This window comes from Kogia breviceps, chromosome 12, assembly GCF_026419965.1.
Source record: "Kogia breviceps isolate mKogBre1 chromosome 12, mKogBre1 haplotype 1, whole genome shotgun sequence".
NCBI classification, from domain to species: Eukaryota; Metazoa; Chordata; class Mammalia; order Artiodactyla; family Physeteridae; genus Kogia; species Kogia breviceps.
This window is the reverse complement of record NC_081321.1, coordinates 57709242-58284532: the sequence shown is the minus strand read 5'-3', so window position 1 is coordinate 58284532 and position 575291 is coordinate 57709242. Positions and strand designations below refer to the sequence as shown.

The window sequence follows — 575291 nt, the reverse complement described above, 5'->3', positions numbered from 1 at the left end:
TCAAACTCTCTTTCCAAGACTGCTATCCAGAGATCATGTTAAGTTATGGAACAAAAAGACAGAGAAGGAATAATGAGCCAGGAAGTGAGCTGCATGGAATGACAGACAGTAAATGAAAAAGGATGTAATCCAGGAATCATCGTGATGTTAAACAGCACACATCAAGTGGAGAGAAAGCTCAGTCAGCTTTGCCGGTAAGGTGAGACCCGAATAAGTCATGTCTATTTAATACAATCTGAGCATCAGTTGCGGCAAAGCCAAGAGCAATAACTAAACGAGGCGAACATGACATTGCACCTGGCTCACGATATCTCCATGAGTAATTTGTGACATTATTTCAAGTGATTCCAACAAAACATCTTGTTCTCTGCAGAAAATGTGACTTTGGAAAACAGGTTAAGGGTCAAGGCAAAATTTGAAATGGAAATGGTCAGGAATGTTATAAACATGCAAGAAATCATTAATAAGTTCATAACTGGAAGCCGTCATAACTGGCAATGGGACCTCTTTTTTCTAATAACCAAAAAAAAAAAAAAATCTTAACCTAGAGACAGTCAAGTCAAGAAAACTAAGCCCAATAAGTGCTCAGAAATAAAATGAATATCAAATGTGTATAATGAGCATTAGGATGTGGTGAATACTTGTTGACCTGGGAAAAGCAAAGTCTCATGGGTCTAGCAGCTGGAGCTGTCAGGCTGTGGTCCTGGCTTTGTGCGACGCTGCCTAAACCCCCAATACCTTTTTTATCCTCATTAATTATCCCTCAGTGGTTTAAAATTCTGGACTTTGGAAAGTACTTTCCAAAGATCTGAAAACCCTGAGGTAGAAAGAGCAAATTTCTGATGGAAGAACCAACTTTCCTGGGAAGAATCCAGCCATAAAAATTCTAAAAATATCTTGGAAACAGCATATATTTGAAACATATAAAGCAGAAATTCTATTTCCCTACTGCTCAGATTACTCTTATATGTAATTATCTTATATCTTTATGGTTGGTAGTAATGTGTGTCCTGGTTAAAGAACTGAGAAACTTGTATATTTTAGTTCAGGAAAGGGGAAAAATAAGGAACAATGTTGAGATTATGAGACTACTACTAAGTCTCCAAAGAAAAATAATTGTTCAAATAAGCTTTTCTGAGATGGCTGGATTTAACCTGCAGTGTTGGATTACCTGCTGTGAAAATAATGTTGGTAAGACCATTTATTTATTTTTTTTTTTTTTGCGGTATGCGGGCCTCTCACTGTTGTGGCCTCTCCCGTTGCGGAGCACAGGCTCCGGACACACAGGCCTAGCGGCCATGGCTCACGGGCTTAGTTGCTCCGCGGCACGTGGGATCCTCCCGGACCAGGGCACGAACCTGTGTCTCCCGCATCGGCAGGCGGATTCTCAACCACTGCGCCACCAGGGAAGCCCTGCGCCACCAGGGAAGCCCAAGACCATTTAAATTCTTTGGGTAATTTACCCAGTCATCCTAGGAAAAGGAAAGACCACATTGTGTAGAGGAGGAAATTGGGTCAGGCACCAATATCTATTTAGAAGATGCCAGCTATTTGCCAGGTTCAAGGCTAGGCACTTTACATACTTTATTCCAAGTTGACATCTCAATACCAATGCCTGGCTCCTATCCCTAGAGATTTTGAATTAATTGATGATTATATGTGCTGTGCAGTTGAGAACCATGTGCTTAGAGGAGTCCAGTGAGAACCAGTTTCTGCTGCACAGTACCTATTTTTGGTGTGTTGAACTTCATAAATTTTCTCAAACATGTTCCCTCAGAGCACCTGCATGCCACCTACAATAACGGGATCATCTTGAAACACACCAAATAATTCTTAAATATTTTCTACTCTTGAGCCTGTGGACAAACTTCATAAATTCAATATTAGGCCTTCCATAGATTCCATCTTATCCTTATTTCAGAGTGAATTTGGGGCAGCTGATCAAGTTCTGCCTTCGTAAAGACTGGCTCTGATAATTCATAGCTATTATCTCCCCAGTGTTCTGGAGCATGGAAAGGACTCAAGAGTCTTGCATTGAAAGCAGCAAACATTATTCTTTCTTCTACTGTCTAATGTGGAATGACTGTCTTTTAGACTTGAGTCTCTGCCTCAGGTGTGCCTGTAGAGTAAAATGCAACAGCCTGTGTTATAAAGCCTCCAGCATTTGGCTTAGGGTGGGCTAATGGCACATACTTTTCCTGAGATTAGAACTGCACCTCTTCAACCTATCCCAGGTCTCCCACTCCCAGGCCTTTGCTGACGCCTACATGGTCCAAAGACTGGCATGAATCTACCCATGTGCACAGCTCTGCCTCTATGAAACAGCCACTAGCCTGTGGACAAAATTGCCCAAAGTAGGAATCATCTGCTAAGGTCAAGTTGCGGCAGTTAAATTCCAATCACACCATGGTAAACCCCCTCTTGGCACGGTGTAAGTCAGGCTTTATGATCTGCCAAAGGGTCATACTCTCCTCACACATTCAAGTCCATTGTCCGTGAATCCAAGCCCTGCAAGAATACTCTTAACGTGTCATTTGGGTCTATAAATTCTACTCTCAATTTTATTTCTATGTCAAAGCACATACACCAAAAGTTGGGTTTGAGATAACACTTCACAAACTATAAAATTCAGCCATGAAGTGAGCTATCTGAGACACTTGCTGGCTTCCAAAGGGGAAAAGGAGGAATTAAGCCCAGTTTATTCATCTCCAATTTACCATCAGATGAATCCCTGTACCTCCCCTGGGGAGGGGAGGCCCCTAGGATACTTTGGTGTTGAAGAGGGGCTGAGAAGGGCATGAAGAGAGCCTTCCAGAGTTAAACTAACAGAGCTCCCTGAATATGGAAGAAATATCAGATATGGGGAAGAAGAACTCCCTAACAATGCCCATTTGAAAGAATATTTATTTTTAATCTTTATTTTTTAAGGCTTAGATTCTTTATTTCCAGGTTTATTAAAGATATAATTGACATACAGCACTGTATAAGTTGAAAGAATATTTGTTTTAAAATTGCATTATTTGATAGGGGGACCTTCAAGCTGGCAGAGGAGTAAGACGTGGAGATCACCTTCCTCCCCACAGATACATCAGAAATACATCTATATGTGGAACAGCTCCTACAGAACACCTACTGAACGCTGGCAGAAGACCTCAGACCTCCCAAAAGGCAAGAAATTCCCCATGTACCTGGGTAGGGCAAAAGAAAAAAGAAAAAACAGAGACAAAGAATAGACACGGGACCTGCACCAGTGGGAGGGAGCCATGAAGGAGGAAAGGTTCCCACACACTAGAAGCCCCTTCGCGGGCGGAGACTGCAGGTGACGGAGGGGGAAGCTCCGGAGCCACGGAGGAGAGCGCAGCAACAGGGTGCGGAGGGCAAAGCAAGGAGATTCACACACAGAGGATCGGTGCCGACCAGCACTCACCAGCCTGAGAGGCTTGTCTGCTCACCCGCCGGGGCGGGCGGGGGCTGGTCGGTCAGATCCCAGGGAGAGGACTGGGGTTGTCTGCGTGATCACAGTCTGAAGGGGCTAGTGCACCACGGTTAGCCAGGAGGGAGTCCGGGAGAAGTCTAGAGCTGCTGAAGAGGCAAGAGACCTTTTTTTCCCTCTTTGCTTCCTGGGGTGCGAGGAGAGGGGATTAAGAGCGCCGCTTAAAGGAGCTCCAGAAACGGGCGCGGAGCTACCAAAGAGACAAGAGACTTTTTCTTGCCTCTTTGTTTCCTGGGGCGCGAGGAGAGGGATTAAGCTCGCCGCTTAAAGGAGCTCCAGAAACCGGCGCGAGCCGTGGCTATCAGTGCAGACCCCAGAGACGGGCATGAGACGCTAAGGCTGCTGCTGCCGCCACCAAGAAGCCTGTGTGCGAGCACAGGTCACTCTCCACACCTCCGCTCCCGGGAGTCTGTGCAGCCCACCACTGCCAGGGTCCCGTGATCCAGGGACAACTTCCCCCGGAGAACACACGGTGCGCCTCAGGCTGGTGCAATGTCACGTTGGCCTCTGCCGCCGCAGGCTTGCCCCGCATTCCAGTTATGACTATCATACCTTCCCCCCAACACTCCCACGCCTGAGCGAGCAAGAGCCCCCTAATCAGCTGCGGCTTTAACCCCATCCTGTCTGGGTGGGAACAGATGCCTGAGGGTGACCTACACTCAGAGGTGAGGCCAAAACCAAAGCTGAACCCCAGGAGTTGTGCGAACAAAGATGAGAAAGGGAAATTTCTCTGTGCAGCCACAGGAGCAGCGGATTAAATCCCCACAATCAACTTGATGTACCCTGCATCTGTGGAATACCTGAATAAACAATGTGTCATCCCAAAATTGAGGTGGTGGACTTTGGGAGAAACTACAGACTTGGGGTTTGCTGTCTGTGACTGATTAGTTTCTGATTTATTTTTTTAAGTCTTTACTGAATTTTTTACAATATTGCTTCTGTTTTGTTTTGTTCTTTGGGCCGTGAGACATGTAGGATCTTAGCTCCCCCACCAGGGATCAAACCCACACCCCCTGCATTGGAAGGCGAACTCTCAACCACTGGACCACCAGGTAAGTCCCTCTGATTTTTATGTTTATCTTAGTTTAGGTTTTAGTGCTTGTTATCATTGGTGGATTTGTTCATTGGTTTGGTTACTCTCTTCTTTTTTATTATTATTATTTTAAAAATTTGTTAAATTTTATTTATTTATTTAAAAAAATTTTTTGTCTTTCTCTCTTTCTCCCTTTTCTTCTGAGCCGTGTGGCTGACAGGGTCTTGGTGCTCTGGCCTGGTGTTAGGCCTGAGCCTCCGACATGGGAGAGCTGAGTTCAAGACATTGGACCACCAGAAACCTCCCAGCCCCTCATCATATCAGTCACCAAGAGCTCTCCCAGAGGTCTCCATCTCAGCACTAAGACCCAGCTCCACCCAAACCCCAGCAAGCTCCAGTGCTAGACTCCCCATGCCAAACAACTAGCAAGACAGGAACACAACCCCACCCATTAGCAGCGAGGCTGCCTAAAATCATACTGAGTTCACAGACACCCCAAAATACACCACCGGACATGGCCCTGCCCACCAGAAAGACAAGATCCAGCGCCACCCACCAGAACACAAGCACCAGTCCCCTCCACCAGAAAGCCTACACAAGCCACTGAACCAACCTCACCCACTCTGGGCAGACACCAAAAACAACGGGAACTACAAACGTGCAGCCTGTGAAAAGGACACCCCAAACACAGTGAGTTAAACAAAATGAGAAGACAGAGAAATATGCAGCAGATGAAGGAGCAAGGTAAAAACCGATCACATCAACAAATGAAGAGGAAATAGGCAATCTACCTAAAAAAGAATTCAGAGTAATGATAGTAAAGGATCCAAAATCTTGGAAATAGAATGGAGAAAATACAAGAAACATTTAACAAGGACCTAGAAGAACTAAAGAGCAAACAAACAATCATGAACAACACAATAAATGAATTAAAAATCCTCTAGAAGGAATCAATAGCAAAATAACTAGGGCAGAAGAGCAGATAAGTGACCTGGAAGATAAAATAGTGGAAATAACTACTGTAGAGCAGAACAACAACAAAAAAAGAATGAAAAGAATTGAGGACAGTCTCAGAGACCTCTGGGGTAACATTAAACACACCAACATTCGAATTATAGGGGTCTCAGAAGAAGAAGAGGAAAAGAAAGGGTCTGAGAAAGTAGTTGAAGCAATTATAGTTGAAAACTTCCCTGATATGGGAAACAAAATAGTCAATCAAGTCCAGGAAGTGCAGAGAGTCCCATACAGGGTAAATCCAAGGAGAAACACGCCAAGACACATATTAATCAAACTATCAAAAATTAAATACAAAGAAAAAATGTTAAAAGCAGCAAAGGAAAAACAACAAATAGCATACAAAGGAATCCCCATAAGGTTAACATCTGATCTTTCAGCAGAAACTCTGCAAGCCAGAAGGAAGTGGCAGGACATATTTAAAGTGATGAAAAGGAAAAACCTACGACCAAGATTACTCTATCCAGCAAGGATCTCATTCAGATTTGACAGAGAAATTAAAACCTTTACAGACAAGCAAAAGCCAAGAGAATTCAGCACCACCAAACCGGCTTTACAACAAATGCTAAAGGAACTTCTCTAGGCAGGACACACAAGAGAAGGAAAGACGTACAATAATAAGCCCAAAACCATTAAGAAAATGGTAGTAGGAACCTACATATTGATAATTGCCTTAAATGTAAATGGATTAAATGCTCCAATCAAAAGACATAGACTGGATGAACAGATACAAAAACAAGACCCATATATATGCTGTCTACAAGAGACCGACTTCAGACCTAGGGACACATACAGACTAAAAGTGAGGGGATGGAAAAATATATTCCATGCAAATGGAAATCAAAAGAAAGCTGAAGTACCAATTATCATATCAGACAAAATAGACTTTAAAGTAAAGACTTTTACAAGAGACAAAGACTGATCAAGGGATTAATCCAAGAAGAAGATATAACAATTGTAAATATTTATGCACCCAACATAGGAGCACCTTAATACATAAGGCAAATGCTAACAGCCATAAAAGGGGAAATTGAGGGACTTCCCTGGTGGTGCAGTGGTTAAGAATCCGCCTGACAATGCAGGGGACATGGGTTCAGTCCCTGGTCTGGGTAGATCTCACATGCTGTGGAGCAGCTAAGCCAGTGTGCCACAATTACTGAGCCTGCACTCTAGAGCCCGGGTGCCACAACTATTGAAACCTGCATGCCTAGAGCCCATTTTCTGCAACAAGAGAAGCCACTGCAATGAGAAGCCCGTGCACTGCAATGAAGAGTAGCCCCCACTTGCTGCAACTAGAGAAAACCTGCATGCTGTAGTGAAGACCCAATGCAGCCAAAAATTTTAAAAATTAATTATTTTAAAAAAGGGGAAATCGACAGTAACACAGTAATAGTAGGGGACTTTAACACCTCACTTTCACCAATGAACAGATCATGCAAAATGAAAATAAATAAGGAAACACAAGCTTTAAATGATACATTAAACAAGATGGACTTAATTGATATTTATAGGACATTCCACACAAAAACAACAGAATGCACATTTTTCTCAAGTGCTCATAGAACATTCGCCAGGATAGACCATACCTTGGGTCACAAATCAAACCTTGGTAAATTTAAGAAAATTGAAATAGTATCAAGTATCATTTCCGACCACAACACTGTGAGACTACATATCAATTACAGAAAAAAATCTGTAAAAAATACAAACACATGGAGGCTAAACAATACACTACTGAATAACCAAGAGATCACTGAATAAATCAAAGAGGAAATCAAAAACTACCTAGAAACAAATGACAGTGAAAACACGATGATCCAAAATCTATGGGATGCAGAAAAAGCAGTTTGAAAAGGGAAGTTTATAGCAATACAATCCTACCACAAGAAACAAGAAACATCTCAAACAACCTAACCCTACACCTAAAGCAATTAGAGACAGAAGAACAAAAAAACCCCAAAGTTAGCAGAAGGAAAGAAATCATAAAGATCAGATCAGAAATAAATGAAAAAGAACTGAAGGAAGCAATAGCAAAGATCAATACAACTAAAAGCTGGTTCTTTGAGAAGATAAACAAAATTGATAAACAACTAGCCAGACTCATCAAGAAAAAAAGGGAGAAGACTCAAATCAATAGAATTAGAAATGAAAAAGAAGTAATGACTGATACTGCAGAAATACAAAGGATCATGAGAGATTACTACAAGCAACTCTATGCCAATAAAATGGACAACCTGGAAGAAATGGACAAATTCTTAGGAAAGCACAACCTTCCGAGACTGAACCAGGAAGAAATAGAAAACATAAACAGACCAATCACAAGCACTGAAATTGAAACTGTGATTAAAAATCTTCCAACAAACAAAAGCCCAAGACCAAATGGCTTCACAGGCAAATTCTATCAAACATTTAGAGATGAGTTAATCCCTATCCTTCTCAAACTCTTCCAAAATATAGCAGAGAGAGGAACAGTCCCAAACACATTCTATGAGGTCACCATCACCCTGATAAAAACCAGACAAAGATGTCACAAAAAAAGAAACTATAGGCCAATATCACTGATGAACATAGATGCAAAAATCCTCAACAATATACTCGCAAACAGAATTCAACAGCACATTAAAAGGATCCCACACCATGATCAACTGGGGTCTATCCCAGGAATGTAAGGATTCTTCAATATATGCAAATCAATCAATGGATACACCATATTAACAAACTGAAGGATAAAAACCATATGATCATCTCAATAGATGCAGAAAAACTGTTGACAAAATTCAACAGCCATTTATGATAAGAACTCTCCAGAAAGTAGGCATAGAGGGAACATACCTCAACATAATAAAGGCCATATATGACAAACCCACAGCCAACATCATTCTCATTGGTGAAAAACTGAAACCATTTCCTCTAAGATCAGGAACAAGACAAGGTTGCCCCTCTCACCACTGTTATTCAACATAGTTTTGGAATTTTTAGCCATGGCAATCAGAGAAGAAAAAGAAATAAAAGGAATCCAAATCAGAAAAGAAGAAGTAAAACTGTTACTGTTTGCAGGTGCATGATATTATACATAGAGAATCCTAAAGATGCTGCCAGAAAACTACTAGAGCTAATCAATGAATTTGGTAAAGTAGCAGGATACAAAATTAGTGCACAGAAATCTCTTGCATTCCTATACAGTAATGATGAAAAATTTGAAAGAGAAATTAAGGAAACACTCCCATTTACCATTTCAACAAAAAGAATAAAATACCTAGGAATAAACCTACCTAAGGAGGCAAAAGACCTGTATACAGAAAACTGTAAGACACTGATGAAAGAAATTAAAGATGATACAAACAGATGGAGAGATATACCATGTTCTTTGGATTGGAAGAATCAACATTGGGAAAATGACTATACTACCCTTAGCAATCTACAGATTCAGTGCAATCCCTATCAAACAACCAATGACATTTTTTACAGAACTAGAACCAAAAATTTCACAATTTGTATGGAAACACAAAAGACCCCGAATAGCCAAAGCAATCTCAAGAAAGAAAAATGGAGCTGGAGGAATCAGGTTCCCTGACTTCAGACTATACTACAATGCTACAGTAATCAAGACAGTATGGTACTGTCACAAAAACAGGAATATAGATCAATGGAACAGGATAGAAAGCCCAGAGATAAACCCACGCACATGTGGTCACCTTATCTTTGATAAAGGAGGCAAGAATATACAATGGAGAAAAGACAGCCTCTTCAACTCTTGTTCTTTGAGTAGAAGACTCAATATCATAATTATGTCAATTACTCATTAATATACACATTTAATGTAACCTGAATATGAATATCAAAAAATATTTTCTTCTGGAGCTAGATAGTCTAAAATATATGCAAAAAATAAGTATGCAGGAAAATGAAGAGTAATAATTAAAACAATTGATATTATGATATAAATACAATAGGAATTCCATAAATAAACCAGAGTGCATCTGGCTATTTAGTTTATGGTAAAGGTGGCGTCTCAAATCACTATGGGGAAATATGAGTTTTAGTAAATTATGTTTGAGCAACTGGACAGCATTTGATAAAAGATAAAACTGTATCATTACTGCACACTATATTATAGTAAACTCTAAGTAAATCATGAATAAGAAAGCATACAAGAAGCAAAGAGAAACGTTAAATTCTTTAATAATCTAGAAGTGAAGAAACCTTTCATAAAATACAGAAGCAATACAAAATAATACATCTAATTACATAAAAGTAAAGAATTTTTGCATGAGATATACCCATACTGTTGTCTTTATAAGAAGTTGGGCTTGCAGAATGGTCCAACCTCTACAGAAGGGAATTTGGAAATATCTGACAAAACTGCATCTCAGATTAATCTTTGACCTCACAATCTCAACATTTAGGAATCTACCTTGCAGCTCCACCTTCACAAATGTGAAATGACACACACAAAGCTTATTCATTAGTGTTATTTGCAAGAACAAATAATAATCTTTGCAAAAGACTGGGAGTGACCCAGTGTCCAAAAAAGGGAATGAGTTAAATAAACTATGGTCTACTTATGAGGTACTGTGCAGCTGTAAAAAAGAATGAGGAAGATCTCTATGAGTTGATTCCTGGCTATGGACTGATTTCCAGGCTATATTGTTAAGGGAAAATCAATGAGTATTGCAGTATCATACTTTTGTTTGTAAGAAATAAGTAGAAATAGGGATATGCACATATACTTACTCATTTGTGCAAAAGGAGACCAAAGGATGAAACAGAAACTAATGAAAATGGTTACCTATAGAAGGAGTATAGAAGGGGAGTGGAGGGATAAGCATTAGGATGAGAGTTCCCTGAACGTTTTCCCTCAAAAGTATACTCTTTGGACTTTTTAAGACAGTTTTGAGCTATCTATTTTTTCTTTATTGTACATGGATACATGTTATTTAATTTTTTTAGAGGAATTTTATTTTTGAAAATACTTTTGAGTAGAACTATTTTATAGGTCAATAATTAAAGTGAAACCAATTTATAGGTTAATAAATAAATGTTTAAAACTTATAATTTTAATTTTCTCAATGCCTCTTTCATGCTGTAATGTGTCCTGCTTAAGATATTAAATTATGTGGTCACCTTACTTCTGTAATTCTTATTTTATATGTATGTGTGTATATTTTTTTGCTTTCTCAACATAGCTTCCATGCATTTCAATCTCTTATAATTTCCTGCTTTTAACTCTCTGAGCTGTACTACAAAATCTCAGATTTATCTTCCAATTTCAATAATTCTCTCCCTATGCCCTCTCCCTATGTTGTCTCATAAAAAATAAAATTAAAAATCCTGGAACAGTAAAGTATTTTTTCCTCTTTAAAATATGTAAAATATATACTTTCTAAAAATAAAGTTATATAATTAGCAAAGTATACAAAAATAATAGCTAGAAAACATAATTTTAAATGAGAGTCTTTTTCTGGGTATTATATTCTTTTTTAAAAAATTAATTAATTAATTATTGTCTGCGTTGGGTCTTTGTTGCTGCATGCAGGCTTTCTCTAGTTGAGGCGAGCGGGGCTACTCTTCATTGCGGTGCGTGGGCTTCCCATTGCGGTAGCTTCTCTAGTTGCAGGCTCTAGGTGCGTGGGCTTCAGGAGTTGTGGCTCATGGGCTCTAGAGTGCAGGCTCAGTAGTTGTGCCGCACGGGCTTAGTTGCTCCGCAGCATGTGGGATCTTCCCAGACCAGGGCTTGAACCTGTGTCCCCTGTCTTGGCAGGCTGATTCTTAACCACTGCGCCACAAGGGAAGTCCTGGATATTATATTCTTGCTGAATTGCATGGAGAGAGTTTTTCTACTACCTCAACGAGCAATATCTTTCAGGCATAGTCATTTTATGGCTGTTTAGAATTATTTATAAAGCTAAGTTACAGGTCAAGTAAAAATTTCCACAAACTGCTCTATCATGCTTCATTTATTACCATCCTCTAGGAACTTGACCCTTTGAGAGGGGATAAAGAGCTCAGGAAATAAGAATAATTCCATTTATTCCCTTAGTAATCTTATCAATGGGTGGCGTCAGATGAAAAGAAAAGCTAACATTTTTAAGAATTGAAACATTATGCTCTGACTCACAGTGGAAGTCCAGGACTACAGGGATCATCTTGGACATAACTGTGAAGTCAGAAATATCATTCTTTTGTACTGTTCTACATTTTCTTTCAGAAAGCTTTCTCCAATGTCCTTCTTTCCATTGCTCCTCCTACCCTGTAGCCATACACTTAGAGCCTATGACTGATGTTTCAGCCTCATGTGCATTTTTTGCTTTTAATTGACTGCTATTCTTTATCTTTTAAGTGTCAGAAAATAAGGCTGAGGGCTCTACAAAATGAAATGAATACTTGACTGAGACAAACAAATGAATGTCTCATATTTTTGGCACCATGCTTAAAAGGAAGTATTTTGGGGCTGGAGGACATGCCCACATTGCTTAAGTAACATACTGGCTTTCTACTTACTTATTCATAAATTAAATCATAAGTTAATGACTAACAAACATAGTAGATAAATGTAAGTAAATGTATCCTCACTGAGCAGCCAACTAAAATTAGTTTGCCTAGATATCTTGTTTAATTATCATTCTGAAGTGTAAGTAGGATAAAAATAGAATCAAGCTAGGCTGGAGGCTTACTCTTCTTACGATCACAATAATAAATGTCTTAAACATTTTTTTAAATAATTAAAGATTAAAGTGCTTTTAAGGATATAATGGAGTAAATATTTAATTCCATTTTGCAAAGATTAGAAAGATGATGCTGTCCGTGACATCACTTAATGAACGTATAATCTGAACAATATTTGGCAAAGAGAAGATGTTAGACTATGAGCATACCTCAGCTGGGAAGAGTCATCAATTAGATTCTTTTTATCCTCCTATTACTGAGAGAATGCCTCGGCTGGGAAGCAGTCACGCACAATCAAGATGAGAAATGTGTGCTCTGCTCGGAAGGTGAGTTCTACCTGGTAGCTGAGGAAGTCATATGCAGTCTCCTCTGAACACTGGAAGCTCACTAAGTGCACTGGTGCTGGAGTAATTTATCCAAACGTGGCCCAGAGAAATGATGACTATAAAACAGCAGGCATACCACTCAGTTGGTCTAAGACAAAACCAGTAATGAAAGCAAGTGTCCAATAGTTTCTATTGTTTTGTTCCCCAAACTGATGGTTTGTTCTGTCCTTGGACTTGATTTCATTTTAATGATATTCTCCAAGGATACAGTCAAAACAATCTTTTAAAAATATAAATCAGATCATGTCACTCCTCTGCTTAACGCTCTCCCTTCCCACCCCATGGCTTTTCATTGCACCTAGAATAAAATCCAAAGTCCTTCAAGGTTCTGCAAGACCCAGCTCCTGCACTCTGTCCAACATCAGTTGTGACCTTTGATGACCAACCTCCAGCCATTCTGGACATTTTTTTCTGAATCTCCAGTGTTTAGAGTAGTCCCAGGACATAATTGGTAGTCAATACATGTTGAATAATTGAATGAATATCAGAGTACCTGTTATCAAAATCAGCTACGCATTTTAATTACCAAGAAAACCATAAAAACTAAAGACTCTGAAACCCACCTCTAGAGTTTCTGGTTTAATTTCTGCTATGGAGTGAGACATTAGTATTTTTTAAAGAGTTTCTCGGGTGATACTAATATACAGGTAGAGACAAGAACCAGTGATCTGAAGGAAAGGATAATTGTTAGTAAATTACTAACATGGCTTGTTCAGAACCTAAAACTCTTGCCACCTGTCACTGTCATATAACCCTATGTATTCTCAAAAAATAAATACTTCCCTATTTATTGTTACAAGAGTCTGCTAGATTTCAAGTTACCAGTAGACACTGGCTGTTATGATACAATAAACCTTGGTTTAATTTTGTTTGCTCTGCGCTAGAATCACTAGGTTATGTTCCCGGAAATTTCTGACATGGAAAAGGAAGGGCCATTTGAATCTGTTTCATACACTACAGCTTTGCTGATTAAAAATATCTGGGTCTCAGCCAAAGGTGTCGTCATGTTGGCTACATGAATATTGCAAACAAATCCCAGCACCCGGGCAGATCTGAAGTTCAAAGCTTATTTAGACTGGGAACACTTATTAAAGAAAATGTCATTTGCATTCAGAATAATGGCTTGTAAGTCTTCCAGCATTATTTTTCACCTAATCGGATTTGTCTTCTACAGAGCAAACTCAAAGGAGGAAATCTGGAAATTTTGGCCTGATATATACACAGAGACCAGATGGCCGACAGGTACTGAGCTGGTTTTTGTAGTGGGGTACACTGAATGAAAAAGACAAGTCTCTTTAAGATGACAATACATTTCCCAAATGGCCTGTGTGAAATCTTTAAAAGTTGAAGATAAAGGTTTTGGGTTACATTGCCCTTAATATGAAAGGGGGATAAATGGAGCCAGGTGGGCTGCTATTTCAGGTCTGAGCAGAACTGTCTTCTGAACTGTGAACATCATAAAAGAAACTGGGTGGAGTTTGGAAGCAGTAAATTACTGTAGAGTATATGTTGGAAGCACATACACATGCTATCTACTTGCAAGGATCCTTTTGAAGGTGAGATGCTGAGGTCTCAATTAGAGAGGATCAACCCTCAAAAGATTCTTTTAACTATTGCAAATGGAGAAATAATTTCTTTTCTAGACAGGAAGACACTAAAATAATATGAATTTGTTCCCCTTGTTCCCTTCTCACACTCAAATCCTAGTTCCACTACAGGTCCACAATTCATGAGCCTCAATTTCCAAATCCAAAAAATTATTGAAAGTGAGTTTTGTTTTCATATTTGAGGACAAAACTTGTCCTGAATTGACTTGAGGCTATTAATAATCTTTACTTATTCTACTGAGTGTGAATATTCATGTTTCACTGGAGCCATGATCCTATGACTGATTGGGTGTTTCCTCAGACTTCCCTGGGGATGCTACATGGTACTTGGTATATGATCCTTATTATGTTTCCAAAATCTGAAAAATATGAATACCAAAGTATGTCTGGCTTACGTGAGGAATATGCCCAAACTTGTGAATTTACAAGAATGAAAATGCTCTCTAGGGTTGGTGGATTGGAGATGCCACACCTGGTACTTTTATTTTTCCCAGGCCAAAATGTGGCAGTAGCTATGGGTGTTTTACAGGGAAACACACCTCTGAGGTAGTCTGAACAGAGTAGGAAGACCTTTTCACATGTTAAATGGTTCTTAATTCAGAAAATAGAAGGCAACATCTAGTAATGTATCCTGAAGGTTCTTTGTAGCACTCCAGAGCTGGTAAAAGTGGAGGCTAATATGAAGTTTTACCGTTAAAAAAAATTATTACTCTTTTGGCAGCCTTCAAGCCAAACCCTGAGTGATGATTGTGATAAGATTTATGTAAACATCACAGAGATAAAAGGATTGGTCAATTGAACTGGGATTGAGCTGGGCTTGGTAATTATTCTGGACTGATATGTAACAGATTTATTTGGACTAGACTTATAAGTTCCTTTCCTATGACGTGGTCAAAGTTGAAAAAAAATGAGTTGATTGCTTTGATTTTGCCTATTTGGAGTCAGTTGGGCAATTTTATATGCCTGAAAACAATTAATAAGAATTTCACTTAATTCAGAGGCCTTAATATGAAGAAAACACACACTCACACACAAACTCAATTACATAAATCGAATTTTTGAACGTACTGAGTTCAGTTGTAACATCTGAGACAAGAACAAACACAGTGACATTTTTTACTCTGGCTCATTTGTTGGTTAGTTTATTGACAGTTGGTGGTTGAACATTGTGGATGATAGATCCCCCAAAAAATCTAAGCACAAAACTGCAATTTATAATAAGAACATTATTGGGCTCAGGATCTCCTCAGGGTGTGTTCGTTGTTAAGATGTTCACCACAAGGACTGTTTTTTTTTTTTTTTTTTTTTTAATGTAGTGTGTTGAAAATTACAGTGCATTTACAGAGGTTATAGATTTCTTTCCCTATGCCCCAAATGTAATCTGGCAAAGGCTTGTCTTGAATTATCTCTTCTTTGGAAGAATATAGACATCCTAAAGTTTTTTGAACTGGGAAGATTTTTGGAGATCACCTACCAATCTCTACGTTTTACAGGTGAGGAAATGAAGAGTGTTTATCATTTTCCCTGTTATATACTGAGATGATGAAACCCCAGGAAATGAAACGAATTTTATTGTAACTATATGTTCTTCTAGTCTACTTGAAACCCAGTTTAGAAAACTCTGTTTTTGAGCATCATGAAGGAGGAAGACTTTATAGTTAACTAAATATCTTTATTACGGGAACGTTTCCATATCCCACAGTAAGCCTAGAATCTGTTAATCATTAAAAGTACACAGTTTATAATTTCATCTTTTTAGAGAATGCAGAAGGCCCTGTAGGACTACATTTGGTGTATTTTGCCAAGTCCTCTGACTTACATAATCTCTTTTAAGTTTCCCCAAAGCTTTAGAAGTGGATAAGACAGATATTATTATTTTTATTATTATTACCTATGTTTTGCAGATGAGGAAACTGTGTTTCAGTAAAGATATTGATTTAACTAAATAGGATGCTGAGAATTAAGATTTGAACCCAGGGCTTCCCTGGTGGCGCAGTGGTTGAGAGTCCGCCTGCCGATGCAGGGGACACGGGTTCGAGCCCTGGTCTGGGAAGATCCCACGTGCCGCGGAGCAACTAGGCCCGTGAGCCACAACTACTGAGCCTGCGCGTCTGGAGCCTGTGCTCCGCAACAAGAGAGGCCGCGATAGTGAGAGGACCGCGCACCGCGATGAAGAGTGGTCCCCACTTGCCACAGCTAGAGAAAGCCCTCACACAGAAACGAAGACTCAACACAGCAAAAATAAATAAATAAAATTAATAAACTCCTACCCCCAACATCTTCTTTAAAAAAAAAAAAAAAAAAGATTTGAACCCAATTTTTGTATTTCTAAATCATGTGACCTTTTCACTTTACCATTCTTTCGAGTGACAAATGAGCTAGATAAGTGAACACTCTAGTTTTATCAATAGATCAATCGGATGTTGACTTCTCTCAACCTTATATGCATATAATAAAGATTTAGTAGGCTTATCACCCACTCCCTAGCCTGTCCCAGCCTTTGTTCACAACAGTGATCACCTATTTGGCAACAAGAAGCCAAAAACCTGAGAATCTCTCCGAGATTTCTCAACCTCAATTTGCCAGTGTTAGAGCTGAGTCTAAATTTATTTTTTCAACATGAATTTTTATTTTTTATCCTGTTTCCTGGCATTTATTTTTTATTCTTTTTTATTATACACACACATTTAATTTTGGAAAAATTTTAGAATTACATAAAAGTTGTAGACAGTAGAGAGAATTCCCCTATACCCTTTACCCAGCTTCCTCTAATGTTAACATCTTACGTAACCATGGTACATTCACCAAAAGGAAAAAACTAACATTGGTATGAAACTATTAAGTAAAACATAGATTTTATTCCGATTTCACTAGTTTTTCCACTAATGTCCTTTTTTCTGTTCTAGGATCCAATCCAGGATATCAAATTGCATTTACTACTCATATCTCCTTTATTGTCTTCTAATCTGGGTCAGTTTCTCAGTCTTTCCTTGCTTTTTATGACCTTGATGCATTTAAAGAATATTCTGTAAAATGCCCCTCAATTTGGGGCTGATCGAGGTTTTTCTCATGATTAGACCAGGGTAGTGTATTTTAGGGAAGAATATCAGAGGTGAAGTGCCCTTCTCACATCAAGGGGTACATGATGGCAACATGGCTTATCACTGGTGATGTTGACCTTGATCACCTTGTGAAAATGGTGTCTGCCAGGTTTCTCCACTGTGAAGTTTCTATTTTTTTTTTCCTTTCCATACTCTATTCTTTGAAAACAAGTCACTAAGTTCAGCCAACACTCAAGGGGAGAGAAATTAAGCTCCACATCTGGAAAGAGGAGTATCAAAGAATTTGTGGACATATGTTAAAACCACCACAGTAATTAATATATATTTTGGGGGAGTTACATTGAGGCTATTCAAACATCCTGTTTCTCCTACAAGTTTCACCCACTAATTTTAGCATTCATCCATGGATCTTGCCTGCAGCGCAGTTATACCGTGGTGTTCTAATGTTGGTTTCCTATTTCTCTCATTCCTTTTACATTTAGTATTTTGAATTCTTCTATAATACATATTTGTTGTCTTTTATTTATTTAATCAATCATGTATTTTTTTGTGTGTGTGGTATGCGGGCCTCTCCCGTTGTGGAGCACAGGCTCCGGACGCACAGGCTCAGCGACCATGGCTCACGGGCCCAGCCGCTCCGCGGTATGTGGGATCTTCCCGGAGCGGGGCACGAACCCGTGTCCCCTGCATCAGCAGGTGGACTCTCAACCACTGCGCCACCAGGGAAGCCCTCAATCATGTATTTATATCAGTATGGACTTATGGATGTCTATTCTATTCTTTGGCAAGTTATCCAATCCCACCATCATTTATTTATTGCTCAAATTGTTCAAGCTTTGGCCATTAGGAGCTACTAGAATGCAGTGTTTACAGCTCTTTTTCTCTTTACCATTACAGTTCCCTGACAATATTTTGAAGTTGAGTTTTCTCCTTGTCTCATCCTTCGTGGGTCCACTGACATTGTTAAGCATGTTTCTTTTCCTGGGAACTTCGTTCTAGGTCTCTCTGGCCTGAATGTACTTAACTGTGGTATTCACTTCCTGTGCTGATGCTTAGCTCTGGAGCCAGACTTCTGTTCATCTCGAATCAAGAGGCATCATCTCTGGTGTGACTGGGGCAGAGAACGGGTTCTGTGGTTCTGCATTGCCACTGCTCCATTGTCCGCGGTTGAGATACTTGCAGAAGGCAGAAGATAACAGAAACCTAGCCTCACTATCTTTACATTTTAGATACTTTTGATGAAAATAGTTCTAAAATATATCATGGATTTTCCAAAGCAAAATGAACACGATAGATCTTTTTTATATCTCAAGATAGTAGCAAGGACATTTTTTTAAATTCCATTTTTAGGAAAGAAGGTCCTCAAGAACATTTGATATGCATAATGCTGTTTTTACTTATAATGTGAATGTCCCCTGCATCCCACAAGGTAGTAGATCTTAAATGAGGTCATTCTAAACATTGTGTCCAAGTCCGCTGAATCAGTAGTCCTCACTTGTCAGGTGACAGGGTCTCAGCTCTTTCCCTCAAGGGAGGGTTGCCTTTCATAGCATTCACATCCCTCCCAGCTTCTTCATCCTCTGCTTCAGCTGCTTTCACTTTCTCTTGTGATTATTGCTGTGGATCTACTCATTGCCTGTACTTCTTACACAGGTCTGTTAATTGAATCATGCATCAAAATCATCATCTATTAACTCATTTATTAAACACCTACTATTCACCGGGCACTTTTCTATAGACTTGGGCTACACTAAACAAAACAGACAAAAATCCCTGCTCTCCTGGAGTATTCAAGTCAGGGGAGGCAGAAAATAGGTATATAAATCTCCTTGAGATGCTCTCTCTGCTACTACTGATCTAAGTACCTTGCAGGTCCATGGGCCTCTGGATCTCAGGCTCTTAACTTTCTGTCTTTGACTAGCATCTACCTTTTAGTGTTCCTAAAGCAGAGTTGCTAGGACTCCTGAATTTATATTTATAACCTTTCAGGGATGGAATGAGAGGAATTAGATGCCACCCTCGTGCTCTGTCCCAGAAAAACTGCTTACTGTCAACACATCATGTTCTGTTTCTAAACCTCCTTTTAAAATAATGGTGGTTTTTCCACGCAAGGGCCCCATGCAATTTGAATTCTGTGACTATCTCTCTCTCATTCTGTCTCACATGGCGACATATGTCCAATCTCCAATTATGTTATAGAGCCCTTGTTCTTCCCATGACATACTTTTGCACAATTAAAATCTTGGAAATCTGTTAGATACCAGTGATGGCATCACCTAAATTCGTGCAAAGCATAACTGAGCCTCAGCTTTGCCCCAGCTGTCAAAGATATTCATCAAAGAGTGAAAGTCTTCTTGAAACTATACATAGAGAATCCTAAAGATGCTGCCAGAAAACTACTAGAGATAATCAATGAATTTGGTAAAGTAGCAGGATACAAAATTAATGCACAGAAATCTCTTGCATTCCTACACAGTAATGATGAAAAATCTGAAAGAGAAATTAAGGAAACACTCCCATTTACCATTTCAACAAAAAGAATAAAATACCTAGGAATAAACCTACCTAAGGAGACAAAAGACCTGTATGCAGAAAACTGTAAGACACTGATGAAAGAAATTAAAGATGATACAGATGGAAAGATATACCATGTTCTTGGATTGGAAGAATCAACATTGGGAAAATGATTATACTACCCAAAGCAATCTACAGATTTAATGCAATCCCTATCAAACTACCAATGGCATTTTTTACAGAACTAGAACCAAAAATTTCATAATTTGTATGGAAACACAAAAGACCCCGAATAGCCAAAGCAATCTTGAGAAAGAAAAACAAAGCTGGTGGAATCAGATTCCCAGACTTCAGACTATATTACAAAGCTACAGTAATCAAGACAGTATGGTAACTGACACATAAACAGAAATGGAACAGGATAGGAAGCCCAGAGACAAACCCACGCACATGTGGTCACCTTATCTTTGATAAAGGAGGCAAGAATACACAATGAAGAAAAGACAGCCTCTTCAATAAGTGGTGCTGGGAAAACTGGACAGCTACATGTAAAAGAATGAAATTAGAACACTCCCTAACACCATACACAAAAATAAACTTTAAATGGATTAAAGACCTAAATGTAAGGCCAGACACTATCAAACTCTTAGAGGAAAACATAGGCAGAACACTCTATGACATAAATCACAACAAGATCCTTTTTGACCCACCTCCTAGAGAAATGGAAATAAAAACAAAAATAAACAAATGGGACCTAATGAAACTTAAAAGCTTTTGCACAGCAAAGGAAACCATAAACACGATGAAAAGACAACCCTCAGAATGGGAGAAAATAGTTGCAAATGAAGCAACTGACAAAGGATTAATCTCCAAAATATACGAGCAGCTCATGCAGCTCAATATCAGAAAAACAAACAACCCAATCCAAAACTGGGCAGAAGAACTAAATAGACATTTCTCTAAAGGAGATATACAGGTTGCCAACAAACACATGAAAGGATGCTCAACATCACTAATTGTTAGAGAAATGCAAATCAAAACTACAATGAGGTATCACCTCACACTGGTCAGAATGACCAGCATCGAAAGGTCTACAAATAATAAATGCTGGAGAGGGTGTGGAGAAAAGGGAATCCTCTTGCATTGTTGGTGGGAATGTAAACTGATACAGCCACTATGGAGAACAGTATGGAGGTTTCTTAAAAAACTACAAATAGAACTACCATATAACCCAGCAATCCCATTCCTGGGCATATACCCTGAGAAAACCATAATTCAAAAAGAGTCATGTACCACTATGTTCATTGCAGCTCTATTTACAATAGCCAGGACATGGAATCAACCTAAATGATCATTGACAGATGAATGGATAAAGAAGATGTGGCACATATATACAATGGGATATTACTCAGCCATAAAAAGAAACGAAATTGAGTTATTTGTAGTGAGGTGGATGGGCCTAGAGTCTGTCATACAGAGTGAAGTAAGTCAGAAAGAGAAAAACAAATACCATATGCTAACACATATATATGGAATCTAAAACACACACACACACACACACAAAACGGTTCTAAATAACCTAGGAGCAGGACAGGAGTAAAGAGGCAGATGTAGAGAATGGACATGAGGACACAGGGAAGGGGAAGGGTAAGCTGGGACGAAGTGAGAGAGTGGCATGGACATATATACACTACCAAATGTAATATAGATAGCTAGTGGGAAGCAGTCGCACAGCACAGGGAGATCAGCTAGTTGCTTTGTGACCACCTAGAGGGGTAGGATAAGGAGGGTGGGAGGCAGGGAGACACAAGAGGGAGGGGATATATGTATATGTATAGCTGCTTCACTTTGTTATACAGCAGAAACTAACACATTGTAAAGCAGTTATACTCCAATAAAGATGTTAAAAATAAAGTGAATGTCTTCTATAAATTGCCTGTGTCTAGGAGTTCCTTTTTTCTTTTCTAGTTTATTCTGGGTTGGCAAACCATATTATTAATGTTGTTAGACTTCTATATAAAGTAAGAGTAAATAGTTGTAGAGAAAGCTTAAGTGGTTCTCTTTTAAGCAATGTGCATGGAATTAGAATCTTGGTTTTGTATTGTTCAGAGACTTGCTTTTTGGTTTCCCTTACCCTTTCTTCCTTCTGGTTCTGATTCTGCTCTTGATAGGTATAGTTTCTGATAAGTGAAGTATACTCAGTAAGTAATTCATGTGGCATATTTCAAAACGTCGGCATCTGGTATCGAGTGAGGGCCAGGATTAGAACTTCAAAAGTTTGGGGGCTTTTGTCTAGGATTTCTGGGGACTCTTGATTCTAGGGCAAATCCTTGAGTCTCTCTGTCTTTATATTTAAACACGGCACTACAACTGTCTTCAGATCTTTCAGGTGTGACCGTTTCTACTTTCTTACTTTAACTTCAAAAGCATCTTCCAAATTTACTGAAGAGAACACTTTACTGTAAAGAAACCAAGTGGCAAATCTGGACTCTCAGGGAGGCCAAATCTTCTGTCCTTTACATTACTCTTAACTGGGACATAAGTATGTATTCTTATATATATTACTGTAGTATTAGAAAAATAAGCAAATTAAACTGAAAAATTTGAAAGGAAGGTATTGTTTTATCAAAGATAATGACTTATATCTCCTTGTTACCCACAAAGTATCCTGGGAAGACAGTTGGGATTTTGGAGTCATGTTTGCTCTCCATCCTGTGAGGCATGAGGAAAACGGGTTTAATATGATGGTGTAGAAAAAGTGGCTGAATGAAAATTGAATCCCACTTTAGTCTAGCAAACAGAACCATATTTATAAACTTTGTAATGTTTGTTTTCATATTTGTGTAGTCCTTGACTTTTACATTCCAGATTAAATACAGAGAAGCAAAGAGAGGCAAGAAAAGAAGAAAGAGAGAGACACAGAGAGAGAGAATGTTGTGAGGAAAAACTGCTCAAGAAAAAAATTTTTAAGCTCAATTATGTAGGCTCACGAGGTTTATATCATTTCGACATGCTTTGAGTAAGTATCTAAATTGAAACAGAGCTAGAAATCCTTTGATGTTCATCCCTCACTAAATTTAACCTGTTTTTTGCATTATGCATGTTGCCATGTTGCTTTACCAGTACTTTGCGTCCCTGGGGACAGTTTCTCATCTTTAGGATGTCTTCTCCTGTGGTTAGGAAAACAAATGTCGCTCTGTTGTATGAAGAGTTCTGTGGGACTTAAGGCCTGTGAACGTGTCAGGTCAGGGCGTGAGTGCATTTGAAAGAGCATCTTACTCTTCTCATCTGCACTACAAAACCATTTCATTTCATTCCATCGCTTCAAATGAGGCGATTTCAAAACTCTGTTTCTCAAAGTATGACAAATTAGTATTGTGTTCAGTATGGTGGCAGATAAAGGATAAACACAGAAATGTATACTTATGGGAAAAACTATAGTTATCAACTGACTCCTATTATTTTGGTTAAGTTTACTAACAAGTAAACCCTTTACATCTTCAGCAGAGACTGAGTTGCTCTGACCATCCTCCAAACAATTCTCGTTCAGGAGGGATCTGAACATGCATTTGAAGACAGGATCCAGGGGTATGTGCTTCTGGTAACCTCCCCAGATCTGACCTCAGGCAGATGTTCCATCCTGTCCTCTGGAATTCTTTGCCCTCTGTAGTTTGCCCTAGGACCTTGACCTTCAGGCAAAGCTTTGAGATCTTTTCCATCTGACATTCTCTCTGTGCAGGTGTAATAGTGGAGGGGGGTGGGCATTGTTTTAAATAATTTGATGTTGTTTCATGTGGTTAATTGCTATTGTCCTGTTTCTTCTAATGCATTTTCATTAACATTTTATTGTAGCCTGAGGCTAGTTAAAGTCCAGGAGAAACTTTTATAAACCCACACCCCTTCTCTTCCAGTTCTCCATCTGCACTCACTAACTGGTTCACTATGGGTCACTTGCAGAACCTGTAAGTGATAAAGATTTTAGGACAGCTGACTTTATTTTTAGTGGAATAGGAGCTAAACTTTGATCAATAAAACAGCCATAAAAGAAAAAAAAAACACATGAGTTTCTTTTGATTCTCAGCTTTTTCAGTGAGGAAATACAACCATAATCATGTTGAAATTCTCTCTCTCTCTTTTTTTTTTAAACATAGCAGGCTGCAAGGCTTGTGTCCTTGAGCCATGGAAATTAGAAAAGCTTTCTCTCTGTTCTCTTAGATTTCCAACAGTGGTTGAGTTTATACAATACAAGCAAACTGATAACTCTGTAAAGAAATGTAGGAAACTTGAAAGAAACAGAGCAGGTGAGCTGAAGCCTGGATCAGGTAGAAAAGGTACTGGAAGATCTTTATTTAAGGCCCGGGAACTGTCTCATCTGGTGGCCCAGCATCATGTTGGACCCCTTTCCAAACTCCCTAGTCCTTTTCTGTCTTTTTCCATCCTCACTTCTCCTAGCACCCATTTACAGCATTAGAACTTGATATGATGCTTCCACTATTTACGTAATTACTTCGACTAGTAAACACCTGACTTTGTTTTCCTGAAGCTCCTCCCCTGAAATTCACTTGTCCAAGGGACTCTACTCGTGGTTCCCATCTTGTTTCCTGTCTCTGTTAACCATAATGTCCAGAGTTTTGCTTTTTTGTTTTTTTTTTTGCGGTACGCGGGCCTCTCACTGCTGTGGCCTCTCCCGTTGCAGAGCACAGGCTCCGGATGCGCAGGCTCAGCGGCCATGGCTCACGGGCCCAGCCGCTCCGCGGCACGTGGGATCTTCTCAAACCGGGGCACGAACCCGTGTCCCCTGCATCGGCAGGCGGATTCTCAACCACTTCGCCACCAGGGAAGCCCCCAGAGTTTTTAATACGAGTAACTTCACCCAGACTTATATTCCTGAATACATGCTTTTTTGATAGTTTAGCTTTCATCTTCTTTAGGACTATCACTCCATGATAATCTGGCTAGAGTGGCTCAGATAAAAGCACTTTTAATCCAATTGCCATGGATGGGTACTCTTCATCTGAAGCCACCCTCTTAATCTCTGCCACCTGCAGGCTGGGTGCTAGGGCCTGGGGAGTCCCAGAAGCCTCCTTCCCACAGTATTTGGCCCTTCTTGTCCATGGGAAGAGCTGGACTCTCTCTGAAATGATTTAATTAAATGGATCACCTCTATTCTTGGTCCTGTTATGGTTAAGCAGTCACTTTTTGAGAAGTGGTGAGAGCTGATCCTGATTATCTTCTTACACCCTTTCCCTCCTATTGAGTTTATAGGTGTCCTCCTTAACAACTTAGTATTAATGGGAGCCTTCACTAAGATTCACCAATGACCACTAATAAATACTGGGCACTAACACATATTTTATTTGTAATACGAAGCATTATGACAGGTGAAGTGGGGGAGAGAAGAAGTTATTCAGAAGTAAAAATTTACCTTGGCCCTTCCTGCTTTCAAAAAGCTTAACTTCTAATTGGGAAGACAACTTAGGTAGAATTTTCTAAGAACTGAACAAGCTATAGTGATTAAAAATGAAACTGGAATTTGGAGAAGGGAGAGCAGATCATTTATGGTGGCTTGGTCCTGAAGTTCTTCATAAAGGAGTTTGGGACTTAAACGGGCCATTGAAAAATGTGGAGAGTTCCAAGAAAAGGGGAGAGGTTTTTTTTTTTTTAACATCTTTATGAGGGGAGAGTTTTGTAAAGGTATATTTTTTAAGCGTGGTTTCTATGTCCAATGTTCATTTTCCTATATGTTTCTACTTTATATCCATATATCCATTGCATTATTGTAGGTTGACTTTGATCATAGGTTCCAGGAGGTAAAAAATAAATTTTCTTTCACTTTTAATAATAAATATAATTGGTGAAAATAATAAATAATGAAATTGTAGTTTCTAGCTGTCTTGTACAACATTTGAAGTAAGTGTTCTGGGATTTGAATTATTTTAACTTTTTTTAAAAAAATAATTATTATTTACTTTATTTTATTTTTGGCTGTGTCGGGTCTTCGTTTCTGTGTGAGGGCTTTCTCCAGTTGCGGCTAGCGGGGGCCTCTCTTCATCGTGGTGCGCGGGCCTCTCACTATTGTGGCCTCTCTTGTTGCGGAGCACAGGCTCCAGATGCTCAGGCTCAGCAGTTGTGGCTCACGGGCCCAGTTGCTCCGTGGCATGTGGGATCTTCCCAGACCAGGGCTTGAACCCGTGTCCCCTTCATTGGCAGGCAGACTTTCAACCGCTGTGCCACCAGGGAAGCCCCTTAACTTCTTTTTTAATTTAAAAAAGAAGAAACAAATATTTACTTCTGGAAAGCCCAGAAAATTTACAAAGAGGACAATATAAAAATGTCTATAATCTCTCCAGAGAGATAAACAAAAAACATTTTTTTATTGAAATACAGTTGATTTACAATATTATATTAGTTTTAGGTATACAACATAGTGATTCATTTTTATAGATTACACTCCATTTAAAGTTATTATAAAATATTGATTATACTCCCTGTGCTGTATAACATATCCTTACAGCTTATTTATTTTATACATTGCAGTTTGTACCTCTTAATCCCCTCCCCCTATTGTACTCCTCCCCACTTCTCTCTCCCCACTGGTAATCACTAGTTTGTTCTCTGTATCTGTGAATCTGTTTCTGTTTTTCTTGGCCATGCCACGTGCCATGTGGAATCTCAGTTGCCCATTCAGGGATGGAAACTGTGCCTCCTGGATTGGAAGCATGGAGTCTTAACCACTGGACCTCCAGGGAATTCCCTGTTTCCATTTTTAAACGAAACGTTTGGTAGATGCCTGAAAGGATGGTCATGTACCATTAGACTGGTTGTGCACTTCATAGCCCTGACACCCATACTTGGGACATACAAATGTATTCATATAACCTATTTTCATTTATTAATATTTCAAGATACTTTTATGTAAAATAAATAGGTATCTCAAATATATTTTTAAGTAACTAACTGTATTTCATTTTTTAATATATCAAAATTTTAAATAAATTCCCTACTATTTGACATTTGGAATTTTTTCAATTTTTCAATTTAAATTAATGTCACAGTGAACACCTCTGTAAGATATATATTTGAACTTTACAGTAATATTGTTCCTCCAGTTGAATTCCTAGAATGAGACTTGGTAGGAATAACAATCAGAGCGTTTAAAGAAATTTATATTGGAGTTTAAGATAACTCATAAAAAGTGTTCAAACCATAAGTGTACAGCTTATTAAAGCAGCATCTAGAACCGGAAGTAGTATATTACTGGAATCCCACAACCCCTCCTTGCGTTCCTCTTTAAGGTAACCACTACATTGGTTAAGGTTAACCACTACATTGACTTCTAGGACCATAAACTATTTTGCCAACTTTTGTACTTTATACAGATGGAGTCACAGAGCGTTCATTGTTTGTGAGGTTCATCCATATCATGGCATATAGTTGAGGATCGTTTGTTCCACTCCTGCTAGAATGCCATTGTAGGACAATACCACAATTTATCTATCCGTTCTACTACTGAAAAACATTTGATAGTTTGCATTTGCATTTTTGGACTGCTACGAATAGCACTGCCAAAAAGACTCAGTACCTGTCTTTTGGTGAACATATGTAGGAATTTCTGTTAGGCATATGCTGAAATAGGAAGTTGTTGGGTTGTAGGAAATGCAAATATTCAGCTTTAGAAAACTGCCAAACTATTTTATAAAGTGTTTTTTATCTATTTACCTTTCTAATAGCAATGGGAGGTTTCTGGTTGCTCCACATCATTACTTGTATTGTCTGTGTTAGCCATACTGTTAGTGTGCACTGATATTTCATTGTAGTTTTAATTCACGTTTTTTTGCTTGTTTTTTTCTGATGGTTAATGTAAGCACCTTTTCATTTGTTCACAGTTATTGCCCATTTGGAAATCCTCTTGTGAAATATCTGTTCAAGTCTTTTGCCCATTTTTCTAATAAGTTTTCTGTCTTTTCCCTACTGGTTTATAGGAGGGACTTCAACATTCTGTTTAAAGATCCTCTTCAAAACTTGAGTGGCATGCACAAATATTTAATCTGTTGTGCACTAGGAAGAAGAGATAGTCCCCAGAATTCACATAAGCAAAAAGGAAATCTGTTGTGTGAAGAGAACCAAAAGGATTTACTGTAGATTTTAGAGCATATTTTAATTCTGGTATGAAATTTTAAAAATAATGCTTTCTATAAAATCCCTGATGTCTCATAGTGCATGAAACAAAGTTCAAAAATATAGATGTTTATCCTGACATTTAATTTTAAAATATTTTTTAAAAATCAAATTGTGTGAACGTTCCAGTCTGGCAATCTGGAAGTAAAATGATGAGGAAACAATTTAAAATTCTCTAAAGAAGAAATGAAGAAACAACTTATTCTAAAAATGTTCAAGTTTCAAAATGTATCTCTATTTAGATGGTGATGATATATCCAGGGATATATAGCAGATGTGCTGGCCTGTTTCCAAGCCCTGCTTGGAGGTTTTGAGTCAAGGAAGACCGTTACATTATGTGTGAAATGCCACTTCAGTTCAGAGTCTGCCAGTAAATTGGAAATACCAACTTCATAGTCTTTTCGGGCTGATTAGTGGGAAAAGCATTCCCAGGTGCAAATATCCACAAGTTTAAATCATTTTTAAGACAAAAGGTCAGGAAACATCATACGATCCATCCCTGGACTCTTCTAAACACTGTAGGCTGTATGATTTTGTATTTCTAAAATCAGGTGGGTTTAAGGGCCATAATATTCCTCTTTCCCAAGGAAAAAAATAATTCTATGTCATTTTAAAATTTTACTATATAAATTCTGTGGGTAAAAAAGGTTGTAGTTAAGAGTTAAGTAGAGTGGGGGAATTCCCTAGCGGTCCAGTTGTTAGGACTCGGAGCTTTCACTGCCAGGGCCTGGGTTCAATCTCTGGTGAGGGAACTAAGACCCCAGAAGCCACATGGCACAGCCAAAAAAAAAGTTAAGTGGAGTGGACTCTCACTAGTCCACTTGGGCGTTCTTCCAAAAAAATCTTTACAAATTGTACAACTTTCATCAACTTTGGTTTGGACAAACTACTGTGGAAGACTCTGTTCATTACTTTCTTAGCTGTGAAAGGAACATTATCATCGAATATTAGGCAAAATGTATGTGTGAGCTTGTATCAGGCAGTCTTTGAAGCATTAGGAAAGGGTATTCTGTAGAGATAAGACCAAAGAGAGCTTCATGAGTGTGTGCTGAATCTTTGTGCATCTGGCTTAACTCTTGGTCTCTTTTTCTTTCTTGTGGAGCAGAGCAGTTTTGACTGGTTTGTGGAAAGGTCAAAAAAAACAAAGATATTTTAACTTGATAATAACAGGCAAATAAGAGGACATATAAACAAGTAATGAAGGAACAAAAGTGGTTTTTTCTACCATCAAGAATTTCCTGAAGAAATCACAGAATCCACCCAGGTAATCAGTACCTTATTAGGTTCACTTCTGTGAAATCTTATCTAAGTTCACATAGGAAACTTTCTAAATACACACCAAAGCACAAAACTTGGGCCACCATCAATCCCACAGGATAAAAAGTTGGGGGTGACTCTTAAGGAAATGTTGGTTGACTTGACTAGAAGAACAGCTGCTCTTTATGGATTTCATCAACTCATGTGATTTCATCAGCAAATGTTGCCTTTCTTCTGTGGACTTTTGACCTATGATGATCATCAATTTAAGATCAAGGCACATGACCCAGCATTATCGTCCTGGGACTTATTATAGAAAGAAAATAAATCAAGAAAAGAGGAGTGAGGTCCAAATTAACAAAGAGCATCCTATAGAAGAGATCAGTGGGGACTCTGTGTGATTTAACTAGGGCTAAAATGATTTCTAAGTGATATGAGTAAATCGGGTGTCAGGTAATTGAGGCTTTTGCATTGGAATGGAAGTATCCTCTTTTTTTCTTTTTTACATTTATTTGTTTACTTATTTATGGCTGTGTTGGGTCTTCGTTTCTGTGGAGGGCTTTCTCTAGTTGTGGCAAGTGGGGGCCACTCTTCATTGCGGTGCGCGGGCCTCTCACTACCGCAGCCTCTCTTGTTGTGGAGCACAGGCTCCAGACACACAGGCTCAGTTATTATGGCTCACGGGCCCAGCTGCTCCACGGCATGTGGGATCTTCCCAGACCAGGGCTCGAACCCGTGTCCCCTGCATTGGCAGGCAGATTCTCAACCACTGTGCCACCAGGGAAGCTCTATCCTCTTTTTAAAGTTTTATAAACAAAGAAGGACAATATTATAGTATTGTATGTTATTTTTCTTTGAGTGCTCAATAAACATAAATATTTTTTCCAGATATATTTTTATAACTATTTATAAGAGAATACTTTAAGCCATGAGATTGGTATTCATGAGTGGCTTGTGGAAACAATATCATTATTTCCAATCATGCCTCATGCCTGTCTAGGCATGAATTTCAATCCTTTCACATAATGACTATATGAACAAGATGGATCAAAAAGACCATTACTGACTATATTTGAAAAAGAACTCTTCAAATTAGAAAAAAACTAAAAAGAAGAAATGAGGGAGTAGTTTATTTGAAATGCACCATTTTAATCGTGTCTTCTGTCTACAGTGCCCTCAGCATGGAGATCTAATCAGGCAATTTTAAACTAGCTTTTTAGGCACTTTATAAAAACAAGCTTTAAGGTAACCACATAATTAGAGAAGCTAGATTTGATCATAAATCTGAGAAAATACTAACTTCAGATTTTTTCTTTGTGCTGAGAAGGTTTCAGATAATATTTTCTCCGAAGCACAGAGGTACCTGTGAATTACCTTGTGTAAAAATAAATGCCTGACTCATGCCATTCTCGTGCTCAAACGTATTTAGTTGATTTCTCTCTATCTTCTGGACTAAGCTCAGACTCCTTAATCTGACATCCAAGAGCGTCTGTTATCTAGATTTCCATTCTTATTTCCTATTATTATCACTCATTCTTAAAGTATGGTCCTCGGATTACATGTACCAAAATAAAACCGAATGCTTATTAAAGTTGAAACTCAAGCTCTTCAAATAATCCTTATACAGGTTGAATGCTGACATCCCCTATTCTATATGAGCCCTATGCACCAATAAATGCAATCTGATGCCCCTAACATGCTTTCTGGGGTTCTGTCTTTGGACTCTGGTTCATAATACTCTAGGCAAGTCTTTTCTTTCTATTTTATTGATCAGTCAAGACACAGTTCTATTCTAATATGTCTCATGAAACATTTTGGGTTCGTTTCTTTTGAGCTTTATTGTTTTCTATCCATAAAGGAGGATAATAATAAAATTAAAATAAAAGGATTATTGTGAGATAATGCTATACTACAATTAAAATCCGAGTCCCACAGCTCACAGACGGTGCTACCAGTGTGGTATGGGATTAAGATACAGGTTTGAGTGATTTCAAAGAAATTCATGCTCTTGCATGCTGTTGCCCCTAAAAACATAAGCATGTGGACCGGTTGAGTTGGTTACTGGTACCCTTTCCATCCATTTTACTCAGCCAGAGATGCTACAAACATGTGGACTTGAAGACAACTGGTGAACTCCTCATTTTTGCAAGATAGGAGTCAAACGGGGAGCTTTAAATAAAATTTTCCCAGAAGGTTAAAATATTTAAAAATACTGCAGAAAATATTGGTCTTTCAGAATTTTCAGGGGTACATCCTTCTAATTGCATTTGTGAGCTCTAAGGAAAACTCTGGAGCCCCTGAGTATGTTTAGGATTTTGTGAGTTTATGTAGATCCTAGTGTCATACAGACCTGGGCAGCATCTGGTCCAAGGGAGAGAGAGATAAATGGAATTCAGACTCTCCTCAAATGTTTCTAGATCTGGCTAGACTACCTAAAGCAGAAGGAGGTAGATGAAAGGGTTTGAAATAAAAGTTGCTCTAGAGGGGATCTATAATAAATCAAGGTCTCTTACCAGAAAGCAACTAACAACAATTAACATGCACACATAGATCTGTTCAGGACAGGCTGATGACACTTAGATGTAGCTGGAAATGGGCTTCTTTAGGCTGTGGGAGACTCCCTAATCCCAAGTTTCTAAACCATTTTATTTACTCCCACAATAGTTTTTGCTGATAATGTTTGGTTCTGCACTGGTATCTCAGCATCATCTCTTAGCTTCCTCCTTTCTCAGACAAAAAGACATTTCCCAAGAGCTTTTACATTTCCTTCAGCTGGTTATTTCAGTGTACTTCCTTAATAGCCTCACTTTATGGTCCTTTTAATTTGAAAATGTAAATACGAAACAAATACCTTTTGGATGAGGAAATTTACAAGCAAAATTCTTATAGTGAAACTGTTAATTCCCTAGAATAGGGAGGAGAGGAATCGATCATTTACTTACTTGCAAATTCAGTTAATAAAATGGGAAAAGGCTATTTGAAGTAGTCACACAGGGAAAGCATGTGATTTCATCCTGTTGGAGTCTGAGACATGACCCTGGAAGGTAACTGAATGTGGGGAAGACTTTCCAGGGAACACGTGACACTCACTCACACTCACTCGGAAAAAGAGCTTTTCCAACAGAAAGTCAAAGGACTCTAGGCCACCGCACAGTTAGAGGCATTACTTGTTTTCAAACGCTAAGAGTTTGCCTGAGGAGAGAAGGGGTAGCCAAGTGAATGAGCCAAGACTGACTTAAATGTGGGTGAGGAATCATGTCAACAGACAAACAGATTACCCATAGTCAGTCCTTTCGACACAAACATCTTCTTGGGCTCCTGGAACTAGGAAATGTGAATTCACTTAATGAGATACAGGTTTGTCTGGACCTTGGCTTTCCTTATTATAAAATAGAGAGAGACACACAGAGTTGGAAGAACCCTTCAAGATTTTCTGAACCTGATCTCTGGCGGCCTTGGCCTGCAGGGGCTTGAAGCAGGATTTTGGTTCCCCGGCCGAGACAGAAGTCAGGCAGTGACAGTGAGAGCGCTGAATCCTAGCCACTAGACCACCAGAGACAGTGGCCAGTGACAAGGCCCTGGTCCGTCGGCTTTGTAGACATGACTTTCCACATAGAGACGGAAAGTAGTGAAACAAGTAAAGTGTTTATTAGGAGGAAAAGAGTACAGTAGGTGTGGATAGACACACGGGTGGGCTCAGACAGAGTTGTGCCTTGTGGAGATTGAATCACTTATATGGGGCATTTCTTCTGAGTTTCCTCTGGACAATCATCTTGCTTTGTCTGGCTCTGAGTCCATATTTGGTTTATCTCAGGGTCCTGCCCTGTGTGCGCGTGTTCATCTCTTAGCCAAGATGGATTCTTGCAAAGTGGCCTATGGGTAGGCTGACATCACCTACTGTGGGGTGATGCCCCCTCCATTTTTGACCCCCAAGGAACCTTCCTGCACATGTGTAGTTGGGAAGGTCTCCTTGACCTCGAGAATGAGAAATATATGGTCTCTTTATCTCTCATCTGGGCAGGGCTCATCTCTCTGCCCCTGCCATTATGTTTGTCTTGGAGTCTCTGTCCACAGGGGACAGACTCCAGCTGCTCAGCCTGGAGCCCATCTATCTCCTGCCTCACCCCATTCCACATCTCCCTCCTTTTCTATCTTCAAATCTCTCATTTAGTGTGCTGTATTTTTTAATTTCTAGAATTTCTACTTAGTTGTTTTTTCACATCACCTCCTCTCCTTTAGCTTTGGAATCTGATAGATTTGGGTTTGATCTTTTTTTATGAATTGAATGGTTGCATCCGCTCAACTTCATATGTTAAAACCCTGACCCTAGTGTGGGTGCATTTGGAGATGGGGCCTCCAAGGAAGTAATTAAGGTTAACTGAGGGTCGTAAGTGTGGAGTCCTGATCCGATAGGATTAGTGTCCTTATAAGAGGAGACACCAGAGAGCTAGTGCTCTCTCTCTATCTTTCTCTCTCTCTGTCTCTCTCTCTCCTCATTCCCCTAGACCCCCCAATGTGTACACACACGGAGGAAAGGTCCTGTGGGGATATAACAAGAAGGCAGTCATCTGCAACCTAGGAAAAGCACTCTCACCAGAAACCAAATCAACTGGAACCTTAATCTTGGACTTCAAGCCTCCAAACTGTGAGAAAATAAATTTCTTTTATTTAAACCACTCAGCCTGGTATTTTGTTATGGCAGCCAGAACTGATTGATACAATGTCATTTCTTTTATCATCTGTGAGATCTAAAGACTCAAACTCTCCAAGCCACAGTTTTGTCAACTGTGAAACTGTCTAATGACATCCAACTCCAAGGGCAGTTGTAAGGATTGCATGGAAAAAATTGCTCACTTATAACAGAGACGTAATAAATTTTACCTTACCCTTCCCTTCTCTATGCTTGGACATCTCCAGAAATGAGGGCCTACCATACTCTCAGGCAGCTAATTTTATTTTTGGACACCCCTGATTTTTTAAAATCCCTTCTGATTATGTCAGTTGTGCTCTTAAACCTCTAGACACACACAGTGAGAGGGAGTGTTTGGGACCAAAAAAGAAGCCCTCTCTTATCTTCCATATTTCTGAACCAGTTGAAAAATAAAGCACAGGTGTCAGACAGACATCAAAACATCAGCTACCTTGGTAAAACTGATGGGCAATAACAGCTTGAGATGGAGGCTATGTGGATTTCCAATGCTCAGGTGAACCTGCTAACCACTAGGTCACAAGTGCAGTAGGAACCCTTTCCCCACACAGGGTCAGAAGCTGCCCCAGGAACAGACCCAAGGTACCCCATCTGCCAGGAAGTCCAGAGGAAAGACAGCAGGGCAGAGCTGAGCATGCTCAGTCCTCTCTCCCCAGCTTGCTAGTTAGATAAATCATTTCTTCTCCTTGGTGAGGAAGGAGGGAAGGGGGGAAGGAGGGCTAGACATGTTACTTCAATACCATTCACTCCTGGGAGTAGAGGTTCCCACACGGAAACATTAGAAGGGAAAAAGGATTTCCCTAACCATAACTTCAGTTGCCAAAAATAAAATGTGACTTAAATGTTGAAGAAAAATGCGAAGGCCCAGCATGTGCTGTCATGTCTTAATATTAAGTCATGAAGGGAAACCCAAAACTGTACAGGCGAACACAGAAGTACTCAGGCCGTGCAGTATCAGTATCAGTATCAGTATCAGCTGGTGTCAGACCTCAGTAAACACAGGTTGCTGGGAGGGAAAGTGCAGAGTAGGGATGAATTAAAAGCAGATTGAGAGGACCAACAGGTAAGATTTGTGTCCAAGGCTGTGAGGAAGGGAGATATGTACTCAGGAAAGTCTAGAGGAAGTAACCTCCAACTAACAGAAGTAAGGGAAAAGAAAAAAAAATGGGGTGGAGACTTTTAAAAAGTAAACTAAAATATGAAAGGAAAAATTTTAAAGATAAAAAACTAAAATGTAAGGAAAGGCAATCTTCTGGCTAGAGCAGCTATTTATAAATATATATGTGGAAGAGATAATGTAGGCATTTCAAGGAAAAGTTAAATTAAGGGCAATTTAGCACAAGCTAGAAAGAATCAAGTCAAAAACTGAAAGTTAGGTTAAAAGGAAGTAAAATTTTTTATAAAAATTTGAAATGTTCCCTTTTTATCCTACCCTTTATATGCTTTTTCATTGTCAAGGTTATTTGACACACCTTAGCTATTTAGTGTTGGAAATTGTCAAATTATTAATTTGTCACATGATTATGGATGTTAAAAAATGGTTCCGCAAAGGTGCTCGCATTTTGTGTCATTTTCATTGCCTCTGAGTGGTCATCAGTTGTAAAATGTGATACATTTACATACCCAAAGGAAAAAAAATTGCTGCCTGTTAAACTCAGATATACAATCAGATTGTAAGATGCTTCAAGATCTCAGAAGTGGTGAAATGAGACAAAATGCATTTTAAAATGGATGAAATACAGTATTTTATTTTCTTAGTAGCATTTATCAGAAGTTGAAATGATGTTATTTGTTTATTACATCGAGTTTCTCTGTCTCTTTCCTTGAGAATTTAAGTTCCTTGCAGGCAGGTACTTTGCCTGCCTTTTTCATATATGAAAAAGGCTGTATATGTCTAGGACAGTATATACAGATAATGGAGAATACTGTTTGATGACTGGCTATTCTTGCACAAGGGAGTGAGGGAAGAAGAGAATAAGAAACTGGGATGCATTTGGTACTTTCACTCATTCACTCAAAAAGGATATTCTTCCTAAATTCATTCTCCTACTCAAAAATATTTTAGGTATTCCCACCTCTTAGCAGTACAGAGTACCCCTCCATCACCACCACCACCACCACACACATTTTCTTCAAGTACTTGGCTTATCCCTCCATTTCATCTGGGGTTATACTCTAACTTCAGTGAGTAATGTGACCATTGTGCATAGCTGAAATACCATGGGGATCCCCAGGAAGTTTCCATATTGAAGAATGACAACATCTCAGAAATTCAAGCAATAGCCAAATTTTCCCTTAGGGTAAGAGCAGATCATGGTTTCTTTTGATGGGCACCAGATGAAGAATCGGCATATATTTAGGGGCCATGTATATGAAAAATATATATCTCTAAATCCTAAAGTCACACTGAGTGTGAGAGATGCTTTCACTAGGGGTGAGGCTGTTGCAGAAGCATCTGATCCACATCTCCCATTGCAAAGGCCTGTGCTCTTTCAGTGCAAGGCAGGTGAATCACCTGCAGTATTCAGATTTTTTATTCCTTTTCTTTTTCTTTCTATATGCACATAGTAGAAGCAGAATATGTTCTCAGCACACAGGATGCCATCCCACTGCTCATGTTTATATTACTTTGAATGCATCCTGGTAAGATGTTCTCTTATAAGATGAAGACAGAATTGGTTTATATTTATACTATTATGAATTATTTTTATAATACCACCTGTAAGTTCTAATAATAATCCTTCATATTTCCAGAGTCATTTAAATAATGTTTCACATTTCTGCATTGCTTCATTTTACCATGCTCCTGGGTTAGATAATATATCATAGAGTGGCCTCTAAATTCAAAATGTCCAGCTTCAGTAACTGGTCTACCACCTACTAGCTGTGAAACACTGGAAAAATTACTTGTCTTCTCTGTGCTTCAGTTTTTTCATCTCTAAAGTGTGGGATGAAACGATAACTAATATCTAAGGTTGTTGTAAGGATTAAATTAGATAATTCATATAAACTTTTACCAATAGTACATGGCATATAATGACTATGTAATAAAATGTGAGCTGCTATCTTCTGTTGCTCTTCCACATTGGTTATCTTATTTGATTCTCATCCGACCCTCTGAATGAGGAAGGACAGGTTATTCTCATTTCATATGAAAGAAAGGTTTTAAAAAATCAGGAGCACTTCCCAAGTTCACAGTTCACTTCCCAAGTTCTTGCCTTGTGAATGTCAGACCAGAGCTAGAATGAGTATCTTCTGGTAGAGTATCCCTGAGATCTTCTGGTATTTAAGAACAATGTAGGATTTCCTAATCCCTGTCAGGAAAATAATATCTCCAGGATTCCTTGCAGCTGTTTTGTTATGTGTTTACCCTGTAGTTCTTGGGATCCTGAAGAGCCATGTGCTACTAAAAGTTGGGAAGCCACTAATAGCATGAGAGACACCCTCAGACCAAAGCCCATCAGAATCAGATGAGTTCAGTCCCTGGACCAAGGGCTAGGTCCAACAGTCATTCACTTTTTATGTATTATTTCTGGAGTGTATGTTCATGGTATTGTTATCATCACAATTTATTATTTATTGAGTGCCATCCCTTTATATGGGACTGTATGGAACACACACCAGACAGGGTTTTCCCCCAAGGAAATAGAAATGAAATTCAGATGGTCATGATTCATGAGATAACAATAAAGCTACTCAGGGTGTGCAAACATGGTTTGCAATGAGATCAACCTTGGAAGGCTCAGCTAAAGGAAGTGTTTGATAGGAGAGGAAGGGGGGAAAGTTGCTTGACACTGAAGGAACAAGACATGTTTCAGGTACGGGAAGCATCGTGAAGGTCAGCAACAAAAGGAATAAAAAGTGGGGGGTGGAAGTGAGAACACCAGGAAGACAACAGCCATCCAAAAGGAGCATTATGGGGAGCAGCGGAATGAGGACAATTGACCCAGTCCAGAGTTGTGTATTTACGGCTGTATCCTGGGGCCATGTGCTATTTGTCCTGGGATGGACTGAAAGGACACGTCCTGCCGTATTAAGGGAAGGGGCTCCATGTGGCTGCCTAGACCAGGCTAGGAGTGGAAAGTTATATCACATCTGTACTGGTTTTTCATCTCCGTTTGGTTTTGTTTGTTCAAGTTAATGAAAATGATGTGCTATTGTTATGTAGTGATGCCAGAAAACGTTTCACCAGAGACTTCAAAAATGTTTTTGGTACTGTGCCCATTTCATGTGGTTTCACTTTCCCCATCCTCTCTCCTCCCTCCCTTTTCACTTTCCCTTCCCCTGAAGCCCTTCTCGGATACTGATGGATTAATATCATTTGACTGGAAGGATATCTGGAGAGAATTCAGCTAAGCAGGCAAGCCAGCCCCCCAAAGATAAAGTGATGGAAAAATCTAAGGGTGAATGGAGTTATGATCATTTATAGAAGACATATTTGTAGAACCATCCAATAGAAATGCATAATTAATAGCTCCTCAAATTCATAGCTGGAGCTGATGAATTAGGCTGAATACATCTCCATCTGGGAATAATTAATAGTAATTTATAAACTCCTTAAGGAAAGGAACTATGTCTTCACCTTCCTCAGTCAGTCCCCTGGGTGCCATAGAGTCTGTTTTGTCCATCTAGTCTTTCAAAATTTATTAAGTACTAGGTAGTACACAAAGGCATTGGAAGATACCAAAGAAAAATAAGGCATCCTTACCCTCACAGCACTTAGAACTTCGGGGAAGAGAGTAAAACAAGATGGAATATAATATCTGCCCTCAATAAGGTAAAATCAAAGAGATGTGGGGCTTATCTGTCAGGGAGGGGGGAGCATATAACTCAGGCTTCCCAATACCAAATGAGAGAAACTCTACTCAAATTCGTGGATTAAACCATAAATGGGAATTTATTGGCTCAGTCAACTGCAAAGTAGAGTGTTACTAGATTTAGGCTGATCAGATGTTCAAATGACCTATCAAGAATATCTTTCTCCACTATTTTGGCTCTGCTTTCCTCTGAGAAGGGACAATCTTAAGACAGGCTCTATCCATGCTGTGGCAAAGATAACCATTGGCAGCTTTATATTTATGCTATACCACTTGAGTAATAGTAGCAGCAAAAGAATACCTCTTCCTAAGAATTTCAGGAAAACTCTCAGAATGCCCTCTTGTTGGAATAACTTTGGTAAAGTGCCTAATGAGTTAATTTTTGTTGCCAGACAGATGGAGTAAGCATATCGGCGAGGCTTATGTCATGTACCACTTCCCTGGACCCCCAAAGGTGGAGTCGGGTCCATCCAAATCACAGAACTCAGAGTGAGGGAGGAACACTTTTCCAAATGAAAATCAGGGTTATTAGAATAAGAAGACATGAATGCTGGGCACTTAAAAGCAACAGGACTTTGAAGATATCCCAAACAATTAATGGCAATCTATGAAGGAATAGTTGTGACCTCCAAAGGGTGGGTGGGTATGAGGGGTGGATATGAGGACTGGGGGGACATACACTCCACAGTGCTTCAACTTGCATGTGAAAGAGTTTAGTCACGTGGGCACACCTCACTGCCACACGGGAGCTACAAGGCATTTCCTAGCTATGCCATCATAAGACCTCCCTAGGAAGAGAGAATAGATTTTAATCAACAGCTATCAGTTCCCAATACGAAGAGGAATTTACTTAGGGAGATATGAAGGGATGCACAGAGGAGGTGACACCTGAGAGAGGAGTAACAATTAAACCAGGAGGAGAATGGTTGTGAGGTGTCTGTGTGTTTCAGCTCTGGACTGGAGACGCAGTGACCCAGAGAAAAGTACATGTGTAAATTCACAGGCCGATTTGGGAGGATTTATGCCCCAGCATTCTCACTGTCACCCCAGGGCTTAGGACAGGAAGAAGAGAAGTGGGAGATTATTAATTTATTCTTCATGTAACTATATCATTTAATTTGACACGATGAACTTGCATTGCTTTTGTAATATTTTAGTCCCATAAAATAAAGTAAGGTATTTGCAGAAAAATGGCATCTAATACAATGGAATTGCAGATCTAAAAGAGAACTTTAGCATCCTTCCTAGAAGCTGAGAGAGGTAAAGTAATTTTCTTAAATCTCATGCAACAAACAAACACTGGGATTAGAATTCAGGTCACTTGGTTTAAAAAAATATATGAGCTTTTATAATACAACCATCCTTTATATTTTCCCCACCTTTTCTTTGTGTGAATAATGTCTGTTTATTGAGCATGTACTGAATGCTTGGCACTGTGTTAAGCCTTGAAAACATTTCCTTGAACATTACATTTATGGGCTCTGGGCTCATAGTTTCAGTCCAGCTTAAGTTTACTCATAAATGTCTGTCAACTATTAAAGACAATGTAAACAATAGGTAGACTATCTATTTTTCAGGTACATGATTACTAGAAAAAGCTAAATTCGAAACCACGCAATTATGGTTACGTGGTTTTCCGGTATCTGGGTAGTAATTTTGCTGCTGTTGTTTCATTCACTTGGATGCAATGTGATATGTAAAAATTATTTCTACTTGAGATGGTTGCATCGTCTCATTTAGCAACAACCTCACCTTAAATTACCCATTTTTCAGCCACGTTAGGTGACCAATACAGAGAACAGTGTTAGCCCTAAGTTAGAAAGAGGAGAACAGGAAGTTTAAGATTCTCAAGTGAAGTCCTTGTGGAGATGTCCTTTCCAAGAGACAAATGTCTGCAATAGTCTTCCACTGAGGTGTTTTAACTATTTGTTATAACGAAATAAACACTATAGGAGAGATATAAGTTCAAACTTTATCATGACCCATGACTTTGTAAGATACTTTCAGATTTCCCTGGAGCTTTATTTGAAATTCCAAGGAAATAAAGACTTATTCAGGTAAAAGATGGGGAAAGTGAAGTGGAAGGACAGGGGAATTCACTCAAACACTCTCACCTGAAATAAGCTTATATTTGAGTTGGGTGGATAAGGTTAGTTTCTTCTGGACCCATTTCTAATTTGATGCTAGAAAAAGATTTTTGAACAGATTTTTAAAAAGTCAACTTCACTTTTAAATGCCTTAGTTTTCCAGTTGAACAATTCTTCCCCCAACATGAGCTACGGCAACGTAGTAAATTACATATTACTCGATCGGTCTTTGAACTTTCCAGCTGTAACTCACTGTGATGAAGCAAGAAAACACAGATCTATACTTCATTGGTCAGAAAGCTTTTGTACTGTTATAGGTCCAATTTCATACTTTAGTTTTATGGTACAAAAGACACGTCATGATAATATGTCTCTCTGATTATTTATTGGCACCAATGAGGACTTTTGTTTTCTCAAAAACAATCCTATCAGTCATTACCAGAAAATTGGCCTTAAATGTAATTCTGGACCTAAAAGCAATTCTGCACATCTGGTCTCTCTTCTCCCAGTGAGCTACATCTTCATAGGATTAAAAAAAAAAATAATTGAGAGTAACCTTCAGGTGTGGTTGGCAATAAACACATATGTCTTCATATGTTGGAGAAACAAGAGAAGGCGGAGGAACAATGAAGTGGTCATGAAGAAATAGGTGTCTCTGGAACCAATTAATTAATTAACTCATTAATTAATTCCACAAGCATTTATTGAGTGCTTGCTACATAACAGACACTGTACTAGGTGCTGGTCATTTAAAAGTGAATAAGATAGATATCCCTGCAATTATAGAAATGAGACTCAGGCAAGATAATCATTAGTCTCAAAACTACTTATTTGCCATTAATATTGTGACCCATACTATGCTGAAAAGTTACAAGGTATTAGGAGATCATATTTCAGAGGGGTCTCATGTGGACTGAGGAATCCAGGAAGACTTCCTCCATGGGAAAATGACATTTAAACGAAATTCCTGAAAGATTAATGGAAGCCAGTGAAATGAGGGGCAAAGGAGAAGAGGTCCAGACAGAGAGACCAGCATGTCCAAAAGACTAGAGGCGGAACATGATGCATTTGAGGGGCTAAAAGGCAGAAGATAACTCTCAGATGTACAACTCCAGGCCCTCACCTTCCCATGAAATCCATTCTCTTCCATCTAGTTGTCTAGGTGACATCTTCACCTGGATGTCTAATAGACAGCTCAAACTCACCAAGGACAAAACACAGCTCTTGACTTTTTCTCCCAAAACCTGTTCTTCCTCCAATGTTTGGCATTTTAGCATTGCTATTTACTTAGCTGCTTAGACCCCCAAACCTTGGATATTTAAGTCTTCTTTTGCTCTCACATTCACTCCCTTAGCAAATTCTGTTGGATATGCATTTAAAACATCCCCGCATATAGCTGCTTTTCAGCAGCTCTTCTCCAGCTGCCTCGGTCTAAATCACCACCTTCAGGCCAAAGTAAGAGCTTTCTGACTTCTCTCTCTGTCTCCACCTTTGCACTGGCTCAGTCTATTCTGTAAGCATGAGCAAAGTGTAGCTTTTAAGCATCAATCAGGTCCCGGGACTTTCCTGTTCAAAACCCTGCAAGGACTTCCTGTGACATTTGGACTCCAACTCACATGCTGTCCTACCTTTTCTGGCCCTGCCTACTTTTCATGTACCATCTTATGCCACTCTCCCCTTCCTTCATCTGTCCCCAAGAGTCATCTTGTTCCTCACAAGGTACAGTGCATGCCCCGAGCTCTACCTTTAATGCTGTTCCCCTGGGTCTGTGCATGGCTGTGCCTTCTCCTCACTTCGGTGTCTTTTAAAAAGTCTCCTTCTCAGAAAGGTCCCGAGCACCCTAACTAAAAAAGCACCCTGCTGCCACTTGCCTGTTTTATTTTTCTTTATAGTATTTACCTCTACCTGACATTGTATTAGAGATTCCATATTCATGTGTTTTATTGAAGACATGGTCCTTATTCCTCTGGCATATTTTCTCTAGTATGTCAATAAATATTTGTGGAATGAATGAATGAAAGCCAGTATGGCTGATATATGGTAAATGAGGAGAGGAGTGGTACAAGTGAGGCAGGCAAGGTAGGTGTTTTTAAAATATGCAAAGCATTGTAGGCCATCTTAAGAAGTTTGCACTTCCCCCCAGAAGTGAGAAGCCATTGAAGATTTTAAGAAGGAGCAGATACAACCTGATTTACATTTTAAAAAATGTTCAGTGAAATTGTCTGTGAGCTTGAATGTTTTATTGACCTCAGGAATAAATTCAATGGACCTGTCGTTAATGAATGCATTTTCAGTTGCTTTATATAACTCTGTTTAACAAAAATCACTTGTGTGAGATTAAAAATAACTCCTTCTATAGAGTAGAATAACCTGATATCATGTAATTTTTAGTCTAGAGGGGCGATAACTGCTATATGGCTTTTAGGATAAAAACATTATTTTAAAATAATTAAAATTTTATTATTACCAAACAAAATATACTTTCTTATACTTTTATATATTATGTTAAGCCTTGATAGACTTAGTTTACTTTATCCTTATGAAGACAGTGGTTTAAATAGAATGCCTGTTCTGAGGTAGAGGATAAAAATTAAGAGTCTTTAGGGTTTTTTGAATGAAGACTGGACTACAGCCTAGCACAGCATTAAAAAAGTTTTATTCTATGGGCTACTGACATCTCCCAACATATGCAGAGGTATTTTATGTAAACAGGATTCTGGTGCCAGACAGGTTTCAGAAAGGATGGGTTCAACGAGATTGTCTTTAATTCAGGATATCCAGAGCCTGTAATTTACTAATGTGCGCTCGGAATCCCAGGGTGGGGACCCAAGCAGCATTTCCCATCGCCACCTCTTCACAGAGCCCCTCTTCTGCAGAACATGGTTTGGGAATTGCAGATGGACTGAGACCCAAGGGACGTTGGTATAACGCACAGCGTACTAGAAGGGTGGCTTCATAGGTGGGAAACCTGGGCAGTCCTACAAGGCCCAGCTCTCAGAAGGGGCCCTGTGTCTGGTTAATGCTCTGCTGGCACCATCTAAGTGTTTACTGTGTCTGAACTTGAGTTTTGTACGTGAAGTGCAAAGGAACGCTGGAGCATGCGCACAAGCAGAGGTGAGGCACTGAGCGCAGCGTGCGTACAGGAGGGGAGAGGCCCTCGCGGCCCAGAGCGGTGGACTAGGCTTGCCCAGCGTTCATGCGCCTTGGGCCAGTCCGGGCGCCCGGGGGTTCGGAGGAGGTAGCTGAGCCTGGAGCCTGGCTCCGCACTGACGGGGCCCTTGAATGCAGAGGCAGTGGCCGCCGCAGCACCCTGGCCCCCAGGAGAGAGGAGGGGCTCCACTTGGGGCAGCAGCAGTACATGGTGGGAGGCCGGCTTGCCTGTCGTTCCCGTGACCAGTCTCCTTCCTGTGGCGTCTGCAAATGTATTAACTTTCAGGCCTGAGCATTGGGACAGGACCTGCTGGCACTCAGGTAATAAGCTAGTCAGCAAATATTACAAAATAAAGTTGTTCACATGGATAGCCCAATAAAGCATAATCAGGGAGTTGCTAGTATTCTCCGAAGATTTCAGAATCTTTGGTTTTGAAAATTTCTGTGACATTGCAAAGCAAACTCTGCATTTGTAGACTTAGAAGTAAATTTAAAGATCGTCACAGCCATTGGAAAACAATGCTATTTTCGAATAAAACCTTGGATGAACCAATTATTAAGAGGAAGACAGTTTTAAAAATTCCTCGTGGCTGGAGATAGAATGCATAAAGAGGCACTTTGAACTATGTGCAAATCATGAAGCCAGTTTCGGGTTTTGGTACAAACTCCACAAGTTACAGGAAATGTCAGAGGAAACGTTAAAATGCCGTTGTATAAATTTACATTTACATCTAAATTCAGACTTACGTGAAACTGGTACGTGTGAAGAATTAAATCTTTCCGGAAAATTGCTCCACAAGAATCATTAGTTCTAGATGTACTAAAATTTCTATTCTGAAATAATTTATCCAAAATTTATTTCTTTGTTGTCACAGCCTATAAAATATTCTTAACAGCTCTATTAGCAGTTGCATTAGCAGAAAGATCTTTCTCTAAATTAAAAATTACCAAATTATCTGTGCTATTCCATTTGCCAAGAGTAGCTGACATCACTTTCAGTTATATCAATTGAAAATTAAGTTGCTAACTGTATAATTTTAATGAACTAATAAAAGTAGTTTCAGCAATCCAAGCTGGAAAACTTTTACAATTAATCAAGATATAATATAAAATATTATTTTAAATTTTATCATATAAAATTATAAACCAAAATGATTTTTTTGCAATTTGTAAGTACTCATATATCAGTATTACCCTTGTTACGTTTTATAAATATTAACATATTTTTAAGAGAAAACTTTGTGCTTTTTAAAAAAATTGAAGTATAGTTTATTTACAAAAATTATAGTTCCAACGTACTGATTCAGTATTTTTATTGATTATACTCCATTTAAAGTTATAAAATAATGCTATATTTCCCTGTGCTGTACAATATATCCTTGTATCTTATTTTTTGTACATAGTAATTTGTACCGCTAATCCTCTCTTTCTGTTTTGCCCCTCCCCCAATCCCTTTCCCCAAGGGTAACCAGTAGTTTCTTCTCTGTATCTGTGAGTCTGTTTCTGCTTTGTCATATTTGTTCATTTGTTTTATTTTTTAGATTCCACATATAAGTGAAGTAATACAGTATTTGTCTTTCTCTGTCTGACTTATTTCACTAAACATAATACCCTCTAGGTCCGTCCATGTTGTTGCAAAGGGCAGAATTTCATTTTTTTTAATGGCTAACATTCCATTGTATGTATACACCACATCTTCTTTATCCATTCGTCTGCTGATGGAAACTTAGGTTGCTTCAATACCTTGGCTATTGTAAATAATGCTGCTATGAACATTGGGGTGCATGTATCTTTTTGAATTAGTGTTTTCATTTTCTCTGGGAGTGAAATTGCTGGATCATATGGTAGTATATTTTTGTATGTTTTTGTGCTTTTATTGTACTTTTCCCCTGCTTTTTGAACAAGGCGTCTCACATTTTCATTTTGCAGTAGGGCCCAGCAAATTATGTAGCCAAGCCTTGATACTGGGCATGAAATGATGAAACAAAGTTGTTCATGCAACTTCCCTGAAGGGTGTTTTGAAGGAAGTGTCAAGGTAGTGGACAAATGCGTGATTTGTTTTAGGTTTGGATTCTGTAGCAAAATTTGCACTTTTTACCAAGCAAGCTTTAAAATCCTTCTCACTTTCATAGCACATAAGAACCTGGAAGGCAATGTAGGCCAATAGCTGAGAACGTAGAAGATACAAAGAAAAGTTTGCATGTCTGGCATTGTCAATAGAATTATTAGCAGTTGGTTTCCTTCAAAATTAGAAAAGTCAAGGTCAGCTCCTGACAGTGGAAATACAACAGAGTTCCCTCAATGAGAAGAGGTATCTTTAGGGTTGGGTACTTCCAAAATGTCAAAAGGATGACTCTTACGTAAAGCCTGAGAACAGGTGAAGTGGAATCTTGGGGTGTGTTTTTGTGAAAGCTGTGTGTGTGGTGTTGGTGTTGTATGTGTTGTCATGGAGGTAGCGGTGGAGGTGGTGGTGGTGATCATGGAAAACGGATGACTTGCCTGCGGAGGTAAGAGGGCACCAGAGCGTGAAGGACCTAACAGGCCATGTTATGGATTTGGGACTTTATTTTAGAGAATCGGATGGTTCTATAATTCTGGAAGCAAAACACTATTTTTTCAATAATCTTTTGGCTCATAATGTGATGTGGAATAGTTTCCCACAGCATATTTCAGTAGTTTACTAAAGAGAACTGTTGATTGATGATATCATCCTTGTGAATCAGGAGGTGCGATGAAAATTATAGCTTCCTAACTTTGTGAAGAATTTTCACAGGTTGTTTCCCATAGGAAAAATTGGGCCAGTCTTTGTTCTAAGAAAGCTCCATGACTACATGGGATGCTTTATGGCTTGTTTCGCTCCGGTTGATGAATGGATAAAGTGCTTTGAGCAGGCAACCAGAGCAATAGCTGTAACAATGAGCCTGAGTAGATGAGAGGAATAATTTTAATATCATGATTTTATATTGATGAATGTTTTCCCAGCCCTGACATAATGTAATAGATTATACAACCTCGGTGACTACCGATAAACTTTGTTTTTAATGTGACCAAACATTGAATTTAAAAATTCAGGTATAAGGAACAGGACCTGTAACCCAAGACATTTAAGCAGACTAAGAGGCATGTCCTAAGAACTTAAAGAACTCTCAAATTTGCAAAAAATACTAGATTATTTAATTTTTTGTATAATTCAATAAAGTATAACAAAATTATAATGTGACATCTTGAGAGCTTAATTAAACATTCCGTTCTAAAAACTTCTATACAATTTTTGGCCAAGAACCATTCACTTTTTTTTCATTACCATTACCAGCACTAGCAATTGGCTTTCTTTTCAGGACCATATTCCACCAAGAAACAAAACTTTATTACTTCTCAGGAAAGGCTGAATAAACAATAATGAGTAAAACTGGAGAGGCAGATTTAAATACTTGAAAAACACTGGCAGTTGACATAAAGGAAAAAAGAGAACCATTTTTAGTTTTTTTTTTTTTTTTTTTTTTTTGGTTTTTGTGGTACGTGGGCCTCTCACTGTTGTGGCCTCTCCCGTTGCGGAGCACAGGCTCCGGACGCACAGGCTCAGCGGCCATGGCTCACGGGCCCAGCCGCTCCGCGGCATGTGGGATCCTCCCGGACCGGGGCACGAACCCGTGTCCCCTGCATCGGCAGGCGGATTCTCAACCACTGCGCCACCAGGGAAGCCCCAAGAGAACCATTTTTAAAAATTCAGATGACTATTCTTTTACTTTAAGAAACATAATGACTCAAGTGTAATAATAAAAGGCAACTTAACCTGGTTTCATCTGGGAATAATACAGAGTAAGGAACTGTGGCAAACTAAAGAGTACACGTCCAGCTAATTCTTGCCAGAGCTTTAAAAGTTCTGGTGACTCTCAGTTGCACAGAGAATGAAAATGCAACTGCTCAGGTGCTCACCTCAAATCATCCTTAATTTGACCTTTCCCTGCAGGTCTGGCTTTATTCCACTGCTCTGTACCCTCCATGCCATCTAAGTACACAGCCCTAACTCAGTCACATCATTGTACTTCCTCTCCTTTCCTTTGAATCACACTTCACTGACCCATCTCTGTCTTCCCTCCAGTCAGTGGTAAATGTGCTATTTTTACTTTCTGTCAGTTACTTGTGACCAGGAGGTAGATGGTCCTAGAAAGGAAAGGTAGAACATTGCTTTTCTAATTGCTCAAAGCATTCGATTGTCACGTGACTCTTTCCTTGGAAGATATAGCAAATTGACTTGCAATCTAAGAAACTCTTTTCATCCTCATTATCTATGAATTTGTGATTCTCTGATTTTCAGCTCACTTACGCTTTTCTCAGCCATGACGGCCTCATTCTCAGGTGCCTTCGAGGATTCGTGTCTCCTGCTTCTGCTTTCAGGTGTCCACCAGAAGTTTTTACTCTCCACCGTAATGCTTACCCGGTAATTCTTCCCACCTCGTGACAATAGCATGTGCTTGTTAGAATTCTGAGTGTTGGAATTTTAACTACGGTCTGCATCTCCTTAGCTTTCGAGCATCACACTTGCCAGGCCTTCATTTGAAGGCGTTACCATTTTTCCCGATAGCACATGCACACTGAATCAGATTTTGAACACATTTGCCAACGCACCTTTTTTTTTTAACACACACAAAGGAATACACTCATATATTCCTTTCTGTGGGGAAAATGAGCGCATTCATTCATAAAAAACATATAGTAAATTATAAAACCAAGGGGTTTTTGTCATTGTTGTTTTTCTCTTATCCTTTGGCAAAGAAAAACAAACAAAAAGCCGAATGCTGAAAGTGATGATGTAGCCAAAATTTTAGTACTCCTTTGAGTAAGAATCTCTAGGATTGTGGGTTAGAAGAGTATTGGTAGAATCTGGGTGTTGAGAAACTTCAAGTGACCATCATGCTAAGAATTCATGTTATATACACGTACTAGGCTTTTCATGTGGCTGATAGTCTTGTCAGTAATAGGGCATGAAATATACTTCAAAATCCATTAAAATAATTGTTTGGAAAATCAACCTGCTGCTTCGTCAGCTGTTTGGTTTTGGGGGGGAAATGTGCACTTTATAAAATGATGGAACTGTCCTTGCATTAAACATAAATGGAAAGGACCATGTTTTGAAAATCATTTCTAAGGCACTGTATTAGTTACCTATTGCTGTATAACAGATTATTTCAAAACTTAGTGGCTAAAATCATAATAAACATCATCTCACACAGTTTATGTGATTCAGAACTTTGGGAGCAGCTTAGCTGGGTGTTTCTGGCTCAGGGTGTCTCTTGATGTCACAGTCAGGATGTTGGCCAGGGTACGGTCATGTGAAGGTCTGACTGAGGCTGCAGGATCCACTTCCAGGGTGGTCCACTCACATGGCTGGTGTTTTGGTGCTGGCTGTTGGCAGGTTTCTGGTCCTCACTATGTGGACCTTTCCCTAAGGCTGGCTGAGTGTCCTCAGTATATGGCGACTGTCTTCCCCCAGAGATCACTGCAGATGATCCAGGAAGTCAAGATGGAAGCTGTAATGTCTTTTAGGACTTAGCCTTGAAAGTCACATACCATCATTTCCACAATATCCTGTTGCTCAAGTGAGCCCTATTTATTGTGAAAGGGACTGCATAAGGGCATCCATTGGGAGTCTTACTGAAAGCTGACTACAACGATTATTCATTAATTTATTAATAGTTGATCAAATTTCCCTGAGTGTCTATTGTGTAAAAGTGTCTGGGCTAGCTCTGGGCAGTAGTTGCAAAAATTTTGTTTACTTATTTAACAAGTTTTTTGTTAGTATGTGCTGGGTATTCTTTTATGCATTGAGTATTTTGCAAAGAGCAAAACAAATCAAGTTCTCCTTCCTTGTAGCTTGTATTTTAGTTGGGGTGGAAAAGAACAGTGGATAAACAGATAAATGTGTAATGTGTCCGGTGATGATGAATCTATAGACAAAAAGCAGATTATGAGAGAGAGAGAAACTAATAGGAGGGTAGGTCCTGTTTTATATGGGTGGTCAAGGAAGGTTTCTGTGATAAGGTAACATTTGTGCAAGACCCTGTTAAAGTTGCCCCTACCTTCTAAGGTGGCCCAGGTGCTGGGGAGAGCAGAATGTTTGAGGCAGAGGAAACGTTCAGTGCAAAGGTTGGTGGATGCATGGAAGAGCAAAACTGTACAAGAAGTTCTTTATAAAGGTCTCCTTAACTATGTTAGGGCTACTAGTAGACTTTAAGTCACCTTTGATTCTTTTCGGTTTTACTCCCTTTTTTTTTTTTTTTTTTTTTTTGTGGTACGCGGGCCTCTCACTGTTGTGGCATCTCCCATTGCGGAGCACAGGCTCTGGACGCGCAGGCCCAGCGGCCATGGCTCACAGGCTTAGTTGCTCCGCGGCATGTGGGATCGATCCTCCCGGACCGGGGCACAAACCCGTGTTCCCTGCATCGGCAGGCGGATTCTCAACCACTGCGCCACCAGGGAAGCCCAACTCCTTTTAAATCTAAGTTCAACACTTGAAGCCTATTTAAAGCGCAAGAATTTCCTTACCATAAAACTCAAACCCAGTTTATAAATATTTTTTATTCCCCTCGTGTTGCCTTACGTGACTCCTTAGACCAGTCTGCCCAGTGGCTGTTTCAAATCTCTCCATGGTTCTCAAGCTCCAGACTCCAACTGAACCATGATTTTCCTCAGTAGCTTATCACTTGCTCTCCTTGAAGATCAAGGCCATCTATCAGACACTTTCTCTTTGCCTCAAAATGTGATGGAAACTTTAAGTTCCTCATTTTATGTCTTCAAATAGAGATCCGCCATCCTTTCCAAATGTTACCCCTTCCACCTGTGCTTTAGGTGTACCCTTTCACATGTGTTCACGTGACTTTGGCCTTAAACCACTGTCTCTTACCTTTTTCTTCCAGTTTAATTTTCTTTCTCATTGCTCACTGCTCCTTTCCTTCTCTTGAAAACATTCTGCTGTTTCTACTTTCCTTAACAAATAATTCTTCCTTCCCACCTTGTTATCTTATGTCATAGTTTTTAGCGAGGCTAACAGAGTCACCTGAAGTATTTGGTAAAAATGCACGTTTCTTTCCCAGATCTGCATAATCAGATTTTTCTAGCGGGTGGGGACAGCAGAGTCTATTTGAAAAAAGTTCTCCATGTCATTCTGATGAGCAGCTGTGTTGGGGAACTGCTGGTATATACTCTTTGATTTTTTTGTCTTATAAGATATTAATTCATTTTCTTACTGCATGCTAATTCTCAATTTCTTTCCTCCATCAAAACTCATTTCTCACAGCGTTCCAGTGGTATCTCAATATTCAAAGCCAATGACCTTTTCTCAGTCTGTGTCGTGTTTCTATTTATAATGATCTATTATAAGATCTATTATAAGATCATTTGATCTTATTGACTGCCATCATCTTCTTGGAACTTTCTCATCTCTCTCAAGTTCCATAACACTGAAACCACAAGGTTAAGACATTAGAAAGATTTGACATAAGTTGTGATTACTATTACCATTTTATATCTATAAAACTCAGGGATGGAGAAAGTAAAAATAAATCATTGCCTCAACTAAAGGTAGATATTCTTTTTGCGGTACGCGGGCCTCTCACTGTTGTGGCCTCTCCCGTTGCGGAGCACAGGCTCCGGACGCGCAGGCTCAGTGGACATGGCTCACGGGCCCAGCCGCTCCGCGGCATGTGGGATCTTCCCGGACCAGGGCACGAACCCATGTCCCCTGCATCGGCAGGCGGATTCTCAACCACTGCGCCACCAGGGAAGCCCCAAGGTAGATATTCTTGAATCCTCTTTTTCTAAATGTCCTCAAGAACATTTGGGACACTAATTATCTTCAATTTTATTTCATCATTCTTGAGTTTTATTGCTTTCTAGAATCCATCTGAAACTTAATATATGTATAGGTACAACCTTAACACAATAACATTTCCTTTAACTTGTATATTAGGAGACTATTCAGTCAAAGACCAGTGATACTTCCTTCTACATGCCAGATCCTAAGCTAATTAATTCTTTGGGTGAGTCCATAAGTGCAAAGTTTAGAACTCTAAGGCATAGTAATTAATTAGAAGGTTTTCTATTTGAAGACCTTTCACCTTCTACTTTCTATTCAAGATTATGTTTATTAATGTGGTAGAGATGCCTAGCTGTCTACCAAAAATACATGCTTTCCTTTCCATATGGTGGGGTTACCCCTGGGAAAGGGCTGTGCTGTCATTGACAGCATCTGCCAGCCTCCTCCCATCTCACCCCCTCCATATATCAAGGTGTGACCTCATGACTAGTTCTCACCAATGAAATGTGAGCAGAACTGATGGAGCATATGGGGTAGAGATTTTAGACAGCAGATGAGTTTTGAGTCTTGAAGAGATCTCAGAGACCCTTGGGAATGATGGATCCACCAGGTGGAAGGGAGTCTGGGTTCCTAAACATCGTCCACAACCAGGAACATTCTCACTGGACTGCTACATGAGCAGGAAATACACTTTTGTTGTGTAAGGCCATTGAAGCATAAATATTTGTTTATTTGAGCAATAAGCTGTCTTATTTGGTCATAATGAGTTATTGGCCTCATAATGAGTTATAGTTTCTCAGTCATTTGCCGGTGATTTTTTTTCTCCAAAGTTTCAGATTTCTGAACAGAACTAGTGATGCCCTCTCCCTACCACCACCTCCATGTAGGAGGTACAGACAAAAATGAAAAAATGGTAAACTGGCAAAAGCCCAAGATCCATGGCCTATTCACCCAAATTGACCAGGGCTCCCCTAGCCAATTTCCCTAATCCCTCTCTTTTCCTCTTTCTAAAGTCAGGTCATGTGATATAATAAAATTGTCATTGACTGGGGCTAGCAAAGCACACAGGACTCTGGACTTGATTCAGTTCTACTGTGAATTGTGCTGCATGACCTTACATAGGTTTTCTGACTACTCTAGGCTTCAGTTTCTATCATGTGAAGTGAGAAGGTTAGATTGATAATCTCCAAGTTCCCCTACAAATAATACTTTAAATAAAGATATGTGCAATGCTTTTAAAAGAAGACTAGGTAATTATATTTTATTCCATTCTTTAAAAGTAACTCAGCTAACCCTTTTTATTTTTTAAACGATTTTTTTGACATGGACCATTGTTAAAGTCTTTATTGAATTTACCACAATATTGCTTCTGTTTTACGTCTTGGTTTTTTGACCACAAGGCATGTGGGATCCCAGCTTTCTGACCAGGGATCGAACCCACACACCCTGCACTGGAAGGCTAAGTCTCAACCACTGGACTGCCAGGGAAGTCCCTGAGCTAACCCGTTCTAATAGCATATTTTAAGAAAGGCACTGCATTTTTCACTGTGAGGGAGAAAATAATAAACATTACTTGACTCTGGGAAAGTGTGTGTGAAAAATAGAAAACTTACACAATCACTACAAATAACTATAACTTCTCAGTTGGTTAATAAAAGGGAGACAAAGTCCTGGGAAGAAGCATAGCTTACACCCTGAGATGTTGGGTTGATTCTGACCCAGATCTTGAAACATCTGAGTCAAGTGTTTACTTACTCCACGTGGAGTGAAGGTGAAAGGGCTGGGCTGAGACAACTAGCTGTAGGGACATTACTTTCCTGGCAAAACGCTTAGAGTGTCTCTTAGCCCAGGATCATCCATAGGCCTTAGATTTCTTGCAAAGTAGTTCAGGTTTCATATCATCTAAAATTCTTGGAGAGGCCTAACACCACACAGGCTTCTGTGAATTCTCTGGATCAACCAAGAATTGTGGCTTTATGCAGTCCCAACAGTGGGTGCTGCAGGGGAAAGTATGAATCAAGTGCTATGATTTGGCTCCAAGTGCACCCAGTGTTGCCCTTAGGCCTAAGACTTAGGCAGAAGAGGCAAAAAGGACCTCTACCCTGAGCCTCCCCCACTTTAGAGACCCCCTTACATTAGAGGGTCCTGCACTGGTACCCCTCTGGCTATGTTCCTCCCCTTGAAGCAGTCAAGGGAATGTGCCACAGACCTCAGAGTCCCCTGCCCAAACGGCTCTGAGCCAGCATCCAGGCCTGGGAGGGCCTCTTGCCTGCTCAGTCCTCCCAAAGATTGCCCGTGCTGCCAGTGTGTGCCCCCCTCGGCTGAGATGTGGCCAAAGGGTGGCTGTTTTCAGGGCCGTGGATAGAGTTCGCACGTACCGGCCGGAGAGTCCACATACATGCAGGTGTGGCCCCTCACGGCGTTCGCAAAAGGTGGGATAAGTCACTGCAGGCTGGAGGTCAGGTTCTAGCGTGGAACTTTGAGGAGTCTGAGAAGCCTAAATTCAAACTGAGCTTTCAGACCACTGTGAAGGTTTATTTGTCCAGCTAGCAAAAATGAACATATGTTACCTAATAGAGTGTTAGCTTAGTGTCTGTTAGATATTTGACTTTTGATGTCTGGATCTCCATTTGCACTGTTACTCTGGACTCCATGAATGCTAGGAGGGGGCCTGAGTGACCGCCGTTGTGTGACTGCACAAGAGGAAGTTGGATGGTACATTTGCCCCAAAGCATTTACATTGATCTCTTCACCTGCACTAAGGCCCCTAACTTTCCTTGGACAAACGCAGATCAGCACAAGGTATATGTGTATAAGTCAATTACACAGATTTTACTGGGTTTTTTTTTTTTTATGCTTCATAGAGTCAAAGGCTTTGCTGATGATGTTCAATAAATAACAGTTGTCAACAGGTGGGATAGTTGATGCCTGCAGAATCAGTTTCCTTGTGGTTATTTAGACATATTGTCTCTCAAAATAGTACTTCTGTCTAGTGTTCCAGAGATTCACTTGGCTGGGAGGTGTTCACATCCTAGTCTTAATCCTCAAATTCCTGCCCATCAATTCAGTCTTACACTAGTCAATTCTGGGGCAGCTGTTCACGCGAATACCACTGTGGAGATCCACTCAAGAGATTCTTTCTACAGAGCTGTTTGAATGCCAAGATAGGTGTTAATGGAAAGTGATCTGGATTACCTCATGAGTATAAACCTGTTACTGTAGTTTTCACAGAGTGTGGGTCTCTGCTGCAGGTGCTTTAGTTATAGCCCAGTTAAATATTGTTACCCTATAAATCAGTGCATACAGTAGGTCTAAGTATATTAGTGACTTTTTGGGTGGGCTAAAACTGACTGGAGGTGGAGATCCAAAGGGGTGTGTTATTTTTCTCATTGACAGTAAATTCTAAGGTCTTTTTCTTTACGTACAGAATTGAATGAATGAAAACAGCAGATGGTAGTCAATCCTTTGTGGCTCATCTAAGCAACTGAGCTTTCCCCAGAGCTCTAGAAAGGTGCTGATCTGTAGGGGTGGCAAACGCACCGGCCTATGATAGGGGCCAAGCTTTAGGGATTTAAATTAATGAGAGAATATTTAAGCCCATATTTCACCTCTAGTCATTTATAGTCACTTTAAAAAAAAAAAAAGACTGCGTGGCAAACAATACTGGTTGGGCTTGTTTGTACCCTCTGACTTGGAGGTGACCTCCATGGTCTGATTTATGATTTCCAGCACACTGAGAAAGTTTCTTTTGCCTTAAATAGCTCCCTTGTATGAATGGAACAGTGCTTGAAATTCCACTATTATAAAGGCATTCTTTCAGATTAACCAATCTCTCTCTTCATACACCTCAAAAAAATAAAAGAATATGTCTTGATAGGTATTTATATCAATAATGTTTTCCTTCATGAGTGTTGCAGGGCTCTGATGTGAAAAGAGATAGGGCACTGTTGCAACAAAGAGAGAAGCAGATTGGGAAAGAGAAATAACGTTCTGCTAAATGAAACTCCCAAATTTATTCAGCTATGACCTGACAGGCATTCTTTAAAAGAGTATCTTATTTCTTTCTCAAAAAAAAAAATTGTGATTTGGGAGTACGTATGCTTGTTGACCACACAAGGAAACAACTTAGGAGCAATTAAGTGGCTTGCCAAAGATCATATAGTGATATGATGCATCTAGGACTCAAATCTAAATTCTTTTGTCCTGAGTTTTATGCTCCTTCTACTACACCTTGTATTTCCTAAACCATGCTGTCCAGGAGTAAATTTGTGATATTCCCTGCTGTGGATAATTATAGCTTCAATTAACCAAGCACCTTATATGTGTGATAAGCTCTTGGGACCCAGGTGGTCTGGGATTGTCTCAGTTCCAGCAATTACTGATTGTATAATTTGGGGCAAATTACTTACTTCCCTTGGATTGTATCTATAAATAGGAATAATAATCTTACCTATCTCATGGGTTTATTGTGAAGATGATTTGAGAAACTACGTGTACAGTACTTACAACAACTTAACTGCTCAATAATTCTTAGCTCTTATACTTATGACCTCATTAAATCCTTCCCCAAATGCTCTTAGGCACATATTATCCCTATTTATAGATAGGTAAACTGGACTCAGGAAAGCTAGGTGACTTGCCTAAGATCACGATCAAACAAACTAGCAAGAAAGCTAGTTTATTTTATACCAAGTGTCATTCTACACTCTGCTGCAAAGTTGAGATGGTACTTGTACATCTGATAGAACAAATGTTTAATATCCAGGACTGGCCTGCACATGGTAGAGAGCTGAAATAAGACTCTATGTACTCGAAGTAATCTCAAGGTTTATTTATTTATTTATCAATTTATTTATTTATTATTGAGGTAACATTGGTTTATAACATTATATGTTTCATGTGCACAGCATTATAATTTGATGTCTGTCTATACTATGGCATGCTTACCACAAAAAGTTTAGTTTCCATCCATCACTATACCGTATATACACTGTATACACTATACAGATTTCAAGGTTTTGAAAGCCACTGCCTGTCCAAAAGAGATTCTGTAAACAATGGTCATGGCTGTAAGTGTCCACGTTGGAAGTCTGTCTCCAAAAGATAGGAGAGTTTTGGACAAAGCCAGAAGTAGAGCATTGACTGAGTGAAAGTGCAGAAGCGGAACAGATGGGTGAGGCTGGGCAGGCATTAGCATTACGAGATTGTTGGCCAAAGGAAGCAGGACTCAGGCAAGGGGATCACACTTCTACTTTGTCTTAGGTTTGTCTTAGGTTCAGTGCTGAGTCAATGGGAACAACCCAGATTTGTAGCTGTAAAAGCTACTTATGCAGTGAAGGAGGTTCCATTTTTCATATTCGAATTCCCATTTCCAGATGATGAAATTGAAATTTAGAAAGATTAACAACACAAGGCCACAACTAGTAAAATTGCTGAGACAGTGCTTGAACCTGGAGTCTTCTGATGGCAAAGCTCTTGGCTCTTTTCATTACAGGGACTGCCTTTCACAGGCCAGTTGCTGAGCACCGTGTACTGGGAATGGAAAGGAAACAGAAATGTGGGGCTGGATATTCAAAAATGTAGTGGATTTCACATCATTCCTTGATTTTGCTAGTTTATAAACCCATTGTGGAAGTGGCCTCTGTGATCTCTCAGTATTAGCTTGCTTTGTGAGTAAATATTAAACCTCAAAAATATGCTTTCTTGGCAATCAGTTTATACTGATTTAATATGATGTTAAATTGCTCATAGAAGTTAAATATATCTCGAGAGCCCGAAATTTGAGGCAAGTTTCCCAGGATTTTTTATTGCATGTTCATAAAATTTTACAAGCACTGCAGTTTGTGGCTTCTGACAAAGTCTCTGCAAAGGACAATGAATTAATTAGAGAACGAGAAGTCTATTGCTCACTAATCTTTGTAATGCCGTGTTGTCATCCTTAGGAGTTGCAATCCCAGAAAAATCCGAAATTCAAGTGAGCCTAATACAAGCCGAAAATTCAGCTGTTAACTGCAGCACTAGTCGAAGCAAAGGCAAGTCCAGAGTGAGGAGTAAGAAGTTTGGTCTGTATGGAAACAATCAGATTCCTTTCTTCCCTTGAGAGTGGATGCATAATTAAAAATAGGACGTAATTACTGCCCTTCTGTATTTGAAAGAAAACTGAACAAGGAGAAGGCAGCTGGAAGAATTAAGCCACAGGTGAAGGCAACTTTGCAACTTGGGAGGTAACTGCCACATAATTTATACTGCGTTATGAATTAGGTTCCAGATGACGAGCATATTGGTGCACATAACATGTAGCAGCTCATTTGTATAATAAGCAGCAGGAGGATATTTTAATCTTTCAGATCGTCACTATGTTAGTGAAAGGCAAGGATGATTTTAGCAAAAACTTCAACTAAATTGTGACCCCCCAGACTGAAATGACGCTTACTAATTAGCTGACCCTCCCCCAATGGAAAACAATTTTTATTTTAGCATATATGTATTTTAAAAAATAATTTACAATATGCGTGCTTCCACAAAGGACTTAATACAACCTAATTCCACTCTAAAGAGAAAGCGAACTAGAATACAAGGCAAACTAAAGTATGGGGTGTGTGTGTGTGTGTGTGTGTGTGTGTGTGTGTGTGTGTGTGTGTGTGTACAAACTAATAAAACTATCCAGAAGAATTCTAGATATTTTATATTTTTGAATGAAAGAATAAGAGGGCTAAATAACAATATGGAGAGATTTCCCTGGTGGTCCAGTGGTTAAGACTTCATGCTCCCACTGCAGGGGACACGGGTTCGATCCCTGGTCGGGGAACTAAGATCCCATATGCTGCGGGTGTGGCCAAAAAAAACCCCAGCAATGTGAAAATATTCTCTGAATATATTCTGCACAACCAATATTTTTTCCGTCTGTAATAGTTCAGTAATCCAATCACTTTTTGCCCCTAGGAGGGCCTTTCTGGTTTTATTTGATGTTTTTAGCTCAGTTATGCTTTGTGACACTGTTAGTGCTCACAAAAATTGAGTTTTTCTCCTTTCCCAATGCATTGCTGGGCTACATTTCCCAGAGTTCCTGTATCTAGGTAGATCTGGGTGACTAGTTCTTAACCATAGTAACGCTTGCCACCTCTTAGCGAAGGTAGTTAAGAGCAGATGTGCCTTCTCTGAGCACTGTCTTCTTCCCCATCCACTAGCTGAACACTGAAGGCAGTTGCTGGAGGCTTATGCAGCAGTGGTTCTGAAAATGGGGTCCCAGGAGCAGTAGCACATACGCCACCTGGAAACTTGTTCAAAATGCAGATTCTTGGGACCCACCCAAGCCCTACCGAGATCAGCAAATCTGGAGTTGGGGCCCAGCAATCTAGGTATTAACAAGCCCTCTAGGTGATTCTGAATTTGAGAAACACCCTTCAAGACAATATAGCAAGGCCAGAGGTTGGAAGAATCATGGGTCCCTGGATGACTGCACCAAACAGAGACTCCTCTCCTGTCCCCCTTCTCACTTCACTGGACTGAGACAAAAGACACATATCGTATTACATTAAGTCCCTGAGACCTTCAGGTTACTTTCTACAGCAGTTAGACCATCCTGATTAATACTGCTTCCTATCCCTTTTTCTATTAATGCTCTGGAGGAATGCAACAACTTCCTGCTTTTGTCCTGGCTACCACAAGTCCTGTAGAGAATGATGAAATATAAATAAACCAACCAGCTGATAAACATCGTTTTCCCTCAGGTTATGCTATTTTCTCCCTCTTTGAATTTTCATGTACTGTTCCCTACTGCTCACCCAGCGAACTCCTACTCATCCTGCAAGCATCTCTGCATCTATAAAATCTTTATATAGTACTTTATATAGTATGGAGACCATCTTTCTACATAATCTTACAGAATTTCTTGCCCTTCAAAGATTTGAGCTCCCTTAATATGAGAGAAACTTCTCAAACACCCAAAGTTTGGCATAAAATTACATAAGATGCTCTTTATATAGTTGACATTTTTGAATTTTAAATTTTATGCCACATTTTTCTGTTTTCTCTCTTTAGGGGAAATGCTTTTCTCCCACCCTAAATATGTACTTCTAGTGAATATGTGACTTAGTTCTATCCAATCAGAGTCCTTCCCTGAAATTTTTCCAAGTGGGCTTATTGGAAAATTTTAAATTGTTCTCAACATTGTAAGATTGCGCGACCCTGGGGCTATCTGCCGCCACGTTGACTGTCGTGGAAAAGTCTGTCTGTGAGAAAGAAAGAGGCGAACGCTCAGAGATAAGTGTCAGTTCTGACAATATCCTACCCCAGGGATCCAGTCATACCTGAAGTTGGATCCACACCTCTGTGGTTTGGATACTTAGGTAATAAATTTTATTCCTTTGCTTTAGATAGTTTGCATTTCTATCACTGGCTTTCAAAAGCTGCAAGCTGTGATGAATATGGAAATAATTTTGTTCATTCCTGAAAAAGAGATTGCAATAGGCTTTGGGCTGCCAGGGAGAAGAGTGACCTACAATAGTACGATGAAGTGAAAAAAAAAAAAAAAAAAAGAGTATTTAAGGACAGCACTGAGAGAGAATGTAGAAAAATATCAGATGAATGAAGAAAGTCATCCTGGTTAAGACAGAACAGTGCTTCTCAGATCTAATCCTTTCTTTAATTGCTTCATGATTTTTGCCTTTTTGGTATACATCTATTTAACTTTTTAAACTTAAAAAAATGTAGTCTCGTTCTAAGCAATAATGGCAACAAAATTATGGGTTGATTTGCTAGTTTTAAATACATGGCTATTAGAATTTTTTAAGCTCCTTGTGACCTCCTAGAGTGATTGCTTTTGTTACAAATGGCATGAATACCACACAGGGAAATACTGAGATAGAGGATCAAGTCTGCTGTGGGCTGGAGGGGGAGGCATAGGGAGAATAGAGGAGGGAGAAAATCAGCCTCCTCCTCCCATGTCTTGAATTTAGCCAGTTTAGGAGCAGCTTTGCTACCTTTGGTTGACAGCCTGAGGGCTACAGTGAATTCAGTAGACAGGAAAACCCCCATGATATATGCAGACAATATGGCCGCCTTATGGCCATATCTGTTGTTAAAACATTGAAATACTTCTGTGCAAGCTGAAAAACAGCTATTGCTCTGAGCCCACGCAGAGCTCCAACACCCTGGTTACCTTGGCCTCACCTCAGGGCTGTCTGGACCACCCCATGATCCAGCAAGGAAAGGGAAAAGGCCAGTACAGCAGGGAGCCTCTGGGACTTTGCACCTGCCTTATGGCTAGCTTCTGTTCTGATTGGTCAGTGCCTTTGCCAGCTGTTGTGAAATAATGTAAAACTCCTGGATATATTCCTTTATTACTGTATGGATCATGATGGGTTGTATTTATCGACTAAGTTGTCTGTTCTCCTTCCCGGATTGTCACTCGTCTAAAGATAAGAATTATATTTGTCATTTTATCCACCGTCTGATATGAATGGAGTCGTCAAGTTGGAAAGAGGTGAGGAGTTGGCTGGGATCTAGAACTTACTTTCTGGCTGTTTAACCACGTATTAACTGTATTATAGGAAGACATTAATAGTTGGGCAGGAGGCAATCAAGTGCTGGATTCTGAAGTTAGTCTGCCTGAGTTCAAATTCTTGTTCTGTCCCTTACAAACTGAGTGCTCTTGGATAAGTTATTTCATCTCTTAGTTTCCTCATCTGATAAGTAGGAATAATAACACGACCTATCACATGGTGATGACCTGAGGATTATATGACTTAACACGTAAAGCATTTAGACTGCTGCATACAGGCATACAGTAAGCATTCAATATGTAGTAGCTGTAATTATTATTGTTACTTTATGCAATGTGAGAACAACTGCAAATAAAAGTTACTCTATTACTCTAAAATAGTTTTATATAAGCAATTTTACTGTTTTTCCACATGTAAATAGGCCTTCCACATAAAGACTTCTGTGGTCAGTTTTGGTTTGGAAATGCAGAATTAACCAAGATTAAATAAACTTTGCTCCTGGATACATCAATATGCTAATCTATTCTATAAAACTCTAAGAGGGGTTTTTTAAAAAAATCAGCTTGAAAAACCCTGATTTTTATCATCAAACTTTTTGTTTTTGTTTTTGAGAATACTTTTATGGAAATGCCACTCTAAGGATTTTGACCTCAATCCTTATGTAAAATACCTGACCCTCTTGACTGGATCATAAGGAACCACCATGTGCTTTTTGAAAGAGGGCTAAGTGGCCTAGACACAAAATAGGCATGTGGCCTCCTTGGCCTTTTTTCCCTAGACTCACCTTATGTAGGTAAGATGACTTATCTTCTGGTGTGAGAAGAAGCAAGGAAACACCAAGCTTAGTTCAAGAATCCATGTGAAAGGACCTTTTCCCCTTAAGCTTAGAGTGGCTCACCAAGGCCTTCTGCCTCGTGCTTTGTGACTCTACTCTGGTCCTGCTAGTCCTTCCCAGGCCAAAGGTTTCCTCCTACATTGAAGTCAGTCCCAGTCCCATTTTACCTACCAATGGATTTTGATTTCAAAGAAAGATTCAGTTTAAAAACACATAGACACAGGAAACATGGCCATCTTGGCTCATCTCACCAAAAGCATCACGTAACAAATCTAGGAAGTAATAATGCGCTTGACCTTGACCCAACACATGAGTACCCCTTCTTATGTCTGGAGTCAGGAGGAGAGATAAAGGCTCAAGTGTGCCCTACAACCTAGAGCACAGTCTGGCACAGTTAAATGTCAATATATGCTTGTTGAATTAATGCAAGGATTAAAAATGAATATTTAGGTATAATATAAGAGATAAATGCCACATGTTTAGTGGTGCTCATAATATTGCTGACAGTCCATAAATTCTATCAATACTAAAATAATGAACTTAAATGTACTTAATCAAATCAAATAATTTTTTACTTTAACTTGTAGGGAATTTTGACCATTTTTTTCTTCTTCCTTTCATTGCTCTTCAGCAGCTTCATATAAGGGTTTGACATTCTCATTTCATATGGGTGTCCTAATTTGGTAATGAGATTTAATTTTGTTGAGTTATCAGCATCATCTCTCCCCCTTAAGCAAATTCCTGGCCGGCCGTTTCTCTCATTTGCTTATCCCCGAAGCTAATTTGATGGTAATTTTGTCCTCTCATTCAGGGCTTGGGTGTTGTGGATAATACCCACAGCGATTCCTGAAGGCAGGGTACTCAAGTGTGCAGAACAAAGAGCATCTGTCTATTACCTTCACATATGAATGAGTGGCAGCTTGGCCTATAAAGTATTCCCGCAGAAACTCTTGTCAGGGCTGTGAAGTCATCACCCCATTATCTTGATTATCTTCTGGCATTGGGTGTTATAGCAGAGAAGTCTGAGAATTTCCTGATTTTGGCTTCTTTTAATGCAATTTTATTTTTATACTTGGAAGTTTGGAAAATTCTTTCATTTTTATTGAAATTTAAAGATTTTACCAGATTTTGGTTACTTTACTGCTATTGATGTTGATTAGAAAATAGTAAGCCTTTTCAATATCCAATTTTAGTTTAGTTTTGCTTTTTTTTTAATGCTGAAAATTTTTCTTCAGTTATATCCTTAATTATCTGTCCTGATGTGTTGATTCTACATTCAGAAATACATGTTAGGGCTTCCCTGGTGGCACAGTGGTTGAGAGTCCGCCTGCCGATGTGGGGGACACGGGTTCGTGCCCCGGTCCGGGAGGATCCCACGTGCCGCGGAGCGGCTGGGCCCGTGAGCCATGGCCGCTGAGCCTGTGCGTCCGGAGCCTGGGCTCCGCAACGGGAGAGGCCACAACAGCGAGAGGCCCGCGTACTGCAAAAAAAAAAAAAAAGAAATACATGTTAATTTTTAGTTAGATTGCTGTTCTACTTTCCACATTTGTCATCTTCTCTTACATTATTGTTTGTTGTTATGTATCCTGCATATGTTCCTAGAATCTATCTGTTGTTTTATGAATGTGATTCTCACAGGAAGGCCTACACTTTTTACTGTCACTGCTGTCAGCAGAATAGTTCTAGAATTCAGTCTAGTATATCTTTGCCATTCTTCTTTTCATCTTGTTGATAATGGCTAATAGTCCTAACTCAAGCATTTCCTTTGAGACTTCTTCTGCACGTTTCTTTTTCTCTTGTTGTGGGGTATTTTCTTAGTGTGGTTGCATTACTCATAATTTCCTGTATCCAGGCTGCTGGACTTAGGCTGTGGTTCCAGGAGCAACATAGAAGTGGGTCAAGATTGACCTGTGGGTTAAAGATTGGGGAGAAAAAAATCTGAAAAGCAACATTGAGTGATGAAGCCAGGGTCAATATCCAAAGAGAAAATCCAAACAAGGCAGCAGTGTGAAAAAAGAGAGGAAAAGACTTGGTGTAAAAGCCTGGGATGGAAAGCGAAGAAAGTGGCTTTGGATTGGAAAGATGAGGGTTGAGTCTTAAATCCCTAAGAATATAGGGAGTTAGTAAATGATGTACCAGGCAATTTAGACAGAAGGGAAAGTTGGGGCAGACAAAAAAAAAATCCTATCTCTTACTTGTTGTGAAGCTCATGTTAGCGAAGACTAGGATGGGCCCATATGGCTTCTGATAGAAATCCTTCTTGAGACAATATTTGTAGGTCAGTTTGGGGACAAGTATTGCCTCAATTGATCACAAATAGGAATGTGCTCAATTCCATTTGCTTTGGCAATTGATGAGGTTTCTTCTCTCCTTTGGATGATTCTACAGGTATTTTAATGAAAAAAAGGGAAAGAGTTCTCAGGAGCTTTGATTCACTCCACTATTTTCTGTTAATTCCCAAATTTTATTTAAAGGCATATATCTTTGTAAGATACTGAAAAAAACATGAATATAAAACATAAGTCCCAAGTGCTGTGTATAATATTCTGCAAACATACTTCCCCCACACCCACTTTCAAAACAGACTAGAATTAATTTTAGACATCTAGCATCATGGAGGTAGACTGTTTGCATAAGATGGTGAACAGAAGTGTCAGTTGCGCAAGCTTAAGTGATATGGAAATGTGCCTAGAAGAAAGTAGAATGAAATTATTAGATCACTTTGGACTTTCCAAAGCCTTAATATGATAATCTCTTTGAGGGATTACTGGAAGGTTTTGGTATTAAGTTTCTAGCATTGGTGCCATTTAAAGGAACCATATCTTTTCAGAGAATTTTAGGAAAGCTAATGTGTCAGGGTTGAAGTATTAAGATAAGAGTCAAGGAAGTTTGCAACAGAATGTGCTTTACTAGGCTAAGATATTGCTGTCTAGCTTCGTCCTGGATCAGTGGAGACAACCTCTGAGACTTGTAAGAAACATAAACAGAACATTGAGCCACAGCACCTCTTGGACTTGAGAAATAAGCCTTCCAGCATCAGTGCATATTATTATTCCACAATGCCTGACTTAACTTCTACTTTACACTGAACTTTAAAGATACATGAACAGAGTGGATATGCAGCATGTGATGAGTAGCGACGGAATACACACAACTACAAGTCTCAGGCCAATGGAGATCAGATTAGGACTTCTGTAGTTAGTATACATCACCTGGTCTTTCTAACCGTGAAGGAATGCTTCCTTCATTTCATTCATAAATGTTGACTTCAAAATTTGCTCTTGCTTGGGGACTATTTTCCTTAGCACTTATTTATTGATCTCTTCATCCATCCATCCATCCATCCATCCATCCATCCATCCATCCATCCATCCATCCATCCCCATCCACCCATCAATCCATCCAGTATTTTTTGAGTGCTTAGTATATGCCAGTCGTCAAGTGAGTGTCTGGGAATACAATGAAGAATAAGAATAAGACAGACTCTGGTTTTGATCCTGTCTTGTGAAATCTAGCTGCCTGTACTTCTCCAGACTCTCAGCCCCTCCTCAACTCAGGATTTCACTGGATTCTGCCTGGGTTTTCCTTCCCTGCACTGTGCAATGGAAACTTTCCCAAGGCAGTAGGCTAGGAAATCATAGGGCTCACTTGTTTCCTTTCTCTTGGGATCACTGTCCATTATTGCTGGATGTCCAGTATCTTAAAAACCATTGTGTCGGGCATCCCTGGTGGCGCAGTGGTTGAGAGTCCGCCTGCCGATGCAGAGGACACGGGTTCGTGCCCTGGTCAGGGAGGATCCCACATGCCGCAGATGGCTGGGCCCGTGAGCCATGGCTGCTGGGCCTGTGTGTCCAGAGACTGTGCTCCACAACGGGAGAGGCCACAGCAGTGAGAGGCCCGTGTACCGTAAAAAAACCAAAAAACAAAAAATCATTGTGTCATATATTTTGTCCGTTCTGTTTTGGTTGTTTTAGCCAGGAAGGTCAGTCCAAGCCCTGTTTCTTGATCTTGTGTGGAAGCAGATGTATACTACTGAGTTCTGAGAGTTCTTTATATACTCTGGACACATTTTTTTTTTGTCAAATAGGTGATTTGCAAATATTTTCTCCCAATCTATAGTTTGTCTTTTTTTTTAAAACATCTTTATTGGAGTATAATTGCTTTACAATGATGTGTTAGTTTCTGCTTTATAGCTAAGTGAATCAGCTATACATATACATATATCCCCATATCACTGCCCTCTTGTGTCTCCCTCCCACCATCCCTATCCCACCCCTCTAGGTGGTCACAAAGCACCGAGCTGATTTCCACGTGCTATGCAGCTGCTTCACACTAGCTACCTATTTTACATTTGATAGTGTATATATGTCCATGCCACTCTCTCACTTCGTCCCAGCTTACCCTTCCCCCTCCCTCATCCTCAAGTCCATTCTCTACATCTGCGTCTTTATTCCTGTCCTGCCACTAGGTTCTTCAGAACTATTTTTCCCCCATATATATGTGTTAGCATACATTATTTGTTTTTCTCTTTCTGACTTACTTCACTCTGTATGACAGACTCTAGGTCCATCCACCTCACTACAAATAACTCAATTTCGTTTCTTTTTATGGCTGAGTAATATTCCACTGCATATATGTGCCACATCTTCTTTATCCATTCATCTGTTGATGGACACTTAGGTTGATTCCATGTCCTGGCTATTGTAAATAGAGCTACAATGAACATTGTGGTACATGACTCTTTTTGAATTATGGTTTTCTCAGGGTATATGCCCAGGAGTGGATTGCTGGGTCATATGGTAGTTCTATTTGTAGTTTTTTAAGAAACCTCCATACTGTTCTCCATAGTGGCTGTATCAATTTACATTCCCACCAGCATTGCAAGAGGGTTCCCTTTTCTCCACACCCTCTCCAGCATTTATTGTTTCTAGAGTTTTTGATGATGGCCAATCTGACTGGTGTGAGGTGATATCTCATTGTAGTTTCGATTTGCATTTCTCTAGTGATTAATGATGTTGAGCATCCTTTCATGTGTTTGCTGGCAATCTGTATATCTTCTTTGGAGAAATGTGTATTTAGTTCTTCTGCCCAGTTTTGGATTGGGTTGTTTGTTTTTTTGATATTGAGCTGCATGAGCTGCTTGTATATTTTGGAGATTAATCCTTTGTCAGTTGCTTCATTTGCAACTATTTTCTCCCATTCTGAGGGTTGTCTTTTCATCTTGTTTATGGTTTCCGTTGCTGTGCAAAATCTTTTAAGTTTCATTAGGTCCCATTTGTTCATTTTTGTTTTTATTTCCATTTCTCTAGGAGGTGGATCAAAAAGGATCTTGCTGTGATTTATGTCATAGAGTTTGCCTATGTTTTCCTCTAAGAGTTTGATAGTGTCTGGCCTTACATTTAGGTCTTTAACCCATTTTGAGTTTATTTTTGTGTGTGGTGTTAGGGAGTGTTCTAATTTCATTCTTTTACATGTAGCTGTCCAGTTTTCCCAGCACCACTTATTGAAGAGGCTGTCTTTTCTCCACTGTATATCCTTCCCTCCTTTATCAAAGATAAGGTGATCACATGTGTGTGGGTTTATCTCCGGGCTTTCTATCCTGTTCCATTGATCTATATTTCTGTTTTCATGCCAGTTACCATACTGTCTTGATTACTGTAGCTTTCTAGTATAGGCTGAAGTCAGGGAGCCTCATTCCTCCAGCTCCATTTTTCTTTCTCAAGATTGCTTTGGCTATTTGGGGTCTTTTGTGTTTCCATACAAATTGTGAAATTTTTTGTTCTAGTTCTGTGAAAAATGCCATTGGTAGTTTGATAGGGATTGCATTGAACCTATAGATTGCTTTTGGTAGTATAGTCATTTTCCCAATGTTGATCCTTCCAATCCAAGTCATGGTAATTCTCTCCATATGTTTGTATCATCTTTAATTTCTTTCATCAGTGTCTTATAGTTTTCTGCATACAGGTCTTTTGTCTCCTTAAGTAAGTTTATTCCTAGGTATTTTATTCTTTTTGTTACAATCGTAAATGGGAGTGTTTCCTTAATTTCCCTTTCAGATTTTTCATCATTAATGTATAAGAATGCAAGAGATTTCTGTGCATTAATTTTGTATCCTTCTCCTTTACCAAATTCATTGATTAGTTCTAGTAGTTTTCTGGTAGCACCTTCTGGATTCTCTATGGATAGTATCATGTCATCTGCAAACACTGACAGCTTTACTTCCTCTTTTCCAATTTGGATTCCTTTTATTTCTTTTTCTTCTCTGATTGCTGTGGTTATAACTTCCAAAACTATGTTGAATAATAATGGTGAGAGTGGACAACCTTGTCTTCTTCCTGATCTTATAGGAAATGGTTTCAGTTTTTCACCATTGAGAACAATGTTGGCTGTGGGTTTGTCATATATGGCCTTTATCATGTTGAGGTAAGTTCCCTGTATGCCTACTTTCTGGAGAGTTCTTATCATAAATGGCTGTTGAATTTTGTCGAACGTTTTTTCTGCATCTATTGAGGTGATCATATGGTTTTTCTCCTTCAGTTTGTTAATGTGGTTTATCACATTGATTGATTTGCATATATTGAAGAATCCTTGCGTTCCTGGGATAAACCCCACTTGATCATGGTGTATGATCCTTTTAATGTGCTGTTGGATTCTATTTGCTAGTATTTTGTTGAGGATTTTTGCATCTGTGTTCATCAGTGATATTGGCCTGTAGTTTTCTTTCTTTGTGACATCTTTGTCTGGTTTTGGTATAAGGGTGATGGTGGCCTCGTACAATGAGTTTGGGAGTGTTCCTCCCTCTGCTATATTTTGGAAGAGTTTGAGAAGGAAACGTGTTAGTTCTCTAAATGTTTGATAGAATTCGCCTGTGAAGCCATCTGGTTCTGGGCTTCTTTTTGTTGGAAGATTTTAAATCACAGTTTCTATTTCAGTGCTTGTGATTGGTCTGTTTATATTTTCTGTTTCTTCCTGATTCAGTCTTGGAAGGTTGTGCTTTTCTAAGAATTTTTCCATTTCTTCATGGTTGTCCATTTTATTGCATACTTCTGCGTGTAGTAATCTCTCATGATCCTTTGTATTTCTGCAGTGTCAGTTGTTACTTATCCTTTTTCATTTCTAATTCTATTGATTTGAGTCTTCTGCCTTTTTTTCTTTTTTTTTTTTTGTGGTACACGGGCCTCTCACTGTTGTGGCCTCTCCCGTTACGGGGCACAGGCTCCGGACGCACAGGCTCAGCGGCCGTGGCTCATGGGCCCAGCCACTCTGCGGCATGTGGGATCCTCCCAGGCTGGGGCACGAACCCGCGTCCCCTGCATCAGCAGGCGGACTCTCAACCACTGTGCCACCAGGGAAGCCCTGCCTTTTTTTCCTTGATGAGTCTGGCTAATGGTTTATCAATTTTGTTTATCTTCTCAAAGAACCAGCTTTTAGTTTTATTGATCTTTGCTATTGTTTCCTTCATTTCTTTTTCATTTCTTTCTTTCTTTTTTTCTTCTGATTACAATACAGTTGACAAGGGAATTAGGTTTTATCTCTTATGTGAAACGTTTTTTTTCCTTTTTCCTTTTTATTTATTTTTTTCCTGTACACGGGCCTCTCACTGTTGTGGCCTCTCCCATTGTGGAGCACAGGCTCCGGACGTGCAGGCTCAGCGGCCATGGTTCACAAGCCTAGCCACTCCACGGCATGTGGGATCTTCCCAGACTGGAGCACGAACCCGTGTCCCCTGCATCAGCAGGCGGACTCTCAACCACTGCGCCACCAGGGAAGCCCCATGTGAAACATTTTAAGTAGAATTATGACTGATAACCTATAGAGGACATAATAGATTTCCAGGAATTTCACATGTCTTTTTTTAAAATTTTTGAATTTTATTTTGTTTTTTTATACAGCATGTTCTTATTAGTCATCCTTTTTATACACATCAGTGCATACATGTCAATCCCAATCTCCCAATTCTTCACACCACCATTCATTTATTTCTGATCTGATCTTTATGATTTCTTTCCTTCTGCTAACTTTGTGGGGGTTTTTTTGTTCTTCTTTCTCTAATGCTTTAGGTGTAAGGTTCAGTGGTTTATTTCAGATTTTTCTTGTTTCTTGAGGTAGGATTGTATTGCTATAAACTTCCTTCTTAGAACTGCTTTTGCTGCATCCCATAGGTTTTGGGTCGTCGTGTTTTCATTGTCATTTCTATCTAGGTATTTTTTGATTTTCTTTGGTTTCTTCTGTGATCTCTTGGTTATTTGGTAGTGTATTGTTTAGCCTTCATGTGTTTGTAGTTTTTACAGATTTTTTCCTGTAATTGATATCTAGTCTCACAGCATTGCGGTTGGAAAAGTTACTTGATAAGATTTCAGTTTTCTTAAATTTACCAAGGCTTGATTTGTGACCCAAAATATGATCTATCCTGGAGAATGTTCCATGAGCACTTGAGAATAAAGTGTATTCTGTTGTTTTTGGATGGAATGTCCTATAAATATCAATTAAGTCCATCTTGTTTAATATATCATTTAAAGCTTGTGTTTTCTTATTTATTTTCATTCTGGGTCATCTGTCCATTGTTGAAAGTCGGGTGTTAAAGTCCCGTACTATGATTATGTTACTGTCAATTTCCCCTTTTATGGCTGTTAGCATTTGCTTTATGTATTGAGGTGCTCCTATGTTGGGTGCATAAATATTTACAATTGTTCTATCTTCTTCTTAGATTCATCCCTTGATCATTATGTAGTGTCCTTCTTTGTCTCTTGTAATAGTCTTTATTTTAAAGTCTATTTTGTCTGATATGAAAATTACTACTCCAGCTGTCTTTTGATTTCCATTTGCATGGAATATCTTTTTCCATCCCCTCACTTTCAGTCTGTATGTGTCCCTAGGTCTGAAGTACGTCTCTTGTAGACAGCATATATATGGGTCTTCTTTTTGTATCCATTCAGCCTATGTCTTTTGGTGGGAGCATTTAACCCATTTACATTTAAGGTAATTGTTTATTTGTATGTTTGTATTCCCATTTTCTTAATTGTTTTGGGTTTGTTATTGTTGGTGTTTTCCTTCTCTTGTGTGTCCTGCCTAGAGAAGTTCCTTTAGCATTTGTTGTAAAGCTGGTTTGGTGGTGCTGAATTCTCTTGGCTTTTGCTTGTCTGTAAAGGTTTTAATTTCTCTGTCAAATCTGAATGAGATCCTTGCTGGGTAGAGTAATCTTGGTCATAGGTTTTTCCCTTTCATCACTTTAAATATGTCTTGCCACTCCCTTCTGGCTTGCAGAGTTTCTGCTGAAAGATCAGATGTTAACCTTATGGGGATTCCCATGCATGTTATTTGTCATTTTCCCCTTGCTGCTTTTAATATTTATTCTTTGTATTTAATTTTTGATAGTTTGATTAATATGTGTCTTGGTGTGTTTCTCCTTGAATTTATCCTGTATGGGACTATCTGCACTTCCTAGACTTGATTGACTATTCCCTTTCCCATATTAGAGAAGTTTTCAACTACAATCTCTTCAAATATTTTCTGAGTCCCTTTCTCTTCTTCTTCTGCGATCCCTATAATTCGAATGCTGATGCGTTTAATGTTGTCCCAGAGGTCTCTGAGACTGTCCTCATTTCTTTTCATTCTTTTTTCTTTATTCTGCTCTGAGGTAGTTATTTCCCCTATTTTATCTTCCAGGGCACTTTTGTGTTCTTCTGCCTCAGTTATTCTGCTATTGATTCCTTCTAGAGAATTTTTAATTTCATTTATTTTGTTGTTCATCATTGTTTGTTTGCTCTTTAGTTCTTCTAGGTCCTTGTTAAATGTTTCTTGTATTTTATCCAATTTATTTCCAAGATTTTGGATCACCTTTACTATCATCACTCTGAATTCTTTTTAGGTAGACTTCCTATTTCCTCTTCATTTGTTTCTTCTGGTGAGTTTTTGCCTTGCTCCTTTTTCTGCTGTGTGTTTCTCTGTCTTCTCATTTTGCTTAACTTACTGTGTTTGGGGTCTCCTTCTCGCAGGCTGCATGTTTGTAGTTCCCGTTGTTTTTGGTATCTGCCCCCAGTGGCTAAGGTTGGTTCAGCGGGTTGTGTAGGCTTCCTGGTGGAAGGGACTGGTGCCTGTGTTCTGGTGGATGAGGCTGGATCTTGTCTTTCTGGTGGGCAGGACTGCTTCCGGTGATGTGTTTTGGGGTGTCTGTAACCTTATTATGATTTTAGGCAGCCTCTTTGCTAATGGGTGTGGTTGTGTTCCTGTCTTGCTAGTTGTTTGGCATGGAGCGTCCAGCACTGTAGCTTGCTGGTCGTTGAGTGGAGCTGGGTCTTAGCATTGAGATGGAGATCTCTGGGAGAGCTCTCACTGATTGATATTACATGGGGTCAGGAGGTCTCTGGTGGACCAGTGTCCTGAACTCGGCTCTCCCACCTCAGAGGCACAGGCCTGACACCTGGCAGAAGCACCAAGACCCTGTCAGCCACATGGCTGCTCCTCCGGAGTGGGGTGGACTCAACTTACAGTTTGTCTTTTTATTCTTTTAATGGTGTCTTTTGCATAGAGAAAGGTTTTAATTTTGATGTTCAATTTGCTCTCACAGCCAAGAACTCTTTTCCTAAGCATCCAGGTCACAAAAGTTTTCTCCTCCACCTTTTCTACTTTTTAAGCTATTGTTCCTTTCATTCTACTTCAGTTGTGTGCACGGGAAAAATGAATTTTTGTTGTTGCATTGTGTGATATCTATCTCAAACCATGTATCTGTTTGAGGCTATAGTCCTTGGGGATTTTGACACACCTGTAATTATTCTGTATCTCCACTGGATGTCAATACTGCTCAAGGAAAAGAAGTTCATACAGCATATTGGGTGCACAAAAAGCAGTCTATGCTTTTAAGTGTTAAGTTGGAATTGTCAGAAAGGAGGCTAGAAGATGTGAAATACACAAAGAAGAATATCTCTCCTTCAGCCCTGTAATAAATGTCAGGCAGAGTGCTGGGATATAGTGCTGGAATTTGTAGCAGTGTTGAACTTCAAACTCGAAAGACTGAATTCTGTTTTCCACTCTGGCTCTTTGGTTGCTGACTCATGCAAAAATGAAACCACATTTTTGCTTGAATTATTTGGCTATTTCTTACAATGTATTTTATTGAACTAGAATTAGAGGTTCAACCTTTATTTCTTTTGTTTACTTCCCAAACATGTACAAATTTCAGCAGTGATAAGTTAGAAAGAAATGACTCTGGTAAGAAAATTACCTGGGCCACTTTGGTCTATATCCAAGGATACCACTAAGCTCAGGAATAAGAAACAGGATCCCAAGAGTCAAGTGACCTCTGATCATACTTCTGAGCAGGTTTTTCTTCCAAGAAGGGCCCAGTTTGTTCAAGGACTGAAACAAGATAAGCAAAATTGGATTTATATTGCTTTCTCTCCTAATGATCTGCTACAAAATTGGGATATGAAGCTTAAAAGCTTTAAGAATTGAATTCTAGCTAGTTGTTTTTAGTTTCCTCATTCTGAAGTAGGGAACTATATATTTTATCATTATGTTTTTTTATATAAAATCTTATCTGTCTATAAGATGACCAGTTTTGAAAATTACAAAGAATAGAACTTACAGTATTTTGACTGTATGTCCTATAGGTGGGACACAAGGATACAAGACTGACTAGGTTCTTCAGCAAGGAATTATTTCAGTACATATTTTATGAAATGTCTCAAATGCATTATATGATTATATTTAACAAAGCTGTCAGTTGACAGAACATAAAAGTCATCATTGACAAGCATTGTGCTAGTATGACTAGCAATAATAAAAATATTGAATGAACAACGATATCTAAGCAGATGGAATTTTTGAGTAAACAATTAAAAAAATGTTCTAACATTTGGAAAAAGATACCTGAAATACAGCTTGAGATATGAGGATAATCTGATTTAAGCAGAACTATCTCTTAAAAGTAAGGTGCTGGGTTTTTTTTGTTGTTGTTTTAAATAAATTTATTTATTTTATTTATTTTTACTTTTGGCTGTGTTGGGTCTTCGTTGCTGTGCATGGGCTTTCTCTAGTTGCAGTGAGCGGGGGCTACTCTTCATTGTGGTGTGTGGGCTCCTCATTGTGGTGGCTTCTCTTGTTGCGGAGCACGGGCTCTAGGCACACAATCTTCAATAGATGTGGCACGCCAGCTCAGTAGTTGTGGCTTGTGGGCTCTAGAGCGCAGGCTCAGTAGTTGTGGCACACGGGCTTAGTTGCTCCATGGCATGTGGGATCTTCCCAGACCAGGTCTTGAACCCCTGCCCCCTGCATTGGCAGGTGGGTTCTTAACCACTGCACTACCAGGGAAGCCCAGTAAGGTGCTACAATAATAAATATTGTATATTCAGTCGTTGGTGATAGAGCAAAACTAAGGTTTTTAGCTCTTTCTAGAGACTGTGAATTTTCAATTATGACATATTTCCTGTGGGAGCTTAATTTCCCTATATAGTTAAATATCCAATGAACCTGTTATATGAATTGTAGTAAGTGTGCTGACCAACAAATGCATGCCCCTGACATCCCAGGAGTCTTCTGTCCAGCTATATATGGTTGGTAGAGTTTAATTGTATTCAGTTTTAATATTTCATATGGCGACAAAATTCTGTCCTAGTGTGCATCATTTTTGACCTATTTCTCTACAACATAAAGCATGTCAGATTGTTATAATCTTATACATGCTTTGGCGATTGGCTTAAAGCTTTGCAATAATATTCATTCCCTGGGTCAATAGGATTTGTAAGAAATGTAAAAATTAACAACACTTTTATTCATAGAATTTGCTCATATCAAATGGAAGGCCTAGATTGTCTGCCTGTAACTCATGGGTTAGATTTTCCTATCGGTTGCTGGCATAAGACACAGAAAATTATGAAGGTGTAAATCATACTCCAACATGGCTAAAAGCTTTGTTCCAACAAAGCTGAAAGCTTTGTTCCAGGTATTGGCACGAAACTAAAAATATTGGATTGATTTCCCGTAAGTTCAGAGCCATGGTTTTCATATCCTTTACTTTAGTGCCAAATTATATCACTAGTGTTATTTTTCTGTTTTGACATGATCTTGTGTTATGGTCCCTCTTTCAAATTTCCTATTCAAATTATTCTCTGGCTTGTGTTTATCAAACCAGAAGAATTCAGAATCTGGAAGGCTGCTAAAAATCCTTTGGATGACCACTTTAATACTTAAAGGTAAAATACAGCCACTCTACAAAGATGGAATATTGGAAGCATTGCATTGGAATAAAAACAAAACATTAAAACAGATTCTTAAATAGGAATCATTGGTTCCAGTGTGTCAAATTAAATCTGTGCCTCATAAAATAGTAATTTTTCAAATTAATTAAACTAAGTTCTAACTTATGTGGCATAATAAATCTTTTGCTATATTTTTCATTTGTTTGGATAATCAGTAAATATTGAATTATTTGGATTAGCGCTTCGTTGTTTTATAAAATTTTTTCCTAGAGAGGAAATGAGTGGCAAGGAGAGAGCCTATCTCTCAATAAAAATAATTAAATGAATTTTTAAAATCCCAGATAATTCAAGAACAGACATTTTAGTATTACTTGCTGCTCAAGATAAATTTCACATAAACTCGATCAGCAGTGGTGTTTTCTTAGATGATTCAAAAATAAAAATTTAAAAATAGATTTTACCATCAAAATCCTTAGAGTAGAAGGTATAAAGCCAAGTATTTCCTTTTTTTTCAATAGTGTTTGTAAACTGGGAAGTCTAGAATTTAAGAATATGTGGCTTTTGGCTCCAGAGAATCACTTAATAGAATAGCTGAGTCACTATTCCTAGTGTGTTCCTAGTGTCAGGTGGGCCCATAGTAGGTGTTCAGTAAATCAGTCATCTACGCTAGTTGAATGAATAAATTTGTGGCCTCAGGGCGTTAATGTGTAATACAACCAGGGGTTCTCTCAGAGTGGCAGTGTAGTTTTGGAAGCAAAGCATGGAAATGGAGTAGCAATAAAAGCATCAGCGGTAGAGCCTGTAGCATCTTTATCCCCAAACTAGTAATTTATGTTGAAGGAACGCATACAGGCCCACAATCTTTTATATCCATTTTCAAAACTCTAAAAGCTCAAAAAACTGAAGGCCTTTTCCGTAACTTATTTGAGGGAAAAACCAGACCTAACCTGATAGAGGCTATTTGGGTTGTTTATTTATCCTACTTAGTGTAAATATTCACGTATTTTGCTGCAAAAATACTGGTGCATTTGATTTCTCAGTCCCACTGCAGACCTTGATGCGAGGTTATATAATATACACACTTAAGTACATTTCTGAAATACATACAATTCTGAATTCTAAAACATTTTGGCCCCAAGGTTCGGGAAGGGCTTGTGACCTTATATATAGTTTGTGAATAATTGGGATGCTTTCTGCTTATTTTCCTGTTTGTCAATCATCCTCTCCTTTCTAATGCTCAGCTTGAAACAACTTCCTTGCACAGGAGCTTCTCTTCCAGAGGGTGAATGCTACCCCCTCTGTTCCTTGATTCACAACGTGAATTGCTGCTCCATCATCAGCCATCAACCCTCACCGTGACTTGGTGCTCTGGAGGTGGTGCTGTCTGTGCTTGGTTAACATGGGAAAGACCCAGTGCCATAAATGGCCTAGAGGAGCGTTCAACATGTGAGCTGGCTCGCTGTGACATGTTTGGGACCATCAGAGATGTCACATTGTGTGTATGATCACACATGCTGAGTGATCAGTATGTAGACTGTGCACAGTTTTCTCCATGGAGTATAACAGAATAGAACGTATCGTTTGGGCTTTACTAGTTTCAAGCATTACCCATGTGGAGATCCAAGCTAGAAAATCCAGCTACTGCGTGTTTATCCTTAACCAAAGACTGGTCCTCCTGTATCAATGGAGAAAGTTTATCTGGATAATTTGAACTTTTCCATGAAAGCCAGGTCTGATATATCTACCCCATGCGGGACAACTGCCAAGCTAGAATGCCTTTACATCTGGCTTTAAGTAACTCATCTAAATTGGCCCAGATCGAGTCTCAATCAGGAGAGAGTAGGAGTAAAACTAAAATTAGTTAATTCAGTTCCTCATTAATAGTTCTGGCTACGGAATTTGTGGGGAGGATTAGGGGTATTTAATGCTCTAAATATATCCATGTAATCACCCTGCCCAACCCTACTAGAATTGCATTGAGACTTGGCAACCCAGAGAACTAGTAGCCTGCTCTCATAACCCAGACATAGGAGGATGGGCGTTGGGTGGCTTGCACTTCCTGTTTCTCCTTGACCCTGGATTTTCCCTGGTGACATCTTTCTCCCTCCCTCTTGTACCCTTCCTCCTGACCCTCCTCCCATGCCCCTGGCTCTGTCTTTCTCTCTCTGTAGTCATCTTTTGCTCACTGTCACTCTCTTTCTGCCTGAATGTGTCTGTCAGCTCATCTGTTTGCTTTTTTTTTCCACACTGGGAAAGTGTGAGAAAAGATGGGAAAGAAGTGGACATTTGCTATCCTCTACTGAGATTTAAAAATATTACCCAAATCATTTTTATACCATTTTTAGCCTTATAAAAATAAAGCCTTCATGTAGTAGTCATGGCAATTCTTAAATTTTACTTTGAGAACCACTTAAACAAGAGATCATTTAGTTTAGATGCTGTGGAAAGGAGAGCTAATCTGTAAACCATTTTGACTTCCTTGGGAGACTTCAATTGAATTGAAGGGTGCTAATCCTTTGTTATAAAATGAACCTGCTTATCTGTTGACCCTGGAATACATTTCCCCAAATTACCCCGTGTAGAATTTATTTAGCTATCTTGTCAAGGAAGGATCTGAAAGTTTCATTTTAGAAGGGTGCTCATGGGAAATTTTCTCATCCAAATTCTTGTCTTGATATGCTGACTCATGTGACTATTTTACCTATTCAAAAAACAATTAAACATATAAATAAAACACCAGAGTCTATAGAAAGTGACTAAACACTTCTTTTCTAATGCTTCTGAATGCTGTGCTTGAAATTGTATTGTGAAATGTGTTAAGGAAATCTTTTTGCCTTTCTGAGCATATTGTCAGCAAGAAGCTAGAAGGTGAGTTTAAAAACAGTTGCTGGCAGGATGGCTGCAGGGGACTAGGCTTCTTAAGTGGCATCTCCAGGGGCAGGTAAATCCCAGCTTTTCACCTTGAAACAAGCAAGAATAATAAGAAGTGTGCTCTTTGGGAAGCATTGAACCTTAATGTCCTATGTTCTGGCTTAGGCTTTTTGCAGTGCCCTCCCCTGTCTTTCACCTGTGACCTGGGGGGTGCCCTATACTTCTTACCAAGGCTTCGATGTGCCTGATGGTTGCACTGACCCTAGAAGCAAGCATTACAAACACAAAAGCACACAAGTCCCATGTTTTCCTCTAAGAGCTTTATAGTGTCTGGCCTTACATTTAGGTCTTTAATCCATTTTGAGTTTATTTCTGTGTATGGTATTAGGGAGTGTTCTAATTTCATTCTTTTACATGTAGCTATCCAGTTTTCCCAGCACCACTTATTGAAGAGGCTGTCTTTTCTCCATTGTATATTCTTGCCTCCTTTGTCATAAATTAGGTGACCATATGTGCATGTGTTTATCCTGGCTTTCTGTCCTGTTCCACTAATCTATATTTCTCTTTTTGTACCAGTACCATACTGTCTTGATTACTGTAGCTTTGTAGTATAGTCTGAAGTCAGGGAGCATGATTTCTCCAGCTTTGTTTTTCTTTCTCAAGATTGCTTTGGCTATTTGGGATCTTTTGTGTTTCCATACAAATTGTAAAATTTTTTGTTCTAATTCTGTGAAAAATACCATTGGTAATTTGATAGGGATTACATTGAATCTGTAGATTGCTTTGGGTTGTATAATCATTTTCACAATATTGATTCTTCCAATCCAAGGGTATGGTATATCTCTCCATCTGTTTGTGTCATCTTTGATTTCTTTCATCAGTATCTTACAGTTTTCTGAGTACAGATCTTTTGCCTCCTTCGGTAGGTTTATTCCTAGGTATTTTATTCTTTTTGAAGCGATGGTAAATAGGACTGTTTCCTTAATTTCTCTTTCTGATCTTTCGCTGTTAGTGTATGGCACAACACTATGGAGAACAGTATGAAGGTTCCTTAAAAAACTAAAAATAGAACTACCATATGACCCAGAAATCCCACTCTTGGGCATATACCCAGAGAAAACCATAATTCAAAAAGATACATGCACCCCAATGTTCATTGCAGCACTATTTACAATAGCCAGGACCTGGAAGCAACCTAAATGTCTATCAACAGAGGAATGGATAAAGAAGATGTGGTACATATATATAATGGAATATTACTTAGCCATAAAAAGGAACAAAATTGTGCCAGTTACAGAGGCATGGTTGGACCTGGAGACTGTCATACAGAGTGAAGTAAGTGAGAAAGAGAAAAACAAATATCATATAATATCACTTATATGTAGAATTTAGGAAAATGGTACAGATGAACTTATTTGCAAAGCAGAAATAGAGACACAGATGTAGAGAGCAAACTTATGGATACCAAGGGAAAGAGGGGGTGGGATGAATTGGGAGATTGGGATTGACATATATACACTCCTATGTATAAAATAGATAATGAGAACCTACTGTAGATAATGAGAACTCACTGTATAGCACAGGGAACTCTACTCAGTGCTCTGTGGTGACCTAAATGGGAAGGAAATCTAAAAAAAGGGGATATATGTATACATAGAACTGATTCACTTTGCTGTACAGCAGAAACTAATACAACATTGTAAAGCAATTATACTCCAATAAAAATTAACTTAAAAATAAAAAGCACACAGATCACAATCAAGAGCTATAAATGAGTGAAGTGGGCCTGCAGTGAATGGGCAGCACAGCCCAGACAGAAGGAGAGGTTTCTACTCAGCTCTCAACCAGGACACATACATGACCCACGTTATCAGAGATTCCATTCTTTATTTTCAAAAGAAACACAAAATCCAGACTATCTTTTAGATGCAATTTTGTAATTTAAAAATATTCTATTCTGATTATTCAAGTTTTTTTTTGGAAAAAATACAACCATGGCAGCAGGCTGGATCTGGCCTGGGAGCTGCCTGCTGTGACTTCTGCCCCAGATGAAACAAACCCAGGAAAAGACATCTTAGCAGTTCACCTCTGTACTCAGTGGTTCATATAGCCCACATTTTAAGACTTAAGGGCTTGTTTTTAGTTTAAAAGGAATCCAGATGAAACCTAGAGACTGTTTGATGCCACATGCACAGAATGTATGAAAGAGCTATAGCAGCATGGTCTTGACCATTCTTGATCGTTAGAGACGATCTGCACACCGAGTAAGAGGAAAGAGACGTTGGTCAATTAATGTGGTTTTGTGCTGTCCAGCTATGCTCTTGCTGCAGATTCTATTAACATTGACCCTTCAACACATACCCTGCTTTAACGAGGAGGTGGTACCAACATGATGAGCTAACCATGAGGAACCCCCTCCAGAAGGGACCACCCAAAAAGAAGCAGAATTCAAGTCCCCGTAATACAAACCATTGCTCCTGGAAAATGAAAAGGACTTAAGAGATGACTAAAATTTACTGTGATTTCAGACTCACTTGGCCTCTGTCTCTTTCCCCCAAATAAAGCAGTCTCATCTCAAGTGATTTGCTATAGTTTGTGATTGTAAGAGTCATCCATTTAGGAGCTGGAAACAGTTATCTCAGAATACAACTATTATAAACCCAGAGTAAACTGGATCACCTGAATTTTATGGTTGTGCATCTGGCTTACCTGGATCTTAGACATAAACTGTGTCTATGTGATGCAAAGTCAGAGAATGTTATTTTTAATTTCAACAAATGATTACTCAGTTACAAGCCAAGGGTTAGAAATTGAAAGATAATTCTGACGATACTTGTCATCCAAACCCTGAAGTCTGTAAGGAAAGCGAGAAATGTAAGTGACAAGCTAAATGTTAGGCGTCGTTGTGACAACGGTGTGTTCGGCTCCACCAGCAACACCTGCTGCTTCTACTCCAGCGTTCATGTGGAATCTATTTGCATCCCTCTGTTGGCATTATCCTAGTCGAAGACGCTGTTATCACTCCTGGACCACCCACAGTCTGCTGTCCGCTCCTCACACATCCTTTCCTGCCACTGCCATCCCCACCCCATCCCCACCCAATTCATAGCAACCAGAGTAATCAAAAAACATTAATAAAGCCTTGCAGGGAAGGCCGTTGCCAATCTCTCCAGTCTTATCTCATAGCACTGCCCCTCCCAGTCTGGTCTCTGTCATTTCTCACAAGGAGCTAAATGCTTTTCTGGCTCAGAACTCTGCTGCTTGATCTTTTCTCTACCGAGAAATAATGTCCCCTGGCTTAAATGTCACCTCCTTAGAAAGATCTTGGTCGCCCAAAGTTCTCCACTTTAAACTCCATTGCTGTTTTGTTCTTAACCTTTATTGAATGTGCATTTATTTTTGTCTGTTTTCTGGATTTTTGTTTTCCTGTCTCTTCCACTAGATTTTATGAAATCAGCATCTTGGTCTCTGTTGTACTCTCAACATCTAGCAGAGAGCTTGGTGTACACAGTGTCCCTCAATAAATATTTATTCTAAGAGTGAAGGAATCACAAGGCCCTATTGGACGAGTACAGGAAGGAATTAATTTTGTTGAGATTAGAGAAAAGGTAAGGACAGTCATTGTATTCGTTTTCTAGGACTGCCGTAAAAAAAAAAACAAGTATCACGAACTGGATGGCTTAAAACAATAGAAATTTATTCTCTCACTGTTTTGAAGGCTGGAAGTCTGAAATCAAGGTGTCTGCCTTGTTCTTCCTTGGGGACTTAGAAGGAGACTCTGTCCCATGCCTCTCTCCTAGCTTCTGGCCGTCGCTGCTACTTCTCGGTGTTCCTTGCTTTGTGGCAGCATAACTCCAGTTTGTGCCTGCATCCTCACATGGCATTCTCCCTGTGTGTCGTGTCCAAATTTTCCTCTTCCTATAAGGCACCAGTCATTGGATCATGGTCCTCCCTAATCCCGTATGACCTTATTTTAACTTGATGAAGTCTGCAACGACTGTTTCTAAATAAGGTCATGTTCACAGGTACCAGAGAGTTATAGGACTTGAACATATCTTTGGGGGTAACACAGTTCAACCCATGACAGCCGTCTGTTTCTCAGAGAGTGTAACAGTAGAATGGGATCTTAAAACATGAATAAAAGTTGGAGTGGGGAGAGAGTCGGGCAGTTAGAAAAATAAACAGGACAGTACATTTTGCATAAGAAAGACTTCAAAGAGTAGTCGGCTGCGGGCAGCCTTGAATTCCATGTGAAAGAGTCTCCATATCCTGTTTTATCCTACTGTCCTAGTCTGTTTGGGCTGCCATAACAAAATACGGTAGATTAGGTGGTTTAAACAACAGAAATCTATTTACTCACAGTTCTGGAGACTGGAAATATAAGATCAAGGTGCCAGCAGGGTTGGTGTCTGGTAAGAGCTCTCTCCTTGGGTTGCAGACCACCACCTTCTCTCTGTGTCCTCACACAGTGGAGAGAGGTTGCTAGTGCCTCTTCCTCTTCTTATAAGGGCACCAGCCCTATTGGACTAGGTCCCTACCCTTAGGACCTCATTTAATCTTTATCACCTCCTCACAGGCCCTGTCTCCAAATAGTCACACTGGGGGGTTATGGCTCCAACATATGAATTTAGGGTCGGGGGGAGGGCACAAACATTCATAACACAGACCAGGGGTCAACAAACTATGGCACATAGGACAGAGTTGAGACTGTGAAATGAAGCAAACCTGCCTCTCAGAGATTATCTGTGTGCTGAGGCAACTGACCTTTGGGCAAGTGATATTCTAGGCACTTCTTACTGTCTTAGATTGTCCAGTGGCGTGGGGAGAGATGATCAGTTATATTGCTTCCTGTGCATGAAGTCCATGAGCCCATTAACAAAATGTTTGGAGATCATCTATATGCACACTTGTCTCATAGACTAGGGGAAAGATCTCTTACGGAAGCTGGACTAGAGGAAGAGAGACCCTGAGGTCCTTGAGAGACAGTCATCACAAGGGAGGAAGTAAACACAACTAAGCCCTGGGAGGCACGTGACTCCTGCCCCCTCATGCTCCTCCCCTCACACCTGGAGTTTCCCCATATTCTAGGAAGGAGAGGCTGTGCTAAAAAGAATGCATTAGTCCTTTGGGGCTCGGCTGTTCTGCTGGGGAAAAGCCACTCTGAAAAAGCTAGTCGTGAAAAGTGCCAACCTTCCCACTGACAGGAGGAAGCAGAGAAGGTTGTCAGCAGCCGGCACCGTTACCTGTGGGAAGAAGACTAAGTGAAGTCAATTGAACAGAAAGGTAACAGGAGCAGCAGGCACTGGAGCAGAGCCTGGGGCTCTCGGAAGGGGCAGTGATTGTATGTGAGACAGTCCCCGTGCCCCATCCCCCAGAGTCCTCAGCGGAAGTGACTCCCACGTGGGTTACCCGCAGCATCCTTAGCGATTTGGTGGAACATTCAGTGAGGGAGGTCCTGAGGACATACTGGACCCCATCTTAGAAAAGCAAGAGGGGATTCAAAACATGAAGCTTTGGTGTATTGTGGTAAGATGTGGTTTATTTTCACTACCCTAAAGTCCCCTAATGTTATGTGAAGAGGCAAAGTGTGAGGAAAAGATTTAGTGATGAAGTTCAAAATTCAAAGTTCAATTAGCTAAATTTAGTTATTTTCTCTCTTATAAAATGGGAGCTATCACAGTCGTATCATCATACATTCATCACTACTGGCCTCAACTGGGTCTTCAATATTCTCCAGCATCCTTGCTGAGCTTCTCTGGTCAATTTGCTCCCTCGCTTCTCCACAGTGACTGTTTCAGACCATCTCTAATTTCCTCAAGCCCTTGAACACCTTTGCACTCTTTCCTTCTCAGTAGGTAACCCTTCCTCATATATATGTTGCTCATCAAGGCCATTTTAGGGAACTCCTTCAAATTCCTGAGGTTGTATCTGCAAACCCAAGTGCCTCTGTACCCATCCTTGCTCCTCTCTTGTTACAGCTGTCAAAGAGAAATTGCACCAGACACTCATTAAAAACAGCAAGGAAGATTTTATTCAAGACTATTGCACTGCGGGGGAGAGGTTGAACCCAACTCTGCTGAAACAAAAAATGGGAGAGTTTTTAAGTGCTGGGATGAGCTAGTGGAACAATACTGGAGGACATTAGGAAGAGGTTGGGCAATGCAGTTAGATCATCTGTGTTTGCTAATTGGCACTTATTGAAGTTAGGCTCCTATCCTCCCACTGAGACTGGGAGATAACGACCCTATCCTTGTTGATGATTACATTTCAAGGGGATGGCTCGCCGCAGGTCCTTGAGAAGGACATTCCTGGGTGGTAGAAAATTTACATCTCAAAGGGTCACAGAAAGAATTCATAATTGCACATTTTCTAAAGTAAATAAGAAAAGGGAGGTCAGGAGCCTATAAGAGGAAGAAAACTGTCTAAAGTTTGCTCAGGCTGAGGGGAACTTAATGGCTCTCTCAGTCACAGCGAAAGAATTCTCCCTTCTTGAGTGCCCTGACTCCCAGCTTGAGTGGTGTCAATTCTTTGGTAAAATCTTTTCCTATCTCTCCACCTTCGGTGTTACTCTGGACCCTTCCTGACAGTATTCAGACATTTTAAACATATCCGATAGCATCCATCTTAAACAAACCAAAACAAACAAACAAAAATCCCACACACCTCCTCTCCACTTCCACATCTCCCTCTGGTTATGGCTCTATCTTTCTGTTACCATCATAGCCAGACTTTTAGATAGGTTGCTTGCACACACTTTCTCCGCATTCTTACTGCTCTCCTCATTTTTCTCCCCTCTCTCTTTTTTTCCTTCTGTGAGACATATACATATAGACTCAGGAGAAAGGAAGAGGAAACTGCTCAGCTAGTTAACGGCTGTGCCCCAAACTGGCACAGCACTACTCCCACATATTCTGTTGATCAAAGCAGGGACAGGGCCCACCCAGGCTCAAGGGCGTGGATAAATGGGCTCCACCCCTGGATGTGGGATCATTTAATTGTTGCCTCCATCTTTGGAAAGTACTATTGCCATATGTCTTATACTCATGAATTTTTAAATTTCTTTTTGTGTTTTGTAATTTTTAAATCATATGTTTGAGGCCATGGAGTTAGTTGCATGCAAACTTAAAATTATTTTCTCTCCCTGGTGAATTGTACCACTTATTATTATGAAGAGATCCTCTCTATCTTATGATGCTTTTTGCTTTTATCTTTTCCTTGATAAATAGCAACTTAAAAAAATTGCCTGGTACATTTCACTGTTCCTTTATTTTCAGTTGGTCTATGTTTTAGATGTTCTCTTTTTATCTGATAATCTTAACTATATCATTTAGTCAGTTGCACTGACTGTATGTCTAGTTGTTTAATGATATATCTGGGTTTACACCTACTGTCTTATATATTCTATTTGCTTATTTTTTCTAGGCTCTTTTCTTTCTCCTTGCTTGCCATCTTTACAACTAATTTTTTTCTCATTACATTTCTCCCTCAATTAGTTTAGAAGCTGTATACTGTTTCTGTTACTTACTGATTACCTTTGAACCTAACGGAAACTAAAATCTAAATTTAATCAATAACTTTAACTTTCTCTGGGATAATAATAATTTTAAAAGGCTTTGAACAGTTTAGCTTTATCCCCCTCACCCCACGTTCTTACATGTTACTCTTTTTGTGTAATTTAATTCTGATGTTTAACCTTACAAGACAGTATTAGTATTGTTTTAAACAGTTGATGTTCATTTAGATTTACTCAAAAAATTATAATCTTATGTGCTTTTCATTCCTTCTTGCATCTCAAACTTTCTGTCTGGGGTAACTTTCTTCCTAAAATGCTTACTTTAGAATTTGCCTTAGTAAATGGCCTTAAAGTGGCAAGCTATCTCTCTTTGTTTGTGTAGAAGTACGTTAGTCTCTGAGTACAAAAGCACATTTTGGCAGTTGTGTTTTTTGAGTATATTGATGATATTATTACACAGTTTTCTGGCTTTAATTACTGTTGTAGAAAATCTGATTTCACTTCATGTCTGTCTTCTGAAGGTAATCCGGTGGCTTTTAGCATCTTCTTTATATCTTTAATATTCTAAATGTTAATTATTCCGTTTCTAGATATAGATCATTAAAAATTTATTCTGCTTGAACTTCTTAAATCTGGGAACTATTACCTTTTGTTAGTTTTGGAAAATAATCAAGTATTATCTCTTCAAATACTGCATTTTAAAAATTATCCCTCTACTCTCCTTCTAGAATTACTATTGTACTTATGTTAAACTTCTCAATATTTTTTATTTTTAACCTCTTTTTCATAATTTCTTTGCTTTTCTCTCTTGTATTCTGAACTTGTGTTCCCACTCACCAAATCTCTCTTTCGCTGGATCTGATCTACTGTTAATCCCTTCAATAATTTTTAAAATTTTATTTCAAGTATTATGTTTTCTATTCCTATAAATTCTTCTCTGTTTATTTCAAATATAATACAAGTTCATATTATTTATTTTATCTGCCCCTTGAAACTACTTTTAGTCCTGAGTTGTCCAATAAAAAAACATACAAAAACCTGAAGTCATAGTTTTACTTTAAAATTCTAGTTGCCCAAGGCACTGGGGTAAAGCAAGTGCAATTCTTTCTGGAGGAATTTACCTTTATAGTAGGTTTCAAAGAATCCTTACAAATGATCTTCATAACCAAATATATAAGGAAATTTTGCCTTTTCGGGGGGGGGGCAGTGTATTTCCACACTGTCCCATGAATAACCTTTTTTTCCCCTGCTGCTCTTCTTCTCAGCCCCAAGGTTTTTCATTGCAGTCCCTGGGAGTGGGAGATCAGTTGAGTTTGCTTCTGGTTTACCTTTAACTTGACAGTATAGTTTTGAGTAATAGTTTTATGGAGGAGAGAGAGATCATCAGTTCAATGGATACATTACAGTTCTTGCTCCATTTGACCAGTCATCACTTTTGATACCGTAAACTACTCCCTGTGTCTTGAATCACTGACTAACCTTGGCTTCCATAGTGTGTTATCTTCTGATTCTTTAGTTTTTCAGTCCTACCTGGGAACTAATCCTTCTGTCTTCATCTTTTAATGTTAGAATTTCTATGACTGTTATTGACCCTCTTCTTTTGTGTTCATTTCCTGGGTAAATTAAGATGACTTTAAACACCATCTTGTTTCTAATGAAACCTAATGATCTATGTACAATGGAATTTTGTGTCTCTTCTGAGTTCCATTCCCATTTGACATCTCCCCTTGAATATCTCAGTTTCCTGAAACTCAATATGTCCTAAACTAAACTCAGGTACTGCTGTCTTTCCGTCCTCCAACAGCCTCCAAACCTGATCCTTTTCTAGTCTTACTTATGTCAGTCATAAGACACCATAATCCAACCACTCACTCCAGAAATCTTCCTGCCTATCTTACATTTTAAGACATTTTCTCTCTTCCTCACTAGGCTGCAATCACGCTTGTCTAAATTCTAAACTTCTTGGGAACTCTTACCCAAGTTCTTTCATCTGCCAGGACTAACTCCTACACCTGCTTCAAATCTCTGTTAAAATATCATCTCATCAGGTGAGTTTCCCCCAACCGCTTTTGCTGAGTTAGAGGGGGAGTCCTTTTTGCACAGTGTCCTTACATGCTATCCTTCTCCTTCATAGTATTTTTAACAACTATAATATAAATAATTGTATCAAAAGTAAGTCATCATTTGTTCAACATTTCCTATGTGTCTCCTCCACCATAAGCTCCTCAAGTGTGAGGTTTGCCTGCCTGGTGTACCACTGCATCAGCAGAGGAGTGCTTGGCACATAGTGGGCATTCATAATCATTTGTTGGATGAATACATGAATGGATTGTTCATGGCCCCATTTATTACTCAAACACTTGTAAAATGCTTTTGTGAATGCTTGGGAGTTCCCAAGCCTACCCAAACTAAAGTATGCTATGACATTTTTTTCACTTCCATGAGAAATATTTCCGGATTTTTCAAATTTGGGCTCTTTTCATGGAATTGTGGATTTCAATTTTATCTATCCTGTCAGTTGGGTGGAAAATAATGTTGAAAATTACCAGTGGGGAACTGTTGAAGGCTTTTGATCAAGGGAATGGAGCATGGTCAGATATATGGTTCAGAAAAGGAACTTTAGGATAGTGTGCAAATTGGATTGAATGAGGAAAGATCTAAGGCTAATGAAAAATTATGAGAGACAAGTAGAGGAGTAGTAATGAGGCATGGGAAATAGATTTATCTGAGAGGCATTTTAGAGGTAGAATTTGTAGGGCTTGGCAATATCATGGAGTGTGTGATAGAGATTCAGGATAGATAGGAGAATCTGATGAGATTTGGGATTACTCTTGTTTTTAATTCACCTGTATTGCTTGTGGTGTGGTTAATTAGGCATGCATGTTTATGCATATCAGAATTTCTCAATTTTCCATGTTATAAAACTGATAGGGCCCTGATTTTCCTGACTCCTATTTTTATTTCCTGACTCTAATTTTATCTATTATGAAAGTGTTTTCCAAAACCCCAGCTGTGTGTCTCCTCCACCATAAATAAGCTCGAGTGTGAGGTTTGCCTGCCTGGTGTACCACTGCATTATCAGAGGAGTGCTTGGCACATAGAGGGCATTCGTAATCATTTGTTGAATGAATACATGAATGGATTATTAACGACGCCATTTACCCTGGCTCCTTGGCTAGCTCCTGATACCCCAACTGAGAAGGCTCAGGAACCTTTCCTAGAAGGTTAGGTTCTGTCTCTCAACTGCCAGGCCCAATTCAGAACCTATTGTGATTTGATTACCCCATGCCAAATGTTCTTTTAGAATTTTTGCTGTATGGACCCCCACTGCTTACATTAATTAGTATTTCTTGGTCCTAGGATTTGCTTGTATTACCTCTGGCCTTGCTAAACCATTTGGGTATTCAATTATCTGACTGCTCTCAAAAGAGCAAGCTTACTGCCAAGTTAATTTCCTCCAACATGCTTCCTGCTCGTTCTGAGCTTTTTCCTCAACTGGCCTTTGTTTCTGACATCTTGCTCTGTCGTTTCTCCCAGATGTTTGTTAGTGGTGGAATTTTCTAACTCAGGCAGCTGGGTAAATGAAGAATCAGTTTAGACAACCAACCTCCCTCTCCCCTTTTGCTCTATTGAGTTTGTTGCCTCAACATTTTTTTTTCAATGCTTTTGTATCATAATAAATATTTGTTATTTCAAAAGCAATGTGATTTTTTCTAGCCTTCAAATTCATATTGTCTTATTGATATATAACAGCTTCTTCTAAACATGCAAAGCCTCCACTCAGTGTTTGGCTCTACAAGGTTCTCTACCTGACTGATACTGATGGGCCAGTCATTGCAAAGCTGAACCTATTTAGCATAGGGCTGCCATCTACCCGCTGCCCCGGAGAGCATTTCTATTCTTCAAGAACACTGAGTGTGTGTGTGTGTGTGTGTGTGCGGGGGGGGGGGGCATCATCTCCCTCCACACTGCTTATGATCAGCCCCCTTTATCCCTCACTGCGTGCTCAGGGTCTTTTCTGAATGTACTTTTGTTTCACAGTCTCATTTCAAAGCTTTAGAGAAGTTAGAATTTCCTCCACAGAAGGTTTATGGAACCTTCCATTAGAGTTTTGATTGGTTTTGATTGGCTCTCTCCCATGAGAGAGCCTAAAGATGATATGAAAAATTGTAATTTGTAAAATGATGACTTCACATATGAAAATATGTAAACATAGTTAACTTATTAGACTTCATCCAAATTGTTTTAGTTTGGGAAGTGTCATCAAAATGTATAGTTAATTTGTGCATATGTATAGATTATAGATTGTATCCTCTAAACAGTTTAATGTGTACTTAATGTGGAACATGATTTTGATTTTAGCACATATATTAAACTATTTGAATATGAATTTTGTGTATTTATCTTAAGGTGTAGAAAGCAAAAGTCTATTTTGGGAGAATAAGATTCTGGAGGGGAGAAAAACAGTGTTTTACAGAAAGATTGAATTACATGCCAAAAGTACTCAGAACAAATTCCATTGTTTTAAATGTATCAAGTATCCAAATGTAATTTTCAAATTTTAAAGAGTCCTATTAACATTAGCTTCTCAATTTTTTTTTTTGTAGCTTGTTAATATTAGTGAGCGGTGCCAAGTGGCTCCTAAAACCAAGTTATTCTTTTCCATTTAAATTGCGTTTTCCAAAATCTGTAAGGTTATTCCACTCAAATATTCTTAGATATATTTATATATAAAGTCAACATCTTTGGATGAGATATTGAGTATTAGATTGACTGTAATATTTTGTTATAATCCATAGATATTTTACAGTATAAAATATTTAATTTACAGGTATGATTAAGAAAGATTCTTTAGATTTTTATCTTACAAAAATAATGGAAAATCATCATGTCAGTTGGATATCGTGACTGGATACTGCCTAAAGTAAGTAGACTTCTAATAAGTTGGCAATTTCCAAGATGGTTACTTCATGTTTTCTAGTCATAAAATATACTGGAGCCCATTAAGACACTTGTACAGGATTGTACAGGGCTTGCACACTGCTTGTACAGGGGTTGACAGTACAAGCAGTCTTCTCCTCCTAGACTCTGCTACATCCAGTTTTGGACTACCTGTCATTATTAGGTTTTAGAAGCTTAATCTGATGTATAGTCCTTGAAATATAAAAATAGTCTTTGTATTACAAAGTGATGTACCATAGAGTTCCTTTTAAACGGCAGGCTTTTTACACGGCTCTCCTCCAGCTGGACCAGGACCTGATCTGCCTTTGAGAGGACTATATTTGTGACTGCTCCTTTGTCATTCATCTCTCAGAGGCTATTGTCACAAATCAGAACAGAGAAGCCCCAGCCTTCCTCTGATGTTCCGTCCCTACACAACGAAGCTTTGTTCAAAGAACCAGGAGTCCTCATAGACTTTGTCTTTACACAGTAGGCTGGCCCACACAAGTCCCTAGAATCTGGAACTAAGATCCTTCTGTACTTATTCACAGAAAAAGTGCTGGAACCTCAGTCCCTTGCCCAACTCCAAATCTAAGAGCTCCCTTAATCTTGAATCCAGTCATTGAATAAGTCCTCCCTATTCTACCTGTAAATCTCAGAATCCATCCACTTTTCTCCATGCCCACTACCACTATCCTAGTTCTGGTCAATGTCATCTCTTGTCTGTATCACTGCCAAAGCCCCCTATTGTCACCTTGGCCTTCGGTCTCACATTCCCAGAAGTTGGCTGTCTATATTTCAGTGTTACTGAAATGCAAATACTTCAGATGCTTCCTTTTGTCACCAGGATAAAGTCCAAACTCAACATGGTATTTCTACCCCTCTCTACCGTCAGTTCTCACTTTCATGTTTCCAGCTTCTTTGTGTTTCTCGAATTCTTTGTTGATCCTAAGCCTTTGCATATGCTGCCCTTGGCCTGGAACGATGCTCTCCTTCTGTTCTCCTCTGCCTCTTCCATTGCCTTTCCCCCCTCCTCCCTGACAAACCATCTTGCCTGCCCAGGTGAACTCATCATTTAGATATAAACCTTGATGTTGTACACTCTGGAAATCTTCTCTGACTCCTCAGACTAAATTAGATAATACCATGCTTGTGTGCTCCCATGAGACATACTACTCTGTATGTAATGGCCTATTTATTTGTTACCTTCCCAACTAGACCATGAGTTCCTTGAGGACAAGCACCATGTATTGCTCAGTGCTGAGTCCTCAACACCTGTGATGTTGCCTGGCCTATAACAGGTAGTTGCTTTATACTTGCTAGATGAATATTACCTTGTGCCCACTTACCCCTTACTCCTGATCTTGTTCCTATATTTCATTGGCTTCTGGACATCTGGGCTTCTCTCCTGCGTACTATTTTGTGATTGCTGCCCTTGAATCTGACGTTCGGTTCACCTTTTCTTCTTTTGATCTTGGCACTTGTTCTCTCTTGGATGTATTTTATACCAGCCCTTTGGACCTCTTTGTTTTAACTGCTTTGGAAAATGACCCTCACCGTGACATTGCCTGTCCAGCTGATGTCCCTTCTTACCCTGTGTCTGTATGAAAGTGGGGGGAGGACGGGGGATAAGATATTTTGTTCCTAATTATTTGTTATTATAGTATCACTGTGCGAAGGTAAACAAATTTGACTTTCTTTTGGACAGCTAGAGAACTACTGTGGAGCCTTACCCTATCATCTGAATTCATCACAATGTGGTCACATTTTCCTTACTGATCAATTATGTGGTGCCTCTGCTAGAAGTCTTGAGCCTGTTCCTTTCAGTGCATTCACTGTGAGCATCGTCTCTAACTAGCTGCTTTCTCTAAGACCTCAGCTATCCCTTTTCTTTATCTGAGACTGCTTTCAAGTCATAGCAACAGGCAGGGAGGAATACCTTAATTATTGTTTTTCGACAGCCTCTATCTTCTTTTCTCCCATTTCCAAGTTCTAACTCAAAGGATGGAGACAAAAATGTTCCCCCAAATCTTTACCAAGCCTCCAAGATGTTCCTGCAAAGAAAAGAGAGTGACTAAATTATTCTCTCTTCATTCTGTTTTCTCCTCTCCTCTGCTTTCTGATCTGTCAGGATGTTTTGCCCTCCTGAAGAGTGACTTCGTTCATCATTCCATATACCTGTTGGTCATTTGTATGTTTTCTTTGGAGAAATGTCTTTTCAGGTCCTTTGCCTATTTCTTAATTGGTTTTTTTGTTTGTTTCTTTTTTTTTTTTTTGCTATTGAGTTGAAGGAATTCCTTATATGTTTTGGATATAACCCCTTATCAAATACATGGTTTATAATTATTTTCTCCCCTTTTATAGGCTGCCTTTTCATTCTGTTAATTGTTTTCTTTGGCTGTGCAGATTCATTTCAATTTGATGTAGTCCCACTTATCTATTTTTTGCTTTTGTTATCTGTGCTTTTAGGGTCATATCCAGGAAATCATTGCAAAGTCTAATGTCATGATTCTTTCCCCCCTATGTTTTCTTCTAGGAGTTTTTGGTTTCAGATCTTACGTTTAAGTCTTTAATCAATGTTGAGTTGGTTTTTGTGAATCCTTAAAAAATTAAAAATAGAAATAACATGTGATACAGCAATCTTGCTTCTGAGTATTTATCCAAAATAATTGAAATTAGGTTCTTGAAGAAATACTTGTACTCTCATGTTTATTGCATCATTATTTACAGTAGTCAGGATGTGGAAACAACCTAAAAGCCCACTGATAGATCAATGGATAAAGAAAATATGGTATATACATACAATGAATATTATTCAGCCTTACAAAAGGAAATCTTTCCATATTCAACTTGAGAGCATTATGCTAATAAGTGAAATAAATCAGTCACAGAAGGACAAACCCTGCAAATCCTTCCACTTATGTGAAGTATATAAAATAGTCAAAGAAACAGAGAGGAGAATGGTGTTTGCCAGGGTCTGGGAGAAGGAGGAAATGGGGAGTTGTTATTCAATGGGTATAAATTTTACTTGTGCAAGATGAATAAGTTCTAGAGATCAGCTGTGCAGCATTATACAGCATTGTACATCATTATTAACGAATAAAAATTGCCTAAGAGGGTAGATCTCATTTTAAATGTTCTTAAATAATAGTAATAATAATGATGATAATAATAATTAGTGACTTTGTTAACCACAATTTTGGTTTCTTTTTGAGTCAGGTATGCCTAGCAATTTAAAGCATTTTATAAACTTCTACAAAGCCCTGCTTAAGGGACGTTGAGTAATTTTTCCCTTTGAAAATTAAATAGTTCAAATAGCAACTAATTTTGTAATAGTATCACATTTGTACACCTCTCAGAGAGATCCCCAAACATTTTTTTTAAAAATTTATGGGAAGTCCTTATTCATTTGTGACACAAATTGATGTTTTCCTGATGGTCAGGAACACAGCATGGATTTTCAATTTTACGTAACAAAGTATGAGTTCATGAGTGTCTGTCAGAGCCCTGTAGAATAAAACTTTATAGATGACCCTCGAATGAAAATGATTTTAATTTTTAGAGAAAATGAAATAGGCTTATGTAAGACTTTGTATCTGAGAATATCTAAGCAATATTGTATGAATTGAGTCAGAGTAAACTCAGTTAAATTTCTCATAACAGTAGGTCCACTGGTCTGCAAAGTAACAGTGGAAATGACTTTGCTTAACCAAAGCAGCACTGAACAATAGAAATAATGCAGTCTTCATATGCAATCTTAAAATTCTTAGTAACCTTATTTAAAAAGTGAAAATAAACAAGAGAAATTAATTTTAATAATATATTTTATTTAGCCAAATATATCCAAAATGTTATTTCAACATACAGTCAATTGCATATTATAAACAAGGGGCTTTTTTGGGTACTAAGTCTTCGAAATTCTGTGTGTATCTCATACTTATAACCCATTTCAATTCTGACCAGCCAATTTCATGTGGTCAATACCACATTGGATAACAAAGATCTAGAGCCTGAAGAAAGTATCTGTCTTAGGTAATATCAGAGTGGCTGTAAGATGAAAACTGAGGATTAGATGCTCCCCTAATATGTCGCTCTTACCATGACACTCATAAAGTCTTCCCGATTTAGATGCCAGCTCTGGGAAGAATTAAGGTCAGTATCCTTAACGTGAATGAGACTGAGTTGCTTTCACTTCACAGAATGGAGGCCTAAAGTACAAATTAAGTTTAGCTATAAATGAATTAGAAATTTGTGTTTCTTGAACTCTCCAGTTTGTAGTCTGACTTCCCTACCTGTTATGCTTACCTCACAAAGTGGTTTAGATTATTAAATAGGAAAATTAAAAGAAAGAATGTGATACAGTGTCTGACCTGTTGAAGGAACACAATACCTTCCCCTTTCCTCAGTTACTTCAAATCCAGAGAGGCCAAGTTCATAGGTTTTATCTCTTTTAGGATCAATAAACTTTTGAAGATGGATGTCTGAAGATTTCAGGATGTGGTCCCTGCAGTCATTAGGTAGGAAAGTATAAATGAATAAGTGCCACTTATTTTCACTAAAGGATGATAATTAAATTATATGACATTCTGATACTGTAATATCCACATCGTCTATGAAGACCAGTGCTTGGAATTGGAAACATATGTATACTAAGAAGTGTGTTAAGTACAGGTATATACATTGGCCTATTCATTCATAAATAGACTAAACAAAGTGCTGAAAAAATTATATTTAGAGAAAAGTGTTTAAATTGCTTTAAAAGTGAGAAAAGCATCCTAACCACAGGAAGCATCCAGGATTACGGTTTTAATTTTTCACTGTTTTTTGAGACACATATTGATTTTGTCATTGTTGTTTAGATCAAGCTTGAATGGAATCCTGTCATTTTGTCAACAATGTTCAGGCCTAACCAGTAAGAAAACGACATTAGAGGCAGAGGCTAAAAAGAAAATTCATGTAGTTGACGTTAACCATACATGTAAGCAGCTGGATGGAAGAATACAGTTATCCACAATCATGGCCGAAACATACCAGGATGAAGATTTAGGAGAAAAGAGTCAGATCCTTCTTTGTGTAGTATTGTATGGCAGTGAAATCTAGGTAAATATTGCCTAAAGACATTAAAGTTAGGATATAGATATAGCTATTATAACAAAGACCCAGAACACCAGTGGTATAAACAATATAAAATTTATTTCTCTCTCATGGAATTCTTTAAGAGCAATCAGTCCAGAGCAGACATAATGGCTCCTTAGTATGGTCTGTATCCTTCTAGGTTATGGCCAGTGTGGCCCTTTGACCAGGTCAAGAATGGCCCAGCCGTTGGCCCTGTCTTTGAGAGTTCTGCGCCCAAACTCAATAAAAATCATGGAGGAAGGACAGGATATCCACAGTAAAAATGCTCAGTCAAAGCAGGGGAGAATGGGAAACCCTAGGGCAGTCACTGGCTTTTAGCAATCATGAATTCTTGCTGAGGAGGACATTGCAGAACCTCCATGTCTGGCAGTTTGGTTAGTCCTTGGTTGGTTCATTTGGAAACCTCTTATTCTGCTCTCTGAGGAAATTCTTCCTCCTCTGGGCTCTGTGGTCCCTGGATTTGCCCTCTGGGAAACTCTTCCATGTCTGTGATCCTCCATAGTAACTTTAGGTAAGCAGGAGACCATATGTTGCTCTTGGGAAATATTCTCAGAGGTTGCTTTATAGGTTGAGCTAACACAGGCTTTTTCACACTCTATGTATGGCTTCTTTAGCAATATATTTTCCTCAGAATCTTAGTAGGCTTATAGTCTTTTGGCTTCAAGCAGATTTCACAAACAAGTAGCCAAAGATATTCTCTAGTCAGACTTACATCTGAAGACCTTTTATTAACTGTACTTGTTCCTTTGCCCATTCTCTCCATGTTATTAATGCCTGCTTGAGGGTATCCAGAACAACAGGGTTAATTGGGAAGCCTCTAACATTAACAAGATTTTGTGAACTGGACTCACCCACTTATGGGGAGATGCTTGAGAGGGCCTGGAGGCACAGTCTTAGGTCATGCTGAGTCTTCATCTTTAGAACCACTTCTTAGCTCTGTTTCAGTTTTGGATGTAGAAGTAGTGAACTTTTTCAATGATCCACGTTTCTAGATTACTGGACTCTTTGTCCATTTAGATTGAAGTTTACATGCAGAGAAAAACTTCCTTAAATGTATTCCGTTCAATCTATGCTCGCAAATGTTCTAGAAACATTCTAGGTGTTTTTTCTATGTCTTTCCTAAAAGTCTCAAAATGCAGCCAATATACACCAGCGTTCTGAGTTTTTGCAACAAGTTCCTAGATTCGCAGGCCATGCTCGAATGTGTTCTGCCTTCCAAGGCATCGAAAGTAGCAGTTTTCTTAAACGTATTCCCAAGAAGTAGTAAGAGTCACCAACTTTCCAGCTTCTAATGTCTCTGTCCCATCTGCCCGCTGCCTACCTTTTAAGGTCAAGGTCACATATATTAGATTCTGTTGTGGCAACTCCAATTCTAGTATCAAATTCTAAATTAATTAGGCTATAGACACAGTTGCTATTACGGAATGCCAAAATAACAGTAGTTTAAACAAGATAAGCCTATTTCTATCTTCCATGGTAGCCCAGATGAAAGCGGTCCAGAGCAGGGAAAGCAACTTTGAGACAACTTCCACTTTGTGGTTGAAGATGACTTCTTGAGCTTTAGTCATCACACTTATGTGATAGCTGCTGCGAAGCAGGAACTAAGAGAGGGAAAGTACCTTCTTTCTTTTAAACACATGTCTTGAGAGTTTTGTATCACTTATGCTCCTATTACATTAGCCACAACTTAATCACATGACCACACCTCACTGTAAGGAAGGCTAGAAAATGAGGTCTTTAACTGAGCAGCCATGATCCCAATGTAGAATGTTTGTACGATGTTGGCATTGCTGTTCATCTGCTTTACAGACATTGGGTGACTTTCCTTTTATCACTCAATAACTGTTCTCTCCTTTCCCTTCTTAGAAGGAAATAACCAAGCATGAACTTAATTGTTGCTTATGGATTCCAAAGTGGCAGAGCATTTTTTAAGAACTTCTATTTTGTTTGGCAAAGTAATTAACCTCCTGGAAAGATCAACATGCATTTCTTGGTCTTGAAGATTTTATAACATTCCGTAGACCACAAAACTAATAGGACATCTGTGAACAAGAATGTTGGAAACTACAGAAACCAAAGGAGTGTCTCCCAAATAAACATTTATTTTTTAAATATTCCCTTCTAGACTTGCTTTCTAGAAACAGCCCTCTTCTTGTCTTTGCTTTCTACAATGGTCTTTCACTGAATCCACACAGGTAAAAAGAACAGAGCATCTAAATCTAGATTCACATTTCCTTGACTGCAATGGTAATTTCCCCCTAGACCTAACAAGGGCAGGCATTAGGTGTCCCAACTATTCTTTAGACTGTTTCAGATTTTTCACAGCATGGATTAAATGGTGGTGTTCAAACACTGGAGCTTATTAATTCCACTATGAATAAAACCAGACCTGACTTCTGATTTGATTTTAATACAAAGTATTGGAAAGTGTACAGTCCTGGGGTCAGAGAGACTGTGGTTCAAACCATGCTCTGGTATATATGTGTTAGTAAATCCCTTATATGTGGCGGAGCAGATGTCAGTTTTCTTAACTCTTCAAGTTTCATATTCATGATCTTAATTTTAACTATCAGTTCTCAATATATATGTCTAACTCTGTTCTTTTTCCTGAGCTTTTTTCCCCTGTATTTCTAATTGGACAGTTAGGGATAATAATTGAACTTACTAAGGCTGTAGATGGTTAAATGGGATGACATTAAAATTGCGTAGGATGGTGCCTAACAGTCAAATCATAATTATTATTATTTTGGTCATGTGGAATGAACAAATCAATAGATCTATCATCTGTAATACAGTTCATAAGAAATGGTACAGGTGTGTGTGTGTGTGTGTGTGTGTGTGTGTGTGTGTGTGTGTGTGGTGTTAAAATAAAAATTGTTCAAATTAACAAAGAGGTACACCCGAACATTTTTCTTTAAAAAGGAGCTATGATTGAGAAATACTACTCTAACCTAGAATTTCCCCTTTCTCTTGCTCTAAACTTTGCAAACAATAGATAGATATTTAATAAATGGTACTTATTAACATGCGTTTACTAATATGCAAATTTTAAAATTAGTCTAAGACTCTCCCCTATTAATATATTTATATATTAATACATTAATATTAATAACATTAATAGCCCTATGCCAGTCATCATTAAATGCATGTCATACATGATCTCACTTGAACTTCACAATTACATTTGATGGTGTATCTCATCTCTGTTTTACAGATAAATACTCTGGTGCTCAGAGCAGTTAGCTGACTTACACAGAAGTGTATGGCAAGGAACTGAGAGATTCAGGAGTAGAAATCAGGTCAGTTGTGTCTAAAGTCTCTTCCTGTCATCAAAACATTGTACAGAATTCTAAAATGTATATGTGAAAGTATCAGAATGGCTGCATTCTAGCAGTATGTACACCAATGACACAATCTTAGAACATTTTTCTCTAGACCAGCCTGAGAGCAGGTATTCGTGGCCTTGCTCTCCCAGAAGAGCAGGCATGTAGAAATACCGAATTCGCCTGCAGTGGGAAATGTCAGTCAGAACCGTCAAGTGTATCTTATGGACGCTTTTTGGCTTTGCGTTGTATTTTCAGCTTCATTTGGATCTAAGAGTGAGGGAACAAAAGAGGAAAAGGAGATTCAAAGAAAGAGTTCTGATACCCATCATTCTTTAAGTCCTAGTGCCAACCTTCAAAAAAAATGCTTTCCAGTTCATCTCTCTTTGACTAACATATGCAGAGATGTAATCAGTCATCAGAATGATCAAATGCACTGGAGAGAGCCTGTGAACAATAAAAAGGCAGCTGCAATATCTTGGCAGACCGATGCCATTGTCGGTGGAATTTGCAGTTATCATTTTTAGCTGTAGTTGAGGAAGGCTACCATAACAATGGTATTAGACCCTTTGGTGGAAAACTTCTCATTAGAACATAACGGAACAGTTTAAAATATTCAGAAATGGTAGCCTGACTAGAGTCCCTGTTGTGGCAGTGCACTAGTTTTCTATAGCTGCATAACAAACTACCAGAAACTTAGCAGCCTAAAACAATACACATGTATTATCTCGGAGCTTCTGTAGGTCAGACGTCTGAGCACAGCATCACTGGGTTCTCTCCTCAGTGTCTCACAGGCTATAATGAAGGTGTTGCCCAGGGTTACAAGCCCATGTGAGGCTTGGGTCCTCTTCCAAGCTCCTGCAATTTTTGGTAGAATTTAGTTCCTTGCATTTGTAGGACTGAGACCCTCAGCGTCTAGAGACCATTCATGTAAGTGTCTTTAAAAAATGTAAACCATTACTTATAGGAGCATAAAGCAGATCAATGATTACTGAGGGAAGGAGGCAGGGTAGAAAGGGGTGGATTACCAAGGGGCAAGAGATAATTTTGGAGATAATGAATTTTTCATAATCTTGACTGTGGAGATGGTTTCACAGGTATATACATATGTTAAAATTAAACAAATTTTATACTTTAAATATGTGCAGTTTATTGTACATCAGTTGTATCTCAATAGCTTTTAAAAACTGAATATAAGGAAAGAGTGACCAGTGTGCAAAATATACTGAAGTCTTCCTGTGATGAAGAACTAAGACGCCTGCCCTTAGCTTGTCACAGAGGAAACAGACATCATGAGACAGACCTTTGCCTGGCCCACTCGGCTAAGACTTAATTAGCCAGCATCTATTTATTGAGCACCTGCTACACACCATGCATGGTGTTAAGCACTTTGTATATATTATCTTATGAGATCGTCACAATAACTCTGCAATACAGTAACTTTGTGTGGCTCACTCCTTCCATAAAAATAAGTGCTTTGGGACACTCCACACAAAAACATTAACAACCTTTCATCTCAAATAGAGATCAGCAGTGTTCTGAGAGATGCACAGCAGGGGCCTCTGAGTTACAGAATAGTGCAAATAAAAACTGGCTGGCTTGGTGATTCGAATTTTTCTTCACAGGCTATATCTAGGAGTTTTTCTGGTTCACAAAGCACAAAATTTAGGAAAGAGAAAGGGATAAATGTCTCTGTACACTGATATTTAAGTCCACGAACAACAAAACCTCTAGCCAGTAGAAGGCATTTCATGAAACGTATAAAATTAACCCAACATTGTACCACCACTGTTTATTCCGATGGACAGCGAAGTCAGTATTCTCCACGGGAACCGTCTTGAGATTGAGGTGTGGAAGAAGGTCGAGATGTGACATAATATTGACCCAGATCAGTGAATTCTTTACATGCGTAAATGAGATACTAGAATGGGGAACAACATTAGAATCAGAGCAGCCCTTTCAAAGTGCTCCTGTACTGTGAGAATGGGATGGTTGGGAGGAGACAGTAGTGTCACAGGTCCTAATCGGGCCTGGAAACTTGATGAAATAGAATCAGACTAGTGAGATGAGCCATGACTTTGGAAATCCTGGTTATGTAGCTATGGGGCATTTCTGAGCGCTATGCTGGGGTTGCTCATTTCAGGTCTACATGCGACTATATATAAAGTCACGTGGTTTATGGAGTTTCTCTGATGGATTATGCAGACGCGCAGCAGACACTCAGTTGGGAAGGTTTGGGAAATTGGCCTGTTGATCATGCAGATAGTCTTAGCCACCCATGGAGTAGGCATCACATGAGGGAGGATATTTCCAGGGCTTTAAGAAGGCTGATTTTTTAAAAAGTTGGTTCATGCCTCAGATTCCATATTTATTAACTTCATTTTGAAGTTCTGATCACTATTAAAAGAAAATAATCTCTGAAAAGGTTAATAATTTTAGGAATTCTCATTATAATAGTGATGTATTTATATGCATAATATATAATAAATTATAATTTGTAATTTAATAATATAATTATACTATTTAATTATAACTTCTTTGATTATAATTATAGTATATAATTTTATAATTATATAATTACAGTGTTTTAAGGATGATAAATATCTAACATAAGGTGCTCACATTGCTTTTTGGTCTTTGTTTCCAATGAAGTCAAATATTTTTATGCAACGGGAAAGTTGTTAATATAGAAATATGCGTGATATTAGATTATTTCACTGGGCTCTTTTTTTTTTGCGGTACGCGGGCCTCTCACTGCTGTGGCCTCTCCCGTTGCGGAGCACAGGCTCCGGACGTGAAGGCTCGGCGGCCATGGCTCACGGGCCCAGCCGCCCCGCGGCACGTGGGATCCTCCCAGACCGGGGCATGAACCCGTGTCCCCTGCATCGGCAGGCGGACTCTCAACCACCGCGCCACCAGGGAAGCCCTCACTGGGCTCTAGGAATATATCTACTATAAGCGAAGAAGGGGCTTAGAAATAAAGCAGAGGAACTTTAAAATTTTTCAACTGCTGTTTCATTAGACAAAATCATGCTATTGCAAATGACTTGAATGTAGAACGTAGTAACTGGGATCGAATGCAAAACTATCACTGATGATAACATTGCTATAGCATCAGGATTGTAAAACAAGCAACACCTTTTGGAGTGAATGGTGGAAATTTACCTTGCTGTAGACAGCCGTTTTTCTTCAGAGGCTTGGTCCAGTAATGCAGTTTGGAGCTCTGCAAGTATGTTACAAAACACTTGTAACACATTTGAACAGACTGAATCCCTCCCTCTTGACCTCTCCTGTTTCAGATTCCTTTATTTTCTGCAATAAAAATTTGCATCCAATCAACAAATAAAAAATGAAAAGGTAACAAATTACCTTTCAAGTTGGGCACCAGTCCAGTTTTTAAAATTTAATGAAATTAAAATTAAGTGACACATCCAAAGAAGATTCTAATGGTTAAAACCTGGTTCGATGGAGCAAAATTTGTACTAGGAAAGCTGCTTTTCTTTGTCTCTTGCTTTTCTGAAAGTGAGTGGTCTTTTTGCCTGTGTGGTACTGCTCATTCTAAACTTAGAAAACCTTGCAGGACTTCACTGGCAGTGTTTTTACTGCCAGAGCCCCGCTTCAAGCCCTGGTCAGGAAACTAAGATCCTGCAAGCCGTGCAGCGCGGCCAAAAGAAAGAAAGAAGAAAAAAGAAAACTTTGCTTAGAAAATCTTTTGCTTGGCTCTCATCTCAGGATTTTATTGTTTTTACATATTTATGAACTTCTCCCAGAGCAGTAACAGAATTTGCCAGAATGCCCTGTACATACAGTAACAGAAATTACCAGAATGCCCTGTACATACCCTGTGAGGTAATTATGTCAACCTGTACTGGACCAGGCGATATATTGTCATCTCTTTGTCTTTGCATATCTTATTCTCTCTGCTTAGGGCACTCTCCTTTGTAAACCTGGACATGGATTTTTTAGAAAAATATAAAGTAATGGACTCTTTTCTCATAAATGCACATACACAGAATTTTGCATACCCTGCCTGGCTTAGACAGAGTCCCCTACAAAGTAATCCTTACACTGCCAGACTCTGATGGTGTGCCCACATCTGTCATTGTATTTGGAATATTTGTTTATGTATTTGACCATCTCCAGTATGCTAAACTCCTAGAAGATGAGGTCTATCCCTTATCCAGGTTTTATTTCCTGGACGCTCAATATATATTTGTTGAATGAATAGATGCCTTGAGTTTCAGCCGCTTGAGGCTCAATTTGTCACCAGTTATAGATATTTAAGGGCAAATTCAAAGGATGGACACAGGGGTTTCTCAACAAAGGTTGAATGAATGCTGCAACATTTTAATGCCTGAATGTATGGTACTTTGTAATGGAAAAGATGTTTATCATGTATTAATTTTGTGAATAAGCCAAGCCCCACTCCCGCTCTCTCTTTCACACACACACACACACACACACACACACACACACACACACGTTCTAGTTAGAACTGGACAGTATAAGAAAGCTACTAAAATATCCAGTCGTTCATATATAACAAGACATTTGTCTATATTTAATATGTTGATGCTCTGGGATTGTAAGGATCCTACCTAAGGATAAAGAAGTATCAATAATCCCACATTTCTCCATTCTGAAGAGAGTCATCAAGAAATTAAGCCAGATATTTCTAGGCTTGCTATGAGATTGTTAACTGGCCCTGCTACTTCCTAGATATCATGCCAGCACTGACGCCCATCTTAAGATGAAATAAGAGGAACAGACAGGGAAGAGAGAGGGTATACTAGTTTTCTATTACTGCATAACAAATGGCTTAATGGCCACAAACTTAATGGCTTCAAACAACATGAATTTATTATCTAACAATTTCCCTGGATGCAGGTTAGCTGAGTCCTCTGCTCAAAGTCTCATGAGATTAAAATCAAGTCATCAGCCAGACTGTGTCCTCATCTAGAGGTTCAACTAGTGAAAGGTTTGCTTTCAAGCTTCCTCAGAAAGTCCGCACAATTCATTTCCGTATGCTTGTAGGATTGAAGTCTCCACTGGTTTACCTGTTCTCATCCTAGAACTACTTTCAGCTTCTAGAGGCCATTCTCAGGCCCATACCATGTGGTCCCTGCCCTTGGCCCTCTCACACTTCCGATCTCTCTGCCTTCGGGGAGGGAAGGCCCAGTGTCTTTTAAGTGCTGATCTGATTAGATCAGGTCCACCCAGATACCTCTCTTTTGATGAACTTGAAGTCAACTCATTAATAACCCATTCAAGGAGTAATATCCCATCGTGTTCACAGGTTCTGCCCACTCAAGAGGAGAGCATTACACAAAACATGTACACAAGGGGCAAGAATATCGGGGGTGCCCTGAGAATTCTCTCCACCACAAAGACATTATGGGAGGGGTCTGTGGAGCTCTGTAAGTGCAGTGAGAGGTGATCTAAGATGGGAGAGAAGAATCTTGTTTCTCACTGCAGTCCTACCCTGTTGGTGCTATTGGACCAGTGCAGAGCATGGTAGGGGAGTTCCTGGGAGAATGTGAGGCACATTCCCTGAAGTTTGTGGTTATACGTACAAATTGTTCCTTTTTACGGCCGGTGTATTTTCTGCAAAGGATAAGACTTGGCGGAATACTTGGCAGCAGAGAGGCAGTAACAGATGGTGATGTGTGGTGTGCCTTAGAAGAGGAGAGAGACTCTTCTAAGTTCCCAAGACTCCCAGGGAGGAGGTCAGGAGATGCACCACTCTGCGGTGGGGGGTAGGGACAAGGGACACTGGCACATGGACTAACTGAGAGAGACTAAAGGGAGACCAGGCGGCCCCTCTTTGAGGGCCGCATGGGCTGAGGAAGCTGAGAGAAAGTTGAAATCCTTCCCAAGAGAGCCATGCACAGAATCTCTGTGGAGATTGTTCTGTCAGCAGAGTAGAGATTCCGGACCTGAGCCTGACTAAGACCTTGGTTGGCTCCCCACCATGAGCAGGTGACCAATTACTCCAGAAGATCTTTGCATCTCCTGTTTCTCCTTTCAACCTCCCAGATGGGAGGAACTGAATGTTGAAATACAGAAGGGAAGGAGTAACCAGAATCAGACCATTCTTTCACCCCACTGCAGATCTTTCACCCACAAGCCTGGGAAGATTAGCAAATGCCATTTAAGCCCATATGAGATGAGAGGTTTAAACAGACCTGGACCTCTAGTGGAAGGTATGGCACATTTCCAAGATGTCCATAAGGGGTAAGGAGCTGACACTGGACAGAGCATGATTGAAAAAAGTGACTAGAGAAAAATAAAAACATTTCATGTTATAAACCCATGTTGAGACTATTCAATAAAAATTATAAATATATTTAAAATTTCCCCCAAGCTTCCAAATTTTTTATGTTCAAATAAGAGTTTTTCCCCCCATGGCTCCCAATTTTCCAAGAAACAAATGATATCACTAAGTTACATAGAAGAGTGAATTAGATCCAGATACATTTCCCAAGAGCAGGTTTTGATAAGGAAGGCTAGGATGAAATCAGTGCACAGCATCTGTTAGTGGGGTGGTGAAGAAAGGATGCCCCTAAAATTGCTAAGTAGGGAACTGGCCAAAAAGCATATCTGGATGGAAAAATGATACATAGTTTGAAACATTTGCCTGTAATAGGCAGGACATTAAAATGAGGTCCTAATATTTGTTTCTGAATGCAGCTATTATTTCATGGACGCTTGGCATTTAAAAATAACGTGAAGATACATCTGAAAATACAAAAGTATTTCACAAGAACTCAAAGAAGCAAAGAAACCATGGAAACATGGCTGATTTTGAACATTCCCCTTTAAAATATGTTGACTCATTATAAGGTGAAAAAAGTAGTTCCTATGATGCTTGGTCAGCTGAATATAATTGTGCTGAATGTAAATAGTTTCTATATAACTTATTGACAAAAGATAAACCACTAGTTGTTATCCTTGCATTGCTAGTGATACCCATTCCATTTTGAATCCCCATGGTACATATACAACAGTATGCATGAGTGTGTGTGTGTGTGTGTGTGTGTGTGTGTGTGTGTGTGTTTATAAGTCATCACAGCATATTCATCATAGTATAAACCTTTAGAAAAATTTATCTTTAGGTAAGCAGTAGAAAGATCAATTTAGCTTCAGAAGAAACCAATCTCTTCCAATTTAACAATAAGAAGTATTTTTTTTTTTTTTTTTGCAGTACGCGGGCCTCTCACTGCCGTGACCCCTCCCGTCGCGGAGCACAGGCTCCGGACGCGCAGGCTCAGCGGCCATGGCTCACAGTAAGAAGTATTAAGTGTTATAGTAAATGTTGCATTCATATGTTGGAGAAAACCACATGTCCTAACAGAAGGAGTAGTAAGCTACAAAGACCTAATTTAATTTTTCTGGTTCGGCACATGGATAGCCAGAACAACTAACAGACCATTTGAATGGTAAAATAACTTTTAAGACATAGCACCGTTAAAATCCAATTTTGTTAAACTTCTTGGTTTTAAGACAATTTTATGTAAAATTTCAGTCTTTGACAATAACTATTTGAAATATGTGAAATGATTACCTCAGATATAAGAACAATTTTGGTAGGACGTCCTGTGTGCTACGTATTGCGCGTATGTGCAACAAAATACGAAGGCACGGGTGGAAGGTGAGTGAGTATAGTGGCTGCCAAGCCACTAGTGAATGGGGAGCCCTCGAACACGCCTTGGCAACACAATTTGAGACTACATGGCATGCATTTCGCCTGATTTTAAATGTGATTAACAGTATTATAAGGTTTATTCTCTTTCAAGTTCAGATGTACCTTTTTGTAAAAGAGACATTGCTATCTTAGACTGTTGTGTAGGGTATGGATTTTTTTTTTCTCTCTCTTTTGGATAATTGAAAATTGTTAAAAGCGTATGCTATATATGTATATAAATGTACACACATACGTAATACTTAAATGCTTGACTGTGCAAAGGATACTCTTGGATGGTAAGGAACTGGTATAAGTGGCTGCCTCTAGGATTAGAATAGTGTGGTCAGGGACAAGGATGGAATGGTGTCTAAGTTTGGTTTTCTTCCAAAGCAGAAGCTGAGTTAAGAACTCGGGTGCAGGTCGTCTCTGAGAGGTGATGGCAGGAAGCACAAGTATAGGAGTGGGGAAAGTGAGGCCAGAAAAGTAGAAAATCCAAAGAGTATGATAATGAGCATATTACCGCTTTGGACAAACAGGGCTCAGTCCTACAGGGACTCTTCAGAAACAATGTGAAGCACACTTCAAAATGTTCTCTCGGGATGATCCACCCACCCTCACTCTTAACCTACCCCCAAGGTCGAGAGCACCCCAGGAGCGTTTTCTCCACACTTGCTATGCAGAGAAGAGAGACTCATGCTTGCGGTGGAAGCTGCCGTCATCTCTCCAGAGATTCTTCGGGGTGCTGGAAGGCTGGGGAGAAAGTATTTACATCTCGCCCCCTCCACCTGGCTCTGAGTTCCTGCTTCCACTGTTTTGCACTGTGTTGTTCCCTGTTAGACCCTGCTTCCCATCCCTGTATTAAAAGTTCGGGATATGGGCTTCCCTGGTGGCGCAGTGGTTGAGAATCCGCCTGCCGATGCAGGAGACACGGGTTCGTGCCCTGGTCCGGGAGGATCCCACATGCCGCGGAGCAACTAAGCCCGTGAGCCATGGCCGCTGAGCCTGTGCGTCCGGAGCCTGTGCTCGGCAACGGGAGAGGCCACAGCAGTGAGAGGCCCGCATACAGCAAAAAAAAAAAAAAAAAAAAAGTTCGGGATAACAGAGCCTGGAAAACCTTAAACAACTTAGAATTAATTATTAGCATCTCTGTTCTTAAAAAGGACCCTGGTGATCTCCCTTGCATCCCTGCAGGGATTTTCTCGCTGGACCCTTTTCATTGCAGTTTCCCACCATGCAGTTTAGCCTTCTCGGCCTCTGCTCTAAAAGCCTTTCCTTTACCCACTCACTGTTTGCAGGATCATAAATTCCTAAACTTCTTGGGCAGAGCAGTTTGACTCTGCTTTGCCGCTTGCTTCCAAATGTTTGCAAAGCTTCGCCTTCTACACCCAAGATGAGTTACCATGTTATTTTCTTACCAAAGGCAGTTTCCTCCCTAAGAGTAACTAGTTCACTCTTAAGATAACAATTTTTTTTTTACCCTACTATATACGTGAAGTTGGAGCACAATAAACCATCATAACAGTACAAGGGGTTCCGATAGTATTATGTATTGTCTTGATTCAGTCTGGGTCACTTCTTAGGTTCCCCGATTCACTCTTTCCTTCTTATATAGTCTTTGTTGGAATGTCCACCTCTTGCTTCAAAGTCCCGATCACTGATGTTTCTTAGCTTTTTATTGTTTACCCCAGGAATCACTGTGTAATGCTCTGTGCTACCATATAACTGGTTGTTAACTCTTCTAGTTTGTGAAGGATTAATGTTCTTATAGCAGGGAGAGAGTTTTCTGGATTGTAGTTAAAACTGAAAGCAGCTTCCCTCCGCCACTCAGCAATTTAATCTTCCTTCTCCCATTTGGGTCAGATGATGGCACTTGCTGGGTAATGCCATTCAAACCTCTCCAGGCCACAGTAGCTCTGAACATTACTGTTTAATTATGCGCGTTTGAATGGCACCCGTTGATTTCCTTTTATAATTATCAGAGGATACATGAGAGGTTCTCAAATTGAGTTTGAAAAAGACCTGTATTTCAAGCTGCAAGTCCTCTATCCTGAGCTGAGCTGAGCAGGTAATTTTAGGAAAGCTTTAGGGAAATAAATATGTTATGTATTTGCTCTGGAGCTTTTAATGTTGACATTATCCCTCTTTTACCATGAGGGAGTTTGACTAATGGCTTAGCCATGGCTATAATAGCTAGAAATTAGAGGAGAAAAAAAAAAAAAGGAAAGCAAGATTCTCTCCAATCCCCACGCCAAGATGCACTGTTTAACAATCATTATTTTAGGAGGGAGATGAGTTCTGATGAAAATACGACTTCAAGCAAATGCTAAGCCCAGCTTTCCTTCTTAATGACCTCATTCGTAATTGGTCACAATGATTTCCCAAAAGGTTCTTGCAAATTAACATTCAATTTAAACAAGCAACTTCCAATAAGCCCTTGAGCCAGGTCATGAAGACACAGATTTTTATCTGCTGAGGATTTTCAGGTGCCTAGGCAGCTAGGTTCGTCCATCTTCAGGCATCTTCCAAATTACAAATCTATTACTCTTTCCCAGAGGTTTGGCATTCTGCAGACAGCCTGGGAGGTCTAGTTCTTGCTCTACCTCTGTCTCAATCCCCTCATTTTCTCTCATGGCCAAATGCAAATAACACTTTCAAGCTGTCTAACATCATTGCAGTGACTCATAACTAGCAATTCTTATTTTAAAGCACTTTCCAGTTATTCAAATGATAGCTTATTTTAGAAAAGAAATAAACTAGCATATGGAAAACACTGGATAAAATGGTAAAATACATACGCTAACACCTGCTTTGTTTAAAAATGTCTCAAATCAAGAAATGAGAAATTAAAGTAACTATATCTTTAGCCTAAACACGCAAAAAGACCTGACTATCTATTTGTCTATTTATGTATTAGGAAGTAACTACCTTTTAATGTTTGGGAAAAAAATGCTTGTATTATATCACAGACATACATGCTCAGGGAACAAGGGGAAACTAGAACACAAGAAAAGCAAATCCTCTTCCTCTTTCCTCTTCCTTCCTCCCCTCCAGGCCCATCCTGGGTGCCTGGTGCAGCTGAAATGGGCTCAAGAAGATAATGATGTTAATAATACTTTACATTTGCATAGCATTTTATGGTTTCCAAAATGCTTTCACCTAGATGGTTTCATTTAGAGAGAAGCATTGCACAGATGTTTTGTGGATTGGCAACCATTAAAATTGCTAATTCTGATTAAACTAGTCTAATATTTCAGGTTCTGTTTCACTCACTTATTTTATCCTGCCTTCTGGTTCACAAAGAGATTTTATTATTTTGATGTAAAGTGTTGGTCATTTTCCAATTACTAAAGCTCTTCCTTAAATGAAATCATAAGAAAGTTTAAGGTGGAAAGAACTTTGGAGAAATTTTTATTCTAACCCTTTTATTTTGTAGATGAAACACTGTGTTTCAGAGGACTTTGCGAATTGCCCAGGGCTTGGCTCTATTTTCTTTCTTTCTTTTTTTTTTTTTTTTGCGGTAATCGGGCCTCTCACCGCCGTGGCCCCCTCCCATTGTGGAGCACCGGCTCCGGACGCGCAGGCTCAGCGGCCATGGCTCACAGGCCCAGCCGCTCCGCGGCATGTGGGATCTTCCCGGACTGGGGCACGAACCCGTGTCCCCTGCATCGGCAGGCGGATTCTCAACCACTGCACCACCAGAGAAGCCCTTGGCTCCATTTTCTACTCTAAAATCTGTAAGGTTTGCTGATGTAAAGTGTAGGTTATTTATTTCTATTTTAAAATCCTTTCTGTGGTTTAGAAAAGACTTTTCAGGAGGAAATTTATTTTATATTTAAAGTGAATGCTCCCTTTTTATCCTCTTGTCCAGTATTACCAGATATCTTTTATTTTTTAATTAAATCAAAGGGATGTAGGTTCCTAATTAGATGTCGTTTTTCACTCTTTTCTCTATTTTTTATTATCTGTTTATTTAATTTATTTTTGGCTGCGTTGGGTCTTAGTTACAGCACGTGGGATCTTCGTTGAGGCATGTGGAATTTTTCGTTGCAGTGCTCAGTCTCTTGGTTGTGGCGCGCTGCCTTCTCTCTAGTTGCGGCATGTGGGTTTTTTTCCTCTTCTCTAGTTATGGCGCACAGGCTCCAGGGTGGGTGGGCTCTGTAGCTGTGGCACGCAGGCTCTCTAGTTGAGGCACGCGAGCTCAGTAGTTACGGGGCGTGGGCTTAGTTGCCCCACAGCATGTGGGATCTTAGTTCACTGACCAGAGATTGAACCCGCGTCCTCTGCATTGTAAGGTGGATTCTGTACCACTGGACTACCAGAGAAGTCCTCTCTTTTCTCTTAGATCCTTGTAAGAATCTTGTAAAAGAGGCAAGGCAGATATTGTTAGTCCCATTTTACATTAAGAAATCTGATACTCAAGACACATGAACTGTACAAAGTCACATAACTAGTTAGTGGAATTCATAATATTAGAAACTACCTTGTCTGATTTTTAGTCCAGTCTTTTTTTTTTTTTTTTTAAACTGCATATCACTGTTGGCCTTAGAATGGTTGAGGATCATCAGATTTTCCTCAAGATAGATTTTTGCCTTTTTCCTAAATAGCTTGAAGAAAGGAAATGGTAATCAATATATGCCATTGAATTGGATACAAGTTGAAGTTTGTCATATGTGCATGTATTTGTAAAAATGCCTGACTGTAACATAGTTTCTTTTTAATATTATTTTCTATTTCTACCATTTCCAAAATTAGTTGGGTGAAAGATTTTTATATGATGCAAATATACTAAATTTTAAATAGAAAAATTTCCATTTAAATTAGATATGCAGTCAAAGGGTTGGAAAAGATCCTAACTGGAAAGTGGGTAACTGACGTTTATTGGGTGTTTATCATATGTCATAAATTACTTTTTCAGTGTAAATGCCCACAAGAAACCCGAAAAGTCCCTAATATTATCCCCCTTTTTATAGGTAAGGAAATTGAGGCTCAGAAAAATGAGGCAACTTGCCCAGAACAACAGTTCTACATGATTCCAAAGTTTGCATTTTTTCCAGCCACACTTCTCATCTTTCCCCCAAAGCACAAATGAACTACAAAATCTCAAAGCATGTAGATCACTAATCATTTCAGTCAATTCTGAGAAAATAAATTACTGCTTCTGACTGAACAGACCTGTAAAGATGTCTCTATGTACATTCCTGATCATCTATGCCAACAAAACACAAAGTATTCTAGAATGCATGGTCAATATTACATAGTGGCCTCTCAGACTAATAGGATTAATCTGTCCCATTTTAAAAAATTGAGTTATAGAAAACATTCTTTTCCTAATGGATAAATTTATCCTTATTAACTTATGAAATAATAATGAGTATTTTATCATAATAGATGAACTAAATCAATTGTAATTGAGAATTGAAAAGATATCACAAACTGTTATTCATATATTTGGAGTTTCACCAACTCTGTTGGCTTTAACTTTTAAAATGTGCAGGTCAAAAAAGAAATTTTGTTTTAAATTTACTGTCACTTAAGTCATGAGAAGGCAGTGTACTGTTCTAAAAAGCATTGAATATTATTACAAATAGCAGAAGACCTAATTTCTTAGACACAATATATTTCTTTTGAAATCTTGAAGTTTATTATTTATTGTGTCAAGTTTAATAATGTCATTGTCAGTATTTGCTTTTATAAAGACATGTATAATATGAATTCTTTTCATTTAAAAATGTTTATAAATGTAAAATATTGCATATATAAAGAAAAATACTTTTAAATGTACCGTATAATGAGTAATTATTAAGTGAACATTCATAGAATAATCAAACAAGTGGGATATAAACACTAACAGCACCTCTGAAGTCCCACCTCTATATATCCATTGCCCATTGTTTTGAGAATTTCTACTTTCATTTAACATTATATTGGCTAATCCCATCCCCATTATTGTGTGTTGCTCTAGTTTATTATTTTTATTTATATTATTAATTTGATTGAAATTTTACCACAAGTTTATTTATCCATTCTACTGTTAATGGATATTTGTGTTTCCAGTTTGTTGCTATTCCCAGTCAATGCTGACGTACGTATTCTTGTGCCTATCTTCTGGGACATATATAATCATATTTCCCTAGGGTATATACCAGGATTAGAATTTCTGAGTTGTGAGGCATGTGTATGTTTAAATTTAATGGAAGATATTGCCAATATTTCAAAATATTTGCACCGATTTACACACCCACCAACAGTGAATGAGAAGTCCTGTTGTTCCATATTTTTAAAAATACATGGTATATTCAGAGTTTTAAATTTTTTCCAGCATAGGGTATATGCGCAGAAATTGGTATCTCATTTTAGTTTCAACTTAATGTTTTCTAGAAAGTTAAGGAGATTTAACATTCTATCATGTATTGATCATATGGATTTTCTATTTTTTTATGAGTGTTCACAATTTTTCTTCCATTATCCTATTTAATTTTATTTTTCTTATTTGTAGAAGCTCTCTATTCAGATTATAAGTCCTTTATCAGTTATATATATTGAAAATGTTATCTCCCATTCTGTAGCTTTTCTTTTCATTTTCTTTTTGATATCTTTCAAAAATGCAATTTTATTTTGCACTTTTCCTTAAAATTAATTTTATTATTTCTTTTAAAAAATTTTTATTGGAGTATCGTTGATTTACAATGTTGTGTTAGTTTCTGCTGTACAGCAAAGTGAATCTGTTATACATATACATATATCCACTCTTCGGTAGATTCTTCTCCCATATAGGCCATTATAGAGTACTAAGTAGAGTTCCCTGTGCTATACAATAGGTCCTTATTAGTTATCTATTTTATATATAGTAGTTTGTATATGTCATTCCCAATCTCAAGGACCCAGGGAATCTAGCCCAGAAAAAATAACAAAGGGAATTCCAAGAGGGAGATCAGAAGAAAGCCCTAGGATTATGGTTGTACAGAACACCTAGAAAGCAACAAAAGAAACAAGAAAAAGAGATTTACAGAGGAAACATTTCCCAAAAGATTGAAACTAATACATTTCAAAGCAGTTAACATATCCAAGAAAAAAAACTAAGAAAGGAAACCAAATAAGAACTTAATGTAGCTGAACTCTTTTGAGAGCAGCATAGCCTAAATATAAAAACTTGATAAGAACATTACAAAAAACAAAATTATGAACAAATATTTCTCAAGAACATAAATGCAAAAAAAATTCTAAAAAAAAAATTGTAGCACAAAATCCTGTGAGAGATATATATGTATATATATATACATACACACACACATACAGTCACCTGATTATGACAAAAGTGGCAATGCACTGCAAAGGGAAAAAAAATACCTTTTCAAAAATAGTACTGAGTCAATTGGATTTACCTATGGGGGGAAAAGTTTCCTGATCTCTGTCTCACACTCATAACCGAATAGCTTACAAATTGTGTGGGAAAATATAAAACTCACTCTTTTTTACAGACTACATAATTAGCTATGTTAAAAAAAATCCTTAGGAATCTAAAAAAGTAGCTGATGGAACTAATAAGGGAGGTCAGCAAGGTCACAGACACAAGTTTAATACATAAAAATTAAATAAAAGCTCTACAGACTACAAAATTGATTTTTCGAAAATACCATTTACTATAGCTAAAAGAGAGAGAGAGAGAGAGAAGTAATTTGGGGAAAATTTAACCAAAAATGTGCAATGTTTGTACACTGAAAACTACAAAATATTGCTGAGAGAAACTGAACAACTAAACACATGGAAATACACAATATTCATGGATCAGAGACTCAATATTGTTAGGATCTCAGTTCTCCCCTATATATTCAATATAGTCCCATAGAAAATCTCAGCAGGCTTGTTTGTCAAATTGAAAAGCTAACCCTAAAATGTATATGGGAATTCAAAGTACTTACAAGAGTGAAAAAATCCAAAAGATGAGCAAAATTGGAGGACTTATACCTGATATCAAGACTCACTTGGGTGATAGTTATCAGAATAGCATAGTATGGGCTTAAAGATAGGCATATATGTCCATGCAACAGAAGAGAGTCCAGAAACAGACTCTAAAATATATGATCAGTTGATCTTCTACAAAGGTACCTGCATTCAATGTGGGCTATGATAGTCTTTTAAAAATGAATCTTAATGAATCTCAACATAATTATGCTGTTGAAAGGAACCAAACATATTAGACAACATACTGATTGATTTAATTTATACAAAATTCTAGAAAAGCAAAACTATAATGACGAAAAGTAGGCTGCTAGAGGCTGAGAGTAGTTTTACTGCAAAGAGGCACAAGAGAACTTTTCGGGGGTGATGGAAATGTTATATATATCTTGACTGTGATGGTTGTTAAAAGACTGTATACATTTGTCAAAACACAGGTTCATGCAGCTAAAATTGGTGAATTTTGATTTTATCTCAATAGAGCAGATTAAAAATAGTTTTTAAAAACTGTGAAAACAAATGTTTCCTCTATGGAGATGGAAAATAACATAACTAAGCAACATATTGAGGCTACATAGGGAGTCGCTGGTAGAGTAGCACCGAATTGGCAAGTTTCTGGATCTCCAACACAGTGCTATTTTCACTATCTCCCATTTCTCTTAGTTGTTAAAGAAATTGCTTGTTAACATTAGTTTTGGTTATTCTAGATAAGCAATACACACATAAATTTAATTGGAGAATAAGATGATTCTGCACATTTGTTACTTAATTATAGTTTACTAAGATGAAGACTATTATGTATTTTATTTTATTTTATTTTTTAAAATAAATTTATTTATTTATTTGTTTGTGTATTTTTGGCCGCATCGGGTCTTCGTTGCTGTGTGTGGGCTTTCTCTAGTTGTGGCGAGCAGGCCTACTCTTTGTTGTGGTGCACAGGCTTCTCATTGCAGTGGCTTCTCTTGTTGTGGAGCGTGGGCTCTAGGCACACGGACTTCAGTAGTTGTGGCACACGGGCTCAGTAGTTGTGGCTCGTGGGCTCTAGAGCACAGGCTCAGTAGTTGTGGTGCATGGGTTCAGTTGCTCCTTGGCATGTGGCATCTTCCTGGACCAAGGATTGAACCTGTGTCCCCTGTGTTGGCAGGTGGATTCTTAACCACTGCGCCACCAGGGAAGCCCCTACTATGTATTTTATTTTATTTTTTAATTTTTAAAAAAATTTTATTTATTTATTTATTTATTTATGGCTGTGTTGGGTCTTCGTTTCTCGCGAGGGCTTTCTCCAGTGTGGCAAGTGGGGGCCACTCTTCATCGCGGTGCGTGGGCCTCTCACTATCACGGCCTCTCTTGTTGAGGAGCACAGGCTCCAGACGCGCAGGCTCAGTAGTTGTGGCTCATGGGCCCAGTTGCTCCGTGGCATGTGGGATCCTCCCAGACCAGGGCTCAAACCCGTGTCCCCTGCATTGGCAGGCGGATTCTCCACCACTGCGCCACTAGGGAAGCCCTACTATGTATTTTAAATAGCCCACATACTATTTCATTGGTAACAGAGATGAGGAAATCATCTTTAGATTTCATACTGTATTTGAATTCAGGCCAATAAAGAGGTGCCATTACATTGGTAATGGTACTATTACTGGGTCTCACAATGTGGAGGCAAGTCTCAGTCTATGTTGAGTATCTATACAAATCCCATGGAACGATTTTTCGTGAGTCAGCCTTTGTTGCAACACCTCAATCTGTTTTTCTTTTTTCCTAGAATTTGTACTCATTGTCAGTAGCAGTTTATACTAAGGAGGGAGGGAGGGGGCGAGGGAGGGAGGGAGAAGGTAAGAAAACCTAAGATACCTAGCACTGAATCTTCAAGACTTCAGGATGTCAGGAATTGTGTCTGTAGTTTGAATAAATTACCACCTGATGGCACTTTTACACATCTGGTAGTGCAGAATGTGCCATAAATTTCCAGCCGGTACTATGAATTGTGAGTCAAGTTTTCTTCAGTAAGCTTGTTATTGGCAGAATACAATTACATAAGTCAGTAACTTGCTCTTTTTCTTTTTTTTTTTGAAAAACAATATAATCAATTAGAAATCTTATTTCATTTTATTTTTTAACATCTTTATTGGAGTATAATTGCTGTACAATGTTGTGTTAGTTTCTGCTGAGTAACAAAGTGAATCAGCTATACATATACATATATCCCCATACCCTCTCCCTCTTGCGTTTACCTTCCACCTTCCCTATCCCACCGCTCTAGGTCGTCGCACCTGTGCTATGCAGCTGCTTCCCACTAGGTATCTATTTTGCATTTGATAGTGTATATATGTCCATGCCACTCTCTCACTTCGTCCCAGCTTACCCTTCCCCATCCCGGTGTCCTCAAGTCCATTCTCTACATCTGCGTCTTTATTCCTGTCCTGCCCCTAGGTTCTTCAGAACTTTTTTTTTTTTTTAGATTCCATATATGTGTGTTAGCATACAGTATTTGTTTTTCTTTTTCTGACTTATTTCACTCTGTATGACAGACTCTAGGTCCATCCATCTCTCTACAAATAGCTCAATTTCATTTCTTTTTATGGCTGAGTAATATTCCATTGTATATATTTGCCACATCTTCTTTATCCATTCATCTGTCAATGGACACTTAGGTTGCTTCCATGTCCTGGCTATTGTAAATAGTGCTGCAGTGAACATTGTGGTACATGACTCTTTCTGAATTATGATAACTTGCTCTTCTGTACCAGAAATAATATATTATTTGAACATGCCAGTTCATGCTCAAAACCAAGCATTTTACTCAATTTTTAATTTATTTTATGCCTGCCCCAACTATATTCAAGATGTTGCCTTCCTATAGGCAGCAGGAAGATGAACAAAGCTCATTTGGGGGTCTCTGAGAGTGATCAAGCTATAGATAAATGCCAATATTAAAAACACTACAATTACAGTGGTACAAATAAAGTGCCATAAAGTCTATAGAAGATATTAATTCTTGCTGGTAGGATCAAGAAAGTTTTTTTGGTGTTGACAAAATATAAAATCCCCTGATTTTCTTTGTCTTGAATTTAAATTGTGCATACACTACCAAAATCTCTTCCAGTTAGAAACCTTCCATTTCTTCTCTTGAAATAGATGATGAATGTTCAGCAGCTGTCTCAGTGCCTGACACAACATAAGTGCTTAAGAGATGTCCATCTCCTTTTCCCCGACCAGTACACCCAAAGTTGCTTCTGGCTGTACTAGGGAGAAAACTGAAAACTTCCATGAAGGAATCAAAACTCATCTGTTCTTTTTTTTTTTTATTGGAGTATAGTTGATTTATAATGTGTTAGTTTCAGGTGTACAGCAAGGTAATTCAGTAAATATACATACATTCAGATTCTTTTCCATTATAGGTTTTTTAAAAATTATACTTTTATTTGCCTCATCAGGAGAAAGATTCACTTGTGGTCCAAGTCAAATGTTCAAAATCATAATGGGCCAGAAAGATTTGATCCCAAGCACAAGTCCATGAAGGAGGGGACCAAAACAGACCAAGAAAAGACAACCACCCCATATAGAAAGATGAACGGACAGCTTCACACAGACACAGATGAAATGTTTGGACACAGGCAAATTTCACACGGTCATTTCTGTTTCATTTTAAATACAGGTTTGTGGGGTGGTATTTTTTTTTCCACCTATTAAAATCAAGGCCCCAAAGTGCATGTATGAGGGGGAAAAGGCAGAAATTAAGCAATAAAGCAGTTTTCCCTGGAGGGCCATGAGGAAGAAAACAGGAAGCAATGTTGAGAGAATTTACTTTTCTCACCATTGGGCTTCTTGCATTTTATTATTGGTCCACTAAAGTTATATTCACATTCTAGCTTTGCTGCATCTTCTCTCCTGGATTTAGATTGGTTAAAAAGCCTCCATGAACTGTAAGAAAAGACCAGGGACTTGGCCCAGCGCTCAGGTTCTGTGCTTTTCTAGGGATGGATGGTTCTGGAAAGGAATAAGGACTCCAGCAGCCCCTGGGTCCCTCAGCACCAGTGTGACAGTCCCTCCTCTCTCTGGGGGTGTGTAAGAAAAGGTCCCCTACTTTCAGGAAGGGCTTAGCAGAGGGCTGACAGCAAGATTCCAGTGGAATCCATTATATAATAGGTTATTACAGAGTATTGAGTAGAGTTTCCTGTGCTCTACAATAGGTCCTTGTTGATTATCTATTTTATACATAGTAGTGTGTATATGTTAATCCCAACCTCCTAATTTATCCCTCCCCTCTTCCCCCTTTGGTAACCATAAGTTTGTTTTCTATGTCTGTGAGTCTATTTCTGTTTTATAAATAAGTTCACTTATATCATTTTTTTAGATTCCACATATAAGTGATAACATATGATATTTTTCTTTGTCTGTCTGGTTTACTTCACTTCATATGATAATCTCTGGGTCTATCCATGTTGCTGTAAATGGCATTATGTCATTCTTTCTTATGGCTGAAATCTCATCTATTCTTGAAACCAATTTAATACTACTCTTCTTTACCTGGAATGTCCCTTCTTCTTCTTCATGCCTCTTCCCCTCACTCTCCATCCATACATGTTATAGCAAGCATCCCCATCTTCCAGCTAGGAAATAACTAATATTTATTGAAAGCCTGTATGTACCAGGACCACTTATAAATGTTTTATGTCATCTTAGGATTTATTAAGTGTGATAACATTAAATTCTCTCATACACACTCACACAAGAATGTGCTTTATTAGAGAGAGATAGTATGGCATAGATTAGAGGTCAGAAATTTACAGTGCCTGGAATCAGACTGCCTGATTTAAATCTTAGCTCTCATGCATACTATCTATGTGTCTGTGAGCAAGTTAACTTACTTTTTTGTGCCTCCGTTTTCTCATTTGTAAATGGACACGATAATAGCATTGTTGAGAACTGTGGCAAATTGTATTGGCTTGGCCAGAAAGTTCGTTTAGGTTTTTCTGTAAGATCTTATGGGAAAAAAACCAACGAAAATTTTGGCCAACCCAATATTTTCCCAAGATGGCTGGAATAACATCTCCCATCTCACCTGTTCTTATAGTGTGATTTTGCTACTTCCTCTCCAAGAGCTGGAATCTGTATCTCTTCCCCCTGACACTGGGAAGAACTCTGTGACTGACTCAACCAATAAAGTATGACAGAAATGAAGTTATGTGACTTTCAAGGCTGGGACATAAACAGCTATACAGCTTCTGTCTGGCTTTCTTTTGGGATGCTCACTCTTAGAACTCAGACACCGTGAGGAAGCCTAAACATTTAGGTGCTCCACCAGACAGCCCTAGATGAGGTCTCAGCCAATAGCTACGGTAAGTGAGGAAGCCTTTGAGATGACTTTAGCCCAGGCATTTTCTGACTGCCAATGCATGAGAGATCCTGGGTAAGAACTACCAGCTGAGCCAAGTCAACCCCTCAGATCATGAGAGATAATAATAAAATGATTATTGTTGTAAGCCACTAAATTTGGGGGTGATTTATCATGAAGCAATAGATATTTGACACAGATCAGCTGGGGATTTACCTGGAACTGCTAGATGTGGCCTCTTCATGTAACCTGGGCTTCCTTACAGCATGGTAGCTGGATTTCAAGAGCACATATCCCAAGAATCTTGGAAGCTACATTGTGTCACTTCCACTGTAGTCATAGACCCACTCAAATTCACAGGAAGGGAACATAGATCCCACCTCTCAATGGGATGGATATAAGTGTTACATTGTATGAAGGGGATGTGGAATGAGAAATCTTATTGTAGCCATCTTGAAAAGCACCATCTCTGTATGGAACATACATAAATTAATCTGGCATTTTTAGAATAATGCCTGACATCGTTTTATGAATGGTATTTGTTGTTATTATTGCTCCAAAAATATAGACTGGTGGTGTGAATGGAAAGCAATTTGAGTAGAGATAAGTCAACCAGTGATTAAAATAAGAATATATATGAACTGTCCCAGACATCCCAGGATATAGTCTCTCTCCATATTTGGCCCTTTTCTGTCCTGGTCCCTTCCTCCTTCATAGGAGTAACATTGTTATAAAGTTCATGGGCGTATATCTAGAACTTTTTGTTGTATTTACATTTGTAAAATTACACAGTTTTGATTTTCATTGTATTTTTTCCAAAATATCATACTGTAATATAGTAATTTGCAATCTTCTTTTGTTGTTTATTTTGATCTTTTGTTCTCTTTGTTTACTTAAGCATGACTTAAGACATTTGTCATGCTGATATATAAAAATCTACTTCATTCCATAGTTCCCCTCTGCTTAGTAATGGCCATTCAATTTGTTTCCAGTTTTTTGTTCTGTAAACAAAGCTAAGGTTTACACATTGTCACTTTTAACAGAGCTTCCCAAGTTGTCACCCAAATGGCTGTGCTGATTCACACTCCCATCTGCTCTGCAAAGAGCACATGTTGCCTTACACCCTTGTTGACAGTGGATATTATTACAATTTTACATTTTGCCTCCCTGTGAGATCAAAAATTGATAAATCATTTTATTTTAATTTCTATTTTTCTGACTGTCAGAGAAACAGAACATATTTTTATGTTTATTGGTCAGTTAAGTCTCCTCTTGTTATCTGTTTATATCCCTTGCCCATTTTTCTGCTGGGTTGTTTGTCTCTAGCTTATTAATTTTGAAGGGTATATATGTATAAATTATGTAATACACTCACATTTTCTTGGATATTAATTGATTATCTGTTATACATATTGCAAATATGATTACTCTTTCACTTTACTTTTAGTTTCAATTTAGACAAACTTGTCAGTCTTTTCCTCTATGGCATTTGTTATTTGTGTTTTGCTAATTAAGGCCTTCTTTCCTCCCAGACCGTAAACACTCCACCATATTCATTACTAATACTTAATATTTTCATTTAGTTTCTAGATGAGCTGAAATTTATTTTATTTAATGATTTGAGATAGGACTCTACTTCTATACCTTTTCATTTACCCAAAACATTGAATTCATTATCATTTCCCACTGGTTTGTAATGCTGGCCTTTATCATACATTAAATTACCACACGTACCTTAGTAAAATTCCGGATTTTCCATATTTCCAGAATGAAAAGTTCAGAACTTCACTCCGGTATATATGTTTAATCCATTTTGTGCTATATCATGCATGCTTCTTTGTCACTATTTTAATTTTAGCTCTATACTTTGTTCTGATATCTAGTTGAAAGCATCACACAATTGCTTTCTTCCTTTTTAAGATTGTCCTGGTTATTCTTAAGCATTTGCTCCTCCATATGAATTTTAAAATCACTTTATCAAGTTCCAAGAAATTCTTGCAAGGATTTTGGTTGCAATTTTATTTAACTTGTAGACTAATTTGGGTAATTAAAATATTTACAATATTGAGCATTCCTATCCATAAATATAGTTTACTTTCTACTTAAGTTTTTCTTAAGATCCTTCAGTAACATTTTATAGATTATCATAACTTGTTGCACAAATTTTTACTTATAATTCAGTAAAATTTTTATTGCTTTTTAAAAATGAAATCTGAAAATATCTAATCCTTGTGTGTGTTTGTGTGGGATGGAAAGCTACTAATTTTTCTTTGCTCATTTTCTATGTGGTTACCTTACTGAACTCTAGTTCACAAAGTTCTAGGTAAATGACTTTGTTTCTTTTCAATCTGTATATTTACAAACTTAGTTTTATTCCAATTTATATACAACTTATTTATTGTCTTGGTATTTACACCTACAGAGGGGTGAATTGAGATTTTATTTCTTTTTATTTATCTAAATTTTCTGCAAAGATATAGTTGTTGCTTTCATAGTCAGAAAAAAAATCAATAAGCGTTGTTTCTTAGGATTTGGAAAATGAATGTTCAAGAAGAGAATTATTTAACTTAAAATTTTAATTCACTGTCTTTTACTACTTTGTTGAAAAAAACTGTTATATTTTATTTCTTCTATTAACTAATTCTTTTAGAAAAACATTAAACCTTAATATTTGTTCTAAGGATCTACTTAAATCTACTGTTTCATGTTCACCACATTTACTCTTGGTTTTTGAACAGAAAAATGGAGCTTGTAGCTCCATCTGGATTCTGAAGATGGTCATAATACTTCTCCTTCCTGAGATTTAGCTAGTCAAGCTAACTTTTCTTGAAACTTATCAGCAACACTGAAATGCATTATATTTACATGAAGTTTGGTCTTATTTATTTGCCTTTGCATCACTGTACCTAATTGCTCCCTTGTGTGTTTCATGTCAACCATTAAGTTCAGTGATTTACTTTAGCAAATTGTTTATGGAGAGTTATCAATTTCTTTCCCCAAATTTCCACATTTACTCTGGTTTATTTTCTTGTCATCGTGTATGAGTGTGTGTGTGTGTCTGTCTGTATATGATATACATGAATGTATGTATACACATAGATTTAGCTCACACACACACATACATCACTGTATATCAGTATTTCTCAAATGGGCTTTCATGACTTCTCAGAGAACATCTGGAATCACTTTCCTATAACATTGTATCCAAATATGCTGTGATACATATTTTAAGAGGAGAGCCAATATTTCACTTTTAATTAAAAAGAATATTCTCAAAATATTACAATAATCCAATACTACCCTTGGATATTTCAGTAGGCGTAAGCAATTGCTGACAATCCATGCTTCCTTCATTACTGGTGATATGTTATTCTGTAACATGAGGTCATTTGTTGTTTCTATGAGAATGGTGTCCATGGGTAAATTTTACTTGTACTGAGTATGTGTCTGTTGTATGATTTTTGGCATTGATAAGAGAAAAGGAAATAAAATGTGACTGGACAGTTAACCTGTCAGAATTCTCTGTCTTTCTGTTTTTGTGTCTTGCACATGTTGTTCTTAGTTTATAAATCCATGCAGTGGTGAGATATTTGCAGTACCTGAAGTGGTTAGATATACAAAGTCCAGTCCCAAGAGAATAATGATTTCCTACTGGTAATTATGACTGTGATTTTGAGAGCTGCCTTCAGAGAGAAGTGGTATTTTGGCTTACAGAGTTTAGGCTGGGCAAAATGACATTTCTCCAGATGTTACCCTTGAAAATCAAAATCTGTGTGAAACCTCTAATAAACAAACTGTTCAATAAATGTTAGTAGCAATTAAGAGCCATTGCAGTTTGTTTTCCCTGAATAACAGTTATTTATCTTTTATATATTTTCCAGTTAACCTTATTTCAAATATTTGAGATCATTTCAAATTACTTTCTATCATTTTATATGTTATTTAGCTACTTTTATACTCCTAATGATCACCCCTGAGAACACATTTCTATAGTGTGTCTTTAAAAAGGTTGACTCTCTAAAGTGGAAAAAAAAATTTTTAATTAAAAAAACCCCCAAATTGAATTGGTTTCTGTCTGTCTCATTCAGCATAGAGAAATTAATAAATTTTGCTCAGTGGAGTGTGTTGGATGTTGTGATTATCAATACAAACTATCAACCTGTGTTGTTCCAGATTGAATAGAAGATTACGAGTACAATTTCTGGCAAAGTTCATGCACTACTTTTACACACAGTATTGCAGGCATTGATTTTTATTCACATGACTAACACATAAATTAAGAAGTAAAAATCAATGTTCGTATGACTTCCTTTTCAAATAATGAAAGGGCAGTGACTTTTTCTGAAGTCCTCTAGTCTAGATTCAAATTGGCCATAATGTACACATAGACCCCTCCAATGGTGAACCACCCTTGGGACCTGATGAGCTCCTAAAGGGCTAAAAGGGGCTTGAACAGAGGGGCAGCTTCTCCCCTTGATATTTTCCCTGGTTTTCTCCTTTCTCTTTGTCCACATTCTTATGTTCTGCAGTCTCTTCTAAAACTCTCTTCAGCATCTGTATTTTATTCTAGCTTGGTCCTGATGTACTGCTGGCATGGCCAAGGAGAAGAGGCTCAAGTTAGGAAGTTGCTTCTGGCACCATGCCTGTTCCCAAAGTTGACCAAAATATGATGATAGTAGGATAAGATATGAATTGTTACATGGTTCATATATGTGTCAGTTTTTTAAATAACATTCTGTTTTGTACTTTTTACTTTCTTCAAAGAAATCCTGCATATTTCAAAATCAAGGATATTCTTCTAAATTAAGGTTTATATTTGTCCCATTTAGATAATCAAAGTGGAATTTTTTTTTTTGTCTACAGTTCGAGGTAGGAATCCCACTACTTTATTCCCCCATATGGATAACCAGTTGCTCCAGTACCATGTATTTATTGGTCATCTTTACTGATCTGCACCTCTGTCATATATCATGTCCATTTAGAAATAACAGACTCTGTTCTGTTATACTGGTTTATTTGTCTCTCTATGCTCTATACTGTACTACTTTAATGATTATAGCTTTATAATTATTCTAAGTACCTGAAGAGTAAGTAGTCACATCTTCTTCTCTTTCAGTGTCATCTTAGGTATTACACATTGCTTTCATATAAATTTTAGAATCATATTATCACTTTTACCAAAAAGTATCTGATGAGATTTTGATTAAAGTTGCAGAAAACATCGATTTGGAAATAATGGAAATATTTATTTTATTGAGTCTCCCAACCAATCAACGTGGGATATCTATTTGTTTAGGCCCTTTTTAAAGTCTTTCAAAGTTTAAAAATTTTCTTCAGAAGATTTTGTGTATCTCTATTAAATGTGTAGCTATTTTATGTTTTTGTGACTAAGTAATACATTTTTAAAATTTCAGTATCTAGGGCTTCCCTGGTGGAGCAGTGGTTGAGAGTCCGCCTGCCGATGCAGGGGATACGGGTCCGGGAGGATCCCACATGCCGCGGAGCGGCTGGGCCCGTGAGCTATGGCCGCTGAGCCTGCGCGTCCGGAGCCTCTGCTCCGCAACGGGAGAGGCCACAGCAGTGAGAGCCCCGTGTACCGCAAAAAAAAATATTTCAGTATCTAATTCTTCCACTGTTGCTGATATGTAGAAATACAATAATTTTCTACATTTATTTTTCATTCCCCAGACTTGGTAACTATCCTATTAATTCTAATAATTTATTGTTTAGATTTTCTATCGACACAACCTTATTGAACGGTAGACACTGGTCCTCCTGCTCTTCGGGCTTTTGGACTTGGAGTAATTACACCACCAGTTTTGCTGGATCTCCAGCTTACAGATGGACGATTGTGGACTTCTCGGCCTCCATAGCCATGTGAGTTAAATTCTGTAGTAAATCTCCTCTTGTATATATCTATCTATTTCCATCCAGTTGGTTCTGTTTTCTCTGGAGGATCCTGACTAATACAGAAGCAAGCTCTTCCCCAGAGCCTCCAGAGCAGAGTCCAGCCCAGCCCACATGTAGATGACAGTCTTGGGAGATCCTGAGCAGAAAAAGCATTCAAGGCTCCTCAGACTTCTGCCATACAGAGCTACAAGATAATACATGGGTGCTGTTTTGAGCAGCTAAGTCTGTGGTAATTTGTTACACACCGATGGAAAACTAACACACTTACTTTTTCCCCCTGATTTCTAATGAAATCACATCTTGGTTAGATACTATGACTGTAATAAACTTTTTTGACATTTGTTAAGACATGTCTTATGGCCCAGTGTGCGGTCACCTTTTGTAAATGCATGGTGTGTTCTGGATGAAAATATGCATTCTGCCCATGTTGAATACTGTTAGACACACAGACACATGCACATTCACTAGATAAGACTTGTTATTTGTGTTGTTGGCATCTTCTCTTCTATATTTTTAATATATTTAATATTTAATATATATTAATATATATTATATATTTTCTATATTGTTTCTGCCTGCTTAATCTATCAACTTCTTAAAAATGTGCATTAAAACCTCCCATTATGCAAGATGACTGTAAAGACTAATGATTCACATATTGTGTAGCACATATTAGGCATTTTACTAATTATTTTTACTGAGTATTTACACTTTCATACTATAAATAATAATGACAGTTTATGGTGCTTTATCATTCTGTAATACATTTTTTATGTCCACTGACTATTTAATTTTGATCCAAACTTGTGAAGCAGATTTCTTTTTTTCATTTCCATATTAAGAAACCAAAGTTCACGCAGATTAATGACCCTCCCAAGGTCAAGCAGCTAGGAGGCAATAAGCCTGGTAGGAACCGCAAATATTTTGACTCCATGTTCAAATTTCTTTTCATTAGACCAGACAAAATTTCTTTGAAATAAACACTTATTATTATATTATTTTTGACCAAATACAGCTAATATTTAGAGTCTGCCACATATATAAATTGTACACCAAGGCAATGTTATAGGTGAAATATGATTCCTATCTAATAATTTATTTGGTAAATAAGAAGATATTGCTTCTGATCACTATAAGTGCCAATGTAAAACATTATGGTTTATTCTTCAAAGTACAATTTTATAATTACAACAGGATATGATTGATATACTCACCATTTTTCATGTGTATGTGTGTATATTCATCTTTGAATAACAAAGGAGTAAGATTTGTTCTTTCTACCCTAGCAATGTTTAAATTAATCTGGACCTAATTTGTTTGGATACCATATTTACCACCATCTTTACATTGGTTTCATTTGCATGTTTTCTCAGTGACAGCTCAAAGCAAAAATGCTTTTCAGAAATTAATATGCACTTAAGTGGACTCAGAGCCTTTGTATTATATATTCTTAGATCTCCAGGAAAGTTGTTAATAGTGATCAAATGCCACATGAATGTTATTGAATGAATATGCCCATGTTATGACTGTGACCAATTAAATACACTGAAATAGCAAACTGAAAGTATAAAATTGAGTCAATCAAAAGATTTGAGTTCACTCCCCACTTAATTGACTAGTTGTTGTGGTGTCACATAAACACAGTCTTAGTTTATTCCTTTTTGTTGATGGGGTTGACATGAGTAAAACTTAATTTAAAAACTTAAGAAAGACTAGAATTTTCTTTGACAGTTATTGGAAGTTTTTCAACTCCGCCTCTCTTTCTGAGCTGTTGCATTAGTGACTGTGGTTTTGACTCACTGACAATTGGAAGAAACTTGAGAAGAAATTTTGCAGGCTGTCATTTCTTCTCCATTAGAGCTAATCTTCATCAGGCTGTTGGCAATATCATTTGGCTTAAGACTATGGTGAGGCTTAAAATGAGTATTATTTATTCCCAGACTGGCTAACACTATTGCTTTGATACAGTTGTTGGGGAAAATATGCAGGTTCTATTGGAGTTAGAGATGTACCTCTTGAACAAAAATGGTTGCTGATTTTTTAAGTGATAAGAAACATGAAAAGCTTCATAGGGATTTGAATTTTAAGCAAAGATTCTGATTCCAAAATTTTTACTATTGTAAAAGATGGAAGTTTTTTCCTGCCATTGAAAAATATATTTTCGCATGTGTACTATAGCCTGCTTTATTGCTAAGAATCTTGCAAAGTTTGATCTTTAAAAATGTAGACCATAAATGCATCGCCCACACTGGCCCAAACAATGTCTTGGATGCAGTAGCTTTTCTTTCTTGACTGCAGAAATAAGTTATAAAAGGTGACGATTACTTAGCCATTGTTATTAGGAGAACCCAGGTAGACTGATGGGTTCTCAAGAACAACATCCTATGATAAGTTTCTGGAAGGAGCCTTTGTAAAACAGCACTGGTTGATGAGTTCTTAGGAGGTTGACTGAATGCACCTTGAACCTTAGCGCTGGCTAACCTTGCTCAGGCTGGGTCTTCTACTTAATACCAGTGCAACTCATGTTGTGTGACTGCTTCACAAATGCACAATGAAAAATAAAATGGTTTAATTATTTCTGAATTGATGGATCCTTTCAGTTTTGCATTAGCTCTAGACTTTTTACACTGAAAGGGTTATGAAAATCTACTTTGCTCATGCAGTATTGAAGAAACAGACAAGGAGGTTGTGACTTGCTCAAGGTCAAAACAGCTAGAGACAGAGCCAAGACTTAAATCCAAATCTGCACAAGCGCTCTTTTTTCCAGGCAAGAAAGCCAAGATCAAGTGTTTTTCATCATCAGAGTGTGAGGGAAAAAAGTGAGGTCTCTTTCCAAAATGAACCCTTTCTTTTCCTGACAGTGGTCTGAGATATCAGAAATAGAATATGTTTGATTATTGATCCTGAATTATCCATATGCATTTGTTTTAAAAATGGTAACCCTTGTTATTTTAGAGTGTGCACGCCTACATGGTCACACCACAATTCATTGAGAATTTAGGACAGACAGGGTATTTATTGGAAAGTCATCTCCTGCTCAGCTCTTAAATGAATCCATTTATCTGTAGCACTGAATTTCATATCTGTCCAAATCTTCTCTTTATATTAGCTATAACTAAAGCTGAACGAGATTTGAAAGCTTTAAAGTAATGTCAGCTAAACTGATAAGACTAATGGCTGACATAAGTAGCTGAATAGCATGGTTAAATGGTCACAGTGTAAACCATACATATCAAATGCCCTGGCACCACTCTTTTGGAGTGGTCCAGATCCAAAGAAGGGAGCTTTGAAATGATATAGAACTGAAAAGAATGACCATGAGTGTATTTATACAAAAATGAATGTTTACCTTCTACCCTAGGGAGCAGAAAGAGATGAACAAAGATAGGTAACTTCAAGAAAAGAGTCAGGTATTTGATTGGGGATCTGCATTTAGTGCTTTGATGGAGTTTGTGGGGTAGATGCCCAGGAGACCCTCCCTAGTAGAGGGGCTTGAGGGAGCTTTCATCACCCTTTTCAGGGAGGTTGCCCAAGACTGTGTGAATCCCCATAGGCAATCCCAAGGCCATCATAGAGTTACCTTCATTCCAAATGCAGCAGGAACAGCCAAAAGAAAACATTTGATACCAAAAACAGTTTTAAGAGAGGGGCTTTGGGGAAAAGATTGGAATAGGAGGAGGAAGGGCAGAAGGAGGTGGGGAAGAGAGAGAGAGAGAGAGAGAGAGAGAGAGATCAGTATCAATCTATGGAATACGTCAGCCTCAAAAATTAAAGCCCTAAACCACATGACCTTGATTCTTGAAACACTATCTGTGACCTCAGTTTGAAACTAGTTTATAAAAAAAAATAGAAGTAATTTGTTCTTTAAAAAAACATAGGAAAAAAACATAGGGACACATATTTAGGAAACTTCTTTCCATCTAGGAGCTTTCCCTGGTTCGGTATTCTAGGCTACAAAGCAAGCTACAAAGTTCTTGCATGAGAGTGTAATAATGTAATACCTTTATCCAAGCAAAGTCAGGAGCTATCAGCCAACCTCCCAGCTTTTTGATATTATGAAAAAGGTTAGAAGAAAGTTCTTTTTAAAAAACTGCTTCATTAAATTTGCTTAATTGTTCAGGCATGTAGTCAATAACAAAGCAAGTAGAAAGAAGCAACCTTGTTTACAAGTGACCATTAGCTCTTCCTTGATTTAAGGAAATGAGGTCGAGTAGCCAACTCCAGCTTGCCATGCAAAAGAATACCATGTAACAGAAAACTGACTTGGCAAACTGAACAGGAGAGTGTTCTGAGTTCAATCATTTTGTGGGTTAATTAGTTTTGTTGTGCTATAAATTCTAACCATTTCTCCCATGTATACTGTTGCTTGGAAACAGAAAGTAGAATAATATGTAAGAAACCAAATCTATCCCTACTACTGGAAAAGCAAATAAATGCCCTCAAAATGTATATTGTACATTGGTTGATGGGTGGTAGCATTGTCTTCTTGGACAAAGAGTAGCAAAAATAAAGTGACCTCTCAGAAAAAGCTCAGAAATTAAAGTCAAAATGTATCTAGATCATTGTTTTCTTAAATAGAATATACATGCTTACAGACAATGTGTATCATAATTTGTGGAGGAACTCACAGGAAGATACAGTAGATTCAGTTCAGCACACTGTTTAATGTTGCCACAAAAGCAGCAGGAGACAATATTTATAGCTTCTTTACTGGTGGTGGACCTCGTAAGTTGGCTTCAGTCAAGCATCACCCCCACCCCTAAGTTTCTTTTTTTAAGTCTAAGCCTTCATAAATGCATACATGTACAGTTTTAATTTGGATTCAAAATAGGTTCTTGGATGAAAAATGTCATACATTTTTGTGTAGTTGTATAAGTAACATTTAGCTAAAGATAGAAGGTAAAACTTCTTTTAAGTGGAACAAACAGATATGCAGGTATAGTTTTACTTTTAGAGCTACAGTTAAATACCATATTTACTTCCCTAAGGGGTTACTAGCATATTGGGTTACCAGTCTATAATGCATTTACCCAAAATGGTAAAAGTATATGTAAACCTCTTAGGTCTGTGTTGACATATATATGATATTACAACACTTTGAAATGTTGTAATTGATCCCATTTAACTCAATGGGCCATGAGGAAGAGTCAACTTCGGAATGATTAATGAAGGGCAAGGTAAAACTCAGGAAGCTCCAGAAAAAAGAGAAACTGCTTGATCCTCCAGGGCAGCCATCTTCTCTGATTCTCTTATAAAATTGAGTAAACTAGATCAAATCCCCTCAGCTTCCCAAGGTTCAGATCTAATGAGTGGCATAGTATTATATCCAGTTGTGCACCCATGTACATCTTTTAGGATTTCTGACTTAAAGTGACACAAAGTCTCAAGGAAGAGCTCAGACCTTTTTCAGGAAGCGGTGGAGAACACATTTCAAATTTGAAATACTAAGCCCTGAAATTTTTCAGATGAAGTACTAAGCTCTGAAAATTTTCAGATGGTTGTTGGCATAAGGTTTGTCAAGGAGGGGAAGGCAGCCTTCAGTCTCAACAGAATGTACTGTCTGCAGGTCAATTGCTGAGCCATTGATTGAATAAGTGAATGTCAAATCAAATTTTGTTGCTATAACAACCCAACTAACTGGCCCATTAAGGGTTGATCCTGGTCAGTAATCCAATCTGTTGTTCAGAATATGACTGTTTTGAATGTCCCCAAAACTAATTTCATCAGAAGACTATTGAATTGGTGCCATCAGGTCTCAGAATGTTGAGAAAGGAACTACTGAGGCCTTTGGTTTCTTTCCTGAGTGTAGAATGACACAGAAACAAAACAATTTATATATTTGTTTTCTACTTTTGTTCTCCAATTATGGCGTTTGGCATTTGGGGGGCACTTTAAAAGTGGAATGAATACTTCGGGTTAAATTGAACACAAATAGAGAAAAGCCAACAGTAAAAGGACTTTATTTTCTCCAGTCACATTTCAAAAGGTTACATTTATTTATAAATATCAGAGCTATAAGAGGAAACAGAAAAAAGTAAACATATAATTAGAATGCTTAAACCTGCTAGTAATTAAAGAAATGAAAATTAAAATGATAATAGGGATCCTGTGAGCTTGGGCCAGAAGATCAAGCAGCTGTGTCAGCTGCCAGGAGATTGGCATTGTAAATGTGTAGAGTCATTTTGGTTTTTTTTTTTTTTTTTTTTTTTTTGCGGTATGCGGGCCTCTCACTGTTGTGGCCTCTCCCGTTGCGGAGCACAGGCTCCGGACGCGCAGGCTCAGCGGCCATGGCCACGGGCTTAGTTGCTCCGCGGCATGTGGGATCTTCCCGGACCAGGGCACAAACCCGTGTCTCCTGCATCGGCAGGCGGACTCTCAACCACTGCGCCACCAGGGAAGCCCGTAGAGTCATTTTGAAAAACAATCTGACAATAAATTTTAAGAACCAGAAAATATTTCCCTACCATTGAAAATTTTTATCCTAAGGCAACAGTTCACAAGAAGAAAAAGGTTATAGTTGTGAAAACGTTTGTGGCAGCCAGATTGCTTCATCCTTGTAAAAATGTGGGAGGACCCGAAATGTTACAGTTCAGAGGAATGGACCGATAAGATCATAGTTCTTGATAGAACATGATTAAGCAGCCATGAAAAGTTTTAAGTATGGAGGCAATGGGGCAACGTGAAAAACGTTAAGTGAAAAAAAAAGGAATACAAAGTCTCTGTATTCATCATGATTCCAATATGTGGTATATGTTTATATATGGACAAGAAGTGAAATGAAACAAAAGAAATAAAAATCAGTTGTCTTTGAGTGGAGAAAATGTGGAGTCATATAGATTGAGCCCTAAATGTATATATGAGCAAATGTATCTCTTCTGAAATCACTAGGTATATGATATTATAATGAAGTTAAAACACTAAATGAACCAAAAATGTTATATTGTAAACTTTGGAGCATTTTGAATTTGAGACTTAGAGGACAGTGAGAAACACAAACCTAAAAATGTTCCTTATAGCTATGCTTTTGCTTTCAACCCCTTTTCTTTCCTTTTTTTTAAATTACAAAAGCAACATAAAATACACAAAAAAGCCAAAAGAACAATCCATAATTCATCCCCACCCTGTCTCTCATTTTATTCCAACCCTCCTACCATGAATACTATTTAGTGACTTTATACAAAGTAGTCTGAATTTGTAAAGCCAACTTCTATTGTCAGACAGTTTCTTTCCTTTTTTCCATCATTTGCTAGCAGCAAGTAGCCACTACCATTTATTGATTCAGGCAAAGTGCCAGTTACTGTACTCTAAGTTGTTGGGCTAATATCAAGTAGCTGACGAGAGAGAGAGATATCTTAGTCCCACTTTTATAGAAATGAGAGAGCTGATGTCCAACATGACCTGCTAGGAAGTGGTAGGGCTGGGAACCCAAAGCAGTTCTGACTGCAGAGGGCACGCTCGTCAACACCAGTGTCTGTTATAAGCAGTACCACGCTTATAGCAGGGCAGCCTTGGGAGCCAAGAAGGGGACCAAACTTCAGCGCTCCTTCTCCCGTGGGACTCGCTTTGCAAATCCCTCTGTAGTGGCTGGGACCAGCCAGGCAGGCAGGGCCAGCGGGAGGATGCCCCCACCCCCACCCCCGCCCAGACCTGGTCCGCGTGTGCCTCCGTCTCCTTGTTTCCTGCTTTGGCGCTTTCTCCCACTCTCAGCCACGCGCTCTCAGGTGTTCTAGCGCTCCTCCTCACAACTTGAGGTTATCTCTTGATGGGCCTGTGGTTATAGCAGAGTGACTGGCTGCAGGTCACTCCTGCTGGTCAAAGTGGCATTTTTCCTTCACAGGATCGTGAGCAATTCTAACAATAACACTGGGATGTCAGTTCACGGTCCTCCTGAAAGCCACTCGGATCCTAAGATATATTATTAGTTTTACCATGGCTGAGGCAATCTTACCATGCTGTGTAAATTTTGGAGAATCCCATTATCATAGCATCTAAGCTATGAAATGAATACTTATCAGAACCATAGCTGAGCTCCCCTCGGCATGCATTGGATTTCCCTCCTTTCACATCCTAAGAGCCCCCTGGCGTGCCTTGATCCAGACTTCTCCAAAAGAGACCACTCCTTCCACTCTCTTCTCTCACGAGGAGACTGCCAACTGCTTTCTTCTGTCTCCATCAAGCATACCTGGGTTAGAATCCTAATTCTGTCCCATACCAGTGATACCAGTCCTTTACCAACGCTTCATTTCCTTGTCCGTAAAATGAATACATCGACATCTCATTCACAGAGTGTGTAAAAATTAATTGTTTAACCTACTGCCTGGCACACGTAGGTCCTTGGACTGGTAGATATCCATATAAGCTTTATTTACCATTCCACCTGAACAGAAGCTAGGATTCAGCCATTCTCAATCCTGCCCTCTCTATACCCTAGAATTCCTTCTAGATTCTCTACCCTACTCACCATGCACATTCCTAGCCTTCAATCACTGCCACCATCTACTACTTTCCATGTTTCCATTCTAATACTGCTAATTACAGTATTATTCTGGCAGCTACTAATTCATGCTACATAATCTGTGCTCTCTGACCTCAGTCTGCTTGGTCCTCATTGCAAGTTTTATTTCTCTCCTGCTAGATTGAAATTGCCATAGTAACTTCCCCAAATCTACATTCTTTTAAAGAACCCAGTTGCATGCCCACCTTCTTTACTCTCAACAGATTAGCTGGCCTCCTGTTACGAAGATCACCACTGTATAGCAAAGGGTGTGACAGCTTAAATCAATACTGTAATAATCTCGCTAAAGCATCCCTATTAGAACTATTATTTCTCTCCTGAAAATCATTCAGTGTCTGTCCTCACATACAAAGCAATATCATGATCATGATTTTGGTTGGATTTTATTTCCTTTTTCTGAACCCTACATTTCAACCAATCTGCACAGGAGCCCCAAATCCCTTCCTATTCCACCTTTGTACTTATATTATGACCATTTCTTTTTTTTTTGGAATGTCATTCTCCTGCATTTTCTATGTATCAAAATTCTGCCCGTCCTTCAGCACCATAATTAAAATTTCATGTGCTCCATAAAAAACCTTCTGTGGTTATTCCAGCTCACTTTCCTATTTTAAAACATACTGCTCTTTGCTCTACTTTTAGGGTGCATTCCACTTTTTATTATGTCATTTGTCTACATTGCATCCCTCCTCTGAGAATATAAGATTCTTAAGAAAATGCAACCAGGAGTTACATATATTTATAAGTTCTTAGGAAGCCACTGTTGGAGTAGTTCACAGCCAATGAAGAGGGCAGGTTTAAAGGACCCCCTCTACTCTTTTCCTTCTCGCTGTCTTTGAAGTCTCTTTGAAGTGAAAGAAACCTCTACCCAGAGAAAAGCTCCTCAGCGAAAGAGGTCAGATGAGGATCAGGTCCTGTGTGCTCCAGTAGGGATCTTTGAACTGAAGAGACAAAGCAGAGGGAAGAGGGCACATTTGAAATGTGGTCCAGAGGGCTTTGCTGTCTCCTATTGCTAAGCAGTGTCAATGACCCTGTAATTTTCTCTGAGGCTGAGAAGTCACTTCAGTCCCAACCTTCAGGTTTTACAGATAGCTCTGCCAAGAAAAGCTGCTTCTGCCTGGAACTTGATTCATGGTGATCTCAGTCTGAGTGTCTTACAAACTGAGAAATGCAAAATCCTAGTCAATATGCCTCATGTCATGCCCTTTTCCTTAAAGAGCTTGGGTTAAGCACAGAAAGAATAGAGAGCCAGAAAGGAAGATTTTAAAAAGCACTGATTCAAAATGCGTGTGTGTGTATACGTATGTATCACCCTTAATACCAGCAGCACCATCAGAACAAGACTTTTTGTCCTTTGTTAGATCTCATCTTATGCATGGAGACTCTTTGGAACAAGAGTAATCTTCCACTACAATGTTGAGCTAAGCCTTCCAATAAAAATAAAGTCTAAGTTCTTCAGCAAAATGCTGTACAATCTTAGATTTCTCATTGTATGTTTCTTAGGTACAACATTAATCCCAAATAGTTTTTAGAATCTCCTCTCCATCAAAAATAGAGGGAGATCTGAATACATCTTTTTAAAGTATCCTATTTACAATCAGAAAGGTGCCTCTTTCCTTCTCTTTCTATGAAACAGTGACATCTACTGCTCGGTGGGGCTAATCCTGGGGGATGTTCTAAGGCTAGAACCACCAGCGATTCAGCTCTTCTGCCTTTGGAGTCAGAGGCAGCACCACAGTCACTATCTCTTCCACTACCCCGTCCTGCTGAGGCCCCTCCATAACACTATAATGTTTGAACTTCTGCACAAATTGCATTCTCTTCTTTCTGGATTAATTTCTTCTATAATAATTCTATCAGAAAGTCTTTCCTCATACCAAGCCCAAACTTGTTTCCTTTTAACACGTAACTTTCTCTTAGCCTTATCCTTGGAGTAGTGTTCAACAAGTAAAATTCCTTTTCCACATGACAGCCCTAAAGACAAAAAGTTGTTATATCCCGTCAGATTTCTTTTTCCACCTAAATAACGTCACTTCCTTTGGCCCTCCTGGATATTGTTTTAAGCCCCTCTCTACATCTTTCCTAGTCTCTACATGTTCTTCTACTGATTCACATACATCAGAAAAATAAAAGTGTGCATACCACCAAAGGTCTATCACTATATAAATGAGTGACTTCATCCTTAAATGGCAGTAATGGCCTAGTGGGTCAGCAAGTGGAATTTGAAGAGAGAAGACCTGGGTTCAATCCTGGCTCTCCCACATAAGCTATAGGTCTTATGCAAATTACCCAGCAGTTCCAAACCTTTATTTACAAGGCTGTAAAATGAACGTGACAATAATAGCTACCTAGTAGGTTTGCTCCAAGACTTAAAATGAAATTCAGTGAGGCATTGTGTGAAGAGCACTTAGCACAGGTATTCTGAGTATGCAATAAATGGAAGCCTTCTTGGTTAACCAGCTGCTGCTAAACTATATAAACAAACATGAGAAAAGTTGAGGAGAAATGGGAAGTAAGAAGCAAAAGAGGAAATGGAAGAAATAAGGAATGCACAGCATGTTTTAAATTAACTACAAAATGTAAAGTTTCTTAAAATCTGAGCCAATTTTATGCATATCCTATGTGCCGAGCTCATATCGAGTGTCTGGCATATAAAAGCAGATTAGTAAGTGTTTTCTGGATGAATGAACTTCATATAGATCAAAATATACTATGCAGCAATGGAGAAAAACATCATAAAGTTAGTATTATAGCAACATTTCCTATATGGAACATGATACAATATAAAAAGCCCAAATATAGCAGATGTTGAGCCGTGCCTAGGTTGCATGGTACATTTAGTAACCTGAAAGAAGCTATTCATTCAGCAATTTTTATTCATTTGGAAACAGTTGGATCCATATTGCATGAATACATCAAACTCTTTTCGACATAAACATCATCGACAAAAATTCATTTTAGTGACTACCTATGTTTAAGCGTAGGTGCTAAGGATACAAAGTATAAATTATCATTTCTTCCCTAGAGGCATTTACAATATAGTTGAGAAAATAATTAAGTCACATAAAATGATCACTAAAAATACAAAGAATAAAAGAGTCATACAGCCAGTAGTAGCCAAATCATTCTAGCAGATGTCTCACATCATACCTCATAACCAATGGAGTCATTTCCATTGTACATGAGTCAAGCCCACCAATTTTGGAGGTTTATTTTTCCCACTGTAAGTCAGGTAAAGTGCCTAAAGAAGGATAGGAAAACAGGGGAATTTGAAAGTATTTGAATGAACTTGGAGACAGTTCCTAATGCAGTTGCTAACATAGCACTCAGAGAATTAAAGTTCTTCAGGGGTCTCAAGGAAAGCAAGCTGGATTCCATAGTAAGTTGGAGTCCCAGATAAAGGAATTACATTTTCTTCTTTATGTTCTCAGTGTAACCTTTCTTTGTTTGGTCTCACCATTTGCCTAATGAAGTGAGGAATAACTGTGCTGTCTGAATAACAGAATCATCATGAAAATTATATGAAATAATGCAATAGAAAGGCCTTTGAAAATCTTGCTCTGCCAATGCAGATTCAAAATATACAAAGAATTCTTAAAATTCATTGATAAAAACACAAATGATCTGTTGGAGATGGCATTCTCATGCACTCAGTCTTTCTGCCCCCCCTTGTCTGCACAAGGATGGGCTTTGGGCCTGGAACTCTTCCTTACCAAGAGTTAAAGTGCCCACACAGCCTGTGCTGGGCTTATCACCTTGTGTGGAAATATACTGCCTTGTATCAGGCTTAGTGACTACTCTTTCTCTGTCTTTGCTTAAAGAGTGTGTGTCCTATGGCACTTAGCCAACCCCACTGCTTTATCTGTTCTCCAAGCAAGAATGGATGGGGTTCCTTGCATTGTAGCAAAAGAAGGGGAAAGACCTTCTGGCCATGGGGTACCAATACCCACTACTGAAGCTGATCTAGCTCTGTCTCTTTTCTATCCAAGTAAGGTGTGGCTCCATCCAGTGCTCGACTGTGTTGTGTTTTCCTTGGTGACTCTGATACCAAGATGCAAAGGGCAGAATTGTTTGGACTTTTACTCCTGGTGATTGACATAGTGATGAACTTTACTCTTCTCCATGTATGATAGAAATAAGCTATCAGTCCATGAAAATACATGGAGGAAACTTAAATGCATATTACTAAGTGAAAGAAGCCAATCTGAAAAAGCCACATGCTCTATGATTCCAACTATATGACATTCTGGAAAAGGCAAAACTATGGAGACAATAAAAAGATCACTGGTTGCCAGGGGATAGGGATAAGGGAGAGATGAATAGGTGGAACACAGAGGATATTTAGGATAGTGAAACTACTCTGTATGATACTATAAGGGTGAATGCATGTCTTTATAAATTTATCCAAACCCATAAAATGTACAGCACCAAGAGTGAACCCTAATCTGAACTATGATTGTTAGGTGATAATGATATGTCAGTATAGGCCCATCAGCTGTAACAAATGTACTACTCTGGCAGGGGATGTTGATAATGGTGGGGAATCTACGAATGTATCCAGGCAGGGAGTGTTTGGGAACTCTCTGTATATGCCACTCAATCTTGTGCTGTGAACGTAAAACTACTCTAATAAATAAAGTCTATTAAGAAAAGTCGGGACTTCCCTGGTGGTGCAGTGGTTGAGAATCTGCCTGCTAATGCAGGGGACATGGGTTCGAGCCCTGGTCCAGGAAGATCCCACATGCCACGGAGCAACAAAGCCTGTGCGCCACAACTACTGAGCCTGTGCTCTAGAGCCCATGAGCCACAACTACTGAGCCCTCGTGCCACAGCTACTGAAGCCTGCGTGCCTAGAGCCCATGCTCCGCAACAAGAGAAGCCACCACAATGAGAAGCCTGCTCGCCGCAGCTAAAGAAAGCCCACGCGCAGCAATGAAGACCCAACACAGCCAAAAATAAGTAAATAAATAAATTTTTTTTTAAAAAAAGAAAGAAAAGTCAATAACCTGGCCAACTTCCCTTTTCCTCCATCTGCTTTTTCAATATCTTCCACATGGTAAACTGTATACACACCAATCACATTTAAAACCATGGAAATAAAGAGTGTCTGTTACAGTTTATTTCTGTGTACCTTTGCTTAAAGGACAATTATTCAGATGGGGGTCAAAAAGTAAAGTGAAGTAGAGATTAACAGTCAAACCTTGAAGGTTCCATTTAAATTAAACGGTCTGGATAATTTATTGGGCAAATAAGTAGTAGCACTGGAATTTTAGATAAGTTAGATGTTGAATTTGAGGGTCCCACTTGCCTAGTTATAGCAACAGTTAAACTTGTTTACCCTAAAAAATTGAGTTGCTAAGGTAAGCTGAACTTTGCATGACCATATGGGCATTAGTTGAAAGGATCTCATTACACACCTTGATCTATTTTGGTTAAGATAAACATGAACGTTTTTCATATTTGCTAAGATTCTTTAAATTCTTTGGGGAATTCCAAGTCATATAGTATTTAATATCAAGTATTGTTCAAAGAAAATGATCTAATGCCAAGAATGCTTAGAAGGGCTTTCAGAAATACATTAGACTTGAGCAGTAAAACAAAAGTAAATGTATTATCAAAAGAAGAGAAAGAAAAAATCATGAGAGTTTTGAAAGGGACATCACAGAGTTTCTTCTAAGTTGGTCTTCGAAAAGGAACGTGTTGGTCTTCATTTTACAACAAAACTTCTAAGGGAGTACTTGGGGAAAATTGAAAATACACATATCAGCAATTCCAGATAACATGATTTTGAAGGTTAACTGTTGGCCAAGGAAGTAAAAATGGTGGGATGAATGACAAGCTAAGTGAATGTCTAACAGTTGTTGATGCTTTAGAAGTCAAACAGAAACCAAAGGAAATGGAGAACATAGGTCCAAGAAAAGAATCAATGTGGCAAAATAGGAAATGTGTGCTTTTGGAACGACTGTCAAAAAAAAAAACCAAAACCACAAAACAAAACTCTGCTACACCTCTTTGAATAACATGGAAAAGAAGCAGTAAAGGCCAAAGCGTCTCTGTTATGTTCAGCTATGTAACTTGTAAATAAGGAATCTTGATTTTACAGTTAATACTGTCCACATATAAAACAATATTGACAACATTGCTGATCTATCGATGTATATAATGATTGGGTGTTAGAAATTGGTCACATCAAAGGTTCTTGAAGAAAAATGAAATAGGGCCTTTTTTCTTAAGGGAGAAAATAAATTTATAGATTTTTAACATCTGGAGCCTCATGGGAAATAAGCAAGATGCATGTTTAAGGAATGTCAATCCAGACAATTACAAATGCCTTTCTTTTTAAAAAATGGTCTGTCATAAAATGGTGATAAGAAACCTTTACTATTGAGTATTGTATTCTACTGGAAATTTCTCAGGCTGTGGAATTAGGCAGCTAAGGGTACTTGCTGCTCATTATTATGCATATTGTACAAATAACTTAACCTCTGTGAACCTCAATTTCCTCATCTGTAAAATGGGGGTGGTGAAAATATTTATAGTGTTCTGTCAAGGAATAACATCTGCAGAGTGCCAGCTCATGTCTAGTTAGCATGAAACATTGGATGAAGACAAACTTTATAAAGAGTTTGGTGTTATGGTTTTAAATATTGGCTTAAATATTGAAATGAGAAAAATTCTAACATCAATACATATCGGGAAAGTTTTGGAATCTGACCCAAGATATTATGAAGAGATCTTTTACCCAATGGGAAGGCTAGATTCAACATATGATAGTGGAGGGCAGCTACTAGAACAAAGAAATCTATTTCATCATAACACTCCCATGAATTTAAATTCTTCAGTCAACTCATTGCAAATATATGCTTATTTAATATATGCTCTAAATAATAGCAACTTGTCAAGTTACTCAATATCCTGACGAATAAGACTTGGAACATGAATACAGTCTCATAGGAGAATAAAACAGGTGCCTTACAGAAAACATAAACTGTTCTTGTAAAGGCTACCTTCCTATTATATTTTATATGTTTCTGTTATTAAAAGAAAGATGCTTAGTTTTTTCATCTACAGCATTGCATAATGACAGGTGAGCATTTTTTTTCTGTAATTATTCTGCTACGATATGAATAACCAACAGGCACAGAAGTTAGTTTCACTGAAGGGGAAGGAATCCATATTGTGAGAAGAATGGTACTATTGTTAATTTCCATTTTCTATTGAAAATAAGAACAAAAATGAAAACATCAAAATAATTGCCATTGTATCTTCTGCCGCAGAGAGAATTCTTTGAAAATTCTGTCTTTATAGCATTTATTCAACAGCATCGTCAGAGCTTTGCATAGTGAATTCTATGGAATACGAAAGCAAAGGAATGGCAATAACTTGCTGTCCCATAACTTAAGACTCCCACTGTGATCAACTGCTCCTCCCCTTCTTACTGGCAGGAGAATATGTCTCAAGCAGTGGTCCCACCGAAGATCACAATCCCAATAATATTTAGCCCACACAACCCGATTTATTTGTGAGCTCTGAGGAATAAATACCCTATTGATTCCCCCACATCAGGGATCTTCTGCAAGAAAATCTAATGAAAAAGAAAGTATTGATTATTCCTTTCGTATTAAGCCAATATCTCCGGTCATCTGTTTACAAAGAACATTGGCTAGTGGATTATGTCTTTTAGACAGTTTTTCTGAATGGCTTAGTGGTTCAACCTGGCCTCTTCTAGGTGGATTCAAATCAAAGAAAGTGTTAATTCATATTTCAGCATATTAGAAAAATGTAAGTGAAATAAAGATACAAAATGGTGTTGAAAATCACCTCCATTTTCCAGGTTTCTTTTCTTCATCTTGAAATAAAATCTCTACCCACCCAGGAGTAATATTCATCTGGACCAATATTGGAATATGTGCCAATCAATGTATGTCAGGTATTAGCCAGACTGATATGGAAATAAAGTGTGTGGATACACTTCAAATGTTCCTGAAAAAAAACACAAGTCTTTCAGAGAACCACACGGACCAAGAGGGTAACTGGTTTCCCCAATATTTCTGTGAATCTCCCAAGGAAACACCAGTATTAAAGTGACCTTCTGGGTTGATTGGATTATATGTAAAAATTTGTTACTGAGCACACATGTCAAAAAGTACAAACTTCCCATTATAAAATAATAAGTCATGGGGATGTAATGTACAACATGGTGACAGTAGTTAATAATGCTCTATTGCATATTTGAAAGTTGCTAAGAGAATTGATCTTAAAAGTTCCCACCACAAGAAATCATTTTTGTAACTGTGTATAGAGACGATATTAAGGTGATATTTTGTAATATATACAAATATGGCATCATTACGCTGTACAATTGAAACTACTATAATGTTATATATCAGTATAAATAGTACTGAGTAAATAGTTAAAAATTAAAAAAAGAAAGTGTTAACTCAGATTGCCATCTTGGTCAGTTTCACATTAGCTGGAAACAGACTTTGTTTACTTTAGTGCTGATAGCATGTCTCATCTTAGGGCAATTTCATGCATTCAAAGCAAGTTCTTAATCTGTGCCATAAAAATATGAAGGATCAGCTATAAAACAATTTAGCTTCCCTTGAGATCCTAATGCTGGGATTAATCCATAATCAACCAGTCTTCAGAACTGGTCTGAAAAAGGTAAGATCCTTAGGGGTAGATAATTGTGTTAAGCTTCTAGGAATAGGAGATGGGGAAACCTTTGACACCAAATGAACTTATCGGTCTTAAGAAATCTAGGTTCAGAAACATGGAACAAATTGGGTACCTGGTGTCCATCACTAAGTAAAGAGTTCTAGGATGAAGTCTAGTATAGACGATGCAGAGAATGGATATACATTAGTGAGCTTGTTAATGAGTGAGATAGCAATCCTACATGTGATACATAGGCACACTACATACATGACGGAGCATACATTCACTAATTCATTCATCCAACAAATATTCATTGACTTTGTATCAAATGCCTTGCTCTGTGCTGCAGTATGGAGATGCCAAGATATTCACCTTTGCACAATGCCTTTACTTACAAACGTGTAGTTAAGGAAAATAAAGGCTCTGATGTACCTGATTTTAGTGTATCATCAAGTACTGAAAAAAGAGTTGCACAGAAAGAACTTTGGAGTAAACCATTCTGTGGGTCTCCATTCATTAATAGCAAGGGATTGAGTCAGACAAGCTCTCTCTTTTCTTTCAGCTCTCGAAATGCCATGGTTTTGTTATACACTACAAATAATCTGTAAAACTGAAAACCCATTTTAAATCATAAAAATTCTTTGTTATGATTTGTTAATCATAAAACTTTTTTTGCTGTTATGAAGATTGTGCTTTGTAAAGCATTCTTCAATATCTTGTTATACAGTCTGATGTTTTTCCTAATTTTAGTTTACTGTTTTGTTTAAAACTGTTTATTTTAATTTTGATATAAGGCTGATGCTTGTATTATTATTGCTTTTTTTTTTTTTTTTTTTTTTTTTTTTTTTTGCGGTATGCGGGCCTCTCACTGTTGTGGCCTCTCCCGTTGCGGAGCACAGGCTCCGGACGCGCAGGCCTAGCGGCCATGGCTCACGGGCTTAGTTGCTCCGCGGCATGTGGGATCTTCCCGGACCAGGGCACGAACCCGTGTCTCCTGCATCGGCAGGTGGATTCTCAACCACTGCGCCACCAGGGAAGCCCTATTATTGCTTTTAAAACTAATCTGTCCGTTTAAAAATTGAAACTGAGGAATGTGTAGAAATCACTGATCTGTCACAATTTCGGTCGACCTTCCAGTGGGTGGGGTGGGACTCGCAGGGTGGGAAGGCTGCATTGGAGGGCTCTTTCATTTCATTTCAGTTCAGCGAACATCTACTCTGGGCCCTATAATAGGACTTGATGTACAGTGACAAACAGAGAATTATTTTGAAGGGATAAGATACCCATGTGGCTAGTAAATATCCTAAATGATTACCTGCCATTAGAGATTCTTGGCTCTAAGCTGAATCATTACATATAGGCACATATGTTAAGTAGACAAATGGTATAACACAATCACACACCCTATAGAAAGCCTACTGTGTGCCAGATAACTCGTCTACTGTGGATCGTCAGACCAACCTCTCATATAAACAAACTGCCAAGAGTGCGGAAATATCCCATCGTGGGTTTTTCAGCTTCCTCCAGAATTTATACCAATTGATAACAATTTGCCTATTCTGTCCTCCTGCTCTTTGCACTCAACTGTGTAGTTCTCAGATTCCCATTTGGCATTAGATCTTGGCTTCTCATGCTTGGCTCAAGATCCCCTGCTACTTTTAGACAAAAATTCCTGGCTCAAAATTTGCTGGTCATTTCCTCTCAAAGATGATTCTGGTATTTGCCCTGTGGCCTAAGTATTGCAAGCCATGGATAAGAGACACTATTGACATCTGCTGTTGTGCCAGAATACACAGAACACTGGAGCCAGCCCTCCAGAAGAAGCTAGACTCCAGACATATTTGAATCACTTTTTTATATAAGGCTTCATGACTGGGGTCCCTGTTATCTTCCTACAGACATTCTCCTACTCAACACAGTATATTCTGCAATGAAACACTACTTGTTGTCCTCCTAGTTACTTTGTCTACTCTTGTACTTCTGAGTCTCTGTATATTGAAATGTTTTCTATCCTTTCTTGTCATTCTAGGCATTCCTTCATGTCTTTCAGGGGCAGCTCAAATGTCTTCTCCTCTTGGAAGTATTCTGGCAACCCCAAGCCAAGTGAGGTGATCCTCATCTGTGACCCTACATCAGTTAAGTCACTCTTCAGTGACTGTTTTACTTTCTCATCTGTTTTCCAAATATGCTAAGAGTTCTGTCATCCTAGGCAGCATCTTGTCTACCTCTGAATCCCTGGTGCCCAGGATGAGGACTGGAATGAAGTATATGCTTCGTTAAGTGTGGATTGAGTATGTGAATGCGTTCGTAACAATGGCTCCTTGACTACTAAATGTCACATTCTTGGAACTATTCATGGGATAGTGTCAGGTTCAGAAATGTTTCATCTTTTCTGTTTATAGTTAAGTCATATTCTCCTGCTACTGCCTGCTTTTCTCAGGTTTTCATTAAGAATAAATATTGAATATTTGGATTTTTCCCTCATGATGCTTGGGAATGTTTCTTTGTTATAAACACTTGTCTTGGTGTTTGTCTCTTCTGGTGGGAAACCAGCGTTCATCCAGTCAGTGCATTTTTATGTGTGGGAACTATTTTACAAAGTACCCAAGCACTGTATCCTGATTGTTTAACTACCCATTATTATGACAATACCTTCTTTCTACCACCTCACTTCATCATATCTTCCACTGGAGTCCTTCAAACTCAGCATAATTCTTCATTGCTGGAGATTTATAGCTTACTCCTGAAATTAGCCATCCTCATACCATAGCTTGGGGTTTCGCAAATTTGTTCAGGTGGCAAAACACCTGGAAAAATGATGCATGCTGATGTAATGAACTCCCACTTAAAGGAGAAGCAATTTTAACTATGGAAAACATGGCTATATTCTACGTACATGAGATAAAAATCACAACACCGAATGCACATATCCTTGAACAAGAATGAGATTGGTGAAACAGACATAATTATCGCAGTAATTTATTTCTTATTTCTTTCTTTGTTGTAGAAAAGATTGAATAGAAATATTCTACATTTAAAAAAATTCTATGAAGACTCAATACTTATGGCAGGAGAGAATTTCTCCCTGGATAGAAGGTAATTTGTATCTTTCAGAGTGTGTTAATTACTTTATATCTTGTGAAATGCTTTTTCAAACTGTGTTTCTATAGACTTATATTTCTCCATTAAATTGAATAGTAGAAATATTTTTCCTAATTTATAGGTAAATTTAATGAATATCATTTAGTCCATTTTATGTTTTTCTCTCATGATTATTCTTCACTTTTTGATTCTTTCCATGTCACCTGCTAGTTGATGAGAGAATGAATTTACAAGTAGTGAATGAGTGTTAATGCAATCTCCATAATGATAATAATAAAAAAAATCCACCCTTAATCATCTGTTCTGTATGTACTAAGCACTATCTTAAGAGTTTTTTAATATACATTATATAATGTGGTTCTCCCACTAACACCAGAGGATTCTATTTTCATTTTACAAACAAGGAAGCTGAGGTTATAGAGAATAAATAACTTGTCTAATGCATCTTAAAGTTTCTGCTGCTTCTTCATCATTATCTTGCCCTGAATTTCAGATATTCTTGGGAATTATATTGAAATGAACAGAGAAGGATATTCTAACTAAATCTCTTTGTGATATTCATGTGATGGAAAAAATTATCCCAGAACTTTTAGGCTGTGTTTCATAAAGCTTTTATTTTATTTCTAGGTTTGATGGGGAGGGTTTCATTCTTCTCATGTGTGCAAGGTAGCAAGATATGAATTGAACTTGAATACTTTAAACAATGGTCTGTTGCAGCAAGGATTCTGTAGTATTTGCAAGGTTTTCTCAGTTAATTCTCATCTTACATGCCCTCTCTCAAACTCTGTAACCATCATTGGTGGTATGCTGACCTGAGTGGTTTTGTTCTAATATACAAAGCCTGAATCAAAAGCAGGTACAGTCAGGAATATATAAATTGGAACCCAATTCATGGAATAATATATTTTTCCCTTCGAAAGAGAAATACAGTTCTCTGGGTTTATAGTCAACAAGGAGCTTTTGTTGACACATGAAATTCTGAACATCATTTAGATAAATCATTGAGCTTTGCCAGTCTCATCACACGATTTGTGATGCTTTCCAGTGCCACTGGGTCCAGAAAGCAATGAATGGCTTGTGCTTATCAACATATGCCATTCTTCATCTATGACAGACAGAGCATGGGAAATAGATTCCTGTTAATTTTTAATGAGATTCACAAATAACGTCCCTTTGGGACTCAGAAAAGAGTATAGCTGTGCAGAGTTTACTCTAAGATACATTAAAAATCCACATCAAATATACATCAAGACACAGTATTAAGGTCTTCAAAGGTATAGTCAAAATAGCCATGCACAAGAGCATCAGTTTGCTAAAAATGTCTCAGGGATGGTACTCCTGTCACGTACAGCTCATCATCTGTGGCCTTCCTTTAATGCTGAGCTGGCCTCAACTCTTTGGTAAGTGTACCTCCACAGGCCTGCTCTGCTCTCCCAGCATGACTGGGAAGGTCACCGTTGTGAACAAATGCTCCTACCCCTTCTCCATTCTGTGATGCATTATGATTTAGTGCATCCTTAGTGCCTTAAAGACAGTCTCATCTTTAAAAAGCTATCTACTAGAGATAGGAACTGTGTGATGGCAAGGTATAACACGGAGGAACATTGCTAAAATGCTTGCATTGAGGAACAGAGTAATACCTGCCCGACAGTGTTGGTTACTGTTAATCATTCATGCCTTTGGATGTTGTCTAAGACTTGACACTCCTCTTACACTCATGCCAGGTAAAGTTTCCTTCATCATCTCTCTTCTCCTTAATGTTGATGTTACTCAGACTTCATTGTGATAACCCATTGCTTTTCTGTCTTCCCATACTGCTAATCAGTTGTCTGATGTCTTTATCTTTTACCTATATGCTTTTGCCTTCAGTTCTAGCCTCTACGCTGTGATTCAGTCATAGAAATCTAAATATAGGCTGTACACCTGCACTTGACAGGACTCATTATCTCCACTCTCTGTACTCTGATTCTCCTGGTGTGTGGTCCAATCTTCTCCAGCAGCACAGAAGTCATTCTTGACTCATCTCTCTCCTACATATCCATGTTTCAATCCGTCACCAGGTCATGTCAGTCATATCTTCAGAATGTTTCTAGAATACACTCCCTTTCTCTTCCTCTTTATACCTACTTCTACTAACCAAGTAGAGGCCCTCTCCATCTCTTCCTGTAAAATTTCAGTAGCATCCTGTTTTCTTTTACTCCAATCCTGCTCCAACTCCTTAATCAATCCCTCCCACAACCAAAGTGGTGTCCCTACAGTGTACACCTGAGCATGTCACTCCAGGCCTCAAGACACTTAGAGGCTCTCCATTGGTCATGGGATGAAGTTTAAGTTCCTTAGAGTGGCATATAAATACTTCCATGTCTTGATCCAGTCTTCCTCTACATCTAATTCCCTCTCACTCTTAACTTCATATTTCATACTCTGATAAATATACAATATATTCCTTTAGCATTTTGTGCCTTCATTCACTTTGATCCATTTAAGACGGACACCCATCTTTTTATTCTTGGCTAAGGCTTACTCATCTTTTAAGGTATTATTTTCTTCTGGGAGTCATACATTAACCCGAGGTTGGAATAAGTGCTCCTCTGTGCTCACAAAATATCCAGTGTACATCCATATTTATTACTTATGACAGTATATTAAGTGTCAGTCTTACCCTAATATAAGCTCCTTAGGAGCTGCCTCCCTATTTTATTCTTTTACTCCATTCTTCTAGCTTAATGAGTAGCATAGTGCCTGACACATAGTAAGTGCTCAGTTAGTGTTTCCTGATGAGAACTGAGAGGGGTTTTGAACATCACTCTGGACACCTGGATCATGACTTAAATTTTGAGGCTCCTCATAATTATACCTTATTATTCAATTTAAAAAGTGTTTAGTGAATTTATTTCTGATGCTTTCAGGGTAAGGATACAAGAGGAAGGTAAGGTATGGTTCTTAATCTGAAGGAATTTACTTGTGTAATCAGAGGTGTAAGATATTTCATAATCATTATTTAATTACATATATTGCATGTTTCATAAAGTACATGTGTATACTTTGTGAATTTGTATACGTTAGTATTGTATATAATGTATAAATTCAGAATATAGTTATGATTACCTATTGTATACCAGGCATTTCACAACTAATAAGACATGATCCTGACCATCAAGGAGTTTACAGTCTAGTTTGGGAGTAAACCGAGGAGCGATCACAAATTTACAGCGCAGTGTGATGGGAGCTTTATGTACGAGGCACTGTACTGGGCACCAGGAACCTGCATAAGAGAGCACACCTGCCCTTGATTTCAGGAGCTCATACAAGAACTAGCACAACGGATGGTATACGCAGTTCGGGCCAAAAGAATCAGGGAAGGGAGGGATAAGTGTATGCTGAGAAGCGGGTAAAGATTTCATACAGGATGTGGAAACTGAGTTGGACATTAAGGGTTAGGTTAAGTGGACCATGAATTGACTCATAAGAAAATATTAATAACTGCTCAGAATAGATAGTATATGATTGTAATCAAATTGCAGTATATATTCTCCTTTCCTCTCTTTTATCTAGAAGAGGGAAAAACCCGAATAATTTCTTGTTATGCTCTGCCTACCGTATGGTTATTTCCTTTCACTCACAGTCAGGTTTCATAAATGAAATTTATCTCTGAAAATCATGCATGATATTTAAAGAGTAGTTGAAACAATATTTAAAAGTTCATTATAGGGAAACACCATGGCCTGTCTCTGGCAAATTTTATGCAGCAATCTGTCTTATTTATGAGAGTTTCAGGAAGAGATTACCTTTATGATCCTTTGACAATAGCTCGGATAGGATGAGGAGAGAGAGAGAACACCCAACACATCAGAGTTGGAACACCAGCACTTACTTGTATTTCTGCTTCTCGGTTAGATTTTTACTGCGTTGTGGTTTTCTAGAACTTGGTAAGATGTTGCACCAGCAAATCTCAAGGACTCATACGACATGAGTTCGTCTTCCATCTGATCAGTGAAAATAGCATTTTAATCTCTATGAAACTAACAAAGCACTGAGGATTTCCAGTTTCAAGAAATTCAGAAATGGGTCCCAAAAGCATTGATCCAAATATCAAACTGCAAAATGGTCCTTTTCCTCTTTTAGCAAGTTATTTAACCATATACTCAAGAGAAAACATTCCTCAGAAACCTTCCTCAAGTAATGTGTAGTATAATGTGGAACAAATGCCTACTTGTGAAGCGTTCCCAAATGACCTGCAAATTACTGCAGTACACATGGCAGATCGCAGTGGCTCCCAAAGTTCAGGCACACCAACCTTGAGAGCAACGCTAGTGCTCCTTTTTTTTCTTCCGGTCTTATTGAAATATAATTGACCTACAGTCCTGGATAAGTTTAAGGGGCACAGTGTGATGATTTGACTTACATACATCATGAAATGATGATCACAGTAAGTTTAGTGAACATCCAGTATATCATATGGATGCAAAATTAAAGAACGAGAAAATAAGTTCCTTGTGCTGAGAACTCTTAGGATTGACTCTCTTAACTTTCATGTCTTAACACACAGCAGTACTAACCGTATTTATCACATTGTGCGTCACGTCCCTAGCACTTATTTATCTTATAACTGAAAGTTTGTACCTTTTCACTGCTTTCATCCAATTCCCCCTCCCCCCCCCCCACCGACCTCCCACCTCTGGTAACCACAAATCAGATCTCTTTTTCTGTGAGTTTGTTTGTTTTTGAAGCACAACTGAACTACAACGCTATGTTAGTTCCTGTTACACAACATAGTATTTCAATATTTCGATACATTTCAAAGTGATGAACGTGATACGTCTAGTTATAATCTGTCAACATATGAAGATATTATATACTTACTGATTATAATCCCCACACTGTACATTTCATACCTGTGACTCATTTATTTTGCAACTAGAAGTTTTTACTTCTTCATCTCCCTCCTCTCTTTCTTTTCTCCCCTTACTCCCTGCTCCTCTGATAAATACCTGTTTGTTTTCTGTATCTATGATTCTGTTTCTGTTTTGTTATGTTTATTCATTTGTTTTGTTTTTAGATTCCACATATAAGTGAAATCATACAGTATTTGTTTTTCTCTGTCTGACTTATTTCACTTAACATAATAGGTCCATCCATGTTTTATCACAAATGGCAAGATTTCACTCTTTTTGGTGGCTGAATACTGAATAGTATTCCATTGTATATACACCACATCTTCTCTATCCATTCATCTGTTGATGGACACTTAGGTTGCTTCTGTAACTTGGCTATTGTGAATAATGCTGCAGTGAACATTGGGATGCATGTGTCTTTTTGAATTCGTGTTTTTGTTTTCTTTGGATAAATACCCAGGAATGGGATTGCTGGATCATAAGGTAGTTCTGTTTTTAATTTTTTGAGGAATCTCCATACTGTTCTCCATAGTGGCTGCACCAATTTACATTCCCACCAACAGTGCAGGAGAGTTCTCTTTTCTACTCACCCCCGCCAACACTTTTTATTTGTTGTCTTTTTGATAATAGCCATTCTGACAGATGTGAGGTGATATCTTATTGTGGTTTTGCTTTGCATTTCTCTGATGATTAATGACGTTGAACATCTTTTCACTTGCCTGTTGGCCATCTGTATGCCTTCTTTGGAAAAATGTCTATTCAGGTCCTCTGTGCATTTTTAAATCCAATTGTTTGGGTTTTTTGATGTTGAGCTGTATGAATTCTTTGTATATTTTGGATATTAACCCCTTACTGGATATACTTTCGATGTAAGGGGATTATGCTACTTTGAAAAGTCCTTCTCTTCTGAGAATAGAGTGACATTTTGTTGATCCAAGTCTTCTTGCTTATTCGGTCTCCCAGTGACAAGAAACACACATATTTATAAAATAGCTGACTGAGGTAAATGGTGTGTTTGTGGTGATAGAACAGAGAGAAACAAACGGGCGAGCATAGATATTGAGTGGAGGGCATCAGAGAATCATATCCTGATTCACCAAAACAGAGATCAGCATTTTGGCACATCTTATCGGCATGGAGTTTCACTCTGTCTTTTTTTTTTTAATAAAGCAGAAATGATAAAGTTATTGAGGAAATACAGTTTAGTGTTGACCTTCTCCATCCCCCAAATAAACATTCCCAGTTATTTGCTCTAGATTTTGAAACGGTCTTTGGCCTCTTTCAGCCAAACAGACATAGCTATGATTGCAGTTATAACTAATTTTTAGAAGCCATTTCAGGCCTACTAAGTAAGCAGAAGGCACTGAATAACTGAATTCACTTTTATATACCTGTTCAGTGTATTTAAAGAGCTCTGGAGGACAACAGAAGAAGAAAAACGTGTTCCTGATTCAGCTGCCTAATACTGAGTGAACAGTACCTGATTTCATGCCGGTACTTATGTGACAATGCCCTGCTGATAATATGAGCTAGTGGTAAACCATGGTGATCTCACCAAGCTGTACCTTATACATTGCACTTTTGTAAAACAGCATTTGGATAGAGGAAAAGAAATACTCCCGTTTTCTTGTGGTTATAGGGATTTTTGTTTCAGTAGAAGTTATAATCACTAACATCATCATCATTATCTTTTCTACCAAGTTACAGTGCCTCTTATGGCAAGTATATATAATGCTTCTGCTTCAGAGTGTTCCGAAATGAAGAACAAAACAATAAAGAAGGCAAAGAAAGAGTTCTCATTCTGACAAAATGGTAGACTAAACTAACTTCTTCATAAGCCTTCTGTTAGAAAAGACCTGGAAGTGGTGAATAAATTGTGACAGTTAAATTTAAAGTAGAGCCAAATTCAAAGTAAAGAGAGAAGTATCCCCAAATGACAAAAATCAACAGGGAAGTGGAAGTCAGGGTACTAAGCACAACCTGACATTGAGACAGAAGTTTAGAATGGCAGTGGATATGGTGCTACAGAGGAGAGGGAAATTAGTTCTATCATGTTTTGCAATTGGGCTTTAATTCCCAATACAGGCAAAATAATAAACCTAGAGTAAGACGGCGAGTTGAAAAGTGAGGTACTTCTTCAGGTACGTGGAACCACTGAAGGACTGTCATAAATACAAAGTGTAAAGATTCTGAGTTAACACTTCTGGTTTGGTCTAGGTGCTACTGGACTAATGCTCTTATAGATACTAACTATAAACAGTGAACAAAAGATGCAAAAAAGATGAACTTAGAAGCACAGAAAAGAAGATAAAACTAGGTATATTGTGGAGGAGAGGTGACATTTTGAAGGGAATGGCAAAGAGTGAGTTACTTTTGTGGCATTTAGTAAAGAGAGCATCGTGAACTCCATTAAAAAACTTGCAGTTCTTCTGGAGCAAAGAACTAGCGAGTGGAGTTTGGGGCAACTTCTGCTACTTTAAAATCAAGAAAGAACCCCATTAAAGAGAGAACAAGAAAGAGGATGCCCTAAATCATGTATATAAATTCTGCTTCCAAATCATGGATGGGTGAGAACAGATTCCTGCTAAAGAGAATGGACCTTTCTGATTCTGTGTTCTGAACCTGCAAAAGGCCCATGCTTACCCTTGAGCTCCACGTACACTGGACAGGCCCAAAACAATATAGCAGAGGCTTTGAGCACTGAACTACAATTTAAACTACCACCCATCATAGACAATTTCTTGAGCAGTGAAAGCACTGGCCTTGACCCAGAGCAGCTTAGCAAAGACTTCACCTACTGAACTGATATCAGAACCACTACAAGCCCAGAAGGCAAGGCAGAACTTGTAGTCTTAATAGAACCTAACATTAACCTCACATTATCCAGAGGATTCTAATAGGATCCCAAGGCTTAAAAGCATAGTATTCAAAATGTCCAGAAAAAAATCTGAAATTACTTGATATACCAAGAGCCAGAAAAATGTGACCACTTTTCAGGTGAAAAATATAATCAATAGATCAAATCTCAGGATGACTCAGATATTGCAGTTACCAGTAGATTTCAGAGCAGTAACTGTTTTCCAGGAGGTAAAGTTAAACACACTAGAAGTGAATAAAAAGGTAGATGTTTTCAGCCAAGAAACTATAAAAAAGAATCCAATGGAAATTTTAGAATTGAAAAACACAATATTTGTAACATTTCACTGGCTTAATTGCAGATTTGAGATGACAAAAGAGTCAGTAAAATTGACAATAGAAAAATAGGTATACAATCTAAAGACCTGAGAGAAAAAAATATGCGCAGAATCTCAGGGAAATGTGGGTCAACATCAAAAGGACGGATATTCATATCATTGGAGTCACAGAAGGAGAGGAAAAGGGTGCAGAAAATCTGTATTAAATAATGGCTAAAATTTTCCTAAATTTGTACAAAATTATAAATTTATAGATTCAAGAAGCTCACTACTTCCAAACATGATAAACTAAAACAAACAAACAAAAAAACCTTTGCCAAGACACATTACTGCTGAAATTCAAAAGTAAAGAAAAAAATCTTGAAAGTAGAAAAAACAAACCCACGTTACATAGAAGATTAAATGTGTGCAGTTTTTTGTACACCAATTAAACGTCAATAAAGCAGGATAAACGGTGTATATCTGGGTAAATATAAAGGACTATATTTTTTAAGATCTGCAAAATATGTATGACTGTTAAAAGCAAAAATTATCACACTTATGGTGGGTTTCAATGTATGTAAAATTAATATATATGAGAATTACAAGGGCAGGTTCAAGGAACCTATATGGGTGTGTCTTCTACATTTTACTTGAAATAGCAGCAGAATAATAACTCTAAGTAGACTGTGAACAGGAGGTATGTATGTTTTACTCCCAGAGCAACCACTAAAGAAATGATACAAAGAGAGTTAGCCAAAAGGCCAATAGATAAGCTTAAATGGAATATTAAAAATAGTTCAATAATCCAAAAGAAGGAAGGGAAGGAGGCTCAGAGAAACGTAAAAAGGGGGGACAAACAAAAAGTGAATAATAAAATGGTAGTGCTAATAGTCAAGAAAAGACAAATTTTTAAAATGAGATGCCATTTCATATGTATTGATTTGGCAAAATAATTGTTAAGTATGATACTTATGTGTGGGTGAAGCTATAGCAAAATTGATACTTTTATACATTGCTATTGTGAATGCAAAATTTTTGAATGCAAATTTGTGAATGCAAATAAATTGCTACCAACACTATATAGAGTAACTTAGTGCTTTGAAGGTAAAGATGGTGACCGCCTATGAGTGAGCAATTTAACTTTTATGTGTGTGCCTTAGATAAACTATGGTAAACATGCTTGGAAAACATGTGCAAAGATACATGAAAAAATTTTTTAAGCCCGTCCTTTTTTTTTTTTTTTAAGGAACTTTTTTTTTGGCTGAGCCTCGCAGCATGTGGGATCTTACTTCCCCAACCAGGGATCGAACCCTCGCCCCCTGCATTGGAAAATCTTAACCACTGGACCACCAGGGAAGTCCTCAAAAAACCATTTTTAATACAGGAAAATATGGGAAACAATTTAGCTTTCTAGAATATAATAATAGTTAGTAAATTTTCAAATAAAACAACCACTGCATATTGTTTAGGGATACTACAGTAAAGTTTAAAGATATGATTAGGAACTACAAAATCATGAGAGTCATTACATTTGAGCAGGAAGGTAATAGGCATGAGAAGGTAGCTGTATTGTTAAGGTTTTAAAAAGAAACTCAAAGCAAAAATAATAATAATAATTTTTTAAAAGAAAGGAAATACACAATTACTTATAGCTCCTATTTATACAATTCAGTCATTTTTACCCCATAGTATTTTTTTTAACATCTTTATTGGAGTATAACTGTTTTACAATAGTGTGTTAGTTTCTCCTTTGCAACAAAGTGAATCCCATATCTCCCTCTTGCGTCTCCCTCCCACCCTCCCTATCTCACCCCTCTAGGTGGTCACAAAGCACAGAGGTGATCTCCCTGTGGTATGAGGCAGCTTCCCACTAGCTATCTAATTTACATTTGGTAGTGTATATATGTCCCTGCCACTCTCTCACTTCGTCACAGCTTACCCTTCCCCCTCCCCATATCCTCAAGTCCATGCTCTACTAGGTCTGTGTTTTATTCCCGTCCTATCACTAATCTCTTCATGACATTTTTTTTTCTTAGATTCCATATATATGTGTTAGCATATGGTATTTGTTTTTCTCCTTCTGACTTACTTCACTCTGTACGACAGACTCCAGGTCTATCCACCTCATTACAAGTAACTCAGTTTCATTTCTTTTTATGGCTGAGTAATATTCCATTGTATATATGTGCCACATCTTCTTTATCCATTCCTCTGTTGATGGACACTTAGGTTGCTTCCATGTCCTGGCTATCGTAAATAGAGCTGCAATGAACATTTTGGTACATGACTCTTTTTGAATTATAGTTTTCTCAGGGTATATGCCCAGCAGTGGGATTGCTGGGTCGTATGGTAGTTCTATTTGTAGTTTTTTAAGGAACCTCCATACTGTTCTCCATAGTGGCTGTATCAATTTACATTCCCACCAGCAGTGCAAGAGTGTTCCCTTTTCTCCACACCCTCTCCAGCATTTATTGTTTCTAGAGTTTTTGATGATGGCCAATCTGACCGGTGTGAGATGATATCTCATTGTAGTTTTGATTTGCATTTCTCTAATGATTAATGATGTTGAGCATTCTTTCATGTGTTTGTTGGCAATCTGTATATCTTCTTTGGAGAAATGTCTATTTAGTTCTTCTGCCCATTTTTGGATTGGGTTGTTTGTTTTTTTGTTATTGAGCTGCATGAGTTGCTTATAAATTTTGGATATTAATCCTTTGTCTGTTGCTTCATTTGCAAATATTTTCTCCCATTCTGAGGGTTGTCTTTTGGTCTTGTTTATGGTATCCTTTGCTGTGCAAAAGCTTTTAAGTTTCATTAGGTCCCATTTGTTCATTTTTGTTTTTATTTCCATTTCTCTAAGAGATGGGTCAAAAAGGATCTTGCTCTGATTTATATCATAGTGTTCTGCCTATGTTTTCCTCTATGAGTTTGATAGTGTCTGGCCTTACATTTAGGTCTTTAACCCATTTTGAGTTTATTTTTGTGTGTGGTGTTAGGGAGTGTTCTAATTTCATACTTTTACATGTAGCTGTCCAGTTTTCCCAGCACCACTTATTGAAGAGGCTGTCTTTTCTCCACTGTATATCCTTCCCTCCTTTATCAAAGATAAGGTAACCATATGTGTGTGGGTTTATCTCTGGGCTTTCTATCCTGTTCCATTGATCTATATTTCTGTTTTTGTGCAAGTACCATACTGTCTTGATTACTGTAGCCTTGTAGTATAGTCTGAAGTCAGGGAGCCTGATTCCTCCAGCTCCATTTTTCTTTCTCAAGATTGCTTTGGCTCTTCAGGGTCTTTTGTGTTTCCATACAAATTGTGAAATTTTTTGCTCTATTTCTGTAAAAAATGCCAGTGGTAATTTGATAGGGATTGCATTGAATCTGTAGATTGCTTTGGGTAGTAGAGTCATTTTCACAATGTAGATTCTTCCAATCCAAGAACATGGTATATCTCTCCACCTATTTGTATCATCTTTAATTTCTTTCATCAGTGTCTTATAGTTTTCTACATACAAGTCTTTTGTCTCCTTAGGTAGGTTTATTCCTAGATATTTTATTCTTTTTGTCGCAATGGTAAATGGGAGTGTTTTCTTAATTTCACTCTCAGATTTTTCATCATTAGTGTATAAGAATGCCAGAGATTTCTGTGCATTAATTTTGTATCCTGCAACTTTACCAAATTCATTGATTAGCTCTAGTAGTTTTCTGGTAGCATCCTTAGGATTCTCTATGTATAGTATCATGTCATCTGCAAACAGTGACAGCTTTATTTCTTCTTTTCCTATTTGGATCCCTTTTATTTCTTTGTTTTCTCTGATTGCTGTGGCTAGAACTTCCAAAACTATGTTGAATAAGAGTGGTGAGAGTGGGCAACCTTGTCTTGTTCCTGATCTTAGTGGAAATGGTTTCAGTTTTTCACCATTGAGAATAATGCTGGCTGTGGGTTTGTCATATATGGCCTTTGTTATGTTGAGGAAAGTTCCCTCTATGCCTACTTTCTGCAGGGTTTTTATCATAAATGAGTGTTGAATTTTGTCAAAAGCTTTCTCTGCATCTATTGAGATGATCATATGGTTTTTCTCCTTCAGTTTATTGATATGGTGTATCACGTTGATTGATTTGCATATATTGAAGAATCCTTGCATTCCTGGAATAAACCCTACTTGATCATGGTGTATGATCCTTTTCATGTGCTGTTGGATTCTCTTTGCTAGTATTTTGTTGAGGATTTTTGCATCTATGTTCATCAGTGATATTGGCCTATAGTTTTCTTTCTTTGTGACGTCTTTATCTGGTTTTGGTATCAGAGTGATGGTGGCCTCATAGAATGAGTTTGGGAGTGTTCCTCCCTCTGCTATCTTTTGGAAGAGTTTGAGAAGGATAGGTGTTAGCTCTTCTCTAAATGTTTGATAGAATTCGCCTGTGAAGCCATCTGGTCCTGGGCTTTTGTTTGTTGGAAGATTTTTAATCACAGTTACAATTTCAATGCTTGTGATTGGTCTGTTCATATTTTCTATTTCTTCCTGGTTCAGTCTCGGCAGCTTGTGGATTTCTAAGAATTTGTCCATTTCTTCCAGGTTGTCCATTTTATTGGCATACAGTTGCTTGTAGTAATCTCTAATAATCTTTTGTATTTCTGCAGTGTCAGTTGTTACATCTCCTTTTTCATGTCTAATTCTATTGATTTGAGTCTTCCACTTTTTCTTGATGAGTCTGGCTAATGGTTTATCAATTTTGTTTATCTTCTCAAAGAACCAGCTTTTACTTCTATTGATCTTTGCTATTGTTCCCTTCATTTCTTTTTCATTTATTTCTGATCTGATCTTTATGATTTCTTTCCTTCTGCTAAATTTGGGGTTTTTTTGTTCTTCTTTCTCTAATTGCTTTAGGTGCAAAGTTAGTTTGTTTATTCGAGATGTTTCCTGTTTCTTAAGGTATGATTGTATTGCTATAAACTTCCCTCTTAGAACTGCTTTCGCTGTATCCCATAGGTTTTGGGTCGTCGTGTCTCCATTGTCATTTGTTTCTAAGTATTTTTTGATTTCCTCTTTGATCTCTTCAGTGATCACTTTGTTATTAAGTAGTGTATTGTTTAGCCTCCATGTGTTTGTATTTTTTACAGATCTTTTCCTGTAATTGATATCTAGTCTCATAGCATTGTGGTCGGAAAAGATACTTAATACGATTTCAATTTTCTTAAATTTGCCAAGGCTAGATTTGTGACCCAATATATGATCTATCCTGGAGAATGTTCCATGAGCACTTGAGAAAAATGTGTATTCTGTTGTTTTTGGATGGAATGTCCTATAAATATCAATTAAGTCCATCTTGGGTAATGTATCATTTAAAGCTTGTGTTTCCTTATTTATTTTCATTTTGGATGATCTGTCCATTGGTGAAAGTGGGGTGTTAAAGTCCCCTACGATGATTGTGTTACTTTCGATTTCCCCTTTTATGGCTGTTAGTATTTGCCTTATGTATTGGGGTGCTCCTATGTTGGGTGCATAAATATTTACAATTGTTATATCTTCTTCATGGATTGATCCCTTGATCATTATGTAGTGACCTTCTTTGTCTCTTGTAATGGTTTTTATTTTAAAGTCTATTTTGTCTGATATGAGAATTGCTACTCCAGCTTTCTTCTGATTTCCATTTGCATGGAATATCTTTTTCCATCCCCTCACTTTCAGTCTGTATGTGTCCCTAGGTCTGAAGTGGGTCTCTTGTAGACAGCATATATATGGGTCTTGTTTTTGTATCCATTCAGCCAGTCTGTGTCTTTTGGTGGAAGCGTTTAATCCATTTACATTTAAGGTAATTATCGATATGTATGTTCCTATTACCATTTATTTAATTGTTTCAGGTTGTTCTTGTAGGTCTTTTCCTTCTCTTGTGTTTGTTGCCTAGAGAAGTTCCTTTAGCATTTGTTGTAAAGCTGGTTTGGTGGTGCTGAACTCTCTCAGCTTTTGCTTGTCTGTAAAGGTTTTAATTTCTCCATCAAATCTGAATGAGATCCTTGCTGAGTAGAGTAATCTTGGTTGTAGGTTTTTTTCCTTCATCATTTAAAATATGTCCTGCCACTCCCTTCTGACTTGTAGGGTTTCTGCTGAAAGATCAGATGTTAACCTTATGGGGATTCCCTTGTGTGTTATTTGTTGTTTTTCCCTTGCTGCTTTTAATATGTTTTCTTTGTATTTAATTTTTGACAGTTTGATTATTATATGTCTTGGTGTGTTTCTCCTTGAATTTATCCTGTATGGGACTCTCTCTGCCTCCTGGACTTGATTGACTATTTCCTTTCCTATATTAGGGAAGTTTTCAACTATAATCTCTTCAAATATTTTCTCAGTCCCTTTCTTTTTCTCTTCTTCTTCTGGGACCCCTATAATTCGAATGTTGGTGCGTTTAATGTTGTCCCAGAGGTCTCTGAGACTGTCCTCAGTTCTTTTCATTCTTTTTTCTTTCTTCTGCTCTGCAGTAGTTATTTCCACTATTTTATCTTCCAGGTCACTTATCCGTTCTTCTGCCTCAGTTATTCTCCAATAATCCCATCTAGAGTATTTTTCATTTCATTTATTGTGTTGCTCATCGTTGCTTGCTTCCTCTTTATTTCTTCTAGGTCCTTGTTAACTGTTTCTTGCAATTTGTCTGTTCTATTTCCAAGATTTTGAATCATCTTTACTATCATTATTCTGAATTCTTTTTCAGGTAGACTCCCTATTTCCTCTTCATTTGTTAGGTCTGGTGTGTTTTTATCTTGCTCCTTCATTTGCTGTGTGTTTTTCTGTCTTCTCATTTTGCTTATCTTACTGTGTTTGGGGTCTCCTTTTTGCAGGCTGCAGGTTCGTAGTTCCCGTTGTTTTTGGTGGCTGTTCCCAGTGGCTAAGGTTGGTTCAGTGGGTTGAGTAGGTTTCTTGGTTGGGGGGACTAGTGCCTCTGTTCTTGTGGATGAGGCTGGATCTTGTCTTTCTGGTGGGCAGGTCCACGTCTGGTGGTGTGTTTGGGGATGTTGGTAGCCTTATTATGATTTTAGGCAGCCTCTCTGCTAATGGGTGGGGCTATAGACCTATCTTGCTCTTTGTTGGGCATAGGGTATCCAGCACTGTTCGTTGCTGGTCCTTGAGTGAAGCTGGGTCTTGGTGTTGAGATGGAGATCTCTGGGAGATTTTCGCCATTTGATATTGCGTGGAGCCGGGAGGTCTCTTGTGGACCAGTGTCCTGAGGTTGGTTCTCCCACCTCAGAGACACAGCCCTGATGCCTGGCTGGAGCGCCAAGAGCCTTTAATCCACACGACTCAAAATAAAAAGGAGAAAAAATAGAAAGGAAAGAAAGGAAGGAAGGAAGGAGGGAGGGAGAGAGGGAAGGAAGAAAGGAAGGGAGGAAGGAAGAAAGGAAGGAAGGAAGGAAGGAAGAAATGAAGGAAGAAAGCAAGAAAAGGAAGGAAGGAGGAGAGGAAGAAAGGGAGGAAGGAAGGGAGGACAGAAGGAAGGAAGAAAGGAAGGAGGGAAGAAAGGAAGGAAGAAATGGAGGGAAGAAAGGAAGGAAGAAAGGAAGAATGAAAGGGAGAAGACAAAATAAAGTAGGATAAAATATAGTTATTAAAATAAAAAATAATTATTAAGAAAAATTTCTATAAAAACAAACAAAATAAATGGGTCGGTCTAACCCTAGGAAAAAGTGGTGCAAGCAAAGCTATACAGACAAAATCTCACACAGCAGCACACACATACACACTCACAAAAAGAAAAAGGGAGGAAATAATAGTATAGTTTGCTCCCAAAGTCCACCTCCTCAACTTGGGATATTTTGCTGTCTATTCAGGTTTTCCACAGATGCAGGGCACTTCAAGTTGATTGTGGAGCTTTAATCCGCTGCTTCTGAGGCTGCTGGGAGAGACCTCCCGCTCTCCTCTTTGTTCGCAAAGCTCCCGGGGTTCAGCTTTGGAATTGGCCCCGCCTCTGCGTGTAGGTCGTCCGAGGGCGTCTGCCCTTCGCTCAGACAGGATGGGGTTAAAGGAGCAGCTGATTCGGGGGCTCTGGCACAGGCCGGCGGGAGGGATTGGCACGGATGCGGGGCGAGTCCGCGGCGGCAGAGGCCGACGTGACGCTGCACCGGCCCAAGGCGCGCCGCGCGTTCTCCCGGGGAAGCTGTCCCTGGATCCCGGGACCCTGGCAGTGGCGGGCGGCACGGGCTCCCGGAAGGTGTGGTGTGGAGAGTGACCTGTGCTCGCACACAGGCCTCTTGGTGGCAGCAGCAGCAGCCTTAGCGTCTCATGCCCGTCTCTACTGTCCGTGCCAACAGTTGCGGCTCGCGCCCGTTTCTGGAGCTCCTTTACACAGTGCGCTTAATTCCCTCTCCTCTCGCACGAGGAGACAAAGAGGCAAGAAAAAGTCTCTTGTCTCTTCGGCAGCTCTGCGCCCGTTTCTGGAGCAACTTTAAGCGGCGCGCTTAAACCCCTCTCCTGGCGCACCAGGAAGCAAAGAGGGAAGAAAAGGTCTCTTGCCTCTTCGGCAGCTCCAGACTTCAACCGGACTCCCTCCCGGCCAGCCGTGGCGCACTAACCCCTTCAGGCTGTTTTCACTCTGCCAACTCCAGACCTTTCCCTGGGATCCGACCGAAGCCTGAGCCTCAGCTCCCAGCCCCCGCCCGCCCCGGCCGGTAAGCAGACAAGCCTCTCGGGCTGGTGAGTGCTGGTCGGCTCCGCTTTGCCCTCCGCACCCTGTGGCTGCGCTCTCCTCCGCGGCTCCGGAGCTTCCTCCTCTGCCACCCACAGTCTCCACCTGCGAAGGGGCTTCTAGTGTGTGGGAATCTTTCCTCCTTCACAGCTCCCTCCCACTGGTGCAGGTCCCGTCCCTATTCTTTTGTCTCTGTTTATTCTTTTTTCTTTTGCCCTACCCAGGTACGTGGGGAGTTTCTTGCCTTTTTGGGAGGTCTGAGGTCTTCTCCAGCATTCGGTGGGTGTTCTATAGGAGAAGTTCCACGTGTAGATGTATTTCTGATGTATCTGTGAGGAGGAAGGTGATCTCCGCGTCTTACTCTTCCGCCATCTTCTCGCCTCTACCCCATAGTATTTTTTGTGATGATAATTTCAGCATTAGTCGACTGAGTTATCCAGGGATAATGAAAAAAGGGAACAAATACTCCTCATCCATCTCCTGCTTTTATTCATCATTCTTAGGATAGGCAGGAGTCTGATTGGAATGTACACATTTAGGTTTCTCCTAATTTGCTAAGGGTTGAGGTATGACTCAAAATATCTGATGTCCTATTCCTGACACTTGGTTTGACACTTTAGAATTTCCTCTTTTAATGGGGCATTGGCTTCACCAGTACTAGAACTGCCACGGCTATGTTAGGAATATTAGAACTTTCATTCTCCTGTACATGTTTCTAAATATTTTATAGGGTAAGTGAGTATCATTTGAATGCCTTTTCTTGCTTTGTAAAGCAGCTCACATTAATTGAAGAAGAGCTCTAAAAACTAAGAAGTCAAAAATGGAATGCCATAGTGCAATGCTATGCAACAATTAAAAATAATGACATGGAAATATGTTCCCACAATACTATTAGGGAAGGAAACAGTCTCCAAATCCATAGTATGATGTCATTGGTGTAAAAATTAAGTTAAAGTTAATAGTAATTATAAATACATGCATGCATAGACCCATATTTCCCCAGGGTGGGAGAAGAAGGGAACTAGAGGTATCAAAATGCTACCAGTGTTTATCACCAGTTAATGGAATTCATGGCCACACTTTTTTCTTTCTTTTTGTATTGTCTGTTGTTCAATGGATGTTTTTACTTTCGTAATTTAGAATGTTCAACTCAGACTGGAGACAATTAATTTAGATAAGGGTAAATTTCAGAAATATGGTGTCTGTTTTGCCCACTTCCTACAAATAGTGTGGTAAACTTAGACTGCTATCTAATTATGTTTACAACTAATTCAAAAATAATTAATTTTATTTCAACATTTGTTACTGAATTTGGTTTTGAAGGGAGTATACTTTTCAATCTTTGTGATTATCCCTTTTGGAGCAGACCTAATATAAAATATGATTTAGTTTAAGTTCTGCAGTCAAAATCTAGGCTAGATTACTTACTTTCTTTTCTAAAGCAGAGTATGTCTAAGACTAGAGGACCCAGATGACTCCTTTCAAGAGGGATGATTTATCTTTTTCTCCATTTGTATTAACAACAAAGTAGTATTTTGGTGGGCCCTTATTATATGGACTTGGATAAAAAAGACATTTTATTAAAATGTAAAATGAGGTTACTTTCTATTCTATCCCCAAATAACAAAAAATCAAAATTAGTTTTTAAGTTACTCTAAGAAACAGGACATTTGTAAAATCTTTATTCTCCAGCATTTGGACAATACCTAACCCACGTATTTTGATGCCATTTACCAAGCAAGAAACTGAGAACACAAAAATGCTTGCTCGGGTATTTTTCTCATTCTTTTCCTGCTTAGATTTCTCATCCATAATACATTGGATCTACTCTTTTGTTGGTAATTTAGTATATGGGCAGTTCACAAAGTTTTTCTCTAAGTCTCTTAGGACGAATAAAATATCAACATATGCACCCACATTTCTAAATTAATAAGATGTTTATTTTACACTAAAAGCATGAAATAAAGAGTGGAATTCTATGTGATTGTGTCCATTGGGTAGTTGCAATCTCTGAATTTTTGTTATTTGCAAAGTTGTATTACTGTAATTTGGAATCAGTGCAACTAGCATTAATTTTAAAATTCTGGTGGAGAATTATTCATGGAGTCTAATTTGACATTTTTCCTACTGTATTTCTCTGTACATGCATAGTATATTTAAAGTCGTGCTGGAAATTTTTGTGACACAGTGTTTTTCCAAGTTGGTTAAAATATCTATGGAATCATGAGAGCCTTTAGCTGTTCCCTCCTCCTGGAAAGTTCTTTAACCAGGGATCTGTTTTGATAACTCTTTCAGCAACTTCAAGGCTCTGTTCTTTGCTTACCTTCTCCACATGGCTTATCTTAAAGATCCTATTTAATTCTGCAAATCCCTTATACTCACATTTTGTCCCCATCCTCACTCCCTTAATTTACCTTACTTTGATCTATGTTTTCCTTTCCTCATAGCAGTTATCAGCTTTCACTGTACTATATAATTTAGTTCTTTCTTATATTTACTGTTAAATGTGTAACTCTTCCTCCTAGAATGCAAGCGTCGTGAGGGAAGGAGTCTTTGTCTTTTTTGTCCCAATAATACATCCCAAGAACTAAAAACCCTTCCTGGATCATCACAGATACTCAGTATATGTTTTTTTTGAAATCATTTGAAATCAAATGATGTATCAATGAAAAGTCAGCAGATTATTTCACTGTTTTTGGAATGTATGTGATGTAGCATATCCCACTATAACTTGACTTCAAATAATATTTCCTAGTATATTCACTGAACAGAGATACTGGTATTGCTCCCACACACATGGATTCTGTTGAATAAGTCAAAATCATGGCCATAGACAGATGACTGCTTAGTTATTTGAGGATATTAGTGGTCATGTTACAGTCATTTTTAGTAAGATTACTTCTAACTCTCCCTACCATGTTGTGGAGGAATAGGTCCTTCACAAAGAAATATTTTAATCTAAAAATGTATGTTTCTCAACACTGAAGCATAGACTGATAAGTTATCCGCTTCTCTCCTGTGGATATATAGCTGCAAGAATTAGGGAAAGAAGGAACTATAAGACAGGGAGAACCGTGACTTTTAGTTTCTAAGAGTGAGCAATCAGTGGGAGGCATGAAGGCCCATATTTGGGACATGTTCTTTCACATCATCTTATAGTTATGGGAGAAAATAATGTAACAGAAATGGAGTGGCATTAAATGATTTAATCAAGCCATAGCTAGATTCCCTGGATATTTTTAGTGTCTTGAGCTTTTGGTTGAATGAGTTGTTCCAAAATGGCCTCATACAAGGAAATCCAGGAGAATGATCAAGCAATGTAGAAAATGTATTTGACTGGCCCTACGTAGCTGGTCTAAGCCATAATTGAGGGCTCTCACATCTGTGTGCTGCTCAGGATGATGCATGGGGTAAGTGCATCCTGATTAGTGTCTTGGGATGGACAGAGAGCTAATGCAGGAGAGGCAGTGGTTTATAAATCTATAACCGACATCTTGGCTGAATCTGACCTTTGCAGTGCCAGAGTAAGTGACAGTACAATACACTGATACCAAGGGCTAGCTCCCAGGAAAGTGTATGCTTCATTTTGAATAAAATGTTAATGATGAACCAATAGTAGAATCTATAGGTACCCATAGCCTTCCTAACTTTGATATTTTGTATTTTACTAGGACAGCATATTTCACATGTATATAGAAGAATATATACCTTATTTTGGGTACCTAATTTTTTTTCTTAGAATACATATTGCTGTCTTTATGTATATGTGTATATGTGCCTGTATCAAACACTTCAAATAGATAAATCTTAGCAAAACTTAGGTTGTAAAATTTAATTGTCATTAACCATCTTGATTGAAGTCTGTTTCTTGAGTTGAAACACTGCATTTTCCACTTAAGTCTTGAAGTTAAGTCCTTCCATTAATCAGGGAGTCAGTACAATAGAGTTGTTAAAGCATAGTACTAGAGTCACCAGTCCTGACTTCTAATCCCAGCTACACCACTTACTGGCTGAATGACAATGGGCAAATTACTAGCCTTATTGAGTTTCAGTTTCTTCCTCCATCACAAAAGGAGAGTAACACCTCCCAGAGCTCTTGCGAGAGTTTGGTGTGAAAATATATATTTTGTAAATTGTAATGCTTTTCTTCCTCATTCTTAGTGTGCTTTGTATTTCACCATTTTCTTCACGGTATGCTAATACAAAAGAGTAGATTGTTCTGCTCTTTTGTGGTTAGGGAAAATATTTTTTAAAAATTAATGGTGGGGTTTTCCCTGGTGGCGCAGTGGTTGAGAGTCCGTCTGCCGATGCAGGGGACATGGGTTCGTGCCCCGGTCCGGGAAGAGCGCACACGCCGCGGAGCGGCTGGGCCCGTGAGCCATGGCCGCTGAGCCTGCGCGTCTGGAGCCTGTGCTCCACAACGGGAGAGGCCACAACAGTGAGAGGCCCGCGTACCACACACACACACACACACACACACACACACACACAAAATTAATGGTGAAGCCACTCTTCTGAACGTGTCTTCCCCCGTGAATTTCCAGTTCATTCCTTTTGATCCTGGGCCATTCTACTCTGAATACAGCTTAATTCACATCAATTCTTTACTTTGTAAAGATAAATTATTGCTCTTCTTTTTCCCTCTTATCTGTAGATATCTCTCAGGCAAAAGGAAAGAGACTTCGTGATTGATAAAGTGGCTCTGTGAAGTATGGTGCAGGGTAAGCACGTCATGGATCTCAGTAACATGTTGGGCATTGTCACCTATTGCTCCTGTACACGTTGGGAAGTTCCTTGAAGTCATTTCACTGTCTCATGTCTCTTCCACCAGCTCACACAATCCCACAGCCTCTCTTCATGCAGAGCAGTTAGAACCTGCTCATCCAGCTGGACTCGGCTCATTTCCTGCTCTCCACTAACAGCTTCTTGCCTGCTACACATTCCCACCTCCACTGCCACCCTCCGAGAAGAGATAATCTCCTCTGAGAATTCCCCTGTGGTCCAGTAGTTAAGACTCCGCACTTTCATTGCCGAGGGCACGGGTTTGATCCCTGGTCAGGGAACTAAGATCCCACAAGCTGCGCTGTGTGACAGCCAAAAAATAATAATAATAATAATAAATAAAGTCAATCCATTAAAAAAAAAAAGAGATAATCTCCTCTATCCTGCTCCACATTACTTTAAGCATCCTTCTCATTAAGTTCTTCTAAGTGTGATTCTACCTGCTGTGTGTCTTTGTTCACTAGATGCTAGACCCTGGAGTCCACTGCCACAAGCAGTGCTTCACCTTTCTGGAGACAATCTCCTATGGGTGTTTCTCACCAGACGTTTACTGCCAGGTCTAGGGTCAGTGTACTGCTCTGGTCCTGATCTAATTCTAGTGAGCTGCCTACAACTGGCACTGTTTATGTTTATTATATGTGCAGTAGTATATCATAGTGGTTTGGTATCAAATTATCTGATCGCACAAACTAACTCTACCAATTTACCTTTTGGTTGATTACCTACTACTTGATTTGGGGCACGTTACTTCTCTGTGCCTCAATTGTCTCATCTCTAAAATGAGATGATGATAATGCTTCCTTGTAGGGGTGTTATAAAGTTTAAATGGGACATCCATAAGCTTAGAGTAGAGCCTGGCACACAGGAAGCACTAAACAGTGTTAGCTCTCATTATATTTAAATAATAATCATAATCAACTAATTTAAATGGGAAACTCTAACAGTCAATGGATCCAATTTCTTTAAAGTGTCCTGGGGAAAGATGGCCAATATGAATGGTTTTAATCCATTTATAGACATGTTAATGTGGAGGCTCATAGCAGTTATATTTGGTTTGAGGACAGGCTCTGAAGGGCTTCTTTCCTGTGTAAATTCTTCCTGACTCTCACCTCATAAGAAATAGAGACTGTGCACTTTGGGGGGAGAAAAAGTCCACATGACAGTAATTTTCTGTTTCTCTTTCAAAATGTAAACGATTTCCTTTAGGACACAGTTCTGTAGGCCAGTGCAATTTGCATGGCTCTCTCATATTAATTTCCATGCTTCTTTACATTGGAACTTTCTTAAACCAAATTGCCTTCACTAGTGTTAGATCACAGGTCAAGGGAAAGCAGCATCTATGGACTCACAGAGAATATGTCTCAAAGAAATAAGGGATTGACTTTTCACTAATTAGCTAATTCACTTACTGTCCATTGACTTCACATGTCATGGGATCAAATCTATTGAAGGTATATTAGGTCAACTCACCAAGGAATATGAATTTTTTTGCTACTTTATCTTTTTCAAGTAAATTAATAATTAATATCCAGTCACCAAAATTACATCTTGAGTTTATTTTTACCATGCTGAACTATTCTACTAGTATATCTAGTCGAACTAGAAATTGGGAATTTTGCTGTGAAGGGGATTTTCATGCACAGTTTAATAATTCAGCTACCTGCACGCTGGGCAAAATAAATAGCTGGCTGAATGCTTGTTGGCAAAGTCACAAAAAATTATATTATTTGAAACTTTAAATGTCCCCCCCCACCAAATAAATGTTGGGATTATCTGTGGGAAAGCAAAGGGTTCAGGGCATCATAGCAGCATTTTTTCATTACCGTATGTGCATTTTCTTCTTGGAGAGCTATGTGAGTGTGGTAATTTTTTTTTTTTTTTTTTAGGGAGGAAGAAAATAAGAGAAGCACACCCACTGTAAGTGGACTACAGTTATTTCGCCTCTACTCTCAGCCCTGCCGCAATTCTAGTATCTGATGTTAGACGAGAAGGGCTACTCCTCTAAGTTTTAAACACAGCTAAATATCTGCTTAGTAAGAATTCCAAAGGGTCAGGATAATTGTCAAATTGAATTTTATCAGCTAATTGCTTTTGATTTATTCATTTTTTGAGCACCTGTTTTGTGTGAGGCACTACTGTTCTAGTCAGTTGGCATACATCAGAGAATAAAATTGTCAAAGATATCTGCCATTGTAGAGGTTGGATTCCATTGTGGGAAGGGAGGGTAAGGAAAGAGATAATAAATGATAGATGTAATAAGTAATTCTTCTGGTATGTTAGAAACTGATATATGCTGTGGGGAGAGGAGACTGCGGAAAAGTGAATCTATAGTAGGGAAAGAGGTTACAGCTTAGAGAGGTTTTGGGTGAAACGGTAGTGCCACAGAAATGGTATGTGACACACCCATGTGGAGAAGTGGAGGAGCTGGAGTAGTAAAGCTGCACTTATCTCTATTTTCAGCATAGAAGTCCTGTCAACGTATTAAAAATACATTTCATTCTCCCCCTTCTCTCAACTATTTGAGTGTAATTCCTAGCCTTGCCTCTCAGTGCTAGAGATAAAATAAATTATAAAGGAAATGATACTGCCTGGGCTCCGATCCTGTGACATCCTGTCTAATTTAAGCTCTTGTGGGTAGCATGTTTCCCATTAGTTGTCCCAATTCACAGAGGATGGAGGAAGAAAGCACTGAATGAGATATGCAGTTCAATTCAACAGGCACTTACTCCTACCTCTTATTTACCTAGAACCACTTTGTTCAATTTAAGTAATACAAGGATGCAGAAGTTCTTAGGGAGCCTTGGGCTGTGTTGTAAGACGAAGCACAGATGAATGAATATAAACGAAAAATATGAGTCAATGCTTAGCAAATGTTGTCTATACATTCAAGTGTGGAAGAGAAATATTGTAATCTGGAGTTAGCCCAGGGCTTTCTGGAAAAGTGAGATCAAGGTTAGACCTTTTTAAACTTGAATGTGTTACTGAAGCAAGTGGGAGTAACTGGGGAAGGGGCAATAGCATCCCATGAAGACACAGAGGCAGAAAAGTCAGAGCTGCTGGGATAGTTAATGGAGAAAGTCTGGCCAAGGGACTTCATGACTAGGAGTAATTAGCCACTGGAGTAACAGAAGCATCTCCACACTCCAATGTCACAGATGAGGGGGGAGGAACACCTGTATTAGACTGTTGCAGCCTCCCTAGAGACGCAGAGCTGCACGGCAGGAGACCAGTTACAGAGGTGATTCCATTACCTTTCCCCTTAGAAAGTAAAAATGGAGACTAAAGATAATTATCTCCAAAAAACAAAAAGGTGCCTTCTTCTCATCAATTACATGGATATAACCTACTTGTGTCACTATGGTCATTGACTTTGAGCTTGAGAAAGTTTAAAAACAGGGACTGCGCTGGAGACAAGGGAAAGAGAAAAGGGACCGTGTTGGAAAGAAGGCACCCCCAGGATGCGCGTTTACTGCTTACACCCAGCAGGCTGCCCCATGACCGCTCCCCCTGGCAACCCTGCTTAGCCGGAAGACACCTGTACTCTATTCCCATAGGCAGCCTGGAGAAGCTGGGCAATCTGCGGCCCAGGAAGCGTCAACTGCTAGCAGAGAGCTCTGTCCACGTGTAAACCAAGATTTGGGGAAAGAGCAGGGTGGGTGTAGGGGTTGACACTTTCTTAGGCTCTCTCCTCTGGTTCCTCAGATGGGGCCCTCATCTAGTCCCACCCCCACGTTTTGGACAGATGCTGTATCCCTGACAACCGTCCCAAGATGCCCCCCCCGGGCCCCGCCCCGCGGTAGAGCCTGCTCCCCTCGCAGCCTCAGCTAAGACCCGGAGAAGTGGAATTTCACTTTGAAACTCCCGTGCGTGCGGCGCGAGGGCAGCGCTGGGCATGCTCAGTAGCCGCGGCGCGGCGCGGCGGGGCTGCTGCTCGCGCTGCGCTGGCCCCGGGATCCAGGGCTGGCGCGGGAGTGCCCCCCACCCCCACCCCGCTCCTTCCCCTCCGCGCCTGCGGAGCTTCCAGAAGGCCGAGCAGTAGCGGCTCCCAGGGCGTCGGTCCCCGCCCTGCGCCGCCCAGCTCGCCGCCGCATCCTACTCCTCTTCCTCTTCTCCTCTCTTAAGGAGGCGAAGCTGGTGCTTCCTTCTGTGGGCGCCACACACGGCTCTGCCAGCCCGAGCCGAGGACCTGCGAATGAATCCCGGAGACCAGAGGACCATCGGCGGGGTCTCTTTCCAGTAACACTTTGCCTGAAGTGGCGTCGTGGCTGAGTTTCTCCTCCACCTCTCAATGCAAACACTATGCGGAGGGCGGTTGGCTTCCCTGCGCTGTGCCTGCTTCTTCACGCTGCAGGTAAGGGGTTGCCGGGCATAGAGCCAGAGATGTGGATGCGCTGGGAGACTGCACATGCTTGAGGACTGTAGGAAAAGCCTGCTTCGCTAAGAAAGCCTTAGGAAGGCAAAGCAGGACAGTGCTGACAGGAAAGCGGTTAGGGAGTCATGCACCTGTTGGAAGACTGCGGCCGAAAACTTAAAGCTAAAATCAGCTCTTGATTTTTCCTTACCTCGTATGAACATTTTCAGTACGAATAGAGGTTTGCTTGCTCCACCCCTCCCCTCCATGTAGACTCCCAGATTTTGTTTCGAGGCTCTGCACTTGACTTCCAGTTTTTCAGGAGGCAGACAAGACATCCTGCTGGATGTAACCTTTTCTACTGCAGCGGCTGCATCCGTAAGGTCTCTTGGTTTAGCGAGAGCTCACAGGGATGCACTGGCTGTAACCTGATGGACCACATCTCCGTAAAGATCGAAATACATGGTTCGCATTAATGATGCCTCTCCAGGCTCCTTTGGCCCCTGCTCTTGTCAGTCGAATTTTCTAAACCAATGAGAGGAACGAAAGATTTTAAATAAGACCCTCTCTTCTCTTTCAGCATCGTGGTCAGATTGCGAGGGCACTAGACAGAAACCCAATCACAGTTTCAAAGCTGACAACCCCAGGGTCGGCACTGTCCCTGGGACAGATTTGATGAGGTCTAGCCAGGAGTGACAGTGAGACTGATTCCCAAATATAAACATATTTGATACCAGTATCAGGTTTCGTATGGAAGCAAACCTTAGGAAGTACCTGGGGAATTTTATATGCGATGTTGCTACAGACCCTCCTTTTTGGATACATGCAGCCTCTATGTAATGCAAGGGCTTGCTGGACTGAATCCTTTATCATTTTTACACACACGTGAACCAAAATAGAATATGGCAGAGAGATTTTAGGAACCCTACTGCGACAGCAGTTGTCCATGCAGTATCCCTGTAGCAATCAAGGACTAGGTATTTTCCTAGTTTGCCTGTTATCCAATCACACACATTCATTCATTCTTTCAACCAACATTTATTGAGTATGTACTACATTCCAGGGGTAATAAATATAAATAATGGCTGCAAAATTACAATTTTTGTGTTATCTTTTAAAAAGAGTATGGGTGAGTCCTTTTCTATGTGGGTGATAATGAGAGTGAAATATGGTACTTATTTCTAGCTAATGCTATTTTAACGTATTGTGAATCTCTTGAACAAGTAATGTTTAGGGACATTCAGGCTATAATTAAGTACCCATGTTAATTGTATAATTATGATGTTATATTGTGGAATTTTCAGTAGTTCTTTAACACCTTTTGAAAACTAAGAAATAGCTATGACTTGCTTATTAAATTATTTGCAAACAGTTATAGTGAATACTTTTATTACCACATACAATTCTTTAATGTTGAAATATAGGATGAAAATATACACATTGGGTTGAGTTTTATTTACATTATTGTTTTATTGTAGCACCGATACAAACATCTGTTACCGAAAAAGTCTCAATTCCTATCAATTTAGCAGATTTAGCTGATCTATAAAAAATTTTAGTGTCGTTATTTTTAAAGCTAATATATAACATTTCTAAAGATAACATTTAATATATCCTGAGTAATTATAGCTTGAAAGCTATAAAAGCTATAGATAAAACTAAGCAGATGGAAAACATTTCTAAATTTATTGTAGATGAATATTTGGGATGAGGAAATAGACTTTTGTTCATCAAAGGAGAAACCTAGGAGTCTGTAGCCCTAGATTATACCTGGAGTTCTGCCAAAAGGGTATATTACCAAAGACAAACCAGTCCAACTCTACTTTGACTTCTTAATTTGCAAAAAAAAATTAATCAATTTGAATTTAGTAAGGCAATGCATTGAAGGCTATCTTCAGATTTCAATTGCAAGTTGCTGTATAGAAATTAATTATATTCATATTTAATGTAGTGCTTTTGATAGGTGTTTTTTCACAGCAGATTGCAAGTTTAATATTGCGGTTGTCTTGCCAGTTTCATTTTGAATGCATTTTAATTTAAACGGCAATTTGTGGGTCACAAGCTGTCATCAGATTAAAATTCATCACAGTTATCTAAATAACATTCTTAGGACTTTTCATTAGAACTGAGATAAACCAGATTTCTTGATCTCAGCTCCTATAGATTTGGGTAATAAGAAAATGACTAAGTGGGAGGGCAAAGATCAAGAAGTCAGTGATTGTCTCTACTTGTTGAATGTCTGATTTGGCTTCTCTTACAGAAGGTTCTTCTCTCAGGAGAGAAGTGAGCTTTATAAGGGAAATGAATTCTATAGTCAGGCCTCTTTGGCTGAAAAGCTAACTGATCCATTTTGGTTATGCCCAGGGTACCAGCAACTACTTTATACTGGTAGAAATGATGACAGGTTAGACCCCTTTTGGGATGGGAGAAATTGGCTGCCAGGGTGTGAGTGCTCTTTGTAGCTATACTAGGAACTGTTGACTTCAATAGTCATTCTCCCAATGATAAGTAGCAAACTGTTTTCAACTTGAGTGTCATCTCCAATTATTTGGTCATGATCTCCTGAGTCACCATGCAAAAAAAAAAAAAAAAAAAAATTTTTTTTTAAACTTCTGGCCAACCCTGAGTTCTGATTGCCTTAACAGTGAAAAGTATTGTATCTGTTTGTAATGTCTTTGGGAACAAAAAGGGGAAGAGGGGGTACAATGCTGTGTAATTAACATCTCTGGGTAAGATAACCTTAACGAATTACTGAGCATGGAGCTTGTTAGAGAAGCTGGACTCAGCTCTTATCTATGGCGGCTGATTTTCATAGATGTCCTTAACAACAAAAGCGTTAGTTATTGTCCATCTAACTGCTTAGTGTACAGGTGAGAAAACTATGATCCAGTAAATAATAGCTGGTAATTACTTTAAAGTGCCAATTAACAGTATAGCCAGGGTAAAAACCTAGGTTTCCAGGCCTATAATTGCACACTATATAAAATCCTACACTGTCTCTGACAGTTGAGGCCACCATTGAGATAGTGGTGCCAGATTCTTTTTCCCTAACTGTCCCCATTCTTTTTTTTTTTTTTTAACATCTTTATTGTAGTATAATTGCTTTACAATGGTGTGTTAGTTTCTGCTTTATAACAAAGTGAATCAGTTATACATATACATATGTCCCCATAGCTCCTCCCTCTTGCATCTCCCTCCCACCCTCCCTATCCCACCCCTCTAGGTGGTCACAAAACACTGAGTTGATCTCCCTGTGCTATGCGGCTGCTTCCCACTAGCTATCTATTTTACGTTTGGGAGTGTATATATGTCTATGCCACTCTTTCACTTTGTCACAGCTTACCCTTCCCCCTCCGCATATCCTCAAGTCCATTCTCTAGTAGGTCTGTGTCTTTATTCCCGTCTTACCCCTAGGTTCTTATGAACTTTTTTTTTTCTTAGATTCCATATATATGTGTTAGCATATGGTATTTGTTTTTCTCTTTCTGGCTTACTTCACTCTGTATAACAGACTCTAGGTCTATCCACCTCACTACAAATAACTCAATTTCATTTCTTTTTATGGCTGAGTAATATTCCATAGTGTATATGTGCCACATCTTCTTTATCCATTCCTCTGTTGATGGACACTTAGGTTGCTTCCATGTCCTGGCTATTGTAAATAGAGCTGCAATGAACATTGTGGTACATGACTCATTGAATTATGGTTTTCTCAGGGTATATGCCCAGTAGTGGGATTGCTGGGTCATATGGTAATTCTATTTGTAGTTTTTTAAGGAACCTCCATACTGTTCTCCATAGTGGCTGTATCAATTTACATTCCCACCAGCAGTGCAAGAGGGTTCCCTTTTCTCCACACCCTCTCCAGCATTTATTGTTTGTAGATTTTTTGATGATGGCCATTCTGACCAGTGTGAGATGATATCTTGTAGTTTTGATTTGCATTTCTCTAATGATTAATTATGTTGAGCATTCTTTCATGTGTTTGTTGGCAATCTGTATGGAGAAATGTCTATTTAGGTCTTCTACCCATCCCATTCTTTACCTTTCTGTGAACCAACATAATGTATAAACTTCTGTTGAAAAGACCACTTCAGGAATATCCAAGAAGGAAGCTAAGGGCTTCCCTGGTGGCGCAGTGGTTGAGAATCCGCCTGCCGATGCAGGGGACACGGGTTCGTGCCCCGATCCGGGAAGATCCCACATCCCGCGGAGCGGCTGGGCCCGTGAGCCATGGCCACTGAGCCTGCGCATCCGGAGCCTGTGCTCCGCAATGGGAGAGGCCACAGCAGTGAGAGGGACGCATACCGCAAAAAAAAAAAAAAGAAAAGGAAGCTAAAAGCTGCCCAATAATATGGATGGCAAAAATATTATGTGGAAGAGCCATAGAAAGCTTTTCTTCAGTGTTTCTTCTCTTTCTTTGCCCAAAGAGCTATATTCTGTTTCAGGAGATGATATTTATTGGGTAGTATTTTAGTTGAAAAGGAGTGAATGTATTGGGATATCTTGAAAATTATCGTGTGAAAGCTTTTTTTCCTATTGAATAGCTAATAAGACATAGAAACTGATGTCAATGGATTACTCTCTCGTCAAGCTCTGGAAAAGGTTCTTTCAAATTTCTACGTTGTTCTTACTATTGGCCTTTCTGGATGGCACAGAGACTACCTTCAGTATATCTTCTGAAGATGCCTGTTCATTCTCAGAGAAGTGCATAGTCAGTTTCTCTAGTCTTTAAGAGGGAAGAGTTCCTATGGAATCAAGAGGATCAGGGAAGTCATTTGCAGAATCACCACCCTCAAAAGAAAGAATAGATGGATAGGAAAATATATTTTAAGATGACTTTTCTCAAAGAAGAGTCCCTTAGAACTCCCGAATTGGTTTTTCCTGTTCAAAGTCACTCAACAAAGTCCTTACACTGACCCAAGTTCTACTCTGTTCTCTCCCCCCATTACCTCTCTGATATCTCTCACTGCTTTCCTCTTTTTTGTCTCTCTCCAGCTACAGTAGTCTACTTCCTATTCCAAGAAGATGCCAGGCACTTGCCCACCTCCCAAAAAAGTTTTGTTTATTTCTTTGCCTGAACTATCCTTTCTCTGTATTTCCATGGCTTAATCCCTCAATTTTAGGTCTTTGCTCAAGGGTTACTTTCTCAGTGAAGCCCTCACTGGCTATCCTAATTAATATTTCATATCCCACCCCCAAAAAACCCTCTGATACCCCTTCCCTGCTTTACTTTTTAAATTAATTTTATGAAGAGTAGTTGATTTACAATGTTGTGTTAATTTCTGCTGTACAGCAAAGTGACTCAATTATGCATATATATTCTTTTCCTTTCTGGTTTATCACAGGACATTGAATATAGTTCTCTGTGCTATACAGTAGGACCTAGTTGTTTATCCATTCTCTATATAATAGTTTGCATCTGCTAATCCCACACTCCCAGCCCTTCCCTCCCCCACCCCTCTCCCCCTTGGCAACCACAAATCTGTTCTCTATGTCTGTGAATCTGTTTCTGTTTTGTAGATGTGTTCATTTGTGTCGTGTTTCAGATTCCACATATAAGTGATATCGTATGGTGTTTGTCTTTCTCTTTCTGACTTACTTCACTTAGTATGGTAATTTCTAGGTCCATCCATGTTGCTGCAAATGGCAGTATATCATTCTTTTTTATGGCTGAGTAATATTCCATCGTATATGTGTATGTACCACATCTTCTTTATCCATTCATCTGTTGATGGGCATTTAGGTTGTTTCCATGTCTTGGCTATTGTAAATAGTGCTGCTCCTGCTTTACTTTTTTTTACCAGAGGTCTTTCACCATCTATCATACCAAATATTTTACTTATTTATTTTGTTAATGTGGTTCCCCCTCTTCCCTTTAAAATATAAGTTAACTTGAAGGCAGAGGTATTTGTCTGTTTTGTTTACTGCTGTTTCTACTGCAGATTCTGTCCAGCCTAGCACTGGGAATGGGGAGTAGTGCCTGGCATAAAACTCCTAAAGATTAAATAAATACATTGAATAAATAAAAACAACACAGTAATATTTCTGGTCTTCTCTTTTTGCATTTAGTTTCTTCTTGGCACTCATGCAAGTCACCTTTTCAGCTTAGCCACTTCCAGCATGAACTTCAGCAGAGCTCATTTATCCAAAACTCAAGCTGCTCCCCAGAAGTCTCACATGCCCAGGGGACATACCATCTCAAACAGACTTTGCTACTTTGGGAATTGAAGGGCAACTGGGGGTGAGCTTGAACTACTTATAAACTCAGTGACAAAGTCCTTCCAACTGATTGCCAGATGCTATACAGCCCAAATGCCTTGCTGGTTGGCTATATTTTTACTTCTTAGTAAAATTGTTTGTACAAATGGGAATGGCTATAGTTATATGAAAGGATTCATACAGCTAATTTACAAGCAGGGTTTAAGGCACTAGGACAAACCTGTCTACTTCTTTGGCATTTGAGGCATAGGTGTATGTATACAGTAAGTCCCCTACATATGAACGAGTTCCATTCCAAGAGCATGTTGGTAAGTCCAATTTGTTCGAAAGTTCCACAGTTAGCCTAGGTACCCAACTAACACAATTGGCTATATAGTACTGTACTGAAATAGGTTTATAGTACTGTCCTATAATAGGTTTATAATACTTTTCACACAAATAATACATAAAAAGCAAACACAAAAAATAAAGAAAACATTTAAAATTTTACAGTACAGTACCTTGAAAAGTACAGTAGTACAATACAACAGCTGGCATACAGGGGCACGTTCACATCATTGAAAGTTCGCAATTTGTACCCTACCTTTGCTGTTTTCATCCAAAAGGTCACCAAGTCTACTCACCAACTCTTCTCCACTTTCCATGTCCACATCACTGCCTTGTGCTAGGTCCTTATTTTTCATATAGTATTTCACAATAACCTACCATCAAATCCATCCTTCATAATGATATCAGAGGTAAAACTTGAAAAAGCATACCCGATCACATTCTTTCTTTGTAAGATTCTCTAATACAGCTCTTTCCTTTTCTCTTAGAATAAACCCAAACTTATTAGCATGGGAAAATCTTTTACTAACTCCATCTTTATTTCCTGTCATCATGTTATGCTTTGCACACTATTATCATACTAAGAGCAAATTTCTTTCAGTTTGCCATGCCTCTCATTCTTTTCACATACTGTTCTATTTATCTTAAATACGCAACTCTGCTTCTTTTTCTACATAACTTTTTCTCCAACTTCAAATCTTGGTCATTGCCTACTTTGAGAACCCTTCCTGTGACACCCCACCTCATTCAAATAGCTTTCCTAGGTTTTCCTTTTACGCCCTGTATATTTCTCTATTAATGCACTTAACCTGAATATTTAAAAAATTTGAGGACAATAACAAAATTGTAGCTTTTATCTCTATGTACCAATAACATAGAACTGTGCTTGTTATCTAGTACACCATCAATAAATGTTGAATGAATGAATAAACATATTCAGGATGTATTAGACAAAATAAATTATGATTAATTTATATTGACAGATTGTATCTCATTTTGATGATCATAAAGAGTAGAAATGACTTTACTACTGCTCTTTCAATCCAATTTACTTTTATTGTTTACAAAGAAGTGGAAATGGGGCAGAAAGGCTTTCATTTAAACATAGTCTGTTTAAGGTAAGTTTGTGCATGATGCTCATTGTAGTGGAGTTGTTTGTTGAACTCCTCCTAGATAGATAGACATTCCTATATGATATTCTAGTACTACTTCAGGATGAGAATGAGATGAACGTCTTTATTTTAGAGAGACCAAAGAATTAGGTAAGGTACATAGCATGATAGTTTTGCACTAAGGAATGGACCCAGAACCCCTGACTCTGATTACTGATTGGTTACCAGCTACCTTGTAATAACAAACATGAGCCACTTACACATTCAAAATCAGGTGGGAGTGTGAGGCAGTGAGTTCAATAAACAGAGACCAAAAATAATCCAACCCTCCCTTAATTCCCCCAAACAGAAACCAAATGATCACAGAAAATTTCTGAGTATTTGGATGGTTTTATACATTTTTTTCTGGCCCTTTATATATAGATAAAATCTTTGTAAAACCATAAACAATTTTTATGGGAGCCATGCTTATACCTGAAGAATGGAGACTGGTTTATGAATTATAAAAAGTCACTTTTCATGAGATGATGGGATCACACATCAAAGGCTCATTTATTGCTATTAGAATTAATGATAACATGGATGTTATGTTTCATGGTAAGTTTATTGTTAAATCTCTTAAAAGCTGTCTGTAAAGTCTGATTCAAAAGGTAGAGAAAGCCATTTTTCCCTTTAAAAGATGATTTTGAAACATCCCACTTGGCCATGAGTGCATTCTTCATCTTCAAAGTACTTAGACAAATGCTGACACACTTAGAGTAGCACTGATGTTTCCCAACAAAAGGGATTTTAATAGCCTGAAAAAATGTAATCGTAATATATTATTTTAAGATCAAATTTCCTAATGCTTATTAACCAAATAATGTAACTGTAAGTGTCTATTATTGAGATGATACTTGCCACAGAATGACAATTAGCAAATTTATATTATGAATATGAGCACTTCCCATTTAAATAATTTTTTATTCATAATGGCTATCTAGACTTTTCTTACAATCAAATCTCATTTGACTTCAATTTATTAAGATGTTGATATCCATTAAAATTGCAGCCACATGGACCAACAACAAAACAAAACTAATTGTTTACGCAAAGCAATACGTCTAGATCAATATGTCTGATTGCACTGAAGTAGATGCCAAGTTCAGTGGGGATATGAATTATTTTTTGTCTTTAGTTCAGACCTGAAGCAATGTACATTTGCTGACTTAAATGTGCAGAATGGCTTAAGGCAGCCCTACACTACTGATTCTTTGAAAAAGATAAATAAATGAGCACAGAGTAAGAGTGTCTCACAGTGATTTACTGGCCTGTACAGCAACATGTATAGAATAAGACTCTACAGCTATTTCACTGCAGTAATGATCCAGTTCCAGACGAAGACTAGAGGGGACATGAAGCAATGCCCATAACTGCACAGAGTCAGCTCCCATCACTGGGGTTACTTTCACTTACCTGGGAAAGATGCTGAATACAAAGTATGCCAAACATCATGATGAGTTAGTTTGAAAGGCCATCAATCCATCAATATAAAGGTGTGGTTTTAAGTTAAAGTAGTTCACCTTCTTGGTCTTGTTGATTCAAGACAGTGTTTTTATTCTCCCTGGAAGAAAATGAAATAGTGTAAGCAGAGAAGTAAAAAGAAAATTGAAATAAAGGAGAAAATGCCATATTTTTAGATGTCTTTTAGCAGAATAAGGTAGTAGTTAAGAGCATGTGTATTGTGGTCCAGCTCAAATCCAGGCATGATCACTTACTATCTCTTTAACTTAGGCCAACTTAATTTTCCAAGTCTCAATTTCCTCTTTTTAAAATGGAGATCAGGTACTCTACAACTGTAGGGTTGTTGTTGTGTGTTAAACAGGATAATGTAATGTAAAATAAACTGTGCTGTCTTGGTAAGTGCCATGTAAGTGTTAGGTATTATTTGACTAGGGGTGGGAGAGGTCAGATGCTAAATGGTCAACTAGTATCTTGGAGGAATTTCTCATTCTTTTTGTGTTTGAGCCAATACTGGAGAAGCATGCATGCCCGAGAGAGATTCTGGATTCAAATCATTTCTTCAATTTGATCTTATCTGCATAGTTTTCCTCTACCTTTGGCGTGAGCCTTACTAAATGAGCAGGTTTGTGATGGACTGTGAAGCTCTAAAACATTCACCTATTGCTTTTGGCCACTGAGAGTCTGGAGAGAGCCTGGCCAAGCCTAAGATGTCAGATCTCATTCTCCCAGCCCTTCCTCAATATCCCCCACCAAGCCCCTCAATAAAATAGTTTGACATCCTTCCCCCATCCCAGTTCACCTCTCCCCCAAATCTCTCTGTAATTCCTAAATCTGGACATTTACTGAAGCTATGAAAATATAATAAAAGGGCCTCCTATCAAGATAAACATTATATTTTATAGGGAAGAAACAAATCGATTTCCTTATAAGAAAAGAAGGAAAATACAAAGGACTGTTTCCTAAGTCCCTATGATGTGCTACACTCTATCCCAAGTGCCTTATGTAAGATAATCATCTCACCCTTTAGGGTGGAAAGTTTGTTTGAAATGACATGCTTGTACTACAGAAACAGCAAAAATACACTCTAACTCATGTAGCATAGTAAAAATAAAAAAGTTCTAGAATCTGACTGCCTGGGCTTGAATCCCATCTCTGCTGTTTACTATTAAAATTCTCTGTGCGTCCCTTTTCTTACCAGAAAAAAAAAAAGGCTAATAACATAGTAACTACCTCGTAAGGTGGTTTAAGGATTTAAAGAGCTAATTCCTAAGGGCCCACAGCATGGGGGCTGGAACACCGAATACATTCAATGACTAGTAGTTGTAAGAATTATCCTATTAGCATGTGAAAACTTTCATTGGTCCTATATTTCAGGTTCCATACTTGAAAAGGAAAAAATTTGCACATTGACTATCAGCCCACTAAAAAGAAAATCACTCTAAAGCCTTCTTTTGTGAAGAGTGCCTGCCATGAAAATCTGATTTGCATGCCTCCATTAAAAAAAATCCTTGTAGAACCTTTGCCTTATAAATTTAAAAATGCTCATAATTAGCAAGTTTGTGTGGGAGGAAATAAATGCTGTTTTCCAAAGTGGAGAATCTAAGAGAAAAAAATCCTTTAGCCGCCAGAGACACTGCAATCATGGGCAACCCTCTTCCTGGTAAAGTATCTCTTAGTCTTAGTCTTAGGGTTTGGGGAGGATTTCTAGTATCATCCCTCCTGCTGTCTCACTCTACAAACTATATGAACTCACAACCTCCAACAGGAGTCCAAATATCCCACTTCTAATGCTGAACCCTCTCCATGTCCACGGACACCTTGAAAACCATTGCATGGTTTGCATACTCCACTTTGAGAGCCCTGTCCACATACCTTTGGTGTGTGTGTGGCAGGGGAGGGTATAGGCTTCATGAAATCAGAGTTTCCACACATGCATTCTGGGGATCAGGCATCCTGCCTTCCCTAGTGTTAAATTCTGCTGAGTCGACCATAAATTCTCAGCGGGTGCAGAGTCCATGCCTGCAGGCCAGTTCTGCCCTGGGCCTGAAGCAGAGGTGCCTCCGGTCTCCCATACTTCAGCCTGCAATCAGCCCCCACTGCTGGCAACCGCCCACCCCTACCCTTGATGTCTTGACATTCACCCTCTGGCGCTGTGTGCTCAGGCTGAACCTCAACCTCCTACTTTCTCCTTCCTCTCCACCCTGATTAAAGTCTGTAGCTCTTGCTTCCCATTGCAGGAGAGGTCTCTCCTCAACTAGCTGTATTTTAGAAGAGATGTGAGACACTGATCTACTCTTGATAAAAATAGCTGTTAATTGGATGGTCTTTCCCTATAGCCAATGTTCATTTTTTCCAAAGACCCATGAGAAAGCAGTACCTTAGACCAGTGGCATTAATTTCAAGTGATGGATGAAGGAACTAGGACAGGATGGAGTAGAAGTGTTGACCTGAGGGGCCTACCAAGTGCCCCTCAAATCTCTAAATGCGGGCAAAGGATACTAGGTCAGGGATCTCTTCAAGTGGCCACTGTGGACCTCCTTCCTCACCCTCCTCTTGCCCTAATATTCGGGCCTTTATGTCTCTGTAGTATCATTGCTATGACAATATTGTAATTTTTTATATATTCTAATATTCATTTTGCTATATTTTAATATAATTCCTAATCTACTATGAGAATTATTCTTAAAATAGATATTTCTTTTTCTTTGTCCTGCAATGGAGTCAGGCTTTTAAGTCATCTGGAGAACTCTACTATAAAAATGATGGTAATATTTTATAATTCCTGTAACTATTTATAAATAGTAATATTTTAACTGTTTGCATAACAATGAGGCATAAAAATTAGACTTTACAAATGTACTTGGTGCTTCATCATTCAGTAAGTGCATTTGGAACGCAATTCCTATGATTTCTGCAAAAGCTAGTGTTTCTCAGCTTTATAACCATATGATCACTTTTCCCCACTTCTGCATTTCCCAGAGGGCATATCTTGATAAAGATCTTCTCTTAATGGCTGTGAAATGTAAGAGATAGTAGCATCCGATCCTGTCAACCTCTCCTCCAGGCATCCTCCAGCTCAGTTCTTCAGGAACTGGGACACATCTGACTGCTTCTGTCTGAACCAACATAAGTCTCACTCAGCAGGGTCCGAGGCCAGTGGTCTTAACCCATTTCTTCTTTATGACTTATGTCTAGTCACGCTGCCCCAAAGGGTGCTGTCCTAATTGTATTATGTTTCACTCTATAATACATTTATCAGATGAAATATAATGCTATTAAAGCTGGGCAAAACCCAGGAAACATGAAACCCTTTCATTGTAATTTTGCACATGGCAGACACAGATTTTTCCGTTCTGTGACTCCCAGATAGAGTTCTCCACTGTGCAGCTCAACTTTGGGTGGAAGAGATAAATAGGAACAATTGAGGGTCACCCGGAGTAGTTACAGTGGGCTGTAAGTGGGCGTAGGAGCCACATTTTCTAATTGAATATTTGAGGAAATGTGAAGGAGTGTTTATATCAAAGAACATGCAGGAAGAGTTTACAAGATGCCTTAATTAAAATCATTCCTTATTCTTGTAGGATTCAGGGCCTTTCCTACTTGGAGAAGAATAGAGGCAGCTCTATAAAAATAAGAATAGTTACTTTGGTGTTCGTTTCTTATTTTTATTTTAGATATACTAGATACATCACTGGCCAAACATGTGAAGCATTTAAATAGTATCAGAAGAAGATGCAGAGCTTCCTCACAGGATTATATTTTCACATCCTAGAGACCAGTGCATAGACTAGATTTTAGGAAAAACATTTCTGGAGGGAGGTGTTCTTTCAATAACAGGCTCTTTTTTGGAGGACCCATGATTGTTTACAATTTTCATAAATATAATTATAATATTAAATTCAATTAAAATTCATATTTGTTATCTTTTAGAAACACATTTTATTTTACTTTTTATGACAGAATTACTGGTCTGAAGATGTACTTTTTTTTTTTTGTCAAATTGGTTGTTTGGTGTCAGGATACAAGACAAATGTGTACACATATAAATATATGCATACATACATATAACGTATGTTGTAAGAACATAACTGACACACAAACTGAATTTTACAAAATTAGCTTTGTATACAGACAGAGCCATAGTGGACATAATTTGCTATTAAGATTAGTAGGAGTGAGCACATGTTATACCTGGGAGGTTATTCTAACAGACCTCAGTTGTCACACATGTAGAAATTCCCAAGGGACTTCCTTGATGTTATCCACTTATATCTCCTTTCTAGAGAAGAAAGTACTGGCAATCCTTGAAAAACAATGATTGTCCTTTTACAAAATAATCAGAGAACAAAGTTGCCCTTTTTTGATTGTTCACTTTCTCAAGTCTCTTTGGTGACCACTGTTTCGTCCTTTTGTTCCTTTCACAAGTCACTGACATTGATTTAAACACCTGCAATACAAGGATTTATTCTGACAGGGTGTATGCAAGGCCATTCTACCTTGTGCATCTAGGAATTACCAACATTGAATTTGAAATAATGAATCATAATGTACTCAGATTTAACATTGTAATTTTATACATTTCTCTTTCCTTTGTTGAAGATCTCTTCAGGGATTATCAAGGTCATATCCAGAATGAAATTTCAATTGTGGAATTTTGTGAACATCAAAACTGGTTTTTCTTATGTAAATGTTCCTCCTATGATAAACGTACTTTTATTTTAAATGCAGATAAGTATCTTTGACAAGCTATTCACTATACATTCTGTGAGAGACGCTCTGTCCCTTAGAAGTGGAGGAAATTGTCACTGAGCGCTCAGTGAAGATGAGGAATCCTACTATACATCTCATATCAACCTTCTCTCTCATTCTTTACAAGAACTGTTTCAATCCTTCTCCGTTCTCCTGGAACCTCCAGTCCTTCTTACCTCATCCTCTCATGATTTCATTCCTTTCTCCACAGAGAAGATAGAAGCCATCAGAAGAAAACTTGCTCATCTTCCACCACCAAACCCATTAACATCCTTCATTTCCCCGCCTCTGCCTTATCCCCATATTATAATGGAAGAAATACCTCCCTGCAATCCAAACCTCACCCCCCTGCCTGTGCTCCGGATCCCACCTCCTCAAATCTTCTGGGGGAGCTCAGCCTGCAGATTATCCATCTGCTTTCTCCTATATTTTCAACCACTCCTTCTCAACTAGCTCCTTCCCTTTAAGGGTTGAATGTACTCAGGTCTCTTCTATCTTGAAAAAAAAAAATCCCTCAACCCTCCTTCCCTTCCTGATAACACACTGTGATTGTCGTATCACACCCAAGCTGGTTGCAAAAGTTGTCATATGTGTTGTTTCTCTTTTATCTCCCACGTGATCCTCAATCCAATTAAATCTAGCTTTCTCCTACACACAGACACTGAAACTACTTTCTATACATTTATCAATCATTTGTTAATGAGATAGATTTCTATTTAGTGATGAAAAAAGATGTTCTGATACAGTTTTGAATGAAAAAAGTAGCTTACAAAACATAACAAAGCATAATCTGTAGACTTTCTTGGTGTATATAGTTCTATGAATTTTAGCACATATATAGATTCATGTAATCACAATACAGAAAAGTTCAATCGCCCCAAAAAACTCCTTAATGCAATCTCCCTGCTCCTCAACCGATAAACCCTAATAACCATTCATCTGTCCTCCATCACTAGTTTTTTTTCTTTTCAAGAATGTTCTATAAATGGAATCATGAGACTTTTTGCAACTGTCTTCCTTTACTCAGCCGAATGCCTTTGGGATTCATCCAAGTTGTTTTGAGCATCAATAGTTCATTTTTTTCAATTGATGAACAATATTCCATTATCTAGATATATAAGTTTGTTTTCCATTCATCCATTGAAGGACAATTAAGTTGTTTCCATTTGAGAGCAATTATGAATACAGCTGCTACAAAAATGTGTTTACTGAGTATTGTTAGTATTTTTCATTTTAGCAATTCTAAGAGGTATGTGGTGGTATCATGTCACAGTGTTCATATGCATTTCCTTACTGGGCAAATATTCATGTGCCTATTTGCCATTCATGTATCTTTAATAATGTGTCTGTTCAAATCTTTAGCCCATTTTTAAAAAATTGGTTTGTTTTCTTACTGTTGAGTTTTTCGAGTTCTTTATTTTTTCTCATTATTAGTCCTTTGTTGGATATGTGATTTGCAATTGTCTCCCACTGTGTAGCTTGCTGTTTTATTCTCTTATCAGTGTCTTTCACAGAGCAAAACTTTTTTATTTTGCTGCAGTCCAATTTATCAATTTTTTTCCCTTATGGATTGTGATTTTGGTGTCGTATCTAAGAACTCTTTGCCTAACCCTAGTTATACAAATTTTCTCCTATATTTTCTACTAAAAGTGTTTTTTTTTTAAGTTTTATAGTCATACATTATATGTTTAAATCTGTGATCCTTTTTGAGTTCATTTTTGTATGAATTCAAAGATTCATTTGGTGTAAAGATTCATTTTGTTGTGAACAGTTGTCCTATAGTTCCAATATCATTTTGAAAAGACTATCTTTTATTGTTTTCGCATCTTTGTCAAAAATCAAGTGATGACATTTTTTTCAGGATCTATTTTTGAACTCTATTTTGTTCCATTGATTTATGTATCTCTTCCTTTTCTAATACCACACTATATTGATTACTAATTACTTACTATTAGCTTTATAGTAAGTTAGAATTTGGCAGTATTATTCTGCCACCTTTATTCTTCATTTTAAAAATTGTTGAAGCTATTCTATTTTAGAATCAATCTCTCTCTTATATATATATAATATACATATAAAATTATATATAATATGTATTGTATATAATTATGTATATTAAATATATATAATTCTGCTTGAATTTTTATTGTAATTGGGAATAATTACCATCCTCATTATGTAGAGTCTTCCAATTCATGAACACAGTATGTCTGTCTATTTATTCAGGTCTTCTTGTTCTGCTTTCACAGCATTTTGTAGTTTTCAGTATATATATCCTGTACATGTTTTGTTAGAATTATACCTAAGTATTTTATTTTTTGCAACTGTTGTAGATTTGTTGAAATTTCAGTTTTGAATTGTACATTGCTAGCTTAGAAAATGCCATTGATTTTCATAGGTTGACATTATATTCTATTAACTTGCTAAACTCACCTGATCTACAAAAATTTTGATGAGTTCCTTAGGATTTAATACAGAGACAATCATGCTATCTGCAAATAGAACAATTTTGTTTCTTCTTCTCCAATATGTATGCCTTTTACTTCTTTTCTTTGTTTTATGGCAGTAACTAGGACTTTCATTCAGTACAGCATTGTATAGAAGTGTTAAGAGTATCATACTTGCCTTGCCCTCTATCTTAAGGGAAGGAAGCATTCAGTCTTTCACCATTAAACCTAATGTTAGCTGTGGGGTTTTGTGCAGGTGCCTTTTACAAGGTTGAAGAAGTTCCCTTCTATTTCTAGTTTGCTTAACTTTTTTACTATGCGTTGATGTGAATTTTGTCAAATCCTTTTTCTGCATCAATTGGTATGATGTGGTTTTCCTTTGTTAGACTGTCAATATGATGGATTACACTGATTGGTTTTCAAATATTGAAGAAGCCTTACATTCCCAGGATAAGCCCTACTTGGTTATGGTGTATTATCCTTTATATTTCTGCATTCAATTTGCTACTACTTTCTTGAGGAGTTTTGCATCTGTATTCATGAGTGATATTGGTCTATAGTTTTGGGTTTTTTTAGTACTAACTTTTTCTTGGTTTGTTATCAGAGTAATTTTGGCCTCATAAATGATTTGGGGAGTGTGCCCTTCTCTTTTGTTTTCTGGGAGAGGTTATTTGTAATTGAAGTTAATTTTTTCTTTAAATGTTTAAATTTACCAGTGAAACTATTTGATCCTGAAGATTTCTTTTACAGAAAAAAAATTTAAGTAGGAGTTCAATTTCTTTTATAATTTTAGGACAATTCAGGTCAGGTATTTCATCTTGGGTGAGTTTCTTTAGTTTGTGGGTTTTGAGGAATTGGTCATTTCATCTGAATTGGTGAATGTATATGCAAAGGATTGTACATAGTATTCTATTATCCTTTTCATCTCTACTGGGTATTTAGTGATTTTCTTTCATCTGATTTTGGTAATTTGTGTCTTCTGTATTTCTTTGTCAATCTTGCTAGAGTTTTATCAATTTATTGATGTTTTTCAAAGAATCAGCTTTTGTCTCATTGATTTTCTGTATTGTTTTCCTATTTTCAATGTAATTATTTCTGCTTTTAACTTTTAAGTTTCTTTCCTCTGCATAGTTTGCATTTATTTTGCTCTTCTTTTTTCTCATTTCTTAAAGTGGAAGCTTAGATTCTAATATAAGCATTTATGCTATAAATTTTCCTCTAAGCACTGCTTCAACTGCATCCCACAAATTATGGTGTTGTATTTATTTTCTCCTGGAGATGTCTTTGTCTGCACTTTGGTGTCCACTATGGGTTGGCTAGAGGATACTGGGGGCAGGGGGAGATGGTAAACTTACTGCTGATGTTGTGGAATTTTGCATTCTGTTCTTCATCCCCAATCCCTCTGCTACTGTTTACTTTCCAGAGTTCTCAAATAGCTGTTTTTTATGCATTTTGTTCAGGTTTTATAGCTCTATTTAATGTAAGCAACCAGGCGGAGTGTTTTTGCTCCATCTTACCCAGACTCAGAATCTTTCATACCCTTTTAAACCCTTTAAAATTATTTTACTTTTGTTCAAGGACTCAATGGGGAGGGTGCTTTGCTTTGTGCTTCTAGAATGCTGTCCCCAAACCTTTTCCATGTTGAATCTGGTCCTCTGAATATCCAGGCTCAGCTGTCCACTGATGAATTTTAAATCAGTAAATCCTATGTAAGTGTTCAGGGTTGTCTTGTTTGACCTCTCAGACTGTCAGTGACACTGGACACTGACAATCACAGATCCTTGGTATACTCTTCCCATGGCTTCCATACTTCCACAATCTCTAATTTTTCTTCTTCATCCTCCAGCTGCTCCTTAAATGTGGTCTCCTCTGGGTCTTTGCTGCAGACTCATAATTCTTCTCATTCCACAAGGCAGTCTCATCACTAAGGCACTCAGTTTTCCATTACTATGCTTATGGTTTTTAAGTATTTATCTCTAGTCCAGAACTTTCTTCTGAGTTCCACATAAACATAATTGCTTTCTAGATGTTTCTGCCTCTTTATATTGTAGGCACCACAGAATCACATTTCTCTGTCTCAGTAAAGGGCACCTCCATACATTGGGTTGCTGACTAGAAATAGAATTATCCTTAAATATCTACTGCTGTTTCCTTCCTAAAACATTAACTCAATAACTGAATTTATTCCCCCCCCCCTTTTTTTGGTCAATTCCCATGTCTTAACACTTCTGGAATTTTTCTCTGCTTTGTCCCTCTACTGCCACCTTGTCTGGGCTATTCTCCTGTCATCTAAAATATTTTACCTGGTACCTTTGCACGTAGTCTTGCTTCCTCCCAATCCATTTTCTTGTATAGCCCGAGTAATTTTTGAGAAATATAAATTTTATATTATCACTTCCCTCCTTAAATCTTGTAAAATGTTCAATTTTTCTAATGCTTCATGTCTTCAATGCTATTAAAGGTATTTTACAACCTATCATGTTATCCTCAGCATCACTCAGTCTTTCTGCATTAGTGTCCTGTTGCTGCATGACAAATTGCCCTAAAATTTATCAGATTAAAACAATATATATTTATTATTTCTCAGTTTCTGTGACTCAGAAATCTGGCCGTGGCTTAAATGAGACTTCGCTTCAAGGTGTCTTGTAAGACTTCAGTTAAATTGTTGGCCTGCACTAGGCTCCTAGGAGAAGGCTCAACTGAGGAAAAACTTGCTTCCAGGCTCATTTACATGATAGCTGGCAGGATTCAGTTCCTCAGTCGTTGTTGCAACTGAGAGCCTCAGTTCTTCCCTGGATATTGGCTAGAAGCCTCCTTCTTCACATGGACCTCTCCAACATGGCAACTTGCTTCATCAAAGTTAGCTGGAGTTTCCCAGCAACAAAGAAGTCACATCTTTTTTAGCAGGAATGCTAAATGACATCCTATCACCTGTTGGTTAGAAGTAAGTCAAGAGCAAGATCTTGCTCACTCTCAATGGGCATGAATGCCAGGAGGTATGGGTCTTAGAGTCCCTTATGAAGAGTCCACTACAATCTCTTACCTTCTTTTTCTTATCTCCTCTCTTAATTTCTCTGTGCTGCTTTCTGAATTATTACCAAAATTTTTCCAACTTACCAATTCTCTATTCAATGGTGTCTAGTCTACTGTCTAATCCGTATATTGCATTTCATCAATTATGATATTTTTCATTTCTACGATTTCCACTTGGATTGAAACATGCCTGTTCTCTTTTCCTCAAATCCCTTATTCTTATTTTTCTCTTTTATCTCTTTGGATGTTTTAATTAACTTATTTTGAAGGCCCCTTTATTTTTCTCTTTTATTTATTCTTTCTTAGATAAGAATCTTCCTACTTCTCCATCTTCTGACCATCTCTCATGGCAATAGTCACCATGTGCCTTGTAATTTTTTAAGTCTATGAGTGTGTCTTCAGTGTGACTTAGCTTGCATGGAAACACGTGGAAATTCCATTTATATTCTAGTTTCTAGAGACATCACTATAAGATTGATTTTTCAGTTGCTTCTGTCTAAGACCCTATAATGCATACAGGTTCTAAAACATTTTTTTTCTTAATCTTCTATGAACTACTCTTTCTTGGTTTTCCTCCTACTTTACTACCATTCCTTCTCATTTATCTTTGCTGGCTCCATTTCATTCAGCTCCTTGACACTAAATATTGTAATTCTACCAGGAGTTCTGTCCTATATACTCTTCTCTTCTCAATCAATCTCCAGTCACTTGACTTTAAATTTTATCTGTATTGGATGACACAAATCTCTCTCTCTCTCCAACCATGAACTAAACATTTATTAAATTTCTAATTCAACATCTCCTCTTTGATATTTAATAGACATCTCAATCTTAACATTTCCAAAATGTTTACTTGAATATATTTATAATGCCAAAGTGAAGGAGGTGATGATAGAGGGGTAACGTTTGAAGACAGAAAAAATAAAACTTATTCCAGATACTAGCTTGGTGGTCCTCAACTTCAGGGTTGGAATGTGAGAAAATTTCAATTAGAAATCCAGATTTGTAGGCTACATATCCAGAGATCTGCTATGGTAGTTCTAGGCTAAGATCTGGGAATCTGCATCTTAATATCCTAGGTAATTCTGATGTAGGGATCTAAGCACAACACTTTGGAAAACTTTTTCTTCCCTAATGGCTATGGTGGGGTTCCTAATATTGTGCTGCCATCTTGGTTCTCATTACTCAAGGACAAAGCAGGACTAAGTCCTTTCACATATACGACTGGATAGGGCTGGGAAATTTTAGTTGTGTTTCAACTGCACTTAAAATTAGATTTTTTTACCTTTCCTTATAGGCCAGTTTTAGCACAAGAGACATTTGTTAGTTGGACTCACCTATTCTATTTACACAGGGTGGCTCTGAAAAGGTTTTCTGTGATTGATATCACAAAAAAGAAAGATTGAAGATAACTGTGTAATTTTCTCAGTTCTTCATTCATTTTTCCCCTCCTCATAAATCTGCATTCTCTGATCTTCTGAGCCGCTTCTCTTTCTTAGTGAAATTCTTCACCATCCCCCACTATGGGTTTTTTTTTGCTTCCCGAATTTTGCAAGCTTTTTTTGCATGTTAATTTTTATTAACATGACTATTTCGATAGCACTATCACGTTAGATATAGTTGCCATGCTACTGAATGTTATAGATTCTTCTTTTTGGTAGAAGAGCCAATCCCTCAGGTGAAAAACCCAAATTCATTCAAGTATGCAGTATGCCTTTCCTGAAACAAGGGACCATCTTTAAATGAGGAGTATTTAAAAAGTCAACTGGGATAAAAATAATATGTGTGTTCTATTTCTTAACCCCAAGGTGACCATGTCATTGTTGCTCTTCACAATGTCAGACTCAGTCCTTTAATAGGGGAGGGAGGAAACTTCACCTGTAGTATAGAAATGCTGTAGGACACTGCAGTATCATTTAATGAATTACTTTTAGTAAAATACTAAACAAACATTTGTGGTCAGAAAGTTAATATACATCTAAAATATTTTAGCACTATTCTCCATTAATAAACCTGCAAGAATATTAACAGTGAAGGACCATATTCATTTACATATGTTCCTAGTGACAATGTCATTTCCAAATCTGAGGAATTCTTATTTCATTCAGAGAAACAAAGTTTACAGTCATTTCAAGGTCACGCTGTCCAATCATCATCTTTGGCAAATTATGGTAGCTTGATTTCTTTTTTTAAAAAAGTTACAGTCAATTCAGCGTGCTCAGGATTGAAGACATGAGCACTAGTTTCTCTTGGGTTGGCCAAAAATTTCGTTCGGGTTTTCTGTAACACCTTAAGGAAAAACCCGAACGAACTTTTTGGCCAATACAATATGGCTATCTCAGAATTCACGTGAAATGCACTTGTGATCTGAATGCTGTAAAAGCCTAAAGCCCCTGGGACCCAGTGATTTCCAAACTATTACATCATGGTGAAAGCGCTTGAGCTGACTAAAAAAATAACCTGTCTTCCTATCTCTAAGTGAAATTTGACAGCATACTGGTAAGACAGGATTGCTGAAGGTGCTAGAAATATATACTGGTCACAGAGGCTTGATGGATGGATAAAGCTGTAAAAACTAGCAATTCCTCTACTATAAATATTCAGTAAGAATTCTAGGCACCCCAGAATTCTTATAAAAGGAGGGAAGTATTCTTCTAAGGACAGCACTTGTACAGCTATAGTTGCCATAGGCATACCCAGGGAAAATCTGTGGTGCCTAGGGTCGCTAGGACAGTGTGGGTGGCATTACTATGTTGTGATGTGTTCTATCTGCTTACCATCATATACAGAAGGTCTTAAATTTACTTTTCTAATTGGTGTTTGACCTAGTGATATTCTTTTGACTCACATGTGTATGTTATCTGTTTCCTCCTGTGGCCAATGACAAATCGGAAAAAGTTATTCAAGTCAGTGGATATTTACCTAACAGAAGAAATAAAGGAGCATGTACTACTTTATCTAGAGGGCCATATTACTAAGTAAAAAAGAGAGAATGGATATCATTACACAACTGGAAGCTACTACAACAATGCATATACTCAGATTCCTGCCCTTAGTCAGCTTAAAATAGTCTATAAGTATCTTAAAAATTCCACATATTTGATTATAAGTAGGATAAAAGAAGTATAAAATAAGAATTGTGTGAAATGCTATTTATTAAAGGGAAGAAAGCTTGAATATGATATAAATGGTTGTCATTTGAGGAACAGTAAGGACATCTAAGAAGAGATGTTCAACGGGGTATTACGACCATAAGCTTAGATAAAGGAGGAAATTCCTAACTAAAAGAGGCATTAGAATATCTTTTAAATACAACTTTTTCAAACTATACCCACTTCTCTGTCCACCCAAAGTCTCTGAGATGCCTCCATACCACCAAGTGTGTTCTCTTTGTCGGGGATAATGGAGCAGGGGCAAAAATGGAGATGAACTGATCTAAATCCTTCACAAGCCTTAAAGCTTCCTAAGAACGGGAAATTCTATTTATCAGATATTCTATTCAACTTACTGAATAAGGTCTTTGATTTTCGTTTCTGTTTCTTCCCCCTTTCAGGGTGCCTTTCAAGAAATAATGATCACTTTTTGGCAATTCATCAGAAGAAGAGTGGGAAGCCAGCCTTCATTTATCACCATTCACAAGACATTGAGAAGAGCCTGGATATAGCTCCACAAAAGATTCAGAAACATAGCTACCATTCCTCTTCTAAAGCTCAAATAAGCAAACGCCACCAAATTGTTAACTCAGCATTTGCTAGACCTGCATATGACCCATCTCTCAATCTGCTGGCCATGGCTGGTCAAGACCTTGAAGTGGAAAACCTTCCAATCCCAGCAGCAAATGTGATTGTGGTGGTAAGTATTGCATTTAACTGATGCTTATCTGATGGTTTCCTCTGTGGTTGATACTTTCAAACAAACAAACAAACAAAACCTAATGGTGAATGGTTATCATTGGCTCTCAATGACTATTTACCATAGCACTTCTTATTCTCTGGTATTTCTTTTTTGTTACTTGATTATTATCTTTTGGCTTCCTCTTGAATGTAAGTCCATAAAATAAGAAACCTTGTCTGTATCTTCTCTACACAGCACAATGCAAGGTGCATTGTAGGTGTTTAATAATTTGAACAAAAAATTGCTTCAGGAAGTCCTTACAGTTATGTTGGATCATATCCTGTATGGAGCCTCCTGACTTCTGTGATAATCTGTTCTAAGCAGAAGGCCTGAGTCTCAGTTTATGTAAATAAATAGTACTTATTAAAGATCTTCTGGTCACTTGACTCAAATTACAAGAAATTAAGAGACCCTGAAAGGGAGAGAGTGATGTACAGGGAGGAGAGTTTTCTATAACTGGAGTAGATAAGATGGTTTGGAAGTAATTGATGGATAATATTCCTAATATCACTGAACAAGCATCACCTTTTATTAATCAAGGTGAGGTAATGGGTCCATTTGTATATTAGGGTATGTAACCAGGCCAGAGGTTCCCAATTTGTGGAAGTATCATAGTTTAAACACATGCTAAGGTTGACACACTGTTTGGACTATAGTCCCTCTTGAGTTTAAAATTACAATAGGAGGATCCACATTAAAACTACAAGTCAGTAACTAAATGGTTGTTAATTGCATTTCTGCCCCCAACCATAACCAAATATGTTGACTTTTAAGGCAAGATGATTCAATGAAACCATGTTTACATTTTGGCAACCTCTCTATAAACCTAATGTAATTAAAATTAATAAGCTTTTTTCCTTTTCTTTATTTTTTTAATCTACTACATATAGGACACTTAGTATTGAGAATCAAAGATCCATTCATTGTTGTTTTCAACTAACATCCATTCAATATTTATGATGATCTGGCCATCATTCGGGGTATCTAGAAATACCCATCATTTGGGGGCATCCACAAGTGAAATGCAGTCTCTAGTTTTGCTTGGGAAATGTCTGGGGAGAAATGTTGGTGAGCCAATAAAAATCATAAATAGAGAATATAAGATGAGCTCTTGTTAAGACAAACTATGTGGGTCATTTGGCCTCCTGAAATACTTGAACAAATTTTCTGCATTTACATGAGTAACAGATGTTCTGAAGGTGAAAGCCATGCACTCTGTCTATTGAGTGAAGACAAATGCTGTTAATGATGTTGCTGTATCTGGACATGCCTGTGCTAATGCTCAGGCTCAGGAGAAATGTTTCCTCTAGTGACCATCATCCACCCATAGTCATCAACTCTTAAAGTTGCTGTGAATTACGGATCAAGAGGTTTGTTCTATCTTATAATGTCATGTACTGTCTAGTTAATTTAATATTATGGAGAATAAAAGGCATCAGTGAGGAACTCTGGCAGGTCATTTCACTTTTAGCTCATTTGTGGTTTGGAGAGTCATGAAGAAGCTGTGCTTTTTCTTTTGGGTGATGATGACATGAAGGCCATGGGCGATTTTGTGGCATTAGCCTTCCCTAACCTCTCTTGACCTAGTCTCTAATGGTACCATGGCACAGGTGGCTTGCAACAACCATTGCTAGTGCTAATGTTTCCTGTAATCCACTTACATTACTTATGCACATGGTGATTTAGTAGGAAAACCAGGGAAGTGAAGTTATTTTTCAATAAATCAATAATTTTCAGCTTACTCAAAAAAGCAGAGGGTCAACATTTAACCAAGTATCAGCGGGTTTGAAGGTTCATGCTTTACAGAAGAGATTTAGGAATGGAATGTACATGATGAAAGGGAGATATTTCAGCTGCTTAATGATTTTGGTGGAGTAATTGATATGTGTTTGCATACGTGTGTGTGTGTGTGATATATGGTACCAAAAGAATTCTTGTGGTACCAAAGAATCATTCTGTGGCTTAATTTATACCAAAATGAGCAGTATTAATGAGTATTCATTTCCTGAATTTGGGAAATTATTGCAATTTTTTTTTTTAGCCAGAGTAAAAAGCCACTCCCAACTTCCAAACTACACAAGTACATAACTTTTAAATCTTCCTAGCTCAGAGGAGAGATCACTTGTTTCTTTCTCTCTCACTTGTTTCTGACATCATCAAAACCATGACTTTTAAAATTAAAAATTTAACAGGAACATGAAAGATGTAGGTATCCCTCCTCCTTTCCTGATTCCCAATTTCTGGCACAAAGCATTTCATAAGAACATTTGTCCACAGATGAATTTTTTCCTTTATCTTCTTTCTTTTATCATCAGGAAAATATGCAGTTTATTTATTCCAAGGAGAGGACAGCACAATTAGAATGTTTATCCCAAAGCATTCTAATTATGTTCTAGAGGTTCAATTAAGAAGCTGTTATTAAGTTTTTTGTACAAATGCAATATACAGGGAATATGAATGTCCTCAAGGTCAAGGCTGTGGTAGGAGAAAAAAAAATGGCTTTAACCAAATGTGTGCTGAGAATTCCATCAATATACATCAGGCCACAAGGCTACCACTTTAGGAAGGAGGGAACCCCGGGGTGTGAGGGAAGATGGTAGAGTGGAAGCAGATGCAGGCTTTTCCAGTCCAGCAAGTTCAGCATAGGTTGCTGGGTGAGGAACATTTTAGCTTGGGTAAAGTATGAGAGAACTGGGGAATAGGAAGGCTTTGCAATATAAGGATGGGGAGATTATGGATGGTTCCTTTCATTGAAGGAAGGAAAATAAAGGGAAGGAATAGGAGGAAAGGAGGAAGAAGAGGAGGAGGAGGAAGGAAGGAAAGGGGAGGAGAAGGACAGGAGGGGAGGGAAGGGGACAGGAGAGGAAGGAACAGAGGGATGGAGGGAGGGAAGGAGGGAAGAGAGGGAGAAGGAGAAGGAGGAGAAAAGAGAAGATATAGTGGCAGTTTTGGGGGTGGTGGGAAGACTTCTGTAAGCACATGAGAAGACGATGGGGAGTCTCCAAGAGCCTGAGATGGTGGCTGTGAGATTCCTAGAATCCTGAAGCTTCTTGTCTTACTCACCACTCACCCAGACCATCACCCAGACAGACATTCTCTTGTTTTTTGACACAAAACATTATTTGCCAAGATTTTTATCAAGTGGTTGATTTCAAAGACCATTAAAGCCAAAAGCTCTGGATAACTCTGTGTTTCAGTTACATCCTGAGCTCTGGTTTATGCCTCTCCTCAACTTGGTTCTGCTGTTGACCAAGTTTTTGAGTTTCATCTTGCAGGTAAACAGATAATTCATAGATGTGATATGAAGGGCTTTGAAAGTCTTGCCTTCTCATTTCTTTGCTACAGTAAATAAATTTTGTAGCATTTAGTGTGTTATGTGATGTGGATAAATAATTGTTTTTTAATAGACAAATTAGTTTAATCATTATGTTGTATTAGTATAGTGAATGTCCCAAAAGGTGAGTTTAAGCTGTATAACTACCCCTGGAATTCTTCCATGTCAGGGAAGGCTTAATGGTTAAGAATATTTTGTAGCAAGTGACAAGAACCCAATAAAAACTAAAGAACATTTCATGGTTCAAATAACAACACTTCTGTAGTATATCTAGCTTTAGGTATAGTTGGATTGAGGGCTCAAATAATTGGCCAGGATCAATCTCCCGTCTCTGCTTTCCATGGAGTGACTTTATTCTCAGACTGATTCTGTCTTTTTCATCTTATCATGGTTTCCTGAAACTCCTGGAGTTTTATCCTTGGAGGTTCATATTCAGTGGAAAAGAAAGAGTCTTTCTCAACTGTCAATAATATCCTGAGCATCCCTATAGACCAATTTAAGTTAATTACTTACTTCATCCCTGAACAGTTTGTGGCCAGGTGATAAAATAAGGCAAATTATCTCAAACCTAAACCATATGCCTCACCCCGAGAGCATCCCTAAAAACCCATAATCTGTTTATGAGAGGGGAGGTTACCTGAATAAAAATTGGGACACTATTAACAACCAAAGGCAGAATAGACACCAGATAGCAGCTAAATGTGTGCTAAAGCAGAGATCTAGGCTGCAGTTTTTACTAAGACATGATAGCCTCTTCAAGAAATAATGAGGATATGACAGCTTACAACTTCGCCTCAAGAATATGATTCTTGTACAAAAATATGGGTGACTAAAATCATACCCTAAACTCTCTGACAGTGGCCCAAAAAGGCAGCAGATTCACTCTGACACAGGAGAAAATTAAGGTACCTGGGCTGTGTCCTAACACCCAGACTATTTGCCTATGAGGACTGTGATTTAGGGCAATCTGTTGGACCCAGGATATTTTATCCCAAGAATGTTTCAAATTTGTGAAAACCACTGTAACCTGTATACTTCTTGATAGTGACTGCTTATGTGGTGAGGACCAGAAAAGCTACATTAGTACATAGGCTAAGTGAGTTGCTCGTGGTGAGCAAACTCACAGAACATGGGAAGCAAATGCAGGCTTTGGGAAAATTATGAATTATTATATGTCAAGGGTATTTGGGGCCATATAGTAAATACCAAGTCCAAAATGCTACATGGATATAAGACGCAAGTCTACTACAATGTAGGATGTGACTCTGATGCCTTCTAATGCAGTCCTGGGACACTAGTCCCAAGTTCCTGGAAGGAATGAATATAAAAGCCTGAGAGAAAAATCTCTGCCATGTTTTTATATGGTAGTACTTTTATTAAAACAATCAAATTCTTTTCCTTGATTTTCAAATAAATGTAGTTATATTTTAGAAACTTCTTTCCTGTCTTCCTTGAAAATGGCATTTTTTACTGTAGACCCTACAACCTTTATCATTTTGGATTTGGTCTGTGTATTTGTTGTCTATTGTTGCATAACATATTACTTCAACATCTAGCAGCTCAAAACAAGGACTATTTATTATTTCACATAGTTTCTGAAGGTCAGGAATCTGGGAGCAGATTAGTTGTGTAGTTCTGCCTCAGGGCTTACTGCAGTCAAGCTGTCACTTGACTAAGCTGAAGGATTCATTTCCAAGCTCACTCACATGGCTATTGGCAGGAGGTTTCAGTTCCTCAACACGTGGACCTCTCCACAGGACTGCTCAGACATGGCTTCCCCCAGAATATGTGAGGAGAGAGAGACACCACAGTGCCATGTATGACCTCGTCTTCAAGTCACACACCATCATTTCCACTGTATTCTATCCATTAGAAATGAGTTGCTAGGTCTCGCCCACACTCATGGGGAGGGGACTGCAGAGGGCATAAATACCAGGAGGCAGGGATCATTGGGGACTCTCTTGGAGTTTAGGTGTCACAGTCTTCAAAGCAAAATTGGAGAATCTTTGTATTATGCCATTGCTTGTTATGCACTTCTACCTATAAAGTTCAGGGAACATGAGGATTTAAGGACCTCATATAAACTTCAGGAGAGGTAGCTGTGTGCTGAAACCACATGGCTACTGAAATTGTGTCATATATTGTAAAGGTGGAAGAAACTGTGTCAACAAAGAACCTTTGAGCATTAAGAAAAAACCCTCATGATTAGATGACAGTTTACAGACAAAAAAATCAAGGCCCTGAATCAATAACTTTCTCCAGGTTAATCGCTTAATAAAACGTGCTAGAGTCAGATCAGCTCTGTGCTTTTCGATGACTTAGAAGGGTGGGAAAGGGAGGGTGGGAGGGAGATGCAAGAGGGAGGGGATACGGAGATATATGTCTACGTATAGCTGATTCACTTTGTTATACAGCAGTAACTAACACACCACTGTACAGCAATTATACTCCAATAAAGATGTTTAAAAAAAAATTAGTAGAGTTGGGGATCCAAAAAAAAAAGTGCTAGAGGCAGAATTCAAATTCAGATTTGTGTGACCTCAAAACTCAAACATGAAAAAAAAAACATGAAAAAAAAAAAAAAAAACTCAAACATGTTAATTTTTAATGTAATTTTTAATGTAAGTTAATTTTTTGGTTTGCTTTGGGAAAGTATTGTAAATTTTCCCAACAGAAAATTTAACTTTATGAATTATATTCTATTTAAGCTAATGATAATGTAAATTCTCATGCTCTGAAAATACAGTCATCGATAGCTAGGTGTTCATGTTGGAGCCAGAGGTTAAAAGGTGAAAAACCTATAATGGCCATCCTACAGATCATCATAAAAAATGAATTATACTGTCAAATTAGATTTCACTTTAAGAAAGTCTAGAAAAAGAAATTCTGTAATCTACTTCAGGTATCTGGTTAACTTTCTACTCTTTTCTTAACCTAAAGGCTTAGTGTTAAACTATAAGAGCTTCTTACATAATCACCTTTCTTTTTAAATCCCAAACATTTGCATTTTGGAAAGCTTTATGCTTAGATTCTCCAGATATTATTGTACCCCTGCAAAATCATCTTGAAGTGGAAATTCCATTCTTGAGCTTGGCATCCTGACAGTCACAACTGTCACCATCTGTTGCTTTTCTACATTTCTAGCTACTAAAGCAGCAAGAAGGATGCTGGAACACATTCTGGAAATGCTAGAGGTCAAGCTCAGGCAAAGTCTATGTGAAGTTTCAACACTGCACCACGCAGTACATCTGTTTGTTTTGCATAATTAGACTCAACATTAGGATGATTGACATCTTAAGAGAACTGGTTTAATGATCATACTAATTGGACATTGGATATTTAGTAATGTTTTTATTTTAACTCCAAAAGGAATATATTTTCATAGAGCATCAGAATATTTAGAAATATAGCAAAGGAAAAGGAGGAAGTAAAAATAATCCTTAACTGTTAGATAACAATGTCATCTTGATATATGTATCTATATGGTCTTTTATATATATGTGGATGTAGACCATTTTTTTAAAAAATATGCAATCTGCATGCATAAGGTTTTATAGTTTTTTTTACTTAGTTTATATTATGGACACTTCTCCATGTCATTAACTATCTTTATATAGCATCACTTTTATGAGCTGCTAAAAATTCCATTGTGTAATAGATTTTACAGTCTTATGTATTGACATAGTCCCAACACATTCAGTAAGTTCTGAGAAGGAGGAATAAATGTTGAATACCTACTTAATAATATTGAGGGCTTCCCTGGTGGCGCAGTGGTTGAGAGTCTGCCTGCCGATGCAGGGGACACAGGTTCGTGCCCCGGTCCGGGAAGATCCCACATGCCGCGGAGCAGCTGGGCCCGTGAGCCATGGCCGCTGAGCCTGCGTGTCCGGAGCCTGTGCTCCGCAACGGGAGAGGCCACAGCAGTGAGAGGCCCGTGTACCGCAAAAAAAAAAAAAATAATAATAATAATAATAATATTGAGAGAATTTAGAGAGCTTATCTTAAGGGAAACTACTTTCTTTATGAACTCTATATAATTATACTATGGGATCTATTTTTTTGCTCTTGGCCAAATTATGTGCGTTCCATAGACCTTAAATCTCAAGCAAGGGAAATATCTAAAGCAGCCAGAGAAGTTATCAGGACAAAAAAAAGGATGTTCTGTTAAGAGCATATTCAATTTCAGGACTTTTCATTGAAGAAGATGGAAAGTGCTGTGTCTCATTATGTCAGAGCTTAAAAACTCTTCTTTTAGTCCAAACTTTTCACAATAATGTATAAACAAATGGAGTCTGCAGATAAACAAAGAGGATATCTTTTCTTTGGAGCAAATATTTACTTGTCTAAAAATTACCTTTGGTTTTCTAGTTGTTAAGAACTGTTCTCTTGCACCCTCTGTGAATGACTTTGTACCTCTTTCTTTCCTTCCTTCTTTCTCTGTTCCTCTCTAATCATAAATACCTATAAATCATTCTTAATTTTGTTTTGCTTTTTACTGTACAATGCTATATTTAAAATCTAACTACCAATGGATAATTAAACTGCGCTTCCTGGGCATCTGGCCTTGCTAGTGCGTGATGGGATTGGTACCATTCAGCACATGACTTAGTTTTCTCAAGATGATCCCTGTAACTCAGATGGTAGAAACAATGTGTTCCTTTCTCTTGTTTTAAGAAAACATAGGAGCTAAAAGTCTCTGGAAGGTTGTCTCCCTAAGCAAAGTTATGAAGCTTACTCATTGGTAACTTTTATCTTTAGTAATTGAGCACAGCACAGCTGCTGCTTCATACCATGGCTGACGACATGGCCACTCAGGAATCGAAGGTTCCTGTCATCCTTTTTCTTCCCAAACCACATGTTTTCATGAACCAGAACTGTTATAGCAAATTCCACTTCTAACACCAAAAAGCAAAGGAAGAATTCCTCCTGTGTTTCTCCTCTACTCTCTACATTACTCTGAATGCTTCACTCATGACATTTCTGGCCACCAAATGTGAAGAGGGGGTGAATTGCCATACCAAGCAGTTCTGCGACACCAGCTGGGTATCCCACTATTTAATTCAGTTCTGACACTATCTACTTGGAGAGAGCATCAGATCCCACAGGTTCAGGGCTCAGTCCTATAAGACTGCCCCCCGCTTCCACTTCAGATGCCAATCGCAAATCCAGGTTGTTACCTGTGTTTCTGATCAACTGGCTGTAAACTGGAGTTCCCACAACCCCTTTATTGGGTTTAATTAATTTGCTGGAGTGGCTTACAGAACTCAGGATAACGTTTTACTCACTAGACTACCAGTTTATTAGAAAAAACATAACTTGGGAAACGGCAAATGGAAAGATGCAAAGGGCAAGTTATGTGAGATGGGGCACAGCGCTTCCCTGCCCTCTCTGGGTGAGCCACTCTCCAAGCAGCTCCACCAACCTGGAATCTCTCCAAACCCTGTTCTTTTGGGTTTTTATAGAGGCTTCATTACATGGGCACGATTGATTAAATCATTGGTCGTTGGTAATTGATTCAACCTCCAACCCTTCTCCCGTCCCTAGAGGCTGGGGGATTGGACTGAAAATTCTGTCCCTCTCATCATTAGGTTATTTCTCCTGGCAAAGTGCCCTCATCTTTAGGGGGATGGGTGGTCCAAAAGTCACCTCATTAACATATAGTCAGATGTGGGTGAAAGGGCTTGTTACGAATAACAAAATATACCCCTTTCACCTTCATGACTTGAGTTAGTTCAGGAACTGGGAACAAAACTAAATTAGGAAAGATGTTTCCATTGCTCTTATATAGGAAACTATAAGGGTGCCAGGAACTGTGGATGAAGACCAAAATATTTTTTCTTATTATAAATCACAATATCACAGCACCTTAGCCATTTATCATTGTGTTTTCATAGGGGTCTATGGGTCATTATCTTGTACTTTATACATTTTCCAAATTTTCTTTTTGAAGTATGAAAGTATAATCCAGCCATTATTCATAACCCAAGTTGCTTCTTTCCTTACCTGTCTGCTACATTTGGACCACCTGAATCCAGAAAAATAAATCAAGAGGACATCATCAACTTTACATATCTTTCAATTTAGCCTACATTTTCATATGATTTAGTCATTTAACTGAAACAGTAAGTTAGCAACAGAAAACTTCAAAGAAACAAGAAGCAAAAAAACCTACTTTTGAGGGATAGGCCAAATGTTCACAGACAGTTCCTAAGATTGCAGGGAGCGATGTTTGTGAGATTTGTTTGCCCTCCTTTCTGGAAATGACAGCCATGTGATACAAATTCCAAGAGAGCTGGAAGGACTTAGAGAACACTGAGAATATGAATTAAGACAATCAGGGCTAACAGTCTTAATCCCAGATTTCCTGGATTGCATTGATGAATGTCGTTCATTTATTCTGAATATCTTGGGCCTCTATATGTGTTCGTGTGTCTATATTTCAAAAGGCTCCTAATTTTCTAATAATGGGAGCATTATTGACCTAGTGAAGCTGCACTGTTTAAGAATTTGACTACTTTTCCATGGCAACTAGAATTAGGTATTTAACCAGAACAAGTTAACATGTGGTTCATTGTGCTTTAAGCCATTAAGTTGCTTAGAACTAGTCTGTTTTTTAAATAGGAATTATTGGGCAGCAAATAGCAAAATCTGTATGGAATAGGCCTCTATGCAAATTCTTTGAAAGTAGACTTTTAGAAATCAGCAGTCATTTTTTTTATGGGCAAATGCATGTCTTAAAATTTCTTCATGTATGACAAGTGATAGTATCATCTTTATTCTTAAACATAATTTTTAAAATTACAAGATTAACTGAATAAAATCAAGTCTATGCCAAGCTGGATTATGAAAAATAGCCAAGTTATAGAAAACAATATTTTTTTGGTGAGTAACTAGTATAGATAAATCATAGAGACTGGAGAAGGAACTGAGAATAAGTAGGGGCAACTGGATCTTCAGACATGCAAAAGATTTGATGAACATCTAATACTTGCTCCTTGAAACATTCATTCATTCAGAAATATCATTGAGTACCTCCTATGTCTTAGGCAGTAAAGTAGGCTCTGGTGATACAAGAGTGGCAAGATAAACAAGATCATTGCAGCTGTGTAGTTCACATTCTGATAGGAGAAAGACAGTAAAATAAGTTGAGCAACTGAAGATATTTCAGATGGTGGTAAGTGCAATGAGGAAAACAAAATGAAATTACGTGGCAGAGAGGAAGTGGTGGAGACTATATTACATTGGATATTGAGGGATTCTATTGTATATTCAGGGATACTTAGGGATTGGATCAAGGCATGGCTCCCAGATGGAAGCTGTGTGGTAGAAGCATAACTTTGGAGTCAGCAGAACTGTGTTGGAATCCCAAATTAGGTACTTATTAATTGTGTTTCCTTCAGGGACTTACTTCACATCTCTGTATTTCACTTTCCTCATTTGTAAAAAAAGTGATACTAATAATACACATCCTATGATATTCATGTGGGAATTGAATGAGATAAAGCATTCAAAGCACTTAGGATCATACCTGACACATAGTAAAATCCTTATAAAAACTGATTGCTATTATTAACATTATACGAAACAATGGAAAATATAGCTTTCTAGTCTTAGTACCAAGAATACTTGTATTTCTCCTGAGCCACTGGCTTATAATTGTATCTTTTAAATGCTGTGAATCATATTTCCCTCTTCCTCTTGACTGCTGAAAAGCTGAGAGCCAAATTTGTGGTCTACCTCTAGCAAATAGAGAGAACTTTATTGAGAGCCTTATTTATTTTGTGAACTAACCTCATTCTTGGCTGGTTGTTTTCTTTCCTTCTCTCATTTTCCTTCTAATTCAATTTCCTCATTTCCTTACTTTTTATTCAATTTTATTTTGTATTATATGTGTTTTTGTAAGCTGCCATAAATCCTTTGTGTAATATGTTCTGTCTAAACAAATAGTCGCTACAACAAAATAGAAATCAGTATGGACAAGTTGAGTCTGAATGCTACACAGCAGGAAATCCCCTTCCAAGGAGAATTTGTTTACCTCTTGGGCTTGAAAAAATAAGAAAATATAATTCAGATTTTAAAATTACGAGGTGTATGATGATCTGTTTGGCTCACTGCTCAGCAGGCCCCAACCTCAACCCAATCCCAATGTCATGGACCAATCTTCATTGCCATCATGAGCAGTTTAAGACAGTGGGAACAGAAAGATTTTAGAAGGAGATGTCTGGAGTTCACATGCCTGTTCTGCCACTGACTACCTTTGAGATCTTGGGCAAGTCAGTGAACATTTCTGAGTCTTTGTTCTTCTATTTTAATGGCAATTGTAATATCTGACCTGGCTACCTTCTTTGGCTCATTCTAGGACCAGTGAATGTGTTCTGTAAAGCATAACACATTGTCATATGTCAGCTGGCACAGTCACGTTTGGTGGTGGTGGTGGTGATGATGGTGATGGTGATACTCAGCAGGTTGTCAGTTTTGTTGCTGATCTACTCTGATCTTGGGGTAAAATCCCAGTACTGTAATGGGCTTCTTGCCTTGCTATACATACCTAGGAGGTACCCCTCACACTGTAGCTTAAGCCAACAGCATCCCCTGAACCTGTGCATCACACAGCCCACACAACCACATGTGGTGGCCCTGACTAAAACCCTCCTTAAGTTCCATTGCTAATTACCTGGGTTCTTGACATCACCTTCCTTTCTTGAGTGTCTGGTTTGTTCGGCCAACCGGCATTTCAGTTTCTCTGAGCCTGGAAACCTGCCTTATTACTAGTTCTGTCTTTCAACTCGGATGTCACAGCCAGCCCACACCTCTGCCTCCTGGTAGCTTTTCATGTTGCCATTGGCCATGTCTTGTGAAACTCCCACCTGCTATTCGCATCTGCTGAAAGCCTAAGCATCTCTTCTGTCAGCCAGAGTGTCCTAACATCTGCTCTGCGTTCACCTCTTGTCATGCTTCCAGATGCAATGCCTTCTTTTTGCCTAGAATTTTCTGAAGTAAAATAATGTATTAATTGCCGTCAGGATCTTAACATTTGCTGTATTGTCGGTAGTTTCTGTTACAAAAAAAAGACTTTTATTTTTTAAAGGTGTTATTAATCCAAATGCAGACTAACTTATTGATAACCTAATAATTTATTAATAACCTCATCATTTATTCCCAATTTATTAGGGAAGATAGGGTAATAAGGATTCCACACATATAAACACATACTCTAGGTAATTGAAGCTTACCTTTATAATTATGTAGGGATGTGAATCTTTTAAATTTATATTACACATTTCTTTATTTAAAATGCATATATAGTGTATATAGTGTTTTTGTTTTTTAAAAAATTGGGTCAGACTCTACAGCTTGCTTTGCTTAATAATAACAGGTCATAGATATACCTTGAAGTCTTTAGATATAAATTTGACTTATTTCTTCTAAACAGAAGACTAATTCTAAATAATTTAAAATTTTGAAGTTTGTATATACCACATTTTCTTAAACTATTCCTCAGATTCAGTGTACATTCGGTTGTTTTTTATGTGTTTTGTAATTGCCACAACAAAATTGCTGCAATAAATGTCTTTAATATACACCCTTGGAGAAAAAAGAACATATATATGTATGTGTGTATATAATATGTGTGTATACATATTTACACACATATGTGCTTATACATATAGTATGTGCATAAGTATATATTGTTCATTTATGTATTTTTATATATATGAATAAGATATTTTCAAAAGAGAGATGATTTATCCCAAGAGTATTTAATATATTACCAAATTATTATTTTCTGGACAGTTGTAGCAATTCACCCTCTGACCGGTAAGGTATAAAGACACCTGACTAATTCACAATCTCTCCAGCAGCAGCTGATTGTTGATTCTTTTTCATTTTTGCTAATCTGGGGAGGGGGGATGAACCGCACCTCGTTATTGCTTACATTTGCATTTCTATGACCATGTAAAAGACTGAGCATCTCTCATGTGTGTTGAATATTTGGATTTCCTCTCATGCAATTGCTTATTTGTAACTTGTATATCAGGTTAATTATGTTTTTCTTAACAATTTGTAGAATCTCTGTTTATTGAGATATAATCCCTTTGTCTGCCATATGGGTTGCATAGATTTATTTTGAGATTCTCATTTCTCTTTTTTTATGGTGTATTTTGCTATACAAAATTTTAATTGTTTTGTGTTCAAATGTTTATATTTGCCTCCTTTTAAAAATAACTTTTTTTGTGGCTGTCTCTTTGTTTTCTACTTAACGATATAGCACGGTCATTTTTACAAGGCACATTTAACTCTTTCATTTATCTTTCCCTAGTTTCTTTATATATGGATAAGCTTATGCATGCATTTCTCTACATAAGTGAGAGATCATTTTATTTTTATTGTAATCATTCTTGTTTAGTATGTTTTGTGTTTTCCTTCCTCTGTTCGCCTTCCCTTCATCCACTTTATCTTCTTCTGTTGAACCCCCATATTCTCCTGGTCATTCATACTAAGAACCTAATATGTATCCTTTTATTTATTTTCTTCATGCTCATATAATCCACATACATATCCATATATATGCATGATCACACATATATGTACATGTATACATATACCTATATTGAAATTTTTGTCATTTTATGTTCCACAAAAATGGTATAATGTTATAAATACTTCTTTGCTCTTTTTTCCTTTCTGTCCCACTGGTACTCATGGAAAACTTTTCTAGTCAATGGTCATACTACTTCATGATGTGGTTATACCATAATTTATTCAACCCTTTCTCTATTCATAGTAATTCACATTGTCTCCACCCTTATTTTTGGCCCTATGAATAATGTTATAAAAACATCTTTGTACATATGCTGCTACACGCTAGTGCTTTTACTTCTACAGAATAGATTCCCAAAAGTGATATTGCCAGACTAAAGTAGTATATAGCTGGATTTGTTTCCCAAAAGACAGTAGTAATCTGCATTTCTACCAATAAGTACTAAGTAGCCACCCTACATCCCTATCAGCAGCGATGTTATCAGTATTTTTGTGACTGATAGGTATAAATTTATGTCTCATTATTACTTCTAGTTTCTTAAAGAAGCTACCAAGAATAACTTGCCCTTTTTGGATGATGGCAGATCAGTTGATTTCCTTTATTACATTTTGCAGTCTGTTAGTTTTGTGAGTTTCCTTACTCCTCTGAATGTCTCAGTGTCACTGGCTGTACCTGCCTCCACCCTACCTGCTTGGTTGTCTCTGATATGTTTGAAAAGTTTGGACTTTAAAACCAGAGGACAGCATTTGCCCTAAACATTTAAACATCAGCCAATAAACTCTCAATGAAGACCCAAAGAGTACCGTTTATGAGTTTAGCTTGATACTTCAGTAATTATTCAGTTCTTAAGAAAAATTTGTTTTCCAAAAAGTTAGCTAATGAGCAGCAGTTAAAAGGCTGGGGTCTGTTATTTATAACCACTGGACACCATTTTCAGTGTGCTTGGGGTATTAATAGCCTCAGAACCCACTTATCACACAGCAAGAAAAATGTATAACCTCAAATCACCAGCTTAGAAAAGGGTGATCACCTCCATCATGACATACTGACAGCTTCTTTAATGACAAACTCTGTTTGTCACTCACTCTCCCTGCATCCTGCCACCACATCACTGAAATTTACAGACTCTGGTCTTTATAGTGTCCTGAGTGTTGGTGTCTGGGAACACTTATTTTCTTTCTTACCTCCCCCGACCATGTCCCTGGTATAGTCTCAGGGTAAAGTTGTAGCCTAGACAAATGACCCCAGTAGAAGATAGCGAAGATAGCTCACAAAAGGAGAGAGAATACATGCTGAGTGTGGTCCTGTACACCCAGCACTCTCCCAGGGAATGGAGTCTTTGTCAAAGGATTCCATAGGTTCATGCATAGTCAGAAAATCCTTTGGCTATCTTAAAGACTTTTTTCATTGATCATTTAAATTCCTTTTGCTTTGATTTTAGAATCAGCAAAGGTGACTTCTGTTCAAGACTAGCCCTCCCATCCAGCTGAACTTCAGGATGAAAATACTCCAAAGAAAATGGGTTTTAAGAATTCTGGTTCCCAAGAAATTAAGAACAAATAACAACAAAAAAAGAATTCTGGTTCCTGTGCAATCACTTCTCTTTGTAAATGAAATCACTAGACACCCAGCTCTCCCAGGCATCTTGATTGGCATGCGTTCTCTCAGGGTTCCATCACAATCTAGGCATTGGCAAGAGGAGTGAAGTCTCAAAGCTCAGTTCCACAAGTTGGCAGCCTGATCAATTTACCACACAGTTAAGTCTGGCCTGTTCCCACCACTTGATCTTTAAATTTGCACAGGTACTAGTAGGGGAAGTGGTCTTACGCACCACCTACCTGTTTAACTCACCTATTTTTCAGATAGGCCCAGAAATATGAGGTGGTTCACTTGAGACTGAAAGCTCATCAGGGACTGAAGAATCTTGAACCAGATCACCTGAATCTCAATTTTTCTCATGAAAACGTAGGATATTAATGTCTGTTCCATTTCCCTCACGAGGATTTTGGTGAGGAACAAATGAATCAATGCATATGAAAACACTTTGAAATAATTGTTTTATGCACGAGTGTCAGGTTTCATAAAATTGTTTTGAAGTTCAGTGTTGTATTTCTTGTAGTAGGAATCTCTGGATGGATTATAATTTATTATAATTTATTGAGATACTATCTATGAACAAGCCCTCTACCAAACTTATTACATTTAGAGATTTTTATTGTCACACCTCTACCCTTGCCCAAAAAGAACGGAATAGTTGACTTGTTAGGCATCAGGATGTTTCTGCCATCTTTTTTTCAAAAGACATTTAAGATGGGAAATATGTCATGGAGAAAAGATTTGAACTCAGGCAGGCCCTTTCCAGCGTCTGTGCACTGAACCCACCTGTCTTCGTGAAGCCTATTTTATGTGCCACTATATGACCTTCTATAGAAATAAGAGTAAATATTTTTACAAACATGAAATAAAAACTGTTTCTGAACATAAAGTTATATTTACGGGGCTTCTCTGGTGGCGCAGTGGTTAAGAATACGCCTGCCAACGCAGAGGACACGGGTTCGAGCCCTGGTCCGTGAAGATCCCACGTGCCACGGAGCAAATAAGCCCATGTGCCGCAACTACTGAAGCCCGCGCACCTAGAGCCCGAGCTCCGCAACAAGAGAAGCCACCGCAATGAGAAGCCTGCGCGCCGCAACGCAGAGTAGCCCCCTCTCGCTGCAACCAGAGAAAGCCTGCGCACAGCAACGAAGCAACGCAGACAAAAAAAAAAAAAAAAAGTTCTATTTACATCCACATTTTAAATGACCTTTAAAAAATAGAGTGAACTTTTAAAAAAATTACATATCACTTCAATTCTGTTCATGGTCTTTATGAAAAATCTATATGAGTTCAAAGTTTAAAAGTCAGGTTATTCGATTTATTTCCATGGGTTTTTGTTCAGAAAGATGAAATCTATGTTTTCAAAAATAAGTTTAAAAGAGCCACTCTGAAAGCTCGTATTGTTACTTCTCTGAATTCTTTCAGGTTTCTCCACTGACCATTATTATTCTCTTTATGAAAATGAGGCCAAGGTGTGATATGAAGTGAAGAGAGATCCCTGCCCCCAAATATATGCTCTGTCACAGTCTACAATTCCACCAGTAGAGGATAGTTTAATAATGGCATTGAATTTCCAGGATATCTGAGGTGAATAAATTCTTGATATCTAGCAATACTCAGGTACTGAGATATTCCCATATAAACTTTCCAAATATTGCCACCAAATTGTTTATTTGTTTAGCATGCCTTATTGATCCTGGCATGAGGATGTATATTGCTGTACATGAGGGGCTATAGATCCCTAGCCTTGTCCTAAAGGAATAAATGAGTCTTCAGTTAACATAATCTTGCCCACAAAGAGAGTGATCTAGGCCTGGAATATTCTTTAAGTTGGGCTAAATCAGGCCTGGGGTTAGTGGAGATCTGAAGAGTCAGAGTGGGAAGTACAGTGTGTGGACACCTAAGAGGTGGCAGTGAGGGTGATTTTTTTTTTTTTTTTAATTTTAAAAAAAAACCTTTTTTATTTTTTTTATTTTTTTATTTTTTTAACATCTTTATTGGAGTATAATTGTTTTACAATAGTGTGTTAGTTTTTCCTTTACAACAAACTGAATCAGTTATACATATACATATGTTCCCATATCTCTTCCCTCTTGCATCACCCTCTCTCCCACCCTCCCTATCCCACCCCTCTAGGTGGTCACAAAGCACAGAGGTGATCTCCCTGTGCTATGCAGCAGCTTCCCACTAGCTATCTAATTTACATTTGATAGTGTGTATATGTCCCTGCCACTCTCAGTGAGGGTGATTTGATGTAGGGATGGCTCTGAAGACAAACAGCTCCTATAGGCTTCTTTTTCCTCAGGCTGAGTTTGGCGCTGTTGACTTTTTTAGCAAAGTAGCCATTAGTCAGAGGGGTCATATGCTCCAGGTCTGTGAACTGAAGTCAGCCCACAGATGAGTCTGTTGGCTCCGGGGATGTGATGGAAATCCCAGGGGAAGGCCTTCAAGCAGGGCCTACAATTCAGTCTGCACTAGCCCTACAGATGGTACATCCCTCTTCCTTTACTCGTTGGGTTTCTTGCCTGGCTCCTGAAATCTTTTGAGTTTGTGACATTGGTTTTGGATTTCAAAATCCACCAAACCTCTATCTTCCAAGTGTTGTCTGTATTTTTAATCCATTCCAAAATTTGTTCACGTCCTTTGCCTGTTTTTTCAGGATCAAATCTGTGAATTCACACCACTTTACATATCCTCTGATCAGTTAATGCAAAAAACCTTGAAAACCTTGGTGCAAATGTCACTGTGAATCTTTGCAAAGCCTGAAGGCTGCTGAATGCTGTAAGCACATAGTTGGAAGCTGCGATAATTAAGCCCTTCTTTAACAAGCTCTAGTAACACACTGTGTGTATTGTACATGATGCTTGTCAGGATGGCTTAAGGATGGTGGACTTTTCTGGAAGCCTCTCATTCTTCTGACATTCTAGTGACAGGAGGTTGTGTTGTAAATGTACCATTTTCACAGTGTCAGAAGCATCTGTTCTCCCTCTGTGTTTGAGGGAATAGAGTATGAAGATCAGAATGAATGATTTTTGTTGTTTTTTCCATTGAGCTGCCCATTTACTAAGGATATGTAGAAAACTCAACCTTGTGATAATGTTGGATCTAGAGGATATAGGGTAACAATAAAGGAATCGCCATGTATTGTGCTCCCACTATTCATAAGATGCTATGGTAGAGGCTTTTTATCTCTCTGGTTCATAATTCCACGTCATATTATTTTTCTCATTTTACAGATAATGACATCGAGACTCACAGAGGTTGTCACCCCGAAAGTAGCTCCTTTGATTTTTAAAGATAGTGTTTTTTCCACCATATGGCTCTGCATCCCCTCTCATCTGTGGGCTTTGGGAAAGGTCTGGTCAGGACTGGAGATGAATGGTAGCTAGTCTCCTGGGGCTCTAGCAAGAGGAGAATTATCTGTGCAAGGAAAGTCAAGGGCCTTCTAATAGATAGTAGTTTCCCTTGGTGCCAGGAAGCTCTGGAATTCATGGCCTGAGTCTGTGATAAAGTTCCCTCTCTAACTCTCCCACAGCTTTCTCTCTGGACTGACTCTTTGGGAAGTTCCATGTTGCTGTATTAGTTTCCTATGGCTGCTGCAACAAATCGCCATAAACATAATGGCTTAGAACAACACACTTGTATCATCATATAATTCTGGAGGTCAGAAGTCTAAAATAAGTCGCACTGGGCTAAAGTCAAGGAATCTACAGGGCTGATTCCTTCCAGAGGCTCTAGGGGAGAAATGGTTCCCTGACTTTTCTAGCTTCTAGAGGCCACCTGCATTCCTTGGCTAATGGCCTTCTTCTAGCAATGGCTTCCTTCTGACCCAGCCCTCCCTCATCATATTTCCTTCTCTCTCTCTGACTCTGACCCTCCTGCCTTTATCTTATAAGAACTCTTGTGATTACACTGGGCTCACCTGGAAAATCCAGGATAATTTCCCATCTCAAGATACTGAACTTAAGCACATCTGCAGAGACCCTTTTGCCCTGTAAAGTCACATTCATAGGAGGAAGATGTTGACATCGTTAGGGGCCTACCCCTACCACAGTCACTGATCCTGGTGATTTCTCCATTGGTAATGATACCCCACTTTGAGCAGCTCAGGACTGCCCTAGCATCTCCTGAGACACAGCATTCAGAGTTTCCCTCAAGTGTACCTTCTCAAGGCAAGAGTGTGTGTGGCAATGCCAATTTGTGCTTCTCACTGTCAAACAGGACTTTCAATTTGGTAGACCTCAATCTGGATGCAGCCTACAGATAAATTTTGAATACACTTCAGTGCATTTTTTCTTAAGTTGGAGGTTTTATACAAAAATTGGCATTTTGAGTATTTCTTTAAAAATTGGGATACCCCAGCAATCCCACTCCTGGGCATATATCTGGAGAAAACCATAATTCTAAAAGATACATGCACCCCAATGTTCATTGCAGCACTATTCACAATAGCCAGGACATGGAAGCAACCTACATGTCCATCAGCAGAGGACTGGATAAAGAAGATGTCATACATATATACAATGAAATATTACTCAGCCATAAAAAAGAACAAAATAATGCCATTTGTAGCAACATGGATGGACCTAGAAGTGCTCATACTGAGTGAAATAAGTCAGGCAGAGAAAGACAAATATCATGATACCCTTTATATGTGGAATCTTAAAAAAGGCTACAAATGAACTTATCTACAAAACTGAAATAGAGTTATAGATATAGAAAATAAACTTATGGTTACTGGGGGGTAAGTGGGGGGGGATAAATTGGAAGATTGGGACTGACACATATACACTGCTTATATATAAAATAGATAACTAATAAGGACCTACTGTATAGCACAGGGAACTCTACTCAATACTCTGTAATGGCCTAGATGCGAAAACAATCTAAAAAAAGTGGATATAGGTATTTATATAACAGATGCACTTTGCTGTACACCTGAAACTGACACAACATTGTAAATCAATTATACTCCAATAAAAAATGTTTTTAAAAAGAACCAGAAAAAAATAAATAAAAATTAAAAAAAATTTTTCTTTTTAATTGGGAGATCTGGCATCACAGTGCCAGGTTTTCAAATGGCTGCATTAACAGTTTCCACTTTTCCACTTTAGACAGAGTTTGTGCTTTCCCATTCATCGTAGTCCCTGACACTGTCTGATGATGAATTACACTGGCCTGTTTCACTTATTTTAACTGTTTGGACCCTGTAGCTTAAGTATCGGAGTTTACAATCATGATTCTCAAACCACAGCATTAACATGCATATTAGAGAACATTTGTTCAGATAATTAAGGCAGGGACAGTAACTTTCTCTATATGTACTAGAAAACTTTGTGTTAGTCCCTGGGTATCTGGGCAAAGCACAGAATGACCCTTGTCATCCAGCATCATCCTGACATTTGCAGATTGGTTGGATTTTCCCTTTGCCTATTTCTTTTTTCAGCCTGACTTGCAGCCTTTGATCCACCAACACCTGGGCCAAGCATTCCTAATCATCAGTTCAATATTTCCATTGCACTGGAGGCAAAATTTTCTACCTGTCATTGGGAAAGTGACCATCCTTTCCCTCTTCCTAAGACTGTCTCATAAGTATATCAGTTTCTTAAAATTTAGAATCTACTTTATTCCAAATAAAGACTTTCATCCTCTTTATGTCCACAGTCTCAGAGAGTGACTGGCATATAGTGGATGACTTATGAATATATACTGAATGAATGAATAAATGATGGTAATGACATATTCATAATGGTAGCTAACATGAGAACTTACTTATAAATGAATGTTGCATCTTTAAATGAGTTAGCAGTTGCAATCCTGATAGAGACAAGTTCGCTGTGAGGGCTTGTCCTCCCATAGGCCCTGGAAAAGCAACCCTATCAATCATGTGACCCTCTGTTCTTGGCCACAGCTGATGGGACCACAGAAAGACTTCTAAGCTAAGGACACCCTATCCTTAACCTGACCAGGAACCTACGACATGGCCTGTTGCAAAGAGCACTCCCAAGAAATGAACGTAGCCCTTTAGGGTTTTTTCATTTTGAGAACTCAAATCAAGAGAAATGGTCTGTCTAATGTTAGCAGCAGATGCTTGAGCAAATGGGTCATGCTATGGGTTAGGGACCAACTCCCAGTCTGGCTACATGCAAAATGATTATGCAGAAATAACGCAGCAACTGAGGGATGGAGGAGAATCTCAGTTCCTGATTTTCCAGTGCGCAGTTACGTTTTACATGAGGCTTGGCTATTTGGGGATGGCTCTGAAATTATCTTTTGTATCCTTACAAGTTTGCTTCATCTGCCTTTAATTCAGAGAGGCTATCGTTAAAACACTCGCCCAGAATGCTGCCTTAACCTGGAATCCTAGTATGACAGGAGAATTTAATGAAGGAGAGGTTGTCAAATAGCATTGTGGCCAAAGTGAAGAGCAAAGGAAACCAAGAATTCTGACGGCTTCATACTCCCAGCAAGTCGTTCTGAACAGGGACTCAACCGTTTTAAGTGCTGAATGTTTTTCAACGAGTGGCTGTTCCTGAGTCATTCCATTCTGAATGGGAAAAAAGTAATAAAAGTACCTGGGAAATACTTCACCCTCTTATAAAGCAAAAAGAAATGATAACGACTGGTTCATTAGAACCATTGGACTGAAAAGGATGTAAATTAAACAAAAAGAAACTATTAATATTTTATTAGGCATTTGAGAAATCAGCTTGCTAAATTTGTAAAGATTGCATTCTTAGTTTTAGAATATGCTTCCTGGAATTGCTACCTTCAAAGTGGGTATAATCTTTATAAAATAGCCTTGGCATTAATTTTTTACGAATTAAAAAGCATGCTAGGGGACTAAAGCAGAATAATAGATGTAACATTACATAAAAGTAGGACACTCATAAATCATTTATGATTTCTTTGCTCATCAGGACTTGGCTTTTTGAATCTTAATTGAAAACTGTCATGGCTATATTGTTGAAAAAAAAGTAAACTGGTAATTCTGATAGCAGACAACTTTCATTAGGGAGTTAATTAATTTTAGGAGGCTGAGAGCCTGGTATATTAAACATACTTACACAGTCATGTTGAGTCATGGGACTTTATTTAATTACAATCATCTTCTGGTCTGGTCAGTGCACATTGTTTATCTTTTATTTTCATTCTGATCAATGCTAGTCAGATACAGCATAAGTTATTGTGAGCTATAATTGTATAGAAAAGCAAAAAAATCATGTTAGGCCCCAAGTAGGGAATAGGGCAATTTGTTGATAAGAAGACATATTCTACAGCAACCTTGACACTAGACCAATCCTCATGCCATCCTGTTTCCATCTTCCTGTTATGTTTATTTACTCACTCATCAACTGCTATGATAAACTTGAACATTTTTTTAGATCCCAAATGAGATGCTATTATTAATGATAAATTAATTGATCTTTCTTTCTTTTTGATAAATTAAACAATAGATGGAATGGCTGGTATACTTTATTGTTCTGAAGTTATTTATATAATTTCATTAGTTTTTACCCTTTGAATTCCCTAACCATCTTAGTTCCCTTCTTTAATACAAATAATTAGGTCTACTAGTTATTGTACACTTAACAACACTAGTTATAATACCTATAAGTCTGTAAGAGAGGGATCATTATCTTCATTTTACAGATGAGGAAACTGAGGCTCAGGTATGCCACCAACAGGTAACTTTTCCAGGGCTGCAAAGCTGAAGACATTTAAACTTGTGGAGACATTTCTTTTTAAGTAGGCCCTGGAGAATGTTCAAGCTCTTATAACTTTTTGCACACCCCTTCTCTTTTTCCTGGGGACGGTAGGCACTCGCCCTACTTTCTCCACCACTAATCATAAACTTTGTCATACTGACTGGATTGGTGTGGGAAAGAAAGGTCTGATCATGAGTAATATTGATATATTTGCCTTGTGCCCTCACCCTCTGGCCAGATGTTATTCTGTTTAAAATTCTTCCTTAAAAGAGCATGACAGTCTGAGGATCATTCCATTCTGAATTTAAGTTTACAACCTGGTTTTGAAATCCAAATTTTATTCCTCTAGAACTAGATTTGGAAGGCAGTAGCCAATTAAAGCCACCTGTTTATGTGCACAGTGATGTGTTTGCACATACAATGAAAGAGATTGATGGTCCTTCAACAAGGTCATAACTCCTATAGGCAGAGGACCATAATTTGGGATGGGGAGAATGGACACATCTGCTTACCCAAGCCCAGACTAAACAAAGGTCTCTGTGTGACCTGAGTGAGTTCAGTATAACCCAGCACACAGCCCAGACTGAGATCAATCCCAATCGTTCCACAAGGCCTTGGGAGATTTGCATGGATGCCATTGGAATTCAATCTCCACAAGGATATTTGGAACAGAATAGCCTAACCTTATGGTTTTATAGATTCCACAATCTGACTGATGACCTCTATGAAAGCTTATCCTATTTTCCATTTGCCAGGCAGTTTCTCAAGCTCAACTTTAAAGCCACCATATGAAAATGTTTCAAATTTAAATACTTATCAATTCTAGGAATGGGAAAGATGACATGCGAAATTAATTTTACAGAAACCCATGGCAAGGAAATGGTTTAACCATAATGTTAACAAATGCCCTTAGAGACTGTGCTGTGAGATCTCTTTTAATCTTCCTTCCTAGCTGGCATTATCTCCCCATGTGGGCATCTCACCTTTCATTTCCTGCTAGGCCAAGAGGAGCTTCTTCTATGGAACTTTCTTATCACTGTTAGTTTGCTGTAGTCTTGTCCTACTCTAAATCCTATTGCATAGGAGCCCTTCATTTACTCAGCAAATACTGGTTGAGCATTTATCCGTGCCAAGGTGAACACTCTGACCCTCCTCTTGTCCCCCTGAAAGCAGGAAATAAATCTCCCCTCTGAAAGGTACCCTCCCTCACCAGGAGGTAGAGAGACATGCTTATCACCAGAGATAGAGAATTCAGGGTCCAGAAGGCTGTGTAAACTAACTCTACTTAGATTCTTCACTAATTAGTACCCAAGCCTAAGTTTCTTTGTCTTGTCTGTTCTTCACAAACGCATTGTTTCTTTGTCTTAAAGGTATAAAGCTGCCTGCTTTGGCCATTTCTCTGAGTCTCATATTTCTACATATGAAATGAAAATGTGATTTCCCCTATCAATCTACCTTATGGCAATTTAATTACTAGACTAGCCAGAAGAACCTAGAAATGTAGAGGGAATTTTTTTTCCCCAACAATGTTCTAATACAGAATGGAAAGCAACCAAGAGAAGAAGAGATTAAGACTGAATGGAGAGAAAGGGGCTTGAGCAGCATTTCTTTTTTAAAAAAATAAATTTATTTATGTATCCTTTTATTTTTGGCTGCATTGGGTCTTCACTGCTGTGCATGGGCTTTCTCTAGTTGTGGCAAGGGGTGGCTATTCTTCGTTATGGTGGCTTCTCTTGTTTCAGAGCATGGGCTCTAGGCATGCGGGCTTCAGAAGTTGTGGCACGCAGGCTCTGTAGTTGTGGCTCGCAGGCTCTAGAGTGCAGGCTCAGTAGTTGTGGCACATGGGCTTAGTTGCTTTGTGGCATGTGGGATCTTCCCAGACCGGGGCTCGAACCCGTGTCCCCTGCATTGGCAGGCGGATTCTTAACCACTGCACCACCAGGGAAGTCCCTAGAGCAGCATTTCTGAGAAGCCAGAGCTCTCAGGCAGAGGATTTGTTCCCACATAGAAGAAAGGACATCATTTTGATTAGAACCACTGTAAAAGACCAAGAAGAGCCTGAAATGGATGACAAGACACCAGTGTGTATGATAGTGGAATTCTAGGGGAGTTCTCTCTGATTTATGATCACTGATGGGAAGTGAGCTTTTGAGAACAATGAAGAAGGCTGGAAATAGTCACTGTGGAAAACTGGATTGAGAATTGACTAGGAAACTAGAGTAAAAGAACAGGGCAGTTTGTAGGGCCATTCCTGTGAAATGAGAGAGGGAAATAAGGAAGGATTGGCTAAGAAGATCCTCAGACTAAAGCACAGCTCTGAGAAAGGCTCAGCCAGCCTGATGGGGAACGAGTGCCCATAGGAAAGATTGCCTGTAAACAGAGTCCCACATTGGGCAGGAAGGGCCTGGCTTTTGTGTCCCTGCTGAGCTCAGTGGTTGACTGGAATGGTGAGGAGAGAGTATGACCTCAGCATGAGATTCTGGTGGAGCCTGAAAGCACAGCAGCTGGAGACCATCAGCAACAGGTTTTCTCTTGAAGGGAGATCTGAGCAGTGTACCCCATGGCTGCCACCAGCTAGGTAAATGCCACTAACCTCTGTCTCTTACTAGTTCCTCTTCCGTGCCCCCAGACTGACTTTTATCTTGCAGTCTATTGTTGAGAAACAATATAATTGAGTTATGTTCTTGCTTTCTAGGTTTTGCATAGATTCTTTTCCCGTCTCCCTGAGTTAAATCTTGTCACATTAATTAGGCTTTTATGTGTTCCCAAATTCCTATCACACATTCATAGACAATTTCACAAGTGGCCAATCATAGTCATTGTGTATAGATTTCAAAAGTTTAACCAAATTCTTTTTATTCTCTCACCACTGCCAACATCCATCTCGCAAATATGTTAACAGTATATTTTATGCTTCCTGGCTTATTTCGTGCAAGATAAAATAAGTACTAAATACTATATATATTCTATTTTATAGTCTGAAAGTCAGTCATCTTGAAAGAGTCTACCTTCACTTTCTCAGTTTCCATTAATCCACACAGTATGGATCCACATTCACTTCTCCAATGAAACAGTCTTATAAAGGTCTCAATCACCTGACTGACCAAGCCAATAATTGTTCACTCCTGTGTAACTGGAGATTTTGATACCGTTGACTATTCCATTCTTCATGACACTCTATTCTGCTGATTTTTCCACTGCTTCTCTGTCTGCCCTCAACCTCCCAATCACCCTTTAAAGGCCGTTGCTTCCCAGAGGTGATAGACCCCAGTCCTTTTTTGTACTCTATATATCTCTCTAGACAATATCATTCTCACTCAAGATATCAAATACCTATTTGCTAATGGCTCTCCAAATGTATGTCTCCACAATAGACTCTTCTCTACAGCTCCAGAACCAACCACCATTTGTTAATACAATTATTTGATCATTCAAACTCTTCATCAATATCTCCCTTCAGACGTTACTCATGTACCTCAAAGGTAATCATTCTAAAATCATATCCCACATATTTCCCCCATCTTCCTGACTATTATTACGTTTTGGTAACAAATATCCACCCAGTTTCCCGAAACATTACTACAGAGTGACACTCTATTCTCTCTCTCTCTCTCTCTCTCTCTCTCTTCCCCTTCAGCCACATCTCACTTACTGTATCAAATTGAACACCAATCCTAAATAATTCTAATCTATATACTCTTTGCCATCCCAACTGCAATGTTAATAATTAGGGACTTATAATTTCCTGCTCTTTTACAGCTGTAGCCTTCAAACTAGCATTCCTGACTCCAGGTTTGATCTCTGTTATTGCTGAAGTGATTATTCTCACAGGCAAATATGTTCATATTACTCAAAAGTCTTCAATAGTTCACCATCAAATACTGCTTACTCTACCACATGTAGCCCTTCACCATCTTGGCCTTGAAAACGTGTGCAATTCCACCCCCCTCTAAGTCTCACTTACATTCCTGTGCTCTGCTTGAACTGAACTACTCACATGGGAGAATTCACCATGTTCATTCTTACCTGCCCTTGTGTATATGCAGCTGCATCTGCTAACATGGAAAATGCCTATTCTCTTCTCACACCCCCAGTAGATTTGGTGTCTTTCTTCTGTGCTCCTATTCTTTCTTTCTTTTTTTTTTTAAATATCTTCATTGGACTATAATTGCTTTACAATGGTGTGTTAGTTTCTGCTTTATAACAAAGTGAAGCAGCTATACATATACATATATCCCCATATCTCCGCACTCTTGCGTCTCCCTCCGACCCTCCCCTATCCGACTTCTCTAGGTGGTCACAAAGCACCGAGCTGATCTCCCTGTGCTATGCGGCTGCTTCCCACTAGCTAGCTATTTTACGTTTGGTAGTGTATATGTCCACGCCACTCTCTCACTTTCTTTCATGTACCTTCACTGTAGCCATTACCATTGTCCTGTAGTTGTTGACAAGTCTGTCTCCCCACCATAAATGACACTAATTAGATGCAGAGATTATATCTTTTAATCAATATATTCCCACAGCCTGGGCATTTAAGTGCCTCATGATTTTTGTATATCAATTAGCATATGAATGAATTGTCAAAGCTACATAAGTTCAAAGAATTGAACCTTGAAAATAAGTTTTTTAAAATATGCCTTCTCCTAAATTGTTTTAAAATACTTGCCTAAAGAGATAGAGGAGAAAAAATATTGGGGAGTAAAAAAGGCTGTGGATTGTGGATGAAAATTTTCCTCTATTTACTAAAGTGTACAGATTTCATTCGATTACAAGCAACGTCAGAAGATTATCTCCAACTGCCTGTGATAGCTTCAATTGTATCAAATATTCTCAGTGTAAGTAGGACATGGGGGGAGTCTTAAAACACGTTGTTAGATGAAGGTTTTCATATGCAGTGCTTTGTTGTTGTTTAAATGGAATTTGGCCTGAAAGCCTTTAAAAGAAAAACTATATTCGTACAGTACTTAACAGTTGCCAAACCATTTTCACACCCCGAGTTTTTGTGGTATTTAAAGTATCTCAGTGAGGTAGTCAGGTCAAAAGTGATCATCTTTTAATATATACAGCAGAAGCTCTGAGAGGCTAGGAGGCTTGCTCAAGGCTGACAGTTACTGGACCTGGAGCTGGAATGCATGACTTCTGGATGCTAAACCCATATTCCTCCTCTCCAGGCTTACTGCCTTCTTGGTGGTTTCTATCTGCAGGGCACATAGAGCTGTGGGCTATTAGTCACTCCCCAGCTCAGTTTGCATTCCTACATTGTTTCTCATGGCCCCAAGGTTACCAGTCACTGTCAAAACCATGGATGTTATAGGAGTTCCCTCATTTCACAAGTGCTTTTCCTCAACAGCTTTCCCAGCTGCCCTAGTTGAGGCTGGAGCTGCCAGCTCTAGTTATTGACACCAACAAAGCCCGTTACTGACCTTACATAATGATTATTGCTCTTGGGTTTGTGTCTAAACTGCAGTCCTGCATTTGATGGTTTTATGGTTCCGTCTTCTTGGATGTAAAACAACCATCACAACACATTTTTTTAAAAGGATAAACTGAAATTCTTTAATTCTACAGAGGGCTAGAATATTTATTGCATCCCTCAGGGAAGAATTTCTTAGCCCACATTTCTCTACACAAGGCTAATTTCAGCAACAGATATGTTTTGTTTGGATTTCACAGTGCTTTAAAAAGAAGTTAGAATTTGGAAGATTTTAAGCAGACTCTGTACTCTTCAGTTTTCCCTAGGCCCCATCCTAAGTCATTTATTTTACATTTCTGGTCCCAGAAGAAGTCTGAGTTTGCATCCCCTGTCTGTATTAATATACCTCATTGGGTAAAAATAACAGCTGATATTTATCAAGTATCATCTATGTACCAAGCACTGTTTTCAACATTTTACAAATATTAGCCCATTTAATTCTCACAACAAATTCTTAACAGGTAGATAACTCTTCGCAGTAGGTACTGCCTCATCATCCCCATTTTATAAAGGAGAAGATACAGGCACCAGGAGTTAAGTAACTTGCCCTGTCACATAGTCAATAAGTGGCAGAGCTGAAATTCAGACCAGGCACTCCGGATCCAGAGCCGAGCTCTACACTCAAGTGCCCATATACAAGGTCAGATTTTGTCAGATTCATAAAAGGAAACGTAAAACAAATCATTGTTCAGTAGTCCTTCTCAAAGACAAGTGAGCTAGAGAGCTTGAATAAATGAACTGAGAGGGCCGTGTCTACATGGGCAACAATGAGCATGTGCCTCTGTGGGTCTAATGAAGATAAACCTATTACTTCAGCCAAACGACGTAAAGGGCGCATGGCATAGGGTGGACCCATCAGATCGAAAGGTAGTATGTGTCTTTGTGCCACTCTGATTTTGTATAAATGTAGATTACTAGATTATATGGGTAGGAGCAGCCGGCTTTGCTCTGCATTTTCCTTCTTATCAATTCCACTCCTCTTTGTAAGCCCTTAATATCGCTCAGTGTCACACAAGGGTTGAATGAGATTCCCAAGAAACCCTTATCTGTCAAACTGGGAATTATACATAATCATGGCAAGGGAAGGGGAGGCTAAGTAATTCCTTTCCAATATACGACTTCGAAATATTTATCATTTCTCACCTGTATGCAATTTTAGAATGGAAAATAAGAAAAACGATTCAGATGTTTCTAAGTGTTAAGATTTGATAGAAAAACGCTAACACCGATAATAATAATAATGACATTTTAACTACTGGAATTTCAGAGGTTTTGTTGTTGAATCAATCTGATAGAGATAGAGATGGAGATATAGAGGGAGAGAGAGCGCTATATCTCACTTTCTGATATACAAAGAGGGAAGGACAGAAACATTCCTAAACTTGGAATTTTATGCTCCTTATCATTCCCACTTGTTGGTCTATAGTAAATTTCTTCATAAGCATATGTGATCAATGTTTTCTATTTTTGGTTATGGCATTGCTGGCTGACTTGACTTGGGTCCTATAGCAAGCCTGAGATTCTAGAACTGTCATGCCAAGTTAGAAGCAGTGAAGCCAGAGATAGGATGAAGAGCCATCATGTCCTGGGGTGAGCGCAATAGGACCACAGAGCCCTGTACAAGAAGCAAAAACATAATTGGGGTTAGGGCAATGTCACAAGTCAGGTCAGGGATCAAAACTGAGTAAAGGTGGGTGGGAAGGCCAGAGATAAGGACAAATCCAGGAGAGAGTTGGGTAGGGGAGGGGATGTGGCCTGGCAAGGAGACAAGGCAGTATTGCTTAATATAAGTTAAAAATCTGTGTTTTGGAGTCAAATCTGGATTCCCGCTTTTCTTATTATTAATTGTGTGCATATCTGTAAGCATAGTGTGCGGTGGCTAGGTACTGGATTCTGCAGTTGGATTGCTGAGGTCTGAATCCTGTTTCTCCACTGTCAACCATATGCCGTTGTTACCGACCTGGGTACTTGGACTCTTTAATCAATAGCAATTGATAAGAGGCCAGGTGAGAAATTCGGGCAAGGCTTTATTGGGTCTCGTGCTACCACACGAGGGAGCAAGAACAAGTAACAGATGCCCTTGCTCGCTCCCTGATAGGGGGGTGAGCAGGTCCCTTAAATGGAGTGAGGGTGGGGGGTGGATTGATGGGTCCAGAAGGAGGGTTGTCTTAGGTGGTCTGCCCACCCCCTTGCTGATGCCATGTGCAGGGATCATGCGTGGTACCCTGCTTTTGCTCCTGGAACCTGAGACGTGGTAGTGGGATTTTGGCTTTTTTGTATCTTGTTCGTACTTTGCCCCAACTGCACATGCATGCAGTTATTTTTAGCCCCTTGTAGGTTTTTTTTGTATTCTGTTACTCCAGGAGATGTTTGTTCAGGTCCAAGCACTTCAGTAAAGGGCCCCAGGTCCCAGGTGCCAGCCTGTCTCCACATGAGTAGGTTATTTAATCATTGGATGTTTCAGCTGTGAGTCTGGGAATTATAGCAGACCCTTCTTCATAAGGTGGATGTGAGGATTGAGTGAGTTAATGTATGAAAAGCCCTTAGCACAGTAATTACAGACAGTAAGCACAAAAAATTGTTACTATCATTATTAATCATCTATTTTGTGTTTCTGTTCCTGCTTTATAAAATGGAAGTCATAACACACACCTTAGAGGGCTATAGTGAGGAATAAATGAGATCAGGCAAGGAGGCAGTGGCTCCGGAATAGCAGTCATAATTATTATCAGGTCCATAGAGGAGATGTTTGCTAAGGTAATATCCCGTGAGGTCAGAACTTCTTTTAAGAGCCATAAGATCCTACCAATAAATCAGATAAATCATAAAGCATATACTCCAAGCCCAGCATCTGACAGCAGCAACTTTCCTGCCTTCTCATCATGTAAATCATAATATCAGAAAATTGAAGAGTATGAGATTGAAGGAGACTTAAAATCCTAAATTCAGTCTGTGCTTTGTAAGAACAAGGACACAGAAGCCCAGAAAAATAAGGTAATTTGCAGCGTCACACGGCTAGTTTGTTACAAGGCTGCTTCTTGAATTTAATTACTTGGACTCCTAGTCTAATATCTATTCCACTACACCATGCTAATGCTGCCTCATCTAAATTCTCACCATCTATCCAGAGCCTCCTCTGGGGCTGACTTAAGTTCCATGAAGGGGCTTAGATTAACTTCAATACGGAATGAGCCTCTCCTGAGTAGTTCCCTGATTTCTGCTTGATGAGTGCTAAGTCCTTCTGATAGTAATCAGAGTACAAAAAGAAATAATACAGTATTAATCAGGAAAGCATTATGCTACAATGTGAAAGCTATGTTATGGTCAGTTACTTATGCCATTTTTTAAACACATTTTAAATTCCAGATTTCTCTTAGGTATTTTTTTCTTCCTGTTATTGATAATGTCTTGCGTGGTTTTTATATCCTTCACAGAGCACATAGAGCATATTGAGTTCACATGGGTTAACTTAATATCTGTTAAATGAATAATTTGAATAATTGATTTGTCTTAAGTCTGACAACTCATTGTGACACTTGATTCACCTTTTCAGCCCTTTACATTTTTCTGATTCTCATATTTGCCAGGTAGTTTTAGATACTGATTTGAAAAGCTTTCAGAGTATCCACACATTCTTCAACTCTCTACCTCTTCACATTTACACACTCATACATTGTGTGCCTTCCTTCTAGACCATTCTGCCTTTCTTCAGAGGACTTAGTACAGCAATTAACTTTTACGTCTAAACATAAGTAGTATTCCCACAAAAATGATACTAAAAGCTGATGATCAGGCACAAAATCTTTGAAAAAATACGAAGAGAAAGTGAAAAATAGAATTTAAAAAAAGAAAATGTTAATGTACTCAAACAGTTAATTCTCCAAATGGCTTCTTTTTTCTTCTCTCTTCTGCCTATAATAATAAAATGGTCTTTCATCAATTCTGAGACATACTTTTTTGTAATATTTCACCATCTGTAACATTAGGATGGATCTCCAGATTGATGGCATCTTGCATTTATAATAGGCACTTTTTCTATCCGAGTAACACAAAAAATAATAGGTCATTGTATAATGGAGGGTGTTTTCAATATGATGAACTACAACAATAGCAATATTAGTGGCTATTGTGGGCCTGTTGTCTTCTGAGTACTTGATACATACTAACTTCTTTAATCCTAACAAATACTTCCAGAGTGGGTTCTCTTATCCCTCCTCCTTTCAGATTAGTGGAACAAGGGCAGAGCAGCAGTTAAGTTCCACATCTAGTCAGTAAGAGAGCTGGCATATAAACCCAGACTCCTTCCCAAGGCTGCACTCTTGACCTCTGCCTACTACATTTTTCTGGTTTTTCCACATAGGACTTTGGATGTTCTTCTTGTTTCCATCTCCTGGTTTGTCTTTTAGAATACTTCCCCATTTTCCATAAAATCACTGTAATATCCATTTTCATTCTCACTGTAATTTGAAATTAATTAATTAATTTGTGTTTGTCTGGGTATTTTTCCTAAGGGTCATTATTAGAGTCAGGATAAATGCAGTAGTTAAAAAAAGCATCTCTGGGACCAGAAACTACCTGGGTTCAAATACTGGCTTGCCCACTTACCAGCCCTCTTACCTTGGTCAAATTACCTAACCTCAGTTTCCTCACTTAAAAAAAATAAGTATTTAATGTTCTTAGAAATTCTACTTCATAAAGTTATTTTGAGTATTAAATCAAATAACTTATGCATAAAGTATTTAGGACAGTGCCTGAACATAATGAATGCCCAACAGATGTTAACATTTTTTTATGAAATTGCAGTATATGGGACTGAGGTAAGAGGGGAAGGAATAACTAAAAAAAAAACTTAGGAAGAAACACTCAGAAAAGTTAGCAGTTTACTAACTTATATGTATATTTGACAAAATACATATGAGGTTGTATTTTGTCCAAAGCAACATAGGGGCAGCATCTTCCTTCTTTTAACTAAAAGCCTATAGAAGGAAGATACCTTGCAAAATGCCTTTGTGTTCTGCACAGGGCCTGGCACTGAAAGAGTGAATGAATGAATGAGTGAATGTGAGGGAGAGGTACACCAATTCTTTTTCGTGTGTGTGATATGCGGGCCTCTCACTGTTGTGGCCTCTCCCGTTGCGAAGCACAGGCTCCGGACGCGCAGGCTCAGCGGCCATGGCTCACGGGCCCAGCCGCTCCGCGGCATGTGGGATCTTCCCGGACCGGGGCACGAACCCGTGTCCCCTGCATCGGCAGGAGGATTCTCAACCACTGCGCCACCAGGGAAACCCAGTACACCAATTCTTATCCCCCCAAATAGTAGAGAGCCACTACTGGGCATATACCCAGAGTAAACTATAATTCAAAAAGATACGTACATCCCAATGTTCATTGCAGCACTATTTACAATAGCAGGAAATGGAGTCCTAAATGTCCATCAACAGAGGAATGGATAAAGAAGATGTGGTACATATATACAATGGAGTATTACTCAGCCATAAAAAGGAACAAAATTGTGTCATTTGCAGAGATGTGGGTGGACCTAGAGACTGTCATACAGAGTGAAGTGAATCAGAAAGAGAAAAATAAATATAATATATTAACGCATATATGTGGAATCTAGAAAAATGGTAAAGATGACCTTATTTGCAAAGCAGAAATAGAGACACAGACATAGAAAACAAAAGTATGGATACCAAGGGGGAAAGGGGGGTGGTGGGATGAATTGGGAGATTGATTTTATATACACTACTATACATAAAATAGATAACTAATGAGAACCTACTGTATAGCACAGGGAACTCTACTTGGTGCTTTGTGGTGACCTAACTGGGAAGGAAATCCAAAAAAGAGGGGATATATGTGTACGTATGGCTGATTCGCTTTGCTGTACAGCAGAAACTGACACAGCAGTGTAAAGCAACTATATCCAATAAAAATAAAATAAAATTAATAATAAAAATTAAAAATAAATTTAAAAAGAGTAGAGAGGTACAGAGCTCTGAGTGCTGAAAGAAGGGTGAAATCATTCCCAGCTAAGACGGATTTGAAGAGATTCACTCACCAAATATTTAAGTGCCTACAGTATACTCTTTTCCAGATGCAGAGAATAGAACATCAGCCCTGCTCTCAAGAGTGATGCTTCTAGCACTTATTTATTTATGTGTAGATATTAATGATGGAAAATATCACTAAGGAGGTAGGTAGTCATTTTAATCAACAGAGTTGGATTCATCTTATTAATTTAGGCAAGCTGGCTCTAAACTGCTGCTCTATTGTTCTTTCTTGAATGGATACAAAAGTACCTTATTCCCATAGAGAGATGTATTACTCTACTTAAATATTTGAATTAATTTCAAATTTATGAGAGCAAAAACTCAGAAGAATATTTCGGCGAAGACAAATAAAACAGTTCCATTTATAGTTTAGGCAATTGGGTATTTTCTGTTTGTTTGTATGCCATTTCTTCTGCTAAATGATTGAGGTTAAAAAAACAGATATTAATTGGTAGCCAAGAAAGTCACATGCTTATGTTTTACAAGGACAGGCAAATTCATCCTCAAAGAGCCTGGTTTGAATTGATGAAAGAAAAATGACTAAAAAGGCATTCATTCAATAAATATGAAAGGATTAGATTAAACAATTATCTTACCCAAATCACCTGATCATGAACAGTTATTGCTACTTGTCAACATATTTATATAGATAGATTTATAATTTTTTCCCATGGAAAAATCAATGGAAATGTCAGAAAAACACTTAAAATATGAATATGAAAACAAAACCCCTATTCTTTTGCTTATTTCATCCACCAGATGTCCCTCTTCTCAAACATGGTGACGTGTTACTACACAAATAAGTGTCACACTATGTTAATGAAAGTAACTGGTAGCTGAGTTGAATAAAATCCACAGACAATCCCAGAGCCTTATTTTGGCAACTGCAAAATGACAAAACCTTAGCAGCTAAGTCTAAACAATCTTTCCAGACTGGGTTTCCCTCTACACTATCATTGCTAAGAGGCTATCTGGCCTTTTCTTAAGAATCTACTTCAGCATGAAATGCAAATAGAAATCCCCAGCAGGACTTTTTGTGGAAATTGACAAACTGATTCTAAAATGTATATGGAAATGCAAAGGACCTAAAATAGCCAAAATACCTTTGAAATAAAGAACAACAACAGCAAAAAAAAAATCTACTTCAATAAGAGAGCTATTCCTATCCGAAGCAGCTGGTCTAACTCTGGTCAGCTCTGCCTGTTGGGAAATTCTTTCTTTGATCAAAAATTTCCCTCTTATGCCTATCAGCTACTGTTTGAATTTCTACCTTTGGAAACTATATAAGTAATTACTAATATGTTTGTTCCAAGTAATAGTCATCTAAATAATTCAGTAGCTATTAAGTACCATCTGTGTATTCTTTTCTCCAGGCTAAATATGTTATGTCCCCAAAATTCATTGATGAGTCAATTGCTTAGAAGTAAGGGCATGTTTTCACATAAACACAAAATTATAAATGGTGATTAGGGTTGTGGGCTAGATCACAAAATTTTATTTAACTTATAACAAGATGAAATAGTCACCAGTTACCTTTATTCAGTAAATATTAGTGAAATACCCAATTAAGAATTCCCACTAAGGGTTATTTAATTTGTTAATTGTATTTGGTTGAATGGAAACTACACAGAAATTTATTTGAGAGTTATTTTCCCAAATTCAAATCATAATTCTAAGCATCTATCACATATTCTGCCCCAGTGTTTTGTGTAGCTGTAAATAATCTGAATTGTAAATGATTATTTTACATTATTCAAAATCTAAGAGTAACTAAATAGCATTCAAAGTACATTTCCATTCTTAAATTATCAGATAAGTCTCTAATCTGATCATTACAATTTAATATCCATTAATCTGCACGAACACAGAAGAGCATATAAACATCCAGAGGGAATAGTACTGAGAGAAGGAAATTTGATCACAGAACCGGGTAATTATTGCAAATGGAGATTACTGAGTGCCAGTACAGCTGTCTACACACTAATTCATTATATTTTATTTTTAAGAGATGTTTGATGGTTAGTTTAGGCCTATACTGAGTCAACATCTGAACTCTGTTAATTTTAAAGGCATTTCTCCCATTATCTGTAATATGAGTGGGCATTTCTTGTAACTCATTGTAATGACCCCATATACATTTAGTTCTAGGTAGTAATAGGTTATGATCATGCCCACATGAAATAGTTTTCTCTTCAGAATCTCAGTGACAAGATGGAGTGCTCCAAAATCAACTGACTGCAAATTATCTTCACTGAAAATCATTATGTTTATGCAAATCAAGTAACACAAATTACATGTTCCAACTATTTCTAAACTGGTCTTTACAAAAAATAGAACAAATACTTCTTCAAATGAAAATCCAGTCAAGTTTCCCAGTTCTGCTGAGTCTTTCTAGGATCTCTAGGTGTCCATCTGGTACTTAAAGCCACAGAATTTGAGATTTAAAAGTTCTCTGCTTCCAAGCATTAGGGTTGTGGGAGAATTAGACCTAAAGTCCATTATTGACAAATCCTATTAGTTGACATTTCATCTTTTGGGGAGGCAGGAACAGGGAAGCAGGTGCATGAGCTTTTTCCAGAAAATCATCGAAGAGAGATCACCAGACGGTTCTTCAGTGATAATGACTCCCCAGAGCAAGATGCCAGGATTAAGTGAATTGCTTTCTTTTCTTTCTAGACTTTCCATTTTTCTCTTAGCTTCCTAGGCTCTATTCATGTGGCCATTTATAGAACTACTAGGCACAAAACACAGCCCTGGATTTCAAGCCTTTCTTGGGCATTTTAGTCAGTGAAGACCTAGGATTCATGGTGTGGTTCAGGTGGTTCTTAAAGGAAATAATCGACTTTTTAGGTTAATGAAAAAGTATACGCATTGTAGGTGTGTGGGTGGGCGTGGGTGTGATAGAGATGATTAATCCAGAAAGAACACAGGAGTCATCATAAAGGAATATGGAAATGCATGCTAAATGTCACTGCTCTAAGCCCATAGACAAATCCTTCCCAAACGTGTCCTGCCATGATTCTGACTTTTCAGTCTCCTCTCTTCCATGATGTAAATATGCATTAAGATTCTGTCCAGTGCAATCCCTATGGCTCAGTATTCTTTCCTTTTTTTCCCCCTTTGATTTTTCTAACCAAGATAAGTACTTCCAATATTCTTGCTCGTTTTTATCGTGAGCTTTGTGTTTTGGGAGAAATTTCCTGTGCACACCTATAAGCTTCTTTCTCCCTCCACTTTGTTTTTTTTTAATTTTACTTATTTTTTTGGCTGCATTGGGTCTTCGTTGCCGCATGCAGGCTTTCTCTAGTTGCGGCGAGTGGGGGCTACTCTTCTTTGCAGTGCTTGGACTTCTTACTGCGGTGGCTTCTCTTGTTACAGAGCACGGGCTGTAGGCGCGCGGGCTTCAATAGTTGTGGCACATGGGCTTATTTGCTCCGTGACATGTGGGATCTTCCCGGATCAGGGATCAAACCCATGTCCCCCGCATCGGCAGGCGGATTCTTAACCACTGAGCCACCAGGGAAGTCCCTCCCTCCACTTTTATATTCCTTCAACTCTCAGCTCCCACTGAAGTCTTCCTAGAAGAAGGAAATGAGCACCTGGCACCCTCCATGATCTGCTTTCATGATTTTCAGAACTTTAATGAGAGCTTGAACCCACTGCATTCACATCAGCCGTCCCCTTATTGCTCCTTCATTCACTGTCCTCACTTTTACCTCTTTGCCTTTGCTCATCCAGTTTCCCTCCAGCTATCTTCCCTAACTTCCCCAGTCTTCTTTCTTCACTGTCCAATTCAGATCCAATCTCCCTTTCAAAACTTTGTCTGATTCCTGTAGCCCACAAAGTCTTCCCTTTTATGTTCTTTTTATTGTACTTAAAAAATGTACCTCAGAGTTTTGTCCTCTATGTATTGATTATTGATCTTTTTTATGTTATTGTTGTGGTCTTACCCTCAACCAATTTCTAATTCCCTAAGAGCATGCAACATGATTTATACTTCTCTGATATTTTCCTACCATACCTAGTACAGTGCTAGGCATATATTGTACATATAAACTGTATTGATGCTTTATTTTCCATAAATATTTGTCTACTGGTTAGTCTTTCCACAGTAGCCAAATGATTAATTTTTTTTTTTTTTTTTTTTTTTTTTTTTTTTTTTTTTTTTTTTTGCGGTATGCGGGCCTCTCACTGCTGTGGCCTCTCCCGTTGCGGAGCACAGGCTCCGGACGCACAGGCCTAGCGGCCATGGCTCACGGGCCCAGCCGCTCCGCGGCACGTGGGATCTTCCCGGACCGGGGCACGAACCCGCGTCCTCTGCATCGGCAGGCGGACTCTCAACCACTGCGCCACCAGGGAAGCCCCAAATGATTAATTTTAAAGTCAACGAAAACTATCATATAATTCAAGTCCAAATCTGGTATGAACCTTCTTATGTAATGTAATCAAAACTGATAATTGGTTGACTAATTCAGTTAGAGTAGGGAATAATAAAAATGATATATCTTTTAGTCTTATTTTATTTTATTTAGCTTCAATTATATAACCTTAGACCACTCTTGATTATGAATGCACTGATTAGGGTACCATGTTACCTTTCTTATAAAAACCATGTACAAATTTTATCATATCTAATTTCCACTTTTAGTGTCTTTAAAATGGAGTGGGAACCCCATATATAAAAGTAAACTCAAAATGGATTAAAGATCTAAATATAAGACTGGATACTATAATAAAACTCCTAGAGGAAAACGTAGGCAGAATACTCTTTTTTTTTGCGGTGTGCGGGCCTCTCACTGTTGTGGCCTCTCCCGTTGCGGAGCACAGGCTCCGGACGCGCAGGCCTAGTGGCCATGGCTCACGGGCTTAGTTGCTCCGCGGCATGTGGGATCTTCCCGGACCAGGGCACGAACCCGTGTCTCCTGCATCGGCAGGCGGATTCTCAACCACTGCGCCACCAGGGAAGCCCCAGAATACTCTTTGACATAAATCACAACAATATTTTTTTGGATCAGTCTCCTAGAGTAATGGAAACAAAAGCAAAAATAAACAAATGGGACCAAATTAAACTTAAAAGCTTTTGCACAGCAAAGGAAACCAGAAACAAAACCAAAAGACAACTTACAGAATGGGAGAAAATATTTGCAAATTATGTGACCAACGGGGGCCTAATATCCAAAATATACAAATAGCTTATTCAGCTCAATATCAGAAAAACAAACAACCCAATCAAAAAATGGGCAGAAGACCTCATTAGACATTTCTCCAAAGAAGACACACAGATGGCCAACAGGTACATGAAAAGATGCTCAACATCACTAATCATTAGAGAAATGCAAATCAAAACTACAATAAGGTACCACCTCACATTGGTCAGAATGGCCATCATCAAAAAGTCTACAAATAGGGCTTCCCTGGTGGCGCAGTGGTTGAGAATCCGCCTGCCGATGGAGGAAACACGGGTTCGTGCCCTGGTCCGGGAAGATCCCACATGCCGCGGAGCGGCTGGGCCCGTGAGCCGTGGCCGCTGGGCCTGCGCGTCCGGAGCCTGTGCCCCGCAACGGGAGAGGCCACAACAGTGAGAGGCCCACATACCGCAAAAAAAAAAAAAAAAAAAAAAAAGTCTACAAATAAATGCTGGAGAGGGTGTGGAGAAAAGGGAACTCTCCTACCTTTTCAATTTCCATTCCATTCCATTGGAATGTAAATGTAAATTATAAATTTACAATGTAAATTGGTGCAGCCACTATGGAGAACAGTAGAGAGGTTCCTTAAAAACTAAAAATAGAGTTACTGTATGATCTAGCAATCCCACTCCTGGGCATATATCCAGAAAAGACTAAAACTCTAATTCAAAAAGATACATGCATCCCAATGTTCACAGCAGCACTATTTACAGTAACCAAGACATGGAAGCAATCTAAATATCCATCTACAGATGAATGGATAAAGAAGATGTGGTACATGTATACAGTGGAATATTACTCAGCCATCAAAAAGAATGAAATTTGCAGCAACATGGATGGACCTTGAGATTATCATACTAAATGAAGTAAGCCAGACAGAGAAAGGTGAATACCATATGATATCACTTATATGTGGAATCAAAAAAATGATACAAATAAACTTATTTACAAAACAGAAATAGCCTCACAGATACAGAAAACAAAGTGTGGTTACCAAAGGGGAAAAGTGGGGGAGGGATAAATTGGGAATTTGAGATTAACAGATACATATTACTATATATACTACTATATAGAAAAAAGATAAAAAACAAGGACCTACTGTATAGCACAGGGAACAATATTCAGTATCTTGTAATAGCCTATAATGGAAAACAATCTAAAAAAGACTATATATATATATATATAAAACTGAATCACTTTGCTGTACACCTGAAACATTGTAAATCAACTATGCTTCAAGTAAAAAAAAAAAAAAAAAAAAAAAAAAAGAACCTGAAAGATACAATATGAGTACAGAATCCTTCTAGAATTTTATAATTTTTCCTAGTCTAGTACAGTTGTCTAACCTAAACATAATTCATCAGGGATTCTTTTTAGCTACATATGTGTCTTGAATCTTTCAAAGTTTTTGACTTAGTTTTCATAGAAATAACAATCTGGGTGTACATGTCAACATGTACACACTGCTATATTTAAAATAGAAAACCAACAAGGACCTACTGTATAGCACAGGGAACTCTGCTCAATATTCTGTAATAACCTAAATTTGAAAAGAATTTGAAAAGAATTTGAAAAAGAATAGATACATGTATATGTATAACTGAATCACTTTGCTGTACACCTGAAACTAACACAACATTGTAAGTCAACTATACTCCAGTATAAAATAAAAATTAAAAAGAAAAACAAAAAACAATCTGGGTTTTGGTACTCATTTTAATCATCCTACATAAGAGTTCTTAAATTACAGCAATGACAATAATAAATGCAATTGGCATAAACAGATTTGGAAACACACCCAACTGACTTTTAGTGAACAGACAATGAGTTGGTGCAGAATCACACAGACCTACTAGAAGTGAATCCACTTATCACCAGCATTCAGCAGGCCTTGAGATTTGCTCTGTATATTTTACAGAGCAATTGGAGAGTTCATTGAAGAGCCCTTAATTATGGAGATATCATTGAGAGCTTCTATGAGCTTATAATATTCACATTGCCATTTTAGACATTCATGTTCTCCTCCAGATAGTCCTAGCACACAAAAAACGCTCAGTAAATATCAGCCATTCACAAGCTTCATGAGAAAGTTAAATATTTTTAAATGTTTTAAGTTCATAAAGACTTTCGCAGACTGTTTAGCTTGCAATCTACACTTCTGGGATAGGAGAACCATAACTGAAAGCATTAAAACTAACAGTAGTGAGACTGCAGAACAAGTAAAGATCTATTTCATTCCTTGTATTTCTTAATCCAACAATCAATGCATTTTTTTAATAACTACTTTTTGCCAGTCTCCGCTGTTAGTGTAACAAAGTCAATTATACAGACAATTGTCACATTTTAGTACAAGTATTTCCGTTTTTTTTTTTTTTTTTTTTTTTTTTTTCATTTTGTGGGTAATTTCTTTCAACTCCTGGAGTAAAATATGTTTTCCAAACTTAATGAGAACAAGTTTCTTAAAATATTTAAGTATAATATATATGCAAAATTTTTTCTAGGATTAGTTCTAGTTCTTCAAATAAACTGAGGAAACAATGGAATTATAAGGAAGAAAAACTAGAAGATTTCAAGCAAAATAGTTTTAAATATCATGCTGTCATAGGCTAAATAATGGCCCTCCAAAAAAATCTCTACACCAAATCTCTGGAATCTGTAAATGTTACCTTATTTAGAAAAGTGGTCTTTTCAGATGTGATTAAGTTAAGGATCTTGACTTGAGATACTCCTGGACTATTCTGATAGGCCCTAAATCCAATGACAAGTGTCCTTATAAGAGAAAGACAGGTAAATTTGAGACAGACAGAAGAGAAGACACAGAGAAGAGAAGAAGGCAATGTGACCACAGAGGCAAAGATTAGAGTGATCTGGCCACAAGTCAAGGAATGCAGACAGCTGCCAGAAGCTGGAGGAGGGCAGAGACTAGATCCTTGTATAGAGCTTTTGGAGAGGGTACAGCCAGGCCAACACCTTGATTTCAGACTTCTGGCCTCCAAAACTGTGTAAGGATACATTTCTGTTGTTTTAAGCCACCAGGTTTGTGGTACCTTGTTACAACAGCCATAGGAAACTAATATGCCATAAATAAAACCAGTAAGCATCTGTCAGCTAATCCCTATACTGGGAACAACCCAAGAGTAAATAGATATTTAAGTTTGCATTAGACAAAGATTTCCAAAAGAACATTGAGCAATTCGATGATTTTATGGATCTGACTGTGTTCATTATAATCTGTTATGCTGCTTATAGAGAATTATGGGGAAAAGGTAAAATATTGATATATTCATATAAAAAAGCAAAATTCACAAGTCTTACATAAAAAGTGGTAGCAGTTGGTTACAAATGCAGTATATTTTCATTTCCATAGGAATTGCTATATTGGGCTTTTAAAGAGGAAATTTGGTTCTGAGTTCCTTCAGGGAAAATAGTAACATTGTGTTTGGTTTTTGAAAACATGTAAAATTAAATTTGAAGATATGAGACCTGAGTGTTGATAAAGAAAATTGGCACTGCTAACACTAATAGAGCACCATGCGGATGTTAACAGAAAGGCTTATCCACAAAGTATTAGTAAATTGTTTTATAAGTACTGTGTGCCCACACATATACTCTCACTAACAAAATGTTAATCGGATTTTGAATTCATAGTGCAACTTAATGCCACGAGCAATTAAATGAATCAATAGTAATCTGGTATCAGAAATCTCTATTAAATTGGGAGGAAGGTTGTCTTTGCTTTTTTTCAGCTTAAGTGAAACATTTGGAACGTGTTGAATATTTTAAAATATTTTTGTAAAAATTATTTTGTAAAATATTTTTGTAAATATTATTGTAAATCAGGATTAATGTACACTTTCAATCCTTACATTATTTTCAATAGACTTTCAGTTCTATGGCAAAGGTTTTCTTACTTTACCCAACCTTAAGCATCATATTGTGCAATTGTGTCCCAGTTTTCAGCTTTTCCTATGGACTCTGGTACTCAGAGTCAGGGAGTCAAGTTGCGAGACTTTCGTTCTAGAGATATTAATCGTTTGGGGGAGGTCACCCAAGTCGAGGTTGAGAGAATCAGCCAAGGAGTGAGGGATATCCAGTTTGTGATGCAAATGGAGATAAATAAGAAGTGTGGAAAACTGTGTGATACCTCTATAGGAAATTGAGTCACCCGTATCATATGAATAAGTTTGAAATTAGATCTTCTTGTCATGTAGCATATTGAGGCACTGCATCTTAACTCTACTGCTGATTCACAGTAGTTCACAGTAGGTGGTTCAGGTGAAGGCTGGCTGCCACTATTTATGCATTGTGGTGTTATCTTGGTACACTGGAGTCTGAGTCCAACGGCAGTAGTGCTGGAATGGAATTTCCACTGAACAGCTCTTCTGGGGCAGAGAAAAGTCTCAGTGCAGGAATTTCTCTAAGACCAACTAAAGAAGGCTTAGTTACTGAGAGTACAAAAGAACTTCATTGCAAGGGTCTCTTATTTCTGAGGTAAAGCCAGTTAAAAAAAAACCAAAGCTGTAAAAACTCAAGACGGAGAGAAAGATAGTCTGACCACATTGATCATAGTATACTTGTATGCATTGTGACTTCATGGTATCTCTGTTAAATCTAACCCCTTTCCTGATGATTTTGGTGGAGGAGAATATTCTGGAATTCCCTTAATCTTAATCGCACGCTAGGTAGTGAAGGATACTCAAATGGAGACACAAGGACAACTCCTGCCCCTCCCACAGCGCCCCAGCCATTCTGAAAGGAAGAAGAATTTGCAGTGGGTGGTCCCCTTTGTTTTCAAGGATGATCCATGGTTAACTCTTATGTGTGCTTTCATCCTAATTGTTCAGAGTCACATAAATCTCTATCCTGTGTTAGAGAGAGTCAAGTTGAAGAAGTAGTCCAGCTACAATCAGAGACTCAGAAATTAATCCATTTAGGCAGAATAATGACCCAAAGATATCCACGTCCTAATTCCTGGAAGCTGTAAATGTGTTACTTTACATGGCAAGGGGGAAATAAGTTGCAGATGGAATTGTTTGCTAATAAACTGACCCTGATATGAGGAGATTATCCTGGATTTCTGGGCCCAGTGTGATCACCAGGGTCCTTAAAAGTGGAAGAGAGAGGCAATGTGAGAGTGATAGAGAAGGACTCAGTGTGCCATTGCTGCCTTTGAAAACGGAAGGAGGGAGCCACAAGACAAGATACATGACATCCTCTAGAAACTGGAAAAGGCGAAAGAAATGGATTCTCCCGGGTCCTGGCACCTGCAGAAATGAATGTGGTCCGATAGACACTGATTTTAGCTCAGTGAAACCCATGTCAGACTTCTTCTACAAAACTGTAAGAAAGTTTGTATTATTTAAGGTGACAGATTTGAGGTAATTTTGTTATGGCGACAATATAAATTAATATAGTGGCATTCAGAAACAAACACAAAATCAGAATCCAGTGACCATGGTTACTTAATTTATGTTGCAAAATCCAAAGACATGATCACATTTATGGGACAGCATCAAGCCAAGAAGAGGGCAGTAATATTGTAGCACGGCATAGGAACTTTGGTTTTGAAATAGCAGTGGTTTATATCTGCTTCTAAAAAAGGTATTTTAAGCACCAATAAGAATACCAACCATTACTCTATACCTGGATCACATGTAAGAACAATCAGTCAGTCACCAAGAGGGTAAGCCCAGAACCATATCAGAACCAGGTTCTTTGTCCCTGTCACAAGGTTGATAATCCAACAATCATTTCTTTTACTTGCTAACTGTTTATGGGTATTCTTATACCAGTAAAAGAAAGGGGTTTGCAGACCATAAAATGATTTCTCATGGAATGTTTTATCCTCCTCACTTGGATACCCCAAATCAATATTGATACAATTAAACTAGATTGTAATAATAGTTTTAAAACAACCTGTATAGCTTCAGATGAAGCATATTTTGCAGTTATATATTCCCAAGATATTTTTTCCCTTAATCTTCAGCGATTTAAACCATCTGACTTGTGGTAGTCATGTTCAAACGATCAATGATATATTGAATGTCTTTAAGACATATATGTCCACACATACAGAATAAGGAGGAATAAAAAAGATTGATTGAGTTAGGATATCAGTCCAGTGGCTTTACTTCCCTTTCCTACAAAAATCTGACCTGATATGCGTATCATGTGGGCAGGAAAGTTCTGATCTATGAGTTCATCGGAGACCCATGTTGTGTCTTTCTTGCCGCCCCACCCTACTTTAGGAGATCATTCTATCCACATTCACATCACAATGTCACAACATTACTCAGCATCACAATATACACATTCTGGTCCATAAGTAGGGAAAAGAAACAGAGGGCAAACAGCTCTGTTCAAAGGTATGCAGAAAGGTGCACACATTACCTCTGCTGACATTTCATTTGCCAGAGCTGAGTTACATAGCCAAGCTGCAAGAGAGGCTGGGAAATGTAATCTGTAGATAGGTGGCCACATGTTCAGTTAAAATTTGGAGTATTCTATTAGTTAAGAGAAATGGAGAGTCTGGATATTGGGGGAGTAATTAGCAATCTTTGTGTAGAGAGCTAGAACAATCCCTACCAGTCAAACCAGATTTGCCCCAGACCTTTGTATGTGTATCCTCACCTTACTCCTGCTGTAATGTGCCTGGTTTTGATCCATTTCTGGCTGCCTGTTTGCTCCTTTGCATCCCGATCTGTATCTCTGTTTGCCCATCGTGGCTTTACTTGCCTTTGCTACCAGTTTACAGTCTTTTTCCACTATGTTCCTGTGATATCATTTTTGGTTTATGGTTGTCTGTCACTCCTATAGTCTGTATTTAAATGGTCACCTTCCTAGTCAACCAAATAATCTGGGATCCCAAATAGCCCGGGTTCTTCTCTTCCACTCCCGGGTAATCTCCACCAATGATGTGGTGACGCAAATCTTTACACCAACAGTACCCAAGAGCTTTATCCTTTGCCAAAATGCATTAAGAAAGAATGACATCAGCAGGTTTTATGTTTTACTGTTATTGACCTTTACTGTAGATAAAGCTTGTGCTATATAGCTAGTAACTCTACTTAAACAAAGTAGATTGCTTTGAGACCAAATCTATATTAGGTAGTCAATATGCAACCTCATTCATGATAACACATGAGCATAATGTAGGATTAGCAGCAGTCATGTGGATGAACCTTTGAGGATACCACCCTCAATTGGATTACTTATTCTTGATATCTTTAAGATGCTTTGTTAGCATTTTGAAATTTTTGTTTGTTTGTTTTGGAAGGGAATGTTGAGAAATGAGGTCCAGACTTCTGGATCAAAGTAAAGAAGAGACATTTCCAGGTCAATAGCTTTCCCTGTAATAATCAGCAAAAGAAATATTTAAATTGAACTTGTAATGGGGAAAATCATACTATTCCACCAAATGAGGGGTATTTATTTTCTGTCAGAGTAACTTATCAGTGCTTGTGAAGGCAGCCAATTGCCTCAGCAATGTAAAATATAAGAAATAGAAGAACACTTAGAGATTATATAGCCCAGCATCCTTCGTCTTACTGATTGAAAGCCACATCCAAGAAAGTGGGGGAATTTTACTTGGGAAAGCCAGAGCTGGAACCAGGTATAGATGTTCATTACAGAACACAGTATCTTGGATTTTTGACTGACCTACATTTATAGCTACATCTCCTTTTATTTCTTCTTACCCTTTTGTGTTTTGTTTACTAACAATGTTACTTTAATTTTGAAAATGCTCAAGGAAATAAATTAAATAACCTGGTAATGTGGCTAACCAGTTCTTCAAATTCCACATACCAGATGAGTTTATACTAAGTCAGAGGAAACAAAAACATATGCATATACGTATACAAGAGTAGGAAGATAATTTTAAAACTCTTTTAAGGCTTTCAGAAGTTCACAAATTGAAAGCCCTTTAGTAGTACAAAACTCAATTGAACACCAAAATGTTTTTTGAAGGTCATGAAAAAAATGAGTTCCAAGTCAATTCTATAAACCTGAAATAATATAGTATTGTTACTGAACCAAACTTGGGTCCACTTGCTGGCATGCAGTAAGGGCAATCTACTGACACTGGGTTGTGGTGAAGGAAAGTGCAGCATTTATTACAGGGCACCAAGCAAGGAATCCAGGTAACCAGTGTTTAAAAGGCCCAAACTCCTTACCTTCGAGTTTGTCACCATAAATATGGAGCAAAAGCCTGCAGCCCTGTAAAACATTAAAAAAATTTTTTTAATAAAATTAATTTTTAAAAAATTTAAAAGATCACATAAGATTAAGTGTAAGTATATTTTCTTTAGAAATAAGTTTCAAAATTGGTTATAATATTCTAAAGGCCACCAAGGCACCATGGAACTACCGGAGTCCCACAATAACAGCAAGGGTGCCTCTGGTGCCCCAGTGCCATGTGGTGTTTTGCAGTTAACTTTAGCCCAAGCCCCATGAGGCTGATATTTATGGCAAAAGGCAAGGTTTCTGTCCCCCACAATGTGCCTGTGCAGGCCTAAAAGTCAATAACTGCCTGAATCTCTAGAAAGCCTTCTGATGGAGTCAAGACCAAAAATCACTGTACACCCTTTCCCAAGTGTGATTAAATGCATAGCTGCAGGGGCTATTTGAAGGAGAATTGCATGGGAGGGGATCAAGCAGCCCCAGAAAAGCTTCTTCAGTGTAGTCAATCTATACTGTTTGGGGCCTTTTCAGGGACCATTACAGATGTCACCCCTTAGTTCCATCAGGGGTCTTTCATTGGACTGCCACATGCAACGTGAGCTTGCCACTTTTCAGCTTAGATATCCAAATCACTGCAATGTGTAGGGACACGAAAGCATTGCTTTCTCCTACCCACCAAGGCTTTTTGTTTGTGGGATTCAGGTCTCCGAGGGTACACGTGATGGAAGTGAGAGTACTGTCTTCATTAACCCCCTGAGTCATTATCCTCCGCTCCCCACCTTGAAGGCTGTTGTGCTTCAGCTCCGGTTCCCATGCTGTTTATTATCTCACCATCCACTCCCAGGACTTCAAGCACTGTCTTTACACTGATGTCTCCCCAGAAATTATCTCCAAGCCCACCTGGATGTCTCACAGCACATCATACAAAACTTGTCAAAAACTGAACTCCTTACCTCCACTTTCCCCCCACCATGAATCCACCATGCCTACCCCTGCCCCTGTCTTTCCGACCTCAGTGAATGACAGGAGTCAGTCACTACTCACTTCCAGCCTAGAAACCTGAGTGGCAGCCTCTATACTTCCTTCCCCCTCACTGTTGTCACTTCCTGCTTCTTCTCTTCCTGTGAGCTTTTTTTTTTTTTTAACATCTTTATTGGAGTATAATTGCTTTACAATGGTGTGTTAGTTTCTGCTGTATAACAAAGTGAATCAGCTATACATGTACATATATCCCCATACCTCTTCCCTCTTGTGTCTGTCTCCCTCCCTCCCTCAAATCCGTATGTCCTCTACATCCCTGTCAATGTTAGGTCCTCAACATGTTCCCCAGAACTGTGGTGACATCCTCCTGACTCCTGCCCCAACACCAGTTTTCTCCTCCTTGACCCATCCTCTTAACCACTCAAATATAAATGTGACTCTAACAGTGCCATATAACCGCTAATATCCTTCATTAGAATTTCATTGCCTACAGAATAAAATCCACGTGACTTTCCAGCCCCATTTCCTGCTATTGACTTCTCTGCTCTCCACCTTAGTACATGAAATTACTTGAGTTTCTCCAGATGTACCACATTCCCTCAAGTTCTCTCTGCCTGGAATGTCCTTTCTCCATAATATAGTTCAATTTGAGGTAACATTCAAAAATCAGAGGTTTTCACGTTTTTTAAAATCTGAATTTTGAACTTCTCCTGAAAAATCAGCTCTGGCAGTATAGAGCCCATTTTCCCACACGGCAACAATTGGCCAGAGCTCCGGCCAGCTGGTCCTGTAGATAGAACCTCAACTCTATTTCACACCGTTACTCTCAAGCCCTGCTCCCTTTACTCATTTACATTCCTTGTCTTCTCACTGTTGGCATTTGAATTTGCAACCTCTGATCTACAGAAATGCAAAAGCTTACGAAATCATTTACCAATGAATCATAGAGCTTCCAGCATATGGGACAGTTGCATTGCCATGACTTAAATAGTGTTGCTGTAGTGAGCAAGAAATTCTGCCCTCTTATTCTATTCCAGGCATTGGGAATAACAAACTTGGTAAGATAAGGTTATACTGGCATGCCTCGTTTTATTACACCCTGCTTGTTTGCACTTCGCAGATACTGAGTTTTTTACAAATTGAAGGTTTGTGGCAACCCTGCACTGAGCAAGTCTTTCAGCACCAATTTTCCAACCGTATTTGCTCACTTCATGTCTCTATGTCACATTTTGGTAATTCTCACAATATTTCAAACCCTCCACCAGCAAAAAGATTACGACTTGCTGAAGGTTCACGTGATGGTTAGCATTTTTTAGCAATAAAGTGTTTTTTAACTGAGGTATGTACATTTTTTAAAAGAGCATAATGCTATTGCACACTTAATAGACTACAGTATAGCATAAACATAACTTTTATATGCACTGGGAAACCAAAAAATTCATGTGGCTCGCTGGATCGCAGTACTTATTTTATTGTGGTGGCCTCAGACCAAACCCGCACTATCTCCGAGATCTGCCTGCATCTGATATTTAGGTCTTGAAGGAGACACTAAACTTGGGCAAGAAAGATTTTGTTTCAGAATGGTAGCGTTAAAACTAAACATGTTGGTGAGCAAGAACAGGCAGCATCAGGTTTGAACGTAATTAGGGTGCTACCAGAAGAAACCTAGTTGGGTGTAAGTGGTAAGATCTATGTTGGAAGACTTCCTGACCGTTAAGACTTTAAGAGATCTAGGAGGAGCAATGAGGTGTCGGGACTATAAATATGACCTGAGAAAGGAAATGCTTTCTTAGGAAATAGAAAGCTTCATGTGGCTACATGCAGGTGAGCCAAAAAGCAGGCCTGAAGTGACAGCTTGCCATCTGTTCTCCAAGAGCCAGCTCTGCAGAACACCAGCCAAAACGAAAACAGTAACACTTGTGTGGGCTGCTCTATTTTGTAGCAATTGTAACAACAGAACACTTCACCCAGAATGAAGCCAGAGCATTCCATAGCTGAGTGGAGGGCTGGGAAGCCCTAATTTCCTCTGATTCCATCTTCTCCGTGGGTGGGCTCAAAGAATCACCTTTCACCTTTCTCTGCAGCCTGGCTCCTTGTTACGGAGAATGCCAAAATAATATTTGAAAGAACTTAGTTGAGCCATTACCTAGACTATTGATTGATGATTATGACTATTAGCCCATTAAGACTGTTGGGTCCAAAATAGAGAGGTAGTGCCTTCTGGTGAATTGACAACAAAATGCTTTTAAAATCTACCCCTATCCCCAAATTCACAAATAAAATGAAGAATTAATTACTATATTCAACATTAATCATTTTCAGCTTTGCATTGTGGGGTTAAAAGTGTGGACTCTCTTGATTCAAATCACTACTCATTAGCTAAGCGAACTCGATAAAGTTGTTTAACCTCCTCTCTGTGCCACCTTTTCCTCATCTGTAAAGTGGGAATAATAACAGTACCTTCTTCTTAGGGTTGTGAGGATTTAAAGAGCTGATACAGTCAGTCTTTAAAAAGCGGCTAGCACATGGGTAGCTGTTATCACCACTGTATACGTCAGACACTGTGCTAGGTACTGACTATCTATTGGTGAACAAAATAGAGAGGGTCTCTGCTTTCACAGAGCTTAAGACTAGTGGCTGGCTAGGTGTAAAATGTTTCATAGCTACTTTGATTCCTACCACTCCAGACAGCTCATTTGGATATAAAAGAGACCTTAGAGCCTCTGATGGCAGCCTTTTTTCTCTGGCAAAGAGGTCATATCCCTGCACAGAGATGTCCTCTGGCAGAAGCACGGAGTGTTGACAGCCTGCTCAGGTGAGAGATCAGTGATTGCCTTTTAGATTCAGAGGTGCTGGTTTGTCAAAGCTGCCGTCCGTAGCTGTTAACAGCTTTAAAAGATAACAAAAGCTGCTCGAGCAACTGTGGTAGACTGCACTACTATTGAGGAGATTCATTGCTCTTCCCTGGGAGAGTACTGATGGCAGACTTGGCCATGTGACTTGCTTTAGTCGATAAAATTGGAGTGGAGTGATATTTGTCACTTCTAGGCAGAAGCTCTAGAGCCATTGTACCATCAACCATACTCTTTTCCTTGCTTCTGAGATCATGGAAGCATGTCAAATGAAGGCTCCCTCGGCCTGGGTCTCTGAAATATTACAATGAGCATCCTTTGTACATGGGGTGCATCTTTTATACATGAAGTGCATGAGTGAGGATAATTCTTTATTAATAAAGCTACTGAACCTGTGGAGCCCTTTGTTACTGCAGCATCACCTATCCTGTTTAAACTAATACATCATCCACAGGTACATAAGGTTGCTATTATGGCCAGAATACATTGATCTTTCAACCTCAGGACCTCATGCTGCACTTTTTGGTTTGCTTTATGTCTTTGGTGGCTACATTGATGCTTCCAGTCTTGCTGTTCCCTTGGAGGGAATGCTGAGCAGGAGAATAAACTAGACCTGGAGCCAAATCCTGAGATCAAGGTCCAGCTCCTCCACTGTCTAACTTTGTGATCTTCAGCAAATTTTAATCAATCTGAGCCTCAATTTTATTTGCTAAAATAGGAGGAGTAATATAATATCTGCTCAACGTACCCCAACTTTGTTCTTCAGAAGCACACTCTAAAGTTTTACACTAATATAGAAAATAATTTTTAGTTCTTAAGAAGTCATGGGCAGGCCTGACCACCCTCAATCCATGAAACTCTCAGCCAACAACACCAATTGACTGACAAGTATGACCAAAAAAGGCCGGACACCTTAAAACGTTGGTTTATGAGTGGGAGGTCAAGGTCCTCATCTAAAAACACTTCTCAGTCCAAAAGTGCCATTCAGAAAGAAGAGACTCAATGACAACTTTTCTTGGTTTATCAAGGAACCCATTTGCTTATGCCAAATAATATTACAATTGTCTTTGAAATGCAGTGTGTCAGGGAGAAAAGCTCAGAGCCAACCATCAATACACGCAGAATTCTAATTTAAAGAGTACATAAATAAATGCATTCATACCCAACTTGTTTTTAGAGATGCTTCATCATCACACACAGTGGTTTGTAATAGCCTGAGGGTTTCCCCCCAGCCCTGGAAGACTCAGGGCAAAATAGGGGCAGGGGCAGTTAGAATGTTCTTTCCTATCATTCTTTCTCAAGAAGACGCCTTCTCAACCCTCCATCCAAGAAATCTTACTTGACAGCACAATCTGATATAGATGCATTCATCTATTCATTCCTTTCTCAAGTTTTTATTGAGTGACTATAATGTGCCCATCCCTGTTCTAGGTGCTGAGATACAGAATAGACAAGTCCCTGCATGTGTGGGGCTTACATGTCCAAGGGCATCCGATGTTTCCACAGCTCCCTCCACATTTCCATCAGTCTCCATGTGCAATAGTCATAGGTTTGGACTACCTGATCCTTAAAGGTATGAAGGAAACATATCTAGTTAGACTTTGTATCCTCTGTGCCTTGCGTGGCGCCTGAAATACAGAAGGAATCCAATAAATATTTCTTTCAAATGAGTAAATATCAGGAGTTAGAAGAGGTGACTTTCAAGTTCAATTCTCCCCCCAAAAGTGTGAAAAATAAAGGATTTAGTCACAGTGCACTATCAACAGCTATTATTAACTGGTTCATTTTGTGAAAATTTATAACAAGACTAACGTTGCTTTAGGTGCTGCTGTGCATTTGTTGACAGACTTAGAGGAGATCAGAGTTTGAATAAATGCAGAAAACTAGCTACATTCTTCTAGCTTATAAAAATTGCTGTGAAGTACTTTGCAAACAGTAGGCGTCAGAAAGTACTACAGGCTAAGAAATAACCCTAACATGGTCAAGGCTGAGCATGGGAGTGCAGCCATGTGAGCCATCTGTTTACCTTCGTACAGCCGGTGGTGTATGAGTGTTGTGCAGAGAGAAAAATGTGCAGAGAGAAAAAGGAAACCAAAGAGCATATTTGAAAGTATTTTCTTCTCCTACTCATCCATCCTGTTCCCGAGAGAGCCACTTAGAGGTAATCTTTGAATATTGCAGCAGTTTGTATAGCAAACTCTACACGGATTAAGAAATGTTTTCCCAAAAAGGCACTATTAGTTCAGAGGTTGAGGAACTGTAAAGACAAGAGGAAGAAGGGGAGGAAAACGGGCAAAGGATATGGAGACAGGAATGGGCTTCTTAGTGATATTCTCATGCTAGGCTACTGTTATACCTCCTCATTGGTTTTTAAGGCATGTTGTGTACCTTACCATGTGTTTAATTACCGAAGGAGAAGAGATACACCTTTATTTAGTCATTTAGCATGCAAATATTTATTGGATATCGACTCTTTGTATCTTTGTTTCTTAGGTACCTATTTTGTACCAGATACTCTTGTAGGAGCTGGACAGACATGGACCCTGCCCTGCTGTAGCTTACATTCTGATGGGGAAAACAGACAATCAACAACTAACTATATAAATAAGATGATTATAGTTCATGATACATGCCACGAGGGTGATATTAGAGGGCCATACCCAAGAAGGTGTCTGGAGTGGGGCAGGATAGTGCTAGTTTAGGCAGGGCTATTGGGGAAGACATCCTGAAAAGGTGACGTTTGAGTCAAGGTCTGAACCATGAGGAGAAGCTCATCATGAAAAGCTTCAGATAGAAGAAAGAACATTCTAAGCAGAGGAAAGAGCAAGTGCAAAGGCCCTGAGGCAGGAAAAAGCTTGGCATGTTCACAGAATAGAAAGCAGGCCAATATGACTGGAAGGTAGTGATTAAAGGGTAGAGAAGGTAGAGAGCAGATCCCATCGGGCCTCAAGAGGTGTCAAGGATTTTAAGATTTTCTTTTGGACCTAATGAGAGTCACTGGAGAGTTTTTGGCAGAGGATTGAACATGATCTAGAGCAAAGAGCTAATGAACTCAAAGTGTTTTTCAGGCACTCGTATCTCTGAGCGTTCATGTGATCCATTGATGTTGAGTGTATTTTTCCTCAAACCAAAAATCCCAGCACTTGAATTGACAAGTATATGTGTGCTTATGGGGTCAATAGGATAGAATATTTTAAATCAGAATTGTCTGGGGGAAAACTTAAGATAAATGATCACCCTGTCTCTAATTGTGCCTAGCCATATGCATCTTGTCAGGGGGAATAAAAAGACTGGATTCTTAGCTCTATGTGATTTATGGAAGGTATTTCTCCAGTGTTATTAAACAGACATTTCATGGAGTTCCCAGGCAGGAGTCGGGGAGCAGATGACACAGCAGGGCCCACTAGCGTGAGTTGTTCTCAATGTTAGCACCACCCCCATCGCTGGGTGTAAGGGGAGGGGTGTGAGTGCCCGGCCCTTCCCACCCTCTTCTCACCTTGTCCACTATCACCGTTCCATTTGCACCTCACTCCTTCTCTTCCACACCCTATTAGCACTATTCCATTTCCATTAATTGGTGGAAAGGTGTTACCAAAATTTCAGCCCTTTTCTTAGTAATAACCTAGGATTTTGATACCACTGACATTTATCTCTCCTGCCAATTCCTTCTCTCCTTCCTTTATTACCTCTTTCTTCCCCCGCTTTTCCCCTTGTCTCTCTCAACTCCTCCTTTTCTAGTATAGGTTCACTCAGGACTTCAGAAAGTCCCAGACTAACAATGTTTAAAAGCCACTGTGGTAGAGAAACACAGTTTCTGAAAAAGAAGATTGATCATCAATATATTTAAATCAGGGGATATATATATATATTTGTAAAAGCGTGTTATTTAGTAAAAAGAGACTCGTGATATCTTTTCTAGATTGAAAAGAGCTGAGATTTCTAAAGTGTCTAGTATAATCTTTATTTTATATCAATCGTCTTTTCCCCCATTTACTGAGGACCTGTTGTGTGCCAGGCACAGTGTGAGATGCTGAGGGAGATATAAGCAAGCAAAGACACACTCCCTACCCTCCAGAACAAATATCCAACAGGGCAACACAGAGGGACCACAGGCAGAGAGGCTGTAACAAGGGCTATTACAGAGGCATGCATTTCCATGGTAGAACCGAGGGTGAATGGGAGATTTTTATTCCAACGGGGGCCTGATAGGGAAGGGATTTGAGAAGAGACCAGATAACACTACCTCTCCCTGCTGCTTTAAGGCAGTCCCAGGCCTAGCACTAAACCAAGGCCCGTGCACCTACATTTTAGATGGTCGGTGGCTGATTCTGGCTCTGTAGAATTATGAGGCGTATATTTGGAATTCGGTGCAGTTTTGTTAGCAGCAAGATAATATGGTGATTTTAAGTGAGTGCTGTCAAACCAGGCTGTCTGGAGTGCAATCTTGCCTCCTTTGCTTACCGTCTAGGTGAACTTAGGCAAGTAACTTAACCTTTCTCTTCAATTTCCTTGACTGTAAAGTAGAGAAATAATATTGTTCATATAAACTCCTTATATACTTCATGAAAGGACTTATTACAATATTTGGTACATAATTAGCCCTTGATGGATCTTGTACATATGAGGAGTAAATGTATATAAAGCACTTAGAATAGTTCAAGAAAACTTAATAAACACTGAATAATGCTCGTAAGTATTAATTCTCGTGGCCTACTGTCAAGGCTGTATGTGAGAGCCGTCTTTGTTTGGTCCCGATGGAATGGTGCTTTTTCATCATTACTCGTACACAGATGCTCCCTCGTGGAGACAGAGCCAAATATTTGCAACCATGTCCCTACTTTCTGGTGCTAGGAGGACATGAAAACAGTAAGCCTCAGCAGCTGACCTCACTGACCACACTGCCTCCCTGTGGCTTCTCCCAAGCCAGGCAACTGCTGAGACCAGGGCTACCCAAGGGGACAGTGATCCATTTGGGAACCAAGCAGTGTATGGAAACCAGGCTCAGTCATATATGGGAGAGTCCTTTCACCTGTGTGATAATGCTTTTTTTGAGGTAATCAAATACAATTTTACTTAATACCCTTCATAGTAGCTTTTAGCCATCAGTTTCCCAATGGAGATACTAACGTTTATGGCGTGATCATCCCTTACATTTTTTAAACATTTAAATTGCTCAAAAAGTATGTATTCCTTCAACTGAATAAATATTTGCTGAGTGGCTACTGTATGCCAGGCACTGTGTGAGGACTTGGGACACAAGAGTGAATAAAATACAGCCCCTGGCTCAAAAGGCTCTTCATCAGACGATACAACAGGGAATGATGTTGAGTGGTGAGTTAGGACTAAGCAAAGGATGCTATGAGGACACAGAGGAAGGACATCGAACTGAGAAGCAGCTTCCCAGACGGAGTTCTGTCCAAGGTGGGAAGCTCCATCGATGCTAAGGGCTCCGAGAATGCTTGGAGGGAGGAGGCGTTTGCCCCTCGCAGGTAGAGGAGAGTGGCCCTCACTGCTGCGTTGTCTCCACTGCTCGCCGCTCACACAGCCCTGCCCCCCCCCACTCCCATGGGCAACTAGCCAGTTGAACTGGGGCCCCAGGCTGAGTATCACATCCAACTCCTGACAAGACAGCAGAGGCAGCCCCTTTCTGGCTAGTCCTGCCCTCCTTGGCCCTCTCTCAGCTGCTGCTGCCCTCTGAGACCTCTATATGGTCTCACATCCCCAGGGCAAGGCCCTGGCCCTGGACAGGCAGCTGCCACCTCCCTTAGCTGGGGTCAGGCCTCGCTCTCTCCTGGAGATCCGAGCCTTCACCATTGCCACCACACCCTGTGGGAACCAGAGGGAGGGAGATGAAGCCTCAAGCTAAACAGAACTAGGAGGGAAGTGTGATAAGTGTAAGTTGTAAAAAAAAAAAAAAAAAAAAAAAAAAAAACTACTACTAACATAAAATAAATACGGAACACTCTGGGAATACAGGGGGAGGAGCTGATCACTCTGCCACTGGGTCAGAACTAGGTCCAGGGCAGTTTTCCGGCTAATCCCTGTCTCTGCTTTCTTTGAGATGCTGTGGTCGGTGAAGCTGGATGCTTTAACTTGAGTGAGAGTTGACAACAGGGTCCAGGTTTCCAGACAGTTGTTTCCATCACTGATCTGCCCTGTGAGTCAGTTTTAGAATGCGCTTCAGTAGCTTACCATCCATTTCTTTCATTGTTATAACTGCATAGTGTTATATGCAAATTACAACAATACCTCTACTGTTCCATTCTCTTTCTAGCTTAAGGAAAAGATAGTCTTAAATTCTGGGTAATCCTATAGTACCAGCCATGTTATTTCAAATAGAAGAACGCCAGCTCTGTGTGTGTGTGTGTGTGTGTGTGTGTGTGTGTGTGCGCTCACGCATGCATGTGCACACCCAAGCGCACACTTTGCATTGCAGGGAAAGGCAAAGAAAGGGAAAATTAGGGACAAAAGGAAGTGAACCCAAAATGTTTTTACTTGATTTTTTTAAAAATTGGGCTATGGGGGAAAGGGATTAAACCCAAGGATAAAAATCACACACTCACAAAATTGGTCTAAAGAAGGATCGTGCCTCATGTCCTGCATTTTATGGGCATTATGCTCTAATCAACCAATGAATTAAGAGATGCGAGGACATTTCAATCAATTACCGTCACATGAAGACAGTGCCTTTTTCTGCAGTGGCAATTTTCTAAAGGCCCAAAGAGCATTTTAAAATGCTTTTTTTCAGACACTGTTTATTGGCGATCCTGCCTTGGTAGTGATGGAGGAAGTCATTTAATTTCCTTCCTCTGCATTCATTCAGATCAGCTCTGGAAGGAGGGAGGAGCTATTTATATAAATGTGAGCTGGGAGAAAAGAGGCACCACGCTTGCCGTCTAATTGCATGCAGAATCCTGGCACCTCTTGCTTTATCCTTGGCTGCCTCCCCACCATGTGTCTGATACCAGAGACATGAAATTATGAATTGGCTCAGCCTCTACAGTGCATGACACATGTTTTTCATGAGCATTAAAATTCATTTTTTTTTAATTGAGAGAAAATTAAACCTAGGTTCTGGCATTAATCTCCACTTGTCTTTCTCCTGGCAGCATGAATTGTTTATTTCTATGATGTAGCAAAGCATAACTCTCTTGTTTGTATGTTTTGCAAACTCCATCCATTTTCTAGGGAAACGTTTGCTGTCTTTACCCCTCACTTGTGTGGATACCAATCGGTAATTCAAGTCTGTTCAAGTTTTATGCCACTTTCTGGGTTCTCTGTGCTCCAGGTTGGGTTAAATTGTCACCTCGTCAAAAGCAGCCTTTCCTTTGTATTTCCTGCAGTGCTCAGCACCATGCCTTGTATACAGTGATGCTCAATGGATGCTTATTAAATAAGTGAGAGCTTCCTGGAATGTTAAGATTGATACTTCTATCAGTATTTGAAATTCTGTACATTAACCACAGAAATCAGATATGTCAGCAAATATTTTACTCACTTAATAAATATGCAGATTTTCCCCTACTATTCTCCCCTCAGCAAGTAAGCTCCAGCCTGGCTAGTCTTCACAGTGATTCGTAAGTATGCCAGACTTATTCTTGTGTCAGGATCAAGGCTGAAGGAGGCGATGATCTCTTTCAACATATTTTGCATTTATATGAGCAATGTTGACATTGAAATATCTCTTGAAAGATGGACATCTCCTTCCTTGGGGGAAACAGTGTTGTATGGATAATGCCTGGTATTTTCCTTAATCTTTTTGAACTGACATTTATTTTGGAGTGTTAAAGAAAAAACTTTTCTGACCCTTGTTAAAGCAGGAAGGAAGACTTTATCTGGGACTACTGCAACAGGTGGCCAGACCATTGTATTTCAGTAGGGGAGGGAAACCTGGCTCAATTGCAAATACAATGAAGACAGCTGAGGATTTACGGCCAATGAGCACAAGGTGATCAGTGGATGGAAAGTTACTAAGAGGAAATTTAAGGCTTAGGGGAATTCTTGCTAAACCTATTTCACAGGATTCTTGCTGAGGGCAATGTGGGATTGAGAAAATTGATCAGATATTGAGGCAAGGGTCCAGCCTGCTGGACTCAGCAGGCTGAAGAAGGGCCCAAGGATGAAGTCTAGTAGTGAAAAGAGCTCAGAGGGGCCTGCCTCAAGTTTAGGCAAGGAGAGAGCCTTTGTCAGGAGTCACTCTCAGTGTTCTCTTGCCCTCCTGAGTACCACTGTACACCAAAACAATAGAACGGCGTGGTGTTTGATGGTTATTGTTGAGCAGGTCCTCCACTGTGTTTTAATTGCACACGTCAACCATTGCTGCTGATACATACATAAACATACTCACACTCCCTGAGTCTTAGATGCAGCCAGTTTGCTTCATGAGAAGTGGTTTTATTTCTCTCATGTTATTTCAAGCTATTTCTAATATTCTTCACTCCACATATAAATATACCTTTTTTCATTCTTTTTTAGCTTACGTTTTCACAAAATAGTTGCTCTTTGTTCACATTTCACAAAATTAGATTGTGGCAGTTGAAGAACTTCTCTTCATAGGTGTAGTTTAGACTGAATACAGAGAATAGCTTTAAATAGTGCTATGATGTTGAATGTGTACACATTTATATTATTGGACTATTTAATTCTAATGCCACTGTACAAACAAGTCTGACAGAAAGCAAAACATGAAGAGGCGGTGTGTACTCTCAGCATCCTTTCCTCTCCAAGTCTCTGTACTCTGTTTACTCCAGGGCTCCACCTAATTCTTCCACGCTATGCCCTTAACTGACCTGCACCTTCCCTTTCAAACTGCCTTTTCCTTAAGACTCTCTTCTACGATCATAAAGAGGAAAAGACCTAAAGGTTCCTACCAGGGAATAATGACTTAAAGGTCTACATCTTACAAAACATTTACATTCTGTAGTAGGACTCTCAGGCAATGTGAAATAAATTGAAGTGAAATTTTTGAACAATTGAAGTTTTCCAGCAGCCCCTCAAATCACAGCTCACTGGCACATCTACTAGGATTGTGACTCTACTTGTGACCCTCACCGTAAATACTTCACAAAAAGTATTGAAAATACTTTTCAAAAAGTATTGTCCACAGCTCACTTCAGTTCAATTTCCTTCAGCTCGTCTAATCTACACATACTTGCTGATACTTCTGACCTATGCTGGGTGCTAGGGACCCTGATATGAGTGAAACACAATCCTTGACCTCAAGGACTAAGCTGAGAGAAACCTAGAAATAGACAGTGACAACTTGATGATAAATGCTGTGAGAGAGAAAAGTTCAGGAGGAAAGGGGTGCACAGAGCATGGACTGACTAACTCGGCCTGCAGAGCTCTGGACGACTTCACAGAGAGAAAGGCACTTAGGTTAGGCTCTGAAGGAAGAGTAAGAGCTTTCTTAGGCAGAGAGGCAGGGAGAGGATTCTAAGCTGAAATCACATTGAGAGCAAAGACCATGAGTCTGGTGGTGATGGTATTGACAGAACAAGGTACTTCTCTCTGGGAAGCTCCAGAGAGCATATGATGGCTGAACAGAAGATGTGGGAGAGAGGGTATGAGCTAGGCCAAGAAAGACAGGATGGGGTCAATCCAGCTTCATCCAGGAGCAGGCAGAAATGGCGTTCCAGGTAAGGAAAATAATACAGCAAAGGTGAGAGGAATCTGCAGCTTGGCTAGAGGAAGGATTCTTTTCGAAAGTCATAGGTTGAAAGGGATTGTTTCAGAAAGTCATGAGTGCAGTTAGAAGGTAAGGACAGGAAAGAATAACCTTTAAATATCCAAGACATCATCTGCCTTTTTTTTTTTTTTTTTGCTTTAGCATTTATTTGTCTTATCTTAGATAATCCTCCCTCCAGCACCCTTGCTGCCCCACCCAATTGCTCTGCTGAGTAAATTACAGATCATAAATAAGACTGCCTAGTATTGAATTACAGCTCTACCATTTATCGGTTCTTTAAACTTGGATGATTTTCCAACTTTTCTTACCTCAGCTTCTATGTCCCCCGATGGACATAATAGTAGTATTCATAAGACTGTTGTATGCGTTAGTAATAATAGCTAATTTCTATTGACTATTTATTATGTATCAGGTCCAGTTCTAAGCATTTGTATATGTCAGCTCATTTATTCTCTAAACATCTGTTACCTGTAGGTAGTATGTGTTTCCCTATTTTATAGATGAAGAAGGGAAAGCCCCAAAAGGTTAAGGATTTGGCCTCAGGTCACAGCTATAAGCCGAAGATTCAGGATTTGGATCCAGGCATTTTGACTGCAGAGCCTACACTCCTAACCACATCCAGTTTCACTTGCTCATAAGGTGCCATTTTCAGAGGCCTTGCACCTGGCCCTTGAGACCAGAGTTCCTGGTGCTAAACAGCTGTGCAGACACCTCAGCTCCGTGGGCCCGTGCAAAAGCACTGCACACAACACTGTGATTCAAGATGGAGCAGTGGGGCGGGCTGTGTGCAGAGATGCTGCCCCGGCTCCCAGATCTGGAGCATTATCGGCACAGCTGTGGCCAAACCCCTCCCCACTGAAGAAAACCCTATAAAGCAGCCTGGCCCACGGCCTGTCCCCAAGCCTGTCTGGAAGAGCAGAGAGCCTGTGCTCTAGAGCTTAAGCTCACACCTCTCCATTCTTTGGTCAAAGAATGAAACTTTTCTTCTGAACAGAAAAGAAAGAAAGAAAGAAAGAGAGAGAGAAGGAGGGAGGGCAGGAGGGAGAGAGAGAGAAAGAAAGAGAAAGAAAAAGAAAGAAAGAAAGAAAGAAAGAAAGAAAGAAAGAAAGAAAGAAAGAAAGAAAGAAAGAAAGAAAGAAAGAAAGAAAGAAAGAAAGAAAGAAAGAAAGAAAGAAAGAAAGAAAGAAAGAAAAAGAAAGAAAGGAAGGAAGGAAGGGAGAGAGGGGGAGGGAGGGAGGAAGGAAGAGGAAGGAATCTTCAGACTAGTGATTTTTTTATTGCTTTCCTTGGAAAACTAGGGCAGAAGTTCTACAAATCTTTCATTTTTGCTTTTTTCATACACTTTAAGCTTCTAAAAGAAATTTTAAACTATTTTTAAAGACAAGTACATATGCTAAATTTTGACACATTGCAGCCCACAAACATTAAAATGTGCTGCCTGCTGGACTCATTTTTGTGTAGATGTTAAGGTTTCTCCTGCTACCTCTATTGAACGGAAAGACATTCTGGCATTTATTCATTTGTTCATCCATCCACTTAGCAGTGCTAGTAGTATTGAGGATCTACTAAAGCCCTGTTCTGGATGAAATAAGCTGTTAAACTGTGATCATTCATAGCTACTTGCCTATGAGTTCTGCAAAACCGGTAGAAATAAATCCAGAAGCTGAGGCTGATAAAATGCTACAACTATCCGTAATCCTTCATTTCAGATCAAATAGCTTCATCGATTTTTTGATTGATTTTGTAAAAACTAAATGTTAGAACTTGTAAGCTGGAAAATAAACAGTTTTTAATTTAATATATTTTAAAATATGTATATTATTCTTACCTTTTTATTTGGGGGGTTTACATATGCATCTGTATGAAAAAGGGTGATGTTTCTAATAATATTTTAAAATAACTTGTATAGACCTGTGGTTTCCAAATATTTTTTGGTCACACACCCATAAGTTTAAAAAATTATCATATTCCCTAATGTATGTATGTGGTTTATTTATATAATAAACATATACTGGTGTAGTAGTTTTTTATGTATATTATACAACTTACCCAAAAAAGAAAACTCTAAAAAACCAAGTAAAAATGAGTATAAAATTTCTAATAATCTCTTTCTTGACTCTATTGGATCATCTTGTTGATCCAATGGACTCCATTGGACCCCTTGTGTGTCCTTGTACCGTACTTTTCAGTACTTCAAGGCTGAACTCTTTTCTGCTTTATTACCTATTCTTGGCTATCGTTTTATGGTGATGACTACTACTACAGTATATAAATTTGTTTAAAGGTCATTTTTCTTGAGGAATGCTTATTCATTTTCACATTTGTATATCATATAAAGGTCATTCTTCTTAGGGTGTGCTCATTTATTTTCTACTTGTTTGTAAATACTTGTACTCTATGGCTTGACTATTACATTTTTACTTGTCATAAAATTTTAGATAAGAAGCTTCAGAAAACATTTGTGCTAGAGATAAAGAATGAAAAATTAAAGAGGTGACTAAGCAGAAAACTATTTTTACCACAAGCAATACCACCCATGTCATGCACCTAGAGAATGATTTCACATGTTAAGAAGGTATAGATAACTTGGGAAAAGAGCATTTCTTCTAAATTTGTGATAATTTCATGTTCAGTGCAATATATGATAAGGAAATGAGGAAGAAACAGCTAAAATCTACTTGTGTGTCTGTCAAACAATTGTAAAATTGTTTCAGCCATAACACTTGGAAGGTAACTAGATTATTAGATCTCTGAAATCAGGGCTAGTGTTCATTTTTATGTGTCCTAATGTGCTTCTGCAAAAACAGGAGCTCAAGGGTTTGTTGAAAGAATGTTAGTGGATTAATGAATGATACCATTTTCCCAGCTTCAATACCAATAATTTTGGTCAGAATTAACAACCTGAACTGCTTAGCACATACAAATTACCATAAGTTCAATGTTCTCTTTGAAGTCTTAATTTTCATGATGCTAAATCTGCCCCTCTATAGTTTGATATATTTGTATTTCCTTCAAATGCCTATGTTCATGGCAAACTCAATTTTGACAGTCTGGCCTCTGACATTTTTAAACCATTTTGTGAATGAGGTTCTATATTATAGTTTTGTTTACATTTCTTCTACATTAGTTTCATTGAACTTTTTGCATATGTGGTTTTATGATTTTCATTAAATTTGGAAATTTTTCATCCATTGTTTCCTTGAATATTTTTCTGACTGCCTCCTCCCTTCAGGGACTCCAATAAATAAATATCAGACCACTTGCAGTTGTCCCACAACTAACTGAGGCTCTACTCATTTTTTTTCAATCTTTACTCTGTGTGTTGCATTTTGGATAGTTTCTATTGCTATGGCCTTAAACCCACTAATCTAGTCTTCTGCCTGGTCTAATCCGCTTTTAATCCCATCCTCTGTATATTTTATCCTAGACACTGTAATTTTTATCTCTAGAAGTGAGACTTGGGTCTTTTTTATATCTTCAGTATCTGTCCTTAGAATGTTCATGATTTCCTCTACCTCAATGGGCATATGGAGTATAGTTGTTACAACTTTTGTTTTGTTTTGTTTTGTTTTGTTTTTCGGTGCTCAGGCCTCTCACTGTTGTGGCCTTTCCCTTTGCAGAGCACAGGCTCCAGACATGCAGCGCAGGCTCAGCAGCCATGGCTCACGGGCCCAGCCGCTCCACGGCATGTGGAATCTTCCCGGACCGGGGCACGAACCCGTGTCCCCTGCATCGGCAGGTGGACTCTCAACCACTGCACCACCAGGGAAGCCCAGTTGTTATAACTTTTTAAATGCCCTGGTCTACTAATTCTATCATCTGTGTCATCTGGGTCTCTTTCTATTTTTAAAATTTTCCTCTGCAATATGGCTTGTATTTCCCTGCTTCTTTGCATACTTTGCAAATTTTCTTTTGGAGTCCAGACATTGGGAAATCTAACTTGTTGGGTGCTAGGTATTTTTTCTTTCTTAAATATTTTGAGCTTTGTTAAGTTTCTTTGTTAAATTTCCAAGTAGTAAAGTTACGTATAAAATGTTTGATTCTTTCCAGACTTGCTCTCAAATCTTTGTTGATTTTCTCAAGACTTATTGTTAGGTAGGACCAGAGCAATGTTTAATCTAAGGCAAGAGTCATCAAGCTATAATCTTCAAGCCAAATCCAGCCCACTGTCTGATTTTGTATGTCTTGAGGGCACCACTCAAACACCATGAACCACAAAGACAAAACTAGGACCTCCCTCTTCACCCCCAAAGCCTGCCACCTTGCTGGTGGCCGTGCCTCACTGCTATTCAGACCTGGCATGAAACTCCACTTTTAAGTTGGAGGCCTCACTGTTGTCAACCTCAAAGCATCAAGTGGTAGACTCTCAGTCTGGAAATCAGCAATTTATCAAGGCCATTCCCCTCCAGCAAGCTGCCCATGTTAAGACAGCCTCATGGAGAACCAGGCACAACAGGATCTGGTTGTCACTGGACAGAGAGTGAAACTGACCAAGGTGGCTACCTGTCTTAGTTTGGACTGCTATAACAATATACCATAGACTGAGTAGTTTAAACAACAAACATTTATTTCTTACACTTCTGGAAGCTGGGAAGTCCAAGATCAAGGTGCCATCCAATTCAGTTCCTGGTCCCTGCTGAGAATTCTTTTGAGGATGGCTGCCTTCGTGCTGTATCATCATGAAGGCAGCCATCCGGCCATCCTGTCTCTTGTTATAAGGGCACTAATTCCTTCATGGGGACTGCACTCTTATGACCATATCTAAACCTAATTACTTCCCAAAGGCTCCACTTCCTAAAATTATCACACTGGGGGCTAAGGTTTCAATATATGAATTTGATGGGGGAGAGGCACAAATGTTCAGTCCCTAATACTACACACTAGACTGACCTTTCCTCTCAGGCTAGTGCTTTCATCCTAAGAATGTCTCCAGCAGATGGCAATTAGATATAAAACATGCCTACCACATGGGATGGCCCATCTCAGTCAAATGGGGGAGTGTGGTGAGGAGTTTCTCTTGTTTTGTAAATATTTACAAAATATATTTGATTTTTGCCTCTTGGTCTATAAAGTCTAAAATATTTACTATATGAACTTTCATAAGAAAAGTTTGTACACACCATCTCCAGCATGTATTGTTTGTAGATTGTTTGATGATGGCCATTCTGACTGGTGTGAGGTGATACCTCATTGTAGTTTTGATTTGCATTTCTCTAATGATTAGTGATGTTGAGCATCTTTTCATGTGTTTGTTGGCAATCTGTATATCTTCTTTGGAGAAATGTGTATTTAGGTCTTCTGCCCATTTTTGGATTGGGTTGTTTTTTTGATATTGAGCTGCATGAGCTGCTTGTATATTTTGGATATTAATCCCTTGTCAGTTGCTTCATTTGCAAATATTTTCTCCCATTCTGAGGGTTGTCTTTTCATCTTGTTTACCATTTCCTTTGCTATACAAAAGATTTTAAGTTTAATTAGGTCCCATTTGTTTATTTTTGTTTTTATTTCCATTTCTCTAGGAGTTGGATCCAAAAGGATCTTGCTGTGATTTATGTCAAAGAGTGTTCTTCCTATGTTTTCCTCTAAGAGTTTTATAGTGTCTGGCCTTATATTTAGGTCTCTAATCCATTTTGAGTTTATTTTTGTGTATGGTGTTACGGAGTGTTCTAATGTAGCTGTCCAGTTTTCCAAGCACCACTTATTGAAGAGGCTGTCTTTTCTCCATTGTATATTCTTGCCTCCTTTATCAAAGATAAGGTGACCATATGTGCATGGGTTTATCTCTGGGCTTTCTATCCTGTTCCATTTATCTATATTTCTTTTTCCTAGGTATTTTGTTCTTTTTGTTGAAGTGGTAAATGAGAGTGTTTCCTTAATTTCTCTTTCAGATTTTTCATCATTAGTGTATAGGAATGCAAGAGATTTCTGTGCATTACTTTTGTATCCTGCTACTTTACCAAATTCATTGATTATCTCTAGTAGTTTTCTGGTAGCATCTTTAGGGTTCTCTATGTATAGTATCATGTCATCTGCAAACAGTGACAGCTGGGAACCCTCTTGCACTGTTGGTTGGTATATAAATTGTTACAGCCACTATGGAGAACAGTATGGAGGTTCCTTAACAAACTAAAAATAGAGCTACCATATGACCCAGCAATCCCACTCCTGGGCATATACCCTGAGAAAACCATAATCAAAAAGAGTCATGTACCACAGTGTTCATTGCAGCTCTATTTACAATAGCCAAGACATGGAAGCAAGCTAAGTATCCATCAACAGATGAATGGATAAAGAAGATTTGGCACATATATACAATGGAATATTACTCAGCCATAAAAGGAAACAAAATTGAGTTATTTGTAGTGATGGTGGACCTAGAGTCTGTCATACAGAGTGAAGTAAGTCAGAAAGAGAAAAATAAATACTGTATGCTAACACATATGTATGGAATCTTAAAAAAAAATGTTCTGAAGAACCTAGGGGCAGGATAGAAATAAAGACACAGATGTAGAGAATGGACTTGAAGACATGGGGAGGGGGAAGGGTAAGCTGGGACGAAGTGAGAGAGTGGCATGGACATATATACACTACCAAATGTGAAATAGATAGCTAGTGGGAAGTAGCCACATAGCACAGGGAGATCAGCTCGGTGCTTTGTGACCACCTAGAGGGGTGAGATAGGGAGGATGGGAGGGAGACGCAAGAGGGAGGAGATATGGGGATATATGTATATGTATAGCTGATTCACTTTGTTATACAGCAGAAACTAACAAACCATTGTAAAGCAATTATACTCTAATAAAGATGTCAACAAAAAAAAAAAAAAGGAAGAAAAATTTGTGGACCTTGACCTAGGACTAATTTTGCCCCACTACTGAGGCAATACCATTGTGAATACTCTATCCAGTACCCTGTGTATTTTAAGGTTTTGATGCTCTGGCTGGTGGAAACAGGCGCTATTCCCAGTCCTGTGTGAGCTCTAAGGACTATTTCTCCCATTCCTTTCTGGTGGTTTTTCCCCCTGCCTCAGGAAGCTTTCTCCCATCTGTGTGCTAATCAAGACTTAGCTGAAGATTCAAGGGGAACCCTGTACTGATCTCTGGAACAACCTCTCTAGGTAGCTGTGTCCTTTCCCAGAAACTTCTATTCCCTAATACCCTACCCTGCAAAATCTAGCCTCCTTCCCCTTCCTGAATTCTGAACTCAGCGACAGCTCTGGCCTCCATTCAGGTTCTCCTCTTTACAGGCAGCAATCTGAGAACTGGTAAGACTCCCCCCATGTGGTTTCTTCTCTCAGGGACCACCGTCCTGTGCTACCTTCTGTCCAGTGTCTGAAAACTATTGTTTCATATATTTGTCCGGTTCTGCATTTGTTTCAGGCAAGAGGGTAAATCAGTCCCTGTCACTTCATGATGCCTAAAAATGTAATTCCAGACTTCTTAAATTTGAAGAAACAAAATATCCATGGGATTTAAAAATTTAATCAGTTAGGTTGAATGACACAGGAAATGGATTTTGATAGGGAAATGTCTAATAGGTTTAAATTCTGTTTTGGCAAGAAAGTAAAATGTTTGCTTTGAGACAAGCAGAGTTTTCAGAAGGTTTCCCAAAGGACTTGTCGTAGGTCAGTGGTGAAACTATCCTGCATCTTCTAGAAGACTTTGTCAAGAGGGTATAGTCTTCATTTAATTCTAAGAGTTGTTTTATACTTTGAATGTCAACATTTTGAAAGGAAAATGACTCAAACTTATAGTATATCATTAGCTAATGCCATAAACAGGATGATAAATTTTTGTGCTTGGGCAAAAAAAGATGAAAAGCTTAGTTCCTGATGCATATTTTAAAAATTTAAAGCAGCACATATTATAGCAAAAGAGATATTGGCAAAAGCAATGGTTCCCAACCCTGACTGGAAAACCATCCAAGTGATCATATACCATAATCAAGTGGGATTTATTCCAGGGTTGCAAGGATTGCTCAACATCTACAAATCAGTCAGTGTGATACACCACATTAAGAATATGAAGGATAGAAATAATATTATCATCTTAATAGATGCAGAAAAACATTTGACAAAGTTCAACATCTATTTATGATAAAAACTCTCAACAAGGTAGGTATAGAGGGAACACACCTCAACATTTCAAAAGTCATATATGATAAACCCACATATAACACCATACTCAATGGTACAAAGCTGAAAGCTTTATCCCTAAGATCAGAAACAAGACAAGGAAGTCCACTCTCACCACTTTTATTCAACATGGTATTGGAAATTCTAGCATCTAAATTGGAAAGGAAGAAGTAAAACTGTCACTATTTGCAGATGACATGCTATTATATATAGAAAACCCTAAAGACTCCATCAAAAAACTTAGAACTAGTAAACAAGTTCAGTAAAGTTGCAGAATACAAAATCAGTACACAAAAATCTATTACATTTCTTTGTACTAGTAATAAACTATCAGTAAGAGAAATTAAGAAAACAATCCCACTCACAATTACATCAAAAAGCATAAAATACCCATGAATAAAGTTCACCAAGGAGGTGCAAAATCTGCATATTGAAAACTACAAGACATTAGTGAAAAAAATTGAAGAAGACAAAAATAAATGGAAATATACTCCATGCTCATGGATTGGAAAAAATAATGTTGTTAAAATGTCCATACTACCCAAAGCAATATACAGATTCAATGCAATCCCTATAGAAATTCCAATGATATTTTTCACAGAAATGGAAGAAACAGTCCTAAAATTTGTATGAAACCACAAAATTCCCTGAATAGCCAAAGAAATTTGAGAAAGAAAAACAAACTGGAGGCATCACAATCCCTGCTTTCAAACTATATTACAAAACTATAGTTATTAAAACAGTATGCTCTTGGCATAAAAACAGACACAGTGGAATAGAATAGAGAGCCCAGAATTAAACCCATACATATATGACCAACTATAAGATACAATGGGGACAGGATAGTCCTGGTGTTGGGAAAATTGGACAGCCACATGCCAAATAATGAAACAGGACCACTATTACACCACACACAAAAATTAATTCCAAGTGGATTAAAGACTTGATTGTAAGACCTGAAACCCTAAACTCATAGAAGAAAACATAGGCAGTAAGCTCCTTGACATAGGTCTTGGCAATAAGTTTTTTGAATCTGACACCAAAAGCAAAAGCAACAAAAGCAAAAATAAACAAGTAGGACTACATCAAACTAAAAAGCTTCTGCAGAGCAAAGGAAACCATCAGCAAAACGAAAAGGCAGCCTAGTGAATGGGAAGAAATAACCACAAACCGTATATCTGATAAGGGGCTAACATCCAAAATATACAAAGAACTCATACAACTCAATAGCCAAAAAAAAAAAAAACAAAAAAAAAATCCAGTTAAAAACTGTGCAGAAGATCTGAATAGACATGTTTCTAAAGAAGACATACAGATGCTCAACATCATTAATCATCAGGGAAATGCAAATCAAAACCACAATGAAATATTGGTTCAGTTTTTTCCATAAGATGGCTCTAGTAGCACTGAGTTATCTTTAACTTCATTCGAAACAATTTTGTTAGATTGTATGTGACAGCTGTCATATCAGTGTGCGTTTTTAAAAAGACATCAAAATTGGTGAATTTTTGTGTAGACATTTTAATATTGAAGATGGAAGAAAAAAGCAATATATTTGGCATATTATGCTTTATTATTTCAAGAAAGGTAAAAACGCAACTGAAATGCACAAAAAGATTTGTGCAGTGTATGGAGAAGGTGCTGTGACTGATCGAATGTGTCAAAAGTGGTTTTTGAAGTTTTGTGCTGGAGATTTCTTGCTGGACGATGCTCCACAGTTGGGTAGACCAGTTAAAGTTAATAGTGATCAAATAGAAACAATAATTGAGAAAAATCAACGTTATACCATGCAGGAGACAACCGACATACTCAAAATATCTAAATCAAGCACTGAAAATTATTTGCACCAGCTTGGTTATGTGAATCGCTTTGATGTTTGGGTTCCACATAAGTTAAGCAAAAAAAACCTTCTTGACCATATTTCCACATGCTATTCTCTACTGAAATGTAATGAAAACGTGCCGTTTTTTAAAACAAATTGTGATGGGTAATGAAAAGTGGATACTGTACAACAGTGTGGAATGGAAGAGATCGTGGGGCAAGCGAAATGAACCACCACCAAGCACACTGAAGGCTGGTCTTCATCCAAAGAAGGTGATGTGTATATGGTGGGATTGGAAGGGAATCCTCTATTATGAGCTCCTTTCAGATAACCAAATGATTAATTCCAACAAGTACTGCTCCCGGTTAGAACAACTGGAAGAGGCACTTGACAGAAAGCATCCAGAATTAGTCAACAGAAAACAGATAATCTTCTATCAGGATAATGCAAGACAGCATGTTTCTTTGATGACCAGGCAAAAATTGTTACAGCTTGGCTGGGAAGTTCTGATTCATCCTCCGTATTCATCAGACATTGCACCTTAGGATTTCCATTTATTAAGGTCATTTATTAAGGTCTTAATGGAAAAAATTTCAGTTCCCTGGAAGACTGTTAAAGGCACCTGGAACAGTTGTTTTTCAAAAAGATAAAAAGTTTTGGGAAGGTGGAATTATGAAGTTGCCTGAAAAATGGCAGAAGGTAGTGGAACAAAAGGGTGAATGCGTTGTTCAATAAAGTTCTTGGTGAAAATGAAGAATGTGTCTTTTATTTTTTACTTAAAAAACCGAAGGCCCTTTTTGGCCCACCCAATATTACTTCACACCTGTTAGAATAGCTGTTATCAAAAAGACAAGAAGGGCTTCCCTGGTGGCACGGTGGTTGAGAGTCCGCCTGCCGATGCAGGGGACACGGGGTCGTGCCCCGGTCCGGGAAGATCCCACGTGCCGCGGAGCGGCTGGGCCCGTGAGCCATGGCCGCTGAGCCTGCGCGTCCGGAGCCTGTGCGCCTGTGCTCCGCAATGGGAGAGGCCCGCGTACCGCAAAAAAAAGACAAGAAATAACAAGTGTTGCTGAGGATGTGAAGAAAAGGGAATCCTCTTGCACTGTTGGTGGGAATGCCAATTGGTGCCGCCACTATGAAATATGTATGGAGGTTCCACAAAAAATTAAAAATAGAACTACTGTATGATCACTAATTCCACTTCTGAGTATTTATCCAAAGAAAACGAAAACGCTAATTTGAAAAGATACATGCATCCCATGTTTATTGCAGCATTAATTACAATAGCCAAGACATGAAAACAACCTATGTGAATATCAATGGTGGCATGGGTAAAGAAGTTGTGATAGACATATATATTATTCGGCCATAAACAAGAATGAAATCTTGCCATTTGTAACAACATGGATGAATCTCAAGGGCATTATGCTAAGTGAAATAAGTCAGACAAAGAATGACAAAATACTCTATAAGCTCTCTTATATATGAAACCTAAAGAAAAAAAGGGCAGAAGAAGAAGAAAAGAAAAGAAACACAAAGCTTATAGATACAGTGAACAGACTAATGGTTGCCAGAGGCGGGAGGTGGGGTGGAAGAAATGGGTGAACTCTGTGTGTGTGTGTGTGTGTGTGTGTGTGTGTGTGTGTGTGTGTGTTTTAGTTTAAATAAATTGAATAAGTTTTAAGTGTAGCATATTATGTCGAGTGTGCTGAAATTCTTTCTCCCAGATTCTAAAATTTAAAATTAATATGATACTCAAATATTGATTTTCAGAAAGAATACCTAAATAATCAAGCAATTAAACTAGGAGTTGATTTATGTATGTATAATTGAATCACTTTGCTGTACAGCAGAAACTAACACAACATTGTAAGTCAGCTATACTTCAATAAAATATTTTTTTTTTAATTAAGTGTTGATTTTATAGATCCAGAAAGCAGGTGGTACAACTTTCTCATTGCTGACTCTATTCAGTGAATTTTTTAATCTGTCCATCATCTATGAAAATGGAAACGCATTTGCAATAATAGTGGGAAAACCATTTAGCTCTAGTTTTACCCATGTGAAGGGCACCTTCTGAAGACTGTGCTTTTCTTACCCCTAAGATAATATCCTTTGGACAGATATACACACCAAACTGCTTCTCAAGCTACCAACTCAATGTGATAGACTGCCAAGAGAAAGAAAGTTTATTTTCTTCTTGCCATTAATAGTTAATTGTTAGTGCAGTTTCTCGGATGGGAGATGTGGGTTAGGAAATCACATCCATCCTTTCTAAAAGTGCTGCAATATTATTAGAGGTGATCTTGCAGCAGAAAATAAACCTGTTCCTTGGAGGATTAAATGGAGTGGACCTATGGATTTTTCTTTCTCCTCTCCTTTGAAGCACTTTAGAGAGTCACTCACTTTCACAAGTAGTCCGCCTGGGATAGTATATCAATGTTAATGTTTCATGATAGCTCTTGTGTTCTGGAATGATTTGCATTGGTGCATCTCTAGAGCTTGCCTTTTGCGGGGTAACATGGGTGCCCATGGTAATGCTTCAAGTGTTTCTTTCACCCTCTCTACTGCCAGGGGCTCTTGTACAATTATATTAGCATTTGGAACAGCATTTCACAACACTGTGAGCTAACTCTTCTAATGTAACACCTTTGGGATTTTGTGGCTTCCCTAATTGGGGAAAAGAATAGAAGAAAAGGTAACAAAAAAGGGCAACTGGTGAAGAGTAAAAGCAGAATTTTAAACTATCCTTAAAACATAGCAGAAAGGTCACCTTGACGAGCCCTACCAACTGCGCAACATGTCTTATAAGGGGATCTTGATTAAAATAAAGTGAGCTGAGAAGCTAAAATGAAGTAATGTCTAAAACAGGAAACTCTTGATGTAAATATTAGTCAGTGCTAAATGAACCCATCAAAATTTTGCTATATTTGCTGCTTTGGAATCAGGCAAAGTCAGGTAAAAAATCAGGTAAAGTCTCTACAGGGCAACATAATGGATAATGCTCTAGAAGGAGAGCTGGACCTTAATGTCCGCTTATAGCTATTTGACCTTGGGCAAGTCATTGGCCTCTCTGCTCTTTCTCTGTAGTTTCCTCATTGGCAGAGTAGACATGGTAATGAAACCTATTGAATAGGACCGTTGGAAAAATCCAGTGAACTAGAGCATGCAAAGGTTCCATAAACTCTGGTATTGTTATTAATAATCAGAAATATCCATCACAACCTACATTTGCTTCAGTTATCTAGAAATATACAATGCAAGTGGCCTGGAGACAGGATGGCCTGGGTTGAAAGGCCAAGATTTCTGCTGTGTTTTGCATGGAGGCCAACCTCTAACTAACAATGTTGTTGAATTAGGGGCACTTCTTTAACAGCCAAAACATTTGCTTTAGAGCATTTTGTAGGCAGATTTCCACCCCCACCCCAAAAAAGAAAAACCCCACAGAAGTATATTAGAGAATGCATACCTTAACTTATTCAATCAGCCAGACTATATATATGTCCTCTCTGTTTTCATTTTTCCTTTAAAGCTGCCTGAAGAATTTCACATGTGGGGACATATTTACTGAACTTCTGACATAAAATCCAAAAGATGAGGATATCATATTTTGTAGGCACCTGTCAGTTCATAATAATGTCCCATGAAATTATTATTTCAGAGTAGAGCCTCTCCTTGTCAGTTTTGCATTGGTTCCGAAACTGTAGTTGTGTCCATATCAAATGCAAATACCTAACTGAAGATACCCTTTTCATCTCATTTTTTATTGATGTGAGGTTTTATTATAGTGAATCTTCATGTCCCTGTCCTCACTGTCCCTGACAAATCACAATGATACTCAAGGGAACAATGACTTTTTGTAAGATGCTTCATTGCACATTCACTAACATGCTTTTACCCTTTAGAAGAATAATCCTAGTTAATGCTGACAAGATATGCAGTTATAGAATTGCTGGAGTGCATTTCAATTAGGTTTGATTTTCTTACCCACAAGTTCTTAAAGCTAATTGGCTCCAAGAGCTTTTGTCTTTCAGTGAAAGACAGACACACAATTATGCTATTTGTTAAGGGAAAAGAAAAGTGCATGGCACTGAGATTCCATTGTTATTTAAATGCTAGGTACTTTGTCTTCCCACAACATCCTCATTCTAGTTGAGAAACTACTTAAATCCCATACACATTGATCAGAGAGATGTTTTCTCAGCAAGCATTTCCAGGCAGCATGAGTTTTTGGTATAGATTTCATATTTATTGTATATAAGAGCAGCATTGTTGCACTAAGTCAATATTCAAGAAGATTATCCTTTAAAACTTATACTCAAATAATTGTTTAAAAGTTAGATGATTATTCTAAAAGAGGTTTATGAATTTTACCACTAATTTTTGCACATACCTGGAAAATAAGGAAAAAGATCTCATGGAAGTAATGGTAATGATATTATGTCTATATTCTTAATGACTAAAAATTTTTTTTACTATTATTACTCAAAGTTAGAAAATGTACTGGGCACTTCCACCCCTAAACATTTGATAACTGCTACAAAATAAATTCTAGGGACTGTATGTGCTTTAAATCCTCCCATTCAACCACAGCAATTGTTTATTAATTTTAGATGATTTTTTTATTGGGACAGGATCTGAAAATAACTTCAGAGCAGATTCTTACGGTTTAATGAACATAGCAGATGCTTACCTGGATTTTTTTTATAGGGGAAGAGTGCAAACAAGGAGCCATAAACAGTAAAAAGTGATGATATCACTGGGAAAGTCCAGCTGAATTTACATGACTGCTGCTAGTTGTTTATCTTTTCCTTGTGATATCTTACGACAACAAATTACCAATATGCCTTCCATTCCAAAGTTCATCTAAATAAGGTGGAAATTGGCTCACTAACATTCTAAGCTCCGCTTTGCCCAGATTAAATAATATATTAATAAGGGACAATGTTAAAATCTAAAAAACGGTTTCACAGTATCTTTAAAGAAAGCACAATATTAAGCAATGTTTGTTTAGTTTCTCCCTCTCACTGTTAGTTGAATTAATCACATTGATAGATGAAACCATATTCAATCAATTCCAGCACTTATTGGGGGTCTGTACTAAAGGTTGGGACAATACAAAGTGAATACAAAGATAAGATATTTGAAACTTTCCATTGAGGAATTTAACATATATTGAACCCCAAATTTATAATCTAGTGGTAAAGATGGGCAAGTAAACTGTTATCAATTAGGAATGACTTCAGCAGCAAAAAACAAAAAAATTCGATTAACAGAGGCTCACACAATAAATCACTTTAATTTCTCACATAGATGAGCAGTCTGTAGATAAGCAGTCTTGATCAGACGCAGTAGTTCAACAATGTCCCATCCCTTCACTTCGCCTTCCATGGTGTGCGCTCCGGCCTTGTGCTTTCCACCTCATGATTACAAGGTAGCTGCCCCATTTGGGAGCATCATGTCAATGTTCAAAGCATGAGGAAGACACAGAGAACTCCCCTCTGGTGCCTGACTCTTTTATAAGGAAGCATAAGATTACTTGTTAAGCGTCCTGATTATATGTCAGAACTGTGCCATTGACCTCACTTAGCTGTAAGGAAGGCTGAGATATAAACGCTTAGTTTTACCAATCCCTCTGTGGGAAGTGGCAAGGGAGAAAGAAGGGACTTGAGAATTGCTGTCGGGTCAATCTCCCAATAATATCCCCACATGGACCAACTAAATAAGGCAAAAAGAAATCAGCTGTAGGAGAAGAAACGAACAGTTTCTGAATTGGGGGAAGGATATCATGAAAATAGCACTTAGACTGAGACTTTTAGGATAAGTAAAATTTGATAAAGGAGTTGCAGGGGCTTCCCTGGTGGCGCAGCGGTTGAGTGTCCGCCTGCCGGTGCAGGGGACACGGGTTCGTGCCCCGGTCCGCGAGGATCCCACGTGCCGCGGAGCGGCTGGGCCCGTGAGCCATGGCCGCTGAGCCTGCGCGTCCGGAGCCTGTGCTCCGCAGCGGGAGAGGCCACAACAGTGAGAGGCCCGCATACCGCAAAAAAAAAAAAAAAAAAAAAAAGGAGTTGCAGGCTACAAAACAATTCAGAACAGAATAAGCAAAGGAAAGAGAGGGGGTATAAAATAACATGACGTGTCTGGGGCTTGACAAAAATGTGTGGATCTATGGGAATGTATAAATGTGCTGGTGGGGAAGTAGTATGCTAAGAATTTACAAAGGGATTTTGAGATTCTCCTATAGAGGACTTTCATTGCTGAGCCAAATAGTTTAACTTTCAGTGGTTTCCCAGAACGTACAAAATCAAAATCAAACTGCATAGCCTGACAGTCAAGGCTCTTGATGATTTGGACCTAACCTGCTTTGCTAGTGCATTCTTTCCTACCACTATACTCCATGTATATGATGATATCTTTGGTCAAACTGGATTTCTTATCACCCCCCGCCACCCCTGCCCCCAAACAACTTTCTCTTTCTATAGCCATAGCCTCCTGCTGTGGATTCTACTGAAATGTTTTCCTTATCCCTTTCCAAACTGAAGTTCTGCCCATCAAGACCCTCCCATCAAGAGATGTAGTGGAATCATCTCTGATCACCTTAACTATATCTAGTCCCTCATTTAAACTATTATAGTATTTTAACTGTTATCGTCCTGTATTGGGAAGTATTGGGTAGGAGAGACCCAAACTCCTAGCCCAGATGCAAAGACTGGCAAGAATGATGACTTAGACTCAGTTCAAAGCTGCTTTCATTTCAGATGGCTCCCAAGCAGGCAGTCAAGCAGGGCCAAGGATAGACACAGGATTAGGAAGCAAATGAGTAGACATAGCTCCCCAGTTTCTCCCTAAACCCTCATGAAGTCATGTGTATAATTGGTTGGTCAACTCAAGCCTATGGGGGTAAGAAATCTACCAGATCTGAGGAGGGCAGAATGTTCAATGTCTTTTATACACTTGGCCAGGGGAGGGAGCTCATCAGCATCATGGTCTATCTATTACCATGTAAGTTATTTTTTTGCTTCAGCCCAATTACGTTCCCACATTCTGTTTCTGGCGGGAACTTACACACTATCTTACCACATATTTTTTCTAATATTAGAGTTATTTACGTATATCGCTTACACATTGTAACATTATGGTTAAGAGCATAGGCTCTAGAGTCACATTACCAGAACTGAAATCTCCACTCCACCACTTACAAGCTATGTGATCTTGAGCAATGCATCTCAGTTTCCTCATCTATACAATGGGAACAATAATGGTATACACCCCATTTAGTTGTTTTGAGGATTAAAGAGCCCGTGACTCTTTAAACCAGTGCCTCAGATTAACTGACGTTGTTTGTCAAATGTAGATTTTTTTTGAGGGAGAAGACTATCTCATTCATATTTTCCTCTATCATATTTAAAAATTGCCATGTGAACAATAAATATTTGAAAAATGAATGAACGAATTAATTAATCAGTTTCAGTGTTTCATGCCTCTAGAAATAAGAACAACCAATGACACAGGGTGGCAGTAGAAATTTAAAATGAGTGGGCTTATCTCAAACACAGAAAAACATTAGTCCTATTAAAAGGCAGCCAGCTCCACACTAGTAAACTACTGGTGGAAATGCACATTCTGTGCCTTCCCTGGAAGGCAATTTGGCAAAATTATCAGAAGTCCTACCGAAAAAACATAGAGTTTGACCCAGTTATATTAATTCAATAAATTCTAAGAAAGTAATTCAAAAAACACACAAAGAATGTTGCAGGATAAAATGGAAACAACATAAATGTCCATCAATAAGGATTAATTAAATACATTTTTAAGGTTTATATAATGATACAATAAACCCATATTTTGACTGAGAAAATGACATATTAAGTGAAATCAAAAGGATAACATAAGAGCTATAATTTAAAAGAATATAAAATAATAATAAAAAAGAATATATATATCTTGTTTATGTGTGAGAAAATAAGCCTGTGAGAGAACTATAAAATATTCGTTGCTTTCTTTTAGAGAAAATATGAATGATCTTCATTTTTTTCTTTATACTAATTTTTAACTTTTTCACAAAGACAAAAAAAAAAAAAAAGCTTTTTTCTTGTGAAAGCAATCATCTTGAAACATCAGTTTTTACAAACACCCGTGCAATGGCCTGTGTTTCTCAGAGCGTTCACACATTCCTCAAGGCTGTCAACAGTCTGTCTTTGGATGTGAAGGTGGTGGGTGGTGTGGAAGCAAAGAACCAAGAAGCAGACTGATTCTAATCCCATTTCTGTTGTTAACTTCCCATGTGGCCTTGGGCAAACTTTCTTCCATTGTAAAGAGACAGATAGTCATATAATATTGTTATTAAATGTAGGTATGTACCTACATTTTGTAGGTACGTACCTACTTGCTTTGTAAGTAGCTAGCATCAGGGATCTTCAAATGCTAAAACAAAATAGCCCTAACCCACCTAACTATAAAGAGCCTACAATGGATTAAAGGCCCAAATTTGGAGTTAGGACACATACACACACACATACACACAGGACCAGGACCAGGGTCAGGCAAGTGAGAAGTGAGGCACGGAAGGCACAAAATGTAAGGAGACACTCACTCTAAGGGTCATGAAGCCGACTTTCTGATTCTAGTCCCATTTCTAATCCCCAAAATGCCAAATGCTTGACATCAACTCAGCACTGCCAGTGAGAGCCTCCTTACATTTTGTACCGTACGTGCCTCTAACCCTAGTCCCTGCCATGCATGTAAGTGTACACACACACACACACACACACACACACACACACACACACCCATTTTATCAGCAATCAGGAAGAGGGATGACAAGTATTTCTCTAGAATGATTGTCAGTTCTATTATGTTTCCTTGTCAAATACATAGAAATGACCTAATTACACTTAGAAAGAAGAAACTGCTCTATCTTCTGATAGATGATAGGGAGTGGTAGAAAAATCTCTCTTTACTCAGACACTATCCTGTCCTTTTTTTTCCTTCCACATGATTCCCACTCTGTTTCTTCATGGACATTATTGTCTTCTTGGCCTACCCCAGAATTCCCATGTTAGAGTCCATAGGAATTGTATTAAAAGTTTCTATCCAGTCGTCCAGTGAATCTTCCATACATCTTCTCACTACAAGCTTCAAGCCTCACATGTTTGAAAAGTAGTACCTGTTGGCCTCTATCTACTGTAATTCATATACTCTTTTTCTTGGTGTTTCCATTTATATTTAGTATCCAATTCTGGACATTTGGACTTGCTATTGACCTGACAACCTCAAAAGATGCTTCTTTTGGTTATTGCCTCACTATTCCTTTTTTTAAAATTTTTTAATTTTTTTAACATCTTTATTGGAGTATAATTGCTTTACAATGGTGTGTTACTTTCTGCTTTATAACAAAGTGAATCAGCTATACATATACATGTATCCCCATATCTCCTCCCTCTTGCGTCTCCCTCCCACCCTCCCTATCCCACCCTTCTAGACGGTCACAAAGCACCCAGCTGATCTCCCTGTGCTATGTGGCTGCTTCCCTCTAGCTATCTATTTTACGTTTGGTAGTATATATATGTCCATGCCACTCTCTCACTTTGTCACAGCTTAAACCCACGCACATATGGTCACTTTATCTTTGATAAGGGAGGCAGGAATGTACAGTGGAGAAAAGACAGACTCTTCAATAAGTGGTGCTGGGAAAACTGGACAGGTACATGTAAAAATATGAGATTAGAGCACTCCCTAACACCATACACAAAAATAAGCTCAAAAAGGATGAAAGACCTAAGTGTAAGGCCAGAAACTATCAAACTCTTAGAGGAAAACATAGGCAGAACACTCTATGACATAAATCACAGCCTCACTATTCTTATATCTGTGATCTGAAGCTGCTAACCCCCTATGCCCAGAGTAGGTCCTTGAATTCCATTTGCCGGAAGGTGTTCAAGTGATAAAATTTGCAGGGTGCTGGGGAATTGTAGGGACAAGACAGCAAATTAACATGACCATTCTCTTTGGCACATAGTGCTTCAATGACAAAACTTCAGCATGACCCCAAATCAAAAATTTACTTTTATAAGATATGATAGATATCCTTTCTAAATTTTGATTTTGGAGACAAAATGAACAGTTTAACCTTATTAAATTAGGCTTTTACTCTTTGTAGATATGTAATATAAACCAAATCTACATGACAATAATTTACCCAAACACTCACTCATTCATTCACATGAGTTGAAGTAGGTAATTTTGACATATGTAGTTACATTTATGTTGCTATTTCAGGCCTAAATTTTTTTTGTAGACTAAGAAATTTCCGAAGCACTATATTGGCACAAACTTACTCATTACTGAAAGCAGTTGCTTATTATGTTCTCACAGAATCACGCATTGAAAATGTATCTCAAAGTATAGACACTAATTGCAAATGTTGCAAGCAAAGAGAAAAGACTCCTGTCATGGAAATCTGAAAACCTGGGTAAGAGCCCCAGGTCTCCCAATAGCTGTGTGACCTCCGTTGGAAAACTAATACTTTCCTCTGAGTTTGGTAAAATGTATCTGTAAATTGAGAGAGATAAGACAACATAATCTCTAAGATCCCATTACTTAAACACGCCTTGCTTCTTAACTATTATCTAACAGATATTTGCAAAACATATAACAGTGCCTGTGGAACTAATTACAAATTCACTGTCATTGCCGTTAATATGCAAAACAATTTAAGCGTTGGGTCATATACCTAATTCCTATAACTATACATCAATGAACATCTCACAAAATATGGCTTCTTCTGCACAGCTCTCTTCAATATAATTTGCTCATCATTGCCTAATGGAGTACATGAAACAATATTTTATCAGTCATGAAGGGACATCTGTGAAAATATTACTCTTTATAAAATTGTATCAACTTAACAAATTATGTTTGCAAAGACAGCTGTTTTAAGCTGGTGCTGCTTGTATTTTGTGAGTAATTCAATAATTGTTTTACTATTATCATTCAATTCATTTCAGTGAAAATTCCACATAACCGAATATTTTTTCTTTGCTGTCAGATGAGAGAGCTAAAGTAAAGAGTGACAGTTATTTCAGTTGTATGAGCATTCTGTTCAGCAAAGTGTGTTAAAGACAAACTGACCCTTACAGGTTTCTGATAAATCATCTCTCAATTTTGTTTTTTACCCTTATGTCTATAGGATGAAAGCCAAAACTTCCTACAAGTTCAAGGAGGATGTGGGAGAAAGGAGAGTTCAATCACAAGAAATCTGAAAAAACTGTTTTTCATCATAGAATGTCAGTATTATTAGATGGGTGTATTAGTCTGGGTTCTCCAGAAAAGCAGAATCAATAGGAGGTGTGTGTGTGTGTGTGTGTGTGTGTGTGTGTGTGTGTGTGTGTGTGTGTGAAGATTTATTGTAAGGAATTATCTCACATGGTTATGAAGGCTAGGAAGTTCCAAGATCTGAAGTCAGCAAGCTGAGACCCAGAAGAGTTAGTGGTACAGTTCCGGAATGAGTTTGAAGGCCTGAGAACCAGGAAAGCCAATGTTATAAGTTCTAGTCCAAGTACAAGTCCTAAAGCAGGAGAAGACCAGTGTCCCAGCTTGGAGGCAGATAAGCAGAAAGAGTAAATTCTCTTTTACTCAGCCTTTCTGTTCTATTCAGGATTTCGGTGGATTGGATGAGGTCCATCCACATGGGGGAGAGCAATCTGCTTTACCCAGTCTACTGATTCACATGTTAATCTCATCCAAAAACACCCTCACAGACACACCCAGGATTAACAGTCAACCAAATATCTGGGCACCCTGTGGCCCAGTCAAATTGACACATAAAATTAACCATCACAGTGGGCAATCTAAGACTGTAGAGTCAACTCTATCCATTTAAACCTCAGAAAGCTGAACTGCAGAGATATAAAATGACTACCCAACTCATACAATTAGTGAGAGATCCAGGATCTTAACCTAAATCTTTATATTTTATGATATAAATTATATTATATATTCATTCATCTCTCATTACTGAGCATCTACTTATGTGCCAGGAAATATGAAGGGTGCTGGGGTGAACAAAGCAAATGTGGCTTACTCCTCAAATTGCTAACATTCAGACAGATATATAGAGTGAATACAAAAGTGTGGTCATTAGAGATCAGAATAAGTCCTATGAAAGAAACACACAGGTTACTGGGATTGTGTTGAAGGTGGGAGTGGGGTGCTTCTTTAGATAAGATGCTGAGAGTAGCCACCATGAGGATGGACACTTGAGCCAGACCTGAAGAAGGAGAGTAAAGCAGAATTTCAAGATTTGGCAGAACAACATTACGAACAGAAGGAATAACCAGTAAAAGCATTTGCAAAGCAAAAAGGATGCCAATGTGGCGGGAGCATTGGAAAGAGAGGAAGATGAGGTTGGTGAAGTGAGCTGGAGACATAGACATGTAGGACTTTGTAGGCCAGGGTGAGAGATTAGGACTTTCTTCTAAAAGCAATGGGAAGGAAGCCTTAAAGAGTTTTTGCATGGAATATATGTGATCTTATTTACAGTTTTTAAAGATCTCTCTTGATATCATGTGAAGAACGGATTGGAAAGGAACACGAATGGAAGCAGGGATGTTATATCGTATCCCAAGATATAGATAATGGCAGCTTGAACTTGGTGCTGACAGTAGAGATAGACCAAAATGGGAAGATTTCTTCTGTATTTGGAGGCAGAACTGAGAGATCTAGAGGATAGAGTGGGTGTGGTGGAAAAGAAAGGATTCGTGGGTGCTTCGGTTGTTATCTTGTGCAATTGGATGGTTAATAGTTCCATTTACTAAAATGGGAAAGTTTGAAGAATAACAGGTTTAAGAATAGTCATGGGCTTCTCTGGTGGCGCAGTGGTTGAGAGTCTGCCTGCCGATGCAGGGGACACGGGTTCGTGCCCCGGTCCTAGAAGATCCCACATGCCGCGGAGCGGCTGGGCCCGTGAGCTATGGCTGCTGAGCCTGAGCGTCCAGAGCCTCTGCTCCGCAACAGGAGAGGCCAACAACAGTGAGAGGCCCGCGTACCGCAAAAAAAAAAAGAATAGTCATAATCTCAATTTCATACATATCAAATTTCAGACTCCTTTTAGACACCCTGATGGAGATGTCAGGTAACCGTTAGATATCTGGGTCTACAGAACTCAGGGGAAAGATCTGGGCAGTAAATAGACATTTGGTAAACATCAGCATACAAGGAGTGTGCAAAGCCTGGGACAGGATAATATTTCCTAAAGGAAGAGTATAGATAGAAAAGAGAAAGTGTCCAGGAAGGAACCGTAAGGTTCATCAGCATTTAGAAGTTGGGTGGAAGAAAAGTCAGCCAAAGAAATGAGAAGGAAAACAACCGAAGTCGAAGAAAAGCTGGGAGGGTATGATGCCGCAGAAGATAAGAGAAGAAAGTTTCGAAAGGAAAGGATAGTCAACTGTGCCAAATAGCTGCTGAGAATTAGATTAGGATATACAAATGTCTACTAGACCTGGCAACATGGAGGTCACTGGTGATCTTAACAAGACTGGTTTCTTTCTGTTGTTGGGGTCAGTGTTAGATGAGAGTGTTTGAAGAATGCAACAGAGATAAGGATGAGGCAGAGACTACAGATGATTTCCTCGAAAGTATTTCACGTGATGCAGAACAAAGAAATGGGACAATTGGTAGAGAAAGATATGGACTCACATCTGGAAGACAAGATGTGAAGACTTGGGGGCTCAGGGTGGGGACTTGCCCGCTGGGGCGGGAGTGCTGCCACTTTCAGGCATCTCTTTCCATTTCAGTGTGGTGATCTTTCCACGGGATCCCTCAAGCATGGCACTCAGTTAGTTACAATCTTAAAATGGCTGCTCAGGGCTTGAAAGTGAGCCTCGCAGGAAAAACTGGCAGAATCTGCATGGCTTTTTTTTTTTTTTTTTGCAGTACGCGGGCCTCTCACTGTCGGGGCCTCTCCCGTTGCGGAGCACAGGCTCCGGACGCTCAGGCTTAGCAGCCATGGCTCACGGGCCCAGCCGCTCCGCGGCATGTGGGATCTTCCCGAACCGGGGCACGAACCCGTGTCCCCTGCATCGGCAGGCGGACTCTCAACCACTGCGCCACCAGGGAAGCCCCCTGCATGGCTTTTTCTTACCTAGTCTTGGAGGTCGTGGAATGTCACTTCTGCTGTATTTCATTAGTTGTTGTAGTCACAAAGGTCCATCGAGGTTCTAGGAGAGAAAAAGGAAAAAAAGTTTTCTCTTACTGGTAGGAATGTTAAAATGTATGGACGTGTCTAAAACCACCATACTTTCTAAGAAATGGCCAAAGGTCAAGAGACTTTTTTTTTTTCCAGAAAGAAAGTTTGAACTTTCATAATGGCTTGGATGATTCCAAAATTTAGGTTAAAAATAGAGAATTGTGGTCACACTGCCATATTGTCATTTTCTTTGGAATGGTACTGAAGAAAAAAATGGCTCCTTACATAATTCAACTGTGATGGTGCTTAATTGCATTCAAACTGCCTGTTTTACTAAAAAGAGGAAACACGTTGTTGACTTTATCTTTTGGATGTGTAGATTTAACATCAGTTGACATTTTCTGGTTTTGGTTTGTCCACTGACCACGAAAATGGATATCTTACTCTTAGAAATATAAATAAGTCTATTTGGGCATCTATGGTAGGCTGAATAATGGCCCCAAAGATATCTGCATCCTGGAACCTGTGAATGAGCCTTTATATGACCAAAGGAACTTTGCAGATGAGATTAAGGATCTTGAGATGGAGAAGTTATCCTGGATTATCCAGAGGGGCCTTAAGCATAATCATAAGTGTCCTTAAACGAGAGAGGCTGAGGGAGATTTGAGTAGAAGAGAAAGGGAGGTGATGAGGTGTTGTTTTAAGCCACCAAGTGGGTGGTAATGTGTTATAGCAGCCATAGGAAACTAATGAATCCTCTTATAAAAGTTCATGGAATATTTGTTTGACACAGTTGTTTGCACATGACATAAACTAAGATGACTTAGGAGTTTTCTGTAATTCTATGAGGGTTAGAATGAAACTATAAGTGGAGTGCCTGCTCATGGTAGTTGCCCAATAGATATAAGTTAAATAAGATATATGTTAACTAAATGATTAGAAAGTAGAAGACAATAAAGGTGTGGTGAAACCGGAAGGTGGAACTGGTAAAAGCCACATGAAGGAAAGGGCACAGTGAAGCAGGGTTGAACTTGAAAGGCCCATGAGAGACTGAAGGGTTGACCTTGGGGTCCACTAGAAGCAGGACTAAGCTGTCTTCCCCCAGTACTTAAATCAAGTTCCCCTTGTGGGACGGAAGGATAAGGTGTGACGTTTATTCATTCAACCCTGAGGACCCATCATGTCCCAAGCATGTGCTCCTCCTGGAGACCCCTAGTCGGTAGCAGACTGTCTGCAGTCCCCAGTGCACAGGACAGGCAAGGTTGGTCCCAACGAGTACACATGGAGGGCAGAGTCCTCCCGCATATCCTCACTAATTGAAAACTGTTTCAATTTCTTTTAAAATAGGAATATGACAAATGCCAGACTTTAATGCTTTGAAGATATTTTTACATCTTAGCTAATATAAAGCTAAAGATTCAAGGGGAAAACATTCAGGTTCATAATGCCTAGGCGCCTTACTGAATCTTTGTTTATATCATGTCTATTCCAACTGTCCCCTAGAAGCAGCAAAGCAGAAGGCTCAAGAGCATGGATTCTGGAGCAGGAACCTGGGTTTGAATCCTAGATTTTTCACTAATTAGATTTGTGACTTTGGAAAGAAATCATGTACCCTCTGTGTGCCTCAACTCCCTCATCTGCCAAATAGGAAAAATAATAGTATCTACGTCACAGGTTCTCATAAGAACTGCAAGGGCTGATCATTGTAAAACACTAACAGTATCAGCCCACACTAAGGGCTACATGTTTGTTGAATAAAAATATTAAAAACTTAAAATAAAAAAAAAAAGATATGGACTCTATGAAGGCTTAATTTTCAAGATGGCTTGTACATATGTATATGTTTATAGGAATAATCCAGTACTGAGACAGGAACTGATAATGCAGAAGACAGAAGAGGAACAAAATTCTCAAGAATACAGCAGGGGATGGGAGCATAAGTTGGAGGAATTTGCCTTCGATCAGAGCAGGAAAGGACTGTGGGGGCAGAGATGGAGCCTTAATAACCATTGTATGTTCAATGTATCCAGTGCTTGGCATATATTAGTAGTTCAATAAATATTTATTGAGTGAATCAAGTAAACATCCACTCCAAGACAGGGAAGCAAAACAAGAAGCAGACTCAAAGAAAAAGCAAAGAGTAGGAAAGAGCAAAGAGAGGGACTTGACATATTCATACTCCTTGATAAGTTATTGCTTATTTTATATGTTCTTTATGATCCTGATTAGACAACTTAGTCAAAATTTTTAAAAATCAAACTAGATTTTTAAAATGTGGAGACCCAGCCTATGTGGTGTTTAGCTAATTTAGTTTTTAGTTTACTTAATGCCTATTATGATCCCCTAACAGTGTGAATTCTCAAATGGAAGAGATATGTTTTCTGCCTCAGTAATTCATTTCCAGATCCATGGCAAGAGTCTAATAAATTTATTGTTCTGCATGTAATTTTCCTTTGTTTTCATGATTATCTTCAGCACATATAAACTTACTGATTATATTAAACCAAAACATTTATAAATCACATACCATTTTTGCCTTAGTGATACAAATTGGCACTTGATAATATTTAATTCACAGTCATAGAGTCAATGTTTTTTCTCAAGGCTAAGAAAACTGTCATGTAAAAAAATCTGTATACTCTGGTGAGGTTCAAATAAACTCACTTTTATTGTGCCTATGTCAGGATGTTCAAATGAACTAAAAGACAGATTATCTGTTATTAAAAATGTTCTGAACACATTTTGGATATACAGGACTCTATAAAATATTTTTGGAAATTTTGTTATTTAGCAGTCGCCTTCCTCAAAATACATGACAGCCAGCAGTACTCAAAAACTGAACACTGTAAAGAAAGTACATCAAATAAAATACATTTAATAACCAGAAACACTTCAGATTTTTGTTTTCTTTTTTTATCAAGAATGATTCTACTGATGTTAATAAATCATGAAACGTTGTCAATGCATTTGGAGTAAAAGAAATAATAAATATTGAGGTTCTCATATAGTTCTCTAGTTTAATGTAATACAAAAAAATGATATACACACTCTAATGAGGTGTATGGATAATAAATGATGCAGCTATATTTTTATCACATGGTAATACAAAATTGAAAGATAATATACTCAGAAGAATTCTGATGAGTTAATCACAAACATGAATTTATTCTCACAATACAGTGGATTTATTTTATTTTATTCTGGAATGAAATTTTCATTCATGGTTTGTTAGAAAATCATCAAAGATTTATCTCACCTCTTATTATTCTGTTGGAGGCTATTCCAACATCCTGATTATTTGCTTGAACTTTCTAGAGACTTTGAGTGGTACTTTATAATAGTTATCATATTTTAAATGTTTCAGCTTGGGAAATAGGAAGTTTAATTTAAATTGGGGATTGTAACAAAAGAATCCCTGAGGAAGCATCATTTAAATTGAGATCCAAATGATGAAAAAGAGTGAGGCAGTTGAAAAGTGACAGAGAATAGAATGTTGGAGTATGTGGCAAACCAAAAGCCAAAAGAAACCCATATTTGGGGGAGGCTGGGAGGGGAGGGAAGGATTGGGAGTTTGGGATTAGCAGAGGCAAACTATTATATATAGGATGAATAAACAACAAGGTCATACTATATAGCACAGGGAACCATATTCAATATTCTGTGATAAACCATAAGGGAAAAATTATGAAAAAGAATATATATATACACATATATGTATATATGTATAACTGAATCACTTTGCTGTACAGAAGAAATTAACACAGCCTTGTAAATCAACTATACTTCAATAAAGGTTAAAAGAAAACAACCCATATTGCCCTAGCCTTACCAGCATGGTGATAAGACCTGCATTGTAACAGAAATTATTGGCATTCTCCCTGCTGCCCACCTCCTCATGCACATAAACACTACTACCGCATCTCCATCTTCTTCAATGCTCTTCTTCAACTTTCATATTTGCTGAGACTCCCTAGAAGATATTTACCTTTTTCTCTTAAGCACAGTTCTTTTAGTTTTGCATGACATACTCAGAACAGAGGTCTCCTGCGCTTGCTCCCTGGGGCCACCTGCTCTGGGGTCTTCTGTGTCTCCAAGTAGCCATAGCTGTTGGCAGTGGTGATATCTGCCTGTGTCTGTACGGAAACTTCCACTACTGATGCTGATGCCATTGATAATGGCGCCGAGGACACTGTTGTCTGATTGCTGCTGATGCTCAAGGCCCTGAGTCTCCTGACTGAGGACCCATGTGACCTGACTACTGCATGGGCCCTCCGTGGGCTGAAGCTGTGTTCTGTGTAACACCAAAGGAAGGGAATCCCTCTACTGCCTCGCTTCCGCCATTCTTGTGTGTTCCTTGGTTATGTATGTGCCCAAAATGTTTTGTTATTTCAGGCTTGATTTCCCCAGGGTACTGGAACAAGTCTAAACCTAAACTCTTCCTCCTCTTCCATTTCACCCAAGTCCATTGTCCTTAAATCCCTCTCTTGAGACCCAACCCCCATTTCCCCTACTACAGGTTTTTCCCCAAGAAGCTTCTTAGGCTCTCATGTAAATAGAAAAGACACGTGGTTATTTCTAGCTCATCCGTTTTCTAATTATGCCAGATTTTCCTGAATCCCCAGATGCACATATCATTATTTCAAGCCCTCTCATATTAGTTCTATATTTCTGGCAACTAAGTTTCTCAACCAACATCTTCTACAAAGATTTTTCAATAATGTGATTACATGTGGATTTTTAAAATTCCATGTATGCTTCCAGAATCTTCTTTTGGTACCTATGAAGTGACCTAGAGACAACATAGCTCGCTGAATTAGTCACCCTCTCCTCTCTCATCTCTTCATTGTTAAATAGTTCATTAGTAAGGAAATGTGATTATCCTGTGATATATTATAGGAGTTAGTAGGTATATAAAATCCAGGGTAAATTATAATCTTAATAAGAGATACAACAGGAAAGTTCACAAAGAGACAAGGCATCATTTTCCATACTAAGCAGAGTGGGTCTACATTTGCTTGCTTCCTGCAGAATAGACACATGACATAATAGAATAATTGAAGTTAGAGTAGGAAGTCCTGGTTATGAGCTCTGGTTCTGCCACTTTTTGTTTGTCATTTAAGTTTTTTGAATTTTAGTTTCCTTGTCTGTGAAATAAAGGCAAAAATATCTGCCAAGCTTAAAAATAGCAAAACAATTAATGGTAATATTTAGTGAATGCTTACTAGGTTCCAGACAGCATGATAAACATCTTGAAAGCTTTATCTCAATTAATCCCCTTAACGGACCTCCAAGATACATACAAAAAACTGACACAGAACACAAAAACCTGCATATGGATGTTTATAGCAACTTTATTCATAATTGCCAAAACTTGGAAGCAAACAAGATATCCTTCAGTAGGTGAATGGATAAATAAATTTGGGTATATCCAGACAATGGAATGTCACTCAGTGCTAAAGAGAAATGAGCCAGCAAGCCATGAAGAGACATGGAGGAAATTTAAATTCATATTATTATGTGAAATAAGCCAATCTGAAAAGGCTACAGACTGTATGATTCCAACTATATGACATTCTGGAAAAGGCAAAACTATGGAGACAGTAAAAAGATCATTGATTGCCAGGGGATAGGGATAAGGGAGGGGTGAATAGATGAAGCACAGAGGATTTTTAGAGCAGTAAAAATATTCTGTGATACTACAATGGTGTATATATGTCATTATTCATTTGTCAAAACCCATAGAATATACAACACCAAGAGTGAACCCTAATGTAAATTATAGACTTTAGATGATAATGATGTGTCAATGTAGGTTCATCAGTTGTAACCAGTGTACCTTTCTGGGGTGGGCAGTTGGGGGGATGTTGTTAATGGTGGAGGCTATGCATGTGGGGGGGGGTAGGAGATGTATGGGAAATCTTTGTACCTTCCACTCAATTTTTTCTACAAAACTAAAACTGCTCTAAAAAATCGTCTTACAAAATACTGACCTTGATAGTGGTTAAGAAAGTACAGCAAAGTCATCTAGTTATTAAGTGGAAGAGCTATGCTTCAGGCCCAGACCCTCTGACTCTGAATTGCTGCACTTATCTGGTGTGCTATACTGAATAGGAGATAATGTTCAAATGTATATGAGTGGTATTAACTCTGAAATCACTGTGGATATTTTCCTCTGAGATATGTGGCTGAAGCTAGTCATTTCGCAAAAAAAGCAACTGCATTCTCTGTAACTGTCAATTGATATCATTTCCCAGATATACATGGTGACTTTATGTTTTAAAAATCTTGGAAATTAGCCCAACTTTGTAAAATTTTATTCAAAAACCATTACTCAGAATTATTTTAATGTCTTTGTATCACTTTACAAATCTTAACATATTTATATAGTTCTAAAACATACCATACTTTGCATTATGCTTATTTTACCTAATCTTAAATTATGCATCTGCTTTATTCATTCACTCAAAAGATATTTATTGAGCTTCTGCCATAAGCTAGTCATTGTCTAGACTCTGAATCATCAATCAGGAAGCAAAATAGCCAATATCCCTGCTATCTTGAGTAATACTTCCTAGTAGGGAGAGAGTATTATATATCGGTGATGAAAAGTGCTGAGGAAAAAAAAAAGCAGGCAGGGTAAAGAGGCAGACAGTGACAGGCAAGATAATATTTTAAAATTGTCTGATTATGGAAGGCATCTTTGAAATGCCTTATATTTGAGTAGAGACCTGAGTAAAATGAGGGTGTGAGCCCCGCATATATCTCAGGGAAAGGGTTCCTAACAGTGAGACAGTAAATGCAAAGGCTGTGAGGGGAGAGGGAGTTTGCTGTGTTTGAAGAGCAGCAAGAAGATCAGGATGTAAGGAGTAAAATAAGAGAAAGAGTAGGAGAAGATGGTGGCTGGGATGGGTCAGAAGGGGATGTGGGATGGGGAGCAGGGATGCTGTTAGGGAGATCAAACAGGAACTCTGGAGGGGTTTAAATTTTATTATTTTAAATTTTTCCTTCCAGTTTTTTTGAGATATAATTGATATTCAGCACTGTATAAGTTTAAGGTGTGCTGCATGACTTTTTGACTCACATACATCATGAAATGATTACCACAAGTTTAGTGAACATCTATCATCTCCTATAGATACAAAATAAAAGAAATGGAAAAAAATATGTTTTCCTTGTGATGAGAACTAAGATCTACTCTTAACAACTTTCTCGTATAACATACAGCACAGTTAATTATATTTATAATGTTGTATATTACACCCCTGGTACTTATTTATCTTATAACTGGAAGTCTGCACCTCTTGACTACCTCCCCCAAGCCCCCACCTCTGGTAACCAAAAACTTGATCCCTTTTTCCATGGGTTTGTTTGTTTTTGAAGTATAATTGACCAACAACACTATGATAGTTCCTGGTACACAATATGGTGATTCAATATTTCTATACATTGCAAAATGATCTCCATGATAAGACTAGTTACCATCTATCTCCAAACAAATATATTGTATAATTATTGACTACATTCCCCATACTGTACATTCCATACCTGAGACTCATTTTTTTGCAACTGGAAGTTTGTACCTCTTGATCTCCCTCAGCTATTTCTCTTATCCCCCCACCATCCTCCCCTCTGGCAACCACCTGTTTGTTCTCTGTATCCATGAGTCTGTTTCTGTTTTGTTGTGTTTGTTCATTGGTTTTGTTTTTTAGATTCCACATATAAGTAAAACATACAGTATTTGTCTTTCTCTGTCTGACTTACTTCATTTAGAATAATACCCTCTATGTCCATCCATGTTGTCACAAATGGCAAGATTTCATTCTTTTTTATGGTTGAGTAATAGTCTATCATACATATTATCATATATATTATTATTATTTCTTTTTCTTGTCTGATTGCTGTGACTTGGACTTCCAATACTATTATGTTGAATGAAAGTCATGAGAGTGGATATCATTGTCTTGTTCCAGATATTAGAGGAAATAATTTCAGCTTTTCACCATTGAGTATGATGTTAGCTGTGGGCTCCTCATATATGGCCTTTATTATGTTGAAGTATGTTCTCTCTATACCCATTTTGTTGAGAGTTTTTGTCATAAATTGATGTTGAATTCTGTCAAATGCTTTCTCTGCATCTATTGAGATGATCATGTAACTTTTATTTTTCAGTTTGTTAATGTGGTGTATCACATTGCCATGTGAATATTGAACCCTCCTTGCATCTCTGGGATAAATTTCACTTGATCAAGGGAAATGTATTTCCATTAAAATGTATTTTAATGTATTGTTGAATTTGGTTTGGTAATATTCATATTTTGTTGAGAATTTTGCATCTTTGTTCATCAATGATATTGGCCTATAATTTACTATTTTGTGGTCTGGTTTTGGTATCAGGGTGATCCTGGCCTTGAAGAATGAATTTGGAAGCATTTCTTGTTCTGAATTTTTTTTTAATAGATTGAGAAGTGTAGGTGTTAACTCTTCTTTAAATGCTGGTAGAATTCACCAGTGATGCCATCTGGTCCTGGACTTTTGTTTGTTGGGAGTTTTTTTTAAATTATTGTTACTGATTCAGTTTCATTACTGGTAATTGGTCTGTCCATATTTTCTATTTCTTCCTAGTTCAGTCTTGGGAGATTGTATATTTCTAGGATTTTGTCCATTTCTTCTAGGTTGTCAATTTTATTGGCATATAACTGTTCATAGTAATCTCTTATGATGCTTTGTGTTTCTGTGGTATTAGTTGTAACTTCTCTCTCATTTCTGATTTTATTGATTTGGGCCCTCTTTCTTTTTTTCTTGATGAGTCTGGCTAAAGGTTTATCAATTTTGTTTATCTTTTCAAAGAACTATCTCTTAGTTTAATTGATCTTTTCTATTGATCTTTTAGTTTTTATTTCACTTATTTGAGACTTTTCTTGTTTCCAGAGGTAGGCTTGTAACACTACACAGCTTTTGCTGTGTTCCATAGATTTTGGATCATTGTGTTTTTGTTTTCATTAGTCTCCAGGTATTTTTAAATTTCTTCTTTGATTTCTTCAGTGATTGATTCGTTGTTTAGTAGCATATTGTTTAGCCTCCACATTTTTGCACTTTTTTTTGCAATAGATTTCTAGTCTCATTATATTGTGGTCAGAAAAGATGCTTGATATGATTTCAGTTTTCTTCAATTTACTGAGACTCTTTTTGTGGCCTAGCATGTGATCTATCCTGGAGAATGTTCCATATGTGCTTGAGAAGAATGTGTGTCCTGCTACTTTTGGATGGAATGTTTTATATATATCTACTAAGTTAATTTGGTATAATGTGTCATTTAAGGACAGTATTTCCCTATTGATTTGCTGTCTAGTTGATTTGTTCATTGATGTAAGTGGGGTGTTAAAGTCCCCTACTCTTATTGTGTTACTGTCTCTTTATGTCTGTTAATGTTTACTTTATGTATTTAGGTGCTCCTATGTTGGACACATATATATTTACAATTGTTATATCTTCTTGGATTGATCCTTTTATCATTATGTAATGTCTTTCTTTGTCTCTTGTTACAGTCTTTGTTTTAAAGTCTATTTTGTCTGGTGTAAATATTGCTACCCTTGCTTTATTTTCATTTCCATTTGCATGGAATAACTTTTTCTATCCCCTAACTTTTTGTCTGTGTGTGTCTTTAGATCTGAAGTGAGTCTCTTGTAGGCAGCATACAGATGGGTCTTGTTTTTGTATTCATTCATCAACTCTGTGTCTTTTGATTGGAGCCTTTAGTCCATTTACATTTACAGTAATTATTGATATGTATATACATGTTGCCATTTTGTTCATTGTTTTTGGATTGTTTTTGTAGTTCTTTCTTGTTCTTTTCTTCTTCTTTTGCTCTCTTCCCTTGTGATTGATTACAATCTTTAGCATTATGCTTGGATTCTTTGCTCTTTTTTGTGTGTCTATCATTATAGATTTTTGGTTTGTGGTTACCATGATGTTTATATGTAATTTTATATTATATATAATTATATATAACATTATAATTATATATGATTATTTGTTGATGATCTCTTAAGTTTGAAGGCATTTTAAAAACCTTGCATTTTTTTACTCTCCCCCAACTTCACATTTAATGTTTTTGACATATTTTACAACTTTTTGTTTTGTGTATCTTTTAACTACTTATTTTACATATAGATGATCTTACTACTTTTGTCTTTTAACCTTCCTACTAGCTTTATAAGTAGTTGTTCTAGTACATTTACTATATATTTGCCTTTTGCAATGAGATTTTTCCCTTTATAAGTTTCATATTTCTAGTTGTGGCCTTTTCTTTTCCTCTTAAAGAAGTCCCTTTAACATTTCCTATAAAGTTGTTTTCATGGTGCTGAACATTTTTAGCTTTTGCTTGTCGGTAAAACTCTTTATGTTTTCTTCAAATCTGAGTAATAGCCTTGCAGATAGAGTATTCTTGGTTGTAAATGTTTTCCTTTCATCATTTTTAGTATATCATGCCACTCCCTTCTGGGCTGCAGAGTTTCTGCTGAAAAGTCAGCTGATAGCCTTATGGGAGTTCCCTTGTACATTACTAGTTGCTCTTCTCTTGCTGCTTTTAAGATTCTCTCTTTATCTTTAATTTTTGCCATGTTAATTACAATGTGTCTTGGTGTGGACCTCTTTGGGTTGATATTGTTTTGAACTCTCAGTGCTTCTTGGGCCTGGATGTTGGTTTCCTTTCCAAGGCAAGGGATATTTTCAGCTACTGTCTTCATATATGTTCTCTGCCCCTTTATCTCTCTCTTCTCCTTCTGGGACCCCTATAATGTGAATGTTAGTATACTGGATGTTGTCCCACAGGTCTCTTAAACTGTTCACATTTTTTTTAACTTTTTTTCTTTTTTCTGTACAGCTTGAGTGATTTCATTTCCTGATCTGTACCTCTGTATCATCTAATCTACTGTTAATTCCTTCTAGTGTATTTTTTATTTCAGTTACTATATTTTTCAGCTCTGTTTAGTTCTTCTTTATATTTTCTAACTCTTTGTTAAACTTCTCACTGCATTCATCCATTCTTCTCTGGAATTCATTGAACATCTTTATGATCATTACCTTGAACTCTTTATCGGGTCGATTGCTTATCTCCATTTTACTTATTTTTCCTTTGGGGTTTTATCTTGTTCCTTCGTTTGGAACATATTCCTCTATTGCCTCATTTTGCCTAATTCTCTGTGTTTATTTCTAAATATTAGGTAAAGCAGTTATATTTCCTGATCTTGGATGAGTGGTTTTATGTAGGAGATGTCCTATGGGGTCCAGCAGTGCAATCCATTGTGGTCATCAGAACTATATGTTCTCGGGATGCCCCCTATGTTGGCTTCATGGGCCCTTCTGCTGTGGCAGGGCAACTACTGTGGGCACACTGGTAGTTGATGCTGGTTCCCAGCCTGATTGGTTGCCAGGCCCTGCTTTGTGCAGAGGCTGCTGGTCACTGGTGGGTGGTGTTGGTCACAGAGCATCTGGCCATGGGCCTGGATCTTGAAGTTGGTATCGGCCTGCTGGTGGGCAGAGACAGGGCCTCGGGGAGGTGCTGGGGGGGTGTCAGCCAGCTGATGGGTGGGCTGTGTCCCAGTGTAGCTGGCTGCAGAGCTGTGGAGGTCCTGGAGCTGGTGTTGACCTGATGGTGGTTGGAGCCAGTCCTGGGCTCTCTGGTGGACAAGGTGGGGGTCCTGGGACAACTAGGAGGCTCAAAGGGACCCAAGGCAGCTGGCCTGGTGGTGGGTGTGGCTGTGTTCCTATGTGGCCAGCTCCTTGGCCTGGGGGCTGCCAGAACTGGTGCCAACCAGCTGGTGGATGGGGCCAGACCCCAGGAGGGGCCAGACCCCCTACCTATAATAAGCTATAGGGAGGATTCCAAAATGGTGCTTGCCAGCATGTGTCCTTGTGGTGGAATGAGCTCCCCAAAATGGCTTCCACCAGCATCTATCCTGCAGGGTGAGTCCCTGTTGCTTCCCACCTCTCCAGGAGGCTCTCAAGATCAGCAAGTAGGTCTGACCCAGGCTCCTTTCAAATTACTGCTTCTGTCCTGGGTCTCAGAGTGTGTGAGATTTTGTGTGTGCCCTGTAAGAATGGTGTCGCTGTTTCCTACAGCCCTCTAGCTATCTTGAAAGCAAGCCCCATCGGTGTTCAAATCCAAGTATTTTGGGGTTTGTCTTCCCAGTGCAAGAAGCCCAAGCTGGAGAGCCTGATGTGGGGCTTGGACCCCTCGATCCTTAAGGAGAGCCTCTGAAATTGTGATTTTTTCTTCCTTTTGTGGGTCACTTCCCTGGGGGTATGGGTATATATCACATCTCTACCTTTCCTACCCATCTCATTGTGGTTCCTTTATATCTTTAGATGTAGAAGATCTTTTCTGCTGGAAAAGAGTCTTCAGTCTGGAGTGGTTTTAGGAAGGTCCTGACATGATCTAATTTATGGTTTAAAATTACTTTGGCTTGCACAGAAAATCAACTATAGAAGTCAGAGTGGAAACAAGGAGACTGGTTAGGAGGCTATTGCCATAGCCCTAGTGAGAGATGATAGGAGTTAGGGTGGTAATAGTGGAGGTGGTGAGAAGTGGTCTTCTGAATATTGTTCAATTGGATTTACAAATTGTAGGGCACGAGAGAAAGAAAGGAGGCAAAAATAACACCTTTTTTTTTTTTTTTAACAAGTAAGATTGAAGGGCTTCCCTGGTGGCGCAGTGGTTGAGAGTCCGCCTGCCGATGCAGGGGACACAGGTTCGTGCCCCGGTCCGGGAAGATCCCACATGCCGTGGAGCGGCTGGGCCCGTGAGCCATGGCCGCTGAGCCTGCGCATCCGAAGACTGTGCTCTGCAACGGGAGAGGCCACAACAGTAAGAGGCCCGCATACCGCAAAAAAAAAAAAAAAAAAAAAAAAAAAAAAAAAAAAGATTGAAGTTGCCAGTTGTGAAGAGGAAGAAAATTGAAGGAGGAACAGATTTGGGGTGGAGGTGGGTAGGGTAGGAATCAAGAGTTCAGTGTCGACAAGATCAAGTTAACCATCTAAGTGGATATGTCAGGTATGCAACTGGGTATCCAAGACTTGAGTTCTGAGGGCGAGGTCCTGGTTAATTTTAGACTGTGGTCTAGAAGAAAAAGAAGACATGAAGAATTAAGGACTGAGCCCTCCAGTATAGAGAGGTCAGGAAGATGAAGGTATAGCACCCTGGAAGCCTGGTGAGGAAAGAACATCAGGGAAGAAGAACAAATTATCTGTGTCAAAGGCTGCTCATAGGTCAAGCAAATGGAGATTGAGAATTGACCCTGGATTCAGCAATCCTGGTTTAATATAGCAGGAGCCAATATAAGGAGGAGGGAGGTGGAATAGAGGAACAGGAAGCAGTGAATACGGACAACTTTTTTTAGACCTTTGTTTGAAAGGAGAATAATGAAAAGCGGTGATAGCTGGACAAGGAGATCTTTCAGTTTGACTTTTGTTTTAATATAAGAAATATTGTAGCACATTTGAAAGCAGATTAGAAAGACATGATAGAGAGGGTGAGCTAATGATGCAGGAAAGAGAGAGAGAATTGTACAATAATTACCTGCCATTGATGTACCATAATATATTTGTCCATTTGCACCAATGTTCATTTAAGTTGCTTCTGATTTTTTACTATAATACTGCAAAGAAAATCTTTGTGTCTATTTATTTTTTTATTCATTGAAATCATTTCCTTAAGATAAATATTCAGGTGGGAAATTATTGGATCAAATATCGTGAACATTTTTAAGACTCTTGACAGTACCCTATTGCCTTAAAAAATAAATTTCCCATGCCTCCCATAATGTATAAATAATTAAGTTTTATTCCAACCTTGCTAGTGTTATGCCATATATCTTGGTGGCCATAGTTTATGGAATCCCTATAGTGTTTCAACTATGCTTTTTCTAACAGACTGATAGCTCCTTAAAGACGGAGATCATATCTTGAAATTATCTTCATTCCCTCCTATTTTTTAAACCAAATATTTCACTAATAATAGTTACAATAATCATTTATCTGAAATCCCTCTGTGTTAAAGCATAATGGTGTGCATATGGTGTAATGTGGAAAAAATTATTAATTATGGAATCAGACCAACCTGTATTTGAACACCACATTCATTACTTGGGTTTTGCCTAAATCACTTTAATTTCCCTGTCAATTAATAGATTAGTGATAATGCCTGTTCTCTAAGTCCTGGTGAGGGTTGAAATGAGATATCTGTAAAGTCCCTAGCACAGAGTAGGAAATTTTGGAGGAAATAGTGGAACTTTTAGAAGAACTTTATCATGAAAATATCTTGTGAACATATATTTTTTTAAAAGACAGAAAAAAAACCTCTTCATGCAACTCACCTTGTCTGTAGCCCATAGAGTGCTCATATTATAGTTTTGCCAGTGGCCATGAAAGAAAAAATCATGCATTCAATTCTTATAAACTGTTGAAACAGCAAGCACCTGGAGTACCTCTTGGGAATGCACAGGCTGCTACAGTAGGCCTGGGATCAGCAATGTCTCTAGAAATAGTACCAGGCAGTTACCTCCAGGTGACTAAATGAGGCTTCATCTCAGCACATGAGCTTAGAAAGCTTTATGATTAGTCCAGCTTGCTACGGTGAGGAAATAACAAAAGGAGAGCAAATGGAAGTCGAACTTACCACAACATCCAGTCAATTTCCAAACAGGTAAGAGAATCTTTCATGACATTAACGGTGCTAGGTTAAGAGGGTGAATATTGAGATTTCTGTCTGTATCTGTTCCTGTGCGCGTATGAGTCAGCAGAGAATCTTTGTGATATCCAGGGCAACAGCTTTAGCTTCAAAGTTTGAAATTAAAAGAAAATGCTATGCAATTATTCACTATCTCTGAACAGTAAAGACCTTACTACCATCACAAGAAGTTTCTTATAAAAATTTTTGTATCCATCCTAAAGAGAATAGAATTACAAGTGCGTTCACTTGGACAGAACTGAAAATTTTCATAAAAGGTATTGAATGGAGCAGCTATTTCCTTGGCTTTGCTTGGTGTAGTCCCTACACTGACACTAGGGAAAAGATGACCCCTTGCATTTATGATAACTAGAAAAGGAAAGAGGAACTTACAGTGGGCTTAGTCACTAAATCTAGACTTTCTATCGTACCGCATCTTGGGGACCCTGCCTTTGCATGTAGACTTCACTAAAAGACTAGTCAGTTATCTTCCATTGTAATCGGATGTGGGGGACAATGAATGAAAGTGCGGGACAGGAGACATCCCCCGTCTAATTCCCAACCGGGGACCTCAGCTTTGTTGTTTTCTACCGGTAAACCAAGACCCTTATTATTAAAGCTTGGCTGTCCTCATAAGAATTAGGGCTCTCATTAAAAATTATGTGTGAATTCATTAGTTAATCTGTACAGAAAGTGCTATCCTCAGATGAAAAGCCTCACAAAGTACTATTTAGTTCACTTAAGTTTATTTCAAAAAATATGTATTGAGTTCCCACTGTGTTTTAGGCATTGTATGAAGCTCTGGGTGTACAAGCATTAAAAATAAGAATTTAGTTTGAGTATTTAAAGATAATATAGTGGTTCTGGTGTTGGTACAAAATTATGGATTATTCTGATTTTATCTGTGGTCTGCGATGATGAATAACAATGTCAAAAAATAGTGCATCTGGTGTTTCCATCCATCTTAATCATAAAATTGGATTAACTTCCTGTCTGATTCAATGTTGCAGAAAACAATCATCAAGCTGCCCCAAATATATCATTTGATTCAAGAAGTCAGTCTCTATTTGCCACAAAATATAGCGCTGTCAGGTTTGGTTTTTTTTTTTTTATATGTCTCTAGTGTGAAACATGAGGAGATAATAATGCCAAATAATGGCTTGGCAATAATTTCAAAGAGGGGTTTAAGGTTTAGCAGCAAGATTTTAGATTAAAGAGAAATAAAAGTTTTTAGTGATTTTCTTTTAATGTCTTTTTAATATGAAGAGGACTAACCTGTTTAAATCTGTCATTTAATAGAAATTAAAGCCTTAAAGAAGATATGGCTTCTAAATTTTGTACACCAAAATATCTTTCCCTACAGCTTCCACAGTCTTAAATTTATTTTTTAAATTGCTGGTGTGAATTGTTCAGTTGATAATTGATGCTAGATTGTGCTATATGATATTAGCCATTTCTATATTTAGCTGTAACAAGGAGGAATAAGATTCATAGAGTCTCCTTTGTTTTTCTGATCAATCCATGTACTTCTGTTTAACAATTTAATAATTAGCTCAGAGATATAGCAATCCTAATAAATACCATGACCCCAATTATGCTAAAAGGAATAAAAAGAATATTACTGGGAAGATTGAGAGTAATAACAGGATGAAATTGGCACAGTCATGCTGTGCATTAAAGGTATGCTGCAGACAACCTCACTCAGAATCTTTATTTTCCAGAAATGAGATGGTTCTCGGAGTGCTAATCACAAAAATAACACATTGTGGAAAATTATACACTTATTATTTTGCCATCTCATTCTGCAGATGAAAAAAACCACAAGAACATTGACTAAAACTTATTCCACATTCTCTCTATTCATTTTTAGTTATGCAGAAAATGGTTAATTCCCACTGTGACAGAAAAATCAAGATTACCAAGAATAAAAGTTGAAAGGACACTAAATCATAGAGTTTTTATTTGCATCCCCAAAACACATGCCAATAAACCTCGTTTTATTTTACCATGTTTCTTGGGGAATTGGGTGGTTCACCAGAAGAGTGAAAAACAGAATCCTATTACAGTCATTGAAGTGAAACATAAACTACTTCGTGGAGGGAATGGAAATGAAAGTAAATTTATAATGTCCTTTCAGGGATGTTAGACTCCAAACCACCCTTTTGATCAGACTGATGTCTGAGAGCCTGTGTGGTCTCCCTGCCACCTCACAGTCCAAGATTTTGCATGTGAAAAAGTCGAAATTCCCGAAAGAATATATTCCTGTTGATTGAATACAAGCCCATAAAAATAAAAGTAAGCCATCTCCCTACTTCACCCACATCTGGAATAAAGTACCCAGTAGCCTGTAACGACTGATAATTTCTTCATTTTTTTAAAGTAGTGTTTATATACTTGGTGGCTTGGGACAGTATCACTTTCTGACTATGAAGCAAAGTGCTTGAAGAGTTGAAGGATTATTATTTTGCCCTGGGACGTCTATTTCCAAGCAACCCTAAATGCCACTTAGAAGTCAGTTTGGTCTCAAATCTTACTGGATACGATAGTCAAATGTCTCCTCCGTCCTTTCAGAAAAGCTGCATGATTGGAGCGGTCACAGCTGTGGTGATTAGAATTTTGTCATCCTGACAGGGCTGGTTGTAGAAACCTGAATTTGTCTAACCTTGTTCTTCAGGCAACATTTGCCTGAGCTTTGGGCTTTTGTCCAGATTTTGGTTACTGTGTCTGCCCCAGCGTGAGAGATGCTGAAGGAAGGGGAGAGTAACAATTTAGAGGAGACCAAAAGAGAACACAGGAATAAGAATAATGGAGAAGAAATAATATTCAGTACATAATCAGGGGAGATGAATGTGGAAATTTCTGTTGACTTGAACATATAATAATGAGACTTGAAAACTCTGTTAAAAGCCAGTAACTTGCTATTATATTTGTTTACTGTACTCAGGATAATATCTATTTGTGGATAAATCATGATTTTCTCCTGTCTCCAAAGGACTTTATATTAAACCTCTGTTTTCCTCTATTTCATCCATGGATATGTTTATTAAAATATTATTTTATTAAAATATTTTTATAAAGTTAAAGGGACACAAAATCACAAAGTATAGGAATGATAGTATCATCAAAGTACAGAAAGTGTTATTGTATAATTTTTGGAAGCCTTATCTCCTCCATTGAATTTGTACTCGGAAAAGTCAAGACCTTAACCATTTCATGATTTTTTAAAATAGCTAATTATAAGGATGGGGGCTTACTCAAAATTATATAGAATTTAAAGTTTTCAGATCAATGTATAAAAGTTCTTAACTTAATTGCTAAAGTATAGGAGTCTTTAAGGCAAAAGAAAAGATTTTCTTACAAGAATGTTATTAGAGGATGTGAAAGGGAGCACTAATTAAGAGGTACTATTAAAATAGAAAAGAGAGATTAAAGAAATGAAATAAATAGCTTATAAAAAGCTTTTCAAATGAGTAGGATAGGGCTTCTAATCTAAGTCACTAAATTTGACTGTTTCAATATTAATATTTAATTTGTAGTAGTAGAGAGAAAAAAAGAAAAGGATGATGAATATGAATTTGATTCAGTAGCTATAAGTAGTCTTCTGTACAATTTGGGATCTGATCTGATGGCTCACACAGCCATGGTTAGAAAGGGTGGATGGAATAGGGAGTAAATGGAAGTAGAGATTCTGGAATCAAAGAACCCTTCTTAAAATGTGCTATTTTAACCTTAAACCTCAGGTATATATTCTTCCAAAAATTATATCACTTTAGCAAAATCAAATTGTTTTGACCATTGCTTTTTCCTCTGACCTAGATTTCCTAATTGACTTTTGGCTAAAACTCCTGGATTGTTAAATCAGTAAATGTAAGCACTGGAAGTCCAATCAGGCCACTTCTTTGTGTACTAATATTATTACTGTTCCAGGAAATATGTATAAGACCTTCATTTAATCAACAAAGTTGCAACTCAATGTCCCCTTGTACTGCATATCCAAAGAAGCACATCAGTTAGTTGTTTTTAACATCGATGAAGGATAAATCCATATCTTTAAGCAAAGTTTATGGAGCACTTTTTATCTGTCAGTTTTAGCTGTTTTGTGTTTGATAACTTATGTGATCCTCAAAATCCCTGTGAAAGGGATGCAGTTATCATCTCCATTTGACAGACAAAGAAACTGAGGCCCAGGGAGAGTTAATAATTTGACCAAGGCCACTCAGCCCAGGATAAATCCAAGTCTGTCTTACTAACCCATGCTCTTAACTATTATATTATAGTGTGTCAAAGTTTTCTTATTTGGTATTTGCTCACCTACCTACAACTTCCAAACACACAAACAATTATTTAAAGCCATGTACATTCTCTCTAGCTATTAGAAAACAGAGTAGGCAAAAGCTTTTAAATGTGTGAGATCATAATTCAAGAAGCTCCTGAATATCTCCCTTGTCCACTAAGTCTTTCCTTTCTAAATGAGAAATTTAGATACCTTTTCTCACTTACTACCAATATTCATTTAGCTCCTTCATAAATTGTTTTAACTGATAAGCTGATCGATTGCTTTAGCAGGCCATAACTACGGCAGAGCCAAGGATATGAGAAACTCATGGAGTTGGCATTGCAATTGTTTTCACAATGTCTCAAAACGTTACTCTGACCAAAACTAGCATTGGCATTTTATGTGTTAAAAGGGGTAGCTCATCACAGTGTAAGGATCTTAAAAAGAAAGATTAAATCACCTGAAGTACTATTGCTATAGTATAAAGCTCAAAGTTCCTCCCACCTGAGGGAAAAAGATTTTTCTCTCTATTTACCATCTTATCTTTCTCCTTTGTCCCAGCAAAAATTGGTCCTGGTGTTCTGCCTGTTTTTTCAGTATACGATCACATCTTAACCCCCTCAAAGTCTCAATATACACTAATGACACACTAATTTTATTTTATGAGTATCAAATTGTACTAATCCTAAAAAACCCATTAAATGACCCTTTGGAACAAAAGAAAGTCTGTGGAATTGTACCCTAGGCACCTATATATCCACACAATGGTCCCACACTTTCAAATAAGTTCCAACAAAGACTCACTTGGCTTTCCAGTGGATTGTGGACCACATTTTGAGAATCACTCCTTGAAGGCCACCAGTTAGTCCTCATCAACAAATCCAAGAGCCTTTTCTTGGTCTGCATTTTTCTTAACCTTCAGCAGCGTCTAGCAGTGTTGACCAACTTCTTTTGCAAACTCTGCTCCTGACTCCATGGCACCATACACCTGATCTTCCTCTAACCCTGCTGCCACTGTAAATATCCATGCTGAAATCAAGGTCAACTAACAAGAAAAGTTTTAGAGCCTTTTAGCGGTATGGGCAACAGAGTGCAATGTAATGTCTAACTTTGTGGTACCATGAGTTGGTGTTTGAGGGGGATGAGAAATAGCATCCCTCTTCTCCTGCCTGAGAAAGACAGAGGAAGCAGACCTGGGGAGATAAGAAATACAACTTTATTGCTGATAGAGCTGCTGGAGATGTGACTTAGGAGCATGACAGTATACTTCTATGGCTGCCTCTCCTTCTTAGGCAAATTTACCCACCAGTCACATGAGTACTCGCCAACTGTGGCCTCACCTGAAGGGACAGAGCCTTTGCAACTTACTTTACTACTTGCAATAAGAATACTAGGTTTTAGTGTCTTTACAGGCAAGAGGACCCCAAAAGGAAAGCACAGACCTACACATGCCCCAGTATCTCCTTCCAAATGCACCAATTATACAAGTCACTTCCCTCCCCTGAGGAGACAGAGGAGGGAAGTCACCAGGAAAATTACTGTATTTGAGCTGCCACCGCACAGAATAAAACATCAGCGTTGGGGAATAAGTGTTTCCTCCTAACATCATGGAAAGAGAAAAGCCATAAAAATGTGATAGTTATAGCATCACATTAAAATGGATAAATATTTGTATGACTATATATTAGATATATATGGGTATATATAATATATATATGCATTCTACATTATATTACCTACATATCAGAAAAAAAGCTAACACTAAAAGCATCACAAGCTTTATTTCAGGATGATGGAATAAACTATTATGCATAATATTTATTTCTTTTTCCTAATTCTTTGTAGTTTCCAAATCTTCTATCATGAGCATATTTAATTTTTATAATTAGAAAGATAAATTTTAAAACTCTCAAATTAGTCACAAGAAATAGACACTTACACTGATTAAGTTTGAGTGCCATTTACAACCAATATAGCACACAACTCAGAAAACTTATATTGATTTTGCCTATTAGAAACAAGTTTCAAAGAATTGGTTAGATGAAACAAACTGTTTTTTCCCTCCTGAACTGTGTAGTAGTCAAAGTATCAGAGGCACATTAATAACAAGCCAAATACAAATTGTGTTAAATCTACTCGTGGTTTTTTTTTTTTTTTTTTTTTTTGCGGTATGCGGGCCTCTCACTGTTGTGGCCTCTCCCATTGCGGAACACAGGCTCCGGACGCGCAGGCCTAGCGGCCATGGCTCACGGGCTTAGTTGCTCCGCGGCATGTGGGATCTTCCCGGACCAGGGCACGAACCCGTGTCCCCTGCATCGGCAGGCGGATTCTCAACCACTGCGCCACCAGGGAAGCCCAACTCGTGTTTTTTGAGTGATTAGGCATTTCAAGTGAACTACTTAACCAAATATTAATCTCCTCAAGAGCTTATAACCCTGGTTTTGTAACACTTTCTAACCCTATCATGGAACTCAGATTCTTCCAATTATAGTTTTTGACCCTCGGACAATGCGGGGCTTAGGTGAGCTGACCCCACGTGCAGTCGTAAATCCGAGTATAACTTTACAGTCGGCCCTCCATATCCGAGGTTCTGCATCCTTGTATTCAACCAATCCTTGCACTGGGTAGTGCTGTAGTACATATTTAGTGAAATAAATCTGTGTATAAATGGACCCACGCCGTTCAAACACATGTCATTCACAGGCCAAATGTAGTAACTACACAATGTTGAGTATGATGATTTATGTATTCCTTCATTTCACAAAGAGTTATTAAATACCTACCAAATGCCAGGCATTGTTCCAGGTCCTGGAGATATAACAGAGAACCAGAATGGCAAGTTCCCACACCAATGGAGCTCACATTTTAGTAAAGGGAGATATACAGTAAACAAAAAAATAAACAAGAAACTGTCAGATAGTGATAAATGATATGAGGAAAATAAAGCAGGGTGATGTGATAGGGAATGGCCAGGCTGGGAAGGCCTCTCTGAGGAGGTGACATTTAAACTGAGAGCTGAGAGATCAGAAGGACCCACCATACAGCGATGTTGAACATCTCTCCAGCGGGCAGGCAGATGCCAAGGCCATGTGCTGGAAATGAGCGCAGCTTGTCTGAGGAACTGGAAAAAGGGTGGAGTGGCTTGAGAGAGAGATATGAGATGAAGTTCAGAAGGAACAGGAGCCAGATAAAGAAAGGCCCTGTAAGCCATGTAACTGAATTTATCTCTAAATGTAATAGGAAGTTATTAGAGGATGTTAAAAGAGAAAGGGAGATGAACTCTTTGGAAAAAATATATTTTAAAATGGATAGAGAAGATCAAGAAACTATAAACGAAAGTCTTGTGTCACCTCCTGTCTGAAACAGTTAAAGGAGGGCATCACAAAGAGTACACTGGCACAACTCAGAAGATAAATGAAGATAATAATAAAACACACATTATAGAATCAAAATCACATTAGAAACAAAAGAATTAGATCAGAGTCTGCTGAAAACATACAAGGACATAGAGCAGACCTGCGAACATTTCAGTTGAATAAAGATATACAAGTGGTAAGAGACAATAAGTACATAAAGTGGCTAAAGAGAAAGAATATAAAATTGCATTATGTGTCCTTAGAGATGAACCAAAAAATATTTAGGAGAAAAATCATTCAAATATATAATAGGAGAAAATACTTCTGAAATAAGGAATCTGGTATATGTAGACTTCAAGAGCATACTATCTTGCAGAAACTATCAAACCGAGGAAATATCCTGGTGACGTTTTTTAACTTTAAAGACTCCTGTGAGATTGCAGGCAGAAAAAGCAAGTTATCCAAAAGACAGGCTAGCCTCAGGCCAGGGTATTCTTTGCAGCAATTTTCAAAGCCAGAAGGCATTGGAATAATAGCAGCAGAGTTCAAAGGCAAAAAATAAAAATAAAGATTGAATCAAGAATTTAATATTCAGCCAAGTTGTCATTTATTGTCATTTATTGTTAAAGCCACCATAAATACATTCTCAAATGCCTCAGGAAACATAGCACTCATGAACCCTGCTTAAAAGAAACTTTTTGAGAACGACATCCAGCTAAATAAGAGATACATCAAAATAAAGAATTCAGGAATGGTACACCCTTCTAAAAAAGAGCTGATCATGATCATGACTACTTGAATATGTAACTAATGCTATAGAACTTATAGCATTATAGAAATTATAATTACAGAATATATTCATCAGTGTAAATAATGCTAACATGATCCTAATATTTTAGTGTCTTAATGCAATAGAAGTTTATTTTTAACTCATGTTACTGTTTAATGAGGAGTGTTGGGCAGGGCCTCTGCTTCATTCAGTGATTCGGGTCCCAGGCATCTTCCTTGGTATGGGGCCACCATTTTATTAGAGTCTTAGGGTCATCCTGGAACCATCCAGCTTGAGACAGAGGGAAGAGAGAAAGGGTGGAGAAGACTACCTCAGACTGAAAATATCACTTTACTTTCATTTACACTAATTGGTGAGCACTATTACATGGCTCCACCAAGATATAAATGGGCTAAGATTCCCGGAGGAGACAATCGGTTTGGTGAGTAGTCTCTGTTATAAAGAATATAATATAAACACCATAAAATATAATAAGACAACAATAATAATATAATTATAAAAACTGGAAAGTGATCATGAGAACTGGTGGGAAGAGATGTACATTTTCTCACTTTTCATAGCAGCAGTTAATAAATACTTTCGGAAGTTTATATATCAAGAAATAAAGATTTGAATATATTATCATGCAATGTTTAACATTATGATTATAGGCACGGGAAGAAAAAAAAATATAGAACAACCAAAAAAACACCAGACCACTTAGCAAAAGACAGAGAACTAAGGAGGTATAAAAACAAATTTTTAAAGATAGCATAACATAAAATAACAAAACACATTTAGATCTGTTAAAATAATAAAAGTCAATGGCATAAGCTAAACTATTAAAAGTAAGAAATTATTAGATGAGACTCAAAACATGATATTCAATAACAGTATATATTATGAATACAGAAATGCATCTCAGATATATTTAATATATGAAATATATTAATATATTTCACTTATATATTAAGTGAAAAAAGCAACTTATGGAACAACATGTGTAGTTTAATCCTATTTGTATTTAATAATAATAAACATGTATAATAAATACATATTATTTTACATTCTATACGCATCAAAAATATTTGGAAGAATACACAAGAAATAGTATTGTTTGTTGTTTTTTGTTGTTTCTGAGGATTAGAATAAAAGGTTAGGAGAAGGCAAGCCATGCTTTCATTTTTTTACTATGTATCTTTCTGTACTTTATATTTTTTGTAATAAATATGAATTTTTTATTATAAAAATTTAAACAAAAAATAAGTAAAGTCCAACACAGAACTGAAAGCTGAAAGCAAAGGAAGGGGAAGGAGAGGTCATGGAAATCTGACAGAATGGTGTTTGAGCTGAGTCTCCAAAGAGAAGCAGAAAGACTTAGCCAGTGATCCACATATGCACTGACCCAGTATGAAAAGAACATGGCATGTTTAAGACACCTTAGGTACAGCTGGAGTCTAATATACATGGTGGATAGGGTTGGGAGGTAAGACTGGAAGGACAGGACAAGGGCAGTGAACCAGGGAGTTAGGACCTTTCATTGAAAAATGAGATCTCCTCAAAGTATTTTAAGCAGAATAGTGACTTGATTGAGCCAGAATGTTGCACAGGTCCATATGAGGAATGAATTAGAGACCATAGAAGATTGGCAACCCATGAAGATTCTATTCAAATAGTCCAGAGATAGCCATGATAGTGGCCTGAATGAAGATGGTGGAAATACAGATGAAGAGAATATGGATTCAACATTCAAGAGATTTTTAGTGGGTAGAATAGACAGAACTTGATAATTAATTGGATGTTACGATGGTAGGGTGAAAGATAAGGTAAAAGAGTGAGTCAACATGATTTCAAAATATGGTACTTCATCACATTATATGAAATATAGAATTAGAAGTAAATTTGACTGTGGCTGAGGAGAGGGAAAAAGATAAGTTCAGTTTGAGTAATACCGAGTTTGAGGCATAAGTGGAACATTCAGGTGGAGGGAAGCAGATGTAGGACTCTGAGAAAGGTGGGAACATGAAATATGGAAATAAAAATCATTAGTATGTAAGTAATAGTAGAGGACAACACAGAGAGTTATAAGAAGGGATTGGGTGATGGTGTAAAATGCCTCCAATAGCTCAGGGCTTTCTTCTTTGTTCAGAGACAGAGAAATTTTTGCTTTTATTCCTGGGAATCACTTGACAATCCAACTGCTGGCCATAAAGGGGAGACTCCTTGCCAAGAATGAAGTTAGAGATCCCAAGTAGCAATGAGCACACGTTAAAGTTAGAAAGAGATGAGTGGATTCCTCCTGACTGGCTTGGTCCTGAAGGAAGCTGGGTTGGTTTGTTGCTGTTGGGAATTGAGACTGGACTTCTTTGAGGGGCTTTGACATCTTTTTGGCCTTCCTCTCCCTATTGGGGCCACTGGGTGTGATCTTGACTCTTACTGGGGGTGATCAGATGACAGACCAGGCTACCTTATAGCATCAAGAGGTAACTAACATTTGAAACCTGACCCCCTCTCAGGTAAAAATAATTCAACCGTCCTTTAAATATAAATAGCTAAAAGCCAATCACATACTTAAAGTTTAAATGTAATGCTGGTGCCTAAATTCACATACTACATTTTAATCAGTTTCCTCAAACTGACTTATATCTAAGGCTCATAGGCTTCAACTACTTTAGTGGACTGTCTGGTGACCAGAGAAAGAAAGTCATATTACACAGTGGTATTTCCTTTGTGAGAGGAGACAGAAGTGGGTGAGGGGACATGGGCCCCAGATAAAAGGAACTGACTCAGGAATCTCTTTACAAGGCAGAGGTCCAATAACTTTAAATACAGATGGAGTCTGAAATCTTTGAATTTTCATTATGTTTAATTTTTTCTCTGTGTTTATGTATTTGTAATATCAATAAAAATACTCAATTGTTTTTGGATAGTAACTCTATTTGCATTATTCATTGCTGTGAAGTGGCTTAGCATTTACCTTTGGAAAGAGCATTATAATCCCTTTTAAAGTTAAAAATTTCAGTCATTTGTATGTTAAATAATAGAAATGACCAAATGGGTTTAGAATAAGACTAAAATATATCTTGTACTGTAATATGGTAACTTTGAAGTTGTGACACTGTCATTGCCATGGAAATTTATATTCTATCATAGTTGTTATGATCTCACCTAATAGGATGAGAAGAAGCTATGTATTTCTAGCATCTATTCAGGAGGAAGGTGGTAACATATATCCTCTTATTATAGGAAGTCATATTTATTTTATTTTCTCTGAAATAAAATTCTCATTTTGTCTAGGATCCTTTCTTTTTCTCAAATTGTGATCATACATAGTGTCTGGCATGTATTAGGCCCTCAAATATGTATTTTTTTTGGTTTGTACTGTATTTTAGCATCACTTTTTTATGGTGAATAGTAAGAAATACATGTATGTGCTCTGGAATCAATCCAGCTTTTCACAGGCAAGCAGAGAACTGGGGCAAATTATTCAAATGTTTGATGCAATGAACCAGATGATTGCAGTTTTAAACTAATTATTTCAACTCACTTCTTCATTTTAGTTAGGGAGTCTAAATTTCTGTTTTAAATGCACAGTTTTACCTGCTTGAAAGGTTGCCATTTTGAGTGATTTTAAATCTTGAGTTCCCATTTCACTTCCATACACCATTTCGATCTAAGGAAGTTAGACTTTAATACTGTTTCCACAGTTACAAGCTTCGTTAATCATGGCCCTGGGAACTGAATTCCTAAGTGTGTGCACAACCCCCTTGACTCTCAGTTCCCAGCCTAAACCATTGGCTCCAAATCCTGCCCGTGGGAAACAAGGGCTGTGCCTGCCTGACAAACACTGCTGGTGAGCCAGAAGTCAGTGGTTCCTCATCAGTGTTTGCAGGAACCAAGGAACCCATCTCCGCAAAGAAACTCCAATCTCTTGGCAATTTCCACAGCCTTTCAGAGCTGAAAGTAAGCTGTTGCATAAAAGGAAACCTCTGTTTCTCAGAGCCACCAGGTGGATTTAGTTTCTCTAATCTCTTGGATTTTCCATAAAGCATGTTTCCATAAAACATAAATCATGCTTAAAAGTGTAATGTTTTTCTCATTACTGCATTTCCATATCCTACTCATCCTTCAGGGTTGAGCTCAAGTCTTACTTTCTGCATTAAAATGTGTTTTTATATATTGGAAACATTTTTAGACTATAGAGAAGTACAGAGGATAATATAGCAAACAATTGTGAACCATTAGATGACTTTTATTTAATAAAAAAATCATTACTGATGGTGTTAATGTAACTTTTCTACCTACTCCCAGCGTAATTCTCCTTTTCCCCCTCCCAGGAGCAAGTTGTATCTTATAGTTGGGGTGTTGGGTAGAATTTTCAATAGTTCTTCCCTTTTTTGGATCTCAATTTTTTGCCAGGAGTCCAGTTCCAGCTGCCTAACATGACCTAGCTCTATGGCCCCTGCCCCTATGCAAGTACTAAAAGATCCTAAGGTACAATAGCAGTCTAGAGCTTTAGCTGGGTCTACCATTTTGACCGGGAACCATTATACATCTTTTGACCTCCCCAACTCCCTCTGATTCCTGTAGCAATAAGTATTTTGTCCAGTTTCCAATCACTTATTTTGTACCAACTTTATGTATAGAGGATTTATTATTTCTTAACAAAACTATAAATTATTGGAACAGTATTATTCTTCTTCTACAGCAAACTGGGAGAAGGTCCTCTGAGAGTTCTTACACTATAGTAAATTACACTTGTAAGCCAATCTCTTTATCATAGAAGTGTGTACGTAGAAGTGTGCCTCACTTTATAGGACAAATGATATTTCAGCCATCCAACAGTTACTGATAACCTACTATGGTCAAGTTAGCAAATTAAGCATTATAAAATAAGAAATGAATATAAAGGTTTGGTTTCCCCACCTTGTAAATTATCTATTTCAAGTGATTATGGTGCATTTTTGAAAATACATAGTTAACTAGTTTATGTTGTAAATGTAATAATAGCACCCATGGCTTAAATTAAGGATGTAGTGTTAATTGCATAACCTGATTTATATTTTAGGAATTTTAAAATATTTACTTGTCCTTTTCCAAAACAACCTGAAAATTAAGTGTTTGCCCAAGCAATGGAATAAGAATTGTTTACCTTAACTTTAATCATCAGTTCCATTGACTTCTTTACCAGAATTTGAAAATGCGTTATTGCAGCTCATTCTTTTGCCTTGCACTGGCAGCAAATCACTATATAGAGAAACTGCCAAGTCTGGTGTTATGGAACTTACACAGCATCTTCCTCTCTGTGACTGTGTGTGAACACAAATTAAAGATGTCCTCTGGCTTGGATTACTGAAATATACTTGGCTGCATATTACATTCTGTCATCTGGACTTAAAGCAAAATAAACCAACACACATTTCAGTGAAATTCTTTATGAATTGATCATTCATATGATTCTTGATTATAACTAGACAAATTGCATTATTATACAATATACCATCTTCTTAAGTAAAACCATTTAAAATTTTGCATAAAATGTCCCTATAATTTTTTTATCTCCATTAAAAATGCAGTAAAGCACCATGAGTGTGAATTTCTCAAAGTCACAGGAATTGTTGTGGTCAGTCATCTGTCAGGAACTGAATGTCCAAAATCAAAGATTTACTGTAATTTGAATTTTTTTATTTTCCAGACACTGCAAATGGATGTAAATAGGCTGAACATAACCTTGCTTCGGATATTCCGCCAAGGAGTGGCCGCGGCTTTAGGACTCTTACCCCAGCAAGTGCACATCAATCGCCTCATTGTAAGATGCCAACATTTCGCATTCCCAGATTACAAGCTTTGATCTTTATTGCAGGGCTCAAGAATAATGAACAATAATAAAGAACACCCATGCTATAGTTTTATGATCCATGAGCCAAATCTGGCATAACACCTGTTTTTGTAAAGAAAGTTTTATTGTAACAAACCACACCTATCTGTTTACATATTGTCTAAGGCTTCTTTCACACCACAATGGCAGAGTTGAGTAGTTGCAACAGATTGTCTGTCTAAATTAAAAGCTAAAATATTTGTTATCTGGCCCATTACAGAAAAAGTTTGTCAACCTTATCATAGTTCAAGACTAGCTATCCTGGTAGGTACGAATAGAAGGGCCCAAAATACTTGTCTCACCAACCGGATACTACTCCCAAAATATTCTCCCTAAGACGGAAACCTTCTGTATCAGGTAAGGCACTGTCTCCAGACAGCATCTATTAAAATCCCTTCAAGTATATCAGGATGAGGGACTTTCCTGGTGGTGCAGTGGTTAAGAATCTGCCTGCCAATGCAGGGGACACGGGCTCAGTCCCTTGTCCAGGATGATCCCCACATGACACGGAGCAACTAAGCCCGTGCGCCACAACTACTGAACCTGCGCTCTAGAGCCCGCGAGCCACAACTACTGAAGCCCGCGTGCCTAGAGCCCGTGCTCCGCAACAAGGGAAGCCACCGCAGTGAGAAGCCCGCGCACTGCAAGGAAGAGTAGCCTCCGCTCGCCGCAACTAGAGAAAGCCCGCGCGCAGCAACAAAGACCCAAGGCAGCCAAAAATAAATAAATAAATAACTTAAAAAATATATATATATATATATATCAGGATGAAGGATAGTGAACACATAGGCAGAGGATGTTGAATAAAGAATAAAGAAGAACCATGCTTAAGGACAGCAGTCCAAGTACAATGCAAGAATAGCCTTGAAAAAGTCAAGAGAAGACTTGGATGGGTATCTGAGGTGGGGATGAAGGAAGCCCAAAGGACCTTTTGTATAAGTCTCACTTTAGACCGATCTATCACCCACATCCTTTCTTTCCCCCTTCTCCTCAGTGTTTAGGCACCTTGATATCATTCAACTACATGTTCCCATCTGCACTTGAAGGTGGGTGTAAGCAGAGACAAAGAAAGGTAAATTCAAATCTTACAACTTTCTCATTGTAAAAAGCTAATTATCCAAGGTTCCTGTGAAAAAGGACTTTAGAATCATTTTACAGTTTTAAAATTGTTCTTAATTTCCCCTGCATTAGAAACTTAAGCAAGGACTTCTTGTTCTCCTTGCCTTAAATCCTATGTTCCTGCTTGAATTCAGTTTTATACTGCATCAACACCTGCATTTCCCACTATGGAGAAGAATTTGCTTTTATTTTGGTTTAGAATTTTTGTTTCTTTTCATTTTTTTTCTGTGTGGAGGGTGAATTGTTTTCGCCCCCATCTGTGAGTCAACTATTTTCTGGGACTAAATAAGCTTTAAAAAAAAACAAAGTTTTTAACTCAGTAGCACAGAAGAAATACAGCATTTTCCATTATCATGAAAGAGTGAAATAGGTTATTTATATCCAGAGTGTACCTTGCTCAAGTGAGAAGTGAGGTACTTTATATGTCTTAGATCTAGATCTAGATTTTATATATATATACTCAGATATCTTAGATATACTTTTACGTATATAGATTTAAAGAGCGTAATAGCTCTTTGAAAGGGTAAAAGAGGGATTTGCCACACCCAGAGAGGGATATGCATATCCTCAGAGAATATTAGTAGAATTTATGCATGTCTGTTTCTAATAGTAGTTCTTATAATAGTTTAAGTTATGATGATACCTGAGGCAGCAGAGTACAGTGATTAAGAGCGTGTGCTTTGGAGACAGACACAGAATTCTACTCCATTTCCAGCTTGGCTGTGTCCCAGCTGTATGACCTAAGGCAAGCTACTTAATGTTCCTTCATTTACAAAATGAAATACCTTAATACCTCTGTCCTGGAGATAACAGATTTAAGGCACATGGGAGCATGACAAGCCCAAAACAAGTGCTCTCTTCCTATTATTGTTGTTATTAGGTCATAAACTATTTAAATTATTATAAACATGTTTCACATCAGTATTATGCAATATTTAGTCATTGTCTGTTGTTCACTGCAAACACGGAAACATTTTTCCTGGATGACTAGTAGTACTCCATTTTATACGTGGCTGAACTGATAAATTGCATTAAAAGAAAACTTTCTAAAAAAAAAAGAAAGAAAATTTTCTAGCAGGAGAGAACTCTATGTATCAAAAAGAAAAGACTAACAACAATTTTCTTTTATAAGTGCTTTGCATAAGTTGTCAAAGAGAATCTATCAAAGGCAGTGTCATTTTTGTGTAGTGTTTGTTTTTTACGGGTATGTGGCATATCAGCCATTTAAGGTAAGAAATCCTCTCTCTCTGTTTCAGGTAATGAGGTCATACTAATAGAAAAGTAACATGATATCATTGCATAACATTGTTTCTACCAAACAATAGATCTTAAAAGTGTGACATATTTAAGGTGAAGAACAGGATCAGGGAAGCAACTTCAAAGACAGCATCACCTTCCTTAGTCCAGCCTTCACATTAATACAAGTTATAAAAAAAAAATATATGGGGTGGTGATGTCTAATAATTGTACTGTTAAATCAGGTTTTTACTTAATTCATTTATTTGATTTTAAAATGCTTCTTTAAACACAATTACTCAGGAAACATCTGAACAATATATCTCAAAAATGACAATACCGAATGGAAAATAAACCAGCATCGAATGAAATATAAAATTACAAAGCTAGAGGTGTCAACTAATTGAAAGAAGGCCATTTGAAGATTTCGGGCTTTGGGCTGCTAATATTAAGTGTACCAGGAATACCTAATAAAGGTGATCTCCAAGATGTCTTTTAGGATTCTAAAGCTCTGATTTTCTTTAATGTTTCTAGAAGAAAGGCAAAAATATTTCCCAAAGTTGTTCAAAATGTCTATTAACATATACAAATAATCTGCTTTTACTAGGGAAAGAAGAACAGTGTTGAACTATTTGTGTCTCCCATAAATCGAAAAGCAGGAATTTCTGATGCTCTGCCATCTGAGGAAGTGCTACGTTCACTTAATATCAATGTTTTGCATCAAAGTTTATCCCAGTTTGGAATTACAGAAGTCTCCCCTGAGGTAGGCTGTTTCATGGAATATTTCATTTAAAAATTTGCACAGTTAGCATGACATGACCCAATTCTAGGACGCTTTGAGATGAAAGCTGTTTGTTGTGTGTTATTTGATAATATAAAAATCTCCCTAAGGGTCAAAATTCTCTGATTTCACATTGTATATGTTTCTTCCTTAAGGAAGTTCATTTTCATGTCAAAGTTTCACTTTTTGACACTTTCTTCTCCAATCTTTATGGCCTTATAATTTATTTTGACTTATCCAACAAATTGTCCAGAAGAAAAACCACTTAGGTATATTTGTCAATTGATTACTTTTACTGAATTTTACTGAATTTTGAGTGTCCCCCAAAATACCCTCAAATCTTTCCTCCTCAACAGGTTTACTCCTCATTGCCTTCATTGTCAAAATGGTCCCTTTTTTCCACTACCTTGGGATTAATTTGAAATGTGATTTTTCTTTTGCTGAGGAACCCAGTCTTAAGAACTATGAATATCTCCTTCATAGTGCTTTCTAAATTCAGCACTTTTCAGATTTCCCCCACCACTCCAATACTCTCATTCCTGAATAAATTCAGTCTCTTTTTTACTTCACCTACTCCATCCCACTCCAAACTTGCTAGAATGAACATCATCCCAAACATATGTAACTAAATTCAAGGAATCAAAGAATTAGACCTTGAGGGAACACATGCAAACATTTTAAAGATACAGAAAGTAAGGCCCGTAGAAATTACGTGATTTCATCAAGGTGACAAAGCAAATGAGGTATAAAGCAGTATTTAAAATCTAGACACCTTATTCCTAGTCTATTTCCCTTTGCAGTAAAGCACACTGCCTCTTATTACAGCAAATGCCACAGGTATGGTATAAAAAGTTTTGGTACAAGATTGAGCTTGAATCCCAAAGCCAGCATTTAAAATGTGTGTGACCTTGGGTGATTTAATCTCTGTGAGATTAAGTCTGTCTTTACATAGTATCAACCTCTCTGAGCCTCAGTTTCTTCATATCCTAAATGAGTGTAGAAAAAGAAAGGAAGGAAGGAAGGAAAAAAATAGAAGGAAGGGAGGAAGGAAAAGAAAAGAAAAGGAAAGGAAAAATGGGTAGAGTCCTTATAAACTTGAAATATGAATAAAATTTTTAAATTAAAAAAAAATACATGGAAATCTTCACAAAGAGTAGGCACTGAACAAATGTAATTTGACGGCAGAATGAAAATGTGTTTCATCATTGAATCACGACTGTAATAACAACCTCCAACTGGTCTTCCTGCATTTAGTGTTGCTTCCCTCCCTGCCCTTTCTGCTGCCAACCCCAGCTCACACACGCACGTGCACATGCACAGATGCACACATGCACACAGTGTTTTCTTTCTTGCCACCAGAGTAATCTTTCTAAAAGCAAATCTGGCCATGCCCTCCTAATGTCATGACTCTTCTTTGGCTTCCTAAATCCTGTGGAATCAAGTCTGGATTTCTTAATAGGGTATATGGTTCTTTGTGTGCTGAGTTTATCATTGTTGAACCACACTCTCTTAGTTTATGCTTCAGCCATTCCAAACTTAATAGGCACCAGGACACCCCACACCATTTCTTCCCTCCATGCCTGTGTGTATGTTGGTCCATCTGTGCACCTCTCATGTTTCAAGATCAGTCTACTGTATAGTGAAGCCTTCCCTTGTACCTCCACAGATGTGGGCGCTGGCTTTGTGTTCTCATTGAGCTTAGTACAAAAATCCCTTACCCCATGTTGGCCTTCATGTCCATCTCTGCACTGTCGTTCCTTGAGAGCATTTCATTTCATTTTATCTGTGTCTTCAGTGCCTTCATTCAGGGCCTGGCATACAATAGGTGTACAAATAGCCAAGCGCTGAACTAGGTGGTGTCCAAAGTCAGAAGAATAAATGAATAAGCAAACAAACACACAAACAAATAAAATAAGATTTTTGCTTTCAATGAGTTCTAATAAGGCAACAAGAGACAAGAAGATAAGGAAAATACAGGGCTATGATAATATAACCGCACTGTACCATGGGAGTTTTGAGAAAGAAGAGGTCACTTCATGCTTCAGAGAGACCAGGAGAAAGGTCGACATGAGCTTAAACACCGAGACCCCTCCCCAGCCCTCCCTGCATGTGACTCTGAAGGGGCTCCCTTTTGTACATCAAACCAAACTCCATGCCCATGATTCAAGCCCCTCACAGACTGACTTGCACATATCTTGCTCTGGACAATTCTTCTTTAAAATTTAAAAAGACCATTAGATTAATTTATTCTGCTTCCCATAAGCTTTCAGTGAATAATATAAGCATTTCATCCTGTTGCTTTATTCTGAGTTTAAATGCCTTTCTGAAGGCTTTAGGAATATGGCAGCTTAGTGAGTCATCCAGATTTGCAGACCAAGAGAAGCTCACCATACCAAAAAATTAATTAAACTCAAGTATTTGGGGGTCCTCCAACACACCTCAGCCTGGTGAAGGCAAGGAGCTTAGCCTGAATGCCTGTCACAGAACTATTAGCCCTCAATAGACCATAGGTCTGTATTGCATTTGAATAATGAGAGTGTATTTGATTATCAAAATATGATATTTTCTTATAAAATTATGGGAATCTAAAAATCTAGGAAATCTAGAATCTAGAAACTATTATATTACAGGAGACTGGGAAGTATTTTAATTGGATATAAGGAGCATTTCATCAGGGACTGGTGGATTGTTTGAGCGTTTTGTTCTGGCACTTCTAGAACGGGCCCAGCAGTACCCTCTGATCGGAAGCTCTAACTGCAGACGGGAGACAGCTGTCTGCATTGTGCACCGGCCCTCAGAGGGAGCTTCAGTCACATACAGTCCAAGAGGCGCTGCAAAAGCATTTGTTGATAGTTATTTAAGCTGATAGGTATTCTGTGAGTTTTCCCACTTCTTTATTCATCATTTGAGGTAAATGTGTAATAACAGCTTATGCCTCAACCCATTCTTTCACATTTCTATCCCCAAATTATAGCTCTGTTATGGTAATATGTTTATTACCAGAACAAAAAAAGGAATATTGGTATTTTGGGTTTTCATCCTTTACATGGATTACAGAACATGGTGAATGCTGTCTCAAAGCATCTCTTCCTACACTTTTATTAATTACTTTCAGGGAACGGTGTGTTTTTTGTTGTTGCCAATTCTTTATTTGCTTGATTTTATTTAAATCAGAAACGACTCTTGGGAAACAAAGACAATTACCAAATAGAGATTTCCTTTCGTTTACTCATCTATTTTTATTTCAAATTTAAGTTTCTTGAGAGACAAAGACATTATCTCTTTTATATATTTATATATGGTACCTAGAACATTGGAGGACCTCAAATATTATTTTATAATAAGATGCTCCTAAAAATTAAAAACCAGACTTCCTCTTGCCTAATAAGTTAAATCTCCGGGAAATAAAATTAAATGCATTGTTTTAGTTTCTATTTTTAGATGTTTTTACAAAATTAAATGTCTATTGAAGCAGTACATTCCACAATGATAGTGAAAAAAATGATTTAGGATTTTGTTGTTGTTCAGTTGCAAATTACCACAGTTCCACAGGTCTTATGTTTCAAAGGAGGAAGTTACCTTCTTTAAATAACAGGACAACGTACTGACTGATACTTTCATGGCATGTTTACAAAGAGAAAAAAAATCATACCAAATAAATATAAATCATAATCCACGAGTTTAGTGATTGTTCCTTTAAACATTAGCCAGCAGTCTAAAGAATTATATAGTCCTAGCCATACAGTGCCGAGGAGGAATACAATCAATGTTAACATGGGTCAGATCCCTCAGACCGAATTGTTTACCTCGTGCATGATGCAGTGGAAGTCTGGCATTTATCTAACAAAACCATATTGCTGTAGGATACAACTCACTTATCTGCCTAAATCAATTAATTAACCAGCTAATTTATAACATTTCCACTTTATTCTTATTCTGTGTGCTCCATCTCTCTAAAGAGATGTAGCTCTGAAAGTCTCTGTATCATGTCTCCCAGCATTTGGGGTCAGAATTGGTTTTAAAAAAAAAAGAAAAGAAAAGAAAACTATAGTACATCAAATTATTAAACAGGATGTAGAGAAGCCATTGCTATCGGTACCGGAAACTGCCCAAATTTTATACAATCAAACAAAACAAAACCCAGCAATTTCTTTCACTGCCACAAAGCTAAAGGGAAAGTGATATTGTTGTGACATAAGATGTTAAGATGATACAGCGCATTGGTTTGACCCAGACAAGGAGCCTCTGAATTACTGAACCCTCGGTCCCCTGTCAAAATGTAAAAGGCATCACATTAACCTTATACAAAGGTTAGATTGGAGATTCTTGTGAATTACAATCTTATGACTCGTGGGATCTTAACTACAAACTTTTCCATTTATTACCCTGCCCTTATCAAGGTTTTTAGATCTCTGTACAAATATAGTAGTGCTCAGCAGGACTAGTATGACTCAGAAAGAAATCTGTTTACCAAGAAAGTGCAGTGGCTAAGTTCTAGGAGTTCAAAACATGTGTCTTTCTAACTGGGGGCGGGGGATGGAGAGGTGGGAGGTTAATTCCTCCATCATTACTGCTTTGGTTAAAAGAGAAAACAAAATAGATTTGTCTTAAGCAGAAAGGAACCTGTTGGTATTCCAGGAGGTGTGGAACTACAGTAGGAAAAAAAAGAAATGAACCAAATCAGGTTAGGAACACAAAATCTCTTTCCACCCACCTAACCACTTCTTTTTTAATCCAAATTTTACCTGAACTAAAGCTCAGATCCTCACACTTAAATTTGACAAGTTTATGCTGCCTACTTGAAGGCTTAAGTGGTTTGCTTTTATAGCAAGCAATAGATGCTGTTTATTTGCCTGCAAAAAAACTCATTTCCATATTTATACTTGATTTCTACAAGAGTTTTCTATTCGTTTCCAGCTATGTGTACAGAGACATTGGAATAAAATATGATCTTGCTAAGGTCGATGAGTAAAAGACAAGTTGTCACTTGAACCCAAGATTTCCTTTTCAGGACATATTGGTTTCTACTCATTTCAAGCAAGTATTTTCAGATTCTCCATCAACTTACCATTTATGTATTTTAAAAACATGCATAAATCATTTTTGCATCTATAAATGTGTCTATGTCTTAAAGAAGGCAAGCTATTACAGTGAGCATATCTATATTTTACAAGCAAAGGAAATGGAAACTCAACTACTTCAAGCAATAGAAGTCTTCCTCACATTGTTATTGTAACCACAATTGAACTCAAAGATCCTTTCCATTCTGTTTTGTTCAACTCCCCACCAAGACTCGCTTGAGTTTCAGGATAAAAGTTTTCATAAAATATTTTTCAAGGCAAATATTTCTTTTTGTCTAGTTTACAAATGTGGAATGTATTTTATTTCTTTTAAGTCTTGAAAAATAATTAACAATGATTTCCAAGTTCAGACACCTACAAGAACAGGTTTTGCTGAAGGCTTTTTTTTTTTTTTCTTTTTGAGACCACTACTATTTATTTCTCATGATTCTGTAGGTTGACTAGGATCAGCTGGGTGGTTCTTCTTTTCCACATAGTATAGGCTGAAGTCATCCCAGGGGTTACATTAAGCTGGGAATTCATCTGATGCTGGAGTGCACAAGATGACCTCTCATTCTCCAGGGCCACTCTCCATGTGGCCTTTCATCATTCACTATCATGCTTCTCAAGGCTTTCTTAATCATTAGAGACGTCTCAACCAAAAGGGGAAAAAGCAGACTCCAACAAAATGTAATTTTAGATGAGTGGGAGCATTTGACTTGATTTAGCCTTTATATTTTTTTCCTAATTGTGGACCATTTGGTGTCAAGCTCAATTTTCTTTAACCATAAATCTATAAATTTCACCGAATTATTAAATTTCATTGCACTATTATAAGATGTGATTTTAGTAGATGTGCTTTCTGAAAAAGAATGGGTAAAATAAAACTAAACCACTCATTCACATGTTATTCATGCTTTTTCTCTACCCTTCCACCCCTCAAATAGTAAGCTAAGTAAATAAACAGAGAGAAATAAATTACAGTAAAACTATTTTCCCTTTTAGTGCCAAATAATTCTGGACATTCTGGTGTTCCCTGTTGCTTTAAATAAAATATAAAATCCTAATAATTTATGTGGTTAAAGTGGTACGTTAAGCAGATTTTGACAAAATAGACTGCATTTTTTAAAACAGATTTCATAAAAGAAAAAAACAAAACAAAACAAAAGAAGGCAATGATGCCGACATTGTTGCTCTGTTTATTGATGCATCATGAGATTTTGTTTGCACCTGTTTCACTTCTGTTTAAAAGCTGAGAGCAGTATTACAGCACGTAAAGCAGGGTGTTGATGTTATGGGAGGAGCCTGAAAGCAGAGTAGGGAGAGCTTCATAAACAATTTCCTCGGCACAGAAAAGAACAGAACTCTCTCACCTGTGAACCAGGTAGTTTCCAAGAGAGAACTTGGGGGCACTCTCACAAAGCAGAGGGCCCGATATGCCATGTGGGGCATGCTTGCTCCTGTACAGGAGATAAAATAGCGTCTTAACGAATAAGAACGGCAATCCAATGTCTTAGATGAGATTGAGAAGCAGCTCTGGCAGAGGGGGATGTAGGTGTGTTCTACTACACTGAATGGAATCAAGCTAAAAATATGTTTAGTGTCTGATAAGAACGCCAGTCTCCTCAAGCTCTCATTTAACATCGGACTTTCTGTTTTGCTTTCAAAGAAAAATGTTTTACAAGGGCAGCATGAAGCGGACAGAATCTGGAGCAAAGAAGGATTTTATGCTGTTGTCATTTTTCTCAGCATATTTGTTATTATAGCAACGTGTTTGATGGTAAGTTTGCTTCTTTATATATTTTATCCTTTACTGAGCCCACTGCTTAATATTATTGGATATATTGCCATTCAAAAGAATGTTGAAAAGACTGAGAACAGATTCAAGACTATGACCCTGTTAGGTTGGGAATATTTCACGTCTGACAGCAGAGTGATAGCTAAAGGAGAACCTACGGAATTATGGATTCTGAGCTGCAGAATAAGGCTGTAATTTCACTGAGGCTTTTCATAACTTGATCAACCCTGAGAACGAAGTTTTAGAAAGTGATTTACCGAGGTCACTGGAATCCTCAAAGCCATTTAAGTCTCACGGGCACGCTTTGGACTTGCTTTATTTCTTCTTTTATATTATCTTTAGGCAACTTGGGGAAAATTTTTAAAAAGAAATATGTCTTGGGGCAAGCTTACTTCTTAATGAGTAAAAATAAGGTTTTCTTATTTTTAAAGGGCCTTGAAAGTAATGTATGAAATTCCAGGCATGAAAAGGAGACGATTATAGGCTAAAGGGCTGAACAATCCATAATCAACTAATTCTTCAGGTGAATGAATAGTGTAAAAGTATGAAAGTATACACTGCAAATAGCTCTGTAAATTACAAATTATAGATATGAAGACTTTAAAAGTATATTTCATATTAAAAACATAGAACCCCAAATAAACCTAAACACACTAGACTAGGCAGTGCTCTTTGGTACTGAAGGAGTTAACAGTTACCTTTCCAATAGAATAAGATTTTCCTATTCTTTTGAAAATTCTGTGATATAACTTAAAATATTTGAAGTTTGCAGATGGCTTTTAATATCTTTTCTTCCTGTGTGCTATGTTCTTTTTAATTTTGCACATTTTTAAAAACATTCCTTCCTTAGTTTTTAAAAGCCCCCCCCAAAAGACATCATGCTAATTATTCTTTCCGAAAGCAACAGTGTTGCGAAGTGTCTCAATGGATTTTGTTTATTTCTGCTCCTCCTCCTGGAAGAGGTTTATGTTAGAAAGATTAGGGCTCTGTTTGGAAAACAGAGGCTGAGTGGGTCTCAACTTGAAGTATATAAAACAATTAAGGCCTTGAATAGGGTGAATATGGGCATATTCCCTAGAATCTAAAATACGGAAAGTAGCAAGCTCGCATTCACTCTAAAGTTTCTATTATCATGAATTTAGAGACATCTCCTATGGGCCAGGCACTAAGAGAGATTTCTAAAAATTGTGACAATATCAACAAAAGAATAATTTAAGAATTGAGTAAGAAAATGGATTTTTATATCTTAAATAGTGGAGATTAAGGGTAAAGAATTTTAATGGAAGTTGGAGGTTTTATGGAAATTTTGGCAGAGACCTCTGGGCATTTTTTAGGTAGAGAGGGTGTGGTTCCTTGTTATGGTTAATTGTGTTTTAAAATATGTGGTTCTTCTTTTTTAAATAAAGGAAATCTCAAGTGTTGTCCTCCCTCTCATAAGTCACAATTAGGGTATTTTTCTGCTTGGAACGTTGGAAGGAAGGGGAGGATAGAAAGGGATACAGAGTGATAAAAATAGAGATTATTCAGGGAGTAAATACGTACAATTCAGAAGAGCAAAGGCAAGGAGGGAAGTGGGAAAGCAGATTCCGGAGCAGCTGGTGAGTCCTAGAGGGCTGAGAGAGACAGAGCAGAGGTTGCCCTTCACTTGTTAGATATGCTCCAGATTCTGCATCTCCAACTCGGGGAGCGTCCCCTGTATCTACCATGACTGGATGAACTCCTGCCTGACATACTGATCGCAAGTAGTAACAGGACTTGTAGTAGCCACACCCTCAACTACCTGGGGCCAGGGAACAACTAACTCTTCCTTTCCCAGGGTCTGCAAAACATCCATGTAAAATTCAAAAATCTGACTAAGGCTACTCCAAAGTTACTAGAACAAACTGAGAAAGGAAAGTTTCAGAAGTGTGTAGGTGATTGCTCCCTACTGGGCTGGTAGGTAGATTCATCCATTAATTCAATCCAGGAATTCCTGCAGAGGGCTCTCTGTGAGCCTGTTGTTGGCCCTGTGGACAAAGGAAGGAACAAGACAGATGAGGTCCCGGTGTTCCTGAGTCCTATAGTCCAGAGGGGCACCCAGACAATAATTACGTTAACATTTTAAAAAATCAAGTAGTGACCGTATTCTGTGATTCCAAGTATATGACGTTCTGGCAGAGGCAAAACTATAGAGACAGTAAAAAGATCAGTGGTTGCCAGAAGCTGTGGGATAAATAGTTGGACTTTTAGGGCAGTGAGACTATTCTGTATGATACTGTAATGGTGCGTGCGTGACATAAGGGATTTGACAAACCCATAGAATGTACAACACTGAGAGTGAGCCCTAATCTACATTCTAGACTTCGTTCATGATAGCGTATCAGTGTAGGCTCAATAGTAACAAGTATGCCATGCGAATGCAAGATGTTAATAACAGGGAAAGTTGCTGAGGGAGCTATGGGAGAGGGGTATGTGAGAACTCTGTGCTCTCTGCTCAGGTTTTCTGTAAACCTAAAACTGCTTTTACAAAATAAAGTTTCTTAATTTTGTAGAAACTCAAAAGCCTTAAGGGCCATGAAGAGATGATAGTGAGCCAGGGCAATAGGTAGTGGAGCAATCGGAGACATTTGAGACATACGAACATGTAGGGAAGGGGCTCCCTGGCAGAGGATACGGCAGGTGGGGCAGCTGGACCTCTCTGTTTCCAGGAGAAGGGTGTAAGCTCAGTGTTTTAGGCAGAGCTTTGATGTGATCTGATTTGTGTATTTTAAAAGATTGGGGTCTCTGTTGGTGGCAAGTGGTTGGGGACAGAGCTTGGGGTGACGTGTGGGAGCAGGAGGACCCTTCTGGCAACTATTGTATTAGCCTGATGAGAAAATACGATGGTGGCCCAGAGTAGAGGGTGGTGGTGTAGATGGAGAGAAGTGAAGGATGGAGATTTATTTGCAGGTGGAACTGACAGGAGTTGCTGTGTGCTGATTCTCTGGGAGGAAGAAAGAGAAAAAGGAAGGATGACTCCTATGTTATTTGACTGACTACCTGTACGGGTGGTGCTTCCATTTCCTGGGAGAGGAATGCATTGGAGATGGGGAGTAGTGAGAGAGAAGAAACACATTTTGATTTGTATTCCAACAGTTCTTTTTTTTTTTTTTTTTTTTTATTTATTTATTTTTGTTTGTTTTGCGGGCCTCTCATTGTTGTGGCCTCTCCCATTGCGGAGCACAGGCTCCGGACGCGCAGGCTCACGGGCCCAGCCGCTCCGCGGCATGTGGGATCCTCCCGGATCGGGGCACGAACCCATGTCTCCTGCATCGGCAGGCGGACTCTCAACCACTGCGCCACCAGGGAAGCCGCCAACAGTTCTTGAATAAAGGAAAGTAGTAGAATGATATATTTCAAACACTCTCTTACTTTTTAATGTGAAAGGGTCACTTTCAAAATAACAGGGGAACCAGTAGTACAGAAAGGAATTAATATTGATAGAAAAATAAATGCTACCTGATAGACAGGATTAAGATGAAGTTATATTTATCTGATACAGCTTAACCACTGACAAGTAAACAGTTCACATTTAGGGACTAGTCAAATGTGATTCTCTAAAATGAGCTTATCTTTGTACTTGTTCAAATGTTTTTGATACCGATCTTGATTTAAAGTAAGTTTTTCCTTGGATCTCTCAGTAATAGTTATACTATCACTTTTGTGATTTTCAAACAAGTATATTCTGGTTTCTGTTTCCCATAATTTTGTTGATTCCATGGCAAAGGAAAAGATATACCTCAGAAATTTCCCTCTGGCATTAATTATGTTTATGAAAGATCGAATGCCATTATTTGTGTCCAAGCCTTTCTCATATCATAGAAATGAAAAGCATGTGGTTTTATTATGAAATTATATAGGTAAATTGCTGTCATGGAGGATTATGTGCTCTGTAACAATAACATAAGCCTTGGCAAAATTTTTGAAATGTGGCATATTATTTACTTCCCTTAAAATTTAAGAAAAAAATGTATGTTGCCAGGCATAAAATTAGACATGCATGACATTTTCAAATATGTGACTTATTTAGCACCTCTCAAATGTGAATGTAGAGTGGGTGGTGCAACAAATAGACAAATACAATTTTCCAAGAGAAAATGTGTGGGCAACTTCCAATCCATTCAGTCTGTTTTAGGCGAAGGAATATATTACTAAGAAGAATTAGTCCTTAAGTTGGAATAAATAATAGAAAGAACACCATTTATCATCTACATTAGATCTTCAGTGCACTTACAGGTTTATTAACAAGTGCAAAGGTGTTTCTGGAATGTAGGTAGAGCTGTCTATAAACCAGATTGCTACTAAAAAGCAATTTTAGAAAACACATAAAAAAGAGCTGTTTGGGTCAATAAAAGCTCTGCCTTGTTAGACCCATAGAAGAGCCATTCATGTGTCATCCAAAGAGTTTCTCTAGTCATGGTCTTGGTAGTTGAGGCAGGAAATTCTTTATCAGACTACCTACTACAGCCCAAGCATCACAAAGAAAATGCATGTCAAATGTGGACATAAATAGCCATACTTTTCTAATATGTTATATATAATTCCTAGGGATTGAGGAAAATGGGACTAGATTCCTAGCTGAAACACTTTGTTTACAGAACCATTTACCACAGTAGGCATGTCTCAAACTAATTTTCAATTTTTTTCTGGTTAATAAAAACCAGAAAAATAGCTCAAAATACAACCGTCTCAATAATAAGAAAAATAATAATAACAATAATAATGATTATTTTCTTCCATTTACTGCCATTTACTCGTATTAAATGTACTGCCATTTACTGGTACTAAATTTACTGCCTGGTACTAAACAATGTATTTTTAAAACCACTTTACTGACATACAAAAAGCTGTACATGTTTAATGTAAACAATTCAATGAGTTGGTAGATAAGCACACACCCATAAAACCATCACCACAATCTATGTCATGAACATATATATCACCTCCAAAAGTTTCCTCCTGCCCTCCTTATTTATTATTATTATTTTGGTTGTGATAAGAGCACTTAACGTAAGATCTATCTGCTTAGAGAAGTTTTAAGTATACAATACAGTATTATTAATTAGAGGCCCTATGTATAAACACTTAATGTATTTTAGTTTCCTAATTTTACTGAAGAGGAAACCAAGAATTAGAGAAGATAAGTGACTTGACCAAGAGCAAGCAATGGGTGGGTATATGTGTGTGGGTGTCTGAGGGGAGGCGTTGGAATTCGAACCCAAGTCTATCTGGATTAAAAGGCTGGGCTCTTTACCGTGATCTCATGTATAAAGGAGTCACACTGTTAGTTTCTTCCAGTCCTGTCACACTGTCTTGTGAACATCTATTTCTGGCCACAAAGGGGTCCAGGAATAAATGGGAATGCTTGTGTTAATCAGAGACATTCAACCCAGACAGAGGTGATAAATGTGTACCACACCATACCTGCTGTTGACACATCTCTGTTTTTGCACCTCGTATCTGGTACTGGACATCGTTTTTACCCATCTTTCTCTTCTGGAAGCCAGTGAACTCCCAAAAGTGAGGATTGTGTGCCATCTTTGCATCCTCAATTTTGCTTCTGGAACGTAGTAGCAATTGATTCACATTTAAACTAAAAGAAATGAATGAATGAAGTATTTCAGAACTAACTATAAACTTCTGCAAAGGACAAATGCTATGACTGTTAGTTGGTGGCATCATTTTGAGATTTGAACATATTTTAATCCAAACAGATGTTTTGTGTGTTACCCACCTATGTGTTTTTCTATTGAAATATATTTGACATATAACACTGTGTAAATTTAAGGTGTACCACTTAATAAGAGTTTTTAAATGAAAATTATAAGCTGAAAAATAACTTTATAAGATTGTTTTTTAGCTTCCTCTCATTTCTGTGTTTCTCTGGTTCTCTTCTTCCTGCTATTATTTTTTCTCCCGCTATAGTTGTGACTTTTACAGATACTTTCATTCAATATTCCATTCTCTTTCTTTTTTCAAATTACCAAATGACTCTACGGCATCCCAGGATGGAAACAACAAGCTCTTAAAGGGAAGTCAAAAATATTGACTTGCCAGTCCTATGGCAGTTTTTAAGTTGAGTTTGGAAACAAAGTGCATTCATACAGAGAAACATGCATATGGTATATTCCAGATCTTGATCTGTGCAGAGAAAAATTTCTGACATCACTTTTCCAGAGGTTTTGGAAAAGAGGTTGGGAAGAAGGCTGTGGGTATTTAGAAGACACAGTAGAGTAGAATAGCTACAGGCATAAGTCAGGAAGCCCGGATCCTAGACTTCATTTCTAACCTACCATAAATTATGCAACCACTCTGGATTTAAATGTGAAGTGAAGAGATTATACCAGATTATTTTTAAGGTCCCTTATACCAGTTTCTCTACAGCAGCACTGCTGACACTTTGGACTGGATAATTCTGTCAGGGGGAAAAGGGGCTGTCCTGTGTATTGTAGGGTACTTAACATTTTCTCCAGCCTCTGCCCGCTAGATGCCAGTAGCACCCTGCACACACAGCCCAGTACCACAACCAAACAAGGTCTCCGGACGTTGCCAAATGTCCCCTGAAGGGCAAAATCCCTGCCGGTTGAGAAACACTCGGTTAGAGCTTAATTCCATGACTACTGCTCTATTGCCAAGTAGCAACATCTCCAGTTCTTTCCACATTTTGTCAGACAGCCCAAATCTCTCTGCTGAGTATTTAAACAGTGTCTTAGAAGCACTGTATATTCTCCAAGTTCTGCTTTTCCCTAATTAAAGATGTAGAAATCAGTTTTTACATGTACTACATAGATATAGATTAAAAAATTGACCTCTAAACAGAGATAAAGTAAACAGATGACTGTAAAATATGTGACAAAGGTTCTCCATCAAGAACCTAAGCTTGCAAATGGTAAAGAAGGACTTTGGACTTGAACTAGTTTTACACTAACATCAACATAAAAGTCGCCTGTCAGGAACTAGGGAGAAAGTCGACATTTCCTTGGCTTTCTCATTTCCATTTTTGAAATATGCTTCTCCAAAACCTAAATGTAAACAGACAAGTGAATGTTTTATTTACATATTATAGTTAGATGTGAAAAACTTAGAATATACAATATATGCATTATCTTCTATTAAATATGTTTTTGTAAAGTTACAGATATGTCTGTTTTTCTCATTCAGGAAAATAACTTGCTTACAATTAAAAAAATAAAAAGCTGTCCCACCTTAAATTCTAATAGCCTCATCTTTTAGTAATTAGGTATTTACCTTAACACAGATGTGTCATGTGATTGATATTGTTCTAGTGTGGTTTTTGTTTGTGCAGAATGGCGGCAAAGTGCCTTTTGAGGGTTATAGGAACTGAAAAGAAGCAGTAAGTTGGAAAAAACCTCCCCATCCTTAGGCATTATGCACAGTGTAAGGGTATTCATCTTCTGTATTTTAATATGCATATCTAGTTACACCTTATATGTTCATAGAGTCCTTTTCCTTAAAGAGAGCTTTCAATGTACAAAAGATATACTCTTTTTTTTTTTAACATCTTTATTGGAGTATAATTACTTTACAATGCTGTGTTAGTTTCTGCTTTACAACAAAGTGAATCAGTTATACATATACACATGTTCCCATATCTCTTCCCTCTTGCGTCTCCCTCCCCCATATATGTGTTAGCATACGGTATTTGTTTTTCTCCTTCTGACTTACTTCACTCTGTATGACAGACTCCAGATATACTCTTAGATTTGGTACTGTTGAAACCCAGTGGTGAGAATCACATCGGCAGCCGATGTGATTTCAGAGTCAATCTTTAAGAAGGATGGTGTGGCGAAGAGCATGTAAGGGGTGGGAAGTGATCAGGCCTGCGAGGCAGAGCTGCCTTTGAGTTTGGCTCTGCCACGGCTAACTGCTGACTTTGGACCAGCAGCTAAATGTTCTTTAGCTAGACTGCAATTTCTTTAATGTATAATTAGGTCAGAAGGACCTCTAGTGACCGCTCTAACTCCCATTCCCTCTGTATCCCTAACTAAAAAGTCACTTAACATACATTCACCCCTATTTTTTATTTCTCTGCCTTCCTCAAACTTCTTTATTGTTATTACAACCTGAGATGTTGGAACTGAGACATAATTAAATTCCATTTTCATTCTGTGTTTAAATAATTCCAGAGCTCCCTTTCATATTACAATTTCTACTTCTTCAGTTCTTTATTCTGAGTCATATTTCTCATGATTTTGAGTAAAATTTTGCAAGAAAGGTAGACGGGTAATATATTTTCTGAGATGCTGTGTATCTGAGAAATTCTTTCTGTTGGCTTTATTCACATGAACATCAATTTATCGGGGTTCATGCATCCTCAGTAATGGGCGTTTTTTTCTCAAGTCACAAAAATTGCTCAATTTTCTTCTCACATTTACTCTTCTTTCAATTGACACACTTAAAAAAAATAAAACTAAGAACTTTTTTCATTCCATATCCCTAAATTCCATAAGAACAGGGTACACTCTATTTTGTTCACAACGGAATAATACCCTATACCTCACACAACGCATAACGTAAGTGGGCACTGAAAAATAGTTTTGAATGACTTGCTTCCCTCTCATTTGTTCTTGTTTATTATTTACCATGGCTCTTCTCTGACATCCATATCCCGTCTTTTCTCTTGTTTTCATCTTCATTTGTTTATCCTTTGCTATAAATTCCAGGCAGTCTCTCAACTGTGCCATATCCACCACTGACTGTATTTTCTGCATTGTCAGCTCTGTTCTTTATTGCTTAAAAGAAGATTTACATCCGCTGCTGAGTTTTCAGTTCTTTGAATTCTTTTCTTCTTAATCTCAGTCTGATACCTTCTCATCTTAGATTGTTGTGTTTTTATTTCATTCTGATTCTTTTTTTTATAATCATATTTTGTCAAACAGACTCTTTTTTACCAATATATTCTGAGAATACTGGACAAATATTTTCTAAAATTTTCCTGAAATAAATTCTCATCAGTTTTCATCCTTTAACAAGAAAATATATATATTTCAATCTTATATATTTTCAGTAGATTTTAAATACAGAGGTAATTAGAATTTAAAGGCAATTGGAAAGAAAAAATTAGCCTCAAGACTAGTTACAGTAAATGTGGTTGACAAGTGCCAGGACTGCCCTCTCCCCTAAAATAACAGTCATTCAGCTAATGGACTCCAGAAATTAAACAGGGGAGTTTGATTTGCCTAAGGTTTTTTAGGATGCTGCTGTCATCAGTGCTATAATTGCAGATTACAGGTTGAGTCACCACTTCATGTGAATAACTTATCAAATCACCTCCCTGAGAACAGACTTGAAGAAACAAAAGGACATCTACTCTCTGTAGGAACTGGAATAAAGGAGTTATTATCAAGAAAAGAGAAAAAATACGAAATCATTACATGGTACATCTTAAATGTGTACAATGTTACATGTCAATTATATCTAAATAAAACTGGAAAAAATAAAATAAATTTAAAATATATTAAAATGTAACAATTAATAAGTATTTTTATTTTTTATTTTATTTTATTTTTTTTTGCGGTACGCGGGCCTCTCACTGTTGTGGCCTCTCCCGTTGCAGAGCGCAGGCTCCGGGCACGCAGGCTCAGTGGCCATGGCTCACGGGCCCAGCCGCTCCGCGGCATGTGGGATCTTCCCAGACCGGGGCACGAACCCGCGTCCCCTGCATCGGCAGGCGGATTCTCAACCACTGCACCACCAGGGAAGCCCAATAAGTATTTTTAAAAGAAAGGAGAGAAAGGGGGGAAAAAATGCTTATGAAAAGGGAAGACTGAGCAAAGGAAGGACAAACTTAGCTCGCCTCACAATTTGGTCCACTGAAGTGTCCCAGCAAAGTCAGTCTAATTCTTTTAAAAGTTCAAAAGTTTTCTGGATTGAATTAGCTATTCCAGAAAGAGTTCTGAGAATGAAGGAACATGATACTTTTGCGGTTTTTCTACATGCATTAAAAATTTTAAGGAGCAAGGGGTAAGAAAGGAAATGCTGGTTGCCCAAATTATTCTTTGACACATATGCTAAATTTAATTTTTTTCAAGTATTTACCAGATACTCAAGTTAATAAATGACTAATGCAGATATTTACCAACATTAAGAAATTGTGGCTTATAGCATTACTATTCTTTAGTTAATACTTTGCAAGACTTTCTTCTTAAATGTTGTACTGGATACAAATCTGTTTCTACACATGTTACAAGCTCCCATTTCATGGCTATTCCTTCTATAAGTTTTCCATTTCAGTCATTTTGAGTAAGAGCTTACATGTGATCAAACTGAAATTTGACACTTTTATAAAATTAGCCATATTTGCTTTTGAATTATATTTGAGGAGTAGATCATGTATGTATATATTTAATATGTTTGTGCTCCGTAACTAGAAACAAATAGCATACCTTTTTGAGGAAAATCCTCAATACCATAAAGCTGAGAAATCATCCTAGAAAGCTCTCCTTACTTGTATTATCATCAAACCTTATTTTGGTTTGTCTTCTAGGTTGGGATGGAGGAGATCATACTTTGTTGTTGAACACACAAAAAATGTGACAGGAACCCTTTATATCTCCTTCTATAGATTCTTTACAGATTAAAAGAAAAATTTCAGCTTTCCCTGAGACAAGATAAAGAGAAAAATCAGGAGATCCACCTATCACCCATTGCATTACAGCCAGCACAGTCTGAGGCCAAGACAGCCAACAGTATGGTCCAGCCTGAGCAGGTTCCAAAGGTACTGAATGTGGTCGTGGACCCTCAAGGCCAATATACTCCTGAGATCAAAGCCACCACCTCTGTCTGCCCTTCTCCTTTCAAAATGAAGCCCATAGGACTTCAGGAGAGGTAAGAGCTTTTTCGGGATCCCCCTACATGTTGCTTTTTTTTTTAACATCATTATTGGAGTATAATTGCTTTACAATGGTGTGTTTTTTTCTGCTGTATAACAAAGTGAATCAGCTATACATATACATATATCCCCATATCTCTTCCCTCTTGCATCTCCCTCCCATCCTCCCTATCCCACCCCGCTAGATGGACATGAAGCACGGAGCTGATCTCCCTGTGCTATGCAGCTGCTTCCCACTAGCTATCTATTTTACATTTGGTAGTGTATATATGTCCATGCCACTCTCTCACTTCGTCCCAGCTTACCCTTCCCCCTCCCCGTGTCCTCAAGGCCATTCTCTACATCTGTGTCTTTATGCCTCTACTGCCCTTACGTTCTTCAGAACCTTTTTTTTTTTTAGATTCCATATATATGTGTTAGCATAAGGTATTTGTTTTTCTCTTTTGCACTTACTTCACTCTGTACGACAGTCTCTAGGTCCATCCACCTCACTGCAAATAACTCAATTATGTTTCTTTTTATGGTTGAGTAATATTCCATTGTATATATGTGCCACATCTTTATTCATTCATCTGTTGTCGGACACTTAGTTTGCTTCCTGTCCTGGCTATTGTAAATAGTGCCGCAGTGAACATTGTGGTACATGACTCTTTGTGAATTATGGTTTTCTCAAGGAATATGCCCACTAGTGGAATTGCTGGGTCATATGGTAGTGTTCTATTTTTAGTTTTCTGAGGAACCTCCATACTGTCCTCCATAGTGGCTGTATCAATCTACATTCCCACCAAGAGTGCAAGAGGGTTCCCTTTTCTCCACACCCTCTCCAGCATTTATTGTTTGTAGATTTTTTGATGATGGCCATTCTGACCAGTGTGAGGTGATACCTCATTGTAGCTTTGATTCACATTTGTCTAATGATTAGTGATGTTGAGCATCCTTTCATGTGTTTGTTGGCAATCTGTATATCTTCTTTGGAGAAATGTCTGTTTAGGTCTTCTGCCCATTTTTGGATTGGGTTGTTTGTTTTTTTGATATTGAGCTGCATAAGCTGCTTGTAAATTTTGGAGATTAATCCTTTGTCAGCTGCTTCACTTGCATATATTTTCTCCCGTTCTGAGGGTTATCTTTTCATCTTGTTTATGGTTTCCTTTGCTGTGCAAAAGCTTTTAAGTTTCCTTAGGTCCCATTTGTTTATTTTGTTTTTATTTCCATTTCTCTAGGAGATGAGTCTAAAAGAATCTTGCTGTGATTTATGTCATAGAGTGTTCTGCCTATGTTTTCCTCTAAGAGTTTTATAATCTCTGACCTTACATTTAGGTCTTTAATCCATTTTGAGTTTATTTTTGTGTATGGTGTTAGGGCGTGTTCTAATTTCTTTCTTTTAACATAGCTGTTCAGTTTTCCCAGCACCACTTATTGAAGAGACTGTCTTGGTTTTTTTCTTCTTCTTTCTCTAATTGCTTTAGGTGTAAGTTTAGGTCATTTATTTGAGATGTTTCTTGTTTCTTGAGGTAGGATTGTATTGCTATAAACTTCCCTCTTAGAACTGCTTTTGCTGTATCCTATAGGTTTTGGGTCATTGTGTGTTTTCACTGTTATTTGTTTCTAGGTATTTTTTGATTTCCTCTTTGATTTCTTCAGTGATCTCTTGGTTATTTAGTAGTGTATTGTTTAGCCTCCATGTGTTTGTATTTTTTACAGATTTTTTTCCTGTAATTGATATCTAGTCTCATAGCGTTGTGATCAGAAAAGATACTTGATACGATTTCAATTTTCTTAAATTTACTGAGGCTTGATTTACGACCCAGGATATGATCTATCCTGGAGAATGTTCCATGAGCACTTGAGAAGAAAGTGTATTCTGTTGTTTTTGAATGGAATGTCCTATGACTATCAATTAAGTCCATCTTGTTTAATGTATCATTTAAAGCTTGTGTTTCCTTATTTATTTTCATTTTGGATGATCTGTCCATTGGTGAAAGTGGGGTGTTAAAGACCCCTACTATGATTGTGTTACTGTTGATTTCCCCTTTTATGGTTGTTAGCATTTGCCTTATGTATTGAGGTGCTCCTGTGTTGGGTGCATAAATATTTACAATTGTTATATCTTGTTCTTGGATTGATCCCTCAATCATTATGTAGTGTCCTTCTTTGTCTCTTGTAATAGTCTTTATTTTAAAGTCTATTTTGTCTGATATGAGAATTGCTATTCCAGCTTTCTTTTGATTTCCATTTGCATGGAATATCTTTGTCCATCCACTCACTTTCAGTCTGTATGTGTCCCTAGGTCTGAAGTGGGTCTCTTGTAGACAGCATATATACAGGTCTTGTTTTTGTATCCATTCAGCCAGTCTGTGTCTTTTGGTTGGAGCATTTAATCCATTTACATTTAAGGTAGTTATTGATATGTATGTTCCTATTACCATTTTCATAATTGTTTTGGGTTTGTTATTATAGGTCTTTTCCTTCTGTTGTGTTTCCTGCCTAGAGAAGTTCCTTTAGCATTTGTTGTAAAGCTGGTTTGGTGGTGCTTAGTTCTCTTAGCTTTTGCTTCTCTGTAAAGGTTTTAATTTCTCCGTCAAATCTGAATGAGATCCTTGCTGGGTAGAGTAATCTTGGTTGTAGGTTTTTCCCTTTCATCACTTTAAATATGTCCTGCTACCCCCTTCTGGCTTGCAGAGTTTCTGCTGAAAGATCACTTGTTAACCTTATGACGATTCCCTTGTATGTTATTTGTTGTTTTTCCCTTGCTGCTTTCAATATTTTTTCTTTGTATTTAATTTTTGACAGTTTGATTAATATGTATCTTGGTGTGTTTCTCCTTGGATTTACCCTGTATGGGACTCTCTGTGCTTCTTAGACTTGATTGACTATTTCCTTTCCCATGTTAGGGAAGTTTTCAACTATAATCTCTTCAAATATTTTCTCAATCCCTTTTTTTTTTGCTCTTCTTCTTCTGGGACCCCTATAATTCAAATGTTGGTGTGTTTAATGTTGTCCCAGAGGTCTCTGAGACTGTCCTCAATTCTTTTCATTCTTTTTTCTTTATTCTGCTCTGCAGTAGTTATTTCCACTATTTTATCTTCCAGGTCACTTATCCGTTCTTCTGCCTCAGTTATTCTGCTATTGATTCCTTCTAGAGAATTTTTAATTTCATTTATTGTGTTGTTCATCATTGTTTGTTTGCTCTTTAGTTCTTCTAGGTTCTTGTTAACGTTTCTTGTATTTTCTCTTTTCTATTTCCAAGATTTTGGATCATCTTTACTATCATTACTCTGAATTATTTTTCAGGTAGGCTGCCTATTTCCTTTTCATTTGTTTGGTCTGGTGGGTTTTTACCTTACTCCTTCGTCTGCTGTGTTTTTCTCTGTCTTCTCATTTTGCTAAACTTACTGTGTTTGGGGTATCCTTTACAAAGCCTGCAGGTTCATCGTTCCCGTTGTCTTTGGTGTCTGCCCTCAGTGGGTAAGGTTGGTTCAGTGGGTTGTGTAGGCTTCCTGGTGGAGGGGACTGGTGCCTGTGTTCTGGTGGATGAGGCTGAATTTTGTCTTTCTGGTGGGCAGGACTGCATCTGGTGTTGTGTTTTGGGGTGTCTGTGACCTTATTTTGATTTTAGGCAGGCTGTCTGCTAATGGGTGGGGTTGTGTTCCTGTCCTTCTAGTTGTTTGGCATGGGGTGTCCAGCAGTGTAGTTTGCTGGTTGTTGAGTGGAGCTGGGTCTTAGTGTTGAGATGGAGATCTCTGGGAGAACTTTTGCTGTTTGATATTACATGGGGCCAGGAGGTCTCTGGTGGACCAATGTCCTGAACTCATCTCTCCCACCTCAGAGGCTCAGGCCTGACACCTGACTAGAGAACCAAGACCCTGTCAGCCACTCAGCTCAGAAGAAAAGGTAGAGCAAGGAAGAAAGAGAGAAAGAGAGAGGGAGAGAGAGGGAGAGAGACAGAGGGAGGGAGGGAAGAAGGAAAGAAAGAAAAGAAAGTTATTAAAATAAAAACATTTTTTAATTGTTAAAAATAAAAATAATTTTAAAAAGAGAAAGAAAGAAGAGAGCAACCAAACCAAGAAACAAATCCACCAATGCTAACAAGTGCTAAAAACTATACTAAAAAACAACAATAAAACGGACAGACACAACCCTAGGACAAAAGGTAAAAGCAGAGCTGTGCAGACAAAATCACACAAAGAAGCATACACATACACACTCACAAAAAGAGAAAAAGGAAAAAATATATTTTTTTTTAAAAAAAGGAAGAGAGCCACCAAATCAATAAACAAATCTACCACTGATAATAAGCTCTAAATACCCAACTAAAACAAACATAAAACCAGAAACAAATTAGATGCAGAAAACAAACCCCAAGTCTACAGTTGCTCCCAAAGTCCACTGCCTCAATTTGGGGATAATTCGTTGTCTATTCAGGTATTCCACAGATGCAAGCTACATCAAATTGATTGTGGAGATTTAATCCACTGCTTCTGAGGCTGCCGGGAGAAATTTCCCTCTCTTGTCTTTGTTCGCACAGCTCCTGGGGTTCAGCTTTGGATTTGGCCCCGCCTCTGTGCGTGGGTTGCCTGAGGGCGACTGTTCTTTGCCAAGACAGGACGGGGTTAAAGTATCAGCTGATTTGGGGGCTCTGGCTCACTCAGGCCAGGGAGAGGAGCAAGCCTGTGGCAGCGGAGGCTGGCGTGATGTTGCAACAGCCTGAGGTGCACTGTGTGGTCTCCTGGGAAAGTTTTCCCTGGATCACAGGACCCTGGCAGTGGCGAGCTGCACAGGCTCCCGGGAGGGGAGGTGTGGTTAGTAGTGACCTGTGCTTGCTCACAGGCTTCTTAGTGGTTGCAGTGGCAGCCTTATCGTGTCATGCTAGTCTCTGGTGTCTGCACTGATAGCCGTAGCTCATGCTCATCTCTGGAGCTCGTTTAGGCAGTGCTCTGAATCCCCTCTCCTCACGCACCCCAAAACAATGGTCCCTTGCTTCTTAGGCAGTTCCAGACTTTTTCCTGGACTCCCTCCCGCTAGCCATGGTGCAATAGCCCCTTTCAGGCTGTGTTCACGCAGCCAAACCCAGTCCTCTCCCTGGGATCCGACCGAAGCCCAAGCCTCAGCTCCCAGCCCCTGCCCGCCCCAGCGGGTGAGCAGACAAGCCTCTCGGGCAGGTGAGTGCTGGTCGGCACTGATCCTCTGTGCAGGAATCTGTCCTCTTTGCCCTCTGAACCCCTGTTGCTGTGCTCTCCTCCGTGGCTCTGAAGCTTCCCCCTCCCCCCCCCCCACCCCCGTCTCTGACAGTGAAGGGACTTCCTAGTGTGTGGAAACTTTTCCTCCTTCACGGCTCCATCCCACGGGTGCAGGCCCTGTCCCTATTCTTTTGTCTCTGTGTTTTCTTTTTTCTTTTGCCCTACCCAGGTATGTGGGGAGTTTCTTGCCTTTTGGGAAGTCTGAGGTCTTCTGCCAGCGTTCAGTAGGTGTTCTGTAGGAGTTGTTCCACATGTAGATGTATTTCTGATGTATCTGTGGGGAGGAAGGTGATCTCCATGTCCTACTCCTCTGCCATCTTGAAGGTCCCTCCTCACTTTTTTTTTTTAAAGAGTATTCACCAACTGAAAAAGATAGAACTAGAGATGATTGGCATATTGGGTAGAACCCTAACCTTAACCAAATGAACACCAGGAGGAAGTGGTCTTTCTTGTCCCCTAAAAGAGTCTTGCTCTGTTATCAATAATCTTTTATTCACATCTGTTTTTCATAAGCTGGTATAGACGCAAGCCGAGTCTTCTTCTACTACAGGATAACTTCTATAATCATTTAATCTTGTTTAACCGTCATCAAAACTCTGGTAGATAGAAAGACTGGAAATAAACTTAGAGTCTTTCCCACCAAAAACCACATTCTTTGTAGTAAGGTAGAAGGAGTATATACCACAAATTAATTTTTATAAAATTTTCCCTCTGCTTCCTTTGAGCAAAACAAACAGTAAATATCTCAAGCTTCATGACATTATCTTTGTTGCCTTATCTGCCTTTGTGATGTACTTACACTGATACATTCTCATTTAAAGCAAATTTAAATAGGAAAAATAGAATATGCAAAATGTTTAAATGAGGGGCTAATTCTTTGCTTCCCCAAAATATTAAGCAAAGCTTTCCCATGGTATGTCTTAAAATAAGAAGCTTCATGTTTATATTTAAAATATGATTGATATTCTATCCAACATTGCACATCAGGGTAGTGGGGAACTAAGAGCTTCTCAGGGTACTCTCCCAGGTTCATTCTCCACTTATTTTCCTGGATCTCTATTTTCTATCACTGTCCTTGTTGTTGCCTTAGGTTTTTAGATCATGTATACAAATTTTTATTATATTTTCCATCACATGCATATACAACACAAACACACACACCCCATATATCATTTCAGAAAATATAGCTTGGGGCTTTAAGAACTGCAAAAGGCCAAGTGGTTAATTCAGATTTCTTTAAAACTATTGTCAAAGAATAATGAATGAAGTGAAAAGAAAGGGATTTGTTGCAGTGATCACCAAAGTTCTATAAAAGGAGAACACTTTGACTCCATAGTGGAAGGGAAATGGAGAACAATCAAGTCATTTTTCCTATCTCCTCCCCCAAAAGACTTTTTGGTTTCCTTATGAATCCATGAGTCTACATGGACCATTTTCTTACTTGGATGCCACCAAATGGCTGTCTCAGCTGCAGTCTGGAAAGGTAGACAAGATGGACTTTCTCCCTAAGGCCAACTAGGAGTCAGGAGAACTAGACTCCAGACCCAGCTCTGCCATTTCTGGATTGAGTGGCTTCAGATGAATCATTCACCTATCTGGGCCTTGTTTTTCTCCTTCTGTAATATGAAGGGGTTAAACTTGACTTCTTCACTTCCTTCAGGTCCTTTTACTCTTGTTACCTAAATTAGTTTCATGCCTTTATGTTTGCTTCAAAGAGAAACCTTGAAGCAGGCATCTGAGCACGGGTGGTGTAGCAAGGGCAGGGTGGCAGAAAAGATCTGCTCAGATGAAAGTGATGAGGATCGCTTTCTATAGATGATTTAAAGATGATCATAAAGCTGACTGAAAGTCAGACTAATTTTTATTATCATCATGCACCACCAATTCTGAGCAAAGTCAGTGGCTCAGTCCTTCGGGGAGTACCTATTCCCAGCATCCTGCCCTTCGTAGGCTACTGCTGGGCATGTTTGAATTACAAGGAGCATAAGGTTAAGTATCCATTAATTCATTTAAAAGAAGTGAATGTTTGAGAAAGGAGAGTACAGGGATGGTGTCTTTCTCATCTTTGTGGTCCACATGGGAGACTGTAGAGAGTAAATGTGTGATCAGTGTTAAGTGGATTTCCTGCACCCTCGTCATCCCCACCCATCACCTCCCACTTCCTTCTTGCCTCAGAGCAGGAAAAAGCTCTTCTTTCCACGAGGGCTCCACATTCTTTCCTCCCAACCCTGATGACTTACTCCATCAAATTTCTACCTCTATGTTCAACTGTAACCTTTTTGCTAATGCTATACCCTCAGCATGAAAATGGTTCTCTTTTGTATCAAAGAAACTCCCTTAATCCAATTCCTCCTATGGTCTTGTCTTTTCTTCCTTGTTCAGATGTGTCTTAAATGAGCAGAATTTATTTGGTGCCTCATTGGTCTTCTTCAAGTCCTGCATCCACTGTTTCTCTCATATATGCTTGCCAAGTATATCAATGGTCTAACCACCAAAGTCAAAGCACACGTTTCGTTTCTTTTCACATCCAACCCTAATGCCTACTTCCTCTTTGAAACTCTCTCTTCCTTTGGCCTCCAAGACATTATTTTTCCGGTTCTTGGGTGGTTACCTTTAGGCACACATACACACTCCTTTCTCCCCTTAACTTCAGAGTTTTATCAAAGAGGTAGATTGAGCTGGAGGTACTCCTTTAGGAATCAACCACTGTAAAAGGTAGTAAGAGAAGAAGAGGCTGTGGTTGGGTTACCCAGAAAGGAGAGAAGTGGTCCTGGGGTGAGCAGTAGAAGTGAGGAATGGGCAAGGAATATGGAGAGGGCAATTCAGGCATCACTTTCTCTTGGAAGCCATTACCTCCTTCCCTTCTTCCTGTAGCCCACCTACCAACATGGATTCAGCTCTGTCTCCTCCACTCCTCTCTACCTGAGTCCCATAGCCTTGTGTGCATACAGTATTTATAAACTTCTTAGGTATAGGTAAAATTTTCATTTACTAATCTGTCTTACCCTGTAAACTCTAAGCTTCTTTAGGGCACATATATAATTTAATTGTCTCTTGGTCTCTTTCATATAGAACATAATTCCTAAAAAGCAAAAGCTCCTGGAAATAAATGCTTAAATGAATGAATGAGTGTTATATTGAATAATTCTCAGGTTAACGGCCAGTAGTTGTAGGGAAACACTTTGCTTATTCCACCATCCCTATTTTCACCCTGCTTTTCTACCATAATCCCCTTGCTAAGATGGCATAGTGATGAGTTTTAAGAGTGATAAAAGATGAGACACATACAGTGTTCCATATAGTAAGAAAACTTTCCTGAGAGTTTTAAGCCTTAAAACTTAATTTATGTTTATATGTTCTAATGGTGCTTTTAAAATAGCCTTGTGTTTTACAGCCTTCCATCTCCTGATCCCAGAGTGAAATAATAATCCTCTGTTTATTGCATGAAAGTCTGGCTTCATTAAAATCACCATGAGAACATAAAGGCTGTATTATGAGTCATTTGTCCCCCAAAATCTTTTGGGTCATGCCATATAAATCTCTCATCCCTGATGGAGAGAATCTATTACTCTGACATAATTGATAATAAAATATAATTTTAAATTAAAAATAAATAAAAGAAAATATAGAGACTTACTGCATATGCTTAACTGGTACAAAAGATATACCCTGAAAGTTCTGAAGATTAAAGAATTATAAGGTGAGGGACAGAGCAGTCCCCTCATTTCTCCCTATTTCCAACTAGTCACCAGGTCATATTGATTCTTGCTACTTGGATTTTTCTCATTATCAATTCCTCTCTTTGTAACCATCACCCTGGACCCAGCTCTCATTAGCTTTATACTTGAATTATTATGTCTTATGATTATAAAAATGACATCAGGACTAATGGTGTTAGATATTTCACATGTATTACTTTATTTCATCTTTTCTGTCTGATCTAATTCTTTTCTCTCCTTCAATTCATACTATACACTCTTCAGATTTATCTCGCTATAGGAATACATGCATTATGTTATGTTGCTGTGTAAAAATCCTCAATAGCCCCCCTTTGCCTATAGGATAAGGCACAGAATACCTTGCTGAGCCTTAGAGGTCCTGTACTATCTGGCTCTGATCATTCTCTCCAAATCTGTTTGCCACTCTGCCCCCAAATAAACCCTCCAGTCTGTTCTCAGTGTGTCATGTCCCTGTCCACACGCACACCTTTGTTCACCTGGTTCCTCTTCATCCTTCTTATATCTCTCTCTAGTCTCCAAATTCCAACACTAAACATAACTTCTGCCTTTGGCCATGACACCCACCGAAGCCCATGGTGATTTTTAACACTTCTGATGTTTCACATGTACCACTCCCCTAGCAGTGATTTTAATTAAAGAATAATTTAGAAAGGGACTGAAACTGGTTTTTGATGGATTGTCCTGTCCCTTCACCAGCTTGTGAGAATCTTAAGGACGGGTACAGGCTCAAGATATTCTTGTGTGTTCCATGGTTCCTGTAAGCCTGATACATTGTAAACACTTGAAAAATATTATGGAGTTAGTTAATTCATTAATGCTCCTTTACATCTGAGGATCTCATATATTTATTTTCTAAATTCCATAAAAACAAATAGCCTAATGATAAACTACAGAGCTGAGTCTCTGTGCTAATATTACTTGACATTTACTAAATAAGTGACTCAACAGGTTAATTAAGTCCTTTTGGTATAGTTTTCCCAATCTACAAAATAGGTATGATAATATCTGTTCCACCTTTTTTCAAAGGGTACCATAAAATTAACAATCAATATAAAATGGTATTGTACCTTTGAGAAGGAAAAGGAATGTAAATCTAGTACTCTTTTTGTTTCTTATTTTCTGATCCCATTCCATGAGCCTATACTCAGTCAGTTATATTTTTGAACTCAGGAACGGGGAAACTTTTTTTAAACTGAATTGATACAGTTGAACCTGCCATTTGACATAATAAATATTTTTTAACTGTCAATTGACTTACAGGTTTTCTCATCCTGTTTATAAATTGGGCCATTTAATGTTATTTAATAACTATTAATACCAAATTAAATCTATTCTCATCTAACAGATGAATTCATTTCCCATGGTGAGTCCATGAATTTGGGAGACACATTCCGATGCCTGCTCCACACCTACTACATGTATGACTTGGAACTTGTTTGTTCATCTGTGATGAGGAGACTAGCACATGCCCTGCACAGTTCTTGTGACAGTTAAGCCACACAACAAATGTCACATGGCTGGCATAGCAGGAGGCCACAGTTAGTTTTTTTGTCCCATCCCTGTCCTTCTCAAATTCCTCACTTGTCACTCTCAAGGGAACTGTATTTTTATAGCTGGCTTTTGCCAGCTTCCAAGTGCCCAGTAAACAAGAGATCACATTCAGACCCTAGAATGACACACTTTCTTCCGTAGGAAGACAGAGAACTTGCAAATATGAGTTTCTGCAGATTTCCCCTTTAGGCTACTGTATGACTAATAGCCAGTTTTGTGGAAAGGAAATCAACAGGTAGATTCACATTATTTCCTCATTTTTCTCATCTGATTTTTTTATTGGAGGTAAAAAGCAAGCAAAGACAATTAGAGAACCGTCCAGAAAGGAAGGGTAGACTCATTATAACAAGGCACTTTCACTCCTGACTTAAATTTGCCTCAGAAATCAGTGAGTGTGCCAGTAGGAATATGGCATAAATGGAGGTTTTCCTCCTATCATAACCAAGGCCTCGCCAGGCCCCCAAGGGTTGCTGATACCCAATGAGCAATCATTCTCTAACTTTTCTTTACACTGTACCATAACATGGTTTGTTTTGGTGTCCATAAATACTGTGCAAGTGATGATATAGCACCCAGGTATGTGAGTTGAAAGGTTTTCCTAGGGATTTCAACCTGGCAGAGCCTGGGAGATTTCTGTCACAGCCAGAAAGATGTCTGCAGTGGCAGAAGCAACCTAAGCTCAAAGCTTCCATTTACTGTAATTTCCTCCAGGCAAGGGGCAATGTCCTGACTTCTGTCCCCTGCTCTCCCTAGCAGAAAAACATTTCAGTGCTCCAAAATTTTAACTTAGGCGATATATACTTAACGGTTCCTCAACTGATCTCCCTTTGGAGATATAAGTACAGGAAAGAGTGTAGAATGCATACAACTGAATATGAGGGTACAAAGCATACAAAATACTCGGGAAATTAAAATCTGTATTCACGAAATGGACCCATTGGTGAAAAAAGGATTCAACGCCCTCATTTTCTGTCAAGTGAAACTGAGACCCAGAATCTCCTTTTTTAGCTGTTAGGTGAGGTTCCCCAAAAGTAGCCTGAGACGAGGATTCTTGTCCCAAGTGATTGGAGAGGAAGGTTCCAGGAGAAGCCTAAAGGAAAGTAAGAGAAGCAGAACAGAGGAGACGAAGCCAAGCAAAGAGGTGATTTCCACTGACGTCTGGCCTCAGGCTGATCACACAGGGAGAGGTGAAGCATGAGTTATTCCACCTTGTGGCCAGTGGGTGGGGCATCTGTACCCCACGTCAGTCAGCCATTGACTTCAGGCCACCTGCGGGTGGTGGAGGCATAACTTCCCAGGCACCTCTGGACTAGGCCACTCCCATCAGCCACGAGTGATTTCTCCAGAGAAGTGGCAGCTGTGTGCCATCCATGGCCAATACTCCCAGCAACAGTGGAGGGGAACCAGCCCGGTAAAGGTGATCTAGGTGGGACACCAACAGCTTTACTACACTTACCAAAGGTTACAATACTAGTTATAACAGAGCTAAGTTTATATTCTAGGTTTCCTTGATCTTTCCAGGCTGTTATGCACATACAACATAGCCTCCCTCAAACAAACACCGATCATTCTAGCGAAACCTGTGACCCCACACCATGCAACACAGGCTTATCAACCACAACTTGTTTGCTCAGCCTGACAGTATGGGAATGATAATGTAACAAACAACCATTTAGAAGTCAATCCTATTGAACGCCAAGTAACATCAGTAAAAGCAACAACTCAATAAGATGTAGTGACCCTTTACATGCCTTATCTCATTTAATCCTCACAAGGGACTTATTATCCCCTCCTTACAGTGAGAAAAGTAATGCTCAGAGAGTTTATGTTATTGCTGAAATCACGGAATAGTAAATTACTGGGGGTGTGAGGCTGACAAATAGAATTTGAACCCAAGCAGTCTGGCTCCAGAGGCTGTACTCCTAACTAGTCCTATATTGTTGGGGGGGAGTACATTCCTATCTTTTATGGAAAATAAGTGAAAACTAGATTACAAATCAATATGTTTAGTAAGTAGGCACATTATGTAGTGTCATGCTGTTATTCCTCTCAGCAAATTTCACGTTTGGCTTTCAGATTTTTTTTTTAATTTTTAAATTTAATTTTATTTATTTTTTTATACAGCAGGTTCTTATTAGTTATCTATTTTGTACATATTAATGTATATATGTCAATCACAATCTCCCAATTCACCCTACCACCACCACTCAGATTCTAAATCAAGCAGAATTCAGTTTTATTATTTATGTATATATGTATGTATTGGCTGTGCGGTGCACCTTGTGGGAGCTTAGTTTCCTGAACAGGGATTGAACCCGGGCCCTCGGCAGTGAAAGCATGGAGTCCTAACCACTGGACCACCAGGGAATTCCCCTAGAATTCAGTTTTATGAGGTAGTTTTAAAATACTCAAGGCAGATAAACATTTCATGGCCAGTCTAGAAGCTGGTCTCTAGAAGTTGGTCTCAGTTTCTTCTGGCATCTGGTTGCTCCTATTCTGGAGACCAGGTGCCACTCCAACACAAAGGACCAAGATGGCGGCAAACATGGATATAGTAAAGAAAGCAGAGAGGAAGACATGAGGCAATGACCCAGAAAACTCAAGTTGAAAACTGTTTTCAAGGATTGTGGCAGGGAGGTCTCTCTATTGTTCAAACAGCCTGGATAATAACTGAGCCCATGTCGCTGTGTGTAGTGGACAGGGAACAAGGAAGGGCACGTGTCCATGCTTCTCCAGCAAGCTGCTGCCCATGCGTGGGAAGAGAGAACGCATAATAAAAGCTAACGTATTGACTGCTCATCTACCACATGCCAACCACCAGGCTAATGTATTATCTCATCCACTCTTCACAACACCCCTTGAGGCAGGTACTATTTTTATGTCCTTCTTGCAAGTGAGCTAACAGAGACCTAGAGAGATTGAATATCATGCACAGTTGAAGATTCAAATCTGGACAGCCTGGCTCCAAAATCTGCACATATCCACTCTGTCCTACCTCCTCCTAGATGATACAGATGATAACATTTTAAGCTTCTCTTACTTTATAATCATATCTTTATAAAATATTTTTACGGGGATGTCCAGATCTGGGGAGGCATTGGAAACATGCTCCAGCCCTTCATTAATGGTGTACATCAAGCTGTTTTCTTCTTTATTTGTAGGATAGACACAATTCCATTTTTATAAAGGTGGATTGGAGTTCTGAAGGGTTAGAAAAAAACTTTAAATCGTTCTTTTATTATTTTAAAAAAAACACTGGGATTGAAAAAATGGAGGCAAAAGTCTTAAAATCTGCCTAAAAATGTATGGCAAATGAGACAAAAGGTAATAGTGGTAAGTGAAAGAAATGACAGTGGATAAAACCCAGGGAGAGTAGAACAGAAATCAAGATGTATTTTAAAGGAATTAAATGTAGCAAAGTTCTTCCTAAAAAGGTAAAAATTGGCCATTACTTATTGGCAAGCACAGACCTAGCTTCTCTCCAAGCAGACTGAGATGTTTGAGCCTTTGTGAGTAAGTCCCAAGAGTGCAGACCTGGAAGCAGCTCTAATAGCAATCACTGTAATAGCTCCTTTCCTCTCTCCACCTTCCTTTATTTCTCACTCATGGCCCCTGGCAGAGTAACAGAAGTCCCATTGGGTCCTCTTACTACTATATCTTCCACCAGACCACCCATCACACAGGCTGCCTTGTCCTGAGATTCAAGCAGAAAGGGCTTCTCAGCACACCATCGCCCCCCGTCCTTCAACATCCATGAACTTGCAACCTGATCCTGACACTGGCTTCCAGCTTTCCTAGGTGGTGTCCATGTCCACTCACACTATGAGAGGCAAACTCCAGTTACCTTTTGGGAACTCTTATTCTGTAGCGTATGACCTATTCTTAGAGAGAGTTATATGCTTCCCCTAGCTGCATGATGGTAGCATTTCTACAGAGTTCTTGTCCTGACCCAAAAGAAGAGATTGTGTGGTATAATTGCTTGAGGTTCGTTGTTCACCAATTCCTCTTCCCGTGATCAAATTAGAGTTTCACTGTGGAGATTTCTAAATGTACTGCTTTTTAAAAAATTTTTATTTTATATTGGAGTATAGTTGATTAACAATGTTGTGTTAGGTGTATAGCAAAGTGATTCAGTTATACATATACATGTATCTATTCTTTTTCAAATTATTTTCCCATTTAGGTTATTACAGAATATTGAGCAGAGTTCCCTGTGTTATCTATTTTATATATAGTAGTGTGTACATGTCAATCTCAAACTCCCAATCTATCCCTCCCCCCCCTCCTTCCCCCCCGTAACCATAAGTTTTTTCTCTAAGTCTGTGAGTCTGCTTCTGTTCTGTAAATAAGTTCATTTGTATCATTTTTTTTTAGATTCCACATATAAGTGATATCATATGATATTTGTCTTTCTCTAAAGTCAGAATGCAAGTCTTTGCTAGGGGACCATGTTCCAGATCTTGATGTACAGGTTGACTGAATTAGGTAAAATAGCCTTTTTTGTAGAAGCATTTTAATCAGGGCAGCACAGACAATTCCCAGAGTATTGGCTTCCTATTTTGGGAAAGACCAGCTCTGAATCGCAGTTACTGTGTCAGGAGATTTTTACCTTGTAGGCAGAGACGTTCGCTTTTGGAGTTATTTGAAACGTGTCAAAAAGCTACAGCTCAGGGTCCCACTCTTTGCATTTAATGAACTGCTTGAACATTGTTTTCTTATGAAGTGATGCTCCACTCTGTTCTCATCAGATTTTCCCAGATGTTGATACATGACCTCTGTAGCAAAACACTGAAAAATCACAGATCACCCATGGCAGATGACTTTAGCAAAATTATTTTTCAAATGACGGGTTTGTTTGGTTTTCACCTGTAAGTATATTACAAACATTAAAATGTCATCTCCATTGAGCAATGCGTCGTGATTATCTGGGTGTAATTTAAACATAAGTCAGGGCTCTGTTCTCATACGTTCTGAAGCCGCCCCGGTTGAAGTCCATCTAATTGTAGTACTATGTGGAAATAGTGCCCTCTAGTGGAGAACCGCATGTTGAAGCGGTTTTTAGCTAGTTTCATACAGGGAAAAGGAAACTGGCTCTTGTTTTTGTAAAAAAAATTTTTTAAATCCATAATGACTTTAATGTCCTCTCTGGCAGATGAAGCATGATCTCTTTTGGCAGATACTTTAGAAAAAGGTCTCAGCGTGGTGATGAAAGAGCTGTAACTTGAGAAATAACAAATTGGTGTGAACGTTTTCAAATACGATGTGCTTTCTAAAATTGCTTAGCTTCCAATCATTTTCATGTCTCATTAAATCCACAAGTAATTTTAAGGACAGTGTGTCAAATGAATTATTATTGCCTAGTATGTCTTATAATATATGAATCATTTTATTTAGGAGCCAATTTTTTTTCCTAAGTCAGAGGTTTAAATACAAGCCTCAATAATGCTTCCCTTTCCCAAGCCTGCCTACCTCACTTCTTATTTCCCCCCTTTTCCCTCTTGAATCTTATTTCCCCACATGGTGGTGTCTATAGCACAATGCCTGACACATAGTACATGTTCCATAAATATTTGTTAAGTCTCAATATGAAAAAGGGAACAAGTTCTTAAAATTAGGTTCATTTTATGGAAAGAAATGCTTAAAAAAAAAAAAAAAAAAAAAGAGCAGAGGATCTCCATCTTCACTTCACTGCCCTACAGAGAGAAGTCTCTGGTGCTGCCTGGCCTCGTGAGCCACCATGAGGGTCTCTGAGCTGCTGTTCTTGCCTGTCCTCGATATCACACTGCACCACAGGGCACTAAGGGGAGCTTAAAAACCTTCGTTCTCCTGCTCTGAGTATGGTCTCCTGATGGATTAGTTTTACTCTTGTTATGTTTTATTTGCTGTTGAATTTTGGCTCCTTTAAAGTTGAGATAGACACTTTAAAGGCTGGTTTAAAAAGTAATTAATTTTAAGTTAGCGTTTTGTTCATAAATCTCTATCCAGGTGACTATTCTTCTCCTGAGAGAATCCTTAGTCTACCTAAGGATTCTGAGAAACAAAGTGGAATTTTAAACCCACCTTAAGCAATAATGTGAGTAGAAATGATTAAGTGCTAAAGGATCTATGAGAGTGAATACATTAGAAGTATAGCAAAGACCTGCTATATAACTTGAAGGAATAGACCTCAAATGTGTATCCTTGGCCACCTTAGTCTCTGATGGACGTTCAACACTGCATCCTTTTTACAGTCTGTCTTTTTCCAGTCAGCTCTCTTTCTCGTTGCTCAAAGCAGCTTTTCCAGATCTGTACTATTCTCCTTAAATTCCCTTTCCTGACCCTACAAATACCTACACACACACACACACACACACACACACACACACATGTCGAATCTCTTAAGAGCTCATTCATCTGTTTCCTGACTTCCTTGTTCCACACATATAGTTGGGGTTCTTTAAATATTGGTTAAATGATCCAACATTAGCCTCAGTCATCTATTTCAGCTCTGAAATGTCCATTTAGTTCTAGAAAGCCCCAGGGCAGGGGAAGCTGCTCACTTCCTGTTTCGTTCCCAGGTGCTTACTTTCTCCAACCACTTAACGTGACCAATGAATTTTTTAAAGTTTTTTAGGCCTGTCTGCTCCTGGTTAATGAAGAGTCTTGTAAAATTAAAGAGAGTCTATCCTGAACCTGTTATTACAGCACAAATATGCATCAAGACACTTGAGCAAGAAACATCATGCAGCTGAATGGTTCCACATTTTTAAAATAATGGTTTAGAAATCTAGACAGAGGTCTCAGATAACAAGATTTCAAGTTTCTCCAGGAGAGGCGAGATTTCTTCATCTTTGAACATTATGGAGAGCTTTGTATGGGTGACTCTCCTTATCCCTGCCTTTACTTTCCTATTAGGCATTTTAAAACGTCCACCTTCTTTAAAAAAAAAAAAAAAGAAAAATCATGAACATTTTGCAGAGGGAAGACTCTTCCAGCCAACTTCTTGTTGCGGGTGATCCTTATAATCTTGACCTTGGTGATAAAGGCTTGATTTGCCATCATTGTTCTGTTTTATTTCACTTTTTAAACCAGCCTTTAAAGTGTATTATCTCAACTTTAAAAGTGTTCTATTGCCCACTCCATCCTCATAATTTATGGAGTGTTAAATGTATCGAGGGCAGAAAGTAATAGAAAAAAAATCCTATTTTAGCCAAAATCTGTATAAGGGCAGGGCTTAGATACTGGAGCAGTTCAGAGTAGAGTGAATTTCCTTCCAGTTGAATGGGTGAGAATCAAAGAATGTAAGGAATAAAGTATTATGCATATACTAGATGTTGGGGGAGAATTTGTGTATTTTGTTATTTGGGAAGATTGAGTCCAAGAGCTTGGTTGGTAGATATTTTGGAAGCAAGTGCACAGAGATATTATTAGAGCACTTGGTTCCTCCATTAAATGTTGAATCCTTGAGAGCCGTGATGGACATGCTCAGCAAATACTTTTTTAAGAAGTGATGACCCAAAGATTTCTAATTTAAATATCCTTCCATATATGACCTGTAGGGGGAGCACGGAAACAACAATATACCCTGAAAGTGAAAATATACTCCTCTTGTGTGTGTGACAGAAATTCCCAAGCTTGGCGGTACATCCTCTGCAGTGATACCAGTGAAATCAAGGGTGGGGAGGGTGTCTCTTGAAATCTTGAATATGGTGTCAATAAGAGCTCGCTGAAGTACGTTTGTTACGTGTCATCCAGCCCCGAGGTGGGAGGGTATGCACAAAATCAAACGGCATTAGAATGTCAAGAGCCTAAAAATATTAATAAGTAAAATAATTAAAACATGGCTTAAACATGATTATTTGACCCCAGACATTATTCTTCAAAATACTAAACTGTGTAATTCAGTAAATGAAACTGTAGGCTCCGTGGGATAAGGATAATGTCTTACATCATTTGTATTCATATTGGCTATCAAGGTGCCTGGGGCACATTAGACCTTAATAAACACTGAATTCCCTCCCTCATTCCCACTTGCTGTCAGTGGCAGTGGTCGTGGTGGACATGGTGACAGTCTGGAAGTAGGTGGTGCTATAGTAGAACTAGGGGCTTCTTGAAAATTCAAAAATACAACATTTTAGAGTTGAGAAGAACCTCAGAGCAGGGGTTCCCAAACTTGATTTTATATCATACTCCCCTAGAGATATTTGCAAAATTTCTAAATATTCTAAATAGAAAAAAAAAATTTGTCTATCTAGATAAGAATTTCTAGATAGAAAATATTCTAGAGTCAAACTCAAATCTTTACCTCAGTAGCTCTGGAGCAGAGTTGAGGAAACAGATATGGATATAGATATAGATCTATACATGATAGATATACATCAATATAAACACATACATATTTGTTTTAATATATATACATTTAAATGCATATATTCAAATATGTGAACATTTAAATACATGTATTTAAGTGCCTGTGTATACTCAAATATACTTAAGTTACTATATATTTACATATTTAAATCACTCACGTTTGAGAACCACGATCTTAGCGGTCCTAGTCCAAGTCCCGGGGATATTACTGTAAGTATGCAGCTAGTGGCAGAGCTTCTGTCATGAAAAGAGTGGTCACACACCTTATTGGAAGCAGAGCTCCAAAGTTGAAATCTCATCAGTTGCAAACCTGGAAACTTTCCCAATGATTGTCTAAACCCAAGTTCACTTTCGCCCCACACTCCCCCAATAGCTCTTACCTGCTCACTTAACACTGGGCTCCTGGACCTGAATTTATTACTAAAATTATTCGGATCACAAGATGTGGGTGCTGGAAGATGCCCTCCTTAGTGTTTGACTAATGAAAGAACGGAGACAAGGTTAAATGACTTGTTCACAAAGAGCTGTAAATCCTATGGGAACCATCTGTCAGAACCGGGTTCTTCATTGAATCATGGCTGGATTCGTGGCTAGCTATAGGTTATTCCACATTTTGACCTAAATCAGTGGTTTTCAACTATGTCCCATAGCGCCTTAGTGGAGAGGTGGGCTGGAGGGGCCTGGGCCCTCCCCAGGCTCCCCAGCGAGCCCAGCTCTGCATGCACTTGTTCTGCATATTGGCTTTGCAGGAAAGGTCTTCTTTTCTTTCTTAACCTGGAGCCCCAAGTTTGGAAAAGAGTTTGAAGACCACCAATATAATTGTTACCTCAGATAGGGATAAACCTCTTCAGGTGGAATCAGAGACCTGAGGGTGAACACAGGTCACGTTATGTTCTGGTACATGTGTCTTTCTCACACCTTGGCACTTTCATGTGGATCGTGCAAGTTGCTCTGTTTGGAAGAATTTTTCTATGCCTCTTCGGGTCTGATTCCTCTTTATTGGTGCAGTGAAGTAGCTAGACTATGTTCTACCCACCTATCATTCCCCTCAGTGTATCTGAGACATTTTTAGACTTTTCTAGGGCTGTTTACAATGAATATAAATCCAAAAGTAATTCCTAGAAAAGCTGTTACTTACTCTCAGATACATTTTTCATTGGCCACATGGAAACCTGACTGCAGTAAAAGAAGGTGTCTGATAATTTCTCTTAGAAGTTCTTTCATGAAGTTTTCTTTTATAATTCTTTACAGATTAACTTTAATATGTTATGTATCATTTATGCTTAAAAGTTAATTATTCTGTTCTTTTATCCTTATAACCCAGTCTAATGTTGGTATTTTACCTTATCATTATAATTAAAGTCTTCAACACCTTTTCTCAAAAGTAATTCAGTTTTTTAATGTTCAGCAAAAATCTCTGTCCCGGAGGACTTTTGTATCAATAAGTGTCAGAGTGTTCTAATCTTTTGAGAGAGGAAAAATCAGGACTAGGACCCAGAACTCAGTTTCGTCCAGCATGGGGCCCGTAAAAATTTGTGAGACAATTTCAAGTTTCCTTCTTCCACTATATTGCAGTCAGAAGCCATGTATGATCAAGTATACAGCAATAATATGTGACACCTTTAACACTAGTAGGAATTTTAACATACATATTCTTTCTACCAAAAACGGATCCCACCCCACCCCCATCTCTTCCCCACCTTCTTCCCTATATATACCAAAATTTGGGGGAAAAAAATAGAAAGGAAGAAATGGAAATAAATAGGAAGGAACCCTATTTTTTAAATGCAAGCTATCCCATGATGATAATAGTAATAACAGTTAACATTTTATCGAGCACTTACTACATTCCAGCCACTGTTCCAAATGCTTTACATGTATAATTCAAATACAGAGCAATCCTACTATTATTATCCCTGTTTCACAGCAGGAACCATGGCCCCAAAAGGTTTTGTCACTTGCTCAAAGCACCTAGCTGGTCATGGGAACCATGGAAAGAATATAGGTGTTCTGGCTCCAGACCCCAAGCTGTCAACTGTTGTACATACATTTCTAGGGCGTTAAATTTCTACCCAAATTTGAAGCCTGATTTTTGCCTTAGAATGTCTTACAATAGGCACATGATAGATATTTGTTGCATTGAATTGGATTTTTGATGAAATGTTCCTGAATTAAATTGAATAAAATATAAACAAAAAGATTAAGCAGTCTTAAAAAAAAGAAGGAAGAGGATGGGGGAGGGGGGAGGAGGAGGGGGAGAGGCATCATTCTTTGCTGGGTTTCACCTGGGGTCCCCTGGACAATGTCTAAAAGTTATGTTGAAAACATCACCTGTCATTAATGATCAATCTCTGATGTGAGTCTACATAAGAAGCAATACTATTTAACTATGACTTTCCTATTTAGGCTTAGGCCCTAGAAAGGCCCTCCCTTAGCAAAGAGAGACAAACTTACTGAGTTTGCCTTCAACCAGAGTTTTGCTAGAGTCCTGAAGTGTGAATCCATTCATCCTAGAGCTTGACAAATAGTCAAGAAATAAAGTCATCATTTGGCTCATCTGTCTCAGAGTCACATGTTTAACCCTTTGATGTTTAAAGTTTCAGGACAGTTGGTAAGGGAAATAGTAAATAGATTGTGTTCCTTTGTCATTATTCTAAAAAAAAAAAATTACCTTGTTCTGAATGCTTTTCCATTCTTTTCCTCCATTTTCTCTGTTCTACTAAAGCTGTTCGTACTGTACTGCAGGGACAATTGTCAGTGTATACAAACTCACCCAAGTTGGCTATTGGTACATTTTTTCCCAGTATTCAGCTCCAAAATCAATACCTGGGGAATCCGAATTTTTTCCACTAAATGTTTAGTGACAGAAGCATAAGAACGTGTAATTCATTGAAAAGAAAAGATTCAGATTTCCTGACTAACATATGGCTGCTTTTCCTAGATTTAGTGGATAATTTTACTCCATTGTGCTTTATTTATTCTTAGTAGAACTTGAGGGGATTGTTTTCTGGATAATGTCAGGTTAATTGTTCAAAACTGAGCTATGGGCCAACCCAAGGGCATTTTCCTGGGAACAGTTAGGCTAAAATATACAAAAGATCTCTTCTCTTATCAAAAATATCTCTTCTTAAACATAAAGATAAATGAGGAAAGGTTTGACATGAGATAAAAATAACAAAATAAGTCAGTGACTAAATGTCTTATGTGATTTTAGTGCGTAGTTAGGTGGCAGATAAATCGTGTCTCCCAGCCCTGTCTCTTCATGCTGACGTTATAATAAGATGCCATCTGTGCACTGGGAAGAGTACCCTCGACACCCTTCCTTTCTCAGAAAGGTAGTATTGACCATGAGGCAGTATAAAATATTGGTAAATATGAGACTTCAGTGTATCTCTAGCCCTTATTAATTTTTTTGATTTTTAATGAACTATACAAATAATACATTCTTACCCTGCAGAAATGTAGAGAGCATATTTAAGCCAAAACAAAAACATAGAAATTACTTCATGGTCAGTCCCACCACCAGAGGTAACCACCATTAACACTTTGTGTATATCCCTCTAGAATTACATACACACACTTACACATACACACACACACCACACCTCTAGTAATTGCTGATAACCATGACAGCAATGGTAGCATCAGAAGCAGGAACCAGCAGCAACAATAGTTCTAACAGTAGCAGCAGCAGTGTTAGCCACCGAAGGTAAGCCAGCAATAGCAGTAACAAGAGAACCCGTAGCCACAATCGCCATAACTACAGAGAAAGCTGTGGTAATTGTAGCAGCTGTGTTGAAAAAGTCTTGGCAACAGAAGTAACAACAATGTGTATTAGCAATAATATTAAAAATGCCAGGCTTCCCTGGTGGCGCGGTGGTTGAGAGTCCGCCTGCCGATGCAGGGGACACGGGTTCGTGCCCCGGTCGGGGAGGATCCCACGTGCCGCAGAGCGGCTGGGCCCGTGAGCCATGGCCGCTGAGCCTGCGTGTCTGGAGCCTGTGCTCTGCAACGGGAGAGGCCACAACGGTGAGAGGCCCGCGTACCGCAAAAAAAAAAAAAAAAAAAAAAAAAAGCCAGGTAAGAGTTACATAGCATTTCTTATGTACCAAGTACTCTTCTAAGTGTTTCACATATGTTATCTCAATTAATTTTCACAATAATCTAATGAAGTAAGTGTATTAGTTGTATCATCGTTTTACAGATGAGAAAACTGATGTACATTCCAGTGAAGTAAACTACCCAAGATCACACGGTCTTAAAGGGCAGAACCCGAATTTGAACCCCAACTAGTCTGGTTCCATAATCCACTCTTAACCACGACCCTGGTAGTAATAGCAGAAGAAGCATGAATTCTAAAATACAGTATGAGGAGTATTTTATAATTTATATGTGTATATTTATATAATGAATGGATGAATTTTGACAGTGATTTCTGAAATTAGAAAAATGGAATAAGAAGATATGAATTAACTACCAAAAAACATCACTTTCAGCTAAAATGGCCATTTCTTACAGTTTTCAACTTAAACTGTCTTTCAAAGATAATATATTCTGCAGACATTTTTGCTTCCCTATTTCATTAGTCCTTAACAATTTGCCCCTATCCCTTTGTATGCTTGTCTAACATTTTGGAGCCTCTGACTGCAGTTTCTTAAAAAATAAAAAGCAAATGAACCATGCTGCTTAATTTGTCATATCCTCAGTCTATAGATGTGCCTCCATGTATTTAGATATATGGAGTATTTGTGCTTAATAAGTATTTGTGAATGAATGAATAAAGAAATAAAATTTCAGAATCCACACTGAAGACAGATAGAACTGTGCTGGAGCAAACACATACGACTGTAATAAGAATGCTGTTTAATGCTGATGGCAACAGAAGCAAAGGGGATAAGAAAAAAACTAAAAAAGGTGAATGTTGTTGATGCTTTGGTTCTATTTTGGTTCTGTTTCACCTTCCATAATTCCAGATTTTGAACGGTTAGATTACAAATAATATTCATAATATTTACTCTGCTTGTACACTTGGACTGTCCTTGTAGAAAAGATTTCCTCTGCCCCCTGAAAGCTATCATTCAAGACAGAGTAAAACCTGAAATAAAAATTCACTCCAGTGCATTAGTAAAATGTAATCTTTTGGATGATGGGAAATATTGAGGCTTGGGCAAAGTATATGACCCCTAACATAAGTTATAATTCTTGTGTCCTTTTAAATGATTTCAGACTGCCAGAAATGGCAAAATTAGAAGTCAATATACTTTAAATATAAAATAACTTAAAAGGAAAAAATGCCCTTAAAAGTCATCTTAGGACTTTTCTGCTCAGTTTCAAGCTGAAGTTTTGGTGATATGACTTGATTTAATTTCCCAGTCCCTTATCTGTAGTTTATTCTTGTTACTGCAGTTGCTACTGGTTTTTAACTTGTACACAGGAAACCAGTGCCAATCAATTTTTTTCCCAAGGTGACAGGAAACCCTGGTTGGTCAGATGTTGATTGTGCTGGCTGTTCATACTCCACCCATCATATTTTCTTCCCTTTTGGCTGACCTTAAGACAAATTAATCAGTGGTCAACATCTGGCAGACAGTTTTGGTGTCTTCTCAGTGATTTGTTGACCTGCATAGTTAAAAAGTAAAAACTCAGTGCAGAAAACTTGTATGCACTAAAAATAAATGCTGCCAAGAATCCCTTATGAGGACTTGCATGGAAAGCCCATCTTTTGGCTTTTTAATTGAAAATGTGAATTTTCTTGAGTAATGAAACATCTGTTGAATAAATATTTCACCTTTTTTATGATGGTCAGTGGCTTACCTCACCCTATTGTAAATTCCAGAGATGAAATGTGGGACAGGGACAAGGAAGGCCTCAGAGAATGGTAAGCTTTTTAACAGGTCTCTGCTGTTTGTGATTAACTTCAGCCACCTGCATATTTTCTCCATAGTAAGTCCTGTTCTGCATAAACATACCCCTTATCACTAAACACACTGAAAGCAAATGTTGGTACCCAGAACATGACAAGTAACAGAACTCATAATTAAAAGCTATGCATAAAATCAAGCCAGATGACCTTCCCATCCCTCCAAGCCAAGCTTCTATGCAGCCTCCTCTTTCAAATTCATGGTTTATGACTCTATAAAAGAAAAATTATCCACCGTCTACTTGCTTTGCAAAGTGTTTTTTAGAAATCATTGGTTTAAAGACAGTGCTACTAAAATGGATGTCTGATGTTATCAGGTCTAATGATAGTAAAGATCATGAGAAATGTACAAGAAATGCTTTTTTTTTTTTTTTTTTTCTGTGTAGGAAGATGAAGGAAGGTAACAATGTAGGAAGGTGAGATTAAGATAAACCTAAAAAGGGCAGGTATGTTGGACCGGATAGGCTCTTCCTGTTCCTAAAATGTCTTGTGTTCTTATACAGGAAAAGCATTCTTATCCACCCGAGGCGTTTGCAAGTCCTAGGCGCAAGACCTAAAAGTACCCTGGGCTGTGGTGGTAACGAAGCAGGAAAGAAGTGGGTGGGAGAGGAAGTGTCCCTGGTGGGTCCATAACCAGGGCAAGTTTCCCAAAGGGTAGAAATACATCCATGTCTCCTTTATTTTGAGAACAAACTCTGTCAGTTTGTTCTTTCTTAATATTTTCCACACCAAAAATTGGATACATTTAAAATTGGGGTTGACTCAGGCCACAGAGACACCACAGAATTTTGTAAGCATGCTCATTGAGAGTTGCTGCCCTTGCTGCCCTTGCTGACCCTGCAAATTCAATATCGTCCAACTCCCCTCCCAAAGATTTCTTTCCTTGATGCATTAGTAGGGGGAATTTTGATCCACTTGTTTTACTTTTTCACTAAAATATCTTCCATAGAGAGGCTAGGGCTGTGAAATAAAGATGAAGGGCTAGCAGCATTTTGCAATGTTTTCAATCCTACCCATTTTGCAGAGCTATAATCCCGGTTTCACCAATAAGCAAGTAGAAGGAAAACTCAAGACGTTAAGTAAGTAATTTTAAGCATTTGCCAAGGCCCTATAAGAAATCTGGTACTGACCCCAAATAGAATCCTGCAGCAAACCTAAAATGCATTTGAAAAGCACTTACAATTCTCTCCTCTTGCGCTATCAGTTCCCTTTTGATTTGCATGACAGTCTATGTGAACAGGAGCAATCTGCTGTGCACCTGCTCTTCTTTCCACCTGCATCCCCATCAGCAGTGGAAAGGAGTGTGCCCAAGGCAGGTGGCCGTCCCCAGTAGTGGTGGGTACCCCTCATCAGACATTAGGCCAGGATAGAGGAGTGTCTATTTCTGGACAGCAGTACTACTGTGTGCAATGTTGACTGACTTTGACCGTAATCAAAACTGTTCCTTTGGTTCTTTAGAATCATTTCTAACCTACTAAGCTGAGAGCTTTAGGACGTTTGGCAGTAGTGTGAATAAGTAAGAGCTTTTGTGGGGCATCCAAGCAATAGAGATAACAATAGGTAAATATCTGCACGCGCACTTCTTTCAGGAACTTATGGCAAGTGTATTTTTCTGGATGATCTTGTTTACATAAAACATGTGTTTTAAGTACCTAAACTTCTCTTGGCTTGTTTAGAATAGAAAGCATTACTGTTCTGGAGTGGCTTTCTGTGTAGGCAAACCCTATTCAGTGAAGAACCTAACCTGTACTTTAACCTGAACTCAGATAGAAAAAGTTGCTGGGGCAAAGATACACGGGTGGGGGGAGTAAGATCATTTATTGGGCATATTTAAATATAGGATAAAATATTATGGTCTAGTGTCAACACCAATAAGAAAAATGTCCCAGAAACGAGAAAAACCTGGGTATGGCTCTGCCAATACCTAAGATTTGTTGAGCAGCTACTATGTGCCAGGAACTGTACAAGATGCATTTCAACTATGTAGTATCATTTGCTCCTCATAACCATCTCAGAGAGGCAGATTTTTATAGTCTCAATTTTAAGTAAGACACAGACACTTAATAAATGTCATAGAGCCCACAAGCTGCAGAGATGGGATTGAGCCCATGTCTGTGTACCAACCACCAAAGTTCACACTCTTCCCTATTTCCTGCTTCTCCTGATGCCCAAGGCATCCTGTAATTCTTCTGTTTTTTCCTTTTCTATATTCATGATTGATGATTGGGCTGTCTTCAATTTTATCAGTGGAGAAATAGAAACATTCTAAAACGAAATAATTTGTTCCTTCTAGCGGTCATAAACCCATCCCACTTGGATAAGAGCCGGTGGTGCCGCTTTCCACCCCTAGGTGGCACCTGTGTGCCACAAACAAGAAAATTCAGGGTCAATAGCAGGTTGAGCTCTTGCTTTTTGTTCCAAGGACATTTAAGCAGATCGTTTCTCTGTCCTCAAAAATCCTGCTTGAGGAATATGTTACCTTTTTTCACATTTTTATTTTATTGAAGTATAGTTGATTTACAATATATGTTGCCATTTTAAGATTTAAAGCCAAATCAAATAAGGAGAGGACCATGTAATGATCCTAAAGCTGACAGGGAGTCGCAGAAGCCTTCCTTCCCAGGGGTACCTTATCACCCTTAGAACACAGTCCCTGTATTTGTTCAGACAGCAAATGTACTCAACAGGGTTGCCCAGCTACGATGTCCATGGCCTTTAGAAGATTCTGGTTTGGTATTAATCAGAAGAGGTTTTATTTCTTCTTTGTTAACGATGATAAAGATTTATGTTATGTGGAAGCAATAGAATTTGGGTGTTTCTGCCTTTGCAGTTTTCAGTTTAAAAAAGAAAGGAAGGGGCTTCCCTGGTGGCGCAGTGGTTGAGAATCCGCCTGCCGATGCAGGGGTCACGGGTTCGTGCCCTGGTCCGGGAAGATCCCACATGCCGCGGAGCACCTAAGCCCGTGAGCCATGGCCGCTGGGCCTGCGCGTCCGGAGCCTGTGCTCCGCGATGGGAGAGGCCACAGCAGTGAGAGGCCCGCATACAGCAAAAAAAAAAAAAAAAAAAAAAAAAGAAAGGAAGTGTTACCTTTTTTCCCCCCACCACCTCCAACAAACCAATGATGCAGTTTAATCAGGGAGTCTTATAAGATTCATTAGGATTTGCATTTAAAAGGGATTTCTGTGATAAAGCACAATTTCACTGTAGAAATGATCTGCAGGAAAAGATGGGAGTGGGAGCCTTGAGAAGTTTGCGTTTGTGAACCCTGGATTCCCGTAATGCTACAGGCCTTATCGAGGGCAGCCCAGGAGCAAATTGGCAGTACATTAGAAAGCATGATTATAAGAGGGAAAGCTGAAATGGCCCTCATGTCAGCTGTTTTCCTCTACAGGATACTGGGTGATTCCTGTCCTAACCAGATACTGATTACTTAAAGCTTGGCCCAAGAGTTCCTGTCACAAACGATTTCCGTAGTGTATTTTGACTTGCTGAGGTCTGAAGAACTTTTGGAATTTGTTAGGTGTGGACCCGAACTCCAGGAACAGATTGTCTTAAGTGTCTCATTTCTATCTCATTTGCGGTTCTCTGTCCTCATCTGACATGGAGAATTGTTGGTGGAAAATGCATGCATTGATAATTCAGATAAATGAAGTTTTAAAAAAAAATTCAAAGGACTTATCTTCACATTGTTTTTATACAGTATTTCAAACAAATGCAAACTGCTATAAATGTTTCAATCTACAAAATTATGTATTCTTCTGTTCCCCATTATGATTGCATTTCTTATGTTTTATAAATATTTCACCTCATCTATGTATAATATTGAAATTTGAACTCAAAATATTTAGATTGTTGAAGACTGTTTTTAGAGTGAATAAATTTTCTTCACATGAAATACAAAGAATTAATGTTACATTCAGCTTTTCAAAATATTCTACCAGATAGTCAACCCAAAATGGTAAGACACAAAAAGGATGTATGTTTGTATATAAAGCGGTGGACCATGACATTTGTCTTTTTTTTTAAAATAAATCTTTCTTAGAAATATAACTGCCAGTGTTAAGGCTTCTAATACATTATAGTTCCAAATGTCCAGCAGTCAAGAAGCAATTCCAAATACTGTTGATACAAATAATATAATATTCAAATCAAAATAACAGATTTTCTAAAACTCATTTTATTCTGAATCAGATCATTTGAGAGACCTTTCAAGTACTGTTGCTGTGTGGGATTTTTTAAAAGAAGATTTTCTTTTTCATTTCTTAGCATGGATCCCTATTCATACCAGAAATCAAGAATCATTATTACAGGAATATAAAGTTTTATATTGTTAGGCTATAAGTTTTATGTTATTATTATCACACTTTATATTATAATTGGTGCACCAGTAAAAGCAAATACTATTTTTTTCCTTTGGAATCAATGAAAAACATTATGATAAATATAAGAACCAATTTATTTTTAGTCAGTCTTGAAAATCTCCTGGTACTTAATTCTTATTTCCTTTTCCACGTCTACAAATCTCTGACGCATGTAGAAGAGAAGCACAGATGCATAGAAGGAATTGAAATTAGGTCAATTATGTTCCACCCTGGTCCTGTTGGCACGCGTTCTGTATATATGTATGTCCTGTATTTTAATGATTTTGTTCTGGTGTCTTGTATTGACTTTGTCAGGACACCTTAAACGTCCTGTATTCAGCTTTTTTCATTAAATTACAAAAATTTGGCAATTAGAGCTATTTTTCAAATCTAACTGGGCATCCTGTGTTTTGTTTTGTTTTTTAAATATCCTCAAGGTTTTTATTTATTTATTAGTTATTTATTTATTTTTGTCTGCGTTGGGTCTTCATTGCTGCACCCGGGCTTTTCTCTGGTTGCAGTGAGCAGGGGCTACTCTTCGTTGCGGTGCACGGGCTTCTCACTGTGGTGGCTTCTCTTGTTGCAGAGCATAGGCTCTAGGCGTGTAGGCTTCAGTAGTTGTGGCATGTGGGCTTCCGTATTTGTGGCTTGTGGCCTCTAGAGCACAGGCTCACTATTTGTGGTGCACAGGCTTAGTTGCTCCGTGGCATGTGGGATCCTCCTGGACCAGGGCTCAAACCCGTGTCCCCTGCATTGGCAGGCGGATTCTTAACCACTGCATCACCAGGAAAGTCCCCCTGTGTTTTTTTATTTGCTAAATCTGGTGACCCTACACCTTGTCATCCCTTGTTATGAGTCTTTTAGTAAGTAGACTCATTTGTATATTTCTTAAGTCCACTCATCATCAGAAATGACCATTTTTGGGCTTCCTTGGTGGCGCAGTGGTTGGGAGTCCGCCTGCCGATGCAGGGGTCGCGGGTTCGTGCCCTGGTCCGGGAGGGTCCCACGTGCCGCGGGGCGGCTGGGCCCGTGAGCCGTGGCCGCTGGGCCTGCGCGTCCGGAGCCTGTGCCCCGCGACGGGAGAGGCCGCGGCAGTGAGAGGTCCGCATACCGCAAAAAAAAAAAAAAAAAAAAAAAAAAAAAAAAAAAAAATGACCATTTTAGAATGATGTGTCACTGGTATAGCTGAGGACCATTTAGCATGCTCAGATGACAGAGTTAGTTGGTATTTAAAGTCATTCTAGTCTTATGTTCTCCCTTTATCTGAAACATGATAAATATACATATTTTCTTTGTTCATTATCACATCATTCACAGAAACATGTCCTGGACATCTAATTAAAATGTCATTATTGAATATCTCAGAGGTTAAGAGTTGTCTAGATAAATATTAGGATTTCTATGTCGAGGTTTCTGGTGAAGAGAAATAATGAATTAACTTATAAAACAATATCTGAAGGAGAATAGTTTGTTAGAGAAACAAGGAATATTCTTGTAGCTGTGGTTTAAAAGCCTGTTTTTACATATTCTCCACTGCCATCTGCCTTGGAGAAGTGCTGCTGAAAATATTAAGTTTAGAACATCTTAATTTTTTCTTTACAGTTATAGACGTCACTTGGATGGCAAATTCTTATGGTGAAAACTTAGTGACTACCAGTTGCCTACCCAGAGGGCAGACTGAAGTGGCTTCCAGGATAAACAAACAAACAAAAAAAAGTTATTTCATGAATAATGGCTGATATGGTAGATATTCTGTTGCAGCATCTCAAGTGCATATGATCTTGCATATCCAAAGCAGTTGAAAAAAGCCACCACATACATATGTAAGTCTAGATAATTGAGGCAGGGCCTCAAAGTGGGTATGGGCACCCCAGCGAATGTGCAGACTGGTCCTTGGGGTGTAAAAAAAATATTTTAAAAAATTTGTGTTTATCTTTCCCTTTCCTATTTCAAACCTTGTAAATGTTTTATAATTTGCAGTACACACACACACATATAATTTATAAATAAATAAACTTCAGTGGATGTGCACTTACTTTTTTTCACTTACAAGGGTAAATAATAGAAAAAATTGAAAATCACTAATAATTCTACCTGAATATGGGAGATAGAGTACAGATATAGTTAAATCAATCCAAGTATTTTACAGTGTGTCCATAATCCCAATATTCTAATGACTCTATCCTGTTTTAAAGTCTTAGAAGCTGATGGAGGGGGAAATTAAAGAGGTTGCTTTTTGTAATTCTTAAGTAACAAAGATAATTTACTTTCACCATACTTGATATATACCAGAAACTTATATTAATTATATATCTCATAATTGTTCCTACAAATACATTTGCACAAATAAACAAAGATATAGTTCAAGAGTGTCCATTGTAACATTGTTTTTTGTTTTGTCTTTTTGGTTTTTTTTAAACAATTCACTGGTTTTTTTGTTTTTTAAATTTACTTATTTTATTTATTTTTGGCTACATTGGGTCTTCATTGTTGCATACAGGCTTTCTCTAGTTGTGGCAAGCAGGGGCTACTCTTCGTTGCAGTGCCCAGGCTCTAGGCACGCAGGCTTCAGTGGGCTCAGTAGTTGTGGCTCATAGGCTCTAGAGCACTGGCTCAGTAGTTGTGGCACATGGGCTTAGTTGCTCCACAGCATGTGGGATCTTCCCAGACCAGGGCTTGAACCTGTGTCCCCTGCATTGGCAGGCAGATTCTTAACCACTGCGCCACCAGGGAAGCCCTGTAACATTGTTTTTAATAGCAAAAAGAATTGGAGATAAATAGCTATCATTAGATATTCATCAACACATATACATCATTATATATTTATTATTTATGAAATCTACATTGTTACTCTAATAAGATAAGCTTTCTAATATATAATGGAAAATGGAAAAATAGTTGCAAAACTGTATGGAATTTTATGATCCTATATATATATATATTTTTTGATCCAATATATTTTAAAAACCATACACATGTTTCTCTTTGTAAATGCACTGATAATTTCAAAAAGAGTGCATAAGAACCTGAACAGTGGTGAGCTCTGAAAAGTAGAACCAGAAAATCAGGAGGTGGGAGGAACTAAGGGAGAAGAGACATTTATTTCCATTTTTTTATTTGAAAACTTTACTATAAGTACATATTAATTTTATAATTGTTAATGTTTTAAAAATTAAATAAGTTATTGCTTTCTTTGAATTAATAGATATTTATAGCATAGGTATGTCTACTCAAGATAAAATGAAGTGGGAGTGGAACAGTAACCACATCATTTGAATGATAATGTAAGTAGACACAGTCTTTAAGGCCAGGAATATAGCTTTGAGTGTCTATGTAAGAATAACCAAGCAGTGACAAAACTACACTTCAATGTATGCTACGCGGACATAGCTTTTATTAGCATCCCTCATGTGATTCTTGATATTACACTGGCTTCTTTTATTATGATATATTTCACTTACAGATATATACAGTATTATAATATGAAATGTAAGCTTCTACCATCAAGCTTAATTAATAAAACATTTTATTATAAATACAATAGGAACTCTGGTTGCTTTTAACTAATCTAATTCCCCTCCTTATCCCTCAAAGACAATCACTGGGCTTCCCTGGTGGCGCAGTGGTTGAGAATCCGCCTGCCGATGCAGGAGACACGGGTTCGTGCCCTGGTCCGGGAAGATCCCACATGCCGCGGAGCAACTAAGCCCGTGAGCCATGGCCGCTAGGCCTGCGCGTCCGGAGCCTGTGCTCCGCAACGGGAGAGGCCACAACAGTGAGAGGCCCGCATACCGCAAAAAAAAAAAAAAAAAAAAAAAAAAAGACAATCACTATTCTACATTTGGTGTTTAATCGTTCCCATAACTATTCTTACACTTTTGCTTGATAAATATGTATCATATATATAGCATAATATGTAGTATACATCATAAATAATATATAAAATATAAACAATATATAGTGTAATTTTTCATAAACTCTATACAAATGGTACCCCAAAGTATGTATCTTTCTGCCTTACTGCATCTCAAATACCTAAATGTAAGAGCTAAAACTGTAAAACTCCTAGAAAACATAGGCGTAAGTCTTCATTACCTTGGATTAGGCAATGCTCTCTCAGTTATGACACCAAAAACACAACAACCAAAGAAAAAATAGGTAACTTGGGCTTCATCAAAATAAAAATGTTTGTGCTTCAAAGGAGAGTATGTAAGTCAGGGTTCTCCAGAGAAACAACTAATAGGATGTATTTATACACACACACACACACACACACACACACACACACACACACACACATATATAAAGAGATTTATTATAAGGAATTGGCTCACGTGATTATGGAAGCTCGCAAGTCCCAAGATCTGTAGGGTGAGTAGGCACGCTGGAGACCCAGAGAGCTGATGTAGTTCCAGTATGTAGGCTGGCAGATTTGCGACCCAGGAAGAGTCAGTGTTTCAGTTCAAGTCCAGAGGCAGGAACAAATTGATGTCCTAGTTCGAAGGCTGTCAGGCAGGAAGAATTCTCTATTAATTAGGAGAAGTCAGCCTTCTTGTTTTACTCAGGCCTTCAACTGATTAGATGAGACCCACTTATATTATGGAGGGAAAGAAGGCAATCTGCTTTACTCAGTCAAATGATTTAAATGTTAGTCTCACCCCAGAACACCTAGAATGATGCCTGACCAAATATCTGGGCATCCCCTGGCACAGTCAAGCTGACACATAAAATTAACCATCACAGATACTCTCAAGAAAATAAAAAGGCAATGCACAAAATTGGAGAAAATATTGGCAAATCATATATCTGATAAGGGTCTAGCATCCAGAATGTATAAATAACTTTTCAACTCAAAAAGTAAAAAACAACCCAGTTTTAAAATGGGCAAAGTGTTTGAATAGACATTTCTCCATAGAAGACACTGTATACAAGTCACCAGTAAGCACATAAGGAGATGCTCAACTTCATTAGTCATTAAGGAAATGCAATCAAAACCAAATAACAGACCACTTCACACCCACTAGGATAGCTTCAATCAAAACTATACACAATAGCAAGCATTGGCAAGGATGTGGGGAAATTAGAGCCCTCATATATTGCTGGTGGAAATGTAAAATGGTGCAGCCACTTTGGAAAAAGATTTCAGTTTCTCATAAAGTTAAACCTAGAGTTACCATATGACCAAGCAATCCCACTCCTACATGTATACCTGGAGAAATGAAAACATATGGCCACGCAAAAAAAAAACTTGTACACAAATGTTCCTAGCAGGATTATTCATAACAGCCAAAAGTGGAAACAATCCAAATGTCCATCAACTGATAAGTGAATAAATAAATGTGGTATAGCCATACAATAGAATATACTGTGCTGTAAAAAGGAATGAAGTACTGATAGCTACTACAATATGGATGAACCTTGAAAACATTAAGCTAAGTGAAAGAAGTCAGATGCATAAGTCCCTATGTTGTATGACTCCATTTACATGAAATATCCAAAATAGGCAAATTCATAGACACAGAAAGTAGATTAGTGGTTTCCAGGGACTGGGGAAAAGGAGGAATGGGGAGTAACCTCTAGTGAGTTACTTTTGGGGTGAGGAAAATGTTATACAGTTGACTCTTGAACAACTCAGGTTTCAGCTGCACGGGTCCTCTTGTACATGGATTGTTTTTCAATAAATGCATGGATTTTCCTATGTTGTTTAAGGGTCAGCTTGTAAAATTGATTATTGTGATGTTTACACAACATATAAACTCTACTGAAAACTATTGAATTGCACACTTTAAAAAAGCAAACTTTGTGGTATGTAACTTACACCTCAGTAACAAAGGGGGAAGTATATATAACTTTAATTTTATAGCAAAATGTTGGCTATTTCTAGAAAATTAGTTGGATGGTGCTTCTGACATTTTTTCACTTTATTTGATTTGGTTGAAATGTGCTAATTTAGAACATTTTTATTTATGGAAAAGGAAAGGGATGTATTTCCTACAACAAGTATAAAAGTATCCTTTACATGACAAATTTCAGTTCACTCTTAAAAATGTGTATATGGCATTTTGCATTCCAGAAATATTTATTTTTTACCAGTCCATCTGCTCCTTGAACATAATATAGATAATAAAACACAGAATCCAAAGTAAGAATTCTTTACTTTGTCTGGTATGCATGATGTCTCTCCTTGGGTGAATGGCTATTCTATTTTCAGAGTTATCTTGCACTTATTTCATCTGACAGTGGATAAGAGAAGACCCAGAAATAAAAATGAATTATTATGAATGGCATCAGATCAACAAATCCCAGTTACTTGAGGGAGAAAGGCTTGTTTTAACTATTAGCAACTCTGTTCAATAATCTATATTTAAACATCTATCCTTGTAGTAGGCGTGACTGATATCATGATTGTGTATTTACATTGGCAAGAATGAGATCATCATGATCAAGTGCCACTCTCTTCGTTTATCGCTAACACAACTCTTCCAAGTAATTGAGGCCTTCCTTCCACCTGAGAATTGATGGCACTTTAGATACAATCCATGGCCACAAAGTAACCCAGCAAAATCATTTACTCTTCACTGGCCAAGAGGAAGCAACTCCCTACTCCGAAATTCCAAGGTGAAAGGCCAATGACTTTAGCTGGCTACCATCATCCTGGTTTATTCCTAAAGCATTTGAACTGACCAAAGCCCACGACTGCATTGCTGGGTGGTGCACTTTTAAATGAACACTGAACAAACACAGGAATGTATATTTAAATAAATTACTGTTCTTGGATAAACATCTGGGGAAGCTCTGGAGGCAGTAGATTTTCATAATTTTGACTGAGTTCATTTTAGGTAAAGGGAGACCGTGATGGACTCCAGCTAAAGACTTAAGACCCCTGCTTCTCACATCAAATAACTGAGAAGGACTTCTAGAAGCTTTCGGATAGACATTAAATTGAATTACTTTTTCAAAATATCTAATTCTTTCCATTAAATGTGAAATTTTTTTTTTTTTTTTTTTTTTTTTTTTTTTTTTTTTTTTCTGTATGCGGGCCTCACACTGTTGTGGCCTCTGCCGTTGCGGAGCACAGGCTCTGGACGCACAGGCTCAGCGGCCATGGCTCTCAGGCCCAGCCGCTCCGCGGCATGTGGGATCCTCCCGGACCAGGGCACGAACCCGTGTCCCCTGCATCGGCAGGTGGACTCTCAACCACTGCGCCACCAGGGACTCCCATTTGTGAAATTTTAATTTTATGAATGTTCTTCTCCAGCGATTAAAAGGTACTTCAAGGGTTTGGTATAAAGCAATGTGCTCTTAAAGATAAATAAATATTCTCTATCCCTATAACTTCCTAGTCATTATTCTATTCCATAACAGGCAGCAAAATATTTGAATCTTCTATGTAGGTTTCTTTCCTGAGATGTACTATCAACATTCACCCTAGCTGCAGCCAGAGGTGAAAATACTTACAGCTCTACTACATTTTTGCACTTAAATTCTCTTACATACAGACTTAGCAATATCAGTTATGTTGCTTTGTAGCTATATTTCATATTGTACCATTGAGGTATAAAACTGTGCCTTCATTGCTAGTTAAAACTTAAAAAGTAGTCTTAAACTAAAAAGCAGCTAGATTTCTGTAAGAATTGCAGAGTTTGGTTTAAAAAACTTGGGCTGAACCACCAGATGTTGTTAAAAAAACTGAAGAATCTGAGAAGTTGTATATTTTTTGATGATTGGCATTTTAGCTGGGCTGTATGGATCATTGTAATCATGTGTGTCATTTCTGGTCTTGAAAGAAGTGAATGTATTTAATTCAGTTGTAATATTCAAGTACTAAAAGGGTTCTTTGGTAATTGGTTACTTCAAGAGACAGTTATTAATTGTATTGTGTTACTTAGAAAACATCATTGTGTGAATGTGTATGTATGTATGTTTGTATATAAATCAGCTAAAATTCAAAGAAATATTTCTCATTTCAGAAAGAATGGTTTATTCATTGACACTTATTAATGTTTCCTCAGCATCATCTTTTTCTTAACATATGAACTTGGAAAAAGTAAACTTGGGAACTAAAATTAGAGCTACCATCATTTTGTTCTTTTGTTAAAAGGGAAACAGCCTCCTCACCATGAGTGACAGTCAAAACAATACCTAATGCCAAAAAAAGAGAAAAAATTAATCATACTTGGATACAAGACAAAGCACTACTTTTTTTCCCCTTTTTTACAAATGAAATCACCATAGCACTTTAGGATGTTAATGCTCACATGTCATTGATATTCATTAAGACTCAAACTAAATATCCACTGTAGCATTTACAGTACCTAGATAAGCTTGGCTCTCCATTTTAAATTTTCAAACTCCTGTCTACAATGATTTCCCATTTCCCCTGTTTTCAGAGGGTTGGAAAAGCCAGTGGAGCACAGTAATTACACATAGAATTACCATAACCAATTCATTTGCAACTATTTATACATGCATATGACAAAAGTGTTGCTTTCCATGTGTTCAAGACTAGATACAGAGGGAAGACTAAAGTCAAAATCTTTGCCCTTCAAGGAATTCACACTTTAGGGTATATCATTTCTAGTGAATATGATATTACTAGAGACGTTTTGGAAAAAAATTATTAAGAGGATTCAGAGGGAAGACACCATAGCATTTGGGCAAGTGCATTTCAGGCATAGAAAGCAGAGTTGCAGGTTGATTGGCCTGCCTGGAGCACAGATCTAGATAAGGATGTGAGAGGAGATGTGGCTGGGGAAATATACAGGGAATAGATGAGAAAGCAATTCATGTCCAAGGGCAGCTATACATGGGTTTTATTATCATATTTTCAGTACTCAAACATCATTCTGGTGAAATCTGGAACAAAATGCATTGGACTAGGAGATTTTAGAGTTAGGAAAGTTTGCTAGGAAGCGACTGCAAAGGTCTGAACAAGAGATGAAGAGGGTCTAAGCTAATTCAATGTCAGTGAGCCCCAAGAGTCAGTCTTCATGTTCCTTCCATTCTCCATGTATCCAGTGATTTATCCAAACTCAGAGATTTTTTTTTTTTTTTTTTTTTTTTTGTGGTACGCGGGCCTCTCACTGCTGTGGCCTCTCCTGTCACGGAGCACAGGCTCCAGACACGCAGGCTCAGCAGCCATGGCTTACGGGCCCAGCCGCTCCGTGGCATGTGGGATCTTCCTGGACTGGGGCACAAACCCGTGTCCCCTGCACCAGCAGGCGGACTCCCAACCACTGCCCCACCAGGGAAGCCCCAAACTCAGAGATTTTGAGTTAGTTTTTAAAACTCCTTGACCTAAAAATAATCATGGAAATGTACAAACATTAGATTCAAGGATATTCATTTGTAGTCTTGTCTATAAAGGTGAAAAACTGAAAACAACTTAGTGTCCAAAAATAAGGTGTTAGTTAAGTAAACTATGACACATCCATCAGAGGGCAGAGTCAAGATGACAAACTAGGAGGACATGGAATTCATGTCTCCACACAACTAGGGCACCTACCAGGCACTGGTGGGGGACCAAGGACACCTAAGGGGATGGGAGGAACCCCCAGCGACCACTTGCGGAATCTTGGTTCCTAGGCCAGAGGTTGGGCCTGAGCTCCTGAGGTGGCAGCTCTGAGTCCAAACTGCTGGACTAACAGAGAACCACAGACCCCAGGGAATATTCTTTGGAGTGAGGCCTCTCAGAGGTCATTATCTCAGCACCAAGACCCAGCTCTATCCAACTGCCTGCAAAATCCAGTGCTGGATGCCTCAGGCCAAACAACCAGTAAGACAGGAATACAGCCCCACCCATCAAAAAAAAAAAACAAAAAAAAAAAAACAAGAAAATATGTTACAGACAAAGGAGCAAGGTAAAAACCTACAAGACCAATAAATGAAGACGAAATAGGCAACCTACCTGAAAAAGAACTCAGAGTAATGAAGTAAACATGATCCAAAATCTCAGAAACAGAATGGAGAAAATACAAGAAACATTTAACAAGGATCTAGAATAACTAAAGACCAAACAAATAGTTATGAACACAATCACTGAAATTTAAAATACTCTAGAAGGAATCAATAGCAGAATTACTGAGGCAGAAGAATGGATAAGTGAGCTGGAAGATAAAACAGTGGAGATAACTGCCAGGGAGCAGAATAAAGAAAAAAGAATGAAAAGAATTGAGACCTCTGTCTCAGAGACCTCTAGGACAACATTAAATGCACCAACATTCAAATTATAGGGGTCCCAGAAGAAGAGAAAAAGAAAGGGTCTCAGAAAATATTTGAAGAGATTATAGTCAAAAGCTTCCCTAACATGGGAAAGGAAAGAGTCAATCAAGTCCAGGAAGCACAGAGAGTCCCATACAGGATAAACCCAAAGAGAAACACACCAAGACATATTAATCAAACTATCAAAAATCAAATACAAAGAAAAAATATTAAAAGCAGCAAGGGAAAAGCAACAAATAACATACAAGGGAATCCCCATAAGGTTAACAGTTAATCTTTCAACAGAAATTCTGCAAGTGGAGGAGGAGCTTCAAGATGGCAGAAGAGTAAGACGCGGAGATCACCTTCCTCCCCACAAATACATCAGAAATGCATCTACACGTTGAACTGCTCCTACAGAACACCTACTGAACCCTGGCAGAAGACCTCAGACCTCCCAAAAGGCAAGAAACTCGCCACGTACCTGGGTAGGGCAAAAGAAAAAAGAAAAAGCAGAGACGAAAGAACAGGGGTGAGACCTGCACCAGTGGGAGGGAGCTGTGAAGGAGGAAAGGTTTCCACACACTAGAAGCCCCTTCACGGGCAGAAACTGCAGGTGGCGGAGCGGGGAAGCTTCAGAGCCACAGAGGAGAGTGCAGCAACAGGGGTGCAGAGGGCAAAGTGGAGAGATTCCCACACAGATGATCAGTGCCGACCGGCACTCACCAGCCCGAGAGGCTTGTCTGCTCACCCGCCGGGATGGGCGGGGACTGGGAGCTGAGGCTCGGGCGTCGGTTGGATCGCAGGGAGAGGACTGGGGTTGGCAGCAGGATCACAGCCTGAAGGGGCTAGTGAGCCACGGCTAGCCGGGAGGGAGTCCAGGAAAAGTCTGGAGCTGCCAAAGAGGCAAGAAACCTTTTCTTCCCTCTTTGCTTCCTGGTGCACGAGGAGAGGGAATTAAGAGCGCCGCTTAAAGGAGCTCCAGAAACGGGCGTGAGCCGTGGCTATCAGCGCGGACCCCAGAGACGAGCATGAGATGCTAAGGCTGCTGCTGCAGCCAACAAGAAGCCTGTGTGGAAGCATAGGTCACTATCTACACCTCTCCTCCCTGGAGCCTGTGCAGCCCACCACTGCAAGGGTCCCGTGATCCAGGGACAACATCCCCAGAACACATGGCACTCCTCAGGCTGGTGCAATGTCACGCTGGCCTCTGCTACCGCAGGCTTGCCTCGCACTCCATACCCATCCCTCCCCCTGGCCTGAGTGAGCCGGAGCCCCCTAATCAGCTGCTCCTTTAACCCCGTCCTGTCTGAGCGAAGAACAGATGCCCTCAGGTGACCTACACGCAGAGGCAGGGCCAAATCCAAAGCTGAATCCCAGCAGCTGTGCGAACAAAGAAGAGAAAAGGAAACCTCTCTCAGCAGCCTCAGGAGCAGTGGATTAAATCTCCACAGTCAACTTGATGTACCCTGCATCTGTGGAATACCTGAATAGACAACGAATTATCCCAAGTTGAGGAGGTGGACTTTGGGAGCAACGATATATATATTTTTTTCCCTTTTTCTCTTTTTGTGCGTGTGTACACGTATGCTTCTGTGTGTGATTTTGTCTGTATAGCTTTGCTTTTACCATTTGTCCTAGGATTCTGTCTGTCCATTTTGTTTGTTTGTTTGTTTTAGTAACTTGTTATCATTGGTGGATTTGTTTTTTGGTTTGGTTGTTCTTTCCTTCTTTTTAATTACTTAAAAAAATTTTAATACTTATTTTTCATTTTTTATGTTAATAACTTCTTCATTTTATTCTATTTTAATTTCTTTCTTTCTTCTTTCTTTCTTTCTTTCCTTCTTTCTTTCTTTCTTTCTTTCTCCCTTTTATTCTGAGTAGTGTGGATGACAGGATCTCAGTGCTCCAGCCAGGTGTCACGGCTGTGCCTCTGAGGGGGGAGAGCCATGTTCAGGACATTGGTCCACCAGAGACCTCCCAGCTTCTCATAATATCAAATGGTAAAAACCTCCCAGAGATCTCCATCTCAACGACCAGACCCAGCTCCACTCAACAACCAGCAAGCTACAGTGCTGGACACCCTATGCCAAACAACTAGCAAGACAGCAACACAACCCCACCCATTAGCAGAGAGGCTGCCTAAAATGATAATAAGGTCACAGACACCCCAAAACACACTACCAGACGTGGACCTGACCTGCCCACCAGAAAGACAAGATGCATCCTCATCCACCAGAACACAGGCACTAGTTCCTTCCACCAGGAAGGCTACACAACCCACTGAACCAACCTTAGCCCCTGGGGGCAGACACCAAAAACAAGGGGAACTACGAATGTGCAGCCTGTGAAAAGGAGACGCCAAACACAGTAAGTTAAGCAAAATGAGAAGACAGAGAAACACACAGCAGATGAAAGAGCAAGTAAAAACCCACCACATGAAACAAATGAGGAGGAAATAGGCAGTCTACCTGAAAAAGAATTCAGAATAATGATAGTAAACATGATCCAAAATCTTGGAAATAGAAGGGAGAAAATACAAGAAACATTTAAAAAGGACCTAGAAGAACTAAACAGCAAACAAACAATCATGAACAACACAATAAATGAAATTTAAAACTCTCTAGATGGGAGCAATAGCAGAATAACTGAGGCAGAAGAACGGATAAGTGACCTGGAACCTAAAATAGTGGAAATAACTACTGCAGAGCAGAATAAAGAACAAAGAATTAAAAGAATTGAGGACAGTCTCAGAGACCTCTGGGACAATATTAAATGCACCAACATTCGAATTATAGGGGTCCCAGAAGAAGAAGAGAAAAAGAAAGGGTCTGAGAAAATATTTGAAGAGATTATAGTTGTAAACTTCCCTAATATGGGTAAGGAAATAGTTAATCAAGTCCAGGAAGCACAGAGAGTCCCATACAGGATAAATCCAAGGAGAAACATGCCAAGACACATATTAATCAAACTATCAAAAATTAAATAGAAGGAAAAAATATAAGGTTAACAGCTGATCTTTCAGCAGAAACTCTGCAAGCCAGAAGGGAGTAGAAGACATATTTAAAGTGATGAAAGGGAAAAACTTACAACCAAGATTACTCTACCCAGCAAGGATCTCATTCAGATTTGACAGAGAAATTAAAACCTTTACAGACAAGCAAAAGCTAAGAGAATTCAGCACAAGCAAACCAGCTTTATAACAAATGCTAAAGGAACTTCTCTAGGCAGGAAACACAACAGAAGGAAAAGACCTACAATAACAAACCCAAAACAATTATGAAAATGGTAATAGGAACATACATATCAATAACTACCTTAAATGTAAATGGATTAAATGCTCCAATCAAAAGACATAGACTGGCTGAATGGATACCAAAACAAGACCCGTATATATGCTGTCTACAAGAGACCCACTTCAGACCTAGGGACACATACAGACTGAAAGTGAGGGGATGGAAAAAGATATCCATGCAAATGGAAATCAAAAGAAAACTGGAGTAGCAATTCTCATATCGGACAAAATAGACTTTAAAACAAAGACTATTACAAGAGACAAAGAAGGACACTACATAATGATCAAGGGATCAATCCAAGAAGAAGATATAACACCTGTAAATATTTATGCACCCAACATAGGCGCACCTCAATACATAAAGCAAATACTAACAGCCATAAAAGGGGAAATTGAGAGTAACACAATAATACTAGGGGACTTTAACACCCCACTTTCACCAATGGACAGATCATCCAAAATGAAAATAAATAAGGAAACACAATCTTTAAATGATACATTAAACAAGATGGACTTAACTGATATTTATAAGACATTCCATCCAAAAACAAGAGAATACACTTTCTTCTCAAGTGCTCATGGAACATTCTTCAGGATAGATCATGTCTTGGGTCATAAATCAAGCCTTGGTAAATTTAAGAAAACTGAAATTGTATCAAGTATCTTTTCTGACCACAACTCTATGAGGCTAGATATCAATTACAGGAAAAAAATCTGTAAAAAATCCGAACACATGGAGGCTAAACAATACACTACTTAATAACCAAGAGCTCACTGAAGAAATCAAAGAGGAAATTTAAAAATACCTAGAAACAAATGACAATGAAGACACGACAACCCAAAACCTATGGGATGCAGCAAAATCACTTCCAAGAGGGACGTTTATAGCAATACAATCCTACTTCAAGAAACAAGAAACATCTCAAATAAACAACCTAACTTTACACCTAAAGCAATTAGAGAAAGAACAACAACAAAAAAAAATTAGCAGAAGGAAGAAATCATAAAGATCAGATCAGACATAAATGGAAAAGAAATGAAGGAAACGATAGCTAAGATCAATAAAACTAAAAGCTGTTTCTTTGAGAAGATAAACAAAATGATAAACGATTATCCAGACTCATCAAGAAAAAAAGGGAGAAGACTCACATCAACAGAATTAGAAATGAAAAAGAACAAGTAACAACTGACACTGCAGAAATACAAACAATCATGAGAGATTACTACAAGCAACAATATGCCAATAAAATGGACAACCTGGAAGAAATGGACACATTTTTAGAAATGCAGAACCTTCCGAGACTGAACCAGGAAGAAATAGAAAATATAAACAGACCAATCACAAGCACTGAAATTGAAACTGTGATTAAAAATCTTCCAACAAACAAAAGCCCAGGACCAGATGGCTTCACAGGTGAATTCTATCAAACATTTAGAGAAGAACTAACACCTATCCTTCTCAAACTCTTCCAAAATATAGCAGATAGAGGAACATTCCCAAACTCATTCTACGTGGCCACCATCACCCTGATACCAAAACCAAAGATGTCATGGAAAAAGAAAACTACAGACCAATATCACTGATGAACATAGATGCAAAAATCCTCAACAAAATACTAGCAAACAGAATCCAACAGCACATTAAAAGGATCATACACCATGATCAAGTGGGGTTTATCCCAGGAATGCAAGGATTCTTCAATATATGCAAGTCAATCAACGAGATATGCCATATAAACAAATTGAAGGAGAAAAACCATACGGTCATCTCAATAGATGCAGAGAAAGCTTTCGACAAAATTCAACACCCATTTATGATAAAAACCCTCCAGAAGTAGGCATAGAGGGAATTTTCCTCAACATAATAAAGGCCAGGGCTTCCCTGGTGGCGCAGTGGTTGAGAATCCGCCTGCCGATGCAGGAGACACGGGTTCGTGCCCTGGTCCGGGAAGATCCCACATGCCGCGGAGCAACTAAGCCCGTGAGCCATGGCCGCTAGGCCTGTGCGTCCGGAGCCCGTGCTCCGCAACGGGAGAGGCCGCGACAGCGAGAGGCCCGCGTACCGCAAAAAATAAAAAATAAAAAAAAAAAATAATAAAAAAAAAATAATAATAATAAAGGCCATATATGACAAACTCACAGCCAAAATTGTCCTCAATGGTTAAAAACTGAAACCATTTCCACTAAGATGAGGAACAAGACAAGGTTGCCCACTCTCACACTATTATTCAACATAGTTTTGGAAGTTTTAGCCACAGCAATCAGAGAATAAAAGGAAATAAAAGGAATCCAAATTTGAAAGGAAGAAGTAAAACTGTCACTGCTTGCAGATGCCATGATACTATACATAGAGAATCCTAAAGATGCTACCAGAAAACTACTAGAGCTAATCAATGAATTTGGTAAAATAGCAGGATACAAAATTAATGCAGAGACATCTCTGGCATTCCTATACACTAATGATAAAAAATCTGAAAGTGAAATTAAGAAAACACTCCCATTTACCATTGCAACAAAAAGAATAAAATATCTACGAATAAACCTACTTAAGGAGACAAAAGACCTGTATGCAGAAAATTATAAGACACCAATGAAAGAAATTAAAGATGATACAAATAGATGGAGAGATATACCATGTTCTTGGATGGGAAGACTCAGCATTGTGAAAATGACTGTACTACCCAAAGCAATCTACAGATTCAATGCAATCCTATCAAACTACCACTGGCATTTTTCACAGAACTAGAGCAAAAATTTCACAATTTTTATGGAAACACAAAAGACCCCGAATAGCCAAAGCAATCTTTAGAAAGAAAAACGGAGCTGGAGGAATCAGGCTCCCAGACTTCAGACTATACTACATAGCTATAGTAATCAAGACAGTATGGTACTGGCACAAAAACAGAAATATAGATCAATGGAACAGGACAGAAAGCCTAGAGATAAACCCACGCACCTATGGTCACGTTATCTTTGATAAAGGAGGGAAGGATATACAGTGGAGAAAAGACAGCCTCTTCAATAAGTGGTGCTGGGAGAACTGAACAGCCACATGTAAAAGAATGAAATTAGAACACTCCCTAACACCATACACAAAAATAAACTCAAAATGGATTAAAAACCTAAATGTAAGGCCAGACACTATCAAACTCTTAGAGGAAAACATAGGCAGAACACTCTATGACATAAATCACAGCAAGATGCTTTTTGACCCACCTCCTAGAGAAATGGAAATAAAAACAAAAGTAAACAAATGGGACCTAATGAAACTTAAAAGCTTTTGCACAGCAAAGGAAACCATAAACAAGATGAAAAGACAACCCTCAGAATGGGAGAAAATACTTGCAAATGAAGTAACTGACAAAAGATTAATCTCCAAAATTTACAAGCAGCTCATGCAGCTCAACATCAAAAAAACAAACAACCTGATCCAAAAATGGGCAGGGCTTCCCTGGTGGCTCAGTGGTTGAGAATCTGCCTGCCAATGCAGGGGACACGGGTTCGTGCCCCGGTCCGGGAAGATCCCACATGCCGCAGAGCGGCTGGGCCCGTGAGCCATGGCCACTGAGCCTGCGCGTCCGGAGCCTGTGCTCCGCAACGGGAAAGGCCACAACAGTGAGAGGCCCGTGTACCACAACAAAACAAAACAACAACAACAAAAAAAAACAAACAAAAATGGGCAGAAGACCTAAATACACGTTTCTCCAAAGAAGATATACAGATTGCCAACAAACACTGAAAGAATGCTCAACATCATTAACCATTAGAGAAATGCAAATCAAAACTACAATGAGATATCATCTCACACTGGTCAGAATGGCCATCATCAAAAAATCTACAAACAGGGGCTTCCCTGGTGGCGCAGCGGTTGAGAGTCCGCCTGCCGATGCAGGAGACACGGGTTCGTGCCCTGGTCCGGGAAGATCCCACATGCCGCGGAGCAACTAAGCCCGTGAGCCATGGCCGCTGGGCCTGCGCATCCGGAGCCTGTGCTCCGCAATGGGAGAGGCCACAACAGTGAGAGGCCCGCATACCGCAAAAAAAAAAAAAAAAAAAAAAAAAAAAAAAAAAAAAATCTACAAACAATAAATGCTGGAGAGGGTGTGTAGAAAAGTAAATCCTCATACACTGTTGGAAATGTAAATTGATATAGCCACTATGGAGAACAGTATGGAGGTTCCTTAAAAAACTAAAAATAGAGCTACCATACGACCCAGCAATCCCACTACTGGGCATATACCCTGAGAATACCATAATTCAAAAAGAGTCATGTACCACAATATTCATTGCAGCTCTATTTGGAAGCAACCTAAGTGTCCATTGACAGATGAATGGATAAAGAAGATGTGGCACATATATACAATGGAATATTACTCAGCTATAGAAATAAACGAAATTGAGTTATTTGTAGTGAGGTGGATGGACCCAGAGTTTGTCATACAGAGTGAAGTAAGTCAGAAAGAGAAAAACAAATACCGTATGCTAACACATATATATGGAATTTTTTTTAAAATGATCATGAAGAACCTAGGGGCAAGACGGGAATAAAGATGCAGACCTACTAGAGAATGGACTTGAGGACATGGGGATGGGGTAGGGTAAGCTGGGACAAAGTGAGAGAGTGGTAGTGTATATGTGGACATACATACACTACCAAATGTAAAATAGCTAATGGGAAGCAGCCGCATAGCACAGGGAGATTAGCTTGGTGCTTTGTGACCAGTTAGAAGGGTGGGATAGGGAGGGTGGGAGGGAGGGAGACCCAAGAGGGAAGAGATATGGGGATATATGTATATGTATAACTGATTCACTTTGTTATAAAGCAGAAACCAACACACCATTGTAAAGCAATTATACTCCAATAAAAATGTAAAAAAGAAAAAAGAAAAAGAAAAAAAAAGAAAGAAACTCTGCAAGCCGGAAGGGAGTGGCAGGACATATTCAAAGAAATGAAAGGGAAAAACTTACAGCCAAGATTACTCTACCCAGCAAGATCTCATTCAGATTCGATGGAGAAATTAAAACCTTTACAGACAAGCAAAAGTTAAGGAAATTCAGCACCACCAAACCAGCTTTACAGCAAATGCTAAAGGAACTTCTCTAGGCAGGAAACACAAGAGAAGGAAAAGACCTACGATAAAAAACCCAAAACAAGTAAGAAAATGGTAATAGGAACATACATATTGATAATTACCTTAAATGTAAATGGATTCAGTGCTCCAACCAAAGGACATAGACGGGCTGAATGAATACAAAAATAAGACCCATATATATGCTGTCTAGAATAAACCCACTTCAGACCTAGGGGTACATACAGACTGATACATCCATCCAATGGAGTGCTATATAGTGTTGGCAATTCGTGTGTAAGTAAATTTGAAGACACAAATAAATATATTTGTGATATATTTAGTTAAATAAAAAGCAAGCCATAAAAGAATATGTAGACTAAAAAAATCTAGATTTTTGTCATGCATATATATTTAAAGCTTGAAGGACAGACACTTAAAATGTTATTAGCAATTACTCTTCGTGTTGGTATTATAGGATATTTTTCTTTCTGGTATCTATATTTTTAATTTTCATGGTGACTATGCATTATTTTTGAATGTGAAAAAAGTTATTAAGGTAAGAATTTTAAGGGCTTGAGGAATGTGAAATGGTCCCAACGTAGGTGACCACTGACTTTGCATATGTAACATTGCTACTGACTCTTCATCACTAACCAACTTTCCTAACCTTGCCTTCTTCAAATGTTTATCAGTGTATGCCATATAGCTGCCACACAGCCACGTGTGCATGGAGTGAAATAAGAATTATCGGGCTTCCCTGGTGGCGCAGTGGTTGAGAGTCCGCCTGCCGATGCAGGGGATATGGGTTCGTGCCCTGGTCCGGGAAGATCCCACATGCTGCGGAGCGGCTGGGCCCGTAAGCCATGGCCGCTGGGCCTGTGCGTTTGGAGCCTGTGCTCCGCAGTGGGAGAGGCCACAGCAGTGAGGGGCCCGTGTACAGCACACACACACAAAAAAAATAAGAATTATCACATGATCATTATTAATTGCTATAATCATTCACATATTATGTTATATACCAGTTATTAGGTTAGAAATGTGCATATATTTTTGCTTCTTTATCTTTTAAAATGTGAACCAATCCTGTGAGTTTTATTATTATCCCCACTTGCAGATTAAGGAGTCTGAGGCCGAAAGAGCTTAGTGAAGTGCAGAGCATTGATTTAAACTCAGATTCCAAGGTCAATGCTCAAAGAACAATGTAACAAGTTCAATTTATTTTTTTAATGATTGTTTTGATTTTTATTTTTTAAAATAATGAAAGAAGGGTGTAGTAAATTTTGCCTCATGCTGTACATATATAAAAGGTCAGGGCTTCCCTGGTGGCTCAGTGGTTGAGAGTCCGCCTCCCAATTCAGGGGACAGGGGTTCATGCCCCGGTCTGGGAATATCCCACATGCCGCGGAGCAGCTGGGCCCGTGAGCCATGACCGCTGAGCCTGCACGTCCGGAGCCTGTGCTCAGCAACGGGAGTGGCCACAACAGTGAAAGTCCCGCTTACCGAAAAAAAAAAAAAAAAGGTCAGATATCATTGTATGAATTAAAAAATATTTATTTAATCACTCAAAAGGGTCAGGAATGTTCTACCTAGTAAAACAGGCGCTTTCAAGTAAGGAAATCAATCATTTATCACACCAAAAATTTTCTCTACATTGTAAGATTTTTCTTTTTACTTTAGAGTGAAATTTGTTTTTCATCTTCCTGGGCCTGAGCCTGGTATCTTTTATACTTAATACATGTCTTCCCTACAGGATTTCCTTTGGGAAATTTTATTATAGATGGTCACAATACCTATTCATTTATTTCAACTTCTAGAAATTAGTAATACTGCATTTATGTCACCATTTAACTTTCCAAGAGCTTTGAATTTGTCACAATTTAACTTAGCACTCCATATCCTCTTTTTTTTTTCTTTTTTTTTAAATTTGCCCTCTCATCTGTCAAGAGATCCAGAATAGGGGTTAGCGCTATACATAATTATTCGAAGGTAAAGAGATGGAAGGAAACAGCAAACCATTCATTAATTCCATTACCCTTAGAATTTAAAAATCATAGAATCTGGAGTTTCAAAGAACTGTAGAGGCCAGTCAATCTATACATAGTAAAGGAATTCCATCTCTGTATTTCGATGTTTTTTCTTTTGTTATTCAAATGAGTTAGAACTTCTTTTTCTTTTCTTTTTCTTTTGCCTTTATTAGAAATCTCCTAGAAAACTAAATATGTGGACAAATTTAATGAGCAAAACGAATTCAGAAAAATCAAGTAGGTGGGCAGGGGTCTTAAGCACACCTTTACAATCAAGCCAAGATTATCAGGTTTGTGATCATTATGACTTTAACACACAGGGAGGAAAGGTTGGCCTGAAGGTCTCAGACTCACAGCATTTCAGATCTGGAGAGGACTTCAATATTCAACTTCTTTCTTCTCACCATGTAGGATTAGATGTGTATACTGATAGACAGCTCTGAACAAATTATTCATATTTTTGACAGAACAAAAAAAATTAAGACTGGAAAAGCTCTCAGAGAACTGTTCACCTTCATTCTATACTAAATTCTTCTTATAATCTTTAGATGCATATTTTTCCATTCTTGTTTCAAGTACTTCTAGATAAGCAGCTGCCACCATTTCCCAGTGAAATGTAATTTCATAGTTCAGTAGTTTCAGAAGTACATCTTCCTGGATTCCAGGCAAAAGGATCACTGTTTCATTTTGTTCTCTTATTCTCATTTCCATTCTTTGTTGGGCACAAAATGAGGGGCCACGCTTGAAGTCTCACTGTTCTTGGTGGCCAAGGTACCGCAAAAAGAGCAGCCATATCTGAGGATTACAGCCATGGTCACAATGCTGGAAACTGTAGCCTTTCTGCCTAAATCCAGCTTCTGAACTCCAGCATATTGCCCCAACTACCAGGAAAATAAATGCCTAGTTTCTGAGGTATTCCAGCACTCAACTGTTCTTGTATTTTTTAGCTTGTATTTTCTTTTCACCTCTTGGTCATTAGGAGCAGCAAGGCAAAAACTGAACAATTTCAACAGATGTTTATATTCTCTTGCTGAAATGAATGTGTGGCCCTGGCCCATAATATTTATACATGTTTTCCTTTTTACTTAATTGTAATTAGCATGCTGTTTATTGCATTCCTTTTACCTTTCCTTAAGAATTTGCTTTTTCCTTCAATTGTCTGCATTGGTATCTTTTGAATTTCCTCCCTCTTATTTATTTTTTGGCATAAATAAAAATTGGTGCTACAGTGGGAGTGTGATAAAGCTTTTCATTATGTTCCCTTTTGTCTAGCAGCAATCATAAGGTATAAAAAAATTCTAAACAGTTTGCCAGAGTTATGTAACCAAAAAAAAGCAAAGTTTTTAATAAGACTATGTGTTCTTAGTTTTCTGCATTCAGTTTTTATTAAAGGTCCAGATCTCCTTCTGTTATTTTTGTTGATTTTTTTCTCTAAATCCTTTAGATTTTTTTGCTCCCATCCCTTAATTTAAATTTTCTCTTAATTTCTTACATTTGTTTTGTCTTCTTTTTGAGATGTCTTTCTGATTCTAGCCTCACTTCTTAACATTTGGTTTATGGATACTGTGGAGCAGAAGTCTGTTCTCTTAGTTCAGTAAAGTGGTATTTTCTCCTCCAGATCATTAGACAGGGATAGCTAGTTAAAAACCTAATATTCCGGGCTTCCCTGGTGGCGCAGTGGTTGAGAGTCCGCTTGCCGATGCAGGGGACACAGGATCATGCCCCAGTGGGAAGATCCCACAGGCCGTGGAGTGGCTGGGCCCGTGAGCCATGGCTGCTGAGCCTGTGCGTCTAGGGCCTGTGCTCTGCAATGGGAGAGGCCACAACACCACAACAGTGAGAGGCCCGCATACCGCAAAAAAAAAAAAAAAAAAACCACCTAATATTCCCATATTTATAAAACACATCCCTTCTCTAGATTGTTTAGTAAATTGTGTTAGAAACATGGATAACCTATTTGGGGGAAAAAAAAAACCTAGGTTATTCTTACCTTTATCATACCCCCAAATAAATTATAAATCTATTAAAAGATTAAGTTTTTTAAAAAATCTAAACTTCCAGGAGAAGAATTTCTATGGATTTTAAAGCAATGCAAGAAACCACAAAAGAAAAGATTGATACCTTTTCCTTTTTAGTTTAATATTTAATTTGTAGAATTTAATGTGTTTGACTAAATGTAAATATACTTTTTAAAAATCCTTAGTATTTTAAAGCAACAATAACATGTATATATGCAACAGGGTCTGAAAAATAATATCTTACTTATCATAGCAATCAATAAGTACATTAATGCCACAATATAAACATTAAGAAAGAGCATGGGGCTTCCCTGGTGGCGCAGTGGTTGAGAATCCGCCTGCCGATGCAGGAGACATGGGTTCGTGCCCTGGTCCGGGAAGATCGCACATGCCGCGGAGCAACTAAGCCCGTGAGCCATGGCCGCTAGGCCTGCGCGTCCGGAGCCTGTGCTCCGCAACGGGAGAGGCCACAACAGTGAGAGGCCCGCATACCGCAAAAAAAAAAAAAAAAAAAAAGAAAGAGCATGAACAGACAATTCGACAATAGTCATTTGAAAATGTGTTTATCCTCATCTATAACCAAAGAAATAAAAATTAAAACAATACATCACGGCCAGTACTGCCTATAAAATCGCAAAATTGAAACGTCAATTTAAATGTTAGTGACGTTTATGAGACTGAGTGGTTTTAATTTCTTTTTTGAAACTCCTAAGTTTTATTAACTAATTTATTTATTTACTTTTGGCTGCATTGGGTCTTCGTTGTTGTGAGTGGGCTTTCTCTAGTTGCAGCAAGCAGAGGCTACTCTTCGTTGCTTTGTGCAGCCTTCTCATTGCAGTGGCTTCTCTTGTTGTGGAGCACGGGCTCTGGGCACGGGCTTCAGTGGTTGTGGGACGCAGGCTCAGTAGTTGTGGCTCGCAGGCTCTAGAGCACAGACTCAGTAGTTGTAGCACACGGGCTTAGTCGGTCCGCAACATGTGGGATTGTCCCTGAGCAGGGCTCGAATCCATGTCCCCTCATTGGCAGGCGGATTCTTAACCACTGCACCACCAGGGAAGTCCCTGAAACTCCTAAGTTTAAAATTTTCTACAATGAACATGTGTTACTTTTATAACAGAAAAATTAACGCTTTAAAATATATGTGGATGTGTATTTAATCTCTTCTCTCCAACCCAAGACATGACTAAGAAGTGTACACCTTTTAAAGTGGATTCTACTGATTCTGTTTCCTAATTCCACTATATTTCAGTTAACCTAGATATTGGTTGTTCCTTGAAAATAAGAATTAACAAAAGCAGAGATTTTCCCAAGCTAATGACATCCTATGGTAATATTTCATGGCCAGGATAGAAGAGCCCTCATGATAAGGGCTGTTTTGTGGAAAGTGTTTTCTGTAAGGTCAACAGCCTGTACCAGTTTGACTCCATAATTAAACTTTAAGACACTGTCTGAGGTGTTGAGGTGAAGTGTTCTGGAATTGTTTAGGGTTCAGGGAAGATGACTTTGCCATAATAAAAAGAAATTTTAAGAGAAAGAGGTTATCAAGAAGGATATGTTTTTCTTTAGTGACAAGCTATAGAATCTATCCATTGATTTCAAAACAATCTCAGTGTAAAGAATTTTCGAGTTTTTGTGAAGATCTCTTCAAATGGATCTCTTAGAGAAGTAGAAGGTGAGAGTTATATAGGATTTTATTCATTATGACCCAAATTTATTAGTAGCCAGGCATCTTATTTAAAAGCAGTTTACTTAAACTATCTGGTTAATCCTTGTAATAATCCTCTGAAGTAGGTACACTGAATTATTCATTTCACAAAAGAGGAGGAAATTGAGATGTAATAAGTCTAAATAGCCAGACCAAAGGTCCACCACAACGACATGAGAGAGGCAGGGTTTGAGCCCAGACAAGTATGCCTGTAAAGATTGAATTTGTACCTTGAATACTGCACTGTCTCCACATTATAATTCAGTAATCCTAACTTTCCCCCCAACAACTGACTCCAACTCTACATAGGGCACTGCACAGTCTAACATAATCTGCCCACCTTACCCTTGCTTTTGGGTGGCAAAGCAGAAAGAGCTTGGGTTCTGTGTTCGAACTTGGATTGAATCTTTATTCTGCTATCATGTTCCTATTAGTTATCTCTTCACCTGTGAAATGGGGGAAAATAATACCTCAGAGGGATGCTCTGAAGATTGAGATACCATATGTGAAAGTGCTTGGCAAATAGTAGATGTTGAATAAATAATATTCGTTTCCTTTCTTCCTTCCCTTGACAAACAAAAGTGGTTCTTCCTGACCAAGTCATTTTGCATGAAAATGCTTCCATGGCTCTCAGTTTATCACAGAATCCTTAGAAAATTTACTCATAAGATCAAAAAGACCTTAGGGATCCCAGAGGTTTTTAATCCTCCAGGTTTCGGCAGAGTATGCTGCGAGAAGCCAAAACAGAGGTTGATATAACTTGATGCTCTGAATTCTCTCTTTTCTGGATTCAGGCAGGCTATTTATACTCTTGTTTCTATGACTCTTGCTTCTCTTTCAACTCTCCTACATAACCCTGCCCCCCGGTTCCAAAATACATTTTACACAACTGAACTCTAGCTCAAACTGCTGATATGAGATTTCTCAAAGATGCCTTATCATTTCCTGCTCCCACACCTTTTTTTTCTGCCAGACTCTCTCTCTGAAATAACCATCTACTCAAAATTTATCTTTTATCTTCAAGACCCAACTCAATTCATCCTCATTCATACATCTGCTCTGACCACTCTGGACGGAAGAGACCTCACTTTCTACTAAACCACTGTAGCACTGAGTATCCCTCAGTTCACAGGTTTGTACATACTTTTGTATTTTAGGGCTGAAAAAGGACTGAATGGAATAGTGGTTTAAAATGGCATCTGATTAGCAGTCCCTTAAGTTGCTTCTCCCAGCTCCTTACTCAACTATCTATGTAACCAGCAAAAGTCAAATTCTCACAAAAACACTAAAATCTAAGACCAATAGGCAAACTATCATCAGGATTAGGAAGGAATTTCTGCAATTTAGAGGCCAAAAGAACTGGATTGAGAAACTTTAAAAACCACTTTCCCATTAAAAATAGATTAAAATTCTTGGCCTGAAAGGAGAACCACCCTTTGCTCCTCCTCAGCTGTTTCCCCCCTACTCAGAAAGAAAGGAGCCCTGTCGGTCACCACCAGCAGCCACCAAAAAGAAAACATGGTGGGGGGCAACCATCCCTCTTATCAGGGAGGTGATATTTTATGGGGTGTCCAAAATGCTATCCCTTAATCCCTAGTACAGTGATTCAAAAGAGTTAAAAATAATAATAGAAACTAGAAAAAGATTTTCAGGAGCATGCCAAGAAAAAAATAAAAAGCAGATGTCAATATTAATTTTTTTAAGTCAGATGTGAAGGGTGGAGGGAGGGTGAATTGGATGAAAGTGGTCAAAATGTACAAACTTTCAGTTATAAGATAAATATGTACTAGGGATGTAATGTACACAGCATGATGACTGTGGTAAACACTGCTATGTGGTTATACAGTATTTGAAAGTGTTAAGGGAGTAGTTCCTAAGAGTTCTTATCACAGGAAAAAACTTTGTTTTGGGTATCTTTATGAGGTGATGAATGTTAACTGAACTTAGTCCATAATCATTTTATAATATATGTAAGTCAAACACCTTAAACTTAACACAATGCCATACGTCAGTTGGGTCTCAATAAAACTGGGAAGCAAAAGTCAAATGTGAGGCCAAACATAAAATTAATGAGAAAGTACTTGATATTGATAAAATTTACAGTGAAGATATAATTATGAATCTCTTCAAATAATGTAATGGCTGAATATATAAAGTAAAAACTGTTAGAAATATAAGGAAAAATAACAAAAACAGTTACTGTGGAAGAATCACATACATATCTCAGGCTATGAGAAATCCAGTAGGAATAAAGTAAGGAAAAAAAATAGATTGGAATAATATCTTTAATAATATATCATAATATAATATATAAGGTGCTATATATGTACATATGTGCTTATATATGATATATAGAGATATATGTCAATAGATATATAGATAGATAACCAAAGCAGCTGCCAGCAAAAGTATGTATGAAATATTTAGAAAATTTTTTATAGTATTTTTCTCAAAGAAAGAATCAAGAAATTCCAGTAATTAGAAATCCATTCATTGATTTCCATGTACTCTTACTAGACATTAATAAGGATAATAAATGGGCAAACACTTATGTTACCATTGAGTTAAAGCAAGAATTAAAACTACAATTACAAACCATTTAGAAATTAACAAAAATGACAACATTATATATCAAACTATAGAATGACACCAAAGCTACAACCAGAAGCAGATTCATAGGAGGAAAGAACTGATAATGTTTTTGTTTACTGGATTTTTTGTTGTATGTTCTAACAATTTTGCATTGCTTAAAATTAAGCCATAGCCACTTCAATATTTCCTGAGGTAGTGTTCCATACATGTAAAATACCATTCAAAGGAAATAATATGCTGGGCCTAGTATCTTCTTGTATTGTCTCTACTCACATTTGTTTTGACCTGTATTTGCCAGTTCACCATTTCCTTGGGACATCAACCAGTTGGTACCATATTTGATCGCCTGATGCTCACTTAAGGCCCCTTTAAATTTAACATTTCTTTAAGTACAATTTCTGACTTTGACCCTCAGCACATGCTATTTCATAGTTAATCCTTGGTTCCACACAGCCAATATTACTAGTAAGAGGCACTCACACCTTCTTTCAGGACACAAGGAGCCTTTATATGTTGGAAGAACACCACCTTGCCTCCCAACAAGAGGAGGGAAATCACAGAGGAAAAATCAATTGTAATTTAGTACGAGGGTCTGTGGTCTTTATGGTCCCTGGTAAGTTTATCACAGAATTAAATAAATACATATATGCATATGCAATTACACACATATACCTACATATGCATTACATACATACCTAAATGGAGGGTGAAAAAGCTATCTTTTAGGGATAAATCAGAAGTTATAAAAAATATATACATTTTAAACTTTTAAGTTCTATTTCACTGACAATCATATGAACTAAAATAAAAAGATTATTTTTCTCCTGTGAGCTTCCTGTGTTCAATAAAATCATGAGTATGGTATATGGATATAAGAAGAATTAGGGTGGATATAGAATTTATATACTGGACTCTCAGATATACAGATAAATAAGGTAGGTTTGTGTTACATCTCATTCCTCAATTCAACTGCTGTGTTTACTTTTCCTAAATTTTTCACTTAATTTATTAGCCATGTTATTATTTCTGTAGCAAATATACCCCTTAATAAACTATAGTGCATTTTCTCAATTCAGAGTTATTTCCAACAACAAAACTGTCAGTTTCTTAAGAAACTATGAGTAGTTGCTATAGTCAATTATGGTACCATAAAAGAAGATATTGGGTTCTTATTTCTGTAATAGTTCTCACTGAATTATATGTATGTACAGAAAGACAAACTGATCTGCTCACAATAATTCATGCAGTATTTAAATCTAATAACATTTTTCTCCAATGTAGACGAGGGTCCAACGTATCTCTTACCCTGGACATGAGTAGCTTGGGGAATGTTGAACCCTTTGTGGCCACACCAACCCCACGGGAGAAGGTAGCAATGGAGTATCTGCAGTCAGCCAGCCGTATTCTCACAAGGTCACAGCTCAGGGACGTCGTGGCAAGTTCACATTTACTCCAAAGTGAATTCATGGTGAGCCTGCTATTTATGATTCACTCTTCAGTAGTTATTTTGATATACTAGGCACTAGAGGCACATTCTAAAATGACACTGTCTTCCACTCAGGCAACTTACGGTTAAATGGTTACAGTTCAAAAGGTTAAGTGCAAGGATTTTAGATCCACCCTGAAGCTCATCAACTATTGGTAAGTGTTCAAACTAGAATGTGAATTGAGGCGAGTATATAAGGGCTGGCCAGGCAAAGTGACAAGAAGTAGCTGAGCATTCCGGGATGAAGGAACTGCCTTGCTGTCACTGTTCGGGAAATTAAATTGTGCAGTTTGACAGGAGCATTGAAATTAAGGTGGGAAGTGACAGAAATTGGGTTTCAGATATAAAAGAAACCCAAGTCTTAATACATATTTAAAGGTTTGGACTTATCTTGTGTTTTAAAAAGATCACTACCTGCAGTAGAGTCAGCATTAGAAAGGGATATTTTGGAGATTGTAGAGAGAATCCTGTGGAGCTGTGATGGTGGTCAAAACTAAGATAGTAGCAGTGAAAATTTGGGTGGGTCTATAGGCACCTACAAGAAGTGGGCTTAATAGGCTAAGGCAGCCAAGAAAAAGTCAGGGATGACACCCCCATTTTTAGACTTGAGCAACTGCATGCATGTATTGTCATTTAATGAAATAAGGAACACAAGAGGAAGACCCAATGTGAGCTAAAAATGATGGTGAGTTTCATTCAGCTAAAAATGATGCTGACCCATCAATGATGGGTGGTGGTGTTAATGCATGAACACACGTTTCAATCCAGAGAGCATGGAGACAGATTAGACCTTCTTAGGTCTAATTGTTGCCCAAGGGGAATATCCATTTTATGGAACCCCTTGCATCTTAAAGCAGTTGTACATTTAAGCCATAGCTGTTGGGTATAATAAGTTGACGACTTCAGGGTCAGTTCAGGTGTTTGAAACCACCCTAATGACGAAAGAGACAACAATAGGTTAGATCTATCAGCTTCATCAACTATTATTAAAATACAAGCATGTCGTTTTAAAAATTAGACTTCGTAGCATATCACCTTTTATGTATGAAAAAAATGAGACCTGGGAGGAATAAAAGAACCAGTCAGTGATCACATAAGTGGCCAAAGGTACACCTAGTATTCTTTTCTACAACCACAGATAGCTCTTTGTTCTATGAGATAAGCCCTTAACACAGTCTACTTCCCTGAGAGATGAGGCCAACAAGGAATGCTGAGGAGAGAGATAATGCTGGAAGATGACAAATTGTCAGTGTGTGTCAGAAAACAGGAAAGATCGGGGAGGAATAAAGATAGTTACGGCTTTGCTAAAACAGACTAACTTGTTGGAAATTACCAAGCATGAACATGTGGTTTCTATTGAACATTCAACAGTTTTGCTTATTTTGGTAACTTGGAACTGAGAACTTACAACAGTTAGTTGGAGCAGAGAGTAGGAATAAATATCATAAATACCTAAAATAATGCAAGCTTAGGAAACAATATTTTAATGGACTGAGTCTTAAATTCACAGTATAGTCAGGCTTTTCTTGAATTTTCAGATTGACTGAAAACAAGGACAATTTAAATAAATTTGTAGATAATTTCTTTCATTTCAATGAATATTAAGCTGTCAAGTTCTATTTTCTGTAGGAGAAAGTGTACATAACAAAAATATTATTTTATGTGATCTAGGGACAAAAGGTATTTTAATGTACATTGACCTTATCTAAGCAATCCTTTGCAGAATTTTAAGTTAGAGAACATACTATTTTGTATAATCAACTCCTTAAATATTTGTTTAGACCCTTTGGAAAAACGTTGGCTTTTTGTTTCCTTTTTCCCAGTCAGCATCAGATGCCCACCTTTTCTGTCTAACACACAGAGCGACTTCTGCTTTAATTGTTCCCTCCTCCATCATTTGACATATATTCTGACTTAATAAAAATATTTGTGTTCTTGTTAAGTGCGAGAGGACAGTGCCTAAATGCACTTCACTACAAATGTTGCATTTACAACCACAAATGGAACAGTACAATTATAAACCATTTCTTAATCCAAAAAAATGCATCATATCATCATCACTTAAATCAGCAAAAATGCCCTTTATGTTTACCATTTGGGGAGGAAGGTTTTCATAATCCTAAAAGAGACACAATTAATGTTAAAAGAGAATCTATCATAATAAAATTTTTGGTACTGAATCTACACAAAGATAGGAAGAAATCTGAATACACTGTTTAAGAAAAAGCAAATTTTTAGCTGCCTGTTTATATATTTCCAGCAATTATGTCAGAACAGGATTCTTAAAACCTAACCAAAATTTTCTATGTCTCTTTAAGAACTACATATCAAATAATACTTTCTAACACACAAAGCCGTTTCTTGGAGTCAGCTTGTCAGGGTGCAGCTGATGTGTTTATGAAGGGAAGGGTGTTGGTCAACCAGAGGTGGTAGTCTGTTGTTTCATAAATGACTTTGAAGTCCAGTAGAGCTCTGGATCAGATGGCCCCCCGTGAAGATTTTCTTTGTGACAGCATTAAATACAGTATTTGATATCATTTATTTTTGCAGGAAATACCAATGAACTTTGTGGATCCCAAAGAAATTGACATTCCATGTCATGGAACTAAAAATCGCTATAAGACCATTTTGCCAAGTAAGTTTCTTGAATTAAATAGTTGGTGTTGTAAAGCACAAGCCTTCTCCATCCCCCCCTACCTCACCGTTTCCCATCCTCACAACTTCCATTTACACACCAAATTTGGAATTGCAAGCACATCTCAAGTCTAATAATCTAACGATTATTAGTTAGATAAGTGGAATTCCCTGGCAGTCCAGTGGTTAGGACTCTGCGCTTTCACTGCCAGGGCCCGGGTCCAATCCCTGGTCAGAGAACTAAGATCCGGCAAGTGGTGCAGCGAAAAAAACTAATAATCATTAAAGTGGTCTAAGGTTAATAACTTTATCTTGTATTACTCTTAAAATAATGGTCTGCTCATAATTTCACTAGACACATGGTTCTAAACTTTACTGTGGCACACTTTATGGTCATTTGACTTTCACTAAGAGTGTCAAACAATTCAGTGGGGAAAGGCTAGTCTTTTCAATAAGTGATGCTGAAACAACTGGGTAGCCAAATGCAAAAACACTGAAGTTGGACCCTGCCCTACACAGCATACAAAAATTAATTCAAAATGGATCAGAGGCCTAACTGTAAGAACTAAAACTATAAAACTTTTCACATAAAAACAGACGTAAATCTCATGACCTTGAATTAGTCAATGATTTCTTAGATATGACACCAAAAGTATAAGCAATGAAAGAAAAAAATAGGTAAATTGAACTTGAACAAAATTTCAAAGTTTTGTGCTTCAAAGGACACCATCAAGAAACTAAAAAGATGACAATGACACAAAATTGGAGAAAATATTTATAAATTAGACATCTAATAAAAGACTTGTATCTATAATATATAAAGAACTCGGGCTTCCCTGGTGGCGCAGTGGTTGAGAATCCGCCTGCCGATGCAGGAGACGCGGGTTTGTGCCCTGGTCCGGGAAGATCCCACATGCCGCGGAGCAACTAAGCCCGTGAGCCATGGCCGCTAGGCCTGCGCGTCCGGAGCCTGTGCTCCACAACGGGAGAGGCCACAACAGTGAGAGGCCCGTGTACCACAAAAAAAAAAAAAAAAAAAAAAAAAAAAAAAAAAAAAAAAAGAACTCTTATAACTCAGTTATAAAAAGCCAAATAGCCCAATTTTAAAATGAGCAAGAGACTTGAATAGACATTTCTCCATAAAAGATATACAAATGGCCAATGAGCATATGAAAAGATACCCAACACAATTAGGCATCAGGGAAATCAAAACCGAAGTGAGATAACTCTTCATAACCACATGATTATAATATAAAAGACAATAGAAAGTGTTGGCAAGGATGTAGAGAAATTGGAACCTTCATACTTTGATGGTAGGGATGTAATATGGTACAGCTACTGAGGAAACACTCTGGTAGTTCCTCAAAAGGTAAAACCTAAAGTTACTATATGACTCAGACTTTCTACTCCTAGGTATATGCACAAAAGAAATAAAAACATGTAGCCACGCAAAAGCTGTACACAACTATTTGTAACAGTATTATCTGTAATAGCCCAAAGAGTAAAAATAACCACAATATCCATCAACTGATGAATGGATAAATAAAATGTAGTATATTCACACAACATAATATTATTCAGCAATAAAAAGTAATGAGGTACCAGACTTCCCTGGTGGCACAGTGGTTAAGAATCCACCTGCCACAGGAATAAAGACGCAGATGTAGAGAATGGACTTGAGGACACGGGGAGGGGGAAGGGTAAGCTGGGACAAAGTGAGAGAGTGGCATGGACATATATATGCTACCAAATGTAAAATAGATAGCTCGTGAGAAGTAGCCACATAGCACAGGGAGATCAGGTCGGTGCTTTGTGACCACTTAGAGGGGTGGGATAGGGAAGGTGGGAGGGAGGGAGACGCGAGAAGGAGGGGATATGGGGATATATGTATATGTATAGCTGATTCACTTTATTATACAGCAGAAACTAACACACCATTGTAAAGCAATTATACTCCAATAAAGATGCTAAAAAAAAAAAAAGAATCCTCCTGCCAATGCAGCGGACACGGGTTCCAGCCCTGGTCCGGGAAGAGCCCACACACCGCGGAGCAACTAAGCCCGTGCGCCACAGCTACTGAGCTTGTGCTCTAGAGCCACAAATACTGAGCCCTCGTGCCACAACTACTGAAGCCCGAGCGCCTAGAGCCCATGCCCCACAACAAGAGAAGCCACCGCAAACAGAAGCCCGCGCACCACAACGAAGAGTAGACCCATTTGCCATAACTAGAGAAAGCCCGCGTGCAGCAATAAAGACCCAATGAGGACCAAAAATAAATATAATTAATTAATTATATTAATTTTTTTTAAAAGTAATGAGGTACTGATGCATGCTATGACATGGATGGACCTTGAACTCATTATGCTAAGTGAAAGAAGCCATCACAAAAGAACTCATACTGCATAATGCCATTTATATGAAGTGTACAGTTAGGCAAATCTGTAGACATAGAAACTACAGTTGTTGCCTAGTGGTGAGAGGCATAAGAAAGGGTATGAGTTTATTTGGGAGATAATTAAAATGTCATCCTTGCTAGAAACATTCTATATACTATCTTGTATCCTTACAGAAGAGTCTAGTAGCTATAGGGCTGCCTCCAGAGCCAATCTGCTGAGGTTCATATCCAGCTGCACCACTTACTGTATGGCTGTGGGTAAATTTATTAACTTAATCTGTGAAATGGGAGTAGTAGTAGTCACCTCACAGGGTAGTTGTAGAGCCCCGTGCTTTGCACATGATAAAGTGCTCAATGTTAGCTATTCTCATCGTAACTCAGAAAGATGTTATTGTTCCTTTCTTACAGAGGAGGAAAGTGAGGCTTATAGATATTAAAGAAGCAAGATTCAAATCCAAACACGTCTGCCCCCATGCTTTCCACCACTGATAGTTGCACAACTCTGTGGATTAAACAAATAAAAATAAATTATGTGATGGCACATTTTAAACGAGTGAATTGTATGGTATATGAATTTATATCTCAAAAAAGCTGTTACCAAAAGACTTCATTGTGCATAACAATCACCTAGAGTCCTTCTTAAAACTCCAGTCCTGTGCCCCACCCTGGGGATTCTGTTTAAGTGGCCTCTGTTGGGCCCAGGAATCTGTACTTCTAGCAAACACCCAGGTGATTCTGATACAGGTGAAAGCAGGCACACTTTGAGAAACACTGTTTAGACTATGTTAAAACTAAACTTAACTCCATGAAATTTATCGATGTCAAGCAGTGAGCTAGATGCCCGGAACCAGTAAGGAATAAGGAGCAGCATATAAGATCAAGGAGGTCACAGACCAGAGGAGAGACATGTAAACAAGTAATTATGTTCAATGTAAGAGCCTGAATAGAGATCTTGCCTAACCAGTGTAGGAGGACTGAGTAATTCTGCCTAGAAAGGCAAAAATACTTTGGAGAAGAAGCAATATTGTCAATCACTAAACAAACAGATATAGTTGGGATTTTGGCAAAAATCCATAAATATCCCAAGGCAAGAGCTCTGGAAAGATGGAGCCACGAAGATTTGTTTTAGAGTATTGACATTAAAATAGTAGAGTCTTCATAATTCAGTTCATTAATTCACTCATCAAACACCAAATTCTTCATATTTATAGTAATAGAGCAAGAATTACTGTTAATAGTGTCCTTGGGCTTCCCCTCTGTTGGAGGTAGAAACACATTGTAAAAGTTACTCCACTGTAATATATTTTTAATTGGTCTGTATAGTTAAACCTATTTACCTAAGATATAGTCACTGTTGAAAGATATTTTATAACTATAATTGGCTGAAGGGGATGAAAGTGCTGTGTGTTACAACTGCTCTCTCTCTCTCTCTCTCTCTCTCTCTCTCGCTCTCTCTCAGGACTTTTCATCTGAAATTTACCAAACATAAGTAATTAGGGCATATACATGTATTGCAAGTATTATACTTAACCACCTAATCTCAGAAGGATTTGGAAATTATTAGGACTATTTTAAAGTTCAGCCTTCTCTGTTTCCTGCCAGATGCTATCAGACAACTGCTTCACAGTCCTGTGTCAGCTTTTCCATTCCCAGAACTGGGTGGGTCGCTTGAACCAGGGCACCTGTGCTGACAATTGATGTTGCAAATGACAGATTTTCTGTTGCAAATGTCTATAGCCTGAATACCCCACCCACCCCCTGTTGCACAGAATATAATCTAGTAAATATAGCTTGGACAAGCCACATCATTGGCTGGAAAATCATCAGAAAAGACTGGAATGAGTATGAAAAGCTGCTCCTTATGGTTTATTTTAGACTGTAATATGGGGTAAATTTGAAACATTACATAAAATAATAATCTTAAAATGATTAATATTTTAAATATTATAATAGTTTTTATTGTTTTAACCTACAATAAACTCTCGAGTTTAAAAGTTTCCAGCTTGTACATATTAGTGAGTTTGTATAATTTGGAGGATGTTTTGCAGCAGAAATATGGATGGCCAAGAACCAATTAAATTGTAGCTTTTTTTCTAAGGACAGTGTCAGCCGGGCTCAGAACATTCTTAAGTGGTAGATTAAAGTGCTTAGGTCAAATTTATATCAAATTACTTTACAATATAAACAAATATTTGTGATAAAAATTTATCTATGTCCTAAACACAAGAGCAATGGGAAAAAACTGATCACATATCAATGTGAAATTATTTGTCCAACAAAGAAGTATAACAAGAAATTTTATGTATATCTTTTCCATGAAGCCAGTTTATTTATACAACTATAAAACAATATAAATCAAATTTTAAAACCCTATTTACTCTGACCATCATTTTATATTTAAAAATTTAAAGTCTAGTAATGTTTCCTACTTACATTATGTTTTCCGTTTCACTATATAAAGTGCCTAGAACAGAGTAAATATGCAAATAAGTGAACCAGTCATTAAAGCAACGAGTTGTGTGACTCAGCAAAATACTGGAGTTTAGACTTGATTTCCTATCCTGGCAAAAACATTTACAATTTATGGCAAGCTACTTAATCTTTCTGTGCCATCCTTTCTTTGTCTCTAAAAATAGTAATAGTAATACTACCCTGTAAGGCTATTGAAAGAATCAAATAAATATATGAAAAATGGCTAGGAAAGTTCCAACTAATAGTAAACCCTCAGCTAATGTTAGTTTCTCCTTTCCGTCTCTACCTAACTGAATCCATCATTAACCCCAGAAACAATTCCAGAAAATAAGAACACTAAACTTGGAGAGAAACGTTTACCGTTTCAAAAACAGTATTGAAGAGCCCTGTTTTCTCTTATAATGTTCACATGCATGCTAAAAAGTGAATTTCAGGGCTTCCCTGGTGGCGCAGTGGTTGAGAGTCCCCCTGCTGATGCAGGGGACACGGGTTCATGCCCCGGTTCGGGAAGATCCCACATGCGCGGAGCAGATAGGCCCGTGAGCCATGGCCGCTGGGCCTGCACGTCCGGAGCCTGTGCTCCGCAACAACATGAGAAGCCACAACAGTGAAAGGCACGCATACCACAAAAAAAAAAAAAAAGTGAATTTCACATAATCTATCACTGCATTGCCAAATTCAGCACTGTCCACTGAAACTCTCTACAATGATGGAAATATTCTGTATCTCCAATGTGATAGCCGTTAGCTGCATGTGGCAATGAGCACTTGAAGTATAGCTAGTGCACTCAAGGAACTGACTTTTAAATTTTATTATATTTTAATTAACTTAAGTTTACCTACATGTGGCTAGTGGCTACCGTAATGGACAATGCAGGCCTAGAGTCTTCTCTCTCTTCCAACAAATTTGAAGATGATTCCCAATCACCTTGAAGGTGTGGCCAGTCCTATCCTATTCCTCTCATTCCTGCCTTTGCCCATCACTGGGAGTGATACACTTTTCCCTCATCTAATAGCTTCTTCTCTGACTTCAAACCTTAAACACATTTCCTCCCGGAGAGGAAATCTTCAACCCAGTATAAACTTTGACAAAATCTGATATGATTCCAATCAAAATATCAGGATCCAGGTACCATTTTGTCTGTTAAAAAGAAGACTTAAGATTGCCAGAGGGTATTTTAAAGAGATCAAAATGGAGAAATTTCATGTGTTCTATACACCAAAACTTTATGTGTTCAATAATTTGTTGAGAGGAAAAAAGAAGCAAGAAGGAGGGAAGAAGGTAGAGGAGAGGAAGGGAAGGAAGGGAGGAAAGGGATCTAAGGAGGAAGGGAGGGGAAAAAGGAATGAAAGAGAAAGAAAGCAAAGGAAGGAGAGAAGGAAATACTGAATAAAAAGAGAAGAGCAGAAGACAGAGAGGAAAAGTGATCAGTGCTCAATGTAATGTTTGTAATTATTATTGATACTGCCCAGATGAATCATAAATGGTATGCTAAACACTTAATATATAATTCAGAAATACCAATTCTGAAAAAAGTTATCATAGTGAATTTGACTAATATGTAGACTTAAAATGCATCACATGAATAAACTGATAACAATAAAGATGAAAATAATAACAAATGATGATGGTGACAAAATTTTGTTTTTTTAATCCTTGACATTTTTATTAGACTAAACAACACTAAAAAGGCTTTGGTTGGAACCAAATTTATTTTCCCTTGCTCCATCATATGTTGTATTCTTGGTTTTGTTTTTGTTTTAATATTTGGAAATCTCTGAATACTTGGAAATACTATAAATTACCAATTTTCAACATAAACTTAATTAAGCTTGACAGGACACCTGCTTCTAAGCAATTTTCGGGTTGAGTTCCCAGTAAATCATATATATCGTAGGCATTATAAAAACTGAAGGAAGTGGGCCTGTTTTCAAGTCTGAGTGGTTTAGGGCATTTGTGGAAACTTTTAATAATCAGTGGATACTGAAAAGTAATGGAAGTTTTCCTGTCCCCTTTGCTATGAAAAGAAAAAAATGGAAAAAAAGCATTGTTTTAACTCTTTCTAATCGAAATTAATTCTGACGTTAAACACTCTCTGAGCCACATACCAAATAGAAATCACAAAGGATACAAATGTTAATTAAAGACAGCCCTTGCTTTCAAGGGGTTCATCACAAACCATTGAGGGCAAGCAAACATTTAAGCACTTAAAATACGAGATGTTAAATACTAAAATAAAACTCAGGCAGCCTGAGCAAAGAAGGGAATGCCTAATTCCACCAGGAAGACAAGGGAGGTCTTCCGAAAGAAGGTATTTCTTGAACTGAGCTCTAAAAAATGAGAAAGACTTTACCATGCAGAGACGTCAGGGAAACAATACATGCAAAGGCATAGAATCTGCAAGAACGTGGAGTATTTGAGAGATTTCCCTGGGCCCATATGACTAGAGCATGTACACGTAGAAAAGTGATTATTGATGAGGCTGTGGGAAAAGATAGACTTGTTGGACCCACTAAGGAGATTTCATCCCCTAGATCTGCACTGTCCAGAGAGCAGCCACTAGCCACACATGGCTAAGTAAATTTAAATGAATTAAAATTAAATAAAATTAAAACTTTAGTTCCTTAGTTTGTACTAGCTACATTTCAAGTGCTCAACAGCCAACATAGCTAGTGGTCACAATTTTGGGCAGCACAGATAAGGAACATTTCCATTACCACAGAAAGTTCTATTGGGCAGTGCTGCTCTGGACTGTCTAACTGTCAATAAGTTTTCATAATAAAATGAATGCAGTGGACAAATAAGTTTATAAATAATACCTTCTTGGAAATTCACAGAGTATATTAGCATAATATAGACCCTGAGAAATTCTGCAGTGAAAAGTTTGTTGTTCAAGTTTGTTGAATTCAATGTTTTCCATATTTATTTGATTACTGAACCCCCTTTTAAAGGATGATCTAATTTACAAGTTATGTGACCTAATTCTATATGTTATAAAAGAAATGATTTACAGATAACAGTTTGGGAAATATGCTGTGGACAATTAGGAACCATGGATGGCATTTAGGCAAGGGAATGATGTGATCAGATTTTATTTTACAAAGACTGCCTTGCCAGGTATGAGAAGGATGGATGGGTAAAGAACAAGATTGAAGGCAGTTAGACCAGATGGGATGCTCAGGTCCTAGCGTAAGAAGAAAGCCTTGGGAAGAGGGAGGCAACATAAATCCTAGCAAGTTTCAGGAAACCGAACGGACAGAACATGAATATAGAGGGTCAAGTCCAACTAGTTTTCAAACATGGACTCAGGAGCTGTGGTAGCACACCCAGCATAGAATAACACAGGGCTATCAGGAGCACATGATCATGTGCAGTTTCACAAAGCTGTAGTATATCCAGAAGGAAATGAAAAATTTTTAAATGTGGTCTATAAGTGAGGAGAGTAGTCTGGTATAAGATATATATTTGGGAGTCTCCAGGATATGGGTACAAAATCATGGGGATGAATCAATCACCCAACAAGTCAGTGTCAAGTGAGCATAGAAGAGGGTCAAGTTGAATCCTAGAATCAGCAACATTAGAGGAGGCAGACGAGGGACTTCCCTGGCAGTCCAGTGGTTAGGACTCTACGCTTCCACTGTAGGGGGCATGGGTTCGATCCCTGGTTGGGGAACTAAGATCCCATATGCCGTGCAGCACAGCCAATCAATCAATCAATCAGTCAATAACTAAAGGAGGCAGAAGAAATAAGCAAAAGATTGAAAAGAGACCATCAAACAGGTAGCAGAAAACCCAGAATGCTGTGACGCAGCATCCAAGGGAAGAGAAAACTCCATAAAAAGATATATGATCTACAGTTTTTTAATTCTACACAAAGGACATGAAAAAATAAATACCACCATGGGTTCATTGGGTTTAGTAGCAAAAGTGTCACCAGCAGCAAGACCAGTGTCTGCATAAGACTAGGGTTAGGATAGATTGGAGTGTATGCAAGAAGGATTGAAGTGTAGATGAGGAGGTGGGCAAAAGACACACTCAGACTTTACCTGTCGGGAGAAGAAGAGCAACAGAACAATTGCTAGAGAGGAATGCATAGAACTGACTTCTTTAAAAATGGAAGAGGCCATTTAAATCAATGCAATAGACATTTACTGAATGTCTATTTACATATATAAACACTGTGCTAGACACCAGGTCTTATACAGATCATGAAAAATCCCCATCCTGGCCTTCAAGAGGCTCAGAGTATAACCGGGTTAAAGAAATCATAAAGGGATTATTTATGTAAATGTTGGTAAAAATCACTACCGTGGTTCACAAAGAGCCTTGCAACTCTTCTTGATGGAAAGTGATTTTAGAATTTAATACTATAATAGTCTATCTGATATCAGATATTTGTGATGTCAGTGAACAACACATGGTAACTAAAGACAGCTTCTTCCAAGTAGTGAGAGGAGATTTGGACTGGACCAAGTGTTTGCTGTTGCGGAGGACAGAAGAGAGACTTCGGTAGGGAGATATGGTGCAAATTCCAAATGCAAAGAATAAGAAAAGGAGCGTAAATGAGAAATGGGGTCAAGAATCGGAAACCCACCAAAAATGGCGTAAAGTAGAAACTCATCATCTTGGGCTTATGGACGAGATCTGCAGGACAAGGGGTAAAGATGGTCTCAAATGTCCCTCAATAAACACGGATCAAGAGACAGACACACATATTTTGGAGATTAATTCTTTGTCAGTTGCTTCGTTTGCAAATACACAGCAGAAACTAACACACCACTGTAAAGCAATTATACTCCAATAAAGATGTTAAAAAAAAAAAAGAGAGGGCTTCCCTGGTGGCGCAGTGGTTGAGAATCCGCCTGCCGATGCAAGAGACACGGGTTCGTGCCCTGGTCCGGGAAGATCCCACATGCCGCGGAGCAAGTAAGCCCGTGAGCCATGGCCGCTAGGCCTGCGCGTCCGGAGCCTGTGCTCCGCAACGGGAGAGGCCACAACAGTGAGAGGCCCGCATACCACAAAAAAAAAAAAAAAGAGAGACAAACACACAGTCACACCAACAAAAAAACATTGACACATGCCAGATGGTCAGTATATAAGTGTTCTATGTACTGGTTATTGGTGTTCTAAGAAACTTAAAAGAGTAAATCTGGTTAACACAGTCTTTCTTGTTTTCTTCATTAGATCCCCTCAGCAGAGTATGTTTAAGACCAAAAAATGTAACTAATTCTTTGAGCACCTACATTAATGCTAATTATATTAGGGTAAGTAAATAAATCTAAATTTCTTTCTGATGAGCATGTCAATTTACTATTTGGAATTGTTAGTTTTATTTTTTTTTTTCCTCAGAGTTGGTTACTAGCAAGTTTGTTGCTTTTTTTTTTTTTTTTTTTTTTTTGCTTGCTTGGTCATAATCAACATTGATAGTGGGTCATTTATAGTAAGTCTTCCTTTCCTGTGTGTCTGTGGCTATACTGCTCCCTCTGAGGTGCTCTGGGGAGGACCGAGCTTTAGAAACCTCAGTACCGTATGCTGTGCCAGTCTTACTGGGAGAACAACCCCAAGAATTGTGGTGCTAGAATCAATAAAGCTGCAAAAGTCTGTGTTGCTTTTGGATTATCAGAGCTATTTGTTTTTTTGAAGATCTTTCACCTAAACTTTCAGTGCAAGGCATGAACTTCAAAGCCAACTTTTTTGTGTCCTTTCTCAAACTAGGGCTACAGTGGCAAAGAGAAAGCGTTCATCGCCACGCAGGGCCCCATGATCAACACCGTGAATGATTTCTGGCAGATGGTTTGGCAGGAAGACAGTCCCGTGATTGTTATGATCACAAAACTCAAGGAAAAAAATGAGGTATGACCTTTACCCAAGTACGGAACATTATATTTTTTCTGTTGCTATAGAAGAGAGATTGTTTAAGGAAAATTGCCATATACTTAATAACAGATTTAAGATGGAAACATTAAGACATTTAAAGGTAGGCCACTTTATGCTTCCAAAAAATGGTAATTGGTGTTCTATGAAAGACGACTTTCAGTTAAATCAATGTACTTGGCATACACGGATCACATTTGTACCCATGTATCTCTGTAAGGACATGAGGGGCCATGAATTATCACTCTGATTTATAGGCAGGGAAATAAAATATTGTTTATTTACATCCCAAGCAATTTTTGAGCACCTACTAAGTGAGATACTATTTTAGTTGCTGGCAATATATTAGTAAACAAACACAAAGATTCCTGCCCTTGGTAGATTTTAACTTTCTAGTTGGGGAGATACAGACAGAAAACAACAAACATAATTTCATAAAAATATAGCATATTAGAAGGGAAAATGCTGTAGGAAAAAAAGGTAGAGCAGCATAAGGGGACTGAGGGTATGAGCTGTAAGAAGAAGTAAGAAGAGAAGAGCAAGCTGCAATGTTACGCGGGGTGGGTGGGAGAAGCCTCACTAAGAAAGTGAGATTTGAAGAAAGATTTGAAGTTAACAAAAACCAAGCAACTTTCTCAATATTTTCATAAAAAGAAATTCAAGAAAGAGACAAAATTAGATTCCGCATCCATACTAGTAATCTTTTCTAAGGATCTAGCTTACACAATATACATTCTGTATTTTGCATCGTAAAAATAAAGTGTAATTCCCAACAGGTGCTTTCCTAGGTACTGCTTACATTTCATGGCATCTTTTTTTTTTTTTTAACATCTCATGGCATCTTATTGAGATAATTTCCAGTCTGATTTTAGTCAGCATTTGTGATTATTTTCTTGTCAAAATTACTATACCAGGGCCTCACCAGGACAATCAGAATTTAAGAAAACTGAATTTTCCTTTATACTCCTTTGGTGAGTTATAACCTTTGATTATACTATAACCCTGCTGCTAATCAAGAAAATTTAGGCTCACAAACAGCAATTTAAAGTTTTTTAAAGTTTGCTGTTTTCTTCCATTTTTGCTGCAATAGATAAAGGATCTTTTTCTGAAATTTATCCTGGAAAAAAAGTACATTTCTTGGCCAGTAGATGAAGTTTTATACTACATTAACTATATGCTTACTAAATAAATGCATTTCTATGAATCTTATATGAAAGCCTGAAGTGGCATAATAAAAATAACCCCTAATATTCTCAGGTGTTTCACCCACTATCAATCTGTCAACATAATAAGCTACTGACAGTTCCTGCACAGTTGTTTAATATCTGTGACAATTTACTTTCAAGGTAGGAAAATATTCTTCAAGTTTTAAAGGTGTACTCTCTGTATATATACACCCATACATACATGCATAGAACTTATGTAATATGGCAGACTAGATAATCTGAAAAACCATACTGGGTGAAATATGATACAGCATGCAGAGCAGAGCTTGGGAAGAAAATGGTAAATCAGTCAAAACCTGAATAAAAGGCATAAAACCAGAGAATTACAGGTTACTTGTGTTTTAATGACAATGTAAGAACTGGAGACAAAGCCTTGGGCTTGTAGGAACCAGGACTTGGAACTGAGACCTTCCATGAAGTGAACACCTTCAAGGGCGAGGCCTTCAGTGAAAGGGTGAACCACAAAAATAAACCTACCTACCAAAATAGGATTATAAGAGGAAATGAATCCAGAGAAGTCTGGCCTTCTCATGGGATCAATAAAGAGGTACTCTTGAGTATTCAGAATTCAAAACCCAGGAAACACCAAGTGTTAAGTGATTAATATACATTAGTGATTCTTTTATTTATATAAATCATTTATAAACTAGTTTATATTCATTTAAGTAATAATATAAAAAGTAATACTGCATTGGTAACGTTCTTGTGGCACTTTACAAAAACAAAGGCAAAAACTTTCTGGATGCATGTACTCTCAGCATACACTACACAGAATTTCAAAAGAAAAGGCCCAGCCAAACATAAGCTCAGAAGTCAAAATTCTGAGACACACATGTAAATAAACAACATAAGTAAAAAGCAGAAGAGGCAACAAATAGTGGAAATAGACCCACTATTATATGAAATAGACCCAATGGGTCTATTTGAATAGACCCATTGAAATAATAGCAACTATAAATAGAGGCTTTTTTTATAATTAAGCACACAAAATATAAAATTTTAAAACTTGGCAAAAGAACAAGTTACTATCAAAAAAGACTAGGAAGATTTAAAAACAAACCAAAGAGTCCTAGAAATAAATATTATATAGACATTAAAATGAAAAAAAGAAACGTCATGAGACAGGTTTACTAGCAAGCTGGACACAGCTGAATAAATAATTACTGGATTAAAAAATAGAACTAAGGAAATTACCTAGAAGATAAAAATGACCAAAAATATGAAAGAGAATTTCAGACATATAGAGGACAGTATTTAGATGTCCAATATATGTCTAATGGATATTTTAGAAGATGAAAAAGTAGAATATTAAAAAAGAAGTGGGGCTTCCCTGGTGGCGCAGTGGTTGAGAGTCCGCCTGCCGATGCAGGGGATACGGGTTCGTGCCCTGGTCCGGGAAGATCCCACATGCCGCGGAGCGGCTGGGCCCGTGAGCCATGGCCGCTGAGCCTGCGCGTCCGGAGCCTGTGCTCCGCAATGGGAGAGGCCACAACAGTGAGAGGCCCTCGTACCGCTAAAAAAGAAGTAATATTTGAGGAAATGATGGCTAGAGATTTTCCAAAACTGGTGAAAGACTTGAGCTCTCATATTTGAAAAGCACAGTAAATCCTAGGCTGGATAAGTAAAAATAAATCCACAACTAGACACATCTGTGGAACTGAAAAACACTACAGAGACTAATTTAACAACCAGAGTGACTAACAATTGACTTCTCAATAGCCAAAAATCAGTAGAATAATAACCACAAAGGAATGAGAGAAAATCACAGACAACCCAGAACTCACTCAGGATTTAGCAACATTTCCTAGATCTGAATAGACTGTGCTACTCCTGCCCACTTTGGTTTGAATTAAAATTTTCTGAATAGATTGTCACGATGTGTTTTCTCAAAGCACATTCATACCCTTATTAATTCTATTTCTTCTATTAAAAATAAAATCTTATAAAATCAACATAGAAAAAGCACTGATATATGCAATTACATAAATATAAGTATGTAAATGTTTTGAAACAAGTTATATTTTCCACAGAAAACATTACTTTCTTGTTACATATTTATTAAGGATTAATACTTGGCAAAGCATATGTGAAACAATATCTCACAAGGATTAGCAAATAGGTTGTAGTAACTGTGTAAGATAAATGATAATTTTGGTGTCTTGAGCATTTCAATCCTCAGATTTTGTGATATATTTGTTTCCTTAGACAAAAAGTCAGAAATACACCAATAATGCTTTAACTTGTTCTTGAATCAGGGTTTCATCAGGACAAAAGAAGCCAAGATTGATGGTTAGTGAGAAAGAATTCCCTAGAAGTTGAGTAGGATGTGACATATTTTAAAGAAGTCCAACAAAGACAGTATGAACACTTGGCAAATATGCCAAAGCCCCAACAGACAGTTATATTCTTCCCTTCTGTCCCCAAGACCAAAGTTGTGATTCTAAAAGAACTGCTGTATGAGATAAATATGTATTTCAAAGTGACACTGAGTTGATTTACTGATGATGCTCAGACATCTCCATTCTGAATGTGCAAAGGAATAGAGCCCATCTTGTTCTTTCTTTTTCAAGTGCATCATACTTGGAGTTGGTACCTGTTGGTACCATTCTCAGAATTCATGTTCTCCATAGGAGGACCAAGTAGATCTGTTGAAAAGCAAGAATTTTTTTAAGAATAATGGCCACAGGGCTTCCCTGATGGCGCAGTGGTTGAGAGTCCGCCTGCCGGTGCAGGGGACGCGGGTTCGTGCCCCGGTCCGGGAAGATCCCACATGCCGCCCATGAGCCATGGCCGCTGAGCCTGCGTGTCCGCAGCCTGTGCTCCGCAGCGGGAGAGGCCACAGCGGTGAGAGGCCCGCGTACCGCAAAAAAAAAAATAATAATAATAATAATGGCCACATAAAGGGTGATTGAGGTTTTTATTTGTCTCTTTGGCTGCATAATTCAGAAATTGAAGAGGTATTATTTTTTCTTACCATTTTTAGCCTTTTGTCTTTTTAAATGTCTGGGATATATCTTCTGGAAATATCAAAGTAAATAGATTATGTTACATGTTTTCTACGTGTAATTTGCTACATGTACTTTCCCGTGGCCAGTCATAATTCCAAATATTGCAGTAAAGATTTTGACTTCTGTTATTGTTGATTACCCATTAAATTAAAATAAAAATTCCTTTCCGTCCAGATTCTCTAAAGATGTAAATACAATACTATGGAGGAAACTTTGATGTTTTACAGATCAAAATGATACTGAGAAGTCTGGCTCAAAAGAAATAGGCAGTAGACTTCACACTGCCAGGAAGATGCTGTTTACCAAAAATGTGCCAACTTTCAATTGTGTTAAGCGTCATTGTTTAGAACAGACAAAAATCATTTCCTCCAAAAATATGTGAAGGTGGAGTTATCTTTAGAAATTCCCAGGCTTTATATTTTCATGAACCTTTCTATTTTCTAATACATAAATAAAGGAATAAGTGAATAATTGCCAGTTCTTATTCAATAATCCCAATATTCTCATGGTTACTTTATAAAATGAGAATAAACAAAAAATTTTAAAATAGAGCTGAAGAATCAGTTATCTTCTATGGCAAGAAAGGAGAAGAGATTTTTATTGCTGGTAAATTTGATTTCTTCATTTAGATAAATCTCAAGGAGGGAGTTCCTTTTGAAAGAAATAAAACATTGGAAACACAGTGTTCAAACTTTTAAGGTGAACTATTGCTTGACTAGAGAAGACACAGTGGCCGAAATCTGCAAAGCTGGAGTTAGATGAATCTAAGCAGGACAAGAAGCATTTGCATATTTCCAAAGTCCTCAGACTAGCTCAGACTTTCTCCTAGGAAAGAAGAGAAGTAGTATGAATGTTGGTCGTAGTATACATACTGTGGAAGATATTTTCTACTGACTGCCACTTATTAAATATACGTAGTAAGCACAGTTCACACGTTAATTCTGTGCATTTTCACTCTAACTCTACAAAGCACGATTTACTATCCCTATATTATGGATGAGAAACTTGAGGCTCAGAGCTTAAACCATTTGCCTACAGCCTCAAAGTAAGTGAGTGATAGAGTCCAAATTTTAGTACAGGTTTATTTGATTCCAAAGCTCATGTACTTAATCACTGCCCCAACATAATAAATGGACCAAATAAAGATACAAGACATTAGAAGACAAGGGACCCACTGTTGGCTTCAGGGAGCAGTAAGACACTGAATTTATCTTTCAGGAAATGAGGGAATTACTTGGTGATTTGGCCTAACAAAATACTTCTCTCAAGTATTTAACACAGCCGTATTCTTTCTTTCTTTTTTTTTAACATCTTTATTGGAGTATAACTGTTTTACAATGGTGTGTTAGTTTCTGCTTTACAACAAAGTGAATCAGTTATACATAAACATATGTTCCCATATCTCTTCCCTCTTGCGTCACCCTCCCTCCCACCCTCCCTATCCCACCCCTCTAGGTGGTCACAAAGCACAGAGGTGATCTCCCTATGCTATGCGGCAGCTTCCCACTAGCTATCTAATTTACATTTGGAAGTGTATATATATCCATGCCACTCTCTCACTTCGTCACAGCTTACCCTTCCCCCTCCCCATATCCTCAAGTCCATGCTCTAGTAGGTCTGTGTTTTATTCCCGTCCTACCACTAATCTCTTCATGACATTTTTTTTCTTAGATTCCATATATATATGTGTCAGCATATGGTATTTGTTTATATATTGTTTGTATATTCTTTCTTAATATTTACATCTTTCAGCTGAGTTCAGCTATGTCACTTAAATACTTACAAACCCCATTTTGCCCATTGACCTATTCACACTTTGCAAGCAGTTTGACCTCAGAAAGTGAAATAAATAAATCATATTTTAAGTATTCTCTGTTTTCATTCCCTTCCTTTCTCTCTCTGGTAAAATTATGGAAAAGGATTTATTTTAATTACATTTCTTTGTCAATACAGCTCATATGTTGCCTTACAGTTTTTCAGTAGGGGCTGCAGAGTAAGTAAGTGCACAAGGGAACATGAACCAGGCAAAGCAACAACACACAGAGGCAGACAAGACACCACATAGCATGCATGAGTTGAGCCATTTGATGTTGTCTGGGCATAGTAGGGTGTGAAGGGATATAGGACTGGAATGTTAAATTTTGCTGACGAATATAGAGAATAAAAGAGGGTTCTGGGGCTTCCCTGGTGGCGCAGTGGTTGAGAGTCCGCCCGCCGATGCGGGGGACGCGGGTTCGTGCCCCGGTCCGGGAGGATCCCACGTGCCGCGGAGCGGCTGGGCCCGTGAGCCGTGGCCGCTGAGCCTGCGCGTCCGGAGCCTGTGCTCCGCAACGGGAGAGGCCACAGCAGTGAGAGGCCCGCGTACTGCAAAAAAAAAAAAAAAAAAAAAAAAAAGAGGGTTCTGTATTCATTGTATATTCTGCTTTTAACATTATATTATGAGTGCTCTCCATGTCATTAGTAACTCATCAAAAACATGATTTTGAATGACTGCTAGAATTTCATTGTGTGGATGCTAAAACGTATGTAATCATTTCCTTATTAAGAGATATTTAAGTCATTTCCAATCTTTTTATCCACATCTTTGATTAGTTAATTAATGTATATTTTTAGGTGTGAAATGGCCTGGCTAAATGATGTGGACTTTTGAAAAAACATGTTTTCCAGAAATATATCTAACTGTACCACATCTTTAGCATCTGGAATTCTCCAGCTAACCTTGAAGACATTCAGTGCATTCCTCTTTATAAAACATCCAATGCTGTATTTGTGCACATTCATTCATTCATTTGACAGATATTTATCAACTATCAACCATCAAGCACCAGTGTAGGTGCTTGGATTATATCTTTATTGACAAAACAGACAAAGATCCCTCCTTTCATGGAGTTACAATCTAAAAGGGGAGACACAATAAAGAAGAAACAAAATTTTAAAATATTGTATACAGGTACAAGGTGTTAGGTGCTATGGGGGTTGGAGAAAACAAACATATGGTAGAGTAAGAGAGATGGAAGACAGCTTGCAATGAGATAAGGAGGTCATTTTAAAATTTATAAATGGCAGCCTATAAGAATTTTATGAATACAAAAGAAGATAAGCAATGACTTCATTAAGTCAAGTCACAGCTACTATAGATATCTTTACTTAATTAAATACATCTGAAAAAGGTTGGGTGTTTTTTTTGCAATATAAGTATTAATTATATACCATGTTGACCTTAAGTTTCATTATAAAATCTGACAAATTCAGATTTGGGAATGATTGGCTATTCAATATATAAGTAACTTATATTTAAAAATAAAGTAGACCTTTTTTTTTTTTTTGGTGGTATGCGGGCGTCTCACTGCTGTGGCCTCTCCCATTGCGGAGCACAGGCTTCGGACGTGCAGGCCCAGCGGCCATGGCTCACGGGCCCAGCCACTCCGCGGCATGTGCGATCTTCGCGGACCGGGGCAGGAACCCGTGTCCGCTGCATCGGCAGGCGGGCTCTCAACCACTGCGCCACCAGGGGAGCCCTAAAGTACACCTTTTTTAAGCTGTACATTTGAAGAGAAAATAAATTTTTCTGATAAAACACTCGTAATTAAATGTTAATTATTCTGTTATGTTCTAAATGAATGAAATGAAAATACATCTTCTCATCTATTTAAAGTTAGCTAAAAAATTAGAGTTTAAGTTAGATAATCTAGAAAGTTCATCAAATATACATAAAAAGTCTAGAAACTGGGCTGTTTGATCTTCCAAATAACTAATATTTATTGAGCACTAACAATATGCTTAGAAAGCAATCTTTACAATAAACATATCTGTAAATCCCACTAAAAGAGGACACTGAGACACAGAGAGGTTAAGCAACCTGCCCAAGGCCAAACGGCTAGCAACCTGACTCCCAACTCCTCCTCCACCTTCTCACCACTATATACACCCTCCTCAAATCTTCTCCCTACTTAGGGTGGGAAGGGAGAAAGTTCCAGTCCAAGCAGTGATTGTGGCCAGAGAAAAGTGTGCGGGATTGCTTGCAGTCCAGATTAAAATCTCTAACCATTCTCTTTAGGAAGGAAAGAGGAGATGAACAAGGCATTTTGATTTGGTTTAAAGAAAAAAAAGGTGTCAAATCTGCTCATTCAAAGTAGTGGACAAGGGGACCTCCCTGGTGGTCCGGGGTGAAGAATCCTCCTTACAATGCAGGGGATGTGGGTTCGATCCCTGGTCAGGGAACTAAGATCTTACATGCTGCGGGGCAACTAAGCTCACAAGCCACAACTACTGAGCTTGCACGCCTCAACTAGAGCCCGTGTGCCACAAACTACAGATCCCACGCGCTCTGGAACCCACATGCCACAACTAAAGAAGAGAACATTACTGAGCTTGCAGGCCACAACTAGAGAGAAGCCCGCGTACCCCCAAGGAAGTGTCCTTGCGCCTCAGCGAAAGATCACGTGTACCTCAACGAAGATCCAGCGTGCCGCAACTAAGACCTGACATGGCCAAAAATAAGCAAAACAAACAAACAAAGAAAACAAAGTAGTGGACAATTTGAAAGTGTGGATTGGAACTGTGATGGGGGAGTCATGCTCAAGTTAGAGGTCAGTCTGTGAAGTGTGGGGTGGACAAGAGGATTCACATTTTGTACCAAGAATGAAAATAAATGAGCAAAGTCCCATAATCAGAGTGTCTGTACAAACAAGTTCAGGGAGGGTAATTTAGAAGACAGTGGAGACCCACTGACTGGTATTCAGCTGTCCTGGAGGACCAGAATTAGATATTTGGTATCTAGAGAAGCAGCCTGACCTAGCACTGCCCAGCAATGCCCAGCAGCCTAAGCTCATTTCCTGAAAGACCAGGGGCTTGACAGTTATGCTACCCAAGCAATTAAGAGTAGCCAGAAATTCAGAGGCTGACAGCCCCTAAGAAAAATTAGTCACTCGTCCTTTCAAACATGCTTACATTCCAAATATAACTTGGCACCTTAATTTTTAATCTTCTAGGTTCTATTCAATTGCTGTAGCCTGCTTTACTTCTAACTATAGTTAGAAGCCTTCTTATTTGACACAGTTAATCAAAAAAAAAAAAAAAAATCAGAGTGGAGACTCAAACACAGAAAAAAACTCTTAATGTTTTACTTTGTCTTAAAACAGGTACATTTGTTCATATTCAAATTTGTTCATTATTTTATTTTGGGACTGTCTTTTTTTATTTTTAATATTGGCTCTTGGTCATATAGTTTGTGTAAATCACGCCCTTTATACGTCACTGAAATGTCCCATTTCAGTTTCTTTGAAATGTGAGAGAACATAGAAAAATTTGTAAAGCAATATGAATGCAGAATCCTGTCTATATTTCCAAACTTTGCCCTTTTATAAATGGTCTCACCTGTACCTCATTTGACCACAGTTTTCTTTACTGATTTACTTTTTTACCCCAGCGAAAACCTAATTAACTTATGCAATTATTTCATAGAACAATTCTGTTTTTTCTTTCCACCCTCATGTTTCACTGATTTATGTAAAGTTTCATTGAATTAGTGCGCTCGAATAACAAGTAAAACTGTCATTAAGAGGTTCGGGGGCTTCCCTGGTGGCGCAGTGGTTGAGAGTCCGCCTGCCGATGCAGCGGACACGGGTTCCTGCCCCGGTCCGGGAAGATCGCACATGCCGCGGAGTGGCTGGGCCCGTGGGCCGTGGCCGCTGGGCCTGCGCGTCCGGAGCCTCTGCTCTGCAACGGGAGAGGCCACAACAGTAAGAGGCCCGCGTACCACAAAAAAAAAAAAGAAAAAAAAAAGAGGTTCGGATATAAATACCACTTGTTGAACATACAGCTCAGCAGATAGTGACAGACTTGCTGGACTTAGTAAGAGAGTGGACAGAGGGCATTCAGTGTTCCACGAGCATCAGCATATTTCATAGAGGGAAGGGAAGGCATTGGTTATTGCTGTAGAAAGAAGTGTTGGTTATTAGTGCAGAAATCAAAGACAGAAACTTGAATGTATAAAGTGATATTTGCTCAGAGGGTCCTAGCCCCAAGAGGATGTTTCCAGAAAACCTTATGAAAACACCTGAGCTTCAGTTTTCTCAGCTGTAAAATGATAAAAATAATAATAATAACAACAATATCTACTCTCTGCTCTACCTAACACAAATATTTGATCATGGAAGGGATTCAGTGATATAAGGTTGGTGAAGGTGCTTTTAATATTAAATTGCTACACCTATGTTACTAATATTTAATTGGAACACTAAGAATTAGAGTAACTAAAACCATAATAATTTTAGACAATCTGACCCATTCTCTCTTATATGCAAATGTAACCCAAATGCAACTGAGTATCTTCTTTTTGTTTATTTAGAGCCACTTTCTATGTGATGATAGTCTTTAGCTCATAGAGCAAAATCTCTTTGATTTTAAGTGCATAGAATTTAAAAAGAAAGTAACTTAAAAATAGATTTTTTTTTTTTCAGGCAACTAAAATACTAGCTAGACCTGTTCCTTCTTTATACACAAACAGTCCTAATGTGGTGGGGGCGAGAAGGATGGTCAAAGAAAAAAAAAAGATTATAAAAATATCAGTTTGCATTGCTTTGCATTGTGTTCTACTTTTGCTGTAAACCACTGATTATGAAAAATTGGTTGATGTCCAGAATCTTTACAGTTAGGGTTCACTAATTACTTGTTTGCACAAGAGACACATGACCTTCTGGAAACCTTTGTCTTCCAAGTTATGAATTCTTGGAATTAATAGATAATTTTACTGAAAGAATCAGCCCATCTAGAAGAAGAATAGTGATGATTTGAGGTTACATTCTGCTAGATAGCGTGCTATTTCGAATTACCTACAATTAGTGTGGTTTCACAATATTATCTGTAAGAGAGCATTTTCCTTCCTTGCATTTTCCTTTTTTATATCATTGTTAGCACCACAATAAAGAAACCCTAAAAAGCTCTTCACAAAAATAATTTGAACATGAACTTGTGCTCTTAGAAACAACTACGTTTGCCACTTCCCTCACTTCATATTCAAAAGCACCCACACTTATCTGGTCTCTTTTTCTACATTCTCCTAAAAGGGGGAAAAATGTATTCGTTGTGTAGAAATAAGCTATTGTATCTCAGAAAGGAGATGGGATGCTAATTAAGCGTTGTTTGAATGAACAAGTCACATTGCATTGTCTACTGGGAGCCGGCTGCCAATTTCATTTTTGGTAAAGAGTCAAGAAAAACATTCAAGAGGACCCCGGCAAGCTTGGGAGAGAAGCAAGCAGCACTTCCATTTATCAAGTAGGTGCACAAGCCTGGATTGTATTGTTAAGAGTCAGGGTGCAGGCTGAGAGCTCCTGCCTCGCAGCTTTTTCTACCAGTTTCAAGAGCCACCTTCCCCAAGAGGGGCCTGCTCCTCAGGCCTGATCTTGGACAATGGGGGCACGTATGCCAGACTGCTGGGCCACTGAATGCCTCTTTCTTTGTTCAGTACCTTTTTCAAGATTCTTTGTCACTCTTCTTGGATTCATCCAGGAGGCATGGGTTTTAAGACACAAAATAGCTCGGGTCTTGCAGCGAAATAATTGATGCTCCATTGAAAGAAACCAGGCAAATTGGTTAGTATGATTATCTTTAACAAACTGGGGGAGTTTGAGACATTTGGCAACTCGTAAATGAGGAGGGAACGAAATTGCTGTATTTTTAAAAGATTGCTTTTTAAAAAAAATTATTTAAATATAGTTGATTTACAATGCTGTGTTAGTTTCAGGTATACAGCAAAGTGATTCAGTTATACATATATATATATATATATATATATGTACGTATGTATAATTCGTTTTTAGATTCTTTTCCGTTATAGGTTATTACAAGATTTTAAGTATAGTTCCCTGTGGTAAAGGTTTCTTTTTTTAATGGTAATGTTATATTAGCCAGAGTAAGCCTTTAGCCTGATTGCTTGACAGTCTTGGGGGTGGGGGTGGCATGTAAATACAGGTGAAAATGATTTACTTTGTTTGGAAAAGGACCAGAACGTAGAGGATGCAAATGTGTTTTTATTGTAGTGGATAAAAAACACTGATTCCACTAGGTGAAGTGACTTCCTTGTGGCTCTATCACATAGAGTATTTGGTACTTAGCATGATAGAGCCCCAGAGATATGTTTCTGATACTTTATGTGTCTTTTCCTTTAGTTCTGTAATTCTGTAATGTTTTTGCTGCTACTCTTTTAAATCTATAAGTACTTAATTTTTTTTCAAGTGTGGTCACGTGCCTTTGACATAGATGTAAAGAAACAAGTGTCCTGAGGACTACGAAGTCCCTATTGAAGGCAAGAAGTGAAAGAATTTCTCTATAAATATGCATGTGTGTTTGAAAGAAATCATGAATTCTATTCAAACAATATTTCTAAAATTAAATTGCTTCCCTGGGCACTGAAAATAAAATGTCAACTTTCACTCTTTACATCCTTAGTCGTTAAAATATGTGGCAAGAAATTAATAGTTCTTTTGCAGTTGTTTAAAAGGGAAAATAATAAATAATATGAGCTTATATGTATGCTTGAGTCTCATTTTGTAGTTTCTTAAATAATGTAGCTTGGATATCATAAAAATAATATAATATTTAATGCATGATCTAATGCATATTTAAGTAATGATCTAATCACTTTAGATCAAAAACCCATTCCATAACCGAATAGTTGTAAAAGAACAATAATAGTAATAATAATATCATGTTTTGAATGCCTACTGTATGCCTGGCTTTGTCTTAAGTGCTTTCCGTGTATTAAATCTTGAGGAAACTGAGTCCAGAGAGATGAAGTATCCTGCTTATGGATTCACAGATAAATGGTAGCACCAAAATTTGGCCGCAGCCTCTCTGACTCCAAAGCTTGCACCTTAACCACCACATTATATTTTCTTGCTTGCCATGTAATTATTATTACTGCTTTTGAATCCTTCAAAGAGAATCCATCATAAAAATTTTTTAAATAATTTTGCTATACTTTTATTTCAATAGATGAAAAGGTCATTGGTTCTAGAAAATATAATACCTTAGGTGTAATAATGGCATTACATCTGCTTTACAAGGGAAACTGGATTCTGTGGCACCTAACACATTACAGACACTCTAATTAGAGACTTTTTTTTTTTTTTGAGACTTTTCTTGATGAAGCAGGAAATGTGACTTGCCTCAATCACTGTGGGAAAACATTCGTTTTAATCCTAGTCATCACAGGATAAACTCTAATATTTGGATCTTAGTTTCTTAATTCTTAATTCAGTTCTTAATTAGTCTTTAACTTCTCTACGGGGATTTGGAAAATTTTGCCTTAATTATTTTTTTTGGTGTGGGATTAATAGCAACAGTGTTGGGCAGACATATGTAAAAATTGATATTTTATTTAAAAAGCATTGAGATATAATTTATACTACACTATACATACTATAAAGCTTACCCATTTAAAATGTATGGTTCAGTGGTTTTAGCTCATTTACAGAACTGTAAAAATTGATACTTGATTTTTTAATATTAACTAAATAGAAAATTTTCAGATGCTTGAATAAAAAATACTCCAAGGCCAATGAAAACCATTAATATTTGCTTCTTTAATATTTGTTCTTCTTTCCCCTCCTCCAGAAATGTGTGCTTTACTGGCCAGAAAAGAGAGGAATATATGGGAAGGTCGAGGTTCTGGTTATCAATGTAAATGAATGTGATAACTACACCGTTCGAAACCTTGTCTTAAAGGTAAAAACTGCGGAGCTGTAGCTGTCTACAAAGTAGACGATGTTGGAGAATTACATTTCTACTTTGAAGTGATTTATCCTAATAAGTACTACAGATTCAATTTAAATAAATCAAATAATGTCAAGATCAAGGAGAAATTATAATCACTCCCTTATGGATTTCTTTGTTGTTGGCTACTATTAGTATGTGGAATAATTAAATTAATATAAGCAGCCATTAAGGAAATTCACTAAGTGGGAGGCTCAGGTCTTCTACTTTGCATAAATATGATGTCTCTGATTTAACCTTTTGAATGCCTTTAACTAAAGGCTTGTGCTGGAGACTGTACCATGATTTCTTTTTTTAATGTCCCTTTGGTCTAAGCAGATTTAAGTAAGGCCTGGAAACTGTGAAAGGGAAAATCTGCGCTTGTGGGAGGCAAGAAAAGCCTGAAGTGTTGATGAGATCTCCCAAAACCTGGAGTCACAGTCATTTATGGGGACTTTCCCGGACCACATTATGTCATAGAAAAGTTATTTAAATTTGGGGCAGCAGATGCTGAGGAATGTTGCCATGGTATTGTTTTTACTTCTGGAGAGCAATCATCCCAAAGATTCCAGTTCTATCTAGAGCCTCATTACTGGGACAGAATCACCGCAGAGAGGAAGAGGGTAGACGCAGAGCCGCGCTGAGGGTTTTAATGGGAAATTCACGACAGGACAGGAGGGCACTTACTGAGACCTGTTCTTCAACACGGTGTTCTCAAGTGCCTCGTCCACACCAGGCCCCCCACTGGGTTTTGACGTGATGTGCATGGACCCTCACTCAAAGCATTTCTAATCTTGTGACCCCTTGTCACTCCTTTACTACAGGGACTCCTCACTGCTGTGAAAAACTGGAATTTGGGATGTGTGTAGAATTATTAGAGAGACTGACTATAAAATTAAGCATTCTTATACTGGTCAATATGTTTATAATAACCTCTCAGGAATGTTCAAAGAGCAGGAAACGCACTATATCCTGATTCTTTCTTGGCTATATATCTTCATCTAACATCCATTATGTTTATTATAACAAATTACAAACATATATTTAGCATATGTATGTTTTCTATATTAAATATATCTTAAACATATATACTAAATACATATTTATCATTTAACAGAGCAAGACTATCAAACTTTGACATCAGCATAGTTACAGTAAAGTTTTCTCAGGGTGAAAGAGTATTCTTCAAAAATCCCCTAGATTTTTTTCCCACCTAGAAAGAAGTTGCCAACAAGATGGGAGTGATAGAAGGCATTCAGTATTGTGGTTTGGGTGACTTTTAGTTCCACAGGACAATGAAGCATCTGGTGGCTGTTGCTATTTTCAGCAAGGAAGTCACACGCAACATGTGAAGCATTACTGGTACACTTCATGGCCCGATCACAAGACTCCAGCCAGTGCCCAGCCCCTTCTACAGCTCATGCTGGATGTGGAAGAAGACAGACTTGCCTCTGTGGGCCGAGGGCCTGTGGTTGTCCACTGCAGGTAAGGGATGAGCTGTCCTTTCTGCCTAAGCAACTGTCCTTTGTAAAGTCATAGAGCAAGTGGAAGTTGGGTTTTACTTCCTGGTTCTGATTTGGCTGATAAATTAAATATGTACTGAAAATGGTTAACTTCCTCATACTTGAGGCTTGACTGAGCCAATACTTAACAGAAATGAAGTGACATCATTAGCATATTTTCAGCAAACAGTCACACAGTGGAGAAAATATCACTTCTACTTACTAGCTCAGGGAACAGGAGAACTTATTCACTCAGTCCACTACCTTGAAACATAGATGGATTCAATTAGTCTCATCAGTCTCACGTGTGCTAGGAATGACATATGGTTTTTTTTAATTATCAACAGCTTTTTGTTGTTTCAAGATGGCCCCTGGACTTTACTAGGATTGTATCTTGATAACATTTATTACTATGTCAAATTTGGTGAAAACCAGTCAACTATTCTAAAAGTTACCTCATGAAAAACAGATGGAAATAAATTTATGAAATGGGAAGTGGGCAAGTGGTAATTCGCCAAAAGGAGAACAAAGTGCTGTTACCAGAACACGCAGTACTGGAGGCTGGGCCGACACAGAGACAGTTGTCCGTAGTGGTTCCCTTCCCTAATGTCTAGCTTAAACGTCTTCTCCTTTAACTTATACCTCTTCCCCCTGTTTTGCCATTAATGTGCCCAAACTAAAGCATATATTTTAAAGTTATTTATATAACCGGCCATTTAGTCTCCATACTTTCTCCAAATAATTGGTGTTACTTTATTGACCCTCCTAAGTCTTGTAAGATAGTTTTTGATATTGCTAAGAAATAAAGTATATTATTTTAGATTATAATTTTAGCCTTCTTTTGAACCTTTGTGGTTTAATTAAGAGTAAAATTTACTATATGTCTGTTTATCCAAAGTGTCATTATCTAGTTTCTAACATTAGGCCTCATCCTAAACTTAGCTTGGGGCTGAAGAAAAATACCTAACTGGCCATACTTTAGGGCTGGAAGTGTCCCCCACCCAAAATCATAAAACAGGATATCTAAAATGAACTTACCATTTCCCCTGTAAAACCAGCTCCCCTTCTGATTGCTATTTCTAAGAATGAGACCATCTTTTTTCCAGGCACTCAACATCAAATGTTGACAGTTATCTTTGGCCCTTCTCTCAACTCCAGCCTCCATATCTAATCAGTCACCAGACTGGCTTTCCCTTCAAAGCTTCTCCCATAATCATCACTTCCTGCCCAACCACCCAAGTTCAGGCCCTTATGACCTCACCCATGTATTTTAGAAGAAGTCGGCTAATTGCACATACGCACCCCACTTCCCCATGCTCCACCCCTACAACAGCCTATTCTGTGCACTCCTCTTGGATGAGGTGCCTAAAACCCTCTTTCATCACATGGAGTCTACGCTCAACACTTCTCAAAGGCTTCCCATTCCCTAGAGCAAAAGTTCTCAATCTCGGATCTGTGGATTAGCTATGAGAGCCAGTGAACTTGAAATGACTTGAACAGATTTGAGTACATTAAGTTAGGTGAATTTTCTGGGGAGTGAAAACTCATTGTTTTCAACAAATTCTAAAAAAAAAAAAGTACCATTCTTTTAGAGGATGATGTCCAAACCTTTCAGCTTTCCATATAAGATCCTTTATAGGCCCCACTGTACCTTCCCAAGTCTTATTTCCCACTGTTCCTCTAATGTAACTTTCTCTTTAAGCCAAACTAGCCTACTCATTGTCACTCTGTTCTGCAGCAATTCTTTCCTTATACCATTCTCATCCATGGAACATTCTCTCTCTTTCATGATAACCAAAATGCCTGCCATTCACAGGGTATAGTTCAAGTCCTATCTCTTTATTGAGACAAACTCTCCATAGACACTTCAACTGAAAGGGACTCATTCCTCATCTGAATTCCTCTGCACCCACATTCCACAGGAAATAAGTGCCACGTAGGAGAAATAGTGCTATTTGAGTGCCAAGAGGGGAATTATTCATTCAAACCATGAGGATTGAAGAAAGCCTCTAAAAGTTGGAATAATGTAGAACAGGATCTTGAAAACAGGTCCAATGTTTGTGGTTTTAAAAGGTGGTAGGGGGCTTCCCTGGTGGCGCAGTGGTTGAAAGTCCACCTGCCGATGCAGGGGACACGGGTTCGTGCCCCTGTCCGGGAAGGTCCCACATGCTGCAGAGCGGCTGGGCCCGTGAGCCATGGCTGCTGAGCCTGCGCGTCTGGAGCCTGTGCTCCGCAACGGGAGAGGCCACAACAGTGAGAGGCCTGCGTACTGCAAACAAAAACAAAAACAAAACAAAAAAAAAGGTGGTAGGGAGGGCATTTCTGACTGGAGAAATATCCATTAACACAAAAAGAGAAATTAGGAAATAGGCGGTTTTTGCAATGATTCAGATGAAAACAGTGACACAAAGGGTACAAAGTTGACATCAAAAAGCTTGAAAGTTCGTGACAGTCGTATTATGTAAGGGCCTGAATACCATGGAAGGGTGCTTAGACATTGTGCTGTGACCATTGGGAGCCATCTACAGTTTTTGAGTAGCGAGTAATATGATCAGGTCCCTGTTTTAGAAAGATGAACCTAGCAGCTGTGTATATCATGAATTAGCCCAGGAAGAGTCTTGAGCCTTGGAAACCATAATGAGATCATTGCTAATCATAAAGTAAGATTTCAAAAACGTGAGCACAGTTTATAGAAAGGAAAGCATGGATCACAACAGCTCCGCAGAGGTGGAAAATATAAGAATTGGTAACAGATTGGATGTGGGAGTTGAGAGAGGGGGAGATATTGAAAATAGCTCCAAGATTTCTAGGCTGGAAAACTTGTGGCTGCCTGGTAATGCCATTGAGGAAAAAGATAATTAATTCTGTTTTAGATACACTGAATTTAGATACATTGAAATGCAGCAAGTGTAAAATAGCAACAGCAAGAGTGCCAGCTAGGAGGTGGAATGCCAATCTAGAGTTTAGGAGAAACTTGGGGAATTTAAGTGTAGATTTGAGAGAAATTTACATTTGTGGTTGAAATTGCTGAGAGAGACAGAGCGAGAGAGAAAGCTTGTTTGTTAAGTTGATGACTTACCTTCTGAAGGAGATTCATGAGTAAACCTTCCATGACAGGTAGTATACCTGTTTAACTGTTACCTTGATAAAAAAAAAAAAAAAAAAAAAAAGACTTGGAAATATGTGCTTCTAGCCACATCCTCTCTCCTTAACTGGATTGAATCTTCAGTTATTCACTAGCATCTTCCACATCAGTATATCCAAGACTAAAGTCCCCACTCTCTCCCTCAAATCAGCCCTCATTCCAGAATTCCCCCTTCGTCTCGACGACGCTGCCATTCTTCCAGTCCTCCAGGCGAGTCACCTTGCACGTTTTGCTTTTCTCACCATTCAGTTCCACTCCTCCACACTCACATTTATGATGTGTATAAGTCTTTCCCCTCCTTGCTACTGCCCATACCTTACCTAATTTCAGGCCTTAATTCTTCTTTGTAGAACAACTAGTACCTTTTTCACTATTCTCTCCCCCCACTACCTCCCTCCACCCCATTCTTCCTACTGCTCAGACCTAAAGGGAAGAATTGCCGTTTAAGCATTCAGCACAGGGCCGGGTTTGTACACTCAGTACACGAGAGCTGTTGCTGCTGTAATTACTGTTATTAATCCCAAGTGTTTCCAATTTTAAAAGTACCCTTTTAAAAGAATATATTTTACCTTTGCTATTTTTCCTGCACCTTTTAATGCGTTACCTGTTCTTCTCAGTGCAGGGATAGGCAGGACGGGGTGTTTTATTGCTACATCCATCGGCTGTCGACAGTTGAGAGAAGAAGGAGTTGTGGATGCGCTGAGCATCGTCTGCCAGCTGCGTGTGGACAGGTGAGTGTCGGGGGGAGAGGGTGAGGGACACTTCAGAGCAGCGTCATCGTCACAACCTAATCCCGTCAGCCTGACTTTGTCAACACCACAGGCTCTGAAGTCCTAACTCTCTGTAGAGATTTGTGTAAAATGCTTAGGAATGTACATTGCATTAAAAAGCCATCAAAGAAACTGTTATTTGCAACACTGACCCTCAGGAGTCCAAAGCCAAGAGCTTATGCTTAACCCTTCCTTGTCTTTGATGCAGGTTGTTTATGGTGGTAGCTGTTCCTTCTTAGTCTCACACTCTGTTCCTTCATAGGGACTTTGCATTTTCATTTGACTTAACTGAATCATTCTCTTTAGGATCTTGATCCTTAAAAATGAGGCATATGTCATACTACCAGGAATCGTCTTTTTTTCCACTGTTCCTTTTTTAATTGCACAAAATGAAGATAACAAAATTTACCATCTTAACCAATTTTTTTTTTTTTTTTTTTTTGTGGTACGTGGGCCTCTCACTGTTGTGGCCTCTCCCACTGTGGAACACAGGCTCTGGACGTGCAGGCTCAGCGGCCGTGGCTCACGGGCCCAGCCGCTCCATGGCATGTGGGATCTTCCTGGACGGGGGCATGAACCCATGTCCCCTGAATGGTCAGGCGGACTCCCAACCACTGCGCCACCAGGGAAGCCCTTAACCATTTTTAAGAGTACAGTTCAGAGTGTTAAGTACATTCACATTGTCCGGCAACCAAATCCAGAACTCTTTTCATCTTGAAAAGCTTTGTACCCATTAAACAACAAATACCCATTTCTTGTCAACCACTATTCACCTCCTCACTCTATGAGTTTGGCTACTCTAGGTGCCTCATGTAAGTGGAATCATGCAGTTTTTGTCTGTTTGTTACTGGCTTCTTTCACTTAGCATACTGTCTTCAAGATTCATCCATACTGTAGCACGTGTCAGAATTTCCTTCCTTTTTAAGGCTAAATAATATTCCATTGTACGTATATACCATATTTTGTTTATCCATTCATGTGTCAATGGACACTTGGGTTGCTGCCACCTTTTGGCTGCTGTGAATAATGCTGCTATGAACATGGATGTACAAATAGCTATTTGAGATTCTTTGGAGTATATACCCAGAAATGAGATGGTTGCACCATATGGTAATATTTTAAACTTTTCAAGGAATACCATATTGGTTTCCACAGCAGTTGCACCATTTACAGTCCCACCAACAATGTTACAGTGGTTCCAACGTCTGTTTGTTTTGTTTTGTTTTTTGTAGTGGCCATCCTAATGGGTGTGAATTGAAAGAGTCATGTTTATGTATAGATGGTTTGATCACCTTTGTGATGATCTCTGTTTATGCACTGAAAACAGAACAAACAAGAAATTTCTTTTCTTCCTTGCTCCACAACTAAGCCTGGGGAAATGAACAGTTGAGTCAGTGGCCGAGAACATGCACAGGTGCTCATTGAGAACAGGCACAGAGAGAAGATGCTGTATGGGCACATGAGCAGTGGACCTCCCTGCTCTGCAGTTGACTGTGCTATCGTGGATGAAGAGTTATTCTGAAAGCTGAGCTATGGTTTCTCTTCTTTCATTTGTACAGGGAATATTTATGAATCATCTCCTAAACGCAGGGCATTGTTCTGGATTCTGCACATACTTAAATGAGATGAGTGTGGCTGTTCTCTCCTAGAGTTTAGATGCTAACAGAGAGAAGAGAAGAGATAATAAACAGCAAAGAAATAAATAGGACAATTTCAGACAGAGATAAATGCTCTGAGGTAATAAAACAAGAGTCACAGGATCTGAGCCTCCTAGAATTTAGCCCTGTGACCTAGAGTTTCGTAAAAGTAAAACTACAAAAGTCACATTTTTAAGTCATGCAATAAATATTTATTGAGCCCCTACTTTGTACTAGGTCCTAGAATTTCAATAGAGACAAAAGAATTGTTCTGAAAATTCAACGAGAAAATATATATAAAGCACTTAGAACAGAGTCTGGCACACAGGAAGCCTTTCAATAAATGTTCACTTCGTTACTATCATCTTCATTATTATTAAAATCATCAGTGAAGTTTCTCCAGTCTCTAAAAACTAAACATTCAAATCTCCTTTCCAGATGAGGTTTTCCCTCCCCATCCCTATCGTTCTTTGTTTCCTTTTAAATAATAATTTCTAAGTCTTTGTCAGTGTATCTTCCCTCTATTTTTCTCTCAACTTTGGCTTATTAGAAGCTGTTTACTTTGGTGATTAAGATTATGGACTCTGAAAATCTATTGCCTGGCTTTGCATCCTGGCTCCCACCATTTCCTGGTTGTGTGACCTTGGGCAAATTATAAGACTTCTCCATGTCTTGATTTTCTCATCTGGAAAATGGAAGTCATAATAGTATCTACTTCTTATGTTGTTATAAGGATTAAGAGATAATCTGTAAAGTGGCTGGCACTTGAGCATGCAACCAAGGTTAGCCACAGTTATTATCAATAAATAGAGCACGAACCTGAATATGTATCTATAAATTGGAACTAATAATTTATACCCCACAGGGTTTTAGTAACATTAAGAGGAGGTTATACCTGTGGAGTACTGAGTAGAACATTTAGTCTAGGTTTCTTACCCTCTGTCTACCCCCCTCCCCACTTCTGCCTTTCCATACCCCTCATGTAACTACTTCCAAAAATGTTTTCTTTTTGTGCATAAGAAGATCAGCTTCAATTCTCTCTCCCCCTCCTCTTATAACTGCTCTCTTGGTTTCCTGAAACCCCCTTGCCTTCCATCCACTACTGCCCACCCCAGCTGGAGCAGGATCCATTTGCTTCACTTCAGACTCCGGGACCTACCTTCACCAAGAAGAGGGGGACCGATGTCAGAGAGTGAGGGACAGTACCCAGTCAGTCTGGAGTTGCTCCTGCAGTGACCTTGATCTCTTCTGCTTTATGCTTCTGTAAACAAGGCTCCTGCGTGGGACCCACAAATCCCCCAGGGACTCCAGTTCATGTCAGTGCACCCACTTTCCTATTAGCTAGAGCCAGAGCTCCATGAATGCCAAATACATAGATCTAAATGGACTCCAAGTTGATGTCCAACAGCTGTTCTGACCCTATTTGGAACAACACCCTGAAAAAAAGGGAGGGCTTGGTTTGCTCGTTGTTTGGGCTCTTGTTACTCTTAGATCTTGTCTATTCGCCCTCCATCTCCCTCCTCCCCCACCGGCTTCTATAGCCTGACCTCCACCTTGGTTTCCACTTCCTGGTCACATTACTCTGTCAAGTCTACCAAATTGTTCTCTAGCATTGAAGAGAATCACAGATACATTTTTTAAACCATATCACAATGCCTCCTCTATCGGCTCCTTCCTTCCTAAAGCAAATGGGCAGACATTTTTAGCCTTGGCCTTCCATCACCACCAAGGTCTCCCACAAGGCTTGTCTTTTTACTCCTGATAGGATTTTCAAAACATATTCAACTTCTCTGCTGATCTAAAGCCTATGGTTTCCCTACCCCCTGGATCTGAATTACTGCCAATACGTGTCTTGATATCATTCTAACTGATTTATTCATCAGGATCCCTTCTACTTAAATTCTGAGCCGCTGCTTCTGTTGTTTATGAAGCAGATCGTCTCCTTGAAACTTTCCTTGAAAAGTCTTTCCTTTGCCTGCCTTCCTTCACAAGATTAACAGATTTTCTTTTTCTTTTCTCTTCCTTCTGTTGTGCACTTCCTTAGTAATTATAAAAAGCAAAGCAGAAAACTCCCTCCTTTCTTTGACTCTATCCAACTTCTTCCCACCCTTCTTGCATCTTGCTTCATTTTTTCATTCTTTTCTTGTCATACTTCACTTTAAAAATTCCGGTTTGTAGGTGACTGCTGCTGTTGACCATGGCTTTAACTCATATTGGTAAAGGGAGAAGTGGCCTCAGAAAATCCAAATGTCTGACCTTCTACTCTTGCAGCTTATTGTTCTTCATCAGTTCTTCAAACCTGATACCCAATCCGGGTCTCTGTGGCAGTCCTTGCCTTCAATTTTGTCTTCAAAACATTCCAAAATGCATTGTTGACAGCAGAGGTTTATTTAATGATGGTCACTGAACCATGGTCTTCAAAGCACATGCCTCATTTAACTCCCAAAATGAACCCAAGAGTCAGAAAAGAGATATTCCTTGGCCTCACTTTTTTAAAATAAGGAAACAAAGAATTCAAGATAGCAAGTAACTTGCCCAATGTCACCTAGCTAAGAAAACTAGTGAAATAGACCTCTTTGGCATCTGGGACTTCTGATTTCTAACTCAAAAAGTATGACTGTTTTTGGTAAAAGTAAACAATCTTTTGGAATATGTTTATTGCAAAGTTGCTAGACAAAAACATAGCTCTTTGATCATTCTTTGCCAATAAAAAAATGCAATGACACTATAATTTTTAAAACAATGGTTAATATGAAGGAGAGCTGTTTCATGAATAGACAAAGTGATATTGTCAGCAGTTGCCTTAAAAATATAATTTGAGGAACATAGAGAATTTGCCTCATCCCAAAATATCAATCTATGGAGGGTGCCTAAAATATCTGTGTGTAGTGAATGTTTAAAAGTCTACTATTAGATAGCCAATCTTTGGTTTAAAGAGTCATTCTTTTTTCAAGTTTCTTGAACCCGCAGTTGAGAGGTGAGAGTGACACCTTATGTCTTCCTGGCTGTTAACACTTTAAACAGAGTGATCTATCCTTTTCCAGTTAGGGTGTATTAGCTAGAGAGTGTGTAACTCCGCACATCGGGAAGACGTTCAGAACAGCGGTCTTGATGAAGAGGAATTGAAGAGAGGGCTCCAGAAGAGGCCCTGACATTGAGGAGACTGATAGACAGCTCTGGGCATTGGGTGAGGGCAGAAGAGCTGAAAGACCAGCTACCTGATTTGCAGGGCCCAGTGCAGAATGAAAATGTGGAGCCGCATTTTAAAAAATGATTAACTCTTTCAAGATGGCAACAGCAAAGCATGAAGCCAATACAGGGTCCTTCTCAGCACAGGGAGATGGGGCTGGCGTGACTGAGCATGTCGAGTCCATGCAGTCGACCCTGTTGGGGGATGTTTCAGGATGGGTGTTTGTAGATGGGTGTGAATTCTGTGTCCTGTGGAACAGTCACCCACGATCTCTGCTCAGAGTAGTCCTCCTGAATCATGCATGTGGTCATTCATTCAACAAACATTTACTAAACATCTACTGCTGAACATGCATCAGGCACCTGGGTAGAGCAAGATGGATTCCTTAACAGACTTTTCCAGACTGTGTTTCTCAGGGCACATTTTAACGATTAATTTCACTATGAGAACCCACTAAGTGTCAGACTCTCTTAGCCTGTACTCAGGCAAAAAAAAAAAAAAATTAAAGCTATATGCTATATTTCTTAGAACCCCTCTCCACTTGGATATTCACAAAAAGTATTAAAGCATTCAAGGATCTGAAGTGTCCCCCAGCATGGAAATCTATTACACCTCCTTGAAGGACTCTTTCACATTTATTTGACGACACAAAACTTTCCTCAGACACTATCTAAAAGGGAGGGAAAGAAGTTGTAAAATAATAAATATAAGCTATTCTTTCAAGAAGTTTGGTGGCGAAGAGAAGACTAGAGATGGCATAGGAATTTGAGCCTGGGTGGAGACCATTAAAAAGGGGAAAGGAAAGGGTGAGACTAATTGGAAGCATCCAGCCGAGCATAATAAGGGCTACAAAAGACAGAGCCAATATATCAGAGGGCTAATATTTTGTACTCTGCAGGGTCCAGGCTCCACAGAATTTTTCCTATCCTCACATACCCTCCTTAGCAATGGCCTCGGCCCACTAGTGATCCAAGGCTGCACATTGCATCTTTTTTATAGTTCACCCCCCACCACTTTTATCTGCCTCCTCTGAGAAGTCCAGAGCCTGGCTCACAGCAAAGAAAAAGAAAGTGGTTTTGATACTGGAAATGGCTTCCATGATTGATAAATCAACAGTTTGAGCATTGAGTAGGATCAAAGTCCTTATCAAAAAAAAAAAAAAAAAGAGAGAGAGAGACAGAAAGAAAGAGGGCTTCCCTGGTGGCGCAGTGGTTGAGAGTCTGCCTGCCGATGCAGGGGACACGGGTTCGTTCCCCCGTCTGGGAGGATCCCACGTGCCGCAGAGCAGCTGGGCCCGTGAGCCATGGCCACTGAGCCTGCGCATCCAGAGCCTGTGCTCCTCAACGCGAGAGGCCACAGCAGTGAGAGGCCCGCGTACCGCAAAAAAAAAGAAAAGAAAGAAAGAGAGAGAGAGAAAGAAAGAAAGGAAAAATACAATGCTTGATCATTGTTATTCAACATAACATAAACAGGCAACTTGTACTCAGATCACAAGTCTGCATTTTAGCAATAAATTCAGATGGTCTGGTTTAGAGATGAGTGTGTTATGCTGAATGGATGTTTCCAGCGTAACAACGACAGAACCATTTAGTGGATTCCTCACTCTCTGGCAAGACATTATTTTTATTGGCTTTCAGGCAACTTCTATTAATAGATACTACAGCTCTCAATGCAGATTCATGAGTCTGTGATTCTCCTATTAATAATACTTTTGAGCATATTTTAAACTAAAATAGGATTTCTTTTTTCCAAATAGGAGTTCAGATTCAGTACAGGGCACCCACAGGTGTTTTATTTAGAAGTGTGTTCATGGATCATTCCTTCATTGCCATGGTATTCATTTTTAATTAAAAGATGAAGTCAGTAGCAGGCAATTGGGACAGAGCCCTGGCTGGTGGGACTGGGAAGCAGGCAACCACTAGAGAAAGAGGTGCCAGAGATTACTGGACCAGTTGTCAAGGAGGTTGGTGCTAATCCTGGCTCTGACCCTAATTTCCTGTGCGACCATTTGTCACTCTAAGCCTCTGTGTCTACATATGGAGAAAGAGAAGGGGTGCATATCAGAAGCCTCCAGCCTCATCTGGTCTGAGGACCCCCTTCTAAGAGTAAAATATTTCATGGACCCCAGCCTGATGGTTATACTTTGAATCCCATAATGCTTATAAATTAACCCTCTTTTATTATTTAGCCCTTCCATGTCTTGCTTAAATCTTCTAATCTTAAATATCACTAAATTATTGTGATGATACCACCTAATTAAGAATTCCAGTTGCTATTAAAGCCAAACCAACACTTTCATCATATTTAGAGCCTGCTACAAGAGATGCATTTAGGCTTGTGTATACTGTTTTCGTGGTGTGAGATCGTGATGAAGGTCATTTACACATTGAGTCTGAGAGATGCACTTGTCCCTTTAAAAATAATAATAATAGGGCTTCCCTGGTGGCGCAGTGGTTGAGAATCCGCCTGCCGATGCAGGAGCCACGGGTTCGTGCCCCGGTCCGGGAAGATCCCACATGCCGCGGAGCAACTAAGCCCGTGAGCCATGGCCGCTAGGCCTGCGCGTCCGGAGCCTGTGCTCCGCAACGGGAGAGGCCACAACAGTGAGAGGCCCGCATACCGCAAAAAAAAAATAATAATAATAATAATAATAATAATAATAATCCATAATAATAAAATGGCCCAGGATACTCAGAGACTGCCTCACATGCATATGGAGAATGAGTAAGGAGCAAGGTGGAAACACCAGAAGACATCTAGGCAGGGAGGAAAAGAACGTGTTCCATTGTACGTTGACCTCAGGCAATCTTTTCCTCACTGTATTTCTTTTCATCCCACTGGACACCTCTGAACTCTGGGAGAACTTGAAAACAGAATTTGGGAAGTGAAACACATAAAATAATTTGTGATCCCGAAGCCTTTTTTTTTTCTCCTCTTTCCCTCTTTTTTTTCCTCCCCCAGAAACAGGAAACAATCTGTCTAATCCACCCTTTTGAGAGTCAGTAGTGAAATCTGCAGTTGTCTTTGTACATTCTTACCTTGGAGGCCTTAAATTGGAATGACATCCAAAGACCTTACTTGTGGCTTCCCAGACAGGATAGAAAAATGCTTCCAGTGTGCGTCATATCATTGTTTAAATGCTTTGATTAATCACTTTAGTTTGACGATTTTTTTTTTAACTATAACGACCTAAGAAGAGGAATACATATGCCACCAGTTTCCTAGGCTAATATGTGTCCCTAGCATATTCTTTGTTTCCAAAACTAGGTTAAAATAATTCCAAAGCTAAAATTTCCACCTCTTGGTATAATTTTTACCAACCTTTGTCTTACATTTAGCCATATCCTTCTGCAATCCCAACTAATCCCGGAGATTCCCCTTCATTAGTGAATTACAACGATCTCATTTGAAGATCAGGGATTGAATATTTTGGTTTACTTATTTTCAGAACACTTGAAGGTAAAGCTTAGAAATTGGTTTGGATTTACTTGACATCACAGTTCCTGAGACCATAACAAGACGTCCTCTCGTAAAACAGATAATGCCAACCGAATCTTCCAAGTGGCTGTCAGGACGACCTTTTCCTTCTCAGCTAGGAGTCAATTGAGTGTTAACCGGGGTGTTCAGAAGAATATTGGCTAGTTTTCAGGGGGAAAAAAATGGAACTCAAGGTATGCTAGTGCATTGAATTATCATTTGACTTGTGTTGGCTTTTATGCCCTACAAATACTTTGTAGGAAAAAAGTATCTATATTCAAAACACCTGGTCAGAAACAAAACGTTTAAGTTCTTCGTCCTTAAAATGACATGGTATATAGACCCAGGGAAAATGTCTGTCTGAGACACCCCAAGTTCAGTCCCAGACGTTAGCCTTGTTTGACTCATGCCTATGCTATCAGAGCTTTACCCATGAGGCACATCCACAACTTTTGTTCTAAATTTACTGTACCAAACTTTACCAAAAGAATTCCAGATTCAAAAATAATAAAAAGCCAAGGAGCATAAGTTCCATTGTTAGCCCAGAAGTGAGTCACCGCTGCAGCATTTCTTCTGTCTACTGATTAGACCGGATACGCTCTGGGCGGTGCAGCAGGAAAGGCTTGTTGCTCTTTGTATGTGTGAGTTAATAGTCACAAAAGGTCACAATTTTAACATGTTAAAAACCAAATCTCTCTCCAGGGCATCTGGAGGAGGTTTTCAACACACCCTCCCAGTAGCAAAGGTGAAAAAATGTATAGTTTTTTCTCTTCTAACCTGATTTTACCCTCAGCTGACAAAGCTATGTGCTTTTCTGCATAGCGTCAGAGAAGACACTGATTTTTTTTGTTTGACAGGGCTAATGTGACATGTGCTATCTGACATTTCTGGAAGGGCAATATATCTGAATCCTCTCTGGCCTGGCCATACACACTGTTCATATTCTGTGGCCACAAAGAAATTAGAGCCTTGCACCCAACACCATTTTTGCAGTAAAAGAAGTGATTTTCTTCCAAAGCATGAAATGGGGCAGAATTAGGGTGAACAAATAATATGTCTTCCAAACCAAGGCACTTCTGAGAGTGAAATGGGGCAGTAAATCAGGACCGTCCCAAGCAAACCAGATGCATGATCACCCTAAGGGCTTATGTTAACTGAGCACTTACCAATAGAATAAGAAATAGAACACATGGCATTTATTTAGTATTCTAAATGCCCTAAGCATTTTATGGATTATCTCATTTAAACCTTACAAAATGTGAAACTTTATTAGGTAAACACCGTTTGCCAGGCCAGTGGTTTTTAAACTTTTTTTTAGTGAACAACAGGAAACAAAACATTGGGAAGACAAAATCTTCTACAAAACACCAATATGGAAAACCATTAACAATAATTAATAAAACAAAGAAGGAAAGGAAGGAAAGAAAGAAAAAAAGAAAGGAAGGAAGGAAGGAAGGAAGGAAGGGAGAAAAGAAGAAAGAATGAAAGAAAGAGGGAAAGAAAAAGAAAAACAGTAAAAAGGAGAACTGCTGCCCTGGTCAAAACTGTGATTAGAAGCCAGTCCTAAAAGGCCCACCCTCCTTCTCCACTACAGGTACCACTGTAGAACCCCGGGCTCCTGGGAATTCTGTGAATAGCCTTTGGCTAGACATTGATAGGCTCTGACTCATTTAATCCTCACAGTCTTGATGAGGTCTGCCATTAATGTCATTTTATAGGTCAGGAAAACCCAGCTGGGAGGAACAAATGATTTTGTTCAAAATCTTATAGCTGATAGGTACAAAAGCAAGGATTCAAACCTGAATCTGTCAGACTCCAAGTCCACTTCTTGCCACTAGGTCATCTACCTCCACTGCAGGTGACTTCTAGGCTGGTTAATGTTTAGAAACATATTGGGATCTTTCCATCTTGGCTTGTCCAACCTGAGCAATATGGCAGAGCTATCCTCAGCCAGGTGTGCTCTTAGTTCTACAAGGTCCTCAGAGGACTCATCCCAGAGCCTTCCAACTAGTCCTGTTTGACCAGATAGCACCAAAGAGTAATAGTAATAAAAACGGTTTGCACTATGGTACCTGCAAGTGCTTGGCTATGTGCTAATAAACAGTTTAAATGGACTGTCCCATTTATAGTTCACAACCATGCTATGAGGCAGGTACTCTAATTTGAATACCTCATCATTTTGCAGATGGGAGAACAGCATTGCAAAGATTATGTAATAAGGGTAAAGCAGCTAGTAAGTGATAGTGACAGGATTTGTCTTGACGACAGTGTATGGTGCCTTGTAACCTCTTAACACATTTTGGTCCCTACTGGTAATGAACGTGATGCTTTGGCATTCCAAGTGCCTTTTCAAACTCACAGTGACTCTCACAGCTAACTGGGTTGCCCTTGCCCTGCTTTTATATGACCTCACCCTTTTTTGATAATCTGATTCCTGTTTGGCAGTAGATATTGTAGCTTAATGCATTATACCCCCTGGGAAAAGATTTGTGCCCAAAGAGGATTCTCCAATGAGAGATAATGCTTTAATACAATGTACTAGGTAACAGTGGTGATGTCGGCGTGCTGCCTGACTGATGACAACTTTTCTCCACTGAAGCATCATCTTGATCACCATGGAAATCTTTTAAAATCTTAACTCTGGTCAAGTTTAAACTATGATCTGTTGGAGGTCAAAGATTATTTAGTGCCTGCTCTTTAAAAGGGAGTTGGATAATACCTTTTAAAGTAATAAAAAGAGCATCCCTGCTTCTTACCTTCGAAGACCAGCTTGCTTAGGAACTTTACCTCAGTGATATAGCTCCAGACCTCAGCAAGTCCATTAGCCCTGTCTGACCTGAAAGGTACCTGCAGTCCAAGTCAGAGCTCTCCTGGAGGCTGAATCAGTACAGGGCTGTCTTGAGGGTTCATGATTAATCTCACGTTGTTTATTTATTCCATAAATGTATTTTGTATATAGGCACTATATTAGCTTCTTGAGTATTTTTCGCTATGGCCAGCCTAAAGAAGACTGTATGTGTCCCATAACAGAATAAAATCTGCAGGGTAATCCTAGAATTCAAGTTCTTACAAAGATCAACAGAGAATTCTACATACCAATATATGCAATTGGAAATTTAATATTTTAAAAGATGAGTGTAATGAGTTCCTGATTTTGAGTCAGCCTCCAGTTAATGCATTCTGGGATGTCCCTTGCCTTCTTTTAGTGTGGAGTTTATATGTTTTCATATAACATGAGACAGCATGGCCTGGGTAACTTACTTGACAGGTGTTTACTTAGGACTAGTAAGTGCTTTTCACTTTCGCAAATAGGCAAAGACTATAACATCATGCCTGCTCCTAAAGGATCTAAAACCTAGTTAGACATGATTTTGGAATGGGACTACACAGTATATCACACGATATCAAATTACTTATAATAAAGACCCTATCTTAGCTCTGTCTTTCTCTACTACCTTATAAATGACAGATAAAAAGACATACGGCATGCTTGTTAACTATCTGGGAGACACCAGTCTGGGGGTGAGAAATAGAGGCTAATATACTGAACGATAGAAATAGTGATGTCAGTAAATAAGAACTTTGTGCTGAAACCAACAAGTTGAAGTTAATAGGAATAAACAAAACATTCTGCATTTAGTTTGCAAAAACACAATAGCATAAGTACAGGATGGAAGAGAGCTGTAATTTTCACATTCAAAGAAATCCTGTGGACTTTTTCATTAACCCAGAGCTTCACTTCCTATCCTAAAATGCTTGCAAAGCACCAGGCACTAGGTAGGCACTGTGAGATCGTTCCACCCAGTGCACCTGTAGATGCAAACTCATTGGTCTATAACGTGGAGTTCGAGGAGGAAAATATTCCCACCGACTGGATCTCATTGGGAGTAGACACAACACTCTAAGAAGGTCATATTTGATTAAAAAAAAAAAAAAAAACAGCCTGTAGAAAGGGGAGACTAGATTGGTGAGTGACAGGGAAACCAGCCTGCATAGAAATATTGAGTGACCACAGGATGTTTAGTCTAGAGAAGAAAAGATTACGGGACTTTGATGGTTGTTTTCCAGCATTTAGAGAGCTATTGTGTGACTATAAGAGGAGCCTTAAGGTTTTTGGGGGCTATTTCAGTTGGACCGATGGGGCGGGTGAAAGTTAGAGAGGGGCAGATTCATTCTGATGTCTTCAGAAGTTTCCCTGCCAACCTTGGCAAAGGCTGAGCACTCCAGCAGAAACTAGCTGACCATCTACCATGTAGACTGTCTTTGGAAAGACAACATTTTGTTGGCAGTTGGAATACATGATCTCAGAGGATCCCTCTAATGTCAATGCTCTCCCTTTTATTTTTCAAAACAAGTGGGAAGTAACCTAACTTTTCATATACCTTCCTTAAGCCTTGAGACCCACAAGAATTTTGCTAGCCTACAACTAATGAGTTCATTTCCCCATCTTCTCCAACTTCGCTGGCAGAAACAACATTGACTTAGTTAACAGAATGTCATAGTAAATATCCTCCAAGCATTAAAATACACTGCTAACCTATCTGGGGTAAAATGGTAATTAAAACCTAGACTGTGCCTTCATTCATTCACCAGTTGGACATGTAAATACTAATGTTCACCGGAACATACAATCAGGGGAAAATCTTGCCTCAGTGTGAAGTAAATGGTGGGAAGAAGTTCACAGACCAGAGTCCGTGAGATGGAGCACATATAAGGCTCCACATACCATCTGCAGCTCAAGGAGGGGGACTAATGAGCTGTGCGGATGCCAGAGGAAGGGAGGCACCTCTCAGCTCCCTGGAGCTGCCTCAATATTTACCGTGGCTGGATCTCCCAAGCTTCACAGTCAAAGCCAGCATATTCCGGACACCTGCTGTTTTTAGGTGTGCCCAGATGTCATCAGCTAAGAAAAGGAAAAGTCACCACATCCTCAGCTGGCCATTCCTGTTGTCAACTTAGGATCAAGGAACACGTTGGCCAGAAAGTTGCCTTCAGTACAACAAAACGTGCAGTTCTAGGGAAGAGGACCAATGAAATATTTCTGCCAATAAGTTGCAGTCACCAAAAAACATACATTTACCTTTTTATTTCTTGCCAAATACATCATTTGGGCATTATGTCGACCAGTTTAGTGTCGTTTTAAAGGGTGAAGTGTTACTAACTTAGTATCACTGTTTAGTTTAAAAGGGTGAAATCTTACTGCTTTAGTATCTTATAAGCTTGTGTTTATAGAGGTGGGCAAGTAAACATAAGTACAAGCCCAGTTTTAGTTATTACCATTAACTAGAAATCACACTACAGTGAGGCAGTATATTTCGTTTTTTAAGTTGAAGTGCTCAAAGGCCTCAAAATAATTATTTTGAATGGTAACAACAGCCACTAGGAAGAACTAGCTAAAACATAAGTTTAAAATTGGTTGTAGCATTGGTTGTAGAGCTATGAAGATTGTAAGACTTCAAATAGTTACTAATAGGGATGTAGTTATTCAGTGAGCAGAAAAAAATATGGAACATTTACACAACTATCAGTAGCTTTGCCACGTAAAAGAACCATTATCAAAAAGACAAAATGCCATATAGCTATTTTATGTATAAAAGTATAACAAGAAGCATTACTTCTCATGAAGTCAGATGCCTTCTACTCATCGAAAACATAAGGTATCTAGGGATGATAATGAAAATGACAAAGGGAAAAAAAAGCAAGAACCAATTCTCTTTCCAACTCATGTAAGGACCCACCTGCTATTATGGGTTTTTAAAATTAATTTTTATTAGAGTATAAATGCTTTACAATGTTGTGTTAGTTTCTACTGTACAGCAAAGTGAATCAGCTATATGTATACATATATCCCCCTCTTTTTTGGATTTCCTTCCCATTTAGGTCACCACAGTGCATTAAGTAGAATTCCCCCTGCTATACAGTGTGTTCTCATTAGTTGTCTATTTTATACATAGTATCTGCTATTTTGTTTAGATACTCAGCACACCACCCCCAAAGGTTGCTTCCACATAACATACTCAAATAAACCATTCCAAGGTAGTTTTTCTTACTTGTAGAAAGAGCAACGTTTCACAGTTGCATTTTGTTTAGTAAACCTACATCAATTAATTTTAATCCAAGTGCATAAATCGATATAAAATGAATGATAAGGCACCCGAGAAGTAATACTAACACTCCAGATACATGAATTTATTTAACCCTCAAAACAATCCTATGAAATAGGTGCTGTTATTCTCCCACTTTAACAGAGGAGGAAACTGAGACACAAAGGGTTCTAAGGCACTTGGCCAAGATCACACAACTAAGAAGTGGCAGAGGAGGGATTTGAACTCAGTCTGGTTCCAAAGTCCAAGTACCTAACCATGAGGCTGTACTGCCTCTCCAGTGACAATATGTTCGTAAAATTAATCAAATGCCTACTGTGTACTAGGCACTGTGTTAATCCCTTTATATATATTAGCATATTAAATTCACCAGTTGGGTCATCTGGACGTAGGTAAGAGGGATAACAGAAGAATCACCAGGCCAACTGTTCTGTGTGTCTTTAGCCTAATACCTGCATTTGGGTGCGGTCGCTGAGTTACTTGAGACTGTGGGACGTTAGCAATAAATTATTATATTATCTCTCTTGCTTGCAGGGGTGGAATGGTCCAAACCAGTGAGCAGTATGAATTTGTGCATCACGCTCTGTGCCTGTATGAGAGCAGACTTGCAGCAGAAACTGTCCAGTGATTCTCTGAAGACTTACCAGACCATCGCTCTCTAGGGGTGATTAGTCAATTACCCATTGAGGCTTCCGGAAAGAGCTTCCTGCAGTGGAAGAAAAGAGAAGCTGTGAAGCCAAGCTGAGGCATGGATTGTGGAAGATGGCAACTTATTCAAGATTGCCAGCCTCTTGTGTATATGAATGCATTTGTAAGCATCCCCTAAATTACTTTGAAGGTCCTTTGCTGATGGAGGTATGATTGATTTCTCACACAGCTAAGGAGGATTTTGTTTTGTCTGTATTGACTATCTGCCACACAGAATATATGTATGAAATTTATGTCATCAGATGACAACTTGAAGAGCTGCTGAAGAAATTATTATTGTGTGTTTAGATGCTTTTATGTTTGCAAAAAATCTGTCTTGTGAATGGACTGTCAGCTGTTAAACTGTTCCTGTTTTAAGTGCTAATTCCTTTCTCAGTTACCAGAATCTTGCCGCTAAAGTTGTGATTGAAAATGGATTTTTAACAAATAAGTCCTTGTTTCTGAAAAAAAATCAGAAGCAGTAACTATTTTATATGGTTATGTGTCTTGAAAATATTACCTATTAAATGTGTATTTATCAGTACCTCGTACCAATCAATTACAGAGCACAATGATTGTCATTGGGTATATATGTATTTACTCTCTACTATTGGGCATAGAGGTGGTTTCTGCTCCAGAATTCTACCCACTGTATTTCTACATTGTGAGTCATTTTACTTTCAAAGGGAAAAACAAATTTGTAGCAACTATGATGTGTTAAGAATTTTAAATACTTGTCTCTCTTTTACTAAGACAGAATTTTTGAATATGCTGTCTACCTGAAATCTCTCTCCCAGCAAAAGGCAGATGCCTTTGGAAATCATGTAACCTGTCCTATTTCCAGAGGTTCTTTAAAAGGATGCTGCCATGGATATCTTTAAATCTCTGAAAGGATTTAATCCTCAAGAGACAAATAAAGCTTAAAATAAAAAAACCTACACTCAGCAAACACTAGATGTTCTGCTCAAATATGAATTTTTAATGCAGCTATGTTGACTTTGTTTCCTACTGCCAATAAACTACTCTTAATACTAAATGTTGAGTAAGGCATGTACTTTCTTTTTCCTATTTGAAGAGAGACCATTATCTTTTGGGGAAAGCCTGAAGTCGATAGTGGGATGGGTTTAATTTTAGTCTGCCTCTCCCCAGTGGAGATGACTATTTCAAACTATAGTATTGTCATCACTTGAGAGATAATGATCTAGAAGTGCCATCATTATGTGGTTTTCCTTGATAGGCTCCCAGCTATCATTATACAAACAGTACATGTTTATGTCTTTGTATCACTTGTCATAGACTCTCATAAATTACATGATTTCTGTTTGTTCAGCAGAATCACATCACCTGAAGAGATGTAATGTTGTAGGAACATTCAGTTACCTAAGATTACAATTCCTTTCTTCCCTCTTGAGCTTAGTAATCATGTGCCACAGGGATGGTAGAAGAAAACTTACAAGTTTTATTCTGCTCCTGAAGGCTGGAATTTTTTCTACATAAAAAAAGAGAGGCAATCATAATCCCTTCTTTCTAAGGAAACAGAAAAGGACAACTGGTGTAAAACTTCCCCCAAACAATTCAATAGGAGGAAGTGCTCGTCACTGACTTTTCCCCCCACCATGAAGGCACATTTCCTTCCTAGTCTTTGCTTCTCTTATCTGGGAGATTTTTTTTTTTTCCTCCAAGCGAAGCATGAACAGTCGTTAAGTGGAAAATGGAGGCTGAATTTTACGTGGCGATTCTTACCTGCTTCATCTTTGGGAACTCAGGTGAGTGGGTCTGCCTCAGTTTCCTGAGGCATTTCCCCAACAGCCAGCAGTGGAGTCTCTGTCCTTTACAAAGTGTCTGAAACAAGGCGGAAATGGAGCCGGGTCTCCATGGCAGTTTAGCCAAAGACGATGAGGAGGGGGGATAAAAGGAGCCTGCCATGCCCACACCATTGAGATTTCTCTCCAAAAGAAAATAAATGGCCTTCTCTTGTGTCTTCCAAATGCCTCAGGCAGCTGCTGAAATGGCATCTTTACCGCAGAGAGTAAAGCAACCCTGAGGCGGGAAGAATGTATCATTATGTAACAGTCTGTGGCATCTCCATGCTTTTTTCCCTGTCAGGCTATAGTTTTGTTTCCTTTGTGTTAAAGAAAGAAAATATAAGAAATATAATTAAAGGGGGTTGCGGAACTGTGGTGTGTTTTATTTGGAAGTTGTTATTTGGAATGTCTGAATATTTTCATGGGCGACCTGAGAAAATTAAGTAAAAGCACCTTGAAAATGGTTTTTGAGCCTGAATATCTCATTTTTTAATCCTGATGTTTAACAATTGGGTATTTAGTTTTCTTACATGGAGAATAGGTGATTTTTTAAAATCTGTTAGCATTTGAAGGAAGACTGTAGATACTGTCACAAAATAGAGAAATGCTTCTCCCTAGGATTATAAAAAATTTAATTTGTGATAATCAATACTTTCATCGGTTGCTATTAGCTAGATTGCTAAATGGGAAAAAATGGGAAATCTTGTTTTAGTTGTGGGTAAATATATCCAATTTTTAAAAATTGTATTCAAACTAGTCCATTTGTATACTAACACTTACTGCAATAGTAATTTAAGGTTTGGAAAAAGGGGTGCTTTTTTAGAGTGGGGGATGGAGGTGAGGTGGAAGGAGTGAAATGGTTAAAACAGGAACTGGGTTTTTTATAATTTTAACATATTTAATTATTTGGGCTAAAATATCGCACCATACTCTTTGGATGGTTTTGTTTCTTTTCCAAGCTTCCTTTCATTATTTCAATGGGGGTGTATTTTCTTCCCTAAGCCATGTGAAAGGAAAAGAAAGGGAGCTAAGTGTGACATTTTGACATTGTCTGCTTTGGGATTTTAAATCGCATGTGTTGAATCTGGGAATAGTCACTTGAAATGATAGCTATTGCAAAAGATAAGTAAACCTCGTATTTTGACCTGGCTGATTTGTGGGTGGGTTGTTTTGTTTTCTGGTGGGCCTTATGATTTGCTACATAGTACTTGATGAGCTTCTCATCTTCCAGAGGGGTTTCAGATTGTCCATGTCCAGAAACAACAGTGCCTTTTCAAAAATGAGAGAGTGGTCATGGACTTGTGCAATGGGACCAGCCAGAACCAGCAGTGGATGTGGACTGAGGATGGAAAGCTCCTTCATGTTAAATCTACTCTGTGCCTGGGCATCTCTGATACTTCTGGTGGCCCTTCCCGATCCGCCATCTTTGCCCCCTGCTCCCGGGCACCTCGATGGACTTGCTATGAGAAGGAAGGGTTCCTTGAGGTGGAAAATGCCTCTCTCTTTCTCAAGAAACAAGGCTTCAGGGTAGTGGTCAAGAAGGGCAGGAAGTACCTCCACAGCTGGATGAAAATAGAAGTCAATGCAGAGGGAAAACCAGTCAATGAAAGCCTCTGCTCTAAAAAAGGTGAGCTCTTCCTTTCAGAATCGATTCTGAAAGTTTTTCTGCTAAATGTCTTGTTTTTTCACATTCAAGGGACGTCCACATGCCCCAACAAAATTCCTATGGAAGATTCATAAGCTAATGGAAATGGATCACGTGGTACCCACACTTGGAAAACTTCATTATCTTCATTAAAATAAGCTCAACTTTTTCTGTCTATCTCTCATTCTTCCTTTTTTTCTTGCTTCTTTTGTTAATTCAAAAAATATTTCTCAAGCTTCTCTTTTGTTCCAGACATTAAGCGCTTTGGTTAAGTACTACTAAATGTGGGTATGTAGCTCTATGTACATATGTATATGCAATGACTAAAGCCAATGATCAGGAAATTAATATTTTTGCTGATTTAGACACTTCTATTCTCTGATTATGAGGAACTATTACAACATCGTAATGGTGCTTGCTAAGACTGGGAAGATAATAAATTATGCTTTTGCCAATCTCTTGTACTAAGGTTTAAGGGTAGATATTTTTTGGAGATAATATATTTTGAAATGGTAAGAACCAATGTGCAGCCACAGAGTTTTCTAATTTGTTGATCATTGATGGATATAACCTAGATGATGGACACATATAAAACCTTGTATACAAGTGCATAAATTTCTGGTACAACATACAGTTCAGTCCTAGACTGGGAATTTTTATTTGTGGATACGGCTTAATTTTCTATTTTATTGGATCATCTTATTGCTTATTTACTCCTCTATTAGAGGTTTGCTTTAGGAAGTCATGAAGGATAAAAGAATTATTACATATTAGGTATAAATCACTGGAGGAATTCTCTAGAAATGAAGCCGTTCATTAAGATTAAAATTTGTCAGGATTAAGGGAATTGTCCCAGATAATTAAGTGGCAGAGGTATGATTAGAACCCAAGTTTCTTGATTCCTCAACCAGTACATGTTCCATTTTATAGTACTTCCCAAATGCTTACACAGACTCTTGCCCAGTTGGCTACATCCAGAATCATCTGGTGGGGAGGAGGAGTAGAGGAAATCATTGCCATCATTTCCTCCTCTATGATCACCTCCAAGATTTGATTGCAAGAAATCTATATTTGGGCATGATACATGATATTTTTTTAAAAGTTCCCCAAATAATTTTGATTCACAACCTCATCTGGGGATCAACACCCACTGTACCTTTAAATCTTTTTCTTAGGTGTTGATTTTTGAGGCTTATATGAGTTTTCTCACCACACTGATCTTTGAACAGTTATCTGTCACTCATTCACTTCAAAAATTAGACGAACATCTAATTAGGTGCCAATTAAATGCCTGGGCTCTTCTACAATACAAGAAGAGACCCTGTTCTTATAAAATTTCTGATATGAGAGTAAGATTTAAAAATGTAAAAGTTAATTAGAAAATTCAACTTTATCAGAGGGTATACAGCATATAGCACCAATTCATACAATTCCTTTCCTGTAGTTTATCTAACTAGGCCTGTCCTAAACAACACAGAAACATTATAAATATTTCAGTTGTAAGATGTATGGTTATACACAAGAAGTGAGATTCCTCCCCAAATCCTAATCAAACCTTATTTAGAAGAATATTATTTCATTAGAACTTTTTAAAAGCACATATGGATTCAGTAGATATGGGTTATTTAAGACAGAAGATAATTCATGGAAAAACTATCTCCTTTGACCTTCATACAAAACATGCCCAGTGATGGACTTCACTTCAAAAGTAAAGTAGGGCTTCCCTGGTGGCGCAGTGGTTGGGAATCCGCCTGCCGATGCAGGGGACACGGGTTCGTGCCCCGGTCCGGGAAGATCCCACATGCCGCGGAGCGGCTGGGCCCGTGAGCCATGGCCGCTGAGCCTGCGCGTCCGGAGCCCGTGCTCCGCAATGGGAGAGGCCACAGTAGTGATAGGCCTGCATACGGCAAAAAAAAAAAAAGTAGATACAATATACCAGTTACAGTTAACCACTGAAGATCCCATATCAAAAAATGCCTGATAATGTGTGTTGGAAAAAAAATGGACTTCTAGAAAAAGCAGAGCTAAAATTTGTACGATTCTAGTTCAAAAAAATCTTATAGTTGAATATGCATAGGTACAATGTATACTTTTGTCTTAACATGGTTATAAGCTAACAGACACATTTTTCTTCTCGATTCACACAGAATGATATTGGTTGACACATAGCATGAACACTCACTGATTTTCTAGAGAATCCATTGTGAAAAATTAAATTGCATGCAGATGTTTGTGATGAATGATTCCAAATGTCCTTTCTTAAAGAGTTGATAACTAAATACTATACTCTTAAGAAGCACAAATATGCATGTTGTTTATCCATAGGATATGATTTTTTAAATTAGGTTCTTCAGTAAAAGCATACCTGTGAAGGTCAAAATCTGAACTATACATTTCATATTTGTTTCATAGAGGAAACATTCATGATGCCATTCAAGTATCTAAGTGATATTTCTCTATTACCTACTAGGTGCCAGAGCTTGTGCTAGTAACTGAAGTACTCTACACCAGTGATTCTCAACCCAAGCTTCACATCAGAATCCCAATGGGACCTTTGAAATAGTATTAATATCCAGGCTTCATCCTCTAGGCCAACTAACTCAGGCATTATAATTTTTAAATGCTTCCAAGGTGATTCTAATGTGCAGCCAAAGTTGAGAATCACTAAATATGTCTTGCTTCTTAGGATAATAGGGAAGGCAAATAAGTAAATAGTTAATTACAATAGAGTGTAAGTAGAAAAAAAAAAATACCCCCTCCTCCAATATATATTCTTGCCAGTGTGTCACATTAAGCAACTGTGGGGTTTTTTTTTTTCATTTAAAAGATAATTCTTAAATTGCATACTTTTTAAACAATCCTTTGAGAGCCCACTGGATTTTGTCATAATTTAGCTGTGCTTCATTCTCAGTAAGACACCTTTTTTCTTCTTCTACCTCTCCTTTACTCTAGTCTCTCTATACAGGGAGGGTGAATTGAATAGGCTTCCAAAGTGGGTTAAAATTCAATTCAAAAGTTAATGTGAAAGTTTTTGAGAGAAGGACCTATACTAGGGTCAGATTTCCTCAAATAATCAGCGCTACTGCAATGATTCTTTATTAGGAGAAGAATGTAAAATTGACCTGTCTTTTAAAATTTTCATATAATTTATATTTCTTTAAAACCCCTTGGGCCTTCCCTGGTGGTCCAGTGGTTGAGACTTCGCCTTCCAATGCAGGGGGTGCAGGTTCGATCCCTGGTTGGGGAGCTAAGATCCCACATGCCTCGCAGCCAAAAAACCAAATCATAAAACAGAAGCAATATTGTAACAAATTCAATAAAGACTTTAAAAATAAATAAATAAAACCCCTTAAAACAAACTTTCAATAGACAAATAGAATTTAATGGGACCTAATTAATGGGAATATAATTAAAAAGAATATATAGATTGTGTAGAACCAGGATAATGTGATTTGAGGCTTTTTGCCATTCCCTCTGAATTTCAAGTTTACCCTTAAAGAATATACTACACAACTTCATTCTGGACAAAAAAAAAAAAAGTATACCTGGTAGACAGACTCTTTTTTAAAAAATCAAACTTTTAATATGAATTTTTTAAAAATTAGAGCCTTATAGCTATTATTCTGTATAGCAAGAGTAATAATAAAAAGCATTGCCTCCAAAATGCCAACATACCTGGCTAAAAATTACAAAATTTCATTCTCCCCGTATATTCTTTTGTCAATCAGTTGACAGATATCCAGTTATCTGGAAACCATCTTACTTTTAGCAACGTGTCAGTAAAACAAGTGATTGACAGATTCTAATTTTTCCTCCCTATATTTTGGTGTTATATTGTATAGCTACATCCTTGGAGTCACTGTATTAAGAGTAAGACTTTTAGAAATATTTTGTATATAATTTCTCAGTCTCTATAAATTCACACAAGGCAGTTGTCAATAATGCAATAAGGAAAAACCAAATTGTGTTTTGTTCAACAGTATAGCAATTTTATATAATCACACATTTGACTTTTTAAAGGATTATTATTACTTTAGGAGTAAAAATGCATTCTGAGGCCCAAATCTCTAATTTACAAGCTCTTAAAACATAGTACTCCTAAGTAAAGGGCTTCCTGCATAGCTAAAACCTTATAAGCTAAAGCGAAAATTATATTGGTCTACAGTTTGGGGGGTACTTGTACATTTCTAGGAAAGTTGACTAGAAATTCAATTGAAAAAATCATTTTTCCATGACCAAGTCTTTGGTATATAGAGGAGATACAGAAGGAAAAGAGTTAGAAAAACTAAATTACTGTGCTGTAAACCTGTTAACAGGGATCGTAACTTAGAAATCTCATCTCCTTTAAAGGTAATCTTGGTTCCCTTGGTCAATAAATGCTGTCTAAATTAGTAAATGTTTCAACTTCTAAAAGGTGCTGAATATCAGAATTACTGGGAACAATAAAGGAAAGCTAAGGACTACTTTATGCCACTATTGAAGTCATGACTATTGCTTTTCTCCCCAAGTTAAGAAGAATTTTTAAATCAAAAGTTACAGTTGCATCTATTCCAACAGGAAATAGTCTTGACACCACAAGCAGACAACAAAGGTTACAGTGGCCAAATCATTGAAGTTTTATGGACCTACATGATCTGGAAAATAACTCATTCATTGACACCCTCTTTTATATGGGTAACAGAGAAATCTACTCAAAGGATATTACTGATCTGCAAGCATATCTAAGCAAATAATCCTTAGGAGAGGGAAATAAAAGCATTCTAAACTTGAAAAGAGTTTCCACAGCACCAGTACAAATCTATTGGCAGGTAGACTATGCTCATGTAGTTCTAGGTCTCCTGGATGAAGAGTACAAAATTCCATCTATCCTTTGGATACCTATTCCAAGGAATGCCAAGTCTCCCTACAAGTATAAACACCTGGATGATTGTCTAAAATTGTTACTTTCACTAAGATGTTTCATATTGTATGAAGAGAAACATTGTATATGTCAGCCAACCAGTCAACATTTATTCAGTATCTACTACAGATTCATTCATTCAGCTCTCATATTTATCTGAGGACAGGCAAATTTTTGCAGACATATTTTCAATATCCCTGATATAGCTGAGTTAGTAAAATCCCTAAAAGAGATTTCACTGCTGAAGTAAATCATATTGTTGGCTGGCTTGATATACCTGTTGGTTAAAGTAATTGTTTAATTGTATTCATACAGGTGAGGGAATAAACTGCATAAGCATTGTAATAGGTAAACAATCATGTATGCTCTTGGGAGACAGGGTTTTAGTAACTTATTTCCATTAGGGATTGGTAGGAGTGCTGGTAAATACAGAGAGCTTGATGGGAAATGAACAAAGCAAAACCGAAAGTGTCTTTTGTATACACAGACTCTACTTTGACCAAATTGGCTGTCACAGCCATTTTAGAGTTTTTTTCCTAGCATCATTATAACAACATGGGCCTTGCAATTAACCATTTATTTACATGATCATTGAAAATCATCTGGTCATGATTATTAATATATGCTTTATACGATCATTAAAAAATAACTAACACAGCATCCAGAGTCCCCCAACGATTTTCAACCTGTGACACATCAATGAACTTATCAGGGCACACCCAGGGCCACAAATGACTTTCATATGTGCTCTTATATCTTTGTGGGTCCCTTTCTCCACTGGGAAAAGTAAAATAAAATAAGTTCATAGATTTTCATGTGTCCTAACATCGTCATTCTTTTTATGATGTATGAAAAAGTTTTAACATTTTCTTTGACCCTGAAAGTTCTTTTTGAAAAATTATTTTCAAAGAAATTAAATCATTTCATGGGCCCTAAAATCATGGGCCCTAGGCAATGTTTCAATGTGCTTAATGGATGAGCCAGCCCTGGACACACCAAGTCATTCACCCACTTTCCATCTGCCCTTGCCCTGACCCTGTTTAAGTAGCCTCTGGCTCAGCATGTCTCTCCCACAGCCTGGTAGCCATGAACTTATAAGCCATTCTTCCCCCTCCATCCTTTTACCCCACCATCTCATCCTTTTCCAATGTGTGTGTTTGTACCTTCCCAAAAGAAAACATGGGACATTAGGATAAACCAGGCACATTTTCATAAGGCAACCCATAGTACAGTAGTTAAGTAGTAATTGGCTTTTGAAAAGTATTTCTTTGATTGGCTAAGCTTTCATTTATTTTTTTAACCTAATTTTTTTACTATGCTATGCTTTGATATTTTACTATGCTATGTCCTGGTATCAATTTCCATTTATTAATTTTACTTTTTTCTAATCTTGCATCTTTTTTAAGGTCTGTAAAAAAAAAAATTTAACCTCTGATTATGCCTTCTCATTTGTTGTGTCTCCCACTGTTTGTAAATTCTCCATCTTTGGTACTCTTTTCAACAACTTTTCACTTCCTTACTCACTTTTTCAAATTTTAGGCATGTGCATTTTTTAATGTATCCTTTATTTCATTGACTACATTTTCTGAAATGTTAATTATTCAGTCTACCATTTCTAATAATTATTTAAACTATTATAATTCCCAGACCTTTCACTTTATCTTTATTCTATCCCAATCTTATTTAAAATATTTTATATATTAAATTTAAATATTTATGTATAGATATATATACACAAATCATCATTTTTCTAAGGTATCTTCTGTTTCATTTGTTAACTCTTTTCCAGATTATTTTCCCACTTTTAAAGAGCACATTACATTTGGTGTCTTCCTACAGAATGGAAAGTATCAATATAGTTAAAATGTTCTATCTCCAAAATGAGCTTTATTCAAGTTATTTCTTTCAATATGCTCGAAAGTTTTTTCTATCATTTAAAAGAGGGAAACTAACAAATTGTGTGTTGTCTTTATTATCATTATACAAAAATTCCATTTCTATTATTGATTTTTTCTGAGGCAATCATAGATGAATTAATAAACTAAAATACATATTGCTTTTTTAAGAAATGTATTTGAAATATGGGTTTGATATGATGCAGTCATTGCAAATCATCTTATAGGTGAGCTATCAGTGCTAAACTTTATTTTTTACACATTAAGTGCTAAAACTTCTGAGATTGGACCCAGGACCGTCTGCCTTACTTTGAATTGTGTTCTAAGAGGAATTGTGTATAATGTGGAAACAATGTAGTGGCAGTGGTACAATAAAGCTTTTTAAAAATAGCTTCAACATATTGTTCCATTGTGTAAGAACTTTTCCTTGCATTTGTCAAAATATATCTTGTTCTTTCATGAACTGTAAAATGTATATACCTTTTCAAAGAACATTAGAAGAATTATAGAACCCAAAACATCCAAAGATCTACTATTTTTAGTATAATTTCATAGCACCCATTTCAACAAAGAGTTCAGGCAATGGAAAGATGAACTTATTTTCATCACCTTATATGTTTCTATGATGGATTTTCTTTCCTCCCATCTACTTTATAATCCTTCAATGTCCACATAAGAAATGATTAGAATTCAGCTTTGCCTCATATTGTATATATGGATAAAACTATATACTTGGATGTATATTACATCTGAGAAACTTATTAGAAATGCAGGGTGCTGGTTCCCACACCAGATCTACTAAATCACAATTTCGGGGGTGGAGGGTGGTAGGGCGGTTAGGCTTCAGTTGTCTAACAAGCCCCAAAGGTGATGTGATGCCTAGCAAAGTTTGCAGATCACTGCTTTGAAATTCACGAAATTTGGAAATCAAATGTTAAGACTAAGGGTTCCTTCCTGATTCTTAAATAGCACAAGTTAAAAACATAAGCACAAAGTGAAGGGGTACCAGACCTGAATATTCTGTAGGTTCTTTTTTTGGAAAAAAGGTGGTGGCCTAAAATGGAAAATGGACTTGTTTAGTTTGGAGGGCTTTAAAATTACATTTAGCAGGTTAATTAAAGACAATTACAGAAGAGTAAAAATTTTTTCCATAAGATATTCTACATAAAGCTACATGCAATGACGATAAGCTATGTTATTTGCAGAAGAAATTTCAAGAGTGTTTTGATCATTTACCTAATTTGGGGGAAGTCTTGTTTCATCCATTGAATTAATTCTGTAAGCTGACTAAAAAAAAAAATAGTTCTCAGGATGAGAACTACATGCTAGGTATTTGGAAGCTTGTCTCTGTCCTCACCTCATCATTAAATCTTTTTTTTTTTTTTTTGAGGGTCTGAGAGCTAAAATTGTCACAGCTAAAATTGAAATCCCCTGTCAATTCAGGGAATTGGCAATGGCCAAAGCTCAAAATGACCAAAATACTAATCTCCACATACAGAAATTTTTACATCCCAACAATAGATAAATATCTATGTAAAAGGACATTCTAACACCTAACTCAATTAAGACTGCAGAATTAAGACTGCTTCTTGGAGTTTGTTGTAAAGGCATATTGCTAATAGTACAGTTGGGTTTGTCCTGTAAAAGACACCCCAGGGATAAATGAATCTGGTCTGCCAGGCACAATGGAAGTGATAGTGGCACAGGATTCAAGAAGATAAAAACAAACAGAAGCTAGGGAGAATGTCTAAACATTTATCAAAGCCTAGGTCTGGTAGATGTACAGGTAGGGTTGCCAGATAAAATATACAACATTCAGTTACATTTGAATTTCAGATAAATGACAATATTTTTCTAGAAACATATTCCTAATATACAATATAATATAATGTAATGTATATTGGGAATATATTAAATATACTGAATTATTATTATTATTCATGTGAAATTCTAATTTAACTGGGCATCACATATTTTTACTTGCTAAAACTTGGCTACACTGTATACAGGGTACTCTACACAACCCTCCACATCTCAAGGAAAAGATGCTTAATGGTAATGATTATTTTATTTACATTTAAGAAAACAGCTGATATTTACATTGTGCTAAATGTTAAAAAATACCCTTTCCATTTTGAGCCTCTTTGTATGCTTATAGCACAGTTATAGCCCTGATAGCACAGTTTCCACAACTCTCCCTGCACCCTGTAAAATTGATAGATGGATAAAATTGATAGATGGGTGAAATGGACAGGGCAAATGAGTATGGTCATACTCAAAGTATCTTCTATTTTTCATATAACTGAAGCTTATCTACATGCCCATTGTTCAAGTGGTCTTTTTCTAAGAAAAATTGCTTTTATGTGAAGAATCCCTAAAACATGAGGGTAATTTTAGCAACTGTCCTTTCTTTACCTCAGCTGGCCTGGGAGCAGAAGTCTCGGTAAGAAGCACTAGAAACACAACTCCTCCCCAGATCCCCACTACTTTTAATGCACTTCCACGTAGCCTGGGACACCTTATTAGTAATACCACAGAGACCTTCACCAGAAGTATTACCGAAAACTACAGCCAAAACAGCAGCCAGAGGCAGTACCCCAATCTACAGATGGCTGGAACTACATCTTGGGTTCCCTGGACTACTCAACCCTTCTCCAGCACCACTGAAGAGGTAAGGGGAGAGGGAAGGGGATAGAGTGTGGTTTGGTAAGGTCTCAGAAAGCCCATTGGTTGAAAAGATTTGCTTTGCTGGAAATACTGCTACTCAAGTGGCAGATCAGGCACTCTGTGTCCTGGGTGCTAATTGTACATGAATGCATTTTGTGTAATGAGAAAATCTTTGGGATAGAATTAAAATTGCTACACCTTTATAAGCTGAAGATAATTGTAACTGCACTCCTGTAGGTTGGCCACGTTTCTGAACTGACGTCAGGGTTCATAGGCTTACAATAACCTAAAACCAGGAAATAGAAATTGAAATCAGTCCCTTGCAGGTCCCCCTGGATATATTTCACAATCGTTTATGCTTATAAGGGAGGGGAGAGAGTCACAAAGCAATGGAAGATTCAGCAATCACTATAATGGATTTGTGAACATGGAGGAGGATAAGCTGAGTCTCATAGCAATTTCACATCAGCATGCACAAGAGGACAGATTAATGGCTGAGAAGCAGCAATGACACAGCTATAGAGTCTGTTCACATAGTGTTTCCATTTCAGGTGTTCATCTCTTCGGATTTGCTTTCCACTCAGGGTGTTTTTTTTTTAGGCTATCATTTTGGACAGTAACGGTGTAATTAAAACAAATTTTAAAAGCTAAGGTTTCATTTGGCAATATTTAGCTATTTCCTAATAAGCAACCCAAATAATTTAGAGAGTAAAAACCCAACGAACACTATGCGTATGACTTATGCATTTTAGTGCTCTGGTTTCTTTTGCATTGTGCAGAAATGAATATTGCACATGACTCCCGACTAGTGAACACATACCTCAGTATTGATCACAAAACAAATAGAGCCAATACCATATATCTTCCCCTCAACCTAGTTCTTGCCTTGCCTCTGCATAGAAGTTCAGAAGGCCTCATGACTTTTCTGGACACTCTTTATACCACTTTAAAATTCAACACTCACTCTCAACCCATTAGGAAAAATATCCATGTCAGGAAATAACCCAAACTCTGAATTCAATTGAAATGTTAGCTTCTCCTCTCCCATCACCCCACCAAGTTTGGTCCTGAAATAAGGGAAAGGGAGTATGTTCAAATTCTCTCACTTCTCACTCAGCTCTTTACCCACCTCTCCTAGCTTGATCATCATGGTTTCAGATCTGTCTGGGCTTGGAAAGTGGGAAGGGAAGACAAGAAAAAGGAGCAGGAGAGCTTTTACTTAAGGAAGCCATCATGAACGGCACTGTGCTCTCCCTAAATCTCCAAGTCCTGAGCCCTTTCAACCACTGATATCAGTGAGAGATTCACCACTTGCTTTTGAAATTGAACACTTCTTGGTGGAGCCCTTGTTCATTTTGCCTCAGCTAAAACTGCATTCTAACATCAGTTTATAAAAGTATTTTTATAGCTGAGCTTAAATATCTATATCTATTTTTTCTGTACTGATGTACGTGTGTATATATATATATATGTACTGATACATACCAGTACACATGTAGTGATATCAGTATATGTGTACTAATTTTTATCAGTATACATACAGATATACACAGAGACAGAGACAGATACTAGTACAAAACAAAAACTGTGTCAAATAAGAAACACGCTGAATAAAAACTACAATAGAAACATATCTGCCTGAACACTAAAGCATTGTCTTTTAGCAAAAAGAATATTTCCCCATCTTTGCCCAAGTCGGACCATTGTGAAACAAAGACACAGAAAGCTCCCAGACATGGCCAGGCTCACTGGAATGAGTCAAGGACAGCCAGCTCTAGAGCTCTGTTGCAGGCACACCAGTCCCGGGGGCCGACCCAGCACCGTGTTACACAGCGCACGTGCTCCAGCCCCAGAGCTGGGTTTGCAGCCTTGGGCTGTGGCAACTACTCGGTAGGGTTTTTTGGTTTTTTATTTTTAGTATTTTTCTAAAGTGAGGTTCACTCTAAAGTTTATATGAGCTCCCAGATGGAGCACCAGAATCGCTGTGTAGCCAAAGATCTCACGTTCCATTTTTTTTCCTTGAAGCTCAGGCAAAACCTTAACTATGTCCTCGGAAGCTGAATGTATAAAAGCTCTGCTCTTTCCAAAGGCAGTTTCTAAAACCGCAGTTTTCCGTGACTCTCATGCCTTAGGTGAGGCAACCCTGCTAGATCATCATTTATTTGATTTAGTGCAAGCATTTACTTTATAACAATCTGTTATAAACAGCTGTAGTTAAATACTTTGAAAAGTAAAACATGGGTCACTTGGGAGGTAAAATCCCTGTCCTTTAAAAGTAATTTTGAAAGGTACTCTACCTCAACACCTAGAAGAGTATTAGGGAGGAATAAAATTGTTCAACTTAATCGCTTGGAATTGTGTAAAGAAAATCTTTGTGCATCAGTTATTTTCTTTATCTGCTAGCTCCTGGTTTGGGAGGATTTTGGATTGACTTACTGTAGTTGGGCCATGAGTTGGAGTGGTCTGTTATCGGTGATGATAGGAAAAATCTGAATGTGAGCTTTTGGAGGGTCGGGACTGTACTTATTCAACTTTGTAGCTCCAGCACCTGAACATAATGCTTAATGCTTACCAAAGGTGTGTAGAAAGGAAAGGGAAAGAAAGGTGTAGAGTGGAATGGAGCAAAATGGAGTGGAACTGGAGAGTGAAATGGAATGGAATGGAGTGGAGTGAAATTAAGTAGAGGGGAGTGAAATGGAATGGGGAGAATGGGACGGAGTGCCAGGGTATTGAGTTGATTGAAGTGATATAGAAGTGGGTGGAATTGTTGACCACTTGGGTAGCAAATGACACAGCTACTGCCAATGTCCATCTACTGCCAAGGTGTGATGGTCATGCTGAGTAACCATGTTTTTTTTTTGTTTTTTTTTTTTTTTTATGTAAATGTCATTTATTTATTGACAACTTTAATCCAGAAACATCGGTATATCAGAATCTTATATCAGACTCATTTCAAAAAGTTTACTTTTAGATCAAATTTGACAGCTTATGAAGATCCAGGTGTCTTGATAATGCTTGTTTACAGAACCCAGTGCTTCAAGCTGATGTGTTTGCATTTATCCTTCTACTTCTACCTAACTACTTCCTCAGTGTTGATAGAATATAATTAATACATCATTATTTTGAGGGCTGACATGGAATATTTGCTGTGTCAGGTACATACTCAGATATTCATCCTACTGAAATTTTAGGTTCTGATTCATTCCTGAAATTCAACTTTCTTAATTAAATAACCATGTTTTTTATATTGCCTAAGTATACGAAGTTTGTGTGTATCTAGTATTTAATATGTTTCTGTTATCTAATACTCTCTCTCTCTCTCTCTCTCTCTCTCTCTCTCTCTCTCTCTATATATATATATATATATATATATATATATATATATATATATATAGTTTCATTCAGGGGCTAATTATCCAGTTCCTTTTTCTCTTTTCTAATTTCCCCCATTTCATCTCTTAATCACCCTTCAACTACCCCCCACCACCAAAAAGAAAAAACAAAAGTGTAAAAGAAAAAGGAGAAGGAAGAAATGATGACTGTCTAGTGACTTTGGAAAATGTTCATGCCTTCAACAAATATTTCCTGAGAACTTAACTAGTGTCAGAACAGAGTGGTTAAGAACTCAGGCTTTGAGGTCAAAGGTCTGACTGCCTCTTACTAGCTGGTGACCGAGTCTCAGTTTCCTCATCTATAAAATGAACCCCCACCTCTTAGGGCTGTAGTGTGGACCAGGAGAGACAATGCCTGTAAAATGCTTACCGCAGTACCTGATCCTTAGTAAGCACTTAAGAAGGAATAGCTGTTATTGCTATTTTTCACTGGGACACAAATATGAATGACAAGTTGTTGCCCTGTAGGACCTCACCATCTGCTGAGGTGTTGAGGGAGATGGAGATTACACGGGCTTGTGTGGAATACAAAAGAGAGGTTCCTGACTAGTGTGGAGGTTTTAGTAGGTGTGCAGCAGGTTAATGTCTTCTGGAGGAGGGAATATCTGAACTGAGCTTCACAGAGTGTAGGAGTTAAACCATTAAGAGGTTGGGGAGTGGGGACGGAGGGATGTGGAAGAGCTGAGATGGGACAGGATGGAAAGTTAGAAGTGATTTCAACTTTCACCTAAAATTAGTATTTTTTAAGAAACTTGGGAATTTTATCACTTCAATCCAATCACACATTCCATACTTGTTTATTGAGCACCTACTATCTGCCAGGCATCGTGGGGGATGTGAAAAATAAATAATAAAGATGGTGTTACAGAAGCACATAGAGAGCACAATGTCATCAAAATCATTGAGTATAGGATCAGCAATCTGTTAAGACTGAATAAAAGACTTAGACAGTAGAAGAGCCCTATAATAATTCTCACACATACAGATATTGAACATATATAGATGAACATTTCAAACACATGTTTTCAAATGCAGTCTTCATCCAGAAACAGACACTAGTTCCTACTTGTTATTTTAATCACTGACACTATTAGATTATCTGTCATTCCTTTTGTCCCCATACATATGTAGCCACTACTCAGAATTTAGCACACTTGACCTGAAAGAGAAATCGAGAGAAGAAAGAATAAGAACTGAAATACTAAGACCTTTTGCTTGGAAAGGCAATGTCATTACTACTAACTCACATTTATGAAGTGACCACAGTGGTCTTGATCCACAAGCAAAGGATGAGTTAGGACTGGAACATAGGATTGGGAATGGAGGGTGGAATATCACAAAACACTTTCAATGAGAAAGTGGAATGTATTTGTGTCTTCCCTTCCATCAAGAGTTCTTCTGAGTTATGAGGAAGGAAACATGAAGAGATGCTATACACCATTTGCAAAGAAGAGAATCTAGGGGATAAAAATAATAGCTAAAATTTGTGTGCCAGCAACTATGCTAAGCACCTTCATATACTCTGGGAGGTGGGTACTTGTATGTATTTTCCATCACTGTAACAAACTACCCCAAAACTTAGTAGTTTAAAACAATGACAGCTTATTTTTCTCACGGTTCTGTTGGTTGGGGCAGGGAGCAAGGGCGTTCCTCCGCTGGTTTCACCTGGGCTCGCTCTTGCAGTTGCATTCAGCGTCGAGCTAGAAGTTTCACAGTAGCCTCTCTTGCATGGCTAGCAGTTGATGGTGGCTGCAGGCTTGGTTCTCCACCTGGCCTCTCATCCTCCACTCGACTATACCGGCTTCTTTACGTGATGGTTTCAGAAAGCTTTGCAAGAGAGGAAACATGGAAGCTACAAGCCTATTGAGACCTAGGCTCTGTAACCACACATTACTTCTGCCACATTCTACCAGTCAACGGAATCACGAGCCAGGCCAGACTCATAAGGTGGAGAAACAGACCCCGCTTCTTGATGGGAAGAGCTGCAAAGTCACATTGAAAAGGGGTATACGTATTGGGTGGGAGGAATCTGTGGTCATTAAACAATCTACCATAGGATTTATTAATTTATTATTATTATTATTTTGTAGATGCCCAGTTTAAACTTAAAGAGGCAAGGACTCACCCAAGGTCAAATGATTAAAGAATAGCAGAGCAAGGAGGAGAGTACACATACACACACACACACACACACACACACACACACACACACACACACACAAACATGCCCTGCACATCTAGTCACCTTATTCTCTTGCACAGAGCTCTTATTAATGAAGGTAAATGCCAAAAGGACATGATTTGGAATCCAGCATCACTCATTAATGCTACTGCAAAGTTGTCCTAAGTTGACTCTCTTTGGAGCAGCATTTTCCCTACCTTTTTCCTTTTCCTTCTCTTTCCTCACATCGTCTTATGCCAGTTTGGAAGGTTGTGAACCTGAGCCAGTACGTGGCTTCAAAACTCTCCTTCTCTCATCCTGGACATGAATTAAATGAATCAACATGTATCATGTGCCTACAGTACTGCCTGGAAAAATAGTGTTTAATTAACATTAGCTACTACTGTTATTATTATTACCATCACAGTATTATGTGGCAGTGCGTGTCTTTACAAGGACAAAGTTGGTGGAACAAGAAGCTTGTCTACAGTACGAGTCAGGAAATATCTAGCTCAGTGGTTCTCAAAGTATGGACCCAGATTCAAACTTGTTAGAAATGCAACCACTTGGGCCCTGCCCTAGACCAACTGAATTAGAAACTCTGGCTGTAAGGCCCAGCAATCAGTGTTTTAACAAGCCCTCCAAGTCACACAGAGGTGTACTTTTAAATTCCAGAACCACTGATCGAGATAAATCTTCTCCTTCACCCACAATATCTGTCCCATGGACTTCTAAATGCCTTCGTTTCTCACCACTGACGGCACTTTTGCGCATGTGTCATGAGGGGGTAAGAGGGGGTGGTGCCATAAAAGCTGAATAATCAAGTAGCAGAAATTAATGTATCTGATTCCAGCCTCCTGCTGTGACTTTGCAGAGTGTAAAACGTTGAAGGAATGGGGCCCAGGGTGAGTGAGTGGAGCTTGGGGAGATAGAGAATTGCTACTAGACTCTAGGCTTTTTGTGTTCTAGAAAAAGGGGGTTCCAGGCACATGGTTCCACCGGGAATGCATGAGACTCTGTATTGGAACATCAGCTGGATTTCAGCACCTGTGCACGCCCTCAGCCAGGCATCCCTTGTGTACCACAGCCACAGAGATATACTGTGTTCTTGTGCATAAGCCCAGTTGTAGATCAGGCTAGATGTAGGTGTGAGAAGTGTGCCCTGCATGTATTAGCCATTCTCTATGGGCAAGGAGAGACAGGCAGGGCTGGAGGCAGCAGGAAGTCAATCTTTTGGGGACCTGAGCATGGGATACAAGAGGAAGTGTTAAATGTGCAGAAGTGTCCTCCAAAAGGAGGGAAACCAGGCCTTGGAATTTTATTTAGCATCAAAATCTGAGCAGCCTCCATTTATCATTTGAGCAGTGGCCTCTCGAGAGAGGTCCAGTCTGGATCCCCTCTCAGCCATGTGACCTCGGGGGAGGAGGTTTGATAAAGTGGTAAAGAGCTAGGGCTCTCATGTCAGAGAAAGCTGGTTTAAATCCAAGTGGTGTCATCTACTAGTTACTCAAGTCATACTTGTTTCCTCTCTAAAATTAGGATAATTAAGGTACTCTATCTGCCTCATAAAACAGTTGTGAGGATTATAATCTGATTAAGAAAAGTGCTTAGTGCCTTGGCTATACATGATAAGTACTCAATAATGTTCGCAAGCAATACTAACTTCCTGTTGTTGTTTCATCACCCCTACCCTGCCTGCATCACAGGGTTGTTCTAAGAACCAGATGGACCAGCGTTATTATGTGAAAATGCTTTCAAAGGAATCAAGCCTTGAACATGCATTAAAAATGTTACTGGCTGGTTCTGATTCTACTCAACATCCCTCAATCCGGCTTGAAGGCACACCCCTTTCTTCCCTTCCCCACCCTACCCTGGCCTGGGCCCGGGAGACGGACCACATTTCCTCAGTTCATGAATAGCCATTGTGGTGCTGGTCTGAGTTTAACGGCTCTGTGCTTCCTTCCAGTTGGCCCTCAGAGACATCACAAACCAACGTGAGTCTCCAAATAAGTGCAGTGGCAAATGCAAAACACCTCCACCTCCTCCCACCCCCCTCAAGTCTGGGGCCAACCCCTTTATCGTGCTACTTAAACACAGGGGAGTCTCTCCACTGCCACCACCGCTCTGTGGCCAGAACTGAAGATGGGACAATATTCTCCTTCACTAAGACAAACACCTAGAAGGAGAAGTACAAAGATGTAGCAAAACAAAGCACCCCACACCATCTCCTAATGATTCCTCATGACCAAGGGAAGATTCTTAGATTGTCTAGAGTGAATGGGATAAAAGATAAACAGACTTTTCTGAGGCTGCCCCTAGTGCAGGAAGTCCATTCTAGCGGGTACGATATTGCAGGAGGGATGTGTTCCTGAAGACCCTAATTTATGATTAGCATCATTCAAGTCTAATTCTGACAAAGGGCTGCAGTTCTCTCAGACGGCCCACTGATATAGATTACTATGTGCCAACAGCATAATATGGTTTACAATTCACTTGACCCTCTCTGGCTTTAAAATCTCAAGGATTTTTCTTTTCTTTCATTCTCTTTTAGGTATAGGGGATTTGCCTGACTCTCCATTTTGCACACCAAAAGACTGGGTTCATATTTTGTCACAATATAAATCACATGCACGTAAAATGCAAGCATAAAACAGAATATGTGCATTGAAATGGGCTCTTTAACCTCCCAGTATTTCTCTGACACATGGGTTTCCCTCAGCAGATGAGGTCAAGTCCAGATGAGGGTTGATGCAGAGAGGAGAGAACATAGCAAAGGAGGGGAAATGAGATCGAAGGAGAAACCAGGATGTACAAATTGAGATAGGAAGTCTGTGGCTCTCAGCTCTGGTCTTAGATACATCAGAATCACCTGGGAAGCTTTTTGAAGATGCAGGTTCCAAAACTCTCCCTCAGACCTACAGAACCAGAATTTACTGACATAGGACATCAGCACCAGAGTGTAAAAATCTCCCCATTGATTCTCATGTGCAATTATGTTTACGATCCATTGCAAAATAATTGAATAGTCAACCTGTTAGAAAAAAACCATTGAACACAAGAGAAGAGGGACAGTTCTGCTGGAGATGTATCTATAACTTGAATCTAATCATCAGGAAACATCAGACAAATGCAAATGGAGGAAAACACGTACCGTAGAAATAACTAACCTGTATCATTCAAAAAAGTCAGTGTCATAAAAATCATTTTTAAAGGCTGATGAATTGTTCCAGATTATGGACGATTAAGAGACTTGACAACTAAACATAACACAGGATCCTGGGTGGGCTCCTTAACAGAGAAAACACCAACAACAGCAAAAAATGCTAAAGGGACATGCTTGAGTCAACTGGCAAAGTTGAAATACGGATTGTGGATTAAAGCATTATATCAATTTCGTGTTTCTTAAATTTGATATCTTTACTGAGATTACACACTTAATTCAGAAGATAAGCAGCCCACTCTGAAATGGTTTAGATAAAAGTATCATATATAGAGAGAAAGAGATGATAATAAAGCAAATGTGGGGGAATGCTAAAAGAAAAAAGATGAATGGGTCTTGGTAAGGATATGTCGTAGCACTCCATATAATTTTCACCACTTATCTGTAAGTTTGAAATTATTTCCAAACAAAAACGTTTAAAAAATAAAAAGAGTATTTTGCTTAAGGGCTTTTATAGGGGAGAATCCAAAGGAGGCTCCTGAGTTAGGGATAGACCAGTGGCTCAGACTTACAAAGACCTGTCCATCTTCTTCAAGGACCAGGAGGAGAGAGGGGTGGGATGGGGGGAGAGGAGAGCAAACACCGTGAGAAATGAGGATGAATTTGCAAGAAAGAGCAGTAAATCCAAGGGTCAGAACTGGAGGATGAGCTGGATGATAAGTATGAAGATAAGATAAAGAAACTCTGGAAAAGATTGCTAAGTACTTTAAATCCCTGTAATTTACCCCAGTTACATTTTGGTTGCGCCCACATATTCATTCCACTCACAGAATAATAGCTTTGAAAACCAGTTATGAAATACGGTGAAAAGTCACTGAAAGGGGAAATGCTATGAATTCCAGGGGCTGTCTTTGAAGGGAAGATCCTTTTCATCCTTCCCACCCTGTGGGGGACACTGGCAACAGAATCCTACCATTGCTAAATCCAGATGAGATCACCACTAGGGTAATTTTTATTTGGAAAGTACACAGGAGGTACCTGTTTTTTCATCAAAGCTCTTCTGATCTGGATCTCTAATAGATCTGGGCCAGTGAACACACACTACCAGTGTAGCTTTACCAGGTGCTGGCCCTTCATCTGTGTGTCTGTGAACATTTGCGTTTGCTCCTCTTTGTGCAAGGCTGTACTTCCAGCCCAGGACAGCAAAGCTGTGGAGAGGATACCGCAGTAGATGCTTTGCTAAGAGTTTTGACCTTGGTGGCCTGAATCCAATGACCTCTGGATTATTCTAGAAGGATTCGGTCTTCCATGGAGTCAGAGGCTGCTTGGGCACTAGCTTATCCTAAGGCTTAGGTGCTAGGTATTATTGGATTCTGTGATGCTAAGGGTTCCAGGTCTGCATTGGAGCAACTGAAGAATACAATTGCTTTTAAGATTTCCCCAGTACTTAGCCATGTCCTTGTTTAGTGGTGAGGTGTGAATATTTACTGTCAATAGATGAATAGACATTGAGTCTCCACAACCTGGTCATGTGGGGGAGATAAGGAAGAGCCATGACTCCTTCCATCAAGAGGTTTCTTTTGTTCTGTTTTGTTTTGTTTTTCTTTTTTTTCTTCACCAAGAGGTTTCTAATCTAGCTGATGGTTTTATCATTATATTTTTGAAAAACATGGTAAGCTCCTTTGACCTTCCACTTTGATCACTCTCAGCTTCAACATTCAGGGGACTCTGAGACACGCTGTGTGGACAAGGTGGGCAGAACGCTGGCCCAGCACACCTCCGTCTTCTAATTTTTTTAATGAAAAGTCAAAAATCCAGATATTTTTCCCCTTTAAAATCTCCTATTTTTCTCAACATTACCTGCTTATTCCATTTTTAAAAAACTATATTACGATCACACTATAAAAGCCAGAAAAGGCGCATGCGCTGGTCAAATAGGGAGCTCTCTGTTTGCGAGCTCCAGTGAATTCATGGGAAATGATGTTCTAACGACATGATACACAGAAAAAACGAAGAATCTTTAGCCTCCAATCATCACTGTCTAAGGGAGATGAGATGTGTGATCATTTCTTTTGTTTTTATTTTCCTTTCCCTTAAAGCCAGTGTTAGCCATGTTTTGTTTATTTACTATCCTAGGGCTTGGATAGTCACGACAATCATGACCTTGCTCCGGAAACCAGAATGTATAGCTGTCACGCCCATACCGGCAGCCCCACTGGCCGCATTAACGCCTTGATTCAGCTCGTGTGTGGGCTGACTCATTGCCAAGGGTGGGGTAGTAGCACCGGAAATGTGGGAATGAAGATGCAGCCGAAGTGCTTGAGGTTGAAAAAGTGATTCGTTTACAGTCACATCTGGTTTTAAGTCATTCGTCTGTGTACAGTTACAAAGCTCTGACAAAAACTATGCAAAGCTCATTTCCTCCAGATTTTTTTTTTAAAAAAAAAAGTGGGGGAAGGGAAGAGGGTAAAAAATTGATGTAGAAAAAAAAAATACCAAGAAACCTGAGAGATGTGTCTGGGAGAGATGGTGGGGCTGCTGTTAGAGACACATCCAGCACTCCCACCCCTCCCTTCCAGGATTTAAAAAAATCTTGGCACTGCCAACAGAGCAGCCGGTAAATGTCTTCTGTGCTGATCTCTTGAGGAATTTCTCTTGAGTATGGGATTGACAGCAATGGTAATTTATTATTATTTGGATGTTCTCAGAAAGACTTTCTCCTCCGTGGACTTTGTCATTCTCTCTAGCATTGCTAGGTGCTCAGCATCCATGATTTATTGTTATTCATCTACTATTATTAGTACTAATAATCATACTCTTTAATATTTGTTGTTATTCATATACTATTATTAGTACTAATAATCATACTATCTAACATACTATCATTCTTTAGCCAGGGAGGTGCTATAAATATAACATGCACCTTCTCATTTTACCCGCCCCCTCATTAAACCACCCCCAAATGCCTGTATAATTTCCATTTTCCAGGAGAGCTATGACCTAGGAAGGTTACAATCTAGGAAGCTAGAAAGATTCCTTGAAATATAAACATCCCAAAACAGTATCTCTAAACACAAAAGTCACGGTCCTTTTTTTAAAAACTGCTTATCAAAATTATCTTAAATTTTAATAAATCTCTTTTGAAATGCATGACACCGGCTGCAGGTTAAAAATCGTATTCACTTTTGCTGTAATGTACTATTGAAACAGTTTCAAACTGAAACAGAGAAAAGGATTTGCCATCTTATAATTGTTTTTAACTGACACATTCCCTAATTGCTAGGCTTTCTTCTTTTTAAAAATATCTGGGGAAACAGACATGAGAGTTGCATAACAAAAGGCATCAGAATTGGCCTGTCATCTAACATTTGTTAAGTTTGCTGCATGTTGACCTTTTTCCCTTTAGCATCTGTACTTTACTGAGAAGTTATAAATATCAAACTATGCATATAATATATATTACATATAGATAATATAAAATATGTACTATATTATACAAAATATATTATCATATATTACATCACCACTTTACTTATTTGACACCTTCTAAAACTGTTCAAGATCTTCTAAATCATCTATATAGCTTCTTGTAACCAGAGAGCTTAGTGAAATTTAAAAGAATGAGATATCAGGGCTTCCCTGGTGGCGCAGTGGTTGAGAATCCGCCTGCCGATGCAGGAGACACGGGTTCGTGCCCTGGTCCGGGAAGATCCCACATGCTGCGGAGGGGCTGGGCCCGTGAGCCATGGCCGCTGGGCCTGCGCGTCCGGAGCCTGTGCTCCGCAACGGGAGAGGCCACAACAGTGAGAGGCCTGCATACCGAAAAAAAAAAAAAAAAAAAGAATGAGATATCATTAACTCTCTTTAATATAAAGTGACAACTGGATCAGAGTTTAGAGTAGGGGATTGACAATCTAATGCTTTTGTTTGGAATTTGGATAGCTCTTTTTCACCAACTAGAGCAGGAAAGCTTGTTAAATACACACACACACACACACACACACACACACACAAACACACACACAAACACACAGCGATTATCTGGCTCCACCAAAACATTTCAAATTCCTCAGGTTGTAGTAGGGCCCTAAGATTTTATGTTTCTAGCAAGTTCTGATGATGCTAATACTAGCTTTTGAGAACCACTGTCCTAAACGTTACTACCTCCTTCCCCTTTCTCCTTTTCTTCCCTTCATCTTCCCTCCCACTCATCTCTTCCCACCTCTTTCTCTTCAGAATCAATCTTCTCTTCTTCCTCTCTTTTATTCCTTTGCCCTTCCCTCTTTTATTCCTCTGCTCCATCCCTCCCTCCCTTTCAAGATGATATTTGAGGCATCCAGCAGGAACATATCTAGAAGACTTGTTTACAGTGTTTATTCAGATAATAATATTTATTGAGCAGCTACAAAGATTCACTCATTCATTCATTCATTCATTCATCTACTCACTCAACAAATATTTGTTGAAACTCCACTATATGCCAAACTCTGCAAGAAGAGCAAGACAGACATACACTCTGCCCTAAAGGAATTCTCCATATGGCCAGGGAAGGCAGACAGTAAACAAACATATAAATAATTGGATTAATACCAAGTGTCATTAATATTCAGAATTAAATAAATGGGTTGCTGTGATGAAGGTTGATAACAGCACACTTTTCCCCTGTGAGGTCAGAAAGGGCCTGGCCCCATAGGGATGTGATTAAGCTGAGACCTAAAGATTGGGAGAAAGACAGCTAAGCAGACCTCCTGGGCAGGGAGTGGTCCAAGAAAAGGAAATGGCAGGCACAAAGGCCCTGGGGCAGGAAAGAGTCAGCTTCTCGGGGGTGTCTCCAAAACCTAAACCAGGGCCTGGCACATGGTAGGTGCTCAGTCCCTATTTACTGAATGAATGAGTAAATGAATTATTAGACCCAGGCCACTGGAGCATAAGAGGCAAGCAGGAGAGAGGCATGGGGTAAGCAGAGGCCAGGTTTTGAAAGGTCTTTTAGGTCATGAGTGAGGATTTTGAATTAACCAATCAACTTTACCAATCCACTCTCCCTTCATCCCCCAACCTTCTCTGCACCCAGCTCAAACCCTGATGTAAAGTAACAATTCTCAAAGTCTGACCCTGGGACCCCGATGATCGGTTGTATCATTCAACATGTATGTTCACGACATGATAGGAGCCATGCTTTCATCCATGAAATCATAATTAATAAATATATAAATTAGAACAATTATTCATTAATTGTTATGACTATTTGTTTAAAAGGCAGCTGTTTAACCAACGGTTTAACATTAGGCACTCATGTCTAACCAGAAGCAGTCCCACCCTTCCCCTGCAGTCTGGGAAAGGTTTCCTAGTGGCAAAGAGAAGAGGTTGCCCCCTGAAAAGTTACAGAGAGGCTGATTCCAAATTCCTGGAATGCAGTAACTTCTAAAGCAAATGTAGTGTCATTACACAGGATAAATAGGTTCAAAAGAAGTTGAGGAATTCCAAACAAAGATGAGAACAAAGAATAAAACGAATCATCTTATTTGTACTTTGTACAGTAGTTTCAAATAAACTCCTCTAGGAAAAGATGTTATCTGGCAGCTTTTCCCAGTCTCTTACTGCCTTGAATCTATTACACATCTCTCTAATTTTTCATATTAATATAAGTACCTTTAAAAGGTAAATCAGGGGGCTTCCCTGGTGGCGCAGTGGTTGAGAATCCGCCTGCCGATGCAGGGGACACGGGTTCGTGCCCCGGTCCGGGAAGATCCCACATGCCGCAGAGCGGCTGGGCCCGTGAGCCATGGCCGCTGAGCCTGTGCGTCCGGAGCCTGTGCTCCGCAACGGGAGAGGCCACAACAGTGAGAGGCCCGCGTACCACAAAAACCCAAAAAAAAAAAAAAAAAAGGTAAATCAGGGCTTCCCTGGTGGCGCAGTGGTTGAGAATCCGCCTGCCGATGCAGGGGACACGGGTTCATGCCCCGGTCCGCGAAGATCCCACATGCCGCGGAGCGGCTGGGTCCGTGAGCCATGGCCGCTGAGCCTGCGCGTCCGGAGCCTGTGCTCCGCAACGGGAGAAGCCACAACAGTGAGAGGCCCGCGTACCACACAATAAATAAATAAATAAATAAAAGGTTAAATCGGCTTTTAAAATGTAATCAGTAAAAACCTGAGTTTAAACTTCCTCTCCTTGTTTCATAGTCTGTTCATTCCTATAGGTTATTTTAGGACCCACTAATTAATTGGGAGCTTTGCTGTGAGCCTTAAGATTCTCCAAAAAAAGAACTAGCAGTTATATACATTTGGGAAAGAAATCTCTCTGAGTCCTAGTCCTTTCCTTCACAGATTGCTATAATTCTTCATATACATCGGTATCAAAAATAGATAAAAGGCACAAGACCCTAAATGTACATGTCTCTCTGATAGATCAAAAATTAAATAATTGTATTTGAAGAAGTCGCTCCTTCTTTTTCTAATTCCTATTCCCGGGTTTATTATTAGCAGGTCACTGTTAATAACAGAATTTGGAAGCATCTGAAGAGTGTTATGAGGATATTTTGTTGTTGCCTTGTTTGTTTAGTCCTCTTCACATTTTGCCTTTATTGTTGCAGTTGCCTCTACTATAAGGCAGTATACTGCATTATAGTCAGTGTATTGGATATCAACTACTATTTTAAAATTAACTGTTAAGGTATAGTAGGTTGGTAACATGTAATTTTTTAAAAAAATATGTGAGAAACCTTGGAGAACTTGAAAAAGACAGGATTTATCAAAGGTTTCTGCAAAGGCCAGAGGGATCTTTAGTGAATTTGGGAGGGAATGTTTCAAATCTGAGGGGCAATCTATGAGAAAAATGTAAAAACCTCATTGGTTTTTGACAAAGAGAAGGATGGGCAGCAGAAGTTAGGTAAGTGGGGCCTATGTGATGGATGAATTTGAAAGAGAGCAAACTGTGTGATTTGGATGCAACCTATCACTAGGCAAACTGACAATTGGACAGCACATTAAAGTTTGCAAAGGTGCTTTAACATATATGATCTTGTTCTTCATAATACCTCTGGGAAGTATTTAGAGTAGATACTATTCCAGTTTTACAGATGAGGAAATCACATTGTCTTTTTTTTTTTTTTTTTTTTTTTTGCGGTACGCGGGCCTCTCACTGCTGTGGCCTCTCCCGTTGCGGAGCACAGGCTCCAGACGCCCAGGCTCAGCGGCCATGGCTCACGGGCCCAGCCGCTCCGCGGCATGTGGGATCTTCCCGGACCGGGGCACAAACTCGTGTCCCCTGCATCGGCAGGCGGACTCTCAGCCGCTACACCACCGGGGAAGCCCCACATTTTCTTCTGAATATAGCCAGAAAAGAAAACGGTAATGTTAAAAAGGAATAAAGCTTAAAAAGACCCCTGTAAAGGCTGAAGGCAGCCTGTAGGATTGCAGTCTCTAACGGGGAGAGAACAGGAGTATCTCTGATGATGCCGAAAGGAATGCCAGGCTGTGAAAAGTCATTGAACTTGGGGGCAAAATACGGAGGGCAAAAGTTCTTTGGTAAGACAAGTTCTCTGGGCAGAGAAATAAGAAAGGTTCCATTTTCCCAGAAATGCACGCGTGTTTTAGGTTTGACCTTCTTTGAGTGTCTGCTAACTTGAAAAAGAAACGAGATCGCTAGTCTGGCTGCAGATTAAAAGCCCATAGTATCTTTGAAGGAGTAGAAACTTCATCTTTTAATTTAAAAAAAAATTTTTTAAACACAAGTTTTCTAAAAGAATTGAAATCATTTTCACTTTTTCATTTTTTTCTGCTTTTCCTCCAAGTAGGTACCTTTGATATAGCAGTCAATAATATAGCTTTATGTATAATCTATTTGAAAAAGAAAAGAATATGCCATCCTTCCCATTGATGTAGCTCAAATATTCTGTTTTGAAAAATCTCCTCTCTTCCGGCAGTTGTCAGGGATGGCACCCAAAGAAAAGCAGTCAAACGTTATTAAGGTTGTTGCAATATTTTCCTACTATCACCTATGACCAATTAAACATTTTTGCTCTTTGGTTATCAGGAACTCTTTTAAATCCATTTTCAGATACATGATCACTCAGGTACTGAGGCAGTTGCTAAAAGTTAGCATAAAGTTAGTGCTAAAAACTAAGTGAATTTCACTTTCTTGTAATATGTGGGAAGCTGAGCCATCAAGCGTATTTTCCACAAACGAGAGTTCGTATTGCTTTCTTATATTGCTTGGACAATTATGGATGAAATGACTTTAACTAGTGGATGGTCAGTGATGAAACTGCTTTGCTTGTGGGCTGGATGATTGGTGGTGATTATACTTGTTCTTGGTTAGCGCCATGTGCATAAGATTTAGGGAGGGCACAGACCTCTACACAAGAGAAAGGGGAAAGTGCATGGCAGGGAAAAATGAAGGTCAGGTTGACAGTGGACACCATCCTTTCGGGGTCTTTTTCTCTTGACGGTGTCAGGGGGATACGCCTTGGGACGAATGAATGCTTTGAGGTGAGAAGGGCAAAAGCACTCTAATAAAAGGCTTCAGGAAAGCGTGAGGCGACCTAGGGATATCTGCTGTGGTCAAGTTTAATCCTGGGAAGAGAGGCCCTGGAGAAAGCAGATGAGGAAGATAGGAAGGAAGATGCGGAGCGGGCGGTGCAGGGTGTGGAGGGAGGAAGGGGGCGGGGGTGGGGAGGTGGAAAGTGAAGGGGAGCGAGTCCTATTGTGGTTGAGACGGTGGTGTGGAGGACCACAGACTGGGAAAAAGTGAAAGTCGGGCGGGGAGGCGGAGAAGGAGGCAGAGCTCCGCAAACCCGTCCGGGACCCCTGGAGGGAGAGGCGGGGGCATCTTGGCCCGCCTCGGGCCTCCTTGGCAGCCTCAGGCGTTGGCTCCTCGGGGCTCCCTCCCTCGCCGGCGCATTGTTCCTTTGCCGGGAGACGAGGAAATTGCCTTTTGATTGCGGAAGTCCGCGGCCGGGACTCGGGGCGAGGCAGCGCGGGTCAGAATGGCAGCGTGGGAAGGGCGGCGCGCTGCCGGCCCCCGCCGCCTCTCGCGTCCGCAGCCGGCCCGGGGCGGCAGCAGCATCAGCGGCGGCGGCGGCGGCGGCCCCCGCGCGTCGTCAGCCCGGAGGCCCGCTCTCTGCGCCCGCGGGGCGCGCTGAGCGCGCGCAACAAGTAGTCCCCGCTCCGCCGGCCGTCGGGGCCGCCCCGCGTCCCAGCCCAGCGGTCGAGTCAGGGGGAACTGCTGAGCGCCATGCGGAGCCATGGAGCCGGGCTGGCCCTGTGGACCGCGCTGAGCCTGCTGCAGGTGAGGGGCCCGAGAAGAGGTCCCCGCGGGCGGACGCGCCCCTCCCCGCCGAGGACCAAATGCCCACTCCGCTTTCTGGTCTGCTGGGTTGTGTTTTGGAGAGGGAGGTGGCAGAATTTCTTCCTCTCCCTGGGGAAGAGTGAGCCATCCTCTTCTGAGCCCCCAGCCAGACTGACAGCTCGTGCCACTGTCACAGGCAACAAGCCACCTTCTCTTTCCAGCTGCTCCGGAGAAAAAGCAGCTAGGGAGAAGGTGGCCACCCCCCTGGGCTGCGGGCCTCTTCTCTGGCTGGGGGGCGAAAGGATGGATGGGCTCAGGCTGGGGGCCAGGGGTGAGCGGAGCAGCTTGGGGAGCTTGCTACGGACTCGTCCCTGGGCAGGTCTAGACAGCGGGCTTCAGCTGTTGTTCTGGTTCCTTTGCAGACTGGACTGGGGGAGCCAGTGAGATGCAACTTCACCCTGACAGAGTCCAGGGTCTCCAGCCGGTCCGTGTCTCTCCAGTGGAGAACTTTGGTGTCACCCTGTAACTTTAGCCTCATCTGCAGCAGTGACACGTCGGGGGTCGCGTGCTGCCACCCCGTGCGGATAGACAACACCACCTATGGATGTAACCCCAAGGATTTACAAGCGGGAACCATCTATAATTTCACTATTATGTCTCTGGATGGAGAAGAGAAAACTGTGGTCTTGCAAACAGGTAAAAAGTGACAGGTGCGGTTGGACGGCCAGGCCACTTCCGGCTGAGCCCTGCCTTTTCAAGCTGATGTTTCACTTGAGTTCCAGGCATACAAAATAATAATAATAATAAAGGTAAAAACACCTGTGAAGATAACTATTGACAAAGATTTCTAGTCTCCTCAGATCTGGCCAGAAGCAGCTTGGTTGACTTTCAGAGACTTCCTTAGTGCTGAAAACAGCGGACTAGCCACTTAAACGGGGAGAGCAGCAAACAGAAACTGTGGGCTGTGGAGGGAATTTGTTAAAGTGATGTGGTTTGAGCTTCCATCACATTAAATTGTCAAGCCCTGGAATAATTTTAAGTAAATGTTTTTAGAATAAATAATGGAAGTGCAATGATTAGGGATATGACTTAACTCAACTTAGTTTTATTTTTGGAACCAGGACATAAAATCATCAAGAATAGAGTCACTCTTAGGGGGAAATTAGAAAAGTCCCTTGAGATGAGGGTATGAAAATTATTTTTTATCACTTGTGTAACTAAAACCATGCCAATATCACAGATCATCCTTTCGTTACCCTGCACCTTTAGTCAATCATTTTCTGTCCACTTTTGGTAAACCTTTCCATGCGTATGTGGTAAGAATTTGTCTTTCCTGCCTCAGTTTTCTTATCTGTAAAATGAGAGTGTTAGACTTGGTCATTCAGGTCCAGGTTCCAACCAAGTGCCTACTTAGGTAGGGGCTGCGATGCATGTTACCTCATTAATCCCCAGAGCCACCCTCAGATGTGCTCGGAATTCTCTAATGACTTCGATGTTTTATGACTTCATTAGTCTTCCTTTTAACGTTATCTTTATTTGTTGCAATAGAGAAGCCTTACTTTCATGGAGAAAGTCAAATTTAACTGAAAAATTCCAGAAGTTAAATTTAGAAATGTGTTGTCCTTGCTATTCTTTCACATTCAACCTGAACAAAGATCACTTCTTTAGCTATAGTTCTTTGAAGAGGTGAGAGAACAGTCCGTTATCAGGGCAGTTACAGTAAGGTCAGGAAATGTGACTAGGTCCTGGTAATAAGTCAATGAATTGTTCTCTTACTAATTAAGAATGCCCAATTACATCACTTGACTTACTTCAGAGGGAAGTTAGATAATTTCTGAGATTTGCAGGAACTGGAATTGAAAAGAGACACCACTTTTTAAGAATGTGGTTGTGTTTTTACAGGGAATCAAAGAGAGACCAAAATCAACCACATAATTAGAACATTTTTCAGGAGTTTAAGTGGCCAGGTTTTTAGTTATAAAGTTCTTGGTTTCTTGGTATGTGAAGATATGAACACTCAGATTGCTAATACTGTGAAATTTATGACATAGAACTTCCAGATGTGTTCTTTACATTTGATAAGGTGTCTGTATTGAATGGGGCAGAATGATGTTTAAAAACAGGTGAGCCATCAGAAGCTTATGGGAGAAAAGATGAAGACATTAAGCCAGAATATACTGATTTAACCCAGAGGGTTTACTTTTTTGGAAAAAACATTGATGAAAAAGGACTCACTGTGGGTGTTACTAGTTAGAATATGTTTTGAGTTTAATTATGCATGTAGGTGTTTCCAGTCCAGAGACATCTGTGAAATGTAAGAAATGTTTGCATTTTATTGACTATGTTTAATTTAAAAAGGACTTAGTCAGCATACCCAATTGTTAGTGTTCAGCGTCTTTTATCATTTTTCTTTCTTTTTTTTTTTTTTTTTTTTAATGTGGTACGCGGGCCTCTCACTGTTGTGGCCTCTCCCATTGCGGAGCACAGGCTCCGGACGCGCAGGCTCAGCGGCCATGGCTCACGGGCCCAGCCACTCCGTGGCATGTGGGATCTTCCCAGACCGGGGCACGAACCCGTGTCCCCTGCATCGGCAGGCGGATTCTCAACCACTGCGCCACCAGGGAAGCCCTTATCATTTTTCTTAAGGAGTTGCTTTTTACAGTACCACAAATATACTTTTCACCACAAATTTTATGAGCTCCATGCCAAATGTGAAGAATGAAATTTGATCAAAAGTGATGTTTGTATAATAATAATTTTTTCATACTTATTTGTGTGATGGTATAACCCTACTTGGGTTTCTCTATATTTTTAAAATAATTTTATTTAAATAAACTTTTTAAAGTTAATATTTTTTTTAGTGTTTCAGGGAGAATATTTTTTGTTGGTTGTTATTTATTTTTTGTCAGCATTTTTTTTTTTGCTTTCTATATTTTAAGGACATATGTGAGTTTTCTTTTAAGTTAAGAGAAAGTACTAGTATTCCTCTATATTAACTGATAAGCTACAAAGATGAGTGTCACAAATCATATTTTACTGTTATTAAAGCGGGATCAACTAGTAGCATAATATTAAGTCTGAGATATAACTTCAAACAAAAAAAGTCATTCAAATATGTTGTGCTTTTCTTATTCCATTATGTGTATCTTATCAGTATAGAGTAAAATAGAGTGAGAGCAAGGCATGATTTGGCTGGAGATACAACAGTTGCTTAGATTATCTCTGTAATCATTCTGTATCGTTCCAAGTGTGATTTGTCTGGTTGTTTTTCCTGGTAAATTATCTAAAATAACACAATGTAGACATGACCTTAAAGATCAAAAATTTCAACGAAATCAGAACTATTTCAGCAACAATCAGTTTTCACTCCAGATTTAAAATCAGAATTGAAAAACCTATGTGGATTCAAATTCAGTTCAGCAAACATTTATCAAGCTTGGATACTGCAGGGAGTTACACCAGGCAGTGATTGGTGAGCTTATAAAGATGACAAACAAAGCATGGTCTCTGCCCTTGTAGTCTTGTACAGAGGTGAAAGAAGGTCAGGATGAAAGTGGTGACAGAGCTTTACCACTTCTTTCTTGGGTGAAGACCTTGCCCTGCCTCTCTCAGGTGTGTTTGGTCATAAATGGTCAATGCAACAACTGTAATAAATTGAAAGCCAAATTATTTAGTTGTGAATTCATCAGAAATAGATTATGAAGGTAACAGATATTGAAGAACTCAACACTTTTGTTAACACTGTGTCCTCAGAGTCTAGAGCAGAGGCTGCAAAGTGGCCCCTGGGGGTGTCTAGGTGTCTAAATAATAGACATGCTTTGTTTGGCTCACGTAATGTTTGTGAAAAATTCAGATTATTTCACCAGCATTGAGCAGAAAATTCACATAAATACCAGATGTATGGATTCTCTTAAAATACTGGAAGATCTGGCAAAGCTCGGCCAGTCTGCCTAGAACTGTCTAGAGCTGAGTTGTGGTTTCTCTCTTTTCAGATACCAATTCACTGGAATCCCCCTGGACCACTTCATTTATTTCCTTACCTGAATGTATCCTAAGGACATTTGAGTTTGTTTAAATGAAACGGTAGAGTTTTCATTTAGAAATTTGGGGGGATTTTTATCTTCCCACCAATAAGAAGTAGTTTTTCAGTACCTAAAATGGCATCTAACCCATGGTAGGTGTTCAATAAATATTAACTGGATGGGTAGATGGATGAATGAATGGGGAGATGAATGGGTGGATCTATGGATGAATAGGTAGATGATAACAGACAAATATTAATAAATGAAATGAATATTTTAGTGGGAGAATGTACATAAAAATATGATCTATTCTCCATGGGTTATGGGTAAGTTATGGAGCCCAGGGAAGAAGTCTAGTCGTAGAGAACTTTACCTGCAGGAAGAATATCTTAGTGGCACATGACTTCTTGTTAGTCAGTTTCAGGTACTTATTAATCAGCCTAGAGCAAAAGGCAAAAAAAAAAAAAATTTAGCTCTTTATACATGGCTCATTCCTCTGTCTTTAATTTAAAAAAAATTTAAGAGCTTTAATTACAAAATCACCATATCAGCTATTATTTCCACCTCAAAATGTTGCTTCTTGTATTAGTTTACCAGGGCTTGCATAACAAAATACCACAGATAGGGTGGCTTAAACAGCAAATTTATTTTCTCACAGTTCTGGAGGCTAGAAGTCCCAGATCAAGTTATCAGCAGGTTTCTTCTGAGGCTTCTCTGATTGGCTTGCAGATGGCCACCTCACTATGTCTTCACATGGTCGTCCATCTGTGTTGTCTGTGTCTAATCTTCTTAGGACACCAGTCATCTTGGATTGGGGCCCACCCTAAAGACCCCATTTTAACTCAGTTACCTCTTTAGAGGTCTTATCTCCAAATACAGTCACAGTTTGAAGTACTGGTGGTTAAGGCTTCAACATATGAATTTTAGAGGGATGCAATTCAATCCATAACACTTACATGGCTTTAAACACAGGCCTTTATTTCTCAATAATGTCTTTAAGCTACTGACATTAAACTGTCTTGCAGAGTTTGTTATAAAAGCATGTTCTTGGCTTCTACCTCATATATAATGAATTTAGAAAGAGTGGAGCCTAGGGTATCTGATTTTAAACAAATATCAAAGTGAATCAATGCACACTGAAGTTTAAGAGCTATTGATATAGTTTTTCTGTTTTCTGTTATTCATTGGCATTAAGATTTTGGTACCGTTCCTTTTTTTTTTTTGGCGGTACGTGAGCCTTTCACTGTTGTGGCCTCTCCCTTTGTGGAGCACAGGCTCCGGACGTGCAGGCTCAGCAGCCATGGCTCACAGGCCCAGCCGCTCATGGCATGTGGGATCTTCCCGGACCGGGGCACGAACCCGTGTCCCCTGCATTGGCAGGCAGACTCTCAACCACTGTGCCACCAGGGAAGACGGGTACCATTCCTTTTTATGCCTGGTTAAATCTGTAATGCCTAGGAATATCTGTTGTCTTTCCCAGGAAGAAAATAATACTCTAATATTTGTCTTGTGCTTTTATAGTATGTAAAATACTTTCACCTACTTTGTTGAGTAGGTAAGAGTATAAAATATATATTATACTGACCATATATTGTTTAATTATAGCCACATGGCAATCCTGTGGAGGGAGTATTGTGAAGGCACAGGTGGTTAAGAGTTGAGTTTTGAAAGCAGCCACCTCCATCACTTACTAACCAAGTTGCCTCAAACAAGTTACTCACCTCTTTTAATCTATAAAATAGAGACAATAATAAAGAGAATGCTCACTTCCTAGGGTCGTTTTGAGGTTTTAATTGATTCATACGTAAATTCTAGAACAATTTTTGTCACATACTAAGTGTGTAGTAAGTTTCCTATTATTACTTTCAGGTTGGAGATGAGATTGATATTCATAAGAATTAACTAATCACAAATCCATAGAGCTAATATATGGTAGACCTAGACCTTGAACCCAGATTTACTGGCCCCAACTCCAATTCTTTCCACTACTCTGTAGAATGGACATAATTTTTAAGTTGGTTTTTGTTCTTTCAGATTACATATGATAGTTTGTTGTTACTTTTCAATTCAACTTTTAAAGAGAAAAAAATATATTATGAAATACTTTAAATCTATAGATGCTTAGCCTACAAGGGTAGAATAATGATTAAATGTGTGTTAGTGTGATGAAATAATAATGATTTTGATTGTGTTGAACTTCTGGTGATGGACTTCAGTATTTAGGAATCAGCCGTTTGCAGTATAGTTATTTCAGGAATTCTAAGATCAAGCTGAGCTCTGTATAGGGAATCAACCAACCTAGTTCTCTGCACTTGACTTTTTGTGTGTTTGGAAGCTTCTTCCATTTGTCTGACTTCTGTAGGTGGGCCTGGCATTCTACAGATTAGCAAGAAATAAAATCTAATTTGTCCAGACAGAATGGAAGAAAATTTGTTTCACCTTCCACTCCCAGACACCAATTCCCTGGAATCCCCCTGGGGAATAAAGGATAATACTGACGACCTTCTGGCCTTGTAGGAGAGGTCAAACCCATTCTAAATGTATGAATGTATATAAACAAAGATGAATCTATGCAACTAAAATTAACATGGTAGATATACATACAGATTTCCAGGGATTTGGGAGTTTTATTTTGTTTTTCTTCCTCTAGATGGAAAAGTTCAAATACATAAAGAGTAAACAGAATAGTATAAGGAACGAGCATGTACTCGTCACCTACCTTCAACAGTTACCAACTGACAGACAATCATGTTTCATCTATATCCTCACTCACTCCCCCACCACATATCATTTTGACACAGTCCAAGTCATCATCTAATTTCATTTATAAATAGTTCAGTATGCATTTCTGAATGATAAGCATTATTTTTAACATAACGACAATATCAGTATCATACCTAACATTGACAGGAATTCCTTAGTATCTAGATGTTCAGGTTCGGCAGCACACATCAAGCAACAGCTCATGAATTTCTACATGAGAGCGGCTTCTGGGCAACAGTCTGGAACAGGAGGCCAAAGGATTTCCCTTTGTACTTCACTTATGTAGCGTTTAAATAATATTGAGAAAACCTCAACTGGTTCTTGTTTGTTTGTTTGTTTGGCTGCGCTACGTGACTTGCAGGATCCTGGACCAGGGATCGAACCTGGGGCCCCATAAGTGAGAACGCCAAGTCCTAACTACTGGACCACCAGGGAATTCCCAAGAAAACCTCTATTGTTAATATCAAAGAGAGGAATAGGGCTGCTGAAGGATGACGGCATGAGGGTGTTAAAGTCTCTGTCAGCTGTCATTGTCCCCACCGTCCTGACATGGTTCTCTAATACTCGACAGAAGTGATCTTTTCAGTGCTTTTGCTTAAACTGCTCTCTCATTCTGCAATGGCCTCTCTTCTCTCTGATTTCTGCATCCTACTTGACCTTCCAACTCGCTCAAGTTCATTTCAAGCCCACCTCTGAGACCTTCCCCTTGGATATCATTCTCCTTTTGCATATTCAGCATTGGTGCTGACCTGTGTTACCCTTAACAGCAAGAACAGCTGCAATACTCACACCAACTGCCTTTTACTGAGGCCCCACCATGTGCCAGGGCTGCACTTAACACTTTGGCTCCATTACCTCTTCAAACTTACAACTCTGTAAGTATCGTTAGTCCCATTTTACAGATGAGGAAACTTAGCCTCGGTGAGGTTAAGCAATTTGCCTAAAGTCACTGTTTGAAGTGATAGTGTTGGGATTTGAACCAGGTTTAGTCTGACTTCAAAGTCAGCCTCCCTGATAAGTTACCTTTGTGTTTACCTTTTTCACATATGTCTTAAATGCCCGAGTAAACTGTAGACTCTCAGAAGCCAAGTATGATGACCCGTAAAATAACATGGCATTCCTCACTCGTGTTAATCATGATGCAAATGATTGTCAAAGCTGCTTTAATTGCGAGGCTGTTAAGACTTTGAAAGTTCCTCTCTAGCTGAACTTTATATTTAGGGTATAAAGTTGATAAATGAAATGCATGTTAATCTGATATATTAGCATAATATAGTATATCATCTTATAATAAGTCAGAAAGCTGACTATAGTCAAACAGCAACAATTACAAAAGTAAAAGAAGGGCTTCCCTGGTGGCGCAGTGGTTGAGAGTCCGCCTGCCGATGCAGGGGACACGGGTTCGTGCCCCGGTCCGGGAGGATCCCACATGCCGCGGAGCGGCTGGGCCCGTGAGCCGCGGCAGCTGAGCCTGCGCGCCCGGAGCCTGTGCTCCACAACGGGAGAGGCCACAACAGTGAGAGGCCCGCGTACTACAAAAAAAAAAAAAAAAAAAAAAAAAGTAAAAGAAAATTACATCTCTATAAATCTATTTAATTAACTACAGATTGTGGGCAATTGCTTTCTCGTTTTCTCCTGCCCATTTTTAAAAACCTGCACCAAGGAATGGTTTGTGGCTTTTCCCCCACCCTTACCCTGGTTTCCATGAGAAAATTCGCAATTAGTTTAGAGGAATAGTTGATGTTCACTCCATTTTATACAGAGTGCTACGTCAAGCAGCTTCCAGTCTCCTACCCACCATGCTTTTAACTAGAATTGTATCCTAATTCCTGTAAAGGTACAGAAGTTGAGTCTGTTATCCCTAAAAAATTGATCTCTTGTCCTGGAGTTAGTGCTGAAAGATAAGGTGTGTTTTGGAGAGGTGGGTGGAAGATAATATCCTGGTTGAGGAGACCTTGAGTTCCTATGGAGAAACTTAGACTTCATCTCATGAAAAGTTCTTGGTGCTGCCCAGGGGATGAGGATGGCATATGGGAGAGATATACAAAGCGGTTATTTGGCAATAGTGGAAAAAAAGACAGAAAATAAGGCAGTCACCCAGAAAACTCAGAGTAATCCAGACACAAGGTGATGGAACACCAGGTTAAGGCAGTAAGATTAGGGGGAAAAAAGAAACGGAGAAGAAAAACATTATTTTTTAAAAATCAATGGAACTTTCCTGGCGGCAGGATTAGATTTAGCTATTATTAGTGTTGTTATTCATTTATCTATGCTACACTAGCCAAACCATCAAATGAAAATTCTGTAAATTTGTCTGTTATTTTTCATAGAGTTCTGGTTTGATTTTTCTGTTGTTATACTGACTGTGCGACTCATGGCATCATTTTCCACCCTGGGACAACTAAGGTGTGATAGAAAAGAACTCACGACTTGGAGTCAATTGTTAGAAGCTCAGATGATTTGTTAACCTATGTGATGTAAATGAGTCACTTAATGCCTCTGACCCTCTATTACAACTAAGAAAGCACATTGTAAAAGATCAGATCCTACACAGATATATTGTGTGCTATTATGACTTCAAAAAAAGCTTTTGGCACTAACTTATGGATTGCCTGCTCTCTTGTTATAAGGCTAAATTTATTTCCAAAATAAATACTATCATTTTGAATTCTAAACACTCTGCAAATTCCTATAGCAGTAGATAATAATGTTTTAATGATCATACAAAAGAATTTTTAAAGCAAATATCACTTCCATTTTATACATATGGGTGTCTCCCTCTTCTTAAGTCAGATTTTTTTTAAAGGGAAAAAAAGAAGAATCCATTTTGGTTCAGGAATTTAGCTAAACTTTATCAGAAAAAGTGGGTTGACAGCAAACCTACTTATGAAATTCTGGGGCTTCCTGATACTGGTAGATTCGTTGAAATACAGCAGCTGAATACTGTGGAATTTTGCATTTGGCATTCCATATTCCATGAATATGGAATGCCATATTCCATGAATATGGCATTCCATATTCAATATTCTGGAAATAAATATAAACAAAGATGTCTTAAATTGATGGCTAATGATAAATTTTGATATATTGATTGAGACTAAATTATTGATTTATGGTTTTCAACAGTTCTCAAAGCTTATAATACTTCACTGGTTACTGTATGTATGACAGCAGTGGGTGGAAAAACCAGAAAGGCTATAAATGCACACATGTGTGCATTGATATCTCCAGCCATCAGCATAAATTATGTAAGTCAAGTAGGGTTTTCCAATTACATATGACCTGTCACATGATCAGAAGAGTACAGACCTATAACTAAATTTTCAAATAGCATTAAAACTCTCTCTTTCATATATCTATCTAGATATCTAGATATCTATCTAGATAGGTAGATGGTAGATAGGTAGGTAGAGAGATAAATAGATAGATAGATAGATGCTAGATGAAAATAGCACCCTGATGGAAGTATCTAATTTGTTTCTAATAAAATATTTAAAACTTTTTTTTTAATACAGTAGAGTTTTCCTTGGGCTTAGTTAGATTGAAACAAAGTCTGAAAACTACTGAACTCCTGCCGCATGCATAGCAATAGTGGACCACTGCCAGCAAAGGGCTTTATCACAGCATAAATGGGGTTTTAAGTGTTTGTTTCCAGTGCAGGTTCTTGCAGCCCAGGCACTTCCCAATCTCATTGTTCCTTTGTTCTAGCGGATGTACAAAGGATTGACTGTTTTGTTTTCTGGCTCAGAGAGATTAGATAAAGTCTGCATTTCTGAACTTCGCTCTCTAGGCACGCAACCTTAAAATTCATTTTCTATAGCTCATATTTTGCAGATTATATATGTTTAGATTATACCGATCATAAGATCATTTTCTTTAACCTTTATCTGGCTGGGTTGTGCATGTAAGTGATAGTATTGATCCCTTTTGAACAATCACTGGAAAGCAGCTGTCCCTCTCATCCTTGTCCTTAAAATGCCTCTTCAGCAAAAATGTGTCACCTCAGTTGGCTATGACAAGGTTGCTCTTGAGTTTCTCTGGCTATTAGAATCACATGGCAACAAGAAAACTCTGTGAGGGGAAATTATGTCCTTTCCTTTTATGATGACATCCTTAATTATAGAGTGTTATGTAGGATAGAAAATTTAAATAATATTGCCACACACACACACACACACACACACACACAAACCCATACTGTTTTTCCTCAAGAACCCATAAATGAAAATCATCTTGGGAATTTTTTAAATTTTATCTTAAGGGTTAGAATGTTAGTTCATGGGAATAAACTGATAAGATTTTTCCAAGTGTTTTTTTTTTGCAGAAGGCAATTAAAGCTATTATCAGTTTAGTTTCCCAAAAAATGGTATTCCACTTTTGCCTCCATTTTGTCAGTGATTCAGAGGAAGTTTCTTTTTATGATCATGTAGACAGAATAAGTTTATATTATGGAGTGCCCACTGTGTACCATGTAAAGTCTCCTCTATATCTTATTACTCCTCCAAACATCCAAGAATATAAGTACTATTATTATACTCCCCCGACAGAGGGGGAAATGGAGGCTTAGAAGGTTAAGTAACTTCCCCAAGCTACTGATACATGAGGGAGCTGAGATGTGAATTGAGTTCTGACTCCAAAGCCCATGCTCTCTGCCGCTTCACCTCCCTGCCTCTATGACAAGATCATCCCAATTATAGGAGGGATACTAATACTAATACTAATAATAGCTAACACTGAACACTCACTATGTGCCGGATGCTGTTCTGAGTGCTCTGGATAAAATACTCAACTTAATCTTCATAACAATTCTACTGATAAGATAGCATTGTTATCAGCATAGAGGAGACCACTGAGGCACGAGGAGGTTGAGGAATTGCTACCCAGCTACAAAGTGGGAGACCCGGATTCAAGCCCAGGCTGCCAGACTCTAGAGCCTAGACTCTTCAGGTGAACCTGTGCTGCTAGGATATAAACCACACAACCTTATCCTCTAAGCTCACCTGTGCTTTGGGCTCTCAAAGTTTCTGTCTTGGCTTGGCCTTATTTAGCCTATGTATGGAGTCTATAGGTGACCCGTAGTCTACTGAGCTGTCTGGCTATAAACGCCTTCTGAATATAGAATAAGATTACCTTGTTCCTATTTGTATTAATGTTAGTCACAAGTGAAAACTTTCTTAAAACATATACTGTTCTAAGTAGATGCTAGAATTCCTCAATTTCTTTCATGAGTAAGATATAATTTACCAGGAGGTAAAGAACTGAGATCTCTATAGCCATGTCACTAAAACATCTAACCTGACTCTTGAAATTTAGTGTCCAGTATCTTGATCTCACTTTCTAGACCAAGAACCACATAGGATTTCTGAAAATTACTCATATGTAAATGTCAACGTTTCTACTCCCAATATTCAGGGTAGGGAGAGCCTTATTTCTCGTATGGTCCCCCTGCATCATCTGCTCACTAAATGTTATTGATTTAGTTCCTAACCTGGAGACGTGCTATTCATCCTATTTCAAGCTCTACAGTGAAGATTCAATACATGGGAAACAGGACTCCTCAAATTGACCCATGGCTTTGAGAATCGAAACGAAGTAAACAGCCACATACAGGACTAACCCACCTGCTCTGGGAGCTCTGGCAACTCCAAAATGTCCCAGAACTCAAGTTTAGAACATCTAGGGACATAGGGAATCCCAGCTGTTGGGAGAATTCATTTTGGTGAGCACACCTAGCCGAGGCTCATAATCAGGTCTGTATCTTTCGTGGTTTTCCAATATCTAAAAACAGTCCAAAGTTTTGTATACATAACCCCCCCAAACCCCACAACCTAAAAAGGGGAAAGTTTAGTACAAATACAAATTTTAAAATTATTTCTTAATATCTGTATTTTCTGTTGAGATTTTCAGTATTTATCCAGGCAGAGCCTGGATGTTTGTCAATGTTTGAAAAGTGCAAAACTTGCAAGCCAAAGAAAATATAACCTTGCTTGGATTTCCAAGCTCAGAGCTGTCGTAACCCAAAAAAAGTTTTATTAGAAAAAAAGGAGCTTATATGACTAGTAGCCAAGGTGGATTTTTTTTTTTAAGTAAAATAGTAAGTTTGGGAGTGGCATAAAATGCCCATTTGTATCATGAGCTGCAGATTCTTAAAGTTTTGAAGGAAAATGCATCTGGATTACAGCAAGGTAAGCGTGTATCTGCAAAATTCTTCAAGCCACCTTCTCTTTTTTGTTTTTTGCTCTGCAGATCCTTTACCTCCTGCTAGGTTTGAAGTCAATAAAGAGAAAAGTACTTCCACCAGTTTGCATGTCTGGTGGACTCCTTCTTCCGGGAAAGTCACCTGGTATGAGGTACAGTTACTTGATGATGACCAAAAGACACAGGGGGCCCAAATTCAAGAAAGAACTTCCTGGAATGAATATACATTTTTTAACCTCACTGCTGGTAGTAAATACAAAATTGCCATCACAGCTGTTTCTGGGGATAAACGTTCCTCTACAATTTATGCCAATGGATCAACAGGTAAGACCTGCTTACAGACAGTTGCGTATTTAATAGTCTATGATTCTTTTGAAATTATATTACATTCAGGAAATGGGAGTAAGAATGCCCCAAGATCAACAATAAATAGATAGGTGGGTAGATAGGTAGGTAGGTAGATAGATAGATAGACAGAGAGACAAATAAATACTATTTGATACAGAGGAAAGACTGGACTGGAAACAAGGAGGTGGGGTTGTACTGCTAGCTTGCTGGGTGATTTTGAACAAGTCATGGAACTTCTCTGGGACTGGAATTTGCTCCAAAATGAGGAAGATGTGTCCTAATGGCCCTTCTAACTCAAATGTTAGGTAACAGGATTTTCTGCCTCATTTTCTGAGTTTGTGCAATGAAAATTATTTTTTAAATGTTTTCCCTCCCCTGTATATTCTTCTCTTAACATCAAGTCATGGTGTTTCCTGCATATTCCTATGTTTGGAACAAGTCTTTTCTTGCACCCATGCATCCCGATATCAATAACACATCACTGTTTCCTTCCATAACTTACTTTCTTATCATTCACTCTCCCCTCATTTTCTCTCCTGCTCTGTTGCTTTCTTTCCATTTTTCAACTTCTACAGTCCTTTCCTTTCTCTTTTCCCTTTACTGCTATGCCACATCATACTTCATTGACAAAATCTACCTTGATACCTGTTAAGTGGGGGAGACAGATAAACTATGATGTAGCTTTAGGCTGTGGACTTTGAAAAGAGCATTAATCCAGGTTCCAATAAAATTTCAAGAGTGCTATTTTCATTAGTTATTATACAAGTTAGATGTACAGAGAAGCATTAATGGATGTGTGGTTTCAAATGAAATGTGTCTGTACCTTCTATAAGGAAATTATGAATGACACTTTGGAAATACATTGTATCCCACCAGTGCCATCGTCAGTGAAAGATATTGGTATTTCAGCAAAAACGAATTCTCTCCTGATTTCCTGGTCACGTGGCTCTGGGAATGTGGAAAGATACCAGCTGATACTAATGGATAAAGGAATTCTAGTTCATAGCTATGCTGTGGACAAATCTACTACTTCCTATGCTTTTCATGGACTGATACCTGGTCACCTCTATAATGTCACCATTGTTACCGAGGCTGCAGGGCTGCAAAACTACAGATGGAAACCAGCCAGGACAAGTAAGTTTCCCTGGCTATTCTGAACAAGAATAAAGCTCAAATCAAGGAAATGTTTAATAAACAAGGTTTATTAAATTATTTGGATAATGGTAGTATAGGACAAATTGAAATGCATATGTTGTAGAAGACCTTAATATGTATCCACTTTTCTACTTAGAGAAAGAGGGATTCCCTTTCATTCTAAAGTTTAGGCTCGTCCTTGACAACCTTGTGAAATAGCAGAGTTAATCACTGATATAGTCTTAGCTTCTCTTTTTCGTTAAGGATTCTACTTCCTTCTCTTAAACAGGCATCATCCCCTGCCTTTGTGACATCACTCACAATGATGAGAACCAGGATTACTCTTCTCAGTGCTATACAAAGACCTACTCTTAGGTCTTTGTATAAAGAAACAGCCATTGCCCAAACCCTCTATCCAAGAAAACATCTCCTGAGACCCAAATCTATAGAACGTGTTCTCATAGCCTAACATGGCCAGAAAACTGATCTGTGCTAAGTTTTAATGAATCATTTATATACATATTCATTCATTAGTTCATTAAATCAATATTTATTAGGTGTAAACTATATACCAGACATTGTGGATATAACAATGTCCAAGAGAGACAAAGTCTTTCCCCTCATGGAGCTTACATTCAAGTGGATTCTAATGCTTCTGGTGGGTCTAATGTGTTAATAAATCTCCTCCTTTGGAAAGCTATGTAATTTTAAGAGAAACTCTAAAATATGTAGTGCCTTAGACATTACTCTAGGGAGGAGAGTTCCTGAAATAATAGGAGGTTGGTGGGAAAGATATTTGGGGACACCTATATATTTACATACCTTTTGTATCAACCTCAAAGATATATATATATATTCCCAACAAAAATGTACCATATATTTTAAGAAATATTTATGTATATCAAGAGCAAATTGCACTTCTAACTGGCATATGCAAAAGCAATGTGCCACGCCCGTTATTTTAATGAAATATTGTGAATTTATATTATGCCATTAGTGAGGCCCCAAATTATAGCATAGGCAAAAGGTAGAAAATATATTCACCAAAGTGTCTCTCCTTTGTAATCATTTTCCTCTTATGAAATAATGACACAACTCCTAAGCTTTAACTTTTTCATGATTCAATATAAAAAAGAAACTATTTGTAGCACAAAAAATTTTATGATGGCCAATCAGTCAACCAATCTATTTATTATGTACTTGCTATTATTAAATACATAAAGACAGGAAGAAATTAGGCAGATGACATTCTTTGAGGATTCCACTTAAAGATTTTCAGAACTGGAAAAGACCATTTTAAGTTTTTTTTGATCAAGCCATCATTAGGCAGTAAGGACCCCTAGGCTTAGTAAGATAGACAGAGCTGCCCAGGGCTGCCCAGCCAACCAATGGCCAAGTTTGAGGCAGAATCTAGGCTTCTGACTGCCATGTTTGTCCTCTCTCCACTAGCCAGACAACCTTTCTTTGGTTTTGCAGTATTATTTTTTACCTTGTGAAGTTGTTTTCTTCAGAGCAGGGAGTGTGGCTTGTAGAGATTAAGACACAGGTCAAAATTTGGCCATAAGAGTGGTATGATATCCTGAGTTAAAGCCTCTTTCCCTTTCTTCCTAATTAGCCCCCATGGAAGTCTCAAATCTGAAGGTGACAAATGATGGTACTTTGACCTCTTTAAAAGTCAAGTGGCAAAGACCTTCTGGAAATGTGGATTTCTACAACATTACACTGTCTCACCAAGGGACCATCAAAGAATCCAGAATATTAGCACCCCAGATTACTGAAACTCAGTTTAAAGACTTAGCCCCTGGACGACTTTATCAAGTCACCATCAGCTGTGTCTCTGGTGAATTGTCTGCTCATAAGATGGCAGTGGGCAGAACAGGTGAGTCTAAGGCTCCAGAAATTCCTTAGTTGCTCAAATCACTCTCTGATATACCTTAGAACAGGATAAGTTAGAAGGAAAATTCCTTTCCCAACCTGGGAAGTATGGTCTACATGTCTCAGGGTGTCTGTGGGCCAGGCTCCACTATACAGAGTCAAGCCGAGGGTTAATTGCATTCGTCTGATTATTTAAGCAAATGTATTTGGATTGTTTCCTGAATGATCTGTATTTCTGGCTCTGCCCTGTGCTATTTCATGTCACACCACTTAAGTAGCATAAATGAATTAGCATTGATACTAATGAATAAAACATTTCTGATCAAACCTTATAATGAAGGCCAGTTAGCACTTACCCATGTTTCCCATAAATTATTTTATTTATGTCACCAAACATTTATCCAGTGCCTTCTTCCTGTAAATTACCATATTATGAGCTTTGAGAGTTATTAAGATGGCAGAGTTCAGCACACTACACCCTTCAGCCAAATATGGCCTGTGACCTGTTTTTGTATAGCCCCAAACTAAGGGTGGTTTTTACATTTTTAAAGAGTTTTTTAAAAAAGAAAGAAAACGAAAGAAAAATATAAGGCAGAGACCATATGTGGCCCAAGAAGCCTGAAATATTTACTTTGCCGACCCTCGCTTTTAGGAAGTTACATTTTAATCACACAAATGTAGAATACACACACACACACAAACACACAATAAAAATATTATATTTTAATAATGGTAATTATATTGATATTTCCATGGATCAGGCACTGACTAAACACTTTACACCATTATTTCATTCAGTTCTCACCAAAACCGCAAGAGAGGTCCTGATATTATCACCAGTTTATAGGTAATTCGAAGAGGTCACATAACATGTCCATAGTCATCCAGCCAATAAGTGGTGGGGTTTAAACCAGGCTGTCCGATTCCAGAGTCCATTGTCTGTGCTATTGGAGATCCCAAGTAAGAGCCGTATATACGGTCAGAAAGAAAAGAGAAACAAACTCTCTTTCAGAAGATCAGTAAAGACTTCTGGGAGGAAATGACCTTTAACTGGGACTTTAAAAATATGAAGCTCTTGACAAGTTAAGAGGGAAAAGAGGGAAGGGCATTTGAGGTAGAAGGAATAACACAAGCAAAGGCACAGAGGTGGAAGAGCCCAGGAGACTTACAGGTCTACAGAACGCGAAACTGGAGGCCAGCGAGTGGGGAACGAGGGAGGGGGGCTGCAGGGAGTGAAGACTCCAGGATATGGGGTCTGATTTGGGAGGGCTACAGACACCACACCAAGGACTTGATGTTTTATTCTGTAGTTAATGGAGAAACCTTAAATATTTTTGAGCAAAGAATAATAAGATCAGAGTTGTTTTGCAAGGAGATTAATCTTTTCTGTTGGAAGAGAGGCATGTTTTGTGACCACAACATCCAGGGTCTCTTCCAAAAGATGCCACATCCATCACTGTCACCATCATTATAAGCAACATCAGTATTGTCTATAGGGCTGGTATGCAATCAGAAAAACACAGCGTTTGTATCACTAGGTTATTAACACTGTTACAGAAGATCACATTACTGATATATTACTAAAATGATTTTAACATGCATTTCTCTGGGTGTCCAATGGCTCCAGAATGCTCATTTGCAATTCACAAACATCAGGAGGGGATAGAAATGGGGTTTTTGTTTTGTTTGTTTTTTAATATCTTTATTGGAGTATAATTGCTTTACAATGGTGTGTTAGTTTCTGCTGTATAACAAAGTGAATCAGCTATACGTATACGTGTATCCCCATATCTCCTCCCTCTTGTGTCTCCCTCCCACCCTCCCTATCCCACCCTTCTAGGGGGACACAAAGCACCGAGCTGATCTCCCTGTGCTATGCGGCTGCTTCCCGCTAGCTATCTGTTTTACATTTGGTCGTGTATATATGTCCGTGCCACTCTCTCACTTCGTCCCAGCTTACCCTTCCCCCTTCCCGCATCCTCAAGCCCATTCGATGGAAATGTTTTGAATGGCAGCTTATTAGGTCTTATCTACTGTTGCCCATGAAAAGTGAATGAGCATCCTTACTTTTGGATTTTAGTATCTCCTTTTGACATCATTTCACTGTTTAGTTCCAGAAAAAGTTGGGGACCTGGAGGCAAACAGCAATGGTTCTACAAGGTCTCTGGTAGTGAGCTGGTCGCCCCCTGCTGGAGACTGGGAGCAGTATCGTATCCTGCTTTTGAATGATTCTTTGGCGCTGCTCAACACCACCGTGGGAAAGGAGGAAACACACTATGTCATAGGTGATGTGGGGCTCATACCGGGAAGACAGTATGAGGTCGAAGTCACTGTTGAGAGTGGAAATCTGAAGAATTCTAAGCGTTGCCATGGCAGGACAGGTAAGCGAATACCAAGGTGTTAATGACTGATGGAACCTTAATTTGGTCCTTCTTCCAAGTAACCCAGGTAACCATCCATGTCATACCCCAGGGTTCCCTGTATTTGAGACATTATAGACTGACAAACTGAAATAGGTTGGTAATGTTTAATTTTGTCAAATTAGAGTATTAGAAATCACTTCCACTAGTAGGTTCATTGTTTTTTAAAAGAAAGACCTTTCTAACACCAAAAGAACAGGAAGGAAACAATCCGAGAGAATCCTCCCCACAAAGTAGATAGTTGATAACCTTTTGTTGGTGATCAGTGTTAGAGAACCACTGCCTTGACCCACCGTTGACTACTGGGGGATTTTCAGGTACCAAGGAAGAGTTGTTAAAGTGGAGAGGGATATATTCAGATTTTAGGGCAGAGGAGAGTGAGGCTACTGAGACTTGGGTTTTGGTATTCTTACTGTCACCATTATACTGTAATTCCTTGAGCAAGTCACAACCTCTCTAAGTCCATTTCCTCAACTTTCAAATAAGAGAGTTGACCTGCTAAACTCAACATTTCTATGAAAATCCTTGTGACATGGAATGCTCCATACTTGGAGTGAAATTCAAATATATTCTCTTTTAGTCTTGCCTGATAATAAGGAAATAACTACACTGATGCAATGTTCTTAGAAGAACATCAAAGAAATGGACCAAGAAACATCTTTAGCTTGCCCTCTGTGTCTTCCAGTTACCTCTTCATTTTCCAAATATTAATATCTGCTGGATGATGATCAAAAATAAATGACCAGGCTTCCCTGGTGGCGCAGTGGTTGAGAGTCTGCCTGCCAATGCAGGGGACACGGGTTCGTGCCCCGGTCCGGGAGGATCCCACATGCCACGGAGCGGCTGGGCCCGTGAGCCATGGCCGCTGAGCCTGCGCGTCCGGAGCCTGTGCTCCGCAACAGGAGAGGCCACAGCAGTGAGACGCCCGCATACCACTAAATAAATAAATAAATAAATAAATAACCCAGTAAAGTATTTTCCAAGAGTATTCTTTTGAGTCCTTATTTCTGGTTATGTTACATGAACAAAGTTTTTTTGTGATTAGCTTTTTTTTTCTAAATGCTCATAAGCATTCAGAAAAGAAATGCTCAACTAGAACACTCCTGTGGATGGAAGAGAACAGATCTCTAAAGAATACTGGAGTGTATCCAAGTTAATCAGTGACCCGAATGTCCATTGCTTTTTCCCCAGTCCCCCTGGCTGTCCTTCAGCTTCGTGTCAAACACGCCAATGAAACCTCACTGAGTGTCATGTGGCAGACCCCTGCAGCAGAGTGGGAGAAATACATCATTTCACTAATCGACAGAGACCTCTTACTCATCCACAAGTTGCTCCCCAAAGATGCCAAAGAATTCACTTTTACTGACCTGGTGCCTGGACGAAAATACATAGCTACAGTCAGCAGTATTAGTGGAGACCTAAAAACTTCATCTTCAACAAAAGGAAGAACAGGTAACATTTTTTATAAATTTTAGGCTTTAAAAGTATCCTGTCTGCTGAATCGTCTAACATTCAACTTATAAATGTTCATTAAAAGCCTGTTCTGTACTGGGCATTGTATACATTTTTTTTTCATGTTTTCCATGTATTTGCTCTCTGGGCTATACTCTGGATAATTTCCTCAGCTCTTAGTTTTAGTTCATTAGTTCTATCTAATCTATCTTTCTTTAGTTCTATCTAATCTATTTTAAAATCCACCCACTGAGGGCTTCCCTGGTGGCGCAGTGGTTGAGAGTCCGCCTGCCAAGGCAGGGGACACGGGTTCGTGCCCCGGTCCAGGAAGATCCCACATGCCGCGGAGCGGCTGGTCCCGTGAGCCACAACTACTGAGCCTTGCGCGTCTGGAGCCTGTGCTCCGCAACGGGAGAGGCCACAGCAGTGTGAGGCCCACGTACTGCAAAAAAAAAAAAAAAAAAAAAAAAAAAAAAAAAAAAAATCCACCCACTGAGTTTTAAAATTTAATTGTTATGTTCTTCACTGTTAAACATATTCTTTGGTTCCCTTCCAAATATGTTTAGTATTCTGTTGCTCTTCCCATTCTCCTCCTTTATCGCTATAAGCAAATTAATGATTTTTATTTTCATTCTGTCTGATCAGTATAATATCTGAAATATTCAGGAGTTCAGTGCTGTTGTTTACTGAGTTTTCTGCCTTTTGCTCATGGTGCTTACTTCCTTAAATGTTTGTGATGTTTTATTCTAACTCATACACCTTGGGATTTTATTCTGTGGGAATTCTTTGGGGCCTTTTTTGAAGGTGGGTTTCAGAAAGAATTTTCTTTTCACTTGATTCTTTCAGGTGCACAGGATTTCTATCAACCCAGACCTATTTTAATCTAAATTGTCAACTTGAGGTTTTCTGATCACCCAGGGTTTTAAGAATTTGGGCTGCAAACTCACTGAAGCTGTCTTGACATTATGAATTCTCAGTGGAAATTTTTTCTTCTCCACCTAGTATTAAGGAGGCTGCAGTATATGGGGAATAGAGAGGAAATATTTATTTCACTTACACTTAGAATATAAAGTTTCAGGATCCAATATTATGCAGAGTCACCTATGAGTTTCCTCACCCTGGGAAAGTCTTATTCATAGCTCTTGCAAAGCTATAAAATCAAAGCTTAAATTTATGTTTGAAAGATGCCCTCATGGTGACAGTCTGCTTCAGTGAACCAGTTACCTCTCTGTCACTTTCTTATAGGTCTCTGAGAATTCCTTACATTCTTGACAACTCATTCATGCATTTACATTTTTTTTTTTTATAAATTTATTTATTTATTTGGCTGTGTTGGGTCTTGACTTCTGTGCGAGGGCTTCCTCTAGTTGCAGAGAGCGGGGGCCACTCTTCATCGCGGTGCGCGGCCCTCTCACTATCGTGGCCTCTCTTGATGCGGAGCACAGGCTCCAGACGCGCCAGCTCAGTAGTTGTGGCTCACGGGCCCAGTTGCTGCGCGGCATGTGGGATCTTCCCAGACTAGGGCTCGAACCCGTGTTCCCTGCTTTGGCAGGCAGATTCTCAACCACTGCGCCACCAGGGAAGCCCCATGCATTTACATTTTTATGTTTTATCCAACATGTGCAGTTGCGTGTATTGGGGGGATTTTCATGGTTTGTGCCAGCAATGAAAGTCCAAGGCTTTGTTTTAGACTTAAGATCATTTTCATTATTCCCACCACTCATATTGCTGTGTCATATGGTAAGTGAATGTTTAACTTTGTAAGAAACTACCAAGCTATTTTCCAAAGTGGTTGTAAAATTTTACATTCCCATCAGCAATGTATGATATTTCTAGTTCCTCTGTATTCTCAGCAACACTTGGTATTTTCAGTTTGTTTGGTTTTTTAAATTTTAGCCATTCTAATAAATGTGTAGAGGTATCTCATGTGATTTTAATTTGCCTTTTCTTAATGACTAATGGTTTCAAGCATTTTTTTCATATGCTTATTTACCATCCACTTATCTTTTTGTGGAAGAAGATATTTTCAAATGCTTTGCCCATTTTTTAACAGGGTTCTTTGTTTCTTATCATTGAGTTGTGAGAATTCTTTATTCCAGAATAAGTCCTATGTCAAAAATGTGTGTTGAAATGTTTTCTCTCAGTCTATGACTTGTCTTTTTATTTTATTGACATATAGTTGATTTACAATATTATATTAGTTTCAGGTGTACAGCATTGTGATTCAGCATTTCTATGGAATATACTCCATTAAAAGTTATTATAAGATAATGGCTATAACTCCCTGTGCTATACAATATATCCTTGTTGCTTACCTATTTTATACGTAGTAGTTTGTATCTCTTAATCCCATACCCCTAATTTGCCCCTCCCCCGTTTCCTCATCCCTTTGGTAACCACTAGTTTGTCCTCTATATCTGTGAGTCTGTTTCTGTTTTGCACACACACTCGTTTGTATTATTTTTTAGATTCCACATATAAGTGATATCATACAGTATTTGTCTTTCTCCATCTGACTTATTTCACTAAGCATAATATTCTCTAGGTACATCCACATTGCTGCAAATTGCAGAATTTCATTCTTTTACATGACTGAGTAATACTCCATTGTGTATATATACCATATTTTCTTTTTGTTGTTGTTTTTTAACAATGGCTTGGACTTGGACTGCATTCATTATAAATATTTTCAAAGGTAAATTGTCCTTTTTTTTAAATAAATTTATTTATTTTACTTATTTATTTTTGGCTGCTTTGGGCCTTATTGCTGCACGTGGGCTTTCTCTAGTTGCGGCGAGTGGGGGCTACTCTTTGTTGCACTGCATGTGCTTCTCATCGCGGTGACTTCTCTTGTTGCAGAGCACAGGCTCTACACGTGCGGGCTTCAGTAGTTGTGGCGCATGGGCTCAGTAGTTGTGGCTCATGGGCTCTAGAGTGCAGGCTCAGTAGCTCTGTGGCACACGGGATCTTCCCCGACCAGGGATCGAACATGTGTCCCCTGCACTGGCAGGCGGATTCTTAACCACTGCGCCACCAAGGAAGTCCTTATACCACATTTTCTTTATCCATTCATCTGTTGATGGGCACTTGGGTTGCTTCCATATCTTGGCTATCGTAAATAGTGCTGCTATGAATATTGGGGTGCATGTATCTTTTCAAATTAGTGTTTTCATTTTTTCCAGATATATACCCAGGAGTGGAATTACTGGATCATATGGGAGTTCTCTTTTTAGTTTTTTGAGGAACCTCCATACTGTTTTCCATAGTGGCTGCACCAATTCACATTCCCACCAACAGTGCGTGAGGGTTCACTTTTCTTCCCATCCTCCTGATATTTGTTATCTGTAGACTTTTTGATGATAGCCATTCTGACAGCTATGAGGTGATAGCTCATTGTGGTTTTGATTTGCATTTCTCTAATAATTAACAATGTTGAGAATCTTTTCATGTGCCGGTTAGCCCCCTGTATGTCTTCTTTGGAAAAAATTCAGGTATTCTGCCCATTTTTTAATTGGGTTGTTTGTTTTTTTAAACTGAGTTATACGAGCTGTTTATATATTTTGGATATTAACCCCTTGTCAGTCATATCATTTGTAAATATCTTTTCCCATTCTATAGGTTTGTCTTTTTGTCAATGATTTCCCTTGCTGTGCAAAAGCTTTTAAGTTTAATTAGGTCTCATTTGTTTATTTTTGCTTTTGTTTCTTTTACATTAGGAGACAAATCCAAAAACAATATTCCTACGATTTATGTCAAAGAGTGTTCTGCCTATGTTCTCTTCTAGGAGCTTTATGATTTCCAGTCTTACATTTGGGTCTTTAATCAATTTTGAGTTCATTTTTGTATATGGTGTGAGGAAGTGTTCTAATCTCATTGTTGTACATGTAGCTGTCCCGTTTTCCCAGCACCAGTTGCTGAAAAGACTGTCTTTTCCCCAATGCGTATTCTTGCCTCCTTTGCCATAGATTAAATAACCGTAGGTGTGTGAGTTTATTTCCAGGCTCTCTATCCTGTTCCATTGATCTATGTGTCTGTTCTTGTGTCAGTATCATACTGTTTTGATTACTGTAGCTTTGTAGTAATCTGAAGTCGGCATATGATAGTTCCAGCTTTGTTCTTTTTTCTCAAGATTGCCTTGACAATTCACGGTCTTTTGTGATTCCATGTGAATTTTAGGATTATTTGTTCTAGTTCTGTGAAAAATGACATGGGTATTTTGATAAGGATTGCATTAAATCTATAGATTACTTTGGGTAGTATGACCATTTTAGCAATATTAATTCTTCCAATCCAAGAGCACAGAATGTCTTTCCATTTCTTTGTATCATCTTCAGTTTACTTCATCAATGTTTTTATAGTTTTCAGAGTTTATACTTCACCTCCTTGGTTAAGTTTATTCCTAGATATTTTATCCTTTTTGATTTGTGGTCATCATGGGATTCACATATGCTGACCTACAATTATATCTATTTGTTTTAAACTGGCAGTCATTTAAGTTCAAACACATTCTAAAAGACCTACATTTTTTACTCTCCTCCCCCACATTTTGGGGTTTTGATGCCATATTTTACATCTTCTGCTTATCCCTTAACTGTATAGTGTTATTATAGTTGTTTTTACAATTTTTTGTCTTTTAACGTATGTACTGGCTTATTTAAGTAGTTGATCCTCCATCATTATTATATATTTGCCTTTCCTAGTGAGATTTTTCCCTTTTGTTTAGATTCTTACTTCTTTTCTATTTAGAGAAGACCCTTCAACATTTCTTTTAGGGTAGATTTAGTATTGATGAACTCTCAGTTTTTACTTGTCTGAGAAGTTCTTTATCTCTCCTTCTATTCTAAATGATAATCTTGCTGGGTGGAGTATCCTAGGTTGCAGGATACAGGTTGCAGATTTTTCCCTTTCAGCACTTGAATATATCATGCCACTCCCTTTTGGCCTGGAATATTTCTGCAGAGAAATCAGCTGATAGCCTTATGGAGATTCCCTTGTATATGACTCTGTTTTTCTCTTGTTGCCTTTAGAATTCTCTCTTTAGCTTTTGCCATTTAAATTATGATATGTGGTGTGGCTCTACTTTGGTTTGTCTTGTTTGGGACCCCCTGCACTTCATGAACCTGGATATCTGTTTCCTTCTTCAAGTTTGGGAATTTTTCAGCCATAATTTCATCAAATACATTTTCAGTCCTCTTCTCTCTCTCTTCTCCTCTGGGATCCCTGTAATGCAAATGTTGGTACACTTAATGTTATCCCAGAGATCTCTTAAATTGCTTTCATTTTTTAAAATTTGTTTTTCTTTTTGCTGTTCTGATTGGGTGATTTACATTATTCTATCTTCCAGATCACTTATGTACCACTTAGTCTGCTCTTCATTCCTTCTAGTATGTTTTTTTTAGTTCAGCTATTGAGTTATTCATTTCTGATTGGATCCTTTTTTTTTTTTTTTTTTTTTTTTTGTGGTACGCGGGCCTCTCCCTGTTGTGGCCTCTCCCGTTGCGGAGCACAGGCTCCGGACGCGCAGGCTCAGCGGCCATGGCTCACGGGCCCAGCCGCTCCGGGGCATGTGGGATCTTCCCGGACCGGGGCACGAATCCACGTCCCCTGCATTGGCAGGCGGATTCCCAACCACTGCGCCACCAGGGAAGCCCTGGATCCTTTTTATATCTTCTGGTTCCTTGTTAAAATGTTCACTGTTTAGATAAATTCTTTTCCCTAATTCAGTTAACATTTTTATTACCAAAGTTTTTAATTCTTTACCTGATAAATTGTTTATTTCTGTTTCATTATTTTTTTAGGGAGTTTTGTTTGCTCTCTCAATTGGGAGTAGTTCCTCTGCTTTTTCATTTTGCTTAACTTTCTCTGCCTCTATGAATTTAGGTGAAACAGTTACCTATTGTGGTCTTAAAGGGGTGTTCTTATGTGGGAGGATCCCTATACAGGCTGTGTTCGCCCATTGTCTTTGGTGTGAGAGTTGGATTTGACATGAATGCAAGTTACATCTTTCTTCAGGGTGTTGTTTTAGGGTGATAGCTGGCAGCTGTCCCCTTGGTAGAGGTTGGGCTGGAGGTGGAGGGTCTAGAGCTGGTGCCAGGTGTGAGGTGGAACTTCCTCTCTGTTCAGTGGGATCATTGCCCTGTCAGGGGTGGGGGTCTGATCCAAGTTACTGGGCAGAAACCCTGAGGATCAGGCTCAAGCTGACTTTGTTCACTTTAAGTGTGTGTTTTTCCCTCTCCCAGCACCAGGACCTTTACCCCAGAGGAGGGGAGTGCTGAAGCAAGTGGGGCCTGTGTGCAGACAGAGTTTCAATGCACTGCCCGTGTAGGTGTCTATGGCTCCACTCAGATGCAGCCTCTGGTGCAGTTCCCCTTTGTCTCTCCCAGCTGATCACTACTGCCTGCATCCGCTGCCCCCACCCTGTCGCGGAAATGCTCCACAGGGCAGGTGGGACCCATGTGAGCTCTACATGTATGCGGAGGTTAGCTGTGGTGGAGTGGCCACCCCGTCAGATATCTGGGCAGTCTGAGGCACTGCTTAAGTAAGCACCAAGTATAGACATGCTGCCCCACCCAGCCTCCACCCCCGTGTGGAGCTGCTCCAGGTCACCTCTGGGTCCCACAGTCAAGTTTCTTCCCCAGCCGTGGCTGCCCCAGATCCAGTGCCACATTGTGGCATGAAGTGAGTTGGGTCAGAATGTTTGCTTGGCTTGAGCCGGTACATGTGCCAGGTGGTCGTGGAAAACTCAGCAGCCACTAGAGCAGACCTTTCTCTGCTCTGCCTTGGGGGTTAGCCAGCATGTGTGTGCCCCTCATGATTGGAGTCCAGACTTCCTCAGCTCTTCTCTTTGTCCCAGCAGTTCTCCAACCAGCTAAGGGGTCTTGTCTCCTCATGTAGGACACCAGGACTGAGATGCCCAAACTTCGTTTAACCTGCTCACTCCCCAGGTTGAGTGTCCACCAATGTCATCTCCCTTGTCCTCTGAGGCCCCTCTGAGGGGCACAGGTCCTGACCCAATCACTTCTGTTCCCTTCCTACCCTATTACATGTGTATCTTTCTTACAGTCTTGGTTGTACAAGAGTCTTTTTGCCAATTTCCAATTAGTTTTCAGTGATAATTACTCCACATGTAGATGTATTTTTGGTGACAGGGAGGTGAGCTCCCTGTCCTCTTACTCCACCATCTTGATCTCCTCCACTGGCTTGTCTTTTCATTAATTTATTGGTATATCTTGCAGAACATAGGTTTTTAATTTTGATGTCAATTTACCAGTTTTTTTCTTTCATGAATCATGCTTTTGGTGTCATACCTAAGAAACCTTTGTCTAACACAAGGTCACCAAAATTTTCTCCTAGAACTTTCATAGTTTTAGGTTGTAAATTTAGGTGTATAATCAATTTTGAGTTAATTTTTGTATATGTGTGAGATATGGGGCAAAGTTTATTTCTTTGCTTATGCACATCTAATAATTCCAGTCCTGTTTGTTGAAAAGACTCTCCTTTCTCCACTGAATTGCCCTTGCATCTCTATTAAAAAAAATCAATTGACTATATATGTGTTCGGTCTATTTCTGGACCTTCAAGTCTGTTCCATCAGTCTATGTGTCTACTTTTTAGCCAGTATCACACTGTCTTCATTACTGTAGCTTTCTAGAAGTTTTGAAATCAGATGGTGTTAGTCCTCCAACTTTATTCTTCTTTTTCAAAACTGTTTTGACATATTAATTCCTTTGCTTTCCATATGAAATTTAGAATTGGAATTAAATCTTTTGATCCATGTACAGTAATGTATTTTAATAAGTATGTTTGTACCTAAATCCAAAAGTCAGTGATTTCTGAGAAGGGTTGTTCAAGGTTCCAATCCCTTTGATTATCATAATTCTGGGAAGAGGCACAAAGGAGATGTATGTTGATCAAGGCCAACTTCAAGATCTGTGTAAAAGATTTGTCAATGGACAGGTTAAAAATCACAGTAGTTGTTAATTAGGTAAAGGGCACAGGCTCACAGGTGAGATGAATCAGACTTTGGATGCCAGAATGACAATTTCTTAGCACTGTTGTATAGGCTAATTTACTTACATTATGATCCTTGGTTTCCTCCTCTGTAAAGGGAATTTTAAAAATCAACTCTATAGAGTTTTGAGTGAGTATCCAATAATATAACATCTATAAAGCATAGAGTCCATAACTGGCACATAACAGGCAATCAGTTGTTATCATTTTCATTATCATTGTTATTATTATATAATACTGTAACATATAGTATTGTAGCATTTTCATGTATAAGCATAGCCCTCTTGAGAATGTGCCAATAAAGAATTACCAGTCTCCTAGACTACAATCTAATCATCAGGTTAAAGGGATTTCCCAATACCACCCCATAACAACCATTAGCTCCAGTAGATCATGTGGCTTTGAGTTCTCATGGGGTAGGGACAGATAAAATAACATTAAGTAAGCAATCTTCAAAAATAGCAGCCTTTTATGTATCTGCCAATCCCATACTCCTAATTTATCCCTCCCTCTCCTTCCCCTTTGGTAACCATAAGTTTGCTTTCTATGTCTGTGAGTCTGTTTCTGTTGGTAAATAAGTTCCTTTGTATTATTTTTTAGAATTCACATATAAGCGATATCATATAATAAAAAAATAGCAGCCTTTTACTATTTAAAATTTAAAAATCAAGACTACCTAATAGGCATGCATCATCTTATCCTTGGATCTGAAATAATTTTGATTTCCCATATAAACAGCTTTTTCAGAATGGTAGAGTCTCTGTAGGGGAATCGTTCTCCATTTTTCACAGGAAATAAAGCTGAGTGTCTATATCAAAAAATATATATATTTTTTAGCATTTTCAAGACTGTCTCCATTTTTTAGTCATTTTTGTTACACTCCCTTAGGGTGACGAAGTGTCATCTGTTTTTTCTTCCCTGTCTACTCTGTTTTAGTGCCTGCCCAAGTGACCGGCTTGCATGTGGCCAACCAAGGGACAACAAACAGTCTATTCACTAACTGGACCCAAGCATTGGGAGACGTAGACTTCTACCAAGTCTTACTGATCCATGAAAACGTGGTCATCAAAAATGAAAGTGTCTCCAGTGAGACCAGCAGATACAGCTTCCACTCCCTCAAATCGGGCAGCCTCTACTCCATGGTGGTAACCACAGTAAGCGGAGGAATCTCTTCCCGACAAGTGGTGATGGAGGGAAGGACAGGTAAGAAGAGTGTCTGTGACCTATGGCGACCTAAGCACGTGGAACCTCCAGGGTATATCCTAGGCGTTTTAAAACATCCTAAAGACAGACCCAACTCTGATCTTCCTAAAATCCAAGTTTCACTGCTATCTAGACAGTACATGTTGATCTCCCAGGAATGGAAATTGGATGATGGATGAGAGTAGGAGAGAATGAATTCTAAATTTTCTAAAATCTCCAATACATGTGTCAGAACTCCTAGAAAACCCTTTGCGATGACATGATAGTCATCTGCTACCTGAGCTTATTCCTTCGTCTAGCTGATTTTCTTTGAAATGTTTATGTCCGATTAAGGTAAACAAGTCATGAACTTTTTTTAAAAAGTATCTTCCATTCTCTTTTCATATCTTTGGTTTCAAGACACAGGAAAAAAAAATCATCTCCAACTTCTATGGTCAAAAGTTAAGCTAATAAAATTACCCAATCCCATATATTTTCACAAGCAACATTAAACAGTGCTTAATACTGTACGCCACCTAAACAATGTTCCTTGACTTTAAAGAGCTCATAGTCAAATAGGGCAGAGAGCTAAGTAATCAAATAAATGTCATATGTGTCAGGCAGAGGTGCAGCACCAAAGAAGGGAATATAATTTTCTACACAACACAAAGAAAGAACATAAACAAACAATATAAAATATATTTTCCAGTTTCTTAGAAAGATATACAATTAAATAAATCCAATAGAAGCTTTAATAATTATTAGTGAATTCAGGTCAGTGACTTTGCCTGTTTAATTTCATATGATTATGTTAAGTTGGATGTCAGTCTCCTCCCTCTATATTTCCAATGCTCAGATTCTGAGTATCAGCATCAAGTATCCATAGATATATCCTTTTCTAAAATCATGAATCTCACCTGCTTAATGAACCCAAGGACCATTAACTTCATTAACTCTCCCAAAAGAGCAACTAAGTCATTGAAAAGATATTTCATAGTCTAGGTAGAAATTCACTGATGTCTGCCCATTTCTGTCATTCTGTGGCAACTGATACTGTTGCCTGTGTTCTTCCTGATACCTTCCTTCTTCTCTTTTAATGGTTCTTGGCACCATCCATCAATGTAGCATAATTGGGGGTGAGGGACTGAAAAGCTTAGTTGGGGAATCAAGAGGCCTAGATTCTGGTCCTAGCTCTGCCGTTCACTTATCTAAGCCTTCATTTTCTCTTCCATCCCCAGTAAGTCACCCCAACACCGGGTATCCGAGTGAGGAAGGAGAAATAACAAGTTGAAGAGAGGAGTTGAAAAGGATCTTGCATCCATTTCCCAGTGAGTTGCAGTTGTATTAGTCAGATTAGGCTGACTTATTTCCTGCTTATACAACTGTACAATGTGGGTGTTCCTGACTGGACAACTCTGTTGGTTGGTTCTTCTCTAAGCAGTAATTAAGAGACCCAGGCTCCTACCATCTGTGGTTCTTCCTTCCTCTAGGTTCTCAGAGGTCTCTCCATTTCTTCAGAGAATGGAGGTTATAGGGAGGAGGAAGACTACTAAAGCTAGAAGTAAACACATCACTTCCACCCACATTCCATTAACGGGAACACAGTTGTATGACTACACCTAACTGCAGGGGTGGCTGGGAAATAGTCTAGCTGTGTGTCCAAGGGGAAAAGGAAATGGTTTTGTGAGCAAGTAGTCAGATGCCTGACAGGTTAATTCTCATCTTAAAATACCACAAGGGCTGTCCAGCATATGGTGCTATACTAAAATGGTTTGATATCTGAGATCACTTGATAAGTGGGACTTGTAATTATTTTTATACCTATATTTTAATGGCAACAGAGGTATCAACATTTGACCATTATATAACAGAAGTATGCAAAATGAGACAAGAAATTCTTTGAAGAATGATAATAAAGTCTTAAGGAAAGGACAAGATATGAATAAATATAAACATCAGTTATTTTATTCAAACACATTGAGTGCAGACATTATCATGAGAAAAGAGAAAAACGAGATATTATATAGAAACACAATAACTAGAGATTTTGAAAGGTGCCTCAATTAGTAAATTCTGTACATGGTAGATTGTAAAAAAAATTCAATGGCTAAAACCTAGATAATCATTACCATCTACTCAAATTACTGAAGTATTAGTCAAGGTTGAAATAATTCACTTATATTTCCACAGAGTTGAAACGTATATATAAACCCTCTCAGCTTAGATAAGGTGGCAAAATATTTAAAATTGAAGATATCAGATGTGCTTAACAAATCTAATTCTAACCTGAGAAAATGCTCATTCTAAAGAAAAAAAATAAATATTATATCTGTTTTTTTAAACATGAATTTATATTTTTGGTAAAACTTTTAATAATTATATCTTTTCTAATAAAATGTTAATAGTTGCAAATATTCCCAGCAGTTTTGAAAAACAAGCATAGTTATTCTGAGAACAACCATGGGATATACAGATGGTTAGATGGATGAAAGAAGGACAGGAAAAAAAAAGGAAGGAGGGCATCAATATATAAATAGTATGGCTAAAAGTTCAACGTTATATCTGGGAAATGTCCATATGCATGGAACAGCATTAGCAGAATTATTTAGTAGAGTGCTGTTTATAATTTTGGTGATGGATAAGTGCTTGTAAATGCACAGAAGCCTTTGGGGATTAAACCACAAAGTCAAAGCATATTAGATGAGAAGGATTCTCAGAGGTCATCTAGCCAAATCCCGTCCATTATATGTGATGTACGGATATTGACAATTATATGAAAATATATAGCTGAAGTCAGTCAACCAATGATGAAAACAGTAGTGCAATTCATATGTACTATATATTTTATTCTTATATTCACTACTGACAGTACTATTTGTCATTCATTTATTTCTAATACATGGAGCAACTATTATTCAATACCATGATTATTAATTTGCAGACTGTACTTCTAGCCAGGGAACTTCTTACAGTCATCCACATCTTTTCCATTTTTGTATACTTGGAAAATAGTTGGTTCTTAGTAAATGCTTGTGACGCTAAAACCCCAACTGAGAGAAGCACATAATTATGGTGGACATCAGAAAGGCCAATAATTGCCACAGCATGTCTTTCTGCCCTCAAGTCCGGTCTCCAGACTTATTGCTTCCAGGATAGGCGTTTAGGTTTATTTCTCACCACTAGAGGGCAGGAAATGCTTTGCGAAGGCAAATACAACCCCTTCACCTGTGTAAATGATTAGACTCCCCAGGAATAAATAAATTAATCACAAGAAGGTCGAAGCTACCCCGATGTCTAAGACTTTTAGAAAAGCTATTGCACTCTTCACCTTTCCCCTCAAAAACCTTTCTTTATTGATGGGTTTGGTTCAAGCTCTTTCATTTAGATAGTTAATGTCTGTTCCCTTTCCTACATAGGGGACTTCCTGACACGTTCACATAAGAAAACCTCCACTTAAAATACTTTACAAACAACCACACCATAAAAATGCAGTAGCAGCATCTTTGTATTTATGAGGCATCCAAAAGACTTCCTTGGATTTTTATCTTGGTTAATCTTATGAGGTAAGAACTCTCAGCTTCCAGAAGCTACGATGAAATCGTCACCCTTCCTTGACCTCATAGGTAATCCGATCTCCTGAGTCCACACTGTTTTTGCCCGCCGCAATAGATGACTCAGACTTTTGACTGTGCCTTTCTTTTTAAATTTTCTCCCCCTCGTTAAATCCCAGTCCCTTCCAGCGTGAGTGGAGTAAGGGTGAACAACTCTGGTCGCAATGACTACCTCAGCATATCCTGGCTGCCGGCTCCCGGAGACGTCTATAACTACGTGGTGACACTTTCCCACGATGGCAGGGAGGTTCAGTCCCTCGTGATTGCCAAGTCTGTCAGTGAATGTTCCTTCAGCTCCCTCACCCCGGGCCGCCTCTACAATGTGACCATAACTACGAGGAGTGGCAAGTATGAAAATCATTCCTTCGGCCAAGAGCGGACAGGTGAGCATCTCAGGAGGTCCAGGCTCTGTAAGAACCAGCCGGCTATGTGGTTCAGGGCATCACAGGTCTGCAGCAATTCTGTAATGACGGGATTAAGGACCGTTGAGATCACAACGTTATCTTGGAGTCTTCATATTTTCACCCAAGAAGTTCCTTATGTGAGCAGATGTTACCTTTAAAGTAAGATGAACACCATTTCGTGGCTAGAATTCATAGTATATTCAAATATAGTACCAGGTATTTCTGTTTAGGGTTGCTAGACCCTGGCTCTATGGATGTTCACTAATTTAATCCTTATAAAGTCCTTATTGAGGTAGTTGTTGTTATTATTCCCATTTTACAGATTCTGATAAGGTGCTGAGCCAAGGTTCAGGGTAACTCGTCCAACTGTTTAACTTGTTAAACAGCCAGTGCACTTCAGATCCTGGATTTAAACCCAGTTCTGAATGACTCCAGAGCCTACAAAGTTCTCTATCCTGAAATCCTTCCTGAATGTCTGTTGGTCAAGACCACTGTTCATCCTTTTTCACACAACGTGAAAATGTGAACCTTTATAATTCTGGGACTAAGAGCAAAATCTTAGCAAAGGCTTTGAAGGCCTGGTCTTCGATGTGCTGGAAAGAACTAAGTTGTGACAACTACCATTTTCCCAATATACTTATGCTTCCTGGGGTTTACATCTGAGATTTCTGCTTAAGGTGAGATTAATACTTTATCAAATCTTTCCTGCTGAGCTATGGTTTGATATTTGCATTTTAAAATGTCAGGTTTGGGCTTCCCTGGTGGTGCAGTGGTTGAGAATCTGCCTGCCAATGCTGGGGACACGGGTTCGAGCCCTGGTCTGGGAAGATCCCACATGCTGTGGAACAAGTGGGTCCGTGAGCCACAACTACTGAGCCTGCGCGTCTGGAGCCTGTGCTCTGCAACAGGAGAGGCCGCGATAGTGAGAGGCCCGCGCTCCGCAATGAAGAGTGGCCCCTGCTTGCCACAACTAGAGAAAGCCCTCGCACAGAAACGAAGACCCAACACAGCTAAAAATAAATAAATAAATAAATTTAAAAATAAAATGTCAGTTTTTCCATGAGAATCTGGGACAACTGACATCATCCAATGCCCCAGCACAGGGTCTGGAGCCTAGTAGGCTCCAGAGTCATTCATTGAGTAATGAATGTTTGGTAAATGAATAATCAGAAATCACCTAGATCAGGGGTTTTCACCCAGTGCTTCGTGGGTAGACTTTAGGAAAGTAGTAACCCCCAAATTGCCCGTGAACTTGTTGAGGATAGGGCAGGTATGTGCATTTCTTTGGAAAGAGAGTGAGTGGCTTTTATCAGATTCTCATAGTTTCTGTGACCTCAGAAAGTTAAGAACCACTGATTTACATTGTTACAGCATGCTAGCATTGAAGGTGTCCTTAGAATGATCTAATCCCATCTCATTTGAGATAAAGTCCCAGAGAGAAACTGTGGCTTCTCCAAGGTCACACGGCTGAGCAGTAGTAGCCAAGCCCTACCGCGCTCCAGGGCTGTTTCCAGTACGTCATGCTCTCCCTGAAAGCACTAGTCAGGGATATAAAGAGATAGTCCGTACCCTCAAATTATTACGTATGCCGATAAGCACACTGACGGAGATCTGATTTCTATTTACAAAGCAGCCTTATGTCAGTGTCTTCTGTTTGATTGATTTGGAGCCTAAAAATTGCCAGAAATTAAAGGATATGTCACCCAACCACTAGCCAGCCCCTTGCTTCCCCTTGGTGTCAATTCATGAATGTTTCCTATTCCCATGACCTTCATGTTACAAGGCCTTGTGCTAAGATTGATTTTAAATGTAAGAAAAGTGATCCTTTATTCAAAGCACCCTTTTGATGCTTTACCAACATGAACTTGGATTTGGCACGTGACTAATCAAGGCAAACCACTACCCCTAACAAGTCAGTTTAACTGGAGAGTCGTGTCTGAGTTGTTGCCTTGTTGATTTTGGCTGATTGTCTCAATGCCTTCTACATTTCGGGTGAAAGTGTCAATATTTCTAATTCTGTATCACATCATCTCACCATACAGCAAGGCAAGTCCCACAAATTACCCCCAGTTCCACCTGGAGAGCCCCTTACTGACTTAGCATGTATTCAGCCTGGTTTTTCTTCCTGCTTTGTCTTCAGTAAATTACCTGTATCGTTGACCTTTCTTAGCCCATACTTACAGTGTCACTTCAGAATTTCTTCTGTACAAGTCTGTGATGACTAAATTCTAGCAACACTCTGATTGGTTCCAGATAAATATCTTGAAAAAAAGCACACCTGCCCTTGCTCCCTATCTGTGGGGAGATATATTCCAGTACAAAACCCAGCACACATAAGCCAGCAAAGGATAGTAATGCAACTTGTAGGTGTTAAGAAGCTTCATGAAAAATGTAGCTTAGATACCAAAATGTTGAAATGTCTGGGTCATTTCATGCTTTGGAAGAAAGTAGAAGAGAAAACTTGGACATAGGCGTGGCATGTGGTCAGAGCAGAAATCCCTTAACATAAACCAAACACAGACAGAGGCTACACGATCCAGAGAACATGCTAGTATTAAGATAGAAATTTAGGGCCCTGGATCTGATTGAGCTCATACTTCTTTTCAATGCTCCTTCTCATTAATATTTATAAAATCCAGTTATAGCCAAATAGTAATGAATCTAGGGCCTACTTTTGAATTAAAATACAGCCCCAAATGAAAAAATAGAATATCCTTAATATCATGCTCAAAATACAGAATTGCCTTATTTTACAGTGTTCCTGTTAACAAGCACTGATTGACTGATTGATCAATTGAGAAAAAAACCCATGAGTACACAGATTTGTTTGTTCGTTTGTTCATATGTTTATGGGGAATGTCAGGTGCACAAAGTTGGATTAATCATAATTCTTGGTTCAGGATCCTGTGCATCAGTTGCCACTTTGCCACTGCTATTTGTTTTTATGGTATTTAATTAAATTTAGACTTTTAGTAATTTAATATGTACTTGAGAAACCACTACCCAAAATAAAAGCTAGGGACTTGATAATAATCTATATCAGATCATGCATTTCACACCTCACTGGTCCATCCCAAAGTAACCATCATCTTGACTCTTATTTTTCTCTCTTGCCTTCCATCCTGTGGTTTTATTATTTATGTAATCCTAAAATTATATTTTTAAAATTTTAGTTGTTTTAATACAAAAAAGGTATTTTTTATGCAGTATGTAATCTTTGGGGACTAAGATCTTTCACTTAGTATTATCTTGATAAGATTCATCCATATTTTGTGTTTCGATATTAAGAGTGAAATCCATATTTTTGTGTTTTGAGTTAAGAAAAATTGTGACTGCTATATAGTATTTCACTGTGTTTATATACTATTTCATTCATCCAATCTCCTGCAGATGGTCATCCTTTCTCACACTTGGTTTTTAAATTTTGCCAACCAAATGGATGTAAAATGGTATTGTGCCATAGCCCTGACTTGCATTTCCTTGATCACCAATGATGTTGAACATCTTTTCACGTATTAGTTACCATATGTGTTTCTTCATCTTCTGTTTTGCTTTTGGATTGTTTATACTCTTCTTGGTAACTCATTATCATACCTTGAGTCACCAAGGTATGCTGGAATTATTAATATCATTGCCATCATTCATATTAATCATCAGTTATTATGTTTAATGCTCCATTTTGTACATGACACTTCGTGTAGGCTAACAACAGGATTAGAATTAATTCATCAGGTCTGTAAAAAGATCCATTTAATCAGTCCAAACAGTGTAACAATCTTTCCCCTCCAGAAATTTGTGATCTGAAGGTCTAAGATTTTTCTTTTAAATGCACTCAGTAAAAATCTACTCACTTTCCTTTATCGTCCCGTGTTGTCATCTGTGATCAACTGCTCCCTCAGAACCATTAAATCTCTAGCTGTTTTCTGTTCTCTTTTGCAGTGCCTGACAAGGTCCAGGGGGTCAGTATCAGCAACTCAGCCAGGAGCGACTATTTAAAGGTATCCTGGGTACATGCCACTGGAGACTTTGATCACTATGAAGTCACCATTAAGAACAAAAACAACTTCATTCAAACGAAAAGCATTCCCAAGTCTGAAAACGAGTGTATATTTGTTAAGCTAGTCCCTGGACGGTTGTACAGTGTCACTGTTACTACAAAAAGTGGACAATATGAAGCCAGTGAACAAGGGAATGGAAGAACAAGTAAGTGGAAAGATTGCAAAATTTGGTAGTTGGTTGGGACTTGAAGGTCATCGAGTAAATAATTTATCTGAACCTTGAATTTTCTCTGCTTACTGATCAGTAAATTACATTCCCAGTTAGTCTCAGTTGGAGCTAACATCATTCAGCCAAGCCATGGCCTATAATTACAGAATGTTTAGTGGCAGATAAAAGCAAGCATAGTGGGGGAGCAGGAACACCAAATTTCTCCTTTTTCTTCCCTGCCCTCCTGCATTGTGGCATTTAAAGATCTAGATGTCTTGTTTTATCCTATGATTGAGATCAAAACTCGTTTTACGATTATATTCTACCAATACTTAGCATATAAGATGTATGCCAGGAAAAAGATTACAATTTTAATAGTTGCTTCCAATTTTTCTTGTTTAATTATGCATGAAGAAGCTGAAGTGGTTTATGTGGGAAAGGGAGATGTTTGCCAGTTCTGTGAATGTGATTCATAAATTACTGTGTAGTAAACTCTGATCAGTCACTTTCCTGAAATGTCTTCTCATAGTCCCAGAGGCTGTTAAGGATCTCACCTTGCAGAACAGGAGCACTGAGGACCTTCAGGTGACATGGACACGAGCTGATGGGGACGTCGACCAGTATGAGATCCAACTGCTCTTCAACGATATGAAAGTATTTCCTCCTTTTCACCTTGTCAATACCGCAACTGAGTATCGATTCACCTCCCTCACACCAGGGCGCCAGTATAAAATTCTTGTCTTGACGATCAGTGGAGATGTACAGCAGTCAGCCTTCATTGAGGGCTTCACAGGTAATTGGAAATCTGGCTCTAGAACCTGACTAGATAGTGTGGTGTATTTAGCATGTTGGGTAGCCAGGCGTTTTGGTTGAGGATTTAAAGGGCTAAGGGGTTGGGGGGTGGCAAGAAGGGAGAAGGTTATCTTGATAGTGACAATAATGTTGTCCAAGCTGGTTTAACAAAACTAAAGTATGATGTAGGTGGAGAAAAAAAAAGCTTTCTGAAAAATAACATTGAATTGATATGAATAGCTGTTGCCTGTGAGGCTTACAGATTAAGTATAAATAACCTGATTGGTTGGTTGGATATTCCTTCTTTGGAACTCTATTAGGAGTGTTGCTATAATAGTTAACATTTATTAAGAGTTTACTGTGAACTAGACACACAGCAAAGTACTTTATATGTACATTTTGTTCAGTCCTAAGAATTTCGTGGGCTGGTCACTATTATTATCATTGCTGTTTTTCGGATAAGGAAACGGAAACTTACAGGGGTTAAGCGGTTTACCTATAGTCCCACAACTAGCAAATGAGAAAACCAAGACTTGGACCAAGTCAATCTAATTAGCGCCCACTATATAACTGGCATTCTTCATGTCCACTCACTGGTCTTGATGTCCCTCTAAACTTCCCCCATCAACTTCAGCTCAAGCAGAAAAGTCAGAGAAAAATGGTAGATTGATACCAATTTTTTTTCACATGTATTTTTTCAGTAGATGCCAAAAGGTAGGAAGCATGAAACTTTTAGTTGAAAATTTCCACAGTTCATTCTCTAAGTGATGGTTTTTAAATTTATTCTCTTTTTTAGTTCCTAGTGTTGTCAAAAATATTCACGTTTCTGCCAACGGGGCGACAGATAGCCTGACGGTGAACTGGACTCCAGGTGGGGGGGATGTGGATTCCTACACGGTGTCAGCGTTCAGGCAGAATCAAAAGGTTGAGTCTCAGACCGTCCCCAAGCTTGTCTCTGAGCACACGTTCCACAGGCTGGAGGCTGGGGAGCAGTACCGGATCGTGATCACCTCTGTCAGCGGGTCCCAGAAGAACCAGGTAGATGCACTCGGGCGGACAGGTAAGCGTCCCCCCGGAGAAGAGCCAAATAGTTCTCCATAATGGGACAATGGATGGGCTTGGCCACTCACAAATGGAAAATACCCAAATTCAAAACCACTAAGTTCATACAATTCAATGTGGTTTCAAGAGCCTTTCTCATATTTTTTTCTTTGCATTTTTGTTTCTGAATAGAGCGATTCAAAAACAAATGAAAGGTAATTAGAAACGAAATCATGTGAATAGATTTTTATACTTGCTAAGGGATATAATAGCTGATTCTCTAACTCCGCGTGTTTCAAAATTTTACCCCTTTCTCAAAATTCTTTAAAGAAAAACACACCTATGCCATCTACTTCAATTGTGATTAATTAATAATGTATCTGCTTATTTATATTAATATCACTATTCACATAGTACTTTCAAAACAAAAATAAGCTATCAGCACCACTATAAATGCCAGGCATTTAAAATGATCTTTAGCCATACTACAAGGTAAAGATCATTATCTTCAATTTATAGATGAGGAAAGTAAGGCTTAGAAAGTTTATAAAACATTATCAAGGATACATGTAATAAGACCTAGAACTATAATTCAAATCTAGGTCTATCTGTCTCCAAGCGTCATGCTCTCTCTACTGTGATACAATGTGTACTAGATGTCTTCCATTCTCATGACCACTTATTTAGTTGTGGGGCATGGGCCTCTGTACTGTGCCCTTCTCTGTCTCTATTTCATATACGTATGTCTCCAACTATATGTCAAGCACTATGTTAGAAAATGGGAATTCAGCAGCAAGATAGAGCCCCTGACCAAAGAAGCTTACAATATAGTGGAGTCAGGTAAAAGACAACTAAAGTATAGCACGGTAAGTGCTAAAATAAAAGTAATGTCAGGATACTATAGGAGCAAACCAAAAGAGTCAGGGAAGGCTTCCAGGAGGAGGTAACATTTAAAAAGACAATAAGAAATTATCCTGGTGAAGTATGTGTTGATCTGGTTCCAGCAGAAAAGCAAAGGCCTGGATGGAAGAGAAAGCATGGCACATTTGCAAAGCTATACACTACTTATGCTAGAATAACGATGCGAGCCATGTGGCCAAGTAGGTAGGTGGACCTAATTTCGAAGGGCCTTATATGCCTTGTTAAAGTGTTTAGAATTGTGGATAGCCATTAAAGGGCCATCAGCATGGCATGCTAGGAGAATCTGCCAGACACTGTGTACAGTTAGAAACAGTGGGAAGTGAGGAAGCAAGAGACTTGCAGTACTGTGGGTAAAAGATGATAGTGTCCTAGGCTAGTGAGGAAGAGAAGGAGAGAAGTGGAAAGACCCAAGAGATGTAAGATTTAGGAGACAGGAATGACAAGACTCATGTTTGATTCTGTAGAAAGGTGAGTGTGACAAGTGTCTGACTTGGATCAAGAGTTGGACCAAGACTTGGACCAACAAAGGGCAATAAGGAGGTGGTGGGAGGGAGATGAGCAGTTCAGTCTGGGCATCTTGAGGGTTGGGGGGGTGTCTGTGGAATATCCAGAGAGGGATGTCATTTGCAAAAATAGATGAGAGATCTGAACTGAGAGTTTAAGTTTGGGAGTCATTGGTGATGACTAACAATTCAAACCATGGGAGTGGATGAGATCTCTTAAGATATTATGTAGAATGAGAAAAAATACAAGCTTAGGACATAAAATATTATTAACAAATAATACTTTCTGGCCTTTCACATCAAGAGCTGTAGTACAACCACTGTTATTTGCTACTGCTTAGGTCAAGGCTTGAAGCTTTGACTTGAGTTAATCTTGGGAATGAAAGTCTAAACAAGCAACACCATTCAGTCATCCAAACTGTATTCATTGAATGTAAATTTGTTCCGCATTCTTCCACTTTCTAGATACATCGATATGCATCACTGCATATTTATGTGTCACTTCCACTAATTTTTCTACTTGTCTGACTTCAAGATTCCGTCTAAATCAGAGAAAAAAGAAATAGAGAATCTAAGCAGTTATACAGATAATTCAGGCCAAGAAATACTTTCTCCTAAGGGCTCATGGAAAGTGTCAATGATGCAACCATGAGGCGTCATCTTCTATCTGCAGTTGAGTTAGGGAAGTTTTTCTCAACTGGTTACTTAACCCTAAGTGATGGAACTGGCCTCTCTTTTCTTTGCAGTCCCAGCGTCCGTCCAGGGAATAACTGCAGACAATGCATACAGTAGTCACTCCTTAATAGTAAGTTGGCAAAAAGCTGTTGGCGTGGCAGAAAGATATGATATCCTGCTTCTAAGTGAAAATGGGATCCTCCTAAGTAACACATCAGAGGCAGCCACCACTAAGCAGCACAAATTTGAAGACCTAACACCAGGAAAGAAATACAAGATACAGATCCTAACCGTCAGTGGAGGCCTGTTTAGCAAGGAAGCCCAAACTGAAGGCCGGACAGGTAATTCGCACAGCTTGTTGTTTCGTACAATACCTCCCTGTCTGCTATTCCTTAAGAACTGTAGGGCCAAAGGGATGAAGCAACACTGGGAGAAGATATATATTTCTTTACACAGCAGGGACATTCACCATGATTTGCCACTCAAGTCAGTCGGCCTATTCACACAGCTTTCAGCCCACCACACTCCAATTCAGATTTTGCATCAAAACTGGCTCTAGGGCTTCCCTGGTGGCGCAGTGGTTGAGAATCCGCCTGCCGATGCAGGGGACATGGGTTCGTGCCCCGGTCCGGGAAGATCCCACATGCCGCAGAGCGGCTGGGCCCGTGAGCCATGGCCGCTGAGCCTGCGCGTCCGGAGCCTGCGCTCCGCAACGGGAGAGGCCACAACAGTGAGAGGCCCGCGTACCACACACACACACAAAAAAAAACTGGCTCTATTCATTTCTTATTTTTGCTGTAATAAATTGCCATAAACTTTGCAGCTTCAAACAACACAGATTTATTATCTTATAGTTCTGGAGATCTGAATCCGAAAATAGGTTTTATGGGGCTAAAATCAAGGTGTCAGGTCACAAAAGGACTGTGTTTCTTCTAGAGACCTCATGGGGAGACTCCATTCCTCACCCTTTTCAGCTTCTAGAGGCCACTCACATTCCTTCCAGCAATGGCCTCACTCCAACCTCTGTGTCTGTCACCATATCGCCCTCTCTGCTCTCTTGCCTCCATCTTCCATCTTTTAAGGACTCGTGATCACGTTGGTCACCACTCGGACAATCCAGGATAATCTCCCCACCTCAAGATCCTGAACTTAACCACATCTGCAAAGTCCCTTTGGCCACATCAGGTAACATATTCACAGGTTCCGGGGATTAGGACATGGACATCTTTGGGGCCATTATTCAGACAGCACCACTGGTCTAACTGATTATTTATTTATTAAGCACCTAAGTCTGAAAGGGGTTTGATGTCGATAGGGGACATAAAGATAAATTAGGCATGGCTTCTTGCCCTGGAAGAAGTGACTGACAATTGGGGGAGACAGACACGTGGACAAATAATGACAATACATTGTGATAAGGGATGTTTGCGAGAGAGGAATGTCCAGCATCAAGGGGAGCATGGAGTCAGGTGGAATCGGGAAGTCTTCTTGAAAGTGACCATTCAGTACTGTCATGAAGGATGAAGCAATTCTGCACGTGGAGAAAAGCTAGGAGGACACCCAGTGCAGACAGACGACCACGTGCCAAGACAGGGAGGTGTGAGAAGGAGCAGGGAGATTTTGCGGTGGCCGAAGTGTGTGTTACATGGTGGAGACGTGAGGCTGGAAAGGCAGGTTCAGGCTGGGTGAGACAGTGCCTGGCGTGCCTTCCTCAGGGATTTACTTTTCATCTTATAAAATAAATAACAGGAGACAATAAAAGTTTTTCAGCCAGAGAGTGAATGTTCTGTAATAAAAATTTGTACTTAAAAAAAAAAAAAGGTAAATCAGATGGCCATGGGGGATAGATTGAATGGAGAAGAGACCCTGATGAAGAATAGTAGATATTGTCAAGAAATAGTCCTGCATTAGATAAGACGGCACTTGGTGGCTGAGTAGAGTATAAAATGAGGAACAGAAGAAGATTCTACAGTTTCTACCTGGTAGAAGATGATTCTATTAACTGAGATAAGAGAAGCAGGAGGAAGAGAGTGTCAAGGAAAAAGATACAGGGCTCAGTTCTGAACTGAGTTTGTAATGTCTGAATGACTTGCAGAGAGAGGTGATCAATAGGTTATTGATAATAGGGGTCCTAAGCTCAGAAAAGTGAGCTGGAGATAAAGATTTGGACAAAACTTCTAGTTAAATCCATGTTTTAGTCTGTTCAGGATGCTATAACAAGAATACCATAAACTGGGTGGCTTAAACAACAGACATTTATTTCTCACCGTTCTGGAGGCTGGAAGTTCAAGGTCAAGGCTCCAGCAGATTTGGTGTCTGGTGAGGGCCCATTTTCTGGATCACAGCGAGCATCTTCTCACTGTGTCCTCACATGGTGGGAAGGATGAGAGAGCCCTCTGGGGTCTCTTCTATAAGGCACTGATCCCACTCATGAGGTCTCCACCCTCATGGCCTAATCATCTTCCATTTGCTACCCCTTGAAACCATCATTTTGGCCCTTAGATTTCAACATGAATTTCCAGGGGGCTCGGGGTGGGGACACAAACATGCAGGCCATAGCGAACCGTAAAGTGAATGAGACTGACTGTTTGCTAATGTTATAGAATTTGATGAAGACAAAGGGTGAAACCATGGGAAATACCAACTTTTAAGGATCTGGCATGAGGAGAGGGGAAAAGCAAAAGAGGCTGAGAAAGTGTTTGGAGAAGAGAACCCAGGAGAGAGGAGACAGATGTCCTGTTCTATTTCCACTGGCATCTTAAGACTTCCATGGTATCAGGCAGCATCTGTGCCAACAGTTTGGAAGCAGGTCATTTCTGGTGGCACCTTATCACCTTGCCAGCTTGTAGCACGGAAGGCCAAAAGGGTTCCAAAATCCTAAAAAATGGTTTTGGCTTGTCCTCTTCCTTCTCTTTCCCATGTCTCTGAATCTAGTTTTCTCTTTCTGCCTGATTTTCCCTTTCTTTCATACTTAGTCTCTCCTTCCCACTGCTTTCCCCGCCAATGTCATTTCTTAGCTCTCAGAGGGCACTCAGAGATAGACTGCTGATCTCTGATCTAGTTCCTAGTACTGGAAAAACATTTAGTCACACGGGTCAGAGTAACATTTATTTGACATGCAAAAAAAATGTCTTTAAAGATAGTTTTCCATTAGTGGGCGTTTTTTTGTTTGTTTGTTTGTTTTTTTGTGGTTCGTGGGCCTCTCACTGTTGTGGCCTCTCCCATTGCGGAGCACAGGCTCCGGACGCACAGGCTCAGCGGCCATGGCTCACGGGCCCAGCCGCTCCGCAGCACGTGGGATCTTCCCGGACCAGGTCACGAACCCGTGTCCCCTGCATCGGCAGGCGGATTCTCAACCACTGCGCCACCAGGGAAGCCCAGTGGGCGTTTTTTGTTGTTGTTGTTCTCGTTCTCTTGTGGTTTTGCTTTTTAACATTAATAGCTCCAGACTCGCTAATTCACAATATTCGGATTTCTTTGCTCTGGGGTCTCCATGTAGTCAATAGTCTTTTTTTTTTTTTTTTTTTTGCGGTACGCGGGCCTCTCACTGTTGTGGCCTCTCCCGTTGCGGAGCACAGGCTCCGAACACGCAGGCTCAGCGGCCACGGCTCACGGGCCCAGCTGCTCCGCGGCATGTGGGATCCTCCCGGACCGGGGCACGAACCCATGTCCCCTGCATCGGCAGGCGGACTCTCAACCACTGAGCCACCAAGGAAGCCCTAGTCAATAGTCTTAAAGGCAGGGATGGTGTGTTTTGAGCTGCTGGTTGGAGTGTGGCCATCTAGGCGCCAGCCCCGGGCTGGGTCAGGGTTGGCTGTACCAAAACTGTCTCATTCTCTTCCTCCTCAACCTTTCTAGTCCCAGCAGCTGTCGCCAACCTGAGGATCACAGAGAACGCCACCAGACACCTGTCCTTCAGCTGGACCCCCTCAGAGGGGGAGCTCAACTGGTACAACATCTTTCTGTACAACCCAGATCGAACTCTTCAGGAGCGAGCTCAAGTTGGCCCGCAAGTCCAGAGCTTCTCTTTCCAGAACTTGCTACAAGGTCGAATGTACAAAATGGTGATTGTAACTCACAGCGGGGAGCTGTCTAACGAGTCTTCCATATTCGGTAGAACAGGTAAGACCTGAACCCAAGCTGTAATGAATAGCAGGGAAATTGTCACAGTACTCCCTGGCTTTTCCTTGATTTGTCCTTAGTTTCCTGTTCTACCCAGGGTGTAGCTTTATATGAAATTTCTGACCCTAAATCAGACCCTTGATTATATATCAGAATTTGTGTGTGTGTGTGAGTGTGTGTGTGTGTGTGTGTGTGTGTGTTACGCAGGCCTCTCACTGCTGTGGCCTCTCCCGTTGTGGAGCACAGGCTCCGGACGCGCAGGCTCAGCGGCCATGGCTCACGGGCCCAGCCGCTCCGCGGCATGTGGGATCTTCCCAGACCAGGGCACGAACCCCCGTCCCCTGCATCAGCAGGCGGATTCTCAACCACTGCGCCATCAGGGAAGCCCCCGGAATATTTTTTGCATTGGTTTTTGCTTTTTTTCCTCCACGTGCTTACCTCATAAAGTTTAGTGAAGAAAATGAATCTGGCTCCTCTACTTGCCAGCAAACTGCTACGCGAGGGTTATAACCCATCGGCGCTCAATTCAAGCTGTGCCTTTCAGCTTTCCACAGGAAATAGATGGAGTGGAGAGCAGGTCCAAAGAAGGGCAGCTACAAATGGGGCCAACAAGCAAAGACTGCTGTGAGTCAGAAACACAGCACTAGATGAAGTGAACACAAGAGTTCCAGGAAAAGGAGAGAGAGAAACATCTCTGGGTTTTGCAAATAAGAAACTGAATCTACTCTTTCTCCATTATTTGAGTCCATTATCTCATTTTTTCTATTCAATTTTTATTCTTTTTTAAAAAATTTATTTATTTGACTGCACTAGGTCTTAGTTGAGGCATGTGAATGCTTGAGTTGAAGCATGCATGTGGGATCTAGTCCCCTGACCAGAGATGGAACCCCGGCCCACTGCATTGGGAGCGCTGAGCCTTAGCCACTGGACCACCAGGGAAGTCCCCAATTTTTATTCTTAATTGACAGTAGTTTTTGAGTGCTCTTGTGTGCCAGGCACTGGGCTCACTGTTGCACTAGGAGAGTAGACAAGACTCACAAGGCCCCTGACCTCACAGGGCTCTACACTAGCAGCGAGGAGGAGGGAGTGGGACGGCAGATTTTAAAGGGTGATGATTTTGGAACCCCTTAAATCCTCTGAAGGAAATAAACATTATGTTGTGACACAGCGTGACTCGGCAGGACAAGACTTAGAGACCACTTTAGACAGAGAAGGCTTTTCAGCTGAGACCCGAAGGTGAGAGGAGCCATGGGAAGAGCTCATTTTAGTCACTCAACAGGAGTTCTCAGCTTGTCTTCTGAGGGAATGAAAAAGAGCAGCGGATAAGCCATGAGTGGAATTTCCTAGTTGTTACCATCTTCAGGGCCATCTGCCCTTGGCACATCTTCCCTTATCTGCTCATTAATGTTTAAAATTCCTCCAACAAAGGACAACAGTCTTCACTCTCCAAAGAATCATGAAGCTTACATACCGACAGGACAGGTGCCAGCCTGACTAATTTATACTATGGTAGAAATGACTGTTAACTCTTCACTTCCCAAGTGAGGTTCCATCAGTACAGATTTCGGGGGAAGAAAGGGCTGAGAGAGAAAACTGAGAACCTAAGAGAGGATGGAGAGGAAGTGAAGAGGCCCAGAGAGGGATGTTATGGGATGGTGGCCCAAGTGAGATGGGCCTGACTGGAAGGGGCAGGAACATTTTATGAACAACTTTCAGGGCTTTTTATATCCTAAGTTATGAACTATTTGACCAGTCTCAGTCATTTCTGAAGATTTCACTTTATATGTTTTTCAGAGGATATGTAGCGAGCATATAAAAGTCACCACCTCTTGTGCTTTGTTTTATTTTAATTTGTGCCAGGTCTCTAGACCACATGCCCCTAAACTCAAGTGACCTGAAGTAGAAGCAAGATCTGGCTCTACAATAGGCACTACTCACCCATACACCCAACATAGCTCATGTTTTCACCTGTGGGCCAAAATGCCTTTGTTTCTATCTGTCTTGTTTTTAGTAAAGGTTTTCCCTCTCTTAAGTCCCAGCCTCTGTGAGTAACCTCAAGGGATCCAATCGAAACATGACAGACAGTCTCTGGTTCAGCTGGAGTCCAGCCTCTGGGGACTTTGACTTTTATGAGCTGATTCTCTATAACCCCAATGGCACAAAGAAGGAAAACTGGAAAGACAAGGAACTGACAGAGTGGCGTTTCCATGGCCTCGTTCCCGGAAGGAAATACATGCTGTGTGTGATAACTCATAGTGGAGATCTCAGCAACAAAGTCACGGGGGAGAGCAGAACAGGTAAGAAGCCCAGTTGCCAATGGCCAAGTGTTGGTGGGAAGTAGCTTCCACAGGCATGTTTTAATTATGGTCTTATTAATAAGAAATAAAATCGGTAATGATGTACCATGTGCTAGCCCCTGAACTTGGGAAGGCTCTGTGATAGAATGGGTAAAGGACTTTGGGTGAAAAGATCTAGGTCCTTGGCTTAGCTCTGCCACTTACCTATGTGAAGCTGGGCAAGTCACCGAGCATCTCTAAGCCTCAGCTTTCTTATCTGCAAAATGGGGATAATCATATACATCATCATTGTGTTACTATGATCAGTGCTTTCTAAATTTTCTTATTTCTTGGGCACACACAGATAACATTGATATCTGTGTGCTACCCTGGGGTCAATGAACAAGCCTCTCTGCAATTGGATTTAACTGTCTGTGGACTCTAGCCTCCACATCCCCAAATCTGATGGAATAAATATCTTCTCATACTTATAATCCATTCAGGGCACACTCATGCTCCATAGAACCCTAGTAAAAAAGCTCTGGTTATAAAAATTAAATAAAATGTACATAAAAGACTTGAGGACAGTGTCTTACATGTAGTAAACACTGTAAATGGAAGCTCTTATTATTATGTTATCATATTACCTCTTCCTATGAAGTACATTAAACGTATGTCTGATGTCGCTCAGCTCTTATTGTATATGTTATGGCATAGAAGTGATTACATGACTTTTTACTTTCTCATACATACAGCCCCAAGTCCTCCCAGTCTTATGTCATTTGCCGATGTTGCGAACACATCGTTGGCCATCACCTGGAAAGGGCCACCGGACTGGACAGACTACGATGACTTTGAGCTGCAGTGGTTCCCCAGAGATGCCATCACAGTCTTCAACCCCTACAGCAACAGAAAATCAGAAGGACGCATCGTGTATGGTCTTCGTCCAGGGAGATCTTATCAATTCAGTGTCAAGACTGTCAGTGGTGATTCCTGGAAAACCTACAGCAAACCAATTTTTGGATCTGTGAGGACAAGTATGACATGTCTTGATTCTCAGATGAAGTGGGGAGGAAGTATGTGTTGAAACGTCTTATTCCAATGGGGCTTGGTTTAAATCCACATTTTTACCTGAAATTGGTTAGATTTGAATTCAGACAGAAGTTCTATATAGATTTGTTCATTTATTCAACTTTAACAACAAGAAATAATCTCTGCCTTCATGGAGCTTACAGTTGAGTGGGAGGTACTATCATTAAAAAGACATTTTGGGTGTGATGAAGGAAGTATTTGGCACTAGAGGAACACAGAGTAAAGGCATCTGACCCAATAAAAGGGAGCTTCCTAGAAGAAGAAACATCCAAATATACACTACCAAACGTAGGGTGGATAGCTAGTGGGAAGCAGCCGCGTAGCACAGGGAGATCAGCTGGGTGCTTTGTGACCACCTAGAGGGGTGGGATAGGGAGGGTGGGAGGGAGGGAGACGCAAGAGGGAGGGCATATGGGGACATATGTATATGTATAACTGATTCACTTTGTTGTAAAGCAGAAACTAACACACCATTGTAAAGCAATTATACTCCAATAAAGATGTTTAAAAAAAAAAACCCAAGGAAAGAGTAAGACTCACCCGGTGGAGACGCAGAAAGAAGTAAAGAATGTTCCAGGTAGAGAGAATAAAAGATTCCAAAACCAGGCAGGAGACAGGAATAGAAAGGAATTTAGTTGGCCAGGGATAAAAGGTGAGGATTAGGAGAATCAGGTCATAAAATGTCTTGTGAGCCATGGTGATGATTTTGAACCTTAGTCCATTGGAGCCACTGAAGGATTTTCAGCTGAGATATAATCAAATTTGCATTTTAGAAAGTCACTATGGGGGTGGAATAGAGAACAGATTGAAAGGGGCAAACTAGAAACAGAGGGACTGGTTAGGGCATATTGCTATAAATTCTAAAGATGAAAATACTTCAACAATAAAGTACATATCGGTTTCTTCCCCAAGGCATTTTGAGATAAATACCACTGACCTCAAAGAAACAGAAGTTTTTGGTATAAGAACCCCAATCCAAATATTTATTTTTCAATAATACCCAGTAAATGTAGTTTCTGAGATCAGATCAGATAGTTATTGGTTATTGATAAAATACAAAGTTGAAAATTAGAAATTTAAGCCAGTAGCTGTTTTGTTAATTCAACAAACATTAATGCTACAAAAATTATAACTCTTTGGATATTGTACCCAAAGAGCAGTTTGGGATCAGATAGGCGTGTGTCAAGAGAAATATGTGAAAAAGAACTAAGAATTTTAGTTTATAGCAAGATCAAGAGGGGGTTTGCAGTGGCATATTGTGGGCTGTGTAATTGAATCACAGGTGTTAGAATCTGAGAGCTCAGTTGAGGTTGGGCTGGTCAGATCACATCTGGAATATTGTGTTCGGTCCTGGATGCTAGAATTTAAGAGAGGCATTTACCAAATGGGGCCTGCCCAAGAGGAAAGCAACCGGAACCAAGAGAGACTCGATGCTGAGTTTTACGGGGAATGGCGGAATGAACTTTGAGGGTTGCATTAGTTCAGATTGGGTTCGGCTGTGGGTAACAGAAAACACAAGATAACAGAGGATTAAACAAAACAGAAGTTGAGAATTCTCATGTAAAATCATTCCAGTGCCCCATTTCTCACAAACACACTCCAGCCATGCTGAACAGCTTGCATTGCTCCACCAGCCACCTTCCCACTCCAGCCAGCCCCACTCTTGGTGCCCGGGGTTCATGGGTTTCTCTGCCTAAAATTCCCCTCTCCCAATATCTTGGCGAGGTGTCATCTCTGCCAGAAAGGCTTTGCCAACTCCTGCCCACTGCTAACCCCAGAAGCAGAAAGCTGTCTGTCACTTCACACAGCATCCTCTTCCCCATTTTTTCGGGTACCTTCTCTTTTCTACCTTGTATTATGACTGGTTTGGACTCATCTCCCTTCCTAGAGGTTACAGCTAATGTCTTATTCACTTGTGTACTGTTCACAGTCTCCAGAAGGGCACATCGCACATAGTAGGTACTCGTTTCTTAGTGAATGGAGATGTAACCTGAGTCTTGGAAAACAGGCAGGATTTAGAGGTGAAAAGGAGGAGAGAGAAGGAACTGAGGGAAGAGATCAAAGCAAATTTCCATATTATACTTTGTGTAAATTTTCAGAATTATGGATTAGGCAGGATGTTTTCAAAGAGTTTCTCCAAAGCTGAAAGAGGAGGTGTCTCTGGGTCTCAGCTGTGACTTGGTTTGAAGGGAGCTCAAAAGATTAACAAGCAGTTAATGTTTGAAAAGACACAATTATTGTCTGCCTCAAAGGCCAATTCTTCCTCTATCCTGAAAAATCCTCGGCTTGATTTTTTTTTCCTAAATCATCCTCATCTAACCTGCTGTGACTTAGCTTACATTTATAGACCTTGATATGAAACAGGCATTCACTCAGTAGCACACAGATGCTGAGTATTTGTGGAGGACAAGGACTCCTGTAACAAAGCATGTGTCAGGGGAAGGTGGGTCATGCTCCGAATCAGAGCAACAGGTGCTGCGCTGGGAGGGCCAAGTAGCAATCAGCTGCCATTCAAGTCCCTACTGAGTCAGGCACTCTGTCAGGCAGAAGAAAGTGAATGACCATAGGCACAGGGGGATGAAACAGGGGGATGGAAGAGTCCAGCATATGTGGGTAATCACAGCAGTTCAGTCCCCGGAGCATGTCGTGTGAGCAGGGAGAGGGGCAGGCAAAAAATGGAAGACGGACAGAAGCCAGATCCAGAAGGTAAAAACGTCAGCAATGCCATTTCTTACTTTCCTCATTTTAAGAACTAACATTTATTGAGCAGTTAGCACGCCAGCCACTGTGCCGGGTGCCTGTGCGTGTTTCAGCTCGTTGAGTCATTACGGTAACCATATGAAGTAGGTATTCTTAATTTCCCCACTTTACAGATAGGGCACAGATATGTTAAGTCACTTGCCCACGAGTGCGTCGCTGGCAAATAGAACTTGAATTCAGGCCGATCAAGCTGCACCTCTCGGCTACTCTGCGCCACCTTCTGTCTGACTTCTGCCACTTGCTTTCAGTGCCCACGGGTACATGTGTGTTTCCAGTCACAATGGCACCTGGTGATTTTTCTAAAGGGACAGGATTTTAATGTTGAGTGTTTCTCAAAGCAGAGTCTCATAGGCAGAAATCCCCTTGGAGCTCTATGAAAGGCAATTCACACGAAGATTGAGAATTATTTATTTAGCTCTCTGAGCTAGTTGGAGCCAAAGGAGCTAAAAGGATGTCTCACAGAGTTGTGAAAAGTGTCTCTTCCTGTCCCCTTTAGAGCCAGACAAGATACAGAATCTGCATTGCCGTCCTCAGAACTCCACCGCCATCGCCTGTTCTTGGATCCCTCCCGATTCTGACTTTGATGGGTACAGCATCGAGTGCCGGAAAATGGACACTCAAGAAGTTGAGTTCTCCAGAAAGTTGGAGAAAGAAAAATCTCTGCTTAACATCATGATGTTAGTGCCCCATAAGAGATACCTGGTGTCCATCAAGGTGCAGTCAGCGGGCATGAGCAGTGAGGTGGTCGAAGACAGCACCATCACCATGATAGACCGTAAGTGTCCCTGGGGGCGTACACAGGGCGTGTGCCTTTCTCCATGGTATCCACCGCCCCTGTTCACGTGCATACGGCTCACCCACATTAGTGTGTCTTGTTGTCACTTGAAGAGGACCTAAAAGCCTCTGAGAAGTAGAAACATTTCTCTGTGTAATGCATCCTGGCAGCAAACAAGTCAAATGATCTTAAAGAACCTGAATGAGTTAGTATTTAAATACATCTCTTTGGGGCTTCCCTGGTGGCGCAGTGGTTGAGAATCCGCCTGCCGATGCAGGAGACACGGGTTCGTGCCCTGGTCCGGGAAGATCCCACATGCCGCGGAGCAACTGAGCCCGTGAGCCATGGCCGCGGAGCCTGTGCTCCGCAACGGGAGAGGCCACGACAGTGAGAGGCCCGCATACTGCAAAAAAAAAAAAAAAAAAAAAAAAAAAATAAATACATCTCTTTGCCTGACAGTTAGAGCCATAATGGAGCTTTTAAGCAGTTTGATGCTACAACTTCAGGAAATCCTGCTGAGGAGCTGCCTCTTTCATTATGTTTAATGTGCTACTGGCAAATCACTTCCTCTGCCTGCTTCCCCTCAGGAGAGGAGGAGGTTTTCTTGATTCCAAGCATTACACACACACACACACACACACACACACACACACACACACACACAGAGTCTGATGTAGGTGAGTAGAGATCTTCATTTCACTGATATTTTATATGTAAAAGCATAGTTGTGACCCTTCTTGGTTCCCTCCCCACCCTTCTTCCAGGCCCTCCTCCTCCACCTCCACATATTCGGGTGAATAAAAAGGATGTGCTAATTAGCAAATCTTCCATCAACTTTACTTTCAACTGCAGCTGGTTCAGCGACACCAATGGAGCTGTGAAATACTTCACAGTGGTGGTGAGAGAGGCTGACGGTAAGTGATCACGAATTAACTCTGCTGCAAGACACAGGATTACTTTCCCAAAAGTCACTGTGGGAGCTCCTTTTGTGACAAGTTTTTAAAAGAAGAAAACTTAATTTTTATGTCATTTCACTTCCTCTCTGCTGGATGCAGGGAGATGTAACAAAAAACTGCTCAAAGGTTCTTTCAGCAATAAAGCCTGTTATCTGCTGGGTTTAATTATTAAATGGGTGAGTAATATTAATAGCAACTACATCAGTAATAACAATAACCATCATTTCTTGAGCCCGTACTATGCGCCAGGCACTGTTGGAAGTGCATTGCATGTATTGACTCATTCAGTCTTCTTTGCTACTTATTCAGTCCCGTTCAGCTCCCTTGTTCTGCCATTAAGCAGCTATATGCTTCATCTGCCTTCCCCCCTTCCTGTCTCAATACCTGCACCAATCATACACTCCCAAACCACCCACCAATTCACAAAAATATTCAAAAGCTTAAAAGAGGGAAAAAAATGTTCATGAAGAGCATTCCTCCCGTCTCTACTGAATTTTCAATAATATGTTTCATTATCTAGTCCACTAAATTATTCAGTGTTACCCAATTCTTATGGATCAGGCAAATAGTAGGTAATTCTTATAATAACATTCCATACAACCACCAAGTATGATCTTTAGAGCTTATTACATCAGCATTTATCAAATCATCTGCAGGAGTGCTGTATCTGGGGGCACACATGTCCATTTGTGTATTTGCCACTGAGGTCTTGTGTGTTATTTCTCCAAAAGAGATGTTTGTGTCTGGAATGACATTAATATATTCTACATGTCTTATATTTTTCAAAATTGTTTAAGGTGCTGCAGTGGAGTTTCTTAAACATCCCAGACTATTTTAACCCATTTGTGGGCAATGTGAAGCTTTAAACCTGCCATGACAAATGTTGGAGCTAAACAGTATTTCATTCTCACTGTGTATTTTTACATTTTATTTAATTGTACTAGAGCTGGTTATGCATAATTAATTCAATAATTTCAAGGGTCAATGTTGCATTCCAAGTTTCCTCACACATCCTAATTGGAGATAAATAGGTGAACTGTGGAGAGACTTTAAATTTAAGTAGGCTGCACTGAAGACAGTGTTTTCCTACCTGAATATAAGGCAGTAGCTGAAAAAAAGTAATACCCCAGAATTCAGCCTCGTGCGCTGCAGCCAGGTGGGTTTCAATTATTGATGTCCATGGAGATGGGCTATGCTCCCCCTGGTGATCTAAGATAACAAGCCATCTCACATCAGTGTCATTTATAGCATCTATACTCTTCCTAAAGGCAACCTTCCTTTTAACTACTGCCAACAGGATAATATTTCCAAGATCCATTCATTGAGTCCAGGATACAAAGAAGCCCCACAGAACCACTCCTTAAAGTTCACTGTAAATGGTATCCAATCTCTATAATATTTTTCTTCCTAATTATGCTTTCCTCCAGCCAACATCAAAACGAGTTTGCAGTGCCAAAACACACAGCAGGCTGGGTGGACAGGGGAAGAGTTCTGGGAAGTGTTCTGCATGAGGGATCAAATTCAAGCCAGGATTAAGCTGTACTCAAGATAACAGAGCAGGACACGGAGCATTTATCAGCCTGGGCACGGCACGCACGCACGAGGAGCGTGCCTATGAGGCGACTGCTGTGGCCTCAGACCTGATTCCTCTTATCTTTTCCCCATTTCCTAGGTCATAGGGATCTCCTTATTCGCTCAGCTACAATGGTTATTGGCAAGGTAGAGACCTTTTTGAGTGGCTTGACTGTCACAATGGGGAGTGTCCAACTTTCTGGAGTTATGGGACACGTTATCATTTGATGCAAGAGCCACCCTCTCATTCACACATATTTTATTTCCTAGAAAAATGATAGTGTATGTGTGTGTGTGTGTGTGTGTGTGTGTGTGTTCGTGTGTCGGTGTAGATGAATACGCATATATAAAATTTTGTATATGCATTTTTATTTTTAATTGTTACTTATTTTAGAAAAAGTGAATTAAATTAATTTCATTGGGAGAATTTCATAGCATCCTTTGAGATCACAGATTCTGCGCTCCAGGGATGACTAGAGATAGTGGGTGAGGAGGTAACCTCAGAAACCTAGTTAGAAATCACTGAAGTCACAAGAAAGTCAGTACTTCACTGTGGGTTTTCTCCCTCCAGGCAGTGATGAGCTGAAGCCAGAACAACAGCACCCTCTGCCCTCCTACCTGGAATACAGGCACAATGCCTCCATTCGGGTGTATCAGACTGATTATTTTGCCAGCAAATGTGCGGAAAGTCCTGACAGCAACTCTAAGAGTTTTAACATTAAGCTTGGTGCAGAGATGGAGAGCCTGGGTGGAAAATGTGATCCCAATCAGCAAAAATTTTGTGACGGACCGCTGAAGCCGCGCACGGCCTACAGGTTAGATGTATTACCGTCATTTTGCTAGAAGGGACGTGCTCCATCACTGGGCGCTCAGCTGTCTGGACCTCTGATGCACACGAGCTCCTGTAGATTAATAACCTGCGTTACAAGAGTGCTCTACATTCTACTAGGTAATTTATAAAAGTTGTGTTCCTGCCTGCATTCACAGGTAATGTGTAAAGAAGGCCTTCGCGTTGTGCAAAAGCTCCAGTTCATTATGTGAAGAATTGAAGGTTCTTAATAGATTGTCCTTTCTCCTAAAACTTCTCTAGTATGAATCAGACAGTTTACTTACCATGTTAAGTATTGTGAAAATGTCCAAATAGAAAGATTGAGTTCAGGGAGACTCAAGAAATATGAGGTTTTATCTTCCACTTTTAGTGCGGACTGGAATTTACCTTCTAAGGCGTAACAAGATGAAAGTGCTCTTTGGTCCAGATAGAACCCTTGGAGGGAAAGGCCCCTGAATGAGTGAAAGCACCCTTTCCTCCCAGTAAGATGGCAGATGAAAAGGAGCAGCTATTTGGTTTGGCCCCAGGGAGCTCTACTACAGCCAACAGGCCCTTCCATCTGTAGGAATTGTCTGTGCCCTCCATCTACACTATGCTCCCCAAAAGCAGGTATAAGTATACACAGCGCCCCAAACCAGGATCCCCAAGAGATAGAGAACCTAGGCTGCCATCTTGGATATAAGGCCACAGGCATCCAAGATTAATACTTATGCAGAGGATGTGCCTTCTCTGTTGGGTGTTGGCAGAGCTGATATCCAGCCAGTATGGCAGTCAGTCAGGTTCTCTATGAGCCAGTGTCCATTCCGGTTGGTCAGTGTCCAGGTCTTATTAACTCTTGCATATTTTGAGTATCACCCCTGAATTTCAGCAGAAACTTTTCTGCCAGCTCCAAAAGGAGACAGTGACATGGCATCATGTCATTCTTAGCCCCTCCCTTGCATCAACAAAGGCAGGCCAACAGTTTCCCTAAAACAGTGGACTCACTTTGAGCAGGAACTCTGTATAGCTACCTCTGCCCAGGACTCACCACAAAAGTGCTATTGCCACACAGCCAAGGTTGGCACTTCCGAAGTAAACACACACAAACTTATTGGTGATATTTGCTTGAGGAAAAGGCCATATGAGCCTACCTGAAGGAGATGAGATCTCAGACAAAGCAAAGGAGAAATATGAAAGAGATCAGAACGCTGGGATCCTTTAGTTCCTATTAGAATCAAGAGATGCCTCAGCTCCTTGGTCACTTGGGCTCCAGGAAATTTGAGGAAAAGTCCCCTAAGGGCTATTTTCTCTTTGTGGGTTGGAAAGTTGAGGCTGTTTTTGTTTGTTTTCTTGTTTGCTTTTTGAAAGAGAAGGAGAGAAGATGACTCATTACTATGTTTAAGAAAGAGAACAAGAAGCTAGAGAGAGTTCATGTGTGGACCAGGCCCCTAGTCTCCCAGCACACTCCTTCCTGTCCCTAACAGCAGCCAAGGTCCTAGGAAGAGGCCCTGCATTTGAGTTCCAGCACTGCCACTTTTCAGCTGTGTAACCTTGTAAATGGCATTTCAGTTCTCTAATTCTCACTTTCCTCATCTGCAAAACATCACAGGACTGTCCTGAGGAGTCATGTAGATGACAGATCAAACCTAGCCATGTCCCTTCTAGATTAACGTCTTTCAGTGGTTCCCCTTCATTTCCAGGAGCAAGTGAAGATTCCAGAGCAAGGCACACAAAGCCCCCGCCTCCTCCCTCCTGCATGCCCCGCCAGCTTTGTCTCCCACCATTTGCCCCAAGTACACTCTGCCCTTTTGCTTTGCCCTATTCCTCTGAGTTCCCTTAAATCTGACGTGGCTCTCTTAGACCCCTGAGCCTTTGCACATTCTTTCCACTGTATGTGGGATGCCCTCCACTCTCCCGTCTGACTGGTGAATTGCTTCATACACTTTAAAAGCCAGCTCAATCTGCAACTCGCCCGTGCCACCCCTGTTAACCCACAGCTGGGCAGTTGGGCTCTCAGCTACATTTCCACAGCACCCAGTCTCTACACCCCTCTAATCCTCCAGTTAGCAGTGGTTTTCAGCCCTTTGTTTAATAGCCTACCCTCTTCACTAGGTTTCAAGAGCTCACAGTCCAACAGCGGAGACAGACATGACATCAGTCACAAAACAATATGGCAACTGGGCACAAAAGAGACGCCATTAAATGGTTATGAACAAATAAGAATGAGCCAAGATGCTCTATGAAGAGTTACACATTCTTATTATAGCTTAATCACCTCCTGCCGTACTAATTTGTTTTCTAGGACACAGCTTTCCCCTATGCCTCCACATTTCGTTCACTCCTGTGAACAGCATGCCAGGCAGATAATGCTTGATACGAACACAGAGAAGCGCATGCTAAGTGACCCCCCCGTGTGGTAGCTGCTGAACCCAGGCTCTGTGCAGGCAGAATTCTGCCTGTCTCACGATGATAATCACCATGGTGACCCTCAATGCTCTCAGGCATCTTTTTTTTTCAGAGAGAATATGTAGACAGGAAGGAACATGGAAAAAGAAAAATTAGGATTGACAAGAAATGAGAAATGCTAGGTTTAGCTGATATGCAAGTTTATTATGTCAATGAATGTATAATGTGTTTCCATTCATTGTTGGGTTCCTACTATCTGGGTATATAATTAGCGTTATTCCATATAGGAAGAGAACGGGCGGATCATGATGGGTGAGAAGCAGTTTGGAGGTTGGGGAAGTGCTGCTCTGGTTTTGTTTCTATTCTAAATAGAACAGCAATGTGACCATGATCAGGTATCAGCTTCTCTTGACCTCATTTTCCTCAAATGAAGGAAATTGAACCACATGATCTGTAACTTTGTGCTATCGAATTCTGCTTCTGGACACATTTAAAGTTGAAAAACTTACTATCAGATATCAGTTCATTAAAATAAACTTATATACATATACAGAAGACATGTCTGTAAAATATGGGCAGAAATGTTGAAGGACATGAGAGGGGTATAGGTAAATAAATGCTATGAAGTTTCAAAAGGCTTCTTGCAGGAGGTATCATTTTGGCTGGGCGCTGAAAAGTAGGGAAGAATTTGAAACTATGGAGATAGAGGCAAGAGGAGATTCAAGGTGCAGGGAACAGTCACAGTGCAGAGGCAGAAATACACAGATTGTTTAGAGAAGAGCAAATACTCCCATTTGAAAGTGGGGGTCATGTAGAGGGGTAGTGGAAAAGACAGAGAAGCAGGAAGATAGGATGGGACAGGATTCTGAATAGGTGCTAATTGCCGGGCTAGGAAATGTGGTTGCAGTGTCCATTACTGGAAGGGTTTAAGGGCAGAGTTCCTGTGGACCTGCTAGTTTTAAGCCAAGCCTACAGTAAGTCATTATCTCCTTCCAGGGTTCCTAAAGGCCCTTATTCATCTGGATCCATTTTGTACTTTGCGTTTGCACCTGTGAATCCCAGAGCAGAACCTGTCAACGTTGTTATACCCAATGCTTTTATTTTCACAGATGAGAAAACTGAGGCATAAAGAACCTTGGGAACTATTCAGCTAATCAATGACAGTGAGAGCTAGACCTCAAACCCTGTGCTTCCTAGCCCAGGGCCTTTTTGCCACCCCTCCAACAGAAGTCACCGCTGTTAAACCAAAATTAAGCCAAGAGAAAATAAGAGAAAGAGACTTGGACTATGAGTCAGAAAGTACTGAGTTTGGTTTTCTTTTACCAGCTTTCTCTATGATCTTGAGTGAGAAATGGAATCTCCCCAAGCTTCAGGTTCCAAATCTCTGAAATAATATCATAACCTTCTTATATTGAAGAGATTGGAGATGGTCAAATAGAATCATATTTATAAAAGTTCTTCACACTTACAAATCACTATACGAATAAAAGAAACTTTTTTAACATCTTTATTGGAGTATAATTGCTTTACAATGGTGTGTTAGATTCTGCTGCATAACAAAGTGAATCAGCTATACATATACATACATTCCCATATCTCCTCCCTCTTGCGTCTCTCTCCCACACTCCCTATCACACCCCTCTAGGTGGTCACAAAGCACCGAGCTGATCTCCCTATGCTATGCGGCTGCTTCCCACTAGCTGTTTTACATTTGGTAGTGTATATATGTCCATTCCACTCTCTCACTTTGTCCCAGCTTACCCTTCCCTCTCTCTGTGTCCTCAAGTCCATTCTCTGTGTCTGCATCTTTATTCCTGTCCTGCCCCTAGGTTCTTCAGAACCCTTTTTTTTTTTTTTTTTTTAGGTTCCATATATATGTGTTAGCATACGGTATTTGTTTTTCTCTTTCTGACTTACTTCACTCTGTAGGACAGTCTCTAGGTCCATCCACCTCACTACAAATAACTCAATTTCGTTTCTTTTTATGGCTGAGTAATATTCCACTGTATATATGTGCCACATTTTCTTTATCCATTCATCTGTTGATGGACACTTAGGTTGATTCCATGTCCTGGCTATTGTAAATAGTGTTGGAATGAACATTGTGGTACATGACTCTTTGAATTATGGTTTTCTCAGGGTATATGCCCAGTAGTGGATTTCTGGGTTGTATGGTAGTTCTATTTTTAGTTTTTTAAGGAATCTCCACAGTGGTTGTATCAACTTACATTCCCACCAACAGTGCAAGAGGGTTCCCTTTTTTCCACACCCTCTCCAGCATTTACTGTTTGTAGGTTTTTTGATGATGGGCATTCTGACTGGTGTGAGGAGATACCTCATTGTAGTTTCTTTTTTTTTTTTTTAATTTATTTAATTTATTTTAATTTTTGTGGCTTCGTTGGGTCTTCATTGCTGCGTGCGGGCTTTCTCTAGTTGCAGCAAGCAGGGGGGCTACTCTTCGTTGCGGTGTGTGGGCTTCTCATTGCAGTGGCTTCTCTTGTTGTGGAGCATGGGCTCCAAGTGCATGGGCTTCAGTAGTTGTGGGTTGTGGGCTCTAGAGCGCAGGCTCAGCAGCTGTGGCACACGGGATTAGTTGCTCCGTGGCATGTGGGATCCCCCCAGGCCAGGGCTCTAACCCGTGTCCCCTGTATTGACAGGCAGATTCTTAACCACTGTGCCACCAGGGAAGTCCTCATTGTAGTTTTGATTTGCATTTCTCTCATGATTAGTAATGTCGAGCATCCTTTCATGTGTTTGATGGCAATCTGTATATCTTCTCTGGAGAAATGTCTATTTAGGTCTTCTGCCCATTTTTGGATTAGGTTGTTTGTTTTTTTGATATTGAGCTGCATGAGCTGCTTGTATATTTTGGAGATTAATCCTTTGACAATTCCTTCGTTTGCAAATATTTTCTCCCATTCTGAGGGTTGTAAAAGAAACTCTTTTCATGGGAGAGACTCCTTTCAATGTCCAAAGGTATAATACATTAGCAACACACACCAACTCCTCCCCTCGCACTTAATGTGTGTTGACTGCTTGTTACCCTTTGGGGACATTGCACAATACCTCCATCAACAGTCTGTTATTCCTGGAAGTACAACTTTTGACTTGGAAGGTTTCTTTTAGAGATGGAAATTATAGATGTGGTTGATCAGTATCAGCTTCAAGATGTTGAGGAGATTATACCTGGACCTGGGCATGAGTGAGAAGGAGAGGGCAAAAGTTCAGAACAATTTGTCCTGGCTGGTACTAATGTTGGTACTACTTCAACATTATTACAGGATGTGCCCAGATACTTTTGGGTTGAGCAAATCTAGATTTTTTTTTTTTTTAAGGAAAACAGAAACGGGCTTCCTTGCTGGCGCAGTGGTTGAGAGTCCGCCTGCCGATGCAGGGGACACGGGTTCGTGCCCCGGTCCGGGAAGATCCCACATGCCACGGAGCAGCCAGGCCCTTGAGCCGTGGCCGCTGAGCCTGCGCGTCCGGAGCCTGTGCTCCGAAAAAAAAATTTATACTAAATGTTATATAGAAAGAGAAATGACAGACTCTAATTCTAAATAAATATTACAGTTCTACGTACTTTGCTTTACAATTTCTACTCATGAAATTAAAAGGTATTTTGAACTTATTAAGAGCACTGACTCCTATTAATTAGCTTCGGCTCTTTTATAAATTTTTAAAATTTCTACCAGGGCTTCCCTGGTGGCGCAGTGGTTGCGAGTCCGCCTGCCAATGCAGGGGACACGGGTTCGTGCCCCGGTCTGGGAAGATCCCACATGCCGTGGAGCGGCTGGGCCCATGAGCCGTGGCCACTGAGCCTGTGCGTCCGGAGCCTGTGCTCCGCAATGAGAGAGGCCACAACTGTGAGAGGCCCGCGTACTGCAAAAAAAAAAAAGTCTTCCATTACTTTTCCTATGATTTAAATTAACCCTAGAAAAAGTTTTCCCATATAAACCGATCCTCATACTCTCAGTAAACCTATAGTCTGGGAATCTTAAGGATAGAATGGACTGAAGAGGTCTCCCAAGCCAATCTATAACTTAGTGCAGGGCTGCTGTCCTACAAATTACCTGAGAGCTGGTTCTCCAGTCTCTGCTTCAACACCCTCAATGACTGGAAGCTCACTACCTATGAGGCAGCTGATACTCTAGATGTTAGAAAGTGATTTTTGGTTACCATATCGCCCTATGACTTCAGCCTACTAAGCTTAGTTTTACATTCAAGAATGTAAACCTCGAGATGATAGGGACTTATTCTTTGCAGTATATCCAGCTCCTGGACAGGTACTGGCACACAGTAGGGGCTCAACAGATATTTGATGAATAAATGAATGAATGCATGAATGCACGAACCCAGGGCTATCTGATTTCATAATTCATACCCTACCCTACATACATATTGACGAGGTGGTCACCCTGTTTCTCCTTGACCCTACTGTGGTGAGTCACTAATTTGTACTTAAATAAATCGGTTTTCTTTACAGAATCAGCATTCGGGCTTTTACCCAGCTATTTGATGAGGACCTGAAGGAATTCACAAAGCCACTCTATTCAGACACATTTTTCTCTTTGCCCATCACCACTGAGTCAGGTAAGGCTAACCTTTCCATCGACTTTACATAGTCTGCCAAACACCATGTCACCTACAAGAGCCTCTAGTGGGGAGATCTGGGGACTTGGCTGATGGTGGTAAGGGAAATATTTATTTTTGCTTGGATTTTAATCTTTATATGATCATGGATTGATGTGGATTAGAGGAATTTCACAACTTCTGTAGCAGAATGGACTGAAAGGGGATTAATCATGTAAAGAAGGTAGAAAGAAATACCAGATTTTTTTCCTATTAAAAATGAATTTTTAAAAAAAACAGTGGATGAAAAACATTCAAATCACGAGCTTGCACAGGCCAAAACAGAAGTAGGTACAAAAGGCTTTCAAGTCGTTAGTGGGAATGTGTATATGAAATATATACATAGAAATGCATAGAAAAAAAAGACTAGAAGGAAAAAACACCAAAGTATTCATGATGAATATCTCAAAGTAGTGGGATTACAGGTGACTTTTTTCCTTTTGTTTATTATACATGGCTTTTACATGATAAAAAATGTTAACTTGGCTTTACATAAATTTATGTTAGAGGGAAATCCTGAGTAATAATAGCAGCTAATTTTACTTTTCATCCTGTGGAGCAGCAGTTTTAAGCATTGTGCTTAGAATATACCTGATCCTCACGACAACCTTTAGAGGTAGATCCTATTATCATCCCCATTTTAAAGGTGAGGATTTGAGATACCAAGAGTTTATGTAACTTGCCCAAGATAGCAGAGCTGCAATTCTGGCACTTTCTGCCTGACCTCTTAACCTCTGCACTGCTTGGATTCAGAATATTTCCAACATGCTGAGAATAGCTTTATTTTTAAGCACATTGTTCTTTGATACCATTATCTGCCCAGCCTTTCCCTGTACCCAGCCTTCCACAATGCTTGGTCTCAGGAAGTTCTTCTTTATAGCTAAAACAGTCTCTCATGCTGTATGACAAAAGATGACTCAGCCTCACAAACACTCCCATCTATTTATGCCAAATATAGGGATAATCTCCCACTTTTCAAACCAAAAAGGGATCAGAACACAGGAGGATTTAGATTTGTTTGCTTATAATTAATGTAGAGTAAGGGATTTGTAAACAGAATTCTTCCCTATTTAAATTATTTTTATACAACAAAAATTGTATGTAGTCCAATAAAGGAAGATAGTAAACATATATCCGAAAAAGAATATTAACCACAGTAAAAGAAAGATGTCCGTGTTGATTTGGTAAGTCTTGAAAAGCACATTGAATAAAGAAATCCAAGGGCTTAAAATGTAACTTCAAAAATGGACTACTCCACAGACCTAAATGTAAGAGCTAAAATGATCAAACTTTTAAAAGAAAAAATAGGAGTAAATCTTTGTGACCTTGAGTTAGGAAATGGTTTCTTAGCTATGATACCAAAAGCACAAGCAACAACAACAACAGACTAGATAAATGGGACTTTTTTTTTTTTTTTTTTTTTTTTTGCGGTACGCGGGCCTCTCACTGTTGTGGCCTCTCTCATTGCGGAGCACAGGCTCCGGACGCACAGGCTCAGCGGCCACGGCTCACGGGCCCAGCCGCTCCACGGCATGTGGGATCTTCCCGGACCGGGGCACGAACCCGCGTCCCCTGCATCGGCAGGCGGACTTTCAACCACTGCGCCACCAGGGAAGCCCCAGTATTCTAAATGGGACTTTTTAATTAAAATTTAAAACTCTTGTGCTTCAAAGGACACCATAAAGAAAGTGAAAAGACAATCCACAGAATGGGAGAAACTATTTGCAAATCATATATCTGATAAAGGTCAAGTATCCAGAATATACAGAACACTTACAACTCAATAATAAAAAGACAAATAGCACAATTTAAAAATGGGTAAAGGATGTGAATAGACATTTCGCCAAAGACAATACAGAAATGTCCGATAAGCACATGGAAAGATGCTCAACATCATTAGACATTAGGGAAATGCAAATCATAACCACAATAAAATACTACTTCGCACCCACTAGAATAGCTATCATCAAAAAGACAATAACAAGTGTTAGTAAGGATATGGAGAAATCTGAACCCTTACACATTGCTTGTAGAATGTATCAATAAAATGGTGTAACTTCTTTGGAAAACAGTTTTGCAATTTCTCAAAATATTAAACCTAGAGTTATCCTCTAACCCAGCAATTCCACTCCTAAGTGTATACTCAAGAGAAATGAAAATAAAAACTTGTATAAGGAGATTCATAGCAGCTTTATTCATAATAACCAAAAAAATACAAATAACCCAAATGTCCATAAATGGCTGAATGGATAAACAAAATGTGATATATCCACACAGTGGAATATTATTCAGCATAAAAAGGAATGAAATACTGATACATGCCACAACATGGATGAACCTTGAATACATGCTAAGTGAAAGAAGCCAATCACAAACAAAGCACATATTTATTACTCAATTTATTGTCCAGAACAGGCAAATCTATGAAGACAAAGTAGATTAGTGGTTGCCAGGGTCTAGGGAGAGGGAATGAAGAAAGACTGGTAAGGGGCATTGAGAATTCTTTTAGGGGGGTGATGAAAATGTTATAAAATTGAATGTAAAATAATTGATTGAATTGTTTAAATTGGTGAATAGTATGGCATGTGAATTATATTTTCAATAAACTGTTTTTTAAATGGGCTACCTGTTCATAAACTCCCAGTGGCAGTATCGAACCAGATAATAAAAATGGAATTTCATTAAAATAATTCAGAGCAATTCACTGGATTTGCCAATGTCCCGGTTGCTGTAAAACACGTTTCGTACAAGTGAAATAGCATATTTACCTTGGTGGCAAACTGCTGGCCTTTATCTCAAGTGGCCCAAAGCTTTACATACAAGTATAGATGAAGTCCCAAATCCCTTTATAAGCTGAACACCATTGACTTCAAAAGTATAATGACCAACCTGCTGTTACATGGTACTAGCCAGTGTTTCATCTGTTCAGCTGCATATTGCTTATCCTTTAGATAGTAAATGTCTTAATGTGGGCATCGTTTGAATCCTTTTGTAATAACATTCCTAGGGAGATAGGGTTCCAATAGCTATCTTACTGGTCCTTTAACACTAATTTTCCCACCTCGGTTTGTTGTTGCCCTCTGGATTATTGTAGAGCCCTTGTTTGGAGTTATTGAAGGTGTGAGTGCTGGTCTGTTCTTAATTGGCATGCTGGTAGCTGTTGTTGCCTTATTAATCTGCAGACAGAAAGCCAGGTGAGTACAAAGATCCCTTTGGCAATTGGGTCCACAATTTTAAAGGTGCAACTGAAAATGCTCTTTAGCCTGAAAAGTAAAGAGGGAAAATCATTTAATTTCTCCACGTTAAATCACCTTTGTTTCTTCAGAAAAACAAGAATCAAACCCTAAAACCATGACTTTTTTCAGCCTCTCTACATACCACTGCTGAGTCTTGCCCTCACCAAGTGACTGAGGGGCCATCTGTAGCCTCATTTGGATGTGAAATAGCTCCTCTGGCACAGGAAAAAAAAATCGTGTGTGTGGTTCAGTTACCTCACGAAGACAGAGATGTCTGCAAATTGTGTGCCCGAATACTTTTCTGAAATATGCTGAAAAGTATGGTTGACATCTCCATTTTGTGGCTCATATCTGCCATGCTAACTTAAGAAGGGACCAAAAAGAACTAAACAGCATGTGGCCCCAATGCCATGCCCTCTTCTCTTAGGGAATTTCTTTTCTTTGGCATGTCCTCTCTCTTGCAGTCGTGTCTTGCCTCTAAGGTTGACTCTGTGTGTGTGTGTGTGTGTGTGTGTATGTGTGTGTGTGTGTGTGTGTGTTTATAGAAAGCTTTATTGAGAGTGTGGGAAGTGATTATGACCTGTAGCCAAAAACCAGAAGACAAATCTTCCAGCTATTGCAGGATGGTTTCTGAGTGGGAAAAATCTATTTCTTCTTTATGTTCTTCCTCACTTTTCCCTCCCTCAAAGGGATGTTGGCTGAGTGTAAAATATACATGTACTGAAAAATCCATATTTGTACAAACATGCACAGCCTTACCATAAATGGAGAAATTTGTTTAAATTATTTCATAATCAGAATATAAGTCCTCTCCCTTGTGTTTCAGCCATGGTCGAGAAAGGCCCTCTGCCCGCTTGAGCATTCGTAGGGATCGACCACTGTCTGTCCACTTGAACCTGGGCCAAAAAGGGTGAGCACGTTTTCCTTCACTTCATTTATTGAAAGATGAGTTGACTGTATGACATGAGATTTGCTAATGAGATCTTTCTCTTTTTGGCTTTTCTTCACAGGAACCGGAAGACTTCTTGGTAAGATAGAGAACTCATTAGTTACTGTATTATCTGCTTTTGAAATGTAACTGGGGCTGGGTATGGCATTTTCCCTGTTCTTCAGTAATTTTCTTTTCTTTCTATTATATTTTTAACTATAGCCCAATAAAAGTAAATCAGTTTGAAGGACACTTCATGAAGCTGCAGGCCGACTCCAACTACCTTCTATCCAAGGAATACGAGGTACCACTCAGAAGCAATGATGCTTTAGCACCCCTGGTCCTTAGCAGAATTTCCCTCCAAGCTTTCACTGTGGAATCAAAGGCTGATTGGGCTCAGGAGTTAGGATGGCACTTAGGGTCTCAGCTGAGCTTTCTTTTGTGCCTGAATCCATTCCTTGCACAAAATACCACCTAGTCTCGGAGGCCATTTTGATCTCCAGAATAGTACAAAGCGCTGTGTGTGTGTTTATAGAAAGCTTTATTGAGAGTGTGGGAAGTGATTATGACCTGTAGCCAAAAACCAGAAGACAAATCTGACAATGCTGTCAGTTTTTTTTTTTTAACATCTTTATTGGAGTATAATTGCTTTACAATGGTGTGTTAGTTTCTGCTTTACAACAAAGTGAATCAGCTATACGTACACATATATCCCCATATCCCCTCCATCCTGAGTCTCCCTCCCACCCTCCCTATCCCACGCCTCTAGGTGGTCACAAAGCACCGAGCTGATCTCCCTGTGCTATGCGGCTGCTTCCCACTAGCTGTCTATTTTACGTTTGGTAGTGTATATATGTCAATGCTACTCTCTCATTTCGTCCCAGCTTACCCTTCCCCCTCCCCGTGTCCTCAACTCCATTCTGTACATCTGTGTCTTTATTCCTGTCCTGCCCCTAGGTTCATCAGAACCATTTTTTTTTTTAGATTCCATATATATGTGTTAGCATACGGTATTTGTTTTTCTCTTTCTGACTTACTTCACTCTGTATGACAGACTCTAGGTCCATCCACCTCACTACAAATAACTCAATTTCATTTCGTTTTATGGCCGAGTACTATTCCATTGTATATATGTGCCACGTCTTCTTTATTCATTTATCTGTCGATGGACACTTAGGATGCTTCCATGTCCTGGCTATTGTAAATAGAGCTGCAATGAACATTGTGGTACATGACTCTTTTTGAAGTATGGTTTTCTCAGGGTATCTGCCCAGTAGTGGGATTGCTGGGTCATATGGTAGTTCTATTTGTAGGTTTTTAAGGAACCTCCATACTGTTCTCCATAGTGGCTGTATCAATTTACATTCCCACCAACAGTGCAGAAGGGTTCCCTTTTCTCCACACCCTCTCCAGCATTTATCGTTTGTAGATTTTTTGATGATGGCCATTCTGACTGATGTGAAGTAAAACCTCATTGTGGTTTTTTTTGTGTGTGTGTGCTGTACGCGGGCCTCTCACTGCTGTGGCCTCTCCCGCTGCGGAGCACAGGCTCCAAACGCGCAGGCCCAGAGGCCATGGCTCATGGGCCCAGCCGCTCCGCAGCATGTGGGATCTTCCCGGACCAGGGCACGAACCCGTATCCCCTGCATCGGCAGGCGGACTGTCAACCACTGCGCCACCAGGGAAGCCCCTCATTGTGGTTTTGATTTGCATTTCTCTAATGATTAGTGATGTTGAGCATCCTTTCATGTGTTTGTCTTATACAGATTGCTGTCAGTTATTTAAGCTGGCCTTTTGCTTGTCTGGGAGACAATGTGGTTTGGTGAAAAGTGCCCAGGCTTTGGATTCAGTTCCCAGCTTTGCCACCTGTGTGACCTGGGGCAAGTGAATTATCCTGTCTGAGCCTCATCTGTAAAATGGAGATGAGACTTCCTCCTGTGGGGCTCTCGTGGGGATCAGAGCTGATGCACAGGGGTCGAATAGGAGACATCCCACAAATGCAGTTAGTGTAACATATGGTTATATTATTATATATCTCAGGGACTGTCTGATTTGCCCTTTTCTATCTCACATTCCTCACCTGCAAACTTATTTTTGACCTAACAGGACCTAAAAGACGTGGGTCGAAACCAATCATGTGACATTGCACTCTTGCCAGAGAATAGAGGGAAAAATCGATACAACAATATATTACCCTGTAAGTTTTGTGTTGAAATTTGTAATACTGTCTTCCTCTAGCCATTTTTTCTCTTTTCCACGAGTAAAATGGGGCAAAGCAATATGGTATAGCTGGATATGGGAGATCAGAGGCTCTGAAAAGTCTTTAAAAAGAAACGACTTGTATGTTATTGCACCTCCCTCCAGGGAGATAACAACTAGCTGAGATTCTGGCTCTGAGAGGCCTCTTATACTGTTGACATTTCACCATGTGGTCCTAATGCTTCTCCTTAGAGGCCTAAGAGCAGTAACAGGGTTAACAATAAGGGCCAAGCTGGATTTACTCAAAGTCTCTAGTTAGCAATTATATATATATATATATATATATATATATATATATATATATATATTTGTTTATATATGTATATACATTTATATGTTATCCTTACCCAATTAGGTGAAGCAATAGAAGGTAGTTTTTCTGGATTGTATTCATTCTAGCAGTGAAAGGGAGCTGGCCACTCCATCGGGCAAATGATATGGTATTACAAAGGAAAGCACAGAGGGGGCTTCAGAGAGCATTTGGCTCGTCTGCTTGTGTGTTTCTGGGCCACCTGTGCAACCAGAGGCAAGTTCGTGATCCTATCTAAGCCTCATCTGCAAAATGGAGATGAGAATACCTCCCCTGGGGGCTGTCATGGGGGTCAGAGCTAAGGCACATCAAATACCAAGCATTCTGTAAACAGTAGGAGAATCACCGCGACTCACTGACAAATCTCTGTCAATAAATTTCCTTGCAGATGATGCCTCTCGAGTGAAGCTGTCCAATGTGGATGATGACCCGTGCTCTGACTATATTAATGCCAGCTACATCCCTGTAAGTGAACCAGCCACGGGGCCATAGTAACTGGGATGAATCTTTGACGGGTGGCTATGCTGGAGACGACTCTCCTCCAGCACGCTCCCACTGTTCTTAGGTCTGGAAACATGTCAGTTTTAGAGGAAAAAAAAAAAAAAAAAGATCATGTCTGATTGCTGTAAAACACAGGCTGTCCTATTCAATCACTGCTAAGGCCCAGTTTTCAAAATGGCTATAGTCACATATGATTATAATGAGCCCAGGAGGCATTTTCAAAGGTCATTTTCTCTCTGCAGCCCTTCGTCAAGATTAGAGCTGCCTGAGGAAGCTAGACCTCCACGGCTAAGGCTGCCTAGCTAGGGAAGCTGATTCAAAGTTATTTGGATTTTTGAAAACCACAGACACGGGCTTCCCTGGTGGTGCAGTGGTTGAGAGTCCGCCTGGCGATGCAGGGGACACGGGTTCGTGCCCCGGTCCGGGAAGATCCCACATGCGGTGGAGCGGCTGGGCCCGTGAGCCATGGCCGCTGAGCCTGTGCGTCCGGAGCCTGTGCTCCGCAACGGGAGAGGCCACAGCAGTGAGAGGCCCGCGTATGACCCCCCCAAAAAAAACAAAAACAAAAAAAAAAAACACAGACACAACTCAAAGGTTGTGTCAAACCTTTGGGCTCAGATTCTGACTAGCATTTCGCCAGCTTCCTACAGCACCTACAGTGGAAAAAGCTTGAAGGTCAGACAGACCCTGTTTGAATCCCATGTCTGCCCCTTGCTGACTCTAGGACCTCGGGCAAGTTATGTAAATTCTTTGGGCTTCCATTTCCTTTTCCAAAAAAAGTGAGGATAATATTTACCTGAAATAATCCTCCATTCACTCCATAAACACTATATAGTAAAGTGCTAACTGTAAGTCAGACTCTGAGCTGTGTACACGGAGAGGGTTAGATGGAATCCTAACCCTCAGGGAACTCTCAGCAGAGTTGTGGCATCGGGAAATGACAAGGTGGGCGATGCCCTTGACAGGCTAGAATGGTGCTTCTCCAACATTAACATACATCCACATCATCTGCGGGTCTTGTTAAAATGAAGCTTCTGACGGGACTTCCCTGGCAGTCCAGTGGTTAAGACTGTGCTTCCACTGCAGGGGGCGCGGCTTTGATCCCTGGTTGGGGAACTAAGATCCCACATGCTGCGCGTCTCGGCCAAAAAAAAAAATACAGCTTCTGATTCAGCAGAACTGGGGTGGGGCCTGGGATTCTGTATTTCTAACAGGCTCCCGGATGATCTCTGTGCCGCTGGTCTGAGGACCACTCTCTGAGTAGCGAGAGGCTATAGGTTGCTGCAGGAGCTTCTGGGAGAACATCCTCCAGCAGAAAGAAAGATAAAGGAAGGCTCAGCAGAGCAAGCACCATGCTGAGACTTGGAGGATAAATAAGGATTCGCCAGACGAGAGGCAGTGGGTAGGGCGGGGATGGGGGTGGCAGAGGTGACACAGTGTAGAGGCCCCGAGGAGAGGCAAGGAGACAAAGAGCTTCTACTGGGATCTGCAAGTAATTCCATGTTGCTGGAGTGCAGGTGAAAATATCCTAGCTCATAGAGTTGTGGTTACAATTAAATAAGATCTGTGAAAATCCTGACCCACAGCGTGTTATAGGGTGGATGCTCAATAAACAGTGGGTTCTCTTCCCTTAAGTTTCCCTTGCGTGGTATCTCTTACCAACAACCCAAAGTCAAGTACCTGAAATAACTAAAACTCTTCTATGTTAAATAGGAAAAGAGCCTGATCAATGTCAGTTCCTCAGACAGTCCATACACACACACACACACACACACATGCACGCACGCGTGCCCACGCACGGGTATATATATTTACACACACATAATTGAGGGTGAAGTGTTTTCTAAATTATTGCCTGAGTCCTCCACTGCCTTTAAGAATAGACACAACCTAATAAGAAAGAACTTGGCTTTTAACAATAGTTCAGTGTTCCGGCCTTTTTCCTTCCTGCTCCCAAGCCTTGACGTGTGTTAGTATCTTTTTTTCTCAAGTCAGGGCCCTGGCAAAGACTTAACATCTCACCTAATCTACAGAGCTAACCCTTTGTTTAGAGTTGTGAAGAGGCCCACTGTTTCCGACTCTCCACATTGTAAATTCACTGCAGGGCAACAGCTTCAGGAGAGAATACATCGCTACTCAGGGACCCCTTCCCGGCACCAAGGATGACTTCTGGAAAATGGCGTGGGAACAGAATGTTCACAACATCGTCATGGTGACCCAGTGTGTGGAGAAGGGCCGAGTGAGTAAACGGTCTTCCTGACATACCAACCTTGCTTTCCTCCACCTGGGTGTAATTCTACTCCCCATCCCCATGTTCTTAAGTTAAAGAACATAAAAGCCAAGTAGGGGTCATGTAGGAACACTGTTAGTGAATTAAAGCCACTTGGTTATAAAAGGCTCTATCGTAAACCCAGGTGATGCCCAATTCTGATTCTGGGTCTGAAGTTTCAGTCAAAGATGTTTGCATTTGACAACTGGGATTATCAGAAGCGTCCGTGACACAGAAGTATTACCTGGCCTCTCGTCTGCTCCATTCTCCGCTGTATGGAGAGAAGAGATAAACTGGCAGAGTCACTGGCGCTGTCCCTACTTTCAGGAAAGAAGGAGAAGTGAATTTTAGGCTGTGTCTGCAGAAACAAAGTAAAATAGTTATCTGGACAAACTAAGCAAACCTCTTGTACTGGCATTTATAATCCTCAAATAAACAAACAAAACCGAGAAATTGTAAGACATGGCTTATGTGCTAGTGGAATTGAAATGCTGAGGAAATCAACAAAAACTCAAGCCATAGTACACTGAACCTGAAAGGAAAATGAATCCGAAGTTTGGGGGCGGGTTGCTCCTTGAACGGTGTCTCTCCTTCACTTGGAGCAGCAGCCCAGCTTCAGCCCTGGCCATGAGCAGGTTAATGCAAAAAAAGATGGTCAAATCGCCTTAGCAGCTCACCCTGGATTCCAACTCAGGAAGACATTTCGAGGAGGGAAAGTACAGGTTCGTGGAGGAGGCGCGTTTCCGGACTCACTATTTTTTTTCTGCCCGCCTTCCTCTAGGTAAAGTGTGACCATTACTGGCCAGCGGACCAGGATTCCCTCTACTACGGAGACCTCATCCTGCAGATGCTCTCGGAGTCCGTGCTGCCCGAGTGGACCATCCGGGAGTTTCGGATATGCAGCGTATGTTGGTTTGTTTGACTTCGTTTAATAACGCAGCTTGGGCAGATGAAGAACACCCGTGAATCCTATTTTCTGCTGGTTTCGTCTCCTGTAGTTTCGCTCATAGGAATCCCCGCCTGGGCACGGTTGTCAAATTTGAAGGTTTGCCTCGGGCCGTTCCTCTTATTTAGTCGCTCTGCTCTTACAGGAGGAACAGCTGGACGCGCACAGACTCATCCGCCACTTTCACTATACGGTGTGGCCAGACCACGGAGTGCCGGAGACCACCCAGTCCCTGATCCAGTTTGTGAGAACTGTCAGGGACTACATCAACCGGACCCCGGGGGCTGGGCCCACCGCGGTGCACTGCAGGTACCCCGCCCCCCGGAGCCAACAAAGGGGCAGCCGGTTGTATAAGTAAAGGTGTAAGCCTGAAGAATTTAGTGGCTGGAGGATTTGTCTACCCAACCAGTCTACAGAGGCCCAGGGGATGGGCTTCCACCCTCTTCCACCCACTCCTTTGCACTGTCTCTCACCCTCACTCTCCATCTTTCTCTCCCTCTTGCTCTTTTTCCTACTGTAGCAAATGCAACGTTCTTATGTGACTGCCAGGTCCCCCATAATTAGGCCCCATCTCACCCCCCTCTCCAAATTCCCAGGGACTCCCCTCCCACTGTAGCCGGGGAGGAGTCCGCTCACATTCATCCTTGCCTCTTACCATTCTTCCTCCTGGAATGGCCTTCTCTCCCCCCTCCACCTGTGTCAAACCTAACCAGCCTTCAGGATTCCTGCAAGTACCACTGCCAGGTCGAGTGGTACTTGCCCGATGTGGCAACCCAATTTTGCTCTTAAATTTCTGTTCTCTCGTGACTTCTCTTTGCTTCTGTCTGCACGTCCATAAAATCAAGCTAACAAGCAGTCTCTCACTCTGTTTCTCCCTGGGGAGCCTGGTGTTTAGCTAATTAATGTTTGCAGAAACACTCTGATAGCCCTAACTGAATGGTACTAATAAATAAAGAGCAGGGAATTGCTACAGTAAGAGAAATGTCAAATGTACTCATTTTCTCCAAATCTGCCCAGCACCGTAGGAGCCCTGCTTTTATATGTCATTGGAACCCTGATGCTTTTAAATAGGAATGTGAGGCTCTCAAGAGCTTCCTGCTTTCTAAAGAATGGCAGGCATTTTCACCCAATACCACTGAAAAACTGTTCTTCTTTATCTTATAAATATGTGCATCAGAAATCCCCAGGTTATGCCATCACTTTAGGGAGCAATTTGACAATCCCTGGTAAAGCTGAAGGTGTTCATATTGCTATGGTCCAGCAGTTCTGCTTCTAGATATCAAACCTTGAGAAATGCCCACACCACACATGTGCACAATGATGTTCACTGCAATGCAGTTTGTAATAGAGAAAAACTAAAAATGATCTCACTGTCTATCAGTAGGGAATGGATTAGTGGTGGTTTATGAACTCTATAAAAGAAATTAGATCTATGTGTAACAATGTAGACAAATTTCAAAAAACAATATTCAATAGAAATGTTGGCAGAAGAATACATAAAACGTGTTACCATTTTAGTAAATTTTTGAAACACACTAAAAAGAATATATTGTGTGTGGATTTACATGAATATAGGAAGAGTATGAAAGCATGCATGGAAATGATACACAGCAAGTCCTTACCTCTGGCAGGGTGGGGAGATGGAGAAAGGATGGAAGGCCAGAGCCTTGGGTTATATTTCTTTGAGAGAGCACATTGAGAGGAAGAAGTATTCCTATAGTCTCCTCTAACTTGGAAGGGAAAGGAAAGATTGTGCTAGAGTCTCTGGATGCAGTCCAGAAAGGCCAGTTTAATAAAAAGGCTCAGTCTTTCTTTACGCTCTCTTCTAGTGCCGGTGTGGGTAGGACTGGAACCTTTATCGCATTGGACCGCATCCTCCAGCAATTAGATTCCAAAGATTCTGTGGACATTTATGGAGCAGTGCATGACCTAAGACTTCACAGGGTTCACATGGTCCAGACCGAGGTAAGAGTTCGGCTGAAGGACACAGACCAGCCTGTCTGTCTCCCTCCTCGAAAATGTCCAGGGTTTTAATCTGATAAGGGGAAAGAATTATGACTCATTAGGAGAAGAAAGAGAATTGAATACTGATGTTTTCTGGGACTTTTTATTTTTTATTTTTTTTTTTTTTATTTTTATTTTTTTTTTTTTTTTTGCGGTATGCGGGCCTCTCACTGTTGTGGCCTCTCCCGTTGCGGAGCACAGGCTCCGGACGCGCAGGCCTAGCGGCCATGGCTCACGGGCTTAGTTGCTCCGCGGCATGTGGGATCTTCCCGGACCGGGGCACGAACCCGTGTCTCCTGCATCGGCAGGCGGATTCTCAACCACTGCGCCACCAGGGAAGCCGGACTTTTTATTTTGAAACAAATTTCAGTAACCTTGAGGATGATGTATATTCTTATCTTTACTGAACTGGTTGCCCATCTTCTTTAGGTGTGTAGGAAGAAGAATGGATTTTTTTTTAATCAATGCATTAACATGGGGAAAGGTCAGCTAGTCCATCATGAAGGTCATTTTAAGATAGGCTGGTGCTTGAGCACAAGAACTTCAGTTAGTAAGGAGGAAACAGATTCTAATCTCTTCTCTCCTTCAACCCGCCCCAGCTGCAACCCCACACCAAGGAGTGTACATTAATTGTGAAGGATAAATGCTTCCATTTATACAGTCCTTTGACATTTGCAGGGCATTTCTGAACATGTTATCTCATTAAATTTTCACCAAAAACAAAACAGAGGAGAGAAGTATTATTTTCCATTTCCAGGCTAGAAAACTGAAGTTGAGAGGCTAAAGGGCTTTGCACAGTTATGAAGTGGCTGAGCTGGGACTTGAACCCTGTTCTAGAGAATCACAAGCCCTAAGCCCCGAGTGCCCTGCCCCACAGCCTCAGAGTCAAATCTATGTCCCCAGACAGACCAAGTCTGTCATTCCCCTGTATCATTGCCTTACCAGGCCCAAGTTCTCTTGGCCTTGTGTTTCCCAAGTAACTCTGCAAAGTCCTCTATTAAAGAAAAAAAAATGCTTATGGTCAAAAAGGTGAGAAGTTCTACATGCTACCATGTCCCCTGTTAGAGTCACAGGATACATGAAAGCTGTGCAGGTGGCCATGCTCCACAAAACGGAGATGTCCTGCAGCAAAGGCTCCCCTCGAGCTTGGTTGAGACCACTATTTCTGAAACTGCTTTGACCCCAGATTCCCTTCTTTTTTTAAAAAAAAATTTTATTTATTTATTTATTTATATTTGTCTTTGGCTGCATTGGGTCTTCGTTGCTGCATGCAGGCTTTCTCTAGTTGCGGCGAGCAGGGGCTACTCTTCGTTGCGGTGCATGGGCTTCTCATTGCGGTGGCTTCTCTCTTGTTGCAGAGCACGGGCTCTAGGCACGCGGGCTTCAGTAGTTGTGGCACACAGGCTCTAGAACACAGGCTCAGTAGTTGTGCTGCATGGGCTTAGTTGCTCTGCGGCATGTGGGATGTTCCCGGACCAGGGCTCGAACACGTGTCCCCTGCATTGACAGGCAGATTCCCAACCACTGTGCCACCAGAGAAGCCCCCGGATCCCCTTGTTGTATAGCACATATTAATATTCTGCAGCTCCTCATATTCTGTTACACGTTTGGGAAAACACTGTCATCATTGCCTTGTACAGGCAGTGCCCACACCCAGGACCCTCTGTCCCCAATTCCATAATAAAATTTTAAATATTTTATTATGAAATTTTAAAAAATACATGAACCTAGGGAAAATAGTATAATGAATGTCCATACCCAAACCCCAGTCTCTACAGTTATCAGTATTCTGTGTTCTTTTTGCATTTATAGCCCACATACACTGTTCCCCCAACCCGTGACCTCATTGGAATATTTTAAAGCAAATCCTACTAATACTGTGTATTTAAAAACATATATATTTAATATAATATATTTTATATATTTATATATTATGCATTATTAATAATATTATATATTTTATTATATATATATTTTTATAGTTATATATATTTTTTTCTACAGTTAAGGACCCTTTAAAAATCATGACCACAATCCCATTATCACACCTAACAATTTTAATCATAATCCCTTAATATCATCTAATATCTAGTCAGTGTTAAAATATCCCTAATTATCTCAAAAATTGCTTCTTACATTTAGTATGCGTTAGAATCCAAAGTCTGTACATCGCGTTTGGTTGAAGTCTCTTTTAAATTTCTTTTCATCTATAACAGTCCTCCCTCTGATTTGTTTTCTGTGCCATTTATTTGTTAAAGAAATCAGTTCATTCTCCATAGATTTTCCCACGTTCTGAATGTGACTGACTGCTTTCTCATAATGTATTCCATTTTTCATAACGTAAGGTCATGTATTCCTCTATCTCCCATAATTTTTGTCAGTGGGTCATTAGATCTAGAGGCTTCATTAAGTCTGGCTTCCTTTTTACCACCACATGCTTCACGGGTGGTACTGAGTACTTCCTGTTGCATCATATCAGGAGGCACTTCCTGTCTGTGTCTCTTCTCCATGCTGATGAAATGACAATGGTCATCCACTATAACATTTCCCATCAGCCTTTAGCTTAACGGTTTTGGCAGCCACTGATGACCACTGTCTAGCTCTGTTCTTTAATTAAGGGTTGTAGAATTATATCATACTATATCATAATTGTTTTCCTTCAGCTTTTTCCACAAGACTACGAGTTCCTAGAGGGTAGGAACTTGTTTTCCTTTGCTCTAACCTCAATATTTTTTTTAATCTATTAAATGAATGAACAAATATCCTACAATTATGCTGCTAAAAAGTCAGCATCAATGTTCCATTATTAATTTGTTTTCATTTTCACAAACTCAAACCATACTTAATTTGTAATTTGGGGAAGAGGAGATTATCACATTATAAATAATCGCAAGGGGTGTGTGTATGGCGGGGGGTTCAGACTCCCTGGTTATTGTCAGAGCTTCTTGGGCTCTGTATCACTTGTGTACACCTGCTCAGAACTCTGGAGATGCATTTTGGCAAAGAGCAGGCACCCCTACTGTAAATATCACTGGCTGATTTCCAGGGCAGGGGCAACACGATATGCCAAAGCTCTCCCTCCTCCTTGGACATAACTCCTCTTTCCCCTATTCTCTTCCCCTTCTCTTCCTAACCTCTCTGCGGATTCTATGGTTCTTGTTCTTCAGCCTGCCTTTTCGGTGTTCGAGTTCCCGAGGGTCTGTCCTCAAGGCACAGCTCTTCTTTCTCTCCATCTTCATTCTTCGTGATGTCCTCCACTCCCATGGCTTTGAGAACCACGTAGATGCTCATATCTCCCAAATCTCATTCTCCTTCCCCAGCATTCACCTGAGTAGGACCTGCCTCCTGGACAGTTCCACCAGGAAGCCTTACAGTCATCTCATCTCCAACTCAAAACCGAACTCATTATCTTTCTTTAAAAACACAAACAACAGGGACTTCCCTGGCGGTCCAGTGGTTAGGACTCCGTGCTTCCATTGCAGGGGGCCCAGGTTCGATCCCTGGTTGGGGATCTGACTTCTGTTCCCACAGTCCCCATAGTCACATCCGAGCAGTGACTAAGCCCTGTCCATTCTACCAAGCGTCTTTCTCCTTGTTCTAGCCTCTCCCCTGCCCTGCCCAGCCCTTTACTAACTCCCAGTGGGCCTTCGCAGTAGCCTCCTTGTGGCTCTCCTGCCTCTAGCTTCTGCCCTAACAGCTCCATCACCACTGCCACCACCAAAGTGCTCTCTCGCTGTGTCAACTCCCTGCATAAAAATTGTGGAAAGCTCTTCATTGCTTTAAAATGAAGTTCAAGCTCTTCGTAGCCTGGTTCCAACTTACTTCCCCAGTTTCATGTCATAACGCCACCCATCCCCACTGTTTTAGGGTCTGTCAAAATTAAGGAAGGTCTCCCTCTCTGGGCCAGAATCAACAATTCTTTTGACCATGCTGAATACAGATTTCAATAAGATAGAAATTTTCTCTTTCCTTGTTCTCTATCAAACAAAATCCCATAATATCCAGATATTATCTGTCTTGCTTGAAGGCTCTGCTGAAGGTGGGCTCCTTCTACAGTCTCAGATTCTCAGAACCGGCACCTCTCACTTGGTTCTGAGAGTGAGTGCAAAGGGGTGCGATCCACAGCTGAGCCCCTGTGGGTGACGGTTCCAGCAAAGGAAAAAGGACATTCTGACATCCTCTGTATTACTTTTCTGGGTCCACAGAGAGAGTCAACCTCAACTTTATTCTACCTTATTTGAAAGGCAAAGGGGTGCAGGGCTTCACAAGTTTTGATAAATATATTAAAGAGCAAAGGTTTCTAAACAAGGAGGCATTAGACAGGGAGTTTGCGAGTGTGTCCCTCCTTCTTTTAGCTGCGAGTGTGTCCCTCCTCCTTTTAGCTGTGAGTGTGTCCCTCCTTCTTTTAGCCTGGCTTGGGGCATGTTTGCAGCCTGACTCTGAGAGAGACACTCAGATGGAGCAATAACTTATTAAAGAACAAAAATAGGTGATAGTCACTGTCCGTCAATCTCATCTGCTCCCCACGAGGAGGAAACAGTGGGATGTTATGGGATTCAGTGCTCATTTGGGGGATGGTCCTGGGAGTTTCCCATGACCTATGCACCCTACATTTTAACTCCACTAGACTCCTCACAGTTTTCAGAATATATTTGCACTTTCGTGTTATTTACATCATTTGGAATATCCTATTTCTTTGCTCAAATTCTTAACAAATGTCACCTTTTTCTCTAGCTCTGTATTTTCCTCCCTCCAGAGTAAACCTGATGGCTTCTTCTCATGTATGAAGTTTTATAAACAATTCTGTCTTACGTTTATCACTTTATAGTTGTTTGTTCACATACCTGCCCCTCTGCTAAACTGTGCATTCAGACACCATGAAAGGCTATAAGTACAATCCTATAAATATTATCTCGTACTACAGCTGTTGGTGAAATTGAATGGAACTAAGGCTCCACCCGCTTGCTGGACATAGGAAAAATGATCTTTTATGATGTGAAGTTCATACATTAGACTTTATCTACTTTTCGTTAAGAATAAAGTAGGACAATGAGGTATCACCTCACACCAGTCAGAACGGCCATCATCAAAAAATCTAGAAACAATAAATGCCGGAGAGGGTGTGGAGAAAAGGGAACCCTCTTGCACTGTTGGTGGGAATGTAAATTGATACAGCCACTATGGAAAACAGTATGGAGGTTCCTTAAAAAACTAAAACTAGAACTACCATATGACCCAGCTATCCCACTACTGGGCATATACCCTGAGAAAACCATAATTCAAAAAGAGTCATGTACCACAATGTTCATTGCACCTCTATTTACAATAGCTAGACAACAGAAGCAACCTAAGTGTCCATCAACAGATGAATGGAAGAAGATGTGGCACATATATACAATGGAATATTACTCAGCCATAAAAAGAAACAAAACTGAGTTATTTGTAGTGAGGATGGACCTAGAGTCTGTCATACAGAGTGAAGTGAGTCAGAAAGAGAAAAACAAATACCGTATGCTAACACATACATATGGAATCTAAGAAAAAAATGGTTCTGATAAAACTAGGGGCAGGACAGGAATAAAGGTGCAGACATAGAGAATGGACTTGAGGACATGGGGAAGGGGAAGAGGAAGCTGGGACGAAATGAGAGAGTGGCATGGACATATATACACTACCAAATGTAAAATAGATAGCTAGTGGAAGCAGCTGCATAGCACAGGGAGATCAGCTCGGTGCTTTGTGACGACCTAAAGGGGTGGGATAAGGAGGGTGGGAGGGAGGGAGATGCAAGAGGGAAGAGATATGGGGATATATATGTATACATATAGCTGATTCACTTTGTTGTGCAGCAGAAACTAACACACCATTGTAAAGCAATTATACTCCAATAAAGATGTTAAAAAAATAAAAGAGAGAGAAGCACAACAACAAAAAGATCATAAAGGAAAGTTTTAATAAAGCACAAGCTAGGGAGAAATTCAGGGTAGATTTTTTTTTTTTTTTTTTTTTTTTTTTTTTTTTTTTTTTGCGGTATGCGGGCCTCTCACTGCTGTGGCCTCTCCCGTTGCGGAGCACAGGCTCTGGACGCACAGGCTCAGCGGCCATGGCTCACGGGCGTAGTCGCTCCGCGGCATGTGGGATCCTCCCGGACCAGGGCACGAACCCGCGTCCCCTGCATCGGCAGGCGGACTCTCAACCACTGCGCCACCAGGGAAGCCCCAGGGTAGATTTTGATTCTAAAGTTTAATGCTTTCTTGCACTCCAATTTGACTGTATGTTTTCCAAAAGAAACCATCAAAGTATTGCCCTTACCAGTAGGATAGACCCAGTATTTGACTGAAGAACGTGAACTATCATTATTACTAGGTCAAGTATTATAACTGCCTTTAAGATTTAAAGATCCAAGAACAAAGAAGAGAGATGAAATGTGAATAAAGAATAAAGGAATTCACAAGAAAAAAAAAGAAAGTGGGAAGCACATTAACAATCTGAAGGTTTTAGTAGTAATCATTTTCAAGGGGGTATTCTGTTGGGAAAAGAAGAACTTATATTTAAGACAAGGCAAATTAATGAATTTTAACTGGTTTCAAAGCCCAGGGTGGATCATTGTTGAAGAATTTATTAATTCGGCGTAGCATAGAGATACAAGAGCTCATTCACAGCCAAACTCTAAGTTCTCAAACTCATTTAATATCCCAGTAGAATTGAAAATATGAATTGTGCTTTGGATGGGAGAAAACAGGGAAGTGTCAGTCTATAATTTGGTAGATTGTTTTCAAGATGACAAAAATGATCGCCTATACTAAAAACCATTTTCAGAAGAGTACCCTTCTTGAATTTTCAAGATCAAGGTGTCATAAAACACTCATAACAAGTAGCTCGGTTTGTGAGCAGAAATGCAGAGAATAGTTATTAATATTAACACAGGCCTCACTTATGATTGATTGGCTTCTTTGAAATATCCTAATCTAATGATTATACCAGACCTATATGATGAGGTCCCATGAGTAGATAGATGACCATGCAACCAGGGGCAATGCCTAGTGCCAAGCCATAAAAATAAATACTTGTCCACTTTTAAAGATCATTGATGAGGTAAGATTTTATAGTCTCCTTTTGTGTCTCAAACCTTGAAAATACTCTAAAGCTGACCACATGGATCACCTTAAACATAGGGTCTAGTAATGTTTTTCAATATCCATCTGATTGACAGCAATACAAAGTCTAATACAAGCCATTAATAGTCAAAAGATGTTAGCTGTAGAAGAGACCTTGCTCTCCTTGTTTTATAGATGGGGAAACTGAGATCCCCATCTAGGCCAGCTGGTGGCAGACTGCGAGCCCAGGGTCCCTTATCTGAGCAGCGCTGTGTCACTGAGGGAGCCCAAGGCTGAGTACTAAGGTTACACAAACATGCATTCCCTTATTAGACAGCTCGGTTGGTAGTAAGGAAGGGGGCCCAATGCACAAGTTTGGCCGCCTATGGCTGAGCTTCTGTTGTCATTGGAGGTCTTTGTGGTGTCCTTTTGGTCACCAAAACACTGACTCTTCTATACTTGTTTCTATTTCAAAGTAGTTAGTTTCTAAACCACAGACAAGACGCACCATGCTCCTGCACCCAAATGGTGACTTAGGTCAACAACAACCGGACGCATATCACTATGCCCTGGTAAATATGTTATACAGACATTCAGAGGAGACAGAAATTGCTTTTCCAATCTAGGAGAGTCTGATAAGGCTTCAAAGCAACACAAAATTTGTCACTTTCTCACACAAACACATAATTATATTTAAATTCTGCTTACAATACTTGCTTCAAAAATTCAGGATAGGGCTTCCCTGGTGGCGCCGTGGTTGAGAGTCCGCCTGCCGATGCAGGGGACACGGGTTCGTGCTCCGGTCCAGGAAGATCCCACATGCCGCGGAGCGGCTGGGCCCGTGAGCCATGGCCGCTGAGCCTGCGCGTCCGGAGCCTGTGCTCCGCAACAGAGAGGCCACAACAGTGAGAGGCCCGCGTACTGCAAAAAAAAAAAAAAAAAAAAATTCAGGATAGACTTGTTTTCATACAGGTCGAAATGAAAGTGTGCTGAATTAGCCCATGACTCTTTTTATGAAAATAACTCTGATAGGTGACCAGATTTCATAGCTTAAAATTTGGCTGAAATTTGGTTTTGTCTTGTTCTTTATAACTCATTTTAAACATTACTTCTGGTTAACTCTTCACTCAAATTCTGACCCAAGGAAAGGTGTCGAAGCAGCTTAGAAATTTGAACTAAAAGAATTCTCATCTCTTGAAGCAGAGCCATCATCGGCAGACCATGCATTAAAATATTTTAAAATATCATTCTATTTGTAAAGAATTTAAGCATTTCCTAAAATAAAGAAAAGCTGCACAAAGGAGAGCACAACCTTCTCCAAAGGGACAGCCAAAAAAAAAAAGTAGCTTCCAGATAGCTGACAGGTGGATCTATCCTGTGTAAGCCTCTGTTGTTTTCTGCAGTCAGCCAACATATTTGAGATTCTTCCATGAGTCAGACGCAGATGCTGAGAGAACCAAGATGTACACACCTATTGTATACACCTCCTTTTTCTCACCATACTCCCCCCCCAAAAGGGAATGAAATAGCACAGTATGCAGTGAAATGATTTTCTCATTCAACAATGCAATGAAATTAGGTTTCATCTAAGAAAATTGGTGTAGTGAAAAAGACATGAAGTTTGGGCTCACACACCCAGGATTAAATCCTAGGGTCCCATTTCTCAGCTATGTGACCTTGGAGAAGTTACTTAACTTCTCTGAGTCTCCACTCATATGGATGATTATATCTACTATACGAGGTTGTCAAAATAATCAAATGAGATAATTTACGTAAAATGCACTGCACAGTGTTTGGCATTCGTTTGTATATTTAGTAACTATTTGTGGAGGACCTACTATGGCCAGACATAGTTGTAGGCCTTCACAGAACATACTCTAAATACGCATGTACAGAAAAAACAATGAATAAACACCACCTCTCTGCCCATTATCATTATTCTATCCTCGGTGGTAATAGAAAGCAGTCACTCTTCTACATACTAGAGACCATTAGTGAAGGGATAGATGATCAAGAAATTTGCTAACCATATAGAATCCCATTACTGTTGAGGTTTGGTGAGACTCCCTTGTCTTTCTTTTTTTTTAAAAAATTAATTTATTTTATTTTATTTATTTTTGGCTACATTGGGTCTTTGTTGCTGCTCACGGGCTTTCTCTAGTTGTGGTGAGCAGGGGCTACTCTTTGTTGCGGTGTGCGGGCTTCCCATTGCGGTGGCTTCTCTTGTTGCAGAGCACAGGCTCTAGGCATGCAGGCTCAGTAGTTGTGGCGCACGGGCTTAGTTGCTTCGCGGCATGTGGGATTTTCCCGGACCAGGGCTCGAACCCATGTACCCTGCATTGGCAAGCGGATTCTTAACCACTGCGCCACCAGGGAAGCCCCCCTTGTTTTTCTTATGCTTGAAAATTTGCCTTCCTCTGATATGTCTTCTGCTTTTTCATAGTGTCAGTATGTATACCTACATCAGTGTGTAAGAGATGTTCTCAGAGCAAGGAAGCTACGGAGTGAACAAGAAAACCCCTTGTTTCCAATCTACGAAAATGTGAATCCAGAGTATCACAGAGGTAGGAGCTTACTTCACTAATTTATAAGTTTATTTATCAAACTACAGTGGATTTGGAAACCATTAAAAACCTCAAGCTTTTCCAATGTGCACCGTGCATCTCTTCTTCTACCCAAAGGCTTGAGGGAAAGGCCCTCACAAAGTGGCAACAGGGAAGAGAGGCAGAGTGGAGAGGAGATTTCACGTGGTACCTCTTCCTAGGCCTGGGGTGCCCTCTACTCAGGACTCGGATTAACATTTCTAAGGGATAAGCCTCACTGCTAAGGAGGATGCTTTGAAATAGCAACTGGGAGTTCAAATTGTAAAATCCCTTTGGAGAAGAACTTGGCCACATGTATCAAGGTCCTTAATATGTTCTTTTCACCCAGTATTTCTACTGCCACCCTAAGTACTACAAAAGCTTTATGCATGAAGCTTTTCATAGTTAAAGGTCTGATTGAAAAAATCTAAATGTTTAACAGTGGAGGACTAAGTACACCACAGTGCATTCACTGAGTAGAACACGATGCAGTCATTAAGAATGATATTTTTAAGGATATTATAATAGTATAGATATTCTCATAAATAAGTTAAGTAAGAAAAGAAGAATGTAAAACAAACAAAAACAACACATAAGGGAAAACAAAAAAAGACTGGAAAGAAATATACCACAGTAGTAAAATAAATTTCTCTGAGCAGTAAAATAATATATGATTTTTCTTCCATTTTATGTTTTTTCTAAATTTCCTAGAACAAGCATGTAACATTTTTTTAAATGACAAATTCAGTAAAAAAATGTATAAACTTTGTAAGGCACTGCTTTGATCAGACAATAGTTAATTGACACATGAAGGGTCTGCCTTTTCCTACTCAGGAGCATTGTTAAGATCTAATTTATCACATTGGCTAATTGCAAATTTGAAGTTACATTGTATTAGTTATTTATTACCAGCTAACAAATTACACCAAAACTTAGCAGCTTACCTCTATATTTATTATCTCACAGTTTCTGTAGATCAGGAATTTGGGAGGGGCTTACCTGAGTGGTTCTGGCCCGGGGGTCTCTCATGAGGTTGCAGTCAAGACATTGGCCAGGGCTACAGTCATCTGAAGGCTTGACTGGGGCTGAAGTGCTCACTTCAAGATGTTCACTCATATAGCTGTTGTCATAAGTTTCAGTTTCTTGCCACACGGACCAATATCCACCTATAGATTTTTTTTGGGGGGGGAGACAAACATTATTTTAGAGCTCTTTTATCACCATTTCTAAATGCTCTTCAGTTTTATTTAGTTCTCTGCACCCTCTATACCCACCCATCTAGCCACTATGTTAAATAGTTAATAACCTGTAAAGCACCCATACATAAGAGGGCTGCTACTTAAGGGAGTTCTTTGTAAATCAGATCCTTTTGTTTTGTAAATAATTACCACCTAATTTATCTGTATAGTAAACTGAAGTTTTTGCATGGCAGATTCTTTAAGAAGGTCCAGGATGGAGGGGGCTCTGGAGGATCTTGGAGGTTCCTTTGTATTGTTTTGACTTGTTTAAGAGTCTTTTTTTAGTGTGATCTTGGGTGCTCCTGAAAGAAGCTAACTATGGTATGGTTAGCTTCAGGCATCTGAAAATTAGGATTCAGGAACTAGCTCTGGAACTAACTAGCATTCACAAGCCGTGTAACCCTGAGTGAGTTTCTGTGCCTCTCTGGGTCTTTGGGCTCATCTGTAAAACCAGAGGGGATAGACTGGAATCAGTAGTCCTTTCCAATTCTAGTAGTCTATGGTTCTGAATGCAATGACCTGGGATGGTCTCATCCTAAACCATATTGAGTTTCTGTGAGTCTTTGCCATTTGTCATTTTCATAAACAGAACAAACAACTGTGACACACCCTGCTACAGCCTCTAATTCTGGTGTCCTTCCTTACAGATGCGGGTTATTCAAGGCATTGAGAATGCACCCGGAGATCTCCTGGATCAAAACTATTCACTGTGTGATTTCTTTTTAAAAACTTGCTTCATGCCCTACAGAGGTGCCAGCTATTTCTGTTGATACTATGTATAATTTATTAATCTGGAGAATTTTAAAGAATTTATGTAATTTAAAGGTAACAGATATTATTGTACATAGTTGTATTTTGTAGTTTCTTCTGTAAATATGTATTTTTTCATAATGTTTAATATTAAGCTTTATATAATACTATTTTTCCACACTAAAGTGTTCATGGCTTGTTCTACATAAACTAATTCAACCTGTATCACAGGATGACTGGTAAAGTGTGTACGCAGGTGCTTGCTGTGGTGGGGCCGTGGTTTTTTACCAGTTTTAATACTTACTGGACAGGATAAAGGGCAGGGCTGGAGAGAGCAGGGAGTACAGCGGGCTTGGCTGCACTGCTGTCCCATGAATCTTAGGATCCAAAGATGATCCAAATGCGATTTGGACAAATATAACAATCAAAAGAAGGGACTGGGGAGATGGTATTGAGCAGCACCAAAGGTTAAATGGGTGATTGTGCCTCAGGTGGTTAGTCTCTTCCGTTTCTCCTGCCAGAGGTTCAAGCCAACGTGGTCAGCTCAGGGGCCACATAAGTTAGCGAGCAAGTCCAGGCTGCAGGGCTGAGGGTTCTGAGAGACAACGACCCAAACAGAAGTGATGAATTCCCCAGAGGGGTGGGGTCTGTGAGCGAACGCACCGCTGCCTTCAGCTGTGCACCTGCCCCGTCGTGTAGCTGACACGATCATGATGTTACAGAGAAACTGAGTTAGAGTCGAATTTGCCTTGATAATTATTGTAAACACTTTGTTTTTCTTTTTTATTCACAAACTAAATCCATGAGGAAATTATAAAGTTATTTAAAAATAAAAAAAAAAAAAAAAAAAAGAAGAAGAAGAAGCATGCCACCTGCCCTCCTGACTGGAAACCTAGTCAACATGCAAAGTGCCATCCATAGTGATGGGAAACTTTTTCACTGCATCCACAGTGTGCTGTGTGAACACGCATCCCACGCTGGGATGTGTGTGTTGCCCAAGGGACACACGCTCGTCTTTGTCTCATTTCTTGGGGGCTGCATTCCTAGAAAAGTCAAAATTGCACCAGTCATACTTGGTTTTCTCATTAAAAGAATATTGCAGTGGCATATTAGACTCCTGATCAAAGGGCCTAACATCAATATCTATAGAAATGTCCTCAAAGATCATATCTCGTTAATTTAAAAAATACAAAAACAAAAATTCAGTGGTGCTTAGTATAAAATTTTCCAAAAGCCTTTTTTAGTAAATCATTGAGGTCAAAATATAGGGTAGACACCTTCAGTTGCATTTAATATAAAAAGCACTACATACTCTACCAAGTTGATCTTCAGTGTGTGTGCCTATTTTGACTATAACAAATTTCAGTGAGTCAGAAAGTGAGCATTGCCCTCCCCAAGGTCCAGTTCCGAGAGTCTTCCTGGAGAAAATTTGAGAGACATCTGCACGGTTATCCTCATGGCTACCTGAGAGATGAGTCGGGAATGTTTGCCTTTTTCTCACTACAAATTTCTCTGAAATAAACTTAAGAATTAGAAATCAAGGTTGTTGATCTCACAGCTTCATTTGCAGAAAGAGTACATTTCTTTTCAAAATGTATATTTTTGCTACATACTATAGAGTCCCGTAAGTAATATAAAGGGTGTCATTGGCGTAGTAATGGAAAGTCATTCAATATTCCTAAAAGAGTTATTTATAGTTAAGTAAAGCTCCACCCAAACTGGAAAAATTACCAGGGCTCTTTGAAGTTTATGGAAACAGGAAAAAACTTTATAAGAATGAATGCGAAGAGGATTCCAAGTTTTCACAGAATCATTGTGCTCAATGCCCTTGTGAAATGACAGTGTTAGGCTCTGACCCTGTTTCGGGAAACCAGGTGGCTCTTCTAGAAATGAAAAGGAACAACATACGTGTAAGTGTGGCCGCGGTAGCACCGGGGAGAAAATAAAGGTCGGAGATTTATGAGATATGGTGTCTATTAGGAATAACTTTCCCTGTATTAATAAGAAAAAGCAAGAAATTCAGAAAAACAGAATTTTAAGCTAACGTCGCTGGGCACAAAGCACATTCAAACATGGAAAGAAATTCATTTTTGTCTTTTCATTTATTCAGAAAAGTTTTAGTGCCTGCAACTTGCTAGGCACTGTCCTAGAAACTAGACATTTCTACTTAATAAAGAGAAAACATCACAGTAATAATGCTGGGGTTATTGTTACTATTTTCAGTTAAGCCTGAAAGAGGGCCTCAGTGAGGCAGTGAAGTTACCGAGCACCAGGGCAGCGGCAGCCTTCCGCGGACCGCACACTGGCAAGCACAGATGCTGCCTCTCTAGCAAATCGCTGGACCAAAAAGAGAAAGCAATTAATTGCACAAATCAAGAATTCAAACCATAAAAAACTTACACGTCTGTAACAGTAAATACCCTGGCATATCTGGGGTGGAATCAGAATCATAAAAATGGACGTGACAAGGGAAAATGTATGTTTTTTTAGTCTGATGCAGGACATATTTATTCCTACCCTCCACCTGTCTAATTTTAAATCTCCTTAGCAACAAATATTTCACTATCTTCCCTCTCACCACCACCAAAGACTAAATACATAATCTAGTTGATCTATTTATTAAATTTAGGAGGAGGAAAAAAAGGTTTCCTTGACATTCAGCTCAATTGGATGTATTTTAATTGAATCCCATCATGTGTTAGGTCTTGGTAAACACTCCGTTTCCTGTCGAGGTGGGCATCCTGGCAGTGCACCTGTGCGGTACACTTTAATCATCAAGCCTTCGAAGTGTTATTGAGCTATCAAATCTCAGAAGGGTCCCATCTTGCATCTTAATAACTATTTATCCAAGTTCTTTATAATTAACTCCTTTAATCTCTACTCATTAAATCAATTTCGTATTATTCTGTTTTCTCTGGATAGCAGCCAGTTTTTCAGCTCTTGAATCAGATTTTTCTAAGGCTCATCTTCCTGTCTGGCTCTGCACATACTTGTCCTAAATAATTCACCAGCCCTTAATACTTCTGAGTCCCTCTTTTTCACTACTCTTCCCCTTCTCCCTTTTGAATGTGTTTGCTTTCCTAGTAGAAGGTGATTTTGTTTTCTGTCCATCTTATCTCCTCATACCCATTGGTATTTCATAGTCTTTTCAGGCTCCACTTTATAGAAGAGATGATGATGATTTCACTTTTAAACCCTAAAATGGCCACAGCACACAGCATATTGGGGACAGTTTTATTTGGGAGGGTCTTTAATTAATTTTATTACATCTTGGAAGAAAGCCCAACATGACATGTGAAAATAATATGAAACCACTAAGCAGATGTCCAGCAATACAAAATTAGACTTCACATGCTGTACTTCACACTCTGATTCTCTTAGTGTCTCAGGATCTAGTTTCTTGTATTTAAACACTCTCCTTACTTCTTGCAAGAAAGCTATCAGCCGTATATATACTAAATTCTCATTCACTTAGCTTTCTGCATCTCTAAGGTTGGAATCCTGGAATCATAAACCTGCCAGATCTGGATGACAGTGAGTGATAGAATCTGAGCCCAAACTCTGGGGTCCTCTTGAGTGTTAGTTCACACACGTGAGCCAGACCAAACCTGCCCTGGTGGGAAGAAGAAACAGGTAATAAGCTGCTTGTTTGAGGTAGCAGTTCAAGGACTTTCCAGGTTCCATTTCATTGAAGAAATGAAAGTAATTGATCATCGAAGACACAGTGGCAAGCAGGAATGGCTGATCCTCCCTGAAGTGGCTGTGAGCAAGGATTCAATAGTACCTCATTTCTGAAGAGACAGAGCGGAAAAGGCTGTTATCAGCCCAAATGCACTGTTAAGGTTCTGAGTATTTTTAACCGGAGATTTCAAATCATATCAAGTATTCAAAGATTGTTTCACATCAAGGGGAAAAAATCTATAAACCATGACTGCAGAAAATGAGTGAAATGATGTAAAGAAGGAAAAATATTTGAAAATGGGGCTCTAAGCAGACACCATCAGGAAGAGAAAATGCCATCCCTTCTGTGTGTCCAGACTGTTCTTTGGAGATGTCATATGCTTCTATTAGGGTGTATTATCCTTTGGGGGGGGGTTCACTTTGACTATGCTGGCCAGATGATTTAGCTGATTAAGCAATTGAACTGATTCATTTAGTTTTGTGAATTGACCAGGTGTTTGATGAAATTGAGTTTGGAATTCTGAACACACTACCTTAGATTCTTGTAGTGGATGATGCCTTTGAAAATGTTTGGCCATTTTAGTTAAAATGCAGGGTAACATTTAATGCAGCCATGATAATAGCAAAAATCTGTTCTGTTCTAAAAATGTTTCTAGCAATGGAAATATTTCTGACTAAAAGAAAACTCTTGACTTCTAGGGAGGCTCCCTAGGAATAAATGTATGCAACAAAAATGAGGCATTTTATTTTTTTAAAGGTTGTCTGTAGGGCTTCCCTGGTGGCGCAGTGGTTGAGAGTCCGCCTGCCGATGCAGGGGACACGGGTTGGTGCCCTGGTCCGGAAGGATCCCACATGCCGCGGAGCGGCTGGGCCGGTGAGCCATGGCTGCTGAGCCTGCGCGTCCGGAGCCTGTGCTCCGCAACGGGAGAGGCCACAACAGTGAGAGGCCCGTGTACCGCAAAAAAAAAAAAAAAAAAAGGTTGTCTATATAGCTGCATTCATGAAATAAGGAAATTGTTGGTGAATGCTCTTAAGATAAAGGTTTATGTAATGGAAATAAAAAGATCTATTAACAGATTTACCAAAGATTATTTTTATAACCTATATGCCAATGTACATGATCTTATGTAAGATACCAAAATAAGTTGTTGAAAATGGTGAATAATATCAGATAAATGTAACATGTTCCTTCTAGAATATTCACAAGAGAGTTTAGTTATGGCTGATTTCTGCCTTAAATAATTTCTTTGAAGAAAATCTATCTTCATCCTAAGAGCAAGCGTTTTGTTATGTTTGAGATGTTGTGTTTTCACAGCTGAGTGAGCAGGTAAGCATCCCAACAAGAAAGGAGCATATGCAACTGTGGCTTTAGGAGTATGCTGTAGAGTTGGGTGGTGTTCCCCTGTGAGCTACTGGGAGAGTCTACAATGGCCTTCATGAAATCTCCTAATCTCAGACACACTAACAACCAGGTACACCAATGTTCTTACCTGAAGAGTCTGTAATCTCTGGTTTCCCAGGTGGGACCCATCAGGCTTATAAACTCTGCAATGACAAGAACCAAGTCTTTAAACTCTTTTCTACTCCTACCTTATAGAAATTAGTGCACAGCTCATAGACAATCAACATATACTTTTTTTGAGTGGAAATTGCTCCTGACCCAATACTTTGATTTTTAAAATTTTGTTTTGTTTTAACATCTTTATTGGAGTATAATTGCTTTACAATGGTGTGTTAGTTTCTGCTTTACAACAAAGTGAATCAGCTATACATATACATATATCCCCATATCTCCTCCCTCTTTGCGTCTCCCTCCCACCCTCCCTATCCCACCCCTCTAGGTGGACACAAAGCACCGAGCTGATCTCCCTGTGCTATGCGGCTGCTTCCCACTGGCTATCTAATTTACACTTGGTAGTGTATATATGTCCACCTGGCCCAATACTTTGGATGTTAGGTAGTCAATATCTAATAACGTTATTGTCCATGGAGGCTCTTCTGGCTGTTCCTTGATTTGTGTGAAGCTTAAATAAATAATGTAAATACATCTAGCAACTGAGCTTATTATGTTTTATAATAGAGCACTTTTATTTATTTTTTTTAAATAAGTTTATTGTTTCGGGGGAATGCTACCCTATTTGTGTGTGTGTGTGTGTGTGTGTGTGTGTGTGTGTGTGTGGTACGCGGGCCTCTCACTGTTGTGGCCTCTCCCGTTGCGGAGCACAGGCTCCGGACGCGCAGGCTCAGCGGCCATGGTTCACGGGCCCAGCCGCTCCGTGGCATGTGGGATCTTCCCGGACTGGGGCACGAACCCGTATCCCCTGCATCGGCAGGCAGACTCTCAACCACTGCGCCACCAGGGAAGCCCACTTTTATGTTTTCGATATCATGTATTCTTTCTCTGCAAATCTGGTTATTTAAAATGGCAGTAGATGATTCTATGCTTTTCTTATGGTAGTACCTCCCCACAATATTGTGTCTTTAAGCAACTCTATTTGAAGAAAGCACTTCCTTAGTCTTTCTATTTAAGTTATGTATTTGCTTAATATATTTTCATATTTGTAACTATGGTCAAAAAAATATAGAGAGTGTCTTACACACCTTCTCACTAGTACAGGAATAAAACTGCTGTTTGTTGAAGGAAAGTGTTCTGTCTTTATTTGCCTGTTTCTCATTTATCAATTTCTATCATCTGTCTGCTCAGGAAAAAGGTCAGAAGTGACGGGTTCTAAATGAGAAAAATCTTCTGGGACATCATCATGAAGAACATGGTTGTCTTAACCTTTGTTCCTGTGAGTGCTGAGTTGGTTATCTAGGGCATCACGTACATATAGTAGACTCTCTAGTTGACTGTCTCCAACTAAATTCTTGGTTTCAGTTCTTTAGTTCATTAGTAACCAAAATGTCATCTATCACCAACAGTGCTGATGTATTCTCAGAGGCGCTGCCACAGCTGGATCCCCTGAGCCCTTCAGAGGCATATGTGAAGACATATAAGCGGGTGGTGTGACATTTAGTTAAGAGCTGCTGTGTCTATTTCCAGAATTATTATTTTGTCTTTTTGACTTTTTCATATGTAAGTTGAAAAATCAGTGTCCTTCACAACTCCAGTATTTCATTTTTCTACAACTTACTTAACAGAAATCCTTATTTTTAAAAAATGTGCAATAGATTTACATGTAAAAACCATTAAATCAAAGCCATCCTTTTTTTGAAAAACAGTTTCTGGATTCAGATTAAGTTAGCAAAATAATTTGCCCTATGAGGCTTGACCCTTTTTTTTTTCCAAAGTAGCTGTTTGTTTGATGGCATTTACTCTTAAAGAAAAAGAGAATCTTATGATATGAACTAATCACTTAGTAACTCTGCTGATAACATCCTCCACAATCATAAAATGTTAGAGCTGGAAGGGCCACCTTAGGGATGGACAATGATGGAAACCAAGACATAAGTTTAAAATGACACAGCAAAATAGGATAGTGCTAGAATTGAAACTTGTTTTCCTATTACTTGTGGGGGAGGACCTGTCTACACGTAAATATAGACAAAGAAGAAAGCTTCTCAGATCCAGTGGATGCAGCAGCCATCTCCAACACTGAGACAGAACCTTCAGTGGAGCTTTCAACATTTTGTGTGATTATTCCTTTCATTTTTTGCATGTCATATGTCTGGAGACATCCATTTGCTAAACAAGTTTCAGACTGCTAATTTAGAGTCATACTTTAGCAAAAGTCGTCACAATCTTAAAGCTGAAATAGTATAGAACAGAAAAGGAGAAAACATGATTTTTTAACATAATACTATTATAAAACATTTTTATTAAGGCTAATTAAATCAAAACCCCTAAAACCCAGAAGAGGTTCTACCACTAGATTTTGAAAGAATTGGCAAGGCTTTTAATGTTGCCAATAAAAGGAGCATTCATAATAGATGTGTAAAAAATTAACTGGTAAAATTCAAACTTGAGTAACATAGAAAACCATGCAGGGATGGTTCTGTGTAGGAGTTAACATTCACCAAAGGCCATGCTCACTAAAATATCTCCCTAACCCAGTATCTCCCATGGAAAATTGTACTATTATTTTAGAGAATTGTTGATCTAAATAAAGCTTGCCTTTTTTCTGGGGTTTATTGTAATGATGTAAGAACCTTTGTGTAAAGTGTCTTAATATTAAATTACTTTTCTCTTTGCTTTTGGAGCTCTTGATCCCAGGAAGAAACTTGGCATCTATTTCAGTCTTTAAGAAAGAACCAGCAATGAAATATGTTTCCTGTCTCTGCTACCCTGCTGCAAGCTGTTGGTGGCTAAGAAGTTTCTGTGTCTTACGGCTTGCAGAGGAGCTAAGGTGAAAAACAAGAACAAAAATCAGAACCAAAAAGCTGACAATACAACTATAGAAACAAAGGGCATTAAAAGTGGAAAAGTTCAGAAGTCTGGGAACATTCCTAAATCTAACCTCAATCAGAAAATACCATTTGTAAGAGATATAAATTAAATGTTCAAGCCAATGTTTCATTCCTAAAGAACTTTCCAGTGAACCCTGACCCAGTCTTCACTCAAGTAGATGTTCCTTCCCGACTCATGACAGATGGCTGGGGAAGGAAACAACTGTCTCCCTGCAAAGGATAACACATCAGCAGTAAATAAAGGCAAACTAGGACACAAGAGAAATAAAATGAATCATCCCGCTTTGGTGGAAAAATATGAGGAAGAAGGCAAAGAGGGAGTAAAATTGAAGGTGAGAGCTAGAATCTGAAGGCGCTATTGGGAGTCTTAGACCCCTTGCAGTAGCAGAGGATTTTCTCATTTAAGAGGAAGACACTCTGGACTTCCCTGGTGGCACAGTGGTTAAGAATCTGCCTGCCAATGCAGGGGACATGGGTTCGATCCCTGGGCTGGGAAGATCCCACATGCCATGGAGCAACTAAGCTCATGCGCCACAACTACTGAGCCTGCACTCTACAGCCCGTGAACCACAACTACTGAAGCCCACACACCTAGAGCCCTGCGCCGCAACAAGAGAAGCCACCGCAATGAGAAGCCCGCCCACTGCAAGGAAGAGTAGCCCCAGCTTGTCGCAACTAGAGAAAGCCCGTGCACAGCAACGAAGACCCAACACAGTGAAAAATAAATAAACAAATAAATATTTTTTAAAAAAAGAAAAAAAGAGCAAGACACTCCAAGTCCTGTTTAAAGTGCTACAGAAGGGGACTGCATGTTTAATCTCTAGGCTGGTCACTAATAGTTTGACTCAAGGCTATTATCTTATTGAGTGCCTTCACCTGCCATATACTATTGATTAGTGAACGTTTCTACTTTATAAATAAGAAAGTAGAGGCACAGAGAAGACCAGGATATTGCCCAAAATTTAGCAGAAGAATGGGAATAATAGTTAATGCATGTTATGCGCTAACTGTAGTATCATCTAATTTAACTCTTCACACAGTCTAGTTCTTAGACTTATATGGGAGACAAGGAAACTGAAGTTTAAAGAGGCGAAGTAATTTTCCTAAGGCCATACAGTGCCAGAGCTCCGTTTCCAATCTGAATCCTTCTGACTTCAAAATGCGACCTCTTAACCTCTATGCCAGAGTATCCCAAAGTTTGGTCCCCAAATGGGTTAGAAATGCTGGTTAGAAATGCAAATTCTCAGACTGACACCCTCACAATCCTGTTGAATCTGAAACTCTGGGGATGAAGCCCAGGAATGTGTATTTAACAAGCCCCCCATGTGATCGGATGCATGCTTTTCTGCGTGGAGCCTCTCTGCTTTGCAGTTTCTTGTCAGCCAAATCTAATTCTTTGAGAAGAAACTCTGTCAAACCCCGTATGACAAAGAGGAATAGTAGTGTGTAATATTTTTGACCCCTAGTGCATAATAAGCACTTAATAAACATTAGCAACTATTATTATTATGTTCCAGGTAGCACTCTGTACAGCCTTACCGGTGTTATATCATTTAATTCTTGCAAAACTAAATAAGGCAGGGCCTATAATTATTCCCATTCTAGAGATGACGAAACTGAGGCACAGAGAGAGAGTAAGTATCTGGCCCTGGGTCATAGAGCTGGCAAATGTCGTAGCCTTACTTTGAACATGGACAGAGTAATTCTGAAGCCTGTGTTCTTAACCACTTCCTCCTATACCACAGGTGGGAGAAAAGGTTGATTAATCTCCATAGCTTGAATTAAATTCAATTTGGAGCTTTCAGTTCAGCTTTGCAGACTCATTTATGTGCTGCAAATCACTTCCCTCCAGCCTGACCCTGTTCACTTTTGCTAAAATGTCCATGAATCCATTAGCCTTGATGTTTATGTCCCTCCCAGCATTGTTTACTGAACATGATAGCAGAGTCATCTACTCTAAATGCAATCCCATCTGTTCCCTCTGGGGCCCAGGAACATGCTGGTAAACTATTCTCAGGGTGACAGTCAATTCTTAGGGGAAAGGGACAGTGGTTCTCCCAAGCAGAAGTGGCATGTCAACACAGAATGGGAGACATAAAGAAAGGGAAGTCACCACAGAGAGGAATCCCCAAATAAGGTGGAAGAAATGGGCCCTAAAAGGCAGCTTCCAACTCTCAGAGATTCTAACAACTAGAGGCTACGAAGGTCAGGCCCAGATGACTGCTGAACCAGCGGGGAAAGGAGAGGGACAGGGACGGGCCCCTGCAACACTGTTTAGAACAAGCAAGACAAAGAAAGCAAGCATGACTTAGGCTGTGAAGAGTGAGACGGAATGAAGGATAGGGAGGTCAGGACCTCAAAGGTACCACTGCCACTGTGTCCCCCAAGCCCTAGCCATGAACAAGGAATTTGGGATAGAACGCTCACTCATCACTTCCACTTGGGTAAAGATAGCACCAATCCACCAGACAGAGGTCCAGCAGGAAACGGATGGCATACTCAAAAGGGTATGAGCAGAGCTCAGCAAAGGGACCAATGACCAAGAAGTGGGCGGTCTTCCTGCCTCCACTGGGATTTCCCTGGACCCACCACCTCTTCCCAGGGCCTCAGAACTCAAGGCTGTGCACATACTTGGCTGGACAGCTTGCCACAGGATTGGGGGTAGAGCAGTATATTTAGGCCCACTTAAAAGCTGTGTGACTTTATTAAGTTTCAAGGACAAGCTGTCTTTTCCATCCACATCTCCAAACAGGAAGTCATCAGCAGTTTCTGTATGTGTTGCTGTTTCTATTAACCTTCTAGATAGCCAGCCCTTCTCTAGATCACCGTCTGCCTGGGTTGACATCTCATCATCTCAGCAAATACAGAGGTCCTCTGTATGGTCCCTGTGCCTCTTTCTGGCACTCCAGTCCCCCCTCCCCCACACTGTCACCCAAGTGATTGATCTAAAATATGAAACTGACCATGGGCCTCCTGAAATTGACGAGTGGCTCCCAATTATACACAAGATGCAGTCCAGGATCCTTGGTGGCCATAGAAAGCCTTTGATGACTTGGCCTGTGCCTTCCTCCCCAGCTGTAGCTGTAGCCACTCCTCTCCCTGCAATTTATGCTTCACTGTCTCAAACACTTGTGCTTTCTAGGGTATATGCTGCTGTTCTGTACATTTTTGCTTTGGTATATTCCTTTTTCTGCCCCCTGAAATAGTTCTCGCCTCTTCTCCGACACCCAGGGCCCAGCACAGGGGGCAGGAAGGTCATTAGCCCAGGCTTTACCCTCACAAATGGTCACAAACATAGCCCTTTGATTTATATACAAATAAAGTTGAATGTAGAGTCACAGAGATGCAGACAGGAATGAGAAATGAAGACAAGCTTCATATAACTTTCAACTCGGGCTCATTATTAGATCAATTTGCCTATAATGTTTTATAAAGAAATATTTTTAAAGAAATCCTTTCATTATTTTGTGAACTAAGCAATTTTTATAAGCCTCTTCAGACATATTTTTAGTTTTTCTTTTTCTTTTTTTTTTTTCCTATACCCGGAAGTCTCAAAAATGGCAGTGACCCTCTGTTGACCCTTATTTATTTATTTTTTACAGTAGGTCCTTGTTGGTTATCTGACTGCTCACCAGTTCGCTAACTTGTCTCCCCAAACTCTGCTTCACCCCAGCATTACTTCTGTACCCACAGAGACATTTTTCATTTGTCATGCATAATGCCATATTATGTTGGAATAATTTGTTCTGTGTGTTCTCTATGAGACTTCATAGTTTCTAGAACAGGTTCTCCAAGGCACCAAGTGAACAAATTTGAGATTGATTCCAGATATTATGATGATAATAATAATAATGGAGTAATTATGTAATTGAAATGGACACATTTCAACAAAGTGCCAGGAATCATTCATTTCATTCTCACACATTTAATTAACTCAATCCTCTCCAAAACCCTGTGAGATGAGAAACTGAACCCTAATAACACAGCCAATAAACAGCAGAGTCAGGATTCAAACCCTGGCGATCTGGCTTCAGAGAGGGTGTCAACCAATCTACCAGCAGTTCTCAAACTTTGGTGTGTATCAGAATCATCTGGAGAACTTATTAGTAAAACACAGATTGCTGGGTCCCTTTCACAAAGTTTCTAAATCAGAGCATTTTTACTATGCTCTGGTGTTATAAAAAATAATGAAGCAAAAATTTGAAAGCTATTTCATTAAATTCTTTGAGGATGATTTCATCTCATTAAATAGATAATCATATTTCAGAAAATAAATTTGCAGCTTTTTAAAAGGATTCAACTTTAAAGCGGACTTTGTAAAGACTGAGTTTGCACTTGTAATCATTGGTCTTTTCTCTGGAAGAGCACAGAATTTTGAGACCGTCTGGGTTCACAGAAGCCTGCTAACAAGCTCTGTATTTGCACAATTTTACAATGAGGAAATGCGTTCAGAGAAATCAGTAACCTACTCATAGCTGAGCCAGCAAACAAACCCTCCAGAACGGCTGCCCTGAGAACAGGTTGAGTTCAGGCACAACATTCCCTGATCAACTATCTAGTCACACCATCACCAGCTCAGCCCACTTCCCCACACCCAGTTCTTTCTAACCTTGTTTATTCCTCTGTAAAAGAAAAGCCTTTTGCTGCCTGACAGCTGAGATGCTTGCAAATCTGATAGATGGAACTTCTCTTGCAACAGTCCGCTTCTCCCATTACAACCATCCCTCTCCACTCTACCCACCATTTGCAGTAATTTTTTCAAATAAAGTCTCTCCTTACCTAAACCTGGATTTATTTTGAACTTGATACTAGTTTGGGTTTGCCTCAAAATGCGTACGATCTCTCACCTGCATGGAATCTTAGATACACACTCATGATATTTTTATCCTCATACGGTAGAAAGAATAATGGACCCGGAAAGATGTGAATATGAATATGTTAGGCTACATGGCAAAGGGGAATCAAAGTTGCCGATGGAATTAAGCTGCTACTCAGCTGACTCTGAGATGGAGAGATTATCTTGGATAATTTGGGTGGACCCAGTGTAACCACAAGAGTTCTTATAAATGGAAGTGGGAAGCAGGAGAAAGAGAACCAGAGAGATGATAGCAGTGTGAGAAGAACTGGGCGCAACATTTCTGGTTCTGAAGATGGAAGGAAAGGGCCACGAGCTAAGGAATGCGGATGGCCTCCAGAAGCTGGAAAAACAAAACAAAAAAATGGATTCTTTCCTAGAGTTTCCAGAAGGGATGCAGCCCTGCTGACATTTTGATTTTAGCCCAGTGAGACCCATCTTGGGGTCTGACCTCCAGAACTGTAAAGATAATAAATTTAGGTTGTTTTAAGCCACTAAATTCATGAAAATTTGTTACAATAGCAATGGGAAACTAATATACCCCATTTTACAGAAAACAGATCTGAGGTTTAGAGTTTATATAATTTGTCCAAGGTCATATAAGCAGTAAGTGATGAAGCCAAAACTGAAGCTGAAGTCTCTATAATACAAAGCCCCTATTCCTACTACCATGATAATTTGTAAAACAAGTTCTAATCTCTTCTTCTACATGACGGCTTTTCAAATATTTGTAAGTAGATACCATGTCTTCCTTTAGCCTTCTCTAGGAAAACCCACAATTTCTTTAACAATCCTCAGATGACAGTTTAAGGTCCCCTAACCATCCTGGAAAATATGGCAGCCAAGCTGAACACGGTGCCAGTGAGGCTCCAATACCACCTTTGTGTGTTTCAATTTGTCTTTTGCCAAAATGGAATTTATAACTCATAAAATTTAAACATTACTTTTTGAGTTTAAAAATAATGAGGTGGTAGTTTTCTTATATTGACAAATTGGCTGTGAACTTAATGTTCCTACAAAATGAGTCATTTGAATTGGAACATTAATTTATTTGAGCAGCCGGGTCCACATCACTCTGAGAAAAGGGCCATTGCTCTGTCCCCACATAGATCATCCCATAATAGTCCCAACACCTGACTGTAGTTGTAACGGTTCAGGCTTCCTTCTTGCCTTCCTATGCCAGCTCTCAGATTCTGGAGGTAATAATGCCCCTCTGGAAGAGTGTGCATTTGAAAGTCCACCTGGCCACCTTTGCCCCACCCAGAGAGATCAGCTGTTGCCTACAACTGAGATTCAATGGGACCACATGTTTTTATTAGAGACAAAGTCTCTCCTATAAGAAAAAGTGGGTGAACACTGAGCCTTCGGCTTTGAAATAGCCCTCATGGCCAATAAGGACTGCAAATACATCACAACTGGGAAAGCAGAGATAGAGGGACACACTCAGCTCCCACAGTGGTGCTTTGGTGTGGGTTCCACAACAGCCAAATGTTAAAATTTCTGGGGCTTCCCTGGTGGCGCAGTGGTTGAGAGTCCGCCTGCCAATGCAGGGGACACGGGTTCGTGCCCCGGTCCGGGAGGGTCCCACATGCCGCGGAGCAGCTGGGTCCGTGAGCCGTGGCCGCTGAGCCTGCGCGTCCGGAGCCTGTGCTCCGCAACGGGAGAGGCCACAACAGTGAGAGGCCCGCGTACCGCAAAAAAAAAAAAAAAAAATTCTGAACCAGTTGTTAAACACAGCCAATACTAAAAATTAAATTATATAAACTTGCAACTTCATAAATCATATTAAAAACAAAGGCAATAAATACTCAAAACTCATCACTTCCTAATTATTTTACCACCTTTTACTATTATCTCTGTTCTCGACGTTATTTTTGTCTGCTAGATCTGTATGGGTGAAAAACTGTAACGGTGGGTCACTGCACAGCTATCCCAAATTCCGAGTTCAGTGGTGTGACACTGATGGCTTTGCAATCAGCCACAGTGGGTGGATTTATACCCAGATATCTGTAAAGCCTATGAATGGGGGCATCTCTCTTAGTCAAACATTTACCAGCACGCCACTTTCCATCAGTAAACCTTTCCACACTACAGCCCAACCACACAAACATTGCAACCCATTCACCCCGCGAAGGAGGGAAGTCGTCAGCCTCATCATTTTATCCAATAATTTAAATTATAAAGGGCAAAATAAGCCTCTCGGTAGGTCTTTTTTTCTTTTAAACATTTTTTTTGGGGGGGGTGCTTGGAAGTTTTATTCACACATTTATGTCTCATCTGTTACCTCTTTAAATTTCAGAGTAGATTTGAATTTCATAATAACATAGAGTTGGCATTTAGGGGTATGCTGTCTCAGAAAGGAGAAATATAAGAACTCATGAGGTTACGGCAATGCTTTTGGTGTCTCTTGGTCTCTGATGTATGGGACAGTATGGAAACCTCCCCGGGTATCCTCCTGCCTATATCACCTTTTATGTCCATGGTACTGTAGCTCTTTAATTAAAAATAAGTTCTGAGGTTTCCTCTAGAATTCCAATTTCATTAACTTTGTAACTTAATCAAGAGTTCCTTGTTTAGACACAACCTCATCCAAAATGCTTTAGAGACGTTGTTAGGTTTGTTCGTTTATTTGGGGAAAGTGGCAGAAAAGGAAATCTGTTTAAATATCAGGGGTAAAGTATTTTTCACTTTTCATTGTTAAAATCAAATGTCACTGCACGGAGGACCTCCACTCAGGCAGTGCCCCCCAAGAAAAAGTCACCTTGAGGGGGCCTAAGGAGTGCAAATATAAAGAACTGAATTCCTCCCTCAGCTCGCTGGTGGGTCGGAAGGGGGACAGAGTCAAAACACCAGGAGGGAGGGAGGGGGAACAGATGATCCCTGCCAATCAAGAGAAGCCAGTGATGACCTATAACCGGAACTCTATAATCAGAGACAATTAACCTGGAGTTTGCAGGCTGCTCGGAGGTCCGGGTAAGGAAGGACTGGGGAGTTAGGGGATTATAATTAGCTAACATTCACTGAACACCTGAACATATTGGGCCAGGAACTTTATTAAGCATGAAGCATTTTGCATATGTTATCTTCCACACATGACCTCACCAATTAACTTAACTAAATGGCCCAGAAGAGTAAATATGCTTCTTAAAATGTCTTTACACACTTCCAAGAAAGAGATTTAGACAATATGGTTAATAATAGTAAATAAGCTTTAAAGAAACCAAATAATGCTTCATGACCCTGACAAGAGGAATTTTGTTGGAGATCCCAGAAAAAGCTGTTGAGCAAACAGAGGTGAGTTCATGAAATTTACAGCAGCAACGGAGACCACCTTGACAAAGTCTTGGTAGTCACACAAGAAGAGAAAGTAAGGAAAGAGTATTTGTAGGATTGGGGAATCTGCAGTCAAGTGGTTTAAGGTAGTTCTTTTAAGGTGCAGAATTTATTTATTTATTTTATTTTTTATTTTATTTATTTATTTATTTATTTTTTGCGGTACGCGGGCCTCTCACTGCTGTGGCCTCTCCCGTTGCGGAGCACAGGCTCCGGACGCGCAGGCTCAGCGGCCATGGCTCACGGGCCCAGCCGCTCCGCGGCACGTGGGATCCTCCCGGATCGGGGCACGAACCCGTATCCCCTGCGTTGGCAGGGGACTCTCAACCACTGCGCCACCAGGGAAGCCCAAGGTGCAGAATTTATTGAGACCGAACCAAATTCATAAGATAATGAATTAATAAGGTGAAGGTCATGAGAAAAATCTTGATTATTGACCTTAATAAGTAAGATTTTTTTCTGATTTTGGAGCCAATCCCTGGTATTTTGTAATAGATTCTTTGAACTTCTCCAAAGGTGTGGCCCTCCAGGGCATTATGGAAACAGGATCCTTAGAAGGAGTTGCCTGTCTCACATAATAACCTGGTAGGGCATTTCTTTCAACCTTCTCGTTATCCCTTTTTATGTGGCATTCCACCTCCTTAAGAAACATTAGAACACTTTAGAGTTTCTTAGTCTTTTAAAAGACCATTTTTGTTTGTTTTCTTTTTCCTATATAGATCAAGATCCTTTGTTATTTCCAAAACATTCTCCACCTCCCACCATTTCTATTAACTTAACTCTCTTTATGTCCACTCAGTTGACAAGTCCTGGCGAGTACACTGCCTTCTGGGTGACTTTGGCTCCAGTGAAGGATCATTATTTTAGGAGTAAGTTGAGACCTGTTTTGACATATCCAGCCTAATAATTTAATTAAAAAAAAATTTTTTTATTGGGGTATAGTTGTTTTACAATGTCGTTAGTTTCTACTGTACAGGGAAGTGGAGTTCCTTGTGCTATACAGCAGGTTCTTATTAGTTCTCTGTTTTATACATATAAGTGTATATATGTCAATCCCAATCTCCCAATTTATCCCACATCCCTTAATGTTTTCATTTTAAGGTATGACCTGTGAACAAACGAGGTTAACTCTGAGTTTTCTAGATGAGTTTCTAATATATTTGTTCAGGGCATGGACTGTTCTTGGACAGAGGTTAGATAGTCATGAGTTACTCCTTCCGGTAAAAGAAGGAAAGTAGCAGGATTTAAAGTATTACTACCAGGGAAGGAAATGGGTGAGGGAGAAAATAATAGAATTTCACATGAGGTAAGGCTACCTGCTAAGAAATAGAGTGTCTTTTCAGTAGGCAACAAAGACTGTATATCATGAGGGTGCAAGTCTGAAGGAGTTACTAGTTAGCAATAGCCTCAATAATTTAGCTTTAGTGACTATTAACCTGCAACCAGGAAGTGGAACTTTTAACATAGCGTCAAGAAAAAAGCTATAGCAAACTTTTCTCTGATAAATAACATGAAGCTGAGTCAAAACATTAAGGGTTTGTCCACATCGTTTATGCATGAATAGGTAGAAAGGCTTAAGATACTTAAGTTGACCCAGAATAGAAAGATGTTAAAAAGCTAATTTTATTTTATTTTTTAAAATTTATTTTATTGAAGTATAGTTGATTTACAATGTTGTGTTAATTTCTGCTGTACAGCAAAGTGATTCAGTTATACATATATATATACATTCTTTTTCATATTCTTTTCCATTATGGTTTATCACAGGATATTGAATATAGTCCCCTGTGCTGTACAGTAGGACCTTGTTTATCTAATCTATATATAATAGTTTGCATCTGAAAAGCTAATTTTAAATCACAAAATGCCAGCTCATGTTTACATTCCCAAGGAAGAGTTTTGATTACTGATAACTTGATTAACTCACAAAGAGACCTAGTGATTTTAGAACAGTTGGAAACTGCCTACAATAGCTATCAGACCCAGGAAATCCTCTTAATTTACTCTGAATTAAGTCTGAATAACTGGCCTGGAAAATTTTTGAATGGCTTTTAGTCTGTCCAAAGTGATGAGATTTACCTCCTTGGGATAAATCTTGTCATAGGTGATACATTTTATTTTGACAAAATTATAACATTCCTTCTAACTTAAAGTCCTTTCTGAGTTAAAACTGTTAAGAAGATTAATGAAATTAATTGAGAGAGCTCAACTCATCTTCAGAATCTAATAAAAGGTCAAGAGGTCATCCATATATTGGGTAAGAATAGAATTGCAAGGAAAGTGAAGGTCGTCTATAAGGTCTTAGTCAGGGTCTTATGAAAAAAAAAAGCAGGAGGACACCTAATTAAATAAATCACTGAAGCATAACTGTCAAGGCATACTGCTGAGCTTTCCAGGAAAAGGTAAGCAGAATTAACCATTTCAATCTAAACTAAGGGACTACTAAAGAAAGCATAGCACAGATTTATGAGTCTAGAATATGTAACCCCATGATAAAATAGCATTTGGGTTTAGTATCACAGGGAGGTAAAGAATGGCTATTTTATTTATGATCCTGAGGTCCTAAACAAGTCTATACCCTCACCCACTGAGTTTCAGGTTGGTACTGTAGCATGCTGATGGGATTCAGAACACGCTATCCCCCAGAATGGCACCTTGGCATATTAAGTATCTTAAGCCGAAGGAGTCTGAGAAAACAGCAGAAGCAAGAAGGTCACTATGACCTCCCCCCTCACTTGTCCTTCTTCCCTAAAAGCAGGAGATAAATTCCCTTGTAAAAGGTACAGTCCCTGTACCAGGAAGAGGAAGACATTTGGGGCTGAGAAATCTGAACCAACAAGCTTTGTTAAACTAACCCTTCCCTTCCTAGTTATTCTTTACCATTTACTACCTCTAGCCCAAATCCCCTTATCTTGTCAATTCTTCACAAATTTATTGTTTCTTTGTCTAAAAGGTATAAAAGCTTCCTGCTCTGGTCACTTCTTCAGGTCTTCATTCTTTTGTGAAGGCTCCCAGGTACATGTAAAAATTCGATAAAATTTGTATGTATTTCTCCTGTTAATCTGTCTTGTCAGTTTAATTTTTAGACCTAGCCAGGGACCCTAATACTGTTGAGGAAAACTTTCTTCTCTCCTACAGTCCATTATCAAAAAAAGATTTGCACAACTGTCATTTAATATTTAAAGAAATTTCAACCTATGAAAATGTAAGAGTAAAGGGCTAAGTGGGTACTTGTTTCCCCCGCTCAGAGCACCTTTCTTATTCATTCACTTTATTTTTCCTTTCTTCAGCTTGTTAACTATCACAGTTGCTTTTCCAGTATCTTTTCTGTTTACAACATCTACAGACATCTTTATCTAGTGTTTCCCTCCCTTGAAGCATATAGTAGTTTTATATGTAAGAATACTGGTTTATTCTAAGACTTAGGTCTCCAGGGCTCTTTGAAAATTTTCCCTGAGGAGGTGTTAAGATCTGGCAATGGGGCTATTTCCAATTTGAGGCATTGTTTACATGTGCAATCCCCTTTTTCTGGCTTAAGATTATTCACAAAAAGTGAGGAAAGAGCAAGGGTCACATATGCTTCAGTATCTACTCTTGAAAGCTATCTACGCTATTGAAAAGTCTACTCCTGAAGTCTCCAATAGCTTCTTTGGAAGCTTCTCCACATTAATCAAAAAATGCAGACAACTGAACTTTGCTCGCTTTTTGTTCTAAGGTGCCTGGCTAATGGACAATTGTATCTTATCAAAAGTTCCGGCTTCCCTGGTGGCGCAGTGGTTGAGAGTCCGCCTGCCGATGCAGGGGACACGGGTTCGTGCCCCGGTCCGGGAAGATCCCACATGCGGCGGAGCGGCTGGGCCCGTGAGCCATGGCCGCTGAGCCTGCGCGTCCAGAGCCTGTGCTCCGCAACAGGAGAGGCCACAGCAGTGAGAGGCCTGCGTACCACCAAAAAAAAAAAAAAAAAAAAAAAATTTCCCCACTATCATTCTGCTGAACCCCTGCTTCTTCCTTCCTTCCTTCCTTCCTTCCTTCCACTATAACCCTAACCCATGCACTTATCTAAGTGGCAAAATTTCACCAAGAATAATTTAGAATTACAGTTAAGCTACTTCCTGATTCCTAACTTTCAGAAATGCTATGAGAAAATCAGTGTTTATTGTATTAAGCTGCTTAACTTTTAGAATAATTTGATAACAGTAGAATGATTATTCTACTGTTCACTTGTTTAAAGGATAGCATATGATATTTAAATACAAAAACATAAGCTTATCTGTTTTATAACTTTTTCATTTTAAGGCTAAAATTGCAATAGATATTTGTTTATTCATTAATTTTAATTTTTTCCAGGGTTAATTATGCCCTGGGTACTATGCTAAGTGTCTTACTCTGCCCAGCTTTGGTGAAGATCTTAGAAAGCTGTTTGACAAGGCATTTAGATGCACATGTAAACCACTTAATAAGAGTTAATTGGGGGTTATTATTATCGTGGTCATCGTGGATAGAAAGATCAATAAGTTTCTTGCTGGAAAGGACGTGGAAACAGTATGTACAAAGGACATAAATGAT

General features: G+C 39.0%; 2 protein-coding genes across 4 annotated transcripts; both read left to right on the top strand.

The window, feature by feature from the left end:
- Window positions 1-171689: 171689 nt before the first annotated feature.
- PTPRR (protein tyrosine phosphatase receptor type R) lies at window positions 171690-438231 on the top strand. 2 transcript variants are annotated; one of them, XM_067009754.1, is made up of 15 exons: window positions 171694-172146; window positions 195093-195391; window positions 309992-310105; window positions 313137-313292; window positions 320040-320150; window positions 330772-331034; window positions 385535-385642; window positions 388384-388570; window positions 391139-391223; window positions 401274-401353; window positions 401805-401942; window positions 415816-415926; window positions 417281-417438; window positions 421218-421331; window positions 436313-438231. In XM_067009754.1, exons 1-15 carry the CDS (start codon window positions 172095-172097, stop codon window positions 436404-436406), a joined length of 2070 nt encoding a protein of 689 aa, XP_066865855.1. In that variant the 5' UTR covers window positions 171694-172094; the 3' UTR covers window positions 436407-438231. The 2 variants fall into 2 exon arrangements, with proteins under 2 accessions (XP_058936962.1, XP_066865855.1); XM_059080979.2 differs by lacking the exon at window positions 385535-385642 and having other exon boundaries at window positions 171690-172146.
- Window positions 438149-555990, top strand: PTPRB (protein tyrosine phosphatase receptor type B). 2 transcript variants are annotated; one of them, XM_059080210.2, is made up of 34 exons: window positions 438149-438231; window positions 439502-439897; window positions 449131-449381; window positions 467799-468072; window positions 480408-480683; window positions 481584-481841; window positions 483457-483720; window positions 485828-486097; window positions 487328-487588; window positions 496535-496801; window positions 500511-500774; window positions 504735-504998; window positions 505531-505794; window positions 506590-506853; window positions 509005-509274; window positions 512792-513055; window positions 515089-515352; window positions 516087-516368; window positions 519680-519958; window positions 520723-520872; window positions 523058-523301; window positions 530184-530290; window positions 533424-533523; window positions 534392-534475; window positions 534576-534593; window positions 534716-534797; window positions 536600-536690; window positions 537451-537527; window positions 539668-539802; window positions 540614-540736; window positions 540924-541087; window positions 542608-542743; window positions 552323-552443; window positions 554347-555990. In XM_059080210.2, exons 1-34 carry the CDS (start codon window positions 438177-438179, stop codon window positions 554367-554369), a joined length of 6642 nt encoding a protein of 2213 aa, XP_058936193.1. In that variant the 5' UTR covers window positions 438149-438176; the 3' UTR covers window positions 554370-555990. The 2 variants fall into 2 exon arrangements, with proteins under 2 accessions (XP_058936193.1, XP_058936195.1); XM_059080212.2 differs by lacking the exons at window positions 438149-438231; window positions 439502-439897; window positions 449131-449381 and adding an exon at window positions 467122-467376.
- The last annotated feature ends 19301 nt before the right edge of the window (window positions 555991-575291 follow it).

What these genes read in the sequence shown, in the direction of transcription:
- PTPRR (XM_067009754.1), top strand. Translation starts at nt 172,095, where the DNA reads ATGCGGAGGGCGGTTGGCTTCCCTGCGCTGTGCCTGCTTCTTCACGCT. An exon ending in TGCACATCAATCGCCTCATT is followed by an intron (nt 310,106 to 313,136) that starts GTAAGATGCCAA and finishes TGCTTTTACTAG; the next exon opens with GGAAAGAAGAACAGTGTTGA. An exon ending in TTCGAAACCTTGTCTTAAAG is followed by an intron (nt 415,927 to 417,280) that starts GTAAAAACTGCG and finishes TGCTATTTTCAG; the next exon opens with CAAGGAAGTCACACGCAACA.
- PTPRB (XM_059080210.2), top strand. Translation starts at nt 438,177, where the DNA reads ATGGAGGCTGAATTTTACGTGGCGATTCTTACCTGCTTCATCTTTGGG. An exon ending in ATCTGCAGACAGAAAGCCAG is followed by an intron (nt 533,524 to 534,391) that starts GTGAGTACAAAG and finishes CTTGTGTTTCAG; the next exon opens with CCATGGTCGAGAAAGGCCCT. An exon ending in GAATCCAGAGTATCACAGAG is followed by an intron (nt 552,444 to 554,346) that starts GTAGGAGCTTAC and finishes CCTTCCTTACAG; the next exon opens with ATGCGGGTTATTCAAGGCAT.